Source organism: Bos javanicus, chromosome 24, assembly GCF_032452875.1.
Source record: "Bos javanicus breed banteng chromosome 24, ARS-OSU_banteng_1.0, whole genome shotgun sequence".
In the NCBI taxonomy this organism is placed as follows: Eukaryota; Metazoa; Chordata; class Mammalia; order Artiodactyla; family Bovidae; genus Bos; species Bos javanicus.
In genome coordinates this window covers 713,413-1,285,471 of record NC_083891.1, presented here as the reverse complement: position 1 = coordinate 1,285,471, position 572,059 = coordinate 713,413, and the positions used below count along the sequence as shown (strand labels likewise).

The window sequence follows — 572,059 nt, the reverse complement described above, 5'->3', positions numbered from 1 at the left end:
GCCAGTCAGAGCTGGTCCAGGAAAACACTGGTCTCGTCAACCAGCCCGCACATCCCAGGACAGACGTCAGGACAGGAACTGGGAGCACGGCGGTGTAGATCTCCACCCCACACCCTGTGTTACTGGTATCTGCTGTTAGATGCTGTCACGATCCAGTTATTTTAGGATGGCAGCCCAGGATATAGCTTCTGATTGCTGCTTTTTCCCTTTATTTTTAATCATGGAATAGTGTTAGTGGCTCAGTTGTGTCTGACTCTTTACAACCCCATGGACTGTAGCCTGCCAGGCTCCTCTGTCTGTAGGATTTCTCAGGCAAGAATACTGGGGTGGGTTGCCATTTCCTTCTCCAGGCGATCTTCCCAACCCAGGGATCAAACCCAAGCCTGCATTGCAGGCAGATTGCTTACTGTCTGAGCCACCAGGGGAGCCCAATCATAGAATAATAAACATGAAATTCACCATTTTTAAGCACTCAGTTCAACGGTGTTGTGCCTACATCACCACCACCCATCCCCAAAACTTTTGTCCTCTTTCCCATTAAACCCTAACTCAAAGATCTAAGTATAAGAACTAAAACTATAAAGTCTTGGGAGAAAACATAGCGGAAAAGCTTCTTGAGACTGGATTCTCACAGGTCCTTCCCTGAGCGTCTCCTTACGCCTCTGTGACATTTTCATCAGCAAATCAATACAAAGGGAGACTTCATCTCACATTCTTCGCTGGCAGGTAACACAACCTGGATGCAGAGAAGGCAGGACCATGCCATGCATGGGGCTGGGTCACCTGAACATAACACGTTCAAGCCATATCTGAGGACGAGGCATGGGAAGGCTTGGCATCAAGATGGACAGCATCTTAGAGCGGAAGCTCTTTGCTGGGGTGATGAGTGGGACTCTCGGGCTCCTGGGGCTGCAGGAGACGAACCGCCCTCAGGGAGGCCTCCTGGGCAGCGAGGGAGGCTGTGTGTGTATGTGTAAAATTACATGTAACCGCAACATTACACCATACGTACATGAACAACTACATCACACAACTGCATGCTGTTTACAGATTTGCGGGCGGTCCGCCATCACATGCACCACACTCTTCAGTACCCCAGAGGGGCCTCTGGGCCCAGGGCACCCACCTTGCTCTCTGGGGTCTCAGCCTGAAATTGTGCTAACACCCCAGCGTACCATGGCCACGGGGCAGCCTGTCTGGGTCACGGCTCATCCTCTGTGGACCTGGCCATCAGCTCAGGTCTGCTGACTGAGTTCTGGGTCTGCCTCCAAGTTTCACCACCTGCAGGAGGATGTTTGAAAATGTGGAATCTCAGTTCTGGTGGGAATACGGGCAATAACCTCCTCAAAAGTCACGTCACAAATGAGAAATCAAGTGCTTTGCCTGAAGTCACAGCTCAGGCTCAGAACAGAGCTGGTGTGGCTGCCCTCTGTACCCTCGACCATGAGAAAGTCCAGGTGCTCATCGCCACAGGCCTTGGACGTGATACCAAACTACACAAGAGAATCATTTGGAAGGACTCAGACAGCATAGTTGCAACAACAACAGCAGCAATAATAATAATAAAAGTAGTTTGTGATTTGGGGAAGATCAGATCAAGACTCACAAAGCCCTCACCTCCCTAACTCCCCATCAACCCATCAGGCCAGGATCAGAGAGCCTGGCCAAGGTCTCCAAATGGTAGATTTGGAGTTCAACCTCAAGGTTTTCCAAGTTTGTCACCAGGCACTTCAGAGGTTCCCCTGAGAGGGGACAGAGCAGGGGAGCCTCCCAGTCTCCCTGCAGTCGCCCCAGAAGAGACTGGTCCTCTCACCGCCCACAAGCAACCGTCGCATAGAGAGGAGAAGCGCAGATCAGATAAACCAGGACAGAAGGTGATTTGTGGGCTTTGTGGGCTCATACTGGAGACCCTGGAGCCTCCCCAGAAAATGGCCAGCTCTGGACTCAAAGGGATCCTGCCCGGGAAGCCATCCAGATGTCTCCCATTACCAGCCCGAGAAAGGCAGACGCAATACGTGAACCCACACCAGGGTCTCTGGGGATGGCGTGATAAAGGGCCTCCCCTCGCAGACGACAGGAAGGAAAACCACCGTTTCCCAGCTGGGACCGGAGTGAGGGAAAGCTCACGTGACTGAAAAGCAAAATTGTCTGTCGTAAAGGAGCTTGGCTAAAAATCACATAAATGACATGACACCATGCTGGCTCTAATGCACCCACAGCATGAACACGCCCAAAGCAAGGCCACGGTGCCACCGTCCTCCGGGCGTGGCGGTGAGAAGGGAGGAAGGTTGAATAAGCGGAGTCTGCCGGGGTCCCCCCCCAGAGAAGGGGCGGCGGGCCGCGTGCTGTTCACACCACATTCAACCCCACGTGCACAGGAGGCGGCCAACGGCTCCCTCACTTAACTCTTCCACCAGCTGAAGACGAACTTCCCGCAGCTCGGCTTCTGAAACCTTTTCTACAAGAAAGGAGGTGCCTGTGGGTCACCTGACAGCTTCGTGGCCTAAGTTAGCAGATTAGTGGGCGTGCTCGTATGTCAGCCTCTGGAGAATCTTATCACCTTCAACAGTGTTAGCTGAAACCGTCGCCTGGAGAGAACCAGCTCTGGAGAAAGCGGAAGTGCTGAGTTTCCGGAGAAGGATGTGGGTCCGCAGGGCAGTCCTTGCCCAAACTCGAGCCTGAAGACTGTCTGCTCCAGGGTCTCACGCAAGCCAGCCCCGAGCAGATGGCCCCCTCCTTCATCTGAGTCCACAGAGCAGCCCCCGGGAACCGCGGGGTCTCCAGCCGTGTAGGCTTCTGCGGGGTGGGCGGTAAGGATGAAAGAAAAGCATGGTACAGCACTGCAAGTGCTGCGAAGGTCCGAGTATCGACCCACAAAATGCAGGTTCGGTTCTGTAGATGGGATTCCATAGGAAGACCTTAACAAGGAAGGAAGTCCGAACGCAGCTTCGAGAAGCATCTCTCCTTTGTGGGAACTGATGAAACACCCTTTCTGACCATGCTGAAGAACGCGGAGCCCATTGGCTTCAGGCTTGGGCGTCCTGCTGAGATTCCCATGTGTCACACGCATTCTTCTCTGTGAGGCACACACACTTATGAGCCAGGAGCCTGGACCACCCCCCGGCAAGGCCACTGACCACTCGAGTCACCCACGCATCACCGACGGCCCGCTGATCCTCAGGCATCTCACAGACAGACTGAACGGTGGTCTGAGGACCCTCCCCTCCATACAGACTGCGATGCTGAAATCAAAGGACTCCGCACACGGGTCCCAGGTGAGGGCTGGGGAGACAGACGGGCTGGAGGGTGAGGCCCCAGTGCAGACGTGAGCAGGACGCTGGAAGGACCTCTCTGTCTGGAAGGCCACCCGCCACCACAGCCAGCAGAGGACGCAGAGTCACAGGCCGTATCACATTCTGAGGACTCAGCCTGGACGCGGATGCCCCGGAGCCTCTCTCCTTCCTCGGACACGCCCGGCATCAATAATCAGCAGAGACAGCTTCACAGCGCTTTCAGCGCCTCTTCGCCAAAGTTGCTGAGCATCACAATAGGGACGGAAGCGGGCGGCACAGGCCTGCCCTCCCTCCCGAACACCTGAGAGCAACCGCCTGCACCAGAACCAAGGGTCGGTTCCGCCCTGAGGAGCTGGTTCCCTTTCCACCCCTGCTGCAAGAAACTGCTCCCGGTGAAAGGCTGAAACTCACACACGTGTCCTCTTACCACTCTGGAGGCCAAAGTGCAAAGAGCCCCAACATGCCAGATCCAAGCGGTCCACAGGGCAGCTCCCTCCGGAGGCTCCGGGGAGATGCTCTGCTCCCCGGCCTACTCAGCATCCATGGCTCTCAGGCCCGCGTCACAGGGACCCTGACTCACCCCCGGGGGCCCCTCACACCATGGCCCCTGCCTCCCTCCCCATTGTGATGACCCTTGCCATGAATTTGCTTCTCTATTGGGTAAAAAAGTCTCAGTATAGTTTTAATGCATTTCTCCAGTTATGAGTGAGATTCAGTCTAAGATCCACTTGTACTTCTTTATATATGAACTTTTTGTATACATTTTTTCCTATTGGATTGTTAACTTTTTTAAAATAAATTGTAAGGTGATCTTCACCTACTAGGAAAATGAGCCTTGTGTCTCTGACATGAATTACAAATATTTTCCCTAATTTTTCATTTGTCTTGTGATTTTTTTGCCTGTTTTATTTGTCATTAAAAATATTTGATTTTATTGTGGTTCAATTACTTAATCTATTATCTACATCTTCTAGATTTGGTTTCACACTTAGAAAGTCCTTCCATATCCCAAGATTCAGGGGATAAAATACTAGTTTTATGTTAAATAATTTTTCAGTCTTTTTATAATTTAAACCTTTGGTTCGTTTGGTATTTATTTGGGTGGGAGGTGAAGCAAGAGTCCCATTTTATTAATTTATTTTTAAAAGAGTACTACCCAGAGTCCCGATATTGTGCTAAGCAATAATAAGCCGGATAACCTAGAACCAGACATTCTGGAATGCAAAGTGAAGTGGGCCTTGGGAAGCATCACTACGAACAAAGCTAGTGGAGATGATGGAATTCCAGCTGAGCTGTTTCAAATCCTAAAAGATGATGCTGTGAAAGTGTTGCACTCAATATGCCAGCAAATTTGGAAAACTCAGCAGTGGCCACAGGACTGGAAAAGGTCAGTTTTCATCCCAATCCCAAAGAAAGGCAGTGCCAAAGAATGCTCAAGTGCAACTACCACGCAGTTGTGCTCATTTCACACGCTGGCAAGGTAGTGCTAAAAATCCTTCAAGCTAGGTTTCAGCAGCACATGAACCAAGAACTTCCAGATGTTCAAGCTGGATTTAGGAAAGGCAGAGGAATCAAAGATGAACAACTTCTGCTTCATTGATTACATTAAAGCCTTTGACTATGTGAATCACCAACAAACTGTGGAAAATTCTTAAAGAGACAGGAATACCAGACCACCTTACCTGTCTTCTGAAAAAACCTGTATGCAGATCAAGATGCAACAGTTAGAACCAGACATGGAGCAATGGATTGGTTCAAACTTGGGGAAGGAGTATGACAAGGCTATATATTGTCATCCTGCTTATTTAACTTACATGCAGAGTACATCGTGCAAAATGCTGGACTGAATGAATCACAAGCTGGAATCAAGATTGCCGAGTGAAATATCAACAACTTCAGATATGCAGATGATACCACTCTAATGGCAGAAAGCAAAGAGGAAGTAAAGAGCCTCTTGAGGGTGAAAGAGGAAAGTGAAAAAGCTGATCTAAAATTCAACATTCAAAAACCTAAGATCATGGCATCTGATCCCATTACTTCATGGCAAATAGATGGAGAAAAAGTGGAAGCAGTGACAGATTTTATTTTCTTGGGCTGAAAAATCACTGCGGACAGTGACTACAGCCAAGAAATTAAAAGATGTTTGCTCCTTGGAAGGACAGCTATGACGAACCTAGACAGCATATTAAAAAGCAGAGACATCACTTGCTGACAAAGGTCCATCTAGTCAAAGCTATGGTTTTTACAGAAGTCATGTACGGATGTGAGAGTTGGACCATTAAGAAGGCTGAGCACCAAAGAACTGATACTTTCAAACTGTGTTCTGGAGAAGACTTTTGAGAGTCCCTTGAACAGCAAGGACATCGAACCAATCAATCCTAGAATAAATCAACTGTGAAGATTCATTGGAAGGACTGATGTTGAAGCTGAAGCTCCAATACTCTGGCCACCTGACTCAAAGAGCAGACTCATTGGAAAAGACCTTGATGCTGGGAAGGATTAAGGGCAGGAGGAGAAAGGGTCGATAGAGGATGATATTACCAACTCAATGAACATGAGTTTGAGCGTATTTCAGGAGATGCTGAAGGACAGGGAAGCCTGGCAGGCTGCAGTCCCTGGGGTCACAAAGAGTCGGACACGACTTAGAGACTGAGCAGCAACAATCTGCATTTATCATGTAATTAATTGCAGTGTGGACTATTTCTGGGTGTTCTCTTCCATGCCAGTGATAACTCCTATCTAGAAACAAGCACCACCTAACAGTACAATTTAAAACCTAGTAGTGCCAGATTGCACTCATTTTTTCATCTAATTATTATTCCTGCTAATTTTTCAATATAACTTTCTACTCACCCAATGTGTTCTGTTTGGGATCGTTGCTGTTAGTCGCTCAGTCGTGTCCAATCCCTTGCAACCCCATGGACTGTGGCCCACCAGGCTCCTCTGTCCATGGGATTCTCCAGGCAAGAATACTGGAGTGGGTTGCTGTTTCCTTCTTCAGGGATTGTTGCTAACATTGTCCTAAACCTACAGGACAGTTAAGGAAGAAGTGATCCCTGACGAGTCTCTCAAATAGATACTCTTTTTCATTTTTTCTCTTTTCCCACACTGTTTCAATTTTTTAATCAGATAGACTTTGAGATTTTTTTAATTTATTTTTAAAGTTTGTCTTTTGATATTTTCATGTGAATGGTTGCAACTGCAAATCAGCTCTTCAACAATTCTAACTGGATATTTTTAGTATATGTGAACAGCATCAATTTCTATATATTTTATTAGTAGTAACCACCTCACAAAATTCTCTTATCTGCAATAAATTTTCAATCTATTTTCTTGGATTTATCAAGTAAACAATTGTGTTTCTGCAAGTGGCAATAATTTTAACTCTTTCCAATTTTCAGAACTTGTTTTCTTGTCTCATTTAATTGTATTAGCTAGTGCCTCCAGCAGAATATTAAATAATAGTGATGATAATTGTTTTCCAAACTTGTTTTGTTCCTGCCTTAATGCGAAAGCTTTTTGTGTTTCCCTATTACACACAAAGCCACAAGCTTGAAACCTATGTTCTAACACTAACAAAATACATATCCATTCCCACGATAAAGGAGAAACAGAATCACAAAAGTGTTTAAAATCATGTATGGAAGTTATGATACACTATATAGATGTTATACATATTATAACGATTTTTTAACAGGTGCTTTTTTACCACCTATGGAAATTTGAAGTCATTTTTCCCTTCTTCGTTTTTTTCTCCAAAAGAGCAAACTTTGATAATATTTACTGATTTTCTGCTTTAAAATTCATTTATTACTATTGTTATCTTTAATTGATTCCTTTTGCTTTCCTAAAATTTATGTACTTGCTAATTTTTCCAATTTTTACATTGAGTACTTAATTTATTTTAATTTTTATTATTTATTTTATGGTATAATCATTTGAGATTATAGTTTCCTCTGAGCACTGCTGTAGTTCTAATCCATCAGTTTCAGCATATTTTCTGATCATTATTTCCAAGAGATTTTGAGATTTCCATTTGTAGTCTCTTTTTTAATCTGAAAGAAAGTGAAAGTTGCTCGGCTGTGTCCGACTCTTTGCAACCCCATGAACTATACAGGGAATGGAATTCTCCAGACCAGAGTACTAGAGTGGGTAGCCATTCCCTTCTCCAGGGAATCTTGCTAACCCAGAGACCAAACCCAGGTCTCCCACATTGCAGGTGGATTCTTTACCAGCTGAGCCACCAGGGAAGCCCCTTCTTTATCTGAGTTTCTTTTAATTATTTTCAAATGTTTTTTTTTCATTTTAATTTTTCAGTTAGTGAGATTTTTATTTGTCTGTCTTATGACTTTTGTGGATAATATGTGTTATGATTTTGTGGTTAATTTCTATTTTTAATGCATTATGACCAGAGTATGTAATCTGAACTGTCTCTTTCTATATTCTGTAGATTCTAACAGGTGTGAGGTGGTATTTCATTGTGGGTTTGATTTACATTTCCCCAATGATCAGAGATGTTAAGTCCCTGTTCATTTATCTGTTGGCCATTTGTATATCATCTTTGAATAAAATTTGCTAAGATCTTTTGTCTATTTTTCATTGGCTTATTTGGGTTTGTTGGGGTGCGGGGAGTTGTTGCTATTGAGTTGTAGGAGTTCCTTATACAGTTCAGGGAATCAGCCTCTTATGAGACGCATAGGTTGCAAATGTAATATTTTCTCCTGTTTCAATGATTGCTTTTTCATTTCATCAACTGCTTCCTTTGCTGTGAGGAGCCTTCTAGTTTGATGTAATCCCTCTTGTTTATTGCTGCCTTTGTTGTCTGTGCTTTCGGTGTTATACCCAAAAAATCATTGCCAAAACCAATTATGACACTATTTTCTGATGAATATTCTTTGTTGGCCATTTTTAAACTTCCTTCCTTTTATAATCTTTTTAAAATATAACCAGTGCTGTGTGTGTGTGTCTGTGCTCAGTCATGTCTGACTCTCTGTGACCCCATGGACTGTAGCTGCCAGGCTCCTCTGTCCATGGGATTCTCCCAGCAATAATACCGGAGTGGGTTGCCATTTCCTCCTCCAAGGGATCTTCCCGACCCAGGGATCAAAGCTGCATCTCCTGCATTGGCTGGCAGATTCCTTATCACTGAGCCATCTGGGAAGCCCTGATGGCTTCCCAGAAAATTTGCAGAAAATTCATGCAGATAACGGACCAAGGCTGCATTGCCAAGTAACAGCAATTCTGGTGTGAGGCTGTGGGTGTGAGTGTGTTCCTGTAGCTCTCATGGCTCACAGGCTGGCGGTTAATGGGCTACTGAGGCTATAGAGCAGCCTCCTGATTCTAACTCATCAGCAGGCAGCTTCCTGCCAGAGTGGTGTATATGAGTCCTGTCCAACCCCACCTTTCAGGCCTCATCCAGACCATCTTAGTCCACAGAAAGTCAGCAGCAGCCCATACACCTGTCTCTTATGGTTCCAAACTGATTACCTTGCCAGGTGAGCTCCACTCTACTGGGCTTGCCGCCATACAGAAGCAACAAAATGATGATAAGTACATGCCTGCCAATAATTACTTTTTGTTATCCATGCTGACCTAAGGTTGTGATGTTGACCTAATATTTTCCCCACTGAATACCTGAGCTCCACTCTCTCTCTAGTCACCAGGACATCGAGGGGGGCAACATCCACCATCTAGTTCAGTTCAGTCTCAGCCATGTCCAACTGTTTGTGACCCCATGGACTGCAGCACACCAGGCTTCCCTGTCCATCACCAACTCCCAGAGCTTACCAAACTCATGTCCATTGAGTCCGTGATGCCATCCAACCATCTCATTCTCTGTCGTCCCCTTCTCCTCCTGCCTTCAATCTTTCCCAGCATCAGGGTCTTTTCCAATGAGTCAGTTCTTCACATCAGGTGGCCCAAGTATTGGAGTTTCAGCTTCAGCATCAGTCCTTCCAATGAACATTCAGGACTGACTTCCTTTACTATCTACTGCTGCTGCTAAGTCACTTCAGTCATGACCGACTCTGTGTGACCCCATAGATGGCAGCCCACCAGGCTCTCCCATCCCTGGGATTCTCAAGGCAAGAACACTGGAGTGGGTTGCCACTTCCTTCTCCAGTGCATGAAAGTGAAAAGTGAAAGTGAAGTCGCTCAGTCGTGTCCAAGTCTCAGCAACCCCATGGACTGCAGCCTACCAAGCTCCTCCGTCCGTGGGATTTGCCAGGCAATAGTACTGGAGTGGATTGCCATTTCTTTCTCCAAGTTACTCTTTAAACCAGGGAATGGCAGGACCACCTCACAACGCTGGGCTCCCTGGGCTTTTCTCACCCGCGTTCTCGTCCTGCAAGGCCCTCTCCCATTGCGGGCCAGCCCAGGCCTCCCCTGCAGCTCTGTTCCTGAAACACCTGGCATCATTTCTCCATCAGCCCTCTCCTCGCACAAGGACGCCTAAGTCTGACCTAAACCTGGCCACCTGCACCTGTGAGTCCCAGCTCCCGGACTGTTTGTGCCCGGAGTGCAGAAACCGCCCGCACAGCTGAAAGGTGCAGGTCTCTGGTGGACAGTGGGGGCCGGCCCGGCTCAGACCCTGCTGCGTGCTCTGTGGGGCTAGGCGACAGGGCAGCTGCTTTTCCCACCACCTGACCCCAAGGTTCACAAGAGATGACTCTTAACTGGCTTGTGTAAAGCCCTGGTCAGGAGGGTGTGCTTGTCCGCTCGGCACCCAGGCCCAAGATGCGGGCTCGGCTAACTGCTCCAGACAAGAGACCAAGATCCAGGCTCAGGGGGCCAGGCCTTCATCAGGTCACATATAGTCTGGCTTGAGATCAGCTTGAAAAATCAATTTAAACAGAACAAAAAAGCATGTCTATAAGGCTGGGGAAAAAACAGGGGAACGAATTATGGCTTCTCTTTGTGAGCCATCTCTGCCTGGCAAGCCCACCTCCTCCTGTGGGGTCCCCCCCACCCCCGCAACTTGGCAACCTGAACCTGGTTGTGATGTTTGGCAGTCACAGGCTTTCTTTTTCTTCTTTGCTGTTACTAATCTTTCATCGTGTAGCATTAGCACACAACATGTCTGACACCCTCACTGTGTTCTACAATTAGTTTCTGAGTGACCATGTTAATAACACTGACATTAGCCGTGTTCATCTGAGGATTATGTTCAGTAACCGCTTGACTCGATCTGGTGTTTGTAATTAGATGGTCTGGATCTTAGTGATGCAGGACTTGGTACCCCAAGGTAAGAACGCAAAGATGCATTTCTTATCCCCAAGACCCCCACAGCCTTTGAAACTCAGTTAAACAGAATTTTACTGTCTCAAATACTATCAAATAGAATATTTTTCTCCTCTGTGAGAAATTTGCAAGACCTAGTTGAGTCGTTGATATACAGGATATGAGTCTAATAAATATTACCTGAAATTGATTATACTATGAATCCACTGGGAGGAACAAGAGAATAATTGTTAATGCATTATTAGCTACTGGCAAAATACTATATTTTACATTTTATTACACAGATTATATATCCCAGCACACGTGATTCTATTGCATTGTTTATTCACCAGCTTGGTAGTTATTTTTGAGGGTTTTCCTTTGGTATTACCCCGGATTGCAAAGCTCAGTCAATATTATTTATAAAATAAGGATTATGGAATGATGATCTCTGGACAAGCAAAGATATGGTTGTGAAATATACTCTGCCCAGTGTCACTGATCACTGCTTCAAAGCGTATTCTGTCTCCAAATAATTTTTCTCCTCAGAAGATGGTGATTTTAAATATCACTTCTGACATCTTCTCACCTTTCACAGATATTCTGATGCAAGGCATCTCATTTTCTAAGTACAGTCCACAAAGATTAGAGGCAAGTATGCAACTCCTGCTCTGCTGCTGCTGCTAAATTGCTTCAGTCAAGTCCAACTCTATGTGACCCCAGAGATGGCAGCCCACCAGGCTCCCCTGTCCCTGGGATTCTCCAGGCAAGCTCTAGGTAGCTCCAATAACGACGGGTGCAGAGGGTTCCCGTCTCAGATTCATGGAGCTGGTGGCGTACGGGCAGATGGAGCACAGCACACAGCCTGGGGTGTCAGGGCCCACGTGGGTCCCCACCACTGCACCCTCTGAGCTCCTCGCTGAAGCCCTGGACCCCCAGCTACAGACCCCATGACCATAAGCCAGAGGCACCACAGCTTATGCGGCCTTTTCCTCAGAGCTGTCCCTCGCTGGTGCCAACCTGCAGTCATGACCCAGGGCCTATGAGTCATCATCTGACAGCCTAGTCATCAGTGGAACCCTCTGACCATCACCTGGGGACTATGAGTCATCACCTGATACCCACTGGCCATCACTGGTACCCACTGGTCATCATCTGGTGCCTACTAGTTATCGCCTGGGGATGGGTCATCACCTGATACTGAAGTCACCACTGGTACCTACTTGCCATCACCTGGTGCCCAGTGGTCATCAGTGTCCCAGGAACCAAAGGCTCCTCAGCTCTGAAAGCTTTCTCCCAGGAATGTTCTTCAGGATGAAATTTTGTCACCATAAAACTAAAAATTTTTAAAACAAAAACCCAGCTTGCTGTGAGCACCTTTTGTGAACATTCTAGTTTGAGCAGGGTCCAAATATACTCTAAAACCCCAAATTCCATACGTTTTACAAATTACTTTTTGTTGTTGTTGATATGTGTGCTTTTTTTAAAATTATTTTTGGTAAAAATGCTTAGGCATGTGGTTCCCTCTGTAGGGTTTTTCTAAATCTTGGTCCCTTCAGCTGCCAGAAATTAAAACAAAAAGACTGTATGACGCTCTTGTTCTGACTCCTGAGGTTTCAAAAAGGAAACTATTGTTAACTGCAAATTACACTGAATAACTCACTTGGTGTGGGTTTTTCACTCAATTCTAATTATTAATAATTACCCTAAAGTTTTGGAGCTGGGTGTAAAAGGCACAGCCTTGTTCTTGCTCACCAAAAGAGCGGGGCCCCCTTCCTCTCCAAACCCTGGTGGACCTTCCTGAGAAAGAGAAGGGGACGGAGTGTTTATGGGCCTTGTTTTATGAAATGAACACATTCATGGGTCATTGCGTCAATTCCATCTTCCTGTTAATGAACCAAAAGAATGAGCAGGACCCAAGCAGTAAATCCTTTGATACGGGAAACTCTCTTCATATTAATACACAGCTATCCTTTAACTTATGTGGAAGGTTTTAATCATGTTTTTGCATATTGGATTTTAGTTAAGTAGGACAGCTCCTACTTAACTAAATTAAATGAGAATATTAGGCAGGAAGAGCCAAGGAACGTGACTCGCAGGCCAGGGGCCCCCTCGGTCTTGCACTGTGGTACCTGGAGCTCCTGGACACAGCTGGCCATCCCGAGGCCAGCCTGTACTGTCCAGAACTTCCAGCTGGCCTGGAGACCAGCTCAGCCCAGCATCCCACTGTGGCCAAACTGAGGGCCAAACCTGTGCTGATACCCAGACTTTCCCAGCTTTCAGCAGCTGCATCTGCTATGAACCAGAACTCATCTTGGTTCAGACTTGGATTCTACAAGAATACTAAACAAGGGGGAAGTTACACTGGAATGTTGCAGAACGTTCAGTTTCTTAAGTTATTTTTCCAAAGGGGAGAGGAGATAGGCTTCTGTTGACAGAGCACTGATGTTTCACGGATCTGGGGGTTTTGCTTCACTTTGGTTTCTTTCTTCATCTTCCTGATTCATTTCTCTGAGTCTATGGACTGAACCAGATAATGGATGTGAGACCCCAAGCAGTGACCGCAGAGCTCAGCAAGTCGTGGCCAGGAAAGCAGTGGCCCCGAGCCGTGGTGTGTGTCAGGGTGACAACAACAGCACCACGCCAGCGACCTGCTCGGAGAGCCGAGGGGAGGTGGGCGAGAAAGCCAGCTCTGAAGGCCCGCGCCGTCTGCAAGCAGCTCTTCAAGGAGAGGCGGTGAGAATCCATCACTGCTCCAATCGGCAGAACCGGAATTTATGAAATTCCTGGTGGGCAAGGTCGGCGGAATATTCTGCTCCCAGTCCCATCAGGATGAAACGGGGCTCCCTGTTCCTCACTTGCCCTCCACGGCTGCCGCGCTGTCTGTAATTGACTTAGAATTTTTCCCCTAATATAATTCTTTATGAAACCTGCCTTGAGCAATGGATCCGTGATTGCTCACCGAGGGTCGGGCCTCATTTGTTCCTGTAGATTGTGCCTAATTAACGCTAACTTGTCTGTACATAAAAAGTACAATGGGCTGTCCTTCCCAATTTAATTCCGACAGTTTAATCGAATCTGTATTCTTTCAAAAATAATTAGATCATTTACACTTCATTAACATGTAATGTAATGTTGAGACATTCATCATAATGATTTCTTATTTTTCTTGTGCAATATTATCTCCTCTAATGAAACTGTTAACACCATGCATGCCTTAATTAGCTGTATCATATCACTGATGATTTCTGAAGAAAGCCACGTTTTAACACATGAAATTGAATTATCTCAGTAGGTATATTTTCAGAAGAATCTGTCTGTTCTTGAGAAACACCTTCCGGCCTCCCAGCCGCAGCTCCACAGGCGCCTTCAGGTGGCTCCACCCAGGCCTGGGCGGCAGGAAGGGCGGGCACTTCCTCACGGGGACCCTGGGAGCAGAGCCCACGCCCAGGGGTGTCACACACTGGCAGCCATGTCCACTAAGGCCTGGTGGGCACAGGCAGCAGGCCTCTCCCAGCTCAGAGGAGGCAGAGGTCAGCCCCGTGGAGACACGCATGGCTCAAGCAAAAAGTGAAGCCACAGGTTCACCTGGCTCAGGTAGGCAGGGAGGGAAGCTGGGGTTCACCTGGCTCAGGTAGGCAGGGAGGGAAGCTTCTGCAGCCCCACCTGGCTCAGGTGTAAGGCCATCTAGCAGGCCGTGACCCCCTCCCCCCCACCATGCACTTCCTTACCCAGGGTACAGCAGAGTCTTCAGACCCCAGGATAAGTCATGTGGGAAAGGCCCCATCAGATTCCGAGTGGCGCTCTCACCTGGGGCTGGTCCCACAGGACAGGTGAGTGGGCAGGAAGGGCCCCTAAGCCTAAGCCCTAGTCCCACCAGGAGCTAGCTGCTGCACTCCTCCTTTAACCTCTCCGAGTCTCAGTTTGTTCTTGTGTGAACAGGTGTTACAGTGTGCACACAGCCTGGGGTAGAGATGCCCATGTCCCCCCACATCAGAAGGTCCTGCGGCCCCATGACCTGAGTGGGCAGAGCCACACCTGAGTCACATCCCGTCACACCTGCGTCACACCTGAGTCATACCCGCCACAACTGTGTCACACCCCATCACACCTGAGTCACACCCCATCACACCTGAGTCACATCCCGTCACACCTGCGTCACACCTGAGTCATACCCGCCACAACTGTGTCACACCCCATCACACCTGAGTCACACCCGCCATACCTGTGTCACACCCCATCACACCTGAGTCACACCCGCCATACCTGCATCACGCTCCAACACACCTGAGTCACACCCCATCACACCTGTGTCACACCCCGTCACACCTGCATCACACCCACCGCACCTGCATCACACCCCATCACACCTGAGTCACACCCACCATACCTGTGTCACACCCCATCATACCTGTGTCACACCTGCCGCGCCTGCGTCACACCCGCTGCACCTGTGTCATACCCGCTGCACCTGCGTCACACCCGCATCACACCCTGTCACACCTGAGTCACACCCTGTCACACCCTGTCACACCCGCATCACACCCTGTCACACCTGAGTCACACCCGCCATACCTGTGTCACACCCCATCACACCTGTGTCACACCCGCCACACCTGCCTCACACCCTGTCACACCTGAGTCACACCCTGTCACGCCCCATCACACCTGCATCACACCCCATCACAGAGCAGGAATCCCGGGGCCTCCTGATGTGCTGCCCCTCCGCTGTCAGAGTCCAGAGCCAGCCCACCAGGTGGGAACAAAAACAACACAGCCAGGAAAACTCTGATCTTTGACCAGAAGATGAGTTACTACATGCCGTCTGCACTGTTCTGAAACTGGCCTGAAAAGAGCGAGACGTGGCTGTGCGACCTGGGTGGGGCCCTCCCCAGGGTCTGGGGTGGGGGCTGCCCCGGGGTCTGTGGATGGAGCCCACCCTGGGGTCTGCAGTTGGGGTCCACCCCGGGGTCTGAGGTGGGGGCCGCCCCGGGGTCTATGGATGGAGCCCGCCCCGGGGTCTGCAGTGGGGGGTGCCCCGGGGTCTGCAGTGGGGGCCTCCCCGAGGTCTGTGGATGGAGCCCTCCCCAGGGTCTGCGGTGGGGGCCTCCCCGGGATCTGCGGTGGGGTCCACCCCGGGGTCTGTGGTGGGTGCCGCCCCAGGGTCTGCAGTGGGGGCCTCCCTGGGATCTGCAGATGGGCTCTTCTCCTAAGCCAGGACTCCCAGCCCCCATCTGGCTGCTCACCTGCATGGGATCTAAAGGCATGAAAGCTCAGAAACCAAAGCCCAGATGGACTAAAACAGGAACCCCTGAAACAAGGTGGTAACCCCAAGCCATCTTCTCTGTCCAGAGAGACCTGCTCTCCCTGTGGGGCAGCCGTCTAACTACACTGTCTCCCACTGGCCCCTGGAATTTGCCACTGGAGTCTTCGGCTCAGGGGTGGACCCTCCAGACACACGGATGGGTGAAGAACGCCTTTGCCGTGGGGTCCACTGCTTCTGGACCTCGTTCAAGTTGCTCTATCTTCTGCCCACTGTTAAATAAACAAAAAGCACACATAGAGGTTTATTTGGGCAAAGGAAGCAGAGAACAATGTGAAGTTCAACATCTGCAGCATCGTTTAGGTGCCTTTGGTTTACTTTCTCTGCCTGGGCCGGGTGTGAGGAGGAAGCGGGGAGACCACAGGACGGTTCTCAGAGGTAGAAACATCTCCCTGGAACTCCGCGCCCTTTGAAAGCAGCTCAGCGTAATTGTCCTGCAGAACATTTGGAGAATTCAGGCTACTAATTAAGCACTCGTGCGTCAATTAGTTATAATAGCGGTAATAATACACAAACAATGGTACGAAGTTATGCGCTGCTGAGCCTCGCTCCCCGTTTGGTGAGCTTTTCTTCTTCGCAGCTTTGGCTTTGAAGATTTAAGTTAATAATTTGTCCCTAATGAATTTAGCCTTTCTGTTTCTCCAGGACGCAGGGTATTTAAATGACTGAAAGAAACAATGCTATTAACACAATTTCTCTTTAAAGAAAACTTTCACCACCAAGAACAATATTTTCATATGATTGTTTCCACACTCAGCCCCCAGAGGTGTGTAGATGAGGTCACCTGGTTGGGCAGACGTCGGACAGAGGTCGGGGACTGGTGAGAATACACAAACTTTGGAGTCGATGATTTGACTGCATTTCATAAGGAAGGCTGAGCTCCAAAGAATTGATGCTTTAGAGCTGTGGTGCTTAAGAAGACTCTTGAGAGTCCTTTGGACTGCAAGAGATCCAACCAGTCCATCCTAAAGGAAATCAGTTCTGACTGTTCATTGGAAGGACTGATGCTGAAGCTGAAGCTCCAATGCTTTGGCCACCTGATGTGAAGAGCCAGCTCTTTGGAAAAGACCCTGATGCTGGGAAAGATGGAGGGCATGAGGAGAAGGGGGCAACAGAGGATGAGATGGTTGGATGGCATCACCGACTCAATGGACGTGAGTTTGAGCAAACCCCAGGAGATGGTGAAGGACAGGGAAGCGTGGTGTGCTGCAGTCCATGGAGTTGCAAAGAGTCAGACACAACTGAGCAACTAAACAAAAACAACATGAAAATTTAGTTCATCTCCTATAAGATCTATAAGCTTATGCAATACACACAATCTGTGAATAAAAGAAACTCACAATAAAGCAAAATTGTTCATAAAGGTAGCTTTTTTTTTTTGGATGAGAGAAAATGATAAAGTCTATTTACTGAATGATAAAATGATAAAGTAAGTCTATTTACTGAAATAAATTCCAAATAATAATTTAAAAAACCTTTTCAAGATGCATGTCCAGCCACCCACGCCCCAGAGGTCCTCGTAAACAAGAGCCTGGAGCAGCTCCCCTCCCCGGATCGTCCTCCTGTGCCCCAGACCCCTTCCTTTCTGTGAAGGCTGGACCCTTCGACTCAAATGCAGCCCACAAACCTGCATTCTCCACAAACAGAGACGCACAAAATCCTGAGACCAGACTGGGACTCATCGGACAGGCAGGACGGCCACCTTCAGAGAAAAACCAACTCTGTAGCTTTCAGATACTCACATCACTAGGTCCTTTCCTTCAAGAAGCGTGGTTAGAACAGTAATATCCCCTTTGCATAAATACAACATCAGTCAGAGGCTATAGCTCTGAAGCGAGTCTTGCAGGCAGCACAGATAGCTATCTTGTTTTGATCCATTCAGCCACTGTGTGTCTTTTGATTGGAGCACTTGGCCCATTAACATTTAAAGGAAGTATTGATAGGCATGTACTTACTGTCATTTTGTTGTTTTCTAGTGCGTTTTTCTTTTTGTTTTTTGTTTTTTTTTATTGTTCCGTGTTCCTGTCTTCCTCTCTTGTTCTCTTCCTTTATGATTTGATGACTTTCTCTATTGTTATGTTTTATTCCTTTCTCTTTACTTTCTGTGTATCTATTAGAGGTTTGTTGTTACCAAGAAGTTCATATGTAACAACCTATGTACACATAGTAACCTACATACATACACATTTACACGCACATGTATATAGCAGTCTATAAGTACTGAGGTTCAAGCACACTCTAAAAGCACTACATTTCTACTTATCCCCCCATTTTATGTTTTGACGTCATATTGTGTGAACTGCTTAACTTATTTTAGATGGCAGTGATTTTACTACATTTGTCTTTTAACCTTTATACTAGTTTTTTAGGCAGTTGATGCCCTTTCTTTAAGTTTTAACCTTATTTTTTGCATTTACTAGTGAGATCTTCTTCTTCCATATTTTTTTGTTTCTACTTCTGACTTTTCTGTTTAAAGACTCCTCTTTAAAACTTCTGGTAAAGGAAGTTTAGACAAGATGAACTCCTTTAGCTGCTTCTTATCCAGGAAACCCTTGGTCTCTTCTACAATCCTAAGCACTGACCTCGCTGGGTGGAGTTTTCTCCGTTGGAGGTTTTTTCCCCTTCCATCACTTTGTGCTCATTTCTGCCAACCTGCAAAGATTCTGCTGAAATATCAGCTGATAATCTAACGGGGCTTCCCATCTTAAAAGCAGCAATAGAAAAATCACTCCCTTGTACATAGCCAGTGATTTTTCTATTGCTGCTTTTAAGATTCTCTTTTTATCTTTAACTTTTTCCATTTTAATCATAACGTGTCTTGGTGTGGAGCTCTTTAGTTAATTTTGTTTGGGACTCTCTGTGCTTCCTGGACTTGGGCATCTTGTTTTCTCCCCCAGGTTAGGGGCTTTTTTCAGTCATTTTTTCTTGAAGTAGATTTTCTGTTCTTTTCTTTCCCTCCTCTCCTTCCAGGACCCCTTGAACATCAATGTTATGTTGTCCTAGAGGCCCCTTACACCATCCACAGTTTTAGAAATCTGTTTTACTTTTTGCTGTTTCAAGTCAGGTGATTTCTCTTGCCTCATGGTGGGGGAGGCCAGCGGTGGATGGGGGTCCTTGGAGGGGGCGGGCGGGAGGGTGCAGCCTCAGGCAGAGGCGGCCTTCCAGCCACCGCTCAGGGTTCCTGAAGCATTACGTCCTGGCCTTGGGTGAGGCTGGACATTTCATCTCCAAGCATGTCTCTTGCTTTCTGTGTTTCTCAAAGAGCGAGGAGTCCCTGGTCAGCCAAGGCTTTGCCAGGCCTGCTCTGCCAAGCAGCTTGGCCCCAGCAGGAGACGTGGAACAAGAGCACACACCTCCTGAAGTCAGGTCCAGGCTCAGGGGGCTCAGTCTGACTGTTTGCACAGGACGCAGGTGGTCAACCTCTGCTCCATCTGAGGCTCTGAGGGGGGCCAGAGGGCTTTTCTTCCTCTTTGCCTTTTAACCCCCACCCTGAGGCCTCTGTGCAGAGCTCCACGGGCAGGGGTCCCCAGGACGGCCGGTGGGGGACGGGAGCCGCTATGCACAGCCATGTGGGTGCGGCTTTCCCTGTGAGCCGGGGGCAAAGGCTACAGCGTCACTCAGGTCAGCATGATGGTGCCGGGTTCTGAGCTGGTCAGAACCCATCCTAAACAAATGGGCTGAGCACAGCCATCCACAAGAGTCACCGGCTTCGCCTCCACGCAGAACCAGGCTTCCCGGAGAACATGCTTGATTTTACTTCCAGTCCTCACTGTCCTCTCAGGAAGGATGCTTGAGGTCAAGACAGGGAGGGAGTCATGTGGCCACTGCGGGCACCCATGCCTGGAGGCCCAGATGGAGACAGCACCCTGACCAGGGCCCGCCCTGACCCGGGAGGTGCCCAGTCTCTCTCCGAGGCTGCCACCCAGCCCTGCAGGTACCAGGCTCTAAAGAACCATTCCAGAATATAAACAAATAATTTACACTGGTGGTAAAGGAAAGGAAAATCTTAGAATGAGATGAACATGAAAAGATGAAAGACCTGTGACCTGGGGACCTGTGACCTGGGAACCTGTGACCTGGGGACGTGAGCCAGGGCCCCCAGGCCTCCCCGCCTGCTCTGCAGGGGACACTCAGCCCCTCCCATCAAGCTCCCTGCCCGGCTCTGCATCCTGGCACCCAGCTCGCTCCAGTGAAGACTGGCTGCACGCTAGCCAGGGTCCCAGCCCCTCGTGGGCGCCTCATACACTGGAGAGCAGGGTGGGCCCTTCGCCCCGTCCCTGTGCCTGTCCCGGGCAGGGGTCCAGCCCCACACCCCCGCCGGCTCCAGACTCTGCCCACACGGCCATGCCATCTAGGATGGCCCTGGGGGCATGTCCAGCCATGCCTGTGTCGGGAACGCCCCATGGGCAGAAGTGACACGCTGCCACCCTTGCTTCACCCTCGCTCAAACTCGGGGACCCTCCAAGGCCCCACGGAGCCACCAGAGTCTAGGAGCCAGCCCACACCAGGCGGGTGCCCCGCAGTGACCCCAGCCGCCCCGCAGTGACCCCATCCACCCCGCAGTAACCAGACTGCATGGGGGTCCCAGGCTAGGGATGGGGCAGAAGGAGGGGCCCACACGAGGTCACCAGTCCCCACGGAGTCCTCGGGGCCCTGCCGGCCGCCCCCAAGCAGGTGGCCCACCCCGGCCTCCCCCCACACTCGGTCCCGGAGCGCAGATGCTGCGCCAGGTGTGGACAGAACCCGAGGCCCGGGTCTCGCTGGATACAGTGACCGCGTCCCCTCCGATGACACCCCACGGCCTTGCAGGCGGTCCTTGCACACAATCGATTTCCCGCAGAGTTTTGTCTGAAAGATGCTTCTAGATTATGGCAAGAAAGCACTGGGTAATCCTCCTGCCAATGTCGTTATGCTAACAGACAGGCCCGCGAGGCTGATTGATAGCACTTCACTGCGAGCGCGTTTCAGCCCCAGGCATGCCCGCCAGCCCCCAGCAAGGCTGACCCCGCGCTCTGCTTGTTTGCCAGGAGCGGGTCGTGTTTGCAGGGGAATCTGTGAGGCGGGGGTGCAGGCAGGCTGCTATGGATTTGCCATGTTAGCCTGAAGTGTGGACTGCTGACTGTGTGATTAAAGCAATAATCGTTTCTGTGGGATCCCGTGCTTCCCTGCCGTCTCCCGGCCACGACCAGAGCGGAGCTGTGAGCTCCAGCCCTGGCCTGAGTGCCTCGTTGCAGAGAAAACACCAAAGCCATGGCAGGTGGCTTCCAGATCTCTTTAGAAAGCAAAATATGATCACGGGTCTCCAGGTAAATAAGAAAGCAGCCTTCGTTGTCAGGAGGGAACGTGACAGCTTGGGGAGCAGGGCTGTCAGATCGATGCGGCTGTTGATTCTGGCTTTACCGGGGGCCATGCTGAGCCTTGGGTCTATACTAAGGAGGTGGACATCCTCTGTCTCCAGGGAAGGGGTTTAGATCACAGGACACGGGGCTCACTCCTGCACTAGCGGGCTTGTCATCCGGGCAGCTCATGGCCTGGGACGGCCCTCCCCCACTTCTCCTTGGGTCTCAGACCCCAGGGGAGGGCACGCCACGCACTCCCACACCCACACCCAGGAGGGCTGTGTGAGCCCCAGCCCCAGGGACACAGACATTCCCGCTTCTGAGCTTTCAGCTCCGGACCGTCACTAGGAAGCTCCTATGTTTCGTAGCAAATGGCATCAGAAACACCGTCCACCGTTTTCACGCCTGAGCCCACGCGCGGCCCCACTCTGGGGGCTTTCCTCCCGCCCACCCCTCCCATCTCCCAGGTAGCTGAATGGCTCCACTTTGCAGCAAGTTCGTCCCACTCGGCTCCCAGCAGGATAATCTGGGACGATTCAGTCTCCCAGCGGAAATCGCTGGGGCACCAACAGATCTTTAAAAATCAGAACATCTGGTCAGTCACCTTCTCCCATCTGGGTAAACAGAGCTGAGCTAATAAGGCCACGACGGGAAGCCATGGTGGCAGGTAGTTTTAACAGTTACGGGATGGAGCTGCACGAACGTGTCAGCCCCAGGAAGGCGGTGGGGCGATGGGCAACTGTGCTAATCGGTCCTTTCAAACCACAGGTCACTCATGGGCATGTTAAACATCACCCTAAAAAAGAGATCCCAGGGATGGTGCTCCCCATGTGTAAAAGGCAAGGTTCCTACATTGAAAGACAATTCAGCATTTCTTAGGCTTATGCAGTCGTGATTGTAATTATTGTTTATCTATAGGGAATTGAGCTTTAAAAATACTATTGAAAGTGTTAGTCACTCAGTCGCGTCTGACTTTTGTGACCCTATAGATTGTAGCCTGCCAGCCTCCTCTGTCCATGGGATTCTCCAGGCAAGAACAGTGGAGTGGGCTGCCATGCTCTTCTCCAGGGGATCTTCCTGACCCAGGGATCGAGCCCAGGTCTCCCACACTGCAGGCGGATTCCCTACCAGCTGAGCCTGCAAAAGGGGAGAAGAGGAGGAGAAATGTCCATGTTCTCAGGCTGAGGCCGGCCCTAGGCTCCTGAGACGGTGCCAGGCAAAGTCTGGTGCTCCTGGCAGGAGGCGGGGTGCTGGGGGCAAAAAAGACCTCCTTCCAGCGCCCTCGAGATGTGGGCCCCGGCTCACTGGGGTCTTTACCGTTTCCACATGAGCCACATCCCCAAGCCAGTGCTCACAGGGAGCGGCCGAAGGGTCCCCCAGCCGGGGCGGCCCAGAAGAGGATGCCCGTCCCCAGAGGTGGAGCCGGGTGGTCCCTCTGCCTCTCCAAACAAAGCGGAAGACCGCCCAACTCAGCCTGCAAGAATGTCTCCGCATCTTCCTTTCCTCCCTTTCTCTCTGATGCATGCCGACCCCACACAGCTTGGAGGGCAGCTTTAAATCATGAGTGACGCTGACCTGGAGCCGCTGGACCTCTGCACCGTCCACGCACGGAGATAACACGGACATGGCTTCCTGACGACACCCACAGGGCCACGCCTACCTGACACCCTGCAGGAATTTGAAAACAAAAGACAAAATTAGAAACGATGCATGCTGGCAAAGACAACAGGATCCTGAAGACCAGACAACGCTGGCCTTGACCCGCCTCAGACCCGTCCTGCACCAGGCCTCGAGCGTCTGCACACACACCCCGCAGGGCAGCCCCGGCCCCCACCTCCTGGGCCCCCAGCTCATCTGAGTCTGGGACCCCCAGGGGCCACAGCACTCCCTGCCACGCGAACCTTTAAGGAGGGGCCTTGCCGCCTGTCGACTGCGTCTGCGGCAAACCAATGATAAGGCTCGCATTTGAAAAAATAAATAAAGACACGGCAACAAAAACAACTGCCCCTTATTCTGGGAGAACCATTTGGTCCATGTCATACTCACTACTGTGTTTAGATTTTCTCCAGCACATAGGTTCTAGTATAATTTATTTTAGAAGCCAGAAAGCACACTATTTGGCAATTTCATCACTCCAGGTGTAATTTTTTTAAAAAAGTCTTCCATTGTTGTCTGTCATTTGGTTAAGTCTCTGCCAGCCAGCTCCACAATAAGTAACTACAACCAGAATTAGTGATCACGTTTTTTTTTCCCCCTCAGAGTTAATTGAAACTGATGTGTTTTGAAATCATAGTGGGGGTTTCCTGAGAGGAGCGCTGTGTGTTATTCAATCGGGGTGCACAAAGCCGGCCGGGGCCAGCACGACTCACTCCCCAGGACTGGCTCCTTTGGCACAGGTGGGCCCCTCACAGCAGCCTCTCCCAGTGGATAAACATTTAAATTACATGTGTGCTGATGAACAGAGAGGCCTGAAAGGAACTGCTCTTTCTCCTCCTGCCATCCGCTGTGAGTTCTGAATACAGCTCCAGGTCAGCGGAGACGCCCTCTCCCAAATCGCAGAGCCGCTGACCGCTCGGGGCAGACCTGCCCTTCTTCTTCTCCCTGGGACTGATGTTGACAGGCTTCGAGGGGCATTTCCAATTAACAGCACCGTCATCTTGGAGAACAGCTTTGCTCAGGTTCACTGCTAAGAAGTAAACACTGGACTGCTCGGGGGCAGTGATTCACGACAGAGGAGGAAAGTGCACACTCGTGGTGGAGGCTGGTTCCAACCAGGTCCACTCTAGAATTCCACAGCTGCACCCATACATTCTTAGCAACGATCATAAAATTCTTATCTTTTTCTCATTCCTCCACCCCTTTCATTGCTTCCGGAATTTCTTTGTGACTCATGAAGTATATCCATGCTGCAAAATCCTAGGGTATGCCTCCAGACCCATCACGGCTCTGCAATTTGAATTGAATGGAGTGGTGCCCCAGCGGGTTAACGTGAGGATGTTCGAGTGTGTTAATCACAGGAATGGCCAGGTTGTGTTTGCAGCCCTGAACAGGTAAGCAGCTTACCTGGTGAGCAGGTGGTCCTCATGGTGCTGAGCTCCGCAGAGTGCACATCTAGGAGAAGAGACTCTGTTCTTAGCATGATCACAAGTGTCCAGAGAGCTGGGGAGACTCAGAGGAATGCAGGGTGCCCTATTTGGGGCACATCTCAGCAGTTTCTGGGTATTCGATGGAGAAGGACTTACCTTTGGCCTGAAGTTCCCAATGGGCCAGATTTAGCTGACATGACCTGCAGTGTGCTTAGGAGGTGGTTTTGGGACCCAGGGTCAGAATGAAGAACCCTCAAGCCTTCGCTGCATCCACAGAACAAGTACAATTCTCAAAAGCTTGTCACCACCTTGTAAAAACCTTGTTCAGGTGGCAGAGGTCGTCCTCCCATCTTTGTGGAGGAGGCTGATGTTAGAACGAGAATAAAGCTGGGGGACCTGGTCCAGGCAGAGCGAGGACCTTGGTCCAGAAGGGCTGCTCGAGATGGGGCCTCCACTCACTTTCTCATACCCCCGCCCTCAGGGCAGGCGCTGTGAGGAGCTCACACTGCAGTTTGTTGCTCAGCAGGATGTGACTGGCGCTTGCTCACCTGATGAGTGACAGGCAGGAGACCTGGGCGGTGGTCCCCGGAGTTGCCTGTGGGATCTCGGGGGTTGATGTGCTTCCCAGCAACTCCTCGAAGCCTGGTTACTATGGTCAGCGGACAAAGGACACCTTCCAGCACTAATTACCTCTGGCCAGAACCACAGTTTCATGTATTCTCACATGTAGATAAACCTCATAATTTAATCTTTGATTTAATGCAGCCCTCGGTCCTCGTTTTCCAACAAGTCAACCAAAAATGTAGTGATTTCTCTTCGGATAGTCGGAGTCTTTGCGACAAGATGCACATTCAGGCAGAAGTTGTTTCTGGGGTGCTCTGCCTCCCCGCCCCACTCGGTTCCCCAGCCTCACGGAGAAGGTTGGTGAGATGGGAAGTCCACTGTGGACGTGGAAGCCAGCGGCATGGTCACAGCGTCTCCACCGGAGGCACCCTGTGTCCCAGGGAGCTCTAGACTGTCCTGTCCCTGCTCAGACAGCGTGGCTGTCGGATGGGGGGTCCACGGGTTTCCCAAACGCCCCTGCAGCTGGCCTCAGGCCAGTGCATGGTAACAAGAAACCGGTCACTGTCTTTGGCTCTGGAGTCACTGATTGTCACAACACTTAGTCTCTCAGACTAAGTGTTGGATCAGAAAGTTGTCAGGAACTTTTTTCTCACGAAGACATTTTTAAATAAACAGGCGCGCGCGCGCACACACGTGTGCACCCACACACATGCACACACACACACCACCACCAAGCAGAAATGAGACGTGTGAGTGTGAAGGTTTACTGGCAGAGGCGCAGAGAACTGTCCGGAGAGTGATGGGGGGGCAAAGGCCGCAGAGCCCGAGGATGTGCGCCACCTCTCCTCCGCCTCCTGGCCGGGGAGAACCAACCGTCTCATCCATGGCCTGGGGGCACCAGGAGAGACTTGGGGGTGTGGAGACGGATCTGTCCATCAAGACGGGGTTGGGGAGCCTTCAGTATCCTGACTGGCCCAAGACCTGAACACGCAACAAGCATCTGTCTTACTAACCCCCCGAGCACTGAGAACAGCAAGTCAAAATCCCCAAGCTTCCATCCTGCTTGTCACTGGTCACAAAATAACCACATGTTCAAGACGGTTCTCCTGAGGGTGAGGATGGAGACATTTGCATTCAGCAACTTGAATGAAGCAGTGAAGTGTAATGAATGACCCCTCGGTTCAGGTTTAAGGGTGTTTCAACAAGTGCTTCTAAGGATTTATATTTATGACAAAAACCATTTAGTATAATGGGTACCTTATATGTACTGTGGCCTATTACTCAACCATTAAAAAGAATGAAATAATGTCCTTTACAGCAACATAAATGGACTCTAGAGATAGTCATACTGATTGAAGCAAGTTAGAGAAGGAGAAATATAGTGTGGCATCCCTTATATGTGGAATCTAAAAAGAAATCTTACAAATAAACTTATTTACAAAACAGAAACGGACTCACAGACTTGGAGAACAAACTTACGGTTACCAGGGGGACGGGATAGTTAAGAGGCTTGGATCAACATGTACACACTGCTATATTTAAAATGGATAACAGCAAGGACCGACAGGGAACTCTGCTGAACGTTATGTGGCAGCCTGGATGGGAGGGGAGCTTGGGGGAGAATGCTAATGCTGCTGCTAAGTCGTTTCAGTCGTGTCCGACTCTGCGCGACCCCATAGACCGCAGCCCATCAGGCTCCGCCATCCCTGGGATTCTCCAGGCAAGAACACTGGAGTGGGCTGCCATTTCCTTCTCCAATACATGAAAGAGAAAAGTGAAAGTGAAGTTGTTCAGTCGTGTCCGACTCTTAGCGACCCCATGGCCTGCAGCCCACCAGAGTCCTCTGTCATGGATTTTCCAGGCAAGAGTACTGGAGTGGGGTGCCATTGCCTTCTCCGTGGGGGAGAATGGATACCTGTATATGTACGGCTGAGTCCCTGTGTTGTCCACCTGAGACTATCACACTGTTAGCAGGCTACACTCCAGTACATGATAAAAAGTTTAATAAATAAAAGTCATTGCTTTGAGTTAATGTGAAAACACTTGTATATATACAACGCATACTTTATTGAAACCCCCAATATTATCATTTCTTCTCAGGATACTTAACAAACTAGTGAGATTTTCTGTGGTCCATGTAATCTCCTGCTCACAAAGGTCTCATTCATCTGGCAAATCTTATCTGTAAATTATCAGCTCAGCCTCTCAATCTCCAATTTATTTTTTGGTTTGGCTTGGGTTTGGGTTTTAATTATAACATTAGACTAGTTTGCATGAAAGAATTTGGCCTGTTTTCACTGTTTTAATAGAACGGTTGATAATGAAATTGTACATAATTGGCCCTATTCCAATTTTTATCACCTCAGAGTTTACAAAAATCCTATCCCGGAGCATTCAAGAGTCACATATCTCCACCAAAAAGTCCTCAGAGGCTCTCGACCCAGAGTCAGTCCTGCTGCAAAGCGGGTGGTGGATGCGCCTGCAACTCCCGGGGTGGGGGTGGGGGTGGCGCAGGCATCCCTCCCTGGCTCCCACCTGGGGACTGAACCCTGACTTCAGCACCCAAGCCACCACGTCCAGCTCCAGTTCCAGGCGCTCAGGGATATGAAGCCCAGTCAGGGCCCATGTGTCCTCCTGGGGGCCTGTGAGCTCTGGGCAGGCTGTGGCCAGTCCCCCCTCCACCCTGGGGACCCTCCTGGACCCGTCCACCTCCTGGCCACTCCTGAAGTTGTGAGGGGGCAGGGGGCCCCACTTGTGGGGATTGGGGTGCAACAGGGACCCTAAGGCTCGGACTCTGCGAGACCTTTCAGTCTGGATGTCCTGTGCCTCCGGAGGGTCTGGGCCTCAGGCCTTCCTGGTTCCAGGAAGCAGCACAGGGTTCTTCCCTCCACAGCCCCCTGCCCCACTCTGCTCTTGCTTTTCTGGGTCCCTCCCCACCCTCCCCCTAGCCACCACCTTGAGATGTCCTGAAACACAAGCAGGACAGCCGTCCACTGCTGTAGGGCAGAGCAACTCATCTTGTTCAACAGAAACCTCCGTAACTGAAAATATCCTTCAGTCTTACCTCTTACCCATTAAGATCCAAAAGCAAGTTCTTCCAGTTCTGCAAGCCCCTTTATGTATCACCTGGGCTCTTCTCCTGTTTCTACCTGGAACCCACTGACCCGGGCCCGGGCTCGCCTCCTGCTTTAATGCCTTCCTGCCGGGCCTGCATGTGTGTTAGTCACTCAGCCGTGTCCGATTCTGCCACCCTATGGACTGCAGCCCGCCAGGCTCCTGTCCACAGGATTCTCCAGGCAAGAATACTGGAGTGGGTTGCCATTTCCTCCTCAGGGGATCTTCCCAACCCAAGGATGGAACCCTTGTCCCTGCACTGCAGGCGGATTCTTTACCACTGAGCCACTAGGGAAGTCCCTGTAATGGCGAGATAGCCAGCAAACACAAATGTCTTGGCTCTTCTGGAAGGCCCCACACAGCCAGGGGCTCCACAGCAAGGAGGCCAGCCTTCCCAAGTCATTGCAGGTGACGGTTCTGCCAAACATTCTGCCAGGGTTTAATGGGCCTCCCAGCCTTGAGGCCTGCAGTGCCAACCTTGCCATCCATCCACAGACCGCTAGAACTGAGCCAGAGTTTTGGGTTTTATCACACCTGCACCCACGTCCAGAGCGAGTAAAAAATAAGCCCCCAAGCTTCAGCGGTTTAGCCCATTGTTTCCCGTTCTCTTAGCAATCCAGTGTGGCTATTTCTGCCGCTGGCTGCCCTCCACATGGCCCTTCTGGGAGCCAGGCTCCCTCCGTCCACGGCATCTCCTTCTTGGGCTTCGCACATCACTGCACGAGCCATGGTGGGCAAAGACCACTGGCAGATCAACACACTGGCCTGGAAGGGACGGATGCAACTTCCACTCCACTCCATCGTTGAGAACTAGTCACTGGCTCCACCAGGATGCAGGGGAGGGCAGGGGCTACAAATAACCTCCCATGCGGACAGTACCTCCTACACCACAGAAGAAACCCAAATCATTGAAGCCGTCTCTGCAGAAAGCAGTATGAAAAAGTTCAAAAGACTTGCTGTTTGCTGTTCCCAAATTTTGTGTGTGCAGGAATCCACATATGGTCTAAATAATAAACACGCAAAACCCTCACCCCATCCCCAGGGCTGTGCACCGAACAGGTTTGGGCATGGGGCCTGATATTCTGCACTTTTGACTAGTACCCCCAGGAGATTCTGCTGAGGGCACTTTGAAAATACAACCACAGAGCATCTGTGTGTATGTGCTAAGTCGCTTCAGTTGTGTCCGACAGTTTGTGACTCTATGGACCGTAGCCCACCAGGCTCCTCTGTCCATGGGATTCTCCAGACAAGAATACTGGAGTAGGTTGCTGTGCCCTCCTCCAGGGGATCTTCCTGACCCAGGAATCGAATCCACATCTCTTATGTTCCCCGCATTGTCAGGCAGGTTCTTCACCACTAGCATCACCTGGGAAGCCCCTAAGACAGTTAATAAAATATTGATAAATAGCGTTGATCAGGAGAGAGAGGAGAACACTCTGCAGCTTCGAGGACATTAGTTTCTGGAGGGCCCAGCTGGGTGTCCAGGGACTCTCCTGCTCTGTGTTCTGTGTTGTGTGACCTTGGGAAAGAAGGGTCATTCACAGTCACTTTGGTGAACACGGTCACTTCTTCGCTGGAAAAATCATAACACTCATATATTTAACTGAGTGATCAGACATCCCGCTCAAACTTTGCTCAATGCTTTCTAAATAAATGCATCTTCATGCTCAGTTTGGAACATTGAACCTATAGATTTCAATGTACGGTCTTTTCATGGCACATAATGAATACCTACAAAATGCCCAGCCTTGTGCTAAACACAGGATCAGAAAAAGGAAAACAAATTTGCCCCCAGGAAACCAGGTCTTCTAGACAGGGCAGTGCATAGAAACCGAATGACGACGTGACAGGGGTCAGGAGAGAAGCACAGGTTACGTGTGGGCAGACCAACGAGGAAAGCAGCCTGTGCAGTGGCTTAGGAGCTCCTGGCATGCTGGTTAACCCTCACTGACCATGTGGGAAGGGCATGTTTTCTTGTTTAATGGCAGTAGGCACCCAAGAGCTATAGAAGGTATCAGACAACATAAAATGACAAGTGTACAGTGTCGACTAGGAACAGAAGCAGGCCATTTTGAGAAACAGACGTGCATTTTTTCACTATTCCTAGACAGGGTGGTATAGCCATGCTAGCATGACACCTAAAAACAAGACAACAGAGAAGAAACCTGTTCCAGCACCCTCATCAGAAACTCGCCATCTTTGGACAGCTCACAGCTTTGGAAGGCTCATTGCATTGTTCCCATTGGTTGAATAGAGATGCTAAGTCCTTTCCCTTGTGAAGATGCTCATGGGGTAGCAGCGGCTGTTGCCAGGGTAACAGCGGGATCCAGGTGCTCTCCCCATCCCAGTTACAGGGTTGGCCCTGCCTTCCAGGCCTGCAGACTCTTTCTGGCCACGGAGCTGTCCGTGGTCCTCACATTCTCTGGTCACATCCTCTGAAGTATCAACTTAACTCTTCAGCTGAACTTTTCTTTGCATAAAGTGTAATTGCCCGCTAACAAAGAGGAACCCCTAACAAAGAATGGAAAACATTAGTAGTAGTTCCATGAGGTCGAATAGGCAGAGATAACTGCTGGTGAGCCTGAGGGACTGTGCCTCTAGAAACTTTGTTTGCTATTCATCAAGCTAGCTGCAGAAAAATAGGATGGGAAGTTTTAATTATCCTGACAGCCAGAGTTTCAAAGGCATGGAGACATTTGAGGCTGTCTGACAAGAACATCAGATGAGCTAAAATCGCGGAGGAGAACGAGTGTATGTTAAGGCAGAATTCTCTCTTTTTCAAAAAAGATGGACCTTGATGTTTCTCCCCCATGATTTCAGGCAAAATGTACCATTACAGCCTGTGTGCAATATACTCGGAATGTAAGAGAGTGGAGGCTGACCCTTTACAGGGCATCTTGGGATACTCAAAAAATTAAATCCTTTCTACTTCTGTCAGGTGGAAACACGGCTCTGAGAGGTGGGAGCAGGTTTGTGGGCTGGAGTTCCTGAGAGCTCACCTGTGGGGGAACAGCAGAAGACCCTCGGGTGGGAGGATCCGCAGAGAATACAGCCCTGCAGTGCCGGCCCATGGAAGCCAGCGGGCGCCTCTAAGCTAGGCTGGGCGGCCATCCCCATCTGCGTATTGGGAGCCCCAGCTGCGGGCCCCCAACGTGTGGCTGTGCTCCAACCTCTCGCCGCCATCAGCCCTCCTCCATGTCCCCCACAGTTAAAGCAACCTTTCTGTGCACTTGCCGAAGCCCCCACCCCCAAAGACGCCGGCTCTGGGCCCTGGAGACCCCCTCCATCCTCCCACCTGAGCTTCGAATCCTCTTGGCTGCACGACAAGTACTCTGATTGGTTAGATTCCCTTGCAATTGTTTTCAGTCAAATAAATGGGAAATGAAAGTACAAAACTTTATCTTCTTCTTCTAATGTGATATTTTATGTACGGAATTATGTTATAATAAAAAATTCTCTGTGCTCTATAAAACAGCGGATTTAAAGCTTAGCGGGAAATATCTCACTTTCTTGGCTAAGACCAGCTGCTAAAGGGCAGTAAAACACTTATGTGCATAACAGCACATCCAACTCACCCGATCTTGCAAAAATATTCTTTAATATCCACGTGCCATTTCTTTGGAAAGACTGAAGGGTAAGGATATATGGTGCCTGTAAAGATGTTTTCCTCAAGAGTGTCTACTTTCCCCACCGTTTCTAAATTAGACGATTCCATCTATGACTTTTTAGCTTCCTATGTCCTACGTGTTTCTGTTGTTGTTCAGTCACTAAGTGGTGTCTGACTCTCTGCGACCCTATGACTGCAGCACGCCAGGCTTCCCTGTCCTTCACCATCTCCAGAGCTTTGCTCCAACTCATTTCCATCGCATCATTGATGCCATCCAGTCATTTTACCATGTCCCCATTTAAATATATGAACTTATAATGACACTAGGCAATGGCACCCCACTCCAGTACTCTTGCCTGGAAACTCCCATGGACGGAGGAGCCTGGTAGGCTGCAGTCCATGGGGTCTCGAAGAGTTGGACATGACTGAGCGACTTCACTTTCACTTTTCACTTTCATGCATTGGAGAAGGAAATGGCAACCCACTCCAATGTTCTTGCCTGGAGAATCCCAGGGACGGGGAAGCCTGGTGGGCTGCCGTCTATGGGGTTGCACAGAGTCAGACACGACTTAAGCAACTTAGCAGCAGCATACGATTATCTCAAAGAATTTACATCAGTTCAGTTCAGTCGCTCAGTCGTGTCCAGCTCTTTGTGACCCCATGGACTGCAGCACGCCAGGCCTCCCCGTCCATCACCAACTTCCAGATCTTGCTCAGACTCATGTCCATCGAGTCAGTGATGCCGTCCAACCATCTCATCCTCTGTATTCCCCTCAACTCATGTCATTTACATCAATACTTGGCTTTTGAATCATAAGATAGTGTTCTAAGTGGACAAAAATCTTAAAATAATCATATTTTTAAGTGGACACTCATTATTCAGTATTAACGTACAAAGAAGTGCCTGAGAAAAATGTTATGAACTTAAATAGAAAATAAAATTACACCAGACATATGAATATTTCCCTGGATGAATTCCAGTAACAAGATTTAATTCCAACAGACATTTCCAGCCACACTTTATACAAGAACCATGTTGACACTTACTAGGACCAGCCTGAAGCATCCTAACCCCACCATGGGACCCAATAAGTTAGAACACATTAACGGAGTGGCACTTCCTTAAGGGAAAAATATCTAAGAAATAAACACAGAAGAAACGAGAGAAATGGAAAGTCACCATCACAACACCTCACTGATGACTGTCGCAGGCAAGGTCCGTCAGCCTGTGCATCCCCCACACTCACTCCACAGACAGCAAACGCCAGCTGGAGTCTCGGTTTACTAAGGGGAGGGAGGGAAGCACGGCCCATAGGCACACAGTGGCCCATTCGGAAGCCCTGGAGAGAAGAGATGCCTTTTTAAACCATCAAGAAGGGGCAAAATGTCCCTTCCAAAATGGGGCCACAGGGCAAAAAGTGTGGTGCCTATGACATGAAGAAGGTTGGACAGACAGACGGCAGGAGGGGACAGAGACCGTCCCTGAGGCCCCCACACCCCCGGGCCCTTGCAAGCGTGTTTCCAGCAAGCCTGATCACTTGCGACCTCCCACAACGCTGACCTCGAGGGGGGCAGCCAGGGGAGTCCTGACCGTGGCTCCACGCTGTGACACCCGCCTGAGGGGGGTCAGTGACCCTCGGATTCACGCTCAGGAACATCGTTTCCAGATGACTCAGACTCCACCCAGAAGAAACCTGATGGCAACCCTAGCCCCCACAAAGCCCCGGCCAGCAGCTGGACCCGAAGGCCAGGGGCCCTGAGGATGGGCATCACAGCTGCGACTCCACGGGCACCGTGAGAAGAGAACAAGCAACAGAAGGAAACAGACTTTTTCAGATTAAAATGCCTACAAGTCTGTCCACTGAAGGAAAACCGCCTCCACGGAGCCCGTGCCTCACCGTCCCCTGCAGACATTAAAACGAGGCTGCTGGTCTTCCAGCCTCTAACACCATACGTGGTAGAAGGGAGAAGCCTGAAACATTTATGAGTATAAGATGCGATGTAACCAGTGGTCCCTCCTTCGATTACAGGTGTTTTCACATTACAGCTGAGCTAAAGTCCTCTCTCAGTATTTTATTTTATTTTGTTTTTTTTATTTTTTTTACTTTACAATATTGTATTGGTTCTGCCACACATCAACATGAATCCGCCACGGGCGTACACGTGTTCCCCATCCTGAACCACCCCCCACCTCCCTCCCCATACCATCCCTCCGAGTCATCCCAGTGCACCAGCCCCAAGCATCCTGTATCGAACCTGGACTGGCGATCTGTTTCATATATGATATTATACATGTTTCAGTGCCATTCCCCCAAATCACCCCACCCTCTCCCTCTCCTATAGAATCCAAAAGACTGTTCTATACATCTGTGTCTCTTTTGCTGTCTCGCATACAGGGTTATCGTTACCATCTTTCTAAATTCCATATATATGCATTAGTATACTGTATTGGTGTTTTCCTTTCTGGCTTACTTCACTCTGTATAATCGGCTCCAGTTTCATCCACCTCATTAGAACTGATTTAAATGTATTCTTTTTAATGGCTGTGTAATATTCCATTGTGTATATGTACCACAGCTTTCTTATCCATTCATCTGCTGATGGACATCTAGGTTGCTTCCATGTCCTGGCTATTATAAACAGTGCTGCGATGAACATTGGGATACACGTGTCTCTTTCCATTCTGGTTTCCTCGGTGTGTATGCCCAGCAGTGGGATTGCTGGGTCATAAGGCAGTTCTATTTCCAGTTTTTTAAGGAATCTCCACACTGTTCTCCATAGTGGCTGTACTAGTTTGCATTCCCACCAACAGTGTAAGAGGGTTCCCTTTTCTCCTCTCTCGGTATTTTATAGGCTGCAGTTCCGGCCTGGGCAGGTTCCAGCCCCGGCTTCTCCCTCCAACGCTGCCTGATGTTTACAGTCTGATGGTGCACCACTGGAAGGTCTACGGAAAAGTGAAAAGAAGGAAGCACTTTCACACTTTACACTGGGGTATTTTTGCAGTACATCAGTTACATGAAGGTAATCCTACCACAACCACTTGCCCTGAAAAGTTAGAGGACCTGTTCACTCACGACAGTTCTGGGCACCCGGAAACCGCACAAGCACAAAGTCGCAAACGCTCTCACAGACGGAGCAGAGCAGCAGGCAAGTCCTCCCAGCAGCGAGGAAGCGACGGGGCCGAGGAGGCAGAGCGGGAGGTCCGCAGCCGGCCCCAGGCGCACCGCGGGCCAGCGGGAAGGCTGCAGGGAGGGCACGTCCGAGGCCCCCAGGAAGCCCGGGCCGGGCAAGGACGAGGGGCAGGAAACCCAGGGGCCCTCAGCCTTCTCACAGACTCAGGACAGCCCTGGCTGAACAGACCCATCTCCCCGCCCCGGGGGACAACCCAGGCCCGTGGGCACGGGTGCGTCAGGGGCCCAGTGAATCCACATCGCGAAGCCCTTAGGCCCAATGAGCTTTTCCACATGCGCGCACGCCCGAGGTCAGGAGGCAGGTCTGTCCTGACATCTGAGCCAGGAACGGCCGCTGGGGGCCACGCTCACGGGGAGCCGGGGTTCCTTACGGGTGTCGGGGTGCTGACCCTGCGCTCTGTCCTCATCGCCCCACGTCTCCCTAGTGACCGTCCAGGACACCCGCCTCTAGGCGCCCTGGATGCGTCCACACCGTGGCCTTCTGGCAGCAGTGGGGCCGCCAGCTTCGCCCAGGCCTCTGGTGTGAGGAGGGTCCCCCGTTTCTCTTTCCAGCTGCCCCCTGCCACCGGTGTCAGCAGCCCCGCCGTGCAGACAGGGCTGCGCTAAGCAGAACCGCGGCACCAGCAGGCAGGACCCTCGCCACCAGTGGGCAGGACCCTCGCCCAGCACCCAGTGCAGAACAAGCTGGAGCCAAGAGCAGGACCTGGAAGGTCGGTGTCTGAAGGCAGGCCCAGCGCACAGCCTGGGGGAGGCGGGAGCAGACATAGGGCCCCTGGCCCCATGGAGAGACGGCTCAGCAAAGCCCCCACGCTGACGCCAAGCACCCCATCCTGACACAGGCTCCACCGTGACCCCACGATTTCTGGCCACTGTCACCTGTTTGCTGCATGCGTCCAGAGTCCAAGGAGGTGTGCGCCTCCCCAAACCAGGGATCCTGCCATGTACCACGGCAGCATGGGGACAGTCGTGCAGATCAACAGACACACCAGCAGTGATGCCAAGATGGAGTGCAGTCCACGCTCGAGAGGGGCAAGTTGGGGGAGAAACCAGCCCAGTGTGTTCTCCCACGTCTCCAGGAAGGCCCTTGGGTGGAAAAGATGCAGCAGGGTGCCCACCGTCTCCCGACCTCCCCTTCTGACTCCCTTCTCTGAAGCCTCTTTTGCAACCTGGTAGGGGAGTCTAGGTGCCCCCATCCTGGGCCCCTGGGGGTTGCAGCTGGCTGTCAGGCGGCTCCCATGCATCCCTTCTTGGAGGAAGTGGACAGGGGAGAGCTGAGAGGAGACAGAGCTGCCCGCACGGCCCAGGACGGCGGGGGAGGTCACCGCCGTCAGCGTCGCCACTCTGAGCAGACAGAACACAAACATCGCCAAGACAAGACGCTCTTGCTTGCCAGGAAGGGCCGTCTGGTGGACGCGCTTTTTCTAACACTATTGATTCCATCCCCAAAGGTCATGAATTACAGGGGGAATTAGTCCTGCGATGTTTGCAGAGCCTGACCTTGTCTAACGACTTTCCCACTGCTGGCTGGCAGGGCCAGGAGCGTTCTCGCTCCTTGACTGCTGTTAGAGCCCTGACCCTTGTCATCACCCAGCCTCTCAGGGGAGCTGCAGGCCAGGCCTCGGGGTGAGGAGGGTGTCCGTTGGGTAATCCAGGTTCTGTCCACAGCCTGGGATCTGAGGCACCCCTCCCAAAGCACAGAAGGCCCCTTCAGGGTCATGGGTCTCCTGCCTGGGGACCCTCTGCACAGAACCGCCCACACTTTTGAGACCCTTCAGGGCCCTGGCACTGTGGCTTCACCACAAAGACAAGCACAAAGGCCTCAAGTGTCCCCAAGGGGGCCGTGTTTACAGCAAGCCCAGAGTCCTTCAGACTGCAGGGAGAGCAAACCAGTCCGTCCTAAAGGAAATCAACCCTGAATAGTCATCGGAAGGACTGATGCTGAAGCTGAAGCTTCAATACATTGGCCATCTGATGAGAAGAGTCGACTCTTTGGAACAGACCCTGATGCTGGGAAAGACTGAAGGCAGGAGGAGAAGGGGACGACAGACGATGAGATGGTTGGATGGCATCACTGACTCAGTGGACATGAGTTTGGGCAAGCTCTGGGAGATGGTGAAGGACAAGAAGCCTGGTGTGCTGCAGTCCCTGGGTCGCAAAGAGCTGGACACGACTAACGACTGAACAGCAACAACAGTCTTCAAGTCCCTTGCGACAAGTGAGGCCGGTTTCGGGCAGGTCACCCAGCAGAGAGCAGACAGAAGCTCAGAAGTGGCCCAGGGGGCTCTGTTCCAGTGGCTTGTCTAAAAACATCCAGCAGAGCCGGGAGGAAGCCGCTGAGGGAAGCACCGCCCAGACAGACGCTGTCCTAACTTGCCCCTGGGCGAATTGAGGAATTTGTTACCTTTATTGTCAGCGGCTTACTGTGTTTCTTTCTGTGAGCACTTGAAGCTTGATAGATGATACAGTACAATTTATTATTTATACAGTGTCCTTCACAGAGAGGACCGGGAACCGTCCGCAAAGGACTAAGACAGACGCAGAAGACGCCCCAAGCGCCCAGACCTCCGGGGGCGTGGGTGGAGGCCGGGGCGGCTGGCAGTGCCACCCTCTGTCCAGACCCCCTCCACCTGGGCCCAGGAGACACGCCTGCGGAGCCCCTGGGACACCCGTGGTGTGCCCATCAGCTTTGGGACTCAGCCAAGGACGGTGTCCCTGAAAGTCACCCATAGAACAAACGCCGAGGTAGAGCTCAAAGCTGCGAGCACTCTGCCGACTCTGGGGGTTCTTTGGTTTTGTTGTCATGGTGGTGTTTATTCTCAGAGGCGGATCAGATTAATTTTACTGCAGTTGAAAATCATGCAAATATAGTTGAGAAAGAGGCATTTAATTCTTTATTGCTCTTGCGCACGACACAAATAGCACCTCCAGTACGAGCACTGGCAGGCATTTTTAGTGTTGCTCCACGATACAGTACATCACAATGTTAATTTTCCACATTACTTTATTCCTTCTCCAGACCATATTTTACAACAGAGAAAACAAACTGCTTGTAATTACACTGCATGCCAGGACAAATTAAGTAAACACGCATTTTTAATGCTTCGGGCTGTTAGGGTAGAAAACAAAGGACTTCGGTTAAGGTCAATATTAGAGTTATGCCACGGCCCAGGGACACGGGAGACAAGCCCTGATTGAATGCCGGCCGAGAGGAAACGCTTCCATTAAAGCCACGGATGCAGACCCTGCAGAAGAAGGTCCCGTCAGGGAAGCCAGGATGCTTTTCCTATTTTATATCCATTTTCTGGGAGATTAATGTTAACGCCAATAATAAAAAATAATAACAAACTAAGAGGAAAATCCACTGTGTCATTAACAGGGACATAAGTCAGCTAAAAGCGAGCCCACTGCGGTCCACACCCGCCTCTGGAACTCACGTCTAAACAAATACATGCCATCAGTAGCAGCCACAGACCTGCAAGCTACATCTTTTCTTTCCTGTTCCCACCTGCAAAACAACAGCTGACAATCGTACTGCACTTGAGGAAATGCAGAATTGAGGAAGGGTCGTGTTTTTAATGAGCCAAAGAAACAAAAACGAACGTAACTAAACAGCCGGCAAGGTCAGGGCAGGTCCAAAACGAACAAGAGTCTCTGCTTCTGTGCCTCCACCCCGCCCGCTCCCCCGCCCGCTTCCCCGCCCACGGCAGCGGACACGGAGCAAGTGGCCGCATCACAAAGGTGCTTCTGCTTCTGTGCCTCCACCCCGCCCGCTCCCCCCGCCCGCTCCCCCGCCCACGGCAGCGGACACGGAGCAAGTGGCCACATCACGAAGCTGTTTCTGCTTCTGTGCCTCTACCCCGCCCGCTCCCCCCGCCCGCTCCCCCGGCCCACGGCAGCGGACACGGAGCAAGTGGCCACATCACGAAGGTGTTTCTGCTTCTGTGCCTCCACCCCGCCCGCTCCCCCGGCCCACGGCAGCTGACACGGAGCAAGTGGCTACATCACGAAGGTGCAGGGGCTGGAAACCCTCGCTATTACGAAACTGCTGGCGTGAGTACCCTCGGGCGAACGCCCTCGGTGGCCTTGTGTTCATCCTTGCTCTGAATCTGTCGAGACACCTGCTTCAGTTTCCCCTAGAATATGGGAATATTTGACTTCTCCTCCTTGTCAGGAGCTTCCTGAAGAGAATCAGATGCCATCCATCCTTGTGATTCGTGGATTCTGGTCTTGCAGATTCGCCCACCCCTGAAGCATGTTGTCTCCTCAAGTCAACGCCCAGGGCCTCGTGGGACCTCACAGATGCACCAGACGTGCCAAGTGCCCGTCCCACCAACGGCAAGCAGCCTCTAGCTCTCAGCCTGGAAACACGGGTCCTGTCAGGGTCCATCCAGGGCCATGTTCCTCCGATGTTCATGCTTTTTCTTGGTGGTTTCCCTGTTTACACCAGCCCCATGTGGGATAGTGGAAGGCTGGCCGGTGCCCTGAGCTCGGGAAGGTGGCGACTCCCCTTGCAGAGGGGACACACGTGGTAGGTGAGGCTCCGTCAGGTCGAGTCGCGGTGTCGCTGGCCCTGAGTTCCATGCGGGCAAACCCACTGCACGAGCTAATGAAGGGGAGAGCAAGCCACCCGTCAGAGTCCTCAGACTGTAGGGAGCTTAGACCCACCTCATTTTGCTCACTGACAAGCTTAGACCCTCACGTGCACAGAAATGCTTTACCCAGAGAATCATTTCAGAATTCTGTGTATAGAGGGATTTGCCAAAGATTCGCGTGCATGGAAATGCCCCAGCTGCACACCCGAGACAGTGCCAGGGCTATTGCCTTACACACGAGAACAAGAACCGCCATCACGCCATCAAATACCCCCACGGGATCTTCTTCTTTCCTGGAGAGTCTGCTGGGAAATATGTAAATTCAGCCACGAGATAAAATCAGGGTTTCCCGGGCCCAGAACACAGCAACCTCAGAAGAGCAGGCGGACGGGATGGAATTTGAGACTGAGCTCCACCCCCTCCGCGCTGTCCAAAGAGACGCACTGGCGAGGATGGGTGAGCCCGTCCCCGGTGCTACCCGCCAGGTGAACACCACTGAGGGCTCATCCCAGGGACAGCCAGCGCAGACATACCCTGCCTCAGTGCCTGGGGAGAGGCTGAGATTTTAGGACCAGAAAGGGATTTGGAGCCTCAGAGACTCGGGAGGACGCGGATGGGCTGGGACACAGGCCCGCATTCCAAACCTGACCTGCCTGCTTGCACGGCCCTTTCCCACCCCCCCACCCTGACCCACGTCGGGGCCTGGGCACCTCACCCACGTCTCCACAAAGCTGCCTCCACTTCCCCAGCCGCTTCTCATCCTGAGAAACGGGCCAGCTGGTAGCCACGCAAGACCCAGGGCAGGTCTCTGCCCCCGGGGCCCCGGACAGCCCAGCCCGGGACTCAGCCACGCTCTGCACACATCAGCCACCTTAGTGCAGAGCTGGCCATTCCCCGCCAGTGTCCGCCCCTCCCTCTCCTTTAGACCATCCACTCCTTGAGACCAGGGCGGTGTCTTATGTTTTCTCCTGTTTCCAAGGCCAAGAGCGCCGCCGGACACACGGGAGTTCAGCAAACGTGCGTGAAAGGGTGCAGGCTGTGGGGAACCAGGCCCTCCGCCCACATCGGGGGCACCAGCAAACGCCGGAAACCAGAGGCCAGCTGGGGGCTTGAGTCAGGCGTTGACTCAAACGTATTAGCTTCAGTTCTCTGCAGAATGCCTCCAGGATGGACGTTAAGCGGATTCAGGTCAAGATAAGATTAAAAAAGTGAAGAATGAAGAAGGAAGGAAGAGGAGGGCAGGAGGGAGGCTGATCACTTGTCCGAAGATGCCACACCTTTCAAGGAAAATGTTTACGACATGCATGTAGAGAGCGGGAATGTGAGCTAATTACTGCTAACCTTCTGGCACAGGCACCCGGTGTTAAAACAGAGAAAGAAAGCACTACCCAGAAAACCTGAGTGAGAAAACAGATAAACACAAGAATAACAATTTACACGGCAAGAAGATTCTAGTCTTTAAAACAGTATTATCTCTAATTTCTTTCAAGGGAGAAAAAAGTAAGTTCCCTGAGAAAACATGAGATGCAAAGTATGATTTGCTTAAATTCGATTCACATGCAGCTCTTCTGGGGGTGGTCAGTGAGGAGCGGGCTGAGCCTCCCACACCACACTCCCGTCAGGGTGCTGGCCGAGCGAGGGAGGCTCGGGCCCTGCACAGGCCTTGCTGGACTCCGGGCTCAAGCGGCAGCCTGGGACTCCCGGCTGCCTGAACCTAGAGCCCCTCAGCTGTGCCCCTCATCTTCCAAGGGGCTGGGCACTCAGCCAGGCCCAGGCAACCTGGACGTCTCAGACCTGTTAGCAGTCCAGGGGGCAGGCGGGCACGGGCCCGTCCAGCCAAGGGCACAGTGAAGTCGGTGCTCCCTCCCGGCTCATGTTCGGTGCTCCCTCCCGGCTCATGTCCACTTGACTCACGTCTTGCTCCTCATCGTCACTCTAGCTGAGGGTCTCCTCTGGGACAGGAGGGTCACACACAGCCAGCAAGGACCTCAGAGTCCCCACAGGAAGGGGACCAGGCTAAGCAGGGGCACACGGAGACACCCTGTGACTAAGTGCCCGGAGGACACTTAATGGCCGGGTCCAGGAATTGCCGAGGTCTGGCCTGGTCCCTGCAGGTAATACTCACTGTGCAAAACAAATGCAGAAGCAGTGCTCTGACACCTTCTCTTCACCCTCCTCCATTGCCTTTTGTTTCTGTCTAAATGCTGCTGGCATCCACGGCTGGCATGCACTGGGTCATGAACCCCGTGGTCTGGAAAACACGTGCTGGGGGGTGCCTGGGCATCCCCAGGGGCACCATGCTCTGGGGGCTGCATGACCGATGCTGGGGTGGGGGCCGTGTGAGGAGCGCCCACGGGAGCCGGCCCCCCTGCTCTGAGCACCCTGAGGACACTCTGGCTATGCTGGCTCAGGAGGGGGCTCTCCCCGAGGAGGGGGTCTCACACAGCCTGGATCTGCTGGCCTCCGAATGCTCACCCTGACCTCAGCCGTGCTGGGGGGCAACAGGCTGAGGTCCTCACATGAGCTCGTGCCTCACAGGCCGGGGGACAGAGGAGGCAGACCAGGGCCTGCAGCCCGGCCAGGACCCCCTGCGGGCCCAGGGGAGGGGACTGAAGGACAGTGTCGCCGGGATCTGCCCACGTTTCCAGGACCTGAGCACAGGCACTGCTCTTTGGGTGCCTGGGCAGCATGTTTCTGCCCCCTCGGCTCTCTGCGTCCCTATAACCAGCGTCTGCTGGTCGTCTCTGCTCACGTGGCAGCACCACCCGCCAGCTCCACACTGCCTGCTTCCAGGGGAGCCCAGGGACGCCACAAGCAGATGCAGGGGTGCGCTCAGGACCCAGGGTCCGTTCAGCCAGTGACAGCCTCCAACAGCCAGCAAGTCGTCAAAGTCAAAGACAGGCCTCTAGTTTTAGCAGCCAAATACACATCCAGAAAAAAAATCAACTAACCGACTTTTGGAAGACCTCACTTCCTCCTGGTTTGCACAGCCAGCTCTCAATTTTGTCACAGATCGTGTTGAATAACAGGCAACACCATGTGACCCGTTGTGGAAAAGTATTGTAACATAATCAGTCAACCTCCCTGAGGCTAAAAGCGCTGCACTGAAAAATCCAGAACTATTGGGTTTTAAGATGGTGTGGAGGGTGTGAGTTTTTAAAATGAGTCCTCTAGAGCACTGCTGTGTTGGAGAAGACTCTTGAGAGTCCCTTGGATGGCAAGGAGATCCAACCAGTCAATCCTAAAACAAATCAACCCTGAATATTCATTGGAAGGACCGATGCTGAAGCTGAAGCTCCAATACTTTGTGCACCTGATGCGAAGAACTGACTCATTGGAAAAGACCCTGATGTTGAGAAAGATTGAGGGCAGGAGGAGAAGGGGACGACAGAGAATGAGATGGTTGGATGGCATCACCGACACAATGGACTTGAGTCTAAGCAAGCTCTGGGAGTTGGTGATGAACAGGGAAGCCTGGCATGCTGCAGTCCATTGGGTCACAAAGAGTGGGATACAACTGAGCCGCCAAACAAGAACAACAGAGCACTGCTGATTTTCAGAGTGGACGTGTCCTGTTTAGGAGAAACTGTCGAGATGCACAAGGCTTGTGAAGGCAGAAGAGGCCCACGCTGGCTCCGTGGCCAGCTCCTGGACAGGGCGGTGCCCCCAGTCACTCGTGTCTTGTCCAGAAGTTCATCCAACTCACCCTGCAGGGCCCCCATGGCCCTCCCAGAGGCTTCTGTGCTCCAGGACCTCAAAAAGCAAGAATTTCATTTTTTAAAAATCTAGTTAACATATCAAAGAGCAGAAAATGTGCAAATTGCTGCCCCAAGGATCCTTTATTGCCTTTCCTTCTCAGATGTGCGCCCGCCCCTGCGCCCACCCCTCCGACAAGGTTACTCATCGACAGGGAGCAAGCTATTTATGTCCCTCAGATGTTTACCTTCAGTAAAGACACTTCAAAGAGCGCTCACGGGGCTCTCCCTGGCCCGGCAAACACTTAAAACCTATTGCTGTGATGGATGGAGCCTCTCCCCAGATTTAATAAATAGAAGCAGCGGCCTGCTCCTCTTTTAGGGCAGCTGTTCTCCTAATGGGCTCGCAGCTCACGGGTGGCCTGGCTGGCACAGCCTGAGAGCTAGGCAGGGCTGCAACGACAACCCAGGGCCTTCTTTTTATTTCTTCCCCCAAGTCTCCCGTCTAAGAGCCGGACGGTTTGTTAATGTTTCCCGCCCAAGCATTCCACAATCTTGACTTAATCTTTCTATGGAGGATGATTCCCCATAAAGATTACTTGCTCTTCTTTTAATATCGAGTTGCCCAAATGGGTTTGATGAGCATCCTTAATTAAGTAGAGAATGTAAATACATCTAAATGTTACCTCACCAAACACATTAAGTTGCTCAGAAGGCTTGATGACATCAGTAGCTCCCAGGGACACAGCCCCGTCCGAACAGCACGGATTTAAATGCACACAAACGCCAGCCAGTCTTCCCCTCTGTGCCCTCACGGGCCTTGGAGAGGCACACACCCTCGGGGGGACAGGGAAGGGGAGCTTTCAGGCATCATTTCTCAATACCCATCACGACTGTAGGACCCAAGTCATGGCAATAGCCAGGACTCTTAGGGACACCCACTCAGCTTCTTAATACGTCACATGCGTGAATGCTCAGTTGTGTCCGACTCTTTGTGGCCCCATGGACCATAGCCCACCGGGATACTCTGTCCATGGAATTCTGCAGGCAAGAATACTTGGACTGGGTTGCCGTTTTCTACTCCAGGGGATTTTCCCAACCCAGGGATCACACTTGTGTCTCCTGCTTTAGCAGGCAGACTTTTTACCACTAGCACCATCTGGGAACCCCAGTCTTTACATAATTTGTTTTTTAGCCGCTAGGTCATGTCTGACTCTTTCAATCCCATGGACTGCAGCCCACCAGGCTCCTCTGTCCATGGGATTCTCCAGGCAAGAACACTGGAGTGAGTTGCCATTGTCTTCTCCAGGGGATCTTCCTGACCCAGGTATTGAACCTTGGTCTCCTGCTTTGCAGGCAGATTCTTTACCAACTGAGCTAGGAGGGAAACTCCATTATATTATTTGCCCCTTTTTAAAAACAAAGAAACTGAAGCTGGGAGAGGTCAAGCGTCCTGGCCAGGGTCACTCAGCAGCCTCGTATTCCAACCAGTCTCTGAACTTGGACCCACGCTCTCCAATCAGTAGACACCACATCCTCATCAAGAGGATGACTGAGCAGAGAGGGTGCACTTCCAACCACACGCAGCTCAGAGACTAGTTTCAGTGCCATCCGAGCCCCACCATATGGGGGTGCCTCCCCACACAAGGACGGGGCCCCCAAGAGGCTTCGGAACAGCCAGGGCTGCCCGTGGCCACAACAGAAAGGGATTCTGAATGGAGCCTGTCGTTTCCAAAGTTGGTCGGTTTCCTGGCCTGAGGACTAGCACACAGCTGTGACCACGGGAGTCGGGTTTCCTGGAGGAAGAGGGTTTTCTGCTTGACAACAGCTGCTTGGTGTTTCAGAGCATGTTTCTGTTCCAGCCACAGAACCAGGATTCCGGGGAGAAGCCCCAAGACCCACTTCTCAGGATGGTTCTGCCAAGAGGACCCATCAGTATGAGGCCTCAGCATGTACCTGGGGAGGGACTGGTCAGTTAGAGCCTCCAATGCCTGCATGTTGACAGCAACAAAAAATACTAATTCAGCAAATAAATGATGCCTCTCATTCAATAAATAGTATTTTTCATTTCTATGTACTACTTACTTCTAAGTTACTTAGAGATATAACATGTGAGAAAAACTAAAACTTGGTCTTCCAGGAGGAAAAACGATGTTTGGCCAACAGGCATTGGGTCAGACCCTGCAACCTTGGTAAGGAGACTGGGCAGATTTCTCCATCAGCGCTGGGCAGACCCCATCATCTCTCCAGGGTCCAGTCACACCCGAGACGAGCTCCAAGTTTACCCAGAGAGTTCCCGTGACTTGGAGCTGCACCTGCATGAGAATCTGGAAGGGGCGGGAGGAAATGGGACCACATATTCTTGAGGCCTTGTCCCTTCTCAGAGCGACAAGGGAGGCGGCCCCAGGTCCTCCTCGCCCCACACCCAGGACGTTGCAGCAGACACGCCTCCCGGAGCAGAGCCAGCAGCCTGGCAGGGCCCTCAGTTCCAGGGGTAGGAACCCAGCAGACTACATGGGGGACCCCATGCAGCAGACTCTCTGCTCTGCCCGTTACACGTGAGGAAACTGAGGCACAGAGGTTACACCATCTGCCCAGGGCCACGTGTCTCATGCCAAAACTGGGCTTTGAACCCAGAAACCTGGCTCCAAAGTCGGTTCACTTCCCTGCTCAGAAGTAATCAACTTGCCTAAGTGTCTGTGTCCAAAACCTCTGTTCCCTGGGATTTCACGTGGGGCCCGACCCCAGAGCGTCCAGCCTGCAAGGTGAGCAGCTGTCCCCGGCCACTGTCTCCTAGGGGGCCTTTCCGAGCTTTGTTTTCTGACCTTGGGGCTCTGGGGGGCACCACGGGGCTGCGATCCCGCTGTCCGTGACCCCCATCCCAGGCTGCCCCTCAAGGTCAGGCTCCAGCCCCTGCCATCCCCACGTGGCCGCGACCCTCATAGTGCCCCACAGGGGCAGGCGTGCATGCCCTCCACCCTGTCGATGGCAAGGTGACACTGGGGCCAAGGCTCTGCCCAAATGCAGGTCATTAACTCAGCACTTAAAATCAGTTCTGCCAACTAGCAGTCCTCCATATTTGACAGCTATCACCCTCAAAGGAGAGCTGGTGAAGACACTGGAGTCAAGTCCCAACACTACAACAGCAGCCCTGAGACTCACTGCGATGATTGCGCACTTCATCCTATCATCATTAAATAAATGGTCTTTGTTTTTCTTTAAGAAGAAAGCTTCAGGGAAAAAGAATATGATAAATTCAGACTTAGGACAGTGCTCTTTAGATAGACATCAAAACGGTAGAATAACCGAAATCCCGAAGAGTAAACTGAGGTAACAGCATCACTGAGGGTCGAATAACAGCTGCTAAGCACAGCAAAGTTTGGTGCACACTGAGGTGTGCAGAGAGGGGTGTGTGTCTGTCTGTGCTCTACAGGGGACTCAGTGTGCAACCCTGAGGCATCAGCCCACGGGCCGCGAAGGAGCCTGACGCACTGTGATCTGCTGTCGCTGGAGAGGGCAGCTTCTGAGGCCCCAGGTCACTCAGCGGCCGGAAGTGCGGCGGAGGTAGTTCAGCTGCTCACGTGGGCCTCGGGATTCTGCTTCCGGTGTCTGATGAAAGCGCAAGTTGTAGTATTGCAGCTAAACAATAAGAAAAAAATTTGTCAGAAAGATCGGTTTGTAACTGAAGCCCAAATTTCCCTGAAAAGAGAGAAAATTACTCCTCACGTTCCTAATGAAAGGAGGGATGCTCTGTGCACTTGGACAAGAGCCAGCCTCGCAGCATCCCCGGGAGGACGCAGGCCCTGCTCCCCAAAGTCCTGCTCCATCTGGTTTTACAGGAAAAGGAGGGACCCTGACGGCTGCGTCTGTAGGCCAAGCTGGACGAGGAGGCCCAGGCGCCCCAGCCCACCGCAGTAGCGTCTCCACGGCCCCCACAGGCTGCCCACGCCATACTCCCCACCACGCGGGCCCAACACCAGCTCTGCTGCCAAACTACTGCCTTGGTCACTGCCCGCAGGCCACGCTGCAGCCGGGCCATGGCCATGCCCAGCAACCTCCGTCCACGAAGCCCGTCCTGCAACAGTCAGCGCTCCCACCTCCTTCCTGTGCTGTCGTCCGCGGTTTGCTATGCTCCCCGCCTTCTGGGAGCCGAGGGCATGGGGGTGGGGGCCGGTGGAGAAGCTTAGGGCTCTGCTCAAGATCCACCTCGCGAGACCCCAGCAGGAACTCTTCTGGGACACTGGTCACTCCCAGTGCTCCTGGGTCCTGGCGCCTGTGAAGACCCAAAGGCAGAAGCTCCTTTCACGAGGACCAAGGACATGGACCCCAGTGTTTGCTGCAGGGCAGGTGGGCCAGCTGGGCTGGCGGCGGTGGGGGGGAGGCGATGGGTGGGCAGGCAAGGAAGGCTCCGGCAGGGCACCAGGTAACCCCTGGGGCTTAAGGGGGCAGGAGAGCTGGCCTCCCCAGACGAGCCAACACGGGCCTGACCCCCAGACCTAACAGCCCACAGCCCTCCACAGGACGGGGGGCCAGGGGAGGGGGCAGAGGAGCTGGGGGAGGGGGCAGGCAGCTGGTCCTGAGCTGGTAGGACAACCTCGGCATAAAGTCAAAGCAGCCCTCTTGTTAGAGGTGGCCATGCTGCCTGGGCAAGAGGCGACCAGAGGGCCCGGCCCCCACGTGGTCAGTGCTGGGGGTCTGCACTCAAGAAGCGTAGGATCAAGTCCTCTGCCCTATAGCCTCTCCAAGCTACACCAGTGACCCCCTGGGCCAGGATCTAAAGATAAGGGCTGGTCTCTCAGGATCTTGGGGTGAGGGCTGTGCTCTCAGGATCTCAGGGTGCAGAGCTGTGCTCTCAGGATCTTGGGGTGAGGGCTGTGCTGTCAGTGTCTCGGGGTACAGGGCTGTGCTCTCAGGATCTTGGGGTGCAGGGCTGTGCTCTCAGGATCTCAGGGTGCAGAGCCGTGCTCTCAGGATCTCAGGGTGCAGAGCTGTGCTCTCAGGATCTTGGGGTGAGGGCTGTGCTTTCAGGATCTTGGGGTGCAGGGCTGTGCTCTCAGGATCTCAGGGTGCAGAGCTGTGCTCTCAGGATCTTGGGGTGAGGGCTGTGCTCTCAGGATCTCGGGGTGCAGGGCTGTGCTCTCAGGATCTCAGGGTGAGGTCTTCCTGTCAGGATCTCGGGGTACAGGGCTGGTCGGTCTGGGGCCGTCTGGGGCTCCTGTGTTTGTCAGCAGTCAAGCCCCACGTTTTCTGGGTGTGTGGGCTGATGGGTCCTCCTAGTCCTCACGGTAGGCAGCCTCTCGGAGACAGCTCCGGTCTGAACCACCTGTTCAGTCAGGAGCCTCTCCCAGCAGGGACCTCCTGGCTGCCCGCAAGGCTGACAACAAACCCATCATAAGTTCAGGACACACAGAGAAGCCAGTGGCATGAACAGCAGAGCTCTGAGTGCCAGCCTGAACCCGCACAGCCCTGGTGACCAGGGTGCCTGTGTCTGAGCCGTGTGCCGGGCTCTGCTGCCTCTTCGTCCACAGAGGGACCACCGTCCTCGAGCGGGAAACGGCACTTCAGTCCAGTCACTCGGCGAAAATCAACGAGGAGCTGGCTGATCCCACAGTGCAGAGAACACAGGTCTCCTTGAGTCAAAATGGGTCCCGTTCTGTTTCCCGAAGGCTGCTTCTCATTAATGAAACCGTTGTAATTAAGAATAAAAAAATGCAAGAAATGTAAAATTCAAAAGTCCAATTGCGGCTGCAAGATAATTATTAGCTTTCTGATTATAACTGTTTCTTACCTATAATCCCCGCTGCCTTGTCATTAGTGAAGCCTATTTCCATCATCACCAGAGTCTGATATTAAGGAACAACGAATTTCCCGCAAGTGAAAGAGCGATTAGCTGAGCTGTGTCCACTCAACCACAAGTGAGCCCTGGAGTGACCCCTGCTCTGCTGAATTCCAGTCACTGATAAAGGGGCTGGCTGGGGGAGGGTCGCAGCCTGTCCCCACTCACCTGGAAGGCAGAGCACCTGGGCATGAGTGCGGAGGTGGGGCACTCAGACGCTGCACCTGTGGGGAAAGTCAGTCTTCTTCCCGACTTCACTGCCACCCACTTCCTCTAAAGACAAACGTGGTTCCCACGTCGTGCCAAATGTTGGGTGGACAAGGGTCTGTGACCTGGCAGCCTCCCACCTGCAGGAGCACCGCCAGGCATCAGGGCCCTCTGTCCTGCTCCAGGGGCCGTGGGGAGGCCATCGGGGGCACGTGGAGCCCCTGCCCCACCCCACCCAGCCGCTGTGCCCACCCCTGCAGCTGCCAGCAATTAAATCTACGGGAGGAGGGAACTCACCTCGTACCACTCCGCGGTAATTATAACTTGCTGCCGACGTCCAGCTCTGACAGGCTCCGTCTCGTCTGCCCCTTGGCCCTGTGGCATTTATTTACAACCTCAAGAGCATCTCAAACCCAGCAGCTCACACGGACACTGGGGTCGGTGATGGATAGGCTGTGGGAAGTGACTGGGCAAACAGCGGATCAGCAGTCAGTCGTGTACATCTCTCAGAGACTTCAGAGGTGGCTTCTGTGGCTGGAGCCACCGCGATGAGGTGCTGGTTCACCATCTCGTCCCACATCAACGTGTCTCTGGACTGTCCGCCTGTGACCTGGAAGTGCAGAGCAGACACCCATCAAGGACGCGCTGCCTGGCTTTGCATCACCGGCTCTTCCTCACGGCTCTGTCCTTTTCCTCTGGGCTCCTCTGCTTATGATCTGCAGGACCGACCTGTGATGTTTCATAGCCCCTCCACCCGCCAAGGTGATGCACCACAGACCAGCCACGTGCAAACACGCTGAAAGACACCACAACCTCACGCAGAAAAGAGCCTGGCACCTGGCGGAACTCAGACCCCATCCATGAGCATCAAAGTAGGTGATTCCTGCCACATCCACCATGAAGACAGACACAGAAGACTGTGTCTGGTCCCGTTCTCCTTAAACAAAGCCTGAGCCACGTGACGCTCCTGAAAAATTTACGAGGCAGGAGTGAGGCTGGATGTAAGATATCTGAAAGATACCAAATTACAGGAAAATTTGCATTTTATGTATTTTGAAATACCCTATTTTCAATAATACATTATCTAAGCTTTGCAAATGACACATTATCATAAAATTTAATGCATAAATTGCTACTGCTCTCACTGTGGTTACACATACATATTTGGAGGGTGCAAGAGGGAGACCTTTGGGGGAAATGGTCTGTGTCCTGCCAATTTGCAGGTCAGTGTGGTCGTCTGAGAAATGGGTTCAGGCCCCAGTCCTGGCAGCACAGGCCAAGGCCTGCTGCTCTGAGAAGGGCGTCTGTCCTTTCTGAGCCCCCGCGTGATGGTGCTCACTTGCTCACAGTCTGGGCTCTAAGGGGCACTCAGCCGCTTCTGTGTGCACCGAGTCCCTGCACAAGCCAGGCTGCAGGAGGGCACGTGACGAGGGGAGGTTGGAGTGGAGCCACGGTCCCGACGTTACCCAAGCTTGGAAGGTGCAGACGCAGGCACGTGAGAAGCTGGACGGGGACCAGGAGTGTCCTAGGTCAGCGCCTCTGCCCAGTCTGCCCGCTGGCCCTCTCCTGCAGTCGTGGCCCTCCAGCCACGTGCTGCACGTTCAACCGGAGAGAAACAGTGACTGTTGGGTTTGTTCCTCAAAGGGCGCGTCTCCCTTCAAAGATCAGGCCTCCTCTTCGGCTCATCCTCTGGCTTGAGTAAACTCCTATGGATTTCTGGCTCACTCAGAAAAACTTATTAGGACTGAATATGAGTCTTCTCTCTGCTGTCAGAGACAGCGGAGTCCACTCCTAGCAGAGCCAGAGGTCCGGGCACTTTGTCCGCAGGGGGCAGGTGCCAGTCCACAGGGAGGAGGGGTCAGAGGTGGAGAAACAGGCCAGGGAGGCGGTCTGAGGTGAGACCAGTGGAGAATGTCAAGCCGAAACATTCCCACGCCTCCCGGGGCCTGGCCTGCAGCCCCTGCCACACCCGATCGTTGTCACTGTCAAAGCCGGCGCAGGCATAAGAGGAACCAGCGCCGGGGATCACAGGCATAAGAAAGCTGCAGAGTCTTCTCAGCCTTGGTTCCAGCTCCAGCACGAAGTGGCCCCACACGGACAGCCCAGCACCTGTCCAGCCGGTATCCCTGACGGCCCTCCCCATGCGCCGGATGGAGAGGAAATCGGGCAGGTGGACAGATGGCCCTGGGCATGGGGGGGCTCTTGTCCAGTGACCACAGTTTGGGCCCATCCTTGAGAAACCGATTCAGGACGAAACAGACCTCAAGCGGTTCCCTGGAAAGTGGCCATGCCTGTGACTATCACAGTCTTGGGGGAGATGGGCGCTAATTGCTGTCTAGACGTTTTATTACACAGCGAGGCCTTGGTCACTGAGCGCCTCCCTCTCTGCAGGAGAAACTAGGGTCAGCTGGACTGTTTGTCCTGAGGAGGGCTCAGCACAGGCCAGGGTGTGGGGGCCAAGGATCCTGAGCCCCACTCACCGGATCCCAGGGCGGCTTCTGGGGAAAGCGGGCACTGGGATGCCTTAGGGCCAAGTCTCTTCATGGGCGCGGGCCCCGATTGTGAAACCAGACGAATCCGTGACTTCCTACAGATTCTCCTGTGCGACTTCCGTTTGGCTTACGTGTGTCTTTTTTTTTCTCATCGTTCTTGCAATGGTGGATTTTCTTTTTTTTTTTTTAATTACTTTTCAACCACCGTACAGCCGGGTCTGCAATTTGAGGTGTAACAGCATCCTGAGGTGAAAACGCTGCAAGAGTCCAGTCTTTCTGCGCAGACCGGGCAGGGCGGGCCTGGCGCCAGTGCCTGAGCTCCGCCTGCGGGGACCGAAGTGGCAGGAGGGGCCCCTGTGATCTGCGGCCACGTCCCAGGCCCTGAGCCACCCGGGGCAGCACCTCGGCCATGCGGCATGGAGCACAGCCTCCGACCCAGCCGGAGCTCCGAGGAGCGTCTGTGCCGCCGAGCCCCCTGCACCCAAGGCCCCCGCACCTGAGCCCCACCCGAAGCAGCCCCAGGCCCGGCATGCGGAGGGTCCCCTGGGGCCCCAGCGGTCTCTGTCACTGCTTGTGCAGACCACACGACAGGTCACGTTGCTTTGCACCTGCAGACTTGGGGACCCTTTGGCTCATAGGAAATGAGCCTCACAGCGATTAGCTAACTCCAGCTGGCAGGCAGTGTTGGCAACGATGTTGTGGAGTTATTCTGGGGGGTTCTCTGAGCACCAAGGCCAAGTCACTGAGGTCTGCATATGCATCATCCTGCAAAACCATCTCAAGACTGAGCATTTGTAAACCCAGGGTGCTCCCAAAAGGAAAGGGACCTGGGGCCTCGGCTGTACTATCTGACACCAAGGATTTCTCCCTGACTTTGTGGCTGGTACCCCCTTGCCCCCACCCCCGGTCCACAGGCTCCTGTGACCTCAGCCAAATCCACCCTAACTCACTCCCCCAAAAAACAGTTCAGATTCTCTGGCCCAAACATCAGAGTTATGAGTCTAGAGCTGCATCTTGCTAATTAGGGGACGGTGCCTCTCGGACCTGCCTCGATGGGTATCCAGCTGCCCAGGCCTCACTGTGACCTTGCAAAGCCCATTTGAGGGTCCTGCCCATTGCAGAGACTCTCCTGCAGCACCCCTGCCACCAGGTCCTACCCAGAGCCCCACGTTCGGGAAACCCACCTTAGCAGTGTGTTTACTGCCTGAAAAGAACATGAAGGAAGCGGAGAATTTTTTTACTCAAAGAAAAGTTTTCTTGATTTATTTTGATTTCTTTTCTTGTTTTTAACAAATTTATAACTTACTTTAATAGCAAGTTTATAACGATACAGTTTACAGTGGGCCCTCTGTATCCACGGGTTCAACCAACCGTGGATGGAAGCTATTCAGAAAAAGGATTCCAGAAAGTTCCAGAAACCAAACTGGAATTTTCCATGTGGCAGCAATTATTTACACAGCATCCACATCATGTTAGGTGTTGTGAGTAACCTGTGAGTGTTCAGCCACCTCAGTCATATCCGACTCTATGCAACCCCATGGACTGTAGCCCGCCAGGCTCCTCCATCCATGGAATTCTCCAGGCAAGAATACTGGAGTGCGTTACCATTCGCTTCTCCAGGGGATCTTCCTGATGCAGGTGTTGAATCTGCATCTCCTGCATTCCAGGCAGAGTCTTCACCGCTGAGCCACAGGGGAAGCCCTCATAAGTAACCTAGAAATGAGCTAAGGTACACATAAGCATGCGTGCGTATGCCTTGCGCATCCTCCGATTCAGCTGCCCAAGGCGATCCTGGAATCAATGCCCTACAGACACCAGGGGTGACAGCACATCCCATAAAGTTTAGCTTCATGTACACATTCCTCAGATACGCAGATGACACCACCCTTATGGCAGAAAGTGAAGAGGAACTAAAGATCCTCTGGATGAGAGTGAAAGAGGAGAGTGAAAAGTCGGCTTAAAGCTCTACATTCAGAAAAGTAAGATCATGGCATCCAGTCCCATCACTTCATGGCAAATAAATGGGGAAACAGTGGAAACAGTGGCAGACTTTATTTTGGGGGGCTCCAAAATCACTGCAGATGGTAACTGCAGCCATGAAATTAAAAGACGCTTGCTCCTTGGAAGAAAAGTTATGACTAACATAGACAGCATATTAAAAAGCAGACATTACTTTGCCAACAAAGGTCCATCTAGTCAAAGCTATAGTTTTTCCAGTAGTCATGTATGCGTGTGAGAGTTGGACTATAAAGAAAGCTGAGACCTGAAGAATTGATGCTTTTGAACTGTGGTGTTGGATAAGGCTCTTGAGAGTCCCTTGGACTGCAAGGGGATCCAACCAGTCCATCCTAAAGGAAATCAGTCCTGCATATTCATTGGAAGGACTGATCCTGAAGCTGAAACTCCAGCAGTTTGGCCACCTGATGCAAAGAACTGACTCACTGGAAAAGACCTTGATGCTGGGAAAGATTGAAGGCGGAAGGAGAAGGAGATGACAGAAGATGAGATGGTTGGATGGCATCACCAATGCGATGGACATGAGTGTAAGTAAGCTCTGGGAGTTGGTGATGGACAGAGAGGCCTGGCGTGCTGCAGTCCATGGGGTCACAAAGAGTCAGACACAACTGAGCGACTGAACTGAACTGACACATTCCATGCTTTCAGTATTTTCTCAGAATGATACAATTGCCGTCACATGCTAATTTTAGAATATTCTCAGCACCCCAGAAAGAAAGCTCATACCCAGTGGCAGTCACGCTGATCCCCCACTCCCGGGAAACCACTAACCTACTTTCTGTCTCCATGTTTGCTCTTCTGGATGTTTTATGCAAATGCTATCATACAATAGATAGTCTTTTTTTGCTGGCCTCTTTCGGGAGCACAACATTTTCGAGGTTCATCTTTTCTGTGGACAAACAACACCTGCCTGTGTGGATGGAGCCCGACACTAACTCTTCCCCAGCTGACGTTCGCCACGTCCGCGGCCTCACTCTGGGTTCTGGGGAGGAACGCCACTGTGAGCTCTCTCTGGCGAGATTCATGTGGACGTGTGCTCACTTCTCTCGACTTTCTCTCCCTGGGAGACTGTGTGCTAACATTCTGGGAACTTCTGCTGTTACAGCTGTTGAACTCCAGGACCACTGACGACGCCTTTCCCTTGGTGAGCTCTCTGCACCTCCCGGTCCCTCTCTCTGTCTCTCTATCTCCCTTTCTCTCTTTCTCTCTCTCTCTCTTCCTCTCTCTCTGTCTCCCTGTCTCTCACCCTCTGGACACTCAGCCCCTGCAGCTTGAGTCCTTGTCTGCACATCAGAAAGCTGGAGCAAGACCCTCCGCTTCGGCTGCACAGAGTCTGCAGGCGCACAGGATCACAAGTGTCAATTAACCCGAGTTAGCCCAAGTGTGTCCACAATGACCGAGGACAATGCGTGTTGTTTTATTTCCTAATCCTCCAAGGGTCCCAAGAACGGGCCCCAGTTTCAACGACCTGAGAGGCACTTGCCCCAGACCCAACTCGAAGCCTCTCGGTGACGCACGGGCTTTCATCCCCGACCTCTGTACATTCCTTCTGTGCGTAATCTGCTCCTAACAAGGTACCTGCTCTTGCTAATTCTTTTCTTCTGAAAAAAGCAGTGTAAAAGGAGTTGATGTTATACAATTCATGTTTGCAGGAAGAAAAATTACTTTCCAACAAGCAAAAGAAGAGAAATGTGGCAATTTGTAAAAAAAAAAAAAAAAAAGGTAGCTCCGTCTGAGACACAGTGATTTTGTAAAATCCGTCTTTTCACTCACAGCTTTGCAAAAGCAGCTCCTCCCCATGGGAGAAAGTTTTTACTGAGTCTTGCAGGTGAGTAAGATATTTAAAAAACCCGAATGAAGCTTTTGGCCAATACAACATGATAAATACAATAATACTTCTGAATGTTACAGATGAAAGCTGTTATGAGAGTAAATCCTAAGAGTTCGCATCACAAGGGAACTTTTTTCCTATTTCCTTAATGTCGTATCTATACGAGGTGATGGGTGTTCACTACACTTATTGTCATCTTCTCCTGATGTGTGTGAGTCAAATTATGTTGCTGCGCCTCACCCTTGTATAGCACTCTGTATAGCGCTCTGTATATACATCTCAATAAAACTAGAAGAAAAAAGTGAGTTCTTTGGAAGGTGTGTCCTCTCCCCAAACGTGAATTGAGAAACTCCAGTTGAGTGTCAATAACAGAAACATAAATGCTAAACAGCTTGACTACTCCAAATCTTAGAGTTTATATCTATTTATATATTATCCTTTCCCTTCAAAAGGACTGAGCCCAGTGGGGCCAGAGCTGAAGACAACAGAGGAAAACATACAGGCGGCGGGGGAGACTGGGATGAGCAGGAATCCTCATTCTCAGCAAACCCTTTCGATAGGTTCAGAAATTAGCTGAGCTGCCTGACAGCTGGTTGATGACACGCAGATAAGGACAAATATGCCTGCGAGACCCAGATCCCATGTCTTCCAAACCTGTCTGGCCTCTCTCTAATGATATCTGCCTTGAAAGTTCTTTTTGCTACAGTGGCCAACACCTGGGCTCCAAACAACCGTCACCTGAGACAGCGCCTCTCCTGGGTCTCGGCCCCGTCCCCCGGGAGCCCTCTCAGGCACCACATGGCTGGCCCAGGGTTTTGCAAAACACCACCTTCCATCCCCAAGCGCGTCGAGTTTCTGTCCTTGAAGACGGTCCTCTCTGGTCAATTAGCATGAGCTCTGATATTGGCTGGTGTCAGAAATCTCGTAATAATGTCAGAAATCTCACAGAGTGTTAGCATCCTGCTGCTGCTGCTGCTAAGTCACTTCAGTCGTGTCTGACTCTGTGCAACCCCATAGACAGCAGCCCACCAGGCTCCCCTGTCCCTGGGATTCTCCAGGCAAGAACGCTGGAGTGGGTTGCCATTTCCTTCTCCAATGCATGAAAGGAAAAGGGAAAGTAAAGTCCCTCGGTCGTGCCCGACTCTTAGCGACCCCATGGACTGCAGCCTACCAGGATCCTCCATCCATGGGATTTTCCAGGCAAGAGTACTGGAGTGGGTTGCCATTGCCTTCTTTCTGTTAGCATCCTACAGGAAATCTTTTCATCACAAAGACCCAAAAGATTCCCCATACAATGTCCCACATTTGCTTTAAAAAAGCTGTAAGTAAAGTCATCTCAGAGATGCAGCACGAGATCATTGATGGAAGCAGGTGCTTTAGAATCAGGAATTCTGGCCCTGACCCTCAACTGCCCATGAAGTCTTGGACAAGGCCCAGAATTTCTGTGAGCCTCAGTTTCTTCAGCTGAGAAATGGACAAATTCCCTAACTGGAACTTTACAGCCTGTTGTCCACAGCATCAGAAATTATATATACAGTATGTATGTAGACAAGACTTCCTCGGTGGTACAGTGGTAAGGAATCCACCTGCCAGTGCAGGAGATGCAAGAGACGCAGGTTCAATCCCTGGGTCAGGAAGAACCCCTGGAGAAGGCAATAAAAACCCACTCCAGTATTCTTGCTTAGAAATTTCCATGGACAGAGGAATCTGGTGGGCTACAGCCCATGTGGTCACAAAGAGTCAGACAAGATGAGTGGCTGAGCACACTAAACTATACAGACAAGGATGTCTGTATTTTGCTTTATGTTATTTTTATAATGCACATCAAAACTGGTAAGAACCAAGCTGCACAAGTCTGAGGTATTCTTTTCGCGAGAATCAGGGATAATTTCATAATCGACCACTTTTACATATTTTTCACTCACATGAAGTGAAAGGGAACACGCCACTGCCTCACTGAACATTAAGGATCAGGGGTTGGAAACTTCAAGTATTCATAAATACTTCCCAAGTCTTATAGTCGATTGCATGCAAAAACAGATGCAACACATATTTGGAAGTTCTCTGTCAAAGGAAATTTCCTTTAACTGTACTGAAAATGTTCCAATATGTGATTAAAATGTTTTTGCCATGTGCGTAGTCAAGCTCATCACTTTACAGCCTGTGGGCATGTTTAGGATGTCACAGAATGGAACCCCTGTCGTTATAACTTATGATGGATTATAGATAAACAATATGAGGTAGGTCTGCTCGGAGAGTTCTCTGCAAACGCCAGACTGTAAATCCTGATTTTTCACCCAGCTTCGCGGGTGGAAAATCCTGGTCACAGCTACTCAACTCGGCTCAGCGCTTGTACCAATCACAGCTGTAAACGATATGTCAGTGAACGTGTGGCTGTGTGCCAATAAAACTTTATTTGTGGACACTGACGTGTCACATAATTTCCACAAGAAATTTGATTCTTTCTTCTTTTGATTTTTTTTAATCCATTAAAAGAATTCTCAATAACTCCTTCTCAGCTTGTAGGGTATACAGACCCCAGCAGCCGACTGGATTGGCCGACCGCTGACCCAGAATAGTCTGATATGAAATCAGAGTCTCTGTAATGGTCTTATTTGCATGAATACAAAAATGTCCATCTGTAAACGGATTTCTTCAAGGGAAAAATGTTAAATTCTTATGGTAAATCCAAGTTACCCTTTCACAACCCAACAAGCAAAGCCCCCGTGCTGGCAGAGCGAGGTCTGGCTTGGACCTGCAGGGTCAGGGAGTGGAGACGCTGGAGTGGGTCCTGACTGGGGAGAAAGGGACCTGGGATGACGGAACGGGGGCTGAGAAGGGGTGCAGAGGAGGGGAGGGGGCTGAGGAGAGGCCGGCCCTCCCGCCTGCAGGGCCCCTTCCCCGCCCTGAAGCACTCGCCCAGCAGGCAGCTGTCCGCCCCGCAGAGCAGCACACCTGCCGCGCACGTGGACCGCGGGCCTGGCGCCCCCGTGCGCACCTTCCGCAGGACAACGGAGGCCCGGCCTCATCCCGCGCAGGGCGCCTGTGTCCCTGTCGACGGGCCCTCGTCTCCCCTCAGGGGACACGGCTTCACCAGCTTCAGTGAGAGCGCAGCGGAGGAGCCAAAGCGGCTTAGCGCCCCACCCCCGAACCCTGGGGGGGCGGTCTGGAAAAGTCTCTGGAAGATGCGGGCAGGTGTGACCCGCATCCGTGCACCGTGTCTGTTCCCAAGACCAGCAAGACGAAAGCTGCCTTTTTCATGGTGGGGGCTTGTGTCCGTCTAGTCAAGGCTATGGTTTTCCTGTGATCATGTATGGATGTGAGAGTTGGACTGTGAAGAAAGCTGAGCGCCGAAGAATTGATGCTTTTGAACTGTGGTGTTGGAGAAGACTCTTGAGAGTCCCTTGGACTGCAAGGAGATCCAACCAGTCCATTCTGAAGGAGATCAGCCCTGGGATTTCTTTGGAAGGAATGATGCTAAAACTGAAACTCCAGTACTTTGGCCACCTCATGTGAAGAGTTGACTCATTGGAAAAGACTCTGATGCTGGGAGGGATTGGGGGCAGGAGGAGAAGGGGATGACAGAGGATGAGATGGCTGGATGGCATCACCAACTCGATGGACATGAGTTTGAGTGAACTCCAGGAGTTGGTGATGGACAGGGAGGCCTGGCATGCTGCAATTCATGGGGTCGCAGAGTCGGACACGACTGAGCGACTGAACTGAACTGAACTGTGTGCAGCCATAATTTTCTGTTTACATTGCAAACAGTCAAGCTCGAGTGTCTTCATTACTGAAAGAGAGGCGAGTTGCTCCGCTGTTGGTAGTTCCGCTTATTCATTGGTGTAGATGGTGTTTGTGAGCCATCGAGTCACCTTCTGCCCCCGCAAGTCACTCAGCCTCACCGATGGTGAGAACAGCTGTCCACATCCAACTTCATATGAATATTCCTGATTATGGTCAATGAGGTTCACGCACTGGTCTGTGAGGTTCACACACTGGTCTATGAGGTTCCCTCACTGGTTTGTGAAGTTCACACACCACAACTGTGAGGTTCAAAATATAAAGAAGGAATACTATTCTCAACTAGGACCTGCCAATTGATTCCCACAGACAGAAATTAAAGTGTCAGAAGGGGTGCAGGTGGAATTCTGGGCTGATGAGTTCAATCTTAAAAGGATTCAGAACGGCTTACTCAAATTTAGCAGACTTGTAGCAGCCAAACTGCACCATCCCTGACAACCACCCCGGAGTGGGAGAATTTCTTTGAAGAGATCCGAAAAACAAAAGCCGCCCCAACGTGGACACCCATCTCTAAGTTTCAGTCTTATTGCCAATATAAGTTGAGACACTGGCTTTGGCGTGTGGCAGAGTTAAATTTTTTTATCTGTAATCCTGGTGTGGTCCTTGGAAACTAAGTTATTAAGCTACCCTCCTGAGGAAAAACTCAGAACACACCTGTTCAGCAACAGGAAGGAGACTTCTCTCCACTCCATTTCAAAGGTGCCATGTTCTTCTCCGTGAAACTCTGCTTTGTCACATGGCTTCGTCCAGGGATTGTTGGCCAACTGCAATGAGAGTCGACACTCCCATGGACAGGGGCTGCCACGATGGACGCACTTCACCCAAATACTGGACAATAAGAGAAACTTCATGTTTGTCTTTTGCAAAATGACTTGTCACAGAGCGTCACCTTTCAGGGAGCATCTGCCGAGAACCTAGCTACACTGTGCGTTCTTGCTGCAGGCAGGGACGCATGCAGCAGCTTGTGTTCAGAGAATGTGCGTAGTCGCTCAGTCCTGTCCAACTCCTTGTGACCCCATGACCGTAGCCCGCCACACTCTTCTGTCTGTGGGGATTCTCCAGGCAAGAATACTGAAGTGGGTTGCCATGCCCTCCTCCAGGGGATCTTCCCAACCAGGGGATGGAACCCAGGTCTCCTGCATTGCAGGCAGATTCTTTACCAGCTGAGCCACCAGGGAAGCCATCAGGGAATGTGGTCCCAGATAAACAAGAGGGGAGATGGCAAAGCAACATGGGAAGATGAGGTGTCAAGGACTTCTTTTCTGAGCTGAGGTGTAACTGACACACAGTACCACAGATGTGCAACACGTTGATTCCATATTTGTATATGTTGCAAGCTCAAGACTTTGTCTAAGTAATATTCATCACCAAACGCGTCACAGACTTTTTTCTAGTAACAAGTTTTAAGACTTACTCTCTCAGCAGCATTCAAATATGCAACACAAATATACAACTATTAACTATAGTAATAATTAAACTGTCCTTAAATGTACACTTTTGAGATGTGTCTTCCCCGGGTCCAGAGACTGTACTTCCTGGACAGGCACCATGAACTCCTCTCTTGAGAACTGAAAGCACATGTTCCCCACAGTCCCCGTATGTGCCCCCTCCTGGGCACACGGCGCAGCCTCTCCTGGGGGCTGATGCACCTCCTGCTGATGACAGCTTCCCCGAAACCTCACCAAGAGACACTGCCTCTTCCCAGATCTGCTGTGAGCACAGCGCATGCCCACCTGCATCCACAAGACCGTGACGGACCTTCTGTCCACCACATCCGGGGCGCCTACCCCCTGCAGCTCTGGTGGGCCACGCGCCTGCCTGGAGCCCGGGCCTAACTCGGCTCACCTGCCCACCATCTCCCCAACGGAGGACACCGGCCAGGCCCAGGTGCCCAGAGGTCGGGCAACCTGGGTGGCGTCCCAAGCCCGCAGAAGGTGGGCTGCACGTCCAGTCTGTGGAGACTTAGAGAAACGGACTGTTTCTAGTCAGACTGTTTCTAGTCACTGTCTCTAGTAGGATTGCAAAGAACAGACGACAGCGCAGAAAAACCTGGATTAGAGTGAGAAGACACAGTCCCCTCTCTATTTGGCCAGTGGATTTTTGCACGGCCCTAAAATCTCTTCTCTCTCTCCATATAAATAGCTCCATTATTTCATCAGAAAAAAAGAGAAAATCTTTATGTCTCTCTCCTTTAGGTGACCCTTAAGGACCAGTAAGACCATGAGGAAGGAAACCCGGTTCCAGCCCAGGCCCAGACCTTGGGAAACCCTGAGCATCACACGTCTGCTTCCTCACCTGCCAGCCAGGCTCCCCAGCCAGCCCTGCAGGATCCTCACATCACATGATTGCAGAGGCGATGCAGTGCTGCCCGGAGTGTGTCTGCTGTGATTAAAGGTGATGAGAATCAGCAGTGTCACAAAGGGCTCTGGAACCTACTGGTAAGGTTGTGCACACATGTGGGTGTGCACAGCTGTGTGTACACAAGCACGTTTGTATGCATGTGTGTCTCTGTGTTTGCGCATGTGTGCTGTGGTTCTTTAATGTTTATGCGTGCATGTGTGTACACGTGTGCATGTGTGTACACTCGTGTGCATGTGTGTACACTTGTGTGCATGTGTGTGCATGTGTACGCGTGTGCCTTTGTGCGTGTGTGTGTGCGTGTGCATGTGTGTGCACAGGTATCTGTGTGTGCACGTGTGCACACATGTATTTGTCCCACAGGAGCGTGCAGGGGCTCCCATTTTTAAGACCAGTTCAGACGCCCTTCTCCGGCTGGTCAGCCTCAGTGTCTGACCCAGCTGTGGAATCACCTCAGTTTCCACACATCCACCGTCTGGGGATGCTTCCACCAGCAGTCCAAACCCCAGACACTCCCTTTGAGAAACCAGTAAGTTATGGTAAATCATACGATGACATTCAAATCCCTGTGAAGTCCAGTCTTCAAGGAAGATTGCCTGTTACAACATGAAGTGAAAAGGCATGAAACCAAACTAACAAACGGTCTCTGCTGTGTATGAAATAGAAAAATAACAGAGAAAACACAGGAAAGTGGTTTGTTGGGAGATGAACAGTTTCTCTTATTTTCTTATGTCTCTCAATTGTTTTGTTTCTATGCAATGATCACACAATAACGTGTTATAAACGGAGAAAGAAGAAGGGCACCTTTGATGTGAGGGTGGAGAACGTGTGCAGGGCTGGGACTCGGGGTGGAAAGAAAGGCCGTGCCTCGGGGCAGTCCTCCGGGACTGTGCCCGGCCAAGCTCACTGTGATACCCGTTCTGACACGCATGTCAAGTGTGAGTCTGGACTCCGGGCCCTCCCCTTGCAGTCCCTTGGGGAGCAAGGCCTGGGTGCCCTCAGGGGCCACACTGGCCCCGCCAACAACTAGACGGGCAGCCAGTGCCAGGCCTGAGCGCCAAGGATAGGCAGCAGCTTTGAGGCCTCGGGGACCTCAGCCAGTGGAGCCCTTGGTGGATCCTAACTCCTGGCAGCCCTCTTGCCCCCACGGGGTCCCCATGCCCCTGCCCCAAGAGCCCTCCTAGGCCTCCCATCCCCAGGGTTCCCCCAAACCACCCTTTGTCCCCTATAAACCGTGGCACCCACCTCCCCCCAAAATGGCCCCAAGGGTCTTCATACCAACTCTGAAGGGTTCTTTATTCACCTCCACTCATGTTGATGACACTCCAAGTTTGGAACAAATGTGATCAACACACAAGGTTCCCCGGAGAGAAGAGTGCTTTTCTGCTGCAGGAAGGGCACACAGAGGGCGATGGGCAGAAAGCTGCGTTTGTGCTTAGTGAGCGCCTACTGTGTACCATCACTGTGCTGGGCTTGAAAAGATGAAAAAGACACAAGAGCCCATGCAGAGGCCAACACACACACACAGACACACACAAATCACATCAGTTCATAAGTGCCTCAAAGGAGGGAGTGTAGAGACCGAGCCGGGGCCTGGTGTGCACACAGGAGCCAGGCTCCTAACGGCATCACCCGGCTCCTTTTAAGTCAAACCTAAGTACAGAAAATGCAGATTGCTTCAAAGAGGATTTAACTTTTCAGGACAGACCATTTCCAAGCCCAGCCTTTCCCACCTCGTGGAATTGCCAGCTGGGTGCCCGGGGTTGGGCCTGCCCCAGTCTCCAAAGAACAGGGCTGTGACTGAAGATTCGGGCACGTGAGCCTTGATCAGACACATAGGAGCACCTCTGTAGCCCCCGCGGAGCCCCAGGATCTCACAGCAAATCTGATTACTGAATGGCAGCACGTTCCGTGAGCGTGTAATATCAGAGCCTGTGCTGGGGGCGGGCAGGCACGTTTAATAACTCGTGCTCTCTTGGTTCCCCACCTGAAGGATTTCAAGAGACGATCAGGGAAAATAAAAACAGAATGGATGGTTGAGAAAGGCAAATTGGAGGGTCTGAACAAATTGAGTTATTCTAATAAGATGTCTCTTCCAGAGTTCTTTTCTTCATCAGGCGCAAACCTGACTGCTAATTAAGTTATTCCACTGGAAAGGAGAAAAGAATCACCTACAACTTTTTCTTTAAGAACCACTTTATAACCTTTGGTCCCTTGTTCCCGCTTTGGGCCACAGGGGTATAAACCTGTAATTAACAACTTCTTTATTGCCTCCTCGATAGTAATTGCCATGTATCGCCTTAGGTAGTGAGAATAAAATCCTTCCTACACTCTCCTCCCCACGCTCCGCCAGCCCCCTGGTTGTTATTCAGGTCTTGCCAAGATTTCACCTTCCACAAACCTGTGCTCACTGGGCAGCTCCTACACTCTGACCTCTCTGTGAGCGTCAATACGTCTGCTGTAAGAAATCCCTCCCTGCAGAGCAGCCTGGAAAGAAACAGGGGAAACGGGGGAAAAACATACAGGCTGGGCTGAGATTAGCTTATCAATTATCGTGAAACCGTCTGCAGCTTCAAAGGGCCGGGAGCCGGGCAAGCAGAGTTGATCGCGCCTGGAAGGGTCTGCAGTTGTCTCCTCATTGCCCAGATGTGGGGCCGCCCACTTGGAGCCCGGGGAGCCCGGACGTGAAGGCGGGGACCGGCATCTCCCCAGGACTGAGTCGGCGGTCCTGGGTCAGATGGCGACAGCACATGTGTGCCCACTTGGACCAGCGCTCCGCAGAGGACACAAGCATTCGTCTCCTCCCTGCGACCTCAGCTTTCCTGCTGGTCGGCCGGCAGCAAAGCGCTCATCACGGGCGGTGTCTCCGCAGTCCACGGGGCTTCAGGACGTCGGCTGGGCCGTCCCACGGGACTCGAGCCTCTGACCACACGTGGGAACACAGGCGACAGAAGCAACCCACTTAGAGGCCAAGCGCCAGTGACTGACATCACTTCCTGATTAGAATTCGGGGGACTTTTCTGAGTTTTGCTTATTTTGGGCTTTTTCCAGTGGGATGATTGAGACTTTGATTTGATCCACAGTATCTTAGAACCCACCAGAACAATGGAAAATGAATGTAATGTTTATCGATACAGAGAAAAGTCCTCTGGCTAGAGAGATACCAAATAAAATCCAATTAAGTTCTCCTGTGGTCACAGGTCTGGTTAATGAACAACCCTCGCTGCGCTGAGCAGCGAGTGAGCGGCCCCAGCCTCTGCGCCTCCGGCCCCCTGCTCTGCGGGCCAGCCGTCCGCGCTGAGCACAGCCTGGCCCGCACCCAGTCAGGACCGGTCTGAATGCCATGGACACGGGACTCCAGGGCAGCAGGCCCCGCGCCCCCGCATCCTGAGGGGTGGGGGATGGTTTCAGTGGGGGAACCTCCATCCTCCCGGCAGAGAGCAGCCGGCACTGCCCCTCTTCATCTTCAGGCTCACAGACGTGAATTCCCAAATTATTGTTTTTCAGAGCACAGCCTCTCAGCGAGGCCTACATATTTTTATTCCATCACTTGTTTCCAACCTCTAAACTTACTGTATGTGTTAGTGTAGCTGGCATAAATTAAATATATATTAGTAGAACCTTCCTTTCTCATTTTATTGATATTTTTGAGTTAGAGGGAAGGATCTCTGCCTATGGTAAAGAAAAGGAACACAATTATGTCCCAAAACTGAGAAAGGATAAAGCAATATTCTTTTTAAGATCACCCATAATCCCAACAAGATTCCCAGGTTGTTCACTGGTAAGAAATCCACCTGCCAATGCAGAAGCCTCCGGTTTGATCCTTGCTTTGGGAAGATCCCCTGAAGAAGGAAATGGCTACCCACTCCAGTATTCTCCAGCTGGAGAATCCCGTGGATAGAGGAGCCTGGAGGGCTACAGTTCACGGGGTTGCAAAAGAGTCAGAGTCAACTTAGCAACTAAACAACAAATAATCCCAACATCCAGGGGCAAGCCATGTAATACTTTGTCATATTTCAATTGTCCTTCCATTTTTTTACATTATAAAGTCATAAGGTTCTTATCATTTTAATTCTACTTAAGAAAAAAAAAACTTTCTCGAAGTTACAGTTTCCCGTGTCCTTGAAAACTCTACAGACTACTGTAAAGACTATACAGCAGTCTGTCTTCTAGAAAGTGGTGGGTGCAGCCACTAAGCACTGCCTCTCACAAGGCGCAGCAGGGTGGCTGCCTTCCGAGCCTTTCTGTGACCTGAAGGGCGGTCTTCGCAAGGACCCAGTGGTCCCTGTGTTACACACAGAGAATCACAGAGCAAAGATATCTGGTTCAGGGTCTCACAGAGAAACCAAGATGCCTGCCAGAGCTCACGGTTCCCATGCCAGCCTATACCCTCCAGCCTGAATGCAAAGTCAGCTTCACCCTTGCAGTCTATTTAAACATCGGAATAATTGTTTCCAGTTTTTCACTGTACAGACCTCACTTTAATGTATCCAACTTCTTGTGCTCAGCTGCTTTTGCAGAACCCTAATCCAATGGTGACTGTGTGTGTGTGCTCAGTCGTTCAGTCTTATCCGACTCTGTGCAACTCCAGGACTATAGCCCGCCAGCCTCCTCTGTCCATGGGATTCTCCAGGCAAGGATACTGGAGTGGGTAGCCATTCCCTTCTCCAGGGGATCTTCCTGACCCAGGGATTGAACCCATGTCTCCTGCACTGGCAAGCATATTCTTTACCATCTGAGCCACCACCAGGGGATCCAACTTCTTCCCACCACCCAAAATGTATCCAGAGCCACGGAGATGGAGCCAAGCTGCTTTGTTTTATTTCCTCTCTTATTTCCCATTGCAACAGTGAACCGCAGTGCAGGGGATGGGACCAAGGTGGGAGAGAGAGAAACAGGAGGAAAGAACCTAGATGGTCTGTAAAACAAAGACCCACAAGAACAAATAAACAAACAACGGGGTCCTTGAACTGACCGAGGCTGTGACCTGGGCATCGGGGGAAAGCAGACTGGCCTTGTGCGAGCTGTGAATTAACTGCCTTGCTGTCGCTGGACGCCAGGCCCATGAGGGAGCAGAGCCATCTGGACTTCGGGGAGGCTGGACCATCGCAGGGACCTCCTGCCCCCGCCGGCCTGGGGGCCACCATCAGAGCCACGGCTGGCAGAGACCCACTCGGACGAAGCAGCCTCACCCTCAAATATCTCTCACCCAGGATCTCGGAAGGGCCGACTAACCGGAGCGACATCAAGAGCGGACGCTGCTCCGGGAAACCACATGGAGCCGCGTGTCGCGAGGCCACCGTCACCAGGCGGCCCCTCACGGCCAGTGTCCACCTCCTCAGAGCCACAGCTTGATGGCTACCTGCGTACCTCCGTGTTGGCCTCTCAGGAAACGGTGTCCAAACGAGCGGATTCCCTCATACTTTAAAGACAAAGACAGGGCAGCACGGAGCCGTGCCTGCATTCTCTGAACGGACGTGCTGAGCGTCCTTCTCTGACCTGGTGGCCAGCTGCCGTCTCCCTAACCCAAAGCACGAAAAATGCTTACAAACCAAAGCACAGGCCCCTCTTTAGCAATGACATTTTCTGCCACCCGTTAATGAGCCAAACTGCTAGTCCGGACATGCTAGAGAAGGAGCAAGTGCCAAGTGGAGAGACGCCGGGCTTTTATGTTGCCTCTCTGAGATAAAGCAAAATGATACGTAATCTTGAATTATGTCATGATGCAGAATGCTGTGGTTTCCTGGAAATACGGGGCTAATCATTTATTCACTTAGGAATCAACTAGAGCATCAGTTGTCAGATTAAACTCCTTTAACGTTCCCAGTCTCCCTCGCAGGGTGTTAACACTCTAAGTATACTGAGGCCTTTGTGTATATTTAAGCAGGAAAGAGGAGAAGGCTTTCTCGTGTGCCAAACGGAAAGGGAAAACAAAAGTATCCTTTGCTGCCGTTGGGAGGCCGACACTTGGTGAGTTGCCACAGCGGCTCAGAAGCACACTCAGCCACATGTGTGTCCAACGGCGGGGCCGTCAGCTGCCCGGACAGCCAAATGGAGGCGGATGTCGGCGGGGCACCGTGGCCTCCTCGGCCCGTTCTCCCCGAGTCCACCCCCAAGGCCCGCAAATTGTCGCATCCACCTCTCCAAACCCCCCGCCTTCTTCTCACTCAGTAAACTGTAAAAGTGCGCCCTCGGTGAGCTTTGTTGCTTCAAAAACAACTAATCTTCGCCCAGTTTTGTCTTGAAATATTTCATCTAAAAACTATAAAAGATCACACTACTTATTTTTGGCAGAAATGTCATACAATTTTGTATCACTCCACATCCAGTAGCTATGTGCACACAGCTGTTTTTCGTGGCTTCACAGGAATTTGCATCACGTGAGAACCAAGCATTTTTCCTTTTCTGTCTCCAGTGACTTGGTGTGTCCATGTCCTGAGGATCTTCTAGAAGCCATGCGAGCAGGAGAGATGAGCACACCAATTTGCACGTCACCAGCTGCCCAAGTGGAGCTGGGGGGATGAGGCGTATATCAATTTTGATTCCGTGATTTAGTATAAGCTCAAGAATTGTGGATAAAAAAAGAATTGTGGATAAAGATTTCAACTTAAATATATATATATATATATATATATATCTGAAGCAGCTAGAAATATTCAGAAATTCTGTACACTTCTTTCCTTGGATATTTAGCTTGGTATTCTTAAAACTTTCTGGTATCCATCATGTTTTCCCTAGATAACTGTAAAGAAAGAATTTTGTTCAAGGTTTGTGAACCTTTTGAGGGAAGCCTGGCTATGTTTCTCCCATCTGTGTGGGTAGTGCCATAAAAGTTCCTTTTTTATTCAGATTTCCCTAGGATAAACCAAAGTTCTGAAGCCACTGGCAAAGAAACAGGAACAGATGTCACCTGCCTTAAGGAGTCAGCATTAGAAACAAGTTGTCTCTAAGACTTTTTAATATAACTAATAATTCACACTTGCTGAGAGCAATTGGGTTAAAACAGTCATTATACATAACACACAGAGGAAAGGCCCGGGTATTAAGGCTTAGTTGGTAGACCATCCTAGAAAGTTAATAGACAATGAATTTTAGCAAATTCTGGGAGATAGTGAAGGACAGGGAAGCCTGGTGTGCTATAGTCCATGGGGTCACAAAGTGTCCAACATGACTTAGCAACTGAACATCAACAAAAAAGTTCTAGCATATAGAACAGGACATGTATCCATCAAAGTAACGGTGAATATTCAGATGTATTTACCAACGTATCACCAATGACCAAATACAGGAATTTCTGTTTTTAATCAGGGGTCACTGACATCACGGGGACAGTCACATGGAAAGGAGGTCTGAGTCTGGAAAAGCGATAAATGTTCTCTTTGTGGGTATTACTTTCCTGCCTGGAGCTAAAAGTTAATATCATTTGATGTGCTAAGCATTCCCAATAGTGAAATTTAAATCAAAACCCACTGAGTAGGGAACCAGAGTGTCAGAGAGAGAAACCAATTTTCTCAGTATTAGAAGATCCCTGTTCCTTAATGTTTGTTATCTGAGCATGTCTCACTTCCACAAAAATACCACACTGAATATTATATATATGACTGTATTCACAATAGCCAAGACATGGAAACAGCCCAAGTGTCCATTGACAGAGGAATGGATAAAGAAGAGGTGGTACATACATACAATGGAATACTACTCAGCCATAGAAAGAGTGAAATAGGGACATCTGCGGCCACACTGAGAGACCTAGAGGTTATCATACTAAGTGAAATCAGTCAGAGACAGGTACCATACCACGCCACTCACACGTGGAATCTGAAATATAGCACAGATGAGCTCGTCTGTAAAACAGAAGCAGACTCACAGAGACAGCAGCCCGTGGTCGCCGGAGTCGGGGGTGGGGAGGGCGGATTGGGCGTCTAGGGTTAGCAGATGCAAGCTGGCACATGGAGAATGGTTAGCAGATGCAAGCTGGCACATGGAGAATAGACAAACGACAAGGGGGGCCCCACTGTATAGTACCGGGAATTGCATTCAATATTCTGTGATAAACCATCCTGGAAAAAACATGAAAAAATATACATTTGTATAATTGAGTCAGGCTTCCTCATGGCTCAGATGGTAAAGAATCCGCCTGCAGTGCAGGAGACCAGGGTTCGATCCCTGGGTCAGGAAGATCTGCTGGAGAAGGGAATGGCAACCCACTCCAGTACTCTTGCTTGGAGAATCCCATGGACAGAGGAGCCTGGTGGGCTACAGTCCAGGGGATCACAAAGAGTTGGACACGACTGAGCAATTAACACTTTCGCTTATAACCACGGAAGCTCCCACTTGTAACTCATGGCAGAAGGGCTCGAAACCGTCATTCAGGAGACTGGGTTCTGGGTCTTCCACCTGAAGCCAGCCCCAGACCTTGGCATGCCCACCGAGCGGGCGGCAGTTCCCTTGTCTGTGAAATGAGAACGACTGCGTAAAGGGTGAAGCCCTCACAGGCCCAGCCCCACGCAGTCACTGTGCAGGGGGGTCCAGGGCTGCCCAGCCCCTGATGGGGTCCTCCGGGGCCTCCAGTCTGAGGACGCTCCCATGGCCTTGCTTTCGGTCGGAGTCAGTTCTCACCCAGCTACTGCTGGGGGCGCCCCTGAAGCGTCTCTTCCCCGAGTTCACACACTATTATCAGAGGCTCTTGTTTTCGCTTTTAAGGTTAAAAAGCCCTTAGGTTTCAAACAAAATAATACTTAAAGAAATAATTTCAGTAATAAGCAGGGCATAAAGTAGCATTTTCAGTTCAATTCAACAAACGTCATGGAGCACTGTCTCTACAGTGATATGAATGCTTCAGGAGCTGATAAGGGAGGCTCACGCTTTCTCCCCACAGGGAGTTTGCGGTTTAGCGAACAGCAGTGGGGGTGGGGAGGCCAAGATAACACAGACGCAGAAGGCGGAGGAACAGAATAGCCAGAGAACTCAGAGGCTGCTGGTCAGTCGGAAAACGCAGGAAGTGTGGACGGGGCTCCACACTTGAGAGGGGGCCTGAGAGCTGGACAGGCTTCCTGGGTAGGGGCACACGGCCCGAGTCCAGGAGGGGCCCAGGCCCCCGGCCCCATACCCCCGGCCACAGGAGTTATGCCCGGAACACTCTGAGCCGCAGCAGCCCCATAGGAAGATGCAACTGATGGGAGGAACGGCAAAAAGCCTCCAAAATCAAAAATGAATGAAAAGTGCAGAAAATAAAATTTTGTTCAGACATTCACCTCATCAAAAGTACCCACCTCAGGCCCCCGCCCAAAGCACTGACTCAGAAACTGACGTGCTTCCACGTGAGCAGTTTCCTCAAAGAATTGCCAAAAAAGCCCAGGTGTGTTCTGCTTTCTTGGTTATTCCATGTGGAAGGGTGGAGGCTCCAGGGCACCATCCCAGGAACTCACTCCCTGCAGTGAAACCCTCAGTTCTGTATGTTACGCACACGAAACCTATCTCTAGCCTCCAGCGGAACACAAGTTATCCACGCTGCATCCATCAGTGCTAAATGGTACACAACTTGTAAATTTGGGGGAACTGTGCAAATCTTGGGCCTCTTTGTGAGCACTCTTAAAAGGTCCTCCATTAATCTCCCAGGTCCTACTCAGGAGGATTCCAGGGGCTACACCACTGTTTGTAGCAGGAATCCTGGAGCTTCGTCATAAAAGGTGGCTGGTTTAGAATTCAGCTCAAATTCCGAAAACATGCGTCTACACTGAGTAACAAAGACGAGCAAGGAAAACTAACGGCCCGCATGCAAAGTGATAAAGGAGCTTGTACCTCTCGAGTGGAAAAGGTTCCAAAGTATTTTCCCTGTAATTTGCATTGTAGTTTGTAAGATTTATCGGTTCTCATTCAAGTCACCAAAAATACAACGGAGAATTTTATATTAATTGGAACATTAATAATGCATTTCTAAGCTAAATGATGTCCTTGGGATTTCAAAGGAAATCTCAGAAATGCGTGGCTGAAGTGCTCCGTGCCACCAGACAGGCTGAGCCCCTCATCAGGTATTCATTTGAATGGATTTTTCCTTCAGCGCGTCCACAGGCACTCGGTAAATTGGCGGATAAAGCAAATGTATTCGTGTAAACTCGTTTGATTAGCACCTCCTGCCCTTCCAAATGAGGGAATAACATTCTGGGATTCTCTCACAGAGGCTATTTCAGTTGGCTGTATTCAATATGCACTGCATCCCTTAAAGGCTACAGTTTTATTAAAAGCCTAACAATTACATAACCAAGAACATTCCACAAATGAGAAGGAATCATTAGAGTTTCCTTCTTCTCAGAGGTTGTAAATCCCTGGAACTTTATCCAAAAAGGGATGGAATAACAATGGTGCCAGCTCTTCAAGGGCTAGAAAATAGCCCCTGATCACAGATCCCTCGAAGCACCTCTAACTCTCTGCTGGAACCTGACACTCATGTTACTAAGAGGGGAAACCCGGGAGTGAGGCAGTGTCCTTCAGCAGGAACGGGCGCCAGCTCCCGTGTCCACGTGGGCAACCACAGGAGCCTCGAGGGAATGACCACAGCAAACCACCAGGATGGGGCAACCTCCTCATCACAACGTAGAACGAAGACCCTGGACAGAAGGAAGGCAAACTCCAAGAGTCACCACGTTTAGTCCAAAACCACAAAACCAGACAGACCGTTAGAAGTCGGGACAGCGCTTACCCTTCAGGAGGAAGAAGGTCACAACCAAGCTGTGTGAGACCCTGAGGTCCCCTTCTCTGTCTCGGCAGTAATTAAGTGGATCTCAGTTCCTGGACAATTTGCTAAACTGCGTTTTACATTTTGCTCACTTCTCTGTATGCATGTTATTCTTCACTTGAAAAAAAATACTGCAAATAGAAACAAAAACCCTGCAAGGTGGTGAACCCCAAAAGGACAGCAATTCTGTCTGCCCACTGGTCCCTGCGCACCCAGCCCCTCCAGACCCAGCTAGGGGTGGGGGGGCGGCGGGCCACCCGGGGAGCAGAAATTCCCTCGTGGGATGGGACTGTGTGATCAGGATTATCTGCCCTGCAGTCGACCCTGTCATCTTCTTTCTCTGCTTTCTTCAGTGTCTGATACTCTGCTGCTGCTAAGCTGCTAAGTCACTTCAGTCATGTCCAACTCTGTGCAGACCCCATAGACGGCAGCCCACAAGGCTCCCCCATCCCTGGGATTCTCCAGGCAAGAACAGTGGAGTGGGTTGCCATTTCCTTCTCCAATGCATGAAAGTGAAAAGTGAAAGTGGAGTTGCTCAGTTGTGTCCGACTCTTCCCAACCCCATGGACTGCAGCCCACCAGGCTCCTCTGCCCATGGGGTTTTCCAGGTAAGAGTATGAGTTGGTAAAAACAAGTATTCATCTTACCCTGTTATTTACAAAATCTAAGTAACAGCCTCGGTTGCATTAAATATACAAAGAGTGAGAGAATAAACACCAGTATTGCTCATATTCAGGAACTTCCTGGCTCACTCAACTTCAGTCTACCTGAATGACCGATTCTCAGAGCGTTAGAAAACTGCAGGACAGACTTTACGCCGTGCACCTGGGGGGGCATGTGTGAACACTGCTGTGTGACAAAGCCCTGCTGGTGGACGGCACCCAGCCAGCCTGCTCTGGGGGACAGACCGACAGTAGCCTGCAGGCTAGGACTCGTCTCTGCAGAGAACTGCTTTCTTCCGATTCTATTGCTTAGTCACACTAATATATCTAACCAGAGACATCATATAAACACCTCCAAAAATGCTAAAAAGCCCTCTGACAAATTCACCCTCATTCTTAATGCACTCAATGAAATATGCATGGGTGGTTATTTTCACGACATAATTAAATGCATCTTAATCCAAATGCCGACATCATGCTTTTTTAATAAAATTTTATGTATTTGAGGTATGACACGTAATGTTTCAATATACATATACATTGTGAAATGATCACTACAGTTGAGCTAATTTACATGCATCACCTCACATAATTAGCACTGTGTGTGTGTATGTGTGTGTGCGTGTGGTGAAAGCACTTAAGATCTACACTCTTAGAAAATGTCAAAGACAGTATTATGAACTACACTGATATGCTATACATTACCCTCCAGAATTTACCCATCCCATGAAACACAAACTCTACTTTTGACCAGCATCTCCTCAATCCCCTTCCTCGTACCCCGGGTAGCCAATGTTCTGTATCTATGAGTTTGACTTTCTTAGATCCCATGCATAAGGAGATCACACAGTATTTTCCTTCTGTATCTGGCTTATTTCACTGAGCATATTCACAAGAGCCACGATATGGAAACAACCTACACATCCATCGGTGGAGGAATGGATAAAGAAACCATGAAAGATGGATGATAGGGAGGTAGGCAGATAGATTGGAAGAAGAGAATACTATTTATCTGAAACACAGAAGGCAATCCTGCTGGTTTTGCCCACAGGGATGAACCAGGAGAACCTTATACTAGGTAAGCAGTTAGAGCCTTGTTTTGTCACAAGGGTAGACAGTGGTGACTTTAGGAAGCTCGAGTGAGGACTGAGTAGGAGAGTGACGGCAAAATCACCTTGCACAGTGGTTTCCAAACGCAAGCTGCTGTGGTCAGTCCCCACCATAATGCACTGCTCCCAGAGGGAAGAAGACGGGCTCCGCCCAGCCCGTCCAGCTGTGACCCCGTGTGCTTCTGATCAAACTGCCCGTTTACACCTCACTTCTCAGGTACAGCTTTGACCTGGGCTCTGGCTCTTCTCAAAAGGCACTACTACTTTAAGAAATCACATGAAAGTCACAAGAAAGAAAATGGTGGCGATGGGAGGGAGTCGCAGGGACGGGGACTGTGCTGTGTCTTACTGGAAGCAAGACAGTTATCCGGCTCCAAGGTTTCATGCTGTCTTCTTGATCCACATCCACGCTTTTAATATTTAAGAAAAACTAGAATAAGAAAACAAGCAACACAAATGCCCACCTGCTCATGAGTGGATGCTGGTACATCCACAGGACAGAGTATTCTTCAGCAAAAACTAAAAAGGAGTGAAGTGCCAAATAGATGAACTCTGAAAGCACTGTGCTGAGTAAAAGTCAGCCACAAGAATCACACAGGACACAGTTCCATTTCTGTGAACTGCCCACAGCCGGCCGATCTACAGACTGGGAGGTTGGGGGTGATGGGATGTGACCCCGAAAGGGCACAGGGTCTCTCTTGGAGGGACAAGAATGTTCTAAACTCAAGTGCTGACAGTTGCACACACCTGAGAATGAGCTAAAACCACAGCAATGAACACCCTCAGGTTGAACGGTGTGCCGTGTGAACTACATCTCAATAAAGCTGTTATTGAAATAAATAACAGCTTTTTTTCCTTTCCAGCCTCATTGGGGTGACCGTTATCACCTGATCTATGTGTCTGGACTGTGTGACAAACGTGTTTTTCTCATGCATTATACATGTAACTTAAAACAGTGCCCACGGGCACCTGGGCGGAGGGCACGTCCCTCCATCACCGGGGGCAAGAGCTCTGCAAATTAACAGTTCAGTGAAGCGGGTAATGGGTCTTCTGCAGGCACCGAACCCCTGTGGGGCGTGGGGTTCCCGTGTGAGCGGGTTACTTGCAGCCCAGGCAGTGTGGTCAGGGCCCTAAGCTCCTCAGGGGTGGGGGCTCTGCGGGGACACCCAGAGCCTGCGGCCTGCACGCGTCTCCACAGCACGCTCTGCAAACGCGTGTGACAACAGCTTCTGCACGTGCCCCGCGTGCTCAGCACACGTGTCACAGTACATGTGAGCACACATGTACTACACACGTGTCTCTTGCCAGGAGGTGGGACCTCTCAGTTTTTTCCCACAGCCTCTCTTCCCGGAGACCACACGCATTCGAGGTCTACAGGTCTGGGCGGTTTGTGAGATCGTGTCCACGGCCCCATCCTTGGGCAGAAGTTGGCTTTGGTCTCTCAGGACCCTCCATGCTGGAGTGTTTTCTGGGAAGAGCCCTTTGTGAAAGTAGGGGGCGGTCCTGGGAGCAGCCCCTCCCTACAGACAGCAGCTGGGGCCTCTCAGGTCTGGGGGTTCCCGGCACACATAGAGGAAACACACCAGCATCTGGGAGACAGGACACAGGACCTGCCAAGAGCTCCTGGAAATCTGGGACTCAGGATCCTGGCCACTGTCTTCTCAGGCGGGCAGCGGGGTGCTCAGCCCCCCAGGACAGGAGCCCCGAGTCACCCCAAAGCCAGACTTTCTCTTCCTCCTCCCACAGGATTCCCAGGGTCTGACCTGAACCTAGGTAAGCCCAGAGCTCTGAAAATCAAATCCACACTTGAAAAGCAACAGGGACCTGTGGCAAATTCAAGCTAAGCATGTTGGCCAGTACCCCAGGCCCCAGACTTCAGTAAGACGAACAAGCACCCTCTGGAGCTGTGTGTCCATCAGATCTCTGGCCACTTCACAATAGCTGCCTAGGTCAGCAGGCTGTACAGGGTCTAAACTCAGCAGGCAAGCCCCTTCCATGCCCACCCACTCTCCTTTGTCATATGTGGTGCAAACCATCCACAATCAGCCACCATCAGGGCTGGCTGACCGTCCGGGATGCGGACCATCCATAGGGACAGCACCCGCGTGGGGACGCTGCGGGCATGGAGACATCTCAGCTCTCCCCCAAGTCAGGACTCTCTCCCTGGAGCCCAAACGCCCCTCTGCCCACATCCGAGGACCCAGCCCTACAGAGCTGTGTGTCTGTCTACACACATTGGTTAGACCGGTTATCAAGCGGTCACATCGCTGGTTCTGAAAACCTTATCCTAGAGAAGCTGGTTTATTTCAGGATTTCAAACATTTCAGTACAGTCTTTCCTCTACTTTTTTGTACCCTAATATATTAGCCAGCATAGAAATAAAGTTACTACAAACAGCTGGCCTAAATTACTCTCCCAGCCCCTCTGTGAACACTTTCTGTGGGTTGCAGAATATGCATATTTTCTACGCCCCACATTTGGCTGATAGATGTTGTTGCAGGCGCTGGGTAGTATGGTTAAAAATGTTTCTCTTTCATTTCTGAGTCTTTAATTTTATGTTTGAGCTCTGCATAAAAATAGCTTATAATTGCTTTTTGACAGTAATAAGCCTAAGATTGTGACTCAAAATTTTGAGATATTATGTTCTTTTGTAATTGTATTCAATGAATACATAGTTCAATATGGAACTTAAAAAGAATTCCAGCTTGTGCAGTTCCTATATTCCACTGACACATTAAAGTCACAGTGAAAGTGGGCCAATCAGGGGGCCTGACTGGGGTCCACACCTACTTTCTAAGGACGCTCACCTCCACTGGCAGAAGGGTTTTCTTGCAGAAGCTGTGAGTGGAGAAGGAGAACCTTTAGAACCTTCCACCCGCTTTCCCGACACCTGCCTGCACTGCGTCCGAGCACCACAGATAGAGCCGCAACGTGAAGAACTTTAAGTCTCTGATTTTCCCTAAAAGACAATGTGCGGAAATTTCTCACATTGCATAGAGAATTGTTTAATATGAATAAAATATGGTCAGAGAATATGGTCACTGAACACAGTGACAGATTCTCTTTTCTTGGGCTCCAAAGTCACTGCAGACAGCGACTACAGTCATGAAATTAAAAGACGCTTGCTCCTTGGAAGGAGCCAGCATAGATGGCTCCATGTAGTCATGTAGTCAAATCCATGTAGTCAAATCTATGGCTTTTTCAGTAGTCGTGTATGGATGCGATTGTAGGACCATAAAGAAGGCTGAGTGCTAAAGAACTGATGCCTTTGAACTGTGGTGCTGGGGAAGACTTTTGAGAGTTCCTTGGACAAGAAGATCAAACCAGTCAATCCAAAAAGAAATCAACCCTGAATATTCACTGAAGGGACTAATGCTGAAGCTGAAGCTCCAATACACTGGCCACCTGATGCAAAGAGCCAAATCACTGGAAAAGACCCTGATGTGGGAAAGATTGAGGGCAGAATGAGAAGGAGGCAACAAAAGACATGATGGTTGGACGGCACCACTGACTCAACAGACATGAGTCTGAGCATACTCTGGGAGATGGTAAAGTACGGGGAAGCCTGGCGTGCTGCAGTCCATGGGGTCACAGAGTGTCAGACACAACTTAGCAACTAAATAACAACAACAGAAATTAAAAGCTAGAAACACACAATGCTTTCATCGCACGAATTGAGATTGATACGCCTTTAAGCAATGAAGACATTACCCAAGGATGGGGTGAGCTGCTGAAAACTGACGAGAGAACTCAAACAATGATCTAGAAACATGAGAATAAAGTCTATAAAGAGTGTCCCACAGCCACCGATTCTGTGTAGAGTGTTCATTTATTGTTTGGTTTTCAAGCTTCTTCAATAAAACACAGGTGCACAAATGTCCCCCGTTTACATTTCAATGAACGGCTTCTGCCAGGCTGGGGGGGGTGGGGCGCAGAGGGGTGCGGGTGGGAGGGTATGGGATTCAGAAAGCCCCCAGAATTTAGAACCTGTCACTCTCACATGTATTAAAGTCACATCACTACCATTTTCCTCAGTAGTGAGAAAAACCCAGAATAGTTTTCAGACACAGAGACTATCATCCAAAAGTAAGGAGAGAGAGGTGGCAATAATACGGAAGTAAAACGCAACTAAATGATGTTTCTCAAGGTCAGTGTCTCCATGGTGACGGCGGGTCCTCCGCAGACAGATGTCTCAGAGCCTCAGGCTCTGTGTCCGCATTCCAGACCAGGCCAGAGAAGCAGGGCCCTGCCACCATCATCATGTTCATCACGAACTGAGGCGAGCAGCCAAAATTTTCCTTCCTAAGCTTCAAAAGTGACGGAGTGAGTATTTTCATGTTCAAAATAGAAAACAGTTAATGAGAAACACAATTCACTTCCAATAAATTACATATTTTTAAACACTATGAATGCATGAAACAAGATAATATGGGCAGAGAGCAGAGCCCTGGGGTGGCAACTGTGGTGAGGATGGTGGGGTGACAGCCACGCCCACCTTGGGGCCTGCGGAGACCCCGGATGTGGCCACGCTGGGGTCCCAGTCTGGGGCCTCCGTTTAGAGGCAGATGCCCCGGTGAGCAGCTCTGCGCCTCTCACATCACTGACATCAGCAGCAACGGGACTGAGGTTCTCTTCCGGGAGAGGAGACGTACTCTCCTGGCTTCTTCTCAATGAGTATTTTTTCACTCTTACATTAGGTGATGCTAGCTGCCATTCCAAAACTGGCCCATCTTCATATACATAGCTTTCTCTAAGCTGCCAAACACCGTCACCTCCTTAGGCATTCAGAGTTTGCCCCCAGTTTTTCATTAACCAGAAAGCACTTGATTTTACTAAAATGAGTAACACTGGGTCGTAATGACGTCGCTCTGAGCACTTCTGTCTGTCTCAGCCGCACGCCCCCTAACCCCATTGGAGCCCAAGCTCTGTCTGGGGTGTGGTCCCTTTGGACTCACACACACGGCAGAGAGCTGAGGCTAATGATGTAATGAGAATGTCACTCAAAATTTTATAAACTTTAATATGGACATTCAACTCCCATTTCTTTGCAAGTTGAGCAAGAAATGACAATTCTGCTAGCACCAGTACCAAACACTCTTTTTATATGGGGTTTTAAAATGTAGGGGATTGCAAATCTAATGCCTTATTCATGCTGCAAATTACTCTCCTTGGCATTGAAATATAACCGCAATTAAACCTGCAGTAAAGTGTTACACGAAAGCCCTGATTGCTTCCAGCGGAATCCTGAGCTTTCTTAGGACGCCAGGCATTGATGGCTGAGCCATCACTTCTGTCATCCACTTTTATTACCTGCCCAACAGTCCCCCAAAAGAGTTGGTTCTTGGCTTTCTGCAGTGTGGGTTTCCATTCCCCAGGACCAGTCCATAAAAGAACCCAGGATAGCCCCCTGCCCCTCGTGTCCATGATCCATTAGGTGTGCCCACTTCTTCCAGCATCCTCACTCCTGGCCAGGTACATCTCATCACTTTCCAGCTCTAGGAAGCACGTGATTTCAGGCCTTAGAGCTATGTTTCCAGTTCCTGCACCATGAAAGCAACCAAGTCAGTCACCCAACACCTCCTGAGTGCGTTGTGCCGGGAACAAAGAAATAGGAAAGACAGGCAGTCTCTGGCCTCAGGAAAGGTGCCTTCTGGTGAGGACAAGTGATATCAAAACAAAGAGCCAGTGTGCCGAGTCCCCTGAGGGCGCCTAGTGGAGGGAGCATCGAGGAACAGAAGGATCAGAACACACGCACGTGGGCAGAGGCGGGACAGGCCGTGATGTCCACTCTTGGGAAACTCACCTATTTAAGACCAACAAGGACCTACTGTACAGCATCAGGAACTCTGCTCAGTGTCATGTGTCAGCCTAGATGGGAGGGGAGTTTGGGGGTGAATGGATACATATGTATACATGTATAGCTGAGTCCCTTGGCTGTCCACCTGAAACTATCACAGCATTGTTAATTTGCTACGTGTGTGCTAAGTCACTTCAGTCATGTACAACTCTTTGCAACTTTATAGACCATAGCCCACCAGTCTCCTCTGTCCATGGGATTCTGCAGACAAGAATACTGGAGTGGTTTTTCCTCTCCCAGGGGATCTTCTGGACCCAGCAATCAAATCTCTGTCTCCTGCATCACCAGGCTACTAGCACCACCTGGGAAGCCCTAAATGACTATACTTCAATATAAAATAAAAAGGTTTTTTTTTTAAAATTATTGAGACTCTACAACTTAAACCCTGGGACATGAGAAGAGTTCCTAAGGGTGAGGAAGATGCAGTCAACTCAAAGCTGACCCCTCGACCCACCCACAGCCCAGCTGGAGGCAGGTCACCCTCATCACCGTGAGCCTAGTTTTCCAAAAAGGGCAGGAGTGGGGATGAACAGCTGTAGTTGTGAAATTCAGGACAGTGTTCAGGAGTGAGACATAGAATAGATGCAGAAGGTTTAGCCAGAAATCAGGAAAGCACAGTGTGAACCAATGTGCCGGGTAGAAACTATTTAAAATACAAAAACTCCATGTGTTAGAGAAAACAGTGGACACAGCTCCAGGCACACAGGCGCTGGGAGGCCGTCCAGCTCAGACGCGGCTCAGCATCGGCCTCCACGGCGAGGGAGGCATCTTGTCTGTTCTGACCTGTCTCACCAACATCTGGTCATCGTCATTCCAGTTGAGAACAAATCAAAGGCAGAAAAACGAAACTTTAGCACATTTGACATATTGATGTCAATTTGGTTTTTAAAAACTAAAGAAACAGGAATGGCTTAGTAAATAATAACTAGAAAAGCTATATTTCCACAATATCAATGGATCTCTAAAGCAAAAACCCCAACCAAATAAAAAGGCCTGGGTGCTGCCACCAGGAGGCTAATAGCGTGGCGGGGGGGGCGGCGACCCAGGGGTCGAACCCACGTCTCCTGCATTGGCAGGTGGATTCTTTACCCCTGGGCGTTTATGATATTACACTGAGTTTACTAAAAGGCACAAGAAGCATATTTTGGTAACATGCACAAAGGCGGAGTATCCGGACAGGAGGGGCACCTCCCACGGGCTGCCAGCCGCCCCGCAATCCTCCTGGACACCTGACAGGGGACCAGAGGGGATGAAAGTCCTCAGGTGGCACAAATCTGTGAGGATACCAGGGGACAGAACGTCTCGACAAAGCAGGACAGGGTCACGACCCTGGAGTGGTCCAGAGGTACCTCTGTCGTCCCTTCCCCAACACAGCCCAGACCATCGGTGGCCGTCGGTGGCCGTCGGTGGCCACCAGTGACATCAGTGGCCGTCACTGACCTCAGTGACTGTTGGTGGCCATCGGTGGCCGTTGGTGGGTGTCGGTGACCATCGGTGGCCACCAGTGACATCAGTGACCGTCGGTGGCCGTCAGTGGCCTTCGGTGGCCGTCAGTGGCCTTCGGTGGCCGTCAGTGGCCTTCGGTGGCTGTCGGTGGCCGTTGGTGGCCACCAGTGACATCAGTGGCCATCAGTGACCTCAGTGACCGTCGGTGGCCATCAGTGACATCGGTGGGCCGTCAGTGACTGTCAGTGACTGTCAGTGGCCGTCAGTGGCCGTCATTGACCGTCAGTGGCCGTCAGTGGCCGTCAGCGGCCATCAGTGACCTCAGTGACCATCAGTGATTGTCAGTGACCGTCAGTGACTGTCAGTGATCATCAGTGACCATCAGTGGCCATCAGTGATCTGGATGCCAGGCTGCATGAGCATGGTTGGTGGGGGGTGGGGGGCAGGAGAACCCCCCTCAGGACCCCCTCCTGCCACATGCACTGAGCAGTCACATCAGAGAGTGGCTGCCCCTGGGTAAGAGCCTGTGGACAGAGGGTCCAGGGACACCTGGGGTCCCTCCACCCCAAGGTGCCAGGAGGAGGCATGCCTGCTTCCCTTCCCCAGGCCACTCCCAGGAGATCAGAAGGTGAGTTTACAGGATGTCCGAGCCGCTCCAGGACTCAGCAAGGCAGACGATAAATAACAACAAAGAGAGACCTTTGAGACGTCGAAGGAATGAAACAGGCAAGAAGAACTCAGAAGAACAACTGCTTACTTCAAAGAACCAAGGGAGGTGTTAGGAGGACGAGAAAGAGCAAAGATGAAGACCGTGAGGTCAGAGAGAGGGGACAGCGCCACATACAGTGGAAGCCGAGGGCTCTGGGAGGGGTGGGCCGGCAGTGAGGCCGACAGGGCCCCAGGAGACCAGCCTCCAGGGGCAGGGGGCGGAGGCCAGCCCAGGACATCCCCACATGGAGGACACAGGTCCTCACACTAAAGCGTGTGAGAGCACCAACAGGGAAGACTCGGAAAACTCTGTCCTCGACACCCGTCCTGACCAGCACCGGGCACAGGGAGACCCCCGGACGGCCAGCAGGGAGGCCAAGCCCGGCCCGGCCCGGCCCAGCACGTGGCCAGCCAGCAGGACTGACCCCGGGACCAGGGGACCCTGGGAGTTTATGAGATAAAGTGATAAGTCTACACAGCACCAAAGATGCGCTGAGTCAGAGCCATTCTGGACCGACGTCCACACTGGTGTATCAGCCTGTGTTCCGTCATCCGCCCGGGGAGCGCGTACCCAGGCAAAGAGAATCTGCTTTAGTATTACCTTTGAAATTAAAGTTTCCAGAGCCTTACAATGAAATTTATGTCAAATTAATTTCTGGGGCTCAATGAAGCTTAAAATGAATTCATAATGAGGTACATTTAAGAGGTGTATATAGGGGTTTGGAGGGGCTGATCAAAGAGGTCCCCTTCCTGCCATTAACTCTAATTTCATGATTATGACACATTTTATCCCACACGACACATAATCTAAGAGATGATATGCTTTTACAATTACTGTATATGCAGAATGTGTGACCAAATGGAAGTTGAATATTGCTACATTATTATTACCATTATTAGTTAATTGAGTATCAACAATGTGCACACTTATATGAGAGACAACGAAGAGAGAGTTCCTCTGTTGGAGATTTATATTTTAATTTAGACATACTTATAATTCCAATATAATACATACAACCTGAGAAAATCATTGTCTCAAAACTGCAAGAATTTCCTGAAATATGTGCTTACAAATCCTGATGACTGGGTGTCAACAAAGCGTAATATTTAAGAGATTCTGCTTTCATAGAAAATAAGGTATTTTGCATTTTTCACATGCAAATATTAAAAACTTTAAGAGCATATCTTAATAAATTCAGCTTCCTCAGAAAATGAAATGTGGAGCATTATAAAGACAGGAAAATGTGCAGAACTTCTGAATCTACTTCTCATGTATTGCTACCTTGATGCCATGAATATTACGTTTGAGCTGAGAAGGTAAAAATGGATATATCGTTTAATCTAGTTTAGACACAGATTCCTAATGATATACACAAGATTTTTACTTCTGTGTTCTCCTTCCTAAACAACACACATTCAACGAGAAACAGACAAATCATAGCATTTGTGGCCTGAGCGTGGTTATGCAGACCGTTTCATTCCATCCCCATTTGGAGAAAATGTCCAGTGCAGACAGTGGTGAACTACTCCAGGGCAGAGACGGCAGGACTCACCCATTCCTGAGCCCCTCCAGGAAATAGGCCATGCCCAGCCGGAACCATCGGGGCGGCCCCAAGGGTGTCAGAAGGTGCACTCCCGGCCCCCAGACACAGGCCGCAGGAGACAAGGAGCCCCGCAGCACGGTGCCACAGACCTGTGAGTAAGAGCCGCAGAGTCCACGGGAACACGACGACCCTCTGCTGGGAATGACACACCTCTCCCTCCAACATCCGGACTGTGCTCTCATGGAACGACCGGCATTCTGTCAATGGTATAACTGTGGGAAGTTATTCACATTCATATGTTTATACACAGAAACCCAGTGTTGCTCATATAAATAATAAAGAAAATTCAATAATCGTTTAATCATACAGAAGATTCACAAGATAGGGTGAGTCTTGAAAGTGACCACAGAGCATTTGCACTGACCACCAGGAAGTCACAGCCAAGCCGCCCCCGACCCTGGACATGGGGGAGCTCCCTGGCCTCCCGTGAGGATGCCCCTCATCCCCACATCGTCCAGCTCTGTCTCCACTTCCCCACGGACTGGCATTTTCTCTTTTTTTCAATGTTTTATTCTTTTACCTAAAACCTCAAATCCTTTTCTGGAATAAGTCATGACATAAATACATATAAAATTAGTTAAAACTTTAAATGATCATTTCATCCCTACCAGATTATAAAGCCAGCTGAATTTTTAATTAGATGAGCAATATCTTCAAAATATGTAAAGTCTAATTAATAAATAATGAATTTCTAAGTTGCTTCAGTCATGTCTGACTCTGTGTGACCCATAGACAGCAGCCCACCAGGCTCTCCCGTCCCTGGGATTCTCCAGGCAAGAACACTGGAGTGGGTTGCCATTTCCTTCTCCAATGCATGAAAGTGAAAAGTGAAAGTGAAGTCACCCAGTAGTGTCCAACTCTTAGCAACCCCATGGACTACAGCCCACCAGGCTCCTCTGTCCATGGGATTTTCCAGGCAAGAGTACTGGAGTGGGGTGCCATTGCCTTCTCCAATAAATAATGAATTAGGTGTCTATAAAACATTATATCAGCTCACCTCATTAACTGTTCAACTGGGTATTCATAGAACTTTTACTGCTTCTGAGGACAATTTATACATTGGTAAGATGTTTTCAGCTCCCCGAATGCCTGAGTAAGTAAGAGCACTGCCAAGGAACCGGGTCAACTATCATTTAACCAGGTACCACATTGTGAAAAATGACTGGTCCTTCAGTTCAGTTGCTCAGTCGTGTCCAACTCTTTGCGACCCCATGGACTGCAGCAAACCAGGCCTCCCTGTCCATCACCAACTCCCGGAGTTTACTCAAACTCATGTCCATCATGCCACCCAACCATCTCATCCTCTGTCACCCCCTTCTCCCACCTTCAACCTTTCCCAGAATCAGGGTCTTTTCCAATGAGTCAGTTCTTCGCATCAGGTGGCCAAAGTACCTTACATATTTGCAAATTAAAATACCATTATTTCTGGGCACCAGAATATGACACTGGAAAATAAAGCCATGACTTACTGAGACATAACCCCCACAAAATCAGCAAATCAGAGCATAAAATATTTACACGCCTGCCTGTTGCCAGTTCCTCCTGATGCCCTGCTGCCCTGGGCCGTCCTGGTGCCCACCCAGGCTTCCTGGAGCTGCCCACACCCACCCCGTCCTGCCCCAGGCCCTCCTATCCTGCCCCAGGCCTCCCTGATGCCGAACTGAGGCTTGAAATTGGTGGCAAAGACAAGCCTCATTCTTAACAATTATTTTCTACTGCAACAAGACACATATCTGCTCCAAACTTTCTTAAAACAGATGCCAGTAAAAATATGCTTCCAAAACAACCTAGCAACCATAACAGACACCAACAAAAATTGGCCAGAAAAATGTTTTGTGATACATCCAAATCTTCAGAGTTTGGGGTTTTTTTTCATTCAGTGATGGAAACTGCTAAAACGCTCTCCGTCTAAAGGAGCATTAGTCCTTTACACCAGCTCCACATGAAAAGCACAGAAGTAAAGCGCTGTAAAGGGGACGTTTCCGGGCACAAACCAGGATTTCAGGTAACAGCGTGAGCCAGGCTGGGACCCGGGACCCAGGACCCTTCAGTGCAATGTGTGCGCCTGAACAATGACTCCTCGAGCAACAAAATACAAAGAAACTATCAGGGACTAACAATGACTGCGTGAAGAATATGATGTAAAAAGGCCAAAACCCAGCTGCCACGTGGAGGTGTCGAGGGCAAAAGCAAAGTCCCACGCATGAACCAAGGGGGGCGGACCCCCAAGTCACCTCCCCGCCCGACCCCTGACCTGGCCCCACCCTTACCCCATGTAAGGGGAAGAGCAGGGCTCCTGTTACTTGTTCTCGCCCACCACACCCATCCCACCCACCCCACCCATTGCAGCAGAAGCCCCAGTAAAGCCTTACCTGAAGTCTTCGCCTGGCAAGCATGCTCCTTCCCTCCAGGGGCCTGGCGGCTCCAGGCCTGGGGTCACGGTTGTCAGGTGCCTAAGAGACCGACTTGGCCTTGCTAGGAGCCAGGAGCTCCGAGCTCAGCCCAGCCAGCCCCCCACTCCCCAACCCCACATCATCAGTCTCCCTCCACATGGCTCCCAGCCGGCAGCGGGGCTGGGGTCTGGGACCTCCCGACCGAATGCAGGCGCCTCACGCGGCCCCTCCGTTTACACGCAGAACTCACCCGTCTCCTCTACTGTCACGGGTGCACACCCACGGAGCTCTTGGTGCCTTTTTCCCACAAGACCCAGAGGACACAGATGGGGGGAAGCCATCTTCACAGCCACTAACCTCCATGGAGACTCCAAAGGACCTCGGCGTGGGGAGCAGACGGTGAGCGAAGCCCGGCGGGCTGCTGGGGCAGAGCCATGTCTGGTCCCTTCCCGCCGCCGGCTCACACCTGCCGGGTCACCTGCAACCGAAATAGGAACACTCGAGGTCAGGGCGGCGCCAGGCTGGCTGCGGGGCTTGTGTGACTATTGAGGAGAAGCACATACAGCGTTTTCACCCCACGTGCTGGATATGTCGTCCTGATTCCAGCATTCTGATAACTGTATTTTAGTAAAATTTGTTCCTTGGAACTCGTATTTTATTTTGTGCATTTTAATGCATTCTGACCATCGTTCCAGCAAAGGCACAGGGGTGGGGGACAGCAGAGGGGAAGGTGAGGGGGTTAGGACTCTGCCCTAAAGCCACCTCGTTCACGTCCCACCCGCCCAAGAAGGAAGGCGCCTTCTGGCCTAAGGATGCTCCAGACGACTGCCCAGAAGGATATCTGCAGGAAAGCAAGTGAGGTTATTGTTTCCTTTCTTCTTCTAGAGTTGGAGCCCAAGAGCAAAGGCAGAAGAGCGTCTCCGCCAAGGCCCGTTCTCTGAGCCGGAGCGAGCGGAGTGGGCTGGAGGCCCTCCAGCTGCTCTGCCACCTCCCTGCCATCGCCTGGCCCGGGCCTCCAGCAGGTGCAGCCCAGCCTTCCAGGGCCCCTTACGCGCCAGCCACTCCCTCTCCAGCCTCCCTGCAGCCACCAGCCTGCCTGGTCCCCAGGGCCCTGCCATCAGCCCCTATCCTGACAGCCCCCAACACGTCCCTACCTGGCTCTCCCCTCCTGGGGGTGGGCGCCCCCCGCATCACCTGCTGCCTCTGACCAGCGGCTCTCAATGCGTCCTGGGCTCCTGCCAGCGCCACCCATTCTGGCACATGCCCCCACAGAGGGCCCTTGAAAGCCATTCCCAGCAAAACCCTGCATTTTCCAGGTCCAGGCACACGTGCCAAGTGCCCCAACACGCCTACCAGCCCCTCAGATCCCACCATTGTCTCCTCTGCTGGGGCCGCTCAGCCGCCTCTCACCCAGCATCTGCTTCACCAAAGCGCCCACAGGGCCTTGGGGCTGCCGCTGCGCTTTGGGACCGCGGCTCCAGGCGACCCCTGCTTCCGTGTGGGGCTCGTGCATCCCCGAGAGCTGATCCGCACATCATTCCCGAGTGTGGACACCACACAGCAGAGAGGAGGCCCCCACGGGTCCAGTCCTGCAGCTGGAAAACCAGCGTTTGTCCTCATTCATGGAAATCTCCAAATACATTTCCAAACGTGATCATATCCACAAACGGCTGCCAAAACCCAAGGCCTCCAGTCCAGAACAAAGGCGCAGAACCACAGAAGGTAAAACCAGCCACTCCCCAGCCTCCACGCCCACAGCTGAGAACGTGCTATGAAGACCCGATGCCTGCCCTGACGGTGTGTATACCAGAAGGGCGGTCAGGATAGTCGCTATCAGACACGACAGCAGCCTCGTCACATCCGCAGCATCACTATTTCCACGCGTGTCAGAGGCAGCAGCAGCTGAGGACAAACCATACAGCCCAGATGTGGATCCACACTGCCCTCCTGGGTCTCTGCTGCAGGCCCAGGGCTGGCCCTGCAGGACTGCAGGGGCCTGGACGTCAGGCTGCGGCTCAGGCAGGGCGCCCCCCTCCACCCCTCATCTTTGCGGCCTCCATACAGCAGCAGGAACCAGCCGTGACCACCCGGAGCTCGTCACAGGGCTCCCGGCCTCCTGCTCGGGGTGCCCTCAGGCCCGCACTTCGTCCTAGGAGCTCAAGCTCCAGCTCCACCACTATTCGGGTGAATTCTAAGCCAGACGCGGTCCCATCCTTGACCTCCGTGGCCTGGTTTCATCCCCAGCCTTGCAGGTGAGTCCAGAGGACACCCTGCGGGATCCACTGCCCCCGGGCGCCACCAGGACACAGCTCTGTCCAGCGGCAGCCCAGGAATCAGGGGCCCGAGCCCTTTCTCTCCAAACTGACGCGTGTTTTTACTCTCCTCCATCTTCCCTGAATCTGAGAGCTACACACACAGGCTCCTCCTTCTTACACGAATGAAGAGTGAGGAAGTGGGCGCACAGGAAGGAACCCAGGAGTCCAGGCAAACCCACCCAGCGGCTCAGCGTTCACGCTGCCCCGACCCTCCATGTCCAGGCACCTCCATCCTCAGCATGGTACTGGAGGAAGGGCCTGGGGCAGCACCGGGGGGCGGCCAGCCTGTGGGACCAAGCCCTTGACCTGCAGATTTGACGCTGACTCCAGGGAACAGAGTCAGAACTGAGTTAGCGTATGAAAGGTAAAGAGGGTGTTTCATCAGATCCCTGACAAGCTGCTGACATTTTCTCTAACAAAATAATGTTTGAGGCTTGCATTGCAGGTGATGAGGGAGAGCTGAACTGTAACTGAACTGCTTATATTTCTTTTATCTCAGAACAATTACACCTCAAGTCCACTGACGCCAACTGCCTAATCAAATCCCACGGCACCTCGACATCCCTGCAGTCCGACACTGTCCGTCCCCAGAACGGTGCGGAGACGAAAGGAGAATAAGCCAGGAGCTCTATTTCTCCACCCGTCCCCCACGCCCTCCCACAGTTAGATCCCCATCAGGGGACGGAACTATTAATATAAAAGTGTTCCCGGGTCAGAGCTCCGTGATGTACCTTCTAAACTGAGACACAATTATTTCTATCAGAACCAGTCCTCAATCCAGACGCAAGAGATCCGTGCTCCCCAAAACCACCCAGTGAAGCCACATGGTCCAAACTGCCCTTGTCGGGAAAAACCAGGCACCATTTTGAGGCGTGACTGTGATGCCCATTACGAAAATTAGTTTTCAATATAATACGTTATTAAGTCGCTGTTCCTGCCTGCCTTACAGGAGTCAGAGGCCCACAGGAGCCAGATCAAATTTAGGCAAAGGAATTCTCAAGTTAATTTAGTTTAATTATGAGAGCTGAAAACTACTACTGAGTCTGCCCTGTTAATGAACGATCCTGGTTAATGAATGGTTCTGGTTAAATTGTAGCTCTTTCACCAGGTCCCCTTCTTTATTGCAAACTTCCCTAAAAGCCAGCTAAGTGGAGTCAGAACCCCTCGCTAAACCTGAATCATAAATGATTTTTTGCACCGTAAAATTTAAATCTCAGCCCCTATCGTCATGAAGTTGGACCGCTCTCCCACGTCCAACACCGTGGAAGGTGGAGAACACCCAGACTGCCGCTCGCCCCCGGCCCTGTTCTTTGCCCTCAGCAGCAGCTCCGGGCCAGCAGCCTCTCAGTTACAATCTTCCTGTTGCTTCTGCATCACCGGCCACGGCCCCAGGTTTCAGGTCTGCCCTCAGGGCTCACCTCCTCCACTCTGCCTTTGCACAGTCGACAATCCAGCTGCATCCAGGCCAGCCCCACCCCATGGGGCCACGCTTACTGGAGATCATGCCCAGCTTGTCTGCATGACCACGTACACATGCTCCAGGCGTGCTCATCGTCAAATAACAAAACCCACGCGTGTTGGAAGCCCGCCTTGGGGCCCACGGTCCTCACACAGCTTCCCCGAGGCGTGGGCAGCATGTACGCGGGCAGAAAGTCAGTCTCCATCTCACTCCAAGTCCCCCCCCAGGCTCTCTGGTTCTTTCCCGAGAAGTCCCACTCGGCTCGCACGCCCCTGGCTCCCCGAGAGCCTGTTCTGGGGCCTTGCCGCCTCCCTATTGTCCTCGGGCCCCGTGGCCCCGCCAGCCCCCTTCCAGTGCTCCTGCCCCTCAAAGACCTGCTACTCCTCTCCTCTCCTCCACACCCCGGGACCCCTGCCTTAAGCCTCCTCTGACTTCCTCTTCCTGTGACTCATTCACTCCAGGGCTTCAGCCGCTGCCCACTGGTTGACAGTTTTCTAAGCTGCTTCTGCTGCCTCAGACACCTCCACTTTGATGTCCGGCAGACACGAATTTTAACACGTCCCTAACAGACACGTCCCTCCTTTCCTGTAAATCTCCTTGGAAAACATCACCCTGGAGTCACTCTTGTGAATTCCCGATCCCTGACGCCCTCCCCAAATCATCCGATGATGACGTCATATCAACTCCCACCCCCAGTTCGCTTCCATTTCTGCCCGTCTGTCCATCACTGCCCTTCTGTCCATCGCACGGGGCCTCTATCTAATCTCTCAGGGACTTTATCGGGCAGCCTCCTAGCTAAGTTCTATGCACTAGTCTTGTCCCAATCTAATCTCTGCATCCCCACAAAGGTCAAACACCAAGCCAATCTCATCTCTCAGTCTTAAAGCCCTTGGGGCCGTTCTGGGCAAACTCCAAAGCACAGGTCCTCAGGATGCCCCCCAGCCTTGAATCACACGTCCCATCAAGGGAACCCTGCAGCCTTTGGGCATGGCTCCTGTGCTTCTGAGCTTGGAGTCCCCTTTCTGGTGTCTGCCCTCCCCACTCTGTCCACACGCCCCTCACTGGTCTGTAAACCTCAGCTAGGGTTGCACACGTTCTGGGAAATGGCCTCTGTCTCCCCCTCTCGTCTGAGCTGGGGACCCTGCCTGGGAGTCAGGGGTCCCGAGTGCATACCAGCATTGCACTTGGTGCACAGAACCTGCTCCTGGTCTTACCTTCCGCCTTCACTAGGCCTTGAATTTTGAGCATGGATTCTTTGTGTTTCTAGCTCACGGCTGCAGGCCTGACACCCAGCAGTTGTTGGGTGAAGCCTCTTGAACGGGTGTTGCTGGTGTGCAGGGTGTGGAGGTCTCTGGGGGCAGAGACAGGACCCCCCCCACCTCCCCGTTCTGTGCGTTTCTCCCTCAGAGCTGACCCATTAGCAGAATTACCTTTCCCCAGGAAGTGCCTGGCCACCAGAGATCATGGGCCACATTCGGCACTGAGTTGACAGCATTGTCTTGATTGAAGTAGCAGTCAGCTAGAGACCCTCAAAGGGGGCGTCCTCACAAAGGGCTGCCCTGAGCACAAATCTGAGATTAAGCGGCACTCTGATGCTGGAACAATGAGGGTAAATCTTGGAGGGCTGCACGCCATCTCAAGAGACCTCGGGATCCTCAGCCTCTGCACCTGCTCCTTCCTGAAGTCCCTCCCCCAGAGGCTGAGCCTGGGGCCTGAGTCGCAGCCCCGCCTTCTCCCACAGCGAAGGCTCACCAGTCACTCCTCACAGCGCACCTCAGCAGGCCCAGGGGTGAAAGCGTCCTCGGGTGAGAAGGAACCAGCACAGTGCCGCTGTCAACTTTGAGAACGTGAGCAAACAACACGATGGCCACATGGCAAACCCTTCAGCAAGTCGATGGTCCCAAAGCTCTGCCTTCAGCAAAGTTGCAGGAGGCCCTACCCGAGTCTTGATGGTATAGGTCACTGAAAATAGTTTCAATGATTGATCACCGTGTGATTACTGGCATGCACGCCAGAAGGAAGTAACTTGGCAAATATATCCATAAAAACAGAATCGATTTGAGAGGAATGCTATCCCATTCCAGCAATGAGTAATATTCATCTACAAATACGTAACTAGATAGAAACCACACTGTCTCCATCGCATCTATAAACTTCTGACCACTGTGTTGAATAATTATTAATATTTCTTTTAAGTGATTGTGTGCTGTGTGCTTAGTTGCTCAGTTGTGTCCGACTCTTGCAACCCCATAGACTGTAGTCTGCCAGGCTTTTGTGTCCATGGGATTCTCCAGGCAAGAATACTGCAGTGGGTTGCCATTTCCTTCTCCAGGGGATCTTCCCAACCCAGGAATTGAACCCAGGTCTCCTGTATTGCAGGCAGACTCTTTACCAACTGAGCTACATTGCTTCTTTAAGTGATTAATATTTATTAAATTTTATAATTTGTTTTGATAGACTATGTCCTTACAATAATTATACCAATAAATCCAAAAGAAATCAGAGCTTTACGAATACAAAATTTTCCCAATTATTTTAAGCATAGGGAATTCTTTTTCTTCAAAGAAGCATGATAAGATAATGGACCAAAAAAATAAAACATGTTATATAACATTAGGCTAAACTCCTATTGGGAAGAGAAACAGAAATTTAAGGGGAAAAATAATATTTAACTTCTGGCTGTTAAGGAAAGAATAGTTATCATGTATTTTTAGATGGATAGTGCCATGTACCAAATTGCTATAGTATTAGGCTCATATGATCCATTTTAATTTTTAAAGACCAGTATATATCAATATGGTGGAAATTACTTCTTTGCAACTATCCGAACTGATGAAAAAAGGCAGAAGTCTTCTTGAAAGGTGCAAAAGGCAGCGTTGTTCTGTGATGCTCTGTAGGTGTACCCAGGAGAAGAAACTTGACAGCTAGGTATTCTGTGACTACCTGGGGTCCCTCTGGGCACTGAGGGCAGTGCCAGCAGACACACCCAGCCTACAGGAGGGAAGGCCAGAGCCTGGAGAAGGGAACGACTAGCTCGGGAACAATGGCATTCGAGGGCCTGCATGGAGGCCTTAGAGTCTGGGGGAAGGCTCCATGCAGAAGAACCCTCGAGCTGTGGGTGGTAGAGTGAGTCCTGGACAGTCTCCAGGCAGGGCAGATGCTGAACAGAACACCAGAGATGGGAAGCCTGGGGTGTACCGAGCCCAGGATTGCAGGAGGGGCAGGCGCAGCTGGCATCCAGGGCCGGGCTGGAGAGGCCAGGTGGTGGGCGCCCCCGGGGGTCTTAACGGAGCAGAGCATCAGGACCTGGTTTGTATTCGGAGGCCACTCTGACCGCCGCAGGAAGACCGGAGGCAGGAGCTCAACTGGGAAATGTCACATGGTCCAGGGGAAGAGACAACACGGATAACAAGGCCTGGAGGAACTGACAGCCCACTGTCAGGGGAGGTGCTGGGGTGCGGACAGAACAGCTAAGCATCCCCCAGCCAGCAGTGAAACAGCCCTGATTTGCTGAGGACGTCCTAGGGCCCAGCACACCTGGAGTGACTCCTCTACCCCTCACCAAGGTCCCACAGGCAAGGAGGGCTATTTGTTAATTGCCTACAACTGATGAGGGGCTTTGGCATAGTCAATAAAGCCTTTGACTGTGTGGATCACAAGAAACTGTGGAAAATTCTGAAAGAGATGGGAATACCAGAACACCTGACCTGCCTCTTGAGAAACCTGTATGCAGGTCAGGAAGCAACAGTTAGAACTGGACATGGAACAACAGACTGGTTCCAAATAGGAAAAGGAGTACGTCGAGGCTGTATATTGTCACCCTCCTTATTCAACTTCTATGAAGAGTACATCATGAGAAATGCTGGGCTGGAAGAAGCACAAGCTGGAATCAAGATTGCCAGGAAAAATATCAATCACCTCAGATATACAGATGACACCACCCTTATGGCAGAAAGTGAAGAGGAACTAAAAAGCCTCTTGATGAAGGTGAAAGAGGAGAGTGAAAAAGTTGGCTTAAAACTCAACATTCAGAAAATGAAGATCATGGCATCTGGTCCCATCACTTCATGGGAAATAGATGGGGAAACAGTGGAAACAGTGTCAGACTTTATTTTGGGGGGCTCCAAAATCACTGCAGATGGTGATTGCAGCCATGAAATTAAAAGAAGCTTACTCCTTGCAAGGAAAGTTATGACCAACCTAGATAGCATATTCAAAAGCAGAGACATTACTTTGCCAACAAAGGTCCATCTAGTCAAGGATATGGTTTTTCCAGTGGTCACGTATGGATGTAAGAGTTGGACTGTGAAGAAAGCTGAGTGCCGAAGAATTGATGCTTTTGAACTGTGGTGTTGGAGAAGACTCTTGAGAGTCCCTTGGACTGCAAGGAGGTCCAACCAGTCCATCCTAAAGGAGATCAGTCCTGGGTGTTCATTGAAAGGAATGATGCTAAAGCTGAAACTCCAGTATTTTGGCCACCTCATGCAAAGAATTGACTCATTAGAAAAGACCCTGATGCTGGGAGGGATTGGGGGCAGGAGGAGAAGGGGACGACGGAGGATGAGATGGCTGGATGGCATCACCAACTCGATAGACATGAGTTTGAGTGAACTCCAGGAGTTGGTGATGGGCAGGGAGGCCTGACGTGCTGTGATTCATGGGGTCGCAAAGAGTTGGACACAACTGAGCGACTGAACTGAACTGATGAGGGGCTTCCCTGGCGACGAAAACAGTAAAGAATGTGCCTGTAGTACAGGAGACCCCGGTTCAGTCCCTGGGTGGGGAAGATCCCCTGGAGAAGGGAATGGCAACCCACTCCAGTGTTCTTGCCTGAGAAATCCCATGGACAGAGGAGCCTGGCAGGTTACAGTCCCTGGGGTGGCAAAGAGTCAGACCTAACTCAGCAACTAAACCACAATCGATGAGACTCCAGGCACAGAAACTGGGAGGAACCATCTGGGATGTGGGACAGCTGGGCAGAAAGGGTGAGTGTGGCCACCTGTCCTGAGGCCGCGTGCAGAGGGCCCGGTCTGCGGTGGAAATACAACTCGCCTTGTAAACCGTTGCCGGGACAGAACCCAAGGGCCAAATGGAAGGTATCTGCAGGCTGGCCTTTCATGGACCTCAGTCCTTGACTTAGTTCTCTCCCTCAAAGAGGAAGTTCTTATGAAAAGTGTTGAGATGGGAGAGACACCGGAGGATCTAAGACGAATCCCCTATTTTTCACCTCGGGAACTGCAAACTCAGGGAGGCGGTCCACCCAGGCTTACATTGAAGATAAAGGCTCAGCTTGGGCCACGGAGGCCGAGGCGTGGCTTCCAGAAGCAGACAGTGGATCCCTGAGAACAATCCTGATGGAACCACTTTTTTGGAGTTATTTAGGCAGAGATAGATATGGCTACAGAGAGGCACATGTGTCTGATGGTCCTTTCAAGCCCCATATTTGCTAAATGTTCATAGGCTACAAAACATCCCCTTCCCTTTTCCATCATGAGTCTGTGAATTCCATGTGAACAGCCCACACTCACCGGAAGTCCCCAGGATGATGCAACGCGATGAAGAGGAGCAAGAGGAGGGCGTCGGAGCCCGCACCTGCGCCCTGGTGACTGACGGGCCCCTGCCTGTCTGTGCCCGCCCGCAATGCAGGCTCCTATTCACCCGTGAGGCACGTGGCAGCTGCTAAATGGCTGTCTATGGCAGTTTGGTGAAAACAATAATAATACGTTATAAATCAATGAAAATGAAGTTTTTGCTGTGTTAATCTGATATAGATTTGCTAACATTTGTATGAAATTCAATTCTGTTTGATTGCATCAGCATATGCTTCATTTCTTCCAGCACTATTGATTTTGAAGGTTCTTATCCATATGTCTAAATTATTTCTATTACATCCTTGCATTACTGTTCAGAAATAACCTGGGTAAACGGAAGCCATTTTTTCCCATTTTCTGTTGTTTTTCCCTTTTCTCATCCTCATTCATTGCTTGGGTCTGTATTTTGAACGGAAGAAAGTACCTTTAGAAGAGCCTTCCTTCCTTCAGGAACAGTTAATGCTGAATTATCACTGCAATGTGCAGATTTCCATTGTTAACATTTATGATTGTCATTATTGTTATTATTTTCATTGCTATTGTTTTCTGAGAGCATCTGTCTGTTTTGATGGGTCAAATTTTCAAGGAGGGTTTAAATGATCCTGGAATCTACAGCTACATATTAATCTTCCTTGGGGGGAAAAAAGCGTGTGATTGTGCATCTTACTGAGGCCAATTAATAACCAAAAATGCTGAATTTTCAACACAGAATCAAAAAGGAAAGGCAATCAAAGGGGAAAACGAATGTTGAAGGCCAAGAAAGCAGTGTTGAAAAGCATCCACAGACACAAAAAAAGTGAGATCCCGATGTCACCCACCTTCCGGCAACCCAAATATCCTTGGAAGAGCGCCCCCCACCCTGGAGAAACAGGGTCGACCACTAGGCCACCATCAAGTCCCCATCAAGCGCCCCCTCACCACTGAGTCACCGTGAAGAAAATAGAAGACAACAACTCACTGGTACTCACTGTGGACGTCAAAGCCCATGAGCACCAAGTGAAACAGGCCCTGAAGCCTCTGACACTGACGTGGCCAAGGCCAGCACCCTGGTCAGACCTGCTGCCGAGGAGAAGGCATGTGTTCAGCTGGTTCCCGACTGGGACGCTTTGCATGTCACCAACAAAACCGGGATAAGGCAATGGTACCCACTCCAGTACTCTTGCCTGGAAAATCCCATGGACAGAGGAGCCTGGTGGGCTGCAGTCCATGGGGTCGCTAAGAGTCGGACACGACTGAGCGACTTCCCTTTCACTTTTCACTTTCATGCATTGGAGAAGGAAATGGCAACCCACTCCAGTGTTCTTGCCTGGAGAATCCCAGGGACGGGGGAGCCTGGTGGGCTGCCGTCTATGGGGTCGCACAGAGTCGGACACGACTGAAGCGACTTAGCAGCAGCAGTAGCAACAAAACTGGGATAATCAAAACTGAGTCCCAGGTGGCGCTAGAGGTGAAGAACCCACCTGCCAACGCAGGAGACATAAGAGACATCTGTTCGATCCCAGGGTGGGGAAGATCCCCTGGAGGACAGCACAGCAACCCACTCCAGTATTCTTGTCTGGAGACTCCCATGGACAGAGGAGCCCGGTGGGCGCCAGTCCATGGGGTCGCAGGGAGTTGGACACAACTGAGCAACAAACAGCATGTGCTGCGTTCAGCTCCTCTGAACTGAGTGCCCCTTGTCACCCTCCATCTGTGGCCCTGGGGGTAGGGAGGGGGGTGCTTTCTGCCTCCCATTCCTGCAGGATGTCCCATCTCCTCTCAGAGACCCGCTTCTGTTCGTGCAGTCTGTGCTTGGTATCACCTGCTGCAGGGGGAACGGGGGAAGCTAACACTCACTGATGGAAGCTCTTCTACTTGGAAGTGAAACTGATTCTAAGTCAGCGCCCAAGCAGAGGGCCGGGCTCAGAATACCTCCGAGTCTCTGGTGCCGTGAAGGCTGCGCCAGGATTACTTGCCAAGCGCTGGCACTTCTCACTCAAACCTGACCTGCCATCTTTTATACAGCAACCTATATGTTACAAATGAAGCAATTTATTTTAACTGTTAGCAATAGCTTTTAAAATAATGAGGACAAATCACAGTGTTACAAAGAATACAGCAAGCTCACCAGAACTCCAAAGAAACATTCTCGACCTTGGCAGCTCGTTCCAGCAATTCCTGCATATACTTTAAATTTGTATTTACATGTGAAATAAAATCTGTATTGTGCATCACATCACCTTAAAGCAACAATTTTTTTTATCTCTTCTGAGACAAATTCCACCAGAACATGAGACAAGGTAGCACAAAGCCATTTTTACAAGCAACATAGAAAGTTAGTTTGCCTTTATTTTCTGTTGCATCATCAGGCTTTTTTCCATCCACGGCCCTTAATTTTTAAATCAGTGCTCTTAGGGAAGAAGCAAAAGTAAACAGAACTGCTAGAAGTCAACCCATGTTCTCTGCTCTTTGCAGGACAGGAACCAGGCTCTGAGCCCTGCTTCCCGATCAAATTGGACAAATGGAAAGAGGGTGGAGCACTGAAGCCGGGGCTAGAGGGCCCTGGAGAGGCTGGTGGGTCTCAGCCCCACGAGCTTCAGCCCAAACCATCCGGGACCAGTGGTCGGCTCCAGGGGCAGAGTCCACGCGCACCCTCAGGGTGTGTTTTGAGGTTAAAGAAGTCATTCCACCTGGGCTGCCTGGAGCCCTGAAACTAAGTGGAAAGCATTTGGAAAACATGTAAATACCTAAGCTGACAAAACACTCATGGAGGTCGCCCCACCTCCTCTGCCAGCCGTGACGAGGGCTTTCAAGGGAACTGGGGTGGGGCAACTTGCCTTGATTTCATTTAATGATAAGGCATCAATCTCTGCAAATTAGACAATTTTAGCAAACCACATTCTTAAAAGCATGCACTAACTTAACTTTACTGAAACTTTACTCCAATCAAAATTAGTTTTATACATACGTACTTACATATGTGTAGACATATATATATAAAGAAGAGAGACAGAACCAGGGCTTACCAGGAAAATAAAAGATCCCTTTAAGTGACTTTAACAGAGGAAATAGAGCTTTAAAAGTAAAGATCTTTTTTTTTTTTTTTTTAATCTAAGAGCATCAAGCTACATTATTAGATTTAGTTTCAGGAGTTTATTTATGCAATGCCTGTAATTAACAAATATTTTCAGCTGGGCTCCCTGTGCTATAGAGCAGCTTCCCACCAGCCATCTATTCTACACGTGATACTGCTGCTGCTAAGTCGCTTCAGTTGTGTCCGACTCTGTGCGACCCCATAGACGGCAGCCCACCAGGCTCCCCCGTCCCTGGGATTCTCCAGGCAAGACCACTGGAGTGGGTTGCCATTTCCTTCTCCAATGCATGAAAGTGAAAAGTGAAAGGGAAGTCGCTCAGTCGTGTCCGACTCTTAGCGACCTCATGGACTGCAGCCCACCAGGCTCCTCCGCCGTGGGATTTTCCAGGCAAGAGCACTGGAGTGGGTGCCACTGCCTTCTCCCTACACGTGATAGTGTATATACAACACTGATAGTGTATATATGTGATAGTGTATACATGATAGTGAGAGTGTATATATGATAGTGAGAGTGTATGTGATAATGTATATATGATAGTGCGAATGTATACATGATAGTGAGAGTGTATGTGATAATGTATATATGATACTGCGAGTGTATACATGATAGTGCGAGTGTATGTGATAATGTATATATGATAGTGCAAGTGTATACATGATAGTGCGAGTGTATATATGATAGTGAGAGTGTATGTGATAATGTATATATGATAGTGCGAGTGTATACATGATAGTGCGAGTGTATACATGATAGTGTGAGTGTATATATGATAGTGAGAGTGTATGTGATAATGTATATATGATAGTACGAGTGTATGTGATAATGTATATATGATAGTGTGAGTGTATACATGATAGTGCGAGTGTATACATGATAGTGCGAGTGTATATATGATAGTGAGAGTGTATGTGATAATGTATATATGATAGTGCGAGTGTATGTGATAATGTATATATGATAGTGCAAGTGTATACATGATAGTGAGAGTGTATATATGATAGTGAGAGTGTATGTGATAATGTATATATGATAGTGCGAGTGTATGTGATAATGTATATATGATAGTGCGAGTGTATACATGATAGTGCGAGTGTATACATGATAGTGCGAGTGTATATATGATAGTGAGAGTGTATGTGATAATGTATACATGATAGTGCGAGTGTATGTGATAATGTATATATGATAGTGCGAGTGTATACATGATAGTGCGAGTGTATACATGATAGTGCGAGTGTATGTGATAATGTATATATGATAGTGCAAGTGTATACATGATAGTGAGAGTGTATATATGATAGTGAGAGTGTATATATGATAGTGCGAGTGTATATATGATAGTGAGAGTGTATACATGATAGTGAGAGTGTATACATGATAGTGAGAGTGTATATATGATAGTGAGAGTGTATACATGATAGTGAGAGTGTATATATGATAGTGAGAGTGTATGTGATAATGTATACATGATAGTGCGAGTGTATGTGATAATGTATATATGATAGTGAGAGTATGTGATAATGTATATATGATAGTACGAGTGTATACATGATAGTGCGAGTGTATACATGATAGTGCGAGTGTATGTGATAATGTATATATGATAGTGCAAGTGTATACATGATAGTGAGAGTGTATATATGATAGTGAGAGTGTATGTGATAATGTATATATGATAGTGAGAGTATGTGATAATGTATATATGATAGTACGAGTGTATACATGATAGTGCGAGTGTATACATGATAGTGCGAGTGTATGTGATAATGTATATATGATAGTGCAAGTGTATACATGATAGTGAGAGTGTATACATGATAGTGCGAGTGTATATATGATAGTGAGAGTGTATGTGATAATGTATATATGATAGTGCGAGTGTATGTGATAATGTATATATGATAGTGCAAGTGTATACATGATAGTGAGAGTGTATATATGATAGTGAGAGTGTATGTGATAATGTATATATGATAGTGCGAGTGTATGTGATAATGTATATATGATAGTGCGAGTGTATACATGATAGTGCGAGTGTATACATGATAGTGCGAGTGTATATATGATAGTGAGAGTGTATGTGATAATGTATACATGATAGTGCGAGTGTATGTGATAATGTATATATGATAGTGCGAGTGTATACATGATAGTGTGAGTGTATACATGATAGTGCGAGTGTATGTGATAATGTATATATGATAGTGCAAGTGTATACATGATAGTGAGAGTGTATATATGATAGTGAGAGTGTATATATGATAGTGAGAGTGTATACATGATAGTGAGAGTGTATATATGATAGTGAGAGTGTATATATGATAGTGAGAGTGTATACATGATAGTGAGAGTGTATATATGATAGTGAGAGTGTATGTGATAATGTATACATGATAGTGCGAGTGTATGTGATAATGTATATATGATAGTGAGAGTATGTGATAATGTATATATGATAGTACGAGTGTATACATGATAGTGCGAGTGTATACATGATAGTGCGAGTGTATGTGATAATGTATATATGATAGTGCAAGTGTATACATGATAGTGAGAGTGTATATATGATAGTGAGAGTGTATGTGATAATGTATATATGATAGTGAGAGTATGTGATAATGTATATATGATAGTACGAGTGTATACATGATAGTGCGAGTGTATACATGATAGTGCGAGTGTATGTGATAATGTATATATGATAGTGAGAGTATGTGATAATGTATATATGATAGTGAGAGTGTATATATGATAGTGAGAGTGTATATATGATAGTGAGAGTGTATGTGATAATGTATATATGATAGTGCGAGTGTATACATGATAGTGCGAGTGTATATATGATAGTGCGAGTGTATGTGATAATGTATATATGATAGTGCAAGTGTATACATGATAGTGAGAGTGTATATATGATAGTGAGAGTGTATGTGATAATGTATATATGATAGTGAGAGTATGTGATAATGTATATATGATAGTGCGAGTGTATACATGATAGTGCGAGTGTATATATGATAGTGCGAGTGTATATATGATAGTGAGAGTGTATACATGATAGTGAGAGTGTATATATGATAGTGAGAGTGTATATATGATAGTGAGAGTGTATACATGATAGTGAGAGTGTATATATGATAGTGAGAGTGTATGTGATAATGTATATATGATAGTGCGAGTGTATATATGATAGTGCAAGTGTATACATGATAGTGCGAGTGTATACATGATAGTGAGAGTGTATGTGATAATGTATATATGATAGTGCGAGTGTATACATGATAGTGCGAGTGTATACATGATAGTGTGAGTGTATACATGATAGTGAGAGTGTATATATGATAGTGCGAGTGTATACATGATAGTGCGAGTGTATATATGATAGTGCGAGTGTACACATGATAGTGCGAGTGTATATATGATAGTGAGAGTGTATGTGTGAGTGTATACATGATAGTGAGAGTGTATACATGATAGTGCGAGTGTATACACGATAGTGAGAGTGTATATATGATAGTGCGAGTGTATACATGTCGACGCTACCTGCTCCATTTGTCCCACTCTCTCCTTCCCCCACTGTGTCTGTTCTCCACATTTGCATCTCCATTCCTACCCTGCAAATAGATTTATCAATACTACTCTTCCAGATTTCATATATATGTGTAAAGCAATTTTCCTCCAATTAAAAAATATATTTAAAAATTAAAAAGCACTTAATTATACTTTTGTAAAAAACAAACAACTATCTTTGATAGTCAAAGGTTGACCCTGAAGACTTTAACTTAAGTCCTAAAGTTTAAATTAGCCCAAGGGGTCGCAAAGACTCAGACACGATGGAGCAACCGAGCACGCCATCCAAACCCTGCTCCCTCCCGACCTCCTGTGCATTTCACATCCTAGAATTAAAGCAAGCACAGGTGGCCTGCAGACACGAGCAGTGTCTTCTGGAACAGCGTCCAGTGAGGACAGGATCAGGGTTTCCAGAAGGAAGACCTAACATCACACACACGACTCAGCTTTGTGACTGGGATTTGAGATACTCAGCGGTAAACTGAGGCTGTGTGACGGTGAGAGGCGGGCCGCGTGTGTGCAGGTTGTTGTAGCGCACCCCCGCTGACCGTTTCCACAGCTCCCTTGTTGCCCCTGGCCTCCGCCTTCAGTTCTGAGCCCTCGTCACTCCCTGTGGGTCAGCCAGACCCAGACAGAGTCGAGTCCTTCCCGCATTACTGTTTTCTTTCCAAAAAGGCTTCCAAAGACCCAGTGCCCTGCTGTCCTCTGCCGTTACCCTGAGTGGGGTCTTGGCAGCATCTCATGGGCTGGGTGGTGTGTTCTTGGGGCAAACCCAAGCCTGGCCATGACCCAGCCCCAAACTCTGTGCCCAGCTTTCAGTGACCAGGTCCTCTGGCCCCACAGCTCTGCCTGGAGCCCAGGTTCTGCTTGCTCCTCCATAACTGACGCTTTTTGCTTGGGTTCTTCCTATCGCACCTTGCATTGCACATCTCATGGTCATCAGGAACCCACATCCTTCACTCCTGGGGACACCAGGTGGGTACCTGTGCTGCTCGTGACCCCTGGTCCCAACTGCCAAGCAGCCAGGTGAGGGCACATAGCGCATGGGCAAACGAGAGACCCGGAGCCACAAAACACACAGGAACCCAGACCCATGACTGGAGTCCCAGGGGCCTGTCTCTCATCCCTCTTGCTCCACGTCCACCACCACACGGGAGCCATCAAGCCAGTAAAATACCCTCCTTCGGCCTCTGGATTTTGTCAAATTGCGTTAGCCTTATCGAGAAGCCCGGCTGTGGGAAGGGGCTTCCACACGACCGGGAGGGGCCCTGCACCTACTGCAGGGGGTTCAGTCCCTTGTGCCCTGGAACTGCCTGCCAGGGTCTGCCCAGGGTGTGGGGGGGGCCGAGGGAAAGTGCCTGCCACCCACACACCCGCCAGGGCTCGCCTGCAAGACTAGAGATGGGCTGAATGCCCTTGGTTGTTGTGTGAGGGGCTGTGTGTGTTGTTCTTGTTGTTGCGGGGGGGGTGTCTTTTTTTCATTTCAGAAAGAAAATAATAACACAAAGGCTTCTTCGATGCCCCTGTTTCAAGGGTGCTACAGCCCGGCTGCTGGCTGGCACCTGTCCATTCTATCCCAGCAGCTTTAAAGAAACATGCTGACGGGTCTGCCCACACTGAGGACACTTTTTCCTCCACCTCTGCTTTTTTCTAGGGCTCACAGGCACTTTCCGACTTTCTCCTCTGCCTCCTTCTCCTTTTTCAATCTTTCTGGCTCTTCCATTGTTATTCGCCCTGCTTGTTGCTCCCAGCAGCCCTGACATACCGCACATCATCTGAAACCACAGACGACAGGATGCAATAAGCTGGAGAAAGCAGCAATCGGAGAAAGTTCTTCATTCACTCTCGCTCCTAACTCTCTGTCTTCTTATCCTACATAGAAAATAAAAAAATCAATACCACCGCCCAGGGCTTGATAAAAGTGCCGGCCGAGTACAGCAGGCACACTGGATATAGTAAATTAAAGTGATCAAAATTTTCCAGTCAACTCTGCCCACACCCTCCGTAAACTAACAGCCCTGTCGGCCGGGTGTCCGTCATGGGAAGCTTTATTTTATCAGGGCCTCTGATTATCTGGAGAATGAACACACACTTGCCCGGGTCGGAAGCCTCAGCATTGGGGTGTGAGGACGCACGCCCGGAGGAAGGTGATGCGGGAGCGGGCGCCCAGTTTCCACCAAGACATGCGTGTTGCCCACGGGGCACGGGCTATGGGCTCCACAGAAAACACGCCAAGAGGTGCTTCGTGTTTAGGCTCCTGAGTGCGGGAAGGCAGGGTGTCAGCCGGCGCCGTCCAGATGCAGACCCAAGTGCAGGCTGGAGGCCCAGCTGTGCCCTCATGTGCCTGCACGTGAGGAACATGACCTACAGAAGCCCATGTCCTCCTGCAAAATAACAGCAAAGACGGCAGTAACAGGAACATCACAAGCACAGTCTTGCAGACCTCAGAGTCCTGGGAACAAAGAATAATGTATACAAAACACCTCCATATCGCAGGTGCTCACACAAGGTTGCTGTGCACACAAACACACACCCATGCACTTACACATACTTGCACATGCACGAGTGTACACAAGCATGCATGGACACACAGACATATATACATACACACAAACACACACATACACAAAAACATGCTTCTATACACACACCCACACACTTACACACATGCATGCACATGCACAAGCACACACAAGCATGCATGGACACACATCCGTATACACTACACACACACACATATACACGCATACATGCATCTATACACACACATGCACACAGGTGCACACGCACATATATGTACCATAAAAACTGAAATAGAGTATGCTTTTCATCTCACTAAAAGACAACTGTCTCTCCAGATGGATAAACAGTATGCATATTCCTAGTAGATCAAATCTGTTAGCACCCTTCACACACAATTTACCGACACAGGAGTAAAGATTTGACTCTGGAGCACAGTTCCCAGTAACGGGACCCAAGCCTTGGGGCGCCTCCAGGAGGGCGGAGGGCTGTCCCCCAGTACGGTTGTATCAGCCGGCTCTGCCGTCAGAGCCGCGACCCTTGTTAAGTCACTGACACTCGTCCGACGTTGGAAACGAACTAATAGCTTCCATCGACCGACGGAGAAACGAGCAGAATCAGAGAGCAGCCAGCTGGCCGGGCAGCCGCGAAGACATCCCAGGACAGCGCGAGAGGCAGGTGCCCGCTAACAGGGAAGTCGCGCCTGCGGAGGAAATTGCCCGCCCCATGAGGGGTGTGCGCCGAGCCCAGGAGACCAGGGCTGAGCGCCAAGGTCTCCACAGGCGCCTCCACTGCCCAGACGCTCCATCTATTAGGGTTGGCGCCGCGCGGAGGGCAGGGAGGCGCGGGCTGACCACTGCCCAGACGCTCCATCTATTAGGGTTGGCGCCGTGCGGACGGCAGGGAGGCACGGGCTGACCACTGACTGCCCAGACGCTCCATCTATTAGGGTTGGCGCCGCGCGGACGGCAGGGAGGCGCGGGCTGATCACTGCCCGGGCGCTCCATCTATTAGGGTTGGCGCCGCACGGACGGCAGGGAGGCGCGGGCTGACCACTGCCCAGACGCTCCATCTATTAGGGTTGGCGCCGCGCGGACGGCAGAGAGGCGCGGGCTGATCACTGCCCAGATGCTCCATCTATTAGGGTTGGCGCCGCGCGGACGGCAGGGAGGTGCGGGCTGACCACTGCCCAGACGCTCCATCTATTAGGGTTGGCGCCGCGCGGACAGCAGGGAGGCGCGGGCTGACCCCATCATGGGCGTGACCCTCCGTCCCAGGGCCTCGCGCACACCAGGCTCTAACCCACTGCCCGGCTGGCACCAACCCTGCTCAGCCCCAGCCTTCTCCTGTGTAAAGTCTGGGTAAAGGCCCCATGCTCCGCATTGCCTGAAGAGCAAAGTGAACACATGCACGGCTGGCGGGAGTCTGGGTGCCGTGAGTGGCAGACACCCTTCTTGAAAGATCTGAACCAATCCATGTCCACCCGGGCTCGTGTGCTCGCCCCGAGCGGCCACTAGAGGCGGACAGGCACGCAGTCCGCCTCTTCCCAAGGAGCTCGGGCACGCCCAAGCTCGTGACCACACCACACAGCCCGGCTTGCCCTTGGTCCTGTCACCGTGCTGACAGCCGCCCTTCACAAAGCAAACGTGATGGGCATGTTTGGACGCACACAGAGGCAGAGCCCTGACGGCCTGCGTCCAGGTCACTTCATCGCTGGTTCTCCCAGTCCCACCCCACCCACCTGCTGTTCCACCGGGAGCCCCAGCCCTGTCCGTTCACCTGTCAGCACCCTTTCCAATGGAGCCTTGTCATCATCATCACACTGTAAGTAGTGACAGTCTCCTCGAGTGATCTAACAACCAGTCAGTTCTCAAGCCTTCCTGATTATTTCGGAAATGCCTTTCTGTTGCTGGTTTGTCTGAATCTTCACAACGCTTTCCACAACCTGGGCTGGGAGAAAGCATTTAGCCTGATTTCCGGGCATTGCTACATGCTGGTCTATTTTACCACAAGCTCCTGTCCTTCACCATCACCTCCTCCCCAGCCTTCAGGGGTCCCAACTTCTCTCCATCCCAGTTTCTGTCCTGAGTTGCAACTCAATGCTTCCATCATTGCAGGGAGGCCCCAGTCACTCCATCACTGTTACATTCAAGGCTGAGTCCCGAAGCCTCGTCTGCAACTCAAGGAGTTTCCCATCCTTGGAAGATTCCCACCTCACATCTCAGAGTCCCCTCCAGGCAGCACACAGCCCTCAAGAGGAACAGCCCCTCAGGTGTGGAGACGAGGACAGGTCAGACAAGACACCCGCTCTCACGTTGGCACCCGTCTGTAGAGCGTGACTGGCACAGATCTGTCTTATTAAATGTCTCTCCTCGCTGTAATTGCCTTTCTCGCCTCTTTTTTAAAAACGAAAAGCCTCTCCCTGGACATGCGAAGTCTGGGGTCCAGCTCCCCTAATTTCTTCACCACTTTTCATCCCCACCTTCATGCGCGCCCCCCTCCACAAGCGCCCCTCCCCTGACCTGCCCGTTTGGCTCGCGTGCACACGGCGAGCTTGTCTACGTAAGGGTAAGTCAGCTCCCCACAGACACGTCAGGGCCATCGAGTGCAGCTTCCAGATCTGGACCCTGTGTCAGCTGGAGCCTGCCCTGCGTTCATGCCAAGGCTGAGATGCGTCTCATAACAGAGTCTTGCAGAATGGGCCAACGTGTCCACACTTGGAGGTCATGGCCTCCACACCCGGCCACAGCCCCCAGCTCATGGTCTCCCCAGGCCTCCATGACCCCCACTCCCGGCCTCCCCAGCTTTGGAACCAGATCCAAGGCTTTCCTCAGGAAGTTTCTTACAGCCAATTATAGGACTTAATCAATAGTTAACACCTGTGACAGCGCTAATCTTTGTGTCTAACATCTAATTTCTGGGAGGCTTTCATACTTTCACAGGGATACAAAGTGCACCTAAATAATAAGAATAATAAAGTGTGCCTGCCTGGAGCAGAGATGAGCATGCCGACGTCACCGTGAGGTTAGTGGGTCCAGCTGTGTCAGGACACCTACGAAGGCTCCTCTGCCGAGCAGACCTCCAGGACTGCGTCCCACGGCGTCTGCTTGGAAGGAGGCGAGGAAAAGAAGCAAATGTGGGAAAGCACTGCATGTGCTGGTGTGAAGGTTCTGGCTGTGTCCTGATCTACTAGGAATGTGAGAAAGCACACTCCCCAAATCCACACGGAGCACCCTCAGTTTTCCCCCAGACTCTCTAACGGGACTACTAGCCTCCTCTCCCCAAGGGACACAGCCCCAGCTGGGGGTCGGGGGCAGGGAGAACTCAGCATCACAGGCCTAGCGGGGGCTGGGCCACCCGAGCCCCAGACCGCCAGCCTGGGGCAGGAGACCTCCCACCACCCAGCCCACAAGGTTGAAGGGAACAGAAATCACCTGCTTACATGGTGGTCAGAGACTTTCCCGCCCACGGCGACTTTAGGCGCGAGCTCCGCCACACAGAGGGACCGGAATTTAAACAGTTCAGTTCATCAGATGTTTTATTCAGTGCATGTAATGGAGACCCCAGGCTTAGTGTCAGCAATCAGGTCCTGGACCTAAGATCCCATGCATGATTCCAGGGCACCATCTTAAAGGGTGATTCTTCTCTCCCAGGAAAGGAAGGTCTTTGGGACGAAGGCTGTCTGCCTCCCCTCTGCTCCCTCGGCAAAGCTGGAGCCCGGGTCTGGGGTGGTACTGATGGGCCTCCATCAGCGTTAACTAGTTAACCTGACGGTGACTTCATAAACCCCTCAAGACACAGACATTGGGAACCTTGAGCTCAGATGGCTGTCTTTATAAATCTTATAGATGGAATTGCTGTGTTTATCCCACAGATAAATATCTTTCCATCTGCACCTGTATCAATGTACATTTTAAGAACTGAGTATTGTTTTAATCTGATCATTGCAGGAAAACAAGAGGTCACTTCTAATGCAAATAAAAGCTCCTTCCATCCCGTACATGACATTCTGGTATCTAACGGCCTTTACTTCCAACCACTCCCTGGTTTAGCAACGTCCAGGGCACCTGGAGGCAAGGACCAGCCGCTCTGGTGTGAGGACATTGAGTCTGTAACCACATAAAGACGGAGCACAGGACGTTCTTCTTAAATTTAGTATCCAACTCCAACTGTCGACGCCACTCGGTTCATGCAACACATGTGGGGACAGGACTTAACAAAAAAATTGTCTGATGGTGTGTAGGACTGAAGGAGAGCAGACCCTGAAGACATTATGGAGGGGGAGGGGGCATCAGGTGGGGACCATTTGACATGAATGAGAGAACTCCTTTGGGGGCTTCCTGGGAAAGGGGGATGGGCTCAGAGGCAGCAGACAGCTGTTCCCCTTCTGTCTCCCACCAAACGTCAGGGCGCATCCACCAAAAGGTGTTTGGGTGAATTGAGATCACCTTTCGCAATGTCACTAACTATTCCCCTAAACACATGGCCTCCAGGACGCCTTTCACACACCGACTTACAAGCTCCTTCTTGCCTCTAGGTGTCTGTTAGTTGTTGCCCGGGGTGGGGATGGGGGGGGGGGGTGTCTGTTGCTGCTTCACTGCAGGAAGACCATGATACGGAGACATCTAGGCTTATCTGAATACTTTTTAGGGTAAAGTCCTAGAGGTGGAACTGTGCTGTCAAAATGCAGGAATGTTTTAGCCTTTGATACCATCATGGTTCTGATAAGTAAGAATCAGTCAGTCGCCTAATTCCTCAATGACCCAGCATTTTTCTGTGAGTTCAAAGCCTGACCTCCCAAGCTGCTTCCTCAGGGACCCTGTGCCCCTGTCCGTCGCCCCCGCAGGCAGACAGATTCCACATGGAAATCAAGCAGGACAAAGTTCCCCAGAGACTCCCCCATGCAACCAGGATCCCGTCAGCTTCTAGTCTCAGGAATGTAATATGCATGGCCTCTGGTGGCTACTGACTACGTTGACACAGGAGAAGAGTCATTTCCTTGAGGGTGTGGTTCAAAGAACAGCTGCAGGAAGTAGGAAGTCAGGTGAGGGCAGAGGTGGTTGGGGTGGGGACCCAGGGGGTGGCTTGTAAACAGTCTAGAGTCTATTAGCCTAGTCTAGTAGCCCACACCCCCCACCCGCTCCCCTGCAAGGACTCTGAGTTTTAGCAGTCCGCCGTCCACAGGGGCTGTTAGTTGTTGTTAGTTGGGGTTGTGATTAAAAACCCTTGGAACACGTGTGGGGACAGGACTTTACAAAAAAATTGTCTGATGGTGTGTAGGACTGAAGGAGAGCAGACCGTAAAGACATTATGGAGGGGGAGGGGGCACCAGATGGGGACCATTTGACATGAATGAGAGAAAAACAGAGGAATTTAAAAGTGTGACTACAATTGATGAGAAAAGTTCAATAAACGTCAAAATTATTCTGAAAACACTTGATCACCAAGAGAAAAATTTCACCCCAAACTAAAGGTTGTAAGTTCAGGGGGAGCACTGGCAGGAGCCCTGCAGGTTAACCTGGGACTCTGGGGTCTGTAGGTTCCCAGGACCCTGGATTCCGTCTCCCCAAGCCTGCCGCTCAGGCGGTTCTGCCCTGGCTCCACGGCCTCCTGAGCTGCGTCTCCCAGCAGAGATGCCGACAACATTCTCTCTGGTTCAATCTGTTTTGCCCTCTTGTCTGATATTTCCAAGGGTTTTTAATCACAACCCCAGCAGATTGATCAATGACAGATATGAGCAACAACTTTTGCATGCTAACGGTGCTGGATTTTTTATCTAAGTTAATATTTCTCCCTTAAAAAGTCTCTGCACGGCTATGTATTAATTAAAATCTAAATACTAAATATTGATTGATGTGTTATCAGGCCATAGCAGTTGGGCTCTGCCACATTGATTTTTTGCTGTGATTTATTATCATATTTAAGAAAAATCATTTTGTGTGATTATACGAGGAAATAGACTTTAGTGAGGGTGTAATTCTTTTGTATCACTTTGGTTGTGTGGAGGTCGGGCCAATTCCTCAATTGCCACCAAGATCGCCGATACCCTTCACGGCTCTTCTCCAGGGCTGCACCAGCCGGGGCTTTAAGCCTCCTTGGTCTTGTCATTAGGAATAATGGGTAATAGGATTTCCTCCTTAATCACAACAAAGATTAACAGATGGATGAACCCACGTTCTCAAAATTATCTAGTTATTAACAAGTATTCCTTTTTATCACATTAATAACACTGTCGCAGAGGATTTTTTTTTTTGCCTTTAACAGCAAGAGTTAAAGCAAAGCCCCAGAACAATGTCCAGGCCAGCCGGATGTGTTGCCATGAGCCAATTAATCTTTTCTCTTAGTGCAGAAGCTACGGCTGCTGCAGCAGAATGCGGCCATGAGGAGGAACAGAAACGCATGGCTACATGAAGCAGCCTAGTGGAGGCCTGGGCCTGCCTTTGTAAACGCGATTTATACGCAAACAACAAGGGCTTAGATTCCAGCTGTTTACCGTTCCCCAAACACAAAGGTGGGGGAGACAAATTCAGTCACGTGGAAATTTCTGCACATCAGATTCCAGATCAAACTTTCACAGAAACATAATCACTGTCATTTGAATTACTGCATCGAAATATTCCTTGCATTTTATTTTCTTCTCTCTTATTTTGCATGTTCATCTGAAGAGACTAAAATTTCCTCAGTATTAACTGAATCATTCATTGATTCAATAAACCAAAGTCACTCATTGTTCTTCCCACTTATCACATCTTTCTGACCCCAGGGAAAAAAAAAAACAGAAGAAAATAAATGTATTAACTGTAACTTCATATTTGTGGTTTTTCTCTTACAGTCAAAGATCCTTAAATTACGTAGAATTTCAGCCACGAAACCTCCCTTGACTCTCAGCTGAGCACCTAACTTGCTGCCCCAAGTCCACCAGATCCAAACATAGGGCTTGTCCGCCGTTCACAAAGGGATCGTAACAACAGACAGAGGGTGGGTGAGGAGTCATAGGGAGATTTAGGAAGAAAAAAAAACAGTTTCTAAGGAAAAGAAATCAGACCATCTCATCGTCATTAAATCGAAATCAATTTTAAATATGAGGCCTTTCCCCCTAATTTCACAAAAATTTAAAACATGGACTCAAAGGCAACATCGGGAAGAGACCATGCTGGGGAGAAACATAAACGCGCTAACACTGTGCACACAGTCTGTGTCCTTCTCTTGTTAACAGTCTGTTCTCAGAGGGGTTTTCTGAGGAGGGGGGAGATGGGAGAGCCTTGCTCACAATAAGGCTTATTTGGGGTACACGAGTGCGCTCAAGACTCGCTCAGCAAGGCCGGGTCTTAGGAACGCCCTGAGCCCAGGTCAGAGACAGAGATGGACCGCCCTGAGCCCCACAGTCGAGCACGGGCCGCCCTGAAGGTAACCCGAGGAGCACACACCTGCCACAGGACACGCACACGTGGCCCCTCACGGCCGTGCAGCTGGCACGTCCGTCATGAAGGGGCATCTGAACCACAGCGGGAAGGGCAGGAGCGAGGGTCGTCCAGGCCAGCGGAGGCCCAGGAGGCACGGAGACCCAGAACCCAGACACAGAGCTGGGACCTCGCGGCCAGGAGCTCTTGTGGTTGTGAGGTGCGCGCGTTTTATGGACATTCAAAAAAAATGAACTCTGAATCCAGTCTCCTATATCAGGCAGGGTAAAGAGCCTGGAGCTAAATTTGTGGAAATTATTTTATAGGAAAAACACTAAACTCAGTCCTACCTATAAAGACACTATTTCTAAACCTTGGTGCCTGAGATTGAGTTATGAAACAGAAAATAATAATAAATGCTTCCCCCATCATTCTTCCAAGATCCATGCCCATTGGATGACGAGAGAGCTGCACAGCGTGGAAGGCGTGAGGAGGGGACCTTCACCCTTCTCTTAACTGGGTTTTGCATTTGCTAAACAACAACGCAAATAGCCTCTGACCCTCATGCGGCCCCAGCCAAGCACAGCATCTTCCCAGAGAAACACATTAGCCCATCCTCACAGGGAGAACACAGCGTGTTTGCCTTGGTCCTCATATTTGGGAGAAGCCCATTATCAAAGTCCCCGAAGCTGCACATTGGAAAATCTGCCCTGATTTGGCCCATGATTTCCCACCTGGTCTCAGAGAAGGACTGCTGAGAGTCCTGGGCACAGGCTCTGCCCTGCTCCCCCGTGCACCAGCCCCAGAGCTCACGGCAGCCAAAGGTGGTCCCACAGAAAGCACGGGACCCGGAATGTGGAGGTGACCCCCAGCCTAGCAGGTGTCCCTCTTGTGATAAATGCCACAGACACACCAATGACCTCAGGTGACCTGATCATACTCAGGCGCCCGTGTTGATGACTTTCTCTAGTACCTGGCTCCCACTCTTTTCTCGTGAGAACTGAGCTTCTAAAAGCAGCCCAGCTCCACCCATCACATCGGGCTCCTGTACATCGAATAGATGAGGTCATGAGGATAGGCCCCTAACCCACTCTGGGTTCCTCACAAGAAGAGGAAAAGGCTGCGTGAAGACAGAGGTGAGCACTGGAGCGACACGTCCACAAGCCAGGACTGTCGGCCCCTCAGAGGCAGGAAGGGACCTGAAGCAGGTACCACAAGAGCCTTCAGCAGAGCCTGGACCTGCTGACACCTGGACGGTGAGCTTCTGGCCTCCAGACCATGAGCAAGTGGACTTCTGTGAAGCTACCGGGTGTGTGGATGCTGTGGCAGCTGCAGAAGCTGATCAGGGTGAGACTTACATCTGAGGCTGGTGAAGTGCTCACACTCCCAGAAAGAGGCCTTCCTCATCCCCACAAGGACCATCACCCACTGCTGAAGAAGGGGAGGAACAGCAAAGATTTTCAAGGATTATTACCATCACCGACATCACCAGCTTCATCACCTCCACCACAGTCATCATCATCTTCATCTTCCCCATCACCATCACCATCACCCTCAGAACCCATCACCATCACCCTCAGACCCCATCACCATCACCCTCACCCTTAGACCCCATCACCATCACCCTCAGACCCCATCACCATCAGCCCCACCATAGTCACCATCATCATCTTCCCCATCACCATCACCCTCAGACCCCATCACCATCATCCTCAGACCCCATCACCATCACCATCACCCTTAGACCCCATCACCATCACCCTCAGACCCCATCACCATCACCCCCACCAGTCACCATCATCACCATCACTATCATCCTTAGACCCCATCGCCATCACCCCCACCACAGTCATCATCACCATCACCCTCAGACCCCATCACCATCACCCCCACCACAGTCATCATCACCATCTTCCCCATCACCTTCACCATCATCATCACCCTCAGACCCCATCACCATCACCCCCACCACAGTCATCATCACCATCTTCCCCATCACCATCACCCTCAGAACCTCATCACCATCAGCCCCACCATAGTCACCATCATCATCTTCCCCATCACCATCACCCTCAGACCCCATCACCATCACCCTCAGACCCCATCACCATCACCATCACCCTCAGACCCCATCACCATCACCCTCAGACCCCATCACCATCACCATCACCCTCAGACCCCATCACCATCACCCTCAGACTCCATCACCATCACCATCACCCTCAGATCCCATCACCATCACCCCCACCACAGCCATCATCACCATCATCTTCCCCATCACCAGCACCATCACCCTCAGACCCCATCACCGTCACCCCCACCACAGTCATCACCATCTTAGCCAGAGCATCAGTGACCACATGTGCCTCAGCTACTTAATCTCTCCAAAGTGCCATCCTCATCTACAACATAAGGAGGCTTTTTTATATGGTGTCCAGGATGGTCTTTTCATACTGTCCATGGGATTCTTATTTTCTTGGACTCCCAAATCAGTGCTGACCATGACTGCAGCCACGAAATTAAAAGACGTTTGCTCCTTGGAGGAAAAGCTATGACAAACCCAGACAGTCTATTAAAAAGCAAAGACATGTTTTGCCAACAAAGATCTGTCTAGTCAAAGCTGTGGTTTTTCCAGTAGCCGTGTACAGATGTGAGAGTTGGACCATAAAGACTGAGCACAAAAGAATTGATACTTTCGAACTGTGGTGCTGGAGAAGACTCTTGAGAGTCCCTTGGATAGCAAGGAGATCAAACCAGTCAGTCCTAAAGTCATTCAGTCAACCCTGAATATTCAGTGGAAGCACGAATGCTGAAGCTGAAGCTCCAATACTTTGGCCACGTAATTCAGAGAGGCAACTCATTGAAAAGACCCTGATGATGGGAAAGATTGAGGGCAGGAGGAGAAGGGGGTGACAGAGGATGAGATGATTGGATGGCATCACCAACTCAATGGCCGTGAGTTTGAGCAAATTCCAGGAGATAGTGGAGGACAAAGGAGCCTGGTGTGCTGCAGTCCATGGGGTCACAAAGAATCAGACATGACTTAACAAATGAACAACGGGATGGTCTTCATTATCGGTGGACCTTAAAAGCTGCTCCATAAATGGTCAGTTCTGAATTTGGTTTGAGTCCAAATGAAGTGAGTCAGAACCTAGTGAAACGCTGGTGGAGTAGAAGCCAACCATTGGTCCAGGTGGAAAAGCCTCAGAGGAGAAAGACACCTTCCCGCCATGCCCAGTGGACGAGACCCCCTCCTACAGCGTCCCAGCTGCAAAAGAACCAGTGATGAGGATCTCACATAGATTAGTGTCATGCTCTGCCAAGTTTCCCAAGTGTGCATTATTTAAAATAAGCTGCCAAATAAGGCAAAACGTCACAACTACTCTTTCTGCAGAAACTGGGCAAGTTTTTAACTCAGACACAAAGATCCTGGAGTGCAGACAGCATCTCATGTCTCAGCATTTCTTTCTTGCCCCTCACCAAGTTATGCCCACGTCCCCAGTTCTGAGGCTTTCTTGGCTTCGGGGGCGCCCAAGGTCAGTTGGACATGGAATTCTAACGAGAACAGGCCCATCATATGGCGTTCACCCCTTCCCTGGGCTTCTCCAAGGTGGAGCATTTGACTGATCTGGCCAGTCCCCTCCGTTTATGTCAGTATCTATAGCACATCACTCCACACCACAGCGTACCGGGTGGCTGCAGGCCCACACCACCAAGCCTTTGTCCTAAGAAATCTCCCTAGCTCTCCTGTTAATTATGTTCAGAAAAATGCAGAATTCAGGTACCAGCTGAAATAAAAATAAAGATCATACATTTTTCAGATGGTTATGGATTTTCCCTCCTATCTTTGCTGTGTGGCACTAGTAATAAAGATCCCAACTGCAGTGCAAAAGATGCAGGAGATGTGGGTTTGATCCCAGGGTCAGGAAGATCCCCTAGAGAAGGAAACAGTACCCATTGCAGTATCCTTGCCTGGAAAATTCCATGGAAAGAGGGCTCGGTAGGCTACAGTCCATGGGGTCGCAAAAAGTCGGACATGACTTAAAAGCTAGCACATGGATTTTCCATTCTATCTGAGTCACGTGACACCCACATGTCCTGTAGATGTGACGACTAAGGGTAAACGTCCTCCATACAACACCATAGAGCTGCTGTGGGCAGACACGTGACAGCCCTGACTCAGCGCCTTCCAGCTGGGTTGGTGCACCGTCTCTGTGTTTGTGGCATGTGTCTGATAGAGGACGTGCTCCCAGGCTCTGTGGCACCTGCTTCTGTGCATACGTACAGGAAGTCCCCTAACACAGCAGGCCCTGCCCCTGCAGACTGTCACTGCCTCAGTCTATGTCTCTGAATGCAGTGTTCTCTGGATCTCTAACAGTCAGAAGTCACGGCAATGCCCCTTGACCTTCCTCAGAACCTGATGCTGCAGCTGCTCCCGCCAAAGGACTAGCCGAGTCTAGACCCAAAAGAAGGAAACTCTGCTCTGGCGAGATGGCTGCAGTGCTGCCCGATGGGCACCCACATAAACCTCCACCTGCCAGCTTCAGCCCCTTCCTGGCACTGCCACCCAGGGCCCCTCGTGAGTGGGCGTGGGAGATGGCGCCAACAGGCCAGCGGGCAGAAGGGAGCCGCCAGGGCATCGCTGGCATCAGCTCCCAGCTCTGGTGCCCCCGAGGGACTCGCGCCTGTAGAGAGAAACCACCTGGGGAAGGAAGACCATCAGCAGGGGCCTGGCCACCAAGATCACTTTCTCCTGGAAGAAGAGGGCTTCCTTGGGACTAACGAACACAATGACCAACAGAGAAACCTTTAAAAACTGCTAATGTGAGGCACGCTGCCCCATAGGCCCCAAACAGGTTCCTGTGGGGAGGACGAGGTGACGGGGCAGTCTCAGGGCTCTCGCTACCTGTCCCAACAGCGGCCTCATCTCTGCCTTTTCCCATGTCTTCCTGCCCGGCCGTGGGAGCCCTGCCGGACGCTCTTCCTCTCTGTATTACACTGTGGTTTCCAGTAAATCATCACACGCTCGGGGCGGGGCTCGCAGCAGAGGAGTGTGGCAGGGGTGAGCCATGCCGGGCTTGCCCACCTATCTAAGTCATCACCAGACACCCTGTTGGGGCTGCGCCCCTGTCGTAAGCTCATCACCCCTAACTTCCACCACAGAACTCTCCACACTTCTTCACCTTGTCCCAGATGGCAGGACACATAGCTATGGAATCCTGGACTCAAAACAGAGCAATTCAGCTACTGAGGAAGGCACATTCGAGTGCTTGTAACCAGGTAGTAATTGCTAACATGCACACTGTGGGTTTTCTACTTTAAAAAACTCTTTACCATTCTAAGGTAAGATAGGACCAAAAACATGATGTCCAAACTGTAGAACCAATTAACAGTCATAACCACTTTCTTTGCAGCCCAAAAGTATTCCCAGGGAGATAACAGGACATATACAGTCTTTTTAAGCTTATAGAGAAAAGGAAAAGTTTGAAATGAAAATATGTTTTGGGGGGATTTCCTCCTAAAATGAGTACCAACTGTGCAGACAGTAGACCGCTAGCTGTTTGCCTCCGTAGATTCTCTGGGGTTAGACTGTACAAAGGACGGAGACTCTTCTTGAAGCATAGAAGAAACTTCATTATAGACGCCTAGGAAGAGGTGCCCTGTTTGCACCAACATTATGACGTCATCCGTCACCGTAATTACAAGCAGAACCAGGAGGTGTCTCTTCCACACGATGGAGGCGCCCTGAGCCTCGCTTCAGGCCACAGGCAGTTGGGGTGCTGAGGACCAACAGGCCCTGCCGGTCCCAGCACTGCCCACTTGCCCGAGCCAGCGACGACAGACCTTGCGGGAGAACTGTTTAATTAAAAGCCAAGCAGAAGTTTCTGGTATGTTCAGTGGGCTGACTCTGCGATGACCTGAGATCGTCGTCATGCTGATTGATCTGATTGTTGATCATCATACAACATGCTCTGATTGCATGCTGTAATTATTTCATTCATCACAGAATGACAGCAGAAGAAATCCTGCACCGGCTCTCTGGACAGTGGGGACACCTCACCAACAGGGAAAGTGGCCACGAGCGGGCCCATGGCCAAGACACAGAGGGCATGTGGGGCGCAGCCCACATCTCGGGCAGCAACTCAGTTGTCACACTTAGATCCCTCCCCGTACACCCGAGTCCTGGCCTGGCACCGCAGGTCAGAGGCCGCTTGTTCTGTTCAAGAGCATGAAGGGCCAGCCACTCAGACGGTCAGCGTGAAACGGGAGCGGCCCAACCCCTGTGGGCACAGGCGGCAGCCTCCGGGCCACACACTTCTGTGGCTGAGTTTCATCCTCACTGCAGAGACAGTGACGTCGGACATCTGACCCCTGCAGCGCCTGTGTTTTGGGAGGTGCCCCAGTTCTCACCTGGTGTCCACACCACAGAGTGGCAGGGGTAAACGCAGGTGTGTGCTGAGCCCTGTGTCAGCGAGGCCCAGGGGGCACCCGCGGTGTGGAGGGAGCAGTCTAGCCCTCGGAAGCCACAGTCACAGGGACAACGTCCCTTCCTTCCACCCGAGAGCGGATGGCAGAGACCCACAGAGGAAGGTGTGGCATCCAGTAACTCAAGGGAGGGCGTGAAACCCAGGAGGCCAGTGTCCCCCCAACTCCCCCCAACAGGGTCTCCAGCCAGGATACAGGGAGCCAGAGGCATAGAGCCTGCATGCGTCCTGGTCAGAAAGAGCCCCATGCAGCCCTGCAGTCACTTCTCAAGTGTCCGGTGTTCACTCAGCAAATCTGGGGCCAGGAAACCCATTTAAAGGTTGACCGAAATTCTTCTCATCAAGTAACATCTTGTGTCAAATGGCCACGCATCTGTTAATCCCATTTGGATAATATGGAAAGTAACACATTTACTCTTCCAATAACCTCACAACAGCCAAGAACAAACATGCTTTTGTTCTCTAAAGAAAGGCATGGGATAAAACAGTTTTGTCCAGCTATCACATATCAAGCAATAATTTGTGGTCAAAACCACGTAGCTGCCATTTTTCACACATGGGGGACCTTCTGTTCCTTCATTCAGTGTCTCCCCAGTGGCAGGGGGTCTGTGCTCCCCTCCCAGGGGGAACGGGAGACCATAGCCACTTGTAAGGCAGAAGGATGGTGCCCCGTGGCATTCCCTGAGACACCTCACTGTGTTTAAACATTACTCAGGGCAACCAAACTTCTCGGCGTGTACCCATCAGAAAGCAAAGTCCTCCACGCACACACAGTCCCCTTTTTTCGGGGTTTTGTGAAGGCTTCTCCCCCAGAGAAAGTTAGCTAGTGGGCAGCGGAAGAACTCCAGCCTGAGCTCCTGAGGCTGTGGACGGGGTCCATGGTGTGAGACGGACCACACACACTTCCCAGCCAGGCCCTAGCTCTGCCACCCACAGACAGGAGAGACACAGAGGCCGCCGCCGGGACCATGTCCCAGGCCGTTCAGCGAGAAGACCCCTCAGGATGTCATCCCACCTGCAGCCCAGCTCCACCAGAGGCCATCCAACCAGGCATCTTGAAGACCATTCATCGCTCTTGTTGAAATAATACACGAAGACAGCTGATGAACACCAACCTCCTGAAAGTAATGTGTGGAGACTGGAGATGAGAGAAAAAGCCGAGAAAGGCTGTCAGTGACCCGAGGGCAGAAGCAATGGCAGAGATTTCAAAAACGCACCGGCCGATTCTCAGCACAAACACATGTAAGGTCTGGCAGAATTTTTCAGAAATCACAATATGATATTATTTTAATTCTCTTTGAAATCGGTACATTGTAACAAAATACTGCTGCTGCTGCTGCTGCTAAGTCGCTTCAGTCATGTCCAACTCTGTGCGACCCCAGAGACAGCAGCCCACCAGGCTCCCCTGTCCCTGGGATTCTCCAGGCAAGAACACTGGAATGGGTTGCCATTTCCTTCTCCAATGCATGAAAGTGAAAAGTGAAAGTGAAGTCGCTCAGCCGTGCCCGACTCCTAGCGACCTCATGGACTGCAGCCTACCAGGCTCCTCCATCCATGGGATTTTCCAGGCAAAAGTACTGGAGTGGGGTGCCATTGTGACATAATAGTAGCAGCTAAATTCTCTCTGAATTGATATGACTAAAATGTGTACTTAACATGGAATATGAGTAGTTAATGTTTGTGTTTATAAAGTCATTGTATATATGGAATTTAGAAAGATGGTAACAATAACCCGGTGTATGAGACAGCAAAAGAGACACTGATGTATAGAACAGTCTTATGGACTCTGTGGGAGAGGGAGAGGGTGGGAAGATTTGGGAGAATGGCATTGAAACATGTAAAATATCATGTAAGAAACGAGTTGCCAGTCCAGGTTCGATGCACAATACTGGATGCTTGGGGCTAGTGCACTGGGACGACCCAGAGGGATGGTATGGGGAGGGAGGAGGGAGGAGGGTTCAGGATGGGGAACACATGTATACCTGTGGCGGATTCATTTTGATATTTGCCAAAACTAATACAATTATGTAAAGTTTAAAAATAAAATAAAATTAGAAAAAAAAAAATAAAGTCATTGTAAAATTCAAGGACCACGTGACTACAGGGAAAACAATCCAACCAATCCCCACATGGATTATAAAGACCATTCTCAGCAAGAAACTAGTTTCAAATGTGTCTGTAGGCTACGGGGCTATCTCACACACAAACAGTTCACACAATGAACAGGTAACAACATAGAGTGAGATCTGCCCTCGCGAGCAGTTGGTGTTGTTCAGTCGCTCAGTCGGGTCCCACACTTTGCGATCCCATGGGCTGCAGCACTCCAGCCTTCCCTATCCTTCACTATCTCCCAGAGTTTGCTCAAACTCATGTCCATTGAGTCGGTGATGCCATCCACCATCTCAACCTCTGTTGTCCCCTTCTCCTCCTGCCTTCAATCTTTCCCAGCATCAGGGCCTTTTCCAAAGTCGACTCTTCTCATCACGTGGCCAAAGTATTGGGGTTTCAGCTTCAGCATCAAAAAAAAAAAAAATGCAAGCAGTGAAAGTGAAGTCGTTCGGTCGTGTCCAACTCTTTGCGACCCCATGGACGGCAGCCCACCGGGCTCCGAGATCCATGGGATTTTCCAGGCAAGGATACTGGAGTGTTTAAAAAAAAAAAAAAAAATTATTTTTAGAGCAATTATCCAATAAGCCACTTTTTTCTGTCAGCTCAGTTCTTAAACACAAAAAAGGCAAAAAGCATCCAAACAGCATGTTTATCTATTATGTGATTTACATTAAATGTATTTCATACATTCAATGCTGACATTCGTTTTTGGCCAAAATTTGATTGATTAAAAACAAGAGAAGCAAAAAGGAGTCAGCATAAGCAAAATGAAAGAAAAATTAAGTCATTAAAGGGGAAAATGTCCTTTATAAATAAATTCTGGTTTTTACTTTCAAGTGAGCATCGGATGTGTGCCTCAATCATAAACACAGTTGTCTTATGTTTCAACTTGAATGTTACACACAAGGCCATAGTCTGATTTCTTGAAATAGCATTACTTTCGGAAGGAAGGGCTGGGATTGAGGTGTGCTGGGGTATAAATCAATTAACAGTTCATTTATCTGCCTTGTCCAGAATCTTACCTTGTGTGAAGGACTAATCTCTTGCCTTTCAAAAGTTCAAAATAAAGAAATCAACCAACAAGTGAAATAGCAGGGGGTGTACTCTGCAGGAAACGTAGGTGCCACCATCATGCTCCCGAGCACAGGCCACCGACGGTCCTGCGTTGCCTCCTCCCGCTCGCTCCTCCTCACCGGCGCTGGTCTCGGGCCTCCTCACACCCCACCTTCCTCTGGTGGGGCCTCGGTCTCAGGGGCTTCTCTCCCTCTCCACTTCCGGTGGCAGCCGCCCCCTCCTGTAAGCAAACGTCCCCTCTTCGGCACAACTGCCACCTACGTCTTCACTGCTGTTGGCTTTCCTCACGAGCCTGGACCTCCTCTTCCAGCCTCTGGTGACACCTTCACCTCAACCACTCCGAGGAGACTCAAGGCCATCTGTCCGAAACAGCCCGCCTGCTGCGCAGAAGGGGGTGGGCCTGGTGGGATGGCCGTGGTGCACGGGCCGCAGGCTGCAGACCTCCGTGGACCGCTCCAGGGAGACCGTCCGTGCTCCAGAAGACCTGCTTGGTCTCCGGCAGGCAGGCGTGTGGCTGAGCCTGGTCCTGGGGCCCTGGGGCATGGCTGCGCAAGCCCACTGCTCTACCCTGAACGGCAGCGCTGGCCACTCCAGAGACACCTGCAGTTACGCTCCCAGGAAAGGGAAGAGTCCTTTGCTGACCGAGTCATGGCACCTTCAACTTCCTATCTTATGAATTCTGATTCACCATGTCTCCGTAAAGCAGAGCACACACACAGAGTGCAAACATCTCCAGACTTTAGGGAAATCCACTGTCTGCTCACTGATTAAAATTTTTATAAAGGATTCTTTTTTTCTTAACTTTCTGATTTCAAGAAAATCAGTGTCTTTGGGGTCCAGTGTCTTCGCCATAGAAGGGCAGGCAATGCCTCTGCATCACTCCCTCATGTCTGATTTCAAACAGAAAAGTCCGGATGAATCAGACATACAAGGCTCAAAATGCAGAATACAGTATTAAGTGAAATTTCTCAGCAGTAGCCAGCGATTCAGAAGGGAGAAGCAGAGATGTCCTGGCTACCCCCACCCCCACCCCCGCACGTGCAAGAACAGAAGCTTGGTCCTTGCCCAACACCGACCAGGAAGGCCCAGAGCAACAGCCTGCTCCTTGGCTCCGGGCCACGCAGGCCAAGCACAGCCCTTAGCATGGAAGGGCCCGCGCGTCTGGACAGACCTGCTCATTTATTTAGCTCATCAGCCTGATTGCACGGCTTGAGCAGGAGGCTGTAAGTCCTGCTACCGGGTTGGTTTTCTTTTGTTGATGGTTTTTCAGGAGGATGTACCGACTCTAATCTGTACGATTTTTTTTGCTCCTTGATTCCTGACCTTCCAGGACAGCTTGAAAGCGTCCGTTCCGGGCAAGGCCCAGTGCATCCGGGCACAGTGCAGACGTCCACCCGGGCCAGCGGGCGGGCGGGGCACCGCGGGGGCCATCCGCAAGGCCAGCGGGGCAGAGTGTCAGCTCTGAGCTTTGCAGCGCCTGGAGCTGAAGCAAGTGACGCCTGTGACCACGAGCAGCCAGTACCTACGGGTCCGCCCCATCGAAGTTGCTCCTGCCTTTCTACAACTTCTACAAACACGTCGTGGCAGAGCCGGCGTGCTCCCCAGCCCGCGCCCCTCCCTCCGATCCGCAGGGCGCCCCGGGCCCCGCGTGGGGACGGGGTGGGTGGAGCCTGCCCCCCAGCCCCCCACCCCGCCCCGGGGTGCCCGGCGACTGCACGTAGCTCCGTTCGTCCCACGGGGTGGGCCCAACGAGAGAAGGGGACAGCGGGCCGCGTTCTCCAAAGTGAGTGGCGTCTGGACAACAGAGGACCCTCCGGCTCCCACCCTGCCGCCCAGCGGATTAGAAAGCAGAGGAGGACGCGGTCCCGCGCTGAGGCCTCGCTTGCTTTTCACACCCCCGCTCCCACTGGAACCGCGACCTCGGAGGGCTGCAGAGACGCGAGTGGGAAGGGACTGGGGCGGGCTCAAAGGCAGGGCTCCCTCGGCGCCCACTGCACCAGAGGCCCGGAAGACGGCCTCCCCGGGGACTCAGTGCCTGTAGGCGCGGCAAGGGGGCCGAGGAGGTTCCTCCTGCGTCCTCCCTGTGTCCCCCGCCGCACCCGAAGCCTCTCTCCTCCCAGTAGGCGTCCGAAACGCGGCCTCGAGGAGGCCCAGGCGTGCGGGGGCGCCTCTAGGTCCGAGGACCCGGGCGAGCGGACACGCGCGCACTCGCTCCGCCGGGCACGCTTGTCCCTGCGCGGGGCAGCCGGGCTGGCGCGGGGGGCGGGGCGGACAGGCGGAGCGGGGGGCAGGAAATGCCATTAATTGGGGAAATGCACACGGATTGCCCGCGCGGCCTTTGATGTGCGCCTGGGGCGGCGCGGCCCCTCCAGGCTGGCGAGCCCACCCCGCGTGCGCCCCGGGCCGCCCGCGCTCCAGGGAGTGCAGCCCGCCCGAGCGCCGAGGACGCGCGACATTGATCTGGAGGGAGCAGGAGGCCGGGGTCTCCCCCTGTGTCTCCCGTCAGGCAGCTCGGGTGGAGCCCTTTTTGTCTCTCCCTAGACCCCCAGTACCCTGGGCCTCCCGGCTCCCCGAGTCCCCCGGGGCGGGGGGGGGGGGGGGGGGCGGAGGTCGGCGGGCGGCCGAGCCCTGCGGAGGGAGGTCGCTCTGCCCACGCACCCTCCGGAGGAGAGGCCGGGTCTCTCTCGGCCTCGTGTATGTACACATATAAATATAGTGTTCGTCCAAATGACATTCCGCTCGCTCTCCCTCTGGCCCACCCCTCCCCCCTCTTCTTTTCATCATCAGCAAATAAAGATTAGCTGGGAAGATTATGGAAGCGTTTTCAGGCTGCTGCTGATCTTTATTCCGGAGGCTTTGTGATGATATTGATGATGATGATGGTCAAGTGGACAGTTTGATTTTTGTGTTTGGAGCTAGTTATAAAGAATCAATATTATATCAAGGGGTAACTTTCGTGATAAAGGACTTTAACCAGTCCGGCTATTCATCATAAGTCTGTAGCAAGCAGATAGGTCAAAAGAAATTATATTGCACTAAAGACTGAGTCTTCTTATCTCTCCCATACCAGGGGAATAGGGACAAGCCGATCGATACAGTAGCTGCTGTATACTTCTTGCAATTATCAATAGCTGATTTCGCCTTTTGAGGCCTGCATCTAAAAATGCAAGCTAATAATAATCGTTTGAGCCTCCCTATAGGCAAGGGAGTCAAGGTTTTAGCTGGCCACTGTTTAAGGAATCATCCGTGTTGAAGTGCCCCAGCCGGTCCACCACAGCCCAGATATGTGGCTCAGTGGTCAAAAGAGAAGTGCTTTCACATGGCTTGTGTAGCTAAATGTGAAGACGAATGAGTCTGTGCTGTTGTTTCTCTGAGTATGACATAAAAAGCCATGGAATGTTTGCCTGTGATGCCTACATGTGAAGCTGTAAGCTGACCTGTAATGAACATACAAGATGACTGTGAAGCACAAAGACCTAGATGGATTTCTATAACTACACACGTGGCTCCTATGTATAAAAATATTTAGACATATTTATCTCGATAGTGTTGAAAGCAAAGGGGGTAACAGCAGGAGTTGTGTGCAGTGTGGGCGGGCAGTTAGCTATATGTTGGTTTATTTAAGGAGAGCATTTTATTTTTATGGGGAAAGTGATTTCAAATGGGTGAGCGAGAAGCTCAGAAAAAGCGTTTTCAAAAAACCATAAATATAGTTTTTGGCTGCACGTTTCCTAGCACCACCCCCCCCCCCACCGCCCAAATGTAATAGAAAAGAAACATCTTTATAATTGGCACTTGACATGCTGTTTGCGTTGGGCTGTGGTACACCCAGCACAGATTTCCTGTTGATGGAAACATTTATCATCCTGATTGCCCCAGAGTGGCAGGTGGTGTTATCAATTACCTCTTCTTACCAATAATAATATTAGTATGGTAATATCTTTGCTCAAGTGAGAACCAATTAGCGGTCACTTGTCACACCATTAAAGACACAAAATCATGCCGGTTTTAAGGACCTAAAAACAAAAGTTTGGGTGGGGGAGGAACCAGAGACAGGGGAGAGAGAAGAAAAGAACTTTGATTTGGGAGGGGAAAAAAAATGAAAAGAGACAAAAAAATAAAGCTCTAACCTTTGAATACTTTTTATACAAAGTAGCTGGGAAAATAAGCACATTGTAAATAAAGTGCCCAATGCACCGTATGCAAAGCTGTCTTTCGTTTTTGAAGAGCCAGGTAGACTCAATAAACCGGGACATTAAGACAGAACCAAGCCTTCCACCTTCCCTTGTCAAGCCAGTATCCCAGATACGCTTTCTGTAGTATCTGAATAAATGATACAAATTAATCAAACACCTAATTATATGTTCCACTAATGTAAAATATACAGTATTAATTTGTAAATAATATTATTAAGCAGACAAAATAATAACGTGTCGCCTCCAAAGATGAAAACAACATTGCAAGAGTAAAGACAATTAACAAATTAGATTTAATTATAGGGAAGAAAACCCAACTTTTGTTTTTGCTAGTGTTTAGGTATTACAATATTGTAATAGACAGTGGTCATGTGATGGCAAAGACCTGTGTGTTGCCTGCACAAGTCGGTATCCACACGTCTGATGCACAGCTCCGGGGGTCCTTTCGCTTGGGCGAGACTGGAGGACACATTCTGGTACCTCATCTGTGAAAACACCCTTCTTGACACGTTGTCGACTCGCATTGTAGCTATTGTTGGGACTCGAACTTAAGATAGGTATGCTTTCATTAAAACTTCCTGCACTAAATAAAAACACTTAAAGAAAAGTTTCAGACCTCAGTGGAGGGAGGCGAAGGAGAACAGGAGACTCAGGAGGTAACTCGCCTTTTGTTTTCCGCCTCTACTTTGTATTTTATTGTTTTTCTTTTTTTTAAATTTTATTGATCTTGAATACCCCAGTCAATCTTTTAAAAGGTTTACAGATCCACACCACCTAGACTTGGCGGGGAATTTCTGTAGGTTCCCCTTCCGCTGCGTCCCTGGCTCTTTCCGTCCAAGTCTTTGCTCGATCTTCTCAACGAAATCCGAGCGCAGAGAGCGCGGGTGTCGAGGTGGAGCCGCACCTACGCCCCGCCGGCCCCACCCCGCGCGCGCCCTGGGCAGGGACTGAACCCCGCGCCCGGGCAGGTCGGACCGCGGGCTCGGCGTGCGGTTTCGCGGCCGCTCGCTTTGTGGCAGCCCCGGCGTCCGCCGCAGCCGAGCCCAGCCTGCCGTGTCTCCCCACTCACAAAGCGCCTCGCGGCTGGCGGACACGTCTGCGATCTGACGGCTCGCTTCTTACAGCTAAAGGGCCGCGGCCTGACATTCGCCTTCGCTGGAGGGACTTAAGATCCTCCCCACGACCGCACACCGTAGAAAATGCAAAACGAGTCGACGGAATTAGACTGTGGCGTTTATAAGTCCGGGAAAGACTTAAGGAAATCGTGCCAGTGGGTCGGAGAGAGTGGGGGACGGGGATGGGGGGCTGGGGGAGGCGGGCGAATGGCTTTAGGAACAAAAAGGCGGGGGCCGGTGCGCGCAAAGTGGCCCGAAGCGGAGGAGTCGCTGCCACGGGGCCCGAAGGCTGCGGGGGAGCCGGGCGCGGGCTTCCTCTGAGAGGGTTCGGACGCCTCGAGAACTTCCATTTGCTTCTTTTCCCCCAAAGTGTCGTTTTGTAAAAAGAAGGGAAAAAGAATTAACCAGGTCACAACAGGCAGTGCACCTTTAACCAGGACTCCGACCCACTGACGGCCGCTTTGGGTTCTTTCTCTGCTGGGGAGCAGACGTCTACCTTTCCGCTGCGGCGCTGCAACTTCCCCAAACTCCTGCCGTCCTGTAAATTCTGCAAGAAACTTCCACTCGCTACCACCGCCTGCCCCTGCGTCGCCCCTCCTCTTAGCCACTCTTTTCCCAGCAAAGTTCCTGGCCAGCTAGCCCCAAAGCCCTGGCTGGAAACTTTTCACTTCCGAGCGCCTCTGCGCCGGATGCGAGAGCGTCCCCAAAATGCAGCAGCATTTGCCAAAGTTGACGGCGCACTGGCGAAACAGACCTTCCCTGCATCTCCCAGCTTAGCTATAAAAGCGTTACCATTGGGGGGGGGGGGGGATGTTAACTCTAGATTTCGAACATGTTTCATTTTCCATTTTTTATTTTAAAAAATAAAATTACCTAAGTGAATACTCCTGCCACCAAGTAGCAAAACAGAACCAATTTTCAGGAATCTGGCTGGGAGGGGGTGGCAAAAGCGATGGCGGGGTCTCTTTGGAGACGATTCCAACCTGTGCGCTTCCTTCCTCTGTATGATTTTTCTGCGCTTTACCTGGAGCCCAAAGCTGTTGCTTCGTGAAACTTACACAATTAGAGGAGCGCGAGAGAACACCGGCTGGGAAGAGGGAAGGTTCTAGAACGGAAAAGCAATTCCCAGAGAGCCGGGCGAGTGGCGCAGGGCTGGGGTCCACCCGGGGCGGGGGAGGGGGTCCCCACTAGTCAGAGCCCCGCTCCCAGCCACGCGGGGAGATCGCAGCCCTGCGGACGCCCAGGGCTGTCTGCTAGCCGGCAGTTCCCTTCCAGCACAAGACCCTGGGGGAAGCGCCGGGAGGCCATCTGTGCCAAAGCTTCGTACCAGACAGGGCCACTTGTGAAGACAAAAATAATAAATTTAGGAAATGAAAGAAGACATGCTGGGGCGCAGGGCACAAGCGCGAGCTCGGCAGCGACGGGCCTGGAGCACATCCCGGCGGCCGCTCGCAATGGAGGACACGAGCGGGAGTGAGCGCGCGGGAGTGGGCGAGGGCGCGTGTGCGCCGCTGCGGGTGGGGTGCGCGCGAGGGGGCGGAGGCGCGCGCCTGATAACGCGCGGAGAGTGGGTGCGTGTGCCGGGAGCGCGCGGCGCCCGCCGCCCGGTGATGCGGGGCAGGTTCGGACTTGCGCGACCCCTCACCTGCTCCCCCTACATCACCCCCAAAAGTCCAGAACGCGGTGGGCCACGCGTGGGACTTTTGTGGACTTGGAACTTTCAGTCGCGAGGCCTCCGGGCACCCTGCGCTCCCTGCCCACGCCACAGGCGCCCGGCACTGCACCCATCAGGCTACGGAACTGGGGGTGGGACGCGAAGCCCCGCGGTCCCCTCCCTGTCCCTGGATTTAAGGAGCCACAGGCGGCCCGGAGGCCTGGCGGGCGGGCGAAGGGCCGGGGCAGCCCCGGTGGCGGCGGCGGGCGGGGCGGGCGCTCAGGAGTCGAGGGGCCCGGGGTTGGGGGGGGGGCGGCGGCGGCGGGGAGACAGGGGTGGGAGCGGAGGGGAGGGGGTCCGAGGGGAGGGGAGGGGAGGAGCCGCGCGGCCCGCGCCGCTTCCGAACCGGAAAGTTGGTCTTGCCGAAGTCCCGCCACCCCGGCGTGCGCACTCCGCTCCGCTCCGGCCGCGAGCCTCCGGGCCGGGCCGGCCGCCGGGGGAGCCCGAAGAGCGGACACGAGCCCGGAGAGAAGGTCCGGAGACTGGGACACCACCTGAGCCCAAGCGGGGCCGGCGTGCGGAGAAACGCCGAGGACCAGTGGAGGCAGGCGGCCGGCCGGCCCTCCGCGCCCGGAGAGCAGGAGGCTCGGCGCCCGAGCGCCCCGGAGAGACAAAGGCGCCGGCCGGAGCCCTGCCCGCGGCCGCCCGCTCCGGGAGGGGCGCCGGGCGGCGGCGGGGGGGCGCGGCGCGGGGCGCGGGCGGCGGCGCAGACACTCTATAAAGGGGCGAGCCCGGCGCGCCGGCGGAGAGGCGCCGCGCGGACGCCGCCAAAGTTTGCTGCCTGCGCTTGGGTCCGGGCGGCCGCCGCGGCCAGAGCCGCTCCCGGCCCGCCGGGCCGCAACCGGGCGCCGAAGAGCGCGGAGCCCGCGATGTGAGGCGGCGCCGGTCGCGCGCCCGGGTCCCGCAGGCGACGGCCCCTCCTCGCCGCGCGGCCGCTAATTGCGAGCGCGGCCTCATTTGCATAGGCCGCCCGAGTCCGCTGGAGGCCGGCCAATCGGCGCGGCCCTCTGCTAATAGCCATGCATTATTCACCAGCCTAATTGCTCAGCCCCATGCGCGGCCCGCGCAGCCGCCGCCGCCGCCCGCGCCCCGCGCCCCGCGCCCGCCCGGCCGCCCCGCGCCGTCCCCACCGGCCGCCCCGCTGATGCCGCTGCCCTGCGAGGGGCCCGCGCGCCGCTAGCAGCATGTCTCGGCGCAAGCAGGCCAAGCCCCAGCATCTCAAGTCGGACGAGGAGCTGCCGCCGCCGGACGGGGCTCCCGAGCACGGTGAGGGGCCGCGGATCGCGGGGCGGCCGGGCGTCTGGAGGGAGCGTGGGCCCCGCGGACCCAGAAAGTGCCCGGGCTCCCGCGAGCCGGTGCCTGCCGTGTGGCGCTCGACCCGGGCAGGCCAGCCTGGGGATCCGTTCCTCCGCCGGAGCGCGCGGCGCGGGAGTTTCGGGCGAAGTAAACTTGGCTCGGCCGCCGGGAGTTGAGCTGCGCGCGGAGGCGCCAGGGCTCGGGGACCGCTGGGAGCCCGCGCTGCCCCGCGGAGGCCAGCGCGCCTAGCCGGGCGCGGGCGGGAGGGGCCGAGCTGCCGCCTCCGCGCCGCCCCCCAGGCTCACCACGCCTGGACACTGGGGCTGGCCTCTGCGATCGCGGCGCCCACTCGGGAAAGCGCGGCGGCGGGGACGCGTCCCGGGGTCTCCCACCGCCGGATGCGGGCCGGGGCAGCTTTGTTCGGCGCCCGGCGCCCCAGGCGGTGAGCTCTCGGAGCGGATCCGCCGCCCTGACCGCGGCCTCCCCCTCCCCGGCAGGCCAGCGGCGCCCGGTGTGCCCCGAGGGCCGCGGAGCCCGCGAGGTCCGGGCGCGCCGACAAACCAGCGATCCCATTCCGAGGCGAGTAGGAAGTCGGTGTGGCCTGGCCTTTCCTAATGGCCGCCTTGGGAATTAACCCCGGGTGAGCTGCCCCGCGGCGCGGGGGGTGGTCGTGCACGCGGTAGGACCCCGGCACGCTTCTGTCGCTTCTCGGTTTTCTGGGCCTTTTCCTGCTCTTGGAGGCGCCGCGGCCACTTCTGCAGTCGGCTGGAGGGTAGGGACTTCCTGCCCATCCAGGAGGGAAGGTAGGAGCCGCGAAAGTAAGCTCCGGGCCAAGAGCGGGCTGGCCTGGCGCGCCCCAGCCCGGGAAAGTGAAGGCTCGGGCCTCGCGCCGCCCGCGGGTCCCCAGGGTGCGGGAGGGGCGGCCGCGGGGCTATCGCGGGACGCGGGGCGACCCTGCACTTGCCCGGAGCCCGGGCACAGAGTAGTGTGATCCTTACGAAACAGGCCGGCCAACTTTTTGGATTAACCTATTATAAGTGGTTTAGAGCAGATACGCATCTTTGCTTTGGGAACTAGGCTGCAGAAAATAAAAGGAGTTGAAGAGTTTAGCGAGCGGTGCCGTAAAGTTTGCAAAAGCAGGTATTCGTCCACATCGGAATGGAGAAGGGAGCAAAGGCTTCTTACGCGGCTGGGAATTCAGGAATTAAATAAAATTCGTGAACTCGTGAGGGTCTTTTTTGTCGCAGCGGAGGTAAGAGGTTCTTATCTGTGTCGCCTGGTCACCCAAGATTAGAACGGGAGATATGCTAAAAAGAAACGCTTGCATATGGTGGGTAGATTAAGGACAAAGAATCTTTTTGTCATGGAAATGGATTTTTTTTTGTTTTGTTTACTTCATCACATAGAATTTCTCACACTTGGTTTGTTTTCTATTGCCCTCAATGACTACATGATCAAATGAATGGATTTATTTCTGCCGAATGAGAAAGACAGTCTTTCCTTCAAAAGAACTACATTGCATCCCAGTGAGGAATTTTAAAGCTTTATTATTGTGGCTCCTGAATAGCTTAAAATCGGCTTTCACAGCCGCCCCAAAATGCAACAATGTAAATACTTCTCAGCTTTGTAGGGTCGTTATCAAAATGTGCAATGTCTCTTTTTATTAAAGCATATTTTAATTAATAGAGTAAAACCCCTTGTATTTAACAATTAACAAGCTGAGACACTGCTATTCATTTTTAATTTCACTTCAGAAATGCGAGCATGGTGAACCTCCTAGTGTAGCATGTGGAGGGGTCCAGAGCCCTTATTTGAAAACCTAAGATGGAGTAAATTATTCACAAGTTCTCTTTTGAATTCCCCTTGTTGTTACTGAATTTATTTAGGGGTGAAACATATTCAGGATTTTTTTTTCTTTTAACCCACCATGGGATTAAAGTTTTTGTCTAGGCTATGTTTTTCACAATCATTCAGAGTTGTAATCAAGATATTGCCACAGTTCCTGATCATACTTTGCAACAGGCCAAAAATAGCCTGTCTGGGGCTGAGTCTCAGTCAAGGAGTGTGTTCCCGCGATTGTTCCGGAAAACTGTTTAAAAAATAGTTCTTTCTGATTTAATTATTCTGAAGCTGATTGTTCATGGAGCATAAAAGATACTCTGTTCTCTGTTCACTTAAGGAATGTTCATGTATGTATTACTCTGTTGTGCTGATCGCCATTAGGAGGAGAATTAAGTAAAATATTTTTTTTAAGATAAATGGTTGTGAAAACTAAATCACTCCACCATGAATTCAGATATTCTCAGAATTATATTTTGTTAAAAGCAGTGGAAATAAACTATGCATCAAGTTATAAGTGAACTAAGTTTACATTGTTTTAGAAAGGAAGTAAATAATTCCTTTGTATCACTTTGGGTGTTACATGTTAATTAAAGCAGTAAATGCCTGCAATAAAATTGAAAGTTCTTGATAATGACATGAAACACAAATATTCTATGCAAAATTTTGAGTATGGTATGGGCGGGGCAGAGTGCACAGTCACATCAATTTACAGTAAAAGGCTTTATTTCTTTTAAAAGAGAAATGTGACTGTTATTTTTCAGGCTTTAGTTTTTAGGCAAGCAGTGAAAAGACAGCTATCCAAAAATGCCTTAGCACTTTCCAGACCTTATTGCAAAAGTGAACTATGATGACGTATGTAGAACGGGAAAAAGTGATAAAGATTTACATAAAGTTCTAAAGTTATTCGGTTGTTAAAGATGTGTTTTAAGGATGGCTGGGACTTGACTTACATTCCCAATAGGTACTATCTTTTAAAATTGCAAAGTATTTCCTTCCTGTTTCTGAAAATTTAGAAATAAATGGGATGCAGTTTTGGGATTCAGTTAATTAAATGTATGCCACCAATATGGAAATCCTTTGAGCCAGCTGAATGTTTTTGTTCTAAGAAAAATTAATTAAAACTTCTAATGATGGAACAGCACTTACACTCCTACTAAGAGCTTTAAAAGGTGTATTATTGCTATCCTTCATTGGATAAAATACAAATTAGGAGGGATATATTTTATTGTCGTTAGGAGGAAAATATGTATATGAGGAAGAACAAAAGAATGTTATAATTTAAATCAGTTTGCCATCCTGTATCTTGTTTGTTTTTTATTTTCTGCCAACTCACAGTTACATGGCTATCTTAAAAATCCTTTAAAATGTGGTGATCCTGTGATTTAAGACTTTACCAGTGGTATTCAAAGACTGTGTTTAAATTAAGGGGAAGAAGGCCCCCAGCCCTGGGTGCTGAGATCTTTTCTCTTTTATCTGTCTGTGCACGGTTTGCCTTCAGCGCTCAGGGCACTCACTCACACACTTACAATTCAGCATTGCAAAGGAAACAATACAGAAGCCACTTTCTAACATCCGTAGGCAGACTGTTTTCTCTGAAACATGAAAGGTAAGGAGTAAGTTAAGCAGGAGGGGAAAGGAAAAGGAGAATTTGCAAACATTTATTTTTAAAATGGCAGTTAAAATCCTAATCTATTTAAAAATGCATAATTTGGCGACCAATAAAAAGTCTGCCAATTAATTCCCACCGTACAGAGAAAGAGCTGATTATGTAAGAGGGATTTTTTTAAGGCACATTTAAACTTCCACAATCTATACATAATCCAATATTTTTAGATCTGTTTAGATCCAGAAAAGGAAGAAGGTATGGACCAACAGCAGGAATTACTTAGCAAGCTGATTATTTTTTGTATACAAGATGATGGCAAAAGCAGGCAAAAGTGGGTCAGATTTCATTTTCAACTACAGTCTCTAAGAGGCTTTGCCATTCACCCCAAGATAGCTCTGAGAACGTTTTCTTTTGGGGAGAATTCAGCAAAGGTGCAACCAAGGTTTCCGTTCTGTACTGAACACCAGTTAGAATTTAACATCCTTAAATGTAAGTATTTTATTTGCATGAAATAAAAACCTGCTTAACTGCCAATGAGGTCATGCCCCATCCTTTAAGGCTGGAAATAGTTTCAAGAAGGAGAATTGTTAAATACTACTTAGAAGAGGAAGAGGTTTTGTTGTTTTGTTAGTTTTCATTTCCTTCATGGTTTCTTGACCAGTTGCCAGGATAACAACAGCCTCGTGAGAACGAGAGCTGATTCCACTGCCGGTGGGCCAGGTTTGCTATCACAGCATGTGTGATGCTGCCCACACTTCGTATAAGACCAGGCGTAAATAAAATCTATGTAGACATTGAACGTTTTACTATTACTCTACATAAACTTTTATATTTTACAAAAGAGCCCTGTCCTTAGATTTTTTTGTTTTTCACTATTACTTGACATAAACTTAAGCCCTATCCTTAGGTTTTTCTCTCTAATTTGAACACTTCTGTGATCTCGAAAGCAGTTAACCGTGTGATTTCCAAGCTGACGAGTAAGGCAAGTCGTATCACAGCAAGTGTGAAATATTAATTGAAATAATAAAATAATGTAATGGGCTCTGTTTATGTGAGAGATCAGGGTTGGCCTGTTTGTTGATTAAAGGCAAGAGCTCGGGTCCAGGGAGACCTGAGGCTCTGGGGTGGCATCCCGGCGCCCCTCCGTGGGCCTGTCTTTTCCAGGCATCCTGGATTAGTCCTGCTGACCATCCCGGACCCCTCCCCCTCTGTGTTCCGGGAAGCCTTGGGGCCGCACAGGGTCCTGCCTGGTGGCCTGGAATCTGTGAGAAGGTGGGCTTGCAGGGGACTGGCAGCTTCCTACTGCTCTACCAAAGGTGGGTGGCTCAGAGCACTGCTGCAACAGACCTGCTGGTTTAACCTTTGCCTGCTTTGCCCTGCCAGGGGTGGCCACTAGATGTCAAGCTCATAATACAATTAGTGCATCTGCGCTGTTGACCTTGGCAACAGGACTCACCAGTGTTCTGTTAAGTGTTAACACTGGCTCTGAGAGTGGACTGGAGACCCACAGGTTTGCCCTGTGCTGCTGGGCTTATCAGATGCCCGGCTAGTTCAGCACAAGTGTTTATAGTTCTCCAAGAGGGAGAGAGACCCGTTTTCTTTTGTGCGGCTGTTACATCTTGAACTGTTTAATTAACCCTGCAGGTGCCGTGGCTCTTGGTCTTAATTCTTCGGCATTCCTGGTCCTCTTTGCTGAGTGCCCTCTCCAGACCGCCGTTTGATTGTTGACTGTAGGCTCAGCGCAGGCAGACGCTGGCTTCAGACCCCGGGCAGAGCTTTTCCTGGAGGATTTTTTTTTTTTTTTTTTTTTTTTTGCTCATGTGTAAACTTCCCCTGTAGAAATGGAACAGTGTGCAGAGGTGATGGCAAATCCTGGAAATGATTTAATAACCTGAGACCGAGTGCAGGAGTCGACGGTTACAGTCGACGGATGGGCGCCTTCTTCCTGGACACGGCGCAGTGTGCGCAGCTGTGGGGTTCTTCAGGCCAGGTGTTTGTACATCCGAGAGGCTTGGCTTATTTCTTTATCGTCGTGCCGGTGGATATGGAAAGTGAGGAGTTGGGGGAGGACCTAGGCAGTTGTCTGCATAGATGCATGGTGGAGTAGCTCGTTTAGCTTCATGTGTGAGTTTATCTGGACCAAAAAAGTGACCCAGCACAAACCGTGCTTTCCCCTCCCCTAGTTTTGATCGAAATGGTCTGCATTGGCCGCCGAATTTCAGGTTTGTGCGTTGCTCGTGAGGCACAGATAGTGATATCCGTGCATTCATCGGAAGGGTGATTACAGCATAACATCTGAATGAAAGAACGATTGTGCAACCTTGAAGTGCAACAAACATCTTATTATTTGATACAGCGTCGGGCAGATAGTTAAGACAAGTGAACGTTGTGGCTGCTTTCCAGCTGCGTGCGTCCATAAAGGAAACAGTGTTCTCCCTCCCCGGTGCTTCACCCCGCGGAGGAGAACCCGCAAACCTTTTAAACAGAAGGCGTTTGGTGCCTGTGCCACAGGTGGTCTGTCCTTAACACATTTGAGGCGTGGGCCACTGAGTCGGCGGAAGCCGGCCTGCGGGTCAGCGCGGCTTGGGCGAGGCGCGAGCGCCCTCCGCTGTCCGGCTCCGAGCGCACACGCTTGGAGGTCTAGGGAAAGGACAAAATTTTTCTATCGCGTCTGGAATTTCTTCTACATTGTTAAACACAGTAGGGGTCTCTATTTGTCTCCTCCTGTTTCACAGCTTGGGCTCAGTATGTGATAATTCATCTTTCTTTATGGGATTCAAAGCTATCATAAGGAGTTAAAAAGAATTAATTTGCAAGAAAATAGTGTCTCCTAACAATTTGGGAAAACTTGAAAAATGCTTCTTAGATTTTTAAGGGATGGAAAAGGCACAGGAGAAAAGTACAGTTTCCTTTCCTCGAGACCCACGTGCGTTTCCCAGTTACTAATTAAAGTGAAGAGGTTAACATCCGTTTTCCCATAAAGGACAACTTTTGCTTCTCCTCTTGTTAAAAGGAATTAAAAAGTGTAGCAGAATCAAGGTGAAAGTTTGAGCTTGATCAACAAAATTATCAAACACCTGTTTACTGCTCTGTGTAAGTGGTTACTTATTTACAAGGTACTGCCCTCAGGACGCAGAGAATAAAAACGCCTTACTGAGAACTCCACTTAGAATTTTTTTAGGAAAGCGTCATGTGGCAAATACTCTCATCAATATTACAGTGATGCTTTTTACTTGTAGCTTAAAAAGATCATCCGGCATGTAAGCACTCTGCCAGGTCATCTCTACTTGGAAGACCACCTTAGCTTTTGCAGGCAGTGAAGACCTGATCCCTGTATAACATGATCCTTGTATATTGTATAGCAGACCGGGAATTGGAGCTGAGAGAGAGATGGCGCAAGGGGAGGTCCTTTCACACCCAGAGAGTTATAAAGGAGACATTTTTGTTAAACATCCTCTGTGTTTTTATTAGTGAGAAGGGGGAAAATATGTACTTTTAATACTGCCGTTGAGGCCCTCCCTAGGTTGGAGGCCTCTCTCTGAAAGGCGAGGGAAGCCTTTTGCCCCTCCTGTGGCGCACGTGCTCAGGAGTGCTTGAATGGTGAGTGTTAGAAGCCCTGAAAATCTCATGTATAAATAGTAAGTGTGGGGCTAGCTGTAAACTAATTGCACATTTCCTCTCCAGTTGAAATAGCTTCAGCTCCTGCATGTCCCTCCTCCTGACTGCGTCCAGGAGAACAGACCCCATCGCCGGGCTGGCAGCCATGGCCAGTGCATCCTTCATGTTAGCAAAATAAGGTTATTTTCACAACAGCTCCTTCTTCTCGTTGACAGTCAGTCCAGGAAAGCTGTGTGGCACTTTCAGAAAGTAACCTTGACCAAATACTCCTGTTAACCAAGAAGGGAAGATTCCTGCCTAAGTTCTGTTCCTGGGTGCACTGGTTGGCATTTTTCTCCACTAGTTCTAACCCTTGCACAGTCTAAGCCCCTGACTATGTGCAGTTAAGTCTCTTAAGTCGTTGATCTGCCAATATGCAAAAAATAAATTATTTTGACATTAATGATAATGTTAACAATGCTTGTTTTTCAATTGTCCCTTTTAGGAAGAAAGAATTTCCTATTGCATTGGAAATAAATTTCTCAAACTTGTACTGTTGTTACAGTGGCTCATGGACATGGCTTTACCGTGAAACAAAAATTTTAAAGCCATATCAACAAATGGATATAATAACTTCTACTTTTAGAATGCAAAAGCCAGTTTCCAATGTAAGTTTAATTAAAAGATAGTTGAATCCGACACAATAGTGGCTTAAAACAATGGCAGGATTAAAGGACTTTAGACATTATATGATAAAATTTGGAGCTGCTGTCAGATCTTTCCTATAAGGGTTTTCTTGTTATAGAAAGCACTTTTTTAAAGATAAGTACTTCCAGATTAGCATGTCTACGCTGTAACACGATGCGTGTAGCCACTGTAACGAGAAGCAAGTTATAACAACTTATTTTGCGTCTCACCCCGAACGCGACATAAGGTCGCTGCTTTCACTCTGGGCTCAAGTGCGGTCTTGCTGCTTCTAAAGAGCTCTGTCCCCAGTGAAACAGGCTCGCTTTGGTTCTTCTCTCCCAACCAATTCAGTTGAAGTGCTTGTTGTTCTTTAAAAACGTTCTTAAAATATGCACCCAAAATTTCTATTCCACACGTGACGTATTAGAGTCTTTTCATTTGTATTCATTGCATTCAAGACTGTCTTGTGAAATTTGTGCTTCTCTATAACTTTCATGGAATGCTAATCCCACTCAGATTTGATAGTGAAACAAGTAGAAATTAACAATTGAAGTGATCATGTTACCGTATTTCATGCAGACCCCAGTAAGAAAAACTATAGGTGGTGATGCTAAATTATTTGCCCTCAATACGAAATATGAATTGTATTGAGGAATTTTTTTTCTTCACTGATTGTAGTTTTTTAAATATGTTTTAGTTAAAAGGCAAATTTATTATGAAACTTTGTAAAATCCAACAACTGTTTAGTTAGGTTCATTAACATAATGAACTAACAGGCCCTAATGTTCAGAATGCCATTTTCACCCTATCTCCTCTCTTCAATTTTGCTTTCCTTCTTGGATTTTAGAGGCGTACAATGCAAGTTTATTTTACTTTGGCAAGAATATCTTCATTGTGTTTAGGTAATTATCAATTTCCTTTAAACAAAATGGCTTATTATTTGGTAGATAGTGCTTAAATATTATTATTCTGTGCATGGTTTCTACAGTTGAGACACAGTTATAATTTTGCCCACCTGCAGTGGGGGCAGGAGGAAATTACCTTCCCAGCTTTCTTGACTTTGCAGGTGAACCCCACATACTTAGTACATGAAAAAAGCCAATGGAAATGTTAAAATGTATCTTTAAAGTAAATAGAGATTTATTTGGGTTTCTTAAAACCTTAGAGAAAAGTACAGTGTAAAATAAAATCCTGTTTCCTTATTTCACATGCCATAACGTGTTACAAAGAAAATCTGGGAAATGCTCACTTGTAAAGATGAAAGTTAACGTAAATTCTTCTGGCAGTCGTCGCACTTAAAGCGATCCAGCAATCAGCCAATTTCCAAGCGTTTTCTCAGTGAATTGTCCCCAATACATACTCCATATTAAAAAATATATTCTTGTATAGCACAGGGAACTATATTCAACTTTTATATATTCAACTGTTATTCTTTAGTAATCTATAATGGAAAAGAATCTGAAAAAGAATACAGAAATAAAACATAAATATGTGTATATACAAAATAATCACCTTGCTGTACACCTGAAACTGGTGCAACATTGTAAATCAACTGTACTTCAATCATAATTTTTTGGAAAAGAAAATGAAAAATATTCTTTGGACAAAACATACACTGTGTTTAATTGTATAAAACTGTAAACGTATATACCATGTGAATGCTTTTGTATACCATGTAAGTTATACATTTTTTTCTTCTCTGGGGAATAAAGATGTAAAAATAATTTTTCAAAAAATTAGCAGTATTTAATTTCTCTGTATTTTTCTCTTTTTTTGTAGTTTTCTTTTTAAAAAGTATTAAAATTAAAACTCTATGAAGACTATGGCTGGCATTTTATATCATAGCTTTAAAGTGTTAAAATTAACTTTTAGAATATTTTGTGTTCTGATAATTACACTATTTATGATACAGTATAACACTGATTCCAACTTGATTGCTTAATGCAGATGAACTTTTTAAAATGTCCACTAGTGCTTTTTTTATTATGTGGGTCTGCAGGAGAACAACCCACTGTTATAAACAAATTGTAGAGATTCTTTGCCTTTTTAAAATAGGTGAACTAAAATGTGAGATAGCCCGTGTTTTCTTATCATTAAGAAATTATTTACCTGAAGAGTTGAGGCTTTTTCCCTGCCCTGTTCCATAACCCTTGCAAGTTTCAGATCAGATTTTGCATACATAGAGCAAAGTTAAGTACTCCAAGTATTTATTTTGTTAACGCTGCTATCTGCAGTATAAATCAGCCATGTCTTTGCTTCCAGCTACACTCGACCTCATTACAGACACCGATTCCGCTCCTGCCTCTGTGCAGTAAGGAGACTCCTTGCAGTCTGAGCTTCAGCACTGAATTTAGTTTAAAAGTCTAGCAGGTCTTTATGGGCTGCAGCTCTAACTTTTTCCCCCATCAAATGGTTGAGCCAGTTAAGAAAATGCTAATTGAACACCACTAATAATTTTTTAAAGGCACGTATAAATTACCTGGAAACAGCAGCCTCGCGGGGAGCAGCCGACCAGCTTCGAATTATAGTTTTATTTTCTCCTCTAGCGGAGGGACTAAATGTTTTCACTGGATATTTTTTACAAGTCAGATTTCTCTACTGAGATCAGTGCCGAATCCTTCCTTCCCTAAAACCCTAAACGAGAAAACATGGAGGCTTCTCAGCAAATCCATTTGTTGATGTTTCAACAGTCAATGGTTTTCGGGGATATGGACCTGAGGGTGCGTGGCGCTCACACTCCACTGCGCACGACAACAAAGGGCCGGCTTGAGGCTGTCAGTTGTCTCTGTCCAGGTGATTTGTTGCTGTCACTCCATCCGCAAGTTGACAAAAAGCAGTTGCAAGGCAGTTTTACCCAGGCCGGCACAGGGAGCCTGAGCACCCCATTGAGGGCTGCCTGTCACCCCAGCCCCCCCCCCCCGAAAATAGGAGCTGGGCATGTCCTCGGATGTTGGTTTCTCCTTCCTGTATAGCTATTTATTTGATCAGGTGTGAATGAGAATCATTCATTATACAGGGTTGTTATTCGGCACAAGAGGGTAACGGGAGTCGGCAAGTCGCTGCCTACAACAGTAATTAAACATGTGTAACCAATTAGAGGGTTTCCACCATGGCACAAGCATATAATTTGCTAAGTCTTTCTATGTGAATAGATGAAAATAGGTACAAAAAGTGTGTCTGACTACAACATTCTCATGTTAAACATGTCAACATAAATGAACTTTAAATATATAATTTCTAGTTTGTTAACAATCTGTGGGACACGATTGGCTAGTAACAGTAACATATAATTTTGGTTCATTTTGCCAAGAAATATTGCATCTGACAGAGGCAATTAATTGTATTAAACATGATTAATTTTAGGCACAGACTATATTGATGGTATTCGTTTGGTGAATCCTGAAATGTAGAAACGTACTGTATCTGGAGGCAAGTGCACCCGCTAAAAAGATACAGGATTGATGTGTGGATCGAACTGCAAGTCGGGGAGATTGTTTTTCTGAGCAGAGATGTAAGAAGTGCTTATATATTCTTTGTTATATTTACAAATGAAAGTATTTAGCTGAAATTTCCTCCATGAAATAAATGCCCATTGATTTGAAAGGTTCTGTAGAATTACATTAAATCTGTAATGTCTCCGCGCGGCATAAAGATAATAAATCTCCGTGGTCCGAGCCCAGGAGAGAGGCTGCAGCCGGCTCCCCTGTCAGGTGCTGACGTGAGTTTGAAAGGTTACAGATTAGTTTAGCAATGTTAAGCGAACTGGCAAAGGCATCTCTGATTTTGCTGGAAATGAGGAAGCCGGATGGTAGGGGAGTCCTAATGAGCCCATCGAAGGCTGGCTTTGTACCCAACAGACAGGGTGGCTGCAGATTGTATGAAAATATTGGAAATCAATGGCTTCTATGGAATTTCATTAAGAAGCAGTATCCACAATTGATAGAGCCTCATAATTTGATGGATTGTGCTAAGAAAATGATTAGCTAGCTAGAAAGAGTCATAGAATACACACGCCAGGACGTCAGAAATGTTGAAGTGGGGTAATTTGTACAGAATAAAAAATATTGATTTTACTTATGTGCAAAATTTTGAGATGGAGGGCGGGCTGTCTCTCGAGACCCGGCTGATGTAATGTCTTGCTTTTTCAGCGGCCCCCGGGGAGGGCGCCGAGGACGCGGACAGCGGCAACGAGAGCCGGAGCGGAGGCGAGGACACGCACGTGTGCGAGAAGTGCTGCGCCGAGTTCTTCAAGTGGGCCGACCTGCTGGCGCACAAGGAGGCCTGCACCAAGAACCCCCTGGTGCTGATCGTGGGCGAGGATGAGCCCGCCCCGCCCTCCGAGGACTTCCCCGAGGCGTCCCCAGCCAGCTCGGCCAGTGAGCGCGCGGACAGCGAGGCTGCCGAAGAGGCGGCGGCAGCGGCGGCGGCGGCGGCCCCGGAGGGCGGGGAGGCCGTGGAGGCGAGGGCACCGGAGCGGGAGGACGAGCCCATGGAGGTGGGCGCGCCCGCGGACAAGGGCTTCCAGGGCCCGGGCGCGGCGCATGCGGGGCAGCCGCCTCCACCGCCAGGCCCCGAGCCGGCCCCCGGGGCGGCCTACGGCATGCCCAGCACCAACGTGACCCTGGAGACCCTCCTGAGCACCAAGGTGGCCGTGGCGCAGTTCTCGCAGACCTCGCGGGCCGCGGGCGCGGCGGGCCCGGGCGGTGGCGTGGCGGCCGCGGCCCTCCCGCTGATCCTGGAGCAGCTCGTGGCCCTGCAGCAGCAGCAGGTGCAGCAGCTGCAGCTCATCGAGCAGATCCGCAGCCAGGTGGCCCTCATGAGCCGCCCGCTGCCGCCATCCCGGCCGCCGCTGCACCCCGGGCCGGCCGCGCACCCCACCCTGCCACTCTCGGCCGGCACCGGCCCCGCGGCCACGGCGCAGGGACCCGCCGCCCCACCGGCGGCCTACGAGGGCCCCCAGCACCTGGCTGCGCCGGCGTCCACAGCCAGCACCCCGCACGTCGCGGGCGGAGGCCCCTCGGTGCCGGAGCCCGGTGCCCCTGCGTGCTCCGGTGCCCCCGCGACCTCCACGGCCTCCACCCCAGCGGCCGGCGCCTCGGGGGGCGCCTCCCGGCCACAGAACGCCCCCACGCCCCCCGCCCTGGGGCCCGGGCCGCTGCTCACCTCTACACCCAGCCTGCCAAGCCCACTGCTACCTCAGACCTCCGCCAGCACCGTCATCTTCCCCAACCCGCTGGTCAGCATCGCGGCCACGGCCAACGCGCTGGACCCCCTGTCAGCCCTCATGAAGCACCGCAAGGGCAAGCCCCCCAACGTGTCGGTGTTTGAGCCCAAGGCCAGCACTGAGGACCCCTTCTTCAAGCACAAGTGCAGGTTCTGCGCCAAAGTGTTCGGGAGCGACAGTGCCCTGCAGATCCACCTGCGCTCGCACACGGGCGAGCGGCCCTTCAAGTGCAACATCTGCGGGAACCGCTTCTCCACCAAGGGCAACCTGAAGGTGCACTTCCAGAGGCACAAGGAGAAGTACCCCCACATCCAGATGAACCCCTACCCGGTGCCCGAGTACCTGGACAACGTGCCCACCTGCTCTGGGATTCCCTACGGGATGTCGCTGCCGCCGGAGAAACCGGTCACCACCTGGCTGGACAGCAAGCCAGCGCTGCCCACTGTGCCCACCTCAGTGGGGCTGCAGCTCCCACCCACCCTCCCAGGCATGGGCGTCGGCAGCTACGTGGACTCCCCCAGCCTCACCCCCGCCAGCCGCTCCCCGCAGCGGCCCTCACCCGCGTCCAGCGAGTGCCCTTCTTTGTCCCCAGGCCTGACCAGCTCCGAGGCAGGCGTCCCGGTGGCTGCAGGATCCCCGCAGCCAGCACCCGGTGGATCTTCCCTGCCCAAGACCGAGCCCGTGAGCCTGCCCTGCACAAACGCCAGGGTAGGGGACCTCCCGGCCACGGCGGGGCAGGTCTCCACCACGTCTGCCCTGGCGGACAGCAGTGCATCCCCAGGCCTCTGCAGCCCGGTCCTCCCGGCCGGGGCCGAGCCGTTTAAGGCCAAGTTCCCCTTCGGAGGGCTGCTCGACTCTATGCAAACGTCCGAAACCTCCAAGCTGCAGCAGCTGGTGGAGAACATAGACAAGAAGATGACAGACCCCAACCAGTGCGTCATCTGCCACCGCGTGCTGAGCTGCCAGAGCGCCCTGAAGATGCACTACCGGACGCACACGGGCGAGCGGCCCTTCAAGTGCAAGATCTGCGGGCGTGCCTTCACCACCAAGGGCAACCTGAAGACGCACTTCGGCGTGCACCGCGCCAAGCCGCCCCTGCGTGTGCAGCACTCCTGCCCCATTTGCCAAAAGAAGTTCACCAACGCCGTGGTGCTTCAGCAGCACATCCGCATGCACATGGGGGGCCAGATCCCCAACACGCCGCTGCCCGAGGGCTTCCAGGACGCCATGGACGCTGTGCTGCCCTACGACGACAAGGCCGCCGATGCTCTGAGCGCCTGCGACGACGACATGGACGACAACTCCCTGGAGGATGACGCAGAGCTGAAGGACGCGGCCGGCGACCCAAACAAGCCACTGCTGGCCTTCTCGGGCTCCTGCCCACCCTCCCCGCCCTCTGTCATCTCCAGCATCGCCGCCCTGGAGAACCAGATGAAGATGATGGACTCGGTCATGAGCTGTCCGCAGCTGAGTGCCCTCAAGTCTCTGGAGAACGGGTCTGGGGAGAGCGACCGTCTGAGCAACGACTCGTCCTCGGCGGTGGGCGACCTGGAGAGCCGGAGTGCGGGCAGCCCGGCCCTGTCTGAGTCGTCCTCCTCCTTGCAGGCCCTGTCACCCGGAAACAGTAACAGCGAGAGCCTGCCCTCCAAGTCCCCGGGCCTTGGCGCCCAGGAGGAGCCCCAGGAAACCCCGCTGAAGACGGAGAAGCCGGACAGCCCGCCCCCCGGCCCCGAGAACGGAGGGGCGCTGGACCTGACGGCCACCCACCCGTGCCGGCCGGCCGTCAAGGAGGAGGCCCCCTTTAGCCTGCTGTTCCTGAGCCGCGATCGGGGTAAGTGTGCGAGCACTGTGTGTCGTGTGTGTGCCAAGCCCTTTGCTTGCAGGAGCGCCCTGGAGATCCACCTCCGCAGCCACACCAAGGAGCGGCCGTTCGTGTGTGCGGTCTGCGGGCGCGGCTGCTCCACACTGGGTAACTTAAAGCAGCACTTACTGACCCACAGGTTGCGAGAGCTGCCTCCCCAGTTGCTTGACCCCAACTTTACTCTAGGTCCCAGCCAGGGCACCCCGAGCCTGGGCCCTGGCTCCACGCCCACCACCATCAAAACGGAAGTGAACGGGCACAGCAAGGCCGGCCTGCTGGCCGAGGGTCCGCCGCTGCCGGCTGCCGTCCAGGTGCCCCCCGGGCCTCCGACGGTGATGAGCCCTGGCCTCGCACCCATGCTGGCCCCCCCACCGCGCCGGACCCCCAAGCAGCACAACTGCCAGTCGTGTGGGAAGACCTTCTCCTCGGCCAGCGCCCTGCAGATCCATGAGCGCACCCACACTGGGGAGAAGCCATTTGGCTGCACCATCTGCGGGAGAGCCTTCACCACCAAGGGCAACCTCAAGGTGAGGGTCGCCCGGGACCCCCCTCACCTCCTGTGGTCCTGGCTGAGGGGTACCCCCAAGAGAGCGTGCATGTGCCGTGTCTATGAGTGTTATGGACGAGTCTGCCTTGTATGTGTGCCCAGGTATGCGTGTTCCATGTGGCGCTCCCACGCACGTCCAGGGCCCAGTGAGGAGCTTGCCTTCCGTGCCGGTCTGTCCTCCCCTTGAGAGGCTGGTGCCGCCTAAGTGGCTGCAGGGTGTTGGGGAGATGCACACTTGCGGCCCTGAGTCCAGTGGGTCACTGATACCAAAATAGCTAGGCTTTTAAATGCTTCCACGTGACACGAGCACTGCTGATCCTGTCCAGAGGCCAGGGCTTTGATCTGTGGGTTTGTCCACGTGATTGCCAAGAGGGCCCGGTGGGCATTTGGCAGAAGCTTCCCAGCCTGAGGGCCAGGGGCAAACGGTACAATGATATAATGTTGGTATCGAAGATGCAGCGAGGCAGCCCATCTTCCCTGGAGGCAGGCTGTGTGGCCAGCACCACGGAGCCATTCAGGCCAGCGTGCTGCTTTCTAGCCCAGGTTAGCTGCATGTGGGGTTTCAGCAACCCCCTTCAGTAGGCACTGTGGACGTGGTTTCCACTTCCTGAAGGCCACCTGAGGTCCTTGCTGACCACAGGTGCCCAGACGTTCCCTCTCTGTTGGGGAGAAAACCAGAGAAAGGCACAGAAAAGGCAGGAGTTACAAGCAGAAGATGATCTGGGTATGGGGGGAGCTTTGGGACCCTCCAGGTGGCCTGTGGGTCTGACACCTTAGTGGGGAAATCATGCTGTCAAGCTGTGAACTGATAGGAGTGTCCATCAGCTCATCGGTCAGCTTGCCTTGTACTTGACGAAAGGAGTGTTGCAGGTTCATGTCTCAGATGTTCAGAAAACCTCACCTAACAAGTTTGTTGTCCCAGATGAATGCTCAGGCTGGGGAGGAGGGGACGGAAAGGAGCTGGAAGGCGTCCCCTGGCCCCGGATGCCCTGTAACCGGAGGCTGGGCGCACTCACGCCTGAGTGTGGCTCTGTCCCCGCAGGTGCACATGGGCACCCACATGTGGAACAACGCTCCCGCCAGGCGTGGCCGCCGCCTGTCGGTGGAGAACCCCATGGCCCTGCTGGGTGGCGATGCCCTGAAGTTCTCAGAGATGTTCCAGAAGGATCTGGCTGCACGGGCCATGAACGTGGACCCCAGCTTTTGGAACCAGTACGCCGCTGCCATCACCAACGGGCTGGCCATGAAGAACAACGAGATCTCCGTCATCCAGAACGGAGGCCTCCCCCAGCTCCCCGTAAGTCTCAGCGGGAGCGCCCTCCCCCCACTGGGCTCCCTGGCCGCCGGGCTGGACAAGGCACGTCCAGGCAGCAGCCCGCCCATCGCAGGGCTGGACAAAGCCAACTCGGACACGGGAGGCAGCCGGCCGTTCACACGGTTCATTGAGGATAACAAGGAGATTGGGATTAACTAGCCACGTCCCTGCCCTGTGGGTCTCCTTCTCGGTTCACCCGGAGCGGGAAAGACGTCACCGGGTGGCCGCCCGAGGTGGCCTCCTGCTCTGCCCGGTTGCGCCTTTCGAGGTGAACTTGGGAACTCAGCAACCTTGGAGATAGATCTGAGTCAGAAAGAGACGTCTTCCGAGAGCCGCCTCGGAAGCCGAAGGGGCTCAGACCACATCCGTTCCATCCCTCCAGAGCCCGCCCTGTGCCAGGGAAACTCGTCCAGTGGTCTTGTTGGAATTAGTTAGAAACTTGAACTCTGTCTTTAGAACTCTTATCTCAATGACGTGGTCCAGTGCGCCTGACGCCGGTCCCGCACAGCACCTTCCCCTGTAGAATTTATGACGTTCAGATGATGCGGGTCACAGACAATGCAGCCTGACTATAACGGCAGCTTTTGTACTGCAGAATACATCTGGCTATGTGAATTTTTTTTTTTAAAGCAAGATTTGTTTTACTATAAATAAGTGGGTGATTTCCATGCAGGCAAAATCGTGAAGTTCTGTTAGGAAACAGCATGCTTTTCGTGTGCAAGCACCTGTCAATAACAAGCCTTTTTTTTTTTTTTTTTTTTTTTAATTTAAATGTCTGTAGCTGCTATGTGGACAGTGGTCTCTAGTGTGGTCTGTAGCCCAGCAATTGGGAACAAGTCACAGACAGACGTCACCGTGAATTATTCACAACATTATAGCAGTTGTGAGTAAATATTTCACATTATCAAAGCTGTACAATAAAAAGGTAATGTTTGTATAATGTGGTTGCAAACTCTTAATTTATACTATTGCACTTTTAGTATTTTGTATTAGGGAGGTTTGTCTATAATTTGAAAATTTTAAAAGATGTAAAGCATTTTATAAATAGTACTTTGATTGAAGGAAAATGAAAAAAAAAAAAAAAAGCTGTTACGGTCTTAGGTCAAATGATACGAGAAATCTGTGCTCCTTAACCAGGAAAACCACCAGGACTTGTCCGTTCCTCAGTAAACTAGGGCCTGCCATTTCTTACATTGAGTGATTTAACTTTTCTAGAAAGCCCATTTAAAAGCTTGACCACCCCCAACAGAACTCTGGTGAACTCGTCTTAGGGCTGTGGCACCAACATAAGCCGGGAGGGGGGAGCCGAGCAGCTGCCGTGCGGGTGTGATCTTGCTGTCCCCGCTGCTGCTTCCTCGCACGCCCGCGGACCAGATCCCAACTGCCTGCCGGCCTGGCGTTGTGTCCAATAAACCGAGAGGTGCCGGGTGTCGGGCAGTATAATCCATCACAAGCGGGACATGTTCTGGTTTCTGATTTATTTATTACCTTCTCAGAAGCAAACGAAGCGCACTGTGGTCCAGTCACTCAAAGTGCAGGCTTGTGCTGGTGATGGTCAGCTGCTCCAAGTCAGGGAAGGGCCCCGGGCAGGTGCAAGCGGCTCGGCTGAGCCAGGCCGTGTGGACAGGTGGTGTGTTCTACCTCATTCTGTGTGCTGCACGCGTGCCGGAGTCTGAAAGTGGGGCCTCCTCCGACTGCACGGTCCCCCGGGTCATGGTGCCCGGGGGCAGCGCCGGGAGGCGAGCCTTGAGGAAGGAGGCAGGCAGTCGGCCGCCTCAGCAGAGACCGAGCTCTAGAACGATCTTCCTAACAGAGCCCCAGCAAGCGCAGACCACATCGTGTCACTGAGCAGAGTTTCAGAGCCTCACAGATGAGCAGACCTAGCGGTGGTTTCTGTCGGAAAAGAGCACGGAACCCTCCCACTGTTTCCCACAGAGGTGGGATGGAGTGAGCCCCGGGAACCCTCTCTTCTCCCAGGACGGGTGAGGGTGCGCCTGTGTCGGGAACAGAAAACAGGTGCTCGGTGTCGCTGTGTTTCAGCAGTGAATGTTGTTATTATTTATCTGTGTCCCTTTTGGTGTGATTTTTTTTTGGGGGGTGGGGGTCGTATTTGGTACCATGTAGTGTTCTGTCCTCCCAGAAAGATGTGTATATACCGTGAGAAAAGAGAAATGTAAAGTGCTGTACATAAGGCAGCTCGCGGCGGGCAGTGAGACTGCCCGGCCTGTGTCCGGGTGAGGCTGTCCGTCCGCACGGTGGAGAGACACTTATTTTTCTATTGCAGCACCGTGCAGGGCCGGGCCCTCCCTGAACCAGTGCAGAGTTGTTACCCAGATCCAATATTTTTTATGACGAAATCTGTGGCTTGACACATCTACTGATTGAAATGGATGTCTTAGTCTAGGCTCCTATTTTTGTCATATGGAATTGAATAAAATGCAGGATGTAATATTATTTCTGAATGGCGCTCCTTGATTATTCTAATGGAAAAAGTGGCATTTGAGGTTATGGTCATTGATGGTGGATGTATATTTGTGGTGTTTCTCCAAGGACAGTCAGTCAGGTCTGACAGCTTAGATTTAAGCCATATCTAAGCGTGTCTTGATCGGTCTTGAAATTTTCATGTTTCACCTTTTTCTAAAATAAAAATACAGCCTTTTGATTGTGTTTTTTTTTTAATTTACATCTTTGATGGAAGAAGATGTGGTAGAAAATGTTTAATGACTAGAGACGGTTGACAGTGTCCATAAATGACTGCACTCTGAATGACCCTCCCGTGGTGGGCCGTGAGGAAAACCTCAGTTCTTTGGGTCCCTGGAAAACTAAATAGCTGTGCCTCTAGCCGTGATTCAAAGAAGCAGGCCAGGGAGGAAGGTGCGGGGCCCTCCCTGAGCCTGTCAGTCCCAGATGAAGGGAGCCCCTCGCTTGAAAAGAAGCTTTACCTTGCCAAAAACATGTGATAAGGCATAAAACCTTACATAATTTAGTAGCTCCTGGAGTTCAACATATATAATCCATTTCTTCTTTTAAAAAAGTAACTACTGATACCTAGAAGCCACAGTGAAGTTCACCTGGGAGACGCTGGGTGTTTCTGAAGTGTTGAGAAAGGTACTAACCACTAAACAGCTGCCCAGTCCCCCGGCAGGTGTCATATGTCATGAGCCTTAGGAATTAAAACCCTGTTGATTTCAGAGCTAGAGCAGAAATTATGAGAGAAACCGACTAAATCAGATAGTCATTTTTTTAACATATGGCAATAGTCATTTAAAGTAATTAATATAAATTAAAATGTAAAAAAAAAAGAGAGATTTACTTCTTAATTCAAAAATGTTTCCAGTGTAAAACCAGAGGTGTTTGGGCTTAACAAGCCTGGATATTTACTTCTTCCTGACATGAACTCTAGCTGCTCAGACAGTATATCAACAAATCATAAATGCCAACAATCCCTAAAAATTATTTATTTAAATATATTTATATTCTAAGTTGGTTGCAGGAACAATTAACATTTCAAACTAATTAAAAAGCATTGCTTAAGGGCCAAAAAGCAATTGCTGTGAAGCCCTCGCTCTTTAACTCTGTGTGTGTGGAAGCTTCCAGGCAGCCCAGGTCCCCTGCCCGCTCCCCCTCTATGCCCGGCAGGCAGCGCCCAGCGCCCGCTGCAGCGCTCAGAAGCCGAGGCAAACGTTAAGGCTGTTTGTTACCAGCGGCTGCACGGCATTTCCAGCCCACCCACCTTCAACGCGCTTTATTTATTCTGGCTGGCTGGCCAAGCCACGGAAGTCCAGACCCCTGTCTCTTCCCCTGGTGCATGCTTTCGGTGGATAATAAGGTCACATGTGTATAATTCTGCAGCCAGCCTGTCACCTTGCGAGCGTGCCAGCCGACCTGAGGACCTCGGGTTCAGCCTTTGTGTTTCGAGTCCTGTGCTCATTTGCTCGTTTCTGGGCTGAGGCACTCCTTTGCTCCTTCAAGAAGTTTTTCTAGGGGTCCAACGCGTCTTTGAAAAGCAGAGGCTGTGAAATGTTTCTGTGAGCGGGTCTGTTGGCTGATTTGAGCTATGGGAAAATCTGATCTACAAAATATTCCATGCAACACTAGGAAGATCATGAAATCCTTTTCTTTTTCACTTAAGTGGAAAACACTGTGTATTGTTTCAGCACTTTTTTATGAACGGAAAACCTTAAAATGAAATCACCATAGAAACATTCTCCTGTCCACATCTTTGTCCCAGGGTGGCGGCCGTGGGTGCATCAGTGTCGCCGAGTGGCCCTGGTCTTCCCCGAAGTGGCTCAGGCTGGGGACAGGCCAGGCTGTGCCCTGTGAGAGCCCCAGCAATTCCTCCCTTTGCTTCCCGATCAGCAACAGCGGGGGAGAATTTGATGACAATAAAATTTCCACTTCCAAAAACCAGTGTTTTGTTTTTTTTTTCTTTAAACAACTACCACTAATGTACATCTTTCTTCCCTGCCCCCTTCAGAATTCAGTAGACAGACTAATTGATGGCCTCTGTACAGAGAGAAGATACAAATGATTAGCTAAGAATATAAATATGAAAAATCTATTACAAATGACTTTGCTAAAGAAAATATGTGGAATCATATTTGGACCATGAAAAATGTGTTGGTATCTTTGATTTTTTAAAAAATCATTAAGTTTATTGAAGCTTTTAAAAATGCAACTATATTTAAGGTAAAATAAAGTCGATCTCTGTGAACATTATGCTGACTGCATTTTCTGTCAGAAAGGAGACCTTTTCAGGTGGATTGGATTTTGTCACGTGTGCACGTCACATACAGAGCCTCATTAAGGCGACATACAGATATCTGTGTCAGTGTAGACACTCAGCAGAGGATACACCGGAGCAGGGGTTGGCTCATAGTTCTTTCTGGGGAGCAGTTAGAGAACCTTGCTATTAGCACTGGGTTTCCTGTCCTAATTTATAACTGCATGTGCAGTTCTGGTGTGATGTTTTCAGAAGGAAGGCTCGCCAATTACTCTTAAGCGACTCTGCCTCAAGCTCTTCCTCATGGCTGAGTTCAGTATTCACTGCGCACTGGACCAACCCAGAGGGAGATAATCAGAATGTTGGTGAGACAGGAGAGGGGAAGAGAGGGAGTCCTGAATGTGAGAGTCCATGCATGTTAAGGGTTCCCTACGTCACTGAATGGAAAACATGATTTATAAGCCCCCAAAGTGAAGGGATATGTGTGTATCCCTGTGACTCATTCACTGTGTCTGACTCAAACCTGGAAATAAATGTCTGGCTGTCATCCCACATGTGGTCACTTGTGAACATGGGGATTTTGCACATTCCACGAAATGCTTTCCATGTTGGTCTGCTGTGCGTGTTTTTACACCACAGAATTACCTGTGATCTAGGACTGTCTCAGGAGTGTGGGCTCCTTCCCTCTCCAGCTGCTGCTTTCTTTCCATTTATCAGTTCTCTTTCTGGTTGAACCTCAAGGACACCTGAACTTTCATAACTTTTTACAAGTCAGGATATAAATATTTAAATGACCAAAGTCACCACATTTCTTGTCTAACTGGCATTATACAAGATGGATTATATGTGTGATATAAAACATTTCTGTTTTATTTACCTTTTCTATTTACAGTATCAAGGGCAGCTTGGGAACAGGTCTTGTTATGACCTAAATTTACCCAGAAAGAGGAATATGTCACACCGGCCCTCAAACACCACCTCCAAGGAAAAACAGGCAGCCTCAGAAAAAAACATTTTCCACTCTGACGATAGTGGAAGTTTTAGGGATACACAGAGGGAGGAGCACATAGAAACTTCCCCACACGTTCAGATAATTGAACAATAAGTTAGATTTTGAATTCATTTTCCTTCACAAGTAAGCCTGGAGTTGTTTGGTTTCTCCCTAGGAAATAGACGGGTCTAGGAACAGTTCTTGGGGTAAAGACTGTGCCTGAGAGCAAGAAGCATGAGCATTTCCCTTCTATCTTGTCTTTTCGGTAATTCCATTCTTTCCTTGGCTTCTCATTCGGGGCTTTTTGTTCTGCTCTGTTTGTGATGTTTGGTAACAGAGGAGCTGCCCCTCGCTGCAGAGGCTGTGCGGGCGGGGGTTTGGGGTCACAGAGAAGAGTTCTGGAACCCAGGTGTCTCCTAGTTGAGGGTTAAACAAACTAGATAATTGAAAAGAGGTAGGAGCTGTGAAAGCATTCTCTTCTAAAGTGAGCGATTCACTTCTGTGACATCGTGGATAAGTCTCCCAACCCGCTGATAATTTTAACCCCAAGATGAGTAGCTACATATGGATAAAGCACCAACTTATTAAAGAAGCCAATCTGGAAATTGTACCAGCAGTGAAAATAAACACTAACAGAGACATAAAGAGTAGAAAACTCACCAGCATCTCAGAGAGTTTATAGCTGCATTAACCTCATGGATTTTCAATTAGGAGCTATAGGCAGTTTGGGAAATGAACTTTATCAATAAATATTTGTAAATGATTAGCTTTTCCTGAGGGCAACTACACATTTTTCATAACCTCAGGACACTTTCTAGGACTTGAACAAATCCCTGAATGTTGTTTAAGGTGATGAACTTCCAGCTCATTTGTTCACGATGAACCCCTGGTCCACTTAGAAACCTTTCCATTATGTTTGTGTTTTTGCATTGTCATCTCTTATCCAGAATTTATATCCTGGCTTGTGTTTCTCTTTTTTTCATTTTATGTTTTAACCTTGATTTTGTCACTTTTTTTTCTGTTTTGCTGGAAAATAGTAGAGGTCAAATTTTAAATTAGAAATTGTGATGTGAGGGAGCTCCCTTGCAGTCCAGTGGTGAGGATGCGGTGCCTTCACTGCTGTGACCTGGGCTCAGTCCCTGATCGGGGAACTGAGATCCTCAAAGCTGAAAGATGAGGCAAAACAGTACATAAAACTAGAGATCTTAACTTGGTTATTTTCCAGACTGGTTCCTGAGGCTGAGCTCTGAGCCCAGGCCTCTTTCTCTCCCAGTGGGTTGAATTACTCAGTTTTAGAAATACAGACCCAGCGGTCTTTGTGCCTGGACTTGGTATTTAACTGAAGACAAATTCAGAGGTTTCTCACAATCCCTGAAAAGGGAGACTCAGATGATTTCAACACCCGCTTTTGCCTGCAGGCTTCACTTTGGCACAAACAAAGCATCCTCCGTGGTGTGGAGACAGTCGTGCACAAGCTGCCTTACCTGGTGCTTGTGTGTCTGCCGGGAGGCGGCGAGGGACAGACGCACACCGTCTCCTGCTGGGCAGGCGCGTCTGAGCCAGCCTGCAGGCCCTGCCTCCTGCTGTCCAGGACTGATTCCATCTTGACGACAGTGAACAACAGTGACCCAGTAGTTCATTTTGCATAATGTCCCGTGTGGTTGATGGTATCTGACTTGGTTTACTTTGGGAACATTAAGGGAATAAGTGTAGGTATTTAAAATTATAAGTGCATTAAAATAGTACTTGTAATCACAGGAAAAAGTACCACCAGGTTGAGCTTTGGTGAGTACTACAAAGGGAACACAAGTGTGGGATCTTGCAGGAAAAAGGACGTTGCCTGGCTCTTCATAAAACTCACTTTTTAAGACATTCTTAAACCCCAATGTGTATCTTAAAGTCAGTGATAAGAACTAGTTTAAATTGTTTTGATCTTCACTAGTAGGAGTTTCTACTTTACTGGTAAGTTATGTGTACCTGAAAGAGCAACTCTTTAAGAATCACCTCCTTCAACTCTGCAAATACTTGTTTGTCCAGAATAACAAGTTCAGCTTTTTGAGCAGAAAATAAAACGTAATTGTTTTGATGCTGCGTACTCCCTGAGGTGAGAAGATACTAGGGTTAGGATTTAGGGTTAGGCAGAGAAAGCAGTTGGCACAGGTTTGCATGGGCAGCTTAGTTGTGTGTTGGAAAATGCTGTGTTTTCTGTGCTTCTAAAAATTGCACGTTTGATACAATTTGTGTTTTCCCTGCTCTTGTAATTAAAGAGGCTGGGACTTCTCTTGGGATGCGTCCGAATTCCTAGAACAGAGCGCTGGATACGGATGCAGACTTCTGCCGTTTCCAGAACCTTCTCCCCGGCTGCGACACCAGACCCCACCCACCGCTTCTCTGAGAACCACTGCTGGCGTCTCTCCATCCCCACCTCACCTCGGTCTCAGATCTTTATGGGAGAGCCCGTTTCCTTTCCGATCTCAAAGCAGTCCAGCCTTTCTAAAAATATGAAGTACTTTCCAAAAGCAAAAACAGAATGTGGTGCGACGCAGGTTCTCTGGCCCTTGATGGCAGGGACGCCCCCAGGTCCCTGACGCTGCAGGTGAGGAGGGCGGGGGTGTGGGGGGTGCCTCCTGGCTTCCCCCTCCCACGTCACCTCCAGGGGCCTGGTTCCCCCCCTGGATGGAGACCAGCTTCACTCCCCCGCTCCTCGAATTCCTGGGCCCCTGCTGCTCTCTCTCCAAAGCGACCTGCCTGCACGCGCGGCCGGGACAGGTCCAAGGAAGAGCTGGGGGGGCACGTGTCCCCAGTCCCAGCGCCCACGCTGTGGGGCGGAGAGACTCCACTCGTGGGCATGGAGATGCCCGCCCCCGGGACGTACCAAGAGCTGGAATTCGGACAGGAGAGGCTTCTGGGGAAGGCGGCTCTGAACGCACGGGAAGCCGAGACCCACCAGCTGCCAGGAAGCGACATGGGGACCAAGGGCAGGGGCCTGCAGGCCTCACCCCAGCCCCACCACCCTGCGTGGTCCTCCTGCAGAGTGAGGGGCAGCGCCCTCTAGGGTGCTGCTGAGTGAAGCCCCCCAGGTGGGCCGGAAAGCCCACTGGCTCCCTGGGAGCACCTCCAGGGCCCTGCCGCCTCTGCAGGTGGGGGCTCAGGGCAGGGGCGACCTAAGCCCGCCTCTTCGGCACTTTCCTACCTCCTGGCCTCCAGGGTTCCTGCCGGGAAGACCACCACCTCTGAGTCCTGCGGGGGCGGTGGGGGCTCGGAGAGGACTGGGGTCCTAGGGGACTTGCTGAGTCCAGACCGACATCTTAGAAGGAGACCTGGACAGAGTAGGTCTCAGCGGAGCGGCTGTGCTGCCCCGGCCCCGGGGCCGTGAACTCGGTCAGGGAAGAGGTGAGGCGCACATATCATGCTCACACACACACACACAGTCACACAGACCTCACACTGCCACCTGCTCACTCAAATGCCTGCAGTCTGCTCTGCCCACACCACCCCCAGGGCAGGGGCCTTCCCGGATATCTTTCATGAAGTGAGAATCAACATGGCTACCTCCTTCCTCTCTCTGGTCCAGAGGCCACACTAATGAGCCACACCACTTATCTCTGGTCACCAAACAGAATTAATCTACAAAGGTCAGGCAAATTATAATACACATACCCACAGCACACAGGGCGGGATTCCAGCAGAAAGGTCTGCCGGGGACACTGTGAGATGATAAATGCAAGTCAGTCTTGTAACAATCCTTACTGTATTTAGTAGATGAGAAGTAGATAATGGGTGGGTAGGTGGGTAGGTAGATAGATAGATGATGGATGGATGGCACCTGTTTCCTGTACTTTCACTCATGACCACAGGATGGCTGCTGCCACCCCAGGTGCATTCACTCTCACACGCTCATCCGTGTCAGTGCATGTGACGTCCGTGTCAGAGCCCTTCTCAGGGACCCTCCCCAGTGACCCACCTGGCATCTGCTGTGTGTCAGAGCCTCGTTGTGAGCAAAGATGAAGGCACGGGTGCTGCGTGTGGTGGGTGATTGTCTGGGTGATACTGATCCCAGAATTTATCCTCGAGAAGCACGTTCCAGATTCTGACCAAGCGTTTCACCTTCATCACTGAGCCAAAGTTTTGCACATAGTCCATGCCCAATAAATACGTGTTGGTGTACTGCAATTGGAGTTATAAATGCAGAAAAAAATCCCTAGAACTTTGATGAAGTTTAAGTGAACCCGGAGGAAAGTGAATCTGCCAAAGAACGTTAATATTTTCTGCTTCTCCCCTTCCCCGAGTCTCAGTAGTGATTATTGACAAATGCTGAATGGCTTTTCTGCAGTCACATCTCTGTGTTCAGCTTAATGATATGGGAACTGCAGATGGAGGTGAGGGTAACTTGAAAAGAAAAGGGTATTATTGGTAAATGCACTGGACGCCTTGCAAATGTGAGAGGATAAATTGAAATTTTATAGGACTAATGAGTTTTTGAAAACTGTTAGCCAGGCTTGTCCAAACTGTTCTCTCCCTATTTAAGATTTTCTAAATTAGAAACTCAGAAATTTCGTAGCTGTTTTGGTCCTGGAATAAATAAACAGCCAAAGTAGATGGTGTTTTCCCATTTATTAAACTTACATTGTCTCTTGCATCCATTGTAACCTGTGTATTATTTTTATTAAGGTTGATGGTCTGTTCAAAGCACTTGCTTTATTGAGCCCAAATGTAGGTACTTTGTAACCATAACGGGGCTCAGCTGTCAAAAAGAGGTGAATTCTAGGCGCCTTCACATTTAATTTTTTTTGCATACTGCAGGGTTCTGGTGGAGAAGGCAATGGCACCCCACTCCAGTACTCTTGCCTGGAAAATCCCATGGATGGAGGAGCCTGGTGGGCTGCAGTCCATGGGGTCTCGAAGAGTCGGACACAAACTAAGTGACTTCACTTTCCCTTTTCACTTTCATGCGTTGGAGAAGGAAATGGCAACCCACTCCAGTGTTCTTGCCTGGAGAATCCCAGGGACGGGGAGCCCGGTGGGCTGCCGTCTCTGGGGTCGCACAGAGTCGGACACGACTGAAGTGACTCAGCAGCCGCAGCAGCAGCAGCAGGGTTCTGGAGCATGTCCATATAAGCCTAAAATTAAATTTCGAGGTAAATGCACCATATTTTTGGAATTGTTGTTTATTGCCTAGTGGTTAAAGTCTTGAATTTGATTCTTGGGCTTAAGTCTTAGTGTCAAATTTGAATTTACATTCATCACTGAAAACTGTTATGGACCTAAACAGTCACATTTATATATTTGAATCCAAAAATCTTGCTGTAAGGGGATGAACCTTTCACACACTTTGAACTGCAGAAGTAACCTTTATTTTTATTTCAGTTATCAGCCATTTCCTCTGATTGTTGTTGTCGTTCAATCCCTAAGTCATGTCCGACTCTTTGCGACCCCATGGACTGCAGCACACCAGGCTTCCCTGTCCTTCAGCATCTCCCAGAGGTTGCTCAAACTCATGTCCAAGTCAGTGATGCCATCCAACCTTTCATCCTCTGTCGCCCCCTTCTCTTCCTGCCTTCAATCTTTCCCAGCATCAGGGTGTTTTCAAATGAGTCAGTTCTTCACATCAGGTGGCCAAAGTATTGGAGCTTCAGCTTCAGCATCAGTCCTTCCAATGAATATTCAGGGTTGATTTCCTTTAAGATCAACTGGTGTGACCTCCTTGCAGTCCAAGGGACTCTGAAGAGTCTTCTCCAATATCACAATTCGAAAGAATCAGTTCTTTGGTGCTCAGCCTTCTTTTCATCTGATATCACTGTCAATTGGTTTAAATACAATTTGCCTCAATGTTCTTAATTTGTCGCCCTGGGAAACTGGCACACCCATTCATCAGTTGAGAGACTGCATTTTACTTTGCATTTTTGTACTTCCATTATATAACATTATGTAGTTGCATGTGAAGAAAATGCTAAATATCCTTCAATATCATTTCCTTCCTAAGCAAATCATCTGAGATTATTTTGTGTTTTGGAAAAAAGGAAGTTATCTGTGAAATATTTTATCTCTGTTGCCTAGACGTGTTCTCAAATGTAATATAGATAAATAAAAAACTAAGTTGCTCACAGCTTTTCTGGTGAACACAATTTGAGAAATAATTACAAATTCTAAGTTGTGGGGTTTATTTGTTGCCCATGTCAAAATTGTAGCAGAGGTATTTCATTCACACAAGTCTTTCAGAATTCAAGTTTAATCCATCCCATTGTTCCCTATTGACTCAAATGCTAGAACAGTGGATTCTGACGTTTTCACTGATCATCTTCAGAAGAAGCAGTTAGTACAGATAGGTATCTCTCCTTTTCAGACTAAAACTACGTTTAGTGGCTCTAAACCAGCATTTTTTAATGAAAGAAAGCGGAATAGAAAATGTTAGACCTCATGGCACGGCAAGTTGAAATTATGAATCTCACTTTATATCTGTGTGTGTGTGGACAGGCTCTCCGTGTGAAGTAGTCACGATCAAAACAAAGGTCACTGCTCTATGGGTGCATCTTTTCCTTTCTTTCTGTTCCTCTGCCTTTTTTCCTTCCTTCCTTCTTTTTTTCTTTCATTCTTTCTTTCTCTGAGTCATTAGTTTACTTAAACAGTTAGAAGGGTATAAAATCTGAAATCTGTCACGATTCACACTCAGGTTTCATCACCTACTGGCTGTGTAGTCATCAGCAAGTTTCGTGACCTTTATGTCCATTTTCTCAACTGTCAAGTGGGCTGCTTGATAGGCTCGTTTGTAAGGAGGTCAGACCAGTGATGGTAAACGGTGAGGACCACATAAGCATTAGCTAAAATTATTGCCAACTCTTGAGAGCAGTCTCTTTCACTGTTACTATTTTTCCATATGCTACATTTATTAACTGTATATTATTCTTTCAGCATTTCTAGATGATAATATGTATCCCTTTATATTAGAATTTTTATATTAATTTTTTTTTGCATTTCCTGAGATAGAAACGTTATTATGTATTGAAATGAGTAATTCCTATTTGAATATAAATATGGGGGAAAGGCACTGGCAACCCACTCCAGTACCCTTGCCTGGAAAATCCCATGGATGGAGGAGCCTGGTGGGCTGCAGTCCATGGGGTCGCTAAGAGTCGGACACGACTGAGCGACTTCACTTTCCCTTTTCACTTTCATGCGTTGGAGAAGGAAATGGCAACCCACTCCAGTGTTCTTGCCTGGAGAATCCCAAGGACGGGGGAGCCTGGTGGGCTGCTGTCTATGGGGTCGCACAGAGTCGGACACGACTGAAGCAACTTAGCAGCAGCAGCATATAAGAATGAACATAATGAGGTTTTCATTGATGGAAATCATTCACTGAATGCATGCATTGCTTATATAATAGTGAAGGATTTTAATAACGATTTTGGATTATGAATATGCATAGGGAAAGGTCAGTAACTACTTGGTAAGAAAATGATGAAATGCAGATTTTTTAAAGGTGAGAAGCACTTAGTAAAAACTACGATCTTGAACTTTTGGGGAGATTATTTATGATTCATACAGGAAATCAAGAAGAACAAGTCTAACTGTACCAAAGAAATAGAAAGACAGGATATAACCGTCCAACTAGAGCTGATAAAAGATTCAGAAATAAACTACAGACCTAGAGAAAGCTAAAACAAAAGAGAACATTTTTACTTATAGTGGTTCTGTCCTGCAAAAATGTTTAAAATTTCAGTAGATGAAAAATGCCGGGATAGAATTTTAATTTTGTAGCTTTACCCAAATCAGATCCCAGAAGACTGTATTTAGTTTGTGACAGGCAAAGATTCATTCCATCCTGATAACTGATTCCTCTGACTTCTGAAATTGCATCTTTCTAGACATGGAAAAGGAAGGTAGAATAATTTGGTGACCAAAGAATTATAAACAGAAAACTCAAAAAGAGATATAGATGTGATTAATGGCTTTAACTACACAAAGCACAGCCCCAAACCAAACAGTTGTCTTGACAAATACACGTGTTTTATTTTTCTGACAATCCAAGAGAAATACTAACATTTTGTGAATTATGACCGAATGTGTGTACTCACTGCTGTGCAAATGGAATTTTCCACCCAAAGCTGTCTTTGCTTTGATGGCATGAATCTAGCCCAACCGTGACAAACTAGCCTAAAAGGCAATCCTAAAACCTTTCTCTTCAGCAGAATGGGTGCAATCAGTTGTTGAGAAAAGATATTGCGAGTTTTGTTGAGGAAACCATATTGTGCTTGCATCACTGAAGCATTTAGACATGTTCTAGATTACAGAAATAATAGCAGAGCCAAAACCTTCCGCATACAGGTCTAGTTTGTTTTAAACTCTGAAGAAAAACCAACAGTAAAGATGAAACTTCCAGCCTGGGGACCCACTGTAGGAATATGAAACGGCTCCAGGGAAAAGAGTTTAGACAAAAAGGAGCACACTTCCAGGGTGGCCACACAGAAGGTCTTTATTCTGGAAGTGACGATGCAAAGGTGCTCCAGGACACCTGAAACTAACACTATACTGTAAATCAGCTCCACTTCAGTCAAAAAGCAAAGACGCACCCGGGCAGCCTGTGCCGGGTGCTGTGTTACCCGGGAGGTCCCTCCTGGGGAGGACATGAGTGACAGGCACCATCTCAGGTATTTTGCTAAAAGATGGCTTTAGAAAGGCAATGTCATTAGTGAGGCTTGGAACCCCTTTTGGCTCAGACGGTAGAGAATCTGCCTGCACTGCAGGGGACCTGGGTTATATCCCTGGGTGGGGAAGATCCCCTGGAGAAGGGAACGGCTACCCACTCCAGTATTCTTGCCTGGAGAACCCCATGGACAGAGGAGCCTGGTGGGCTACTGTCCATGGGGTCACAAAGAGTGGGACATGACTGAGGAAGTAATACTTTGGCTTGCTTTCCAAACCAAGCATGTTATGTCCCAGGTTATATTGTAATTCCCCAGCTTCTACTTTTTGAATTATTCCAAGTCATCAGATCTTCGGTGTTTGAAGAAACAACCACATCTTATCATCTGTTGGTTTCAAGGTTAAAATTGTGTGCTTTCCCAACCACTTTCGGAACCAAGGATGCTTTGAGAAGAGCCCTGTCTTGGTACTGAATCCTCTTCCTTTCACCAGATTTCAGCCTGAACTGCAGCTGAATTGCTGTGCTCCTCTTGGCCTGCAGGCCTTTGTATTAGACATTCCTTAAATTCAAGGGCAAAATCAGCAGAATGGCGTTTCCCAAAGCAATCTTTAACTCACTTTGAATTTCAGTGTTGGACCACTTAACTTTTAGTTTGTTTTGACCAATAGTCAATCTCCAGGTAGAAACCCTCCAGTTTTAGTTCTTGCTCTCAAATAATTCATGTCTAGAAAGAATGTGCTGATTGAGTAGGAACGGCGGCCCCAGGCATGGATGAGGGCCTGGGAATCGGATTCTTCAGGGACACACTCGGGGCAGCTGAGGCGGGTTTCTGTGCTGCAGGACTTCTCAGAGCCTTAAATGAGCTCACGAGCCCCGTGCATTTCCTGGCGAGGAGTGTGGTCTGCCTGGTTGGCAGGCGTGGAACATAGAACGAGGGTGGGAGACCCTGAGCCCCACACCACGGCTCTGGTGACAGCCACCTTGTCCTAAGGTGCAGACGCGTCCCCCGAGCTCACCGTCTGCAGCCCCCCAGACTCTTCAGGGTCCACGCCCCACACCACGGCTCTGGAGACAGCCACCTTGTCCTAAGGTGCAGACGCGTCCCCCAAGCTCACCATCTGCAGCCTCCCGGGACTCTTCAGGGTCTGCCCGAGCTGCCAGCCCCTCCTCTCCTTTCCTGACCTCGTGTGTGCTTCGTTCACAGGCCTGGTCTGTAGGCCAAGCTGCAGTCCCCCCACCCGGGGGGGCTCCCATGGCCTCGGGAACAAAGGAAACTCATTATCTCACCCCACCGTCCAGGCGCTGCGGGCCAGGCAGCTGGGGCAGAGATCGGGGAGGGGGAGGTGGCCCTTTTCTCTCCCAGGTTCTGGCGGCAGGCCCACTGTGTAGACACGTGTGTCTGCGCCCTGCTGCAGGGCACCGTGGCCAGTGCTTGGTGCCTCCCCTTCCTAATTCCTACTGCATGAGTCCAAGTGGTAGGAGCCTCACAGCTAAAGGAGCCCTGTGGCCCAGTGTCCGGTTCTCTGGGCCAGAGTCTGGGACCTTCCCAGGCCTCATGGAGTGCCCTGCAGTCTGAGGCCGCCTCTGAGGGTCACCTGCATGTTGGGGTCTGGCCCCCCATGAACCAACATCTCACCAGGCAGCAGCCACATTAATGTTCACCTTGGCCTTGGTTCTCTGCTTTGATTTCCATGCTTACTCTGTGGTCACCAGCAGCAAAGAAGTCTGCCCGACCCAAGTGGACTTGGAAGGGCAGGGCTTCTGGGCTGGAAGTGGGTGGCCCTCAGTGCTGGGGCGTCCCCCGAGCACACCCAGAAACCAGAGGCCCCTCAGGGAAGCCACCTGTCCTGGTCAGAGGGTCAGAGTGAAGAGTGTCCTGCGGGTTCCCAGGTGGAGACTGGCCTGGAACCTGATCAGAGACACGCCTGGCCCGCATATGACCCCGCTTCGCCCCTGCTGGCCGGTGTTCACTGGGCGATGTCCCCTCAGCCTGACCCAGATGCCCTCAGTCCTCGTCCACCCCGAGCTGGGTCCCTCACGCCCTCGTTTATTTTACACACACATTCCCTCCATGTCTCCTGGGAGCTCGTCACAGTGGGAGGAAGGCCATCCCGCTGTGCCCTTGGCTGCAGCAGCTCTGCCTCTGCCTTTGGATGGCCGCTGGCCTTCCCGAGTCGGGTTTCCCACCTAGACGAAGAGGGGAGACCCCTGTGGTTGCAGGTGTTGGAAATAACATCAGGGTATTTTGCAGATTAAGTGCTTAATGCTCCAGAACCTAGTAGGTCCTGTCAGCAGCTCTGACCATCTGAGCGTCCATCCACCTGCTCACAAGCTCACACACTGCCCAGGACAAGTGCCGGGTCCAGGGCACCGGGAGGAGACACAGGCTTTCGGGTCACTTGCACCAGCAGCCAGGCTTTGGTCCCAGGTCTCTAAGCCCCATCCCCATGTGACAGCTGCTCACATGGGAGAGGGACCCTGAGCCAGGACGCCTGAGTCTCAGAACAGGGAGGCGGCCGGCTGCCCCCTGCCCTGGCCAGGGACGGCCCTCGTGTCCCGACTGCTCACCGTGCAGACAGTGAAGAGCCAGCTGAGAGCGTAGGGCACCCAGCGCCCCCCACCCTCACGGGATCGGAGGCGACAGGACAAATGCTCTGAGAACTGCCCCCAGCACTCAAAGCCTGGCCCAGTGACTCCTGCGTCTCGTGGGGAGACGCTGCCTGACGTGGCTGTTTACAGAAGCATGTGCAGCGCTGTCAGACGGTTTACATGTGTGTGGGCTCCGACTCTCATTAGATAGAAAGCTGTTGGCGTTATAGCTGAAAATCTGAATAAATGCCCAGTTTATGACGCTTCTTCCCAGTGCATACGCCAAACATGGTCTTCAGATCCATATTCTATTTGTGATTTTCTGTCGTGAAACATAATGTAGAAAACTGAAAACAATGCAGTCACCTTAATCTTGTGGCTAGATTGGCTGCAACAGGCGTTAAGAGTGTTTCTCACAATTGTCATTGCCTCACTCACCTGCTGGGAGTGACACTGATGGAGCGTCCCCCTCTAACGGGTGGCTGTTTATGCTGGATCAGTTGGGTTTGTAGGAGGAAGAAATGGAATCCGACAGCGGGATGAGGCCGGGGTGCTGCCAACGGTGGCGCCGTGTAGAGAGCCTTTGTCCCTCTCGCTCTCATTCCCGTTATTAAGAAAAACTTCTGCCCGAAGATGCATTTCTGTGTGAGTTATGGTGACTGTGTAAATCATAGGAAAAACCAACTCGGCGTGTCGCCACGCCCACAGGACCCACAGGCCACGCTGCCCCTCAGGGCCGCTCCACTAGGGCCAGGGAGGTGCCCCTCTGGCCACTCAGCCGACCGCCTGCCTCCCCTGAGCCCTCGCCCGGCCTCAGAAGGTGCCACGCAGGCGAAGGCGAAGGTGCCATATTTGCTTCTCGTTCCATTCAAGCCCTGGTTATTCCTTGTCCTAATCACCCACCTAGCATGGCCCACCAGATTAAATAGCTAAGTGATTAGTAATCATTAAATGACTAATAATTATAATAGTAATTGGCTTCCCAGGTGGCACCGGTGATAAAGAACCCGCCTGCCAGTGCAGGAGACGTAAGAGACGAGGGTTCGATCCCTGGGTTGGGAAGATCCCCTATAGGAGAGAGTGGCCACCGACTCCAGTATTCTTGCCTGGAGAGACCCACGGACAGAGGAGCCTGGTGGGCTACAGTCCATGAGGTCACAAAGTGTCAGACGTGACTGAAGCAACTTAGCACGCACACGCGGGCTGCTGCCTGGCTGTACGTTGCTGACTTTCTGTGGGATCTCCGTGGTGTGGCGTCCCCGAGGTTCTGTGATCTCCATGAAGGTCATTGTTCTGTATGACCCCATGACAAGGTGACTCTCCCAGAGAGGCTGACAATACACTTGTGTGGCTCCCACAGGGCTGGCCAGAGAGTGAACAAAATAAGAGGCAGGGCTCCCAGAGGTTTCTTTGAATGTCCTACTGCTCCTACTCTCCAAGGAGGACATGCTAAAGCTCAAATATTGAAAAGGAAGTTGCATCTATGTCCACAGTGTTTTTTCTAACCTTTATAAACATATTTAATAATAGGTGTTCTGTCCACAGGTATTTGAGTCAATACTCGCAAACATACTTCATAATGTACACGTCTTACATTTTAATTATACGGGAAGTGTTTTTGAAACAGTATGGCCTCTTGCAACACAAGCTATTAATCCGACTTTCCCAGTGCCTGTAGTTTTGTTTTGCTTACCTTGATCCTTTCACACCGTCATTTCTTTTCTCTTGGGAAGGAAAGGCTGATAACCTACGATATTCATTTGGGTGCCCATCCATATCCCACAGTTATCCAAGTTGACTGAGAGCAGGTGAGCACTCACCAAGGCTAGGGGCCAAAGGGGCAGAGGTTCCCTGGATGGAAGTCAGAGCCTCTCTTCCAGTCCACGCCACCTCTGTTTAATGGCTCTGTTGTTTACACGTCTCAGTGGGCAGAATCAAAGGGTGATCTGAATTTATTCCAGGCAATTTCTTCTTTTGTTTTTCTTAGTTCATGAGTATTAATATTCTTTAATAAGGATTTTTAATTCTGAGCCTTTTTTTAAGGGAGGGAGCTCTGCTTCCCTCCTTTCTGGAGGGAGAAGCATTAATGAATTCTAAGTGATGGGATGTTCCAGCAACTTTCTATAAAGGGGGGACAGAAGAAGGTTCTCCAATGCAGTGGGTGTCCCTGTGATTCTTGGGTCTTGGGGAAGCCTCAATGGTCCAGCGATGACGGTGCCGTTCTGATGCCCTGTCCTGCAGTCCCTCCTGTGGGGCAGACCTGTCAGGGGACACCCCGCCCTGCAGTCCCTCCTGCGGGACAGGCCTGCTGGGTCACTGCTTATCCTACCAGAATCTGAGACAAGGAACTCAAGGCAGACGGAGCCCAAAAGGACTCAACAGGGTCACCACACATGTGCTTCTGGGTCCAGTGCACTCCAAGTGCTCGGTATGCATTCTTGTACTTCGTTCTTGCACAGATCTTTTGAAGTCAGTACTATTATTATTCCCATCCCTCAGGTAAGAGAGCTGTTACTCAGAGTTTAAAATTTGCTGTAATTCATAGGCTTCCCTAGTGCCTCAAACAGTAAAGAATCTGCCTGCAATGTGGGAGACCTGGAGAGTTTCGATCCCTGGGTCGGGAATATCCCCTGGAGGAGGAAATGGCAACCCACACCAGAATTCTTGCCTGGAGAATTTCATGGACAGAGGAGCCTAGCAGGCTACAGCCCATGGAGTTTCAGAGTTGGACAAGAACTAACACTTCACTTCTTCATAGTCAGGTAAGAAGGAGAGGAGAGATGAAAGCCCAACAGCTTCCTCTTGAGCATCAACTCTTAGATGATGAGCTCTGTTGGCTCCTAGATTTTAATAAAGCCATCATCATACCTTAAAATACATCTGAAAATAAATTTGTCATGGTCTCTGATGTGTGTCAAGTTTCTATAGCAAATTTTTTTGCCAAGCAACTGTACTCCAACAAAAATTAATTTTTAAAATGTTGCCAAAAATTTTCAGTAGGAAGAGTGGAGAGTTATTAATAAAAAATGACATGTGAAAATAATAAACATCTGTAGAGTGTGCTTTCATAAAACAAACTTAAACTTGTTGGAAAAGTTAGAGTTCCCGGGGCTTCTTTAAACAGGAGAGGATGGCAGGGGGATGCAGGGGGAGTGTGGGTAGATCACGGAGGGGTGTCCACCGTCCAGCCATCCTCATTCTAATGGAAGCCCACGCAAGACTGTGGCTGGAAGGAAAGTGCTGTGCAGCCTCTGTACGAAAGTAAGTCCCTGGCAATGAGGGTGGCTGAACACTGGAGAGCCTCTATGAAAAAATCTGAAAATTTTTCCCAGAGAGGCTGTGTTCCTGTCAGCTGTCAGGCTAGCTGTCCCTGGGCCAGCCACTCACGGTGCCTGGGCCCTGCATGTTAATTCTGATTTTACAAGTGTATCAAGCACATCTGGAATCTCTCACTTATAACAACTTGGTAAGCTTAGATCGTCTGAAAACTCCAAAGGAAAAAGGGTTTCAGCATTTGGTTTATTTTTATTTGACTATTAAAATTAAAGCAGATATATTCCACATCTAATATAGGAAAAACATATTAAAAACTAAGTGGTAAAGAATCCACCTGCCAATGCAAGAGACTCATGTGATGCAGGTTCAATCCCTGGGTCAGGAAAAGTCCCTGGAGAAGGAAATGACTATCCACTTCAGTATTCTTGCCTGGAAAATCCCGTGAATGGAGGCGCCTAGTGGGCTAAGTCCATGGGGTCACCAAAAGTCAGACATGACTAAGCGACTGAGCACAATAGGAGAAAAGTTAGCATTCAGGTAAACAATAATAGTGTCGGGGGAGTGTGTAATTTCCTTGGTTCTGTCTTGCCGCAGCAAAGATTTGAAATGGTGGGCCAGCGTTACAGCTTGATTACAGTCCAGAGTTTTATTCAGCAAGCAGAGGCAAGTACAACCTTTCTTTTGCATGAGGGTGGGCCAACCCTAAAGGAGAGGGCTCAATCGGCTTGGCTTCCTCCTTTTATATGTTTGTCTCCTCCCCGCCTTGAGCCTGCCCTATGCAAATTGGCCTGGCCAAGAAGGGGGTGTGTTTGTTTCACATGAAGTTCTCACTTCAGCATGTGGATTTTCTTTTGTTCCATTTTCACAGGCTTTTTCCTTTCTTTGGCTTTTAGCCACCACCATTTTGGACTCCTTTTTCCTATTCGAACTAAGATCAAATTGCCAACATTCGCTGGATCATTGAAAAAGCAAGAGAGTTCCAGAAAAACATCTATTTCTGCTTTATTGACTATGCCAAAGCCTTTGACTGTGTGGATCAACACAAACTGTGGAAAATTCTGAAAGAGATGGGAATACCAAACCACCCGACCAGCCTCTTGAGAAACCTGTATGCAGGTCAGGAAGCAACAGTTAGAACTGGACATAGAATAACAGACTGGTTCCAAATAGGAAAAGGAGTATGTCAAGGCTGTATGTTGTCACCCTGCTTATTTAACTTCTTTGCAGAGTACATCATGAGAAACACTGGGCTGGATGAAGCACAAGCTGGAATCAAGACTGCCAGGAGAAATATCAGTAACCTCAGATATGCAGATGACACCACCCTTATGGCAGAAGGTGAAGAAGAACTAAAGAGCCTCTTGATGAAAGTTAAAGAGGAGAGTGAAAATGTTGGCTTAAAGTTCAACAGTCAGAAAACTAAGATCATGGCATCCAATCTCATCACTTCATGGCAAATAGAAGGGGAAACAGTGGAAACAGTGGCTAACTTTATTTTTTTAGGCTCCAAAATCACTGCAGATGGTGATTGCAGCCATGAAATTAAAAGATGCTTATTCCTTGAGAGAAAACTTGTGACCAACCTGGTGCTGCTGCTACTGCTAAGTCGCTTCAGTCGTGTCTGACTCTGTGTGACCCCACAGATGGCAGCCCACCAGTCTCCGCCATCCCTGGGATTCTCCAGGCAAGAACAGTGGAGTGGGTTGCCATTTCCTTCTCCAATGCAAGAAAGTGAAAAGTGAAAGTGAAGTCGCTCAGTAAGTGTCTGACTCTTCGAGACCCCATGAACTGCAGCCTACCAGGGTCCTCCGTCCATGGGATTTTCCAGGCAAGAGTACTGGAGTGGGTTGCCATTGCCTTCTCCGATGACCAACCTAGACAGCATATTAAAAGCAGAGACAATACTTTGTCAACAAAGGTCTGTCTAGTCAAGGATATGGTTTTTCAACCATAGTCATGTATGGATGTAGTCATGTATGGATGTGAGAGTTGGACTATAAAGAAAGCCGAGTGTTGAAGAATTGATGATTTTGAACTGTGGTGTTGGAGAAGACTCTTGAGAGTCCCTTGGACTGCAAGGAGATCCAACCAGTCCATCCAAAAGGAAATCAGTCCTGGGTGTTCATTGGAAGGACTGATGTTGAAGCTGAAACTCCAGTACTTTGGCCACCTGATGCGAAGAGCTGACTCATCTGAAAAGATTCTGATGTTGGGGAAGATTGAAGGTAGGAGGAGAAGGGGATGACAGAGGATGAGATGGTTGGATGGCATCACCGATGTGATGGATATGAGTTTGAGCAAACTCTGGGAGTTGGTGATGGACAGGGAAGCCTGGCACGCTGCAGTCCATGGGGTCGCAAAGAGTCGGACACAACTGAGTGACTGAACTGAACATTAGTGTATAACAGAACACATGGAATGTGTGTTTCTGCTATATGCTGATGATCAATGCTATCAATAAATACAAAGAAGAGAGAAAAAAACTTCACAATTTATACAACAAATGTCTGTTAGCCTCTTGGTGTGGGTGAAACCATGGTGGTCATCTGAGGAAACAGACAAGATGCAGGTCCTTTCTGGACAGAATGAAGAAGACCACTGGACCCACAGCAAAAGGCAGCTTCCACTGTGTCCTGAACGAGAGTAGCCCCACAGTGCTGCGGGAGGTCAGAGGGCAAGGGCTGTCTCACCCAGGGGGTCAAACTTCCAGGTCATCTGGGTAAAGGCAGCCTCAGCCTTGACCTCCCTCACTCCCCTGCACTGCTGATCACATACTAAATACTGCACATCGGGCCATTGCTGCCTCTTCCAAAGATGGTTTTGGGGTGAGGAGGGCATTTTTGCTTTTTAACAACTGCAAAAAGAGAGTAAGAGCCCTTCCTTAAAGTCACTTACTTTGTACTAAAACTAGGCCAAATGCTTAAAACACATGATCCCATGGACGTCTCACAAAGCCCTGGGGCGGGGCGGGGCCGGTGCTGTCTCCCTGTCAAACAGACGAGGAGCCCAGGCTCAGGAGGGCCCGTGAGCTCAGGGCACGGGGCCGCGGTGGGGTGAGGACCCTTTATCGAGTCCATGCCCACAACCACTTCATCATTCTGCCTCCACAAGGAACGGGCACTATTCTAGGGAAGGAAGGAGAATTTCCTTCTTTTTAGATGCTTTTTAAAGGAAGACACTGACTGCTTTTTTTGAGTCGTTCCTCAAATTTTGTGGTTTCTCTTGAGTATCTAGCTTTCAGAGGTGATTTGTGATATGGGTAGCATGTTTCATAAAGTTTCTTATGATTAACTTCTGAACACTGCTGAAAATATTAAGATGGTAAAAAAGTAATTTTGGTTTTGCATTGCTGAACTTTGCTGTTTGATAACAGAATACATTCTTTTTTTTTTGGAATACATTCTTATACAAATGTGGTTATGTTATACATCATTTTAATGCACACTTATTGCTGTATGTATTTTTCTAATGATTTATGACTGTTTATTTTATATTTATTTTAGACTAGGGAAATGATGTTAGACAAAAAGCGAATTCGGGCGATTTTCTTATTCGAGTTCAAAATGAGTCTTAAAGGAGCAGAAACAACTCACAACATCAACAACACATTTGACCCAGGAACTGCTAACCAACGTACGGTGCAGCTGTGGTCCAAGAAGTTTTGCAAAGGAAACGTGAGCCTTGAAAATGAGGAGCCCAGTGGCTGGCCATTGGAAGTTGACAACAACCGACTGAGAGAATCATCGAAGCTGATCCTCCTACAACTACGCGAGAAATTGCTGAAGAACTCAATGTCAACCATTCTATGGTCATTTGGCATTTGAAGCAAATTGGAAAGGTGAAAATAGGTGGGTGCCTCATGAGAAAGTGAAAGTGAAGTCACTCAGTTGTGTCCAACTCTTCATGACCCCAAGGACCATCCATGGGATTTCCCATGCAAGAATACTGGAGTGGGTTGCCATTTCCTTCTACAGGGAATGAGAGAAAAAATTTTTAAATCATCATTTTGAAGTGTCATCTTCTTTTATTCTATGCAACAATGAACCATTTCCCGATTGTGACGTGTGACAAGAAGTGGATTTTATGTAACAACTAGTGATGAGTATCTCTGTGGTTGGACTGAGAAGAAGCTTCAAAGCACTTCCCAAGGCCAAATTGAGTTCAGTTCACTCGCTCAGTCATGTCCAACTCTTTGTTACCCCATGGACTGCAGCACACCAGGCTTCCCTGACCTTCACCAACTCCCAGAGCTTCCTCAAACTCATGTAAATTGAGTCAGTGATGCCATCCAACCATCTCATCCTCTGTCACCCTCTTCTCCTCCTGCCTTCAATCTTTCCAACCATCGGGATCTTTTCCAGTGAGTCAGTTCTTCACATCAGGTGGCCAAATTATTGGAGATTCAGCTTCAGCATCAGTCCTTCCAATGAATATTCAGGACTGATTTCCTTTAAGTTTGACTGGTTTGATCTCCTTGCAGTCCAAGGGACTCTCAAGAGTCTTCTCCAACACCATAGTTCAAAAGCATCAATTCTTCAGCACTCAGCTTTCTTTAGAGTCCAACTCCCACATCCATACATGACTACTGGAAAAATAATAGCTTTGATTAGACTGACCTTTGTTGCCAAAGTAATGTCTCTGCTTTTTAATATGCTTTCTAGGTTGATCACAGCTTTTCTTCCAAGGAGCAAGTGTCTTTTAATTTCATGGCTTCAGTCACCATCTGCAGTGATTTTGGAGCCAAAGAAAATAAAGTCTGTCACTGTTTCCATTGTTTCCCCATCTATCCGCCATAAAGTGATGGGACCGGATGCCATGATCTTCATTTTTTGAATGTTGAGTTTAAAGCCAGCTTTTTCACTCTCCTCTTTCATTTTCATTAAGTTCTTGCTCTTTAGTTCTTGCTTGCTTTCTGCCATAAGGGTGGTGCCATCTGCATATTTGAGGTTATTGATATTTCTCCTGGCAATCTTGATTCCAGCCTGTGCTTTATCTAGCCCAGCATTTTGCATGATGTATGTTAAATTGAATGTAAGTTAAATAAGCAAGGTGACAATATACAGCCTTGATGTACTCCTTTCCCAATTTGAAACCAGTTCATTGTTCCATGTCCAGTTATAACTATTGCTTCTTGACCTGCATACAGATTTCTCAACAGGCAGGTCAGGTGGTCTGGTATTCCCATCTCTTTCAGAATTTTCCAGTTTGTTGTGATCCACACAGTCAAAGGTTTTGACGTAGTCAATAAGGCAGAAGTAGATGTTTTTCTGGAATTCTCTTGCTTTTTTGATGATCCAATGGATGTTGGCAATTTGATCTCGGTTCCTCTGCCTTTTCTAAATCCAGCTTGAACATCTGAAAGTTCATGGTTCACATACTGTTGAAATGTTGCTTGGAGAATTTTGAGCATTACTTTGCTAGCGTGTGAGACGAGTGCAATTGTGCAGTAGTTTGAACACTGTTTGGCGTTGCCTTTCTTTGGGATAGGAATGAAAACTGACCTTTTCCAGTCCTGTGGCACTGCTGAGTTTTCCAAATTTGCTGGCATATTGAGTGCAGCAATTTCACAACATCATCTTTTAGGATTTGAAATAGCTCAGCTGGAATTTCATCTTTTCCATTAGCTTTGTTTGTAGTGATGCTTCCTAAGACCCACTTGACTTCGAACTGCAGGATGTCTGGTTCTAGGTGAGTGATCACATCCATGGTTATCTGGGTCATTAAGCCAAACTTGCAACAAAAAAAGGTCATGGTCACTGTTTGGTGGTCTGCTGCTGGAATGATCCACTACACCTTTCTGAATCCCAGTAAAACCATTACATCTGTGAAGTGTGCTCAGCAAATCAATAAGATGCACCGAAAACTGCAATGCCTGCACCTGTCATTGGTCAATAGAAAGTGCCCAATTCTTCTCCAAGACAATGTCCAACCACACATCACACAACAATGCTTCAAAAATTGGATGATTGGACTACGAAGTTTTGGCTCATCTGCCATATTCACCTGATCTCTCCCCAACTGATAGCCACTTCCTCAAGCATCTCAACAACTTTTTGCAGGGAAAACACTTCCACAACCAGCAGGATGCAGAAAATGCTTTCCAAGCATTCATTCATTTTATGCTATGGGAATAAATGAACGTATTTCTCATTGGCAAAAATGTGTTGATTGTAATGATTCCTATTAATAAAATGTGCTTGAACCTAGTTCTAATGATTTAAAACTCACTGTCTAATGCTACCAACTAAACACTAAGTTGGTCCAACTAACACTAAATTGGTGTTTTCAGCAACTTAAAAATACCCAGAAGTGGCCCCTGCCCCATGAGGTCTGTGCTCTGTCCTGCAGGGGTGCAGAGTCAGGGTGACTGTGTTTGGGTCCACAAGGGCCTGTGCGCCCCAAGGGATGACGGTCAAGTGGGCTTGGGGCACCCTGAACAGGGACAAAGGTGGCCAGACACCAAAGCCTTGACTTTTATTCTACAAACAATCATGGACATGCGTCTTCAGGACTCACGTTTCTGTCCATCAACAAGACTTCCAACTCTTTCCATCTCAACTTAAATGAAGATGCTCATGGTATGAAAGTTCCATGGAAACTATCTTTAGCATAATAAAAACAAGTAATTTATCTGATTAAAGAATGTCAACAGCAAGTGCAGTGTCATTTGTGTGGTGACAAATTGTAACCATCCTTCCCAGGAAGAAGGGTTCAGAATTGGGGGGAGGGTGTCTCAGGAAAGCACCTGTCTTTAATGTGTTTAATGTGCAGCTCCGGGACCATCACTCTTGTCCTTTCAGATGTAGATGCAAATTAGACCTAACACAGTGGCTATCAACAATAACTGCTGCTTCCCCTCTCTTGTATGTTCAGTGAGTACGGTGGGAGAACAGGCCATCATGAAGGAGGGGTGCTGTGAGCCTCAGGATTGCAAACATCCAAGGCAGCACCACTAATCATCACTGGAGTTGGACGTGTGATGGAAGCTATATTACAGGTGAATTGATTCAGAGATCAGCTGAGTGGGGTGAGAAACACAGCCCTCTGGACACCTTCAAGACCCTCACTGTGTGTCTTGCATGCTGGAGTCCCATAGGGGAGGCAAGGAGGCACTCACTTTCCCACGAGGCTGGAAAATACAGGTGACCTTGGGTTGTGAAGTGCCTACAGGGTTTGGGTTTGAAAATTTGTGGGATCCTCCAGTGGTCTCTGACAGACCCTGAGCCATGTGTATGTGAAACGGGCTTAAGTTAGCTCAGCTAAGGAAATAAGATCTAGACCGAGACTGGTATTCATACCGAAAAGCTGAATTTTCCCGTAAAACTCTCCTGTGAGCATATGAAACACACTCATTGAAGAACAATAACAGAATCCAGAATCTCTACAACCTAACATTCACAATGTCCAGGATCAGTCCAAAATGACCTGTCATCTGAAGTATCAAGAAAATGGAATTTGTTATCAGGAGGAAAGAGAAGCAATGAAGCCATATCTCAGTATGAACCCAAGATGGAACCCACAGGCAAGACTTTGAAGTGAATATTGTAACTATTATCTGTGAAGTGAAAGAAGTATGTTTTAAATAAGTGGAAAACAAGACATCTCATCAGAGATACTGACAAAATTTTTTAAAAACCCAAATGGCAATTTTAGAACCGAAACCCCCCAAAATTTCTGAAATAAAAATTTCATAGGAATAGATTTAGCTGGAATAGACGACTGTTCGCAACCCCAAGGACTACACAGTCCATGGAACTCTCCAGGCCAGAATACTGGAGTGGGTAACCTTTCCCTTATCCAGGGGCTCTTCCCGACCCAGGGATCGAACCCAGGTCTCCTGCATTGCAGGTGGATCTTTACCAGCTAAGTCACCAGGGAAGCCCAGTGAAGTGGGAGGGCCGTTCCTTCCAGTTTGTTCAGACCCCTGCAGTGTGGCTGTGACAAGCAGGAAATGACGGGCTCAGGACATGTGTGCAGTGCCCAGGGGGCTGTGGGGGGAAGGACCACCAACAGCCCAGGGCCAGGCAAGGAGGCCCCCTCCTAGGAAAAGGGACACTGGACACCAGGATCTGCTGGGGATGTGGACGGGGTGTGTCAGATGTGGCATCTCATTATTGAGACGATGGTATTGTGACTAGAAAGATTCTCAGACTTTCAATTATGGGTAGAAAGACCTTGTCAGCCACACAGCTATTGATATAGAACAGCCTTCAGTTCAGTTCAGTTCAGACGCTCAATTGTGTCCGACTCTTTGAGACCCCATGAATCGCAGCACGCCAGGCCTCCCTGTCCATTACCAATTCCTGGAGTTCTCTCAGACTCACGTCCATCAAGTCAGTGATGCCATCCAACCATCTCGTCCTCTGTCGTCCCCTTCTCCTCCTGCCCCCAATCCCTCCCAGCATCAGAATCTTCTCCAATGAGTCAACTCTTTGCATGAGGTGGCCAAAGTACTGAAGTTTCAGCTTTAGCATCATTCCTTCCAAAGAAATCCCAGGGCTGATCTCCTTCAGAATGGACTGGTTGGATCTCCTTGCAGTCCAAGGGACTCTCAAGAGTCTTCTCCAACACCACAGTTTAAAAGCATCAATTCTTCTGAGCTCAGCTTTCTTCACAGTCCGACTCTCACATCCATACATGACCACTGGAAAAACCATAGCCTTGACTAGACGAACCTTTGTTGGCAAAGTAATGTCTCTGCTTTTGAATATGCTATCTAGGTTGGTCATAACTTTTCTTCCAAGGAGTAAGCGTCTTTTAATTTCACGGCTGCAGTCACCATCTGCAGTGATTTTGGAGCCTAAAAAAATAAAGTCTGACACTGTTTCCACTGTTTCCCCATCCATTTCCCATGAAGTGATGGGACCAGATGCCATGATCTTCGTTTTCTGAATGTTGAGTTTTAAGCCAACTTTTTCACTCTCCTCTTTCACCTTCATCAAGAGGCTTTTTAGTTCCTCTTCACTTTCTGCCATAAGGGTGGTGTCATCTGCATATCTGAGGTTATTGATATTTCTCCCAGCAATCTTGATTCCAGCTTGTGCTTCTTCCAGCCCAGCATTTCTCATGATGTACTCTGCAAAGAAGTTAAATAAGCAGGGTGACAATATACAGCCTTGACGTACTCCTTTTCCTATTTGGAACCAGTCTGTTGTTCCATGTCCAGTTCTAACTGTTGCTTCCTGACCTGCATACAAATTTCTCAAGAGGCAGGTCAGGTGGTCTGGTATTCCCATCTCTTTCAGAATTTCTCACAGTTTATTGTGATCCACACAGTCAAAGGCTTTGGCATAGTCAATAAAGCAGAAATAGATGTTTTTCTGGAACTCTCTTGCTTTTTCCATGATCCAGCCGATGTTGGCAATTTGGTCTCTGGTTCCTCTGCCTTTTCTAAAACCAGCTTGAACTGGAAATTCATGGTTCACATATTGCTGAAGCCTGGCTTGGAGAATTTTTGAGCATTACTTTACTAGCGTGTGAGATGAGTGCAATTGTGCAGTAGTTTGAGCATTCTTTGGCATTGCCTTTCTTTGAGATTGGAATGAAAACTGACCTTTTCCAGTCCTGTGGCCACTGCTGACTTTTCCAAATTTGCTGGCACTTTCACGGCATCATCTTTCAGGATTTGAAATAGCTCAACTGGAATTCCATCACCTCCACTAGCTTTGTTCGTAGTGATGCTTTCTAAGGCCCACTTGACTTCACATTCCAGGATGTCCGGCTCTAGGTCACTGATCACACCATCGTGATTATCTGGGTCGTGAAGATCTTTTTCGTACAGTTCTTCTGTGTATTCTTGCCACCTCTTCCTAATATCTTCTGCTTCTGTTAGGTCCATACCATTTCTGTCCTTTATTGAGCCCATCTTTGCATGAAATGTTCCCTTGGTATCTCTAATTTTCTTGAAGAGATCTCTAGTCTTTCCCATTCTGTTGTTTTCCTCTGTTTCTTTGCATAAGAACAGCCTTATTGATTCCAAATTCCGACCAGCTATAACAAGACTCCAAAGAGTAGTTTGATTCCATTTTATTCTTTAGCTAACCCTTTGAAACTCTCCACAAGAAATTATTAACTGCATTTTTTCCCATTTTGATAGAATAGTTGAAACATCTATGGCTCATTACAAAGCAGTAATTGAATGAGTGGTTTAAAGGAAACTATGAATGCTCTAAAACTATGAACACTCTACATTGATCTAAACAGCCGGATTCCAAACAACCTGAAATTCTTTTTCAAGTTATCAGGATTTCCTGAGTACGGTTGAAGTTGCATGTAGCAAAAAAATAAATGCCATGTATATGTGTACCCACTCATATTCATGCACACACACATTTTTTGTGGTTGACTTAAATTCTTTCAGAATTTAAGAATTCAGAATTCTATGAGAAGCTAGAATAAATTACCCCTCACAAATATATTAGTTTTAAATTATGAACTTGCTATAATGTGAGAGCCTTAAGTGGTGAATTGGAAAAAAAAAAAAACTTATTCTAGTTTTTCCCTCTATCTTTACCATCTGGGGGTGACTCAGATGGTAAAGAATCTGCCTGCAATGCAGGAAACCCAGGTTTGATCCCTGGGCCAGGAAGATCCCCCTGTAGAAGGGAATAGCAACCCACTCCAGTATTCTTGCCTGGAGAATCCCATGGACAGAGGAGCCTGGTGGGCTACAGCCCATGGGGTCACAAAGAGTTGGACAGGACTGAGTGACCAACATTTTCACTTTAAGTGGTGAATTGAAAAAAAAAAAAAAACCCTATTGTTGTAATTACATTTTTCTCTTTTATAATAAAGGTACTTAATCATTCTTCTTTAAAATGTATTTCTACTCAAGGAATGAAATATGATGTGTTTTAGTGAAGCTGGGATCTTCTGAATCCAGATGTATGTTAGAGGGTGTGGCAGTACAGAGACTTTTTGTTTAACTTCACTAACCATCGAGTCCTGGAGAAGGAAATGACAACCTACTCCAGTACTCTTGCCTGGAATATTCCATGGACAGAGGAGCCTGGTAGGCTACAGTCCATGGGGCCACAAGGAGTTGGTCACGACTGAGCGACTTCACTTAAGACTTTCACCTGTTGAGATAAAGAATGCATTTCTCTCAAGGGAGAGTTCCATGAAAGCAAAGCAAAGAAAGCATCAGTAAGAAATCATAAATGTTAAAATTGTCCTATAAAAGATATATTTAAAGATGGATTTTTACAAGATTCATTTTTTGGTGGTAGTTTTTTTAACTGATCACTACAATTTGTTGTTCTTTAGTTGCTAAGTTGTATCCAACTCTTTTGCAGCCCCATGGACTGTAGCCTGCCAGGCACAATCTTCAAAGTTCTTTTTTGCTCATTGACTCCCTAAAATAATTTTGGAAATGTATTCATTCACACAGTTTGTGTTGACAGCAGTTTTTATTGTAAGTGTAGATAATTACAAATGATGCATCTTTGGCATTTAAGTAAGTGTTTACATTTAAAAACAGAACTGTGACATCACTCTTTCATATGCATGGAATGGCATTTAAATTCCACCATTTGATAACCTGTCATCCATTTTTAAAAATACATAAGGAAGCTCTTCAATATTTAAAAATTTGCCTTTTTGCTAAATTATAATTTTTGAGAGGTAAAACAACTTTCGTGAAGATATATAACAAAGATGTGACAAAATTTTTTTTCAAGTAATTAAGACGGAAGATATGGTGTGAAAGATATTAAGAGCTGCTCAGAGTATTTCAGGACCTATGTGTTTAGAGGCGATTTAACATAGGAATGTTAGGGTGGGATATCTGGGTTATATATAAAAGTGGTTAAAGCCTGTAGGACAATAAACTACACCCTTTAGGGTTGTTGGGAGTGGTTATGTAGCTGGAGTACAACGTCAGCTGTTGAGAGTGGTTCCAGCTTGTTGGTGTTAACGATGTCAGTTGAAAATCATTATCTAGCCGGTTGGTGTAAACAATGTCTGCTGTTGACAATGGTTATCTAGTTGGTTGGTGTAACAGTGTCAGCTGTTGAGGGTGGTTATCTAGCTGGACACTCAAGAGTGTCACGCTATTGTGGCAAAAGGCGCTGGCCACCAGCTTCATTCGTCACCCGGTGCGCACGGGCGAGGCGCACAGGTTGCGCACTGCGCTAAGGTGGGCCAGGTTCTCATGCCGCAAGGCCCTCAGTGCCCTCCATCTGGCTCTCAAGAAGGCCTCCTCAGTGGGGCACAGGGGCCGGGCAGCATCCGCCGCACTCCAGACCAACAGGTCAGCGCCTCGGCCCAGGAGCGCTCAGGAAAGGCCTGCTTCCCGCCTAGCTTGGACCAAACGGCTTCCGCTCGGGCCTTCCCCGCCCAGGGACGTCATTGGTCGCCGACGGAGTTGGGCCACTAAACGCCGCCACCTCCCTCTCACGCCTTCGCCGCAGAATGACGTCACCGGGCCCTGTCGCGCCAGGGGCGGGGCCTTGGAAGCCTCCGCCCCCCGCGCCTCACCTTCGCGGTGGCATCATCATCGGGCCCCGACAAGTGGTGACGCCATCAGGCCTCGACGCACGGTGGAGGGGCAGGGCGCGCGGGCGGTGCCTCAGCCGGGTTGGCGCTGAGGGGAGAGGGCGGGGAAAGGCGGTGAACCGATAGGGATCGGGGAGGGGCGGGAAGGTGGCGGCCAGAGGATGGCGGACCAGATCCCTCTGTACCCGGTGCGCAGCGCGGCGGCCGTGGCCGCGGCCAACCGTAAACGCGCGGCCTACTTCAGCTCAGCGGGGCCCGGGCCGGGGGCCGACAGGCCCAGCAGGTAACGACTGGGCCGCCCCAGCCTCCCGCCCCGGCGCCCTTCCTCGCCGGCCCGACAGGGGCCGCCCAGGCGCGCCCGGACCTGGGCAGGGCGTCTGCGCTGCGAGAGGTCCCCCGCCTCGGAGCGCCCCGGCCCTGCTCGGCGGAGAGAGGGGGCTGTCTCGGGTTCAGGGACTGCTGCCTCTATCAGCGCAGGCAGCATGGGTCCCACGGCGCCCGTCTAGCAGTTGTTAGTCTCCGAAACTTGAGCGTCTCCGGAAGATCGTGAAGATGGCAGACACAACTAGTCAGGCTTAGAAATGCAGACCTTGTTGGGAGTCACTTCACAAGTGGAAGACCACGTGAAGACATTTCAGTTTGTTTCCTGAGAACACTTTTTACTTAAACATATCTACAAAGTACCTTTTGTTGACAAGAATTTTTGCTCTTTAACAATGGGAAAACGGAGATTCAAAAAGGTTGAATTGTTTCATGTGAGCACAGTTATTAAAGTGGTAGAATATAAAAGTGGAGACCTTTGATTTAAAATGGAAATCTCATACCCTAGTTGGATTTAGTTCGTATTTAACTTCTTACCCAAACGGAAGACTACCCCTATGATACATATGGTACATATGATATGATATGGTTAAGGAAAGAAACCTATAAAAAGGGGAAATAGTTGTTAAATTTTTATTTCTGAAGGATTGTAGAAGCAATTTGCCTTTAGCACACAGAAGAGGTATGGATTTTAGTACCCGGTTGCTTCAGGATTCAAGTTTTAGAATAATTTTTGGTTTGTGCTGTTTGAGAGGCCATATAGTCGGTGGCTCAGATGGTAAAGTGTCTGTCTACAATGCGGGAGACCCGGGTTCAGTCCTTGGGTTGGGAAGATCCCCTGGAGAAGGAAATGGCAACCCACTCCAGTACTATTGCCTGAAAAATCCCATGGACAGAGGAGCCTGGCAGGCTACAGTCCATGGGGTCGCAAAGAGTCGGACATGACTGAGCGACTTCACTTTCTCACTTTATAGTCAAAAGAGTACTTATTATAATGTTTCAGAGCTGAATTGAATCTTGGTTCATTTACATACTAGCTGTTTGATCTTCGTTAACTTAAACTGTAAGCCCTAATTTTGTCTGCTGTAAAATGGGGGCAATATTTTTTCTTGTAGAATTGTTGAGGGTACTGGAGGAGTTAGTAAGGAGCCCATTTTTAGTGTTCGGCCCTGAAATGGAGAGGTATGGTTTCTCCTTTCTTCCCTGTCATTACCTATAAGAGTAACTGTGTTAGTAGTCTTCTAAGTAGTTGATTTTAGGAGATATTTTTGAAAATGTGCCACCTCTTTCACAATAGATTTCCCTCAAAGTTCTCATCTGCCGGTTTTTGCCTTATACATTTTAAAGCTTCCCTGGTGGCTCACACGGTAAAAGCGTCTGCCTACAATGCGGGAGACCCAGGTTCAATCCCTGGGTCGGGTAGATGCCCTGGAGAAAGAAATGGTAACCCACTCCTGTACTATTGCCTGGAAAATCCCATGGATGGAGGAGCCTAGTAGGCTACAGTACATGGGGTCACAGAGTCGGACATGATTGAGCGACTTCACTGAATGTGGTATATATACGTTTAGGATCCCTATGTCTTCAGGCAGATATTTCTTTTATTGTTGTCTCTGGTAACTTTTTTTGCTCTGGAGTCTCCTTTAGTAGACTAGTGTAGCCACTTCTGCTTTTTGTGGATAAATGTTTGCATCGTATTAGCATTCAACCTATCTGTGTTGAATTTGAAGTGGGTTGCAGCTGGATCATGTTTTTCCATTATTCAGTCTGCCAATCTCTGTCTTTTGGTTGGTATATTTAGGCCATTCATGGTGATTATTGATACATTAGTGTTTAAGTGTGCCACTTTATTAATCTGTTTTTCTGTTTCTTATCTTTCTCTTCTTGCCTTCCTTTTGCTTGAATGTTTTTGTGATATCGCTATAGTGTTTTTTAGGGTAGGCCTTTGTATAGTTTTTGTAGTGTTTGCTCTGGGTATCACCGTAGTGTATTGATACCAGTATTTACTATATGGAGTGATTTGTGGAAACTTGTTTTCCACAAATTTTGGTTCCTTTACTTCGCTTTCCCCCCATGCAATTTAAATGTCATGTCCTTATATATGTATGTGTGTTTGTTGGATTGTGTTGTAAAATGTATTTTTTAGATAAAAAAAAGTTTGCAGGTCACTATAGTTAAATTAGACTGGCAAATAAAAGCACAAATTAACTTCACAAAAAATCATGTCCTGAGTATCTGATGGTGTTAAACTTTTTGTTTAAATTATCAAGTATGGTTTATAAGACTTGTGATGAAAGGATAGCTTATTGAACGTACCCATATTTTTACTCGTTTTTTTCTTCCTTCCTGCTGTTCCAGGTTTCTCTTTTTTTTAATTTCCTTTTTGTTTTAGGACCTTCCTATAGGCAGTCTTAAGATTTCATATTATGATGTCTTTATTTCTCCTTTATTTCTGAAAGATAGTTTTTATTGGATAGAGAATTCTTGTTGATATATCTTAGTACCTGAAAACTCTTGTTCCACTTCCTTTCAGCTTTCATAGTTTCTGATTAGAAGTCCGCTGTCATTCAAATTGATGTTCTCCATAGGTAATGCATCATTTTTCTTTGGCTGCTTTCAAGTTTTTTCTTTGTCTTTAGTTTTCAAAGGTTTAATTATGAAGTATCTTGGTATGATTTCTTTGAGTTTAACTTGTTTGGTAGCCGCTAAGCTTCTTGAATCTGTTGGGTTTTGTGTCACCAAATTTAGGGAGTTTTTAGTAATAATTTCTTCAAGCACTCTTTCATGCACACCTCTCTCTTATCCACTTTCAGTACTCCAGTGATACAGATGCTGGATCTTTTATTAGTTTTACCTAATTCTTTTAGGCTTTTTTCCCCCCGTGTCTATTCTCTGTGTTCAGACTGTGTAAATACTATTTATTTGTTCTTAATTTCCCTAATTCTGTCATCTGTCATTTTCACTCTACTAAGTGACTTTCACTTTCACATAGATCCCATCCAGTGAGGTTTTGTTTCTAATGTTGTATTTTTAAGTTTTATAATTTCCATTTGTTTGAAGAGAATTTGAAATTGATTGTTGAAGCATTTTTATGTTTGGTGCTTGAAATAATTGTTACACCATTCTATATCTGAGTTAATCTTAGGATTGATGTCAGTTGGTTGTCTTTTCTAATTCACATTGTCAGTGTTTTGATTCTTTGGATGATGGATAGTTTTTGATTGTTTCCTTGATACTTTTTTTTTAATATTAGGAGAATGCGGGCCATATTGGTATCTTTAATTCTAGCAGATGATAATCCTGTTTAGATTTAGCACATAGGTCCTGGCCTGCCTTTGTTGGCCTCAGTTCCAACGACAGTTTAATTCACAGGGCCTCTGTGCTGATTTTTGGTCTGTTGGTTTATGTCGTGCTACCAGAACTCTTACTTGTCTCTCTCTATGCTGCCGAGGAGAAGGGATTTCCCCAGGCTCAGGGTCTCTTGGTGAGAGGTGATGGTGTCATCCCATGTGGATGATGAGACTCTGTTGGATGGACAGTGGCTGTAGCTGTCTCCTCTCCATCTGTGCCCCCTGACTTCCCTGGTGTGTCTTGGTGGGAGAGGAGACTCAGCACCACTGTGGCCAAGAGGCTCTGTGTGGCTGAATCGTTATTGCTTGTGCCCATGGCTGCTGTGGCAACTTGAGGAAGATGAGAAGAATTTCAGGCCATGGATAGAAGCCATTTCCTGAGTGGCTGTTTCTGTGTTTGTTGATGCTGCCTGCCCCGGCCTCACCCCACCCTCCCACCCCCACTCCAGTGAGAGAGGGGAGTCTCAGGCTCACGGGACATGGAGACATCAAGGAAGGCCTTGATGTCTGAGGCCTCTAACCTCTTTTTGTGGCAGGGGCCCTAACCAGTGCCACTTGGATGCCCCCGTGTCCCTGGGTGGGATGTGGGAGTCTCAGGCTGGTGGGGTGGGACAGTACCTCCTAAGGCCACTTGTCAGTCTTGTCTTGCTGGTGGTGGACTCTCAGGGGAGCGAGGGCCTTCCTGGGCTGCCTTTTCTTGCTAGGATGGAGTAGGCTGTGCTGGGCCTGTGTCCTTCTGTTGGGTAGGGTCTCATAAGGTGTCCTCCCATTGTGTTCCTCTGGTTCTGGGTCCCCAGTCCGCCCAGCTCTCTTCCTCTCATTGCTGTATTCTCACCACCCTCCAGAGCTCTCCTGGTTGGCTCTTGCTTTATTTCCAGGTTCGTATTTATTGATAGTTGTTTTTAGGGAAGAGAAACAGAGAGAAATGGATTGTGACTTAAAAGTTGTATTCCTGTATTATTTTGTGAAGTTGGTTTTGGTTGTATTTTATCATGGTGACATTTATGTATAGTTTAAAAAGTTAACTGGTGGTGAAAGGCTTATGATAGTCACTGTTGCTCTCTACCAGTCACCTTCTCCCCAGCCTCTCATTCCACTGGCAGTTACTTTGTACTCCTTTAACTATTTCTTGTATTTACAAATCTCCATTATTACAGTGACTGTATTCCTGACTTGTGTCAACATCTGAAATGACTTGACTTCTAATTCAGTTCAGTTCAGTCACTCAGTTGTGTCTGACTCTTTGTGACCCCATGGACTGCAGCGTGCCAGGCTTCCCTGTCCATCACCAACTCCCAGAGTTTGCTCAAACTCATGTCCATCACATCAGTGATGCCATCCAACCATCTCATCCTCTGTCGCCCCCTTCTCCTCCCACCTTCAATCTTTCCCAGCATCAGGGTCTTTTCCAATGAGTTAGTTCTTCACATCAGGTGTCCTTCTAATACCTTCCTTGATTTCATCCCTAGCCAGAACAGAACAAGATGCTCCTGCCAGGCTCATACAGCACTCTGCTTCCCCTCACAGCATAGAGTGCACTTGACTAATTGCTCATCTTCTCATTAGACCTTAAATTCCATGAGTAGAGTGGCAGTGATGGCCAGACTTTACCCTGATTCCTGGCCCCAGGAGATGAGTGGGGAAGTGTTTTCTTCTCTTTCCCTTTCTGGAAGACATTTTGTAAAGTTGGTGTTACTTCTTTAAATGTTTGGTAGAATTTTCCAGTGAAACCATCTGGACCTGGAGATTTCTTTTTAGGGTGTTTCAATTTAAAATTCAGTTTTTTGAATAGTTATTGAGCTATTCAAAGGATCTGTTTTATATTTGGTGAATGGTGATAGTTTGCGCTCATGACCAGTTGGTTCATTTTAGCTAAGTTGCTGTATTTATGTGTATAGACTTGTTTGTAGTATTCCCCTATTTTCTTTTTGCTGTTATTTCATTCAGATGTTGGTGGTTTGTGCCTTTACTTTTTTTGTTGTTGTTCGTTCTTGCTAGAGATTTGATCTTTTCAAAGATCCATCTTTTACTTTACTTATGTTTTACTAGTTTTCTTTTTCCAACTTCATTAATTTCTTTGTTTACATTATATTCATTTTTCTCTTCTCATTTCTTAAGGTGAGATCTTGGATTATTAATTAGAGACTTTTCTTCTTTTTTAATGTAAATACTTATTGCTGTAAATTTCCCTCTTGGCACTGACTTACCTGTGTCCAACAAATTTTTGTGTTTTGATTTTCTCTGAGACATCCTCTCTGACCAGTGGATTGTTTAGAAGTGACTTTGGAAAATTTACTGTTATCTGCTAGCATGATTTTTTTTGTGATCAAAGAACACAATTTGTATGATTTCAGTTATTCTAAATTTGGTGCAGTTTGTTTTGTGACTGAGGATATGATCTATATCAGTAGAAATCCTGGGGCTCCTGAAAAGAAAGTACTTTGTGCTGTTGTTGGGTGAAATGTTCTGAAATGCAGTTAGATCCTGTTACTTAATGGTGCTGAGTTCTTCTCTCCTTGCTGGTTTACTGTCTGGTTGCTGAGGGTGGATAGTTGAAGTCTCTTAACTGTAATTACGGATTTGTCTGTTTCTCCTTGTAGTTTTATCAGTTTTTGCTTCACATATTTTGCAGGTCTATTTTTAGTGCATTCATGTTGGAATTGCTTATATTCTTGATGGACTGACATTTTTATTATTATGAAATTTCCCTGTCTGTCGCTAGTAACTTTTTTGCTCTGATGTTTGCTTTACTGACATTATTATAGCCACTCCTGCTTTTTTTGGATTGATATTTGCCTGGCACATAATTTTCCATCCTTTTACTTTCAACCTGCTTTTAGTAAAGTGAGTTTCTCTTCGTTGATATGTGGTTGGTTATACTTTTTATCCACTCTGCCGTCGTGTGTCCTTAGGCTGATGCATTTAGAACATTTACATTCAGTGTAGTGATTGATCAGTTACGGCTTACACCTGCCATTTTACTTTCTGTTTTCTGTCTTTTGTTTCTCTCTTTTCTTTTTCCTGCCTTTTTTAACAGTCACTTGAGCATTTTTTAGAATTCCATTTTGATTTACTTGTGGTGTTTTACATGGGTCTCTTTGTATGAACACTGTAGCAGTAGTTCTACATGTTATGTTACACATGCATAACTCATCACCGTGTGCTCCTGTTGATATTTCGTCAATTTGAGTAAAGTGTATAATAAAATAAAAAGTAAAGTGTATACCTTACATCCTTTTATTCCCACCACTGGTAATGTAACTATGGGCATACCTTGTTTTATTGTGCTTTGCAGGATTGTGGTTTTTTGTTTTTTTTTTTTTTTTTTTACAAATTGAAGGTTTGTGGCAACCCTGCATTGTCAGTTGATGGTTAGCATTTTTAAGCAATAAAGTTTTTTTCAGTTAAGGCATGTACTTTTTTTAATACATAATGCTATTGCACACTTGGTAGACTTCAATACATTGTGAACATAACTTTTGTATGTACCAGAAAACCAAAAAATTTATTTGACTCACTTTATTACCATATTTGCTTTATTCCAGTGGTCTGGAACTGAACCTACAGTATCTCTGAGGTATGCTTGTGTCGTGTAAAATTATATGTAAGTTTTACATATACGAAAGTAGTTATGTATTTCCCTTACATACAATTAGAACTGCTCATCAATGTTAGAAGTTTTGCTTTATCTCTCAAACATAATTTAGAAAACATAAGAGGAGAGGGACACCTTATTATAATATTTTTGCTACTTCTGTTGTTCTCTTATTTCCTGGTATACCAAAACTATTTTCTTGTTTCTGTTCTAAGAATTCCTTGGCTATACTTTGAGGATGGGTCTGCCGAAAACAAATCTCTTAGTTTTTCTTCATCTGAGGATGTCTTATTTCCCCTTCATTCTGTAAGGATATTTTCATCATATATGCAGTTTCAGGTTGACAGTTCTCTCAGCACTTGAAAAATGTTATGTCACTTCTTTTTGGGTTCCATGATTTCTGATGAGAAATCTGATGTCATTGGAATGATTTCCATTGTTGGTGCAGTATTTCTCACTAATTTCAAGCTTTGTCTTTGGTTTTCAGTAGTTTGATTTTTTATGGGCCTTAGCACAGATTTGAGTTTATACTGTTTCACTTAGTTTCTTGAATCTTTTGTCAGTTAGAAGTTTTCAGCATTTATTTATTTGAATGCTTATATTTGGACAATCTTTCATCTCTTCTGCTGATACTCTAGTGACATCTTGTGAGAGCTTTTCTTTTAGTCCCACTTGGTCATGAGTTCTGTTCATTTTCTGTTGAGATTGGGTGATTGGGTGATTTCTGTTGTTCCATCTTCAAGCTCATTGATTTTTTTCTCTGTCTCCTTCATTCTGCTGCTGAGCCTGTCCATTCAGTTTTTAAGTCTTATTTTTTTTCTAGTTTCAAATTTTCTAGTTGATTCTAATTCATATTAGCTCTTTCTTTGCTTAGTTTTTCTAATATTTTCTTATGTTTCAAGCATGTTTGTATTGCCCATTGAAACACTTTGATGATGACTGTTTTAAAACTCCTGTTAGATAATTTCAGCATCTGAATCTTTTTCATGTTAGTATATTTTGAGTCTCTTCTCATTCAGGTTGAGGTTTATTGGGTTTTGGTATGAGTAATTTTGGTTGTATCCTGGACAACACCAACTGGACAATAGTTGGTGTTGTGCTCTAAAGCTGTGGACCTTATTTAATTGAGAAGGAAATGGCAACCCACTCCGGTACTTTTACCTGGAAAATTCCATGGATGGAGGGGCCTGATAAGCTACAGTCCATGGGGTTGCAAAGAGTCGGACACGACTGAGCGACTTCACTTTCTTTCTTTCTGTAGTTCCTTTTGGAGAAGGAAATGGCAACCCACTTCAGTGTTCTTGCCTGGAGAATCACATGGACGGAGGGTCCTGGTGGGCTACAGTCTATGGGTTGCAAACAGTCAGACACGACTAAGCAACTAACACATACACACACACACACACACACACACCTTATTTAAGTCTTCTGTTTTATCAGTCTCTTTTAAAAAGAGACTCATGCTGAGAACAGATGGCTATTGTCTGATTATCTCTAAAATATTAGTGTGTTTCTTGGTAGAGGAAATACAATTTTTTTTTCAGTGTTTTCTCATTGAGTGTCTACACACATTTTTCTATGAATCTAAAAAGTTTTACAATTATTATGATAATAGATATTTTACTGTTTTCCTTTTCTGTGATGGTCTGTAATTAAAAGCTTTTTTTAAAGTACAGAATGATTCTTAAGATAGCATTTATCAAAGTACCCAGGTCCAGGATTCCTTGGAATCAGAGACATATTCTTATAATACATAGCAGTTCCTTTAAAAGAACTATTTCATGCAAGTTTATAAAATTCTTTATACTTAACCAAAATAGAAATATTTTTCTTAACTTTCTAAACTGACAGTATTAGCACAAAGATAGAGTTGGTGATTGGAATAGCACCTTTTGGGCAGCTGGAGTATGTGTCCTTAGCTTAACTGTCCTGCTTGTCTGTAAATTTCTGGATTGGCATTTACATACATTAAATATTGTACCATTAATTCTGGAGGCTAGTGGTAAAGAATTCGCCTGCCAGTGTAGGAGACAGAAACATGGGTTCAGTCCCTGGGTCAGGAATATCCCCTGGAGGAGGAAATGGCAACTCAACCCAGTATTCTTGTCTAGAAATTCCCATAGACCTAGGAGCCTGATGGGCTATAGGGGGTTGCAAAGAGTTACATGACTGAAGTGACTTAGCATGTATGCACCATTAACTAATTCAGAAGTTTGTCTCAATGTATGTATAGTGTTGGTGTAATTTCTTATTCAAGAAATTGGTGTTCAGTTTTTATAGAACATTCTATAAGAGGAATCATAGGTCAGTAAAGCCTGACTATTGTCCTTGTTGCTTATTTTTGCTCCTGATGTCAAGGCATGCTGCTCCAGCACTGGTCCTTTAATTTTTTTTTGTTTTTTAAAACTATTCCCCTGTTCATCTCCTCTGCTGTTGTAGGAGGAAAGGAGTTCTAATTTCTCACTAGTTCATACAGTTTTGCTGCTTATTAATGACTCATCGCAACACAGTTGAACTTGGAAGCTGTACCTGATGAAGAGAATATACATTTTTTATAGCATTTCATTGCCTTGTTTTTCTGCTTTATTAACATGTAGGCAAAGAGGGAGTGTTTATTTTTCTTAAAGAAGGTTTAAGCAGTAGGCATATTTTAAGTGTTTTTCTCCCTTTAATATCAGTTGACTTCTCAGAAATGTTTCTCATCAAAATGGAAACAATAAGGCTGTTGGACTTAAGATAAAAATGTGAGTTTAAGATAGTTATTGTGCTGACCTACTTTTACTTGGATACATGTAAATTATGTGCCTTCCAGTACTTGAATGTTTTGTTGAAAGTTCCTGGTTTTTTAAACCTTTGGCCGCCGTGGAGAGAGCTGTCGTCAGTTCTTAGCATGGTGGACTCTTGGGTTGGGGATCATCCATTCTGTCCTTTGTTCACATTGTTTTTACTCATTTAAAAAAAATATGTTTCCAGAATTATACTTAATTGCTGGAAACGTTGATTTTTCTTGAGTGACAAACCAATTAAGTGTGTATGACACCAGGCAACAAAGACACTTAAGATTCTCTGCTTATCTTGTCTCTGAAAAAATCCATTATTCATCATCTTATTGTTTTTAAATACTGAGGTAAAATTTTCAATACAATAGGAAAATTGCTTTGGAAATGGAATAAATTGCTTGCCAGTTCAAAGGCTCACTTTCTGAAGTTGAGGTTACTAAACATGATGCTGCTTATATTCATTATCTTTCAGACTCTCATTGTACTGCTTTTCTAGCATTAAACATGATAAGATTGTGACTTTTGCTAAAATGCAGCATAATCACTAAAAGAATTTAATGAAAAAGACTAAAAATCTCATTTTGTATACTATGTTATAATATCTGTAAGTGGTGGTTTGAATTTTAATTGCAATTTGTATAAATATCCATTTTCTGGTTGACTTTTAAAAGAGGTGCTTTTACACAAAAGTAAGAAAAAGGAATTTTTGAGAGGAAAAATATTAATTCTGTTTCAGATTGTGTACTTTTTGCCTAAATCATCTAAAGTGATAGGTGGCTTGCTTTAAGGATATTCCATGGTGGAATTGAGAGTAATTGGAGTTGTTTGTGGATTCGATGAGAGATGAAGACAAGTATCCCTTTGATTAGGGGAGTGAAGTGTTCAAGACGGGTGTCAGTATTGACTGCTGCTTCTCCAGACATTTGCTTTAAGCAAAGGTCTTCTGCCTTCTTGGTTTTAGTAATGATATGGTATTCCATCATGAGTTAAGCAGCTTTAATTGTTGATATGAAGGTTTTTCCATGTGTTTTGGGTGACTAGCATAGCATGGTGATCATCATCTTTGTAGATATATCTTACATATATTTTTAATTTTCATGAGATAATTAGAACCTGTGGTTAAAGTTAAATTACATTATAAAAAAAGAAAAAGGCTTTTGATGCATCTTCACAAATTATTCTCCCAAAAGTTGTTCACTTTCTTACAGCAATTAAGAGTGCCTGGTTATCCAAGACTGTTGGCTATGCCAGATGTTAAGAATTAATTTTTTTCAGTTATTTTAATTTGCATGTTTTAAGAGTCCTTTTTGAAAACGAAAATCATTCCCAGGCTTAAAACCTTTCATTGCCTTCCTCTGCTCACTGAGCACTTCATTTTCGTTCCCCAGACCATGAGGCTCACTCACTCCAGCCACACTGGCTCTCTCCCCTCCTGCGGTCCTCCAAGCTCCACAGCCCCTTCTCTGCCTTCCTAGACCTTCGTGTGGTTGGCTGCTTTTCATCCAGGTGTTGCTTGTTGAGACTCAGCTTCCTTGATGATCCAGGAAAACCCTTCCTGTCACTTCCAGTCTTATCACTTCCTTAATTGTCTCCCTAGCACTTTTCCCATTCAGTGTCTGTGAGTCCCTGAGCTGTGTATCGCAGGGGCTTTGTTGCCTCTCTTCTTCTGTACCTGCGGGGACACTGCTAGCACGTAGTGGGCACTCGAGTGTGTGTTGAAAGTGTTGGAGTTCCTAATGTGGTGGAACGTGATTTTTTTAGTTGTTTTTTTTTCCTTTGTGAATTGTCTTTGCTCATCTGTCGTTTGAGGCATTTGCTTTTTTATCGATTTGGGAGAACTGCCTATATAGCATTGTTTTTCTGTTATACGCTGCATTTATTCCCCCTAGTTGCTTGTTTCTTTTAAGATGTTCTTCTTTGATAATGCAGATTACAGACCTACATTGTACCTGGCCGTAGTAAGGACTCAATAAACATCAGCCATCCGTTTCCCTGAGCTTCTAGTCTAAGAGGCCTTCAGGGGTTCTTTCCCCAATATTCTGGCTGTCCAATTGAGCAGCCCACTCCCCATATTCACTCTCTTGAGTGAATTTGCCCTGTGTGTCAGGGTGCAGACTCTCTCTGTGGCAGCCAGCAGGACGACAAGAGGAAAGGGCCTCATGGTAAGTTCAGGCAAGACCGCATTGTAGGAATTAGCTTGGCAGGCTGGGGGTGTGCGTAGTGATGAGGGAATATCCATCTGCCAGTGGTTTCTTGGCTGCCAGGGAGCAGGGTGTTATCAACAATAACTATAGAAAAAAATTTTTTTTAATTATACTATTGTTTTATTGACTGTGCTGAAGCCTTTGACTGTGTGGACACAACAAACTGGAAGAATTCTTAAAGAGAAGGCAATACCAGACCACCTTACTTGACTTCTGAGAAACATGTATGCAGGACAAGAAACAACAGTTAGAACCAAACATGCAACAACAGACTGGTTCAAAATTGGAAAAGGAGTACATCAAGGCTATTCATTGTCATCCTGCTTATTTAACTTATATGCAGAGTACATCATGAGAAACGCTGGGCTGCATGATCACAAGCTGGAATCAAGATTGCTGGGAGAAGTATCAACAACCTCACATAGGCTGATAATACCACTCTAATGGCAGAAAGCAAAGATGAACTAAAGAGCCTCTTGATGAGGGTGAAAGAGGAGAGTGAAAAAGCTGGCTTAAAAGTCAGCATTCAAAAACTAAGATCATGGCATCCAGTCCCATCACTTTATGGCAAATAGTTGGGGAAACAGTAACAGATTTTATTTTCTTGGGCTCCAAAATCACTGTGGATGGTGACTGCAGCCATGAAATTAAAAGACACTCCTTGGAAGAAAAGCTATGACAAACCTAGACAGCATATTAAAAAGCAGAGACATCACTTTGCCAACAAAGGTCCATCTACTGAAAACAATGGTTTTTCCAGTGGTCATGTATGGATCAGAGTGTTGGACTGTAAAGAAGGCTGAGTGCTGAAGAATTGATGCTTTCAAACTGTGGTGTTGGAGATGACTCCTTGAGAGTCCTTGGACAGCAAGGCAATCCAACCAGTCAATCCTGAAGGAAATCAACCCTGAATATTCATTGGAAGGCCTGATGCTGAAATTGAAGCTCCAGTACTTTGGCCACCTGATGCAAATAGCTGACTCTTTGGAAAAGACCCTGATGCTGGAAAAGATTGAGGACAGGAGGAGAAGGGAACAACAGAGGGTGAGATGGTTGGATGGCATCATCAACTCAGTGGACATGAGTTTGAGCAAGCTCCGGGAGATGGTGAAGGGCAGGGAAGCCTGGTGTGCTGCAGTCCATGGGGTCACAAATAATTAGACATAACTTAGTGACTAAACAACAAAAGGCATAGGTAATATGAGTTACAACCTAAGCATTTTTGTTGTTGTTCAGTCACTAAGTCATGTTGATGTTTCTCTCGGAAATCTTGATTCCAGCTTGTGAGTCATCCAGCCTGGCATTTTGCATGATGTCCTCAGCATATAAGTTAAATAAGCAGGGTGACAGTATACAGCCTTGACAGACTCCTTTCCCAGTTTTGAACCAGTCCATTGTTTCATGTCTGGTTCTCACTGTTGCTTCTTATCCTGCATACAGGTTTCTCAGGAGACAGGTAAGGTGGTCTGGTAGTCCCATCTCTTTTCAGAATTTTTCCACAGTTTGTTGTGTTCACACAGTCAAAGGCTTCAGTGTAGTCATGAAGCAAAAGTAGTTCCCTTGCTTTTCTGTGATCCAGCAGATGTTGGCAATTTGACCTCTGGTTCCTCTGCCTTTTCTATCTAAATCCAGCTTGTACATCTGGATGTTCTTGGTTCATGTAGCTTAATATGAGGAGAAAAGAAAAGTGTAATTAGTAGAACTGGGCCAGCTCTTACCCTGAGTGAAACCCTTACTGTAGACAGGAGACAGCTTGCCCCACCTCAGTGCTCTGATCTTTCCTCTCTCCAGGTACCAGCTGGAGGATGAGTCTGCCCACTTGGATGAAATGCCACTGATGATGTCTGAAGAGGGCTTTGAGAATGACGAAAGTGATTACCACACTTTACCACGAGCTAGGATCACCCGAAGAAAGAGAGGCCTGGAGTGGTTTGTCTGCGGGGGATGGAAGTTCCTCTGTACCAGGTTTGTCTCCCTTCCCTGCCTAACCTCCTGCTCAGCGAGGTTACATTGTTATTTATAAGCTTAGCTTCTCAGCACATTTGTTTCCATGTCAAACTAAAGAAGCCACTCTAAATGACATCCTGGACAGTGTAAATAACCTTAGTCAAAACCAAACAGTGCTAATCCAAAAGGGACAGAAAGCCAAATTCACTTTTCTTGTCAGATGATTTAATGTTTAAACCCTGCAGAAGGAAATGGCAACCCACTCCAGTATTCTTGCCTGGAGGATTCCATGGATAGAGGAGCCTGGCGAGCCCCAGTGCATGGGATCGTGAAATGTTGGACACGACTGAGTGACTAACACTTTAAAAGACGGAGACAGTGACTCTGTAATTAATACATGGTAGAATTGATTTTTGTCACTGTATTGATATTTGTAAATTGATACTTATAAATTGTGTTCCTTTCTTTTCCATCTATAATTTTATACGTACCCCATGGCCTCTGTGGAGGATTGGTTCTAGGACCCCTGAAAAGTGAGAGTGATAATCACTCACAGGTGTCCAACTCTTTTCGACCCTGGTCTGTAGCCCACCAGGCTCCTCTGTTCATGGATTCCTCCAGGGAAGAATACTGGAGTGGATAGCCATTCCCTTCTGCAGGGGATCTTCCTGACCCTGGGATCAAACCCAGGTCTCCTGTGTTGTGTTTACCGTCTGAGCCTCCAGGGAAGCCCTCTAGGGGCCCTGCAGTTACCAATCAATGGATGCGCAAGTCTCTTACATAAAATAGCCTAGTATTTGCACACAGCTACACACATCTTCCTATATACTTCCTTGTTAGTATTTTGTTTTTTCAGTTAAACATATGTATTTTTTCAGATTTTTTCTATTATAGGTTACTATAAGGTATTGAATATAGTCCCTGTGTTGTATTCTTGTTGTTTATCTGTTTTATATATAGTAGTATGTATACGTTTATCCCAACCTCCGAATTTACCCCCTTCCTTGCCAGCCCCTGCTATCCTCTTTGGTAACCTTAAGTTTGTCTTCTGTATCTGTGATTCTGTTTTGTAAATAAGTTCATTTGCATCATTGTTCAGCTTTTGCATATATGCACTATCACATGATATTTGTCTTTCTCTGACTGACTTCACTTAATATGATAATCTCTAGGTCCATTCATGTTGCTACAGATGGTAGTATTTCATCCTTTTTTATGGCTGAGTAATATTTCATTGTATATATGTCCCACATCTTTATCCATTCCTCTGTCAGTGGACACTTTGGTTGCTTCCATGTCTTTGCTATTGCAAACAGTGCTGCAGTGAACATTGGTGTGCATGTATCTTTCTGAATTAGAGTTTGCTCCGGATACATGCCCAGGAGTGAGACTGCTGGATCATATGGTGATGGTAGTTTTTAAGGAACTTCCATACTGTTCTCTCTGAGTGTCTCTGGTGGCTCAGATGGTAAAGAATCTGCCTGCAGTTCCATACTGTTCTCCCTGAGCATCTCCAGCGGCTCAAACAGTGAAGAATCTGTCCACAGTGCAGGATACCTGGGCATGATCCCTGGGTTGGAAAGATCCCCTGGAGAAGGGAATGGCAGTCCACTCCAGTACTCTTGCCTGGAGAATTCCTAGGACAGAGGAACCTGGTGGGCCACAGTCCATGGGGTCGTAGAGTCAGACACGACTGAGCGACTTTCAGTATACTCTTCTCCCTAGTGGATGTACCGATTTACATTCCTACCAGCAGTGTAGGTTCCTTTTTCTCCACACGCCCTCCAGCATTTATTATTTATAGACTTTTGAATGATGGCCCTTCTCACTAGTGTGAGGTACCTGTGGTACCTTTTATAAATCTGTTTTGAACTGGATTGGTCTAAGACAGTTGTGTCAGACCCAGAAGCAGGGTCTAGAGATAGAGGTTGAGCGTTGTTGTAATTATTGTGATAGTGGAAGCCCCTCAACGATGACTCTCCTAAAAGCATCAGTAGGCATGTGGCATAGGCCTATGACAGGGAAAGGAGGGGTGGGTACCTTGGGGAAAAGGACAGTTTTGGAAAGGAAGGCTTATACTCCTTTTTTTTAGGCGGCAGAAAAAATAAGGGAGGAACAGTGAAATCATGTTGGAGAAGATGACTTTTATCCTTGATTGGGACCATTCGTTCATTTAAGTTAGAAGGTGTCTGGGATACAGATGAGGGCTAAAAACAAGAGAAAGTTGGTCATGCTTTGGTAGAGATCATCAGTAATCAACAAAGGAAGATCAATAATCATGCATTTGTATCAAACCTAGCATAATTCTATTACTGTTTGTCCATCAGGGAGAGGCTTGGCCATTACAACACCAGCTGTGGAAGCGAGGCGGTGGTTACGGTGGGAACGGGGGCCAGTGTTGTCGGTTGAGGAGACAGCTGCAGTGGATGGGTTTGGGTGGAACTGTCTGATGGTGCGACATGTGTTCTTCATTAGTGTGGGGTGGAGAGAGGAGTCGGACTTGACCCCATGGTGCCGTCTGAGGTGCACGTTCTCACCATGGTTGAAGCCAAGAACTGAGAGTCCCTGTCATGAGAGTTAAGGGGAAAGCTAGGAGTTGAAGAAGAGTCTGACTTGACGAGCCAAAGCCCTTCCTCCCTCTTTGCCCCATGGACTGGGAGAAGTGCTAGGACTGGGCCTTGTGGTCTCCATGCAGTAGGTCCGGATTTGCCATCTGCCAGTAGAGAACACCCCCCAAAGGAATCCTGCAGTGGAAATGAGCATCTGTTATGCGTGGACGATCCCTGGGTGACAGTGTTTCTGAAGACTGAGGGCGTGGGGACAGGCACGGACAGACAGGCAGCTGTGAGGATACAGTGTGGCCTCGTGTCTGCAGTGTGGGCTCCACGAAGGAGGCCTGTGCTGTAGAAGTGGCGACTTATCCGTCCCGGTCAGACATTTGCCAGGAATTGTGAGCATTAACAACACCGAGTATACTGTTGAGTTATTTTTGGTCTCTTACAGGGTTTTGTTTTTACCAAATGGAACATAGGCACATTCGGGATTTCATTTGTAGTATTCCTTTTCTTACTGAAGATATATTTGAAAATATAGATGTTAGCAGCAAAAACACCCATGTTTTGGGGAAATTAAAACAGCTGAGTAACATACACTCGACATGTATGTAAAGTCTTTATCTTAAGAAATGGTGATCCAGTTGGCACAGCTGACTGAGCCATCGTGGCGGCTTTACTCATGAGTGTCTCTTTCCATGTGGACCAGAGTGACCTGAGACGTGGCCACATTTCGTGTTCAGGAGACACCTGCTGCACCAGGAAATCGTTACAGAAATTAAAACTACCTTACAGGACAGAGTTTACGGTTAGCAACTTACATTGGTTTTATTTCTTTATTTCTTATAGATTTCCAGTTTTGAATATTCGTTAACCTTTTTATTTACTAAATACCAGGGATTATAACTTCCCTGGTAGCTCAGATGGTAAAGAATCTACCTGCAATGCAGGAGACCTGGGTTTGATCCCTGGCTTGGGAAGATCCCCTGGAGAAGGAAATGGCTCCCCACTCCAGTATTCTTGCCTGGGGAATTCCATGGATAGAGGAGCCTGGCAGGCTACAGTCCATGGGTTGCAAAGAGTTGGACACAACTGAGTGACTAACACAATGACACGACATTATAAAATTGTGTTACTATAATTATTAGGTGGTGGATCAAAAAGTAGAAGTTGTGTAAAATTAGTTTAATTGCAGTAGAAAATGTTAGTGAATATTGTAGTAAAGGTAGCAAATAATATTAGTGAGCTCTAGATATTTCTGTGTATTTTTACTTGTAGATTCTGTGAATAGTAAGGCTTACTTTAAAATTGTTCTTCTTCAGGGATTAAGTCGGCTTTAATTTCTTCATGGCTTAAGATCTGCCTTCTCATTTTTATTATTTGGCAAAAATTCCAACTCTGACAAATTTGATTCTGAAAATTTTTTCTGTGATCTGTCTTCTAAACGTTTGAATGTCCTCCACATGAGTTATTGTGATGCACTCAGATATGTAGTTCTGGGGGTGGAAGTGGAGCAGTAATGTCTTTCTCAGGAGATTTACATTTCACTCCCTATCAAAAATCACTTTGCCCCGTGAAAGTGGAGCCCTGAGTAGCATTTCCATATGAAGGGGCCTGTATCAAATGCTGGGATTATTCCTGGATCTCAATGGCCTCTACCCTCTCAGTTAACCTGCAGCACGTTTGGAGTGCAAAAGCATGGGAAAATGCAGGTCTTTCAGGAGGACGTGAGTGCCCGATTGCTTCTGGCTTGGTGACTGAAGATACTTGATGGATGGAATATTTATTTGTTTATTTAGGAAGCTCTAAATATTGGAAGTTACCTAATTATGGTCACTTAAAATTTTAGAAGATGGGATCTTGGTATGTAGATACTTTATTTAATATTGGAGCACTACTTTGATTGTAGAGGCATCTGTGAAAAGTTACTAACCCTAAAGTGTTTTTAAGTAAAAAGGATACTTTGTGCATTACTGAATTTAGTGTCAATTTGCATATAAATGGGAAAGTGTCTTCAGAGTGATGAGTCATTGAGGTAGCCTTCTGGGCCCCTGCCCTTGTTCTGGGTGCAGGCTCCTGACTTGTTGCAGGGGCAGCTCTCTGCTGCTCCTTCTCACTCACCAGTATTTACCAGTGTATTTTACTCTTGTTTCTTTGCCTTCAAAAATCGCTCATGTGTACCTTCTGCCTTAGCTCTACAACTCCCTAAGACTTACATGTACTTTTTGATTACAAGTATGTTCTTTACTTGGTAGCACCTGTCTCTCTCGCTGTCTTCTGTCTGCATAATCCAGTGGCAGTTCTGGTAGCACCCCAGGCTTTTGTCCACTTATTTAATCTTGGCGACACCACTGGACTTCATCAGTTCAGTTCAGTCACTCAGTCGTGTCCGACTCTTTGTGACCCTATGGACTGCAGCACGCCAGGCCTCCCTGTCCATCACCACCTCCCGGAGTTTACTCAAACTCATGTCCATTGAGTCAGTGATGCCATCCAACCGTCTCAACCTCTGTCATCCCCTTCTCCTCCCACTTTCAATCTTTCCTAGTATCGGAGTCTTTTTAAAAGAATCAGTTCTTCGCATCAGGTGGCCAAAATATTGGAGTTTCAGCATCAGTCCTTCCAATGAATATTCAGGACTGATTTCCTCTAGGATGGACTGGTTGGATCTCCTTGCAGTCCAAGGGACTCTCAAGAGTCTTCTCCAACACCACAGTTCAAAAGCATCAATTCTTTGGCGCTCAGCTTTCTTTATAGCCCAACTATCACATCCATACATGACTATTTGAAAAACCATAGCCTTGACTAGATGGATCTTTGTTGGCAAAGTAATGTCTCTGCTTTTTAATATGCTGTCTAGGTTGGTCATAACTTTTCTTCCAAGGAGTAGGCCTCTTTTCATTTCATGGCTGCAGTCACCATTTGCAGTGATTTTGGACCCCAAATATAAAGTCTCTCACTGTTTCCACTGTTACATATATTTGTCATGAAGTGATGGGACCAGATGCCATGATCTTCGTTTTCTGAATGTTGGGCTTTAAGCCAACTTTTTCACTCTCCTCTTTCACTTTCAAGAGGCTCTTTAGTTCTTCGCTCTCTGCCATAAGAGTGGTGTCATCTGCATATCTGAGGTTATTAATATTTCTCCTGGCAGTCTTGACTCCAACTTGTGCTTCTTCCAGCCCAGTGTTTCTCATGATGTACTCTGCATATAAATTAAATAAGCAGGATGACAGTATATAGCCTTGACGTACTCCTTTCCCTATTTGGAACCAGTCTGTTGTTCCATGTCCAGTTCTAACTGTTGCTTCCTGACCTGCATACAGGTTTCTCAACAGGCAGGTCAGGTGGTCTAGTATTCCGATCTCTTTAAGAATTTTCCACAGTTTATTGTGATCCACACAGTCAAAGGCTTTGGCATAGTCAATAAAGCAGAAATAGATGTTTTTCTGGAACTCTCTTGCTTTTTCCATGATCCAACGGATGTTGGCAATTTGATCTCTGGTTCCTCTGCCTTTTCTAAAACCAGCTTGAACATCTGGAAGTTCATGGTTCATGTATTGCTGAAGCCTGGCTTGGAGACTTTTGAGCATCACTTTACTAGCGTGTGAGATGAGTGCAATTGCGTAGTAGTTTGAACATTCTTTGGGACTGCCTTTCTCTGGGATTGGAATGAAAACTGACCTTTTCCACTCCTGTGGCTACTACTGAGTTTTCCAAATTTGCTGGCATATTGAGTGCAGCACTTTCACAGCATCATCTTTCAGGATTTGAAATAGCTCAACTGGAATTTATCACCTCCACTAGCTTTGTTCTTAGTGATGCTTTCTAAGGCCAACTTGATTTCATATTCCTAGATGTCTGGCTCTAGGTGAGTGATCATACCATCGTGATTATCTGGGTCATGAGGATCTTTTTTGTATAGTTCTTCTGTGTATTCTTGCCACCTCTTCTTAATATCTTCTGCTTGTGTTAGGTCCATACCATTTCTGTCCTTTATTGAGCCCATATTTGCATGAAATGTTCCCTTGGTATCTCTGATTTTCTTGAAGAGATCTCTAGTCTTTCCCATTCTGTTGTTTTCCTCAATTTCTTTTCATTGATCACTAAAGAAGGCTTTCTTATCTCTCCTCGCTTTTCTTTGGAACTCTGCATTCAAATGGGTATATTGGTCCTTTTCTCCTTTGCTTTTTGCTTCTCTTCTTTTCACGGTATTTGTAAGGCCTCCTCAGACAGCCATTTTGCTTTTTTTGCATTTCTTTTTCTTGGGAATGGTCTTGATCCCTATCTCCGGTACAGTGTCATGAACCTCCGTCCATAGTTCATCAGGCACTCGGTCTGTCAGATCTAATCCCTTGAATTTATTTCTCACTTCCACTGTATAATCGTAAAGGGATTTGATTTAGGTCATACCTGAATGATCTAGTAGTTTTCCCTACTTTCTTCAATTTGAGTCTGAATTTGGCAATAAGGAGTTCATGATCTGAGCCACAGTCAGCTCCCAGTCTTGTTTTTACTGACTGTATAGAGCTTTTCCATCTTTGGCTGCAAAGAATATAATTAGTCTGATTTCGGTATTGACCATCTGGTGATGTCCATGTGTAGAGTCTTCTCTTGTGTTGTTGGAAGAGAGTGTTTCCTATGAACAGTGTGTTCTCTTGTAAAACTTTATTAGTCTTTACCCTGCTTCATTTTGTACTCCAAGGCCAAATTTGCCTGTTACTCCAGGTGTTTCTTGACTTCCTACTTTTGCATTTCAGTCTCTTATAATGAAAAGGACATCTTTTTGGGGTGTTAGTTCTAGAAGGTCTTGTAGGTCTTCATAGAACTGTTCAGCTTCAGCTTCTTGAGCATTACTGCTCAGGGCATAGACTTGGGATTACTGTGATATTGAATGGTTTGCCTTGGAAACGAACAGATCACTCTGTTGCTTTTGAGATTGCACCCAAGTACTGCATTTCAGGCTCTTTTGTTGACTATGATGGCCACTCCATTTCTTCTAAGGGATTCTTGCCCACAGTAGTAGATATAATGTTAAATTCACCCATTCCCATCCATGTTAGTTTGCTGATTCCTAATATGTTGATGTTCACTCTTGCCATCTCCTTTTTGACATCTCTTGGACTTTATAACGACTCCCTAACCACCACTTTTTCACTATTAGTAGCAGAGTGTTATGAATAATTTAGTTATATTTTGGAAGTCTAGGATCCTTAGTTTTTTCTATACAGGATTATTGAGAAAAAATAAACTGTTGAATATGTGTTTTTAGCCTTTGGTATTTAATTTAGAGTTTATAGGGCATGACAGTTTGGGAGTTACTGGGATGTTAATTTCATGCGCTGCTGATAGTGGTGTCGATACTGAGGATTTTATTCTAGTAGATGTTTATAGCGTCATGTGACGAAGACAGTGGTTTTACACTTAAGAGCCTTTTACCGGTAGACCATGTTGATACTAACATAAACTCTGGAAAATCCACATTTTTTCAGTTTTATATTTATTTTTTCAAACACTGAGCTTGGCTATCCTTTGTTCATCTTAAGACTTGTCTGACTTTTTGCACATTAAGCCATTAGATTAGATAGTTATGTGTTTCAGAAGAAAAAATTCATATCTGAATGCATTCCTGGAGGGTTTCTCCTGTATCTGAAGTGTACACCGCCGAGGACCATTGTCCCAGCTGCCATGCTGCCCGCAGCATGTTCTGTGTCCACCAGCCCTGCTCCACGGCTTCCCTGGGATGCTGGGAATATGCTTGATCTTTGGTGATCAATATGCTAGTCACTGGACAGGTGGCTGTTGAATCCTTGAAATGTAGATAGTGTGACTGAGGAACTGGACCTTTTATTTTACTAAGTAGTAAGTAATTCACACTAAAATAGCCACATGTGGAGAATGGATGCTTTATTAGACAGTAAGTTTTTGTGACAGTGTTGTAAGGTTGGATAAGATGGTTGGATGGCATTACTGACTTGATGGACATGAATTTGAGCTAGCTCCAGGAGTTGGTGATGGACAGGGAAGCCTGACATGCTGTAGTCCACAGGGTCACGAAGAGTCGGACACGACTGAGCGAATGAACTATAAGGTAGGAGAGCTAAAAACAGAAGGCTAAAAACACATATTCAGTAGTTTATTTTTTTCTCTATAACTCTGTATAAAAAAAACCTAAGGTTCCTAGACTTCCAACATGTAAGTAAGTTATTCATGACACTCTGCTACTAATAGTGAAAAAGTAGGGGTTGGGGAAGCTCTATGAAGTCACCTGTGACATCACAAGGTCCACATGAGCTCCTGGCACAAGGCCCACCTCTCTCAGGGAAGCACTGAGCTCTGTGCCTCCTTCCAGACCTAAGGTTTTCTGAGCACAGCCAGGAACCTGGTGGATATTCAGGAGGAATAAACTCATCGCAATTTAAACACCTCGCGTATTCCCTCATACAGCACATCTAAGTGTTCTGTGTTTGATAGTGATTTTTTTTTCTCTTTTAAATGTGGTATGCTTCATGAATCTGCATGTTGTCCTTGCTCAGGGGCCATGCTGACCTTTTCTGTATGTTTCCAGTTTTAGCATGTGTGCTGCTGAAGCGAGCACTGTAAAGTGATTAAAGAATCACCTCAGAATGATTGGAGTAGAGGGAGGACCTGCAGTGAATTGGACCTGAGTCCAGTTGTGTCACCCTCATTTCACTGTCACGCCTTCTAAGACTGGCATTGTCATGTTAACTTGGTCAGAGTGAAGTTGGGCGTGTCTGCCTCCTCCTGGTTGGTGGTTCTGTTGTTCTATCCTTGGCTTCAACTTCCCTTCCTAAATATACCATTGAGAGTCTTTCTCTACATTTTGGAAATTTTAAACTGAATTGTTAATACTGCAGTTTAAATTCATGATTATTTTATGCTTAATAAAGATGAATTTGATACCTTTTCATCATTTTCTGAAGTATTTTAAGAAAAGTTCTGCCACTAGAAGGTTTATATGCTCTACTCAAGTATAATGGTTGAGTAGACGAGGGGGACGTCCCAGGAAGGGGACGAGTTTGTATCCCTGGAGCCCTGGCACTATTGGAGCAACAAGGGTAGATTTAGCATTAAAATCTGTACCTCATAGGTGAAGGTAACTATATGAAAATATAGTCAAGCTTTTATTACCATTTGAATAGTCCATTAAATGTTGGTATCCTTTCAGAATATTGCATTGAGTCATAAGTCTTAATTTTATATTAATGCTACTAGAAAAGTCATCTTTTAAAGGAGGAAAAAAGTGACTACCTAAGACAAAACGAGGATGGTCACGTTTTAATCAACTGACATCTAAGAGCCTTTGTCAGAATCACCGAGTGGTGTATTGAGAATTACGAGTAACATATGGTGACTCTTCTCAGTATATGCAGCATTGACTGCTTCAGAATGTTAGTGGTTTTATTTTGCCAGTGAGAGGGTCTAAACAGGGAAGGCAATCTCCCTGAGGTTCCAGGAGTCATCACACACTTGTATAAGCTCTTTCAGTACTTTTATGTCAAATTTAAATTAATGTAGCTGACCCGTTTTAAGAAAGTCCTTACTATTTAACAGTAAATAAGCCATTGGTGTCTGGTAAATACAGAAACAATATTGGCTCTAGATATTTAGAATTAATTGTAAAACATTTAGAAAAGCATACACAACACGTATCTTTTGTTTCATGCAGTTGCTGTGACTGGCTGATAAATATTTGTCAAAGAAAGAGAGAATTGAAAGCTCGTACGGTGTGGCTTGGATGTCCGGAAAAGTGTGAAGAAAAACATCCCAGAAATTCTATAAAAAATCAGAAATATAATATATTTACCTTTATACCTGGGGTAAGATTGTTAAATTCTTGAAAATGCACTGGATATTGGAGATTACTTTGTTCTCATTTTTTTTCTCTCGTTAATTCTGTCATATCCAAATCAGAGACCTTTGAACCATGGATATTTCAAATAATTGTGAAATAATTCATATACTTTTCTTCTTCTTTTTTTGTTTTCATACATGTCATTAATAGCCACATAGTCCCAGGGACAGAGGAGCCTGGTGGGCTTCCGTCTATGGGGTCGCACAGAGTCGGACACAGCTGATACGACTTAGCAGCAGCAGCAGCATCAGAGTTCAACTCAAGAAAATTTATAGTCTGATTATTGCCTTCAGTTCCAGATAAACATCACATTTATATCATTGTAGAAATAATCAAATAAAGCTAAATAAAATTACCAGAAAATAAGTCATAAATTTTGACTGGGTATTTGTTTGGAGGGAAATGTTGACTGTATATATAACGTTTAAAGCCTGCTAAGGCTGTCACTCAAGCGCATTTCTGGCTCAAGTCTCTGGGGTGTCTCTGGGTCCTGTTGCACACTAGGCTTGTTTGAGCCCTCTGAGCATCTCTGTGGGTAAGGGGTTTAATTCTAAATGTGATTTCACCCCTACTGCCGTCTTGCTGGGGCTTCTCCTTTGCCCTTGGACGTGGGGTATCTTTTTAGTGGGATCCAACATTCTCTAGTCGACAGTTGTTCAGCAGGGAGTTGTGGTTTTGGAGTTCTCGCAGGAGAAGAAGATGAGCCTCTTGATGAAAGTGAAAGAGAAGAGTGAAAAAGTTGACTTAAAACTCAACATTCAGAAAACTAAGATCATGGCATCCAGTCCCATCACTTCATGGCAAATAGATGGAGAAACAGTGGAAACAGTGGCAGACTTTATTTTTTTAGGTTCCAAAATCCATGCAGATGGTGACTGCAGCCATGAAATTAAAAGGTGCTTGCTCCTTGGAAGAAAAGTTATGACCAACCTAGACAGCATATTAAAAAGCAGAGACATTACTTTGCCAACAAAGATCGTCTAGTCAAGGCTATGGTTTTTCCATTATTCATGTATGGATGTGAGAGTTGGACTATAAAGAAAGCTGAGCACTGAGGAATCGATGCTTTTGAACTGCGGTGTTGGGAAAGACTCTTGAAAGTTCGTTGGACTGCAAGGAGATCCAACCAGTCCCTCCTAAAGGAGATCAGTCTTGAATATTCATTGGAAGGACTGATGCTGAAGCTGAAATCCAATTCTTTGGCCACCTGATGCGAAGAACTGACTCTTTTGAAAAGACCCTGATGCTGGGAAAGATTGAAGGTGGGAGGAGAAGGGGATGACAGAGGCTGAGATGGTTGGATGGCATCACTGACTCAGTGGACATGAGTTTGAGTGAACTCCGAGAGTTGGTGATGGACAGGGAGGCCTGGCATGCTGCAGTCCATGGGGTCGCAAAGAATTAGACACAACTTAGTGACTGAACTGAACTGAAGGCTGTCACAATCAAAGAAAAATAACTTTACTCAAACATGATTGAGCAACAAAATATCTACAAGCACTTTTAGATTTATTTTCTACTTCACAGTATACATTTCAGGCCTTGTTTTATTATTATATCAGTAGTTATCTTTAATTAGGTATTATGCTAAATTTAAATTCTGAAATTTAAATATTTATTACTTTTTGTTATTGCCAGTGATGTTTTTGTCTTAAATTATAAAGCTGAGATTATATGTATTTAGAATAGTTGATTTATTTTTGCCTCATTCCCTATTTTAATAGATTTATTTATCTTTCTAAAGGCAAAAGAAAGCTGGTGCTGATTATCTTTCCATTATCAAAGTTTTTAACACATTTTCAGTATTAGGTCTTATGCTATTTTGCAAAAAATACTCAATTATGTGAAATGAGGGCTGCTTTAGCTTTCATGTTTTTATTTAAATAACCATGCTGACTTTATATTGGGCATTGATTAGCATCACTCTCCGCCCCCATCCATCCAGTTGTTGTCAGATGCTTGATGTCTAATATGCTTCTTTATTAAAACATGCAAAACTAACGCCTCCATAATTAAAAGACTGCTCTTTTGTCAGGACAATAAAATGTAAACTGTCTTCCAGGCAGATAAATATTCTCATCTTTATTGAATGAAGCTGCTGTTTTCTCCCTAGGTTTAAATTATTAAATACTCCCAGATTGGCTAAATACTGTACATTTTTCCGACGCCGTCTGAGTTCACTCAGCAGACAATAGAAATAGAGTTTTGATTGCAGTGTCCAGGGGGGGCAGTGCAGCTTAGGTTTTGATCTGAATGAGTTCACACAGCCTTTAGGATGGCTGTCCTGAAGAGACCTGTTGATGTGTCTGTACCACTGTTACCGTGGGAATGACTTTTTCCTTAGATTATCTCTTAAATTAGTCTTTTCATCTAAAATGTAGTATTTTAGAAACATTTGGTAATTGCACAGTAGGAATTCTATGCCATTTTTAGCACGAATGGCAATTTCTGAATTGCTAATAGATATAATTTATGCTAACTGAGATTTTAAAGAAATCACTGAGGAAAAAGAGAGCTTTCTTTCCTGCTGAGATTAATTTATGAAATGATTCAAAACATTTTAGACAGCAATTGAATGTGATTATAAATATAAACGTGTTATCAATGTAACTGATTTTTCAGTCACACACATAATTGTGTGATGATGTATACAGCTTCATTATATAAAAACTGTGATTCCAGCCTCTTTAAGTCAACAATAAGGACTTAACCCATTGCTCTGCCCTTGTTAAAATTTCCATGCATTCCAAGTTGTATTTAAAAATGGCATCCAAGGAGATTTTGATTTACAATGTGCAAGTTTGTAAGTTTCATTATAATTATAGTGTGCTATTTAAGGTATTCCCATCTATAAACACGAGTTTTTTTTCCATTTTGATTTTCAATTTAAATCTAATGAGTGAGGCATTTGTGAATAGAAGTCTGTTAATATACTAGATCTTGGATTTCCTTAAGGATTATTCTGTTTGAATTAAGAAACAAAAATGAAAATACAGGATTTGCATTCCTAGAAGATGCTATTGAATGATGATTTTAATTTAGTTTATATTTGAAAATATTGTTTAAGATCAACTACCAAGAGACTATAAAGAATATACAGGTAGTTTTCTTCATAAAAATTGGTCTATAATTTACATATTTTTATATATTTTCATTTCTTATACTTTGAGGGAAGTAAATGCAAGAGATTAGTGTTTTTTTTACGTGTGTGAATGCATACCTATAAATGATTTGCTTATTCACTGGATCTTTGTGAAGCTACGTAATGTTCACATTCAGAAAATGTGGCTGTCATGTTTGAGTGTTTACCACTTCATAAATATAAGGTTGCACCACTTTCGCAAAAGATTTTTTGAATTTATGGCTTACTAACATTGGGAAGGTTTTCCCGTGTGTCTTGGGTGATATGCATGTAGAGATTTATGAAAGATGAATGTGGAAGACTGCATACAAGGAAACAGAAAACCAAAAGGTTTAACATAGTTGAAAGTTCTGCCTTTTTTTCAGTTTATTTTAAATATAATTTGAGGTAATCTTAGCTCTTTTTTGTGATTTAGTTATTAGAAAGCCATTGTCAAAATTAAGTTTATTGTGACTCAGCATATTCTCACTGTTGGTGGAAATTCAGTTAGATATTATGCTGATTTTAATTAAGGTATGAAAGATTTTTCTTGAAGAGATTATATTGATTTTTTTTTCTTTTTCTTTTTAGGTTTTATATGAACAATTCAAGTTTTTCCTGAATCTCTATTTCCTGATAGTATCCTGCTCACAGTTTGTACCAGCACTGAAAATAGGGTATCTCTACACCTACTGGGCTCCTCTGGTAAAAAGAAAAGATTTTGAAATTAAGTTAAATTATTAAGTATTTAAAATACAGTTTTAAGAGTTCAGGTGGTTAAAAGAGAAATTGATCGGATTTTTGAAATGTGACATTGTTGCTGTGTGTCACTGCACTTTGTTAAACAGTTTCTAGAGTCCTCTGCAGTCCTCCAGCTAGGTCAGCTGGAGACATTACAAAGCACTTTTGCTGGCGGGGCTGGGGGTTCTCTCGGGCCCCAGGGGGTCAGCTCCATGTCCCAGCCCAGCTCCCTCCTATGCTGGGAGAGAGCAGGCGACGTGTGCAGAGTAGGTGTCAGGCAGAGGGCACAGCAGTTGCACGAAGCCCTGGCATGCTGCAGGAGCGTGTGGACGTGCGGCTGTGGTGGGAGGCGCCCACGGGGTGGTGGGCTGTCGGGTTTCCTCCTGAGTGGGATGGGGCCCGTGTCTGTGTGTGCACACGTCACTTGATAGGGAGCCCTCAGGCTAACCCCACAGTCCTAGCCAGCCACACAGCTGTGCAGAGGAAACACAGGTGACTTCTGCTGCTTTGTTTTCTCTCTCTTTTCTCCTCACTGGAGGTGGTTTTTTGATGTTTAACTTGAAGTACATATTAAGATGTGAGTTTTAAAACTTTTTTTGGGTACAGTGAGAATTGTAAATCTTACACAGTGCATTACTGTGTTCCTTAGGTAGTGTTTATTACTTTCTGTCATTTTTTGTTTTTGTTTATTGTATGCTTCAAAACTAGTATAAATTGAAGGAAAAAAGTAAAACTAAATAGTAAAAGGATTTTCCCTTTTTTGCTAAAGTCCAGTTTTCTCAAATACTTTGTTTTCTTTTGTTTAAAGGGGTTTGTCTTGGCTGTTACTATCATGAGAGAAGCAGTTGATGAATTTCGGCGTTTCCAGCGAGACAAGGAAGTGAACTCACAACTGTACAGCAAGCTTACAGTAAGAGGTGAGTAAGACACTTTTAATCCAGTTTACCATTGGTTCATGTGATCATCATTCTAGACTGAGCATAAATGCAAGAAAACGTTTTAGTTTTGTTACTGAAAATAGTATTATGCAATTACATGTTATCTAACTAATTTTCCTATAATAGTATGATGCATATGATTTCAGGATAGATTTTTATTCTCTCGATGTTTGAATGTATGTATGTATATATGAATGTAAATGTATACACACGCCCATAAACACATGCATGCACATGTACATACACAGGTGTGTGTGTGTATATATATACGTTTATATATAGTTACATATATGCTCTGTTACAGTTCGTATAGAATGCTTGTGTACTAGACACACATGAAACCCAACTTACGTGTACATGTTGTAAAGCATAGCATCGTCTCATTTAAAGTCTGTCTTTGCAATCTGTTTTAAACACAGTCAGCAAGACCAGACATCTGGCACCATGGCCTGAAATTATACTTGGGGAATAGGACTTCTAGCACCTGAAACAGACGTCACGATCCAAAATGGAAGCCGATGTGTGCTCGCTCCCCCACACCCTTCACTTCAGGCTTGCACCCTTGTCTGGTTTATGTGTTAAGAGTTGTTTATTTGGTTTTCAGTCCACTGTAGAAAAGAGGCAGTGTGATAGGGAGAGAATGTGTGAGGCTATTATGATAAGCATGAGGACAGGAGAAGGTGCCAGAGAGAAACTCTGTGAAGATTCATAAAACCTTGGAGCCTGTCTGGAAGCGGAGTTCAGAGTGGAGTGAGTTTTAGTCCCTTGTTGGATATATATGATTTGGAACTATGTTGTCTCCTTCTATGGGTTGTATTTTTTCTTTCTTCACCGTGTTCCTGATGCACAAAAGTTTTTATTTTCATTAAGTCCCAAGTTCATCTGTTTTTTTTTCTTTTGTTGCTTATATTTCGGGTTGTATCTAAGAAATAGTTTGCCAACCCAAAGTTGCAAAGATTTACTTCCATATTTTCTTTTAGGAGTTTTATAGTTTGAGCTTCAGGTATATGACCCATTTTCCTTTTGTATGTGATATCGCTTCACATTCTTTTGCATGTGAATACCAAGTTGTCCCAGTATCATTTGTTGAAAATATTATGCTTTCTCAATTGAATTGAAAATTAATTATTAAAAAGCTTTGATGCTTGAAATATTGGCATGGTAGAGGAAAGTTGTGTTGTATAAAAAAGAAGGTAAGCTTTAGTTCTGGGGAAAAGACTCCCCAGAATGGCCAGGTAAATTAGGTATAACTTTGGTTCGTCTGTTTTAGAATACAGTATAGATCTTGGCTTGTGTTTTCTGTTGTTTTATATTGTGAAATGTGGGCTGAGCAGAGATTTGTTTCTGTGCACTGATTGTATCATTCACAAATGAACAGTGCAGTGATGTCAGCAAAATGAAGAGTAAGCAGCTCCACAGATCAATCAAGACCTGGCAGAGCTAACTTGTCAGGACTCTGAAAAACGTCAGAGCCTTACAGCATCTAGGGGATTATTGAATCCAGGAAAAGGCCACTTGAAAATAGTAGGAAAGCTCCTTGGTGTTTTCACCTGCCCTTGCTCCACCCTGTCCCCGTCATGGCACCCTTCTTGAAGATGGCAGCAGCCAGATCCTAATTTGGGACTCTGGACACTGACTCTGAAGAGTGCGGAGCAGAACTTATTTGTGGTGAATCTTTTTTGTCTGTCTAACCTGTGTGGGGGCTACCTTAAGGACTGACCCAGTTGGCTTGTCTGTCTTTCACCTCACCTGCAACTCTGGGCGGGAAAGCTGGAAAGCTGCAGGTGTCTCTTATTGTCTAGGCTGGGGTCCAGCCGCAGCAGCCGGGCAGAGATATCACAGCCGGGCTCACACACTAGCTGTCACAGCCAGGCAGGAAGAATCGGGAGGGAATCTGAAGTACCCCTGTTGGCCCAAGGCGGGGGGAAGCGGTTTGAAAGCCACGCTCAAGGCTGGATGCAGGCTCAGGGCAGGCAGAAGTGAAGGCTGAGGCGGAGCTGCGACCAGGGTTCCCGCACGGAACCGTGGTCTGCGAAGGCTGTGAGCAGCTGTGCCTGCTCCTGTCTTCATCCTTGCTCCCTTCGCTTCCTCCCTCCACAGCCTCCTTTTTCCTCACATGCAAGGAGATCTCTTTCAAACACTGGTTGAATATAAGCTAAAGTAAGAAAGACTTGAGAGACCGCATATGACATAGAATACATGCTTTACAAAAATAGTTTAGAAAAGTCACCAGATATACATGGCTACAGCATATACTAAGCAGAGCAGAACAAACCCAAAAGGTGGAAATATTTCATTTCCTGAGTTATCAGATGATAATACTCAAAATGTCTGGGTTTCCACAAAAAATTACAGAGAATGCATTTCACAGAAGACATTAACAAAAACTGTCTCTGAGGAAGCCCAGACATTGAACTTCCTAGACAAACATGAACATCACCCACCTCAGTTATGTTCTGAAGCTAAGGGAGATGGTGGAAAGATGCTGAAAGATACCAGAACAGTATATTGGCAGATAGAGCATATCTGTAAAGATATGTCAGTATTTAAAAAAAGCAAGAAATTCTGGTACTGAAAAATACAGTAAATGAAAGAGAAACTCACTAGAGGCTTTCAGTAGCAGACTTGAGCTGGCAGAAGAAAGATCAGTGAGCCTGAGCCTCCGGTCACTGAAAATGGTCCAGCCTGAGGAGCAGGGAGGAGAAGGAAGAGCAGTGAGCAGGTCCTGAGAGGCTTGTGGGGCAGCGTCAGGGGTACTGAGGTACCCAGAGGAGTGTGTGCTGGAGGAGAGGGGAGATGTGAAGGGATATGGCCATTGACCCCCAGTTTTGACAAAAGATACAAATCTACACATTGAGGAAGTTCCCTGAAGCCCAGGAGGGTCAGAATGGAGACCCACACCGAGACATAGCATCATCACGTGGTCTGAACCCCGGGGCCACGAGCACAGCCTGCGAGCAGCTCGAGAGGCGGCTCCAGGCAGGGTCCTCGATGGTGACAAGCATGCTGCAGGCTTCTCATCAGAGACCGGAGGGCAGAAGGAGTTGGAGAAGGGAGAACTGTCAACAGAAATTCTGTATCTAGTGAAGCTGTCACTCAGAAGTAAAGGCGAAATGAAGACCTGCCCAGATAAGTTTAGAATTAAGGATAGGCGCTCAAGCAGATGCACACACACCCCTGCTTGTCACAGCACTACATAGGGTTGGCAGAAGGCGGTGACGTCAGTGGATGAAGGGCGAGGGATTGATGGTCTCTTCATAGCCTGGGAAATTATTCAGCAATAAATGTTAATGAAATACTGATAGATAACAGAATATGAATGAACCCTGAAAATGCTATGCTGTGTGAGAGAAGCCAGGTACCAGAGGTCGTGTATTGTGCGATGCCGCTCTTGAAACTCACAGAACAGGTAAGTTAATAGAATGCAGGTGCGGCTGCCGTGGCCAGGGAAGCAGGTATGGGGCACAGTCCTCAGTGGGCGAGGGCTTCTCTGGCGGTGGCGAGCGCGTTGTGGAACTTGGTAGAGTTGGTTGTAGAATACTTTGAATGTACTAAATGCCACTGAATTATTTACCTTAAAGTGGCTGCTTTCATGTCATTTTCACTGAGTATAAACTGTTGAGGAAGACAGACTGGTATGTATCTTTTGTGTGGTTTAGTCACTTAGTCGTGTCCAACTGTTTGCGACCCCATGGACTGTAGCCTGTCAGGCTCCTCTGTCCGTGGGATTTTCCAGGCAAGAACACTGGAGTGGATTGCCATTCCCTTCTCCAGGCAATCTTCCCGACCCAGGGACTGAATCCAGGTCTTCCTCATTGCAGGCAGATTCTTTATCAACTGAGCCACCAGGGAAGTATATATCTTTTACAATTCTGTATTATTTGAACTCAGAATACTCTAAAACAATTTCACTAGTTTCATTTCAAATACAAATGAAAATTTACCTTTTTAAAAAAATTGGTCATCGTTGCCTGTGACCTGAGCAGTGGACATTTCACACGTGGGTGACCGTCATGACAGCTGGTGCTGCTTGACGCCCGAGTGTGTCAGAGAAAATGCCCTGTACTCACTCACACGACACACCCAGGCGGCTGGCATTGTCTCAGGGACAGTGAGCAGCCTGATGCTTGTGCAGAATGGTCTGCCCTGAGTGGCCATCCTTCTGGGTGGAGTTTGTGTTTGATCCTGGAGCTGTTGACCTCAAGTCCAGTGTTCTTTCATCTGTGGCATGTTGCTTTGTGATTGGTTATTCTGCTAAAGATGATTGGTAAGTAAAGTTTAGAATGTAAAAAAATGGAGTTTATGCTTATTGCTGAGTATAGTTTAAAATATTTTCTTATCAAGAATATATGCTGCCTACTTAACTTCTAGTGTTTCACAGTTACCTATTCTTTGAATGGCATTGATGGCTCTTTCCTCTGTGATTCACTCTAGTCTGTTGTAGCATTTTACAGCATTTGAACTTTTCTTATTTGGGGTTCTCAAGCACATTCTTGTAGAAATACACTGAGAAAACTTTGTTTGTTGTATTTTTTCTTTTGAAAAGGAAAACCACTTCCACTTGCTAACATCTTGAAGGTGCTGTGTTTGGAAGCAGAGAGTATTTTGACTGTGGCACGTGATCTCAGTGAATACTGAATGGTTTTTAGTTTGCTCTTTATTTCATTGCCTCATAAACTGCTTTTCTTGGGTGGGAATTTTCCATACCTATTGCTTCCACCTTCCTTCCTGTCTCCTTGTTTGTGACTGCTTGTGTTAAGCTTTATCTCCTAGTGAGTAGCAACAGAGGAGAGTCACAGAAGAGAGTAATGTAGACTTTCCTGCTTCTTGGCAGCTTTTGCAAAAATTCCTGATGAAGAAGTTTGAATTGTGTGGCCATTCTCCTTTTGGATTCTTGCAATCAATGCTGTTTTTTCCCCTGTTGCTAAGGAGTGGTTTGTAGATTGTATACCTTGCTTGTCTTCATCCAGTTAGCTAGTTCACAGTTTCCACATTTGTTTGCTAAGTACCCACTGTGTGTCAGTTACCACAATAAGCTTATGAAATTCAAACATGGATCGGTCATGAACTAATAAGCTTTTCCCAGAACTCATGCAGTCTGTTTTCTAGCAGATGAGATCAACCCAGAAGTCTTCATTTATTTGTGTGTGTTCTCAGCAGCCACCAGATCTCAGCAGGGCTAAGTCATGTCAGCCATTTCCCAGATTTAAACCTAAAGCTAGCGTGGAACTTGATGTTTAGAAACAAACTTGAATTAATTCTATGCTGCTGCTGGGTCCTTCGTACAGCTTGTGGTGATTGTTTTTCCCAGGATATCTTAGTTATTTCTTTCACTCATTCTGGCATTTTGTTGTTGAACATGTTTCAAACCTAGGAGAGAGAGAAATTGTGACTGGAGGCTTGTGTAAATTACTTGTGTTTGTGTGTGTGAATATGAGAGAGACAACTTGCATATTTACTTATTTCTTGTGATCCAGGTTCCTTGCCAAACAGGAACCTAACTCATGCAGAGTTCAGAAAGAGAAGATGTTCTTTATGCCTACATTTTTGGGCATCTTTGACTCAGTACCAATACTGTGTTGTCCCATACTTCTTAACATTCTTAGGTTTTTTATGCTAAAAAGGTTTTTATGAAATGTCTCAATGAAATTTTCTCATCTTCTAGTGAAATTGACCCCATTTATCAGTAATAATTTTTCCTTGAAAATCAAGAGATTTTAAAATCCCTCTTTTGTGCCTTTTACATATTGTCTATGCATTGTCACTTTCACTAAGTCATCTTTCTTGTCTTTGTTCTGCATTTGAAAATAATTATTCCAATATTCATTCAGGAATATTCAGCATGCATTGTTTCATCTTGACTCTGCACTGACACTTGTCACTCAGTTACTGTGTGTCAGGCACAGCAAGCACTTCAGGTTTATCACCTCCTTTGTTTGGTTCTCTGTGGCCATGTCACAGTAGACATGTACTGTCAGGACTGGGTGCACGGGCAGGAGTGGATGTGTGTGCTCGTTTCCTGCATAACTGGTATTTTTCCTTAGGTCCCCCTGAGAGGACCTGTATGAATTCATTTCTTCATGATGTTAAACATTTAGCAGTTTTTATTACATTGTTTGGAGATCAGGGCCTGGAAATTATGGGACATAACTTTAAAGAATACCGGCACCCACAGAGTGCCTTCTCACCCGGATCAGCGTGTGTGTGTGGATGCGGGGAGCATCCTCTGCTCCCTCTGGAGTCTGGCTTGCTCTGCAGCTTTCTTTAGTGACTGGACTCCCAGGTCCCCGGTTTTTTAAATTTCCAGTTTGGTGAGAGATCTCTCGCTGTTTTTGCTTGCTATTTCTCTTTTAACACTTTACTGTTTCTTCTCTTTTATAAAAGTCTATTCCTCCTTGGTTCCCATGTTCATCTTTACCTTATTAAAATTTCTGTGTGTACACGCTCAGTTATGTCTGACTCTTTGTGACCCTATGGCCCACAGCCTGCCAGGCTCCTCTTTCCATGGGATTCACCAGGGAAGAAAACTGGGGTGGGTTGCCATTTCCTTCTCCAGGGGATCTTCCCGACCCAGGGATTGAACCCGTGTCTCTTGTATCTCCTGCATTGGCAGGAGGATTCTTTACCACTGTATCACATGTGGCAAATATTTTTATTTTGTTTAATTTTTTCATTTTTTAAACATGTAGATACCTTTTTTGTAGGCAGCTCTTCTGATCTTTGTGGTTTTTACTTTAATCTTAGAAAATCTGTTTAATCCCAGTGTGTTGTAAGCAGCTATCTTAATTTCCTTACAATGTTTCTGTGTTTTTGTTTTTTTGTACTTAGAATTTTACTCCACTTGCAGTTTTACGTGTAAGGTATTATGTGGAGAAGGGGTCTACCTTTTTTTCCCCCTCAAATGGTCAGTAAGTTACTTTAAAACGAATTCTTAATTTTCCTCAGATCTTTGAGAAATGCATTCAATTGGTTTTGGCCTTTTCTCTAGTTTCTGTGCTGTTCCACTGACTCATCCAAATCTCTAGGCCACGTCCACACAGTTCTGAAGAGTGTTTCATTACAGTGCATTCTAGCATCAGGAGACCTCTCCCTCCCTCTCTCCTTCCTACCCTCCACCAGGTATTGTCATTTTTCATTTTTTTCTTGTGTTCTCTGAGAAACATGAAACACTATGAGATTCCTGAGAAACTTTCACAAAGAAATGTTAGTTTCTCCGATGTTTCTTCTTTTATAAGTTTTTTGGCTTTAGAATTTGCTGTGTATATCACATATCTATTTCGAGTAAATTTTTGTATTAGTACCAGGTGTGGGTGGTGGTGTTTCTGGCACCATTTTTCAAGAAGGTGACCTCTTTCCCACCGCATTGCCTTAAACTTCAGTCAATAATCAGTTGTCTTCCATGTATGTGTTTATTTCTGGACTCTCTCTTCACTCTGTTGATCTGTTTGTTTCTCTTTATGCTAAAACAATGCTCTTGATTACTGTTGTTTCATAGTATTAATAATTCTGGAGCACAGCAGTGTTTGCCCTCCAGCTTTGTGTTTTCATTTTCAGAGTTGCTTTGGCTAAACTGCATCCTTTGTATTTCCATGTGACTTTTAGAATTGCTTTTTCAATTTCTATTAAAAAGTAGCCTGCTAGGATTTTAATTGCACTGAATCTGTAGGTAAATTTTGGGGAGAATTGGCACTTTAATAGTATTAAAGTGTTCTGATCCATGAAAGAAATATACCTCTTCTTTTATTTAGGAGTTTTAAAATTTCTTCCCAGCAATATTTCGGGTTTTCTTCTGAATTAGAAGTCTCTCTTAATATATTGGATTGGCCAAAAACTTCATTTGATTTTTTCCATAAGGTCTTATGAAGAATGGAATGAACTTTTGGGCCAACCTTATAATATAACATAACATAATTAATATACTGTTTCCCAGCTACCCACTTCATAATCTGTGTTAAATTAAGCTCCTACTTAAGATGTGAAGACAATTGGGGGAGAGTAGCATTCCCCCAATAATGAGGACCAGCCAGACAGCCTGCTGAGATGCGGGTGGTCATCTGCTCAGCAGCAGTGCTCTTCATCTCAGCTCTGTGGCCTTCCAGGGGCTCCTTATCTGTGAGCAAGTGCTTTTTAAAAAGTTACATCATTATCTCTCACTCTTATCATGTTACGTGTGTTTTGTTGGGAAATAAGCAATGAATACATTTTCATTCTTATTTGTTGATGTCTGTATCTGGTTAGAGGTGGCTTTTATGGTTCTGTTCTCTTTAACCCATTCTGACATTTGACCCATTTCAACTGATGAATACAGTTATACAGTCCTTCTCTTCTTTTAAAATGGGTTAAGTTTGGATATGCATTTGTGAAGAACAAACTAAATGTCCTTGAAGTGCACAGGATCTGAAATTTGGTAGACTGTCAGGTGTTTGAATATTTATAGCAATGTAGCATTTTAAGCACATGTGTAGCAGTCTATAAAATCTGCTGCTGCTTATACCTGCTCTAGAGGCTTCATGGGGTAGTGTTACTGTGTGAGTAAGGAGATCTGAGGAGGGATGGGTTTCAACCTAAAGGAACAGCGAATGCAGAGAGCCTGTGAGAACCAGCATGGACATTACATTGTCGTAGGATAAAGTGCCAGACTAGAGCAGGAGCAGAGGGAGACGAGGCAGGGGGTGAAGCAGAAAGCTACTGTGAGATCAGCTGTGGAGAAGAAGCACACGTGCTGCAGATTTGGTTATCTTCTAAGTGATTGTCAAATAACAGAGGGCTTGGGGTGAGGATGAGCGTAATCCTTAATTTTTCATCTAGTTCTATTTACATGTAAAAAAGCAGAAGGAAGGGAAAGTGGATTGGATAGTAGCACAGCATAAAATTAAATGATAAGATGGGAATTGTGTTGAGTTAAAGGACAGGGAAGCCTGGCATGCTGCAGTCCATGGGGCCACAAAGAGGCGGACAGGACTTGGCAGTTGAACAAAAATATACAGGAGGTGTGCGCTCAGGGTGTGTCTTCACTGCCTGACGCTTAGCTGTAAAAACATGGCAGTGTGAGTACAAGCATGAGGCTTGAAGTAACCAACTGAAAAAAACAAAAAGTTTTCTGGCTATTAATAAACAGATACTTACCTCTTATGAAGATATCTTAAGATTGCTTCACATGTAATTCTAAAGTACACTGTTATTTTATAATATCAATAAAAAGTAGCTTCACCTCCCTCCGGGAAAGTAACTCAGCCCTTATGTATTTATTGTATAATTGAGGAGTGTGAAAAAATGTAACAGCAGAAATATATTTACCAAACTTTTTGATATCCTCAAAACAAATAATTAGGAACTGATGTGGTTCTATTGAAACTCAGCTGCATTCAGAGATATTTAGGAAATAAGGCTTTATAATGAGCTGAATTTGGTCTATAAGTCAAGTAATGACTGGTAACATTAGTTTTTGTAATATGAACAAATGTAATAAGAACTTACCTCTTGTTCTTTTAGCTTTCAGAATAAACTGACTGTAAAAGAAGTGGATCTTTTCTCTTATCAAAACAGTAGTTTTGACAAAAATATAAAAATAGATCTACATGGCTGTTGCTGGTCCTAAAAGGGAGATGGACAGAGGGAGGGAGACCAGGAGAGGGAGCGAGACGGAGGGGAGAAGGAATCACAGGGAGCAGGACCTGGACCAGGGCTCGTTACTGCTGTCCCGCGACGTCTCACCTTGTCCACATCAGCTTTTCGTCTCCTCTCTGTGGTGCTGACATGACGTAGACTCTGTGTGTTATATTTTGTAAATGGTCATGCTGCAATGGATACTGTAGAGATAAGAGTTTACAAGCGTCTACAGCACTTTTTGTGTAAAGCTCTAACCCTTAGTTTTCAGCCCTGACCTGTGTCTTTGGAGCTACTAGTGGAGGGTGATCTGGCGTTTATTTTTCTTTGTTTGTTTTTCTGTCAGTTGTGTGCCAGTCAATGCCATTCACAGTATTAATGTAAGGATTTTACATCTCCATGTTTTTCAGCTTTGTCATCAAATTATTTTGTTTAGTGATACTTTCGATCATCCGTAACTTGACTCAGACCTGAAATAATGGCAGATACGGGAAGAACTTTCCAAATGGAGTCCTTGTCCGTGTTCCGACACATCTCTTATTGGGGGATAGTTAACTGTATTTGGGAGTTGACTGAGAGAAATTAATTTTTAGTGACTGTGTCCATATGAAATAAATTTATTTTGAAAGTATAAGTATAGATAAATATCTAGAATGTAATTTTTTCCTCCCAAAGTTATTTCTGAAGTATTATTTATCAACTGAAAGTTTAACTCTGATGTGCTATTATTTCATTGAGTTGATTATACTTCTTCTTTTTTTTAAGGTAAAGTGCAAGTTAAGAGTTCAGACATACAAGTTGGAGACCTCATCATAGTGGAAAAGGTTGATGCATTTTTAATATATTTTAGACATGTGTATACCAGTTATTAACATTTAGACTGATTGCATCTGAAGGAAATTATTTGAGACAGTTATTTTAAATCTTAACATTATTGTGTAAGATTGATATTCTGAAGGAAAAAATCTAGACTTTTGTATAGTGGTTTTTTTTTTTTTTTTTTTGCTAAAGTACATTTTAGTGTGTAGTCATATTTTGTCTAAAATAATATGTGTTAACTGTTTATTGTTTCATTGTCAGAATTATATCTTTGACCAAAGAATTATATTAGTTAGAACCTATTTATCATGAAATATGTTTCAGTTTCTGGGGCTTCCCAGGCGGCACTAGTGGTAAAGAACTTGTCTGCCAATGCAGGAGACATAAGAGGTGCGTCTTTGATCCCTGGGTCAGGAAGATCCCCAGGAGAAGGGCATGGCAACCCACTCCACTTTCTTGCCTGGAAAATCCCACGGACAGAGGAGCCTGGTGGGCTCTGGTCCACAGGGCCGCAAAGAGTCGGACACAACTGAAGCAACTTAGCACACGCAGTTTCAGTTTCTAGAGCTTCCTTTTACAGACAGATGTATTATACATAATTATTGGATATTCTGTGGCTTAAAAAAACGGGAAATGGAAATAAAGAGGATTAGAAAGAAAAAGTTTAGGTCAGTGTTGTAGGAAGCCACAGTGGTCAGAGGTGGCTATGGACAAGCCGCCACTCTGCTGGAGTTACCTGCCTGGGCTGTCTGCCTGTGTGGAGAAGCGTCTCTGCCTGCTCAGTTTGCTGAGTAACCGTTACTGAGGGCTCAGTCTTTATTTTTAAGGCTCTTGAACAACTTTTAAAAAAATATGGCAGGTTTTCATAAGGCCTATTACAGAGGAGTGTGAGCCCTTGGTACCAGCTGACGTCCACCTGGGAACCCACCAGGGCACCCCTAGCCTGCGTCACCCGCAGGGGTGTTTAGTGAGAGGGCTCTTCCTCAAGACTGAAGTGGTCTTGATCTGGTTGCAGTAATGTGTACACAGATAATGTTGTGGGCTGTGTTTGTCTAATATTACAGAATGGGAGAAAATTAAACACGTTGATTTGCAACATGTTTATGTAGTATTCAGTTATATGAATACTATAAATTACTAACTTTTGATCCATTGTTAGATTTTGGATGGTTTTCTTTTCTGCTATTGAAGAGTGCTGTAGTGAACATCCTGGTACATATATTCTTGCAGAATTCTGTGGGCTAAACGCTGACAAGAGAGATGGCTGAGCCATATGTTGGTCATATACATTTTGATGTAATTTTTTTCAAAAATCAACATTTATTCCCTCACAGTTTGTATGGTCAGGAATCTGGGTACAGCCTAGCTGCACCTCCTGGCTCCGAGTCTGTCCCAGGGCTGCAGTCAAGGGGTGTCAGGGTGTCAGCCTCCTAGCCGTCACCTCCAAGCTCCACTGGGGCGGACCTGATGCTGGTCTCACTCCGGGGCTGGTTGGCAGGACTTGTTGCCTTTTTGGATTCAAGGCCTCAGTTCTACCAGCTTTTGGCCTGAAGCCACTCTCCTTCCTGGCCATATGGGCCTCTCCACCGGGCAGCTCACCACTGACGTGCCAGTTGGAGGGGAAAGAGAGAGTGTAAGTGTCAGCGAAAGGGACCGTGGTATATTAAGAAGACACAGGTCCCTACTCCTGTGTTGCTCAGAGTCCTGAAGAGGGAAACATAAAAAGTATCCAGTAATTATTTTGGAGTTTCTAATTTATTTATTGATGCCCATAGAACATAAAACAGGATAGAGGAATATAGGGTAATGGTCTAAAATTGACATTAAGAACAGAAGTTCATTTGCAGTAGCATCAAAGAAATAAAATACTTACAAATAAAATCATTGTTAAGAATAAATGAGTGAGGTCCAAGAATAAATAAAAGAGGTCCAAAACTTTGAAGGCTACAAAACATTGTCAAAACACAGTAAAGAAGACCTAGATAAATGGAAGGACTTCCCATGTTCATAGATTAGAAGTATTCATACTGTTAAAACGAGAATACTCCCAAACTGATCTACAGATTCAGTGCTGCCCTCTCAACATCCTAGCTGACTTCTTTGTAGAAATTTATGAGCTGATTCTGAAATTCATATGGAAATACCAAAGATTCAGAGTAACCAAAGCAGTTTTTAAATGTATGAACAAAATTGTTCGAGTATTCACACTTCTCCATTTCAGAACTTTTTAAAAGTTAACAGTATTCAATCAGGACAGTATGGAACTGGCATAAATTAAACATTGAGAGTCCAGAAATAAAGCCTTAAGTTTGTGGTTAATTGACTTTCAACAAGGGTGCCTGGAAAATTCAGTAGGATGGAGCTGTGTTTGGGTGGGTGCTTATTTTTGATCCAGTGCTGATTGTGACATTCATTTCGTTGTCTGCAGTTATAGTTCATTCATTTTGTTGTTGCATACTATGACTTTTATCCTTTCTACCACTGGTGGATAGTTGGGTTGCTTCTAGGTTTTCTTGTTAGGAATGATAGCTGCGAGACATCCGTGACCATGTGTTGTGGCTCACGCATGCGCACTTTGCTGCTGCATATGTACTCAGGAGTGGGCTTGTTGGCTTTAGGGGTGTGTGGATGTTTCACCTGAGTGCTTACTCCAAATGGTTTTGCAGAGTGATGGATCAAATTAGTACTGAGGTCAGCAGGAACAGTTCCCATCCCTCATGTTTGCCATCACTTAGCACTGCCAACCTTTTAAAATTACCATTTCCAGATTGTATACGTAGCAAGTTGTAGTTTTAATGTGCATTTCTGTAAACTGTCAAAGGTGAACACTTTTTATATGATTTTGGATATTTCTTTTTTGGAAGCTTCCCTGTGGTTCAGTGGTAAAGAGCCAGTGAAAATCTCTTACTATTTTTCTTCTGAGTTATCCTTTCTTATCAGTTTGCAGGCCTTCAGATATTCTAGATAGGAGTCCTTTATTAGTTTTATCTTGCAAATATCTTTTCTTTCCTAGTAGGCTTTGTGGAATAGAAATTCCTAGTTTAATGAAATCTACCTTATTAATCTTTTCATTTATAATAAGTTTTTTTTTTTTAATTTGTGGTGGGGGAGGGGAAGGAGTCTTGTTTAAGAAATCGATCTTTCTACCAAAAAGTTATGAAAGTATTCTTCTGTATTATCTTTTAGGTTTTATTGTTTTGATTTTGACATTTATAATTCATTTGGAATAGGTTTTTGTGTTTCTATTGACGTAGAGGCCTGGTATTACCTCTTCTCATCGCCCATAGGTATCTAGTTTTCTCTAGAAAGTTATTTATTTATAAGATGTCCACAGTGCCAACTTCCTCATAAATCTGTTGTCCATATTTGTGTGGACTGACTTCTGCATTCTCTACTTTACATTATAAAATGATCTATCTTTGTGGAATGTCATCTTGTCTTAATTATTCTATTTTAATATTTAGTTTTGCTATGTTATACATTCAGCCCTCCATGTTGTTAGTCATTCTTGGCATTTGCATTGCCCTCTAAATATTAGGAATGTCTTGTCAGTTCCCATCAAAAAAGCATGTTAAGATTTCAATTGAGTTTGTATTGAATGTATAGGTCAGTCTGTGGACACTTGTAATACTGCATATTATAATGTGAGAGCACAGTGTGTTCTATTTAATTTCTTTCAGTAATGTTTTATAGTTTATAAATTTTTTTATAGTTTTTTATTGAGAGAACTTGCCCATCTTTCATCTGTTTTATTCTAATGCTAGTTTTTTCTTATTACCAAAATGGGCATTTTTTTTTTAATGTACTTTCTTGCTGTTTGTTACTGGAATATATGTTTTCATTTTCTGTGTCATTAATTTTGCTCTTATATTTGCTTACATCTTTGATGTTTGTGTTCTTTGTATTCTTTGGGATTTATTGGCTTTTTGTTTTTCTGCTTTCAAACAGATATTCAGTTCCCTGTGTGTTGTTAGTCTCCCTTTTCTTCTGTTTGCAGTTTAATCATGTATACTTTCCTCTTACCATTTTTCTAACTTTGGCTGTGTTCCACACATTTTGATATGTTGAGGTTTTATTACCAACATTTTCTAATTTCCATTCCCCCTTCACCTAGGGGTTCCTTAGCTCTCAATAATGGCCTAAAGAAATGTTAGAAATTATTTCATGTTAGAAATAAGAAGCACTGTTCTGCAGCATATCTTTTTTCACCATTAACAGCTCAATTTATATTTGTTGTTGTTGCTTGCTGACTGACAATAATTCATTTCTTTATTGTTTGTATATAAATATTTACTTAGGTCTCAAAAAATATAAATAATTCATGAAATTATGTGAAGTATTCTTATTATATTTTTCTTTAGTTTGTACAGCTTTCCCAGCTAATTAATGCTAATGCTAAGTATTATTAGTAGTACTAATTAATACCAATTATCATCAGTAATAGTGATTAAGTAAATGTATAAATAGTGAACTTTGAGTTTTTCTCCTTTTCTGCCTTGTAAAAGAGTATCTTCTCAAATTTGTAGGGTTTAGTCTGCTCAGCTATACATTTATTCATTCATTCAACATTTACTAAGTGTTCATTTTTGATATGCTTTGTTTTGTGTTAGATGTTAGAAGAACACTATCCTCCCCTTACTGGTCATTTAGTCAGATAGTGCATAATTTTTTTTATAAGGCAGTAAACATATACTATATGTATGAGTCGAAGTACAGCAAAGGCCACAGAAATGGTAATGTTTAACATTTTTTAGAAATAGAGTAGTTTCAGATCATCACTAAATGGCATTTACATGATTCATTGATGGGGAAAGAAATCTTAGAGATCTAACTAAAATATGAATTAAATTGTTATACAAATTATAAATGTTTCAGCATAGAGATAATATTATTTTAGTTGTTTTTAGCAGCTGTTTCGCCTTTGAAATGGAATTGTGTTAATTTATAAACTTACATACAGATAATTAATATTTTATGTTACTCTGCAGAATCAAAGAATTCCATCGGACATGGTATTTCTTAGGACGTCAGAAAAAGCAGGTATTTTTATTTTTATTTGCATTGCTGATGATTAGTTTTTGGCAGTTTAATTTTCATATTGAAAGATAAAGTTATTCTCATAAGAATTTTTCTTCAAATGATAATTGAATTCTTTAATTTCTAAATCACATTTAAGTATGTTTAAAACAATGATTTTACTGTATAATATGTTGGTTTAAAAAATATAATCCTATCAGAATCTGTTTGTCAAGTGAATATTTTCATGCAATCCATTTTGATATCTAAATAATTAATGATGTTGCTCAAATTTTGATTGCTGTTCTGCATTTACAGTTTTATTCCTCATTTAGCAAACATTCATTTAGCACTTACCATGTGCCAGGCACTACTTGTTGCTTAGGACACAAAAGGGAGTGAAACCAAGTTGCTCTTTTCAAAGAGTTGATGATCTATTCATTTATGGAAGTATACATGTTGACAGCTAGCAATACTCTGTATATAAATATTAAAAGACATGTGGGGGTGATGGGAGGGAGCAGACAATTTGCCTGGGTAAGTTGAAATGAGCTTCACAGTAAAAATGATATTTATATGACCTGAACTTTAAACAAGAAGAAGTTGCTAAAGTGGTAATGAAAAGGAAGCTTCTTGTGGTCAGAGAGAAGAACTGTTAATTGGAAATCAGGAAGCTTAAACTCTAGTCTGCTTTGACTAGTTTCTAATTATATGACCTATCCGTGTGGTCATACACTTTCATCATCTCTAAAATGATGGGAGGTTTATCAGGTAATACCCAAAGTTCCTTCTGCCTTATGTTTCTGACTTTGTTGAATAAATGAACATTATTTTTATAGGAAGCTCAACATGTTATTTTTGTTCTGGAAACTCAGCATATTGTTTGTAGCATGAAAATTCTATAAAGGACTCAGTTAAAAATTTAGAGTTGTTGGTTTAGTTTTTTCTCCATTTATAAATAGTGTTTTCCTTTTTTTAAGGACATTTTAAGTCATCATAAAGAAGGAAGATGTTTTCTCTTTTCACCAATTGTGTTACGATTATTTACATCCTAAGAGGCATGCGTGCTAAGTTGCTTCAGTTGTGTTCGACTCTGTGCAACCCCATGGACTATAACCTGCCAGGCTTGTCTGTCCATGGGATTCTCCAGGCAAGAATACTGGCAAGAATACTGGAGTGGGTTGCCATGTCCTCCTCCAGGGGAATCTTCCCGATCCAGAGATCCAACCTATATCTAAGTCTGCTGCATTGGCAGGCAGGTTTCTAACCACTAGCGCCACCTAGGGCTAGATATAAATTTACTTTCAGTTCAGTTCTTCCCTTGTAGCTCAGCTGGTAAAGAATCTGCCTGCAATGCAGGAGACCTGGGTTCGATCCTGGGTTGGGAAGATCTCCTGGAGAACGGAAAGGCTACGCAGTCCAGTATTCTGGGCTAGAGAATTCCACGGACTGTATAGTCCATTGGGTCACAAAGAGTCAGACATGACTGAGCGCCTTTCACTTCACAGTTCAGTTCATTGATCAGTCGTGTCTGACTCTCTACGACCCTACAGACTGCAGCACGCCAGGCTTCCCTGTCCATCACCAACTCCTGGAGCTTACTCAAATTCATGTCCATCAAGTCAGTGATGCCATCCAGCCATCTCATCCTCTGTCGTCCCCTTCTCCTCCTGCCTTCAGTCTTTCCCAGCATCAGGATCTTTTCCAGTGAGTCAGTTCTTGGCATCAGGTGGCCAAAGTATTGGAGTTTCAACTTCAGCATCAATCCTTCCAATGAATATTTAGGACTGATTTCCTCTAGGATTGACTCGTTGGATCTCCTTGCAGTCCAAGGGACTCTCAAGAGTCTTCTCCAACACCACAGTTCAAAAGCATCAGTTCTTCTGCACTCAGCTTTTTTATAGTCCAACTCTCACATCCATACATGACTACTGGAAAAACCATAGCTTTGACTAGATGGACCTTTGTTGGCAAAGTAACGTCTCTGCTTTTTAATATGCTGTCTAGGTTGGTCATAACTTTCCTTCCAAGGAGCAAGTGTCTTTTAATTTCGTGGCTGCAATCACCATCTTCAGTGATTTTGGAGCCCCAAGTCTCTCACTGTTTCCACTGTTTCTCCATCTATTTGCCATGAAGTGAGGGGACTGAATGCCATGATTTTAGTTTTCTAAATGTTGAGTTTTAAGTCAACTTTTTCACTCTCCTCTTTCACTTTCATCAAGAGGCTCTTTAGTTCTTCTTCACTTTCTGTCATAAGGGTGGTGTCATCTACATACCTGAGGTTATTGATATTTCTCCTGGCAGTCTTGATTCCAGCTTGTGCTTCATCCTGCCCAGCATTTCGCATGATGTACTCTGCATATAAGTTAATAAGCAGGATGACAGTATGCAGCCTTGGCATACTCCTTTGCCGATTTGGAACCAGTCTGTTCCATTTCTAGTTGTAACCATTGCTTCTTGACCCACATACAGATTTCTCAGGAGGCAGGTCAGGTGGTCTGGTATTCTCATCTCTTTAAGAATTTTCCATAGTTTGTTTGATCCACATAGTCAAAGGCTTTGGCGCAATCAATAAAGCAGAAGTAGATGTTTTTCTGGAATTCTCTTGCTTTTTCGATGATCTAGCGGATGTTGGCAATTTGATCTCTGGTTCCTCTGCCTTTTCTAAAACCAGCTTGAACATCTGGAAGTCCACGGTTCACGTACTGTTGAAGCCAGGCTTGGAGAATTTTGAGCATTACTTTGCTGGCATGTGAGATGAGTCCAATTGTGCGGTAGTTTGAACATTCTTTGGCTTTGCCTTTCTTTGGGATTGGAATGAAAACTGGCCTTTTTCAGTCCTGTGGCCACTGCTGAGTTTTCTGAATTTGCTGGCATATTGAGTGCAGCACTTTTATAGCATCAACTTTTAGGATGTGGAATAGTTCAACTGGTTTCCATCACCTCCCCTAGCTTTGTTCGTAGCAATGCTTCCTAAGGCCCACTTGATCTCACACTTTAGGATGTCTGGCTCAGGGTGAGTGATCACACCATCATGGTTATATGGGTCATGATGATCTTTTTTGTATAGTTCTTCTGTGTATTCTTGCCACCTCTTCTTAATATCTTCTGCTTCTGTTAGGTTCATACCATTTCTGTCCTTTATTGAGCCCGTCTTTGCATGAAATGTTCCCTTTACCTAAATTTACTTTACTGTGTGCTATTTAATGGGCAGTTTTCTTTTTCCTGTGGGACAGAGACTGGCGAACTACTTTACCAGTCCCTTTCCCTTTCCTGTCCAGTTAGACGAAGCCATGCCCTGAGGTGTGGCAGAGGAAGGGTGGCTGAAAGCTGTGTGCACCGGTTTTAGCCCCGGCTCTCCCTGCGCTGGCTGCGTCTCCATGACTGCTCTGACCTTGGGAGCTGCCTGTTGAAGATGGCAGAGCTTCCCTCAGCTTAGGTTCCTAAATGACTGTGTGTAACAGTCCTGTCCCCTCCCATCACCTAGTGAGCTCTGTATGATGGAGACTTACTATTAACTAGTAGAGTTGGAAGGTTTATCTTTTATGGATAGAATAGTGTTCCCTTAGCACCTGCAGAGCTGTGACAGGCAGTTAAAACTCTGCCTTTGCCTTCATGTCTTGTTTGTACAGACCCTCAAGTTCTGCTAGGCTTGAGAGATTTGGGCCTTTGCAGTTTTCAAGGGGATGTGTGTATCCCTGCACTGGCAGGTGTGGCCTTCTAGACTCTTGGGAATATAGAGCTCTTACCCCTTGTCATCTGATTTTCCAGCTTTTCTTTTAAATTTTGTGATCAGCTTGTTGTTTACCCCAACTTTGCTACCACCCAAGGAATCTGCGATAATGAACAGTTGCCACTGATTGCTTTTGACAAAGATTCCAGGAGAAACACCATTCTCTGTGACTCAACTGTGGGTTGGGTCAAAGCCAGACAAACCCTACCTAGTCAGGTGATTACAGCTCTCTGGGCGTGGAGTTTGGGGAGTCCCAGCCCTCATTTGTTCTCGTCAGTGTCTACCAGACCTCTGGTTTCCTCAGCTCTGTGAAGTTTGACTTGGGGACAGGTTACTGGAAAAGGGACAAGTCAGACCACACAGGTCTGTCATAGTTAGATTTAGCCCCATTTCTTAAATAAACGCACCTGGGATTGTTGCAAGTCTGATTATTTTCCAGAGTTTTGAAAAAAATTGCTTTTGACACCTTTTGCTAATGTTCTCATTACAGTTATGGAGGAATGGGTTTACAGAGATTTTTACACTGCCATCTCTCCTTATTTATGGTTTGTTTATCTTTGTTTGTAAATGTATTCAGTATAATGAATAACAATGTGTGTATTTGGGAGGTGCTTTTATATTTAATTGCCTTTGTAGTGATTATGGTAGATAAATATGTAAGAATATTATACTAAATGTGAAAATGGCTATAGGTAATTAACTTAAAAGAAATATATTATGCACATCATGTTAGGAGATTAAATGTGAACAATATCCATCACTTTAAAGCTGGAAGATTATTAGAAAAGTCCATTTTTCAGAGCAAGAATCTGAAGGCTAGAATACAAATTCTTTGCTAAAGTTTTGGAAATTGTAATTCAGCCACTGTATAATTGTTATGGCATGACATAGTAAGATAGCAATTCAAGTAGAATATTAGAACATTAGTTATAGTGTTATAGTGACAAATGATATAGTCTGTTGTGCTGACTTCAGATAAATAGAATTGTATCCAAATGGATTATGTTCTAAAAATGTCTCCTTTTTCTCAGATTTTGCTTTGTATTGTATGTTGTAGGGACAGTTTCTCTCTGTAGGGTAATGATATTTAATTTTTGGAGGACATAGATCTTTTTGAGACTCTTAAGAATTATCACTTTGTTCCTGAAAAGAATGTACATAATATATATGTCTGCTAATTTTTTTATTTTTTTACATATTCCTAGAAGATTATTAATGATCCAAGTTTAAGATCATGCTGTCATCTGTTTTAACCTGTGGTTATATTTCTCAGGTTTAGGATTTTTTATGTCAAGTTTTAATTGTTAAAACAGTTACTAATACTTATATGGAGATATTAACATGTCAGATTCCTGTTTCGTGATATTTTTCTTCTCTTTATAAAATGACTGCATAGCTTCTAGCTATGTAAAATTTGTGTCATAATATTACTTTCAATCAAAGATTTATTTTTAGAAATTCTGTTTCTGTGACTTTATATAATTATTTAAGTTTTTAAATTAAAGCGTAATTTTTAAAAGTACACATTCAGAATTTTTTGTGTATCTGCTAACACTATAAATATTACTTTATTATTTTTTAGTTTCAGCTCAGAAAGCCCTGATAATGCATTGTCTATTATAATAAGAATCTTTAACACTAGGCAGTATAAAAGTCTTAAATCTATGCAGCATGTTCAAGTTTGGACAATAGCCACTGGGCGTTTGTCAATACAGCTCAGCGAGTCTCTTGGTGGCATCATATTGACTGTGTATTAATACAGGGTATTCTATCGGGCCGTCAGTTGATTGTTTAGAATGTAAATGAAGCTGTTGATGGATCTGGTGACTGATGGCTTAAATTCCAATTAATCAATTGCTTCATCAGTTTCTTAATTCAGATCAAATATCTCCTGAATGCACACAATTCTTCTAGTGGTATTAAGAGAAATTAATGCTTTAGAACTAATTTTCATCAATCTCTTATAAATGCCAATATCTTTTTCACTTGTCTCCTAAGTGATGACATTATCGTTTAAGTGTTTGGGACATACCACAAGAGATCAGCTGTCACTTGTTAGTGGGCGAGGGGTAGGTAAATGACACTGTACTCCTCTGCATTCTCTGTGTGGTACTATTCATCTTGCCACAGCTTAAAAATTTCATGCAGAGTCATTAAGTCATATAAATGATTTAGAAATTAAGTTTAATGGCAAATGATCTGGTATTACATATGCAAAGTCAATGTCTATTTTTCTTTTGTTGGGCACATACTGTAGCCTGTCTCTTTCAGAGCCGTTGCATGTGTGAGCTGTTGCAGGCAGGCTGCTAATATTACAGGGTAACTTATTAAAACTTATGACAGACTCGTGTGCCCTGTCTCTGAGGGTCCCATCAATTACTTTATCACCAGCTCTCCTAGGTGACCCATACATGAGTTAATCTTCATTTGATGATCATTAAACCTGTCCTTTGCTGTCAACTCTTGTCAATTATACCAAATAAAATCAAGTATTCATAAGAAGTCAGTAATAGGATATAAGCAGACCAATTTAATAATTCATTTTTACTGAGCCTTAAGTGGCATCGGTTATAGCTAGTGCTTGCTGTTAAAAAATTACTAGACATAGTTCGTGTAAGACAAGGTGGCCATATTTACAGTTTTTCTACAGTTCATTTTCTCTCTTTAAATCGTATCATGTGAGCCTAGTAATGTTAACTGTTGTTGTTCAGCTGCCCAGTTGTGTCCAACTCTTTGTGACTCCATGGAATGTAGCATGCCTCCCTATCCCTATTAACTGTACTGGAAGATAAATGATATGTCAATTTCCTCTATAATTTTAAGAATAGTGTAATTATTTAACATGAGGTATGTCCTTTTACTTTGAAGAAGAGCATGTATATTGTTTCTAGTGTTTGGTAAGTTTACAGATATCTGGGTAAGGTATATAAACACAAAATATGTGAAATTTAAGAGGCTTTAGAGAGTCTTTCTTGTCTCATTTTATATGTTAGAAAGCAAACCTTTAGAGCAGAGCCATGGGCATCGATGTCTCAAAGTATGTGTTAGACAGAATCTAGAATCCACTCCCTTTCAAGTTGTTTTTGTACTTTATGAAGTACACACACAGATGTATAAACATGCATATATTTAAGAGGAAAAAAGCAATCTTGAGAAAAACGTTTAAGCGTAAAATAATATGTACTGCAAATTTCCTTGAACTCCTTTTTAGTTAAAACCAGTTATTCTCCTTATCATAAATCTGTTGACAAATAATGCATAACAAAATTTGTTTCCCTGTGAACTTTATTGGGAACAGACCTTGCTTAAGTCCATGCATGAGGGCAGTGCTGAAAACAATGGGGAGCTTGGTGGGCAGTAGTTCAGAGGACGAATATGTGATGCACTCCAGCAAGGGAAACAGCAGCCCTGCCAGAAACTTCCCTGCTAGACTCCGGGGGAAAGTCACCCAGTAGGGGGCCCACAGCCCCCGACCCGTCTGTGTGTGCAGACACTGGGCTACTCCATGCAGGAATAGTGGGAGTGGGACAGATTGGAAAGGCTTCTGGGAAACAGACAGGCTCACCCATGTTGGCCCGGGGCCTGAGCACAGTCTCTAGATTCCCCGCTCTGTTCCCAGGGCAGTTCCTGTGAAGCTGACCTTCAAAACAGAATCACATGCACCCCCATCACCCCTGCCTAGACGTCAGTGTGTCTGTCCAGGCTGTGGTCCCAGGCTCAGGCAGAGAACCTTCAAGCTGCTGGTCCCTGACCGACTGTGGGGCCAAAGTAGGACTGTCCAGAATTGCGAGAGTTCCCCATGAGCCATACACATTCACTGATAAAGAATGAAAAATCTGACCAACCAAGCACATTCAGGCACTATTTTTTTTTAAACCAGTAAGAGGTTTACGCAGAGCCTAGAAAGCAAGGAAATACTCTGAGCAAGGATATCAGAGGGAGGGTACTGTGGAGGAGCAAGATTTCACAAAGTTGTCAGCCAGGTCTTTAAAAATAAACCATTGACTAAACAACCAGCATCCAAACTAAATTCCTGGTTTGTGTAATGTGGTTCAAGCTGTTAGATAAATCAGCTGTGACGAGGTCTGTGTTGGTGTACGGCACTGGGGTCTGGAATCTCATGGACCCGATGGTGGCATGGAGCTGTGCTTCCTGGTGAGACCCTGGGGCAGTTCTCCTCTGAGCCCGCACAGGGCATCACCTGCCTCCTGTCTCTGGGACATCAGATGTTCTGTGTGGGCCAGGACTGTCACTTAGTTGTGTTCGGACTCAAAAATCATGTCTGACTCTTGGCGACCCTGTGGACTGCAGCATGCCAGGCTCCCCTGTCCTTCACTGACTAGTAGGTGCTCAGTAAGTAGTAATAGCCTTCATTTTTGATGAGAAAGAAATGACACCCTATTATGGATACATATATAACTCTACATTTTTTGAGGGGCCAAGTCCAAAATAGTTTCTAACTGAAAATGTAGACTCCATAACTACTGCTTCCTTAATTTGGAGTTTTCTGTTAGTTCTCATCATAATCTTTGAAAGACCTACCCGGAGAGAGCCGGGCCAAAGTGTGCTTGTGTTGAATCCCTCCGGTGTCCCTTACTGCTCTTCCTGCTACTTTGTCCCAGGCCTCATCCTTCCTGCCCTGGCCCACCGTTGGTATCTTTTATTCTGGCCCTTTGGCCCTTGAGGTTCAAAATTTTCTAAGAAGACTTTTGCGGGGGATGGGGGGTTGGGGGGGAGTCGCACTGCATATCTTGTAGGATCTTAATTCCCCGGCCAGGGATTGAACCGGGGGCCTGTGTTAGTGAGAGCCCAGCATCCTAATCACTAGGCGACCAGAGAACCCCCATGCCCAGAAGACGTGAACACTTGATATGTGTTACTGTGGGTCTTCTTTTCCTTAAGTGTATATCATAGTCATTTTCCAGCTGAATCCTCCTCCCTTAGGGCCTCTCACAGAAGTCCTCCACCCCATTTCTGGTATAAGGCTCTAAAAAGCCTGCTCCAAATGACTAAGTTTCATTTTAGAACTTTATGGCTGGGCTACTTGTATGGCCAGTGGCATGCATACTCTGATTCTCCCAGCCCATTTTTTTTTTCTTTAATTTTATTTGGTTGTTTATCTAATTATTAATAAGGTCAGTAGGAACTGTAGTACCTGGAATAATGCTTTCAGTATGGTGGTGTTCAGTGGATGTTGGGTACACACCTAAGACCAGTGTGGTGTATCAACCTGTAATAATGTGAAGCAAGGCCAAGCCACATGAGTTAATTCAGAAGTTGACAGTGCTGCCTTTCTTTCCTAAGTTCTTAGTGAACATTTCTAGACATTTCCTATAAAATCTTCATTAGGTCTTCATTTATTTTTTAAAAGATGTTAGGAGATATTTATTTCTAGATAGCATGCAAACCTTTAATTTAATGCTTATGTTTTGCTGTAGTGATCACTATTGAAAGCTGACCTGGCATACGGCAGTCTCTTCCTCTGGATAAAAGGGAAAAGGCCATGAGATAACTTATTGATGAAATTAGCTACTGAAGTGGAGAGGACGTGTAGTCAGCCAATAGTTGTCATAGCTTGAGCTCTGTTAAAGGAGCATGTATGCAGTGAGCCGTTCAACAGAGCTGCAGTGTGCTGAACTGTGCTGGTCAATAGTATAATTCTACATAAAATTGATGGATAGGAGCAAACACTGCTAGACAGGGGAAGGGGAGCTCAGAAATATAAATATGGAAAAAGTACAATGAAAAGTAATCTCCATTTTTGCAGGTGTTACAATGTAAATTTAGATGTAGGTTACTATAGTGCAGTTTCAGTTATTTGCAGTTTTCCTATCCTGCAGAGAACAAATGTATGTGTAACATTTTTGGTTTACATTTTCTATAATAATCTGAATATGTTTCTTAAAGGTTTTTAAAAATGTTGTACTTTGTTCTTAGGTTCACAGAACAGTGAGAAGGAGGTGCAGAGGTTTCCAGTATATTCCCTGCCCTCACACACGGGTAGCTTCCCTCATTATCAGCGTCCCCACCAGACGGGCCGTTTGTTACAATTGACAGGCTCACACTGGCACGTCACTGTCACCAAGCTTCCATCATTCGCATTGAGATTCTCTCTTGGTGTAGTACGTTCTGTGGGTTTTGGCACATGTGTAATGACGCCCATCCATCGTTGTATATAGTATCATGAAGAGTATTTTCTCCGACCTAAAATCTTCTTTGCTCTGCCTGTTTGCCTCTGCCCCCACTCCATCCTGGGCAACCACTGATCTTTTCAGTGTTTCCGTAGTTTTTTCTTTTCCAGAATGTCATGTAATTGGAATCACATAGTATGCAGCCTTTTGAGATTGGTTTCTTTCACTGAGAAATAAACATTTAAAGTTCCTCCATATCTTTTCATGACTTGATAGCTCATTTCATTGTATTGCTGAATTATTCTCCATTATCCACATTTACCACAGTGATCCATTCACTCACCCAAGGACGTCTTGGTTGTTTCCAAGTTTTGGCAGTTGTGAATAAAGCTGGTATAAAATCTACATGCAGGATATCATGGAACATAAGTTCCTCAGCTCTTTTGGATAAATGTCAGGGAGTGCAGTTGCTGGATTGTATGGTAAAATTATGTTTAGCTTTGTAAAAAACACCAAACCGTCTTCTGAAGTGGCTGCACCATTTGCATTCCCAGCAGCAATGAAAGAGAGTTCACATTGCTCTGAGTCCCCAGCGTTTGGCGCTGTCGGTGTTCTAGAGTCTGGCCATTCTCATAGGTGTTGAGTGGCGTCTCCTTGTTGTATTCCCTTTCGTTTCCCTTTTGTGATGTGGAGCATCTTTTCATGTGCTTATTTGCCACCTCTATAACTTTCTAAAATAAAGTACTAATTAATAGTAAACCTTAATAGTCAAGAACACCAAACAGGAGGTAATCACTTAAACAGTTAACGCGCTCTGTCTTTTCAGCAAACTCATTTTGTGAGTCAAATAAGTAGACTTCTAAGGATTTTTGTTCATGGGAATCTCTAGATACATCATTTGTATATCACCACTGTACGATGAATTGTGGCTTTAAGGTACCCATAACTCAGGAGTTTTTCTTCTCTTATTCCAAGGTTCGTGTTTTATTCGAACTGATCAACTCGATGGTGAAACTGACTGGAAGCTGAAAGTGGCAGTGAGCTGCACACAGAGGCTGCCCGCTCTGGGGGTGAGCGTTGTTGTCGTTACTCCATCAGTTACTGTATGGTCATTTCTGGGCACTTACGTACCAGCTAACTTGATTAATGCATTGATAATGTAAAGAATAATTTCACTACTAAATTCATCGAAAATTATGCCCACATAATTTCTGTGATATCTTAGCACATACCCTGTTTGAGGTGTGGTTTTGAATGTTCTGAGCTTGGCTCAGGTTTTCCTTCTTTTCTTTCCCTTTCCTTGTTATTTCTATTTTTAATCCTCTCATTTGAGTAATCTTTGAAATCGAGACTCCTGGTGGGGGTTAGATGAGTCCGTTTTTGGTAACTAACTGACTCCCAGAAGGCTGTTAAGGTGCTGCTTTGGGATAATTCAGGGGGGGCATCCCCAGCCCTGAACTCAGCCCATCCACTTCAGCTTTTCCCTCTGAGAGTGGAGAGTCTTCCCTGGGGAGGAGGAGGTACAGTGTCCCTGTGTCTGTCAGCTCCTGAGGAGGAGAAAGACACCTGCAGACTTCTGGCTGGGCCTCTGCTGCCTGGAGATGGACAGGATAGAGGACACCATGCTTGTGGATTTCAGCGTGTTCCGTGGTCTCTGAAAGTCCATCTCACATGTGCTCAGAATCTCCGAAACTGCTACACATCTTTTTTTCTTTTTCTTTAAGCAAAATCACAATTGTGGCCTTTTGGTGTTGTTGGGTGTTGTATGTGCTGTTTATTTGAATGAGAGCAGCTTTATCTTAACATGATTTGTTGATATTCATTGGAGAGTAAAGAAAGACTGAGATTGTCTTAAGAATGACCTTGAAGCCAAGCAGTTGTTGCAGGGAAGGGGGTTGAATCCTCTGGATTTGCTCACTGTCCTGAGATGGGCTGGCTTTGATGGAAGTAGGGACGGCTCATGGTTCACAGTTAATTCTGTGAATCACCGGGGACTTCCTTATTCTTGTATGTATTGCACTTTGGGGAAACTAAATCTGTGTGACATGTGTCAGCCTTGGCAGTATTTTGATTCTTCAGGTGCTTTCCATCAGCTATACTTTCGGTAGTGCCTGCGTTGAAATTCCTTCCTTCTTTAGAGTTTGTTGGGTTTCTTGGGTCTGTGGGCTCATGGTTTTCTTCTCTTTCCGTCCTCCTTTCTGCCCAGACTCCTCTCCCTGGGACACGGGTGACAAGCGTTAGACTTGACGTTCCTGCCCATGTCGAGCTTCTCACTTCCCAGGGGAGTCCCATGTTGGTCGGTTTTTAAATTCACCAATGTCTAGTTTTCTGTTAAAGACCTTGGAGAAGGAAACGGCACCCCACTCCAGTGTTCTTGCCTGGAGAATCCCAGGGATGGGAGGAGCCTGGTGGGCTGCCGTCTATGAGTTCACACAGAGTCGGACATGATTGAAGCGACTTAGCAGCAGCAGCAGTAGCAGCAGCAGCAACAAATTATTTTATTCCAAATACTGTATTTTTAATCTCTGGAACCAGGTTCCATGTGGTCACCACTTTTTGTTATTATTTAAGTCCTCTTCTCTCCTAATGTGTTCATAGTTTCATTTAACTCTATCAGCAGTTTGTGATACATATTTTTTGTTTGTTAATTCCATTGTCTCTGTTATTTCTGAGTATGTTTCTTTTTAAAGAATTTTTCTCCTTGTTACAGGTCACACTTTCCTGCTTCCTTGCATAGCTGATAACTTTTAATTGGGTGCTGAATAATGTAAATAACTATGATTTTCTCTTACTTCGCAACCTACTGATCTTCATTGTCTTAGTTCCATAACTTGTGGATAAACTTGACCTTTCCAAGACTTGTTCTTAAGCTTTGTTGGGGAAGCCTGGAGTCCCCTTTATCGTGATGCTAATGTAACCCCACCCCAGGGCCTGCTCCTCCTGGGGTAACCGTGGGCATCTCAGGCTCTTCTGAGGTACCTCTAACTCCAGCCGCTCAGACTGTGTCTCTCCCCAACTCTGTGTCATCCCTGGGTCTGGGCAGGATGCTTCTGGTCACACTGCGCCAGCCATCACTTCCCTTGTCCTCCTCAGTCCAAGGCGGGAGCAGACTCATCAGACCTGCTGTGGCCTGTCCTTCCCTCCCCCTCCCTCTGTGCCGGCGCCTGCCAGCTCCCGCAGGTCCCTGGGCTCTACCCGCCGCTCTGCAGCCTGGCCCCGGGCGCGGCACCTGCCCTGGGCAGGAGGCTGGCCTCCCTGGGGCTCGCAGCTGTGTTCTCATCTCCCGAGGGTCCCAGTCCTGCGACTCTACCAGGTACCCTGTGTCCTGTGTCTGAAACAGCTGACTCACATGATTTGTTCATCTTGCAGTGGGAGGGCAAATCTCACACCAGTTGCAATGACACAGCTTGTAGAAGTTTGATTAATTCTTAGTGAGAAATATGTGTCTTGTGGGCTAACTGAGCTCCATGATATTTAAAATTAAAATTAAAAGGTGATCCATCAAGCATAAAGTTTTAACAAGTCCAGAGCAATGGGCCTGTGCTATTGGAGGGTTTGCTTACTTCAGGAACATACCTGCCAGGAGGACGGGGCACACCCCGGCCATGTCTCCTCTGTCCTGGAAGGCACTTCATACCCTTGTTCTCAACCACACAGCTTCCTTCACAAACACGTGAATGAAGCTGTGCACATTTTTCCTGTTAGGATAGGCGTTCAGCAGTATGTTTGGGGGTTATCCTTTTATGTTAGAAAATACGTGTCTCTGAAGGAGTTTTTTAGCTACATGGTATTTGGCAAATTATAACCTCTGGGACTAGCCTGGCATTGGTGAATGTGAAAGTTAATGTTTTGATATTTTATAGATAATAATAGAGTGCAGAAGTAGGCATAGCGCAGCGGTTTGATCCTTTGGCCAGAATGCTCTAGAAGACGACAGTGACAGCCCTGCTCATCTCCTGTACGTTAGTCAGTGGACCCGTCAGCCTCTTCAGTCTGATGACTGCGAGAGTGGCATCCCATTTAAATATGCTTTTAATCTTTCTGTGAGGTTGAAGATTTCTTACCTAAGAAAGTAGACTTATTTTATTTTTTTGTGTCTGTTCATGTTGTCTACCCATTTTCCTGTTGTATGTTTTTAAAGAGGTTTTTATATCTAGTTGGCTAATCATTTATCATTCTTCACTGTTTTAATCTGTTTTAAATATTTTTGTTTATAGTTTCTTTTGTCCATATAAAAGCTTCCTGTCCTTAAATAAGGTGACCTAACAGCAGTTTTAAAGTAGTCTCTAGAATGATTATTTATATAATGTGATAGAAGTGCTAATTATCATTACAGTGACTTTCAAACTGACTTGTACATCTTAAATTTACACAATGTTAGATGTCATATATTTCAATAAAAATATTTTTAAAAATAAATAATCACTGCCTTTATTTCTTGCTTAGACTGTTTCCACTCCATGGTTATAAAGATCAGATCAGATCAGTCACTCAGTCGTGTCCGACTCTTTGCGACCCCATGAATCGCAGCACGCCAGGCCTCTCTGTCCATCACCAACTCCCAGAGTTCACTCAGACTCACGTCCATCGAGTCAGTGATGCCATCCAGCCATCTCATCCTCTGTCGTCCCCTTCTCCTCCTGCCCCCAATCCCTCCCAGCATCAGAGTCTTTTCCAATGAGTCAACTCTTCACATGAGGTGGCCAAAGTACTGGAGTTTCAGCTTTAGCATAATTCCTTCCAAAGAAATCCCAGGGCTGATCTCCTTCAGAATGGACTGGTTGGATCTCCTTGCAGTCCAAGGGACTCTCAAGAGTCTTGTCCAACACCACAGTTCAAAAGCATCAATTCTTCGGCACTCAGCCTTCTTCACCGTCCAACTCTCACATCCATACATGACCACAGGAAAAACCATAGCCTTGACTAGACGGACCTTTGTTGACAAAGTAATGTCTCTGCTTTTGAATATGCTATCTAGGTTGGTCATAACTTTCCTTCCAAGGAGTAAGCATCTTTTAATTTCATGGCTGCAGTCACCATCTGTAGTGATTTTGGAGCCCAGAAAAATAAAGTCTGACACTGTTTCCACTCTTTCCCCATCTATTTCCCATGAAGTGATGGGACCGGATGCCATGATCTTCATTTTCTGAATGTTGAGCTTTAAGCCAACTTTTTCACTCTTCTTTCACTTTCATCAAGAGGCTTTTTAGTTCCTCTTCACTTTCTGCCATAAGGGTGATGTCATCTGCATATCTGAGGTTATTGATATTTCTCCCGGCAATCTTGGTTATAAATGGTTACTTTAAAAAAAAGTCACTGCCTTGTCTTTATGCTTGGACTGTCCCACTCCATGGTTATAAATGGTTACTTTAAAAATAATTATGCTTTACACATGAACCCCCTAGTCCATCTAGCATTTGAACTCTGAGTAGGAAATCAAAAACAACTGCTGGCCAATTGCAGCCGTACTGTTTGCTGACTTGCTCACTATTTTAGCACAATTTTAAGCTTGCCCTGGGAGGTTCTGTTTTAAAGCCTCAACTTTGGTGTCTGAGTGTGCAGACTTCTCCAGACCTTTGCACATCTGTTCTCCCAGACTGTTTCCTGACTTTACACTTTATATCTTTTGCCATGCTGCTGCTGCTGCTGCTAAGTCGCTTCAGTTGCGTCCGACTCTGTGCGACCCCATAGATGGCAGCCCACCAGGCTCCTCCATCCATGGGATTTTCCAGGCAAGAGTACTAGAGTGGGTTGCCATTGCCTTCTCCAATCTTTTGCCATATTAATGTGTAAATGTTTTAAATTCTGTGTCGGTAAATATTTATACATTTTCTTTTTTTGAATGTGGATTTTGTGTTGTGCCCAGAAGGCTGTTCTTCCACCCGTGTTTGTTTATCATTTTAACCACTGTCAGTGTTTGTCAGCGGTAGTCTCAAGTGACAGGCTGGTCATTAGCATTTATTGTCTTGTAATTATTAAATATTCCCTGCGCATAGACCATAGGGAAGGAGGGTCAGTCCTGTTGCTGAATCTGTGTGGCTGAAAGATGGTTTTCTGAGTGAGGTCGAGTAGGTTCTTTTCACGGCAGCCTGCAGCTGGGCCGGAGTCTTCTCTGCGCAGTCCTCCTCTCCACTCTCTGCAGCCTCACTTAGACCCCCAGCGTTTCTGTTGGCTTTGCTCTTCCTTTTCTTAGGTGTTGCCCGAGAGAAGGCTGTGCTGTTGCGTTGTCACTGAAGACGCCCAGCTTTCAGTTCTCACTGCTTGTTAACAGGGTAGCCCGTTGGCCTCAGCCTGTCCGCTGAGCCCTGGAGGCTTCCCGCTGCTGCTTCTCAGGCACCCTTTCCCTCCTCTGTGTCCTGCCTTCCGTTCCCAGCACACATTCTCAAGTAGTCTCCCCAGAGTTGCAGAGGGGAGATGCCACATGCCCCAGTGACTGGAGGATGTCTGTTTGCTGTTACGCTTGGGGTGGGGGGCCCACCCCAGAGTGTTTGCCTCTGCATTGCCTTTCCAGGAGCTGGGAGGTGCTTGAGTGCTTGACACCTGGAAGCAGTTGCAGCAGAACATTGGTAGTAGAGTTAATTTGCTAGAGTGTTAAAAAAGAAGTACAGTGTTAAGGCACTGTATCAGAATTTTTCTGAAAGAAAAGCCAAACAAGCAAGGCTCTATGTGTTACATAGATTCCAGGAGCATGGGTCAGCCGTGACAGAGGCTGTGTGCAGAGGGGCCTGCAGAGTGCTGGTAGAAATGTCCATACGTTGATCCTGTTGGTGTCACAGGTGTGTATTTGTATTAAGATGCAGAACATTGTACACTGTAAGCATGTATAATTTATTGCTCGTAAGTTATGTCCTAAGAAAATGTTTAGAATCCCACCGTGTTGCCTGTATTTTTGAATATTCCCTTGGCTGTGATCACAGGAAGTACTTTCTATCACATTCAGTATTATAAGGATATTTTCTTCATTTTTATTAGTGACAGATGTATAAATTACAAAATACTTAGAAAGCTAGAGTAGACAGTTCATACAGTGCTACTTTTAAAATGTTATGGTTGATACACTTTGATAGGATGTTAAGCGTTTGGGTGAGGTAACTGGAAAATGAAATGTTTTAAGTTTTGATAAATTTAGCTGAATTCGTGATTCAACCATCAATTTACATTTGTAACTTCATATAATTTGGCATATTAGATATAGACTTTTTTTTCATAGGAAGGAAAGCTCTAAATTCATTTTGGACATAGGCAAAGCAGTTTGGCTTTTCATCTGATAGCTTACACTGCTCATAACTATCACTTATTTGACTTTTCTGTGTCTGATGTAAAAGACCCAGGGAGTGTGCAGTGTTATTTGCTGTTTGTCACATCGACAGTGGAGCGTTGTGTCCGTGGTGCCACCAGGAATGGGTGAACCTGTGTTAGAGCCCTTCCTGAAAAACTGAGGAACAGGCTTCCTATTGTGTCCAGAGCACCTAATGTGATCAAAGAATTGAAGCTGAGTCAGAGCGGTGTTGTCGGCTGATCCCACCCTGTGATGGCAGGTCTGGCTTCTCACCGCCGTGCGGGCAGGGCTCGGAAACATGTGGGAAGCGCGTTCCCGGCTTCTGTGATCAGGCAAATTTATTAACAACAATGAGGTCACAGCAATTTTCAATAAATCATGACTCGCTGATTTATTTCAAAAGATCCATATAGCAGTAAACAATACCATTTACATTTAATTAGTTTTATTGAACGAAAGGCAATTTTATTTGTAATGAACCACATGTTATGATTAAGGATGTATTTTAATGACCTTTAAGTAATGCGAACAAATGTTGCCCTTGACCTAATAGCAGAGGCTTTCCTACATTATTGAAAACTTCAGAATGATTTTTAAATTATCATGAAAAGCTTCGAATGACATTCTCATTATTGTGCCATTATTCAGTCATTTGATGTCTAATATACTAGATGAAATGCACTCCTCTCAGTGTTCTTGTGCATTCAGAAATATGGGGGCTGTTGCTAGGCAGTTCTTTATTTCCATGTATCTAAAGATATTCTCTTTTATGAAAATGTCACTTTTTAAAAATTACCGTGACAGCATAGTGCTTAAATTTTTAAATGATGGACGTGCTCAGTTACTCAGTCGTGTCCAACTCTTTGCAACCCCACAGACTGAAACCCTCCAGGCTCTTCTGTCCATGAAATTTTCCAGGCAAGAATAATGGAATGGGTTGCCATTTCCTACTCCAGGAGACCTTTCCATCCCAAGGATCAAACCCACATCTCCTGTGTCTCCTGCATTGACAGCCAGATTCTTTATCACTGAGCCACCTGGGAAGCCCCTTGAATGATGAGTGATCCTCAAACTTCCTCAGACTTGCTGGGAAAGATTGAGGGCAGGAGGAGAAGGGAACAACAGAGGATGAGATGGTTGGATGGCATCACCAACTCAGTGGACTTGAATTTGAGCAGACTCCAGGAGATGGTGAACAACAGGGAAGCCTGGTGTGCTGTAGTTCATGGGGTCACAAGAATCAGACATGACTTAGCGACTAAACAGCAACAACAAAAAGACTGAAGTATGCATTTAACTAAAAATGATTGTGAAAAGTTAAAGTTGTATCATTTCCACATTAAATTAAGAACCTTGTAATTATACAGATCCATTTATCACACTCATTTTTGATGCTAAAGCACACTGCACAGTTTTTGTGTGCACATACTTTTGTATGTATTTGTAGATGTTCTATATGTAGTGTGTCTACATATACCATAAACTATTCTGATATTTTATCTGTATTTTAAAGAAATAAAGTTAAAAGCCAAGATTTTTATTTTTCTTCTGTATTAATCATTTTTGTTCCTCACCATTCATTCCTAAAGACCTGAGTTTCTACTGAATATTGTTTCCTGTCAACCTAGAGAACTTCTGTTAGCATTTCTTGTAGTTTATGTCTGCTAGCAGTGAATTCATATTTCCTTTTATCTCAAAATATTGTTTCCCCTGTTTCGTGAAGGAGATTTTTGCTGAATATTGAATTCAGAGTTGACCAGTTCCCCCACCCGCCACAGTACTCTAAGTATTTTGTTCCATTATGTTCTGCTTTCATTATTTGTGATGAAAAATCAGTCATTATTTTGATAGGTTTTTTCCCTGTATAGACTGTGTCATTTTTCTCTAGGTATTTTTGAGATTTTTCTTTATATTTGGTTTCTTCTTTAGCTGTGACTTTGTGCCAGGTTTTACTCCCCTGGTGGGGAGTTTGCTGAGCCTCCTCAGTCTGCACACATGTGGCTGTCAGCCAGTCTGGCATGGTTTTGGCCTCTTGTTTCTCAGAAAGCTTTTCCTGCTCTTTCTGCTGTGCACTCTTCCAGGCCCTCACCTGCTGTGCTCAGGGACGCTGCAGCCGCACTCGCTGTCGCAGTCTCACCCCTGTGCGTTCTTCAGAGTCGCCATCTCTTGACCTGTCTTCAGGTTCACCGACTCTGTTCTCCGTTAAGCCTATCTAATGAGTGAATTTATTTCAACTGTGTTTTTTTTCAATTCTAGAATTTCCAGTTGGTCCTTTTTTGTAAATATGTTTTCTTTTTCTCCTGTGGTTTCCTATTTGTTTATTCTTTAAGAGAATGTTTTCCTTTAAAGATTTGAAATGTCCTAATAACTGCTATCGGAGAAGGCAATGGCAACCCACTCCAGTACTCTTGCCTGGAAAATCCCATGGACGGAGGGGCCTGGTAGGCTGCAGTCCATGGGGTCGCTAGGAGTCAGACACGACTGAGCGACTTCACTTTCACTTTTCACTTTCATGCATTGGAGAAGGAAATGGCAACCCACTCCAGTGTTCTTGCCTGGAGAATCCCAGGGACAGAGAGCCTGGTGGGCTGCCGTCTATGGGGTTGCACAGAGTCGGATACGACTGAAGCGACTTAGCAGCAGCAGCAGCAGTTAACTGCTATGAAATTCTCATCTGGTCTCATTCTGATGTCTGGTCATGTCAGAATTAGTCTTCATTGATTAGATTCTCCTTGAATATGGATCTTGTATTCTCATTTCTTCCTGTGTCTGGACATTAGGATTGTATCTTCAACATACTGATACCTTGTAGAGACTCTGGATTCTATAATGTTCTGAAGAGTATTGAGTTTCTTGTTTGGTTTGGTTTGAACTGGTGTTGACTAGACTGAAATCGAACCCCCACCTCGTCTTCCCTGCAGTGGAGAGCCATGGGGGTCTTTTGCTCCTTTCTTCTGGCTGAGCTGGAACCTGCCTGCACGAGGGGCTCGGGACTCAGGCCGAGAGCGTGAGGCTCGCGGCGCCCAGCCTCCTGGACCTGCCCTCTGGGGCTTCACCTCCTCTGTGGAGCTTCAGCATCTATGATCTGACCTTTGTTCTTCACGCCTGGAAATCTGCGGTTTTCTGAGTGTTAGCAGCCATGAGGCAAAACAAAATAGAAAATAAAAGCAAAACTTACAAAAATGGCAGACTGTGTTGAGGGATCCTCCGGATCCCCCCAGTTTTGATGCTTTTCTCAGAGGACCCCCAGGGCTCAGCATGTGCGCCTCATTGCCTTGGTCGCTACCATGAAAGGGCCCAGAGTAGTGAGCACAGAGAACAGGCACGGGGTGGCTTCGCAGGAAGACAAGTCGGGTTCAGGAACTGGTCAGGAGGCACTCTGAATCTTCAGACTTTTCAGATAGCATTCCATAGCTCCAGCCCTTCCATCCTGCCCATTTATCTCAGGCACGGTCCAGGACAGGTCATCCCCTTTGGGGACAGTGGCTTCAGTGATTAGACTGCTGCAGGAGGTGTGTGTACAGGAGGAGTCTTGGGAAGTGGGTCAGGCTCACAGTCAAGCTCATGGTCCGTGGGGTTAGCGCCAGGTACTCCCGACTGCTTCTGACACAGCCTGCCGTGAGGTATAGCAGTCATCCTTTAAAGGCAAGAGATCCCCACACAGCTCTTGAGCTTCAAAGTGGTTTCTTTGGGTTCTCTTGCATCACAATTCATAGTACTGGCACACAACATGTAAGAAAATCACCTCTTTTGGTAAATGATATATGAAAAATATTAGTTGGTAATTGAGAACTTTCCAAGTAATTCTGTTTAATTATCATGTAATTAATTCAGATATTCTGTATTCCAGGACCTTTTTTCTATCAACGCTTATGTTTATGCTCAGAAGCCACAACTGGATATTCATAGTTTTGAAGGCACATTTACGAGGGTAAGTTAAATCTTTGTTAAATGCAAGTATATTCATTGTGTACGTTAAAAACATTATAGCAAACCTTTATTTTGAAAGTGTAATTAAATCAAGAATCAATTCAAACAAGCTCTGAACTAAAAAGTGAAGACCTGGAGAATGTTTCAGGTTCTTAAATTTTCCTATGTCAGATATTTCTTTGAGATACATTAAGTACAGTTTTTCTGTTTTTAGCATATTTACTCTTAATAAGATCCTTCTCCCTTAAAATATTATGAGTCAGTAAAATGAAGTAATTCAGCTATTCTAGTTTTTATTTTGGACAGGATGATATCCACATCATTTCTTAATTTTTACTGACTGGTTGGATGGATGTGTGTGTGTAAGTCCACATCCATTTTCTTACGTACATACATGTATTTCATTCTGCATTCTTTTCACTGGTGTTTTGGTGTAGCTTAAAGTCCCTTCTTCCCTCAGTTATTGTTAGGATTTGGTAACTTTTGGATTTAGCACCTTATACTGATGCTACAAATGATTTATAATACTTAAGGGATTTTAATATTTACAATTGTAGTTTATTTTTACTTCCTGCAATTATTTTTAAAGATTTCTGGTAGTACAACCATCTTTGTCTCACTCTTGGTCACATACAAGGGTTGGTGAACAGTTGTCATCATTTGAGGAAGCATGAAATGGCAACTCACTCCAGTAATCTTGCCTAGAAAACCCCATGGACGGAGGAGACTGGTGTCCATGGGGTCGCAAAGAGTCAGACACAACTGAGCGACTTCACTTTCACTTTCTTTCTTACTAACGGCATATTGTGTGTCGGGTAATGAGCAGAGTGGGAATGTAGACCTGAGGAGGAGGAGATGGGCATGACTCTATGACTTCATTTCCGCAAGTGCTGCCCTAAAAGTAGCTGCAGTTTATTCATGGCCTCACAGCCTCTCCAGAGTGCCCAGGCCAATGTTAAGAGCAGACAGCATCACCTGTTGCTAATATACGCAGCATAAATGTGGGAGAGTTCTGAAGACTGCATTTTCCTGTGAGTGGGGAAGAGGTCCAGATGCACCGATAGTGTCAGAGCCCAGACCCTGATTGCATCTTTTTGTTAACTTGTGTGAATTACTGCAGGCTCTTATCAATACAGTTCATTGCCTTCATTTGATGTTCTAGCAAAGTTTTTTTACTCATTATTATTATTTCACTCATTATTCACTCATAATTATTTCAAACATGAGTTTTAGATCATTTCAGATGGAAAAATCTTTGCTTTTGTGTGCATTTTTCAAAAAGGAAAGAAAAAAACCATGTTAAGTGTAACTTGTTTTGTAACTGGAGCTTAGTTTACCAAAATAACAACTGAACATTTTAAAAAGTAGTATCTGCTTATATTCCTTTTTTATAGTGTAATGGGTCAATACAAAGGAGAAAATATGTTTCTTTTGACTCAGCCTGTGTAATTTAATAAGAATCAGAGATTGATTAAGGTGTCCTGTGGCAATAGACATTGTATATGTCACTGCCCATGCAGAGTTTAAGGCACACATGCATGCTGTGATTACTATCCATTCCCTTGAAACAATGTCAGGGTTACATAAATTATGTGCTATATGGCATTTTGTGTTATATAAGTGATTCATGTTATTATTATTGATATCACTAATTTTGCTTATTGTTAAAGACATAGCTATTCTCTCTGTACTTTGGAGTTTAAAACTGTAGCCAGTTTTGAAATATTAACAGCATCTGTGGTCCTTTAACATCACATTCCCACTTAATCTTTTTATGCTGCATTTTCTACTGTAATTTCCTTTGTAAACCATAGCACACTTACCATTGTTCATGTCTTTTTCAATCAAAATACTCTCCTTTTAAAAAGCATATCCCTATTGTTTGTTAAATAGGGTGCACTATTGAGAAAACAGCTTGAAATTGTAACATTTTGCACTCTCCCCCTCAAGGCAAATTTTATCTTTTCAAACTATATAACATTAAGAGGAAGGAAACCCAGAGAGAAAGTTATTTAGAGATAATTTCTTTCCCATCATCCCAGTCTGTCTTCTGTACTATATGAGATTGGTAAAGAACTATCGTTTACAGTAATTTTCTCGATATTAGAAAAATGTTTAATGTTTAAAGTCCATCATTGTTGTTACAGAATTGAAAGCAAACTTCGTAGGCACTGTGTATTCTTCAGCACATAATGGTGTTAGAAACTGACAAAAGCACTCACGTGATTAAAGAGTTCTAGAAAAGTAATGGGAGAACCAACTTAAATTTTAAAGCTAAATTGTATAGAATTGCAGTTCAGAAAGCTTTATAACAGTGTTACATTTTCTTATGCCCCTGTCTGTCCTGGAGTTTCACACGGTGGGAATACTATACTCAAAGATACGCATGCAGTAATGGTTTTTAACTTTCCATATCAGGGGAACCATAGGGAGAGTTTGAAGCTAATACAGTTGTACCCCTTTTGTACTTTTGTGGTCAGTTGATGGCCAGCTGTGGGCAGGTGGTCTTAAGAAGTTACTAAAAGAAATGGGTGGCTTAGAGTAACAGCATGCTGCTGCCACATTATTAGTTCCATCACAAGGATTAGAAACCAGAGGAGGAGGTTCATGTTTATCTCGTCTTAGATTATTCTCTTACTGGACAGATGTGACTGCCTGTTCCATGCTAGGAGTTCACAACATCAAAATCAGTGCCATAGTTACGTTGCTCACAGTCTGAAGGGAAACTAAATATGGAAATTGCTAGATGCAGTAAAAATAATACAGAATTCACACTGGAGAGTAATTTTATATATTTGTCTTATGCCTTAAATGGTAACTGTGTGAATCAGCAATCGGCAGGGTATGTCCTAGTCCGCACGTGCTTTGCTGGGCCATGGTAAAGCACCTGCACTAGCCTACAGGTAAAGGGTGCACCATGTAGACTGTGTAGGAGGAGGCAGGAGGGTATCGCTCTTTTTCTGGCGCTCCATCAGTGTTTATCAGTGTTAAGATTCTAAGACCATCTCTGTGAATGAATCAGAAGTTGATCATTTCAGTTCAGTCAAAAATTTAAGTACGAAATAGTTACTATGGGAAGGCCACCTCCTCTCTTTCAAGAGTTGATACTAGAAGTTTTTTTGTAAGCTCTAGGATTTTCTGCATATACGATCATAACATCAACAAACAGATACTTTTACATCTTCCTTTCTAAATTGTACCTTCTATTTCTTGTACAGTTGCTCTGGCTGAAACTTTGGGTATTATATCAGTTAGTTGTGGTGAAAGCGGGCATTCTGATCTCAGAGGAAAGGTTTTAGTATTTCACTGTTTAATATGATACACATAGTGGGGTTTTCATAATGGCTTTTAATATAAGGAGGTTAGTTTGTTCAGTCGCTCAGTCGTGTCCGACTCTTTGCGACCCCATGAATCACAGAACACCAGGCCTCCCTGTCCATCACCAACTCCCGGAGTTCACTCAAACTCATGTCCATCGAGTCGGTGATGCCATCCAGCCATCTCATCCTCTGTTGTCCCCTTTTCCTCCTGCTCCCCATCCCTCCCAGCATCAGAATCTTTCCAATGAGTCAACTCTTCTCATGAGGTGGCCAAAGTACTGGAGTTTCAGCTTTAGCATCATTCCTTCTAAAGAAATCCCAGGGTTGATCTCCTTTAGAATGGACTGGTTGGATCTCCTTGCAGTCCAAAGGACTTCTATTCCTAGTTTGTTGAATGTTTTCTGTCAAGAAAGGGCGTTGAATTTTGGCAAATGCATTTTCTGCATCAATTGAGGTGATCATGTTGGGTATTTTTTCCTTCATTCTGTTATTGTGATATATTTTCTTGATTGATTTGCATGTTGAACCATCCTTGTATTTCAGGAATAAATCTCACTTGATCATGAAGTATAATCCTTTAATATGCTGCTTAATTTGGTTTTCTGATGTTTTTTGTCGGAGTTTTGTATCATTGTTCATAGAAGATATTGATGTGTAGTTTACTTTTCTAGGTATTCTCTTTGTCTGGTTTTGATATCAGGGTTGTCCTTCCTTCAATTCTATCAATTGCTTCATAACTGTCTTTCATTAGGAACATGCATGCGTGCTAAGTCACTTCATTCATGTCCGACTCTCTGCTACCCCATGGACTGTAACCAGGCAGGTTCCTATGTCCATGGGATTCTCCAGGCAAGAATACTGGAGTGGGTTGCCGTGCCCTCTCCAGGGGATCTTCCCGACCCAGGGAATGGACCTGCATTCAAATTAGTTACATCCGATGTCTCTTATGTCTCCTGCATTGGCGGGCAGGTTCTTTACCACTGCGCCACCTGGAAAGCCCCATTGGGAACATAATTGTTTTTAATTGTCATATCTTTCTGCCTTATTTAACATTTAATTAATACATACTGTCTCTTGTTATCCTTCTGTCTGCTCAAACTGCCTTGAATCCCTTTAGTGAATTTTTCATTTTGATCACCATACTTTTCAGCTCTTGAATTTCTTTTGGTTTCTGTTTGGATTTTCTGTCTTTTCATTCACATTTCTGCTTTGTTCATACTTCGTATTCTTGACATTCTCCACATCTTTGTCTTTAAACATCTTTAATAGTTTTCTTTTAAAGTCTTTGTCTAGTATATCTGCCATCAGGTCTTTTTCAGGGATAGTTCCTGTTGATTTATATTTTTCCTTTGAATGGAGCATGCTTTTCTGTTTCTTTTATGCCTTGTTACTTTTTGCTGTTCAGCAAGCATTTGAATATAATAATGTGGTAACCCTGGAAGTTAAAATCAGGGTTTGCTGGGGTTCTGTGTTTGCTTTTGTTTGTTGTTGTTTGATTGTCAGCTCAGCCTGAGGCGTAAACTTGATATCTTCTTGTGTCTTTTCTGAGCCTTTTCTTGGGCATGTGCCATTGTTTTATGTTTTTTTTCCCGTATATGCAGTTGTTTTTGAATGTCCTGGTCTTTAATATCTGGCTCCCAAAAGGGGAAAAAGAGAAAAATGGTAGGGGTTAAAAGATCACTGGTCCTTGAAATGCCCTGGAGATCACTTCTCTGGGTGGGGGAGTGGTAGCAGCAGCGGCCACCTGCCTCATTGGCTGCATCTCTGTCACCCAACGTGGCATCAGAGTACAGGTTCCTGATCCTGGAGCACAGGGTCCTTTTGTCCACTCTGGCTCCCACAGGCGGCTCCAGAAACATGTGTGGCCTCTGGAACTTGCCACCCTTCACCAGCTCCAGATTCCAAATTAGTTACATCAGATGGATTCTGTCCCTGAGGTTGTTGTCCAGGTAGGGAGTCATTCCTGGTGCTTCCTGCTCCATTGTCATCTTAGAAGCGTGTGTAAATTCCTGTCTTTTTGCCTATTTTTTCACTGCTTTTTCTCTGCTTGTTAGTTGAATGTAGCTGGTGGACTTGTTTTAACACTGTGGATATCTGAAGTATGATTAATAAAAAGTTGCTAATTTGCATTTTTCTTTCTTTTCTCTCCCTGAATAGGAAGACAGTGATCCACCTGTTCATGAAAGTCTCAGCATAGAAAATACATTGTGGGCAAGCACTGTGGTTGCATCAGGTGAGAAAGGAGTTGTGGTTTTAGTGTGAGTTCGCACGTGCAGGAGGTGCTTTATGTGTTTAGGTGACTCCAGACAAGCATGTGTCAGAGTGCTTTCATCACAGGGGGACCTCGTGGGTCCGGCCTGACAGTCTGCCTCTCAGATGAGCCCAGGCTGAGGCCCCTGTGCGGTCCTCACACTTTGAGGAGAAACTGAGCCACACGGAGGCTGCTCCTTTGTGGGGAGACAGTTCTGACTTGTCACTGTGCCTTCAAGAAGGTGGTGCAGCAGAACCAGTCTGGGGCTAGGGGGCAGCTGGTGAGTTTAGAGGGATCTTACACTGCTCATCTAACAGAGCACGAGGGGTCGATGTGGTGGGTTGTCTGTGGGGGGACGTGTTAGATGAGACAGGGGCCTGACAAGGTGGATTGGGTCAGCCCTTTAAGGGCCAGGGTCCAGGTTCTTTCACGTGAAATCGGAGTATGTTGGTATATTTTTAGGGCTTCCCCGGTGGCGCTAGCAGTGAAAATCCACCTGCCAGTGCAGGAGATATAAGAGATGTGAGTTCAGTCCCTAGGTCAGGGAAGATCCCCTGGAGGAGCAAATGGCAACGCACTCCGATATTTTTGCTAGTTGTCAGACAGGAAGGCATTTACATATGCATTTCATCAAGTGGATTTCTCTGAGAGGTGTGACACTCTAAGTGCTTCCCCCTTTCAGAAGGTGGTTGACCCTGTGGGTGGTAGCAGGAGGCGGCAGCCGGGAGTGTCAGGGTGCTAGCAGGGAGAATGCAGGACCGTCTGTCCTGGTGTCCATCACTAGTGCAGCCCCCTGCCCCGGGGCTTTGTGTGGGGTCTCTGCTCCAGACCAGTGTGTCTGCCAGAGTCCTTACGGATCCTGTCTTCAGGAGCTCATGTCAAGAAAGACAGTAAGGAAATGAGACAAAGGCAGTTCCCTGGCAGTCCAGTGGTTAGGTGGAGAAGGAAATGGCACCCCACTCCAGTACTCTTGCCTGGAAAGTCCCATGGATGGAGGAGCCTGGTAGGCTGCAGTCCATGGGGTCCCTAAGGGTTGGACACAACTGAGCGACTTCACTTTCACTTTTCACTTTCATGCATTGGAGAAGGAAATGGCAACCCACTCCAGTGTTCTTGCCTGGAGAATCCCAGGGACGGTGGAGCCTGGTGGGCTGCCGTCTATGGGGTCGCACAGAGTCGGACACAACTGAAGTGACTTAGCAGCAGCAGCAGTAGCCACTGGTTAGGACTCAGTGCTTTCACTTCTGGGCCCCAGGTTCAATCCCTGGTTGGGGAACTAAGATCTTGCAGTCTACACGGTGCAGCCAAAACAAAAGGAAAAGAAAGAAAATGAGACAAATCACCTGAGCTTTGCTGAGTGTCTCAGAAGAGTGCAGGGTGCCCTGAAAACAAAGAAGTGAATAGCTCACCTCTCAGAGTCTGGAAGCCTTCTCTGTGAAAGGTACACGTGAACTAGATTTAAAAACAGATGGATGCGCCCAAAGGAGAGGAGGCAGTGAGAGGCTGGAGCCTGACTGCTCAACACTGACCACCAGGTGGAGGCCTCATGCCAAGGGCACCGCAGGCTGAAGACAGTGGTCCAGGCCCGTGTGCCCAGCACGCGGAGCAGGGCATTCTGTGTGTGTCTGAACACATGTGTGTGCACACAGGTGACAGGCTGCTCCTGCAGGAGAACACCTGTCCCTTTAGAGAAGAGGGGAGGAAGTGTGATAGCAGACAACTCTTCAGGTATTGATTTTTTTGTCATGATGAATTTTTAGTGAAAAGAGAGAGGAAGTAAGGATTGCACATGGTGAGAGACCTCAGAGATGCCTCCTGAGTCCCAGGTGCAGGGCTGTGCTCAGATGCCACCGCTATCAGCAGGGTCACGTCCCCAGGCTGTGTGCAGCTGGGCCAGGCTTGGAGTCCAGGCCTTCACCTTCAGCACTTAGCATGTCACAGCCTATGGGAAACACCACAGCATCCACAATTAGGTACCTGGTCACAGACTTTACGTTTCCTGCATCTAGCTGTTGTGTGCTATTTTTTTTTTCATTATGTTGATATGTATTCTTATAAAGGATCAAGATTGGGTTTACTCATAAAGATATTTGAAGATTCTCTTTGTCTATAAGTCATTTCATCTTTGTTCCTGCACGTTAGACTGTTCCGACTGGTCCGCAGTCCTAGTGACTTGTGTCCTTCTCAAAGAACTGGGCTTGTGGGCCCCAGATAATTCCCTGTGCACACAGTTTCTCTCCTGACCTCACTCCCAGCCTGACCTTGGCAGGGGCTGTAGCTCCCAGTTGTGAACCGTAGGTATGTGTGTGTGCATACTACTGCAATTACTGCATAGGTAGCCCTTTCTTATTAAGGTACAGAATACAGTTGCTGGAGTGTTTTTTCTTCTGAGAGACTGTTTAGGTTGTTTAAAACCATCCATCCCAAAAGTTTAAATAAAGCACATTTAATTTTAATTTCTATTTAGGCATTTTTTAAATGCAAACTTTTTTCATGAATTTGAAATCTTTTAACACATGCTTAACTATTTAAAAGCCTTATTAATGTGAATAATTTTTATTTTATATTACTTAACTCCTATATACTGAAGTATGCTTAAAATACTTTGGACTTCCAGAAATATTATAGGAACTCTTGTCTTCTTTCACTTGATTACAAATTGAGAAGGAAAGACCAGAATTTTTAAAAATCTTATTCTTCAAAGGTTATGTGTCACTACTATACATAAAATGGATAACTAGTAAGGACCTACTGCATAGCACAGGGAATGCTACTCAGTACTCTGTAATGGCTTGTACAGGAAAAGAATCTAAAAAAGAGTAGATAAGTTTTATCTTATTATTTATCATTTTGTTTATCAATATATGTATAACAGATTCACTTTACTGTTCATTTGAAACTAACCCTAACATTGTAAATCATCTATACCCCAATAAAAATTTAAAAAGAAAAAAGTATGAATTGAATTCAAGTTGCTTCCTGGTGGAGTAAACTCAGGTCTTCCTTCCTTGTAGGAACTGAACGTCTGGGAGCAAGGACTAAAGTTGACAGACAGACACAAGGACTGAGGGCACCAGAGAGGGACACATGGACTCCCAGGGGGCTGTGTTCCTTCCCCTTGTTGGTTCAGAGAGCCAGGAACCCACCATGTTTCAGTGACAGGTGGATGTAAGCATGCAATCATAAGTGGCTGAGCCTGGAAACAAGAAAGAGTCCTCAAGAGCAGGACCGCTGGACTTGTGTGCCAGACGGGGTCCAGGCTGAGCCCCAGAGCAGGACTGCTGGGCGTGTGTGCCCAGACGGGGTCCAGGCTGAGCCCCAGAGCAGGACTGCTGGGCGTGTGTGCCCAGACGGGGTCCAGGCTGATTGTGATAAATACAGTAGTGAGAGTAAATACTTGAAAACTTATGTAAGAATTTAACGAAGTAATTTAATGTTAAGAAAATTGGGACATATATTGTCTCAAAGATTTTTATTTGTTTCTCAATAATTTATTGATATAGTATTTTACAAAACTAGTCCTCATGACCACTTAGAAATTTAAAAATAGAACCTGTACCATGTAGTTTGCAACACTCTTGCTCTGGAGAAAGTTTAGTATCAGATGTCAGACAGCAGGGGAACCCCTTCCCCTCAGGTGTCCCTAGAGACTGGACCGGAGAGCACAGACAGAAAAGCAGGATGGAGTTCGAGAGGTAGTAACTAGGGGCAGAGAACAGGTACCAGCCTGCAGCTCGTGATTCAGACTTGGGTCTTGAGGGGCGTTGTTGCTCCCCCTCACCTCCTGTGGTCTTGCTCCTCCTCTGATGTGCCCGTTGGTGGAGCCCTGACTCCGTGCAGGTCTCACCGGTCACTCTGTGTCCGCCATTGGCAGAGTGGGAGCCCACAGTCACACGGGGCTCAAGACCACAGTAAATGCAAGCCTCCTGGCTTCACCAGGGGCTTTCAATTAAAAAGGGAACAAAGGCATGCTTCTAAGAAGAAGCAGACGTGACCTCGGAGGATGTCACGCTGAGCAGGTACCTAGCATCTTCTGCTTTTCCGGGGTTCTGTGCAGGGATGGAATCAAGATTGCCAGGAGAAATATCGATAACCTCAGATATGCAGATGACACCACCCTTATGGCAGAAAGTGAGGAGGAACTAAAAAGCCTCTTGATGAAAGTGAAAGTGGAGAGTGAAAAAGTTGGCTTAAAGCTCAACATTCAGAAAACCAAGATCATGGCATCTGGTGCCATCACTTCATGGGAAATAGATGGGGAAACAGTGGAAACAGTGTCAGACTTTATTTTTCTGGGCTCCAAAATCACTACAGATGGTGACTGCAGCCATGAAATTAACTTACTCCTTGGAAGGAAAATTATGACCAACCTAGATAGCATATTCAAAAGCAGAGACATTACTTTGTCAACAAAGGTCCGTCTAATCAAGGCTATGGTTTTTCCTGTGGTCATATATGGATGTTAGAGTTGGACTGTGAAGAAAGCTGAGTGCTGAAGAATTGATGCTTTTGAACTGTGGTGTTGGAGAAGCCTCTTGAGAGTCCCTTGGACTGCAAGGAGATCCAACCAGTCCATTCTGAAGGAGATCAGCCCTGGGATTTCTTTGGAAGGAATGATGCTAAAGCTGAAACTCCAGTACTTTGGCCACCTCATGCAAAGAGTTGACTCATTGGAAAAGACTCTGATGCTGGGGGGGATTGGGGGCAGGAGGAGAAGGGGACGACAGAGGATGAGATGGCTGGATGGCATCACTGACTCGATGGACGTGAGTCTGAGTGAACTCCAGGAGTTGGTGATGGACAGGGAGGCCTGGCGTGCTGCGATTCATGGGGTCGCAAAGAGTCGGACACGACTGACGACTGATCTGATCTGATCTGATCTGTGGAGGGATGAGTGACAGCAGCTGTCCTGCTCCCGTGGACCCAAGATCGCCATGGCCACATCTGCCCCACAGGTCCTGCCTCAGCGCCCCATATTCCACACTCCACAGTAAAGAGACAGCGGAGGCTCATATAATTACATGGTTAGTTGTGCACTGGTTGACTTCAGTCAGTAGTACAGGCATTGTCTTTCTCACCTCAATTATATTTCTCACCTTCAAATTTTGTGAAAGTTACGAATATAAATTACTCATAGCAGCAGTTCACAAAACAGACTTCCATGTTTTTGTTTTTAGGTATTTTCACTTTTTTATTTGGCTGCCTCAGGCCTTAATTTCGGCCCACAGGATTTTGCTTGCATTTTGGGGAAGATCCCCTGGAGAAGGGAAAGGCTGTCCACTCCGGTATTCTGGCCTGGAGAATTCCATGGCCCGTAGGGTCAGAGTCGGACACGACTGAGTGACTTTCACTCATGCTCTGTGATTGCCCTGCAGCGTGTGAGATCTTAGTTCCCCAAGCAGGGACCAAACCTGTGTCCCCTGCACTGCAAGGCGGATTCTCAACCACCAGACCACCAGGGACATCCCCATGGCTTTTAAGTTGATATTTCAGAAATGAGTACCTCTGATCTGAGCCTTTGTAATCTATAGGTCATTCTTGGGGTATTTTATTATTCTTTTATCTTAAGTTTGATAGAGCACAAAGTTAACAATTTCTTTCTGACATGTATGATTAGAAAACCAAACTTTCAGGAGATGTGAGTAAAAGAGACACAAATTCCAAAGCAAATACTGTCTTTATAGTATTTCTCTTACTGTTTTCATTGTCTGCGTGCTGAAATGTCCATAGAAGTTTCTTGTACCTGGTTGTCCTGAATCTTTACAGTGGAAAGATGCTCTCAGATACCTGTTCAGCAGAAATGGCTCACCTGGTACTGTGTTGTTTGTGGTCACAAGTTTGATCAGTTTAATGTAGGCTCTCTCAATGTAACTCCAGTGTTCAAGTTACCATTTTAGTAGGCATTAGTGAACGAACAACTTCTGTTGTCACACTTTCTGTTGTTACCAAGAGAATATTAGTGCATTTCATTGTGTGAGACATCAGTTGAGTTTTTCAAAGCCTGTTTTTAAAGTTAAGATTAGATTTTATGAGCTACCAAAATTAAATACACTATTAGATAAATATGTATAGAATCAAATGGTACATTAATATTTTCAATCAAAATGATTAAATTGGAGGTGTTACCTCTGTGCTTACATTTAAGTTTCTCTGTAAGGGCCACTTTTGTGTTTTGCAGGTACTGTAATAGGTGTGGTCATCTATACTGGAAAAGAGACTAGAAGTGTCATGAACACATCAAATCCAAAAAACAAGGTAGGTTAGGTGGAGCACTGACTGCTTTAGTGAGCGGCCTCCACTTTCCCTGGGAGAGGACAGGCTCCGGGCAGCTCGGTCGTGTTAGCTTCATGCATGTCACAGGAGCAGGGCTTCCTGTGTCGGTGATCTGGGACGTGGATTCTCTGTGTAACAGCAAGCTTGTCTGGAAGAATTTTCAGAACTATTTTTCTTTGCTTAATCAGAGTTTTATATGTCTCTTAAATTTTCATTGTTGTATATATAATTTGCCCATAATTTAACAGTTAATTATGGGTCTTTTAATTTCTCCTCAATCTATTTATTTTATAATTTGCACTCTATTTTTATGTTGATGGTTCACTTTTAAAATGAATCTGTATTAATGTTTTTATGGTATTTAACTTGATAGTGTATTGTTAAGGTAATTTTAAATTATTTCCATTTCAGAAGAAGCATGTTGAAAACTAGATTTTAGTTTTAAAGACTGCTAGATTATATTTCTAAAATTATATTCCTAAAATTATATTCCTATTATAGTCCTAAAATTGTTATTTATGTAGTCATTGTGTATCTAAGTTAAATCATAACAAAAAGTCTAAATTCTTAGTAGTTAGTAAGTAACATGTTTTGTATCAAGTCATAATATATGCTAATATCTGCTGAATGAGAAGCTCTTTCTTACTGCATTTTACTCATTTTTCTTTGAAATATAATTTGTGTGTATCTGAGTAGAACAAAAAGTCCTCTCATGGAGCCGTGCCTGCTATGTGAGTAATTAATAGAAGAGCTTGTCTTCTGTAGGAAATTTTTTAACCAAGCAATAGAAATGAAATCATTATTTGAGAAGATACCTTTTAGGACAGGATGTGTCTCATTTTTTCAGCTAAATAGTATTTTAAAAAATGTTAACCCTTCAGAGGCTAGCAAAGCATCCCTGTTTCTCTGAATGGTTGGGCCATTTGCAGGGCCGCTTTCTGGTGATGACTGAGAGCAGTAGTCACCAGTGAGGTTGATGGCGCTCATGTCTCTGTGTCTGTTAGGGCTCCAGGTGTCTGCCTGGCGCATGTTTAGAGAAGTCAAAGAAAAAGGTTGTGCTACTGTTGTTTTAGTAGAAATTCTGATTTTGATAATGGGGAGAAATAAATCTCATTGATTTATATAAACCAAGTTTTACAAACTTTGCCTTAATTTGAGCAAATCAGATATATGTCAATAATTCTGCAATAGAGTTAAATTATTTAAAAATAAGTTATTATACTAATGACAAGAGTTAGCATCACATACATAGTTAATGTGTGTTTTCCAGCAAGTATGGTGTTTTTCTTTTCTTCAGTAGGCGAAACTAGGGTGTCTAATAATGCATGTATGATTTCTAGGGTCTTTTCCTCAGTCATTTTACTTTAACACTTATGATGCTATTTGAGGATAAATTTAGTTGTAAATATTAACTTTAAAGTCCTGAACCTCTTTAATCCAGCTTTTTAGTTCCCCCTTAGCCTCAGTGCAGCTCACCTCTGCCACTCTCACTGTCTGCCCACGGTCACTTCTTTTCTCAGGTCACCTTTGGTGTTGGCTCAGTGAGCTGTTCCTTGCGTGCCAGTGACCTTTCCTGGGTTTAGGATGCAGTTAAGAACTCTGACCCTGGAAGCCTGGGCTAGGCTCTGGATGTTGCCACTGACCAGCTGTTTGCTTCCAGGCACTCGGCAGATGTTGCCTCTCCTTATTAGCTTTCTACGAGGTGAAATGTTAAATCGAAATGAGTGCCCAAGCCCCACTGCCAGTCAGGACACACCCCCAACAGCTCCAGCCCTGTCAGGCCTCGTGTCTGCCTTCCCCCCTCCTCTGCTCCTCCTCTCCTCCTCCTCCTGGTTTTAGACAGCCTTCTCAGTGTCCTTGGGTTAGGAAAAGCATCTTGATTCTGCAGGATTGCACTCGGACCCTTGCTCAGGCACTTGTCGGCCTCACACAGGGAGCGGACTTGTCCCTTCTGTGGCCGCACCTTCCTGGGGCTTGGCCAGCGTTTGCTGCAGTCCTTCTGGTGGGAGGCCCTCGTGATGCTCCCAGCTGATCACAGGCTGTGCGTGTGGTGTCGGGAGCCTGCACAGTGGCCCCCAAGCAGACAGAGCCAGCGGGCCGCAGAGCAGGACCTGCCTTGTCCGCATGGGGCTGCTTCTCCTGAAAGACACTCTGGGTGGTGGAGCACCAGCTTGACATGGAAACAGTCTTATAAATCAAGGAATCATCTTAGGAGAGAAATAAAATCTCCCAATGTGCATAGGTCATTAAATCTTTCTAAGTGTTAAATGCTAGATTTATAAGAATAAAAATCAGGAAAATGTTACAAGCATGCTACAGTGAGCAAAAGTAGCTGATGCTATTTATTTAGGGTGAGTTGATGTGTGTCGAATGAAAAGAATGTGTAGTGTTTGAGTCTTAAACAGAGAAGGGAAGAAATGTTCAGTATTTGTAAGACATTATTATCTGCAAACTGCATCTCAGTAGCTTCCTAAACCAGCTTATTTCTGGATTTCACAGAAACCTAGTGGAAACAAAAACTAACCTTTAAAATGCTTTGACTTTCATCGGACTTCTTCAGGGAAGCCACACTGTTCTTAACCATCCACTCTGAGAGCTGCCCTGTGAGTGAGTGTCTGTGGGGACATTGAGGGACGGAGTGTCAAGTGGAAGACGTTTCCTCTCTGCTTGTGTACACGTCTGACGCATGGGCAGGTGCTCTGCTCAGCGTGGCCCCTCATGGGCCTGTCCTGGAAACACACCTCGGTGACCTTGGGGATAAAAAGCTGGCATGGCAGGTCGCACACTGCGTCCTGTCCGGCTGGTCAGCAGTGCAGCCGTGTTCCCTTGGCCCGAGCACGGGAGTGACCGGGGCCCTGCGGCCTGCCCCAGCCTTGGGAGAGGGAGAATTGGGGATGTTTAATGCCGTGCACTGCTGCCCACCCACAGTGTGGTTACAGCGAGCTTCCAGGCCTTTCACACAGAGCTGGAAAGAGAAGTGAGGAACCTCATAGAGCCTATAGGTGCCGGTCGTGAAGGGCTGAGGCGGAGGAGAGGGGAGAGGAAGGCGTTTCTGGAGCTGGGCAGGCCACGGCAGGTCGGTGCCATGGACGCCCTGGGGATGAGAAGCTGAAGGGCCGGCAGGCGAAGGAGTGGAGAGTGAACATCCTGCACAGACCCCTGTGGGTGCGGGGCGGCCGGAAGCACTCGGCCGAGGGGGAGCGGGAAAGACAGGGCAGGCTTCTAGGCAGGGCCCAAAGCACCGGAGGAGCCGTGGGGGTGAAAGCTAACCGGTGCCTCCGTGGGGAAAAGATTGTGTTGATTTTGTTTCTGGTGAGAAAATATCACAAGACTATTGATGCTTCCAATAAAAGAAGAGACAGTCTTAGTTTACACAGAGGAAAAATATGTTTTGGAAGAGTTTTGTAGGCATCTGATTAATAATTTAAATATACAAACAGAATTTCTTAATGAGAAATTATATACTGTAATATGGAGAACAGTTACCATCTAAAATATGGCCTGGCTTCTTTGATTTTGTAAAAAATATTTACACTCACAGACACAGAAAACAAAGTTATGGTTACAAAAGGGGAATGAGGGGGGTGAGGGATAAAAGAGGAGGTTGGGATTAACATACACACACCACTATATGTCACCAACAGGGACCTACCAGATAGCACAGGGAACTCCATTCAATATTGTATAAGAACCTTACTTTGTAAGAACCCGAAAAAGACTACATATATAGATCTATAACTGAATCACTGTGCTGAAGACCTAGCCTAACACAGCACAGTAAGTCAGCTGTACCTCAGTAAAAAATAATAAAAATCAAAACAAAGATTCACAGTCATCAACTAATCAGCCAGTATTTCCCCGATCTCCCCCCCGCCCATTACTCCATATGTTATTTGTTTCCTACCTCCATTATTGTGAATACAGAAGGCTCATGTAAATTTTTAACTGCTCTGAGTTCCTAGGATGAAAACCACTGCAGTTAAAGCACTGTTAGTGGAAAGTTAGTGATGATAATTGATGTAGTGAAATTGATGCACAACAGGATAAGAGTACGAGACTAAAAGCACTGAGATTATTGCTCAACCATTCAGGTCCCTAAATTACTGAACCCCAGCTGCATCTTAGAGCTCTGGTGGAGCCAGTAGCGAGTATGTGGTCTTCTCAAGCTGATGGTCAAGAGCCCCAGAGCAGAAGTGGAGAATGGTCTGGTCCACAGTTTTAGGTTGTCAGGTGGGAGCACCTGAGGAATAGAGGGGTGACAGCTTCCCATATCAGAGACAGTAGCTGCCCACCGACCCCAGCAGGCAGCGAGGTCAGTGCCCTGCGGCCCTGTGGGTTATGGCCCTGTACATCATCACTCTCAGTACCCACGCCCACTCACAGGGCCCTCCTTCCAGGCTTCTGCACACGGCACAGGTGTCCATCTTTGGGGAGCCCTGAGTCCTCTGGCAGTACCCCAGGCACTCTCTGCAGCCCTCGGAGTGTGAGGATCACTGCCCCTTTGAGGATACGCTTCTTCTGGACCACCCTGTGTGCTGTGTAAAATACCCTCCAAGACGCATGTTAGATCGTTTGACTGTTTAGTACTGGTTATTTCATAAACTATACTTTAAAAGTTACGTACTCAGCTAGCGTCCAAAGCCTTGTGGGAGCCACTCTCCTTTTTGTCTTCATCTTGTCCGTTTTGTTCTCCAGCTGCTTTTTTAAAGACAACTTCAGACAGCAAAGGAGGAGAGGAGTGCAGTCACCAATGGACCTGAACTAGGTTTCACACAGGTGCCCACTGGGTTCTTCGCTCTGTGGCGGCAGATATCATGGGGTTTTATCCCAAGGGTGTCCTTTTATACAGCAGGGAGCCTCGCACCTTCCGGGGCTCAGCCTCCTGCCTTACTGGCCCTGGGTTGGTGACATCAGCTTCCCATCCAGGGACTGATCCGGCTGAAGTCCCCCCGACCCCCAGACTTCCCCAGCCCAAACCTCTGGGGTCTCTGACACACACCAGAGACGGAGAGCCACTGCCCCGAGTGGATACCACAGTCAGATAAGTGAGGATCCTGCGTAGATTTATCGGCTGTAACTGAATTCCATGACTCGCAGACATCCGGCTTAAATTCATCCTTCTAGAATGGCCTTGAAATTGGTTCTATAAATCCAACTTGATAATTTTATAATCAGAAATACTGTTTTACCCTTATTGCAGGAGCTTATTAAAATACTGTTTAAAATGCAGCATGTTTTATTCAGACGTGGGGATTAAGAATAAATCCTAAAATGTAATTAAGAGTGGAGGAAAGTTCTAAAAGAGAAATTGTTAGAGCTCCTTCTCAGAGTCAGAATGTTCCCCTTGTAGTGCTTATTGAGGCAAATGAGAAGCAGGGATTGGTGTCCACACAAAACTCAAAAATTCTGTTTTAAAACTTGGAACAAATCAAAAGATTATGTTATAAAGCAGTTACTTTTACAGTAATATTTGATGAAATTTTAAATTATAAGGAATACAATTAGAGTAATGGACTGTTTTATAAAGCCCAGCTTGAGATATATTTAATAAGATACTCTACATTTACGAGGAAAAAATTCTTGCAGGAGGTTAAGAAAAATCAGTTGTGACAGGTTGCCATTTTCACGCCATTCATAATAATAAGTTGCTCAGAGCAAGAACAGAAGGATGAAATGATAATACAGATTGCTTCCAGCAGTTATTATAATCCCTTGGGCATATTGATTTGTGTTTCTAATAAAAAGATGCTTTCAAACGTCTCATTGACAGACAGACAGGTGATATGTGCCATTATGTGAATTAGAGCCTCTTCTTTTATCTGAATGGTTGTAAAGGCATTTGAGATAATAGAGCCCAAATAGGATCAGCCATGGTATACTTTGCAAGTTGAAATATCAAAGACTGTTTTGAGACTAGCTCTTTTATTTTTAAAAGGGCAGTTTATTAATATTTTAAAAGTTGTGTTTTATATTACAATTTTACAGTAGAAAGACATTACTCTTCTTGTGGTTGTATACAATCACCGCACCCCTTAATTGTTTTAATAGTTGCCTTCTTGAGTAATAAAATATTTTTGGATTTAAATACTTGTTTAAAAATGGGATCATGTGGTTCACAAAAGAGCTACATGTTGTGGAATATGGTATTACAGTCAATCCACAGAGATAGAAAGGCTTTGGGAGTGCTTTTTTTGGATAACTGTTATTAATATTAACAAATCATAGTGTTTCGAAGCCTCATCAGGAGAAGATTAACTCGAGAAACAAACCTCCAATAAAGTAATTCAGTGGCACGTAGACAAGACCCCTGGTGGCCCTCAGAGCTGTGACAGCACACACCGCCTCGCTGCACTTGCTCAGCCGCGCACTCGGATATTACAGCTGCTCACAATTAAAAGTTGTGTTTCTTCATCAGCAGTGTGAATATAAATAAACTTATAATTTCAGGAAAGCAATACAGAGGCAATATGCTGAATGAAGAAGCAGTCCTAATGATAACCTCTGAGACATGATGCTCTATCAGAGTGTACAGCAAACATCTCAACCGGAAAACTTGGATTCAGGCCCTAGTTCCTTTTAAATATGAATTTGATTGTAAGGCAGGTGTTCTGAATAGGAAACAGCATATTTGTTATTTAAAGTAAATACTTTGTACCGCTAAAAAGACAAGTTTTTACGTAAATTTCTGAATGAGGTCTTACTCGTCATTTGTTGTGTATAAAGTAAGTAGTAATTGATAGTATGTCAAGACCTTGATGCTGGGAAAGATTGAGGGCGGGAGGAAAAGAGAGCAACAGAGGATGAGATGATTGGATGGCATTGTCGACTCAATGGACATGAGTTTGAGCAAACTCCGGGAAATATGGCAAAACAGAGAAGCCTGGCGTGTACAGTCCATGGGGTCACAGAGTCGGACACGACTGAGTGACTAAACAACAACAACAACATCATTTCTGAACTAAATTCCCTATAATCAGTTTCTTAACAGAGAAGTACAATTTATTCAGGAAACAGATAAGTGTTTTCATAAGTGCCTTTGTATTTTGAAATCCTTGATTCCTTGTCCTGGGGCCATGAAAACTGTTAGAAATAAGTGGGACTTGTGATGACTGCTTTATCATGACATTTCCATCTTAATTTATATAAGCTCGCAAAACTTACTCCCAGGAGCATTTCTGATGAAGGCCTTTCAGTGTGGGTGAGAAATACAGTCTGAAAGATGTAGTGAGATGAAAAATGAGCAACTTGGAAAACTTCTGGATGAAACCAGAGTGGATGGATGACTGTGTCGTGAATGAAGAGAGCAGAGGAAGACAAGGTTTTCCTGTTTTCAGATTCTCACGGTACATTTCACCTTCCCAGGAGGGCTGGCAGCCCCAGGACCATGGTGGGTACCTGGGGTGTAGTGCCCTAGGTTGTTATGCAGAGGGGGTCCCTTCATGGTCACCATGAAGAGAAACGGGTCATGAGCCGCGTGGGTTCAGAAGCAGACTAGGTTGGGGAAGATTCGAAGCCAGGGGTCAGTTGGAAGAGAAGGGAAGTCACTTGGTTTGCTTGCTGTGTGGGAAGGCAGGGGGGATGGGCAGGACCCTTCGGCCCCCACCATGCTTCCTGCTTCTTGAGAGAGAAGCTAGCCAGGGGAAGGCTTGGCTGCCCCCCGGCAGGGTGTGCGGGGTGCCTGTCCTTGGGGCTGTCGTAGGTAAGGACCCCAGCGGGGGCGTGGAGGCCGAGTTCCAGCCCAGCCTCTCCCCGTGCCTACTGGCTGCGTGTGTGGGAGCGCCCGGCCCTCTGCCACCCCTGGTCCCTGGCGACGGTGGTCTGGTGCCCACTCCAGAGGCAGCCCCGGGCTCTGTGCCGCCTCATCCTGGTACCGCTGCTGTCTTAGCCTCTTGCACGGTGCCCACCCGTGTACTGAATGGTCACGGTACTTAGCAGTGGTTCACGGTTTTCCCCTCCATAGTTACATTTTTCTGACCAATAATTTAAAAATAAGTGTATTCCTCAGAAACACATCTGGTTTCAACTTAATTGTCTTTTCACACGCCTAAAAATGTATTCTGGATATCATTTTTAAAAGAAACTCCAGTATGTTGACATTAGAGTAGCTACTGTACCCAACTTTCTTTTTTACAACCGCATTAACTGAGCATGTATATGATACATTTAACATGAAGTTAAATAGCTTTCTTTTCCCCTACGTAATAAGCATTTTCATCTAGTAATTTCCTTTTGCAAAACTTTAAAATATATCATGTGAGTTTGACTTTTCCCACTGTAATAAGCTGCTAACTGCTTAAGGTTTCTTTTTGAGGGACAGTTATTCACATCAAACATTTCTGAAAGGCTTGGGTTTTTTTATGTTTGTTTATTTTTTTTAATTTTATTGAAATTGAGTTGATTTACAATGTTGTGTTAGTTCCCCCTGTACAGCAAAGTGACTCAGTTATATATATACATACATCACTCTTTCAGATTCTTTTCCCTTGTAGGGCATCACGGAGTATTGAGAAGAGTTCCCTGTGTACAGTAGGTCCTTTTTAGTTATCTATTGGCACCCCACTCCAGTACTCTTGCCTGGAAAATCCCATGGACGGAGGAGCCTGGTAGGCTGCGGTCCATGGGGTTGCGAAGAGTCGGACACGACTGAGCGACTTCACTTTCACTTTTCACTTTCATGCATTGGAGAAGGAAATGGCAACCCACTCCAGTGTTCTTGCCTGGAGAATCCCAGGGACGGGGGAGCCTGGTGGGCTGCCGTCTGTGGGGTCGCAGAGTCGGACACGACTGAAGTGACTTAGCAGCAGCAGCGTGTATGTGTTAGTCCCAATTTCCCAGTTTATCCGTCCCCTGACTGCCTCCTTGGTAACCATAAGTTTGTTTTCTACACCTGTGACTCTGTTTCTGTTTTGTAAATAAGTTCATTTGTACCATTTTTAGATTCTACGTATAAGCAGTATAATATATTTGTCTTTCTCTGACTTACTTTGCTCAACGTGGCTTCTTCTTAAACTGCTTAATACCATCAAAATCAAAAATTTTTTTGAGGCATTGAAGTCAGAAGGAAATTTTTTGAGCCCTATTATTTGAACCCAATTAGAATATAAAACTTCTATGAGATAAATGACCACATGTAATAATTGTTAGTTTATCAGTAGGATAAATTAATTATAATGTAAATTGTAATTGGTGTGCCAGTGTATTTCTTAGTAATATTTTCAAGAGACAATAGGATAACGAGCCCAAAATGTACTAGTGAAGGTTAATTAGTCCTCTCCACCAGTGAACAGTGCCTTCTGTAGAAAGCTTCAGTAAAATATACTAGTTGAAATACTTGCTTATTAATACTTTAAATTTTGGTCTGGTGGTGACATCTTGGGAAGACCTCTGGATGGGCCTCGGCAGTGCCCTTCCAGGTCTGTCCCTCCCGGCGTGCCCCTACCTACTAGGTTCGCTTCTGCATCGCGATGCTGCTGGGTTGAGAGCATTAAACGGAGAGGAGATACAAAAGGAATTTGGTCCGATGGGGGTGCTCACAATCTGTTGGGTGCTTCTTCTGACTAGCTTCATCCTGTTAGTTAACAGTGCTGGGTACTATTTGAGCTGCCTTAGTTCAGCTTAGTTAATGAGGATGGGTTAGTTAGTTCTGTAGACTGGAGAGTGGGCTCATTAGAATTTATGCTACGAGACTCGAAAGACCAGAGTCCATGTGCTGAAGACTCAGTGCATGTTTGTGAAGTCATTTCATTTCTGGAGGAGGAAAGAGCGCTGGAAATAATCTGCTCTGACCAGGAGAGGCCAGAGAGGCAGCTGTAATGAGATGCTGATGGGGCCGCAGAGGAGCAGGTTCCACTGGGGGGCACCTGAAGCTCTTTTGTTTCCCTTGAAATGTTGACATTTCTGAGCAAGCCAGCGAAATCCCGTTACAGACAGAACTGCACCTAAGCAATCTTTTTTGATTATTCTTAGTTTTTGAAGCTGATTTAATTTACAAAATTTTATACTTTCAAAACAGATAAAGCAGAGGAATCATTTACATTAAAAGTTATGAATTTATGAAAAGGTGGCACCTAACACTCTAAAAGGATTTAAAATTCTTTTTTGTGTGTGTGTGTGAGGGAAAAAGGGAGGATTTATCACTTGCAGCAAGTAGGGAGAACACTGGGGATCTTTCACAAAGCACGGTCTCAGATTGAAAATTCTCAATGTCCTTTAACACACAGTCTTTGTGTGTTTTATGCAGTGGCACAACAAAAAATGTTTGTTCCTAGAACTTTGAAAATGCACTTACTGCCCAAGTAGGTAAACACTTAATAAATGACTACTTTAGATGGCACTTGCTGTGCTGGCAGTAAGGACAGTTTTTTCAAATGTTGCAGGTGAGGTGATATCAGAGTTATCGGACACATTTAGGAAGCTAGGACTAGAACTCAGATGTGTGTCTCCTCACTCAAAGTCGCCCCTCGGTTTCTGCTCACTTGCCTGTTAGTGCTGGTGTAAAGGAGGAGGCTCCTTCGCTCCTGCAGTAGTGCCGACAGCCGACACCACGTTATGTGCGGCGTGGAAACCCTCCCAGGCCCGCAAATAAAGGCGTAAAAATGAGACCCAGGAAAAATGACAGATGTAACATCGCTACCTACAGTTCATTAACCTGTGGAAATGAGCAACTGGTGCACCATACACTTCAGAGAAGGATTTGTTTTGTTCTAAATGAATATTTAGTCATTTGAGCAACAATTTTCTTAAGTTAAAGTCAATAATTTGTTTTTTTATTACAATTACAAAAATTGTTCCATAGCCTTAAGATACAGACATGGTCTGAAACACACAATATAGAGAACAGAATTTTCATAATGGATCAATTTAATATGTTTTTAATTCCAAACAATATAAAAAATGACTGCTTCCAAGGTTTAATTTCAGTCTGAGCTGCTGCCTTCGCTCCGTACTTGAGATGAACGTGGTGACACTGCAGTGCCTCATTTCGGGAGGGCGGGTGTGTGTCCTTGGCCTCGTGAGCAGTGAGCTCGGTCCCCGAGGAGTGTGCTGTAGATCGCAGGAGGGAATTGGACTGAAAGTCTCCTTGCGTCCTTTTGTAGAACTCAGTCCTCTCTCGAGAGAACGCTCTCAGCTTTGGCTTTCTGGATGAAGGCCGTGACAATTTTAAAGGTAATTTATGGTTGCTAATTAAGTAAAACAAAAGTAAATTCTTTTAAAGTATCACATGATTTGCACAGTTTCATTCAATTCATGTGTTTGGTCCTTGTAAGGATGTGTAGAATGCTAGGTTGTGACTGCACGTTCTCTTAATGCTGAGTTAATGCATTAAGGACAGAAAGCAGGACGCTCATGGTCCACATCCTCTACAAAGTAAGGGTAATGTCAGGAGAGATTTCAAGTGTAAGATTTAAAAGCGGCTAAAGGGTAGTTTAAATATTTTCCCCTGGAATGACTATAATTACTTCAAGAAGTACAAAAGTCTTGTTTGTTATTTTGTTGTGTATGGATGCTCAGTCGTGTCCAGCTCCTTGCAACCCCATGGTCTGTAGCCCGCCAGGTGGCTCTGTCCATGGGATTCTCCAGGCAAGAATACTGGAGTGGGCTGCCAGGCAAGATCCTCCAGGGCATCTTCCCGACCCAGTGATGGAACCCACATCTCCCACATCTCCTGTGTCGGCAGTGGGATTCTCTACCGCGGAGCCACCAGGGAAGCCCATTATTTTCCTAGTGCTACACTGTTAGTTTTCAGACTAAAATGTGAGTTGCTTGGTTATCCTTTTAACATCCAGGAAGGCCAGTTTCTCCCCTTGCTGGTCCAGCCTGCTTCTGCCTGTTGTCTGACCTGAACTTCTTTGTTAGTTCTGGTTGTCATGTGCAGGTCCAGCTAGCTGCTGCCGTTACTGTTGATATAAAGTTGTTGCTTTCTGTTTACATGCAGGTTATGTCTCTTGCTAATAAATGGAGTGTAAGCGCTCCACGGCCACTCAGTGGGTCACTTCTCGCCGGAATGCCGGCCACTGCAGCGCTGCCCTTGCTCCCCCTAACTAACCCGGGAGCAATTAGGATGCAGGTGCGGGCGCATCTCCCTCAAGGAGCCGTCGCCCTCTGTCCACATGGCAGATGCATTAACAGACTGCATGAAACTCACTTGACCTTGATAGCCTTCATGTTCATAGGGGGTTGAGGAGCACTGAAAACTGACCCTCTGGCTTGTGAGGGATGCCTGACTGAGGGGAGCCAGCCTTGTGCGGAGGGAGACCCCGGTGTCCCAGGTCAGCGGCCTGGACCGGAGCGGCTCAGCATGGCTAGCTATGCGTTTTGGGGGAAGTGGCAGGAGCTGGGGGCTGAAGAAGCAGTCGAGGGTTGATCCCCCGAGGGTCTCCCATGCCGCTGATGCTGGAGCCACGTCTGGAGCCAGGGCCACAGGCCCAGCAGAGACACAGAGGCCAGTTGCTCTGATAGCTCCAAGCACGGCTGGCATAAAAGATGAGGTGGAAAGCCCGTTAGGTCTGTGGGACCCACTTCAGACTGTTGAACATCGAGGCCTCTGTAGCCTGTGGAAGGAGACAAGACACCAGACACTTCAGAGATGCTAAAAAATCTAGGGGCACAACAGAACTGAGTATTTTAAAATACTAACGTAAAGAAAAACTATAGTAGTCTGGTGCTCAGAGTTTGAGTTTCTATACCTGACATATTGTGGGCTCGGCTCCTGACCACTGCAGCAAAGTCACACGAATTTGGGGTTTTCCAGTGCGTATAAAAGTTAGGTTTACACTACACTGCAGTCTAGTAAGTGTTCAGTAGCATTATGTCTAAAAAACAAAGTACATGCCTTCATTAGAAATACTTTATTGCTAAGAAATGCCGACCATCTGCACCTTCAGCGAGTCTTAGTAGTACCATCAGAGGTCACTGATCCCAGATCACCCTAGCAAGTCTGATAACAATAAAAAAGTTTGAAATATTGCGAGAATTTCCAAAACACGACAAAGACATGAAGTGAGCAGATGCTAGAGAAACGGCACAGACAGACTTGCCGGACACAAGGTCGCCACAGACCTTCGACTTGCCGTGTGACTGTCCAGCAGGGCTGCCCTGTTCCGGTGGAGAAGCAGGGGCCCGAGTCCCCGGCTGCGCTTTGCTGTCCGGGCCCTTGGAGGCCATGCAGAGGAGGCGAGGGGCAGCAGCAGGCGGGCCCCATGTGCCCGAGGCTCCTGTCTGCAGAGCGCTGCCCCTGTGCCGGGCCCGCCCCGCCAGCCCCAGGCCTCTGCGCGGCCTCCGCGTCCAGCCAAGCCGCAGGGCCCGGCCGCTGGAAACCGTCGCCTCTTCCAGTGTCACCCTCAGAGGCCGTCCCTCCGGGCCCTGCAGCAGGAAAGACCAAGTGGACAGAGAATTGCTGCCCATCCCCCAGACCCAGTGACACACCCAGTGCAGTCCCGGCCTCCCGACGTGGGTGCTGCAGGAGCCCCGAACCGCCAGCTGTGGGAAAGCCACACGGCCTGTAGACGAAGTGCTGGAGGGGCGAGTGTGGCTCGACCACCCTGGGGCTGCAGTGTGAGTCTCGCCCAAGGTCCCGGAAGGGGCTCCTCCCTCCTCTGGGAGGCACGGCAGAGTGAGGAGCAGGTCCTGAGCGACAGGCACAGTCGTGGACGGGACTGCCTGTCCCCCGTTCTTCTGGGAAGGCGTCCTGCCCCATCCCCTTATCCGCCCGGTCCCCTGTGGGGTGGGATCGAGAAGCACCCGTGAAGGTGACCTGGGCGAGTCACTCTTTCCCCACCCTGCACCTCCACACCCGCGGGGCTCCAGCTGAGAGATCCCTAAGACATGGACTCTGAGGAGCTGCCCCTCAGGAGCCCAGAGTCAGCAGGGGCACGCTCGGGGCACTGGAGGAGCTGGCCGCCTCAGTCACCACGGCTGCAGCAGCATCCGACACACCGGTCCCGCCCAGGCTGACGTGGAGCCTCTCACTGAGGCTCGTCACCTCAGCGCTTACTGCCTGCATGCTAAGTCTCTCGGTCCTGGCCGACTCTTTGCGACCCCGTGGACTGTAGCCCACCAGGCTCTTCCATCCATGGGGTTCTCCAGGCAGGAACACTGGCGGTTTTTATCGGATACTACTGTGTGTCGCACTGTGAGTACACATTACGAGCCGTAGACTAAAGGGGAGGTTAGGCAGTCTGAGAAGGCACACGTCAGGCCCAGGCTACCAGACGGGGAATGTGGAAGAAGTCAGGTCAGCACGCTAAGGGCCCCAAGAAGGGGAGCAGACAGCGCGCCCAGACAGGCACGGAAGCATCAGCGGGGAGGCAGAAACTGCGAGGAAGTCGAGGTCAGCGTAGCAGAAACCAAGAGTGCCCGCGAGAGATTACAGGAGCCAAGACGGGAGACGCGGCCGCAGACGGGACCTGTGAGTGGGAAGATATGTCAGGAACTTCCAGGCCGAGAAGCCAAATGAAAGAAGAATGAAGAAGGGGGATACACAACAGGACAGAGCATCCGCGGGTGTGTGTGCCTCAGCAGGCGTGGGGCACTGTACGGGAGCAGCAGCGAGGCAGCCGGAGGGCAGCAGAGACTCAGAGGGAAACGGCTGAGGGCTTTCTCCCCTTGATGACAAACCGGGTGCCTGGGAACAACCAGGCTGGGTGAGTGCCCCAGAGCCTCGGACCCGGGCTCGGGCCTTCTAGCTGTGGCCGACCAGCCTGAGGAGTAAAGGCACAGGACGCTTCCCGCCACGCGGGATTGAGGGTCTGGGGTGGTGGTCTCGTCACTCAGGACGTTGGGGTGAGGCGGTGATGTGGCCTGGGCTGCAAGCAGGGACGGTGCTGACCATGGCCCGAGGGTGGCGGGGCCTGGCTGGACGCTTCCGAATCCGAAGCGAACACATCCAAGCAGGCCAAGTTCAGAGCGTGGGGTCTGCTCTCCTCTGCCCTCCCACAGCCCCGCTCACTGGAGACAATGCCGCAAACCACGGCAGGGCCCGCAGGTGCGAGCAGTATCCCCCACCCTGTCCGCAGTCAGTGGTGGGCTTTCCCGACATGCTGTGGAGGACGGGGGTTTCCTGCCCGTCCCGCCGAGCTTGCTCTGGCTGCGGTCTGGGCGGCCTGCTGACCGTGTGGGTCACACTCGGGCTGAGCCCGTGGGCGGGGTTTCCTGAGCTGGCCTCCGTCAGCGTTCCTTTGTTAAGATCTTAGGTGAACGTATGTATTGTTTCCTCAGCTGCTCATTCGTTTTCTGAAATTCCAGGTGTGCTTTCTGTTTAGCAGCTTTGAGGTCATTAGATCCAGTCTTGCACCTCACCTTGCCCTGCCCCTGGTGTCTGACCGACAAGCCCCCTGCCCCACCCGGCCGTCTCAAGAACAGCGGAGTCCCGAGGCCTCTGCCCGCCGGGCCAGCCACTGCTGGGCAGAGTCATCCACAGCAGAGCCTGCGTGCCGCGCGGCAGAAAGCCCCCCAGGCAGCGGGCTCTGCAGGGAGCACGCAGGCCAGGGGCTTTGCCTTTGAGCTGCTTCACCAGAGAAAGACTCAGGCCTCACCAAGCTCGTGCTTTCTCTGCTCCCGTGGCCGCGGTGTGTAATCACTTTGTTTAGGCTCTCCTCCTTTTCCCAAAGTACAGTAGCTGATGCCAGTTGAGGAAGTTTCACCACTGCTAAATAAAAACAGTGAAAGAAAGCATTTTGATAAGATCTGACCAGTCTTCATTTCATGAACCTCATGGAAGTTTGTGTAGTTAATGAACATTCCAGCCGCAGATCTAATGATGAGAGCAGAAATATTATCATTTCTGGTTCACATCAGCCAGCCAGGGAAGCCCAGCTGTAGTCAGGGGCCAGGAGCTGCGAGCTTGGCCACACACCTCAGCTCCATGGGCTGAACGAGAAACCGTAACCAGGCGGGACTGGGACCACGTAACAGAAGTCATGCAGAAGCACCTGGCAAACCAGGAAGGCCGTTGGCTTGGAAATTGCCAAGGTCACAAGGAATCAGAACGTGATCAGTTATAAACAATTTCAACCAAAATGAAGCTGCTTTGTGTGTTAGTTACTCATGTGGAGTTAATCTTGTTAAAGTAAATTGGTTATGTGTTTTGTTTGCTTGTCTGAAGCATGTTTCTTCACGTAGGACACAGACAAGTGAGTCCGGTGCTGACGTGGCAGTGATGGTGCCTCCCCTGTCAAAATGCCAAAGTCTTTCTGAAATCTTGCTGCTCCTGGCTCCTGGCTCCAGCCCTGTCACAAAATCCCCAGCCTTTATTTTTGAGGGAGAAGCCTCGACACATCACCTGGAGATTTCCAAGGCGTTTCCTAGCTCACTGGTGCCCTTTCATGGTGCCGCCTGTCCCGTGCTCCTGGGGTTCTCCTCGCCTCAGCGATCAGCCAGGTGCCTGGGGGAGTCTGGGGGCCGGGTCCCACTGAATGGCTCTGGTTGTGAATGGCCTGCCCACCCCAGGGAGAACCTGGGGTGTATTTTGCCATAAGACTATTCTCGACCAATTACTAGAACCCTAGCTCTTTTAGTTTAGGGCAACGTCTTTTGTCATTAGGTGCACTTTTTTAACAGCGAATACGTTTACTCACATTTAAAATCAGTGCGTCCAAGTGATTGACACATTTGGTATCAGAGTTGTGACCTAGCAGTTGTCTTCCAGTGGCTGAATAAACTTGTGTCTGAGAGCTTTCGAGTGTGGAAGTCGCCTGACACAGGGCTTCCTTGTGGAAGGTTTGTTGGTGCAGAGCGCTGCTGTCGCCTGCTATGGCAGGCCCTCGCGGAGGTGGCGTGAGCACAGCCCGCTGTGGGCGGTGCGGGGCCTCCTGGCTCGGGCTCGCGTGCCCCAGGGAGAAAGCCCAGTGTGGGCTGAGCGTTCTCAGGAGGAGCAGTGCTCAGCTGGTTTGCATTTAATACACGCGGTGGGAAGGATGGTGAACGCCTTGTGAAAGTTATGGCTTCTCTGAGTCCAAGTGTGTTGTCGCTTTATGATTTGTTTTCATGGCCCTGGCGCTCAGCAGCCGATTAGGCTGGTGGGATTGTTTCCACGACATTCTGCAGAAGACTTCTTTAATCCTCTTCCTCAAGCAGATAAGCTGCGCTCAGAGCACTTGCCTATAGCACCATATTATATTAATGTGTTTTACTTGTAATTTAGAGAACAAGAAGAATGCCCCGATCTGAAGGCTAAGCTGTCCCCCATGGCACTGGCACAGCTGATAATCGCGAACTAGAAAGATGTGTATATCAAATAGTTTACAAAATGAAGCCAGCTGTGTTTCCCTACATACTGAGGCTTCCTGACATGCATCATTAAACCTTATTAGCTACTTCCTTTTACAAAGATTCTTGTAGTCTTGAACATTGCATATTAACATTTTCTGCCCCTCCAACTGGAAATTATTTGCTTTATTGTAGAGTGTCAACTTGCTCTGGTTTCTGATGCGTTCTAATTGGTACTTTAGAGTATAATCATCGTGCGATACCACGCCATGCATTTCTTTATTTGGAAATTAATACAGACCTTTTCACTTTATCTGTCAATCTGGGCAACTTTTCACACAATTCCCAACTCTTGGGATTGCTTACAAGCCATTAAGTATGAAATTGTTCATAAAATGTCTTTGAAGACGTATCACAAAAATTTTAGATAGTTTAAAGTATGTTACATTTTGCTGAGATACTAGTAATAAACCTCTTAAATAGACAGTTAATAATAAAAGGGTAATTAGGAAGATGAAAAGTTTATTTAAGCATATGATGTTAGTCATTTAAAATTTTTAGTAAATCTGCTAAATTCCATTTTCCTTTCAAAAGAATGCACATCATGAGAACCATGGATTTTGACATTGATTCAAAGTCAGGTGTCAGGTGTTAGGCCAGGGCAGTACCTTTCCTCATCCTTTCCCCTTCCCGCCATCCTCTGCCTGCATCCTGCGCTGCCTTAAGAAGCGAGTACGTTTACCCATCATTAACCGCGTGGTGGGTCAGAGTAGGGACAGGTTGAGAGCAGCCCTTAGGGCCAGGGTTTCTGTATCTTTACCCGTGTTTAACATAATCACAAAGAGGTGATATGCATTTCACTGGGAATTTCACGAGTTCAGTGAAACAGTGATCATAGCTTTGTTTCCAGTAAATATCTTAGACACAGATCTTGTCACGTCAGCTAATGACTCTTGATTTAAAAACACTACTGAGTGGTTTTATGTCATGATGGGTGCCAGATATCTGGAGATTGGGGTGGAGACCTTAAGTGGCCCATAAATCCCCACATATTTACACAATAACCCCAGCAGCGATGCGGGGGCAGGTGACACCGTCTGATCGCAGGCTTTGTGATGCAGTGTAGGTTCTCGCTGCGCCAAGCCGCCTGCAGAGAACCAGACGTGAAACACGCTGAACTCAGCTCTACCACACACAGCACGCAGGCGTTAAGGGTTTTTCCTGCTAATCATCCTTTTTGCTTTCTAACACACTATAACTTAGAATTAACAACTTTATACTACCATGTATGGGACGGAAGTAGTCCGTAATGGAACCAGACTTCATGGAATCTATTATATATAAAAATTGTTAACTAATGTCTAATACATTGCCTGGCACAAACCTGTAAAAATATGTTGGTTTGCCAAAGGAAGAGTTTAGATGGTGACATTTGGAATCGCTGAACAAATCTCTGATTTTGTTGTAGGACTCATCTTTATCATGACCTCTTATGAAAAAAATTTAGGTCTGGAAGTTAAAGTTTCACTGGAAATTAATGACCTTGTTTACTGATAAAATTTAACCATTCCTTTTCCCAAAATTTTATTAGGAAAATATGCAGGTGGAGGGTGTTCCCCACCTCCTCCCCCCAATTCATTCACTTTAAAAAAAAAAAAAACAAAAAACTGTTCAGGCCGTGTCCCAGGCAAGCTCCAGGGAGTGGGATGGTCTGGTGCCTGACTGCCCAGCTGTTCCCCATGCCTCCTGCTCAGGGGGGACCACCAGGGGTTGGCCGGGCACTCGCTTGTCTTGGGAAGAGGCATGTTCTGATCTGATGTGTCTTCTAAGTCCCAGCCTTCCCCATCGCCTGTGGTCCCACAGTTCCAAGCCAGTAGCAGGAGTAATTCCTGCAGTGTCCCTTCTGGGTGCCAGGAAGTACTTGTTTCAGCTCTTTGCAGAGTTCAGAAGGCACTCTCACAGGAGGCGGGCCTGTGCCGGAGACCCTGGTGCGGCAGCGTGAGAAGCTCTGGCGATGTGTGCAGTCGTCTCTCAGCGAGCAATCCCAGAGCCCAGATGTTAACAGCAGTATTATTAATGTGCTTAAAGGAGAAGATTACTTTCTAATTCAGTAATATATTTTATAAATTATATTTTAGAGTGTATCTTAAGGGTGTTTCTAGAACACACACATATGCACAATGATACTTAAAATAAGGGCCTTGGCACATGCAGGAGAAAATAAAGAACTACACATGCACGTACCTCCCAGAAGAAAACTGTAAATACTATAGTCTCTTCAGTATGAAAAATCCACGAGAAAATGAAAGGTAACGACTGCCCATATTTCAGCAGATTTACAGCCCTTTCTTACTGAGTCTGTAAAAATTTTAAGATTCCTAATAAAAACCTTTCTTTAAAAATATCAGGACCATTTAGAGCTTTTATTAGAAAGAAAATCTATTTTTCATGTTTCAAGGGAAAAAAGAATTATCAAGAGTGTGGGGACTTTAAAAATCTTTGAAGAAATATAAAACAAAGTTCCTTAGCGTACCAGTGACCACACACAAAACCTGCTCTTACTGGCATTTTTCCAGACTTTTTTTTTTGTTTAAACACAGTTACTAATCCCTAAACTCATGGGTATTGTGCTTTTAGATAGTAAGAATTCAAGAGTAGGTTAATGCTATTTGTAAAATATCTGTTAAAGTAAATATTAAATTACCAAAATAAACTGCTTATTTAATTAGACTAAATTGAAATCAAATGCCTGACCTCAAATTTCACTTATATGAATGTTGAATGTTGAAGTTTCTGGTGTCAGTGGATAACTTAGGCTGTTGGCGCAATTATTTTGAATTGGTGGGTGGTCTTGGCAAAACCAGTTAAAACTGATAGCTTACTACATTGTTAAGACAAAAATAAGGTAAATACATGCAGGATCTCAGTACCACTAATATAAGCTGTTACAACTTTATTGACTTAATTTGTAGATCTGAATCTTTTTTTCTAAAAGCCTTAGCACTATACTGTTGTACTGGTTACCTACAGTATTTTGGGTGCCATATCTTAAAATATGATTCTTTATTTGCTAGAAGTTTTTCTTTAGGAAATTTCCCCCCGTATGTAGTTTATCATGTTATAGTCTATAAATTCTGTCTTTGATTCTTCATGGCAACATAGATATTTAGGGTAATTTTTTCATTAATAAAACTAAGATAACATGTATTAAATTTACTAAATTGGCTGATTGAAGATCAAAGTTCTGCTTCATGAAAAGGCGGCTTTCAGCAGTCAGCGGGGGAAAAAAGCATCAAACTTGAGCGCCCTCTGCTGGTGAAGCCACAACATGCTGCTCCTTGGCTTTCGCTTTCTCTTCCCAGCAAAGAAATGTTACTGTACAAGCGGCGAGTAGCCGAATGGCAGCAGGAACATGGCGGCAGCGCACGCAGATCGCACTCCACAGTGTTCGGACGACAGTGACTCGTAAGGGGCAGTCACCTTGCGTCCCTGGCTTTTCAGTAAGCTGTGTGGGCTGTTGTAAGATAAGACCAGACTACTGTCCACTAGAAAATTGTTTTTAAATGTTAAGTGCTATAGATTTTAATGGAGGTTGTGTACATAGAGTACAAATTAAATTTACAAATACTTGCCAGACTGTTCTGCATACTTATGTTTACTCATTTTTGGTTTTGAATATGGCTTTGATGTGTCACAAGTTGAACCTATTTGAAATAATTTAATAATTATTAAAAACAAAAAATTTTACCACTTAGAGTCACTATATTGCTTTAAATTTGATGACTTTTTAATATACTGGTTATGCTTTAATAAAGGCTCTACTATGACAGATGCTGTCAGATAGTAACAGGCTTGACCAAATTATCCTACATGAATGTAGAAGTCAGTCTGAATTTGGCAAAAAAAAAAAGATCTGACGTGTGTATATGTGTATGTAACATGTTCATAGATAATGTGCCATTTTCTGACAGTTTTGACAATTATAAAATGTTGAGTGGATATGTTTTATAGCAAATGCCCAAGCCAATATTGAAATTTCTCAAATGATCTGGAAGGTTGAATGTTTGAAAAGACAGCCTCATTCTTCATTCATGAAGCCCCCTTCAAACTCAGCAAGTAATCTGTTTGTAGGTTTTAGGAATAATTTTGCCCCTAACAACAAACATGTTTATTGTGTCTGGCTGGCAGACTGGTTTGATGGCATGTATCGCCCTGAACACGGAGCTGATAAGCACCAAGGTAGTGTCAGCTCTGGGAGGTCTCGTGTTGGGTCTCCCATTCTTTTGAGTTTCTCACAGTAATATGCAAAGCGCTATACTTCCTGGTTCAGTAGCTAAGCTTTGCATTAAGCCTTTTTTTTGTTTGTTTACATGAAAAATATAGCAACCCCATTTTATTTTTGAATGTTAAATATTAAGAAATATGTGATAATGTATGGTAAGCAAGGGAAAAAAATCTTAAAGTGCTAAACATAGAATAGTCGGGCAAAATTTATTTGTAGGCAAAAATGTATAATATGAACTATTCTTTCAGTACAGACTTTTAAATGTGTATCATGTAAATATAGATTTTTGACTTTTAAAAATTAAGGTGATATAACATTAAAAATTATTGTGCTGATACTTATTTAGGGAGCTTTTAAAGCACAGATTATCGAGCCAATAGACTAGAACAGCTAAAAGAAGCACTTCTTATTTCGCAGATCACTGGGGCAGTAAATGGTAATAGCCGAGTTGTCTATGGGCGGGCGGTGCCTGCATCCAGGGCAGACACTTAGGACTAAGGCGCTCTTGTCCAAACATGAATGAATAAATAAACTGGAGAAGAAGGGGAAAAGGGGCTATATGGCATCACTTTATAATTTAAAAAATACTTTAAAAATCCAAACTGGAAAAAGTTATTGCCATCACATTTAGAAGTTTACATTTAGTGTAAGAATTTCAGAAGTACATTACTGAAAATTACTTTTTTTTTTTTTTAATTTTTAAGATTCTGCCGTAAGTAGAAAATATGGGACTGATTTGTTTTTAAGATATTTAAAAATATGTGCTTTTTATAGTAATTTCAGGAGGTTAAAGCAGTGATCCTGTGTCAGCTTTGTAGTCACAACCCAATTTCTGAATGATGTGGGACCAACGGGCTGATCCCAGAATAGTTTAGCTGCTAAAAGGGAAACCAAGCAACAGCAATGTCCCTGTTTCCCCTCAGTCATCTCTGTCATGTAAGGCTGTGCTTCGGCCTGTGTAGAGTTGTCTTGAGTGTATTTGCTAGTAGATTGGAGGCTTTTCTGTTTTTCAAATTGAGATGTGTTTACAGCGAAAATACAGGACAAATTAAAATGATACTTAGGTTTTTTCAAGAGTTTAAATTAGCTTTTTGACATTTTGCACATTACTGATTTGTTATTGTAGAATACCTTCATGTAGTAGGTAAGGAAATGTGAGTTTAGAAGGAAGGTTACAGAGCTTGGATGTTCACATAACATTAATCCAGGATAATAGCACATGAAGAGCAGTTGGTGATGCTTATTAATGCCTTTCGTTTTCTCTGCTACTAAGTTTTTATAACACGAGACTTCGCATTGATTTCTTGGGGACTTGGGGGGACTTTGAGACAGGCTGGAGAAGCGCTGCGTTGCTGAGATAAGGTGGGGTCTCATTCGTCCCCAGTGCCTTAACAAACCTGACTGATCTTTCGTTGATTAAGCAGGCTACCGTATTTACCCTTCATTGTTAGTATAAACCATTATTTTACTGAGAACCATTAGCTGTTTAAAACTTGGTACATAAATTAAAGAGGAGCTAAGTGGATTTGTGATCGCTGCCATTAGTGGCGTCTTAGATTATACAGGCAATTATTGTGCTCATTACCCCAGAGCAGCCCCTTCCCAGAGCCATTGTGGTGTCTTAGACATTATGCACAGATTTTCCCTTGGAGATTAAAATTTCCAGTAGCGTATTTAATTTTGTTATCACAGTTGTTTCAAGTAAAACAAATATTATGACAAGTGGAAGAAAATTTGTTTTACTAATATAGGAAATTACAAAAATGTTGAAAGTTACTTCCTAGTGTACTTAATTTACCTTTTTTTGTACAGTCATAATTACTTCAACTGATCAGTAATGTATGTTAGGGGTGAAAAGATTTTGAAATCGGAGTAAAAGGTACCTGGCCTGTTTAGGTGTTTTAAAAGTTTTTAAAGAAGGAAGAGATTCACATCAAAACTCAAGTTACCACCTTTATAGAATCTGTAGCTTTAGCGTTAATTAGCTTTCATGGTGAGTAGTTTTTGAGTCCAGACTGCATTTTAGGCAAGTTGAAGAAACTTTCAAGGGTGTTCTAGAAAAATGAGTATAAAATTAATTGCAAATGACCTTTTAAAAAACAGTTGAAATATCTCTGTTCTCCTCGCTGTGTTTTGTTAGAATTGAGCCCCCCTCTCCAATAAGACCATACTATTGATATATACTGTAGCGTGGTGCAGTTGTGTTCCAGGAAGAAGAGTCGTAGTTGAGAAAAGGCTCCTGAAAGACGGCAGGGAACAGCCCACTGCTGAGAGGCTGTGTGTACTCTGCTGAACTTGTTACTCCGTCCTTTCAGCTGGAAGTGTTTGGAGAAGACAGCATGTCCGCCTTAGAGGCACATCAGGCGGCTGACCACATGTCCTCCTCCACTGGAGGCACATTGACACTTGGAGTGAACTGTGCATCAGAGTGCAGTGGCCGCTGGTAACGTTTCAGTCCCACATGGGGCATTGTTTCAAAGGAAATTTGGTGCCCACTGCTGACCGCTTCCTCCTGCCTCTTGACAGACCTTCCTTCACTGCCGCAACGCAGGGGAAAGTGTGAGGTAGTGGTTATGCATTTTGCAAGACAGTGATTCTTTATTTTATTACAAAAAAAGACCAACTCTGGAAGGCCAGATTAAATCATTCCTTTCACTTTTTAATGGGATTTGGATGAATAGGGTAAAATATGCACTTTGCATTCATTGATAGCATCTTTACGTTGAGGTAATTGAGTCTTTTCTCCCTGACTGAATGAGTAATGACTTCATCTGACCCTCCCGAGGCCTGGAACTCAGGCCGCCTTTGTCACCGCGGAGGCCCAGGCTTTGAAACATGCTCTACTTCCCTGGCTTAATTTTTCTTCATTTTAATCCAAAACCCTATTTTTCTCAATAATTCAAGCATAAACTATGTAGTAGTTGAAGTAGTGGAGATTGCAAGGTATTTGTCCTGGTCGTGCTGGTTTTTAAATGGAGTTGATAAATCAGGCATCCAGGTCCCCACTGCCTGCTCTCATGGAGGGCCCGCCCCATGCTGCTGGAGAAGCTTCCAGAACACTGTTCGCGTGACTCGTCCTGGACCAGCTGGCCCCACTGCCCACTTGCCGGGGCACTGTGCTGGAAGTGACCGCCAGGAAGGCAGGGCGCCCCACCTCCAGGGAGTGCTGCACACCTGGCCAGCCCATGAGGCCCGGGAAGGGCCTCATCAGCCGCAGGCACGTGGACGTGAGGCATCGCCAGGACCCAGGGAAAGTCTCCAGAGTTCCGAGTCTGAATAGCGTGACCAGAGGCAGCCACGTGTCCCAGGCCTGGGCCTGTTGGGGTGTCGGGGGACATAGTGAGGAGCAGGGCATGGTGGAAGGGGCCAGTTGAGGGGCTGAGTCTGCAGGGTGGGGGCTTAGTGAGGGCCGGGGCCTGCTGGGGGCTGGCTCGGAGGGATGGGGTCTGCAGATCACCCTCAGCCCTCACCCCTACCCCAGGGCCCAGTGGCTCCCAGCCCACCCAGGGGACCCTGCAGTGTCTGGGTCGGGTGTGAAAGTAGGGTGCATGCACTAAACACACTTTCAGTCGTGTTGCTTCTGGGTACCTGGTGTCATTCCCGTTGCTTGTGCAACCTCTTTAAAGGCTATAAGGTGGCCACCAACAGCGATGCTGATCGTCAGTTCTAAGAGGTAACTTTGTCCGTAAGCTTGGTTAGAGAAGATTCCTCTCTTACAGGACATACCACTCGTGTTCATCTTACCTTTCCTACTGTTGTTGTTCAGTTGCTCGGTCGTCTGACTTGCGACCCCATGGACTGCAGCAGCCAGGCTTCCCTGTCCTCCATCTCCTGGAGCTCGCTCAGACTCGTGTCCATTGGGTCACTGATGCCATCCAGCCATCTCATCCTCTGTCATTCCCTTCTCCTCCTGCCCTCACTCTTTCCCAGCATCAGGGTCTTTTCAAATGAGTCAGCTCTTCACATCAGGTGGCCAAAGTATTGGAGCTTCAGCATCAGTCCTTGCAACGAACATTCAGGACTGATTTCCTTTAGGAATGATTAGTCTTCTCCAACACCACAGTTCAAAAGCATCAATTCTTTGGCATTCAGTCTTCTTTATGGTCCAACTCTCACATCCGTACATGACCACTGGAAAAACCATAGCTTTGAGTATACAGACCTTTGGCAAAGTAATGTCTCTGCTTTTTAATACATGTAACATTTCCTGCTAGACTGACTGTTTCTCCCCAGATGAAATCTTGTAGTTTACTCAGTTTTCATAACCTTAGCATGCATGTGTGCTCAGTCATGTCCGACTCTTTGTGACCCCATGGACTGTAGCCCACCAGGCTCCTCTGTCCATAGAATTTTCCAGGCAAGAATACTGAAGTGGGTTGCCATTCCCTTCTCCAGGGACTCTTCCAAACCCAGAGACTGAACTCACATCTCTTGCATCTCCTGGATTGGCAAGTGATTCTTTTACCACTGTACACCTTCATTTTTCATAACCTTAGAGTTTAGCAAAAAATGTAGTAGACATTTAAACTTACTTGTATAATGAATGAATTTTCTTCACTGCTGCACTTAATGGGTTTTCTGACAGAGTTTTCTTTTTAACTACAAGTGCTTTCTTTTTAACTACAAGTTCTAACATCATGAGGGTTTGTGGCAAATATTAATCAAAACAAGATATACACTAAATATGTGAGGTATGGAAAAGACTAGCCTTTTATTGGCCAAAGAAGTGATATTTGACAAGGTACTACAAAGTAAACTGTTATTAAGCAGCTTAGTAATTCTTCAAGTTTTAAATTTAAGGTGTTTATAAAGGTATTTGTCCTGGTCATGCTGGTTTTTAAATGGAGTTGATAATCAGACTCCCAAGTCCTGCTGTTGGTAGTTTTGGTAATTCATGTTTCCTTTTTTAATTTCTCTTTTTCAAAATTTGTACCAGATACAGGAGAAACTCAAATGACAGATAACCCGATAGGATTCACTTTTCTGCTAGTGTCATAAAACTTAGGAGTAAGCGGCTCTGTTAACACCTGCTGGGCCCTGGCCTGAGGGTGAGGCACGCTGTCTGGGCTCCCGGCACCTCCATTAGGAGATGGGCAGCGCCAGTTTACCATGGAGGAAAGTGAGGCTTAGAGAGTGTGAAACGTTCTCCACGGCCACACGGCTAGTAAGCAGAGACTCAGATGCACGTTCTCAGCAATAAAGAAAGTGGTCCTGGTAGTGAGAACAGTAGCACCATGCCTGTAGTCTTGGCTCCATGCTGGAGGCCGTGCTCCCTGTGCTGTGCGCCTCCTCCCCCCAGTTGCCCAGTCACGGACGGGAAACACGCCCATCTCGCCCAAAGCTGCGCAGCCAGCACCCAAACTGGCCTGGACACGGCGTCCTGAGGCATCTCAGCCGCAGTGTGGCGTCCCTTCTCCTCTCTGCGGCTCTAAAGCCTTTCTGCAAAGCCCCACACTGCCCTCCCCACGCCCCTCCCTGCCCGCCACACCACGTTGCACGGTGGTCTTTCAGCCATGAAACTCGGCCGGGAGGAAGACTGGGTGGAGGTTACTGGGCTGGAAAGTGAAGTTGCATGCTTCAGAAGAGCTGTTTTCTCTTAGCTTGTAGGACGGGCTGTGTTTGGATGTCTCACCTTTTCTACCTCCAAGATCCCGCACAGATCACACACAAAAAAGGAATGAATTCTTACTGACATAATTTTCCCATATCTTGCTTAGCTGGTAAATAATCCACAAACTGAATCTGAGTGTCGCGTACCTTCCTGGGAGAACCTCCAGTGGAGGACTTCTGCAAATTAACCAGTTGTCATTGCAAGCTAACTATTCCATCTGTTGCTTTTTTTCTTAATCAAGAGAAGTTCTTTTCAGAGAGGCTCTTGGCTGAGGGGGATGACAGACAGCTGGCCTGTTCTGGCCTGGCCCGTGCAGAGGAAAAGGCACCTGTGCTCTCGCAGGAGCCGGCTGTGCGCCTGTGCGTCCCCTTCTGTCCAGCAGTAGTCAAAACCTCTTCATTCAGAGAGAGGCTCTCAGGACTTGTGTTTTCTCAGTAGCCTCTTTCTGGAAACCTTCTGGGGACCGGGACTCATTTCCAGAAATTCTCCCTGAATCTCTAGAACACTTTCTGGGAAAAACTGTAAATGTCATAAGTTTTCCCAAGAAAATGTGTTTTATTGTAATAAAGGCTAATACAAAAGAAAGTCATCCCTACCATGTATTTAGACTTGTAAAATTAGAGACACTGTGGCTCTTTGCTAATTCTGTATTTTCTTTCAGGTTGGTCTGTTGGATCTTGAACTCAACCAGCTGACCAAAGCACTGTTTCTGGCCTTGGTTGCCCTCTCGGTTGTCATGGTGACCTTGCAGGGATTTGCAGGCCCCTGGTACCGCAGTCTCTTCCGCTTTCTCCTCCTCTTCTCCTACATCATTCCCATAAGGTGAGTTTAAGGATGAGGAAAACCAGTGTCTGGTTTCATTGAATATGATGTTATTGAATGTGTTGTTCTCAGTGTGAAAGAAATGATCCACTTAGAACTAAAGAGGGAAGATAAGGGACTGACTCTAACCATGGCTGCTTCCCTTTCACTGCGGGCACTGACTCTGAGAAGTGAGCACGTGCCTGAAACTCCCCGTTGAGAAGAAGGTGGAGGGGTCCATTCTGTTACCCTTGGCCCCAGCGCTCTCAGCACTGGAAGGCCTGAGCCCAGAATCTGCCGGTGTGAGCCCCACCCCCTGATGTGAGGCGACCCCCACCCCCCCACCCCCCGCCCTGAACCCCAGTGGAGGCCCTGCCCCAGGACAGCCGGCCTCCAGGGGCAGAGTCTCTAGGTCTGCACTGGGGGCCCTGCCCCAGGACAGCCGGCCTCCAGGGGCGGAGTCTCTAGGTCTGCATGGCCTATCTCAGGTGTTAACAAACTCCCTGTCCTGCAGCTGCCAACGGCCATCTCCTCCCGTCTCTCTTGAGCAAACACATCTTTTCTTGGGATTTCTTAGGGTTTTTTCCTTTGTTTTCATGAATCTTGTTTTTCTTCATTCTTTTGCTTTTATCAGTTCTGAAATTTTATGTGGTGTCCTTCATGACTATTTCTGTTGTACAACGAGAAAGGCTGGGTAAGAGTGCTCTTCCTTCTTTGGGGCACTTCCGTCTTTGATAGAAACTATTGAACAATATTCAGATTTTATTGCAGTTTTTTAATATGACTATGTTTAATTTCTTTCTTCTTTTCTGTAGTAAACTAATGATGTAAAGAGACTTGACATGTTTCCCCCTTATCCTCTTAATAGGAAATACTAATTATAGTCATGAAAGTTAATACATAAGTTATTTTTAAACAAAAACTAATGATCATTTTCTCACATTTCAATTTTATATATTTATAGTAAAAAAATTAGATAATACCCAATAACAAGAGAAAGAAAGAAATATTATGTATAATCTCTGTAGCTAATGATAAATTCTGTAAGACCTTTCAGATGTGGATGTACTTATAGACTTAGAAGTAAGAATGTTCATACTTACCTATACATAAGTATATTAGCATTCACACATATCCTTTTTTTAAGTCTGTATATCCTTTTAAAAAGTCTGCTTATGTGGCACTGCCCTGGCAGTCCAGTGGTTAAGACTCCACACTCCATTGTGTGAGGCTTGGGTTCAATCCCTGGCGGGAAACTGAGACCCTGCATGCCACTGGTGGGGCCAAAAAAAAAAAATCTGATTACAAAATGAGAAAGTACAAGGCTCTGTGCAAATCTGGCTTGTTCTAGTTTTTCCATCAACAGTTTTATATTTAGATTAACATGCTTCGTCAAGCTTGGAGAGACTCGCTGGATGAGTGTGACTGCACCTCTGTCTGTCTCTGAGATGCTCACATGCACCTCAGCGTGACACTTTTCCTCACTTTTCATAGTGTGAGGATGCAGTTATACAGGTTTAGCAGAAGGGATGACACAGTAAAATGTAAAACGTATAGAGGACACTGATTTAGGGGCTTAACATTTGATTCAACCAAGTTTGTTTTCTCATTGCAAAGTTTCCATTAAAATATAAATAGCAATACATTTTAGTATTTACTAAATATGTTTCTGTACTTAACGAAGAATCAATTTTAAATTAGTCTTAAAATAGTCTTTTCTCTTTTTCAAAGTACCAGTTCTGGAAAATAAAGTGCTTTTTCTTCTACTGACCTAACACTCTAAAAGGCTTTTCTGTTTGAAGAAAAGAGAGCGGTTTTATTGAAATTCTCTACAGAATTAAATTTGTTTGAGTCACCTGATACAAGTTACTTCATCTTTCAAGGAAAATAGTATAAGACTTACCTCGACTTTTGTCATCAGAAATAAATATGTGTTCCTTAAGTCGTTTGTTTCTCTCACAGCACAAAGCCAACCATCAGAATTCTTCATGGTGCGTGTACAGTTGCCTCAGGTCAGGAACTTGCATTACATGTCTCTAGTCACTGTGTTTTCTGCATATGCTGTGAAATGCTGCGTGACAGTCTCGTTGATGATCAGAAACAAGTGTCTTAGCAATGCTGAGCCAGGGAGGCTTATGTGGGCAACAGAAGCAAGGTGATATTTGACGAGGCGACAGCGGCGTTCCTTCCAGGAAACACTGCAGTGCCTCTTGTGGGTACAGCGTCTTTGTGGAAACACTGACGTTGATGAGTGTTTGTGTGGCCTGGGAGACCATTTTCCTCTCTTTCACTCTGAGTCAAGCAGCCAAATCAGCGGGTGTGGGAAGGCTTGCCAGGGAAATGCCCATGTATTCATTCTACCAGCTGACCGCTTGGTGGGACGCCCGGTGCTCTGCCCAGAGCTCTGCTTGGTCAGCACACCAAGAAGGGAGTGTTGAAAATGTTAGCTAACACAGGCACAACATTTGCTTCAGAATTTAGAGATTAACTTTCCTGGAGTTTTATTGAAGGAAAATACTTAGATTTTTGTCAAATTATTTATAGGGCAGATACCCTTCCTGCAGCATCACAAGTTTGTGCTAACCTGCCAGCTTCATTTTCCAGGTAGAATGCTTAGGGGAAAGAGTACTTTCAACCTTACTTAGACCTCGGCATGATATTCAGTTACTTTCGGCTTGGGACATTTGCAGTCTCTCCAGACTGCAGAAGATGCTAACCTTAGAAGATTCGGTGTGTGGAAAGCATGCACTGGAGGGAAGTCCTAGGGTGTGGCTGGACAGCCTTTTGCTGAAGAAGGGAGGTTTGTGACTCTTAGATCCACTTAGCCATCTCAGCAGGAGTGAAGAATAGATGGGTTTGTCCAGCAAAGACCTGTGGAGGGGCTCTTGTCTGACGGTGTGGTCCCCCCATGACACAGACGAAAGACCCTCAGAGTTTTTGAAAATGTTGTATCAGCAGTAACACTGCCATCTTGGACTGGAAGGGACAGAGAGAACAAAATAAGAAGCCTGCCAGACTCCCAAAATTCTGTGTGGGAGAAATGGGCTGGAATTCTCCACGGCTGGAAATGGGCTGATAGAACGGCCTGGCTGCAGGCATGTGCTACATTTGCGGGGAAAGGAAGAATAGTTTTGAGGCCAGAGCTGGCACATGTCCTGCAGAGGCTGTGGAGCTTCCAGGCACAGAGAATTATTCTCAGCTCTTGAAACCTGATGGAATCTGCTTTGCTGGGAAGTTACTACAACTGCTTTGTAGTTACTTATGATGTCTGGATGTTAGTTCTTTTTCAGTTCTCTGTTCTGCTGATAATCTTTCTCAGTCTTTAACTTGAATTTTTACTCACCCAGTGGTTAAATTATAAATAAAATTGTTAATTTTACATTGTCAAATTTATAATTCTGTTTCGTTGTTGCCTTTTACTCTGTACGTTTAAGAATTCCTCCTCTACTCCAGAATGGTGAAGCTGTCTTCCTGTGTTAACTTCTAGAAGTTCATCAGTTTTCTCTTTGACCACTGAAAGTGCTTTTGTTGTTGTTTCCTATTTTGTGGGGGGCGGGGGTTAATAGTGTGAAGTAGTATTTTCACCTATTTTCCCACACTGGTTCTCTTAGCACCCTTTATAGAAAGCACCTCTTCCCAATGATCTAGGGTCCTCTCTGTCACATGCTAAGTATTCATATATGCACAGGTCTATTTTGGCTTCCCTGTTCTGGTCTTTTTATCTTTTCCTGACCAAATGACAAAGTGCCTTAATTCGTAAGCCCTTATAGTAAGTTGGTATTTGATAAAAACAAGTCCTCCATGTGTTCATTGAATGCCTTTGCTCTCCTTGGTTGGGCTTCCCAGGTGGCTCTAGTGGTAAAGAATTCACCTGCTAATGCAGGAGACAGGATTTGATCCCTGGGTTGGGAAGATCCCCTGGAGAAAGAAATGGCTTCCCACTCCAGTATTCTTACCTGGAGAATTCCATGGACAGAAAAGCCTGGCGGGCTGCAGTCCACGGAGTCGCAAAGAGCTAGACACGACTGAGCGCACATGCAGGCTCTCCTTGGTCATTTACATTTAATACTAAATCTTCAAACCATGACTGTGGAATATCTCTTACCTGTGTTAGGTCTTTTCTAACATCTCAAACCTTTTAAAAACTTTCATTGAAATCTTGCATAACTTTTGTTAGAACTATTTTTAGATACTTGACATTTTTCAAATGCTGTTATAAATGCCATTTTTTGAAATAAAATGGATTTCTGTAAAAATGGTTGAATCCATCTATTTTGGTAAAATTTTATTGATTCTAATTATTAATGTGAAATCTATTCCATTTTTTTCTGTAGATAATCACCTAGTCAGTAGATAATGATAGCTTGTTTTCTTTCAGTTTTTTTGCACCCTTTCTTTCTTTTCCTTGTCATTGCAGCAACGATTTCTAGCTTAATGTTAGTGATACCGGACATTCTTCTTTTGTTCCCGGTGTGAAAGGCAGAGCTTTCAACATTTCATCGTAAGGATGCTAGAAGTTTTTACAGAACCCCTTCTTTACAATATATAATAGAAGTTGTTTCTATTCCTATTTTGTTAAAAATTGTCTTTAAATCACTGATATAATTTTTTAAACATTGCTAGTAAATCTTTTGAGATGATTTTTCATCTTAAGTTTTTCTTCTTCAGATATTCATTTGCCAAATTATACCAACTGACTCTCTGATGTCACACCTGCTTTGTATTATTTGGGGGGGAAAGCACAACTTGGTCATGGTATAATACTCCTTCATGCATTACTGGATTCCATTTGCTTGTCATTTTTGTGAAGTTTTTGCATTGGTTTATCTGAGTGAGATTAACTTATGCCTCCCTCTCACATCGTCTTTTGGTGTTTAGTGTCAAGGTTATGCTGTTCTCTTAAAATACATCAATGAGTCTTCTCCAAAATTTTTTGTTTAAAATTGTAATTATTTATTCCTTGGACATTTACACATCAAGGAGCCCGCGTCAGCCTGAACTTTTTGTTGTGGAAGGTTGTTTGATTTCTCTACTGGTTTATTTATATTTCTTAAATACTTAAAGTTTAAGTAGTTAACTTTAGTCATAAAACTTTATTTCAAGTTTTTAACTTCTTGAGTCAGTTTTGGAAAGTATGGTTTTCAAGAAATACATCACCTGTACCTAAATATTCAAAAATTTTTATTAAAGTTTGTTGATAATGTTTTCCTATAATCTCTTCTTATAAGTGTGATCTGTGGTATTGATCGTCTTTATTCTTGATACTTATTTCTGCCCCTTCTCTTTTTTTTTTCTTGATTAGTCTTCCAGTGGTTTTGTCATCTTTAGTAGTCTTTAGGAAAACCTACTCTTGACTTTATTGATTCCCTAAGGCTATGTAATATTTTCCTATTTTAATAATGTTAACTTACTTTATTTCTTTCCTCCTACCTTCTTTGGTTTGTATTCTTCTTCTTCAGATAGATGATTAACTCACTGGTTTTCATATTTTTACCTTTTTGAATATATGCAGTTGAGGCTATACATTTCTATATAAGTACTACTTTGGCAGCATCCTAGAAGATTTCATGTGTAGTATTTTTGTGATTGTCAACTACAGATTGTTTAATCTTCACTGTGATTTCTTCTTTGACCCGTGGTTATTACAAAGTTATTTCTTAGTTTATGAGCATATTTGACTTTTCTAAACATGTCTCTGTTCATAGTTGGCTTAATTGCATTGTTGTCAGAAAACATGCCATTTGTTATTGCACATCTATGAAATATTTTGAGACTAGTTATAGGGTCCAATATTTAGTTGGTTTTTGTGGACATTCACTGTGTACTCGAAAAGAAGATGAAGTCTGAATTGTTGGTCTCAGTGCTTCACAGTCTGTTAGGTCAGGATTGTTCATCTTGTTCATAAGTTTCTCTGTACCTTTTGCTTGTTTTCTCAACCTTTTCCAGCGGTTACTAAGGATGGTGCCAAAATCACCCATCAGTATTGTGAATTCATCTATTTTTCCTTTGAATTCTATTTTTGGTATTATATATTTTGTGACTTTACTGTTGATGGTATCCAAGTTTAAATCATTACATATTTCTGCTGAACTATGTATTTTCTCAATAGAAAGTGACTTTCTTTATCTCTGCTAAGGCTTTTTGCATTAAATTCTACTTTGCTTTATGTTAATATAGTGATGCCAGCTGGCTTTAATTTGCTTGGCATGTCTTTTTCCATCTTTGTACTTTCAACTTTTCTGTGTAATTATTATTTATATGTGTCTCTTGTAAATAGCATAAAGTTTAATTTTAATCTACTCATAGTTTTTGACTATTTAGTGCATACACAATTATTGTAATACTGTTGTATTTTTAGTTTAAATCTATTATTTTATATTGTGCTTTTAATGTATAGTTCTATTCTGTATTTTTTCTCCTTTCTTACCATTTTTTTTTCAATTCCACCTTTTCTCTAGTAGTTTGTAGGTTTTATAAGAGTTTCTGTTCTTTTTAGTATGTATCCTTGAAATTTAAAACATTCCTAATTTCTCAGAGTCTAAAGGTATTAGTTTCCTTTGCACGTCATCTTACAAATGTTTGACTCTATTTGCCCCTTCTGACCTAATCCATTTTTGTAATTTATCCTAATTGTAGTTATTCTTAAACTGTATGAGATTACTGTTTTACACATTCCCTCTTAATTTTGGTTTATCAATGTTTTATTCTTCTTACCTTTCAGACCTTCCGTGTAGAATAATTTTCCTTCTGTCAGAAATTAATTCTTCAGTTTTTGTTTAGAGAGGTTCTTTGTTGGGAACTCCAGATTTCTCCTCTTGAAAAACAGTTTCACCTGTGGATAGGTTTCTGCGTTGTCACGTCTGTCTAGCTCTCTTCTGGCTTCTGCGGCTGCTGTTTGCTGCTTTTCATTTCGGTCTTACCCCCGGCACCCTCCCAGCGTCTTTCAGGTGTGCTCTTTGTTGGTGGTGTCCTGCTCTCTGACACAGTGTGTCTAGATAGATGTCTGTTCCTGAATCTGTAGATAGGTTTCTTCCACTCATCCAAGAACATTCTCAGTTTGTCCCTAAATATACTGCCGTTGTCCTGTTCTGGGTGGGCAGAGATTCACCCGTACCCTTTGTTTCTCCTGTTTTACTTTTGTACTTTCCACCTTTTTTTGTTTCTTGCTTTATTCTGTTAATAAATAATATTCCTAATGACCTGTCTTCCAAGTCACTGATTTCATCTTTGGCTATATCTAATCAGGCATTAAACTAATTTCTAAATTTCAGTTATTGGTATTATTTTAGTTCTAAAATTTGATTTATTTATGGACTTGACTATTCCATTTTTATTTTTGCCTATTTCATGCAAATATTTTTCTCATTTTCCCTGTGTGTCCAGGCTACAGTCCACGCCTGCCCCACGTGTATATCTCACACCTTCCGCAGTTTTTTTCTCTTGTATTTTTCCTCTGGCTCTTGTTCGTGGTATAATATGTTTGTGTGCTATGTGGTGTTTGTTGTTTTTGGTTTATTTCGATTTTGTTTGTTTCTTTGCAGAAAAGCTGACTATATTTGAAAAGCTAACTATATATATATTTGTAAAGCTAACTATAGGAATCATTTGAGATAAGAGATGGAAATACGTTTTTCCAAGACAAATACCCTTACTTCTAAACTGTGTACTTGTACTTACTACCTGTCTTGAAACAGTTTCATCCAAGTTCAAGATTCATGGTTACAGACTTACTCAAGAAACGTGAGCCTGACCCCATCACACATGTGGGTGCATTGGTCCAGGTTGGTCCTGAGAGCCATGGGCAAATCACCTGGTGAAAACATTGTTGAACCATCGCTTGCCATCTGTGGTGTGTCATGAAAATTTTAAAGAATCATAGAATAAAACATTTGGGGGAGGGAGAAATCAGATAAAATTGTATCTGAGCTTTTTTCCTTTAAATGACTATTTACAGGAAAAAGTTTTGATTACTTTAGATAAAGCTTGTCATTTAAATGACTTTTATTTTCTTTTGCTCAGATTAGGATCTAAAAATAAGCCTCTCTTTGGAGAAGTATGTGTGAATTATCTCAGGTAGCTTCACTCCCTGAGGAGCCTGGTGTGCCCTGCAGCTGGCTTACCTGGTCCTGATAAATGTGCAGGTTTAATTGTAACAAATTAAGTTTAAATGCAGCAGGCTGTGTCAGCGGGGGGCGGGGGGAGTGGGGGGGGTTGGGGGTGGTATGCCACAGTCCACGCTGCGCACCTCACTTGTGCAGGGTCCAGGCTACCCCCTCAGACACTTCTGTGGCCATGGGGAAGAAACATGGGGAAAGAAAGTGGCACTGTTAAGATGACCTCTGTGTTCTAAAATTAACCTCGTATTTTCTCACCATAGCATAAAGCAGGTTCATACATGTTCCTCTCGGTGACACTCTTGAACACGCTAGCTCGTGAAAATAGTTTATTTCATTTTTCTAATGTGTGTAACTGGAGGAGGGCGTGACAACCCACTCCAGTGTTCTTGCCTGGGAAATCTCATGGACAGAGGAGCCTGGTTACAGTCCATGTGTTGCAAAGAGTCAGACAGGACTTAGTGACTGAACAGAAACAACATTATTTAGCAGTAAAGGTCATAACTGCCTCTGATTCAACTGACCATCTAGAACTGCAGCCGTTTTCCCACTTATTTGGAGTAGGTCTCTAGAAAATTTCACAGTTGCTAAATTAGTAATATAATGAGCTTAAATATGTATATGGTAGCTATTATTATAATACTCAAAATAGAAGGCTTAATAAAAATTTTTTGTTCAGAAAAAGTGTAACTATAAAGTATTGGGTTGGCAAAAAGTTCCTTCAGTTTTTAAGTAAAAGACATGTTTTTCATTTTCACCAATAATTTATTGAACAACATATTCTCCATTTTGTTCCACTACCTTCTGCCATTTTTCAGTCACTTCATAATTCCATCATTCCAAAACATTTTGTCTTTTTGAGCAAAGAACTGTTCCAGGTGCATTTTTTAGTCCTCCATGAAATGGAAATTTTTTCCATTAGGAGAATTTTGTAAAGACTGAAATCAATGGAAATCTGCAGGTGCGATGTCTGGTGAATACAGCGAATGGATCGGAACTTCCCAGCCAAGCTGTAACAGTTTTTGCCTGGTCAGCAAAAAAGCTTGAGGTCCTGCGTTATCCTGATGGAAGCCAATGTATTTTCTGCTAATTCCCCAGGCTTGTCGTCAAGCACTGCTTTCACTTGGTCTGATTGGGAGCAGTACTTGTTGGAATTAATGGTTTGGTTTTCCAGAATGAGTTCGTAATAGAGGACTCCCTTCCAATCCCACCATTTACACAACATCACCTTTGGATGAAGACCAGCCTTTGGTGTGGTTGGTGGTGGTTCATTTCCCTTGCCCCATGATCTCTTCCATTCCACATTCTTGTATAGTATCCACTTTTCGTTTCCTGTCACAATTCGTTTTAAAAACAGAACATTTCATTATGTTTCAGTAAAGAATTACATGTGGAAATACCATCAAGAAGGTTTTTTTCACTTCACATGTGTGAAACCCAAATATCAAAATGATTAACATACCAAGCTGGTACACATGGTTTTCAACACTTGATTTGAAAACTTGATTTTGAGTATGTTGGCTGTGTCCCATGTGGTATAACATTGATTATTCTCAGTTCATGTCTCGATTTGATTGCTATCAATGTCAGCCGGTCTACCCAACTGCGGAGCATCGTCCAGCGAGAAATCTCCAGCATGAAGCTTCACAAACCACTTGTGATATATTTGATCAGTCACAGCAATTTCTCCATAAACTGCACAAAACTTGTTTGTGTTTCAGTTGTGTTTTTTCTTCTCTTGAACTAATAAAGCATAATATGCCAAAAATGTTGCTTTTTTTCCATCTTCAGTATTAAAATGGCTATACAAAAATTCAGCAATTTTATTCATTTTTTTTTAATGCATGCTATGACAACTGTCACAATACAATCTTAACAAAATTGTGTCAATGAAGTTAAAGATAACTAAGTGCTACTAGAGTCATCTTACGGAAAAAACAGAAGAAACTTTTTGGCCAATCCAATACCAGTTGAACAGAGGCCTGTGTTTTGAAGTTCCATAAAATTAGAACATAACTAAAAAGTAAGTTAAATATCTAACTAAAAAGTAACTTAAAGTAAGTAATGATAATTACTCTGTCAACTTGGTGTTTGAAGTTTGAGCTTCTAGAAACTTTTGGCATTAAAAATGAAAAATTTTAATGGACTGACATTTGATCAAGATGTCCAGTGTGAATCAGAGTGAACATAAGCTCTGCTTCCTCCCTATATGGTGTTATCGTCTTAGTTGAAGGTGTTTTTCCTTCATACACAGTGGCTCTGCTCTGTTTTTATGAACGTGATGCTCAGGGGCTGGTGCTCGGAGGGCCTTCGCCCAGCCTCCTCCTGAACCTGCTCCCCTTCACGGCCTCCTCTGCGGCGGGGAGCTTCTCCTTTGTTCTTGTGAATCACGGGGATGGATGTCAAGACCCCTCTCAGATACTGATGCTCAGTGATTCGGGGTGATTTCCTCCCGTGTGTCGCTGGCCCCTTTGAGCCCGGACCCACGCTGCTGTCCACCTCTCCCAGGTCCTTCCAGCTGCATCGCAAACCAGGCTGATGGGCGAAGGATGAGCAACTGGCTGAAAAGGGGCCTGCTGACTTAGGTGTCAACAAATTCATTTTTCTTAAAGTCTGAAATCCACTGTGATCTATCTCTTCCACCTCACATTACAGAGAATGCATGTCTCTGTAAATGAATTTTTATCGAAAGTATGCTGGACATGAGGTGTTGAGTCACTAACGACTGCAGTGGGTTTTCTCTGGCAGTTTGCGTGTGAACCTGGACATGGGCAAGGCTGCCTACGGGTGGATGATCATGAGAGACGAGCACATTCCCGGAACCGTGGTCCGGACCAGCACCATCCCGGAGGAGCTGGGGCGCCTGGTGTACCTGCTGACCGACAAGACAGGTGCCGCTCTGCCCACGCGCACCTGGAGGCATCTGGGCGGGGGTGGGGGGACCCTGGCCTGCCTGTGCCCACGCGTGTGTATGGGTGTGTATGCACATGTGTGAGAGTGCTGAGTTCACAGCGATCCCCAGACTGACTGCGAAACTGGCCTCCAGCCAGTCTCCCGATTCTGACATAACAGGATCATCAGAATTAGCGAGATGTGAGATTCTTAGACTTTTAAAAACTTATTTCTGTGTTTTGAACTTCCACATCCTTACACTTGTGATTTTGTTCTATTTAACTGCCTGTGTTACACCTTTCTGGTAGCTTCTTAAGAGCTAACAGGGCTTGTTTATTATAGAATGGTAGTTACAAACTGGTAGAAGAAAATGAGGATTAATAAGATCTGTGAATTTGATGTTTGTTTTAACAGTAACGTTCTCCAAAGAGCCTCTCTACAATGGTTCTTCCCCATAGGGTCCCCTGCTCCAAATTTGCTTTGTCTTTATTTCATTTTTTAATTTTTTCATCAAAGAATTCTTGTCAGTCCATAACATACTAAATAAATGACAAATTGAATCCAGAACTATAACAAGAGCCATATCTAAGGGTTAAAATCCCTTCTTGACTGACTGATTCATGGTGTAAATTCCTTTGTAATTCTTAGCCAACTAGAAGTAAAATCTATAAATGGTAAAGAAAATATGGGTTTCCCATATTATACCATACCATTGGCAGTGGTAAAGAATCCCCCTGCCATTGCAGGAGACACGGGTTCAATCCCTGGATCTGGAAGATCCCCTGGAGGAGGAAATGGCAACCCACTCCAGTATTCTTGCCTGGAAAATCCCTTGGACAGAGGAGCCTGGTGGGCTACAGTCCATGGGATCACAAAAGAGTCAGACACAATTTAGCAACGAAACAGCAACAAATAAAATATATCTCAATTACAATTCAACCTTATTTTTAATAAAATATTAGAAAAATCCTCACTGTAGTCAGGAAAAAGAAAGACTAACATGTACCAGGCTTTGACATTTACTCCAGCTACTGCTGTGAGCCCGGGACTAGAAATAAGATCCACAAGCAAAAGAAGAAACAAGTATTTACAAATATAACAATCAATCAAGGAAGCCGATGGCTGAAAATAAGGAATCAGTAAAGTGGCAGGTTACAGATTGAAATAGCAACAGGAATAAAAGTCGCTCCCTTACATGTGGAATACACTGAAGAATGATTCTGTTTAGAATCGCTGAGGTCCATGTAAAACACGAGGGCGCAAACTTGAGGAACCTGCGGGCACGTGTGAAGGCAGTGAGCAGAGCTGGCAGAGAGCTGTGGGAGACTGACGGCAGTGGAGAGATACCCCATGTCCCGAAGGCGATGGTTCAGTGTCCTGTGGCAGCCAGCCTTCATACAGGGATTACAGGTTTCCTGCAGCTCAGTCAGAAATAGTTGTTGGATTGTGTTTGGTTTTCATTAGGGCTTGTCTCTGTGGGACGCCGAGGAATCTGCTGGGAAGGTGATACTCGGTGAATCAAAAAAACTCAGAAATAGCGACCTGAGGAGCTTGGGGTCAAGAAGATAGGTGGAGGAAGTGCCTTCCCATCCTCACTGCGCTGATGGGAGAAAACTTCAGAGAGTTAGCCTCGAACAACACTGGAAAATGCACAAATGGCCCATTGCTGATCCAGAGATTGAGCTGTTTCTGGAAAACAGCTGGAACTTGTTGGATGGAGAAGCAGGCACATGGCAAACCCAGACCCCTACGAGATGTTACAGATGTGTCAGAGATGTCTCCAGAACCAGCCGAGTCCTGGAGAGGTGGTCAGTCCACAGCCGGCAGGCGTGGGCAGGGAGGCACCCAGCTGCTGTCAGCAGAGAGCACCGCCCCGGTCGACGGCTGTCGGTGAACATAGTCGGGAACCACAGCCACCCCCAGGAGACGAGCATCCTGGTGCCAACAGGCAGGCTGTTCCCAGAGAAGGCAAGTTCATGACTGTGTACCTCAAAACCCGAAGAGCCCCCCCAGAGCTTCTAGAGTGGTGAGAGAGCTTAGTTAGTTAACACTGTAAACTTGGTATCAGCATTTGGTATCAGCGTTGAACTGCATTTCTCTATACCAGCAAAAAGGAGGACTGCTAAGTCACTTCAGTCGTGTCCGACTCTGTGTAACCCCATAGACGGCAGCCCACCAGGCTCCGCCGTCCCTGGGATTCTCCAGGCAAGAACACTGGAGTGGGTTGCCATTTCCTTCTCCAATGCATGAAAGTGAAAAGGGAAAGTGAAGTCGCTCAGTCGTGTCCAACTTTTAGTGACCCCATGGACTGCAGCCTACCAGGCTCCTCTGTCCATGGGATTTTCCAGGCAAGAGTACTGGAGTGGGGTGCCATTGTTCTAAAAATGCCAATTAGAATAGCAACAAAAAGTATAAGGAATTAAAAAATAAATTCTAGCAAAAAATGGGTAAGAACTATGTGGATATGTGTGTTTAAACATTGAAAGACCTTACCGAGACCTAATTAAATGTACGGCCGCCCTGTTCTCCTGAGTAGGATATCCTAATGCAGGAGGGTGTCATTCAACCTTCATGAAACGTCTGACATGTCTGCACAGACAAGACTCACCAAGTCTGGTCACAGTTGGTGGGAGCGCCCTGTGGCAGGCTACCTTGTCAGGCGGGTCTTGGCCTGGTCAGCCCAGCGTTTGTGCCTCGGAAGCGGCTGTTCCCTGGGGAAGCGTCTGCACTGGGTGACGTGGCAGCCCTGCACCATTTTACATTCCTGCCAGCAGCGTCCAAGAGTTCTAACGCGTCCTTATCCTTACCAGCACGTTCCAGGTGTTCCTAGCAAAATTCTGGCCACAAGAGCCAGCGGTGCGTGTGAAGAGAGCATCAGCTCCGGGACAGCGGTACCGTGGCGGTCCTTGCAGGGGCCCATGCAGCAGCGACCCCCGCAGGGCGTGCCCCTCCTGGCGTATGGGGCGGGGAAGGGCTGGGGGCTCGGCACATCCTCAGGCCTGGCCCCCCACCCCCAGCCGCAGCTCCTGCCCCTCTCAGGGCCTCTGCGGTCGCCTCCAGCCCCAGTGCCAAGTTTACCTCATTCTTCCTGGGGGAGCAGGTGCTGTCTGGACCAGAAGTCCTCGTGTGGCCATCGCACGTGATTGCCCTGGGGGGCACTGACCTACTGTTTCACAGAAGTGTACAGACAAAGCTCATGCCTGACAGCACGTGGTCAGCTCCAGTCTCTGTGTCTGCCGGTGTGATGTCGTTAAGTCAAGGTTTTGTGATGTTATTTGTCCTCCAAAGACTAACTGTTGTTTTGCATTTTAAACAAAAATGGGGTTATCATTCTGTAACTCCTTCATTTTGCTTTATTGAGTTGGAGTTACAGTCAGGGTAAGGATAAGTGGTTTTTGCCCAGAGTCATAAAAACAAAGCCTCATTTCTCCCACAGTTCACTCTGCTACTTTTAAAAGGCTAGACCAGCGCTGCTTTAGGTTTTGGATAAATGGTCTTGGTTCCTGAGATTTAAGGGAAAAAAAAAAAAAAACACAGAATAATTGTATAAAATAGAGAAAATATTTTTCATCTCGTCTTCTAAACGGAAGCCTTCAGCTCCTGATGTAGCTCTGCGGCGGTGTTCTTGAGTTCCTGGGTCTGTTCTGCCTTTCAGGCCCCGGGACGGCTCCCAGGATGAGCCGGGTGTGGGCGCCCCTCCTGTCGGAGGCTGGGTTGGGGGCGAGCTGCTGTCAGGAGCCTCACAGGGCTGGTGGAGCTGTGAGGTAGGCCTTCGTGCGGTTGTAAATTGGGTTTGTGCTTCATCAATAAGCTTTCTGACAAGAAGCGTCCATCAGGGTATCTCTCATTTGCCGCAGCAGAACAGAAAATGAAGTATTCCAATAATTGCATTACAGTTTCCTCCTCCTGGACAAGAAAGCCGTGTGCTATAATTAGGTTTGATTGGAGTGCACGTTTCCGGTAAGATCTGAAATTAATGATGTTGCCATAGTGACACATCTGCGGCCACCAGTGCGTGAAACATAAAGTAATTCACTCGACAAGGGTAGACATCTGTTAGCTGCCAGGACGCAGAGCGTATTGACACTGACCAGAAATACTAGGCGTGGTGTGATCAACACGCAAATGATGCTGAAACCAGAGGACAGGCCGTTTGCCCCGAACCTGCTGAGAGGACATCCCCTCTCCCCGCCGCCCCCAAGATGCCATTGTTTGAGAACAATGCTGCCGAGGATTCATAAATTTTAAAACTGGACTTGGGTGCAGCCTGTTAAAGCAATACATTAATTCCTTTGTTAGTTTTTGTCTTCGCGTAGAACAAAGCCATTCCTGAAACACCCTCTGAAACAACAGGTTCTCGGATGCACTGTAATCACAGCATCCGTTGCCCAGCATGCTGCCTTGCTGAGACTCGACTCGCAGGGAGCTTTGTAGGACGGCGGCAGCGGCGCGTGGAAGCACCATCTCCCTGGTTTCCAAGGGCACCAGAGCACAGGTGTGCCCAGCAGTGTGCACACGTGCACGGAGTGTGTGCTGGTGGCCTGACCCCAGAGGACCACAGCGGTGTCTTCTGCCTGGTGAGCCCGAGTGGGGCCTCAGTGAAGCAGCCTGAGCAGCCTCGCTGGTGCGGTTGTTCGCTGACGCGGGTGACCGGGTGTGAGGGAGAGGGATAGTGGGGTGCTAGTCAGGCGAGGTTCCACACACATGCTGGTGCCAGTGGTGCCGGGCTCACGGGAAGGCCTGGTGTGTTGCACGTAGAATGTGTGACCCCCATTAAATAACGTCGAATGTCTGCTTGCATGGTTTGTAAATTAGTCTTACCACTTTAGAAGTTTTGTTTCCATTCCTGCACCATAAGATGTAACACTGTTTTCTGGTTGGTTGGTTGGCTTTGGTTCTGTTTATTTTTTGTTTTGTTTTTGGTTGCCGCGAGTCCTTGTTGCTGTTTGGGGGCTTCTCGTTGCAGTGGATTCTTGTTGCAGAGTGGGGCTCTGGAGCACAGGCGCTTCAGAAGTTGCAGCTCCCAGACTAGAACACGAACTCAGTAGTTGGGGCTCTTGGGTTTAGCTGCCCCATGGCCTGCGGAGCCTTCCTGCCCCAGGGATTCAAGCTGTGTCTTCCGCCTTGGCAGGCAGGTTCCTAAGCAGTGGGCAGCCAGGGGAGTCCGTGAGTAACTATTTTAATCCAGCCACTTATACCATGTCCCTGTCACCTTGTGGCCCTGTCCCTCAGCCGCTCTCTGAAGCCGGTAGATGACCCAGTCCGCACCCGGCCTGCATCGGAGGCCGAGGACTCCCTGTTGCTCTCATAGTCACCTGTCAGGCTGCGTTTACTTTAGGAGCTCTTTCTTTTGTGCATAGCATGGCACGCTCGTGGAGGAGGTGGCGTGTTCCTGAGTGGCTCCACAGACACTGGCACAGGAACCTGGCTGTCAGTCAAGTCTTGGGTTGCAGCAGCGCCACGCGGTGGCAGACGGGCGATGTGCCATCAGAGGGTCCATGTTCTTGTCTTGCTCACTGTTTCACTAACAGCCTGACTGCAAGCGTTGCTTTGACTTCTCCATGCCATTGTTACTTCCATTTAAAGTAGGGATGGGGGACTTCTCTGGCCCACTGGTTAAGAATTCGCCTGCCGGTGCAGGGGACGCTGGTTTGATCCCTGGTCCAGGAGGATCCTCGTGCCTCCAGGCAGCCAAGCCTGTGAGCTGTGACTGCGGGAGCCTGTGAGCCCTAGAGCTGGTGCTCTGCAGCAGCAGAGGCCGCTGCCACGAGAAGGCCACGCCCGTCATCAGAGAGTGGCCCCTCACCACCACTCGAGCAGGCCTGCTCACGGCATATATGTACGTGTGTAGAACGTACATGGCGCACGTTCTTTTGAGAGTGTTTGTCAAAACAGTCTCTAAGTAAACCTCCCGTCGGGGGCAGAGGCAGGGGGCGAGAACCCACGAGGAGGGTCCGACGTGTGCTGTGATCACATGGCTCTCCGTCATGTTCACACTTACAACTGCATCAGTGCCCGAGGGCGCCCCTCCTCTGAGCTTCGACACAAGTGCAGGGATCCCCAGATGCCAAGCCGGCCTGCAGTCCGGGGACGGGCTCGCCAGGTGTTACCCGCCCCCCGCCCCTCACCCCGTGTGGCTTTCCTTCTGTGGAGCAGGAAAAGCAAAGGTCCCGTGCTTGTGGGCGTCTTTTCACGTTAAGCTCCTGTGCTTATGTGCGTGTTTTCACGTTAAGGTCCTGTGCTTGTGTGCGTGTTTTCACGTTAAGGTCCTGTGCTTGTGTGCGTGTTTTCACGTTAAGGTCCTGTGCTTGTGTGTTTGGTTTCACATTGAGGTCCCGTGCTTGTGTGTGTGTGTTCACATTGAGGTCACATGCTGTGTGTGTGTGTCTTCATGTTGATGTCACGTGCTGTGTGTGCATTTTCACGTTGAGGTCCCGTGCTTGTGTGTGTGTGTTCACATTGAGGTCCCATGCTTGTGTGTATGTCTTCACATTGATGTCACGTACTGTGTGTGTATTTTCATGTTAAGGTCCCGTGCTTGTGCGCATGTTTTCACGTTAAGGTCCTGTGCTTGTGCGCGTGTTTTCACATTGATGTCACGTGCTGTGTGTGTGTTTTCTTATTAAAGTCCCGAGCTTGTGCGCATGTTTTCACGTTAGGGTCCTGTGCTTGTGTGTGTGTTTTCACGTTAAGGTCCTGTGCTTATGTGCGTGTTTTCACGTTAGGGTCCTGTGCTTGTGTGTGTGTTTTCACGTTAAGGTCCTGTGCTTGTGTGCGTGTTTTCACATTGATGTCACGTGCTGTTGCGCGTTTTCATGTTGAAGTCCTGTGCTTGTGTGTTTTCACATTGAGGTCATGTGCTTGTGTGCGCATTTTCATACTGAAGTCCTGTGCTTGTGTGTGTGTTTTCATATCAAGGTCCCTTGCTTGTGTGAGTGAGATCATGTGCTGTGTGTGCGTTTTCATATTAATGTCACGTGCTGTGTGTGTGTTTTCATATTGAGGTCCCATGCTTATGTGTGTGTTTTCATGTTGAGGTCACTTGGCTTGTGTGTGTGTTTTCATTCTGATGTCACGTGCTGTGTGTGCATTTTCATATTGAGGTCCCGTGCTTGTGTGTGTTTCTTCATATTGATGTCATGTGCTGTGTGTGTGTTGTCACAGTAAGTGATCCACGTGCAGTAGTTGAAGTCTCCTTTCAGGGTCATAAGATGAGTACCGTTGGGACCTCCTGGGCCCCTTTTAATGAGAGCTCACCGAGGTTCTGAAATACGCGGCCTCCCCCCTGCCTCCCCTCTGTCATGCTGGTACTTCACTGCGCCTGTTGTGTATCTTTTTGATTGGAGGCTCAAACCATGGACCCTCCTGAAAATGGCTTTCCCGGGTTGGTGGTTGGTCCCAGGGTGGGTGAGGAGGGCACACAGGGTGGCCCACGAGCTGGAGAGCAGCCAGGAAAGCGCCTCTGCCTCCTCTCCTCCTCTCTGTGCGACTCACGTGGTGTCCAGGCTCGAGTGCGTTGTTTCTGTTCAGTGGAAAATACTCCGTGGTTCATGACAGATTCATGTGAAGGGGATAGATGTGCTAATCTCGACTGAGGGTCACTTTTCCAGTTTCCCACCCGTCTCTCTCTGAAGGGGCAAATCTGCCTTGGACCAACAGCAGATCTGAACCGGGAGACAGAGCCCAGACTTTTCTGCAGAACCAGACCCCCCACCCCCAACCCATTATTGGAAATTGCTGAAAGGGAGCCTGACACCGCAGGAAGAGTGCTCCAGTCCTCATAGTGAAATGGAAGTAAATGAGGATGGTGTGGACGACACTCAGGGATGCTTTGTGTGGCAGAGCGCGTGCTTGGGGTGCAGGGCGCAGCCAGCCCTGGGTGTGACGTGTTGGGGCGCAGCCGTGACCCGCCAGCAAGCTCCCTGTGTTGATGGTGTTCTGCTGCTTCTGTCCTAGGAACCCTCACCCAGAACGAGATGGTGTTTAAGCGGCTGCACCTGGGCACCGTGTCTTACGGGACGGACACGATGGATGAGATCCAGAACCACCTCGTGAACGCCTACACACAGGTGAGCGGGCCCAGCCCAGCAGGCATCTCCCTGCCAGTGTGCCCAGTGCTGCTGTGGCCACGGGGCCTGGCACAGGCTGAGCTGCAACGCGGCTCCTTCCCCGGCGACGCCTCGGCGTGGCTGTGCGCATCACTCACTTATAAACCAGAAAACAGTCTTGGAACTAATGTTAACAGTTTCTCTGTTGTATAAGCATAACCTTAACCACCTTAAATCACTTATTTGTATTAAATTTCCTTAGTGAACTATTTGTAAAATTACTTGGTAAACACAGTATTTTTAAGAATATTAAGTGGAATGTGGCAATAAATATGTTTCTTAATAATCCTTCTGTTTTTCTTCATAATCAGTAAGCCCTCTTCGTATTTTTAAAGGTATATCTTAACCCTCTCAGTAAACAGAAGTAGGCAACCTGATGTTTCTGCCTTTTACTGTCAACGATCATCAGTGCACAGCTAACCTGTTTCATCTTAACCACTGTCCTTTAGCACATTGCTTTGGAGAGAGTACCACGTTAGTTCTTCTGTAAATATGCAGTCTGGATCTCTAATGGACAAGGATAGGTTTCTTAATCGTTTTCAGAGCAGACTTACAGACCCTCTGAGGTCATAGGAGGAGGAACAGTTTTTTCTGTGGGAGGGCACAGCCCAGTGGGTACAGTATTTGCTCTCCACAGGGCATCAGGGCCACAGTCCTCCCGTTTTTCAGGCTCCTGGCCTTAGGGGTGTCAGGGCCATGGGTCCCCATCACAGGTGGGGGCCACAGAGCAGGGCCGACACAGCCGCCTCCCGGCTCACGTCCCACACACGGTGGCCTTGCTCGCCCCCAGGCTGTCTACCTCCTGGCTCACGAGCTGCGCGTGGTGGCCGTGCTCGCGGGTCTCCCTGCCCTCAGGCTCTCCACCTCCCAGCTCACATCCTGCGCATGGTGGCTGTGCTCGCGGGTCTTACTGCTGCCAGGCTCTGCAGCCACGCTGCTGCTCACACCTGCGGAGGCCACTGTGTCCCTACTTGCTTTTTCACAGACTGGACTGAACTCTCCTTGCCCTCTGCAGTTCTTCCTTCAGTCAGTTCAGTTCAGTCACTCAGTCGTGTCTGACTCTGCAACCCCATGAATTACAGCACACCAGGCCTCCCTGTCCATCACCAACTCCCGGAGTTCATTCAAACTCATGTCCATCAAGTCGGTGATGCCATCCAGCCATCTCATCCTCTGTCATCTCCTTGTCCTTCTGCCCCCAATCCCTCCCAGCATCAGGGTCTTTTCCAACGAGTCAACTCTTTGCATGAGGTAGCCAAAGTATTGGAATCTCAGCTTCAGGATCAGTCCTTCCAACGAACACCCAGGACTGATCTCCTTTAGGATGGACTGATTGGATCTCCTTGCAGTCCAAGGGACTCTCAAGAGTCTTCTCCAACACCACTGTTCAAAAGCATCAGTTCTTCTGCGCTCAGCTTTCTTCACAGTCCAACTCTCACATCCATACATGACCACTGGAAAAACCATAGCCTTGACTAGACGGACCTTTGTTGGCAAAGTAATGTCTCTGCTTTTCCATATACTATCTAGGTTGGTCATAACTTTCCTTCCAAGAAGTAAGCGTCTTTTATTTTCATGGCTGCAGTCACCATCTGCAGTGATTTTGGAGCTCCCAAAGATAAAATCTGACACTGTTTACACTGTTTCCCCATCTATTTCCCAGGAACTGATGGGACCAGATGCCATGATCTTCGTTTTCTGAATGTTGAGCTTTAAGCCAACTTTTTCACTCTTCACTTTCACTTTCATCAAGAGGCTTTTTAGTTCCTCTTCACTTTCTGCCATAAGGGTGGTGTCATCTGCATATCTGAGGTTATTGGTATTTCTCCCGGCAATCTTGATTCCAGCTTGTGCTTCTTCCAGCCCAGCGTTTCTCATGACATACTCTGCGTAGAAGTTAAATAAGCAGGGTGACAATATACAGCCTTGACGTACTCCTTTTCCTATTTGGAACCGGTCTGTTGTTCCATGTCAGTTCTAACTGTTGCTTCCTGACCTGCATATAGGTTTCTCAAGAGGCAGGTCAGGTGGTCTGGTATTCCCATCTCTTACAGAATTTTCCACAGTTTATTGTGATCCACACAGTCAAAGACTTTGGCATAGTCAATAAAGCAGAAATAGATATTTTTCTGGAACTCTCTTGCTTTTTCCAAACACGAAGTATGTTGTCAGCCTTATATTCAGTTTTGTGAAAGCCATCTCTTTTTTCTGTGAAGTGCACCCGTCTGGCATGTACTTTACTTTTGAGATGCTATCAAATGAAAACGGCCTTACCTAAGTGTGTGTGTGTGATATGTATGATCAGACACCCCCAGAAGCACTCATCTGTGCATGAACACCTAAAGTCAAGCACTTTATTAATTTGGATGTCGTTCATTTTAATACAGAGTATTTTGGAACCTAGAATATTTATAATAGATGAAAAAATTTTAATGGAGGACTACTATCTCCCTTGTGATCTGTGTCTAGATTAAATAGTGCCAGGTAACATCTTTAAAAAAAAAAAAACCTGTATTATCCATTAATATGATTTCAGTAGCTCCAAATAAGTTATTTTACTAGAAAAAATTAAAAGCAGAAAAGATGTCATATAGACACAGCAAATAGTATCCCATCTAAGAAGAATCTTGCAAACCTTTTTTAATGAAAGCTATGTTCGTTGGCTGGTTATCCAGCTTTTTATGTGAACGGATTTCTTCGTTCCCTTCTGCTTGTTAGTGTTAATGAGATGACAATAATCTAAGTCCACTGTAACGGAACACGAGTCTGGTGCAGCCTGATCGCGCTTCCACCCTGGGATCCTGAGTGGACTTGAGTGGAGTGAGGTCCTCAGCCTGGGTCAGCAGGAGCAGGGCCGCTTGGCGGCTGTGTGGGTGTGCAGTCAGGATGCAGATGTGTGTAGGGGGGCGCAGGCAGGAAGGGGCACCAGCTGAGTAGGAGGCCACCTCATTAGCTGGCTCTGTGATTGACGGGCGGATGGGCATGGCTCGGCTGCTCTGCACAGCCACCCAGAAGCGGAGAGGCTTTCCAGAGGCGTCAGAACCCTTGGGTTCTGTGGAGAAGCATGTGACGGGCCTTGGGGTCGGGGTCCTCCCACAGCCCCACCCAGGAGGAGGTGAATGGGTTGGGGTGGGTGTGTCCAGGGCCATCAGGAGGCAATTACTATATGCAGCGCTCCTTGTCTGCAAACCAGACACTTCCGAGACTGATGCAAAGCCAGTGAGTCCATAGTACTAAGGGAACCATCCCAAACGCTTTTTCCTGCTCTTACCTTCAGACCATTTTATGCACACAGTTTTTAAGGAGAAAGGAAAGCACTTGGGAGTCTTCTGTTCTTAACTTTGCTCTTACAAGTGGTGGATAAACAGGAATTGTTCAGGACTGGGCACATGCATGCCAGGCTGCAGTGAATCTACTAAAAGGAGATGGTCAGATTTTGAGTACTGTAGCAAATATTTTAGTTACTGGACAACCGGGAAATGTCCAAGGACCTTGTGGCCCCTGGATCCCCAGGTGAGTCGTTGCCCCGTGGGTCACGTGTAGGCGACCGTCACTGCCGCCACTCTGCAGCCCAGCCTGGCCGTCCGTGACAGGCGTGCGTGTGGGTAACTCCAGCATGCGCCTGCTTGCCTCTAACCCCGCGGCGTCCGTGTTTACAGACGCAGTGTCAGGCTGGCGGAAGCAGCGCCGCTTCAACTCCTCCGAGGAAAGCCCCGTCGTCAGCGCCCAAGGTGAGGAGGAGCGTGAGCAGCCGGGTCCATGAGGCCGTGAAGGCTGTCGCCCTGTGTCACAATGTGACGCCCGTGTATGAGGCCCGCGGCGCAGCTGGCGAGACCGAGGTCGCCGAGGCGGACCAGGATTTCAGTGATGACAACCGCACCTACCAGGCCTCCAGCCCTGACGAGGTCAGTCGCTGAGGGCCGCGTCCCAGGCATGTCCGCAGGCGCAGACAGCGCCTCCCCTGACTCCTCCCGGCCCCGCCAGGAGTGCTTGCTCTGTCTTCTTATGGGGTGAGGAGGGCTTGTCCGTGGTTTTCAGAATGGGCTTTTGCCACAGGCCAGCACCCTCCTGGCCCAACCCTGCCCTCACTCCATCCTCGTGGGCAGGTGCCTTCTCATCCCAGAGTGCCCTGGGGTTGGGTCCAGGGAGGCGGGGAGCGGGACCAGTTGCCTGCTGATTATGAGGTCTGCAGGCTGCATCCTCCCGTGTTCTCTCTCCAAGGGAATCACCAGGCTTGCAAGTCAAATCTCTAGGTATTTTTCTAGAATTTAGATACAATATGTGTGTGTGTGTGTGTGTGTGTGTGCGTGCTCAGTCACTCAGTTGTGTCCAACTCTTTGTGGCCCATGGAGTGTAGCCCACCAGGCTCCTCTGTCCGTGGGAATCCCCAGGCAAGAATACTGGAGTGTGTTGCCATTTCCTCCTCTGGGACATCTTCCCCACCCAGGGATCGAACATGTGTCTCTTCCATCTCCTGCATTGGCAGCCGGGTTCTTTACCACTAGCGCCACCTGGGAAGCTCAGTTCCAGAAATGCTGTTGATTCCGCAGGTGGGGCCAGCTCTTCTCCATCCTGGAGATCCAGTAGGTCGAACCAGAGCTGAGGCCCACCGCCCCAGTCGGTCCCTCTGCTGGTACTGCCAGGCTCTGAGAGAGGGTGCAGGCCAGGGTGTGCAGCGCAGGGCCTGCAGCCTGTCCTGACCTCCTGACGGTGAACCCCCAGTGGAGCAGCTCAGGGCATTGACAGCTGTGTTTCGTTTTTAATTTATTTTTGAAGCTCTCATTACAGAGGTATTTCCTTTTTTCTTAAACTGAAGTATAGTTGATAGACTATATCAGTTACAGGTGTACAAGGTGGACTTGCCCGGTGGCTCAGTGATTCACAATTTGTACAGGTTATACTCCGTTTCTAGTTCCTATAAAATGTTGACTGTGTTTCCCGTGTTGTAGCCTATTTTGTACATAATGGCCTCTCGCTCCCCGCTGGCCTGCCGCTCCACCTCCCCTCTCCCCACTGGTCGCCACTCGTCCGTTCTCTGAATCTGTGAGTCTGCTTCTCTCCTGTCACGTCCACTGGTGCGTGTGGCTTCCCCAGCAGGGCCAGCGGGAGCCTGCCCTGTGGTTCAGCCTTTGCCTTCTGTGAGTCTCAGTGCCTGTCTTCCCAGTAAGTGCTGGGGAACCTGTGAGCTGTGAGCCGGTCTGTGGTCAGCCATGGGGACGCCCCGCAGCACAGCTGAGCCGTCGTGCAGAACAGGGATCCAGGCCGTGGGGCACTGAGCCACCCTTGGGGCACAGCCTCCAGGCCCCACGTCCCTGGTGAGTGATGCAGTGGGCGAGAGCACGGGGTCCCATCCATCCCCCCAACTCTGCTTTCTAGACCACGTTGACCAGCAGGTGTGTAGAAACCTCCTTTCCACCCGAGCTCGGTATGGCCTTTGGAATCGCGTGTGTGTCACCTGAAATACATGTCACTCACGGTCACAGTGGGCATGGGGCCTGGGCCGCGGAGGCGGGTGGTCAGGTGTCCGGGCGGCTGGCCTGGCCTCGGGTCGGCCTGGAGCAGACACGCGTTGGACGGAAACGCCGCCCCTCTTTTTCTTGCAAAGGAGTTACACTCTTCACATTCTAGTGTTCTAGAAATCCTCTCGAGTTCCATGTGATTACTTATTGAAAACGTATTCTTTCCTAGTCCCGAGCACGGGAAACTTAGACCACAGATGTTTTCCAAGGAAAATTTTATTGGAAGTTTTAAAAATCTTATATGTTTACCTTATTACCTTCCAAAAATAAATACAAATTTTTATTTAAAATACTAGAATTTTTATCTTTAGGTTTTTATGTTACAACATTTTTTAAATTTTAAATAGGAATTCACAATAGAGATTTTCACTGATTCAAAGATTTCCAGAACTAAATTAAAACTACTGGCCTTATATTTAAATTTTTTATGTCAAATTTCTTCCTACTTTAGAAATTAGACAATGATTAAAAATGGCAGGCCATTAAATAACCTCTGAGAAATCCCTAACCCGTATTTCAAATCTGAAAATGAAAAGACTTGACTTCATCATAGTTTTTAAAGCACTTTGTGGATGCAGTGTTTGCAGGTCCCTGAAGCCCAAGGAAAGTCATCTAAATGGATCATTATTTTGCTTATTGAACTTTGCTGCAGTTAGGTTGACAGATGATAGCATTGTTTCCCAATCACCAAAGTACTGTTTTAAAGGCATTTTTTATTGAATAAAGTGCTTAGAATACTGCACCCTGGAGCTTTTTTCAGGGAAATGGCTCAGTTGATGTTCTCTGCTTGCCCTCAGCCTTGACCTGTCAGCATGTGTGCAGTTAATAAGCAACCTTATCATTTAGGAGACTTATCTGGCTTCATATACTCATGTCAACACCATACTCTTACAATCCCTATTTGCTCAGGCTCCTGTGTCATCTTAGCTTCAGTAAGTGTGACTTACTGAGTGGAATGCACTGGTTTCTAGTCTCTCATATTGTGAAAGTGCTTTGTGTTCGTTTTCCTGAAAAGAGAGCATCTGCTGACTTACCTCTGTGTGTGCACAGACGTGTTTCTCCTGCTCCAGGGATGGTGTCTGGGGACTGACTTCAAGCCGTGAGAGGCTGTCCGAGGTACTGTCCCTGCACACTTATAGTGACGAGCGTGCTTGAAGCTGTCACGTGCAGCGGGGGCTGGGCTGTCAGAGCAGGAGTGATTTCGTATTCAGAACCTGCAGCCTACTTAGGCTCCAGTCGCTGTTTCTTATGATAAGTGATCAATATTTCATTTTCTCCAAGAGAGTAGAAAGTTTCGCTTGCCTGTCACTTTGCCAGTACAGCCTCAGCATAGCAAACTCCAGCTTATCAGACAAATGTTCCCGGAAATTCCTGGACAAAGTTAAAACCCAACCCTGGTAAACTCTGTGTCCAATGCAGCTGTGGAAGCTGAGACCAAGCCAGTGTCACCAACAGGCGCCACCAAGTCAGCTCAGGGGCAGCGCCTCGGGCACCAGGTCGTCACCTCCAGTGAGCAAGGCCAGTGCGATGCAAACCCAAGACCCCAGTCAGCTCAGCTCAAAATAATTGATAGGCTGAGATTTTCAATGACTTAAACCTGCAAACCTGCTGTTGTTGGTAACATTTCCTCCTTCACCTCTGTAAATTCTGTATTAACTGTTATTTCAGGGTGTAGCTAGTTCTGTTCATTTGGACGTTTCTGTGCAGGAATCAGCTGAAATTTATGACAAACCACGAGTGGATTATTTACAAACAAAAGAATGACCGTCCTTAATAGCATTGCTTTTGATTTACTCCAATGTATGCTGCGTGCTGTAACTTTACACTCATTTAATTGTGTGTGCTTATTGAAGCAGGACTAACTATGGTGTTGGGTCAGCATGTTTATGGGGAGCAGCTCCCCATCTGTGACGTGAGTCCCCCTTCATGACCCTCAGGAGCAGGACAGAACATGAACCACACAGCCTGCCCTGAGTATTGACTGGCAGCTTTTCCAGGTGGTCAGCTTGCACATTTTGTTCATAATTCTATCAAATTATAGCAGTGATGGTAGTACCGCAATTGAAAATGAAGATGTGTCAGTGATCAAATTGTGATTTATAAGGTGCACAGTAGGAAAGGTGTCCCTGGAGTGTAGCTGGTGGCTATGCAGATGCTAATATGGTAAAGGAAATTTCTTCTGATCTTTTCAAGAACGACAGCACAGACATTGCTGAATAATGGAATTACAGCAAAAATTAATAACAAAATCTGCCCCACACTGGCTACCTAGCGTGGGGGAGTGTGAGAGCATAAACAAATTGCCTGTGACAATGATTGCCCAAGCATGTTACTAACTGGCCTGTGGATGAGATTTAGCTCAAGCTCCCATTTAAATATGTATTTTTCACACTTGCATTTTAATTATTTTGATCTTTGTATTATTTTCAATAATCACGTTGTTAAAATGTCTAAAAGCCAAGTTAGAGAAGTACTCATCCTTACATGGTCTCTTCCATCACTGACAGCGTCCAGAGGGAGCAGGAAAGGGCAGCAGCTGCTCCAACCACCCCCGCACCGCTTCTCTGTGAGGCCACACACCCCGCCCTTCCCTGCCCCGGTGGCTCTCTTTCTGCGAGTGTCCCCTTAGAAATGCCGCACAGCAGCGGTGTGACCTGACGCAACGGTGACAGCCCAGGAGGAGCCAGGGCCGTGGTCGTGCACCCCAAGCAGCTCCACCCAGGCACCCCCTCCTGGGAGCAGTCAGCAGCTGGAAACCCCACCTCAGCCAGCAGATATGCTAGGTAGTGCCTTGCACATCAAACCAGGACTGCACTGACAGAAAGAAAGGAAGCAAATGAAGCTGGTACCCAACTAAAATGTCTAAGAAAACGGGAAAACCAAAGGAAAGTAGGAGAAAGAAAAGATAAAGGAAAACATAAAAGTAATGATTGAATAAGCAGTAAATTCAAAAGCTGATCCTTTGAAAATTAAATAAAATGGAAAAACTTGGCAAAAATAGTAAATAATACAAAACAGTGAATGCAAACTCAGCATACACACCTAAAAGTATGCATATGAAGAGTGTATAATAGACAGATGAGCTTAAATTTTTAAAAGAGAATATTAAAACACAGCCCAAATGCTAATATTTTTTAAAACCTGTAATATCCATGTTCAGGAAAAATACAGATTAGCAAAATGGAGTGTAAGAACTACATAAAACCTTGTTAGACCTGAAAAAAGGAAGAAACAAAACTCTCTCCCTTTTTTCAATAGATAATGTGATTGTCTTCATAGAAAATCCCAAAAGCTCTGCTGAAAGTTTAACTTTCTCCTAAGACTTAATAAGTGAGTTTACCAAAGTTGTATGTTATGATATCCATATACAAGAATTACTTCTATTTGTATATGCCAGCAATGAGCAATTAGAAATTGAAATTTTTTAATGTACTATTTATAGAGCACACACACAGAAAACTATGACATGTTTTAAGGATGCTGCTGCTGCTGCTGCTTCAGTCGTGTCCAACTCTGTGCCACCCCATAGACGGTAGCCCACCAGGATTCCCCGTCCTTGGGATTCTCCAGGCAAGAATACTGGAGTGGGTTGCCATTTCCTTCTCCAGTGCGTGAAAGTGAAAAGTGAAAGTGAAGTCGCTCGGTCGTACCCGACTCTTAGCGACCCCATGGACTGCAGCCCACCAGGCTCCTCCGTCCGTGGGATTTTCCAGGCAAGAGTACTGGAGTGGGGTGCCATTGCCTTCTCCGGTTTTAAGGATAGATCTAACAAAATACGTATAGTATTTGTATGCTGGAAAGTGTAAGACAATGAAGAAAACTTGAGGACACTATATGTGAGAAGTGTACACATGGATTGGAAGACTTTCTGTTACCAAGATGTCAGCTGATTTTTTATAAAGGTGCCATGGAAATCCATTACAGAAAAGATGATCAAAATAAATGGGGCGCAGAACATTTGAACAGCCATTTGCAAACAGAGCTTGAACCAGTATGTCTCACTATTATAAAAATTAACTCAGATTGGTCATAGACCTAAATGAAAAACCAAAAGTATACAATTTCTAAAAGAAAATCTTTGTCGGTTTGTTTGATTTAGGCAATGATTTTGTGGGTCACAAACAGTGCAAATTGTAAAAGAAAAAACTGTTAAATTAGACTTTGACGTAAAAATCCTACATTCTTCGAGAAACATTGTTATGAAAATGAAGACAAGCCACAGACTTGTAGGATGTGTTTGCAAAATACATACCTGACAAATGACCGGTAACCAGTACAGATAAAAGAACTTGAAAAACTCGATCATGAGAAAACAATCACCCGGTTTAAACAGAAGCAAAAAATTTGAACACCTGCGCCACCAAAAACAGGTGCGAACACAGGCTGTATGGGACCATAGAGCAGCCTGGGTGCGTCTTTCGAGCGATGACATTTTGCTTGTGAAGAAGTGGCTAACCATGAACTAGTGACTTCTAGGGTGAAAATTGGGTTTTTACTCTCAAAGCCCAGATGACGCTGGACAAGCTCTTCACCCCCGTCTCTTCCAGGACCCAGAAGACTGCCACACACGAGCCAGTGCTCAGACAGGGCTCCGTGTGTTCTCTCCTGTCTTCAGTGTCACGTTGAGCTTCCCACTGTTCAACCATCTTGAAGAAGAGATTCTTTCTCCTTGGTTCAAGAGGTGTCTGTGGTGCTGGTCACTGGGGGTGGAGCCCTGAACACAGCAGGCTTCGAGGGTCTGCCCTGAGGCCATCGTAGGGCCCCTCGCTGTTGTCCAGCTCTGTAACTGGATGGTCGCTTCTGCCACAGGGGTCTGAGTGGACCACTGCCGCCCAGTCTGTGCAGGGCCTCTGGGGGTGGGTGTGGCCAGCAGAGCCCGAGTCACGTGAAGAGCCTCCCCGACCCTTGGCTGATGCCCTTCATTCTGCGTTAGGAGACATTATGCTTTCAAACAGCATGTGTATTTTAATTGCTTAATCATCTTTAGAAAGAAAATGCAGTCAAACTGTCAGTACCTTAGAAATTGTCCTTCCTTTCATTGCTACGTGTCACACCTCTGGATGTGAAGTTACTCCTCAAATCCGTCTAAAAAGAACAGCACTAGTTTACTTCAGACGTTCAGAGAGCGCGGCCTGGACTCCGTGAGGCCGACTGCAGCCCCGAGGCACGCCGAGGCAGGGTGGCGAAGCTCAGAGCCGGGGAGACCCTCTGCCCTCTCAGGCCCCACGGCCCCACGTGTGTGGCCGCAGGTGGCGGTGGCTGGGATGCTGAGCACATGACAAGGAGTCCTGTGTGCTCCTGTCCATCCTCTGTGGCTGTTTGTTTACAGACCTGCTCAGAAATGTTAAGTTTTATTTTATCAGAGAGAGTTCTGCCCAGAAACTAACATCAGAACAGTAACTAAAATGTCTATTCTAAAGTGTCTATACCGTTGACATTCTGAACACTTTTCCTTTTGTTGGCAACAGACAGTTAAACCACAGAATGCTCACTAAGAACAGCTACACGGATGCTAGGCTAGGTAGCAGAAGCCCAACTGATTTTTTGTGATAAATGCTACCTCCAAGGGGTTGTGAAACCAAGCATAAGCTAAATAATAAACAGATGTGAGTCACCAAATATAGAAACTTGCATCCTGACTGCAGTGGGCCCAACGAGATGATAGGGTGTTCACAGGAAGATACAATTTATAGGTCAGGATATAATGGTAACCTTTCACTGCGTAGACTGAAGGAGAACCTTGGGATCCGGATCACGTGCAGATACAAAGAGGTTGTGTAGGAACGTGTACGGAGTTTCACTTTCAGTTCTCGTTTGCATGAGGCTGTGGGGTAGTTGACTTGCCCCCCTTGACATGCCTCTGCTGATGTCCATGTGTCCCTTTTGAATGCTATAATTTGGGGAACATCACTGATGCTCTAAATTATAGTCCTGTATCCTTGTAGCATCTTGTTAGGGCCCGGCCTTCTCTAGTATCCTAGTAACGTGCTGGAAATCCGGGGAAGGCGGGTTCTAATTCCAGCTCCACGGTGACTCACTGTGTCATGTTCACATGCTCTTGGACCCTGGAGCGGCCAGGGTCCCCTAGAAAGGCCTCAGAACAAGCAGGGCCAGCTTTGTCTCCTGGTGGCGTCTCAGCGAGCTCGCTGATGCTGGCCTGACACGCTCCCCCAGCAGGGAGCGGTGGCCTCACACCTCGCCAGTCCCCCTCGGGTAGCCTCACACCTCACGGGTCCCCTGCAGGTGGCCCTGGTGCAGTGGACAGAGAGCGTCGGCCTCACGCTGGTCAGCAGAGACCTCACGTCCATGCAGCTGCGGACCCCTGGCGGCCAGATCCTCACCTACTGCATCCTTCAGACCTTCCCCTTCACGTCGGAGAGCAAGCGCATGGGGGTCATCGTCAGGGTATGCCCACCCCTGCCCCAGCCAGAGTCGGCTCTGCTCACTGCACGGCCGCTAAGGCTCCTTGCAGGGCTTTATGCTTGTCCCAAAATTCAGACTGATAACTTATGCTCCAGTGGTCGTGATGACTAAGGCAGAGTGAGTATAAGGTGTTACTGGTGAGTTTTGAAATCAGCTCGAGCGTCTTTGTTTTCCACTGCAGTAGCCGCTGAAGAGTTTACCTGAAGACTGGCTTATGACCATGAAGTTGCTGTCAAATTTTTCTAGCAAATACCCCAAATACATCTTGGATGTTGGCTAAACTAGAAGCTCATTCAAACTATGAAAATTTGAGAGAATTTACCTTGCAGTCCCAGGCACATGTGTGTGTACAGGTTTTACTTCAGAAGCCTCAGCATAGCACCTCTCGAGCTGCCGTCGTGGCCTCGGCTGCGATTGGCCTGGGCGCCCAGGGAGGACGTGGCCCTGCAGAGGGGGTGTTTGAGCAGCCCGCCCGGAGAAAGGCACTCCCGGGGCTGCTGTCTCCAGCCGTTCCGTCCAGGCAGCCTGGCCTCAGCGGGCATGTCTCATTGCAGGACGAGTCCACAGCGGAGATCACGTTCTACATGAAGGGCGCCGACGTGGCCATGGCCTCCATCGTGCAATACAACGATTGGCTGGAGGAGGAGGTATGCACTCGCTGCGTCTGCAGGCTCTTGACGCAGCACAGGCTGCGAGCTGTGGGTACTCACGGGGGTCGCCGCACGGACCGAGGTTCCGGGTTCTGGCTGGAGGAGGAGGTATGCGCTCGCTGCGTCTGCAGGCTCTTGACGCAGCGCAGGCCGCGAGCTGTGGGTACTCACTGGGGTCGCCGCACGAACCGAGGTTCCGGGTTCTACCAGACACCAGCCAGCCCGTAGAGCAGGAGAGGTGGGAGAGCTGGTGATAAAACACGCATTTGCTGTGTGAGCAGCTAGCGTTTGGGGTTTTGTGTGAATATACATGGATATATGCAGGCGGGTCCTTATGAAGAATATTTTATGTTGGTGAAGAAATAGCATCACTAATCAGTCACTAAAAAATATGAAATAATATTGTCTTTGTATGCAGAGTTGTATTTTAACCTGATACTTATTTTGTAACCTAATTTAGTTAGAATTTTACTCTAATTTGTACATAATATTCACTTCAAACATGGAAAGTAAGACCCAGATATAACCAATCCTATATTTCATCAAATTCTCCCTAAAGAAGTATGACTTGTACTTGTTGTTCACATTTATGTGTTAACAAAGAGTTAGACTCAGAGGAGAACTAATGCCCTGAAGTCACGGCGCGACCCCCGCGCCGTGCCCGTTGTGGCCGGAGTCCGGTGTGCCCCGTTATGTGTTAACAAAGAGTTAGACTCAGAGGAGAACTAACGCCCTGAAGTCAGGGCGCGACCCCCGCGCGGTGCCCGTTGTGGCCAGGGTCCGGTGTGCCCCGCCCCCGCTGCACACCCGAGTCGGTCTGTCAGTCCAGGGAGCACAGCCCACGTCCATGGCGGTATTGGCAATATGAATCAATAGCTCCTTCAGGCACTGGATTTAATCAGGGACATGAATAAATTAAACTCCCTGAAGACCTAGTAAAATGCCATAAAAATTACTTTTGGTCATAATGATGTGCAATTAATTATAAAATCCTTGTTTAATTTATTTAGCTTTATGAGGTCAAATCAATAAATGTCTTGCAACAGACAGATAATGTCAGATTGTTTTTCACAAAGATAACTTTATTAAAAATCCTTTATGCGTTTATTTCCAACATTGTAGTTTGTTCCGTGGACACATCTTTCGACCCCCGCCCGCGTCTTTGTTGTAGCACTGTTGTTGTCTGAGGGCCTTCTGTTTATTCAAAAGCCCGCAGGTTCTTGGAGCCTGAGTTTACAGGAGCTGTTCTGTGTCAGGGAAGCACCCGAGTGGAATTTTGCTTATAAACTTTTTCCCCAAACTGGAAAAACAAAACCACCAACACTTGCCCTCGTGTGGTGGAAAGGGCGATGGCATGAGGCCTGCCCTCCAGCACCTCCTCTGTAGACCGGCTGGAGGCGCTGGGGTGCGGCTCCTTCTGCGATGCCCGTCTGCTGCCCACTCCCGGGGGAAGCCGTGGTAGTGGCCGTGGGGGGGTGCCGAGCCCATGGCAAGCCTGTGACCTGCCTGTGCTCTCCCAGTGTGGGAACATGGCCCGCGAAGGCCTGCGCACGCTCGTGGTGGCCAAGAGGGCACTCACGGAGGAGCAGTACCAGGACTTCGAGGTGAGCGGGCAGCTCCCCTGGGGCCACTGTTGCTGGGTGGGCAGGGCATCCAGCCTCGGTCGATCCAGCATGACTCACAGCTCCACCGTCATCCCCAGAGCCGCTACAACCAGGCCAAGCTGAGCCTCCACGACCGGACGCTCAAGGTGGCCGCTGTGGTGGAGAGCCTGGAGCGGGAGATGGAGCTGCTGTGCCTGACGGGCGTGGAGGACCAGCTGCAGGCAGACGTGAGGCCCACCCTGGAGATGCTGCGCAACGCTGGCATCAAGGTACGTCCTGGGAGTGGTCCCCTGAACCAGGTACCCTGTCCCCCAGGGGTAGTCCCCTGGAACTCAGTACCCTGTCCCCCAAAGGTGGTCCCTTGGAACTCAAATAAGACGTAGCGTGGAAGTGTCTGTAAGCAGAGGTCTTTGCATGACCCTCGGAGAAGAAACCAGCACATCTGGAAATCTCCGTGTCCCCAGCTGGACGTCCATCCTTAGAGGTTCGGGCAGTTCCACACCACCCCCAGCTTGTAGGCACTCCCAGGGCAAGCTGGTTGCCCCCCTGGCCTGGCCCGAGCTGCCTGCACTGCAGCCTGTACCCACTTTGGGGGGTTTCCCATAAACTTCATGATGCTGCCTACTGACCCACAGACCAGCTGGCTTCCCAGCAGTTTGTCCTCTTCGGGTCTGGGGAGACGAGGGATTTGGGTGTGAGTTTCAGTTTGTTTTCTTGCCTTCCATGCTCTCACTGAAGCTGAAGTGCGGTTTTCGGGGGGCAAGAAACGTGCTGCCTCAGAACAGGCCTTCCATTTTTGAGAATTTTACTGAAAAGAAACACTTGTGTCTTGCTGGACCAGAGAGCCAACTAGGGGGAAGTGTCAGGACACAAAGCCGTGCCAGCTTCAGATAACAGTGCCCTTGGCACACCTAGATGAGGGCGCCATGACAGCACAGAGGAACACAGGAGATTCCCCGCCCACTGAGGGGCGCAGTGGGGCCGCCACAGGGGTCCGAGCTGCTATCCAGGTGGGAGTCAGAATTAGAGAGCAGCTTGAACTCCGAGCGCTGAGCCAACCTCAGCCTGCCTGGCCAGGAAGTTGGGTAGAGATGCGAGACAGGTTAGAGCAGACAGCCTGCCCGTCCACCATGTTTCTTCCTGAGCTCCGCCAGTCCAGTTCGCGGTGTCCTGGGTGGTCGGCAAGCCGGGCAGTGCGCGCGCCCCATGTAGAGGTGTGAGTGTCTGCAGTAGCTGCTCCCTGAGCCCTGGGTGAGGCTCTGCCCTAGTTCCTCCCCGTTTTCCATCTAAAGATGCAGACTCCTTTGTCCCGTCCCACGGAAGGATGCGGTTTCGGCCCGTCCTCTGAGCGTGAGCCATGGCACCCGCAGGTCACGGTCACCGGATTGTCGGGAGCGGGGATTCTTGTTCTGTGCCTTGTTTCCAACCTTGTCACAATGAGGTGTCATAATCTCAGATCTAGGCTCAGTAAAGTGAATCTAAATGTGTAATGGAAATAAAAAACACAAATCCTCAGACACTGAAAAGGGCCACTGAGCAGAGAGCCAGTACACCATGTAAGTTTGCGTCCTGTGCCCCAAAATTCACACTTGTGTCTGATACATAGAACACCTGAAAAATTCAGAGGATAGAAACTACTGATGTTACAGGAAGTGTGTATAAACCATTCCATTATGTATAAAGTGTGCTGATTTTGCTTTTCAGGCTAGGGAGATTTACACAGTAATACTGCATGTGTGTGATATTTATAAGTAAGAGTGGTCTCTGGAGTTCCTTGGTCGCCTAGTGGTTAGGATTCTGGGCTTCCACGGCCCAAGTTTAGTCCCTAGTTGGGAAACTGAGATACCGTAAGCCAGAGGGCGCAGCAAAAGTTAAATAAAATAACTACAATAATAAATGGGCTAGATCTTTTTATTTTTCATGGTCTTGTTCAACATGCCTTATCTGACATAATTTCTGGCTTAACCACTGCCCGTCAACCCATCTTGAACCCCAGCTTTCAACTGAGAAGCTCACAGGTCACACAAGAATCTCGGGTCGGGTCCTCAGCTCTGTGGCCCTTCGGCCACGAGGCTCCTGCCCCAGTCCTTCGCCTGCCCCGGCTCCAGCTGGCTCGTCTGAACGTTACTCTGCCCTTGCTGTTGCCGTCAGCACGTCGTCTGAGACGTTCTCATTCCATCTTTACAGTCCCCGGTGCACGGAGCGGTGACACTAGGCGCACTTGAGTCCGTGCAGCCGCCGCCTGCCTTCACGCGCCAGTTGCAAGACGAAACTGCCCCTGGGCTGCCAGCTCTCCCTCCCGCAGCCCCAGCACCTGCCGGTCCACTTGGTCTCTCTGAGTCCGACTCCTCTAGGGACCGCACTTAGGCGCGATCAGGCAGTGTTTCCCTTGGCAGCTGGTTTGTTCCACTCAGCACAGTGTCCTCGAGGCTCGCCCCCATTGTAGCAGGTGTCGGAACCGCCTGCCCTGTATGGAGGGCCCACACGGGTGTCTCCACCGTCCGTCCGTGGACTCTTGCCTCTCTGCACGTTTTGGCTGTTGTGAATAGTGACACTGTAGGTGCAGGTGTCTGTCCAAGGATAGAGACTAAAGAAGTGAACGCGTGCCAGAGCTGGGGCTCACCCACTGGGACTGTCTCCTAGATCTGGATGCTGACAGGCGACAAGCTGGAGACCGCCACGTGCATCGCCAAGAGTTCCCACCTGGTGTCGCGAACGCAGGACACGCATGTTTTCAGGCCGGTAAGTGTAGTCCACATCCCTTTGGACTTTAAACGTTTTAAATTAAAATGTACTGGTTTTATGAGAATGTAAATTAATTACTAGATACCTATTTAAAAAGAGATAAAAACAGATTTCTATTAGTTACATATATTAATGTGATCAAAAAGCTGCTTTTGATAGAGTGAAACAAGATACACATTCAAGAGTATTTTCCTGTAGTACTATTAGAATTATTAACTAAATATCTATTTTAAAACAGACATACTGCCATCACTTTCCATTTGATTTATAAAAGTGTGTAGTGATTTAAAAAATTACAGTTCCCTAGTGGTCCAGTCGGAGAAGGCGATGGCGCCCCACTCCAGTACTCTTGCCTGGAAAATCCCATGGACAGAGGAGCCTGGTGGGCTGCAGTCCATGGGGTCGCACAGAGTCGGACACGACTGAAGCGACTTGGCAGCAGCAGCAGCAGTGGTCCAGTGGTTAGGACTTGGTGCTTTCTCTGCCAAGGCCTTGGGTTCAACCCCTGGCCCGGAAACTAAGATCCCACAAGGTGTGTGGCACAGCCAAGAAATAATAATGTCTGTCTCTTAGTCATCATACACGTTATATGCGGTCTAGAGGCCGCTTTTGTGAGACAAGCTGTAAATGCAAAGTAGACGTGTTTTTAATCTACCGCCATCTTCAGATTAAATGTTCTCCCTTAATTAGATCAAAGGAAATTAATAGAAATGATCTAAATTAATGTGTTTACTGTATCTGTTAGTTATGATGAAATTTGATTCAAACAAGAAATAAAAGTTTCTTGGGTCTTGATTGATGGTGGCTGAGCAGACATGGTGTGTGTCTGTCTTCCAGATGAAGCACTTGCACCTACAGAAATAGTGATTTGAATATAATTTACATGTAAATGTCATTTGTCTCGGAGCATCAGAATAGCAAATTAGGCCCTGCAGACTACTATTTGCAATTAAATTATTAATGATTCTGATAAAAGTTCAGATCAATTTTTGTTGACTTTTCAGTGTTATAGCCCCACAAATAAAATCTCCATAATAAAAACTACCTACTTAAAGATGAGTCTGGGATTAATTTGAAACACATGAAACTTTATTTTAGTCCTATATAATATATCATTTCTTTTATGCCCCATAAAATCTCCACAGGAAGAATGTCAAAAACTGGTGTGTTGGCTTCTGAAATGTTTGCATCCTAAAATTAATGGTATTTTGAGATTATGGCTCGATTTTACATCGTTTAATCCTCCAGATACTTAGTTGGCCTGAACTACAAGGATTTGAAACTCATGACCAAAACACAAAGCAAGCATTTTGCTCACTCACCTTGTTATGAACGAGGCGTCTGTAAATGGTCCTTCCGTTCCCCACCCCCTGCTCGGTCTCCTCAGACCCACCGGACCGCCCAACCCCGAGACTGTAGACTGTCCATTCGTGGCCGCCGTGTGCTCACTCGCGTGTGCTCCTGAGCGCTCACGGGGGCGGGACTGCCGTCTCCGCTCACCTCATCTTACTGCACTTGTAGAACTTGCCCTGCACTTCCCAATGTGTCTCCTGCTCTGAGTTGCCACAAATTGGGAAACAATGATATTGTTTACTGCCAGCGCTGCAGGAGAAATTCGGAAGACAGTTTGTTACAGCATTTCCTGTGTCTGGAGCTCCATCATGCTAACTGGGCCTTTCTCCCCTTTCGTGGAGGTGACCAGCCGCGGAGAAGCCCACCTGGAGCTGAATGCCTTTCGAAGGAAACATGACTGCGCACTGGTCATTTCTGGGGACTCCCTGGAGGTGAGGCTCGTCCTGCCCCAGACCTATGTGTCTGTCTGTCCTTCTCCCTGGAGGTGAGGCCGTGCCTGCCCCTAGACCTGTGTGTCTGTCTGTCCTTCTCCCTGGAGGTGAGGCCACACCTACCCCTAGACCTGTCTGTCTGTCTGTCCTTCTCCCTGGAGGTGAGGCCACACCTACCCCTAGACCTGTCTGTCTGTCTGTCCTCCCTGGAGGTGAGGCTCATCCTGCCCCTAGACCTGTCTGTCTGTCCTTCTCCCTGGAAGTGAGGCCGTGCCCTGCCCCAGACCTGTCTGTCTGTCCTCCCTGAAGGTGAGGCTCGTCCGGCCCCTAGACCTGTCTGTCTGTCTATCCTCCCTGGAGGTGAGGCTCGTCCTGCCCCTAGACCTGTCTGTCTGTCTGGCGGCCTGTGGGCTTCCACAGGTGTACCTGCCAGGCTGCCTTGCTCATCGGCACTGTTTCTGGGTCTCTGCTCTCAGCAGGCCGCATGCAGCCCTGTGAGGGGTGGGCCCTGAGGAGTGGCCGCTGTGCTGCGGTGAGAGCCTGGCCCGCACAGCTCTCGCCTCTGCTCTGCTGCTGGCTCCCTCAGTCCCTCAAGCCCCTCTCTGGGCGCCTGGAGCCTGCTCCGTGCTAGCAGCGTGGCCACTGTGGAGTCCTGGCTCTGGTACGCAACTCGTGATCTAAATTCATCCACACACAGACGTCCAGCAGTGGCCCGGGACCCAGGAGACCCTGTGCTCCTGGAGACCCCCACATGGGGCGGGTGGCTCATGGATGTCTGGGCCATCCCCTCTGTCCGGTCCCCTCCACTCACTCTGCTCATGGGCCTGGCGGCCACAGTTACCCAGACAAGGGGGTGCCGGGCACCCACACCCTCTGCAGTTTGCCGACGGTTCTCGCAGACGTTTCTAGGAGTCTGGGCGGAGTGGTGGGTCCTTTTGTGTCCCACCTTGTCAGTGGGACACAGGCCAGCCCGTCAGGGTGCAGGCAGCACCCACACTTCCCGGGGGAGCAGCAGAGATGGCCGTGCCGTCTGTGCCTGCAGATGGCGCCACGTTTTCGGCTCTCCCTGTGGACCCGGGAGGGGCTGGTGGCCGTGGTCACAGAGCCTGCCACCCACGCTGCTGGGCTCCGCACCTCCCAAGTCTGCTCAGTGGCCCCCGCAGAACCGCACAGGACCACAGGGCCTGGGCAGCAGAGCCACAGCCGTAACTCGGGGTATCCAGCTCAGCCATGGGGCCCCGCAGCCTTTAGGCAGCTCTGGGGTATCTTTAGTTTCCCAGCCAAGATGGGGAGCTAGGGATCAAAGTCTTCCATGTGACCAGAGACTAAGATATTCCCAGGGGGGCCGAGGCGGGCTGGTCAGAGGCCGCCCTGGAGCCCTGGCCTTCGAGCTGTACATCCACTCTCTGTCTGTGGCGGTGAACCCGGGCCCGCTCCTCCCCCAGGTCTGCTTGAAGTACTACGAGCACGAGTTTGTGGAGCTGGCCTGCCAGTGCCCGGCCGTGGTCTGCTGCCGCTGCTCGCCCACCCAGAAGGCCCACATCGTCAAGCTGCTGCAGCAACACACAGGCCGCCGCACCTGCGCCATCGGTGAGCATCCCCATGCACCGGGACGGGTGCCGCACTCCCCGCTGGCTGGACTCCAGCGGCATGGTACCCGGGGTCCAGACCCCTGTCTGCTGTTAGCGAGGGAGGCGGGCCCTGCAGGCCCTCCTCACACCCCTGTTCCCTGCCTCAGGTGACGGAGGGAACGACGTGAGCATGATCCAGGCGGCAGACTGCGGGATCGGCATCGAGGGGAAGGTGCGGCCTGCCCTCCCTGCACCCAGCACCTGCTCTGGGTGGCTCCACCACATGGGTGGGAGGGGGCAAGGTGGGGCCCACTGCCCTGTGGGAGCAGCTCCCTCAAGGCCAGGTGGGGACAGTCACGACCTGCTACGACCCGGTTCCCTGGCCAGTCTGTCCTCTGAGCTCACGTGAAAACACCCAGAGAGACGGGGCATGCACGGGGTCCCAGCTCCTTTGCTTCCTGGGCCCAGTCGGGTGTCTGGTCACAGCTGAACCTGCAGCTGCTTGTGGTGGGGCGTGAGTTGGCGGCTCCAGCTGAGGCGACAGGTTGCAAGGACTGGCTTGCAGACGCCCGAGGTCCCTGCTTAGATCCTGGGACGCCCACAGTGCTGGAGCTGGACCCTCCTGAGGTCCTGGGGGCAGCGGCCGCTCCTCAGCCGAGAGTGGACTCCCTTGGGCAGGGGGCCCGCACAGTTCCGCCCACTCTGTGCTCCCGGGAGCTGTGGGTCGGACACGCCCCGCAGGCCCGTCCCCAGCAGCATGTCTTTCCCTGGTGGGTTCGGCCCGTCCTGAGCACCCCACCCGCCCTTGCAGGAGGGGCGGCAGGCCTCACTGGCAGCTGACTTCTCCATCACGCGGTTCAAGCACGTTGGCCGTCTGCTCATGGTGCACGGGCGCAGCAGCTACAAGCGCTCGGCGGCACTCGGCCAGTTCGTCATGCACCGGGGCCTCATCATCTCCACGATGCAGGTGTGCCCCGCCGTGCCCCCAGCCCCACCCCAATTCACCATCCCCGCTCCCAGTCCCCGCCCTGGCCCCATCCCAATCCCCGCCCCCAGCACCACCCCAATCCCCGCTTCCAACCCCACCCAGTCCCAGCCTAGCACCCCCAATCCCGCCCCAGCCCACCCCATTCCGCCGCCCCCGCCTTCCAGGAGGGCGGTGGGCCGTGGGCGGTGGCTCCTTGGGTGCCTCGCGTTTTGACCACCCGTCGGGACCTGCGTCACTGCTCTCTCCCTCCAGGCTGTGTTCTCCTCCGTCTTCTACTTTGCATCGGTCCCTCTGTACCAGGGTTTCCTCATGGTGGGGTAAGTGGACCATCCAGCACACGCAGTGGCCGCACGTCGGGAGGACGGGTCCTTGGGAACCTGGGAGGCCATAGCCGGAGCGCTTCCCACATGGGCAGAGTCAGGACGATCACACACGTGCGCGTGGGAGGTGGCCCCTCTCCGTCTGTCCCCCGGCGATCCCGCTGTCACCTGTTCTCCTTAGCAGCTGTTTTCCTGGGGAAGCCACACTGCATCCAAGCAGGGCCTCCCCTTCCTGGGCCCGCACCCTCCCGCCGGACATGGTTCTTCCTAGCAGGACGTGAAGTTAGCGGCAAAGACACAAAGGGCAGACAGCGCTGGGACGGGCCTGACATCCTGGGACAGCCACCGGGAGGCCTCCTGGGGGAGCACAGCTGAGTTAAGACCACAGACCTCGCTAGGTGTTGGCAAGAAGGGGGCTCCCAGGCCTCTACAGCCCCGGCAGGAGCGCACAGTGGGAAAGCAGCCCAGAGATAAGAGTAAACCTACGGCCCAACAGCCCTCACCTCCGTGTGTGCCCATTGCCACAGGAAGACCCCTCCTCTATTCAGCGCGGTCCTGCGAAGCCCCGACGCCCAACAGCTGACTCAGGAGATCCACTGAGTCGTGTCCCTGCAGCCCAGGGATGAAGGCTTGGGCTGCTAGGCAGCGGACCTGAGGCGGCGGGTTGGGCACTGTGGCGAGCTCAGCGACTTCTGCTGAAACGAAGCACACAGCTGCCTGCACCCCTGGTCCTCCGGCCCCGGCTGGCACCCCTGTCAGAAATAATCGAGCTTACCTTTACAGAACAAAAACCCTGTGCAGTCTGTAGCCGCTTTATTTGTATTAGTAATAACCAAAAATGGGCTGACACAGATGCACTGCAGAGAAGGGGGTGTGGAACTGCCCTGCCCAGAGCCAGGGACCAGGGACCAGCTGAGCAAGAGTCCAGACGCTGGCGCCCGCAGTGTGATGCTGGCCTGTCGCCGTTAGGCAACAACAATTATGACATGGAGAACAGGTGCCAGGGGGTCAGAGGGGCAGAGGGAGACTCCAGGCGGGCTCCAGGGCCCCCTGTGGCCTCCCGGCCTCAGGCTGGCTGCAGTTCTGGAGATGCGGCCACTGGGGGGAGCTGGCTAACGGCTCCTCGGGGTCTGTCTGGGTTCTCTGTGATAACTGTTCTGACGTCTGCAGCAATCTCAAAGTTTTAATTAAAAAGCTTTAATTAAAACTGAAAATTTGGATTCCGCTGCCTGTGAGCATTGTGGCTTGTAGGCATTGCTCCAGTGCTTTAGGACAGGTTCTGCTCTGTTGCCAACTTGTTTTGTTCTGTTTAGAGTTTGCCTTTGGCCTCTGGTGGAAGAGGTGTGCTCCCGGGGTAACCGCCCTGCTCTCCTTCAGGTACGCAACCGTCTACACCATGTTCCCCGTGTTCTCGCTGGTGCTGGACCAGGATGTGAAGCCGGAGATGGCCATGCTATACCCAGAGCTGTACAAGGACCTCACCAAGGTGCGGCCCGCTAGACCCAAGCGGGGGGGAGCTGCAGTGCTCCGCATGAGACTGTGCTTGTGAGGAGGGCGCACCCTCTTTCTGTGGGAACCGTGGCCCTGGGTCAGCGTCGTCCTCAGGCGGGGCCGGCTCCCGCCCCCTGGAGCTGCCGGGGTTCATACTTTGGTGGGCCGCGGGCCTGGGGTCTTCACAGGCTACCCACACGCGGCCACGAGACACGCGTGCTGCGCCACTGACAGAGCTGCTCCCCTGTCTCCCCAGGGGCGATCCTTATCCTTCAAGACCTTCCTCGTCTGGGTTCTGATCAGCATTTACCAAGGTAAGACAGACTCTCTCCTCCTGGGCTGAAGCTGCCTTATCTCTTGTTAGCAGTGGTGCTCTGCCTGCCGGTTAAATTTCTCAGGCTCCATGTTTCGTCAACAGTTGAAGATCGCCTTCTGTTTATCTCGCGAGTCGATCCCCAGCAGCTGGCCCCTTCCCAGCGCAGTGTGGGGTGGCGTTTCTTACTGGTCCAGGTCACCTAAAAACCGACCTGGTTTTAAATAAATGACAATTCTGAAAAATGTAATCAGCCCTTATGACAGCATCTAGCCCACACAGTGGCTTGCTTTCTTGGCGTGGTGGCAGGGCTTGACGAGATCTGGACCCTGTAGTTAGAAGGAGCCAGCTGCCCTTGTGGCGTCCCAGAGAAACAGGTGCCGTGGAGCGTGTGGGCAGTGGCCAGACCCGCAGCGGGCACCAGGGCGTGATCACCAACTGGGGGGGAGGCCTGCCCAGATGCTCCGCTGCCCGGGCACCAGGGCGTGATCACCAACTGGGGGGAAGGCCTGCCCCGATGCTGCTCCGCTGCCCGTCCAGAGTGTCTGTGCGGCGCCGCTCAGCTCAGCAGCCGTGCAGGCCCGTGTCTGTTGGCACGGTCGACGTCGTTAGCGGCAGCCTCTCGGTGACGGAGCCGGCAGCCGCAGCGGAAGGCGGTGCTCTCTCCCAGGTGGCATCCTCATGTTCGGGGCGCTGGTGCTGTTTGAGTCTGAGTTCGTGCACGTGGTGGCCATCTCCTTCACGGCGCTGGTGCTCACGGAGCTGCTGATGGTGGCGCTGACCGTCAGGACCTGGCACTGGCTCATGGTCGTGGCCCAGCTGCTCAGCCTCGGCTGCTACGTGGCCTCGCTGGCTTTCCTCAATGAATATTTTGGTAAGTTGCCATGCAGTTGTTTTCTGAATAACTGTCTCTTCCTGGTTTCCACGTGATTTTCTTGTTGCTTCTGCTACATGATCTTTAGTGTGGATTGCAGACAGCTTCACAGCACACAGCTCATTTTGCGGGGAGACAGAGTTCCATGTAGTGATGCCCAGAGCTGGGCTGGGCTCCCCAAGGGCATGCTCCCCTTGGTCTTCTTCCTGCTTCCTGCTGAGGCTGCAGGGAAGAGGCTCAAAGTACAGGGCCCGCGCGCCCACCCCCTACCCCCCATGAGTGCGTGAAGAACAGGACATGGAGCAGAGGACAGGACGCAGGCACAGAGCACAGAGGACAGGACGCGGGCACAGAGGGCAGAGGACAGAGGACAGGATGTGGGCGTAGAGAACAGGACGCGGGCGCAGAGCACAGAGGACAGGACGCAGGCACAGAAGGCAGAGCATAGAGGACAGGACGCGGGTGCAGAGCACAGAACACAGGATGCGGGCACAGAGGACAGAGGACAGGACGCGGGCACAGAGCACAGAGGACAGAGGATAGGATGCGGGGCTCAGAGCGCAGAGGACAGGACGCGGGCACAGAGCACAGGTACAGGACACGCAGGGCAGAACCTGAAACTGTGGACGGAGCCCCAGGGGGAGCTGTGGTTCCCAGGGAACGGGTGCGGGCTGAGTCTTTCGGCACTTTGTCAAGTGGGCGAAGTGAAAGGGTAGATGGGCAGCTGAATGCCGTCGCTGGGGACGCTGGAGACGCCCGACTGAGGAGAGCCCCGTCCCCCGTCTGGGAGGCATTTCCCGCCAGCCCTCCCCCCGGGACGCTCTGGCCTGACCCACCTGCAGAGGCGCCTCACGGCCCCGGGCCCGTCCTGCACTCGTCAGAGGGACAGGGCTGCCGCCATGTGTGCCCGACGAGCGTCCACACTGTCCCGCACATGGCCCCAGGGGTCCTCACGGCGTGCCCACACTGCCCAGGCCCCGTGAGCCCTGGGCAGACCAGGCCTCTGCTTCCCGGGCCCCATGCCGTCCGTGGTTCTTCGGGCAGCTTTGCCCACAGCCTGCAGGGTTGACACGTCCTGAAGGCGATCGCCCAGCCAGGTTCCCACGCGGCTCTCCCCGTCAGCATCAGGACAGCCTAACCTCCGCCAGGCTGGAGGTCGGCCCGGCACGTCCCCTGGGTCAGCAGGACCCGTGGGGGGCAGGCTTGCGGAGATGGCTCTGCTGACTCCAGACAGGCCCAGAAGGTCCAACCCATCATGGGCTCCATTGTGCACATCTGCCCCTGAACACGGGGGGTTCCTGCCTCCTGTTGCGAACCCTTCACCTGATGCAGGCAGAACAGTGCCTTCACAGGGACCCCGAGGCTCTGCCAGGCCCACCTCTGTGGTAACCTGGGTGCAGGCGGAGGGGGGCCACGACCCCAGCACCCTGAGACCTGTTCGGGCTTTCTCTCCCACAGACGTTGCCTTTATCACGACTGTGACCTTCGTGTGGAAAGTGTCAGCCATCACAGTGGTCAGCTGCCTCCCGCTCTATGTCCTGAAGTACTTGAAGCGGAAGCTGTCCCCACCCAGCTACTCCAAGCTCTCCTCCTAGCCCCTCCCTGCACCTTCGGCTGGTGGCCGTGATGTCCGGAGCACTGCAGCTGCTGAGAGGCCATGAGGCCAGAAGGGCCCAGGCAGCCCAGCCAGGCGCCATGAACATCCTGCCTAGGCACCATGGACTTCCCCACCTTGTCCTCATGGGGCTGGATTTCTTTTCCTCCCCTTTCTGTTGTTTTTCAAAGTTTAATTTCCATGTAGCACCAGCTTGAGTTTCCAGGAATATGAGCCCTGTTACTGTAAAACATCATCATTCTCTGCAGTTCTGGGAACTGAAATGAAAATTTATTTACTATCCTGCAACTTCCCAACTAACATTCAGGTTGTTTCTTTGATGTCATAACAGAGTCGCCCTTCTTCACCAGAATAAAGCCTCCATTCTGTCCAGGCCGTGTCTGCCACACCCTCCCCGCGCCTCCTGCAGGCGCACCCCGGTCCCAGGCGCCCGCACAGCCTCTCCATGCCCACGGCAGCCACACGCGTGTGTCCTGAGGCGCTGCTATTAGCTCAGCTGTCCGCGTCCTTCTGGTGTTTGTCTGCGTCTGCTGCTGCTTCTGGCTCCTGGCACTCAGGCGGTCCATGGCCGCTCACCGGTGCTTCTGTGGGAGAGCGCTTCCTCCTCCAGGCTGTGCTCCAAGTCCCCCTCTGGGTGGCCACTGCCCAGGATGCATCCCAGGGGGGCTTCTCACTCTGGTCCCCGGCCAGGTCCCCACAGGAAAGGCCGTCAGTTGGAAGCCCCTCACATACCCAGCTCCTCACTCAGCAAACAGTCCTGTGGCCCCCGAACAGGCAGACCCTGGGGTCCCGGGGAGGCTGCTCCCACTGCTGCTGGGTGGGTCCACCCTGCAGGTTCTCCTGAAAGCCCTTTTTGCTGGAGTAATTTAGACTCAGGGAAGCTGGCCATCCACACAAGCACTGTGCTGGCTCCCCGACTTCCTGCTAAACCCTGGTCTGACCCCCAGTCCGGACAGCTCCTGGTGTTCCTTTGTCCCGGGCGGGGGTCTCATCCCAAGCTGCCAGTAAGGGCCCCACACGACAGGCAGGTGGCACTGGTTTGCGTCCCTAGGAGGGGGCGCGGTGGCTGCGCCCCTGTGATCCCAGAGGCCCTCAGTGGGCGGTGCCTGCTCAGGCTCCTGCTCAGGCGGCCTGGCTGGGCTCCCGATGAACAGAGCGCGCAGAGCAAGTGTAATTCCAGGGGACTCCAGCAGGTGGCGCTAGAAACTAAGGAATGCAGCCAAGGCCTGCGGCCCAACTTCCGGGCTCTCGGATCAGTCAGCGGTCTGGGCTAGATTCTCCGCGCATTCGCCGCCTTCACGCACGGGCCTGTGTCCACGCGAACTACACTCTGGATGGGGACCGGGGTCCCCTTCATGGTAAAGTGCGGGCGACACCTGGTTCTCCCAGGATGACCCCGCCCGCGGCCCCCGCTCTTCTGCCCGCCGCCCTCCTGGTGGCCGGGAGACTCTGGGTGAGCAGAACCCTAGGGCCCAGGAGGACCGAGGTCATGCACCGTTTTCCTTAAAGCAGAACTTTATGAGTCTCACAACCACGTGATTGTAAAGCCAGAGACCCTCTCTGCTCTTCTCCAAGCCAGTTCTCAGGCCTGGGCTATGTGGCTGCCGCAGAGAAAGGCCGACTCCAGCGCCTTCCACAGCCCAGCTCTGCTGCCTACAGGGTCGGGGGCCCGCCCGGCTCAGGGAAGCCAGCGTGTGGAGGGGCCCCCGAGTCCCTGCCCGACCCCTCAGTCCCTTCTGCCAACTGGGCGAGCGGCCACCGTGGGCCTGGTGGGCTCTGAGCCGGGGTGACCGGGGTCAGGCGGAACTCTCCGTTCCCAGTCACAGGATGCTCTGCTGGGGGCTGCGGTGGCTTCTTCCAAGGAGGCCAGAGCTCCCAAGGGGAGGCTGGGCCCACTCTGCTCGTCCATCAGCCCTGCTCAGGCCCCTCAGAGCTCTGCGTCCATCCATCGGCTGGGTGGCCCGTCAGGGCTCAAGGGAGAGCTGTGGGTGGACACGACCTCTGAGAAGCGAGTGAAGCAAAGGCAGGACGGGGATGAAGCACGGAGGGGGCAGGGCCTCGGGTCCCTGGGCAGCGGAGCCCCTGCCCCGGTCACACAGCCCACGCCCGGGACAGACAGAGCCGGAGGGGTCCTCCCGGGCAGGCTCACGACGGTCAGGTGACTGCGCTGAACCCTGGATGCTGTTTGTTCAGAGTGACCTAACGTCGCTTCAGGGCTCCCAGGCTCTTCCTGACCTGAAGGTGCAGAGACTGGCTGGCCGAGCCAAGGCGGCTCTGATTCTATGATGGGGCCGGGTGTCTGGTCCAGGCTGCGTCTTCACGTCCCCTGCCCGGCACCTGGCTGGGTCACCTGCCCTCAGAGAGCCGGCTCTAAGAGAAGCCAGACTCCTGAGCATCGGGGGGAGCCTCACAGTTTAGACGGTTGCTCCCAGGGCTTCTGGGCACAACTACAGGGGGTGCCCTCCACACAGGCAAGCTGGCGGGGCGTCCACTCAGCCCCAACGTCCTAGTCCTGAGTAGCCCTGACTGTCGCTGCCAAGGAGAGTGGTCTGTCTGAGTGTCTGGAGGCTGCAGTTACGATGATGACTTTGGGGTCTCGCCCAAAGAGAAGGGGTACTGTGCTTCTTATTGTTTTCACCAAACAGGAGCAGAAGGCAGCTGCACCCCCAGGCCCACTCCCCTCACTGGGGTGACATCTCACTGGCTGGGACGCAGCCTCCTGGCCCCAGAGCCCCGTGATGCCCCTGCTCCAGCTGAGCAGCTCCCTGTGTCCGGAATAGCAGAGCAGAGGAGGACGCCCCAAACATGGCCCCAGAGCGCCAGGCCGGGCTGGTCCTGGAGGAGGCTCTGGCCCCACTTTGGGGGTGCCAGAGGGCAAGGCACCCACACCCAGTGAACTGGATGGGCCCAGCTCAGTTCAGGGGTCACAGTTCCAATGCCAAGGACCCTGGGGGCGTCAGGGGCTCTGGGGAGGGAGCCTCCCACTACTCCCCTCACATGTTCTCAATGAGCCCTGAGGTCCCCACACCCCTGGAGCCTGAGCTGGGTGCAGGGTTGTGGGGTCCCTGTCTGGCCTGTACCCCCTCGCCACCACTAACCACCTCTGGGAGAGTAGCCTGTCACTGGGACCTCCCAGGATGTGAGGGGCTGCCCCCACGACCCTGCAGGTGGCCACCTCCTCCAGCAGGGCTTCCTGTGTGCCGGGACCCTCCTGCCCGCCACAGGCACCCCACCACGGGCACACGTGCCAGGCTGCGGGCTCTGCCCCCACAATTTCTGGGACATTCTGACTTCCACCACCCCGTCCCATCTGAATGCCTGCATGAGGGGCAGGTGACAGACAAGCGGGGGAGGGCATGGGGGGGCTCCAGGACCTCGGGACCGTGGGGCTGGGCTCAGGCTGGTCAGATCTGGATGAGGCACTTGGAGGCTGAGCAGCCTCTATGGGGGAAGGACGCCCAGTGTGGTCAGCGATGCAGACCCCAACATCCCACCACGTGACCCTAATGCTCAGCAGGACACTCTGCCCTCGGCCGGGGGCCCACCCGGGTCCTCAGGAGGAAACAGGAAGGTGAATGTTGGGTGGATGCCCAGCTGGGGAGTTTGGTGGAGGGGGGCTGAAGGCATTTTGGTAACCACAGCTGCCAGCCTGGCAGTTGAGCCACTCAGCTACAGACTGCCTGCTGTGGCCCTAGGACCCGCCTGCTGTGGCCCTAGGAGCCGGGATGTCCAGGGCCCCCATCACACTGCCCAGGAGGGACCACCTGGCAGCTTGGGGCCCCACGTGGCCAGATCTGGAGGACACTGCATGAGAACCACGTGAGGACGCAGGCCATGCATCATTAAACAGCAGTGATGAGGGGCGGACAGACTTGGGTGGGCCCAGCTACAGAGCCGTGCCCAGCGGGGATGAGAGGCCTGGGGCGTTTCTGAGTCCCTTCCCAGTCCCCCTCAACAGCCTCAGCCCACCAGGCTGCAGCCGTGCCCTTTGTCCTTGGGTCCCAGAAGCCTTGGTCCTCTGCCTGCACCAGGGCAGGCATTCGTCCTCTAAAGTGCCTCCAGCCTGGGGTCCCCTGCCTTGCCACCGCCTCCCCTCTGCCTTCCAGTTCTGGCCGCCGGCCGGAAGGTCTCACGGCCGCCAGGACGTTGGTAGCACCTGCCCAGAGCAGCCGCTGCAGTGCCATCGACAGAGCAACATGGGCTGCGGGTCCCTGGAGGAGCCCGACTTGGAGCATGTGGGCCAGAGACCCCCGAGGGGGCCAGTCACCCAGAGGCCAGAGGGAGGGTCTCGAGGAGTATCTGCACCCGTGCTCAGGCCGGCAACTTCCTGACGGTGGGGAGGTGCACTCAATGCAAACACCCTTCCACGGACGAGCAGGGAGGGAAGCAGGTCCCTGCCCACGACGGGCTGAGTCAGCCTCAACAGGGAGGAGCGCTGACCGGGAACAACCCGGATGGACCTCGAGGACATGTTGCCGAGTGAAACAGCCGTTCTAAAAGGACAAATACTGAGTGATTCCATCCACACAAGGGGCCTGGGCTTAGCTTAGTGTGCAGGTTCACAAATGGGAGGTAGGGGATGGGGTGGGGCTGGTGATCCGGGTGCCAGCTTGAGAAGATGAGAGCACTCCACAGACAATGGCGACTGTGTGCCCGTACTTGATGCCAGTGAAGCGCACACTTATTGTTTCCATAGTGAACTGTGTTATGTGTGTCAACAGTGAACTGTGTTATGTGTGTTGCATGTGTTGACAGTGAACTGTGTTGCGTGTGTTGCGTGGGTTGATAGTGCACTGTGTTGCGTGTGTTGCGTGGGTTGATAGTGCACTGTGTTGCGTGTGTTGCGTGCGTTGACAGTGAACTGTGTTGCGTGTGTTGTGTCAACAGTGAACTGTGTTATGTGTGTTGCGTGTGTTGACAGTGAACTGTGTTGCGTGTGTTACATGGGTTGATAGTGCAATGTGTTGCGTGTGTTGATAGTGCACTGTGTTGTGTGTGTTGTGTGTGTTGCATGTGTTGAGTGTGTTGACAGTGAACTCTGTTGCGTGTGTTGACAGTGCACTGTTGCATGTGTTGCGTGTGTTGACAGTGAACTGTGTTGCGTGTGTTGACAGCGAACTGTGTTGCGTGTGTTGCGTGTGTTGACAGTGAACTGTGTTGCGTGTGTTGCATGTGTTGACAGTGAACTGTGTTGCGTGTGTTGCGTGTGTTGACAGTGAACTGTGTTGCGTGTGTTGTGTGTGTTGATAGTGAACTGTGTTGCGTGTGTTGACAGTGAACTGTGTTGCGTGTGTTGCATATGTTGACAGTGAACTGTGTTGCGTGTGTTGCGTGTGTTGACAGTGAACTGTGTTGCGTGTGTTGTGTGTGTTGATAGTGAACTGTGTTGCGTGTGTTGACAGTGAACTGTGTTGCGTGTGTTGCGTGTGTTGATAGTGAACTGTGTTGCGTGTGTTGCATGTGTTGACAGTGAACTGTGTTGCGTGTGTTGCGTGTGTTGACAGTGAACTGTGTTGCGTGTGTTGACAGTGAACTGTGTTGCGTGTGTTGATAGTGAACTGTGTTGCGTGTGTTGCGTGTGTTGACAGTGAACTGTGTTGCGTGTGTTGTGTGTGTTGATAGTGAACTGTGTTGCGTGTGTTGCGTGTGTTGACAGTGAACTGTGTTGCGTGTGTTGTGTGTTGATAGTGAACTGTGTTGCGTGTGTTGCATGTGTTGACAGTGAACTGTGTTGCGTGTGTTGCGTGTGTTGACAGTGAACTGTGTTGCGTGTGTTGTGTGTTGATAGTGAACTGTGTTGCGTGTGTTGATAGTGAACTGTGTTGTGTGTGTTGCGTGTGTTGACAGTGAACTGTGTTGCGTGTGTTGTGTGTGTTGATAGTGAACTGTGTTGCGTGTGTTGACAGTGAACTGTGTTGCGTGTGTTGCGTGTGTTGATAGTGAACTGTTGCGTGTGTTGCATGTGTTGACAGTGAACTGTGTTGCGTGTGTTGCGTGTGTTGACAGTGAACTGTGTTGCGTGTGTTGTGTGTTGATAGTGAACTGTGTTGCGTGTGTTGATAGTGAACTGTGTTGCGTGTGTTGCGTGTGTTGACAGTGAACTGTGTTGCGTGTGTTGCGTGTGTTGACAGTGAACTGTGTTGCATGTGTTGCGTGTGTTGACAGTGAACTGTGTTGCGTGTGTTGCATGTGTTGACAGTGAACTGTGTTGCGTGTGTTGCGTGTGTCCACACGTGTTGTAAGCAGACAAGTACAGCACAGGGTCTCTTGCTGTCTGGGCATCGGAGGCCCAAATGCGGGGGAGCCTGGGGGTGTGCGGAGGTGTCGGGCCCATGGCCCCTGCCTGGAACCCCTTGCTTTCAGCTCCTGGGACCCCACAGCCCAGCCCTGCCACAGCCCCAGGCTCTAGGGTGTGGGCTTGAAACAGCATCTTCCCTGAGGGTTCCCATCCATTTACACTTTGGCAAGACGCCACTTCCTGTTTCCAAGAAGGAAAAAAGGCCAAGCGGGCTTGTAAAAAGCCGACTTCTGCTTCAACATCAAACAGTTCAACGCAGCATCTCCATGAGTTAAGTGTAAATGAATCAGAAGCACATGGATTAAATTTCCCTTGAAATTCACTCCAGTTTAAAAATTAATGGAAAAAGTGCCTGGCAAAACTTGTTTAGAGCTTTATTGAACCAAAAACACTTTAAAAATAGTTTGGGAAGCTCGGCAGACCCAAGCCGTGGGCGGATTCCATCTCCTCCCACGCTGGGCCAGAGCTCCGGGCTGGGGAGGGGGTGCTGGCCTGTGCCTGGGGTCCTGTGCCCGCCCCTCCCGAAAACTCACTGTGTGCAAAAGCGAAGCCAATTAGAGCGAGAAAGGGACCCAGACCACCCCCCAACCCCGCCAACCTCGGCCAAAGACTGGGATGGAAAACTGCTCGCCTTGGGCCACTGCTGAATTTAAGAGTTGCCATCAGAAGACTGTTCCTGTTACCATTCTGCAAAACGAAGGCATAGTGAGCTCACAGGTGCAAACCGTGAAGCTTGCCAGAAACCAGAGGAGGACCCTAGTTCCCTCCAGCCAGGTCGGTGGCCAGAGCAGATGCCCAGACAGCCAGATACGGGGGGTGTGGAGTGCCCGCCGCCTCCGCACGCCCTCAGCTCTCAGAAACATAGATTTGGCCTGAGGCTGCTGGGAGGGACCCAGGGCAGCAGGAGCCCGTGCAGGATCCCTCAAGAGGATGGAGGGGAACTGCGGGGACTCTGCTCCACGGGGCATCCTCACCCCTCCTGGGTCCGCCTCAGAGGCCGCCAGGCCCTTGTGGGCCTCGCAGAGCAGGACAGACCCCAGGGCCAGCTGGGGTTCCGGTGCGGCCTGGGGTCCCAGCTGAGGCTGAGTCCACAGCAAAGCAGACGAGCGGCAGAGGGGAGGCAGCTCCTCCCAGGTAAGGAGCCCACAGGCGGGGTCTCAGGTGGGCCCAGAAATCCGCCTCTGGCCTCCCTTTCAACAGAGAGGACCTCGGCCTGCATCACTGTGAAAGCACTGAGGATTGCAGACACGACAAAAATCCCAAGGTCACTTCCGCTGCCCCAGGGGACTGAGCCCAAAGGAGACTTCCGCAGGCTGGAAGGCAGTGGGCAACACACCAGTGTGCTCAGAGGAGAACACTGCAAACCAAGAATCTGATACTCAGCAAAACTACCTTTCAAAAGCGAGGGTGAAATGAAGATTTTCCCAGATAAACAAACACTGAGAACTTGCTGCTGGCAGACCCACCTTACAAGAAATAAAGGAAGTTCTTCAGGTGGAAAGCGGGTGACCCCAGACAGACACTGAAGCCACATGAATAAACAGTGCTGTTAAAGGTAAGCACGTCATTTTATGAAGCAGTACAAATGTATATTTTCCTCCTTTATTCCAATAACTGGTTTAAAAAGCAATCGTATAAAATAATACAGATATAATGTAATGTGAGGCCTATAATTAGTGGAAATGTAAGACAAGTGTAATATTTTCACCAGAACCAAGGAAGTGGGTGAAACAAAGCTGGGAGGAAGGAGATGCCTGCAGGTGGTGAAGGAGCACCAGAGCCCCGCTGGGTCTGCAGCATCACCATTCGTTAACATGTTACCATAAAAAGAGGAGAAAGGAATGAACCACATAGGATTCATGGTTATGTCTGTCACTGAAATTAAGCTACTAGGCATCTGAAGCTGACTGTGATGTTAATATTTCTGTGGTAAATCCACTAAAGAAATAACTTTAAAAGGGGTAAAAAGCACTAAAGAATTCATTTTGCTACATCAGAAAACATTCACTTAACATAAAGCAATAAAGGAGGAACAGAGGAACAAACCAACGGGAGGAAAACAGAAAACAAGAAAAATGAAATGGCAGATATAAATCCAATGATATCAATACTAACATTAAATGTGGATGGATTTAACAAGCTGATCAAAAGAAAACGTGATCCAACCTGAACCCGGCTACAGTAGGTGCACTTTAGACTCACGAATGGACTAAAGTGGAAAAACATACATTATGCAAAGAACAAGGTCGGGAAGCTGGAACGGCTGTATGAATGTCAGACAAAATAGATTTTAACACACAGAAAATGTCATTAAACAAAGAGGCATGTTTCATAACGATTACAGGGCCCATCCATCAGGAAGACGTAAAAATTATAAATATATGTGCATCTAGCCACAGAGGCCCAGAATATATGCCACAGAAGCTGACGGGAGGAAGGGAGAGGCAACGCTGCAGCAATAGTGGGAGATGTCAGGAAGGGCCCTGCCTTCAATCATGGGTGTGGCAACCAGGCAGAAGACCAACCACGAAACAGAAGACCTGAGCCCAGGGAGGCATACCAGCGAGGCCCACCGGACATCCTTAGGACACGCCACCCAGGCGCGGCAGAACACACGTTCCCCTCAGAGTCACATGGGACACTGTCCAGAGAGAACGTTCTCCACTGGACCAGGGGAGCCGCTGCTGAGACTCAGGGCGGGCCACGTGGAGGGCGAAGGGCGGGAGGTGCCATGCTGAGTCTTCGGCAGGGGTGCTGACCAGCCCTGGCCGTGCTGACACTGGCTGAGGACTGCAGTTTTAGCCCAGTGGTGGGACGCCTGGAGTGGGTGGTCTGGAGATGAAGAAGCCCCTGTGCTGTCTCAGGGACGAGGAGAAGATTCAAGAGCTACTTCACAGGGAAAATCTCAGAGCAGAACCTCCAAACCAGAAATGTACGGACCTCTAAGGACACCCCTAACAGAAAAGGGAACTCACAGGTGTGCAGACCCATCTTTTTCAACTTCAGGCACAACTGGCAGGTTTACTGTCAATGGCTTTTTAAAAGAACCTCAGCAAAGTTTACTTAGAAGTAAACAAACTCTTCCTAATTGTGATTTTTGGGCTTCCCAGGTGGCGCTACTGGTAAAGAACCTGCCTGCCAATGCAGGTAGACATAGAGATGTGGGTTTGATTCCTGGGTCGGAAAGATCCCCTAGAGGAAGGCACAGCAACCCTCTCCAGTATTCTTGCCTGGAGAATCCTCATGGACAGAGGAGCCTGGTGGGCGGCGGTCCGTAGAGTTGCAGAGTTGGACACAACTAAGGCAACTTAACATGCATGCAATTCTGATTTTTCACTTAATGCCTATCTCTACCCTCTGGCTCAATGCCCATGTAGCCAAGCATGTCTGCCAACACTTGGTTCAGTCTGTAAGCCTCTTGCAGGCTGCTCAGAGGTGCTGCAGGAGGAATGCACACCTGCCCTTTAGGGAAATCGCATGCTCAAAGTGGTTCCAAATGGGAGAACTTTAAACTGGCACTGCCAGGGCTCGGAGGTGGACCTGGCGAGAACAAAAGCATTTACATTCAACTCACAGATGTCTGAGGTGATTTTCATGAGCAAGAAGTGGCACCTGGGTGTGCAACAAGGGAACAGGAAGAAAGGGTGGACACCAGCTGCACCTGCCCAGAAGGCCCTGCCAGGCTGGGGGTGCAGAAGCTGGAAAGTGGGACCAAGGGGTCCCCAGCGGGGCTCCCAGGGCAGGGGACACAGCAGCCCCTTCAGGCAGCTCTGGCCAGACCAGTGCCTCCCAGGTCCTCCAGAGCCGGTCCCCAGGCCGCGGGCGCTGAGGGTGCCATCTCCATAGCACTTGTACTTGAACACAAAACCGAGAACAACAGCGACTGCAAAGTCTATAGAAAATATTGAGCAGGAAGATGAATACCCAAGTGTGCACCAGAAGAAAGGATTTGGCACTAAAGGGACTTTGAAAGTGGTAAGCTTCTTTGGGTGTATTTGCCCCAATAATCCACAGAAACAACAGTAATCTAAAAATAGTCTTGTTTTCTGTCCTAAGCTCCTTTTAACTTCGTTAGTCATCACCAATTCTTAAAATAAAACCCGTGTAACGTCTCTCCTAGTAGCAGCTATAAACACACCTCGAGCGGGGCCGGAGGACCCAGAAAGGCGGAAGGGGCGCCGGGGGGCCGCGGGCGCGGGGACGAGGCCGGTGGCCCCGCGGTGGCCGCAGGGCCGGCCCGAGGCGGACACGGGGGCGCGCTGGCCGCGGAGCTGCGCCGCCGCCTCCGGGACTCCCTGCGCCCTGGCGCGCGGCCACCGTGGTCCGGGCAACGGCATTAAACAGAGGGAAACAGACGGGACACCGTCACCCGGGCGGGGGAATGAGGGGCGCGTTGAGAGCAGACAGGAAAAGAGCTTTTCTGGATGGAGTGAAAATTATTTATTGGAGGAAGAGGAGGAGGAGGCGGCGGCCAATGGCCGAGTGGCACTCCCGCCCCGAGGGGTCCCGCAGGCTCCGGGGCCGCAGGAGCCGCAGGAGCCCTGCGCCCCTGAAAGCCCGAGAGGGGCGGGCGGAGGGGGCGAGAGTCAGCCTTCCTTTTGACACAACTCTCCAGACCTCCCTTCGCTCCACGCCACGACTCGGCCTCTCCTCCCGGCCCGTTCCCCTAGTGGGGCGGGCACTCGCGCCGACAAACTCTCCAGGCAAAACCCGAGCCCGTAGACTAGGGGGCCGGGGACTCACCAGCGCATCTTTGCAGAGGGAGGCGGGGGCGGGGGCGGGGGGAAGGGGGAGGGGCGGGGCGCCCCCTGGCGGCTGCCAGCTCCGGACGCACGTCCCGCCCCCCGAGTCCCCGCCCCCCAGTCTCCGCTTCCCCCCACTTTCTCCCCCCCAGCCCCGCCTCCCTCCGTCCCGCGTCCTCGCGACCCTACCCCCTCGGTAAGCGCGAGCGGTTCCCCCTCTTGGGCCTCCAGCGTCCTCGCGGGGTCTCCCAGCCCCAGCCACTGCGTCCCCGCGGGGTCCCCCCCGGCCCTTTGCCTGGGGCTCGGGGCGCCTGGCGGGCCAGCTCCCAGAACGTGCGCTGACCCACAGGTAGTAACACCAGGAGTGTCCTGACCCCCACCAGACCCCCAGGGGAGACCCCCAGGGGAGACCTGCGCCCAGTCAGGCCGACTCCACTGGGATGAACCGACAACCGCGGTGGTGACGTGGGCATCCCCCCGCAGGGCGCCTTCCTGTTGTTTAATGTCGCACCGAGGGCAGGGCAACCCCCCCCGCCCCGCACTGGGTCAAGCGTGGCATCCCCCTTTCCCCGGGTGCCGGGCGTGGAGTCCTTTGGGAGCACCCACCCGCGAGCCGCAGGCCTCTTGGTCCCTGCGGCAGACACGTCTTCTGCTTTGGGTTTATTTTAACCCACATAGGGTGTCGTGCAATAGATTTATGATTCTTAAACACCAGACATTTTAACTGCCCCAACACTCCGTCCCTTCCATCCAAGGCCAACACGAAGATATGGTCCCATTTTGGCCGCTGAGCTGCACCAAGAAGCAGGAGGGCTTGAAAGAGGAAAGAGTGAAGTGAAACGGCCGCTTGGAGAGGCCTCCCCCGCGAGGCGAGTGGACCAGCCCCCGTCGGCTGGAAACCCCAGTCGCGCCCGTAAACCGCCCTGGCCCTCGGGGCCGGCCGGGGGCGACGGCTGGGAGCCCGGGGAGGGGCTCGTGGTTCTCCACGCCCCCCCTCCCCCCCCCCCCCCCCCCCCCCCCGCCGCCCCGCGCCAGCCAGCCGTGCAACAGGCAATCTGGGTCGCTCAGATATTTACAGAAGAAAAATGACAGTGACTCCACGTCCCGGGACTGCCGTGCAATCTGTTAGTAATTTAGCGGGATGGGAATTTCCTTTCTCGGGCCTGCCAGTGGAAGCGCTTTTCCAAATTTCCACAGCGGGGGAAGCCTGCGATTTTACATAATGACTTCAGCATGCAGGGCTCTCTCGGCACCCCCGTCGGCCCCCCTCCCCGCCCCGCCCCGCCCCCCTCATTAAAGCGCAGTGCGGTTCTCTCAGGACACCCGAGTGGACCCAGGCGTCCGGGCCGGGCCGCGCGCCGGGTGCGCCCCAGCCTCTCCGCATGCACCCCTGTCCGCCCCCCTTGCGCCCCGCGGGACGAGCGAGCGGCGGCCCGGCGCGGGGAGGGGCGGCCGCTCGGCGGCTGGTCCCCCGGGCCCAGCGCCGGCTCGGGCGGGCGGGGGCGTGATGTCACGGCAGGGAGGGGGCGCGGGAGCGGCCGGGCCAGCGGGGAGGCGGGGGAGGTATTTTCCAGCTTTAAAAAGGCAGGAGGCAGAGCGCGGCCCTGCGTCAGAGCGAGACTCAGAGACTCCGAACTCGCCGGCACAGTCACCGCGCCGGGGAGGGCGGCCGGGCGCGGGGACCGGGGCGCGGGCGCACACCTCCGAGCCCCGGCCACCGCCACCCTGCGGGGCTCCCGGGGCCGCAGCCCGGCTCCGCCACGCGCGCACACACCCTCCCACCACATTTCTCTGGGGCGCGCGGGCTGAGCTGAGCCCGGGCCGGAGCACGTCGGCCAGGGGAGAGGGGGCCTTTCGCGGGAGACCCGACCCCGGGCGGCAGCGCGAGGCGCCCACTTCTCCCGCTCCTCCTCCTGCTTGCCGCCGCCGCCGCCGCCGCCGCGTGGATGCCAAGTACCAGTTTTCCAGTCCCTTCCAAGTTTCCACTCGGCCCTCCGGTTGCAGTCGGCGGGAGCGGAGAAACTTTGGGGCCCTCGGCGCCCGCCGGCGGCACCATGAAGTCAGCAGAGGAAGGTAAGCGGGCGCAGCCGCAGTCCCCCACCGCGGCCCCCGAGGCGTGGGGGCGGCCCCGCACCCTGAGCCCCGCGCCGATCCCGCCTGCGCCCGGCGGGCTCCCGGCCTGGGGAGGGGCGAGCAGGCCAGTCTGGTGTCCGCGCGCGGGGAGGGGCGCGGGCAGCCGAGCGCGCAGCGGGCGCGCTGCAAAGATTGGGAACCGGTGTCCCCCTGGTGTTTCCCCAGAGCGGCCCTGATTTCGAACGCGCCTTCTTGCCAATAGGTGTCTCCTCTTCTCTAGCGCTGAGTGCGCGCACTTGGCCTTCGCTGGTGCAGCCGCTCGGCAGATCCCGCTGTAGAAACTCGGTTCATATGCAGGCGGCTTGGGGACCAGCGAGGTTAGGGCCGACAGAGCCACAAAGGAAGGACATTTTGGGGAGAAGCGAGGCTTCTTTAGGAAAGAGGGATGGCCCGGTTTCTTCCCCAGTGGGGCCGGGCCACCCTGTAGCCTCGAAGACCAGCCGTACAGTGAGGTGGGGATCTCTGCTCCCCTCTACGAACTTAGACGGGGGCGGATTCTCTCCAGGCACCGGGCCACGGGAACCGCTCCGTAAGGCGCCGCCACGCCGATGGCTCGACCCGCAGAACTAAAAGCGATGAAAGGCGCGGTGGGGCGCAGCCCCTAATTCAAACCAGTTTGCAATCTTGTGGATTTGAGAGTTCCAACCGTAGATGTTTCAGGACAGTCTGGGAAGGCCTGCCGAGTTTCAAGCTACTTTTTCATAGTCACAAGGATGGCATAAGCGTCTGCCCTGAAGCCGGTGATGGCGAGGCCGCGACTGATAGTCTGCTGGCGACCCTCCTTCGTGCAGCCTCGGGTCCACAGCCCCTCACATTCACCCCTCACCCGCCCTTAGAAACCGCCACCATCACCCCGAACTCCCCCACCACCCTCATTAGCCGGGAGCAAAGGGGTGATTAGCCTCCTGTGAGGGGCCACCGGGGCCAGGGCTCTGGTGGAAGCCAGAGACACCTTTCCAAACGCCTTATCAGCGCTGAAGTACTTTGTCTAAATTATTTTAAGAAAACTGCCAAGGCTGCCAATGTGTAATGAGTACTCATATTTTATAAGGGCAGACATCCTTCTGGGAAGTGCTAGAAACTAAATGCTACTGCTTCCTGCACGATTCTAATAAATATGACGGCCCCACTTGCATCACAGCTGCAGTTTTCAAAGACTGCCTGCTCTGGAGAACTTCTTACCATCAGCAAACATGCGCTCAAGACCCTACATTCAATGTAAGAACGTCATATGGGGGTCAGGGCCTTGATGTCTTATGTTATTTATATGTAGTTTTAATCAAGGGAAGATATATATTAGCATACACCTTATGTTTCTTACCATTTCATGCCAATTTAGAAAATGTTTAAATGTAAGCAGTAGATAATGCTTACAGGATGAGCTGTTACTGTCAGAAAAGTTTTAAAAGTTGTCGAGATTTTGATTTTACATCTTTGGACACTTTACATCAAAGTTTCCCCACATATTTCTTACCACTGCTTTTTAAATATGTGGGCCTTTCAAAGTTTAGATCTCTTTACTTGAGCAGTCGGTGGTCTGTCGTCAATAAAGGGTCTTTTTTTTTTTTTCTCTCTTACAAGAAGAAAAGACAGCTATGAGGGGGTGATTATTTGTCGTTTCCTACGTAAGAGAAAACATTCTAAGGCGCCAGTGCTGAGACAGTTAGCCAGGCGCGGTGATACCCTTCGACTAAACAAATATCGGTGCATGTATCAGGACTGCAGAATTAGGCCAACCAGAAAGCATGATCTAATCCTTCATACAGACAGGAGCGGGGTGTGAGAGGCAAGAGCCCGTCTGCAGGTCCACGCCTGCCTTGCTCAGGGCTGGCGGAAGGATCTGGCCTTCCCCGCAGGCCAGACTGGGCTTTGGTTGCCCGTCTGAGAATCTGAGGGAATCCCCAGCCTTCCCCTCCAGTTTAATGAGCATCTGGTCAAAGCTCATTAGGCCTGTTGTTCGGGAAGGCCCTGTGCTTGTTTTTCCGCGTGGGGAAGGCAGAGAAATGCGGGCCTTGTAGGTACGCCCACCACCCATTCAGAAGTTGCTCCACACGGAATGCCTGGGGCGCTCCAGGACTGAACAAAGCCCGCCCTGTTCTCCCGCCTCGCTCCGCGTCGTCTCCTAATCCAGATTAGAAAGGCCCCGTGGCCGCATCGCTCGCAGGGCTGGAGGCCTGGGCCCCGAGCACACCCGCCGCCGCTGGGAGGAAGCGCCAAGCTAAACATTTCCATCAAGACAGGAGTGTCTGCTGAATTGGCAAATAGCTCCAAACCATTTACAAGACGCAAGGCACTGAGGGTGCTGGTGGGGGACCAGTTAGAAAACGGCCCCCTCTCGGGCGACCTTGGTGGGGGGTCAGCTTCTCCTTGGGACAAAGCAGACCTGAGTCCTGACCCTGGGGGACTCGGGTCCACCGGGAAGGATAAACCCACTTTCTCCAGGACAAAACAGTCTAGAGAGACGTTTTGGTGTAAACAGTGGGTAGAGGCTGTTAGGTTTGTGTGTAAGTTTTCGGCGAGGGTGATAAAGTGGCTGAACTTAAAAAGAGAGAGAAAAATGAAATGCTGTGGCTTCTGAACGGAAAACAGAACTTCCATTTGCCTGAAGGTCAGCAAAAAAAGCAAACTAAAACAAAACAGCCCTCCAACATACATCTCAAAGTTGGGACTATTATTAGAAACTAAATCAGGCCAAAGTGAACTATAGTTTATCACGAGAGAAAACCAGCCGTTTGAAAAGGTCCTGAGAGAGAAGAGGTTTGGGGGGTGTCGGGTGACTCCCAGGTTCTCTGCTTCCGGAAAAATTGGTCCCCAGGGGCCGAGGGCCTGCAGGAGAGGGGAGGACGCGACAGGCTGGATTAGCAGCAGAGTCGCAGAAACGGACCATTGAGCACCGCCTCCTTCCCCCGTGGGCGATCCTCTGCCTCTCCTCCGCCCCCCCCCCCCCCCCCGCCTTCCTGACCACCTTTCTCGGGCTTTTCCAGATGTTGCTTTCACGGGGCGCCAAGACCCTGGGGAAGTAGAACGGCTGGGAGAAAGTCCAGTTGGGCCGGGGGCGGGCTGGTCTCAGGAGGGCCTAGCTCTACACGGACTTTGTGCGCACACGCTGCTCTGCGCCCCGGCCTTGGGTGTCACCCCCGCGGGCTCCCCCTCTTCTCGCTCGGCCTGGGGGAGCTCTGGGGTTATTCAGGGATGGTTGGCAGGCTACTCGTGGGCCCACAGGCGTTTGCACGCGTGTTTCAGTAATTTGAGGGACTAAAGTGAGCGGGGTCACAAAAAGGAAAGGTAGCTAGTTGGGCATCAGCCTGCCCGTAGCAGGCCGCGCTGGAAGGCTGCGCCGCGGCCCGGGCGTCCCCACGACCTCCCACCTCCTGACTCTCAGGGTGGGGCTGGGGGGGCGGGGTGGAGATCTAAGCTGCACGGGCCGGAGCGCAGTATCGTGCGTGCGGGTTGGGGGAAGAAGCTGCTCCTCTGAAAGCCGGCCCTGCCATCCAGGGGGTTCTGAGCCGGCCCGGCCTGCGGGGCTCCAGCAGGACGGAGGTGGGGGCTCCCCGACCCAGGGGCGGGCGGCAGCCTGGAGGTCCCTTCGGCCGCTCAGCGGAGCCGCTGTGGTCAGGGCCGCGCGTCCCGGGCTCTGCGCCCCTCCCTCCAGCCCCCTCCCCGGTGGAGCCGCCGATGCCGCTCGCTGCGCCCGCCTCCCGGAGCGAGGTTGCGGGCTGGCGGGGGTACACCGCCAGGTCCCGTCCGCACCCCCAGCTTCTGTCCACCCGACTCCCGCCGCAGGGGTTCTAGGGCCGCGGGGCGGACGGAGGTGGCCGGAGACCCCGTGTGCCCCTCTGGCACCAGTGCACCCCCCGAGCGCAGATCCGGGAGGCACCCGGGGATCTCCCTCGCGCTGGGGGGCCGACCCCGAGAGCTTCCCTGGGGGGGCCCCCGGGCGCGGGTGGGGGCGCGGGGAGCCGGGACACCAGTGAAAGGCGTGCGCTCCGGCTCGCGGGGAGAGTTTATTTAAAACTCGGAAGCCGGCGGCCGGCGAGCCGCTTGTTTATGTAAACCCGGAAACAGCGGGGGGAGGGGCGCGGCGGGGGAGGGCCGGGGGGGAGGGGCGCGGGAGTCACGTTACCGAGGACGCGCGGCCGAGCCCGGGCGCAGCCGAGTCCCGGCGGCGCGACCACAGGTGCCCGCGGCCCGCGCCCGATCACGGAGCCCGGCCCGGGACCCCGACACTAGACCCCGACCAGGAGCCCGACCCCGCCTCGACCCCAGACCCCATGAGACCCCGGACCCTGAATCTGATCCCGACCCTGACCTCGGACCCCTGACCTAGGACTCGGAACCCGAGCCCCGACCCCCACCCTGGACCCCTGACCTCGAACCCCGACTCCGGCCCTGGCCCTCTGACCCCCGACCCAACATGACGGGGCTGGAGGAGGACCAGGAGTTCGACTTTGACTTCCTCTTCGAGTTTAACCAGAGCGACGAGGGCGCCGTCGCGGCCCCCGCAGGTGGGTGCGCGGCCGGGCGCGGGGCGGGCGGCGGATCCGGGTCGGGAGGGGCCGGTCTGGAGGCGCGCCCGGCTCCCGCCCCTCTGCCCGGGGCGCCCCCCCGGCCTCCGTCCCACCCTCCGCGGCGCCCGGGCAGAAAACAGGTCCAAGCTGAGGGGCGAGCGGGGCGGCGGGGGAGGCCCTCTGGGGTCGTAGGGTCGCCTTGCCAAATGGGCTAGGCTCCGGGCGCCGTCCCGCTGGAGGGGCCTCCTTTTTAGGGCGCGGTGGGTACTGTTCCTGCCAGGGGACAGGGCGCCAGGCCCCGGACGTGGACGTCCCGCGGGGCGGGGGCCAGGAGCCCCTACGTCTGCCCTCCAGGCTCCTTGTGCCCTCAGCGCTAAAACCTCCCGCCCCACCAAGAAAAGTCCCAGGGGAACCAGCCTTCAGGCCCCGCGACCACCGAGTTCCCCGGCCTTTTCTTTCTTTCATTTTCTCTTCTCTGTCAAAAATAAAGGTTCTACTTAAACAAGCAGCTGATGCAGGAACCCTCCAGCCCCCGGGACTGGGTGCGTGCTCTCCAATAGGAATGAGACGTTGAGCAGTCACCCAGTTTTGCAGGAAGACTGGGCCTGAGCTGGAGGCCGCCCCAAGTGGAGGGCGCCTGGAGCCCCTCCCTGCAGCCTGGCCCCCCACCTGTCTCTTGTGTCCCCTGTCAGCCTCCTTTCTTGTTTGTCTGCAGGACACTCTCTCTGGCCCTGCCCACGTGGCGGGGAAGTGGTGAAGCTGAGCCCAGCAGCTTGGCACCGTTGGGTACCCAGCTCTGCAATGACTGTATAATATTTTCCGTATCATTCACCACCCTTCTTTTAAAACTGCAGCGTCCTGCTCGTTTTTTTAAAAAACAAATGTTCCAACCAGGCCAATGTGGCCTGAATCAGTCCTCCCTGGATGGCCTCCCTTTTCCTCTTCTGGGCTGTGGGTCCCCAGGCCTTTGGGTGGGTGGGAGCCAAGGCAGGCGAGGGTGGGAGAGCGTGGCAGTTTTCTGAACAGATGTGAGGCTCGAGGTGGAGAAATGGGCCCCACAGGCCTTCTGTACTCGCTTGGGTTTGGCTGTCTGGACGCAGGTCCTGGCTGGGCTGTCTGGGCTGTTTCCACTAGCATACTTTCTCCCTTGGTATCCAGCCCCCTTTCCAGTCTTCTTAGCAGATGTATCTGACGAGAGGCCTGATGTGTGAACTGCTCCCCTGACCACTCCAGGGTGTGAAAGCCGGGTGAGGACGGAGTGCCACGCACATCCGGTGTCCTCAGGCTCTGCCGCCCCAGAAGGCAGGCCTGGTCAGAGCAGAGGCCTGTGCTTGGGAGTCCCCTGGAGTGGGGGGAAGGCCTCACAGCCCCCTCGGTCTCTGTGCATGTCTGCTCCCGTGACAGCAAACTGAGCAAAATTCTCAAGGTGCTCCTTCAGCATCGTTGCCAAGTGTATACCCCCACCCACCCCAGCCTCCAGGGACCACAGTCCCAGGAAAGCCTCCTGCAGGAAGGCCTCTGGGATACCGGGCCTTGGTGGAGGGACGTCAGGCAGCTGGAGGGAGCTCTGGGCAGAGACGAGGTGGTGCCTTCACTTTGTCATGGCATTAGAAGAAAGCATCCCTTTTTATCTATCTATGTGAGAGACACTCATACTTTTTCTTACGACTATCTTAGAGCAGGTTTTAGGTTTACAGCAGAATTGAGAGGAAGGTATCGAGATTTCCTGTGTACCCCCTGCACCCACAGGCACAGCCCCCCAACCATTGACATCTCCCCTAGATGGGACGGTTGTTACAGTCAATGAACCTACATGGACACATCATCGTCCAAAGTCTGTAGTTTACATAATGTTCCCTCTGGGTGTTTAATCCTGTGGGTTTGGATGAATGTGTAACGACACATGTCCACCATAGTGGGGTCATTCAGAGCGCTTTCACTGCCCCGCCCCTGTTCATCCCTGCCTCCTCGGTCCCCGACCACTGACCTGGTCACTGTGTCCCTAGTTTTTCCAGAGCGTCCTGCAGTTGGGACGCTGGACGCAGAGGATGCAGCCTTTTCAGATTGGCTCCTTTCACTCAAGTGACACTCAACTTGCGTCTCCTCCAGGCCTCTTCCTGACTTGATGGCTCTAGTGCTGAATAACATCTTTTGTCTGGATGGATCACAGTTTATCCATTCACTTACCGATGGACATCTTGGTTGCTTCTAAGTTTCGGAAGCTATGAATAAAGTACATTCTTCTTGTTCTTATTAATTACTAACATTACATTGTAATTATTAAGTTAATGGTTACATTGTTATATTAAATTCTTCAGCTCTTAATGGGTGACAGAAATGACTTCACATTATTTCAGTGATGAACTTGGACAGAAATAAGTGAATGACTGACCAACTCTGAAGTTGATTGTGAAGCGAGGTGACAGAGCTTGGGAGGCGATTATACTCAGCCCAGAATGGGCACTTTCTCAAAAGGATTCGGCCTTGCCTGACCACAGGGCCCCTCACCCTCACCATTCTGAGTGAGAGTGGCATCTTCTCACCTGTCACCTGTCGCTCACGCCACCTCTTGCTCTAGAGTGCGTGACACCCCCGCGTTCGAGGAGGCCTGGGTGCTGGGGTTCCTTATGTGCAGAGAGCTTGGCAGGTGCAGATAGTCAGTCACCATTTGTTGGAAGAAAGAAAGCAAGCAGAGTTTTAAAAATAACCCGCCCTGGTCTGGGCAGGGTGTTGTTTGCCCAACAGGGGCTGCCCTGGCCCCTCTGGGGAAGGAGGATGGCTGGGGGCTTCCCTCCTGGGGGGGCTTCCTGCTGCAACTTCCCTCTGGGTCTCAGGAAATAGCTGCTCTGCTGTGGGCCGGGCGGGCGTGGCCCTGCTTCCCGCCCCGGGCTCCTGTTTTCTAAGTTATTTTGGCCGCCCAGCTGGGGCTGTCACCCTGGCAACGCAGGAGGAAATGGGCGGGGCCTCCTGGCGGCCTGGGGGCGGGTCCCTCACCGTGCCGGTTGGGGGCTCAAGATTCTTGCGTGAAAGTGGACGTTTCCTGAGAAAAGGAAGACTTGGAGTTTTTATTCAAAGTGCCCTCTCAGTGATGGTGGTGGCCTGGAGACCCCAGAGGCCCACGTGTTCTGCTCGCTCGCGGCCCTCCGGGCCTCGGGCCCAGAACCCAGCGTGCCGGCCAACCCGGGGCCACGCAGGCCGAGGGCCACACTTGCGCCTCCAGCCGGCAGGCCCACGCCCTCAGTTTGCTGAGACTTCCAGAGACACTCCACCACCGGGGTCTTTGTCCGGAGGATGTTTTACTCTTCCCGTGGAGTTTGTCGAAGGAAGCAGCCGAGGCGAGTCGGCCTGTGGATGTCTTGGCCCCTTAGACGGGGGGCCTGGAGGGGAAAGACCTGAGGCGCGAGGCTGGGCTTCGGAGCCGTGGGCCTCGGGAGGCTGAGACGGCCGGCTGCTCTGCCTCTGGAAACGTCTGCCTTGCAGGTGGCGGACTGGCCCTCAAAGCTGTGTCTGTCCGTCACCCGGGGGCCTGGCCGCCCCTGCTCAGTCAGCGGCTCCCCACAGAAAGGTCCTGGCGAGGAGTGGCTTTGTTTCGCTTTGTTTTGTCTCCACTACCTGCGAAGCTATAATCTAGCCCTGTGGGGCCGCGCCCGCCACCCGGGACAGGAGGCCTGGCAAGGCGTCGGGAGGCCTGGCCTGGCTGCCAGGCTGCTTCCAGTTCTATTTCTAGCTTCGTGTCCTGCGGTTCAACCCCAGCAAATGCTGAAGGGGATGTTCCTTAAAATGAAAAACAAAAGTCGCGTGTCGTGTTGCCTCTCAGGGTCTGTGACCGACAAGGGGGCGAGGTGCTGTGACGATGCAGCCACGGTGGGTGTGGGCGAGCGCGGCCGGCAGTGCATCCGCGTGCCTGCTGCTCCCCAGGAAGGGCGAGGGGTCCTGACCTCACTGGCAGGGAGGGTCCGAGCGGTCAGGAGCCTGCGGGGACGCCGTTGGCCATAGTGGAGGTACACCCGGCAACTTTTTTGTTGATCGTTCAGTGAAGTGTTAGTTGCTCAAACGTGTCTGACTCTGCGACCCCGGGGACAGAAGCTGGCCAGGCTCCTCTGTCCATGGGATTCTCCGGGCAAGAATACTGGCATGGGTTGCTGTTCTCTCTCCAGGGGATGTTCCCGACCCAGGGATTGAACCAGGGTCTCCTGCATTGCAGGCAGAGTACCGGTTGTTCAGACTTAGCACGACTGAGTGGTTCTGGAATGAGTGGTTTTCCAGAATGAGAGGAAACACTCCTCCCCACGCTGGTCTGGGACGTGCTGTGGGTAGACCTCGCTGTGGGGGCTGGACGGGCCAGGAGCTATGCATTGTCCCCTGGCTTCACACTGGCATCCAGCTCTGTGTCCACCAGGAGGACGGGGTCTGCCCTGGAGGCGAGGCCGCATCTGTCTTCAGAGATGAGGCACGGTTTTATGAATGTCCGTTACGTTAAGGCTTCTTGAATAGGCTCTCCCTGGTATTCGCCTAGACTCCTGCGCTGTGAGTTAATGACCCTCCTTGGCGGGCGGCCAGGCTCTGGAGGCAGCGGCAGAAAGTGCATATCGTGGGTGCTGAGCCCTTTGGTGCTGCCTGACGTGATGTGAATCAGCCTGGGCATCTCAGGATTTTAAGAAATTCGCTGAAAATATTTCCACCCCATGTAAATGTAATCCCTTTGAATAGTTAAATAACTCAGATTTGAATACAGTTCAGGTGGGAAATAAGCCCAAATTGGGTGGGAGTGGGGCAGGGGGAGCGGGGAGATGCCCCCCAGGGCGGGCAGGCCCAGGCGGCTGGCAGCAACCTGTGGGCGTTTCGTCCTGCAAGGGAGGTCTTCGTCCCAGGCTCCGGCCGAGCTCAGAACAAAGTTTAGGCACTTAGGAGTTTCGCTTCATAATTTATTTAATTAAGGAAAACTTGTGCATAGGGGGTCTTGTTTGTGTTCTAAAAGCCTCATGCCTTTCTTTTCCTCATTGATCCATGGTTCTCTACAGACCTGGGTTAAACAGTGGCCCTCCTTGGAGGCTCTAGGGGTCTGACCCTTGCTCCAGTGTCCCTTAGGACCACGGGCTGTGGCGGAGTCCTGCGGGCAGGTGGTCGTGGGGCCAGGACTCGCTCTGCTAACTGTAGGATTTTTCTTCGAATTCTTGAAATTACCTTCCTGCCAACAAATGGTAGTTCAGGGGTCGGATCAGCCGTAAGTCCTAAAATAAAGGACAGATTTGCGTCATACTGTTTGGCTGAGCGGGAAGCATGGGATCTGTTCCCTGGACCCCGTCAAGGCCCCGCGGGCTCTGGGAGCTGGAAGTGGCCTGCCAGCCCGTGGCGCCTGGTTTGTGCTCTGTGTGCCCTGCCCGTCAGCCTCCTGCTTGGGCTCCCCTCCTGGAGTTGGCTTCATTCTTTAAAACGAAGTCCCTTCTTCGCTGAGTGCTGCAGTCTGTGTGCTGCACACGGACAAGAGCGCTGTGAGCCACGGTGGCCCCAGAGCGAGGGGTCTGGTCTAGGGCACAGTCACTCCTCCTGGGGCAGCCAGGCCTGGGGGCCACGCCCACCTGGTAGCCTGCGTGGTGTCCTGGCCACCGGGACAGGGCTGCCTCCAGGACGGACGTCATGGAGGCGCTGGAGCACGTTTGCCTAGCAGCTGCTGCCCCCGGGGAGGGGCCCCCACAGTGCTGGGCCAGGCTGGCCTGTCCCTCTGCTTCCAGGCACCGTGTGACCACCATGCTGGCAGAGGGGCCCGTGTGTGGGCGGGGGGCAGGGGCCAGGGTGGGCGACCCCACCCCCTGAGATGGAGCCAGGTGCTGCGCCGGCGGTCGAGAGGACCTGCCTGGGAGGAAGCCAGTCCTCGATGACCTCCGAGGCGCCTTCGTGACTCACCCGTGGTCTGGGGACACACCGAACATGGCACAGCCACGTGTTGAGAAATCCCTGCCGTGTGTGTGGGTAACACGATTTGTTAATATTCTGCACGTTGATCACGGTCCTCATCACATCTCACTGTCCAGGTGGTACTGCTCGACACTCCAGCCTGGCTGGCCGGCCTGCTTTTGATTGGACTGGTTGATGTCTGACTTCTTACCTGAAGCCTCGCCAGCGCTGGGAACAGTTGTTTGTTTTCTGAACGAGCAGCTCTGGTCAGAATGGTCTGGAGAGTTGGGCCACGGTGAAGGGGACCTTCCAAATTGGAGGTCTGTGCACGAGGCTGGGACGTCCACGGGGTGTGCACCTCGCGGTGGCCAGAAGGGGCCCTTGGTCCTGCCTGGTGCGTCTGCTGGACGCCTTTGGGAAGAAGCACAGAGACGTGCTTAGGCTCCCGTAGTAACGAGGATTCTGGCTGACGCCGCTGTCCAGTCAGTTTTGCCCTGAGGGTCAGACCCTCGAAGGGGCCCCGGGGCCTCCTGTGGGAGGGGCCCCTACCTGCTGCCCGGGCCCCTCTGTGTCCAGGGCCTCCGCCGGCCCAGGCTGAGGTGGGTGTGTCCACACCTGTCCTGAGGGCTCCCTGCAGGGTGGGTGGGTCTTCCAGGGCCTCAGCGGCCTGACCTGCAGCCCCCGGGCCAGCTGCTTCTCAGAAGTCTTGACCGTCTCTTCTGGATGTGCCTTTGCAGGGTTGTTAACTTCCTGGAGATTTTTACAAAGATGGTAATCTGATTCTCACCATGGTTTTTGTGTTGAAGTGTCGGTGAGACTGCGGGTGTTGGTGTGAGGACGTTGAGGGCAGCTTCGCCTGGCAGCCCCAGGAGGGTCCCTCCATCCCCCTCAGGAGCATGGGGGCGGGTGGGGGTGGGGACGACAGGGCTGGTGGGGTGGGGTGGGGGGGTGTCTGCAGATCCGCTTACCCACCCCCCCCCCCCACCTCCTCCCCCCGCCCCTGGAGCTTCAATTCCCTCAGCTGCAGTTTCCCGCTCTCGTCCCTCTCAGCCTCGCTCCGGGGCTGTTTAGATTCCAGCAGCGACTCTGAGCATCTGGACGCCTTCTCCCCGAAAGATAGGCTGCCTGCGAGACCCGGGGGCGGGGCAGGCCTGCGTGCTCTCCCGGCCTGCCCTGTTGAGGGGCAGCTGAGAACAGTGTTTTATGGGACGGTATTTCAGAGTGTAAAAGCCGGAGCTCCTCACTAGCAGGGATGGTAAGGGCCTGGGTTACCAGAGGGTGGTCGCAGGCTTCTTTTGAAATAAGTGAGAATGGAAATAGATCTCCCCCGATTTGGGAAGCTAGACCCGCTGTTGTTGGTAAATCCGTGGTGTTTGAGCCTGCACTTCGAGGCCCCTGAGCTCTAGGGTCTGTCCAGGCAGGTTCAGAAGCCTGGAGGCTGGATGAAGCGTCTCTGGGGCCAGTGTGCTGGGCCGGGGAGGTGGTGTAGGGTTTCCTCAAGTGGCTCCATTATTCAGAGACCTTGGGAGACTCGGCTCCAGGCTGCGGTCATGAGGAACCAGCAGTTATGAACCGTCTGTTCAAATCGGAAATCCAGGCGTGTGGTTTGCTGCTAAAAATGACTAATTACAGTAGTAATGATTTTTTATACATATTTTACTGAGGTTATAATTAAAAAGAGCCAAATTATGGCTGTACATCGATACCCTCTGCTTCTCTTTCTTTTGAAAGGATTCCTGGGCCCCGAGTCACTGTCAGAGGTTGCGTGAGAGGCCCCGGAGTCTGTGTGCTCATCTCAGTGCTTTGTCTCTGGTGATCAGTCTGTTACAACGTCCTTAAACGTCCCGGTCCCAGGGTCTGACACCCTGGGTCTAAACCCTGTCCATCTGTTCATTGAACAAATCAGCACCATTTGGACTGGAAACAGGAGTGGACCACAGAGCGCACTGGGATGGCTCTGACACCCCCATCCTGAAACCCGTGGTTTCCTCTAGTGGAAGATATGATGGATGATCAACGTTATGTGGGGGAGATAAAGTGGGGGAGGGTGACATGCGTGTCGGGCTGGGGGGTTGGGATTGGGATAGGGTGGTTGGGGGAGGCAGTGTTTGAGTAGAAGCAGAAAAAAGGGGCCCCGCGTGCGGCTCTTGAGGAAGGAGTGTGGGCAGACGGAAGCCCCATTGGGCGTGTGACCGAGTGTGAGGCCACGGCTGGAGTGGAGAGAGGAGGGCCAGAGGGGCGGGGGCCCTGAGGGCAAGGCCAGGGCGGGTGAGCAGCGGGGTCATCTCAGTGGCCTACGGGGTCGGGGGTGGGGGGCCCATCTCAGTGGCCTGTGGGGTCGGGGTCGGAGGTGGGGGGCCCCACACCCCCAGTCCAGGCCCTCACCATCTCCCTCTTCCCTCCAGAGCACTACGGCTACGCCGCCCCCGGCCTGGGTGCGGGCCTGCCCCTCTCTGCGGCTCACCCCTCGCTGCCTGCTCCATGCCACGACCTGCAGAGCTCGGCCGCGGGCGTCTCCGCCGTGGGCTATGGCGGGGCAGTGGACAGCGGGCCCTCAGGCTACTTCCTGTCATCCGGCGGCATCCGGCCCAACGGGGCTCCGGCCCTGGAGAGCCCGCGCATCGAGATCACCTCCTACCTTGGGCTGCACCACAACAGCAGCCAGTTCCTGCATGAGGTGGACGTGGAGGACGTCCTCCCCAAGCGGTCCCCATCCACGGCCACGCTGAACCTGCCCAGCCTGGAGGCCTACCGTGACCCCTCCTGCCTGAGCCCCGCCAGCAGCCTGTCCTCCCGAAGCTGCAACTCTGAGGCCTCGTCCTACGAGTCCAGCTTCTCGTACCCATACGCGTCTCCGCAGACGTCCCCCTGGCAGTCCCCCTGCGTGTCCCCCAAGACCACAGACCCCGAGGAGGGCTTCGCCCGTGGCCTGGGGGCCTGCGGCCTGCTCGGGTCCCCACGGCACTCGCCCTCCACCTCCCCCCGCACCAGCGTCACCGAGGAGAGCTGGCTGGGGGCCCGCACGTCCAGGCCCTCGTCCCCCTGCAACAAGCGCAAGTACGGGCTCAACGGCCGGCAGCTGTCCTGCTCCCCGCACCCCTCGCCCACGCCGTCCCCGCAGGGCTCGCCGCGGGTCAGCGTCACCGACGACACCTGGCTGGGCAACACCACACAGTACACCAGCTCGGCCATCGTGGCCGCCATCAACGCCCTGAGCACCGACAGCAGCCTGGACCTGGGTGACGGCGTCCCGGTCAAGGCCCGCAAGACCACGCTGGACCACTCGCCCGCGGTGGCGCTCAAGGTGGAGCCGGCGGGCGAGGACCTGGGGACCACGCCGCCCACGCCTGACTTCCAGCCCGAGGAGTTCGCGGCCTTCCAGCACATCCGCAAGGGCGCTTTCTGCGACCAGTACCTGTCGGTGCCGCAGCACCCGTACTCGTGGGCCCGGCCGCGGTCCCCCGCGTCCTACACCAGGTGAGCGGCGCGGGCGGGGCTGCAGCCTCCCGGCATCCCTCTGCCTTCTCCAGCCTGCGTCTGTGTCCAATCTCCCTTTCTCAGGACCTGGTCACGTTGGCTGAGGGCCAGAGAGCTCATCTTCACGCGTTCTGTCCTTCTTAGGCCGGTGCCCAGACGAGGCTGTGTTCTCCAGCGCTGGGGGGACCTTCGGGCACATTGTCTGCCGTCTTGGGGCTTACTAACACGTGGGCTGGGTTTTTGTTTTGCTCCCTGTAAAGCCAGGCGCAGCTCCTGTCTCTCTGTTTTCGCCTCCCCTGCTCACACCTAATTGCTGTCACTGCACAGTCGGCGCAGATGGGGCCCTGCTCACAATTCCCCGGAGCAGCCCGCGCGCCCGCACCAGCCGTGCCGGCTTGGGAGCGACTCGGTGCCCCTCCCCAGAGACCGCCGCCTGGCAGGAGCCCCAGCTCCTCCGAGCTGCTAGTTGCATCTTGGGCTGTTGATTTTTCTTTTTAACGGTGTTGGGGCTGCTGCTTCTGCTCCATTGGGTCCCCTCACTCAGCCCGGGGCTTTTATTTTTAACTAAACAGCTTTCCCAGCAGGTGGACCACTAATGACCCCTAGCAGAGTGCTTTCTGCCCCGGGACTCTGGTCAGGTGTCGGCCATGCGCACAGGCCCTCCCTGGAGGCCCGTGCTCTGCCAAGGGCTGTGGCTGCCTCCCAGGAAGAGGCTTCTGCCTGTGGATTCAGTGTTCGAGGCTTGTTGCTGCTCCTGTTTGCTTCTGGAGGCAGGACTGCGTGTTGGCCCCGTGGCTTCCAGCTGTCCTGTCCAGACCTTGAGGAGAGTGAATCAGGGTGTTATTTGTTACAGAGCTTTCTGTGTTCTCTTCAGAACCGTCCTTTTCTCTAAACTAAAGATGTAGTTAGAGCTGTAAGTGGACAGTTTAGTTCTTGGTGCCAAACCTTTACAGAAGCTTGTGGCAAAAAAGCAATGTGAGTTTCTAAAGCTGAACGCTTCCTTTCCGCCGGCATGGGTAGCGGTCGAGAGCCAGGGGGCAAGGGGGCCGTGACGGGTCTTGACAGGCTTCAGGGTGCATGCACATAGAGTTCAAAAAGCTGGCGTTTCCAAAGTTACTGTCAAAACAGATGTATCCCGAAACGTGGATTTCATTCATGAATGTGAGAGTTTAAAAAAATCCATTTGGAGGCATTTTAAAATGTAAGAATTTTTATTCACGCTGTCTTTATAATTATTATAAAAGTTTTATAATTATATAAAGAAAGAATACATCAAAGCACCCTTCTCCAGTTTAGAACGAGGCTTCAGTGAACTCGCATGGTGACGTTGGCTTGAAGGTCCTAAGGGCTTGCAAGGAGACCATGAGCCCGTATCTCTAGGAGCCGCTAGGACCCAGCCCCACTGACGGGGCGGTTTAAACAGCAGACGTTCCTTCCTCACAGTCTGGGGCTTGGAGCCCACGGTCCAGCCATTTGGCTCCTTCTGCCGTCATTGGATGCGACCGCTTTGGGGGCTCACCCTAACTTGACGGCCCCTGTAAAGACTGAGCCTGCAGGCGCGGGGGTCTGCTGCCGTCCTGGGGTTAGGACTCCACCCTGGAGCCTCTGTGGGGAGCAGCTCAGCCTGTGACCCCAGGTGGACGGGGCGGCTTTCTCGAGCCCCAGTGCTGGGGTGCCCATGGGAACATGCGTGGTTCTGGGGGTTGTCAGTGATGGAAAGCACCAGGGCTGCCCCGTTTCTGCTCAGGGGGCTGCTCCGCAGGCTGAGTGCCCCGCTCTATCTCCCGGTCCAGGCCCCCTCGGGTGGGGTCCCCCAGCACTCCTGTGAGCTCGCGCCAACAAGCCCCACACTTCCTCCCGGGCTTGAAGTCAGCTTTTCCCACTGTTTTGGTTCCACATCAAAATATGTTTCCTGGTCCCTGGCAGTGTTTTCCTTATGATCCTGTCCACGGGTGCCAGGGGCCAGCTGGAGAAGGGAGAGGTCAGGCCGTTGCCCTGGGGGGTGGTGACCACACTTCCTGCCCTTGGACGCTGCTGCGCGTGCCTGGGGACCGGTGGAGGGAGGGGGCTGGCATCAGGTGTCAGTGGGTCTCGGGCTGCACGGCCGGGCGCCCGGTGCTGACAGGCTCCGAGGTCTGGGATGGGCAGTTTATCAGGACAGATCCATTGCCACCCCCGTGGGAGCAGGCAGCCCCTCTGGGCACATCCACGACTATCCTGCCAGCGAGAGGAACTTTTTAATGAGACGTGTGTGGCGTGGGTCTCTTCCCGAGGAATGTGGAGTCCATGGGATCACCGCTCCCAGCACACGCGGCCCTCTGTTCTGCGTGGAAACTTCCGACAGTCTCACGGGGTCAAAGATGATTCCCAGTTCCTGCCACAGAAGGGGTTGTGTTTGTGGAATCAACAGAGTTGTTGGACAGAAGTTCGTAGCTTTTAAAGAAGAGTTTTGATGTAGAGCCTCAGAGAACGGTGCTCTGCTCCTGAAGCTTGAGAGACGCAGAGGAGTCACAAGTGACCCATCTGAAGGCTGTCTGTCCAATGGCTTTAGCCAGGCCACGGGGGGGCCTCTCCAGGGAGGACTCCCCGCGCCTGTCCTTGGATGAGAATAAGCAGGTCCTCCCACGGCGCTGACAGCGACGCTGCCCCTGACCGTGGCAAAGAGGGCAGAGATGGCTGTGGATTGACTCCCGCTGGTGGCTTCAAGGGGCTGTCATTGTCCCGGAGATGCTCAAGCGTAAGCCTGTGTCGGTTCAAGAAAATGTACTGGAACTCCTGCCCTGGCAAGGGTGTCGTCCTTACCCAGGGCCTGCATGCGTTCAGGGAGCTTGTTCTTCCTTTGGAATGGGCTTGTGGAGAGGCCTGACTTCTGACGTCTCAGTGCTGTCTCTGTGCCCGGCAGAATCTCTGGATGTGCCTTCAAGGGGCAGGGTTATGTGAGGAAAGGACTGGAAGGAGCTGGTCTGGGAAGGCAGAGTGTTTTGAGACACGCCGTTTCTGACAGCAGCAGCGTTGAATTAAATCACTGCAGACGAAACTTTGCTTTGTGGTCTGAGCATTACTGACTTATTTCTTTGTTAGCCACGTCCTGAGGCTTGGGGCGTCTTAGTTCCCAGACCAGCCCTGCGCCCCTAGCTGTGGAAGTGCGGAGTCATAACCACTGGGCCCAGGAGAGCCCCCACTGTGGGGTCAACTTTCTGAGGGGTGCGGGCATGTGATGACCCCACTGCTTGTTCTGGGTTCAGCGACCCAAGGGGCTGCGCTTCCCAGTCAATGTGTTTCAGACACAGTTTCTTCTAGGTTTTGGGTACAATTGATGACTTTAATGATATCTGTGACCTTCGTGCTGTGCCCAGGTCTTAGCTCCCAGAAGCCTGATGAAGCTACAATTGATTGACTGTATCTTTAAGTTATATGAATATTTCAGAGTTTACCCTAATTTGGAAAAAGATTAAATAAAACTGTATGCTGGTAACAAATCTGACCACACATCATTCCACTGGAATGACTGCCCTGGCCCTAGCCGTCTGCACTCGGATAGTTTGCATCGGGCCAGCCCACCCGAGGTCTTGGACACATCGCTTCTGGGTTATTTTCCCTTTTCTGACCTGGCCGAGGAGCTCATCATCTGGAGGTCACAAAAGGAAGCTCAGCAGGGACACCCCTGGTGGTCTTGTGGTTAAGACTTGGCATGTCCACTGCAGGGGCCGCAGGTTCAATCCCTGGTCCAGGAACTAAGATCCCACGTGAGGCAGGGACAAAAAAAAATTTACACCCTTCCAATAAAAGGAAGCCGCTGACAGTAAGCTTTAGAAAGAAACCAGTGAGTGGAGTGGTCTCCATACGTCCCCCCCAGTGCTTACAGGACCAGGGCCCAGTACCCGGGCCACTGTTCAGGCCCCGCTGGTAACAGGTAGAGCTGGACTCAGGCCATGAGTGGCAGCCCCCTGGCTGGGCCCTGCTCCCAGGAGTCGTGATGCATTTGCCTGCTAGGTGGGGGGCTCTGGCGGTGTCGAGGGCTGGGATCTCTCTACAAAGTCCATGTCCTGCTTGCAGGGTGTTGGTGGCTGCTCGGGGAGATGGGAGGCCGGCAGACTGAGGCCTCAGGAGCCCAGAGGCTAACTGTGGCCTCAGCTGTGCAGAGGCGTCTGCAGGTGAACTCGGTGTCCAGAGTCGGGCCTGGGCTGCGATTTCTGCAGATCATGCTTGCTCGCTGCAGGAGTAGATAGTCTCAGAGGTCTAGTGCCCAGCTCCCCATGGAGCAGGCTCTCGTGGCTCCTCAGAGTCCACCGTGGACCCTGGACACAGCGGCCTAAGCGCTGACTTCCGGCGGGAAGGCGTAGCCTTGAGGGTTCAGCTGAGATCTGCAGGTTTGCGGCAGAGGCTTCTCTGCACCTTTCAGTCTTTCCTCGAGATGCAGGTGGAGGATGTGGGCCTGACTGCTCTTTTTTTTTTTTTTCAAAGATTTATTTATTTTGTGTTTTGGCCGTGCTGGGCTTTTGTTCCTGTGCACGGGCTTTCTCTAGTTGCGGCGAGCGGGGTCTCCTGTCTGGTTGGGCTCTCGGGCTTCTTGTACTGGCTTCTCTCAATGCAGAGCAAGGCTCCAGGCGCACAGGCACAGTAGCTGTGGTGCGCGGGCTTAACTGCTCCATGGCACGTGGGATCTTCTTGGACCAGGGATCGAACCTATGTCTCCTGCGTTGCACAGTGGATTCTGTATCACTGGACCACCAGGGAAGCCCCCGATTGCTTTATTGGATGTTATCCTATGAATGTCTGGTATTATTAGCTGTGAAGAGGAGAACGAGGATCTCAAGGACTTTTGCATTCCTGGAGAGGATCAGTTTGAGTCTTTGTGGCTTTATACACTGATTTTCAAGTCGAGCCTTGAGATCCGTGCTGGTTGATTTTGTGGATAATCCAAGTGCTCAAAGAGTTTTGCTTTTGAGACTGGACAGCTCCCGGCCTGTTCTTGCTCTGACCCAGCTGGCCATGGCATGCGTGTGGGGCTGGGCTGCACTCGGGGGTCTCCAGTCTTGAGTTTCCCAAACTGGTAGGAACCTGACCGGGAGGAAGTGTCCAGTGACAGCATGCACCAGTGACCACAGAGAAAAGAGAACTCTTTCTGTCCAGACGTTTTCCTCTGAAGAGAGTGCGGGGGACTCAGGGCCTCAGGCACCTGCAGTGCACCTGGGTTAGGCAGCCAGGGAGACACGGGGCCCATCCTGCGGAGGGTGAAACTTAGTCACATTTAAGATGAGGCCCTCTGTGGACATTAACGGGCCTTCGCTGACAACTGTTCCTTGGGTTCATGAGCAAAAATGTATGTGTCGTGATGGGGTTTGCTTTTTGAATAAATGCTTCTAAAATAACCTCCTGGAAGCTGGGGCTTCACACCCAGCCTCGAGCTGGTTTTTGGTGAAGAAAGTAACCGCCCAGAGGCTTTGCGTCCAGGTCAGTTAGCGGGCTGAGTGCAGGCACCCCACCCCGCCACAGGCGCACGGAAGCGCTGGTTAGTGCTGCGCCCTGCCCCGGCGCTTGTCACTCCGGCCACGCCGTTTCCATGGCCCGTTGAGGTGGACGGCCCTGCTCAGGCTGTGTGGAGGACGAGCAGGTGGCCTCCACCCGCCAGCACCCCCTAGGGGCTCAACCTCATCTGAGCCCCCCTCCCATGGGCACAGGGACACGTCGGGGACTCTGGGGACCAAGCTGGCACTCAGGAGGGGTCTGGGCCAGTGTGACCTGGGCAGAGCCTCCTGGGGGAGCTTGGGCCTTAGGACAGGTGGCTGGCCGCAGAATCTCAGGGTCAGGGTGCTCTGTGTGTGGCACCCCAAGGACAGGCAGGGGATACGTGGGTCATTGGCCCCCTTGTACGTTACTGCCCAGCTCTGCCCCTCGCCCCCCATCCACCCACTGATACCCCGGTAAAAGCACTTCTCCAGCCTCCTCCAGGCCGCCAGCCCCCTCGGCCTGTCCTGTCCCTAAGTCCCCTCAGTGCAGAGGAGGCCGTCCCGACAGTCGGGGGTGACAGCTCACAGTGTCCTGAGACCCAGGTGAGAGCTCCTGTCTGAACGGCCCCTGTTGCATCCCTTCCAGGCCCATCAGAAGAGCCCGGCCAGCTCTAGACTCGGGCCTTCCCGTGGTTGACCCCAAGCGCCTCCCTGAGGGCCCCGAGAACCAGTGAGGGTCACCACGGAGAGATCAGCCTTGCCCAGCAGCCCTCCAGGAAGGTGACCTCTCAGTGGGAGCAGCTTTCTTGCCTGGACTCTGCCGGGGGCGGGGGGTGGGTTGGCCTTCGGCGAGGTGTGTGGTCCCGGCCCGGCCTCGGCCCAGAGCGCTCTGGGAGCCCAAAGACTCTGCTTCATTAAATAGCTGGGAACTGAGCCCATGACCTTTTTTAAAATTAAAGGGAAAAAGTCAAATCAAAGCAAGTAAGTCAAGCAGCCCTTCCTTGGCTGCGACCCTGGGAAAATGCGTTTCTTTCAAGCTTGGGGTGACGGCCTTCCCCTCTAGGTCTGGTCTCCTTCGGGTAGATTTGAACCCTTCCAAGTTCAGAGTTTGTATCTTCAGCTCTTTTAGAAACAGCTGAGTTCTAAAACCTTTGCAGTTTTCTTCTAAGTGATAGGTCCATTATGGGCTTTAGCGCTCAAAAATTCAACACTGAAAGGACTGTACCCAAAGCATCTGCTTGGAATAGCAGCTCCCCCCCACCAACCCCAGGTGTCTACAGGAAGGAGAACTTCACAGCACAGGGCTCCCTGAGGCTCGTCTGTGGCTCCTGGCGTGGGGCACGTGGGCAGCCGTTCAGTGGGAGCTGTTCTCAGTCGTGAGTGGACATGGCCTTTCTGTGGGAGGAGGTTCGGGGGGCCCAGGCTCAGGTGAAGCTGGACGAGGGAATAGTCACCGAGCTCATGGGGTGAGAGCAGGAAAGTGGAAAGGAGGGTGGCTTGGGGGCTTTACAGCTAACAGTGTTCCCTGTGGCATATTTTTTAATGTCAGTAAACCAAAAGGAACTTGAGTGCCTGCTGGTTCCGGCCTGGAAGATCACCGTGGAAACTCGAGGGTGTGTTTCTTAGATTTGCTCTTTCAGTTTGTGTCACAGAAAAACAACCCTGTGCAGCGTCGGAGACTCGTCACGGTGCCCACACCCACCCCTAACAGACGGAGGAACTCGCAGTCCACCTGCCTGCCCCCGCCCACGCCCACCTTGCGTGACCTTTCCAGTGATGTTCAGTGTGCGTCTTCCAGAGACGGGTCAGGTTTAGACACGAATTGTGGCACCAGTCGACATCACACTAGACACTAATGTGTGATTTAAATAATCCCTTGGTGTCACCCAGCGAGTGTTCAGAGACCCCCTGACCCGTGGTTTCCCCGAGGCCGTCGGAGTCCGGCTCCACGCCTCCCGGTCTGCTCAGGTACATGAACCATCGTTTCCCCCGCGCTCAGCTGGAGGAGCTTGGCAGGTCCCAGTCCTGGGCCTGGAGTCCCTCGTTGCCTGTAGGCAGACGCATGTCAGATGTCAGGGGACACTTGGAAGCCCGGACACTTTGGTGGATGTTACCCCTGGGGGTTCAGGTGTTTATGTGTATGTCACCACCACTGGGGTGCCCGTTAGTGTTGCAAGAAGATGCTACCTCGAGTGCCCTTCCCTATGAGGCTTGGCCCAGATTACAGCCAGCAGGCCCCGTGCAGGGGCCAGACCCCCAGGAGGCATCAGGAGCCCCGAGGGGTCGTGCTCTGTGATGGAGGCTGTGGGTCTGTGCCAGGGACATGACCAGCAAGGCTGCCGGGGTCTCACGCTGGATGTGCACCTCTTCAGTGTCTACAGTGGTGGTGGTTTAGTCACTCAATCTGGTCTGACTCTTGTGACCCCATGGATTGTAGCCCACCAGGCTCCTCTGCCCATGGAATTCTCCAGGCAAGAATACCGGAGTGGGTTGCCATGCCCTTCTCCAGGGGATCTTCCTGATCCAGGGATGGAGCCCAGGTCTCCTGCATCACAGGTAGATTCTTTACCATCTGAGCCACCTGGGAAGCCCTTTTATATCTGTATAAAAAGGCAAAAACATATAAAAGGGATATATCAACAAAATAAAATAGATGTGATACTCTGGCTTTTTTTAAAGAGGATGAGGTGGTTGGATGGCATCACTGATTCAGTGCACGTGAACTTGGGCAAAATCTGGGAGATGGTGAGGGATAGGGAGGCCTGGCGTGCTGCAGTCCATGGGGTCTCAGAGCCAGACACGACTTGACTACTGAACACAACAGCATCCCTTTTATACGGAAATACTTAGAGACGCGCACCCAATTGTGGAGGCAGTCTGTCTGGTTGATCGTAAGACACACGTGTCTGTGTGTGTGGAGAACGTAAGACAGCTCCTGTTTGCACGGGTCAGCTGGGTCAGCTGGGTGTCAGATGTGAATTTAACCATTTTCTTCGTTGCATCGAGTGTGATCTTTTAAGAAATCAGATCAGGCTGGAGGTGAGTTTGATGTCATCCATCATGCTCAGCAGGCAGGGCTGAGGCACAAGAGAACCTCCAGGCGCTCGGGGTCGTGCGGGGGCTCCGCTCCGGGTCGGGGGTAGCCGAGGAAGGTGCTTTGGCGGCAGGGCCGCGAGGGGTTAGGATGGCACAGCAGGCACATCTCAGAATGTTTCTTCCAGGCTGAGGCCTTTTCCCTGAATCAGAGGTACATTTACAGTTTTGTGGAGCTGCCAGATTCATGCTGAAAATTTCCAACCTCAAACAATAATTTTAATTGTCTGTGTGTGACAGTATTTATTTTGTGAGCCATTCTAACTTTAAACTGCATGCAGCCGTGTTGCTGGCTCTGTCAGTGACTCAGGAACAAGTTATTCCCCAAGCCTGTTTTCGGCTGTACTCAATGCCGAGCGGCTCTGGGGCCTTGCCCTCTGGATGGTGAGGAGTGGACCTTTCGGTCCTCCTCCACTTCTCTGTCTGTCCCTCTGTGGATGGTGAGGAGTGGACCTTTCAATCCTCCTCCACTTCTCTGTCTGTCTCTCAGTCTCTTTCTGTTTTGATTTCCTGGGAGTCAGATGAACCTAACTTCTACCTGTTTTTCATCTGTTTCTCTTCTGTTCACAGCAAAGGACAGTCTTTTCACCTAGATGGACAGTATGTATAAGGGAACAGATTAGTACACTGCATGTTCTGAATGGAGACATGGTCTCCTCATGTGGGCCTGGTACCACTGCCCTGGGGGACCAGAGGTTCTGTGGTCCGATCTCTCCCTGCTCCTCTCGCAAACCTGCCTGCTGCTCCCTTGGTTCTGCGGGTCTTGGCTGCTGTGGATCATGGACATGGCGAGGTTGCTGCAAACCCATTGCCTTATCAGGCGCCCCCCATGTGTCAGGTGTGCTCACAGCTGGTTTGTGGGCAGAGGAAATGGGAACCAGCCTGCCCACTTCTCAGGTCAGGCTGATAGAGCTGTGATTTTTAAAAGATCTACCTCATTGGGGAGGTTAAATAATTTTTAAGCCTTTCATGAAGGAAGGAAAATATTTAGGGTCAAATGTGGAAGAGGTTTGCATTGTGTTCAGGAACCTCGTCGTGAAGAGCTGAGAAGGTCTGGGTGTCCGTCACAATTAGCTGGCCATAGGCTCTGCAGCTTTAACTGCTGCTCATGTGAGGACAGTGACCTCACCGATGGGAGTTTCAGACCCAGCCGGAAGGACACGCCGCCCGTCTGTCTCAGGCCGGGTCCGTGGGCGCGGGGAGCCGTCCATGCCTCTAACGCTCCGTGTGTCCATTTCAGCCCATCCCTGCCGGCTCTTGACTGGCAGCTGCCGTCACACTCAGGACCCTACGAGCTGAGGATCGAGGTGCAGCCCAAGTCCCACCACCGTGCCCACTACGAGACGGAGGGCAGCCGCGGGGCCGTGAAGGCATCAGCCGGGGGCCACCCCAGCGTGCAGGTACCTCTCCACTCCAACCAGGCCTGGCCCTGCTCAGGGAGGTGCCAGTTCAGCCCAGAGGCCACTCTGCGGCGACAACCAACAGCTCTTTCTGTGTTCTTAAAAAAATCTTCACCTCTCAGCCAGTTTAGCTGAATATTTTATGCCCAGTTGAGTCCCAGTCTGCTCGGTACAGACAGGCAGATTGAGGGTGCACTGCCTGTAGCCCCTGTATGGCTGTAATGTGGGGAGGAGGCTTCTCTTCAGCGTGCTGCTGCGGGGTCAGGGGGCAGGCGATACCCCGGAGACCATGGGGTGACCACTGTAGGCCTGGGAGCGTTGGGAGGGCTCCATGGACAGTGGTGTTGGGGTGACCAGCCTGGGCCTGGGGGAGCTAGGAGGACCCCCTGGATGGTGTTGCTGGCAAGTGTTTTTTCACCAGGGAGGGCAAATGGCTCTAGCTTTTGCTTGTGACTCCTGGTGGGGGCTACAGGGACCTGGGCACAGCCAGGCAGCTGCTTTGTCCAGAGGGACGCTGCCCCGTACCCCCGTGGGTCCCTGAGCATGCCTGACTCAGAAAGGACGGGCGACAGAAGCCAAGGAGAGACAGCGTGCCCAAGGAGGTGCTCTGTGGCCAGTGGGCAGCGTGGGCTGGGGCTGCCACCTAGACTAGGCTCTTAACAGACTTGACCCTGGTGCTCTGTCACTTCAAGGTGTTCTGGAGTAGGAAGATCTTAAAGAGAATAAAAATAGCTTTGAAATAAGAGTGCTCCATTTTCCAGGACCTTTCTGTAACAATCTGTAAGAATGAACGTCCGGGGCTGGTCGAGCCGCGGAGAAGCTTCTGCTCAGAATCCCCCTCGGTCTCTCGTCCGGCTGTGTGGCCCTTCGTCCCTGATTCCTGCCACGGGCGCTGCACAGCCAGACCACGTGCTGGGCACCTTGCACCCTGCGTGAGGACAGGCGGAGGCCTTCTGCCCTGGGGAGAGTCAGAACCCAATCTGAGGGCCCTCTGCCTGCCCCCAGCCCCGCGGGTACAGAGCCCCTCTGCCCGCCCCCTGCTCGGAACCATCCCCCAGCCCCCAGGCGTCCCTTCCCTGCCCACATTCCCGCCTCCCAGGGCTGCTCCCCAGATGTGGTCACGGTCCCTGTCCCCGAGCAGCCATCAGTAGAGCCTCAGCAGCCATCAGTAGAGGTCACCTTGGGCCACGTTCAGATTCGTCCCAAGCTAGGTCTGTCTGCACGGGTTCCGCTCCGGTTTGGAGTTTTCAGAGGCTGATTCTAAAGACTCTGCTTTCCTCTCTGAAGCCTGGGACCCTTGGAGGCAGTGGCTCCCAAAATGTGGTCCCTGACCTGCAGGGTCATCCTCGCCGTGCCCCTTTAAGATGCGTGTTCTCTGGCCTGCCCACCCCACTGGGCTCGGAGCTGGGCCCTGGGTCCGACATTGGGGCGCTGGCTGGGACTCGCCACTTGTCAGCTGGGAATGGAGGAGCAGGCACCTGCCACAGGATGTCAGGGCCAGGGCAGCGTGGTGGAGGAGGCTGGGAGTGGGGTGGGCTCTGGGTACCACTCCCCTGCACACACCTTGGGGGGCCAGCTTGCTTGGCTACAGGCCAGCATGCTGAGCTAGTGCTCAGGCCTCACCCGCCTTGCCACCGTTCTCCAGCCCCGGAGATAAACCTGAGCTCCCAGGTGGGCTGTCCTTGTGGACGGCAGCATTCAGTCACATGTGTGACACGACCCGCCGGGCCCTGCGCTGTGACCTGTGACAGTCCTACCGGACACACATTTGCCATCTTGTCCCCAAGAGCGGCAGGCCTCAAAGTCCCCCACCCCTGTCTACGCCCCCACTGTGACCCGAGCTCCCAGCCCTGTCATTTAGGGAATGGTGCAGGCCGGAAGGGGAGACAGCAGGCACTCCTTGTTTGTATTCTACTCCATTTAGATAAATAAAAATAAAGCTGGCGAGGGCAGGAGGGTGCAGGGACAAGTGGCCGTCCACCAACGCAGCAATCAGGGCCTGGAGTCTGCGGGATGATGTTGGGGCGATGTTCACAGCCACACACTCGTTGCCAATCAGTACCCACTTGGTTGGTGGCTTGACTTAGAAGCACAGCAGGGGCCCCATCAGTGCCCAGGCCATGGCGTTTCAGGTCCTCCCGGGCGGAGGCAGGTCAGCAGTGCCTGCACTTAGCCTAGTGGCATAAACATAGTGTTTACGGCCCCTCCTGCTTCAGCTTCCACTGGAAGAAAGTGCATCGCTGAATGGAAAAGACGTTACGTTACAGAGGCGAGGAAAGAGCTGTTAAGTACAGAGAAATGAAAATAAAGCAATGGAGAAGTAACAGCCGAATGCCCCCTCCCTCATAGGTTCTGTCGGCCAGGGGTGCTGTCCTGTAGGGCAGGGAGCCTCGTGCGGACTGGGCGCTGCTGAGACGCCAGGTGCGCGGCTGTGGCCCTGAGCGAGGGTGTCTGCATCCTCGGTGTGCTTTCCATGGTCCTGGGGATGTGCCCCCCACCCCCGGCCAGGGCCCCAGGCTCCCATCCCCACTGGGCAGGTGTCTGGGGCACAAATGCTATTACCTCTCAGTGTAGAGTAGAGAGAGCTGAGATGTTCTGGAGGAATTCTGTAACTTGAAACAGCGTTTAAAGTATCTTAAGCACGAAAGTCTTAGTCGCTCAGTCACGCCCGACTCTTTGTGACCCTATGGACTGTAGCCCAGCCTCCTCTGTCCATGGGATTCTCCAGGCAAGAGTACTAGAGTGGGCAGCCATTTCCTTCTCCAGGGGATCTTCCCGACCCAGGGATCCAACCCGGGTCTCCTGCATTTAAGGTGGATTCTTTACCATCTGAGCCACCAGGAAAGCCCCACCCAAGCATGAGTACCCCAAAATGACTCAAGTTCAGTGTGGGCGGAATGAGGGTGGCTGGTTCTGGGTGTAAACGGTGAGGCCCCTCCTGCACTGTGCAGCCGAAAGAGAGAGAGAGAGAGAGAGGAAAGCCGGCCCCACAGAAACGTCAGCCTCACCCGGTGTCTCTCCCGCGAGGGCGAGTCCTCTGATCTCGAGGCAAAGAGGAGCTACGTGCAGGGCTGAGGCAGCAGGTAGGAAGAGGGGCTTTTAGGGTTTGTTTTCTTTTTCAGTTAGTGGACCACAAATTGGGTAAAAATAGAATCTGCAGATAATTATAAAACAAATGAAAATAGAAAACTCTCTTCGTTGCTGTGAAAGCCAGGTAACCACAAAGTTTTATTCTGCACTGAGTTATTTTAGCACATCCTCCAACACAGCGGCTCCTCCCACCAGGGCGTCGCAGCCTCGGCCAGGCCGATCCACACGTCGGGGGACCAGCCGCTCCCCTGGGCCCTTCTGCGGTCAGCTGGTCAGAGGGAAACCAGGCTTTTTTCCCAGAGCATCCAAGCTGTCAGTCAGACCTGCTGTCACGCGGAGCAGGAAGGAGGCCAGCGCACGTTTGGGCTGGACATGGGCTTTCTTGCCCGCCTAGGACACCTAGCTCATCGGGCCTGAATCTGCGTCCCCGTGCTTGTTGCGAAGTCAGAGGCCATGACCATGTGCAGGACGCAGGCCCCTCTGTGCCCAGATGTGGGGCAAGCTGCCCCCCTCGGCCCCTCCCCTGAATCTAGGAGACACGGTAAAAAACAGAACCTTCTTTCTAGGCAGAATCAGACTATAAGATTAGGAAAGGACTTCGTGTTTAGGGGACCTTGCCCCCCATTTTCATTTGGGGACACAGATGCGTGTGGGGCTTGGCCAGCGTCGCTCAGAGACTTGGGGGAGTGTTTCAGACCGTCCACCGCCCCGACTCTCCAGAGGCCCCTGCAGCCCTGGTGGGCGTGTCTGGCTGCTCTGGCAGCCCCTTTGGGTGCTGGCTCCTCAGGCAGGACCCCCGGCCACCAGCTGGGAGGCCCCTTTGGGTGCTGGCTCCTCTTCCCCGGGGCCTGGAGCTGGGTGGGCTCCGTCCGGCCTCAGCGAGGCCCACCGGCAGGCTCAGTGTGACAACACAGCCAGGGCAACAGGGCCCCGGTTCTGGGTGACCTTTGTTGTGATGGAAACAGCAAGGAGGGGGCTGTGGGCTTCCCTGAACTTTACAGTCTTGCCTTTTTTTCTGTCAACAGTTCAGACACACGCACGCACACAGTGCTCCCCACTTCTGGCCTCTTGGCCAACGTCCAGGCCAGGGCGTCCGTCTTGCCTGCCCTCTGCACTGCCTCCCTGACACCCCGACCCAGTCCTGGGAGCAGACGGCCCTGCCGGAAAGGTCCCCAATTCCAGCTGCCCCATGGGGCTGGGGAGAGACCTGGGGGGTCACCACTGACCTCTGACCCAGGGATCAGAGGAGGACGCTTCGTTTACCCAGTTACCAAAATAGCCCAAGGGATAGCATCTAGCCCCACAGACAGCCAGGCCTCAGTGAATAATTAATAGGTCATGGAAACGTGAGACTCGGTGGGGCCTGTCAATTCCTGAACAGCACTTTAGTTTGTAACTTGTGTCCTTGTCCCTGTGAATGACCCATGTAGCCCCTGTGTGGCCAGGTGAGCAGACGGGAGGCCCCAGTCCAGACGGCGGGGGCGGGGAGGCTGGGCTGCCGGGGGGGAGGGTCCTGGCCCCGCCTCATGCCCCGAGCGGCCCTCATGGTCCTTAGGGTGGCCGGCTTCTGGGCTCAAGTTTGCCCCTGAAGACTGTGACAGCTGACACCAAGGAAGGAACACACCAGGAAGCAGTCATTTTTTCCCAGATCATTAAAATCAGCGTGTCACGTGATCATCCCTTTTCATTTCACGTGGCACCCCTCCCCGCAACCACCACCTGCCCCAGGTACTAAAGCATCAGCATTTCAAGAGATGGGCTTCTGGGAGTGTCTCAGTACTGCGGCTAGACAGCAACGCTTCCTTCATCTGATGTTCTGGTGTGTTTTGTTTTACTCTGAACTTCACTCCGTTTTTTTTTTAATTTGATTTGTTCTAAGTGGACATCTCTTTCTACTCTGGAGACAGGATCGTTTAACCTGAAACCAGAGTTTTCACAAAAGCCAGAGGAACAGACGCTAGTAGAAGAAATTCCGTTTGACCGCAAACCTCCTTGGGCCCGGCAGGGAACTGAGGGTCAGACCACCCGATGCAGCAGCCCGGCTCCCCTCCGCCCTGGGGGCCCAGACGCCACTTGGACGCGGGTCTGACCCGGCCTCCCTGCAGCAAAACCCCACCAAGCTGCCCTTGCAGTGAGTCAGTCTTTCACGGGGCCGCAGGGCAGGGGCGCCTGCCCTCCACTCTTCCTGCAGCTCCCAGGCAGGTGGTGTTTCCCTCCTGCCCTTCTTTCTCGGCCACGTGCACAGACCTGGACGGTCTCCCTCTTCGCAGACACACCTGTGCCGTGGGAGCTACTGCTGTTGGGCGGGCTCTGCAGAAGCTCTGGGCCCCGTTCAGCCCCTGCAACATGTGGTCATTGTCTGTGCCGAGCAGGGGATTGCCATTTGTACTCCTGCCGAAGCAAAGAGGTGCCCACTCACGAGGTCACAGGGCACCAGCACGAGAATGCGTGAGGTAGCCAGTGAGAACAACAGAAACGAGGGCTGGGATTTGCGGCCGCTGCTGACGCCGCAGACACTTAGCAGCGCCTGGGGAGCAGGGACGCCCCAGGCCCCGGCCAGACCCCACGCCAGGTGCCCCCGGCACTACCCCTCCTCCTGCTGTGCTGTGCTCATGGGCCTGTTTTTGTGGGGGGCTCCGGGTGGGAAGGCGCTCGCCCCCGAGCACTGCCCCTGCCCCGCGTGCAGCCGGGCAGTCGGAAGCACCCCGTCCACACACTCCAGGTGGGGCAGCACGGTCTTCACTGAGCTGGGCCCTCCGTCTCCTCTCCCTCGAGAGCCACTGGGCTCTGGGCTGCGGGACAGCCGTCTACTCTGCGTCGGCTCAGGTGGCCAGCCCCGCCCTATGTAGGCTGGGCCCCACCCAGCAGGACCCACAGTCCTGCCCTAGCTGCTGTGTGGCAGCCATCCCCTCCACGGCACCCGATGCCAGGGCTGGGGCTGGCCTGGCAGCAGGCCGATGACGGGCGTGTGGGCATCTGGCGGGCAGTGCCCTTGGCCTCTCGGCACCTCCATCAGCCCTCTTGCCTGGCCCAACCCACGGCGCCTCTGGGTCACTGGTGGCAGACCCACAATCCAGGCTCGGCCTCCAGAGTCACACCTCTGCCCACCCAAACCCCTGGGGAGTGGCCACTGCCCCCATCCATCGTGCAATATTTACAGTGAGTTCAGAGAGGTTGTCCTGAGGAACGAGGGCTCGGGTCACAGCGTCGGCCCCGCCCACCCAAGGTCTGGTCTGCAGGGAGCTAACCTCACGTGGGGGGCGGGGGGCCGTCCTTCCTCCCAGGCCATGGAGGACGCGAGACACCCTGAGGGGAAGCCCTCTTGCAGATTTGGAGGCCGAAAGCTTACACGGCAGTCTCTCAAGTTAATCCAGTACTGGGAAAATTTCGGTTAAAAAAGGTGGAACCAGCTTGTGAACTGGAGTTTTTCTTCCTGCAGAGCTCCTTTGGGTATTGCGTGAAGATGCAAATTTTACATCTGGGTTAAACGCATAATTTCCCTTTAAATTGCCTGCTTGACTGTGTACTAGGATCCCTGCTCGGTATATGTTTGTACCAACTGGAAACTTAGTTGAAAGTAATTTCACTCAATTAAACTAGTCCTTTGTTTGACGACGCTGCTGCCACTGTGTGTGCTGTGGGAATTTCAGCGTCCGGTAAATTTGGCCTCAATCATTCCTCACCTGTCATCCTGCCGTGTAAGTGCTGAGCTGAGCGCAGCAGCTAAAAACAAACATCTCTGTGTGTAGAAAACTCACTAGCTCTCGTACCTTGAAAATGGAATAATACATCCAGTTTAGTTTAAGTTGAAGCAAAGAGAGGTCATTGCTATGACAGGTAATTTTATAAATATTATTTTGACAGATACTATAAGGTGCCAGGGGCAGAAAACTCATGCAGTGGAACATGTGAAGTATTTAAATGACTTCTCTTAAAATGAGCTTCATGTTTTAAATAATAGATGTTTACCTCCCAGGTTAAGCCTTAAATATTCCCATTTTCACTGAAATGGCATGTTTTTAAAAAGGCAGCGTTGTACCCACAATGCACTGCCTGCCGGCAGAGCCAAGCCCCAGAGTGAGTCCTGTGGGATTCGAAGTTGTTGCTGTCAGACCGTCTGACCCCGGCCAGACCACGTGCCGCCCTGGGGCCCCTCCTGACACAAGGAACACGCCGTGGCCATGCATGAGCAAGTCTTGGTCAAAGCCTCGCCTACATATTCTTGTATTAAATGTCACAGAATGTAATACTGAGAGGCAGGATTCGTCTCTTCCTCAGTCTCTGATTTTATTCACGTTTCCTGTTGTGAAAACCTAGGTCAAGTCCAGCACAGATTGCTCAGGAAACTCGTTAGTTTGGCAGAAGACGGGACTCAGGCTCCCCAGCAGGGACGAGAGCGCCGGGCGGGCCGGGGGGATTTGGCAGAAGACTGGACTCGGGCTCCCCAGCACGGAAGAGAGCAGCTGGGCGGGCCGGGGGGCCAATCCTGCTTCCCAGCACCCTCCCCGACTCAGCACTGTGCTCAGAGACTCTCGTGGGTCCATCTAGGACAGTGCACGTCCGCCCTGGTGGGCAGAGCGTGCGGTTCCTGCAGAATTAACCTTGTCAGCAGGACCCACCATCAGGAGTTGGCAGCCCCAGCAGGTTCTCTGTGTCGATGGCCTCAGAGGTGGGAGAGGCCCCATGTCAGCCTCTGTCCATGCAGCAGGCCGGGAGGACAGCGAGTGGACGTTAGGTCTGTCAGTAAACTTAGGCTCTTGCCAGCTCTCTTCTTGCTGTGGACACTTGGGGACCAGCCACAGGCCTGAGACCAGTTCACTCCCTCTGCTCACTGCCCATCGGGCACACGTCTGGTCCGTACGGGTCAGACCCTGTGGGTCAGGATGAACACAAGATTGTTCTAATAGGAAAGACCCACTTTGAAAACAAGCACACCCATGGGTGCCTGGGGCCGTGTCACAGACAGAGACGATAAAAACAGGGAGTCTGATGCCTGAAACTGCTGCTCCTGCCAGGAAATAAGATCTTTAAGCAACTCCAGGGTCCCAGAGAGAGTCTGGAGAGCACGTGTGCACATGTCAGCCTGTGAGCATGCGTGTGCGGCGTGTGCATGTGTGCACACCCGTCCTATGTGCACGCCCGACCTGTGTGCACGCCCAACCTGCATCCTCGTCTCCATAAGATCTCACAGTGATGCTCAGATGCCCCGGGAGCCACTCTGCAGCCCATGACATTTAACAAACACAGGCTGTTAAATGTTACTCGGGTGCTACAGACCGTTCCCCAGAGACGTCCACCGACGCCAGTCCCCGGTGCTGGGAGTCTCAGCTGCCGGACGCTCACCTGAAGCTGTAAACTCGTTCACTGGGGCCGCGATCCAGCCGCAGTCAGAGCTGTGCTCGGTGGCCTGTGGTCTCGTATTGTCTGTTGTAAGGCTGTGCAGACCATGTCTGCCGGAAGACGGGGCTGGATGGACAGAGCCATGAGGCTACGCAAGCCCCGCCCTGATGAGGTGCCGTGCGGATCCCTCTCTGGCCCGGCTCTTGGCCTGATGCCCCGGCTCATCCTCCCACGTGGGGGGTGCGCAGCCCCGGCACTCTTCTTGATGAGTGTGCGTGACTCTCAAGAGTGGCCTGTCATTGTTTGGATTCTCTTCTGAGGCTTCAGGATTTACAAGTGACTTCATCTCTTAATTAAGTGAAGTCAGTGCAGTAGCTGGGTCTTTGTCAGTGCGTCTTGATGGACGGTTTGCTGCTGGTTTTAAACACGCTGGAAGCAGCACGCGCTCACTTCTCTGGGCTGAAGAGAGACTCGTTCCTCACTGTGGGGTCAGGAGAGCTGGGGAGGCCACAGCCGAGGGCGGGAACGAGGTGGACGCTGCTAACTGGGTGTCGTGGAAAGAAGTGGAAACCAGCCAGGGAAGCAAGCAGTGGGATCTCTGCAAGGAGGAGCGAGACACGGGGCAGAGAAAGTGCCGGAGCCCGGCGCCAGACCTGCCAATGAAGTTCCGGCTCATTTGTCTCTGGACCTTCAGCTTCCATTCTGACATCCCAGCTTGGAAAAAGTGAGCCCTAGAAACAGCAAGCAGGGTCTTGGACATGGAGGTCAGCTGCTGCTGGACCTGGAGGTGTCCCGTTTCTGCAGTCACTGATCCTGTCCCCCTTGTGTGTCAGAACTGTCTGCATTTAGTCCGCCTCCAAACAGTCCCAAGTCCCAAGCCGGCACTGCCTGGAAGTTCTTGGTCGTCTAGCCTGGCCTCCTGCCCTGTGGCTGTGGAGTGACTGTCAGGACTTCTCACAGGACAGAGGTGGAGCCTGGATGGCGGGGCGGGGACTGATCCCCCTGAAGCCTCATCTAAGCAGGGGCTTTGGGGCTCATGTATCAGCCGGACCTGAGAACAGCCCCACTGCAGGGCCAGTTCTCCTGTGGTTTCCGCCCGGGGAGCAGGGTCGGCCAGAGGGTGGGTGGCTATGCCCTCACCCTTATGGAAGCAGTGACCGACAGCCTTCTTGACTGCACTGGTCTGGCTCATTGAACTGCCTGTTGTCTGAACTGCTACCATGAGTCCAAGGAGCAGTGATGACAGCCCGCGAAGGGGAGAGCAGCCCACTGTGCCCCCTGAGCCTATGTCGGCAGCTACCCTCCTGGGGCCTGTGTCAGGACCCTGGCAGGTCCCCGCTTCTGCAGGAGGGGGATCAGCACAGGGGCTGGCCCTGCGCTGCCTGCTTGCTTTGGATTTGCCTCTTGAGGATGGCCTGCCATAAACAGGATGGAAGGCAAATCCAGTGCTCTTCTGAGAGGGACTCTCACTGAGGGGTACGGGGGAAGCGAGGCGGGGACTCCACCTGAGGTCTGTCCAGGAGCAGCTGGTGAAGGTCCTGGGAGCGGCACTTACCCCCAGCTCCTGGTGCAGAGTCAGCTTGTTGTGTGTCTGGAGCCCAAGACTGATGGGTTTTATGCCCACACAAGACCATGTGCCCAGCATACAATTGAAATGGCCGTGTACAGCCCCCCACCCCCCACCTCCATGTGGGATCTGAAGCTGGCAGAAGACAGGCTGCGACCTGGGGCTCATGGGACAGGCCCCAGGGTCCCATGCACCCGCAGCCTGCCGGGCAGATGTCGGGTGTGTCTGATTTGGAGCATCCTGTTTCTGGTTAGGACAGGACTGAGTAGGAGAAAGTGGGTCGAGTCCTATTGGGTGCATATCTGAATTCATCGGGGGTGGGCTTGTGTGAAGGGGCTTGTCCTCATGAGATGCTTGTGTCCACACGCGTGGGCAGAGGAGTGTCTGGACGAGGCCATGGCCCGGAGACCCCGGCTTTCCTCCCCACCTGCCCCTCGTGGGGCCCCTGTTGCCGTCCTGAGACGCAAGCAGATGCGTGCAGGTGTGTACGGCCCTTGTGTGCGCTCGTGTTCCAGCACGGGCAACCGGGTGTTCAACACCGACTCACGAGGTGTCCATCCCAGAAGGGGGCGGGGGCCCGGCCTCGGGCCACGAGTGGGGAGCGAGGCGGGCGCGGCGTGGGCGCGGCACTCACGGCCCCGCTCCTCTGCCCACAGCTGCACGGCTATGTGGAGAGCGAGCCGCTGACCCTGCAGCTCTTCATCGGCACGGCGGACGACCGGCTGCTGAGGCCACACGCCTTCTATCAGGTGCACCGGATCACGGGCAAGACCGTGTCCACCGCCAGCCACGAGGCCGTCGTCTGCAGCACCAAGGTCCTGGAGATCCCGCTGCTGCCGGAGAACAACATGCGCGCCACGTAAGCTCGCTGCGGGCCGGCCCTCGGAGGGAAGGGGAGTCCTCCTCACACTTCCACTTTGCTTAACACCTCAGGAAACTTTACAAACATTTACGACGGCAGACTTGTTTCCTTCTAGGGTTTTCATGTTGCCACTCAGTTCACAGCTGTGCGAGCCCCCTCTGTGTACAAACATGGCACCCACTTTTTCTTTTTTCTAAACTTTTCATTTTGTATTGGGGTATAGCTGATGAACAATGTTGTGATAATCTCGGGTGAACAGCAAAGGGACTCAGCCATACACATACATGAAGTCATTCTCGCCTAACCCCCGCCCCTACCCCTGCATGGCACCCTTTTCTTTCTGAAAGCTCTGTGAAAGCCAGAAGAGTGGTTAAAACGCTGCTCATGTTGAAGCATTATGGAGACCAGCATGTCTGGGTTGTGTTTTCACTGAGGGTTTCTGCTGATGTGACCAGCTGGAACATGCAGGTCAGGCCTGGCTCTTTGGTGTAGAGATGACTCGGTTAGCAAGCTACAGAGTCTTCTTCTTGGGTCCAAGTGGGGTCCCTGCTTGTGGCCTCATTAACTGAGTGACCACAGTGTGCCCTGCTCTTCACTCCCGAGCTACACATGCAGCAGAGAAAGGGGACAGGGTTGTCCCTCTAGACTCGCCTTCTCCTGGGGGCCTCTGAGGGCGCAGAATGGAGCCTCAACACCCTGTGTGTCTAGATAAACACGTAAGGCAGCAGTTCATTAACACAGGGTTCTCGGGGGGTGTCCGTGGGGGTGGCCTCGAAGCAACTTTGCAGGGAAACAGCAGGTGGGAAGGCCCTGCGCCCAGGTGGGTTTGGGGTGTCCTCGGAGGAGAAGGAGCCCAGGGCCGTGGCTGGGGAGGGAGGGTGTGGGAAGCCACAGTGTGGGCTTGTGTGGGGTGTTGATCAGTCGTTTCTAAGTAGCTCCTAAACCCTCTACGTTGTAAACAAAGAGAAAGCCTTCTCTCTGTGTTGGCTTTTCAGGGATTTGAGGGGATTCATTCTAAGTTTCCCAAGGACCAGGAGCGGGGCTGACGGCTGGGAGACCCTGCTGGTCCCTCCAGCAGCTGCAGCTCTGACTCCGGTGGCTGCGTTTACTCCATGAAATACCCTTCAGGCCAGGGCAGCGCGGGCACCGCGGGCCAGTCTTCCCAGCACTCTGGGCCAGGCTGTGGTCCCGACCTTCAGGCCCCGTGCTGCCTTGTCTGTGTGCGTCTGACGGAGGGAAGGGCTGGTTTCCATCTGACAAGTTGCCTGTGGATTGTTGTGCTGGAGACTGGTGTTGGATGGAATCATTAAGTTAAATGAAACTAGAGGAAATCACACGCTGCTGCTGCTAAGTCGCCTCAGTCGTGTCCGACTCTGTGCGACCCCATAGACGGCAGCCCACCAGGCTTCCCCGTCCCTGGGATTCTCCAGGCAAGAACACTGGAGTGGGTTGCCATTTCCTTCTCCGGTGCATGAAAGTGAAAAGTGAAAGTGAAGTCGCTCAGTCGTGTCCGACTCTAGCGACCCCATGGACTGCAGCCCACCAGGCTCCTCTGTCCATGGGATTTTCCAGGCAAGAGTACTGGAGTGGGGTGCCATTGCCTTCTCTGGATATCACATGAGGCCCTAGCAAATCCAGGATCCTGAGCTGAGGGGGGGCACTCCCAGAATCTTGGGGAAGGAGGTTTTCAGAGCCCGCCCTGGGAGACTTCCTCTGGGGTGTCCACACCTGCCCACTGCGGCAGGCCCTGAGCGAGTGGGGCTCTGCCTGCTTGAGACCTGGGTGCATGAGGGGCTGGCTTGTCCTGCTCCTTTGCCGCCCCCCCACTTGATGGGTGGACTTGGGGCTGTCCTGACAGGTGAGTGGGTGTCAGGCAGGGCTAGGGACTGAGGCAGGCACTCTTATCTCACAGCATCGACTGTGCCGGGATCCTGAAGCTCAGGAACTCCGACATCGAGCTGCGCAAGGGGGAGACGGACATCGGGAGAAAGAACACGCGGGTGCGGCTGGTCTTCCGCGTCCACATCCCGCAGCCCAACGGCCGGACGCTGTCACTGCAGGTGGCCTCCAACCCCATCGAATGCTGTGAGTGTCCCGCCCCGTGTCCAGGCCGAGGGCCAGTCCCGCCGGACCCTTCCCTTCCCACAGCCCACAACATTCTGCCCCGCCCCAGGGGGTGTGCTGTGTCGCAATCCCCATCCTCACAGCTCGCCTGCCTGCCGCCTCGGGGAGCATCCTGGTTCATTCCTTTGTCTCTGACCTGAACGTCAGTCAGATATCTTTGACGGCCCCTCCCTCACGGCCCCCTCTGCCCCGCAGCCCCTCCCTCACAGCCCGCCGTGGCCCCTCCCTCACAGCCCCCTCTGCCCCGCAGCCCCTCCCTCACAGCCCGCCGTGGCCCCTCCTTCACGGCTCCTCTCTGCCGCGTGGTCCACTCTCGCTGGACCCTCCTGTCCAGTCTCCAGATGGCCATCCCCAGGCCGTGGGCTCTGCTACGGGTGGCTCCAGCTTTCTGACCTATGGTCTCTCCCCGTGAGAAGGAGCAGGCCCCTCATCTCAGGTCTTCTGGTCACTGGGGAGGGCTATGTGAGGACCCTGGCGACTGGGGGCTGTGTGAGGAACCCAGTCACTGGGGGCCGCAGAGTGTATCTTCGCTGTTGCTGCTACACAGACCTCTGCCCCATATCCCGATTTTGGCCACCTGTGCCCTCAGCCCTTGAGAGCCCACCATGGACAGCCCTCCACATTCGACTTTAGCCTGGGGTGCCTTGCTCTGTGGGCCCCCCACCCGGTTAGACCCGGGGATCGCCCTGTTGCTGCTGGTGGGCAGGCTGTGTCCCCCCTCACCTGCAGGACTCCCCACAGCTTCCCCAGGGCCTTCAAGGGTGATTACTCTAGCGGAACACGTTCACTCCCACAGAGTCACACACACACACTCACATATGTACGCACACACGTCTCCGCGTGGACCAGTCAGAGGCATGCTGCCTTCCCTTTGACAATGCGTCGTGGGTGGACCAGCTGCCCAGGAGGGGCTGGGGCGGTGTGCGTGGACCAGCCCTCCCGGGATGGGTCTCCCTGGCTCACTTCTTGCTGCACCCCCACAGCCCAGCGCTCGGCCCAGGAGCTGCCCCTGGTGGAGAAGCAGAGTGCGGCCAGCGGCCCTGTCCTCGGAGGGAAGAGGATGGTCCTCTCCGGCCACAACTTTCTGCAGGACTCCAAGGTCATTTTTGTGGAGAAAGCACCAGGTATTTCCTCTTAAAACCAGCATCGAGTGCTTGCTGTTTGGGCGCCGGCAGAGGTTGGCTGGCGGGAGAGGGTACCATGCACAGTCCCAGAGCTTCCTCACGTGGCTTTGAGGGGCTGTGGGTGTGGGGCCTGCATCTGCCCAGCTAGCAGGTGCCTCCTCAGGGGCTCCAACCAGCTCTTGCTGGTCTTTGGCTTTCTCAGAACCGCAGACCATCCTAGGCAGGTATCCAGTTGTGCAATGGGCACAGAAGCCATGGGGGACCCCACTGGAGCCCAGAGACGTTTCTGTGCCACTCGTTCTGGTGGCACAGCGCCCCGCAGTGCAGAAGGAGACACTGGTTGCTTTCAATGATGGTGCCCCTTGGGGCCACAGCCACTCGTGTGTGTGTGTGTGCACACGTGTGCATGGACCTGTGTGTGTGCATGCGGGTGTATGCTTGCACATGGACCTGTGTGTGCGTGCACATGGACCTGTGTGTGTGTGCTCGTTTGCAGGTCTGAAGGGAAAGGGTCTCTAATCTCTGGTGTCTGGGGAAACAGGCGACCAGCCTATTACTGAGCTGCAGGGTGGATGCAGGGGGTTAGGGGTAGGGGTGGGAGTAGGGCTGGGGGGAGCACGGCTCCTGCCCCAGGGCTGCCCAGCCCTACCCGGCCCGCATGGTCATAAGGGTGAGCGTGCGGCCTCACCTCTCTCACACCCTGGGGTGTGTTTGTAGAGCACGTTCTTTGTGGGGAGCTGGCCTGAGGGGGTGCCCCTGCCCACAGGCTGGGAGGGAGTGCCCGCAGGCCAGGTTCTGGAGCCAGTTGCCCAGCTGCTCCTCTGAGCCCCAGTCCAGCTCTCGAGCCCAGGGCAGGGCCCCTGCTGCTGCCGCAAACCACGGAGACTCTCAGCCTCCGTAATGGGGTTGATTTTGTACAGTCTGCAGGAAACTTAAGTGCTTCAGTCAAAACGGGCTTGAGAGTCTTTCACATTGACCTCATTCTGCCTGCACCATTGTGCCTGTGATTGGAAATTGTTTTACAGGAGGGAGAAGACCCGCCTGAGTACAGTGGTGGGGGAAGAATTCGCACTACCAGAACGCCCCTCTTTGGAGGAGGTGAATTTTGAAATAATTTCAGCATTTGTGTTCTAAATGTGTGCGTGGGCACCCCCTCCCAGCCTGTGGGCGGCGGGGTCCTCACCGCACTCGGAGATGTGTGTAGTGGGAGCTGGCCAGCGCCCCGGGCTCTTTCCTCGAGCAGTCAGCCCTGACCTCGACCTGGGCGCCATGATGGCACCGTGAGGCGTCTCCCAATCTCCTCAGCCGATCGTGGACGGGGGCGGGCTCCTCGGTCACGGCGGCCTGGTCCCGGGTCTGCACGGTGGCCGTCCGCCTGCAGCTGGAAGCCGAGTTCCGGGCGCCTGGCTGTCAAGGTTGCTGGGCTCCCGGCTCCCTGGCCCCAGGCGGGCTCAGTGCTGCTGTCACCTGCTGCCACGCTGGCCTGTCCCCAGCCTGCTGTCTCCTGCAGCATTTCCATGTCTGGCGGGCAGAGGGCAAGAAACCAGTAAGTGGGTGGAGACCAGACGTCCCGCAGACACGTGGTGTGTCATGACAAGTACAGTGTAAACACGCAGCTATGCGTCCTGTCACACTGCGTCTGCATCTAAACCAAGTTGCCGGCACATTTGCACACACGTCCACGCCAGTCCCGTGTGTCCAGCGTGCATTCTTAGCCGAGCACACATGCTTCCTGATGAGCCTCAACAGTTACTGGGCTTTTCTTGGTTGATTTTGGGGCGAGAAACCACTAAAGTCAATTTAGACTGAAAGCCTGGTCATCCTCTAGGCTCCTGAGGAGGTGCCTGGTGTGCTGGAAGATTCTGTCTTTAGCCCCTACTTGGAGGCAGCAAGGCTGGCATGTAAGTGGTGAGGCTGGTCCAGGAGCTGCTGGCCGTGGGCAGGAGCAGGACTGTGGCCGGCCTGTCGCATGTCAGACGCTGGGTGAGGTGGGTGTCTGGTCACCGTGTCGCCTCAGCTGCTCTGAGCAGTACTTGGAGTTTCTTAAGTGTTTCAAGATTCCTCCTGGCCAGGGCTGGCTGTCACCTGTGCCTACCTTGTGTGACCAAGCAGGGTCCCGGAGGAAGATGGCCCTCAGGACATGGGAGCGAGGCTCCTCCCATGGTCAGGGGACCCCTCAAAAAGAGCCGCGAAGCAGCCGCTCTCATCTCTGAGATGTTCGTGTTCTCAGCTGCGTTCGTGGTGAGACTCTCCAGAACCACCCTGTAATTCTGCTCAGGGTTTAGTGTCCAGCAAGAAGCCACAGGGCCTTCCCTTCAAGGAGGACAGCTGTGGCCTCTGAGCCAGATGCCACCTCCCGCAGTGGATGTCCCTGAGCATGGGGCCTGGGACAGACTCACTGGGAGGCCTGGCAGGAGCAGGATGCTGAGATGCTCCCCCCACCCCACTGTCTCTTGCTGGAGGTCAGGGGGCTCTGTTCAGACTTATGCATGAGGGACATACTTGCACGTGTGCAAACATTAAAAACACATAAAAAACATTTAAATACGAGGACACGAAGAGAGTGCCTACATGGAGGGGGATCGGGAGAGACCAGGGATTTGGAGCTTGCACCGCCGTGAATGTTACCAGGTTCTCGACTGTGATGCTTAAAGTCAGTGATGTGTAGCCCAGCCTTTCCATGCGGTTCCTAGAAACTGTGGAGCTCAGCAGACCTCACCAGAGCTGGTGGCTTCAGCAGGCAACATGGTCCGCTGCAGCTTGTGTGTGGCTGGGCACGGGCGTGGTCCCCAGGGCATCCCAGTGGACACTGTGCGTAAAGGCCCAGACTCGAGGGGGACCCCTTGGCACTGAGGCTCAGGCAGGTCCCATCTGCCCAGGCTCAGGGCTAAACCACCCAGGGTGCAGACTTGGAGGATCATCGGGTTCAGCGTGACCGCCAGCTACACGACCAGACCACCTCTCTGCCAGACCTGTTCACACCTATTACTGAGGTCCCAAACCCCACGTGGTCACAGACCTAGAAGAGAACATCACGTCCTCAGTCCTAAATCCTTGCAACAGAAGCAGGACTTGTTTCCTGCAGGGAAGGCCTGCCACTGCCCAGGATTGACCATCAGGAAACAGCGCTGACCCTCAATGGGTGAAAAAGAGCAGCAGCCAGGCCCCTCTGGTCCTCAGGAGGCTTTTTCTCACTTTGGGCCTCGGAGCCAAGTGGTCCTCCCACGACCCTGAACTGAATGTTTTCAGCAGTCTTGGGGGGTTTTGTTTCCCAAGTGCCTTCAATGCAGATGACAGGCGGGCGGGGCCCTGCTGGGGTCGGGGGCCATGGCATCCTATTCCCGGCTCTCCCATGGTCAGGGGACCCCCTTGCAGGGGGCCACCCTGCAAGGTCCTCCAAGTGTCCCGTGAGGGCATCAGAACATCACCCTCTGAAGGCCAGAGGGTGCCCGTCCTACTTGTCGCTCGCCGTGGACAGCTGTTGGTGTCAAACACAATGCGCAGTGGGTCTGTGTGCGGGCTCACATGAGTGCATGCGCGTTCCTCCCCTGGGCGAAGGAGTGACCTTCCTTCCCTCTAGAGGCACGTCTGTTTGTCCATGCGGGCATCAGAGGCAGCACCCCCACCCTGGCCCCCCGGAGGGCTGGAAACCAGCGCATTTCAGGCAGGGTCAGCTGCTGGGGACCCTCGGGCCTCCGTCCAGCAGGCCTGCTCGGTCCCCACCCTGTGGAGCATGGAGCAGGACGTGCGCTGGGGCAGCCCCTCCCAGGCCCGGCTCCTCCCGCCGGGTGTGGCGGGGAAGCCTTTCCGATGACTCAGGCTGCAGGGAATTCCCTAATGACTCGGAATATTTTTACTCCTGGGCTTGCACACAGTTTCCTACTGAGGAGGCCAGCGAGCTCCTGATAAGGCTGGAGCACAAAGGCCCATTCAGGCCTGCGGCCTCCCCTCCCGTAGGAGCCACGGCTACGTTCCACACCCGGTGGCCTCCCAGCAGCTTTGCAGACAAGGATGCCAGAGGCCAGGGGTCATCTGACCCAGGCTGGGGCAGTGCAAGGAGTCAGCAGTCAGCGGGGTGGGGGCCGCTGGGGAGTGTCCCGTGTGGGGGTCCCACAGGGCAGGCACAGGCCACCCTGGCTGCCACTCCGGCCTCCTCCTGGAGCAGGACTGCGTGTGCACTTCTGACCACAGAACACAGACTGGGCCAGAGCCCCCAGGCCAGGGTGAGGGACGTGGGAGCCCTGTGCCTGTGAGCCGGACCTCAGTGGCCCGTCTGCCTCTCCCCTTTGCTCTGTGCTCGTCTCTCTGTGGCTCCAGGGATCTGTGCTTTTCAGACACTGCGACAGAGCTGTGAGCCTGTGCGGGTGGCCAGACTGGTCAGCTTGTGGATCTGCTTGCACGGTGGGACCGCTGGACCCCAGGCCAGCACTGGATGGGATGGTGTCGCACGGCCCGCGAGGGCCTGGAGGGGAGGCCCCTCCCGCCGCGCTTGTCCTCCGTGCGCACGCCCACCGCCCGCTGCACACCCATGTTTCCCGTGATGGCTGTTCCACCTGTGGACCTGCAGCCCATTCCCGGGAGGCTGGTCTGGTCTGCAGACCCTCCTGGAGGGTGGGCAGTGGATGCTGGGTGAAGGGGTCTGTCAACCTCTATGGACCAGAGGAGAAGCAGTTGCAAAGCTTTGCCCCAGCTGTTCAGGTTTTAACACTTAACGGCTGTTTTGGGGTAACGATGGGCTTTGTCATAAGAAAAATTGTTGTTTTTAAAAGGCACCAAGGACGTGGGAAGCTTGGTTACAGGAAGAGTCATTTCAGTTTCCTCAAACCGGTGGGGGTGGGTGGGGCCCAGTGGCGCATCCATAGCGGGTCTGGGCCGCACCGCGGGAGCCGTGTCCACGGTGCTTTCCACGCGTACCAGGGACCCTCTGCCATTTATCGCCCAAGTTGGGGTCACTCCTTCCCTGAGCCCTGCCCTCATGGGAGCTGTGTGCTACTTGCGGAATGCTGGCACTTTTAAGGGCGGGGGTGTTCTTTCCGTCTCCTGTTGGTTTTTCCTAGAGGAGAGACGGATGCGGGTCCCCTGGCTCCAGCAGTGTTTGATCCCCTAGTGGGTCATCTGCTGGATGCTCTGCGGGGGCACTCGGTGTCCCGAGGGGCTGGTGTGGCCTGGCATGTCCAGGCCTCTCTGTGACTCACATTTCCTCTCTGCTCCACCCTCCGCCCCTGCCCAGCCAGCACTGTGAGGGAGAAAAAGGCGATGCTGTCTAACTTATTTATAATTTAGTATTTGTAACACATACATTTCTTTTTGGAAAACAGAAAGCAAAAACTAGGCCCAGAACCATTACTAGATGTAACGATTCATTTGGGGAACGACTTTATAAAAAAGTGCAAAGAGGTCCATGTAGGAGATTGACATCTGTTACTTCCAAATAACGACCTGGCCTTGTAGGCAAAGCACGCCTGCCAGAGGGGCTTCCTAGCACCGGGAACACGGCTCTGTCACCCCAGCCAGTGGGTCCTGGGCCTCGCCTCCTTCCAGGGCCTGGCCCGGGGACAATAGGCCCTTTCTTTCACAGGCACTGGAGCCTTTTCATTTTTTCAAACATGCAAACGGCCACGGGGTAAGGTTAAAAATACCTTGTGTTTTGCATTTCTGTGTCCTGATGTGGCAAGGAGTAGTCTCAGAGAGGATTTTCTTATTCAGCCCCCAGTTTCCCTGAGCAGGGCAGGACCCGTGGCTCTAGGGCCACGATCATTAGAATAACCCTGCTCCCAAGACCTATGAGGGCACTTCAGGCCCAGGTAATGAGGCCCCAGCTCCCACTGTGTGCCCTGCACTCAGGCTCACATCCCAGACGATGGCCTTCCTACCTGGGTTGCCTGCGTTCCTCCTGGGTTACCCCCTCTTTGAGCGTAGACCCCTTCCAGGGCTGGCGCTAGGGACGCTCAAGGCCCTAGCTAGGGATGCTCAAGGGCTCCCTCCTGCAGAGTGGGGGTCTCCAGGCCCCCGCTCCAGACCTGCAGTCAGGTCTGTTTGAGCTTCTCTCCTGGGGTCCTGGCATCCACTCTGTGGTTGATCGGTCATGCAGGGACCCACTCCCGTCAGCTGCTGCTGAGCCGGCCGGGCAAGGGAGGGTCCTCTCATCGCAGGACTCCCATCTGCCTGCGTCCAGGTGTGATTTGGGGGCCGCCCCGTTGGGACAGAATTAACAGACTTCCCAAATCCTTTCTTGCAGATGGGCACCACATCTGGGAGATGGAGGCAAAAACTGAAGGAGACCTGTGTAAGCCGGTGAGTGTGGGCCAGACGGGTGGCTGTGGGGATAAGGGGAGTGGACGCACGGCCTAGGGGGCCACTTGCTCTCTGGAGAGGCTCTTGACTACACAGGGGCTCCTGGCCCAAGGCACATGGCTTCTGATTTGTTGCAATGAACCACGGATGAGCACACAGAAAGAGAGAGAACAAGGAGTAGAAATGGTTGTGAAGTGCCTCCTGACCCAAGTGGTCTCTGCACGCGCAGTGCAGGGAGCAGACAACGCGGACGCGGGGTGACTGCAGAGAGCCAGGCAGCTCCTGGGCTGCGGGCCCCCACCAGGTAGACGAGGTACACACACATGCCCAGAGCCTGCGGTCTCCACTGGCCATTGTCACCAGGGAGCCCAGACTCGCTGCCCTCTGGGAGGACCCCCTCTCCAGAGCCTGAGCCCCACCCCTCACTGCCTGGCCATGCGGGCCCAGGGTTTCTACCAGCGTCCTTGGCTCCTCACGCACTGTCCTCCCACCAGGACACAAGCTCAAGGTCAGATCTAAGTGCTGCTCCACCTGCTTGTCCTGCCGGCCAGCAGCAAGGGGGACCTGCAGACCCGAGGTCCTCTGTGCCCACCTACCCTCTGCAGGGCGCAGGGCCTGCAGGTGCCCATCTTACACTTGGCCTCCGTGGTATTTGTGGCTGCTCACACTTAAGGAAGAGCCAGGAGGGGGCCTGAGGGAGAACCAGGAGGAGGGCCTAAGAGAGAACCAGGGGGCTGAGGGAGAACCAGGAGGGCCTGAGGGAGAACCAGGAGGCCTGAGAGAGAACCAAGAGGCCTGAGGGAGAACCAGGAGGGCCTGAGAGAGAACCAGGAGGCCTGAGGGAGAACCAAGGGGCTGAGGGAGAACCAGGAGGGCCTGAGAGAGAACCAGGAGGCCTGAGAGAGAACCAGGAGGCCTGAGGGAGAACCAAGGGGCTGAGGGAGAACCAGGAGGGCCTGAGAGAGAACCAGGAGGCCTGAGGGAGAACCAAGAGGCCTGAGGGAGAACCAGGAGGGCCTGAGAGAGAACCAGGAGGCCTGAGGGAGAACCAAGGGGCTGAGGGAGAACCAGGAGGGCCTGAGAGAGAACCAGGAGGCCTGAGGGAGAACCAAGGGGCTGAGGGAGAACCAGGGGGCTGAGGGAGAACCAGGGGTCTGAGGGAGAACCAAGGGGCTGAGGGAGAACCAGGGGGCTGAGGGAGAACCAGGGGGCCTGAGAGAGAATCGGGGGGCTTGAGAGAGAATCGGGGGGCCTGAGAGAACCGGGGGGCCTGAGAGAACTAGGGCGCCTGAGAGAGAATCGAGGGGCCTGAGAGAGAACCAGGGCAGGGCCTGAGAGAGAACCAGGAGGCCTGAGGGAGAACCAGGGGGGCTGAGGGAGAACCAGGAGGGGGCCTGAGGGAGAACCAGGAGGGGGGCTGAGAGAGAACCAGGGCAGGGCCTGAGAGAGAACCAGGAGGGGGCCTGAGGGAGAACCAGGGGGGCTGAGGGAGAACCACGGGGGCCTGAGAGAGAACCAGGGGGGCTGAGAGAGAACCAGGAGGCCTGAGGGAGAACCAGGAGGGGGCCTAAGGGAGAACCAGGAGGGGGGCTGAGAGAGAACCAGGAGGGGGCCTGAGAGAGAACCAGGAGGCCTGAGGGAAAACCAGGGGGCCTGAGAGAGAACCAGGGCGGGGCCTGAGAGAGAACCAGGGGGGCCTGAGGGAGAACCAGGAGGCCTGAGAGAACCAGGGGGGCCTGAGGGAGAACCAGAAGGCCTGAGGGAGAACCAGGGGGCTGAGGGAGAACCAGGGGGCCTGAGGGAGAACCAGGAGGCCTGAGAGAGAACCAGGGGGCCTGAGGGAGAAGCAGGAAGGGGCCTGAGGAAAACTGGTGCCTTCTTGCTGTGTTTCTGTCTGAAGTCAGCAGAGGCTTCTCCTTCCTCTGGATGAGTGCTGACACGGTACGCCTTTCGGCCCGCATCTTTATTTTGTAAGAATGCCCAGCAGAGCAGCCCTGTGCTGTCACCCACACTCCCAGCCCCTGCCTTCTGGTTGGGGTGTGGAGACCTTGTGTCTGAAGTGTTTATTGACGGGTTGGATTACTGTCCACCTCCGAGTGTCTGTCCTCCTTTGTCTTCACAGAGCAGGAGGAACCTTCAGGTAACAATGCACAGGCTGGCAGGTGATTTTTTTTCTTTTAAAAATCCTTTACTTTAAAAATTTTTAACTTATTTATTTTAAATGAAAAAAGATGAATTTTTTTAATGATGAAAGGTACAATTCACAAAGAAGATAGATATTATAAAATGTTAGACACCTAACAGCAAAAAAACAAAGATACATAAATCAAAAATCAGAAGAAATATAAGGGACAAGAAAATATAATCGCCATAAGACACATCAACATTTCTCTGAGAATGTTTTATCAAGTGCAGAAAAAATAAGAATACAAACATCTTGAATGAGGTAATTAATAATTTAAATGTAATAGATTTATATTTAATTATTTTATATTACTCTTACATTCTACGGTGATTTTTTGAAGTTCAAAGTTCCTCCACTGTCTCTCCCTCGTCCCACTGGCCCCTCTTGATGGTGGCGTGTGGATGGTGCATTCCTGAGAGCACAGGCAGTGGGAGTCATTGTTCAAAGTCTCATTCGTGATAAGGACTGAATTTTCTCTGTCGGCCACGAGATTTGCAGACGTGATCCCGGTACCCTCTGCCCTGTGTCTGGAATCCCCTCCCTCCACACAGGTGGCTTCATCAGGAAGAAGCATGCTGTTGTTGAGCTGCTAAGTCATGTCCAGCTCTTTGCAACTCCATGGACTGCAGCATACCAGACTTCCCTGTCCTTCACCAACTCCCAGAGCTTGCTCAAACTCATGTCCATTGAGTCGATGATGCCATCCAGCCATCTCATCCTGTCGCCTCCTCCTCTTGCTGCCTTCATTCTTTCGCAGCATCAGGGTCTTTTCCAGTGAGTCAGCTTTTTGCATCAGGTGGCCAAAGTACTGGAGCTTCAGCTTCAGCATCAGTCCTTCCAGTGAATATTCAGGGTTGATTTCCTGTTGAATTGACTGGTTTGATCTTGCTGTCCAAGGGACTCTCAAGTCTTCCCCAGCACCATAATTTGAAAGCATCAATTCTTCGGCGCTCAGCCTACTCTGTGGTCCAGCTCTCACATCTATACATAACTACCACAAGCATCTTTACCTGTGACTTTAGCTTCCTTTTCCAAGCACTGATGCATTTACAGAAACCTTTCCAAATGGTATTAAGGGCAACCTTTCCTCCCAGGCCCAGGGAGGACGCCTGTATCCCACTGTCACCACCCCCCAGGGTGTCCAGGCCTCTAACCTCACACGCTGCCTCACGGCTCCCCCTGGTTCCCTTGGGGAGATGCTGCTGCCTTAGGAACTCCACTTCTGGACAAGGACTCCAGGCCCCACAGTTACAGAGGTGGGCCTCGGGTTTGCTGTGACCAATACCAGCCACTGGCGGTCACCCCGAAACAGAGGCCCTTGGCTCCGGGTTCCAGGCCCCCTGTAGGCCCAAGTCCTCTGCCCCCGGGCTACCCACCCCTTCTCCCTGGGCAGGAAGGAGAGGCCAGCAGAAACTATGCATTTTTGGCATCGAAATAATTCCGCCAAGTTTGCATGTTCAGATTTTCCGTTGTTGGGTTTCCTTTTCCACTGTGAACAGTGCATATTTTAAAGAAAACTTAACCATTATCAATCGTGTGTTCTGAGAGAAAAGCATGTGAACAGCGATGTGCTTCAGCTTTACGGTTTCACCTTTCTTATCTCTTAAATGAAGTTTACTTTCATATATTTCTTCTAATTATGAAAGCGTGCCATATTCATTGTGGAAACTTGGACGATATTAACAAAGTTTAAAAAGGAAAACGCCTAGTGAAATTTCAGTGGGATGTGGCCACCATTAACACGTGGGCGTATTTCCTTCCACCCTTTTCCTGTCATGGGCGTGTATCTACACGCACACACACATACATACACATTATACATTTCAACGAGGCTGGGTGGCACTGCGTGTGTGGTTTATGTATGACCTTAAGCAGTGTATACAGTTGGTATGTATCTGTACACACACACACGTACATACACATTATCCATTTCAACAAGGCTGGGTGGCACTGCGTGTGTGGTTTATGTATGACCATGAGAAGTGTAGATGGTGGGTTTTCTCAAAGTAAGAGGCACGAATGTGCTGAGAGCCGTTTGGACCTCTTGCCCTGGTGCTGGAGAGACAGGTTTCCCTTCTGACCTCTACCCTCACTGCACATTTAGTGCTTCATCATGATCTAATAACCTGTCCAGCATATCAGTCTGTGCCCACATCTAAACACAGTCCTCCAGTCACTTGGAACGAAGAGCACCTGGCCCCCCGACGTGGAACCTGCTGCAAGTTCCTTGCCCCACCGGGCATGTCCCGGTGCGCCCCTGCAGCCACTCCTGCGTCCCAGCTCTGGTTCTGGTCTCAACTTGAGCAAGCCCTCTGCCTTTCTGTCTCTTGTCCTCGTTTCTGCTGTTGACTCTGATGTCTGCTGCCACTGAGCACCAGCTGTGTGCCGGTGCCAGCATTCCCTGCAGTCCCCTCCTCAGACCATTGCCCCGAGGAGCGTCTTCCTCGTCCTCTCCCCTGTGCCAGTGGTGGAGTGAAGACTTGGAGATGTCAGAGCCCAGGCTGAAGTGCAGGCCTGTCCGACCCAAGCCAGGCTCCCAGACACGGGCTGCGGGGCTGGGGCACAGACTTGGCAGAGGTGCAGCCCCGGCAGGGGTCTGACTGAGCACACATGCCCTTTCTGGGTTACCCACCCTTTGCTCCACTGACTGCATCTTGTTCCAAATGGGATGAAGTTATTAAAACAACAGAAATGCACTTTCTGGCACACATGTGGTCCCAGGAGACGGAGCCCAGAGCAGGCTGCAGGCCTGGTCCTGCCCCCTATCCCCCCACCAGCTGCCCTTAGCAGCAGACTGGGCCTCATGTTTTCATCTGTAAAGGGAAGAGTTGCCCTGAAGTTCTCACTTTTCTGTTTAAACATTCTTAAGATTTCATTATTAACTGGATCCAATCAATTTTGCTGTTAATTGGCTACAACAACTCTTAAAAAAAAAGTGATGCCACGGATTTCTCTTATACATTTTCCTCTTGTTAACTGAAATCGTATGATAAAAATCATTGAAGAAACCTTTTAGGATGTGAAATCTTGCCCTACCCTACCCCCAAAATCAGGGCCTCTCTTTGGTGCTGAGGTTGGGCCCTCGTGTGGATGGCTGGACACCTGAGCACGCAGACCCTCCCTGCTTTCTTCCCCCACAACACACGCTGGCCCTGCCCCAGTGACTCCTCTGTGTATCTGTACTTAAAAGGGGGCAGTTTGGTGCAGATGTTGCTGATCTTTCATTTAAAACCTAGAAGGGTAACAACAGCCTCCATAAACCCCTGGTCCATCGTGCCTGCCTGTCCACCTTCCCATCCCCATCCATTGTCGGGGTCGTGGCTCGGGCTTTGGGCCATTGGCACAGAGCATCTCCAGGGGGGCACTTGCCCTGGGTCTCTGCTGCCAGTTAGCTGGACAGGTGCTCCTGGGTCCACTGCGAGTCGGTGCCTGGGGGCCTATCAGTTTCCTGCAGGTCATGCTTGGGTTTGGGGACAGAGAGGCGTGGGGTCCTGCCCAGTGGCTGGTCCCCTCTTGGCACCTGTGCTCACGACTTCTCTCCTGACTCAGTCGGCGTCATCTTAGATGAAGCCCCCGCCTCCTCCCCGCACACCCCCCTCAGCCCCCCTGGGCTCTGGCCATGCAGAAGCCCTGGGCCCCAGGCGCTCGGGCAGGCCTCTCCAGGGAGAAACCTGCGTGCCTCACTCTCGGCGGGGTAGGGGAGTGTGGGTGGTTGTGTCCCTGGCTTGTGAGTCGTTCACCACCCTCACCTACCTCTTTCTCTCTAGAACTCGCTGGTGGTGGAGATCCCGCCTTTCCGCAACCAGAGGATAACCAGCCCTGTGCAGGTCAACTTCTACGTCTGCAACGGGAAGAGGAAGCGGAGCCAGTACCAGCACTTCACCTACCTGCCTGCCAACGGTAACGCTCTCTTTCTAACCGTAAATGCTGCCAACGAACCCACGGGGTGCTTTTCCTAAAAGAAAATCAGGGACCCTGACGTTTCAGTCGCTTCAAACCGTGTGGTCGCACTGTGGGCCCGGCCGTCATGTCCTGTTAGCAAGATCTCATCGTCGGTTCCTTCCAAACAGAAGTGGAGCTTTTGGTGTGCTTTCCTTCATTACTGTGGGGGTGGGGCTGCATTTGGGGGTGATTACTGACCCTTTGGAGGCTGCTTGCCAATGTGAAACCGCCAAGGGGGTGAGAAGGTGCAGCTGTTTCGTTCTCAGAAGCTGATGAGGTGGCCTCGGCGTGAATTTAAATTCTCGAGATGCTTAAGGTGGAAATGCAAATAGTTGTCATGATTTTGCAGGGGCTTGAGAAATAAACCTGAGGCCTGAGGCTGGTGACTGGTGTGGTCATTCACTAACATGATGGTTCTGTCCCCAAGCTGACGTCCCACATAAAACTGTCGGCTGGAAAATTGCCTCTCCCCTCGGCCGGGAGGCTCTCGCCCCCAAACACCCGTTGTTGTTGTTGCGTCGCTCAGTCGCGTCCGATCTTTGCGACCCCATGGACTGCAGCACTCCAGGCCTCCCTGTTCTCCACTGTCGCCCGCAGTTTGCTCAAGTTCATGTCCATTGAGTCGGTGATGCTGTTTCACCAAACACCCTTTGCTTGAGCAAAAACACTTTGTTTACATGGTCCATTCACACACTTGAAGGGTGGTTTCTCGTTCTAAAAAGGCCTGTTTGCACCTGTTCCATGTTCCAGGCTATTTTCTTAAGGAGAGCAACACTGTCGTTGCTTCACCCCTGAACTCATAGGCAGTTGTTTCCCAGCAGAGCTCAGCCCTGCAGCCTGGTGCCCTGGCCCCCACCACCTCCTCCAGGCAGGCAGGTCTGTGTCCAGAGAGGACCGAGTCCTGATTCCGTTGTGTGATATAAGTGCAGCTGTTATACTGTGGCTTTTGTTCTGAATACTTGAGAGATCCCTATTATCTAAGAGGGAAATCACATACTTAGAACTAATTGCGAAAGCAGCTATGTCCTTTTGAAGATGTTTTTGGAGGCTTCAGTTTTCTCTTAAACGTGAAACCCTCTGTGTCACAATAGACTAGGTGACAGAAAGCCCTGGAAAACCTGTGGCCATCAGACAGTAGAATTAACTGTTTTCCAGGAAAACAGTAGCCAAGGCTCTCCAGGTTTGAATAACGTGGTTTTGCTGTAAAGTCACTGCGTCACGAGCGTGCACATGGACAGAGCCGCAGGAACGTGCTGCCGTGGGCCCATGCATGAGGAGAACCTCCGCCCTCCTGCCCTGGGCCTGTCTGCACATCTGTGGCCCACTGGGTGCACCTCTCAAGTCCTGCCTGCTGTTGGACACAGTACTGCAGCCCTGGTGGCAGAAATACTCATGTTGACTTGAAAATGTAACAATCACGTACTAATTAAAATTCAAGTATGGTTGACTAAAAATTGAATGTTATAAAGAAAAAATCACTGTCTGAAGCAGTTTAGAAACTAGTTTGAACATCGTTTCCTATATTTCACTCCAGGTTCACCTCCCACTAACACAGATGCCCCAGTGTTCACGGGGCCTTTCAGATGGGGGTACTGAGGCCCCCAAAGAGACGTTGCTGAGGTCGTGGGCGGGGCTGTCTTGGGGCCCCCATCTCCCCTTCCCTGCAGCTGTCCTTCAGTCCTGCAGGCCCCGCCACCAGCAGTGACCTGCCCCGACTCCACACTCTATCCTCTATGTCTGCCCGGAATGCCCCTTTCAGCTGGTGACCCTGCTCCACCCGTAAATCCTCTGTCCATCTGTCTGTCTGTCCAGAGCATGGCCGTGTGGCCTGGTCTCCCTTCACATCTCTCCTGGACATTTGCTTCATCCCCAGAGGCCAAGGGGGCCATGCCACCTGCCCCTGGAGCCCAGCCCTGCCCACCTTCCTGAGTGGTCTCCATGCCCCAAGGGGCTGTGATTACAGACACTCCACTGTACTGCAGGTTCCCTATGAGCAGCCCCTAGGCAGCCCTGACTTCTTACCAAATCACAGGGGCCATCCCTATATGTGTGTTTTTTTTTTTCTTTAAAAAAAAATAAATGCATGAATGAAAAAACAGAATTCAAGTTTCCAGTTTTGGGTTTGGTGTTCTTCCCACTGTCACTGCCTCCTTCAGCTTCAGGCTGAGTCTTCACAACAGTGGTGGTGCTGGGGGGGGGTGCAGGCGGGCAAATCCCCACATCCCCACCCTCTCCCCACATTGTGTCTCAACCCTGCCCTCACCCCCGGAAGCCTCGACCACAGGGAAACCCACCGCAGCCCCCTGTCCCCGGCCGTCCGCCACATAACGTTAGCATCAGCTGTTCAGCCTGGAAGGGAGTCCTGGCTGCTGGCCTACATGGGGCCCAGGCAGTTTGGGTCCCTTCCCTGGTGGCTCAGACGGTAAAGAATCCACCTGCAATGCTGGAGACCTGGGTTCAATCCCTGAGTCAGAAAGAACCCTGGAGGAGGGCATGGCAACCACTCCAGTATTCTGGCCTGGAGGGCTACAGTCCATGGGGTTGCAAAGAGTCGCACACGGCTGAGTGACTTTCACTTTCATTTTCTTTCCCTTGTGGGGAGAAGTCTCCAGCTGCGATGGGACACCCAGGGCGAGCCGAGCAGGCAGAGTCGGGCTCTGTGCAGTGTCTCTGGGCGAAGGCCGAGGGCAGAGCAGAGCAGACATCTATCCAGGCGCTTGTGCTGCAGACACAGCGCGTGCGGCTGGGGTGTTCCCTCCGTGTCTGGTTGGTCACCGTCTGGGTTTAACTCGCAGTCTTCTGAAAGGAAGCGTGCAGTCTCTGGGGTAACTGAGCTGAAGGCCCTGGTCCTGTCATGGGACTGAAACCTTCTGGGGAGCAGTGACGGTCCTTAAGTTCCCACGTACCAGCTGTGTTAAAGATGCAAAGCAGCCTGCCTGTGGGGGGCGGCTCCCAAGTCTGGGGGACGGCAGTGTCCACTTTAGCTGTGTCCCTGGGGCTTGCGTTCTTGGCAATGCCTGGTGCCCCTGGGACAGGCAGCCCGCATGCAGGGAAGAAGCCCAACTAATGACCTCAGGGTCACAGAGGGAAGTCTGCGTGCTACTGAGTTGAGAGTCCAGCAGAGCCTGGGGTCTGAAGAGCCTGTCTCTGGTCTGAGATGCTTCTAGCTGTTCCCTGGACTGCTGGCCGTGGCACCTGGCCCCCTGCCTGCCTTTTGCTCAGGACACAAGGGTCCAGGAGTTTTGCCGGGATTGCGAGAAAGCCCTGGGGACATTCAGGCGCCCACGTGGCCTCCGCCGATGGAGAAGCCATCTCCAAGAGCCTGAGGCCGAGGGTCGCACACTTGCTGGGTCCAGGTCAGCAGGGTGGCCAGAGCTGGTGGCCGGAGTCACGGGCAGGCAGCTGTCTCGCCTGGGCCGTCAGCCCCGCGACCTTGCCTCACAGCCAGCTCTGGGCTGACCTTTCTGCTGGGCGCCTGGCTCGTCTTTCCCCGAGTTTGTGGCACTGACATTCCATCCCGAGTCTTGACCTCCCAGAAGCCAGTGTGCACACCCGGCAGTGAGCTTCGGGGGCCGCCCCCAGGCCGCCCTCTGATCACTCCTCTAAGCCAGGCCTCGCGGGTGCCCACTCTTCAGCATCCCCTCAGGTCACAGATCCCAGTGGGCCCCTACGCCCCCTCCCCCCGCTGTATCACAGCTGCGTCTTTGTGGCCTTGACCGCAGGGAGCCGTGCCTCTGATCTGAGACACATGTGTGTGTATGCGTGCATGTGTGTGTGCACAACCTGAGTCACTTGCTTGGAGCACCCATGTCCAGAGCTCACTGAAGCTGGGGCTTCAGTCTGTCCCCGTCCTTCGCCCTGAGGGCCCCAGGCTGAGCTTTCTCATCTCGTCTCCTGGTAGGAACAGGGGGCCAAGGAGAGGGTTGCAGATGGACCTCTGTCCACACCAGGGCCCGTCTGGCCTCGCCTCGTCTCAGAGGACCCGTCGGCCCCCTGGCCAGGCAGGTGCTACAGCGTTCCCCCAACGTGGGCGGAGGGCTGGGGTGTCCGTCCTGGGCCTACAGCCCCTAAACTTCCGCCTGAAGACCGAGTGGGGCCGGGTGCAGGCGGGAGGGCGGTGGGGAGAGAGCCGCTGTGGTTGGTGGCCTGGCCAGTGTCCCTGGGTGTCCTGGAACCTTGCAAGTCAGCTCAGCCGTGTGGCTGGGGGGCCAGGCAGGGTGGGGGCTCGTGCGGGCACTTGGCTAGGTTTCTCCTGCTGTTATTAAACCCCAGCTTTATGGGTTCCCTCACAGCTCCAGCCAGGGACGAGGGATCTGTGTTTCTAGCTCTTTCCACATTAAACTTGCCACACGGGAGCTGGGAGCTGGTTGCCCGTGTGTCCAGGGCCCTGCTGCTGGCCCCAGAGGGACGAGTTGGGGGAGGGGGCTTGGACACTCTTTGCTGTGGGCCTCAGCTCCTTGCTGTGGGTCTGGCCTGCGTGCCGCTGGCCTTGCTGTCTGGAGCTGGTGGTGGAGAGCCCAGGCATTCGGGGGGGACTGGAGACTGTTCACCTCTAAAGGCCTCCATGGGGTCAGTACCGTCGGCTGTCTTGACCAGCGACTGCTTCAGGCTGCTGCCCGGCCTCGACTTTGCAGGGAGGGGTCTGAGCTTGGAAGAGAGGAACGATGGGGGTGGGTGAATCAGGGGCCTGAACTGGTGGGAAAGAACGTGGGCGCCCTTTCTGTGGGGGTCTGGGCCCAGAGCCCAGCACAGCCACACCAGGCATCCCCTGCAGAGACCGTCACACACTGTGGATTGAGGAGGGTGGAGGGTGGACACCGAGGGCCACCGGCCACCGAAACTCGAGGCGGTCTGAGTCAGGCATGAGGCCGGGCCCCCAGGCACAACCTCGCAGAGCGACTTGGCGACTCCAGATCCCCACGAGGCGCTCACACAGAGGTCACCCCAGGGCCCCCAGTGAGTCACAGCCCCGGACACGCAGCTGCCTGGACCAAACGCAAGAGGGTGAGGCACGGTCCTTCTGACGCAGCTTTTGCAGCACCGGGTGAAACCCAAAAGCGACCCACTCGTTGGTTCATTTTGTCTGTTCTGCCCGCCATCCATCGTCAGCCTAATCAGAGGAGTCAGATCCCCAGGCAGGGCCGACCCAGCGGTGCCATCGCCACGGATGGCCAGGCCGCCTCGCCAGCTCACACCCCACATGTCTGCTTTAGAGCCGTGAAGCTGGTCCATCTCAGCGTGCCCGAGCCTGCAGTTGCTCTGTCTCTTGGGGTCCCCTCGATGCTCCTGCAGAGCTGCCGGGCAGCACCCCCATCAGGCTAGACCGGAGCTCCCGCCAGCACAGACCTGAGGTCTCAGCGCCTCTCGCGGTTGTGAGGTTCCCGCCCCAAGCCGGGAGCTTGTCCTCTGAGACCCAGGACCTGATGCAAGTGCTTGGGGAGGCCAGAGCTTGTCCGCAGAGGAGGAGACGTCACTCTTGCCGTCGTGCACTCGAGTCCCCTCATCCTCTGGTCCAGCCGCCCACCCCCACGGCTCCCTTCTGCCCAGGACACGCACAGAGGTGTCTTCACCGGGGCTGGCAGCTCAGGCAGCTCCATGCCCACGATTCCTGCCTCAGAAACCATGCCCTGAAGTTCTGTTGCGGGTGTCTGTGTTCACAGCTCGAATGTCACGTAACAAACAGAAGGCAGTTTGGGCTTTGCTCTCCGGGAGGACAGCCTCTCCCGTGCGGGCGGGGCCGGGCGGGCTCACGCTCCTGCTGTCCTCAGGTGGCGCTCCAGGCGCCAGGGTGGTATCTCCCACAGAGGTCCCTGCCTGCCTGGAGAGCCTGCAGTCAGCTCAGGTGCTGGGGGTGCCAGGTCGGGGAGGGGGGCCTGGCCCACCTGGCTCACAGACGCCCCCCCACACTGTGTCCCCTTTGCTGTGTCCCCCATATCCCCCCGTGTGTCCCCCTCCCTGTGTCCCATGTCCCGTGTCCCCCTCTCCCTGTGTCCCGGGTCCCCCTCCCTGTGTCCCATGTCCCCTGTGTCCCCCCATGTCCTGTGTCCCCCTCACCCTGTGTCCCATGTCCCCATGTCCTCTGTGTCCTGCATTCCCCATGTCAATGGACAGTGAGACCCTCTCTCTGGACCACGGCCCCGCGGCGTCGGCCCCCTCCCCTCGCTGACCCGCCCCCTCCCTGCTGTCCGCCTCCAGACGCCGTCACCGGTCCCGGGGTTTCGCTGCCCAGCATCCGTGTGGGGCAGGTCCATTGGCAGCAGCCCCTTGGGCTGTGGGGTCAGCCCAACCCTGGCTCCTCCTGCGCCAGTGGAAACCGTGCTTGTTGGGCCCTCAGTCCCCTCCTAGCTGGACGTCACCTGACTGGGGGCCGTGGGGTCAGCCCAGAGGCCACGCAGCCGGCAGGTGCTTCCGGGGCCCAAGTCCACCCACACACGTGCGGTGTGGACGCTGGCCCTCGACCCAGGTGTGGCCATGTCCGTCCATCTGTCCGTCCATCAGAAGAGTGCCTCTTCTCGGTGTCTGTCACTGTTTCTTGTCCAGTCGTCTCCGTCTGCATACCGTGCCAGGTGTCGTGAAGAGAGCGGGCAGGTGTGCCAGGACCCCACGTCTGCCGGACGCTGCCTGGAAGTGCCCCCGGCGGGGCTGACTCGCTGGAGTCTCTCTCAGTCACCGTCCGGGCACCGTGTGAAGCCCCCAGGGTGGGCGGGGGGAGGGGGGTCATCTCCTTAAGAGCACGAGTTTCTTCCCAAAGGGAGCCGTCGAGATGGCCTCGTGCTGGGGCTTCAGGGTGGGGGCGAGCGCGGGATGCAGACACAGGAAGACGTCTGAGCGAGAAGGCCCCGCTCGGCCGGGTCACCGAGGAACCGGAGCTGTGCGCCCGTGGGGACCCGGGGGCTACGGGTGGGGGGACGCAACCTGGGTCACGTCCACCCTCTGTGGTGGGGACTCGGGGTCCGCATGGGCTCACGACCTGACGCCAGTGCCCACGGCCACACAGACGCCCTCCTGCTCCCGCCCTCCGCCAGCCCCGGTGGTGCGGCTGCCGCCGTGCAGCAGGCAAACCAGCCCCGGCATTTCCCCACAGCTCCGCCAGAGCAGGTGAGGTGGGCAGGGGGCTGGTTAAAGCGCTGAAGGGGCACCTGAAGAAGGAGGTGAGCCTGCCCTGGCACCAGGCTGAGAACGCGGCATGGGAGAGGAGCCCCGAGGGCATTGGCTTAACCTGCCGGACCTGCCGCTCTGAGGCCCTGGGCTCTGCACGTCGGCGCCGACGCAGAGCGTAACCGGTGTCGTCCGGGCCGCGCGTGCGCAGAAGCAGCCGCCCGGCTTGTCTGGTGACAGGCGCCAGTGCTGCCCCGTTGGAAGGCCCCGCCCCAGCGCGCCCCCTACCGCTTCCTATGGTCCTGGCTGGAAGCCTGCCCCGCTCCGCAGCACGGTCCAGGCAGGCGGCCGGCTCCTGGAGAGGCCACCTCGCCCGCACGGGAGCCGCCTCACACCGGGCTTCTCAGCGGGCAGCAGGCAGGCGCATCGCGGGGTCTGTGACCCGTGGGACTGGTGTCTCCGTCAAGGCCCCCGGCCCCCTCTCCCCACCGCCTCACTGGGATGTGGGACTCAGGGCTGGAGCTCCAATCAGGAGGCACATGGGGCTCGGACCCAGTCGAGGCGTCTCCTGAAGCGGCTTCCACGTGGGGCCCCAGGCTGAGGGGACGGTGCTTACTGCAGAAGCCCCAGGCTGTGGCCGCTGCTGACCACGGGTGTGCAGATTGGAGGGGAGGGGTCGCATCTGAAAGTGGTTCTGCACACGCCCTCGGACGTGGGGCCCACAGGCACACCGAACCTTGGGGACCCAGTCTGGACTCGGAACAGCCCTGGGCCCAGCGCGTGCCCTCCCCTGGGGCCTGCGGTCTCTGCATCCTGTGGCATCCGTGTGGGGAAGTAGCACACCCACGCTGGAGGGGCGGGTCTTGCACACACCCACGGGGCCATGGGAGACCCGCAGGAAGGGGGACATGGAGTCATGGGAGACCCGCACCCACAGTGCCGCAGGAGACCCACAAGAAGGGGGACACAGAGTCACGGGAGAACCGCACCCACAGGCCACGGGAGACCCGCAAGACGGGGGACAGGAAGTTCTCGGGAAACCCGCACCCACAGGGCTGCATGAGACCCGAAAGAAGGGGAACACAGAGTCTCGGGATACCCACACCCACAGGGCCGTGGGAGACCTGCAGGAAGGGGGACACAGAGTCACAGGAAACCCGCACCCAGTGGGCCACAGAAGACCCTCACGAAAGGGGACACAGAGTTACAGGAAACTCGCACCCACGGGGCTGTGGGAGACGCGCACGAAGGGGAACTTAGAATCACAGGAAACCCGCACCCATGGAACCGTGGGAGACATATACCCATGGGAGACCCACAGGGCTGCTGCGGGAACCAGGACCTGCGGGTGTTTCCCGACATGCAGTCAACCTGGGTCAGCTGGCCTTTCTTCGTGTCCGCCAGCAGCCTGTGAGGCATCTCTGAATCCTGCCCAGTGGTATCTGGAGCCCCTCACACAAAGCCCTGGCAGCTATGTGCTCGAGAGAGAAGTCTCTCGCCCAGCAAAGGACCGCAAGTGATGCGTGGGCACCAGGCAGGCCAGGGCTGCGGGAGTCAGCCTGGCTGATGGAGACCGACCAGCGCTGGGAGTGAGGATGCCTGCCGTGCCCACACCTGCCATGCTGGACACGTCCTGTCCAAGGATGCCAGGGACGCCCCAGCTGTCCACCCGACCTGACTTTGGGGATGGGAGTGATGACCCTGGCTCTGCCCGCAGGACCCACATGGTGGCCATCACCCGCTGTGCTTCTCCCCAGCCTTCCAGCTGCCGCACTGCCTGGGGACCCGGTGCCTCTCTGCCCGCACAGGCAGGAAGAACGGGAACAGGGCTGCGGAGGGGGCACAGGGAGGGCAAGACCAAAGGGAACAACTCCGCTAGGCATCCCGGGTGCAAGCCGGGACCTGGTGACGCTGAGCGGGGCCATGTGCTCTCACGTCAGTGTCCCCAGGTCCCAGCTACGCGGCCACGGCGCTGCCCAGGCGCCCTGTGGACGGGCTTTGGGAAAGCCGGTCCTGGTCCTCCAGGCTGCTGTGGGTTGCAGGCACCAGCCATAACAGAGAACAGATGTGCACCCGCACTGGCTCGAGACTGTGTTCCAGCAAAGCTGCGTCTGAGAGGAGCTTTATTTACTTAAGGCGGAGGCTGGGTGCGCGGAGGCCCGCGGGCTGGGATGGCGAGGGGCGTTCCCTCCACGCCGCCCACCCCAACTCCAGGAGGCCAGCCCCACACACACGAAGAGGCGAAGACGTGGTCAGGAGGATCTGGTGACAGCTCATTGTCCTTCCTCCTACTGCGCACTGCAGCGCTGGGCGTCTGTTGTGAAATCAACTGTGCTCTCACCAATCGCTCTCCAGGGAACGCGACCATCAGCGTGTCTCTTGTGAGCGTGTGTGTAATAGACAGCAACCAAGGAGAAATGAGACACAGGAAGAGAGCCGCCAGGCAGGGTGGCCGTGGTGGAGCCCAGCCCACCGCAGACCCCAGGGCACAGGGCTCAGCGCCCTCGGGGCCTGGTCAGGCCCACAGCCTGGAGGGAGGGAAGGGACAATCCAGCGCCCGTGGTGCCACTTTCCAGCCTGGCTTTCAGCACGCTGGGAGTACCCAGAGGCACTGCGCAGGACCCTGTGGCCGTAGTCGTGCATTTTCCCCTGGGAACGAACCTGTGCGCAGGAAGGAGGGCTGGCATTCTTGCTGGTATAAAAGCGTTTCCTTGTCTAGCGGCTGAAGGCTTCTCTCCTGTAGCAAGTGGACACTCGCCTTTTCTATTGGATTTTTATTGATCTCTAAGCGCCATCTTACTCTTTGCTCAAGTTCACCCCATGTCAGACATTTATCAGTATGTCGGTAGCAGCAGAAACGCAGTAGTACATCCAAGTTAAAATTTTCGCTTTGATTGCTACAAATCCACGGGCCCTTGGGTCCAGGCTTCTGCTACAGCTCGCAGATGGGTTTTTATAGCACATTAGTGCCGCAGGAGAGTCCAAGGAAAACAGTGCTCTCGGCCTGAGAACCAGCTGCAGCTCTCCCGAACCGATGACTCACGCCCTCGTTTTAATTGGGTGGGAGAACCAGGCAGGAGACACACAGGGACTCAGTCAAAGCGCTGTTTGTTTTCAGAGGGTATCCTAGCCACAAGCCCGCCCCGGTGCTCCCATCTGCAGCTCATGTTTATTTAATTTTTTTTTTTTCCTCCTCGCAGTTCCAATCATAAAAACGGAGCCCAGCGATGATTACGAGCCTGCCCTCACCTGTGGACCAATGAGCCAGGGCCTGAGCCCGCTCCCCAAGCCTTGCTACGGCCAGCCGCTCGCCCTGCCGCCCGACCCGGGAGCCTGCCTCATGCCTGGCTTCCCACCCCGTCCACAGGGCAGTGCCAGCCCTGAGCTCCACGACCTTTCCTGCGCCCCTTACGGCTCGGCCACGGCCGGCCCGGGCCACAGCCCCCTCGGACTTCCGCGGCCAGTCGGTGGGGTCCTCGCCAGCCAGGAGGCGCCAAGACCCTCGGGTGTGCCTCCCGGGCCCCCCCAGCCACCGCCCCCCACTCTGCTGCAGCCACAGGTGAGTCCGACGTCAAGCGGTAGCTGCTCCCCGGGGCGCCGGCCAGCACTCTGTCCCCACAGCCCCTCCTCTCCGCTGCCGCCTGGGACCCGAGAGCTGACCTGCCTGCAGCCCTGTGGCCCAGCGCACCCCTGCGGGACGGGCCACCAGCAGCACCAGCCACCTGAGGTTCCGAGCAGCGAGCCCGCCGCCGCCCGGCCCCCGCCGCCGCCCGAGGTGCGTGAGGACAGTAATCGTAGTCTGGCCCCCATTCCCGTAACGGTCAAGCGAGAGCCTCAGGAGCTGGACCCGCTCGACCTGGATGACGGTAAGTGCCCGCCACAGCAGGCGCGCGCCCAGCCCTGGGCCGAGGGGCCCCGGCCTGGAGCGTGCCCACCGCCCCGGGAGTGTGCCTGGCATGTGTCACACCAGGAAGTACCGGCGGTCAGCAGTGCCACCGCCGGCCAGTGGGGGACGCCATCCCCGCCCAGAGGGTGCCTGTTCTGTGCATCCTGGGGGCACGTGGTCCCTGTGGCAATGCCAGGTGTGGTGACCACGGTCCCTGGAACACGGCCTCTACCAGCTGAGATGTCCCGTGAGGACAAGAGGCCTCCTTGGACTCGGCTGTGGGCCCAGCTTGTTGCTTAGCGTCTGAAGTGCCTCTCTAGTTATGTGAACCATCATTAAGTGGTCAAATAGCTAAAAGTGAGTGGCTTTCGCTCTGTTTAGCTTGTGAAGCCATGTGTTCTGTGCGTGTTGGCTGTCGCGTCCAGCCCTTTGCAATCCTAGACTGTAACCCTCTCGGCTCCTCTGTCCATGGGATTCTCCAGCAAGAACACTGGAGTGGGTTACCCAGATCCGGGGGCTCTTCCTGATGCAGGGATCAAGCCCGTGTGTCTCTTGCACGGGCCGGCAGGCTCTTCACCACTGTGCCACCTGGGAGCCCGGTGATCGGATGGGGAGGTAGGGCGGCACTCCAGCGCACCCACCCAGCGCAGTGCCCACTCCGCGGGGACGAGTTTGGGTGGATGTAGGGCGTGTTTTGGGGATGCCTGCAGTTAGGTTGATGATGCATACTTTCTGATATGAGGTCTTCCTATGAAATGATGATAGATGGCACCTGGTCGAGAGATTTTTTTTCTTGCTTTGGGACAAAAGGCCAGGGCCCCAGGTGTTGTCAGTTAGGTGACTCGGTGCTCACGTGGGCCCCGCATGGTGCATCCATGTGGGCGTCTGGCCTCTGTCAGCCAGCAGCCCATCTCCCCGGTGTAAGTCAGTCCCCGAGCAGGCTATGACCCAGTGCCCACCTGGCGCCCAGCTCCCCAGCTGCAGGACTTGGGGAACCCGAGAACCGCAGGACAGTCCTGGGCACGGCCCCACACCCCCAACCCCTGTCGGCCACCTCGGCCTTTCTGCCTCCACCGTTGAGGCTCCTGGCCTTTTCCCTGAAATCAGAGCCAGACATGTGGGCATCTTTCCATGACTGCCGTCTCCCCCACGCCTGTGTTCTGCCCCAGGGACCCTCTGGGGAGAGTCGCTGGGCGTGCAGTCCCAGCACCCACCCTCACCCTTGGTGCCCATTCCCACCTGAGGTGTGGGTACAGCCGGACCCAGGGCACATGGGCCTTCCTGGTGGGGACACCTGGTCACAGCCCCCAGCCCAGTGACCAGGAGGGCCCTGGGCCTGGCAGGTCCCCGTCCGCTCAGGTGGACCCCGGGCCTAGCAGGTCTCCTTCCGATTGGGCGGCCTGGGGCCCTTCTGGTGCCTCTCCGGCTCCTTCCTCACGCGAGCTCACCAGCTCATGAGTGTTCTTGTTCCTAAATGCTCGCTTCACAGCAGGCGCCCCCCTTGTGAGCTGTGCTTGTGGGTTCCTAGAGAGGCCATCTCTGCTCACAATGGTCCCAGCCCGGGACCCACTCGCTCACGGGAGCTACCGTGTAAATGCGAGTCAGCCCCTTGTCAGTCCTCGGAAGACCGTCTGGTGCAGAATAAAGGCATCATGAGCGTGGGGACCTGAGTCCCCAGCCTGGATACCAAGGGGGTTGGGGCAGATCTCACTGGTCCTTTCTGACTGGGATGGTAGCAGGGGTATGCAGGTGTCATGGGGCGAGTGGGGGCCTCGAGGGGTTTCTGTAATGCTTGGATGACTTGAGAGGGCCCGAGTAATCTAATCCCTCACCGGCCTCACCTTTACACGTCATATGTGGTCGAGGTGTCTGAAAATTAATTTGTGAAGAGGGTTGGTGTCCAGGGGTATGCGCAGTGTGGCCCCAAGGCCTGATCCCAGGGGTGTGTGGTGCAGCCCTGAGCCCTGCAGGGAGAGGGAATCCGTGGGCTGGGGCCGATCCCTGATTTAGAAACAGGCCCCTGTGAAAGGTCTGGAGGGGATTGGGGAGAATCGTTGGAATTCACTCCAGGCCACGTGGGTCTCTACTTGTGTCTGGGTTTGAAGTTGCAGCCAACTCAGGAAGGTATGGACAGAGAAGATGGAAACAAGGGTGAAAAACTAAATCAGAAAATTAGAAACCATTGGTTTCAAGTAGCCTTGACATTAACAAGCAGACACTCCATCCTTGTCATTTGAGCCCAGGAAGAGGCGAGAAATGGGGTTGACTGACGGTACAGACCAGGGAACTAGGACGGAGCGGAGGGTGCAGGGGAGTCTCCTCCCCTCAGGACACGGGGGCTAGCTCTGGTGCCGCTGGGGGGCCTGCCCTGCCCTCTTCTGGGCTTTGTCCTGCAAGCCCTGGCACCACCCTCAGGGCAGGAGGGCCCGGCGTTTGCTGTGGCTCCCGTGGGGAACTCAGCCTCACACAGGCTCAGGAACAGAGCGACTGTGCGTCTGACCCCACGGTGACAGTTCAGGGCACTTCTGCCAGGCCGACCCCACTGTGATGGTTAAGGGGACTTCTGCCAGGCTGACCCCACGGTGATGGTTAGGGTGACTCCTGCCAGGCTGTGCGCCCTCCCCACTGGGCTCTCAGAGGTGCTGTGTTGGCCGATAGGAGTCAGGGGCCTGTGGGGGCTCCTCGGGCTTGCTTGTGATGCTCGTGGTGCCAGGCCTGTGAGCAATGGGAGCTCGTTTCATGCGTGTCTGGTGTTTTATTTGAGGTTTCGTTTTCCAGAAGTGTAGAGTAAAAAGCGCAATAGTAGCACAGCATGTCCAGTTCCAGGGAGCCAGGGCGTTTGGAGCGCGTGCGTGAATCTTTCAGAGAGAGGAAAGGTGCCATAGCTTAAACAGGACGCCCGTGCTCCATGCAGAGTGAAGCCCTGTGCACAGCAGGCCGGTGCTGGTGCCAAATCTCCGTTTGCTTCAAGGACATGCCTCAAGTGAACCCATTTCTTTGTTTTTCAGGTGTTTTTGCTGTTGTATCAATAGTGTCTGGCCCATAGGTAACTTTGGTTATAATTTATTCTTTGTTTCAACAACATTCATGGAATTTAAACTTTCATTTAGGATTTCTCAATCATGGCGGTATCACTGGATACCTTTTTTAAAAAAATCAGCTTTGTGGTCTTCTCTTATTTTAAATGTGGATTGAATGTGTCATAAAAGCTCCAATGTTTCCTTGGTGGTTTCTGTGACCTGCTCCTCGCTGGGCTGAGCTACACAGCCGCCCAGCAACTCCCGCTCTGGGTGTATACATGGCAGTTCACACACACGTGCACAGCGGTCTGTGTGTCCTGTACTCACTCCCCGGGTGTGCACACTGTGGTTCCCACTCACATGCACAGCAGTCTGTGTCCTGGACTCGCTCCTTGGCTGTACACGTGGGCAGTTCACACGTGTGCACAGCAGTCTGTGTTGTGAACTCAGTCCTCAGGTGTATGTGTGGGTGGTTCACACTCGCGTACACACTGATCTCTGTGTCCTGGACTTGCTCCCGTTGACGTGGATCTGCTGGCAGCATTGTGAACGTCCCTGAAGCTCCGGGGCCTGTCCCGTCTTTTCATGGGGGACCCTGTGAGGACCCGGTTTGTGAGCCAGTGACAGTCTCAGGGTGTCGCTTGTTGGCCGCTGCTGACCCCGCCCGCATGTCCCCCCAGCCCACCCTGCGGCCTCAGCCACAATCGGCCCTTTCAGGCCCCTCCAGGGGTCTCGGGTTTCCAGAAGTCTCGATGTCATTAAAACAACAAGCAGGTGGAGCAGGCGGCCAGGCCGTGTCTGCCTGAGTCTGCCTGCGCCCCCCCCCCCCCACACCCCCCTTCCTTCCTGAGCTGGGGCTGCTCTGGGACCGAAGGCAGACTTTCCTCATGGAAAGTTTTACTAACCTGGCCCAGGGCCCAGCTCGGAGGCCTCCCCACTCCTAGTGATGATTGAAAGAGTCTGGATCAAACACGCTGGGTCGTTAGACGGTGGGCTCTACCCGCTGGGCGGAGGGCGCACTTGGTCATGCACAGGTCCTGAGGGTCAGTCCTTACGGCACGGCGTCCGGAGGTGGCTGGGGTGGGGACTACCGTCAGTCTGGTGACCCGCAGGCCTCATCTCCCAAGACAGGAGTCCCGGGAGCAGAGCCCCCGCCCACACTTCCCAGAGCCAAGAGTCTGGAAGGGCACAGAGCCCTTTCCACACTCGGCCCTGGAAGCCTCACAGGGACATGAGTCTGTCTGCACAGGGACCCCACGCCAGGCTGCCAGGGACGCCATGCCTCCAAGGGTCAGACGGTGTGAGACTTCGGAATAAATACCCTCCTCCCTGTCTAGATGGACCTGAATGACAGCTGGTGACGGCAGGAGCCCTGGACGCTGCCACCCCACCCCGGGCGGCGATCAGGCCATGTGCTTCTGTGGTCCTGGCCGCTGTGTGTGTTTCTGCTGCGCCCGCACTGCCGGGATCTGCCCCTCAAGAAAGGGGGGAGGCAGGGGCCACTCTGAGTGTCCGCTGAGTAAGGGCCTTTATAAATAGGCGCTGTGCCTGGCCCCTGGGACGCAGCCCGCTGGGCCATGATGGTGAGCGTCTCCTGGCCTCCTACAGCTCGGGTGACCCCGCGGCTTCAGTGTCCACCACTCAGGGCGTCCCTCAGATGCCGGATGCCGACATGAGCAGGAAGCGCCGGCCACCCAGCTCTCATCCAGGGTTCTTCAGCCCAGTTGCTTTCTGGGCAGTTGAGGGGCATCTGGTGGTTTGCTTTCAGCTAACGTTAACCTTCTGCCTTAATCCTAGGTCTTAGCTTACTTCCTTCTCTAAGTGGAGAATTGTTTGACGTTACTAATTTGAGGGAAAGAAAGAGGAATCTGACGTTGGGGGAGGAAGCGGAGGGAAGAGCTGGGAAGGTTTTGTGGAGCCAGAGCCACTTGGCTCTGCTTGGGCCAGAGGCTGGTGCTGGCCTGCCGTGCTGGGGCGCCGTGGGCGTGTCGCGGTGCATGGTCCCTGTAGGCTGGCCCCGAGGGGGAGAGTCTTGGCGGGTGAGTGTATCGGGACCAGAACGTGGTCTTCCTGGTGGATGTGCCTCTGCGGAGAGGTGGGCGCCTTCCCAGGGGGCTTAGTCAGTACCGCCCCCATTCCAGGCCTGCTCTCCATGGCTTTGCTCTCCGATGCCACACATTTCAAAGCTCTTCCTCACTGAAGAACAAGCAGGCCTGGCAGGTCCTCTCAGACACGTGAGCCCATGCCTGGCACACGGCTGTGCTCTGTCCCCAGAGCGTGACACCAGGGGAAGGGTACTCAGAAGCCTCGCTGCTGACGGGCAGTCAGGCCTGGGGTCTCTGAGGAGTGGTGACCGGGGCCGGAGGGCCCTGTCTAAATCTGCTGGACGCCTGTCTTTTCGAGAGCAGTAGGCGTGTGGCTGCCCTGCCCTAGAGGGCCAGGCAGAGGGCCCGCAGTGTGTGGCACTTCTGAGTGACCTTTCTGATACAGGAGTGTCCCTTCCATGTGGATTCCTGAAGGACAGTAACTGCCTGGCACAGCCATCCTCCGGGTCCAGGCGAGAAGAACCCGGACGGATGGTGTTCGAGAACCTGTGTTCCCATCAGAGCTGTATGTGTCCTACCTGACCCACTATCACCAGCACACAGAAAACCCAGGCGACAAGAACAGTGCCAGCGTGTGGGCTGGGCTCATTCCAGAGTGACTGTACATATGGTCTCTGTTGACGAATTCAGCCTCACAGCAGCCCTGAGCGGGCAGAACCGCCGGTTCAGCCACTGCTGTCATAGAGGGAGGCTGAAGCTCGGAGAGAGGTGTCACTGGAGCTGCTCACAGTGCGGCAGGGACAGAACCGGGGCCTGCCGTGACCCGCCCGCCAGCCCCTATGTCAGCGCTGGCTCTGGGCCCCCTGAGGTCGAGCTGTGTCATTAAGATGCAGTGAGCAAAGATTCTTGCTTAGGAGTCTAGCTTTCATGTGTGGACTCGCCTCGAAAGCCAAAGAGAAGTGTGGAGTGTGGTATGTGTTTCCTTCATCAGAGAATCTCTGTTATTAGTGGAGGCACTTTTTGATGACCCAGGGAGAACTGGGGGAGAGGCAAGACTTCCAAAGTGATGCAGAGAGGACCTTGGTGAGATATCAGTCCCTAAAAGCAGTAAAAACACCGACACAACTTTCAGATCAATTATTCCAGAACCTGACAACTACCCAGAGGCAGAGCAAACTGGAAGGCATTTATTCAAGGGAAAGTGGACCTTGGGAAATGATCTGTGGTGCTGTAACTCGGGGCTATTCCCCTCCCCCCACTCCGTGGAGTGTAGCCACACAGCCCAGTTCAATCCCTGATCAGGGGAACCATGATCCTGCAAGCCGTGTGGCATGGCCAAAAAAATAGACAAGCAACATGCAAGATGGATGTATTTGCAAAACAAGTGCAAATACAAGTGTCTTATAAAGGACTTATACTCAGCACATGTAAAAGCTGCATATCTCAGTAATAAGACAGCCTAGTCAAAAACTGGGTAAGAGATTTATGTAGACCTTTCTCCAAAGAAGATACATGAATGGCTAATAAATACATGAAAAGATACTCAACGTCATTAGTCTTGGGGAATGCCAGGAAGCTGCCTTTTCACACCCATGAGAGATGCTGTGAAAAATCAGAGACAGTAGCAACTTATGGAGAGCACGTGGAGAAATAGAACTCTGGCGTGTTACCAGTGGGGATATAAGGAGTGCAGTCACTTGGGCCGTGCCTTTGCCAGAAGACCCGACAATCCCACGCTCAAGACATCTACCCAGAGAAGCGAACACGTATGTACACACGAAGACTTGCACAGAAATGTCGTTAGCGACATTGTGTGTAATATCCAAACATGTGAAACAACCTAAACGTCCACGGAACAGAGTTAAACAGTGTGCTACGTCCATACCCACAAGGAGGAGTGCAGTACCGATTCGTGGTAGGACGTGGTCGAACCTTGAAAACATGTGGAGTGAAAAGGCCAGACACAAAGGACCACGTTTTATGTGGGTCCATTTATATGAAGGTGTCCAGAGAGGCAGCCCGGCCTGGGGATGTTTCTAGGTCTGGCCTCTTGTGCAGCGTCATTGGTATTACATATGGTTTTGCTAAAACACTCGATGCCAAAGGAGAGAAGTGCTTTGAAAGTGAAGGCATGTGTGCATCGTGTGTGTTTGCTTCTGTATGTGGAACATACACAGCCCTTTTTCAGTCGCGATGGGAGAAAACTCACAAATTCTATATTTATATGACACAAAATAATGCTGATAGCAGAGTTTCTCTTGGGGAATAAAAATATGTGTGCTTCTCCATCACTTAGTTTAGCTAAGTAAAGGATTCTCTTTAAAGTGTGAGGCATGTGGGTCCTCACGTTGGCTGGGCACAAAGCCTTAAGCCCCTTTACCCTTTCCAGTCTGAATTTTGGGACACCGGGTTCTTCCTTCCTTACAGATTACAAAGTGGACGCTTCCACACAGTTAAGAATAAAGACGGTCCATCCCCCCTCTCAAACATCCGCCCTTATCAGGCCCAGGGGACCCCGACTAATCACAGCCTGGTCCTGAGACAATGGGCCGCGCCGGCCTCCAGAGGACATGGACAGTTATCGCCCAGAACCCAGGGCTGGCTCTCTTTTGCTCTGAGCAGAGCGCACAGTGCTGGATGAGTCCTCGGTGGGGCAGGGGGCCTTATCAGCCCCAGCCCACCCACCCTCCCCGGGAAGGCTTCCCCACTCGCCCTATCAGGCTACACAGCTGCTGCTCTCCAGATACGGCCTGGGAGCGCCCTGGGCGGCGGGGGGAGACCGCCGTGATGCCCCGGCTCCGGCCGGCGGGCCTGGCAGGAGGAAGCAGGGAGGTGTGGCCGGGTAGGCCTGGCGTCCAGACGTGAACCAGGCCCCGCCGGCTCCCTCTGCTGCCCCCGGGGCTCCGGGGACAGCCCGTCTCAGGCCTCCCCATCCTCTCTCCATGTGCCGAGCCGGGTTGGTTTGCAGGCCACTCCGTGTCTCTGCGGAGGTTTCAGCCGACACTGGGCAGGGCCCCAGCAGCGACCTCGGGAGCTAACTTCTCACCTGTGAGTGTGAGTGAGGTCGGAGCGTTCTGTACAGACAGGAAACTCACAGACCAAAATCGGTGAATGAGAAGGTCACTGGGATGGGGACACCCGGGGGGGCACCCAAGAGGTGGGAACACTGGGGGAACACGCAGGGGGGACCCCCTGGGGGGGTGACACCTGGTAGGGTGGGGTCACCTGGGGGCGGGGACACTGGGGGACACCCAGGACAGACCCCCTGGGGGTGACACCCAGCATGGTGGGGACACCCAGAGGGGGATACCCAGAATGGGGGTACATGGGACACCCGAGGAGGACACCCAGGGTGTGGGGACAGCCGGTGGGGAGATACCTGGAAGAGGGAGGTACATGGGGGGACACCCGGGGGGGCCACTCCTTCCCCTCAAGGGTTTCCTCTGGGATCGTCTTGAGGATGGCGCCCAGGCAAGACAGCAGGACCAAGGTGACCTGGCTGCATTTGATGAGAGAAACCACACTTTGGGTATTTCCTCATAACTGCTGTCCCCAGACTGAGACTGGCCGGGAGGGGGCACACCGCGTCACGTGTCGGGGCCCCATCCTGGCTGCAGGAGAGCCTGCTGTCTGCTGCTCTTGGCCGGGCTCCTGGCTTTCACAGCGTCAGACTCAGAATCGCCTTTCTGTGCACTTTCCTTTTTTTTTCTGTCCACAGTAGCTGTTGCCAGCAAGCTGTAAACTACCGTATATCACTCAGGTTTAAGAACCTAAACTTTAAAACAAATTAAACTCTTGTTGACATTGTAATAAAAATCAGAATGGAATGGGCGGCTCAGTAGAAACGAAGTTCAATTATTTTTGTGGATTTAAGATTGTTTTCTGGGATTCGCAGGCTCCCAGGGCAGCAAGTGATTTCCTCTTGGCAGACGGTCGGTCAGAGGAAAAGCGGTGGTGGCTGCAGAGGTGGCCGTGCGGGCCGTCACTTGAGTGTTTGCTCTGGCGGCACAGGGCCGTCTGCAGCCACGCTGGAAACGCAGTGTCCCGGCCGTGTTGGAGGGGAGATGTGCAGGCAGCTTTAAGGCATTTTAGTTAAAGAAAGGAGCTGAAATCATGTATGTCGGAGACTGCCTGTCACCTCGGTGTTCTGCTGGATGGAAGACGGCCCTGGGAGCACAGGCCATTGTCCTCCAGCACCCATCCACTGTCCAGGCAGCGAAGCACAGCACCCTCTGCCCTGCCTGGCAGCCCCCCCCAGGCCTGTCACCCCCCACACACCCGTCACTTCCACATACCTGTCACCCCCACACACACCCGTCACCCCACACACACCCGTCACCCACCACCACACCCGTCACCCCACACACACCCATCACCCCACACACACCCATCACTTCCACATACCTGTCACCCCCACATACACCCATCACCCCACACACACCCATCACCCCCACACACACCATCACTTCCACATACCTGTCACCCCCAGACATACCCGTCACCCCAGACACACCCGTCACTCCCACACACACCTGTTGCTTCCACATACCTGTCACCCCACACACACCCATCACCCCACACACACCTGTCACCCACCACCACACCTGTCACCCCACACACACCCATCACCCACCACCACACCCGTCACCCACCACCACACCCGTCACCCCCACACGCACATCACCCCCACACACCCCTGTCACCCCCACACACCCTCGTCACCCCCAAACACACCCGTCATTTCGACATACCTGTCACCCCCACACACACCCATCACCCCACACACACCCATCACCCACACACACACCCGTCACCCCCACACATGCCCGTCACTTCCACATACCTGTCACCCCCACACATACCTGTCACCCCCACACACACCCGTCACCCACCACCACACCCGTCATTTCCACATACTTGTCACCCCCACACACACCCATCACCGCCACACATACCCATCACTTCCACATACCTGTCACCCACACACACACCTGTCACCCACCACGACACCCATCATTTCCACATACTCGTCACCCCCACACACACCCGTCACCCCCACACAAACCCGTCACCCCATACACACACCCGTCACCCCATACACACACCCGTCACCCCCACACACACCCGTCACCCCCACACACACACCTGTCACCCACACACACACCCGTCACCCACACACACACCCGTCACCCCCACACACACACCTGTCACCCACACACACACCCATCACCCACACACACACCCATCACCCCACACACACCCGTCACGCCACACACACCCATCACCCCACACACACTTGTCACCCCACCACCACTCCCGTCACCCCCCCATATACCCGTCACCCCCCACACACACCCATCACCCTCACACAAACCCATCAACCCCCACACACCCATCATATCCCACATACCTGTCACCCCTACACACACCGGTCACACCCCACCACGCCTATCACCTCCTACACCTGCGCCTATAACCCCCGAGCTATGACACCTCCTTCGTTCACCAAGATGGAGACAGTCGTTCCCATCAGATCACACACCAGCTCTCTGTCCTGTACGTGGTTTCCTGCCACGATGCTGCAGAATTGTGAGCTGCAGAGAAGTATGTGGATGGAAACTCGGCGACAGGTTAGCCCGATGAGCCAGGTGGGCTCCTGCAAATGGGCTGTGGCCTGGGCTCTCCAGCAGCCTCTCACAGCATCACACCCCTGCCCTCGCCTGCCTTACGCTCTTCTGCACTGTGTCCTGTTTCTCTCTACGCAAGCCCAGGTTGGCTGTGAAGTCACGACTTGTGAGCCATAAACATGCTGACGTCCCCTGGCCACCATTGGTTGGCTCGAGGTGTCCAATCACCACCATCACTTAAGTCTTCAGAGCTGGTGCTGAGGTCACCTAGGCTGCCTGGGGTGGTGAGGTCCTCAGTGGGTTCCTGCCTGTCCCCCACCCCAGACCCAGCAACACAGAGGGAAGGAAGGGGGCCATGGGGTGCGAGCCTCACTCTGCAGATGGCGTCCAGCACTTCCTAACTGGTAGAGTAAGGAGGAGACTTGGAAACGCAGGATCCTTGGAGGAGGTTCCCTCACGGAGCCCTCCCTGTTCCTGGCTGCTTAGAGGACCCGTGGATTTAGAAACATGCCCTTGGATCCCAGTAGTTTGTAGCCCTTCTCACCACAAGGCTTTGCAGAAACGTGTGGGATTCCTGACCCAGGGCTTGCTGAATCTATAGAGTATTTGGATAAGACCATGCTCTTGTGCAGTGAGCTTGTCTGACGATTTGTGGACCAGGGGCCATGACCAGCGGGAAGGTGCTGAGCTCGGAGCCCCACTCCTGGCTCGAGAACTCCTGTCACTTCATCTCGGGTCTCTTCACGCCCTGTGGTGGAAATAGGCCCCTGATTTATCCTGAAGCTCAGTCTGAATCCCACATGAAGGCCCAGCACAGCTCGGGTATAGACACGACCCATCCAGAAGCCACTGGAAGGCCTCAGTGATCTTCAGTCTGAGCTGACACTAACTGTGAACAAGTATCCTACCTAGCTTGTTCTCCACATGCTGGTTCTTTGGTTTTGTTTTTTTGTTTTTGAAGAGCTATATCAAGGCTTCTTCAGAAATCAGATTTAGATAGAACATCTCTGGTGTTAGTGGATTAAGAATCCGCCTGCCAATGCAGGGGACACAGGTTGGACGCCTGAGCCAAGAAGGTTTCACAGGTCTCGGGCCGCTGCAGCACGTGCACCACGACCGCTGGAGCCCGTGCGCCTGGAGCTCATGCTCCAAGACGAGAAGCCACCACAGTTAGAGTGCTGTGCGCCACAGTCCAGGCACCACAGTGAAGAGCAGCCCCCGTCTCTGTGACTAGAGAACGCCTGCCTGCAGCAACAAAGACCCAGCGTGGCCAAAAATTAATTAATTAATGTTTAAAAGTGTTCTTCTGAAAAAAAAGAAATCTAATTTAGATAAACAGAGAAGGAAGTAATGCTAAGTTTCCAAGCTCTGCCCCACAGAAGGAAGATGCTGTGAAGTTACTGTGGCCATGACTTCACAGCTGGAGAACAAGAGCTCTGAGGCCTGCGGGGCCCAGACTCAGCCTTGGTGAGGCTCCTGGAAGAGAGTAATCCAACTTTCAAAGAGGACAGAAATCAACCGGTGTCTGCAGATTGCTGGCTCTGCTTGGGCATCGCAGGGTAGTCGAGGCACCTGACCGGATCAGACGCCTCACCCTAGGGAAGTTAGAGTGCAGTCAGGGAGAGCAGGTTAAACGGTGTTTAAAATATAAATAACAATTCTGGGAGACAGAGCCGCGCTCTAGATGGCCCCCTAGCACCTACCCGTGAGTCACAGAGGCCAGTGAATCCAGGTTTAGGTTTGGGACACTTGGAGGCCATTTAGAAGAAGCAGAGATGGAGCAAAGCCTCAGGGGCTGTGGCTTCTCTGCCTCCAGTGGCATCTCTGGGTCACATAGGAAGTGCAGTGTCGTCAGCGTGGGGGACACATTTCCAGCCTCGGATCCACATCTGTTAAGTGCAGGCAAGGTCAACGGGTAGAACCTCCTCCAGAAACCAGCCTGTGAGACTCTCCGCGGGGAGGGTCCCTGGTCCCCTGTGCTGCCCAGTCCTCAGTCTGGGCAACCTTTCCAGGTGTTGGAAGGAAACGCAGGGGATCCCCTGCCCGGTCCCCCGAGGGGTGTGGGACCCAACCGCGCTCCTCCACGGGCTGCGACCTGAGACGGGGCCGCAGGGCTGGGGTCATGGGACTGGAGACCTGAGACCGGGCCGCGGGGCTGGGGTCATGGGACTGGCGACCTGAGACCGGGCCGCGGGGCTGGGGTCATGGGACTGGAGACCTGAGACCGGGCCGCGGGGCTGGGGTCATGGGACTGGCGACCTGAGACCGGGCCGCGGGGCTGGGGTCATGGGACTGGAGACCTGAGACCGGGCCGCGGGGCCGGGGTCGTGCGGCGAGGCCGCTCGTTTTCGTGGCCACCAGGGGCATGGCGTCATTACAGAGTCAATTAGAGTGCGTGTGTGCCAGTCCCGTTGATTTGATTTAGAGCAAGGAAAGCTCCAGTAATGTGCAATTACAAGAAACTTAATGGCCCTTTATACTGAAGGCAACTTCCATGGCACCTAATATACTTTGATGAATTACTCATTATGTGCAGTGTTGGAATAGCTTCTATAAAGATTAATAATTAGATAATCAATACAAAAATTCAATCTTGGTTTTTGCTTTTTTCCTACTCCAGGGTCAATATGTCCTGAAGATTATGGGACCTGTCTCATTTGCCCGAATTTTCTGCCTTCCTGCTTCGCTCTCTTTCCAATGTTTTCCAAATTAGGAGTTTAAGCATCGATTACCAAGTTGGTGTTGCACTTTTTCCTTCATGCCTTCTGTGGTTATTATTTTTTTTGTCCAAATCTTTATGGATCTGGTCTTTATGGAATGAGCAAACAGGTTATGCTGTCAGTGGGTTTTGTCAGCACTCAGGTACAGTTGACCCTCCAGGTGGGCTTGGTGCCGCGAGGAGGTCAGGGGTTAGTGAGTGAGGCTGGCTGCAGGACTGAGTGTCCGGGTCACCCTGTGCGAGCTGCGCCCGAGCTGGGGTGGGGACGCAGGCAGACGTGACAGCTATGGTATTCAGGACCTGCCTGGGCCTGGTGAGGTTCTGGAGGGACTCTGGAGCCAGGAGGTTGGGCCTGCTGCCGTGTAGCAGCCGTGCCTGCGCCCTCGGAGACAAGGACATCCACCCCTCCATGCCCAGTGTGGGGGGCTCGGAGCTCCAAGACCGTTAGTTGACACTGAACTAGGGGCACTGCCCAGTGAGCAGGTGAGAGGTCCATGCCAGGCCCCTGCCACCAGCCTCGCCCCCCAGTGAGCAGCCGGAAGTTTTTAGCTGTCTGTCCACGGGCAGCCCAGGGCCTGCAGTACAAAAACCTCTTCTCAGAGATTTGAACAATAGTTCAGAATATTCTGAAGGTGAGGAAAGCGTGCTTTTCTGTCCACAGGGATGTGGGTGTGGACTTCAGCACAGCCGCTCTAGAGACTTCTCTTCCGTGGCACCCAAAAGGTTTCCTGTCTGCTCCCCTTCCTGCCCCCTGGCCAGCCCAGGGCTCCCCGGACGTTCGTGGGTGCGAACCAAGTCCCTGGGGTCTGCTTAGCATGTCCGGTCCCTGGGATCTTGTTAGAGCTTTCAGTGGGCCTGGGTGGGGCTCGGGGTCGGCCCCTCTGAGCTCAGGCGGCACAACGCCCCCAGGTGGCAGGAGCACCAGGCCTGGGCCGGGCGGGGCAGGCGGCCTGTCCTAGCAGGGTGGTGGGGTGATGGTCCAGCAGGGTGCAGGCCTTCGTGGTGCTGGTCATCGTGGGGTGGCGGGTGCTGGGTCTGCCTGTCCCCTGCTCCCTTCTGACCCCGGTGCTTCATTATGAAACGGGACAGAAGAAGCAGCATGCGGGCCCCTGGCCCCTTGCCAGGTTCCCCGCCTTGGGGAGGGAGAGCGGCAGTCACCCCTCTGCCCCGTGTTGCCTTTAGACGCAGTCATCCTCTCATCCGCCGTGTGCGGACGCGGACGCAGTCACACCTGACAGACCTCCTGCTGATGCTCGGGGGGCTGATGGCTTAGTTCAAGGTCACGGTTAGCTTTGAGGCAGGCTTTCTCTTCCTGCGAACCCAGGTTCCCCGAGCTTCCTTCATGGGCGGCATCTTCTGACCAAAACTGGTGCTGGCTGGGAGGTCGTGGATCCTGTGCCAGGTGGTCCCGAGAGCCCCAGACTCAGAGCGGGCACCTCTGACCTCACTGACCACCTCCCCTGCCCCACAGAGAAGGACCGGCCCCACGCTGGCTGTCGTGGGTCCAGGGGTGCCTGCAGCTGGGGAGGGGCCCAAGCTCCCAAAGCCAGGAATGGGGCACGCCTGCCAAACCCACAGTGGCTCCTTGTCCAGCCCCATTTATTCAATTTTACTTTTTAATTAAACAGGTCTCTTAATTTTTTTTATTTTTCCAACTCTGTTAATTGTCGGAACAGGAACTTCATCACTGGGGCAATGTGTCCCCCGGCGGCACAGAGCAGGCCCTGGAAAAGTGCTTGTCGGTGGTTTAATGACCCCAGTGAGCAACGCGGAGCGAGCTTGGCAAGGGTAGAATAATGGCCCGGGTCACGGGGAAGGCGTCCACCGCACACACCAGCAGGAGGCCAGGGGCGAGCGGGGACCCTCCTGCCACGCGGCCCCCACTCCCCACGGACGCTGCAGTTTCCACACGGGCCGTTTGCATTATTTGGAGTATTCAGGCTAAATGAGGAAGCAGCCATGGAGGCAGGACAATTATTCTGTTTTAATGGCTGGCAGCCCCGAGTAACAGAGGTGCCTGTCAGGGCCAACCCACATCCAGCTGGGAGGGTCATGTTTTATTAAAACCGTGACTGTTGTCATCCAGCCCCTCCACTGTCCCATTCTCTCCTTCCAAAAATAGCAGGCCCCGTGGCAGTGGCTTATTATGATTAAAAAGATAAAAATAAGTGAAGGCTGAAATAGGTCCAGGACACCCGAGGTAACACGAGAACTTACTTTTTAATGAAACTTGAGAAACTGTTTTATTTTCCACTGCCTCACAAAGCATCTCTGGAAAAAAAGAAAAAGTGAAGAATGATTTTAGTACTGTTGCAACTCTGCATTTTCAGAATTACAACAGTTGTGATGCGCACGTGGCAAAATCACCATTTTCAGCCCAGAGTCTTGCAGGGCGGCACCTCCTCAGGGAGGGACAGGAGCTGTGGGTGGACCAGGCATGGTCACACTGGACACGGAGGCCACTGGACCTGGGAGACTGACCAGTGCCCACCTGTGAGGGAGGTGGACTTGCCACGAGGTCGCCTCTTCTCAGGAAACTGAACGCCCACACGCAGCCACACCTCACGCTTCCTGCACAGGGCACGCACTCCCCTGGTGCCTCTGCTCTCTGAACTGTGGCCTTGGCTTAGCTCAAGTCCACAGAGATGCCCTTAATGACAACCGAGTGTGCCTGCCTGTGTCCAGTGCAAACGGGGACACGTCCATCCCATTGGTGACGGAATCACAGCAGTGAACATCCTTACGTCTGCAAGGACACACAGCCACCAGCAAGGGCTTTCTTACCCAGGAATCACCAGGTTTGCAGGCAAGCACAGCAAACATGATCCGGAGACTTCCTAGAAGTTAGTTCCTTAAGAATAGATCCGGCTGAGACGTTTCTGCTTCCGTCCACCGAAATTATCATCCTCTTAGGTTACATACTAACTTTAGCCAAAGGTGCATTTTCTGGGAAAGTTAGCAGATACTTTTTTAAATTATCTTTTAGTTGTAGGAATGGGAAAGAATATCCTTCCTGTTTTGCTTTGCTCTTCAGAAAGCTATTTTGGTTTTCTCTTAAAAATAAGAATGATTTTGATGACTTGGTCTCTAGAAGGATGTGCGTTTTTCTGCCCCTTGAAGGAAGATAGAGTGAAGAAGTAATAGTTGCTCTTGTGCCATATATTTATTTATGTGCCGTATTTAATTTGATCATGAGCTTTGATGGAAAGTCATGGGAACTCGTACAGCATGGGCTGGTGTGTTCGAGCTGGGATGGGGACAGAATTCTGTGGGAACCCCTTGGGGAAGTCACCAAGACCTTCTTTGTTTTTTATATTGCTCTGGTCTAAAGGACAATGATGCTCTAAAGAACCAGGTCTCTTCATTAAAAAACCAACATCACAGCATGTTGTAAAACCAGAAATGGAAAGAATGACAGTGTGCCTGCTGGGCTGACTCGTTTGCTAAGTAGCAGTAGATAAATATTGTGAGTTTTTAAAAACCCGTAGTATAGTTTGATTCCTTATTGGAACTAACCTAACTATCAAAAAAGAGATGTTTTAAAGTGTATGTAGTTAGGTATGTAATTTTGAGAAGGAAATGGCAATCCACTCCAGTATTCTTGCCTGGAGAATCCCATGGACAGAGGGGTCTGGCAGGCTATAGTCCATGGGGTCACAAAGAGTTGGACACGACTAAGTGACTAACACACACACACAGGTATGTAATTAGGCATTATATCAACAAATAACGTTTTTTTTTAATTGACACAAAAGTGTTATTTGTAAGGTATGGTCCTTCTCTGAGTAAGTTGATTTGAAGGCAGGGAGTAAACTGTGTGGTGAGGTTAATGTTGCTGAGCTAGATTCTTACCTCTGAGCCCAAACCCAGGCCTGAGAGGCCAGGCTGACAGCTGTGTGAAGACAGCCGGAAGCGTCTGACACCTGCTTCTCCTGGCCCTTCCCGCCCCGTGCCCACCAGGGCCCCTGCAGCAGGAGGGCAGAGCCCGCCGCCCGCGTGAACAGGCCACTGCCCCGCGTGTCCCTGCGGCCGCGTCCAGCGAGAAACCAGCTGGTGTCTGTGACCCACTCGGGGACGTGGCGATGTCCTCGTTAACCTGAGAAACCTGCACGGGCACTGTTCTGACAGCACAGGGGTCCACACGGGACATCAGGAACGTGGAAACTGAGAGCAGAGGGGGCCAGTCCCGCGTCCCGTTTTGTGTCTCGTGGTTGAACCCAGACTTCGCAGTGGCTTTAGAGCAGGGCGGCCGCCCCTCACACAGGTTCTCTCTTACCGGCAGGCAGTCGGTAACGGAGAGTTCCCTGGAAGGCGCTAGAGCAGCTCTGCTCCCTCTGCGGAGGCCGGAGGCGAGGCTGATGGGGCCTCCTCAGCCACCGTCCCGCTGCGCGGACACAGACCAGACCCCAGGGCCGCCCTGCCGCCGGCCTCCAGGCGCAGGCTGTGGTGAGCCAGCCCGCGCGGTGAGGCGACCGGCCCCTGGTCCCGTCCACGGCGATGCGAACAGTAACCGCTCCAGGGGGCTGGGAGACACCGCGTCACGCCTCGCTTTCCCCCGCGCACAGAACTCGGGTCCAGGAGGGGTCTGTTTCTCCATCAGCGATTCACTGGGCGGGAAGGGCCTCAGGCACGCCCGCGTCTTCACCGCGGGGACCTCAGGCCCCGGGGGCAGGCCGCTCCCTCAGGAAGCTGGGGGCCGGGGGAGGACGCCCCGGCGGCCTGTGCAGCCCTGGCCCTGCCACACTTTGTGTTCTGACTCTGATCACGTGTCGTCCTGGATCTCCCGGGGTCTCGGGGACCTGCTGGTGTCAGGACCCTGGGTTTTCCATCGTACTCATTCTTTCCTCTCTCAGAGCAAAGTGATACTACTATCACCACGTTCAAAGTCCCGATATTTAGAGTCAAACCCAGAAGCACACATACCGCGTCTTCACTTAGGGTAGGAAGTGGGGCACTTGGTGATAAAGTCTCGGACAGATAAGGTGGGGACACTGGCGATGAGGAGCCACCTCGGGGCCGTGGGAGTGAGAGGTGACCATAAGCAGGAGGACGTGTGGATGGTGGGCAGCTGCCACTTGGATGTCAGACCTTAAAACCAGGTAGAGCCTGCTGGAGCCGCGAGAAGCCTGTCAGGCGGGAGCAGCTCTCAGAGCCCCCTGCCTGTCCGCGCCATGTGCAGGCACTGCTGCGGGGGCGTGGTGCTGTTTCTGAGGCCACACTGGCGGGCCCCTCCTGGCACTGGACCCGCACCCACAGCACCCCTTTGAAGGCACCAGGCTCAGCTGCCCACAATATGGGAGCCGGGGCTGGCAGCCCACGTGCGGCTCCTCCAGGTCAGGGGAAATGGTCACCACACAGACCCTGTGGATTCCTTGGTCACCTGCAACGTCTCTCCCTTAAAAAAAGTTTCTAAAGCACAGAAAAGCAATACAGGAAAAACGAAAGACGAAGTCTTTCTGGCTCAAACAGTGTACTGTGTGTGTATGTGTGATGGTGGGTGGGTGTGGATTTTTTGTTTTGAAAACATGCCGCGGAAAAGGAGACGAGAGACTGTGGCCTTACACAGCCTCCCTGGCCTCTGTGTTCTGAGCACCTTGCGGGTGAGGACGGTGAGAGTCACGGGCAGAGAGGGCCTGGGGGGGCCGACCCTGCAGGAGGGTGGGCGAGCAGGGCTTTGCTGGCCTGGCTGTCAGGGTCCCCATCCCTGTGTGCATCTCCCCGGCCTTTCTGACTTTCATAGTCATGACTGAGAAAGAGCAGGTCACACGGCCCTGTGGAGCCCGAGGGAGCAGTCTTGAAGCTTCCAGACCCGGAGCAGTCTCGAAGCTTCTAGACCCGTAGTGTGTGCAGGTGAGGAGGGGCGGCCCCAGGCTGAGGTCACCAGGTCAGGGTCTCAGCTTCTCGCCTTCTCTCAAGGGCCAGGATGGCTGAGCCTCCCCACCTTTACCTCCGTAGGATTGCTGCAGGATCAAGAATAATACACATGCAAGGGCTTAGCAACTAACCGTAGGAGTTGGGTAAATAGTTTGTTCACTCCTTATGATCTGTCTTGAGATCTGTAGTTGCATTCAGAAACCAAGAATTCAGAAACGTGGGAACATTTACTTAAAGGTCAGACGTTGAAAGGAGAGAAATATGTAAAAAACTACTCAGACTCGCGATTCCTTTTAGGTTTGCTCTGTTCTCAAGATAGTCACACGGAGCCCACGGGGGAAACCGCAGGGATGAGCCATGGTGTTTCAGCACAACAGCAGGCTCTGATGCCAGCTACTCTCAAAGCGGTGTCAAAAGAAAGCCAAATACTTTACTTTAAAAGGACTTTTCACCTTATTAGTGAATTTGCACACTCGCTTATGAATAGCAGAGACATCTTTCTATGGTTTCAGGAAGGATATAGTTAACATTTACCAGTGTTAGTCAAGTACAGGTGAAAACTATGCCTGTGTTTTGTACATGTTAGTTTTGGTATTTTTTTAAAAAATGCTAACTTCCTTTTCACTCAATCCCATATTTATTAGAGAGGTGGATTTGTGTATGGGCATCAGATATACACATCCTGCGTCTATATCCCAGATTAAAACAACAATTCAAACTGCCACATAAGTTTTAGGAAAAAAACAATTGTTTCCACCTCAGGAGCATTTTAGAGAAAAATTAAATATAAGGGAAAAAACCCTTATTAAATTGTGGTATAACAGCTCACCACATCCTGTTGCAGGGACAATCTGACGTGAAACACAGCAAAGGTTCCTCTTTCAGGTCCCTCACGATCCGGGAGGGTCACATGTTACCTGCAGTTCAAAATACTTCTGTAAAGAAAAAAAAAAACCTCTGTGTCGGTGGAAAAGCTGAATAAGAAGATGGAAATTATCAGTAGAGAGAAGACATTGTGGGAAACCGTAGGTGTCTTCGGCACAACCATATCAAAGAGAGAAAGCCACCCCCGAAATAACCCACACAGAGCCCCGGGGCCGGGCCTGATGCGGGCTCGGACCCATGACCTCACGGAGGGAAGATAGGAAGTCGTGGCTGGGAGGACCGGGGCCGGGACCCTATGCTCCACTTCCCACCCTCCATCAGGGCCCCTCTACCTCAGCCCTACCCTGACCTCGTCTTTCTTTATCCATCTATGAAATAGGGCCATCATGGCTTCCCTGCAGGGCTCCTACTCAAACTGTGTCTGTGGAAGGAAGTGAGGTCTGAGCACCCATCCTCAGCCCCGGGGACCCTTATGGGAAGCGTCATCCACCGGGGGTTGCTGGTCTTCCACCTTTACTTTGGGCAGCTTCCCGGCTCAGGCCACAGTGCTCAGGGAAGATGCAGGAGGGTGTGTGGAGAGGTGGGGGTTGGTTCTTGAGTCTGTTCCTAAGAGGAGTGACCCACTGTGACCCCAGCCTGCCCTTGCCAGTCATGGGCAGCGCTGGGTCCAGCCAATGACATGTCAACAGGAGGCTCATCAGAGGCTCCAGCCGATGGTGATGGGCAGGAGCTCTGCTCCCACCCTGGCCCCTGAGCCTCTCCTGGGGGCTCCCCATGGGACCAGGCCTCACTTATTGCAGAGCCCGGCACTGGTCTCCTCTCTGGGCCCAGAATGTCCGGGATATGCATCTTCACTACACCCCCCACCCCCACCACGGGCACCCCCTTAAAGGTTCAGGTGCCCCAGTAGGCAAAAGGGGAAGCCCACCGCTTAGGTTTCTTCCCCTTTTATCTCGTCAAACAGATGTTATTTTTCCTGTGGTCTCTCTAACCCTGAGTAAAGATTCTCAGCTACTCCACTGGCTGCCTTACTAACCCTCAGAGCTCCCTCCCAACCCCTCACTTTTACCCTCAGATGGGGAAAAAATGGAAACAGTGACAGGTTTTCTTGGGCTCCAAAATCACTATGGACAGTGACTGAAGTCATAAAAGTAATAGATGCTTACTCCTTGGAAGAAAAGCTTTGACAAACCTAGACAGCATTAGAAAGCAGAGACATCACTTTTCAGACAAAAGTCCATATAGTCAAAGCTATGGTTTTTCCAATAATCATGTACTAATGTGAGAATGGGATCATAAAGACAGCTGAGTACCAAAGAATTGATGCTTTTGAACTGTGGTGTTGGAGAAGACTCTTGAGAGTCTTTGGACACCAAGGAAATCAAACCAGGCAATCCTAAAAGAAATCAACCCTGAATATTCATTGGAAAGACTGATGGTGAAGTTGAAGCTCCAATACTTTGGCCACCTGATGCAAAGAGCCAACTCATTGGAGAAAACCTTGATGCTGGAAAAGATTGAAGGCAGGAGAAGGGGACGCAGAGGATGAGATGGTTGGATGGCATCAGCGACTGGATGGGCATGAGTTTGAGCAAGCTCCAGGAGTTGGTGAAGGACAGGGAAGCCTGGCATGCTGCAGTCCATGGGTTGCAAAGAGTCGGACATGACTTAGCAACTATACAACAATATTACCTCTCAGCTCTCCCTCCCAGTTCCAGTCATTATTGCCCATCAGATATTTTTCAGCCATCTATTCCTGATCTTACTAGACTGCTCTGAGATTTCCATTTTCCTAAAACTGGGAAGGCAGAGCCAGACTCTGGGTGGTGTGACTGACCTCCACCCCCACCCCGCTTCAGATGGGGTCGACCAGTGTTCGCACTATGAAATCTTTGCCTTGAGGCATGACAGCTGATTTCTGTTCTGGGATGGAGCTGGCCCCACTGCCTCCGTTACCCCTTCTCAGTAGTAGCTGTCACCCAGTGGGAGAGACCCTGACCTGCGTGGCCCCAAACCTGCTTCTTTTCTCGGAAAAGTTTAGGCAGCCCCACCAGGCCCCTGGCCTTGGGTTGTTTTAGGACAAAATGAGGTGATGGTCAGGAAGGCGCCCCGTAAGCCGTCCAGTGCCCAGTGAGGACAGTGTGAACGGCTCTTCCGTGCCTGTGCTGCCACAGGATGCCCGCCGGCCCCCGCACATACGGGCTCTACCGCCTCCGTGCCCCCCGACCTCCGCCCCGTGCCGCACGTACGCTCTCTACCGCGTCCGCACCAGCTTCCACCCAGCCACACAACACTGCACGTAGGCTCTCTACCGCGTCCGCACCCGCCTCCACCCCGCCACCCACCACTGCACCTAGGCTCTCTACCAAGTCCGCGCCCCCCTCCACCCCGCCCTCCCGCGTCCACGCTCCCCTCCACTCCATTCCCCTCTCTGAATGCGCGCGCTCGCACTCTCTCACTCTCTCGCTCTCTCTCTCGTATGTTCCGCGTTGCCCTGGGGCAGAGACACCCTGCGTGCAGTTGAGGCCCATCCTGACCTTGACCAAACCTTAGAGAGACTCGGGTCCTGTGGCTGCCTTTTGTCAGAATGACCTTGCGGGGCAGCGCTCGGGAGAGATGGACTAGACTTAGTGGACTTAGGAGCACAGAGGCCGAACCTGGAGGAAACGGAGGAGCTGCTGGCCCGGGGGCCCGTGTCGCTCCCCCGCCCTCCCTGCCCCGAGCCCTCGGGGACCCGTGAGCCAAGGCAGGGGCATGTGGCCTCACCCGCCGAGGGTGCACTGGCCGAGGGTTGTGGAGGCAGCTGCCGCCTGTACAGCGTTTCCCGCATGCGGCCAGGGCCATCGGCAGAGGACATGTGACCACCTGTCGGACAGCCCTGTCAGTCCGGGCGTGTCGCTGTGGGCCACTGCCTGGCACCCCCACCCCCCACGTGCCCCTCCTCGGGAGGGGCCCGGCTCCAGGGTCCACAGGGCCAGCAAATTCTGTTGTCGGTTCCCGTGACACAATTCCTGGTTCCCCACTGTGCTTTATTATTGTTATTCTTAAAAATACTTGGCGGGTAGGGGGGGTGTTGAAAAGCAGTTTAGGGAAGGGAGTGGGCTCGGAAACGCGCCCCACTGATTGCTCCGGGAAGCCGCCCTCGGCCTGCCGGGGCCTCAGCAGAAACACACGGTTTATCTGCCGGCAGAGGGGAGCCCGGGCAGTTCCGTGACGCGAGCACATCCCCACCTCTGAGCCCTGCGAGCGGTGCCGACAGCCTCCCGGTGACATTTCCCATACGTGCCGTCGGGGGTGGGGGCGGACAGAGGGAGGTTGCCGGTCCCTCCCGAGGCCTCTGCCAGCTCCGCTCATTTCCTCCCCGGCTGCCAAAAATCACAGACCGGTGGTGGACACGGACAAGAGAACAGAGGTGAAGGAACAGCCCCAAACAAAGGGAGGCTCAGGCCGGGCAGTCAGCCCTCCTTCCCAAACTGCCCTGAGCCGACTGACCACGAGGCCGCTGCGAGGGGCCCACGGGGCGTGGACTTCAAGCGGTGCTTCCACGGCCGGTGTTTATCTGTTGGTTTTTCAAACCTGCGTGAGCACAGACGGCTCCCTGCCCCGGCTCAGCGGTCAGAACCTGACGCAGGCCCCTGGTCTCAGCCCGAGTACTGGCCCTGCGGTCACAGCCCCGGGTCTGGGGCAGCGTGTCCTGCTGGCTCAGGACTCATTCTCAGGGGACAACTTTTCACAGGCTGAACATAACTGACTGATGGGATTTCAGTCAGTTTCACAAGTTTACGTGAACTTGTGTGTGGAGTCCTGTCCCTCTGACGCTCTCTCTACTTTTGTTTTCTTACAGTAAATGAGATAATCCGGAATGACCTCTCCAGCACCAACATCCACTCGTAGTTGGCAGCGTGGACTCTCAGAGGCTGCGTGGTGTCTGTCTGTTCCACGGTGATGACTCTGAGTCAACAAACTGAATCCATACCTGGTACCACTGGGAGCTTCCACCGCAGTGAAGGCTCAGGTCACTTGTGCAAAGAAGTAGCCCAAGGAAGGAAGGACCGATCCCTCTTCTGAAGGAAAGTCACCTCAAGAAGGAAACGAAAGTGGGTGGGTGGGGGGAGCACGGAAGACAGACCTCGTGACGCTGCCCTCGTGGCCTCAACCTGACATGGCGGCCGCCCCGAGCTGCGCCCTTCAGGCACCCTGGATTTTTCAGTGGAAGTGCCTTATTTCAGCCGACCACAGCGGCTGGGCACTGTGGAATCAAGCGCTGATGTGGCTCCCAGGAGGGCATTTGTAGGAGCAGAAGCTGTAGGACGTTTCGTCACGAGGCTTTATCCTTTGTATAAGTTAAAAGAATACTGGAGGACTGGGCATTGTGAGGAAACCCTGGCACGTTTCCTACTTTCTCACCTCTTCCTGGGCTGTAACATACAATTCTGCTGCCTTACTCAGCGTGTTTCAGAACTGCTCCAAAGTGTCATCTCAGATCTCGTGACTGCCTTCCCTCCCCTGTGTTACTCAGACCATAGGGTTGTTCATTGTAGCATGTTAGGATTTTGTTTTTAATCTGGCTTCAAACATAGCACAGGTAAGTTGAATAGCACAAGATAGGCTACTGGACAAAAAGAGAAATCTCTCTGTCTTGGGATAGGTCTCGTATTTGCATGTGTGTACATATATAGGCATATATTTATGGTGAATATAACCGACGTGGTGACATTCAGTCTCCACCCGGCAAGGGCGTCCGTGTCAGCAATAACCAGTATCCGTTTTGGAAAATAGACCCGAGGCTCAAAATCCAGCTCCCCGTAGCCACGTCCGTGGGGGCGCCCCCCGGCCCCGGGAGGTCTGCGTCTCGGGTCTCCTGCAGTTAACCAAGCACTTTAGAACCAGAAAAGGTGCATCCATGATATCGGCTGTTACCAAATGGCAGAATTGGAAAGGAACTGTAAATAGTGTTACAGAAGGAGTGTAATATATTTGTTCCGCTGTAAGATCATTCTTTCACAAAAGCCTTTTAACTGCTTCATCTGAAGAAACCATTACCAAAAACAGCGTTTTACTATGTGGTGACTCTAGTGTTTCCAGACTAGTTACTGTTAACATAGGTTAGTGTGAGCTTTACTACTGCGTTTTGTACCCATAACAGCTTATTACGCGTTATTGCTAGCCGTGACCTGTTGTTTCACATAACCAAAAAGCATGGTTTAATGATAACACCTTTAACCTGATAACTGTGCCTTAGGAACTCACGCCCCCTGCTGGAACGTGGCCGAATTGCACCCTCGGGGGAGGTGACACATCCTGTCCCCAAACTCAAGCGTTTCAGTGGGGAAGGCGCTCTCCCACGGAAAGAATTATTTTTAAAATGTTGTTCTGTACGACTATGTCTTACTTGTTTTTTAAGTCACAGAAACGAAATCCTGAAAGCCATATTTGTAACATTTGCACATTACTGTGAAGAGCTGAGGGTATATGGCTTCCTGTACATAGCGCCCCCTCCCCGCCCCCCTCACCCTGCTTGGAGCCCCGTCCTGCATTTAGCCTCCTAGGAATTGCATGAGACGTTTCTCGGGAGACACGAAAGGAGATGTTTGATACTGTGTTAGCTCTCTTTGTAGGTAGAAAATAGATCCAATAAAGCAATATTTTTCTTTTTCTTTTTTTTGCTGGACCATCTTAGTCAGACTGTGATTCATTCCACGCATGGAAAAATCCTCTTTGTTCTTAAGCGGGTTTTCTGCCGTAGGTCCGTGTGCTTGTGTTTGTAGAAGGGCTTCCTGTCGTCCAGCTGCGCGTGTGAGGCGTTTTCTCACCTCCTTACATGTCAGGAAGGCCACCCTGGGAGGCGTGGATGTGAGCGGCATCCCCAGTGCTTAGATGGCATGTCAGAAATGCTTCTCCAGGCCCCGTGGAGAGCACCTCCGCTTGTGCCAACGTTTCTGTCCGGAGGCAGAGCCGGGTGAGGCCTCCCACACTCACACTTGACCTGCCATCACCTTCACGACGAGCCCTTGGCCGCCTGGCTTGGCTGTCTCCTCCACTCCCCCACCCACATCGCCTACTCCGGGCTCGGGTAGGGACTGTCAGCAAGTTGTTCTAAGACAAGGGTGGCACCAGGAGCTTCCAGGGGGCACTCCAGGGCTCATCGCGCTGAATTGCGGAAATACTGTTTTGCATTCAGGTCTTTCAAACTCAAGAATTCCTGTTTCTTTGGCCAGAAGGTTTACAGTTTGCAGTGTGTGTGTGTGTCGGTCACTCAGTCATGTCCAGCTCTGCAGCCCCATGGACTGTAGCCCACCAGGCTCCTCTGTCCATGGAATTCTCCAGGCAAGAATACTGGAGTGAGTAGCCATTCCCTTCTCCAGGGGATCTTCTAAAATCCTAGAAAAATCTCATCAGTGTAGTTAGCAAGAGTCCGTCCCACCCAGTTTCTGTGCTGTCTGAAGGGAGCCCAACGGTAATGTCCACAGGAGCTCAGGGAATTGAAGATGCTTGAGTAGGCTGAGGTGGGGGAGGACCGTGGGAAGACTCGGCTGGCGGTCAGCATGAGGTGGCCTCGAGCGCGGGACTCAGCTGGAGAGCTGGGTCCCAAAGTGCATCCCAGAGGCCACAGGGCACACAGGAGGTCACAGCTCACATCCACGTCTCTGAAGGACGCACTTAGTTTTCAAAGTGAGTCTCTGTAAGCCCACCCCCACTCCCAACAATGGCATTGTATATTCCAGAAACAAAAACCTTCATAACAATGGTTTCTGCAAAAGAGGCTGAAAAACTGGAAGTGAAATTGCTCGGTCGTGTCAGACTCTGCAACCCCGTGGACTGTAGCCTGGCAGGCTCCTCCGTCCATGGGATTCTCCAGGCAAGAATACTTGAGTGGGTAGTCATTTCCTTCTGCAGGGGATCTTCCCAACCCAGGGATCGAACCCGGGTCTCCCACATTGCAGGTGGATTCTTTACCATCTGAGCCACCAGGAAATCCCTCAGAGGAGGCTGGGCCTCTGCAAATACCCGTTTACTTGGTTTTCGTTCCTTTCATGTTGCTTTTGAATAAGAAGGAAAGCACCCCACCACTTGTTTCTGGCAGGCAGCTACCGTGCTTTGCTCAGGTGTGTAGACCTGGAGGCCAGGTCACCTCCCAGACGCTCCCTCACTGTCCTGGGTGACCTTGGCACTTCAGGAACTTGGGCAGGTGCAGCCCGGGAGCCACTGACGTGGGACACGTGGAGCAGCCTAATGGGGGCATCTGCTGACTTCCCCCCCTCCCCTGGGGCTTCCCACAACTCCACGCTTGCCCCAGCCTGAGATGATGTGAAAAAACCTGATAGACATCCAATTTCTCCTTGTAGCCAGTGCAACCTGAGCAGAAGTCGCCGTGGGAGACCCCTCTCTGTCTGAACGTGTCCCCTGATCCCTGCAGCCTCCACCCTGTCACACAGACCACCCACCCCACCCCAGGACGTGTGGGCCCCACCCCAGTTTCAAGGAGGGCCCATGGGGCAGCTGCTTCTGCCAATCGCCAGGGTGCAGGGCCTTGGCTGACGACGCTGCGAGGAGGGGTCTCCACACCCCTCATTACATATTCCTTCAGAAACAGGTTCCACGTTGCTATAGATAAACTGCATTGGGTTGTTTGGAAAGGAGAGAGAGAACAGGAGCGGATGAAGCTGAGGAAAAGAGGGCCAGATGTAGGGAATCCACAGAAGATGAGATGAGCTGCCTTCAAGCGTACAACCAGGATTAGTGCATTCGCAGTGCTGAGTTACCTCAACTTCCTTCACCCCAAAGGAAACCCTGTGCCCGTGAGCAGTCATTCCCCACCCCCTCCTCCAGCCCCTGGGAACCACGATAATTCTGCTGTGCGAATCTGTGTTCAGGACACTTCTTGTAAACCGACTTGAACAACATGGCCTCTTTCACGAGGCACAGTGACTTCAAGTTCATCCACATAAAGGCCTTTATCAGAGCTTTGTTCCTTATGGCCTAATACTGTCCACTCTGTGGATGGACCACACCATGTGTCCATCAGGCAACGGACATCTGGGCTGCTCCCACCTTTTGGCGACTGTGAGTAACACTGTTGTGAACATTCGCATATGAGTTTTTGCTCCAATGCCTGTTTTCAGTTCTCCAGGGGAACGCCTAGGAATGGAATTCCTGGTAAATTAGCAATTGTGTGTTTTACTTTTTGAAGAACTGCTTTCCCTTGCTCAATTTTTACATTATCCATCCCTGAGACAGACTGTGGATCACTAACCTAATTTGGAATCACATATGTGAAGCACATCGTATTTATACATCTTTATGCCAAAAAAATTAAGTTAGCGCTAAGATGACTAAGTGCTCGTTTACGCCCCAGCAGAAGGCAGCTCCTGCTTGTCTGCCTCCAGCCTCCTGGGTGGAGTCAACCCGCCCTGGTCCTGCCAGCAAACTGGGGCCTCGCTGTGCGTCTGAGTCATTGAGGTGGTGCCAGCCAGGCCCCAGATCACACGTGTCTGTACTTCACACGTACAGACGGCAAGAGCGAGAAGAGAGCCTTGCGGAGGCCACGCTGCCGCACCCTGTTTCTGAAAGAACTGAGCTGCTGCAGGCATCTCACACGACGGACCTCCCTGCTGATGTGCGCCAGCCTGCCAGCAGAGCTGCACACACACGCTCTCACACACGCACTCACATGCACACATACACGCACACACATATACTCACACAGAGACATGCACACACACCCAGACATGCACTCATTCACTCACACACGCACTCACCCAGACACACACACACACGCACACATATACCCAGACACACATACACCCAGACACACACACACACTTATTCACTCACATACTCACTCACACTCACATATACATACCCACACACTTGCACACATACATACCACACACACTCAAACACACTCATATCCACATACACATACCACACTCACATTCACACACACCCCGCAGAATCTTCTGTCTCTAGCAGATGCCGTCTATTGGAGGCTGTGACCACAGGTTTTAAAGCGTCACAGCCTCCAGGCTGCTGCAGGGCTGTAACTCATGGTCAAGACTTGATAACCACTGCGTTTGTCCTCAGCAGCCATTCCTCCTTTTTTTTTTTCCAGAGGAAAAGCACTGATAAGCATCTGTTTAGGGGAAGATTAAGCCCCACATGGGAGGTGGGAGCTGGGGCCTCCACACCCCTGCCCTCACGTGCGTTTTGGGTCTCCTGTGCTTGGGGTCAGCTGGGCTTCAGGATCTGTGGATTCACAGTTCTCATCTAAGTGGAGCAGTTCAGCCACAACCTCTTTCAGTGTCTCTGCCCCTCCGGCCACAGCTCTGATCACACACCCGAGGCTGCACAGAGTCACCCACAGTTCACAGCACTCACTTCTGCAGACTTTTCCTATTTTACATTGCGGAGTTTTTTGTGCTTCATCCTCTTCCTCAGCAACTAATTGCTATGACTCAGGGTGACTTTAGCCCCAACGCTAGAGCTTTCATTACAAGTTTTCTCTGGGCATGTCTCTCTGCCCTCTGACTCCTTGCATGTGTGGGAGACAGTTATAAAAACTGCTTTTATATCCTTGTTTGATAACTCCACGATGGGTGTAATTTTTGGTTGATTTTCATTGATCAATTTTGATCTCATCTGGGTTGCATCTTCTACCAGTTCTCTCCAGGGTCAGAGATCTAACATGAATTTTTGCATCACTGAGCATGGCTCATGTTCTGTTTCTTATGAATGCCTATTCTGGGAAGCAGTTAAGTCCCTTGGAAAGATTTGATCCTTTTGGGTCTTCCCAGCTTATAAATGTTTGATGGAACCAGAGCAACACATGGTCTGTGGCTAATTTTTCCCACTCTCAGAGCAAAGCCCTCTGAGGATCCTCCCTAGTGTCCTGCAAAGTATGGGGATGTATGCACACCTTGCATCAGCCTAGCGTGGGCTCTGAGTATTTCTCCCTGTAATCCTTTAGGGTTCTGCTCTTCACCAAGTATTTCTCCCTGTAATCCTTTAGGGTTCTGCTCTTCACCAGACCTGAGGGGACTCCCTCCTGCGCTTGTGTGCATGAGGCCTCAGCCGTGCGGGTCTCTGAGCACCGCCTCTGGGCAGCTCACTCCTCAGGGTAGTGCCTCGACTCTTCCGGCAGCTGTGGCAGTCCCTCTAACCCCAGCTCCTCACCCCGCGAGGGTCTGCCGGGGTCGCCTCCCCACATACGGCCTGGAAGCCCCCTGCAGGCCATGGGCTGGGCCGTCACGGGGTCCCCCATCAGGGTCACTGTTCTTCACTGCCTGATGGCTAACACCTAATATGTTTCATATATTTTTTCCATTTTTCATTCTTGTCAGTGGAGAGTAAATTTGGTCCCTGTTAGCCCATCTTGGCTGAAAGTAGATGTTCTGACGCTTGATTTTTCAAAGCCTCTTTGGTAGGCCAAATTTTAGTCAGAGAAGTAGTCAATCTTCCATTTTCCCTGTGTTTTATATCATATAACAATAATGCTATTCACGTAAAAGCTGCATGTCTAGCCAAGAGTGACTTGCGATCACCAGATATGCCTTGGGGCCCCATATAATTTTAATCGGAAGGGAAAGCGTCAAACAGAGGCTGAAAAACGGCTTTCGCTGCCAAATACGCTTTTTACCTGGAAGAAGAACAAAGGAATCCCAGGGAAGAGACAGAGGTTTTTATGGAACAGAGGTTCTCAAACAACAGAGAAGAATGACCATGTCTGTGTTCAGGTGGTGACGTGGGCCCCGCCACGCATGGCCCCCTGCCCTGCTGTCCCTGGGACAGGAAGACAGGAGCTCGCAGCCACGGCCTCACCCGGGTCAGAGCCGCTGTCGGGCTTGTCCCAAACACACACCCAAGAATGACAGGGCTGTCAGAGTATCTATCCAGCATCACACCCGGAAACAACGGTTGCTGAACTTCACGGACACAGCCACCTTCTGTGTCTTCATGTTCTGTACCTGGACACATACCAGCTGAGGCTACCTTAAGGTGGGATCTGGAGCAATTAGACATTAATGATATTTGACTGGTTCAAGTTCACTTCTAGACTTTCTAGTGGGAAAGGGGTTTGCAAGCAATTTAATCCCTGAAAATAAGAATGAATGCAAGCAGTGTTAAGGTCTTTGGGAACATTTGTTGTTTGCATGCAAATAAGGCTGCTAATTATGAGATTTTTTTCCTGTTCATTGTAGTAGACCCAGCAGGACTTAGACTTGAAAATATACTATTAGCAATCAGCTCCTGTAACTACATATGCTTGAAAAGAATAAGGTAAAAAATTTTAAAGTATACCCTCTAATCCAAATTTCTCACTAATTTCTATGCACTTTATTTAATCTAGATAATAAGAGTACATGGAAATTCCCTGGCTGTCCAGTGGCTAAGACCCTGCACTTCCACTTCAGGGAGCATGGGTTCAATCCCTAATCAGGGAACTAGGGCCCCACAAGCCTCACAGTGTGGCCGAAATAAATTAAAAAATAATAAAAAGAAACAGTACATGGACTCATGTATGCAATTCAGACACTTTCCCAAGTGATTTTTAAATGTGCTCTATGTCATTTGCTCCTCAAAGCCATCCTGTGAGGGAGCGGGCAAGACAAATCAAACCCCCAGTCAACAAGTAAAGTTCCTGAGGCCCCAGGGGAAAGAGCTTCTGTTACTGTGGGGCAACAGGGCTTTCTCCCTGTGCTCCTGCTTTGGGGATAAAGAACCTGGCATCCGTCCACCACCCTACCCACCCATTCATCCACTGACCCATCCACCCATCCATCTGTCCACTGACCCACCCGTCTATCCACACACCCACCCACTCACCCAACCACTGACCCATCTACCCACCCACCTATCCACTGACCCACCCATCTATCCATTCACCCACCCATCTATCCACTGACCCACCCATCTATCCATTCACCCAACCATCCACCCACTGCCCCATCTACCCATCTATCTGTCCACTGACCCAACCACCCACCCACCCAACTACTTACCAATCCACCCACCCACCCATCCATCTATCCACAGACCCACCTATCCACCCACACACCCATCCATCCATCCACTGACCCATGCCCTGTTCGCCACCCACCCCGTGTTTGGTGACCCTCCTCTGCTGGGGTCAGGGACCATGCCTGCTGTGCCCTCACTGTGCCTAGATTCAGGTTCCTTTGCATCTGTTGATTGCAGTTTCCCAGCAGACCTGCATCCGGCTGGGACGGTGGCCCAGCAGTCAGTTTCCTCCAGCCATGGTCCTGTCACCAGCCCCCACCCCCATCCTGGATGCCACTGACAGATGGCCTGGTATTCCCCTCACATGGGTTTCCTGGTTATTCTTGGAGTCAGAGCAAAGCAGGAGACGGAGGCCAGGCCTGTGGGTCCCGCTGACCTCTCTGCCCCTGCCTGGACCTTCTGGATGGTGCAACCCTTTGGGGAGAGGCCCCGGGGGAGGGGTGTGCTGGTATCAGGTGACTCCATCAACTGCACACGTCGGATGCGCACGTGTAGGACACATGTGCGGTTGTGATGGGGATGCAGGTACCAGGCTGAGGGGACCGTGGTGCTGGGGCTTGAGAAGGGAGGGACCGGGTCAAAGCCTGGTATTTATAGCCCCAGGGCTTTAAGGTTGAGTTACCCAGATCAGCGACTGAACACACACACACACAGCAGCGATGGTACTTTAACTGCCTTCTAAGTTTCTGTGTGTAGTCACAAGGACCCGGAAGCTGTTTGCAGGCGTCCGAAACCTGCCCTGCGAAGGTGAGGCGTGTTCAGAGCTGGTTCTGGAGAGGTCCGTGTGGGTCCTGCGTGGGTCCAGGGGAAGTCCACGTGTGCTAGCTGCTCTGCCGGCCTCTGTCGCGTTCTGGTCTCTTCTCCTCTCAGTCCACGTGTGCTGGCTGCTCTGCCGGCCTCTGTCGCGTTCTGGTCTCTTCTCCTCTCAGGCCCGAGCCCTGCCTGCAGGCTTCCCACCGCTCTGGGGCCCCCGTGCCCAGGACGGGAGTCAGGGCAGGCGGGCAAATTCAGCTTCTCCCTGCCCGGCTGGCCAGGCAGGAGGCAGTGGCCAGTAGCTGCAGCACCCACACGGGTTCTGAGTCGAGCAGATCCAACCCGAGCCTCGTCCCGCAGCCTCAGCCGATGCAGCCCAGCGTCCAGTGAGTGCTGGCTGTGTGGACCCTGGGTGGGCACCCGGGGGCACCGCTTCCGCCCACAGAACACCCTCAGCTGCCGAGCGGAGCCACCACCCCCAGCCCGCAGGGTGGGAGCGAGGCTGCAAGCAGCAGGCTGCTCCAGAAAATGAAAACACCACGTCTGGTGGCACAGCCGTGAGAGGCAGGCCTTTGTCCGTGGGTTTGATAGGAGCTGGGGGTTGAAGAAAATCCTGTGGTGGCAGGTACTGGGGGTGGTGTCTACAGAGACATCTGAGGAAAACCTCCAACAGGAGAGTTTTAAACCCCATTAACCGGGAAGCCCATTAACCAGATCATTTATTTCCTGATTATTCCATTAAGCAAAAATTTCTGGATTATGTTTTGATGGGCTGTGATGAAATCCCAGGCAGTGTTTCTTTAATGAGGGGGTGGGACTCTCCCCGGAGAATGGGGGAGCCACCTGCCTCGGGACTGGACTGGGAGGGTCAGCAAGGTCCCAGCCAGGATGGTAGGGGTGAAGCCGGACGGTGAACACAGAGCCAACTAGGCTCCGGCGGGAGTTTGGCCTCGGAGCGTGAGCAGCGGTGGGCGTGCTGAGCCGGGAGGCCACTCGGCTCCGGGGTGGGCAGGAGGTACCCCGGCTGCAGGCGGCGTCGGCACAGGTCTGGTGTCTCTTGGGTCCAAGGGTGTCTCATCCCAGCTGCGGCATGAGACGCATTCGTGTTTGTGCCCAGGCCCCTCTGGGCTCCAGGGAAGAGTCTGGTCTTGTTCGGCCTGTGGGACCCCTCCTCCCGGCAGGGGAAGGGTCCCCTGGCCGGCCCTCGGCGACTGCACGCGGGGCTGAGAGGGGTCCCGGGGCCTAGGCTCAGCGGACAGTCATCTTACCTGTCGTTGCTGCATAGACAGCAGATCTGAGTGGCCAACGGGGGCCGGGGTGGGAAGGCATTATCACAGAAGAAAATGTACCCGGCTCACTGAGCAGGGGAGCGAGCGGGGCGCCCAAGGGAACAGGGGACCCTTGCTCCTGGCACAACCTGGCGGCTGAGGGGGTGGGAGGGTGGGATCACCAGCCTCGCCCCCCAAGGCTCAGTGACTGGCCGTCACCCAGTGGGCGGTGTGGGTGTCTCCACAACGGGGCTCCTGCTCTGTTCCGGAAGCTTCTGTGCCAAGGCCGGAGTCCCCACCGTGCATGTCACTTTGATGTGGAGGATGGGGGCACGTGGCCTAGCTGAGTTCACTGCCCTGGAATGAGGTGTCAGGAGCCTCAAGTTCCACATACCATCAGTCAGGGCAGCTGGAGGTGGAGGACAATGGCCCCCCAGGCAGCCAGCTTGACCCCACGCTCTTGAGGCTGATGAAACATACATCTGTGCTGACCCATCTAGGCATCTGCACCTCCTCCTCTGTACTTGAGAAGACACGAGCCTCAAGGTCACACAGACCATGCTCTGACACGATGAAGCCAGCTTACGGGGACTTGGAGTGCCGGGGTCTGGCCTGCTGCTCAGGGCCCCCTCTCGCGTGGCTAAGGGCAGAGCTGATGCCACGCTCTCTGGGCTCTGTCCTCTGCATGGAAAGAGCAGCCCCGCAGGCAGGTGGCCCTGGACCAGGAAGTGTCAAGGCCACTGTGTCCTGTCTTCCTCTTCTAGAGAAGAAGCTGCAGCCCTGGGGCTGCGCTCACACCCTGTTCCCCCCAAAGATGGCCAGCTGCTTGTCCTCGGTCAGCAGGGCCCGCTCCCCAGCCCCAGCACTGCCGTAGGGGCCCCACACCCTGCTGAGGCTGCTGCCTAGAGGCCCCGGGGGTAATGAAAGGGTATTACTGACGATCAGGGGAAAGGGGAGGTCAGGCCCCAGGGAGGGTAAGACAGGACAGAGGCCACCAGCAGGGATGGTTCTGGAGGCTGAGTCGGGTGAGGAGCCACGGGTACCGGGGTGGGAGGGAAACAAAGGAGAAACCAGGGTCCCTACACAAGCTCAGCCCCAGGACCCCAGCACGTCTACCAGGGCTGAGTTCCCAGGGCCCCTTGGTCCTAATGGAGCAGCTCCGGCCTCCTGTTCCTCCAGCCTTGGCCTCGAAACTGCCAGCGGGCCCCTCTTGGAGGGCCGCCTGGTCCTTCCGCCCCGAGGCCCTGGGCGGGCACCTGTCTCCACCTGAGTCCTCCGCCTGCCTCGGCCTGGCCTATCCTTCTGGCTTCTGACCGGAGCCCCCGAGCCAGCCAACCACCCACCTGGGTATTTTTTCCCTCGAGAAGGCATTGTTTATTTTATCTACTTTTGGTTCTGCTTTGCCTGTTCCTTGTCACCTGAATATCCTGCCAATACTTTCAGTACCTCATGTTGGGGCCTGCCCAGTAACTCTGGCAAATTGGTCCCAATTAGTACGATTGTAAACCCATGGGCACCGGGCCCCAACCCAGGTGCCAGGCCAGGGGGAGGGGAAGTAGGAACAGGGCTCAAAGCACCAGCGCAGGCAGGCTGTTAGCTCCCCGGGCTGCCTTCACCCGTCCCCATGCCGGGCAGCTTTAGCCACGCAGATCCCGCCTTACGGGTCGGCGGGTGGGTGGCCTGCGCCCTTCTAAGCTGGGAGGGGGCATCTCATCCTGGCCTCTCCCCCAGCTCCTGGTGGCCACCTGAAATCCAGGGCGTCCCTTCTCTCTCTCTCTGTGGTCATACGGCCTCTTCCTGAGTGTGTCCATGTCCAAATGTGCCCTTTCCTCGAGGGCAGCCCTCATGCTGGGCACAGGCCACCCTTCTCCAGCATGAGCTCACCTCAGTCACGTGTGCAGAAGAGCCCCCTTGGGGACCCCGGGGTTGGACTTGAGCGTGTGTCTGGGAGACACCCTCACCCCTGCGGGTGCCTGATGCCGCTGCCGGGCCTGCCAACGTGCTGCCCAGCCAGTCAGCCTGGCCCACGGGCCTCCACGCTGCTCCTTGCCCCCTGCCCCCCACCCCACGCCAACCCTCCACCTGGGCCAGGCCTCCACTCCTCCTCTGTCTCCTTTTCACCACCAAAACTAAATATATTTGCACCTTTCTTGGTAACAGGACAATTCACCACCACTGAAACCACTCCAGTTACAGAGGATAACAGAGCGTGAGTATGCTCTGCCATCTTTCTTTCAAGCCTTCACTTAACCTCCCGAGAAAAGTGAACGGCCAGGCAGGACCTCTCTAGGAAATTACAGAAATGAAGGCTGGCCACCCTGATGGGCTCAGGCACGTCCCCGCGCTGGGCCTGGGCCCCAGCCTCCCGCACCCCTCGAGGACGGAGCCACATGGGATGACGGTGCGCCGGAAGACTCTGGGCCAGAGGAACAGGGACTTTCTCTGACGTACTCATTGCCCGGCTCTGCGCTCTGGCTCCAGAGCTGGCAGCCAGTCGTCCCTGATCGCCTGAGGCCGGACCCTGCCCTGTTGCTCTTGTGCTAAATCCCTCTCGCGTGTCGTTCCCTGGAAGACGCAGTCTGTGTGTCCACCAGGTCCCGAGCAGGTCTGCCTGCCCTCGTCCAGAGACGTGTGGCTCCAAGGGGCCCACAAGTCCCAGGGGAGGGGAGCCGGTCCCCATGGCTTGCTGAGCACGTAGAGAAGCTCGAGTGCCCACGTCTGAGACCCCAAGGACCCCACGCCGGCATCCTGGGAAGTGCTGGGCCACGGCCGCCCTGAGGGCCCCTGCGTCTCCCCGTCACCCCCACTGTGGGGCCGCTCTGCCCCAGAGCTCGCCGAGCCCCCGCTGCCGCGCGTGGGGCTCGACCAGCCGTGACTCAGCCCAGCAGGAATGTATTCTTTGGCACTGGCCCCGAGGAGCTGGCGCTGGCATTGCCTCTGCACACGTGTGAGTCCCGACCGGGTGGCTCTGCTCTGCCACCTCCCGGGGGTTGGGCGGGGGCCTCAGGCGCCGTGGGGGCCCAGGTGGACCTGGCTGGGACGGTCCTCCAGGGCCGGAGGAGCGGCTTTTATAGGATTGACAGCGACACCTGCGAAGTGGAGTGAGCAGAGAAACACACAGACTTTGCCAAAGGCCGTCCAGGCTTTTGTCTGGTGGCTTCAAAATTAGGCAAACGAAGTGCTAGATGTACCTGCAGTGTTTGGTGGGGCCAGTTTCAACAGTCACACCCAGGCGGACACCTGCAGCGCCCGGCTGGGTGGCGGCTCTGTGACTCATGTGACCGGGAGCCACCCACTGAGTCACTGCGTCTGAGCCCCGCACCGGTGCGGCCGTGGGAACCAGCTTCTCCCAGGTGGACCGGCCTGGCCTGCCTCCCCACGGACACAGACGCTCACGGCCACTGCCTGCACTGCCCAGGCCGAACCTTGACGTCTGCTTAAACAGCCGATCCCACGTTACTGACCTCTGAGCGAATGTGTGGATGAGTAAACTGACAAGGGCGGGAACGTACATGAGGAGCCGTGTCAGGAGCGGCCGAGACGAGGAGTGTCACAGGAGGAGCCGTGTCAGGACCCGAGACAAGGCGCGTCACACAAGGGGCCGTGTCAGGAGTGGCCCGAGATGAGGAGCGTCAGGAGGCCCCGCTCCCGCCCCTCCCGCTCTGCAGGGGCTGCGTCCTCCGTGCTAAATGGGGGGAAGGCTCGCTCCTGTAACTCCCCACTGTTAGGTGAGGCCTCGGACAGTGGCAGGTCAAGCTCACTCCCCAAGCCACCTCGGGTCCCTCCTGCCCTTCAGTGCCCTGGCCTCAGGCACTGTCCCCATCCCACCTGTCAACCCTCCCAGCAGCTGAGGACTCCACAGCTGGGTCTCCAGGGCCTGCGTGCTCCCACCCCCTCCTTCCTCCGCGGGGTATACCACTGCCTGATCCCTGTGGCCTTCCCCACTGAGCCCCACACCCCAGGAACCACTGCCCGTCCACCGCATTTGCACCCTGAGATGGGCCTTCTGCATTCCCAACTGGAGCTTATGGCTGGAAGGTGCTGGTGGGGTTTCGAGCCTCGCTGGAGGATTGTACATGCCAGCCTCCTTGAAACCACGCCATCCAAGAGCTGGCTTCGCCTCTGAGGAACCTTAGAAATTCCAGCATTGTCTAATGTGCCGATCAACGCAGAGGACTCTCCTGGTGATAATCAATCTTGTTCAAAAGCTTCCCCCCACCCCCGGCTTCCAAGCAAGTCAGCCCTGTGAGTGCGGCGGCCACCCACCGCTGGCAGAGGCCATTCCTGCCCCAGGGTCACTCATCAGTTGTGTGTGCTTGTGCAGAAGCTTCTCTCCGCTAGAGAAACCAAGTGAGGAACGAGTGACCCAGTCACTGTGACCCAGTCCAGTGCGGCCGCGGCCGCGTCTAACTGCAGATCCCGGGCTGGCCAGGAAGATGCTCACCTTCGTGGCCTTTTGTGGATGATGCTAACCTCAGAAGGCTGGCCAGCGGTCCCAGGGCTAAGACCCGCCCTTGAACGTCCCTGCCCAGTGGCCTGACCCCAGCCCTTGGTGAGACTCTGTGCAACATCCCGAGTATGAACTGATGCTTAAACTGCACCCTGCTTATCTCCCTAAATGCCAAGCGGCAGGTGGAAAGCACATTTCAGGACGCTGGGAGTCCTGCAAACATTGAGACGAGACGTTTCTTGATTTATTCCCAGCTCTTGAGTCAACAGCTGTTTGAAGCTTCCGTGAGGTGGGGTCACGAGGCTTCCACGGGGAGCCTGCACTGGGAGAGGGTGACTTCTTCCCCTCCTCCTCCCTCCCTCTCTCTCCCTTCCCCTCCCTCCTTCCTTTCTTCTCTATCCCTTCTTTTTTTGCTGCAAAAAGACAGCGTGTCTCTGGGAGAGGCTCTGTGACCAGCACATGGGGAGACTGGCCACTCCCTGCAGGGCTTGGAAAGAGGGGGCCAGAAGGATCCTTCTTGGGGGTCTGGGGGCCCGTGGTGGTGACAGCTAGCAGTTGACCATGATAAGGGTGTCACACAGCTCTAGAAGGACGGCCCAGAGCTGCATCTGCAGGGGAGCCGAGCGTGGCCTCCAGAGACAGGTGAGACCGCTGGGCGTGGGCCAGTGACTCCAGGAACCGCCACTGTTCCCTGGGCACAGGGCAGATCCCACACCCGGCTAACGCTCAGAAGGTGGGGTCTGCCCATGCCGGCTTGAGAAGAGTGGGGCAGGGGCCTAGAGAGGTGGGTTCGGTTCCTGCCACCACAACATGGGCTCTGTTGGGCCACTGTCCCCGGGACCCAGAGGGCAGCCCGGTGCACCCCGCCAGGGACCAAGCACCTGCCGTTTGAGATGAGCCCAGGAGAGGACTGAAGAGCAGCCTGCAGCTCGGGGCAGGGGCCCTGAAAGGCTTAATGGCCTCAGCAGGACGTTCCTAATTGTCTGTGAAATTGAGGATCTATTTTCAGATACGACTTCAAGAAGTGATTCCTCCAGGAGCTGAAAGGGCCGCTGCTCCTCCGTCCTCGGGCGGGCGGCGGCTGCTCACACCGACCCCGCCCCAGCCAGGGCACCCGCCCGCTAAGGCCAACACAGCAGAGTGCGGGGAGGGGAGCCAGGCCTCGGGAAGAGCCGCGCCCAGACCAGAGGCTCCTCCGAAGGAGGGGGTCCGGCTGCGCCCGGGTCCTGCCCGGCCCCAAGGCCCCGGCGTCGGCTGTTCTCCACGGTGGCCTGCACCTTCTCCTGGGCCAGCCAGGGCCTTGGGTTGGTGTCAGCACACGGACCCCTGGGTGGGGGGCCTCCCGGGGCTGAGAGTGAGGAAGGGGCAGCACAGAACGAGGCACATTACACAGCTGCTAGGGAGGCAAACTTGGCTTTACAGAAAAGTGAAGCAAAGCTACTGCCACCCTCCTCTCCCTCCCGAGGGCTGAGCGCGGCCCCCGTGGTCGGATCCTGCTCCCGGTCCTCAGGTTCCAGCCTCTGACCTCCATCTGGGCGGTGGCCATTCAGCCTCGAACGGTTTGGTGACGTTCCTTGGAGGACACGCTGCTCTGGTGGGGGTGGGGGGCGGTGAGGACACAGCACGTGTGGTCCCCATTGGACCCCACAGGCTGGCACCAAGGAGAAGGGGATGCACGCTGGGCTGGACGAGGTGCCGGACACAGTATGGAGCATGGCACGACAATGACCATTAGGACAAGACGTGGGGAACGAGGCGGCCACCTTAAACCTCCTCAAAGAATCCCGCACCACAGACCACAGCCTCCCCGAGTCCCCGTGGAAGCCCCAAGGGTTCTCTCGTGAGTCCTGGATGGGCTGGGAACCCCTGCGGGCTGTGCCGCTCTGGGGTTGAGCCAGGCCTGCCAGGAGCCTGCAGGGAGGTGACAGCCCCTCGAGGGCAGCCAAACAGATGACCAGACTCTGCCCACAGGGGCGCCCCCAACTTCACTTACATCCAAAGCAAGAGGGCAGTTTCAGGGCCGACCGCACATAGACAAAGCACAGCAGAACCTTTGCAGGCTGTTATGGACAGCCCTGAAAAATTTTTTTTAAACTACATTTTGCAAGTTGTCTCCAACAGATCATGTTCCATTTAAAACCAGAGAGAAAATGAAGGTTAGGGTGAAAGCAGAATAAAGTGGGGTCACTGTGGAGCCCACCCACATCGAGTAGCACCCCCTGTAGCTGAGCACACAGAGCTCTGTGCCCTTGAACTGAGCCCCCGATGCACACCCCACGGGATGGGCACAGGTCCATAGGGACGCAGGTGCCCTTGTTTGTAGAGTCTTCGTATCATCTGGGCAGTGGGGCGGCAGCAGCGTCCAGCCCTGATGCTGTAGCGAGGAGTAACACAGGTCAAACTTGGAGGCCTGGGTGCCCCGGAGCTCAGGAAGCACTGCTTCTTCAACTGCTCAATTATTCTTTCTCTGCAGGGGGTCAGACTTGTTGCTATGGGTTGGCATTTCACATTCTTCCCCATCACACGGCCTCATGACCTCCCGTTTCACTCACACGTCCAAAACCAGGTCTTAAGAAATAACCCATCTGAGAGATTTCTTTTCTGTGCAGACTCCAGTTGCTGCCATATATGGTGCATAAACATTGCTTAAAACCTGGTACCAGATACAGCTGTGCTTCCACAGGCTAACAGATCAAGTTGATCAAAGGGTCCCAGTAAATATTAGAAAGTGCACACAAAGCCGAGTTAAAGGATGAGATTTTAATTTACAGTTTCTTGTTATGCTGATAACTTTTTTCAGTACAGCCCTGAGAAGCGTTCTAAATCTGTAAAATCAAATTGTGCCCTTCTCCAAATAATCCCAAATGAATACTTCTTCAGTAATTAACAAACCAAGATTCAAGCCAACACATCTCCAAGGTCCAATCCAACTCCAAAGTTAATCAACCCAAACAGAATGACAGAAAGCACGTGATTAGGGACCTAGAAGCCCTGCAGAGTCAAGGCTTCTAACTGGGTTTCCTCGTGTCCCCCGACTCTGCCCCACGCCTGCATGGGGGATGCACCCAGCTCACAGGGCCACACCATCCCCACGTGCTCTGTTTGTGGAATTTGCTGTGAACCTTGTGGTGTATCTTCAGGTGTGTTTTGACCAAATGGCAGCAACAGGCTGGATAAGAAGCTTACCGTATTTCTGCCCCAGGAATCCCTGCAACTCTGAGTTCCTTGGGGAAGGAGGTAATCACTCCGAGTCTGCTGAGGCAAACAGCATTTGTGTCTTCTGTGTAGGTGCACACATGTTGGAGGAGGAATATCTACAACGTCCTTGTATTTGAAGCCGTGGGTGAACAGATGTGAACAGGCAGGGGGCAGCTTTGAGCCCCGTTCGGCAACTTGATGATGTGACTTCCAGCTTTTCATCTCATGGCTCCTGGGTAGCTGTCCAGGAACCACTGCCGACTCTTTTGGTGGGACACCTGGGAGGGCTCTGGGCCAGGTCAATGAGACAAGGGGACTGGGCTCGACCAGACCAGAACCAGACTCACCAAAGACAGAGCAGCCCCAGCCCTCGGCAGGGACCTCGGAGAAGGGGTTAGGGTTAGGGTGGCGGGCGCCCTGCAAGATCTTCACACCAGATGCTGGAGGTTAGAAAGAGCACCTGCCATCCACCAGTCTTTACAACAGCTTCTGGAAGCCACAGCTCATGTGAACATCACACGTTCTGTGCAGATTTTGGAGGGGAGCAGTCACAGTTGTTGTAGAATGACACGGCAGCCCTAAATAGCAACACGGAACCCAGGAGCTGGTGAGCAATGCTTGACTGTTTCTCTAGGAAAATCATCTCCTACCTTTTTAGGAAGTGCTTTATCAACCAAGCACAAAGGAAAAGCTACTTTCAGATGTGTGTGGAAGCTCCTAGAGAATGCGCTCCAGCCACCTGAGAGCATGAACCATGGAAGAGGAAGCCTGGGGCCAGGAACCAGGCACCCAGCAGCGGCAGGAGGCCGAGGGCTCCGCGGACCATGGGAGAGGATGTCCTGGGTGACGGATTTCCAGTGGCCATGTTCACATGTGAGAGCAGAGTGCTCAGTTGGACATCCCCCAGGAAAACCTGGAACCAGCAAAAAAGTCTGGTGGTTCTCACTGTCTGGGGGCCCAGGCCCACCCCCTGTGGTTTCACTGTCCTAAGCACTTGGGCCTCCTCTGTGGTCTGAAACGGTTGCTTCGGCCGCTGCTGCCAAGGCCACTGCCCTTCCCACCCACTCAGCAGCACCTGATGCCAGGGGACGCTGGAGGGTTACCCACATGCCCAGTGACTGCTACAAAAGATGTCTTGAGAAAACTGGAGGAAGTGGGATGTTGAGGGTGACGGTTATCTCGGTTGGGTATGAAAGTGATGTTGGGTGATGTTGCAAAAAAGCCCACGTCTCTAAGAGGCAGGAACTCAAGTACTGATGGATGAAACAATGTGATGACTGAGATTTGTTTCAGACTCCAAGTGTGTTTATTTGTATTATGTAAACTTGTTCAGTTTAAAAGTAAGTCTTAAAAAGTCAAAGAATGTCTCTTGTCCAGAAGAGGAGGATGGCAATGCCAGGGGGTGACAACCATGCTGCCTGTCCAGGTGTCCCCGTCCAGGTGTCCCCATCCAGGTGTCCCCGTCCAGGTGTCCCTGGCCAAGTGTCCCCATCCAGGTGTCCCCGTTCAGGTGTCCCCGGCCAGGTGTCCCCATCCAGGTGTCCCCCTCCAGGTGTCCCCATCCAGGTGTCCCCTCCAGGTGTCCCCGGCCATGTGTTCCCGGCCAGGTGTCCCCTCCAGGTGTCCCCATCCAGGTGTCCCCTCCAGGTGTCCCCATCCAGGTGTCCCCCTCTAGGTGTCCCCGTCCAGGTGTCCCCTCCAGGTGTCCCCGTCCAGGTGTCCCCATCCAGGAGTCCCCATTCAGGTGTCCCCATCCAGGTGTCCCCGGCCAGGTGTCCCCATCCAGGTGTCCCCATTCAGGTGTCCCCGTCCAGGTGTCCCCGGCCAGGTGTCCCCATCCAGGTGTCCCCTCCAGGTGTCCCCGTCCAGGTGTCCCCATCCAGGAGTCCCCATTCAGGTGTCCCCATCCAGGTGTCCCCGGCCAGGTGTCCCTGGCCAAGTGTCCCCGTCCAGGTGTCCCCATTCAGGTGTCCCCGGCCAGGTGTCCCCATCCAGGTGTCCCCATCCAGGTGTCCCCGGCCACGTGTCCCCGTCCAGGAGTCCCCATTCAGGTGTCCCCATCCAGGTGTCCCCAGCCAGGTGTCCCCGGCCAGGTGTCCCCATTCAGGTGTCCCCGTCCAGGTGTCCCCATCCAGGTGTCCCCATTCAGGTGTCCCCGTCCAGGTGTCCCCGGCCAGGTGTCCCCATCCAGGTGTCCCCTCCAGGTGTCCCCGTCCAGGTGTCCCCATCCAGGAGTCCCCATTCAGGTGTCCCCATCCAGGTGTCCCCGGCCACGTGTCCCCGTCCAGGAGTCCCCATTCAGGTGTCCCCATCCAGGTGTCCCCGGCCAGGTGTCCCCGGCCAGGTGTCCCCATCCAGGTGTCCCCGTCCAGGTGTCCCCATCCAGGTGTCCCCATTCAGGTGTCCCCGTCCAGGTGTCCCCGGCCAGGTGTCCCCATCCAGGTGTCCCCTCCAGGTGTCCCCGTCCAGGTGTCCCCATCCAGGAGTCCCCATTCAGGTGTCCCCATCCAGGTGTCCCCGGCCAGGTGTCCCCGGCCAGGTGTCCCCATTCAGGTGTCCCCGTCCAGGTGTCCCCATCCAGGTGTCCCCATTCAGGTGTCCCCGTCCAGGTGTCCCCGGCCAGGTGTCCCCATCCAGGTGTCCCCTCCAGGTGTCCCCGTCCAGGTGTCCCCATCCAGGTGTCCCCATCCAGGTGTCCCCATTCAGGTGTCCCCGGCCAGGTGTCCCCGGCCAGGTGTCCCCGGCCAGGTGTCCCCATCCAGGTGTCCCCTCCAGGTGTCCCCGTCCAGGTGTCCCCGTCCAGGAGTCCCCATTCAGGTGTCCCCATCCAGGTGTCCCCGGCCAGGTGTCCCTGGCCAAGTGTCCCCGTCCAGGTGTCCCCATTCAGGTGTCCCCGGCCAGGTGTCCCCATCCAGGTGTCCCCATTCAGGTGTCCCCGGCCACGTGTCCCCGTCCAGGAGTCCCCATTCAGGTGTCCCCATCCAGGTGTCCCCGGCCAGGTGTCCCCGGCCAGCTGTCCCCTGTGGCATCCACATGGATGTAACAAGGCCACACCCAAGATGAGTCACCTACTCGCAGTGTGGGGAATTGAGGGTTCAAAACAGGACATCAACAGATTGCTGAAATCTTAAAAATTAAATCTTAAATCTTAAAAGTCTTAAATTGACAGTGAATTGACAAAAAATTGACATTTTTTTAAAATTGGAGGTAAAATGAAAAGAAGTTGAAAGAAATGAAATGGGTTTTTAGTGAGTGAGAGTGAGGGGAGTGACCATTGTACTGTTTTGCTGGGGCCACTGTCGCTCTAAGTATAAAAATGTATCTAAATGTAAAAGAATGGGTCACTTTAAAAAGTAAAGAAAACAAGGCACTGGTTTTTAAAGAATAGTCTAAAGCAAGGGGACCTTACTGTGTGTATGAGGAAGAGAAATGAACAAAACACAGGGGTGCACATAAACACCCCAACACCAGCACCCAGTCCTTCCCCCAGGCACAGGCTCCACAGAGTGACCCACTCTCCCTGAGCCCTCGCTGACCTTGAGGCCGGGGGAACAAGGTGCCCTCGAGCGGGGTTCCGGACTTCCAGGCCTGCCCTTTAACACCTGCCCAGCATCCCTGCCTCAAGAGGGGCCTGTGCCTGCTTCTCCATACAGACCCGCCTGCTGGGCAATCTCCAGCCACCCGTACTGAGCAGTCCCCACCACGTGGAAGGAAAAAGAACGATGAATGTTTTAACCCCTAAATGGTTAAGATCTGAAAAATAGGATCAGGCGAAAGATTAAACTAAATTGCAGACCTAATTGCCTTCACTTAAAATAATATTAAAGCAAACGCGATGCTCTGTTTAACTTGGAGGCTCGGCACCTCCGGCAGCATAGTTCTGCTCTGGCTTCTCACGGCGGGAGGAGGTGGGTCCGCCCTACAGATGGCTTGTGCAAAATACGTGAAATGGAGTCCTCGATGTCTGTTAAGCTAAAGAAGTACTTTTAAATGAAGCAAATGGCCACTGTGGGGAATTCTTCACCCCCAAACAAACAACCCCTACCAGTGAGAGAAGAGCCTCAGGGTTGGGGGGTGCAAATGTCACGTGGGCCCCAAAGCATGCCCAGCCTACTGCCGCCGCGGGGCCCAGAGGCCTGGGTGCGAGGGTGGGAACCGTGACTCAGGGCCTCCGGCTCCTGGGCCCCCGTCCAGGGGCACAGGCCCACGGGGGCCGAGGTGGGCCGCGGGGGCCACGGGCTCCGTGCTGACCATGAAGGCCAGAGCCTCCCTCTGGTCACGGGGCTCAGAGGCTGAGACGGGGACACCTTCTGGAAGAATCCAAGGGGCCACAGAGCAGTTGCCACAGCCAAGCAGGCCTTTGGAAGGAGCTGTGTGCAAAGGTGCAAAAACAGAGTGAGGAGCCGAGTTCTGAACCTTCCCCTGCAGTCTGCAGTGTCTGAGTGCACTCCCAAAGTGACCTCCCTCAGCGCTGCCGAAACAGCTGTTCACAGGGAGAGGGCGGACCCCCGCCCAGCCCTGCCTACCACCCACAGCAAGCCCGAGGGCTCTCGTCTCCTGGGGCTGCCTGGGGGCGGGGCAGGGGCTAGACAAAGGGGCACCGCACGCGGGTACCCAGCCCGCCAGGCTTCCGCTCGTTTTCAGTCATCCCAAGTCAACTGGAAGAAAGAAAAGCGAGAGACAGAGAGGGAGGCAGAGGGAGAAGGTGAAAAAACATGTTCATAAATCTGGGATCTGGATTTATTGTTTTTATTGGTGCTTCTACTTCAGATTTTCAGTTTGGAAAAATACTCTCTTACGCATTCCAGGCACCTCAGTGCTGGCTGAGAGATGATGATAAATGCAAAAAGCTTTAAAAAAAGGAAAGTCCTGCTCAGATCCAGGAGAACAAATCCCAGTCAACCTGCCTTGGGCACTTCGTCACATTGACACTGAAAGGTTTACTTGAGCGTCTCCACTGTCTCATCCTGCTCCTCTTCGGCGGGTGAGACCTGCCAAGGGAAGCCGCCCTGAACTTCTGGTCTCCTCAGCACATCCAGGGCGGGTCTGTGGGGAGCTCTTGGCTGAGGCTCCAGTGGGGAGCTTCCTCCACGTGGAACAATTCAGGGGAAAGGTTTCAAATGAGCGGGAGTGGAAAAGCACATGCCTATGACAGACTGGGGCTGGCCCTGGCAGGTGGGGAGGAGCACGCGGGGTGCACGTCGGGTGAGGGAGGGAGGGAGGGAGGTCCCAGGAACAGAGAGCTCCTTGTTCGGGGCTGATCTGAGGATTGGGCCTAAACTGGGAGGCCTTTCACACGCGGCTGTGGTTTGCCATGAAAAGACTCTTTTGGCTGTGCTGTGTGAGTCTGTGTGTAGGGTGGGTGTGCGTGGCTCACAGATGCCAAGCCTGAATAGGTGGGTTTTAATTTGCTCCAGCTGTGCTGGCCGGCCTGCTCCCCCACCAGCCCGGACGGCGAATAAAGTGATGGGGGGTGGAATCCCTTTGAAGCAGCTGCAAGTCATTCGCTCACATAAACTGAAATGAGAAGAGGGTGAAAAACCCAAGCTTGCAATTCTGCCTTCTCCCCCATCTGTGCTCAACGACTCAGGGAGACAGCCACCCAAACAGAGCTGCCCCCGGGGCCGGCTGCTGCCGGGAGGGAAGAAAGGCGATCGCTCTAAGCCCAGGTATTTGGTGAGCCAGAGCCGGCCTGGGGGACGCAGGCGCCAGCGACACCTCCAGCTGGCGGCCGCTCTTGGCAGCCATGTCCCCACCAGCATGTCCTGGTGTGTCGTCAGGCCTGGATGCCAGGGAGGGGGTCGGGTCACCGAGGGGCCCAGCCCCCAGGGCCGGCAGGATGGGAATCCCCACATGGACTACTGGGCACCCTGCCCGCCCACGTGATTGCCCAGAGCAGGTCCTCCCAGGACTGCCAGGTGGCCAACAGAGAGCAGGGGCAGGCGGGGCCCAGAACGTCCAGGGAAAGTGACTGCCAAGGGCTCTCAGGCCAGCCTGTGGCAGAGAGGTTAGCACCCCTGCACCCAGCCTGGGCGGAACCCCTCCTGCCCACCCCATCCACATCCCAAGTCTGGCCAACTCCAACATCTGCAAGACCACCAGGAGGCCAGGGGCTGAGGGCACTGGTCCACACATCTGGTCACATGCTCCCCTGCTGGCCTGAGCGCTCACTCCGGGGGCAGTGAGGCCCAGTCTTGTAGGACGGGGCTTTGAAGGATGTTGAAGAGTTTTCCATGGGGGAAGCATTCCCCCACGTGATGTGAGCACCAAGTGGTCAAGCATCTGACTTCTAAAACTCATGAGACTCTCCATGGCTGAAAAGCAGGTGTGTGAAGACAGGCAAGAGTGCGGTGGGAATGCCGCCTGGGGTACAGCCTCTTCCCCGGCCCGTGTACACCTGGATCACGTTGGAGTCAGTCTCTGGAGGCTGGGAGAGCAGTCTGGGGGCAGGAGTGTGGGGCACTTCCCGGGTCTGCCAAGGCTGCCAATGTCTGCTCATAGTGTCTGGGGGGTTACAGCTCTAGTGAGGGTCCCGGCTGCTCAGCTCTGGAACTTGGCAGAGTCGCCCTGGAGACCGTCTGGTGACTGTCTTTAATCTCTTTCTGCTGAAAACTGTTAAAGTGATTCAGCTTCCAAGACTTAGCTGTGGGCCACCAGGGCGCAGGGGCTGCAGTCACTCCGCTCACGGACGTGGACGAGGACGCTGCCGGCACGGCAGGGCTCAAGGCACACGGGCCGAAAGGGAAAGACGGACGCTCACACGTTGCCACAGCTGGGGTGGACTGGAGCCAAGGGCCTGGGATGGGAGGACCAGGTAGAAAACTGAGGAACTGGCAGAAAGGGGCGGAGGGCCCCTCCAGCTTGGGATGGACATGTGCCAACTGGTGGGCTGGGACACGAGAGGGGTCAGCATGTGGATGTAGGACAGTCGCACGTCTGCAGCAGAGGGCACAGGACAGACCCCGCACCCGGGGGACACGCTTTCAGGTGGGGGTTTCTGGGAGGGAGGCCCTGGGGTGGGGGGGCGTTGGGATGAGCGAGGCCCTGGCTCCAAGGCCTCAGCTCCCCAGATGGCTGCTCCCTGAGCTGCGTCATGCTTGGTGCTAAACTCCCTGCTCCAACAGCCCTCAAGAGCCCTCTGCAGTTCCTGCCACCTTCTCTCGGGTGTGCAGGGGGCAGGTGAAGGTCAGAGCTAGGCTACCGCAAGGGCGGATGGAGGCTGACTCCATCCCTCTTCCAAGGCCTGCCCCAAGAAGTTTCCAAGTAAGGCCCCAGGAATGCAGCCAATTAGAGACCTATTTGGGTAAATACAATTCTATTCTAAAAATGTAAATTGTGTGGACTATTAAAAAGCCATTAGTCATTCACACATTCGTGTGAATAAGGCCGGGGAGTTACAATGCTGGTCTGAGCTCTTGGAGTGGGCTCTGCTGAAGAGGTCAGGCATGGGGTTGAGAGCTGAACCCTCCCACCTGCTTCAGGGGGGCACCCAAGTGGCCATGGGTGCAGCCCAAGAAGGGGCAAGAAGGGAAGTTTGGAACCAAGAAGCTTTAGTTGGAGAAATTCCTGTCCACTTTTACAAAGCATTCCCCGGCCACAGTCCCAGATCCTCGGCAGAAACAGCTTTGTACACAAACCAGATGGACGGAGCCGAGAGCCTGGGAGTCCCAGCTCTGGGGGGTCCCCCAGCCCCAGCCCCCTACTAGCCCAGCCCTCCTGGTCAGAGCAAGGACCAGCGCACCAAAGATGATCCCTTTGCAGTCCAAGTCCTGTCTCAAAGTTTCCGAAGGAGCTCTGTATTTTGGACAGTCAGTTTCTTTCAAATAACTCCTAACACATACAATGATATTACCGAAAAGGCAAGCAGAACTATGAAATTTCGACACCTGCGAAAACTTGCAAAATATTACATTTATGTCTTCTCATGATTCTGGGAGGGATTGGGGGCAGGAGGAAAAGGGGACGACAGAGGATGAGATGGCTGGATGGCATCACCGACTCAATGGATGTAAGTGTGAGTGAACTCTGGGAGTTGGTGATGGACAGGGAGGCCTGGCGTGCTGCGATTCATGGGGTCGCAAAGAGTCAGACACAACTGAGCAACTGAACTGAAGACTAAATATGTCAACAACAACAAAAAAGTCAAGAGCAACTGCTTTTTTAACACAGGTTATTTCCCCTCATCTAAAAATTTGTTTTAAAAGACACATAAAATTTACCACCACCTCCATTTTTGGAGCACAGTTCGGTGGAATTAAGTACCTTCTGTGCAGCCAGCACCACCTTTTGTCCCCACGACTCTTTTCATCTCATAAACCTGGAACTCTGCGCCCACCACTCACTCACTCCCATCCCACCACCAGCCCCATGTCAGACAGAAATACTTTCTGTCTGCAGACCGGCCGGCTCTCAGTGCCTCGTACCGGTGGAATCATGCAGTATTTGTGCTTTGGTGGCTGGCCTACTTCACAGAGCACAGTGTCCCCCACGTTCACCCATGCTATGGCCTGAGTCAGAATTTCCTCCTCCTTTTTCTAATATTTATTTTTATTTGTTCATTTGACTGTGCTGGTCTTTAGTTTCGGTGTAAGAACTTTTAGTCGCAGCACCTGGGATCTAGTTCCCTGACCAGGGATTGAACCCAGGCTCTGCATTGGGAACATGGAGTCTTAGCACCTGGTCCACCAGGACAGTCCCTTTCGTCCTCCTTTTAGGTTGAATAATATTCCAGCTGTGTCTCTTACCATATTTTGTTTATCCATTCAACTGTCGACGGACACCTGCTTTGCTTCCACGAGTGAGTAACGCTGTTGTGAGTAATGCTGCTATGAACACGGGTGTACAATATGTGCTCAAGACCCTGCTTTCGATTCTTCTGAGTATAACCCAGAAGTGGGATTTCTGGGTCATATGGAAATTCTACATTAATTTTTTGAGGAACTGCCGTTCTGTCTGCACAGCAGCCACACCATTTTAGACTTCCTTTAGATTTCTGCCAACAGCACACAGGTTCCCTCTCTCCACACCCCTGCCAGCACTGGTTTCTGGCTCTAGGATAATAGCCATTCTAATGGGTGTGAAGTAGTGTCTCATCCTGACGAGAGATGCTGAGCACCTTTTCATGTGCTTATTGCCAGCTGTATGACTTCTTTGGAAAAGAGTCTATTCAGGTCCTTTTCCCCTTTTGAATCCAGTTGCTTGTTTTTTGTTGGTGAGTTTTAGGAGTTGTCTCTATGTCCTGGATACTAATCCTTTTTCAGATGTATGATTTTCAAATATTTTCTCCCATTCAGTGGATTGTCCTTTTATTCTGTTAATATTCTTTTGATGCACTTTTAAACAAATTTTCTTGAAGTTCAATTTGTGCTTTTTGCTTTGTGTCTTTGGTGTCATATTCAAGAAATTACAGCCAAACCCAATGTCATAAAGTTTTTGTCTTGTTTTCTTCCAAGATTTTTGTGATTTTAGGTCTGAATGTTTTGTGTTAATTTCTGTATATGGTGTGAGGTAGGGATTCGACTTTGTTCTTTTCCATGTGGATGTCCAGTTTTCCCAGCACCATTTGTTGAAAAGACTGTCCTCCGCATGGAATGGCCTCAGCTTCCTTGTTGAGAATCATATGACCTCACACGTGAGGGTTTATTTCTGGGCTCTCAGTTCTATCCTCGGGTCGTCATGGCTGGCTTTGTGCCAGGATCACTCTGTTTTGACAACTGTAGCTTCAGGATGCATTTGGGAAACAGGAAGTTACATAGTCATTTTTAAAGCCACGGTGGGACTGTTGTCCCAGAAACTGAGGTGTGACCTTGGCGAGCCGGTTAAGTCCATCTCCTGAGGGAACAGAGCTGGGAGCATATTGAGCGTAGTGTCCAGAGTTGGGCAGTCCTCCAAGTAGGCTGGGAAAGGCATGTGGAGAAGCTGACTTAAGGGCAGTGTGTTAACGGGACTGCAGGGGTCGCTGGGCCTCTGGTCTGCTGGTGACAGGAGCCCCCCAGCAGCTCTGACCAGAGCCCCTCAGCCAGGCTCCAAGGGCCAGCACTGCCCCTGTGGCTCTGATTTTCCTGAGCCATGGGAGAGCAGGCAGGCAGGTGGGCCCCCACCAAGGTCTTTGACCGCCCCTACGGGTGACCCATCACCAGGCTCCCATTCCCCTCCCGCAGGGCCTCCAGGCCTCACCCCAACAGCCTGTGAGAAATTCAGGGTTGTTCCCACTTCTCTGTTGTCAGGGTCAAACTTAATGGGCTCCTACCATGGCGCTCATGAAGCTTACTTTGCTCCGAGATGCCATGAAATTTCCCTTTCCTGCATCTGTAGAAAATCAATGTAAAGATCACACGTGTTCAGGACATGCCCGCAGCTGAGATCACACCTGCCCTGGAGCTGAGGCACAGGACAGGAAGGCTCAGGAGTATTGCCCCCGCCCTCCGCACATGTGACGCCGTCTGTGTCAAGTGTCTCTTTCCTTCTGGACGGTCCACAGCGTCTGGCCAGTCAGTGCCACTGCCAGGATGAGGCTGCCCCACGCACGCTTCACATGCCAGCTTTGTTCTAGCGAAGCGGCACCTTTTCCAGCAAAACAAGGCCAGTCTTTCTTCAGCTTCCACTTTTAAAGCCAGAGGCCCGTCCCAGTGGAAGCACCGGAGTGTCTGCAGGGCACGTGCGTCCACCTGAATGGCCAGATGGTCCAAGGGGTGGCCAGGCTATGTGTCCATGGGAGGCTTGTGGCTGTTTTCCCGAAACTTCGTCCTCTGCGGTCCACGTCCCCAGCCCCAGGGAATCCTGGAGTGAATGCCCACCAGCTCCAGTCCGAAAAGCCCTGACCCTCGAAGCCTCGGGTTCAGGAAGCATCAGTCAGGCTCCAGTTCCGCCAAGGCAAGCATTTGCCTGTGGAGCTGATTCTCCTCTGGCCTTGGAGCTCAGGACGCAGCTGCTCTCGGAGGCCCAGGGCAGCTGACAGCAGGGCCTGGGAGGGAAAGAGCATTCCAGGCTGGTGTGCAGAGGCCAGACCCCGCGCCCCAGCAGCCCCTCCCCAACCCAGGACAGGCCTGGCGGCCACCGACCTTCTCTCCATCTCCCTGGCCTGCCCGCCTCTCTCTTCACGTCTCAGGTACACTCAGGGGTCCTGCTGGCGGGAGGCGAGCTCTGGCTTTCGGCCACCCTGTGGCTTTTGGATGCGGCAGGCTTGAAATTAGTTCATGACGATCCAGACACACATGGCAGCTCGGAAACCGCACAGCAGCCCCGCCGCTGGAGGAGCCCCGTCGCCAGGCAGCCAGACTGAAATTTATGACAGTGACCTGGGCCTCGTCAGGCCGGTGACAGGGCGTCCGCGGAACCACTGCTTAGTCACCCATTCGCTTGGCAGGACGGGCAGATGAGGAAACACGGGAAAGGTCAGACAGTAGGAGTTTGTCTAGACGCTCTATTTTGGATTCTCCGCGCCGTGTGTCCTGTAGCAACCTCTGCAAACACCGTCTTTCAGCGACATCTTGAACGCATTGTTCTCCTGCGACAGGGCCCCTCTGTCTGCGCGCCAGCCTGCCCGCCCCGCGCTCGACCGCAGGCTGCCTGGGCTTCAGTTTAGAAGCTGGAGGGAGACCCTTGGGAGGCCCCGCTCCCGCCTGGCTCCCGCCCGGAAAGGACGCAGCACTTGGGAGGAGGCCAGGCCCTCCAGAAGCGTGTCCAAGGCTCCGAGGCAAACACGCCAAGCAGCAGGAGCGGCTGTTCTCCTCCAGGCCTGACGGGAAGGCTGCTTCTGGCCCCTCCTCAGTCATCTCTCAGATTCGGAGCGGAACTTCTGAGAGCTGAGGACAAGAAATCTCACACGGGACCCGGCCTCTAATTGCCCGAGTCCCGTCCTGAGCTGAGGACAGTGGGAGAGTGAAGAGGAGTCCAGGAAAACGGGTAGGCGTGGGCTGCACTGCCTGCTCCGTCCCCGGCCCACGCTCTGGGAGGCCTGACCACACCCTGCCCCATGGCCCTCAACCCCTCGGACACAGGCACCTCTGCAGACCAATGTCTAGAGGGTGCAGGTCAGGGTGCCGCCCAGCACGCTCGAGGGCACGGATCACACTGCAGAGTCATCAGCCCAAGGGCCGTGGAGCGAGGGTTAGAGGCGCTGCTCTGGAGCGTCAGGCCAGGCAATGAGAGAGAACCGTCCCACAGGCTACTGCTGTCGCCACCTCGTTCCTGTCTCTCCTCTGCCCCTAGAAGCCTTCCTCGGGGCAGCAGGGAGGCCTGGCACAGCCACACCCGCCTGCTGACAGCTGAGGGCAGGCTGGCGGGCACTGGACCGTGGTCAAGGCGCGAGCAAGATGGGCGCCAGTGCCCGTGCCCCATGCTTCCCTGGGCTTCCTCTCCAGGCTTCTCCCGCGGGCCCCACGGGGCTGGTACAAGCCGGTTGCTTTCACTCCTCAGAGCCCGGCTTTCTGACCGCATGGACCAGGCTGTTCTCTGGAGGTTCCCCAAGTGGCCGAGCCACACTCTCTTCCAGACAGCTCCCCAGACATCTCCAGGCAGAGCTGCACACATCCTTCTTATTTTGGAGACCTCAGAGCAGGGCCCCAATCCACCTGGCCGCTGACTCTCGCGGCCACCATGTCCTCCTTTTCACCTCCTGTGCGTTCAATGTCACGGGGCCACGGGGCCTGGAATTCAGGTTCTGAACAACTGCTCATATCACCTGAGGCCACCAAACAGGTCAACACCAAGCTCATCCCCTGTACCTGGCGGGGATCTGTCCACCTCAGAAGGAACAAACCCACAAGAGGCCCGTGATCTGGACCCTGCAGACTGGACCGTGAGACCAAGTTCGAACCAAAGTGGATTTGGGAGACCACCCCGCAGAGCACGGAAAGGGTGAAGAACTGAGCAGAGAGGGCGCGTTTATTGGGTCAGTCACCACCACGGGAAGTGGAACTTGACCCAAACAGCAGCTCAGGGAGACGATGCAGAAATACCACGGACTCAGAGTCCCTGATGGAGGGGTACTGGGGTGTGCACACTGCCCCGTGCACTGGTCACATCAGAGTCCCCAGTGTCCACTCTTCTGCCCAAACAGGTTTCTCTCATTTGAGCATTTTGTACAGACCATGCAAATTCTGCTGACAACCATGGAATTCATGTCATAGACTGAATTAGACATAAATTGGTAACTGCCGAAAAAACGTTAGGTACTGACTTTCAGCTTAAAACAGAGAGTAGGTCTCAGCTGTTTGCAGTTGTTTGTCCTCACTGAAATCGCTTGGAAACAAGGAAAACAAGGACAAAATACAAACACTGTGTTTGACCAAACTGCAGGCACTGGGAATCTTAAACCTTCCGCATGGGGAGACACCACCATTCAGAGATTGTACCAGGATTGCAAACAGGCTCAGAAGAGACCTGGATTGCTCAGGCAGAGAATGCAGGACGCTGAATTCTGCATGTAGGTAGATGCACTGACATCAAAGCTCATGATCCTGGGATGGGAAATGGGAGCAGGGCTACGGGCTGGCTAAGGGACCATCCCTGACCGTATTTAATACCAGGGAACAGGGATGTGGGGCTGACAAGGAAACCCGTGCAGGGGCCCATCGGTGAGGTGAGCAGGGAGGAGCCTGCACAGTGATTCCCCTGCAGGACTAATCTCTGTTGCCGGCGGGCAGAAGTCCAGGTAAAGCCAAGTGAGTGGTCCTGCCAGGTGCACAGACATGTGAGGCTCTGCTGAGAACCAAGTGATGCCCATCAGTCCTAGGACACTGCTTTGACGCCCTCCTGCCTGGACCTCTTGCAAATGGACAGTCTGCAGAGAACGCACCATGTTCAGTGAGGACTAATGATCCAAATGGATCCATTCAAAGATACCGCAGGAAGCAAGGAAAAAGATTAAAAAAAACAAACGGCAAGGAACACATACTATCAAAGAATACACAGGGTGGGTGAAATCATGTTGACTTAGTGACATAAATGCAAAGAAATGAGGGCCACACTCAACTTTAAATAAGAGCTCAAGCAGAGATACAAGAGCTCATGGAGAACTGCTGAGACACTGAAGAAAAGGAAAAATTAAGTAGCAGAATTTAGGAAAGACATGCAAAAGGAAAATAAAACTGTCACAGGATTAGAACCCAGAGAAGCTGAAAATAGGAAACTAGGCTGATGAAAAGATGGAAAAGTCAGCAAAACAAACCCGCCATGAACAGAGGAGATGAAAAGATCAGAGAGAAAATATGAAAATAGAAGACAAACCCTAAAGAACAGTGAACAGAACCTGTCTTGTCTGTGATGTCCCAGTCTCTCTGAGGTGCCCATGACCCCTGACCCCCGCCGGGGGCTCCTCTGGCTGCTTCCCGGGTTTGTGGCCTGGCTCAGGAAGGAGTTGGAAGGGGGCTCAGTCACCTGCTCAGGGTGGAAATGAGACCCACTTCCAACCGTGTTTGCAGTGAGGCAGAGCATCTGCGAGCCAGCCACGGAGGCACAGAGAAGCACCATGGGGACGCCCCAGATACCTCACTGACCCCCCATTGTACCCCAATACCCCAGTACCCACTACACCCTGCACCCCGATGCACCCCACTGGACCCCACTATACCCACTGCACCTCCAATGCATCCACTGCACCCCACAGCACCCTGCCCCCACTGCACACCCACTGAACCCGACTGGACCCCCTCTTCGGGAGGTCACAGCCAGGACCCCATGGGACTCTGGCATCCTCCTGCCTTTGACGGACAAGCACCCCCGGAACCGGCTTCACCCTTCCCGCCTCCTATGTGATGCCCGTGTCCATCCCATCCTGGTGAATCAGGACTAAAGCCTATCTCCACACTCACTTGTTAAAGGCCCTGGACTAAAGCAACTTCGAAATTTGTTTGCTGAAGGTCAGGACAGAGGAAGACGGTCCGACTTTATGACGTCACAGCCTGGGGCGGGGCCACAGCCTGGGGGCGGGCTTGCTGCCCAAAGCAGCTGGGGTGCTGTCCTGAGCAGACCCGTGCTGACAAGTGCAAGGGCCACTCCAGGCGGCCAGGCTCCGAGGCAGGTCCTCGTTCAGCCATCACCTTCCCTGGGCTCGGGGGTGGGAGCCCTGCAACACCTCCCCTGGCGGGTGCCCGTGCCCCACATCCACAGGGCCCCACCTGCCTGTCCTCATCCTTGGCCGAACTGAGGGCTCAGGCTCCACGACAGAGCTGCGCATCTGTTGAGCGACCCAGGTTCTCATCTCAAACCATTTCATGAGAAACCGGCCTGGGTCGGGGAGGATGTACAGCAGGAGAAGCCAGTGCGGCTGACCACCCCACCCCCAGGGCCCTCCCTCATCCCTGTGCCCCTCGGGCGGGCACGAGGTCAGCTCCAGGCAAGCCACCAACAGCCCCCAAGGCCCCGCCCCGCAGCCACACAAAGGCAGCTCTGTGGGCCCCGCTGGCATGGTGGGGTTAGCCTGGCAGCTGGGCTCCAGGAGGCTGCCCCCCTGCCCCGCAGACACCCTCTGAGAGGTCTGGGGTGGAGCGAGCCTGGGTGGGGCCTGCCTCGCCTTGGAAGCCCTGCCTGCCCGGCACCTCTGCAGGGCCCGGCTGGGTGGCTTCCCTCGAGTCCGTGGTTCCGGCGGGCCTGGCCGCCCCCAGAGCATGAGACCCTGCCTGCTTGCCTGCATTCATGCCCCCTCAGGTACCTCTGCCAGGAGAAGCGAGGAGCCCCTACCCTGTCGCCTCTGAAAGGGAGCACTGAGGGGCTCGGGCCCCTCAAGACCAGGGTGGGCAGGTGGGAACCAGCCCGGGATGGGACGCAGCCCTCAGATGTGTAACCAGGGCCCAGAAATGCCGGGGAGCCCGCACCTGGCGGGGAACAAGGGAGGTGGGAGGCACATCTGAGCGGTACCGGCGGGGCCTCCGGCGAGCTGTCCAATTACTGTCCGTGTGGGAGGCAGGTGTCGTAATGGAACACCGCAGGCGCACTCAGCCGCTAATTAGCTGTGACCTTGGGCAACTTCCCCAGGCCTCAGTTCCCCACTAAGGGGGTGGGTGACGGGGTGGCCGGCTCGGAGCAGCCAGGTGTGGGGGTCGGGGGTTAGCCCCCAGGACCCTGGGCCCAGGAGGATGGGGACATGCTGACGGACACCAGACACATCTCACAGAGCTGCTCATGCAAATGGTGGCCCCAAGCCAGCCACTGGGGGCCAGTGAGGCCTGCAGACCCCTGGCCAGACTCAGACCTGAGGCCCCAGAAGCTGTGTTCAGATAGGACCCACTGCTCCCAGCTCCAGACTCACCTGCCTGTCCCGCCCACAGACCCCGATACACCTTCGTGGGGACCTTGACACCCCTTCTTTGCCTCAAGTTGGTCCTCGAAGAAGTGGTGCCTCTGCCCTGGCCTCAGGCTGCCAAAATCAGTGCCCCAGACCCTCAGCGGACAGCAGGCTGGGGATGCGGGTGGGGGGTCACGTCGCCTGCCGTCCTGGCCCCAGTGCCCCAGTGCCACACGTGTGGAGTCCACCCTGCTCCCAAGATGTCCTTCGGAATTGATGTTTGGGGTCTGGCACAGCCTGTGGACGTGGCATCCCGGGGCATCAAGGTCAGCGTGGACAAGGGCTGAGGGCCTTGTGTGCAGTGTGTCCGCCACATCCAGAGCCTGGGCAGGCAGCCCTCAGGGATGCACCCCACGCCCACCAGGTCCTTTCACAGAGCACAGAGCAGGGGGCCTCCTTGTTCACAGGTGGGAACTTTTCAGAAGCATATTGGCCAGGTCAGTGATCCCGGGTTCTCCCAGGAAGAGTCCTGCTCCATCATCAGTGAGTGGACTGTGCACCTGGCCCTCCCTGCCTCCCCGCCCCACCTCAGGCCAGTGTCCAGGGTCCAGCGAGGACCAGCGAGGCCTGGCTTCCTAAGATGGAAAAACTTGTATGGACAACATGTCCACAGCGTGATGGACTAAACACTAGTAACCACACTTCTCACCCATGAACTTGACATTCTTCCTATGGAACATCAGATAACTCATGGGGTGGACACGGCCATTGCTCCAACCCCAGAACCTGCCTCAGATGCCACCATTACCTCTTGCAGAGCCAGGACTGCCCAGGTGGGCCCTGTCCACAGGCTTCCAGCTGCCCAGGGACAGATGGAGGGTCATGAATTGAGCTACGAGGATGAGGGTGGCCAGGGGACACGTGGTCCACACCCATTAGCAGGAGCAGGGCAGGGATCTCCAGAGGAGGGCGGTCCATTCATCTGCCAACCATTAGAGTCAGATTTTTAGAACTGGGACCCCAGCAAAGGTAATCAACTGCTCAGACCGGCAGTGGCCAAGGCTGACAGACACACAGGGCAGCATGTTGTGGCCCCTTTTTACAGATGGGGAGACTGAGTCCCAGAGGAACCCAGTGCCTGCTTGAAGCGGAGAAGAAAAGAGGGCTTTGTCAGGGGTGAAAGGTCTGTGCTGTAACCACACCCAGCTGTTTTATCCACTTATTTCTTTGCCCTAAAGGCCATGCTGATGAGAGAGGTGGCTGCTCTCCAGCCCTAACGTCCACAACGCCCGCAGCTGCAAGCGGGGAGGAGAGCGTCCGGCTTCTTTAGGCCGGGGGTCAGGGCGCAGCCGGCCCTGGGAACTCGCGGTTCAGAGGCCTCCCTTCTCCACCCTGACCCCCAGGAGAGCCCCTGCCTACCAAGGATGCCAGAGAGCGAGTAGGGTTTGCATAGTTTTGCAGATTTTTTGTGGGTTTTTTTGTGTTTTTTTTTTTTAAACCACTGGGCAGATTCTATGGTCAGACTGAAGGGTTCAAACCAGCAGAGTGAGCCCAGCACAGTTCCTGGAATGTTCCCTCTGTGAATTCACCAGGAGGAACACCTAGAGATTCCATAGTCATGTCTATAATTGGCCAGGAAAATCAACCCCTATAAAGCCAATGTTTTGTTTGAACTGTGCCTTATTCCATAAGAATTTCATTAAAGCAATTACACGTTAATCAGTGTGGCCAGGGTTATGGATGGCACCTCACCTCACAACAGACCCTGTGTACCACAGCAATTAGCAGGCAGCAAACGAGCAGGACACGGCCAACTGCAAGGCCTGCGTAATGTTTTCATTACAGGAGTCGCTAATAATCTATTAATCTCCCTCTAAACACCCAGCAACATGCACACATTCCTCACCTCCAAGTCGGTTCTGTGAAATGGCTTTAGGTAAACAAAACGAGATGCAGGAGGTGGCATGTCAGTGGATGATTTATGGCGTGAATTGAACACCTTTGTGAGAATAAAGCCATAACTAACCCCCAGGAGCAAATTGTCATATCATCAAACAGCTTCCTGCGAAGCGGGCCCTGCAGCGCCTGTCCATGGCCAACACTGCCTGCCCAGATCCGTCCCTGTGTCAGGAAGGTCCACGATCCCAGGGACGTCCACCCATCCAGGCCTGTCTTTCTTGAGAAGCTTTAGCCCTTAGTCCCAGCGGACAGGAACTTGTCTCCTCAGCGCCTAGATGACCCCCAACTGCAAGTGAATGCCCAGCTGGGTGCCCACAGAGCTCAGGAAGACACACACGAGGGGTTCATTGTCCAACATCCTTGAGGGTGGGAAGTCCTATGGTCAAACCTGTCAACATCTCTGCAATGAAGCAGTTTTGTTACAAGCAGGACATGAATAAAGACTCAACAGGCCACACTCATCTCTGGACGCTTGTTCCACCTGGACCAGTCACGGCCGCTGACTTCTAGGCAAGCTCCCTGGGCCTCTGTGGCAGGTGGGCTTTTGGGCCAGGAGCTGCCCCATCGGATGACAGCAAATTAAATATCATCTGTGGGACGGCCCTCTTCCTCTGTGAGGTCTGAGGCCTTCTGGTCCTTGGTCTGTAACAGCCTGTACTGTCCACATCCCAGCCTGGCCCTGGGTCTGTACGGAAACCAGGACCCCAAGAGCATGGGCAGCCTAGCCCTAAAAGGTCCTGGCCACTCCAGATGCTTCAGGGAAGCCAAGGTGGCCCATGAACAGTGAGAACCCTCCGCCCCTTCCCCTATGACCCCTCATGTCCTCGCTCAGTCCCAGGTCCTGACCAGCCCACTGCAGGACGCTAAGCCCTCACATGTCCTCGGCTCATCTGGGCCGAGACGATTTCTGAGACGTCCTGTGTTCGATGACCCATTGACCTCAGGGAGAGTCGGCCAGCTGTCTGGCACAATGTCCCTCTCTTGGGACCTCGCTGTTGTTTTCCTTGCAATGACGCTGGGCTGATGGGTTTGGCGACAAGTTCTGGTCAGACTGTATCAAAGGTGAGGCTCCCTGGGTCACCTGACTGCAGCGTTTGTCAGGCATCTCCAGGAGCAGTGACCAGGTGGGAGTAACACTCTCCCTCCTGAAAGGGGGTGGGGAGAATCCACGGAAATTCTTTGGAATTCTTCTGCACAGGAGATGTGTCTGTTCTCTCCCTAAATTTACTTTTTGGCTTAATAATAAGTTTTTAAGAAAGTCATTGTGTAGTCTTCATTAGAAACATAAAGGTAATTTATTTTTTTCTACCAGAAAATGCAGAAAAACGAGTTCTCCTTAGGTGTCCTGCTTGCTGAAGTGGGGTCACTGGTCACCGCACGCTCCGCCCCAGGCACCCTCGCCAGGACTCCCAGGACTCAGAGCCTCGGAGTGAGGAGCCTGTCCTACAAGGGACGTGGGTGACCGCAGGGAGCCATGCCTTCACTCCCCACGGGGACAGGAGCTACAACCTGTGATGGGGCCACCCGCTGAGCACACCCTGAGGGAAGGGGGCCCCACCAGGACCCAGATGTCGGAGGGCGGGGCCTCCCCGGGCTCTGCCCGCTCCCTCAGGGCCTCTCCCCAGAAGCCCTGATGGGAGAACCGCTGGAGGCCCCAGCAGGTCCAGAGTGGAGGCTGGGGGCCTGCTCACCCCAGGGCCTCAGCCCAGGGACACCCCTCATGCCCGCCTACAAGGGAGTTCCCGTTCAGATAAGCAGGCCCCAGGGCTGACACAGGGAAGGCAAGCAAGCCTCCCCCATCCCCGCCCAGACTCAGGCTTCCCAGCCGGGAGGCCCAGCTCCCAGCGACCCTCCAAGTGAGATGGGCTCAGGCAGAGCGAGGGAGCCTACCCAGTGGTGCCCGGTGGACACTGGCCTCAGGACCTCTGGCCCACAGAGCCCAGAAAGGGGTCACTCGGGGTCGATGCTCGGCCTCACGGGGTCCAGGAGCAGCTGCGGGCAGGAGCGAGCGGACACCGTAATCTAATATTTCCCTTCTGGCTGCAACCATCGCACGCTAAGAGCCGCTCTCTCTTAATTAAGCTCAGCTCCCAAATCCTTTTAACCACGCAACTTTAAAAGAAGAATGCATCTTTCCAAATTAGCCTTGTATCTACGAATAATAAGACAGCAAGAGTGTGTTAATGAACTTAGACGAGCTCCAAGGGCCCATCTGCAGGGGGTTTATTTGCTTCAAAGGAAACCAGCATCCATTACACAGAGAGGAGCTCCAGGGCCGCTGGCCACGCCTCCCACATCCTCACCGACTCTGCAGCTCAGACAGAGGTTCAGAGAGCTGGCCGCAGGCTATGGCAGCCTGGGGTCTAGGTTGCCTGTCGGTGTTCAGTTGCTCAGTCACGTCCAACTCTTTGTGAGCCCATGGACTGCAGCACACCAGGCTTCCCTGTCCTTCACTATCTCTCGGAGCTTGCTCAAACTCATATATATCGAGTCGGTGATGTCATCCAACCATCTCATCCTCTGTCGTCCCCTTCTCTTCCTGTCTTCAGTCTTTCCCAGCATCAGGGTCTTTTCCAAAGAGTTGGCTTTTCACATCAGGTGGCCTGAGTCTGCCCTAAATAGCCTCCAGTATATTCCAAATGACATGAAGGTTTTTCTCCCAACATGTGCTAAGGTCACATGCAGACTCTGTCTAAAATAAGTGCCTTTAATTGAAAAAGTCAGGAGAGAATCTTGTTCCAAGAGTGGGATTTTCAAGGTACAGGAACTGGACTCTGGGCCTTTCAAGGGCCACTCCTGGCTCCCGCCTCGGACCTGAGACCCAAAGCCTGTGTCTTGCCTGTGCCGGGGGCAGGCCTGGGACCAGCAGGTTTCCTGAAACAGGTGGCAGGTTGTGTCCCAGACCACCGGGCACAGGGGTGTTTGGAGCGCCCGCTCCCCACCCCACCCCTGCAGTGAGCACCACCACCCAGCTCCTCCTCTTTCTGTCCATAGAGCTGAGCGGGTCAGCCACCTCATTCTGAGAATCTGAGGGCCGTGAACGGACTAGTATCAAAGTGGGAAACTTGGAAGAGGAAGAGGCCATGAGCCGAGCACAGTCAGAAGTCACCACCCGTCTCCCCAGCGACACCAAGTAACATGACACTGGTCTCAGTCTCGAGAGAAAACTCTAGATTCTCCTTACAATCCACCAGTGGAGGAAACACACAGACACCCCCTCCCCCCACCTCCTGGAGGACAGGGCTGTCTTAGGTCCTCAGTCGTGCCCAGGTCGGGGGGAGCCAGGCAGCCCTCTGGAGGAGCACCAGGCTGCCAGGCGGGCGCACGAAGGACCAGGCTTGCAGGCCACTGGTGCCGACCACCAGGGCAACCTGACAGACAGACTGAGAAAGTGAGAAGAGCAGCCTCAACCCTGCGTCTGGACACCGCGGGCTCTGGGTGTTTGCACCCTGGGCTGCAGGTTCCACCGCTCAGCTCCTGAGCGGGCAGTGCCCCCAGGAGGGGCTGTGTGTCCTGCGGCCTCCAGGCCCAGCAGACGGGCCCCTCCTCAGGCACAGGAGACGGACGCGGCCACCGGAATGAAAGGAAAGAGAGGATGCTGAAGGGAGGAAGATGCAAGATCAGCCAGGAGATGGGCCGGCTGGGGTGGTGGGGTGCGGGGGGCACAGCTGGGCCAGGAGGAGCAGGCAGACAGTGAGCTGACCGGAGCCGGGAGGCAGATGACAGGAGAACAGCCCCCGAGCAGGGAGCGGCCTTGGACTGACATGGATAAACACAGCGGCCCGGGGAGCAGACGGGACCCTCTCCTGAAGATCTCAACCTCTTGAGAGCGAAGGGCGTTTGCAGCGCTTCACACCCAGCTCTGACAATGCCCCTGGTTCTCAGTGCCTGCTGTCCCAGAAAGGTGGGGGTGTGGGGCCTGGGCCAGCGACAGAAAGGGGGTCAACCCTGAGACAGCCCAGGGTTTCTACACAGCATGGGGTTTTGGGGCTCCCCCCGCACTGACCTGGGGTGTCGTGTTTCATGAACAAGGAACGAGGGTCCAGGGATGCTAAGCCACTTGCCCAAATGGCCACAGGGGTCGCTACCAGGGCCAGGCCCTGTGACCCTTGACCCCTGACCCCAGGGCCCTGGCCTGTCCTCCGTTCCGCTCTGATTTTTTTAGACCACCGACAGCAGAGCAGCAGGGGCTGGGCACGGTCAGGGGTCTGGGGGCAGGGCCGTCTGCACAGAGCAGCACTGCTTGCACCAGCTCCAGGGGTCGCCGTCCTTCCTGAGAGGGCGAGGAAGCCACACCCGCAAAGCGGCGGGGCCAGGGTCCCAACCAGGGTCTCATGCCAGGGGAAAGGCCGGCCAGGGCGTTTGCACTTGGCTTTGATGGAGGAGAGGCTGCGGGGTGTGGCTGGTCTTCCTGAGAGAGGAGTTATTCATATTTCCCAAATGGGTCAAAGTAAATAATCTATTGTTGCTCCCTCTGTGAACAAAGACGAGTCTGCTCACCACCCAGGCCTTCCCTTTGGGGCCACGTGTCAGCGGGGACGTTACATGCCGGCACCTCGGGGACCAGGGTGCGAGCATCAGGGCTCGAGGCCATGGAGCAGGCCCATCTGGGGGACCCGGAGCCCTTGCGGCCCAGCATCCAGCCTCCAGCCGCACTGTCACCGCATGGGGTCAAGCGTGCCCTTTAAAAGGGGGCCTGCAGTCAGCGAGGGGGGCACAGGGGGCAAGCCGGCGAGAGCCTTGTCCCCCGTTACCTCCACGATGGGACTTGGCTGTGGCGTCACCGGCGTTGGAGGAGGACCCGCGTAATGTGGAAAATCTTATGTGGATCAATGCGAGTGCGGCCCTCTCCACTCTGGCTGCCAGCGACTTTCTGATGACACCGCAGCTGACGGGACTCGTCTGGAACATGAATCCTCTGGCTGTACGGCAGAGTGCTTTCCATAACCTGGAAAAAAATTTTAAGTTGACAAGTAGATGGGACCCCATCTTGCAGCAGAATGCAATGCCAACGAGAATCCGAAAGCTGCACCGTTATCAGAACTTCAGCAGGGTGGATGCCGACAGGAGCCCCACTGCTGGTCTTAAACACTCTCGTAACTGGAAGGGCTGCTTTCATAACCAGAAGACAGACTCCCACCTGGTGACACCAGTTAAATTTAACATCAGTTGAATTTGGCTTTCGTTGCCTGATGAGACTTCATTTTAAGGAAATCTCATATTCAAACATCTCGGTGAACAGAACATAGAAATTAGAGAATTTCATTGTTTTCCTAACACGTCCATCCTTCCTCCCAGAGTCTCTGGTGTAATTAGACTGTAACTAAACGAGACAATCTAGCAACCTTATACTTCCGAACTGCTTTTAAAAGACACTGCTACAGTGTAAATTCAGGAACATTTTTATTTATTTTAAGCAAAGGTTGATAACCACAATTGTTATTGCAATGACAGATATGCTTGATTTCATGATTTTTTAGCAGCGGGAGGGGAGGGGAGGCAGGGCTGACAGGGGTGCTGGTCCAGGAGCCCCGTCTCTCCTCGTGGGGGCTTCTCAGTGACCTTCAGGCAGCACCAAGTGCCCCCAACACATCCACGTGCAGATGAACCTAGCCCTGGGGGTGGGCAGACGCTGGCTTCTGGAATTTTCCAGAATCACCTGTGTGCAGAGGATAAAGGTGTCCTGTTCCTGGCCTGTGTCCCTGTCAGCCTATTGGCTCTGAGGGCAGACCCCTGCCTGGGGCTGAGAATGAGAACTGGGCGTGAAGGACCCCGAGGGAGCAGTGAGTCCAGCAGCATCACCTTCCACAGTAGGAGATGAGGAGGAATCGGTCCAGACTCTGTGCCCACGGGATAGGTTGGCCTGGCCTGGCCCAGCCCCTGGGCAGGGAGGCAGCCCGGTGCACAAGCTCCCCTTCCATCAGTGAGGCTGAACATGGAACCTCTTCCAGAAGAGTGCCTACTAGATCTCTGCACTACCGGGAGACCCGCACTCTCAAGGCCAGGTGCTGTCAGAAACCCCCTCATGATGGCAAGTGAAATCAGCCTCAGAATGAAGTAGAATCCGGAGGCTTGAAAAAAGCAAATGTTTGCTGTCATCATTGAGCTGCTGGATCAAGCCATCCCTGAAGCCTGATCCCCTGGACCTGTCAGCTGTAGGGGCTGATCAAACTCCTTAACGATATCATTATAAAAATGAACTTGAATTGACAGCAACCTAACTGACGCAGTGGGTATACATTGGAAGGTAGAGCTCAGTTTCACAGAGCGTTGAAGAGCCTGCCCAGCCAAGTGACGCCTAGGTGAAGTCGAGTCAGGGAAGCCCTCCCCCAGAGCCCCGCAAAGACGTGCAGCTCCACAGCCATGGGAGGATGGCTTTTACGGGGCGGCTGCGGCAGCACCACCTTCCTTCTCCACGGTAGAGATTATGGACTTCAGGACAACAGATCCGCCATGGGAAACCCCGTTTTTATGAGATTCCTATCAACAGCCTCAGTCTTAGTATTACAGAGAATATTTAGGATATTAAAAGCAACAACATCATGCTTTGGGGAGCAAATAGCTGCCAGAGGCCAACAGCGTGTTTGGTAAATGTTGAATCTGCACACTTGTGAAGGAGCTTTTAATTAAAATGTGGAACTCCAGGAGGCCTGGGGTCCCAGGGGACTTTCCAGGGTGAGTATCTACGCTGCTAACATGTCTCATCAGCGGAGAGCTGCTTCTGGGGAAAGAACAAACAATAAACCAACCAAAAGTACTCATGATTGATCCAAGCTTCCCCTTTCAGAGAAAAACCGGAAGTCCCCCTTCCGCATTCCTGTGGAAACCCTGGCAGGTGGGGGGCATGGGGTCGGGATCTGGGGAGCAGACGCCCCGCGGAGGCCCTGCTGCCCTTGACTCACAGCCGGGCCCCCACGAGGAACCTGCACATGCACCCTGGGGAGGTGGTGATTAAACCCTGACTCAGCCCATCCCTCTGTGCTGGAACTTGAGAACGTTCGTTTTTCCTCTTGGAAAAGTACAAGAAAGGCAAAGCGAGATCAAGAAAAAACCCGTGTTTATAGGCATGCTTGGTTCTGCCAACACATTTGGAGATTTACACAGATGCAGCCCTTGAAGGGGACTTCCCAGGTGGTGCTAGTTGTAAAGAACCTGCCTGCCGATGCAGGAGACACAGGAAACATAGGTTTGATCCCTGGGTCAGGAAGATCCCCTGGAGGAGGGCATGGCAACCCACTCCAGTGTTCTTGCCTGGAGAATCCCGTGGACAGAGGAGCCTGGTGGGCTACAGTCCATGGGGTCTCACAGAGTCGGACATGACCAAGCCCGCACGCAGCCCACGATGGAGTGAGGGCCCAGCCCAGGCCTGGACTGGGATTAGGCAGGATTTAAATCAGTCAACAAGCCTCTTTAAAATCTGGTCCCTTTCACCTTCTGAAAGGCCTCTTCAGGTGGACGGAGCTCCCGGCCACAGAGGCCTGGGGACAGACTCCAGAGAGTTCTCGGAGCTCTTTCATCTCATGACACAGCCTCTGAGGCACACCAGCCCCCCAGGGGCTCCGCTGTGGCAGCTGGTCCACATTAGCACTCACACGACCCCCGGGGAGGGAGCTGTCAGCCCCCAGCTAAGTATAACTGCCCCGCGGCCTGGGGCCACAGGCATCAGAAAATCACTGTAGTTTTCCACCCACTTTCGGGATCTGCATTTGAGAGAAGCCTGTGTTTAAAGGCCCCTAACAGACAGCTGGCAGCGTGGACGTCCCCGGGCCGGCCTGATGTGAAGCCAGCTTGACAGGCTCGTTGGGTCCACCACTGGCCATTTGACCGTGCAGACCAGCTCCACCACTCGGGGTGACAGCCGATTTGTGAGGAGCCAGTGCAGTGACCAGTCAGTGAAGCTGCTGTTTCTAACACCCAAATAAGCAGGTGTCAGGCATCCACTGGAATTCTAAACCGGAGATTTGACCTACTCTCTTATAAAGAAGTCTGAGTAATGAAGAATTGATGCTTTCAAACCATGGTGCTGGCGAAGACTCTTGAGAGTCCCTTGGACAGCAGGAAAATCAAACCAGTCAATCCTAAAGGAAATCAACCCTGAATATTCATTGGAAGGACTGATGCTAAAGCTGAAGCTCCAATACTTTGGCCACCTGATACGAAGAGCCAACTCATTGGAAAAGACCCTGATACTGGGAAAGATTGAGGGCAGGAGGAGAAGGGGATGACAGAGAATGAGAAGTTTGGATGGCATCACCAACTCAACGGACGTGAGTTTGAGTAAACTCCAGAAGATGGTGAAGGACGGGGAAGCCTGGCGTGCTGCAGTCCCTGGAGTCTCAAAGAGTCGGACACAACTGAGCGACTGAACAACAACAACTTCTGCATGCAATCAGCTCCCAGGGATGCAGAGCCAGGCTGGGGTTCAGAGGAGGTCAGGTGACTGGGACCTCAGAGGGTGAAAACCTCGCAGTGACAGCAGAGGCCGAGCCAGCAGAACACCCTCCAGGGAAACTGGTGAGTCCATCCAGCAGGAGGCATCCAGACGGGAGAAGCAGGTGGCGGCCGGGGCCTCTGCGCTGGGACGGTGCTCACAGGGGATGCTCCGATGGCCCTGGGCCTTGAGAACGGCTCCCTGGACAGACAGACAGTGGCTACCCCTGCGGACCTTGGGGGTTCCAGCAGAGCCTGTCCACATAGTCCTGGCCTCATCCTCACTGTATCACTGGGCTTCAGACAAAGTGAGGCAAAGGGGTGCATTCTTTCCTGCCGGGGCCCCTCAATGTGGTGAGGGCCCTGGTAACTGCCCCATCACTTCCCACTGGATGGTGCTGTCCTGCAGGTCTTGTGTCCATCCACCCAGTGCTCGGGCCTGCACTCTGGACCGAGGTCAGAGAGGTGGAGCCAGAGGAGCCACTTGGTCCTCCCTGACCCTGATTCCCCACCTTATCCTGGCACCTCTACTCAGGAGCACTTGGCAGTCAGTCTGGAAATCTTGGCTTAACAAGTGGGACACAAGACACCCATGAGGGACCCGTGTCTCAAGGCCTGGCCACCCTGACTTTCACCAACAAGGAAGTTCACAGCACGCACACCCCCCCATCACGCCTCCAGATTCCTCCTCTTCAACAGAATCAGACAAACATCAGAGCAAACGCTGTAATATGAGAAACAAACTTCCAGCAACAGCTTGTGCAGATAAATGGACACCGTGCAGAAAGGAAAGCTTAACATCATTTCCTCAAAAGGCAGGAAATGTAACCAAAATAGTGTTTACAACAGAAGACACACAGCAAAGACAAGGAGGCCTTGAAATGAGAAATATGGTGACGAATGTCAAGAAAGTCTACTAGAAATTACAGCTGAAAGAAGACAAGATCAAAACTGGGAAAGGGAGGATCAGAAAGCCGCAGCGCTCGTCCGGAGGGCCGACACTGGCCACCCGGAGCCCGGAACGAGGAGCAGTTCAGATGGAAAGAAATCAGCGAATAGTGGAGAAAGCTTCCCAGACCTGACGGCACGAGTTTCCAGGCAGAGACCTTGAGGGTCCTGCATAGACCGTCCCTGCAGATCCCCCATGAACTCTGCACTCAACCAGAAGGAACGGACCCGGGGACCAGGAGGACGCAGGGGGCTCTCGGGCCCCAGAGCAACCACAGGGCTGGAAGTCAATGCAGCACCCCAGGATTGGGCCTCAGGGGGTCCAGCAATAAGCGTCGATTCTCAAGGTGTGGACACTGAGGGCAAGTGGTCAGTTTGCTCAGGCTGAGGTGTCGTGATGCTGTTCACGTGACCAGTAGGGAGCGTGCCACGCGGTGAGGGCCCAGGGCTGAACAGAGGGGCCAACAATTAGTACCTAAAAGACAGTGATAGTAGCCAGTGGCTGAGAGGCCAGGGGGCCACTGAAGGTCAGCTCAGAGATCAGGGAGCAAGTGCCCCGGAGAGGAGGAGGGTGGGGGGCGCGTTCAGGGGCTGCTGCTCCAGAACACACTTAATAAAACTAGGCGAACGCTGACCTGGGGGCGTTGCCTCGGACAGAGTCTTCCCTTGAAGTTCACAGAGCTGGAACGGTGTGCCGTCACGTAACTCAATAAACGCGCCCTTTGTTATCATTACCGTTATCATCAGGGAGCCTTCGCCACAAATTAGTATATTAATAATTAATATCAAATTGTCTTTCTGTGCGTCTCCCAGGGACGAGAAGATGCTGGTGAGGATGTGGAAAGTTCATCTGTCACTGCAAGTCTAATCTCCTCCCAGGTCTTGGTCCAGGAAAACACCATCCATCTGCTGCATCTCTGAGCTCTGTGTCCCGGGAATCCGGGGACTGTAGAGTGTGCAGACATCCAGGGCACGCAGGCTGCCCACTGTCGGCTGGGTCTGTGGGCAGAGCAGCTCGGGTCGCACGGGAGACACGCAGCAGAGGGGTGTTGACACCTGTGCACAGTCAGCATGCCCCGCGCACACCGGCTGGGGCCTGTCCAGGCCGGCCCAGGTCCCGGTGCCACGGCAGCCCCTCAGTGAGCCGCAGGACCCCTGATCCCTTGTCCTCCTGAGGACAGGCAGCTAAGCTGATGGAATAAAAAGTGCCCAGAAGAGGGGAGTGTGGCCTGTGAGCCCGCCCCGAGAGGTCAGTCCTGTGACTACACGGGCTCCCGACACACGGCTGGGAGTCACACAGCTGCTACCCGTGTGTGTGCGTGTGCACGTGTGTGTCTCGTCATGGTGACACACAGACAGCTAGAGTGAAAGCTGACTAGCTCAGGCCATAGTCTGAGGCCGGGCCTGGACTGCTGTGGACACCAGAGGCGCTCGGGGGTCTCCCCTGCATGGCCATCACCGTGGGGCTGGACCGAGGCGGAACTGCCAAGTGGGGTGGGACCTGGAGGGGCCTCAGGTGGAGGGCCGGCTCCTCCTGCTCACCTCCCTCAGCACGTCGGCGCTCTGTGAGTGCGTCCCAGGAACGCGGTCCTGCAGGTGCACTGCTCCTGGAAACGCCTGACTTACCGGAGGAGAGCCGAGGAAGGAGAAGGAACCAGAGTCCACCAGCAGTGACCATGGGCCAGGTAGGGGACGTGAGGCCGCAGCCTCCACGCCCAGCTCACGTCCTCCCCAGGCAGCTTCCTCAGCCTGAGAGCAGCAGGGGACAGTCACATTGAGCTGGGCGTCCTCATCTTCGGGGACTTCACGAGGCATCTGCTGGAGCCTTGGTAGCCCGTCGCTACCCTTCGGGGGGCCTGTGATCTCAGCCTGGAAGCCATTCGGAAAGGAAGACTGGGAACACAGGGACCCCTGGTGACCTGACAGTGACCAGGTCCCTGCCTGGCCTCACTTGGAAGGGTGCAAGCCGGGGGGCAGGAGGCTTGACCAGACGAGGCCCGAGGTCGCAGCCCACCTGGCCAGTGTGGTGGGGGACCCTCGGGCCTTGTCCAAGGGCCGTCCTTGCTGTGAGAGACGAGAACCGCACACACATCCACCAGCACAGCTGGCACCTCCAGACCAACAGAGGGGTGAGGGGCCGCGTGACCGCAAGGCCAGCTGGGCCAGGACCACGGGCGCTCCTCCCGCTGCCGCCCCCCACTGCCCGGGCTCGGCTATCCCAGCTGCCTCGGTGCAACCCTTGGTTGTTGCCTTCATGCAAGAGAATACTGAGTTACAGTCATTTAGGGAGAAAAAGAATTAGCTTTTTTGAATGTCCACGTCCTCAAACACTGAGCACAAAATTAAGAAACAAAAGCTGAGGACCACAGACCATCCCAGCTTGAGAACAAGGTCACATTAGTGACAAACCACAGCCTCCGGAGCCTTCCCGTCCAGTGGCCCAGTGGTTTCCCGGGCCTGAGGGGCCCCGGTTGCTAGCTGGGGACGTGGGTGACGGAGAGGCTGTGGGGTGCTGGGGGTGGGCCAGGCCCCTGTGCCTTGGGAAACCTTCGTGGTGACCCACTGATCACTCCAACCCCAGCGCTGACCCCAAAAGCTTAGCTGAACCAGAAGCCGCTGGCGAGACGTCCCCAGGGCTGAGTGCCCAGACGTGAGGTCAAGAGACCTCTCAATGTCCAGCCCAAGTGCTCGCTGAAGCTTTTGTTAAAATACTGGGGTTTTTTCTCAGAAAAAAAGAAGGCAAACTCATTATAGAAACACGGGAAAGTATAGAAAAATGGAAGGAACTGGGGATCACCAAGAGCCTCACTTCGGAGAGGACCGGGGTTAATGCCCCTGCATGATTCCTCTCAATTGTGCGTGTGTATGCGTGTGTCCATGTACATGCATGTGTGTGCAGGTATGTGTGTACATGTGTGCATCTATATGTAAGACTGTGTGTGTGTGCATGTGCGTGCACGCAGGCAGGCATATATGTGTGTGTGTGTGGAGGCAGGACAACCGCTCAGTGCAGCCCGGGCCAAAATCCAGCCCCAGACATGGGGGCGTCCGTCGCGGGTCTGGAGTGCTGGCTCCCAGAGCCCTTGCAGGGGCACTCTTTCCCACAGCAGGCCCATTCTCCGAAACTGTGCTTCTTATGAGCTTAAGGACGCCACTGCCGACAACACCTCACGGGGTCAATGTGAGGGTGGCTGACCTTTCCTGGGAGTCAGTCCTGGATGCAGAATTATTGACCAGAGGGCAAAGATGTTTCAGGGCTTGTGGCACACAGGCCAGAGGAGCGACCTCCCTTAGGATACGACTGTAGGGCTGCACCCTCTCATCACGAGGGGCCCCTGAGCATCTCAGGCACCCTGGACCCCCAGGGACCTAAACAGCCCCCCAGACCACTGAGTTGGCTTTTGACCCTGCCCAAGGTGCCAGGACACAGGACGCAACCCTAAGACGGCCAGCACACTGACCCTTGACCCGGGCCTTCCCGGGGCCTGGACTGCAGTGGGGGTGGGCGAGGCACACCTCTGCCAGAGGAGGAGGGTCAGCCTTGGGTCTTTGCCGGGTTCCAAGGACTCTGAGTGCCTCCTGGGCCCGCTTGCAGCATCGCCCCCTACAGCCCTCAAGCACCTCCCACCCATGGATCATCCTCATGGGGCCCCCCACCCTGTACCCACCCCTCCCCATGGCCCCCTCTTGACCCACCCCTCCCCATGACCCCCTGCACCCACCCTTCCCCAAGACCCCTTGCACCCACCCCTCCCCATAGCCCCCTGCACCCACCCCTCCCCAAGACCCCTCACACCCACCCCTGCCTAAGACCCCCTGCACCCACCCCTTCCCATGACCCCTTGCACCCACCCCTCCCCAAGGTCCCCTGCACCTGCCCTTCCCCATGACCCCCTGCACCCACCCCTCCCCAAGACCCCTCACACCCACCCCTGCCTAAGACCCCCTGCACCCACCCCTTCCCATGACCCCTTGCACCCACCCCTCCCCAAGGCCCCCTGCACCTGCCCTTCCCCATGACCCCCTGCACCCATCCCTCCCCATGACCCCCTGCACCCACCCCTCCCCAAGGCCCCCTGCACCTGCCCCTCCCCATGACCCCCTGCACCCGCCCCTCCCTAAGAACCCCTGCACCCCCTCCAAGACCCCCTGCACCCGCCGCTGCCCATGCCCCCCTGCACCCGCCGCTCCCCCAGCTGCTCCAAGGCCACCAGACATCCTGGGAAGGCCCTCTCGCTCACATGCTTTCCCCACTTTCCAGGTTACCTTTGCCCTGTTGTCCTAGTTAAACCCGCATTCCTGACCCCAGCACTTCACTCTCCTGGTTTCTTTCCTCTGTAGCTCTCTTCCCACCTGACAAACATCTTCTTTGCCCCAGGCCAGTCTCCTGGACCCGAGGTCCCCATGGTGTCCTCTGGTGTGGCTGCTGCTGCAGACAGAGCCTCGCACATGTGGGCCTGGATTGCTCACCCAGGCGCCATGGGCCCCCAGGGCTGTGCCCTGCCGGGGGCAGAGCCTTCAAGGCCCTGGGATGGGGGTCCTGCCCTCTGTGGTCTCGCACTGGGCCAGTCTCCCCTCCTAGACACCACCTCTCTCTGGCCCCTAGGTGACACTGGTTGGCAGGGGACAGCTGCAGAGGCCTCGGGTGGCTGGGACAGAAACTCTGCTGTCTCTAACCCTTCAGGAGGGGATAGGATGGTCCCCCAGGGCCCCAGGGCCAGCACGGGCCTCCACTCACGTTTAGTCCTACATGAACCAGGCAGCAAAGCCAGCTCCTCCTCGAACCTGAAGCCAACAGAGCAGTGACAGGGGCCCGGGGGTGAAGAGGAAGAAGGCAGGGAGACTGGAAGCTGGGCAGGGCACACCCCTCTCTCAGTGGCCCCTCTGCGGCGGGCCCCTGCATGGACCCTCAGGGGAGAGCTCCAATCTGGGACCCTGGGACCCTCCTGAGCTGCCAGAGCACAGCTCTGCTTCAGGCCCCAGCACCCACGCTCAGACCTGAAACCAGTGTCCGAAGTCAGGGATGTAGAATCGCGCCTTGAATTAATTTTTGTTAATGTTGAATTTCAATCATGTTTGTCTTTTTATGTGTGTTTTTGGTGTTTCGAGCTTTTAATCCCTTTGGGGTTGAAAATTTTCAAGACAGAATGGAACAGAGGATGAGGAGAATGTCTTGTGCTGGGACTGACCCTCGGAGGGCCCCGAGGCCCAGGCACTCGCCCCCACCAGGGGTGAGTCACCTCCCCGGACCCCAGCCCGCAGCCCCTCACACCCTTTATTCCCGAGGGTGGCACAGTCGGGCCCGAAGAGCAGTGTGTGCCACACTCGTCCGCCAGGCTTCACGGCATTTTCCTTACACTGAAGCTCGAGAGAAGGTTTCCACAGGCTGGGGGAAAGACCAAGTCCACTCAATGCTCACTTATACTGGTATTTGTAAACACCTTTATTAGCACCGTGCGGTCCTAAGAGTGTGTAGGACACTCTAGGGATTGTAAACGTCTAGGGGACATCAGATCAACGAACGATCCGAAGCAAAAGAACAAAAGTATGTCAAATAAACTACGTGAGAATTCTGACACTGAAAAAATTCCAAAACCTAAAGGAAGATGCGAATGTGGGACAAACACGAAGGCGGGGCAGGGCCACATCCTGCCTCTGTGGTGGGTCTGCACCGGCGGGGGCTGGGCGGGGGAGCCTCCCCGGGACACCACAGCGGCAGGAGACGCAGAGCGACTTGTATTTAGGGCAAAACTCTTAGGTACAAGGCTCAGGCCAATCGCAGCAGAATTCTGCCTTCAGGGAAAGTGACTTCCGTGCCGTTCCAGTATCTAATGCACGTGAAACAATCTTCAAGAGCACAATGTCACACTGGTTTTCAAAGTTTCTATTGGCGTCCAGTTGCTTTAGAATGCCGTGTGGCTTCCACTGCGCGGTGCCGCAGGCCGCCTCTCCCTGCACATCTCCCCTTGCCATGGACTTCCTTCCCGCTCGGTCACCACAAGCACCGAGTAGGCTTCCCAGTGCTCACAAGTCACCTCTTCAATACCTACTAGTGTGTATGTGTTGATCCCAATCTCCCAGCTTCACTCAGCCTCTTAAAAATTCTGCCTCCTCCCCCAAAAAAGCCACAGGGTGAATGGTCATTTAACTCTACCCCTTGCTTGCATTTCTGAGAAGCCAAAGGCCCGAGGGGCCCTGGTAGGCCATGGGCCCCTGCTCCCGCCCCAGCCAGGGCTGCCTCCCAGAGGAGCACCTCCATGCGGGGCTCAGGAGAGCGGGCAGGGGGCATTCCTGGAGGTGTGTGAGCTGTCACAGGCCAGGGCTGGGACAGGAGTCAGGGTGCCAGGGCCGGGGACAGGGGTCAGGGTGCCTGGGCCAGGACCATGGGTCAGGGTGCTGGGGCCGGGACAGGGGTCAGAGTGCTGGACCAGGGGTCAGGGTGCCGGACCAGGGGTCAGGGTGCCGGGGCTGGACAGGGGTCAGAGTGCTGGACCAGGGGCCAGGGTGCTGGGGCTGGACCAGGGGTCGGGTTGCTGGGGCTGGGATAGGAGCCGCCGCACTCTGAGGTGGGATGCAGCCCCTCCTTTGTGGCCCCGGCCCCCCGGGTGGAGCCCCTGAAGGCACAGCACTCCCACCAGGCATTGCTTGGTTTATATGACTCCACACCTGGCCTGGGGTCACCCAGTGCCACGCTGGGCCCACCTTCCAGTTGCAGCCCATAGGGTAAAAGCGCAGCAGCTGAAGGCATGACCGCAGACCCTGTTCCCGGGAGGGGGCCAGCTTCTGGCCTCCTGAGCTGTGAAGCTGCGTCTGCAGGCTCTTGCCACTCAGAGGAACTGCTCCTGGATGACACCCGTGTGCACAGGAGAGATGGAGCCTACACGGGGCGGGCTTGTGGCTGCCCGTGGCCTCTGGCAGGAAAGTGCCCTCCAACTGCTGTGATGTGGGCAGAGGCTAGGGAGGCCCTCAGAGAGTGTCCCCCACCCCCTAAGAAGACAGCAGGGCCCCCAGGCTCCCATCCGCACCAGCATCACAGCAGAGTGTGCAGAGGAGCTCCATGGAAAGCTCGCCGGTGCCTCTCTAGTCTCTGACTCTGGGCGGACTCCAGGCCTTTCTTTCAAGGCTCTGCAGCCCCCTCTCCAAGCCTCCTGCTGGCGGCCTAGCCGCTCTGCTTCCCCCCAAGCCAGAATCAGAGAGAAGGTGGAATGTGCGTCCACCTGGGGTTGTCACCAACCTTGTGCACAAGGCTATCGGCTCTGAGTGTCTCTGTTCTGAAGTGAGGTGGTTCTGTCCGGCTCTAATCTCCCCTGGCAGCCATCTGGACTGAGGCAAACTCTGCCAGCGTTTGGACTCTGTACATAAGAAACTCCGACCTGAAATGTTTTTATAGGCTTAAAAGTTTCGGTGAAAACATTTCTTGAGAAGTTTCTGTAAGAAAAGAGCATTTATTTTGGTTCCGTGTCTGCTGGCAGGTTGCCTGGCTCTGCACCCCCCAACCCCCGCGCCGCCCCCCCCACCCCCGGCTCTTTGTTCTAACTGGGCTTCCCAGCCTCTGATCAGCAACTTGGGCTGAGAAGTGGGAAGGCCCTCAGAACGCTTCCCTCCGCCACAGCACCGCGTGTCCCCAAGACTAGGCAGCCCTCTGTTGGTGGGGGCAGGCCCCAGCCCAAGTCGGGCCAGGACAGGGGCCTCAGCCGGCGGGGGCTCCTGCCAGCGGAGACACTCCCACTGGGAGTCTGAGTGGGAGGAGAGGGCAGGTTTTATGGGACTTGGAAAAAAAGAATGACAACCACTTAAAATATGTCACAAATTCCTTTCATGAGATGGACGGATTGTGGCCAGCCACACTCTCGGAGTGAAAGGGTGGGGAGAGGGTGAGGGCGAGGACGCGGCCTTGTCGCACGTCCAGGACAGGCGGCTGTGCCGGGCGCTCGGCTTCTCCCCGGGGCCTGCAGTCCACGTCCTGGCGGGTCCTCAAACACCCGCTGCGAGTGCTGGTCTGGGAACCTCACTGTGAAGCTGGAAAGATGCATCTTTGCTGCCTGAAGATCGAGCCTTCCGAGCAGCCCTATCAGAATACAATGACACCCAGCTGTATTTTAATGTGTGACTCCATCTCTCTCTAAGCTACTTGTGACACAGGTTTGTAAAACAACTAATTTAATACAGTGTACTGTCCCCTCAGTCGTGTCTGGCTCTTTCAACCCCATGGACTGTAGCCCGCCAGGCTCCTCTGTCCACAGGATTCTCTAGATAAGAACACTGGAATGGGTTGCAGTGCCCTCCTCCAGGGATCTTCCCAACCCAGGGATCGAATCCGCATCTCTTGTGTCTCCTATATTTGCAGGTGGTTTCTTTACTATTAGTGGCACCAGATACACCTGTAATGACTGTTTTTGACATTGATGACCAATGTCATCTTCAAATAAGTTTTCTGCTAATAAAACTCTGTGATGAGAGAGAGACCTGAAGGGGGAGAAGGGGGCTTTGGAGCCCTTGTCAGCTCCCAGCCCAGGCCGCATCCCTGGCTGTCCCAGTGTGTAAGCGCCTCTCACCTGCTCCTGCGGGCATGGTCCCCTACTCCTCTGCAGCGCCCACATCCTGGACCCCACCCCCAGCTCACACAGATCCTGCTCTTGAGTCTCGGGTACCGCCTGACCTGGGTTCCAGGTTTTTCATCTCAATGACTGGTGAAGACTATCAGACCCCTGTCTAGATTCAGCGGAGGGTAACGCAGAGAGCCTTCAAAGGCCCCAGGTGGCCACAACCCCCAGGCACCTTCTAACATCCTCAACCCAAGCCTTCCAGCCCTGCCGCCCCATGGCACCAACCACCACCCTCAGGTTTTGATGGTTTGATGCGGCAGCCCTCACAAGGCTACCAAGACACTCACCTGAAGACCCCCTGCCCCGCCGTCCTGCTGTGTTACAAGCAGGGCACTCCTGCGTTCTCTGTAACCTAGAGACAGTCGCCTTGCGCAGGGGGCACTGGCCGGGGCCGAGCACAGGAGTCAGCGCCTGAGGTCCGTGCATCTGGCGCAGGCTCTGCTTTCTGCCCGCACTGGGCCCTTCACACGCTCAGCCCTCCGTGCCTTCCTGGTCCTCCCAAAGCCCTCTCACTCGCTCTCCGGCCAGACAAGAGCACGGCTCTCCTCAGCCCCAGCCTTTCCTCCCCTTGTCGAGCAGATGGGGCTTTGCCATTTTCACCTGGAGGATACTGACTACAGAAGTAGAGATCCCCTCTTGCACACGTCCTTCTAAAGGCAAATTGTGCCCCACTGTGGTGACAGGAAAGAATGCAAACCAGGGAGCCTCACTGCCACGTGCCTGTGCCGACTGGCTCGAGGTCTGACGGCAGCTGCAGGAGGGGATCTCACGGGGGATGGGCAGCCGCCTGGCTTCTCTGCAGAACCCTGCATTTTGCAACACTGATAGATTTTGTTAGCTTGTTAATTCCTTCAGACCAGGTACTGTGTTTATTATCTAATTTATTAATTCATTCATTTGCTCTTTATGCATGTATAGCACACTCTCCAGCATGGTAGGCAGACACTTTACTAGCACGAGAATAACCCCTTTATGGAATATGATCACCCAGTTCAACATTTCATTCTCACAAAGGCAATTACTGCATGAATCCCCCTCTTCAAACTTGCAACACTTTATGATGAGAAGAAATGCTTCTTCATTCCAAGTGTTTTCCCCACAAAAAAGCTGGCAGTTGCCACGACAGACGAGTGATGTAGGTACTTGTATAAGTGCACTATTGTGCTGCGGTGGAAACAAACCTAAGAAAGAACAATACAGCAAAAGAAAGCCTGGAGTCAGAAGACCAAAATTCAAACGCTGTTTCTCCAGGGACCAGTTAAGTTGCTAGCTTCTCTGGAAGTCAGTTTCCTCGTCTAGGAAACAAGGATGATGAAACCTCCTGCCTCTCACGATGTCATGGAAATGAAATCAGAAAGGGGGTGAGCACACCTTGAGGACAACTTGAGGGCAGGAAGCTCACTGCAAGGAGGTGAAACCTGGACGGAGAGCTGCTGCAGAGCACTGAGCTGCTCAGCCACTCCGTATCACTGCTCAGGGTATTTCCAAATCTTGGTTTGCAGCTGAGCCTGGATAACTGCTGTCCTGCCCGGTTCCAGCGTGTGCCGGCCACAGTCAGGACCCCGAGCACACACAAGTGGCCTCTCGTTCTACAAGGGTCGACTTCCAACTGGCTGTCCAAATGACTGAGGGCAGCTCTCCCCATCTAGGGCCATCCCAGAGCACAGAGGAAACCCAAGGCCTCTTACTGCCAGGCCTGGGAGGACGAGGCAAATAACCTGGGATTACTCTCCCTGACCAGCACGGGGAGGACGCCCCTCCAGACATAAGAGGATCTTTCATTTCTGGAAATGAAATTTCCCCTTCTCATGGTGGATAGGGGTTCTTCCTGAATCCTCCCAAACCTCAGCACCCTGAGTGCTCACACAACTTTGCCATATTTACACAACACTTGTGCTATTTAGTTACTTAATAATTTTCTTTGAATTAATTTTAAATGTAATCCTTTAAAAAAAAAAAAAAAAACTTGTCCTTATCTTAAGTAAAATGCGACCCCATGGACTGCAGCCTACCAGGCTCCTCCGTCCATGGGATTTTCCAGGCAAGAGTACTGGAGTGGGTTGCCATTGCCTTCTCCGGAATAACATCATAGGCTTAATGTATTTGTTGTATTTTTTCTATTACACATTCAGACAAATACATAATAACTATGTAATGAGTAAATTAAAACATGTCTGTCCCTCAGTTCAGTTCAGTTCAGTCGTGTTCGACTCTGCAACCCCATGGACTGCAGCACGCCAGGCCTCCCTGTCCATCACCAACTCCCGGAGTTTACTCAAACTCATGTCCATTGAGTCCATGATGCCATCCAACTATCTCATCCTTTGTCATCCCCTTTTCCTCCTGCCTTCAATCTTTCCCAGCATCAGGGTCTTTTCAAATGAATCAGTTATTCGCATCAGGTGCCCAAAGTATTGGAGTTTCAGCTTCAGCATCAGTCCTTCCAATGAATATCCAGGACTGATTTCCTTTAAGACTGACTGTCCCTACGCTACCTAAAAAGTCTCAGCGGTTCAGTCTGGGAAAACCTCTTGAAAGAACCCGGTTTGCCTTTGGGTAAGGGCGAGAGGGCGTGGCAGGGCCCTGACACCCAGCGCGGGAGCGCCTCCGTCCCCACCCCCATCCCGGCACAGCGCGGGACCGGACTTCGCAGAGAAATTCGCTGAAGGAACGTCTCCATCTAGTGGCAGAGACCTCTCATTACAGCCGGAAGGCAGCTCTGGCTAAAAGGCGCCAGGGGGTTCCTTTCGGGGTGACGAAAAAGTTTAGGAATGAGAGTGCGGGTGGCTGCTTACCTCACTGAATATACTAAAACCCTCTGAATTGTACACTTTAGAGGGATGAATTGCCTGGTAAAAATTACATCTCAATTTTCAAAAAAGAACAATTATGGGAGGATTCGATATGAACAGAAGGAGAAAACACCGCCTGTGCCTTCTTCTGGTGAAATTACATTATCTGAAGCGTGGCAGCGAGGGCGTCTTTTTTTCGCTCTGTGTCGGGATGTGAAGTTTACATCCAGGGGCCACAAGTCTTATCAGAAATCGATTCTTTCATTCGTTTGTAAACCACGGCTATAGCTCCTATTAAACACAATTTTTCCATGATTCCTTTAGCTGATATTCTAAAAAGTTGTCTCTGTTTAAGGCCGTTTCACCCTAAAAAGTGCTTTCAAGCGGCAATTACACAGATCTGAAATGTGCGGCCTGTGCCTTCACAGTCACTTCACAGAGGAGTTGGTGGGTGTGGTTAAATTATGATGTTTTATTCTAAGGGGAGGCTGAGAAACATCTGCTCCTTGATGGAAACCATGTGTTGCTGCAAGACACTACGTCAGGCAGTTTAACACGATGTATCCCTTACAATTACAAGTGCTAAACAGAACACATTACAGAATTCCCACTCATGTTCTCGTCACACACCAACTCAAGAATGTTGCCCTGTAACTCGTAGGGGATTGATCAGTGCAATTATTTTGTAAAGGTCTTTGTCAGTGGATTCAAAATAACCAGAAACAGTAATTATTATTATTTAGGATTCAAGTGTTGATTTTCCAGCTGAGATGCAGCCTCAGCCTCACGCGGCTACAGGTGTGGATGAAGCAGATAGCAAACCCTTCTGTGTGCAGCACGTTTTCTGGGAGGGCCTCTCACCCTGCCGGGCACATGCTCCCACTGCAGTGCGTAGGAAGGTGGTCCCAAGACCTCCAGACAAGCCAGCGTGAGCTCAGTTCCGCCCCAGCCACAGCTCACGTCCTCACGCCCTAAGCAGGTCTCCCTCACTGGGAGGCTTGAGAGAAGGTGCTTCCCCAGCCCACCTGCTCAGAGGGCTTTGTCCCCAGCCCACCCCCACCCCGCCTCAGAGGGCTTTGTCCCCAGCCCCCACCCCCAGAGGGCTTTGCTTGCCCCACTGCTGCAGGGGCAAGGCAGCCCCTCCACCCTCAGTGCCTCAGCCAGAGCTGTCGGGACAGGGGAAGAACATCTGGCATCAGCTCTGACAGCCCCAAATCCACTTCCCCACCCCAGTCCTGCTTCGCCTCCTCTCCTCTCACATCTCATACCCTGAGGCCCATGTGCACAGTCTAGAATGTGCAGGATGAATTATTTAGCCCCAAATGTCGTTAGTTTTCAAGTTGAGAGATCCTGAGCTAGACTGGCCACGGAAAAAGAGAGGAGACAGTGAGCAAAACTGGTAATGAAAGGGGCTTTCACGAGAAACCATGCCTGAAATAAAGAAACGTTAAGATGAAATGGACAAATCCTTAGAAAGACACAAATGACCGCAACTGACTCAAGAAGAAACAGAAAACTGGAACGAACCTACAACAAGTAAAGAAATTCAACTGGTGATTTTAAGTCTTTCAACAAAGAAAAACTCAGTCCTATGTGGTTTCAATGGTGAATTCCATCATACATTAATATTTTAGAGAAAAGCCATGAAATTAAAAGATGCTTGCTCCTAAGAAGAAAAGCTATAACAAACCTAGACATACGTTATTAAAAAGCAAAGACATCACTTTGCTGACAAAGGTCATTAGAGTCAAAGCTATGGTCTTTCCAGTAGTCATGTGTGGATGTGAGAGTTGGACTGTAAAGAAGGTTGAGCACCGAAGAATTGATGCTTTCAAACTGTGATGCTGGAGAAGACTCTTTAGAACCCTTGGACTGCAAGGAGATCAAGCCAGTCCATCCTAAAGGAAATCAACCCTGAATATTCTTTGGAAGGACTGATGCTGAAGCTAAAGCTCCAGTATTTTGGCCACCTGTTGAGAAGAGCCGACTCATTGGAAAAGACCCTGATGCTGGGAAAGATTGAGGGCAGGAGGAGAAGGGGATGACAGAGGATGAGATGGTTGGATGGCATTACTGACTCAGTGGACATGAACTTGAGGAAACTCTGGGAGAGAGTGAAGCCTGGTGTGCTGCAGTCCATGGAGTTGCAAAGAGTCGGACAAGACTTAGTGACTGAACAACAACTGTTGGGGAAGTCGTATTAGGAATTTATATTTGACTGTGACTCTTCGGGCTGTTGTGTACAGTGTCCTCTTGCATGAGGGCCAGTGTCAGTTTAAGGACCCCACAAGCCACTTGGCCAAACAAGATGGGTGCTGAGATAGTAATAGCATGGAGTAGCCTCTACTTTATAAGAAGACAGTATATAATACTTACAACGTACAAAATATGCATTAATCGACCATTCGTGTTATCAGTAAAGCTTCCAATCAACATTAGGCTTTCAGCAGTTAAGTTTGGGGAGTCAATAGTTATACACAGATTTTTGACTGTACAGAGGGGTCAGCGTCCTGTCCTTAAAAAGTCAAGTGTACTATCATCAAATAACCTGAAATGAAATTAAGAAAATAATTCCGAGTACAATAGCATCAAAAAGAAATAAAGCACCTAGCAATGAATGTAAAAAAAAAAAAAAGTTCAAGATTTATTCACTGAAAACTATAAAATACCACTGAGAGAAATTATAGAAAATTTAAATGGAGAAACATCTCACGCTCACAGATTGAAAGATTCAATATTATTTATATGTCAGTTCCCTACAAATTATAGAGGAACAGAGCAATCATTATCAAAATCCCATCATGTTTTTGTAGAAATTGACAAACTGATCCTAGTAAATATGTGGACATGGAAAGGACCTAGACAGCCAAAACAATTTTGACAGAGAACAAAGTTGGAGAACTTACGCTATTGGATCTCAAACTCACTATAAAGCTACAGAAATCAAGATCAGCTGGTGTTAACATAAGGACGGACATAAAGATCAATGGAACAGAACTTGAAATTCTAGGATGTTCATGGTCTGTACCGTAAAATTTAACACAAAATAACATTTTAAAGAGTCATTGGAGAGAGATTTCTTCCTATTAAGGACTCTCTCAACCCCATAGCTTACTCTCACGTCTGTCTTGTGCTGGATTCAGAGCAGGGACCGGCGGGAGAGGACTCCAACCCATTCTCTGCTGTGAATTACACGAACATGATTGTCTTGGGACCTGCTTTTTAGAAACTCTCTCTCCAGCAGCTGTAATGGAAATTTGGTCATGAGATGAGAAGCAAATTAGGAGGTAATTTGTACATAAAATCATGTGGAATTCATGCAGGAACATTACTTCCTATCACACAACATCGTACTTTTTATTAGGAAAGTTTTCAGATACGCAAAAATACCAACGTTCCTGATATCCCTCTCATCAGGACAGAACCTACCTTGTTCAATCACACTTCCCATTCAGTAGGCCTGATTGTTTAGAAATAAATCCCAGGTATCCTATTATTTCATCTGTAAATATTTCATCACACATCTTTAAATGATAAAGGTTGCCCTTAAACTGATACTCAAATCACCAGTAATCTCCTATAGGTGGAGAAGGAAATGACAACCCACTCCAGTATTGTTGCTGGAGAATCCCATGGAAGAGGAGCCTGGTGGGCTATAGTCATGGGATTGCAGAAGAGTTGGATACGACTTAGCGACTGAACAACAATAGTCTCCTACAGGAATTGAAACAGTAAAAGGAAGCCATCCTCTGTAAGCTGCACAGACTCTGCCTATAAAGTCTCGCTCTCTTTAAACAGCCTTTTTACACCCATCTGATGATGTAAAATCAAATAAGTCTCATGTTCATTTCTCCAAAAATAGTAGACTTTTCCGAGCAGCACAGTCAACAGCAGAGCATGCCGTGGCCAGGAGCCTGCTGTCCCAGGGGGACACAGCAGAGCCCGCCGACGCACCCCCTTCCATGGAGCACACTGGGTCCAGCTCGGACCTAGGAAAGCGCACCCTCAGTCCAGAACAAGGGCAGACTCCCTAGCTCTAAACCTGATAGAGAAGTTTCAAGTGAAAACCTCTGGCTTCGAGATGTGAATCAGAGTCACTCATCTTTTCTCAACATCTGACTTGAAATAATAATTTAAAAAATTAAACCCAAGCCATGTGGGAAGGGATTCCCAGGTGGCTCAGTGGTAAAGAATCCACCTGTCCATGCAGGAGATGTGGGTTTGACCCCTGGGTCCAGAAGATCCCCTGGAGTAGGAAATGGTAACCCACTCTGTATTCTTGCCTGGAAAATTCCGTAAACAGAGGGCTGGTGGGCTACAGTCTATGTGGTCGCCAAGAGTCAGACACGACTGAGCAGCTGAGCACGCCTGCACTCGAAGGCTCGAGTGTAACTGCCTCCAGGCCGCCTCTCCCCACCGTAACAGACAGTGTGCCAGAAAGATGCCGGGAGACCAGTGCTGCTGACCCTGCCACTAGAGTCGTCCCCTCATGTAGGTGGTGAGTGCTACACTACTCTGGCTTAACCAAGGGAGCACTGACTCTCCGCTCCCACAGGCTTGGCTGCACAGACAGCATTTTACTGTGGCTGGTCCAGGAGACCCAAGGGGATGCCACAACATCCCCCTTTACTGGGGAGTAAGACCACAGAGAGAGCAGGGAGACTCTCCTGATCACCCACCTGCCCTGAAGAAAGTCACTCCTGGGAAAGTCACTGTTCCCTTCCCCCTCCCTCCCCTTTCCCTCTGGTTTTCTCCCTTTTCTGTATTTCAAGGCACTGGTCTTAGAGGAGTCCTGTGCTCACTGCCCCTTCTGTTTTGGTGAGTGGGGCAGAGGGAAAGCTGCAGATGGAGAAAGCTCATGTTAGTGGGAGAGCACTGTTGACATGTCCGGGGGCCGGGGGGCGGAGGAAGAGATTCCTGGGACGAGTGGGGGGAGGGGAGGAGGGGGGGAGAGTAGGGGGAGGGGGGAGGGGAGGGGAGAGAAGGGAGAGGGGAGTTGGGGGAGGGGAGGAGGGATCACTTCTGCCATGTGATCCAGTTAGAAACAGAGAAGAAAATCTAAGAGTTTTCCACTTTGGGTGGGACAGCAGTCTGGAGACTTTAGGGGCCCCACACTAAGAACACTTAGATTTCCGTCTAGGACATGAATTTCCCTGACAGCACGAGGTTTGAAGGAAGCAAAGGACATCCTGAAAGTGAAAGTTGCTCAGTCATGTCCGACTCTGCAACACACAGACTATACAGTCCACTGAATTCTCCAGGCCAGAATACTGGAGTGGGTAGCCTTTCCCTTCTCCAGGGGATCTTCCCAACCCAGGGATCGAACCCAGGTCTCTAGCATTGCAGGCATATTCTTTACCAGGGACATCCTGAAGTCTCTCAAACCAAGGAAATCCTAATGAGCTTGACCCAGGGAGGGAAGTCCAGTTAGAAAATACAAGAAGCAGAGTGGCCCTCAGGGGACTTGCCAATATCACAATTACTGATTATGTATTATGCAAATATTTCATATATCCACCATGTGGGTGGACCAGTTTCTTTTCATTGGAATGTAGCTCTTACATAATAATTACCCCAAAAAGTAAGCTGCTGCTGCTGCTAAGTCACTTCAGTCGTGCCCGACTCTGTGTGACCCCATAGACGGCAGCCCACCAGGCTCCCCTGTCCCTGGGATTCTCCAGGCAAGAACACTGGAGTGGGTTGCCATTTCCTTCTCCAATGCATGAAAGTGAAAAGTGAAACGGAAGTCGCTCAGTCATGTCCGACTCTTAGTGACCCCATGGACTGCAGCCTATCAGGCTCCTCCATCCATGGGATTTTCCAGGCAAGAGTACTGGAGTGGGGTGCCTTTGCCTTCTCTGAAAGTAAGCTATGAAATCTAAAAAAAATGGTGAGAAACAAATTGGTTAACATGGTGGTAGTTTAGTCACTAAGTCGGGTCCGACTCTTGTGACCCCATGGACTGTAGCCCCCCAGGCTCCTATGTCCATGGGATTTCCCAGGCAAGAATACTGGGGTGGGTTGCCATTTCCTTCTCCAGAAGATTTTCTTGACCCAGGGATTGAACCTGCATCTCCTGCATTGCAGGCAGATTTTCTACTGACTGAACCATCAATTGGTAAACATAGGTTAAAGAAAAACAGTCTATAAAACAATGACTAATTTGGGAGTTGTAAAAAATGCAGAATTAAAATATTAGATAATTATAGTGTGTACATCTGAAGAAGAAGAGAGGTATAGTGTTTTGAGATCTATATGTTGTTTGGAAGGAAAGTGGAAAATTGACTTTACATTTATTAAGTAAAGAATGCAGGTTCTTTGGGTTCCTGAACCCAGTTGCAATGCGTGTGTGTGCAGGCCTCCCTACATCAACAAGCAATTCTTGGATGCCAGCAGGATATCCAGGAATCCAACTCAGTCCTGATCCTGTCTCCCTAGAGACAAAATCAGACTCTACAGCTTAAAGGGCTCAGTCCCACAAGACAGCCCTCCACTTCAGAATCCAGTCGAAAGCCCTGGTTCTGTCCTCCTTACAGACTCAAGATCCCGAGGACCCCTCCAACTCAGGATGTCAATCACAAGTCCAGTTGTCGCATGCACTTCCGACCAGCTGGCTAGAATCAGAGGTTCTCACAGCCCCCTCCTCAGGTTGGACTAATTTGCTACAACAGCTCACAGCACCTGGGAAAACCTGTTTTCTTACTGGATTACCAGTTTATTTCAGAAGGATGTGGCATTGGATGGAAGAGAGACACAGGGTGACACATGGCAGGGAAGCGGGGGCGGGGCGGGAGGAGGGTGGCGTGAAGCTTGCATGTGCCCTGCAGGTATTAATATAAAACTTGGAAAGGAAGTAATTAAACAATTATTTGTAAATGATATGAAAACTCCAAAGACTCTACTGATATACTACCTTATTAAAGTAAATGGATCATTGCACAAAAACCCACTGCATTTTTATATACCACCAGCAGTCAATTAGAAAGTATCAATTTTTAAAAGTATCATGCATGAAGTATCAACAATGAAAAATAATGGACAAAAGTGTCAACAACAAAAAATAAAGTAACCAGAAATAAATGTAAAGTGAAAGAAAGAAAGAAAGTGAAGTCACTCAGTCGTGTCCGACTCTTTGCGACCCCGTGGACTATAGCCTGCCAGGTTCCTCTGTCCACGGGATTCTCCAGGCAAGAATACTGGAGTGGGTTGCTATTTCCTTCTTCAGGGGATCTTCCCAACCCAGGGATCGAACCCAGGTCTCCTGAATTGTAGGCAGACGCTTTGTCCTCTGAGCCACCAGGGAAGCCCTGGAATAAATGTAACCAATATACAAATCCTACATGCAGAAAATCATAAACTCTTATTGGAAGATTTTAAAGGGGGCCTAAATAACTAGAGTGATATACTGTTTACAGATGGGGAGATTCAAATCACAAAGATGTCTCTTCTCCCCAACCTGAATTATAGATTCCATGTAGTTCTGAGCAAAACTTAACAGGTATAATCAATAAATTTCACATATTAATTAAAAAATTTATGAAGCAATGACCAAGAATAGCCACAAAACTTCTTCCTAAATAAGTAAACTACTACGAGCAATTGCCCTCACAGATAATATGCCTTATTATGATGCTATAGCAATGAAGACAAGGCAAGAACCCAAAATAGAAAGTCCAAAATAAGCCCATGTATTTATAGAGACTTACTGAGTATCCGAGGTGGCACTGCAGCTCAGTGGGAACAAGATAAGCCTTTCAACGGCAGTAAGCTAGTAGTAATAACCAGGAGAGCTAGGATAACTGGTAACCCATATGGGAAAGAAGTCATATCCCTGCCTTACACCATGTACAGAACATCCATTTCTTATTAAAGACTGAGGCGTGAAAGGCAAACTCTTATAAAATTAAGGAGTAAAAAAGGAAGCTATCTTTATACTCTCGGGTTAGGGGATACATTCTTAAAATTAAAGACTTCTGTTCTCAAATGACCATGAAAAATACAAGTCAAAAACTGGTGGATGATATGGGTCACATAAACAATAAAAGATCTGTTTCAGGAACCACAAGGAACTACCACTGCTGAACAAGAGAAAGACAAACAACCCAACAGAAAAATGAGCAACAAACTTGAATAGACATTTTGCAGAAAACACAAAAGGCAAATTTAAAAAAGAAAAAATAGGAAAAGATACTAAGTCAAGATGGCTAGCAGACAAATACAAATTAAAATCACAACTTGATTTTAACAATTTTCATTTAGATTGGCAAAGATTAAGTAGGATAATAGCAATTCATTGAGAATGTGGTGAGAATATAAGCTGAGACAACAATTTTGACATATCTCATAAATCTGAACACTTGCATATCCTGATTCAGCAATTCCACATTTATGTACATATCCTCAGATTTCAACTCATTATACTAAGAAACATGCAGAAATATGTTCATTGTAGCAATTTCCATATTACCAAAAAGGGAAAACAATCTAAATGTCCTTCTATAAAATAATGGATAAATAAATCCTGTCATATTCCCCCAATGAGCTATTATATAGAAGTCACAATAAACTGTACCCATATAAAATAATACAAGTAAAATTTGTATAGTGATGAATGAAAAAACCATTTACAGATTTAAAAACATATGATGCATTTTAATAAACATCAAAAACAAGCATGACTAAACAGTATGTGCATACATTTATACAAATGCAGCAAAACATCATACAACAGGAAAAAGACAAACATGAATTTGAGGATGGCTGATACCTCTGGTAGGGAATCAAGGGGATGAGATGGGATTGTAAGGAGCACGGATGTAGCTATAACGATATTGGTCATGTTCAACATTTTCAGACCACGGATAGGTTCACTTTAGGATTACACTGTCTTTGGTATGTACATAATTTACAGTTTTTAAATGAGGGGAGGGAAGAACAAAGGGTGAGAGAAATCCAATTGAAGACCATGACAGGTCTATCCTGGAGATATAGAGGGTTTGGTTCCAGACCACTGCAGTAAAAATGAATATTGCCAAGTCTCACAATTTTTGGCTTCCCAATGCATATAAACATTATTTCTACATTATACTGTAGTCCTTTACAAGTGTCTATTTAAAGAAAAAGTGTAAATACCTTAACTTAAAAATGCTTTATTGTTAAAAAATGCTAACCATCATCTGAGCCTTCAGTGAGTCGTAATCTTTTTGCTGGTGGAGGGTCTTGCCTGGATGTTGATGGCTGCTGACTGATGAGGGTGGTGGTTGCTGAAGGCTGAAGTTGGTGTGGCAATTTCTTAAAATAAGACAACAAGGATGTTTGCCACATCAATTGACTCTTCCTTTCATGAACAATTTCTCTGTAGCATGCAATGCTGTTTGATAGCATTTTACCCACAGTAGAACTTCTTTCAAAATTGGAGTCAATCCTCTCAAATCCTGCTGCTGCTTTATCAACTAAGTTTATGTAATATTCTAAGTCTTTTGTGGTCATTTCAACAATCTTCACAGCTTCCTCACCAGTGGCTTCTGTCTCAAGAAACCACTTTCTTTGCTCATCCATAAGAAGCAATTCCTCATCTGTTAAAGTTTTATCATGTGATTGCAGCAACTCAGTCACATCTTCAGGCTCCACTTCTAATTCTAGTTCTCTTGCTATTTCCACCACATTTGCAGTTACTTCCTCCACTGAAGTCTTGAACCCCTCACAGTCATCTATGAGGGTTGGAATCAACTTCTTCCAAACTCCTATCAACGTTGATATTTGGACCTCTTCCCATGAGTCACGAATGTTCTTAATGGCATCTAGAATGGTGAATCCTTTCCAGAAGGTTTTTAGTTTACTGTGCCCAGATCCATCCGAGGAATCACTATCTATGGCAGCTAGAGCCTTTCGAAACGTATTTCTTAAATAATATGACTTGAAAGTTGAAATTACTCCTTGATCCATGGGCTGCAGAATGGACATTGTGTTAGAAGGTAGGAAAACAACATGAATCTCATTGTACATCTCCATTAGAGCTCTTGGGTGACCAGGTGAATTGTCAATAAGCAGCAATATTTTGAAAGGAATCTTTTTTTCTAAGCAGTAGTTCTCAACAGTGGGCTTAAAATATTCAGTAAACCATGTGGTAAAAAGATGTGCTGTCATCCAGGCTTTGTGGTTCCATTTATACAGCACAGGCAGAGTAGATTTTGCATAATTCTTAAGGGCTCTAGGATTTTCGGAATGGTAAATGAGCATTGGCTTCAACTTCAAGTCACCAGCTGCATTAGCCCCTAACAACAGAGTCAGCCTGTCCTTTGAAGCTTTGAAGCCAAGCATTGACTTCTCCTCTCTAGCTATGAAAGTCCTAGATGGCATTTTCTTCCAATATAAGGCTGTTTCATCAACATTGAAAATCTGTTGTGTAGTGTAGCCACCTTCCTTAATCATCTTAGCTAGATCTGGGTAACTTGTAGCTTCTGCATTGGCACCCACTGCTTCACCTTGCACTTTCACATTATGAAGACGGCTTCTTTCCTTAAACCTCATAAACCAACCTCTACTAGCTTCAAACTTTTCTTCTGCAGCTTCCGCACCTCTCTCAGCCTTCATAGAGTTGAAGAGAGTCAGGGCCTTGCTCCGGATCAGGCTTTGGCTTAAGGGCATGTTGTGACTGGTCTGATCTTCTATCCAGACCACCAAAACTTTCTCCATATCAGCAATAAGGCTATTTCGCTTCCTTATCATTCGTGTGTTCACTGGAGTAGCACTTTTAATCTCCTGCAAGAACTTCTCCTTTGCGTTCACAACTTGGCTAACTGTTTGGCGCAAGAGGCCTAGCTTTCGGCCTATCTCAGCTTTCGACATGCCTTCTTCACTCAGCTTAATCATTTCTAGCTTTTGATTTAAAGTGAGAGATGTGCGACTCTTCCTTTCACCTGAACACTTAGAGGCCATTGTAAAGTTATTAATTGGCCTAATATCAATACTGTTGTGGCTTAGGGAACAGGGAGGCCAGAGCAACAGAGACAGGGTACACAGGTTGGTAGAGCAGTCAGAACACACACAACCGTTTATCAGTTAAGTTCCCTGCACCCCAAAACAATTACAATTGCAACATCAAAGGCCATGAATCACAGATCATTGTAATAAATAAAACAAATGTTTCAAATGTTGTGAGAATTTACCAAAATGTGACATTCAGACACAAAGTGAGCAAATGCTGTTGCAAATATTGGTGCTGTTAGACTTGCTCCATGCAGGCTTGCCACAAACCTCCAAGTGGTAAAATAAACAAACAAACAAAAAACACGATCTGGGAAGCATAATAAAATGAAGCAAAAGTATGCGGATACTGAGTTGTCTCCCTTCCTTAATTGTGTCAGTTTGTGCTTCATGCACCTGGGGTGGGGGGTGGGGGGCTCTTGCTGTTGGGACAGGTGCTTCTGTCCAAATCTCATCAGAGAAAAAGCAGCTCTTCAGAAATCGTATCAAGAAAGACCTTGAAGGCCTTCGCAGACGACCTCGCCCACTGCTCCCGGACTGGATCAGCTCGTCTCCGCGGCGGCTCCCGCTGTCTGCGGGCAGTGCACCAGGTCTCCCAAGGCGGGGTCAAGGCGAGGCGGACAGTATGGTGAAGGTCCAGCCAGAAGAGACCCCAGAACACGCACTCCAGGGCGAGGAGGGGACCTGGCAACCAAGCCCCAACCCTGCGCCGCACGGGATACGCTGGGCCAGCGGTTCACGACGCCCGCTCCGCACGCCGGGGTTCACAACGCAGCCTGGAATTCCCGGGGCAGCGGCACGCCGGGCCTCGCAGTCCAGGACGACAGGCCTCAGAGGGTGATGGGAGGGGTCGTGGGATGACGGCTGCTGCGGCGTGCCGGTACTCGCGGCGCCAGACCGGGCGAGAGCCGACTGCCGGGTCTTCGGCCCCGCAGTCCTGAGACGCCAGCCAGCCCTCAGCGCGGAAAGGGCGGCGGGGCGCGCTGCATACTGGTACTTGTAGTTCTCCTGGCACCGGCCACGAGCCGGCGCTGGGAGCCGCGGGACAGACACCCCTGTTGCATGCCGGGACTCCCGGAGCCAGACGGGGACTCGTGATCCCGCGGGGCGCGCTGGACGCCGGGACTCGTAGTCCCAGGACGTCCAGCTGCAGTGCCTGACGCGATTTGCGGCCCAGGGGGCCCGATTTGCCTGCCGTCGCCAGTCCTGGATGCTGGTGCTCACGGGGTGGACGCGGCGAAGGGGCCCCGTTCCTAGCAGGCCCAGCCCCGCCCGCGCCGTCCAGGCAGCGGCCGGTTCCGGGGACCGGCCTGGCCTCTCAGGTCCCGCGTGGCGTGCGTCCGCCACGGCCCTCGGCGCATGCGCGCGCGCGGCGACACGTGACTCCGCACGCTGTCCCGGAAGTCGGCGCGGGACGGGCGGCGGGTGGAAGCCGGTGCGGGGCTGAGGATCGCAGCGTTACCGCCGTTGTCCCCTCCTGGGCCGGGGTCGCCCGCCCGCGGCGAGGGACGCCGGGCCCTGATCGTCTGCCTGCGCCCTTCCGCAGCGTCTCCGCGTGGCTAGGATGGAGGCGCCGCCCGGCGGCCGCCTTCCCTCCGAGGGCTCCCAGCCGCCGGCCGTAGCCGAGGTGCGCTGCCCCGGCCCCGGGCCGCTGCGCCTGCTCCAGTGGAGGGTAGCGGCTGGCGCTGCCGTCCGCATCGGCTCCGTGCTGGCTGTGTGCGAGGCCGCCGCCTCCACGCAGCCCCCCGGTCCCGCCCCTGTCCGCACCGGCTCCGGAGGCTGCGTGCGCGCGGAGCGCAGGCTGAGGTCGGAGCGCGCGGGCGTGGTGCGAGAGCTGTGCGCGCAGCCGGGCCAGGTGGTGGCCCCCGGGTGAGTGGTAACGGGGAAGGAAGCCAGGTCTGGAGGGAGCTCTGGGCCTGGGCCGGGAGCGGGTCCTGGGCTGGGCACTGGGTGGGAGAGGGTCTCCCGAGCTGCCGCTGAAGGGGCTGCGCTCGGGGAGAAGTTTGGAAGGTAGGGCGCACAGCTGCGCCTCTGCCTGTTTTTCTAAGGCTGGATGACAGTCCCTGCTAGTCATCTACTGATCGGAGGCAGCAAACTTAAAAAAAAAGCCATGTGTCACCGAGATTGCACTCTTTGAAAGACAGTTGCGTTCTTTTCTCTCTGTGACAGGTGTCTCCACCCAAGACGTCACGTTTGTAAGTTAGGAAAACTAGGGGTCATAGCGCGTACAGGAAGAAGCAGGCGTGTTTCATGCTTGTTGTCACAGCGTTAATTGTTGAGAGGCATGCAATTGTTCAGGTCATAGTAAACCTTGTGAAGCGCGGTTGTAAAACCTGGCAGTTCTGCTGCATAGCTCAGGAAGGGGGTGCGGCTCTGGCATAGGTAGGTCAGGGCAAGCAGTAGTGTATCCTTCTACTATCGGCTCTTGCTGTTGTACCCAATGTTTTAAACTTGTGAAGGGATTTTTTGTTTGTTTGTTTATAAGTTGACCAGTGTTGTGCGCAAAGTTGTGTACACATGACTGGTGTGGTTGTTTCCATTGCAGGAACGGAAACCTGGGGCAGGTGAGCATCCCTGCCTCCTGTTCAGTGGCTGGGGTGCCGTTTCCCTCTGTGGGGGCGCCAGTGCCCTGGGCGCTCAGTTCCCTTTCTCCCCACCCTGGCCCTCCCCTGGAGAGGTGGGCACCGGCCCCTGCTCCTCTCCTGGTGGCACAAGTTCATCCTCTGGCTGTTGAACATTTTCCACATGGTTCCACATGGCTAGAGCCTGCCTGCCTTGCAGTCCTGGGCACCTCATCCCGCATCCATTTCTCTTCTCTCATCTTTGGAGGCAGAGCCAGGTCTTCAGCCTTCTGTACCTGCCGCAGAGTGCAGGGGAGGTGGCTGGGCTGCACTCTCACTGGCCACCGCCAGAGCCATCTGCCTGGCCTTACGAGGGAGAGGCTCGCTGTGTGTGACACCCCGGTGTGCTTTCAGCATTGCTTTGAAGTCAGATCTTCCTTGACCATTGCCTGGGCCCTAAGGAGCCTGTAAACCCACCACCTGAACGATGGACATGCTGCTTGATGCTGCCGTTTGACTGGGTAGAAAACCCCTGAGGGAAAGACCTCTGCTCCATGTTGTTCTGTTACTCTGACTGCACGGAAATGACACCAAGGCCCAGGCAGGCCGGTTACTGGTCACAGCAGCTAGCGAGCCTTCACGTGCAGCCGTCCTGCAAAGCAAGGGGAGCCCAGGCAGGTAATGCCGCCAGTCAGCCCAGCAGCTGGCCTAGTGATGAGTTCCCAGCTGTGGGTAATTTTCTGTGTGTTTTTGGTGTTTCAGGTCTTGGGGTATCTTACTGCAGTGGTTTGTCCCGGGGCCTTTTGAGACTCTGACCAGTGGTAGCATTTCTCCTGGAACTCAGGTCTGAGAGGGTGTGTAAAGCACCAGCCCAGAGCCAGGCTCTGTGGCCAGAGTTGTCCTTGGGTCCATCATCGCTGTCATCAGCTGGCCTCATCCTGACCACACCAGAGGTGGTTCTCCGGCAAGAACAGTTCCAGGAACTTAGAGAACTTGTCTCTGGATGTAGTGGAAATGGCAGACGCTCTTGTGACATGCGATGGGATTGCATGTTTTTGTAGTGCTCACACTGTCAGGGAGAGCGAGGATTGTTCTGACCTTTTAGACAGAGGAGGAGACGAGGTCCTAGCAGGTTCTGACACACCAGCCCTGTCCCTGCTGGGCTTCCCCGGGTTTTCTCCACACTGTTGTCTGCTTAGGCCGCATTTCACCCGGAGCATCCCTGTGGGGGAAGTAGATGAAGGAAGAGTCTGTTTCTGTCCTCGTAACGCATATGTGGATTGAAATTATTTTGATTTGGAAATATTCTGACAAGGCACTGTTAGCAGAAAGTATTTCTGTTAATTATTTGTCCTTTCTTTTCACTTGTCTACTTTTTTTTTCAATTCATGTGGATACATTGAAGTCTCCAAAGGAAAGGAAAATATACACATAAAATAATCAGAAAACAAGCCTGGTGATGGATAAGGACCGGCACAGGAGGAGGCTGTGTAGGTGCGTGCTTGCGTCTTTTCTTGACGTCCAACTAGCATTATCTGTGCCTGGTAGCTTGTCTGTCTGAATCTGCTGTTTGTATCAGGATTGTACAGTGGTGATGTTTTTAATTCCTTCATTTCTTCTTCCTTTCTTGGTTGGCTTTCTACTGTAAGAAAAACTAACTTATTGGCGTGGACTCATGGGTTCTTATTCAGTGGATTGTAGTCCATTCCAGTCACTTACTCAACACTCAGATTATCCTGGACTAGGCAGCAGGCACCCTTCCAGGTCCTGTTCCCTGACACAGCCCTGGAATCAGCCTTTCTCACAGAAGTCCTGCTTCCTTTCAGTGCAGCCGTGGTCTGGACGCCTCGCCCCCCAGTGCTCTTCAGTAGCCAGACGTTTACCGCTCTGAAGAGGCCCCTTCGCCCCTCACCCGTCCGACCCGCCCAGATCCAGCACCTGGCAGCACCCCGGGACCCGCTCCCTGACACAGCCGGTGCGCTCTGAGCTCCCCGTTAGAGCAGACACAGAAGCCTGAGCACAGAAGCCTCCGAAGAGCTTGGTCCTTGTGTGTTGAGGGGAATACCTTGTGTGGGGACCACACTGACACCTGTCCCGTGGCCTCTCTTCACCCACCGGGGAGGTGGGCCTGTGTTGGTGGCTGGCTTGCCATTCTGAGGCTCGTCTCCTTGGTTGAAGTGTTTCTAGAGTTCACAGCACATCAGTCCCTTGACTGTGCAGTGGGTTGAGGGTAGAACGACCCTGCCCATGGCAAGGTCTGCAGAGCTGAAGAGGGAGGGCATCTCGTGCCAAAAGGCCGTGGCTGTTGCTCCTGTCTGACCCCCTTTCCCTCTCTGGGGACTGCATCTCTTTGGGGGGATATTTTTTAAGCCCAAGCAGAGATGCCCAAGTCAGCTGGACAGACAGTGTCACACCCAGCTCTGACCCTGGGGGGCAGATCTGGTCCTGTAACTTACAGAAAATGCAGTCGGCCCTCCCTGTCCACGAGTTTCCCCACCTGTGTGTTCAGCTGACTTTGGGTCAGAACATCTGAGCAGTGAGAGTAGGGATTCAGAAAGTTCCAAAAAGCAGAGCTTGAATTTGCCGCATACCAGCAACTGTGATAGTGCTGACCTTGTGGTGGGTGTCCCCAGTGACCGGGAGACAGCCAGTGTATACAGGAGGACGTGTGCACACACCAGGCCGTTTTCCGTAAGGGACTAGAGCATCCCCCGACTCTGGTACCTGTGGGTCCTGGGAGCAGCCTCCCGCGGATACACACAGGTGACTGTCAGGTCGGCTTCCCTCTAATGTGGGCTGGGCGTTCCTGCAACTTACCCGGCAAGTGTCAGCCCGAGCCGCACCTGCTGAGAGGAGTGGCGTGTGGGGGCCCCCGGCCCGGGAGCCCACCGGCCGCTGTGTCCCTGTGGCCTCATGGGCAGCAGGTCTGCGGGGCCTGTGACCGCAGCGTGAGTGGCGTCAGTGAGATGGTGGATGAGCAGTCACTGTTTCTCCCCCACCCGCCACCTGTGGGTGTCCCAGGAGGCAGGCGGCAGGCTGTGTGCCGGTGCCACAGGGCCCACAGCGCCCCGACCCGTGAGCAGATGCTGGAGGGCACCCTCAACTTGGAGCGGAGCGCCTCCGTCTGCCTGCCAGCTCCACTGCGCAGTCTCAGGCGCATCCTGGGCCCGTTCCCCCCTTGCGCGCAGGAGGGTCCCTGGCAGGAAGGGATCCTCCCCATCCGCCCTCCCTGTCATGCAGTTGGGTCCCAGGTGGGGGGCGGGGGCCGTGGCAGCAGTGGCCTCCCTCCAGAACCGAGGACTGAAGCAGGCGGGACCCCACGCCGGCGCTGCTGATGGGCACGGTCACCTGGAGGAGCTGTGTGTGCTCAGGAAAGGGGCTCATCCACTCCCCCAGCCTGTCTAGGGTCAGGGAGAGGGGGCAGTTTCGGGGAGGGGTTGAGATGGCGCTGATGGTGGCCCCTCAGGGAAGGGGCCGTGCCGCCAGCCCAGCACAGGCCTTGGGGGGGACACGGCTGGGGGCACGGGGAGCCGGGTCATGAACAGCAGGGATGGGGCGCTGCCCGGGAGGCGGGAGAGGCCTCAGAGAGTCTGTGAGGATCAACCCGAGGGCCCCCCATGCTGGGCGCCCGGGCCCACACCCGCCGGGTTGGGAGGTGGGACCACGCTGGCCTGCCTGGCACGCTGACCCACAGCCATCAGGTTGCGGAGCTGAAAGCCCCGCTTCAGAGACCGCTGCCAGGCCACCAGGGTTTGAGGTGAATGTACAAAGAAAATAGCAATTTCTGTGTTTATGAAAACTAGGAATGTTAGTCCTGTCAGAAAAATTTAGATTAATCACAGCCTTTTCCTAGACTGGGAATGACTACGGGAGACAAGAATCATTTATTATCTGTCTGTATTTTAACGAGTTGTTTCTTGTCATATTAACGTTTCGGTTTTTCTAAGCTGTTTATCAGAAACCATAGGAGAATCCCATGTAAGCTTCTCATGCGTTTTGAGACAGTTTTCTGTTATCTGACAGGACATCCTGAGTCCTTTCTGTTGTTCCGTAGGTAGTTTTGCTGTGTTTCACGTGAAGGACCCACGGAGGGGAAAGCCCTTCACTTTATCGCCAGAGAGATGGCTCGGGGGCGGCGTGACCCCCTGCAGTCCTGGGGCATCCAATAAGCCCAGGGGTTGCAGCTCTTGCTGATGTGTGCTTGTTCTCCCCCGTTTCCAGGGCAGTCCTGGTGCGCTTAGAAGGATGTAGTCACCCCGTCGTCATGAAGGGCCTGTGCGCCGAGTGTGGCCAGGACCTGACCCAGTAAGTGCTGGCGGCTTGGGAGCAGCGGGGCCTGTGGGGGCGAGGGCCAAGGGCTGGGTGCAGGCGGCGGCCCCGCTGTCCCCCACACGCCACGGGCTGGGCTGCCTCCTCGGGAGGCGCATACCCCGGTGTGGTGGGAGGAGCTGCGACGAGCCCTCCTCCTTGTCCCTGTGGGACTGCCGTCCTGGACCTGGCCTGGACTTCTCGCCTGGGCGTGTCTCAGCCTGGGCACGTCTGCCCCCGTGGTCGAGGGTGTCCCTGGTTCGCGCGTGTGGAGCCATGTGGACCCTTCTGTTTCTCACACTGTGGGCCTCTGGGACCGTCTTTATTTTCAAAGGAAACTTTGTGAGTGTGAGTTAGTCTTCCTCAGTGCTCCTGTGTTTCCAGATGGGGAGGACACTTCAGCACTAGGCCCGTGGTGCACGTCTACTAGAATTAGGCCAAGCTGAAGTCCCCGTGAGTTAGCGAGCTAGAGCCCTAGCCTCAGCGCCCCTCTCCCCGCAGGCTGCAGAGCGAGAACGGGCGGCCGCAGGTGCCGCTGTCCACGGCCACCGTGTCCATGGTGCACAGCGTCCCCGAGCTCATGGTGAGCTCCGAGGTAGGTGTCCTGGGGGGCCGGGGCTGGGAGGGTGGTCCTGGGGGCACTCCTCAGTCAGGGTGGGGGTGGGGGCGGAGGGGGCAGGCCTGTTCTTGTCACTATCCCAAGTGACCACAGTGCACGGATGGTCCGTGTGAAGCAAGCGGCCTGTCCGCAGGACGGGGGCTGTGCCTCTCCTGTTATCTCCCTGCCTTTGGGGTGGGAGCTCTCCGGGATGCTTCCCCCAGAGCCTGGGCTCAGAGGGGAAGACAGCCTTGGGCGGGGAGCCCTGGCCGCCGGGCGGGGTCGTGAGCTGGGGGCACCGGAAGGCCCCTGCCTGGGAGCAGGGCTGTGCAGGAAGTAAGCGGTGTCGGCTAAGTGGTGCTGGCAACGTGGGCGTGGGGGCCCAGTGCATGCTTTCACGAGCAGACGTGCGCGTGCTGCAGGGAGGTCTGGGAACAGAAAGCTTGCTCTTCTACGTTGCGAGAGTCACGTGGCTGTGCTGGCCAGAGGCCTCCTGATGCTGGGTCAGGGCCCCCACGTGTGCGAGCCTCACCAGGACAGGGCACTGGCTTCTTGTCTTGTTGAGGGAGCCCTGGAGCTCTGCGTCTCTGTAAGCTGTCAGTCGAAGCACTGTGCTTGTAAACGACACAGGCCTACTTTGTGTTTTGTGGAAAAGACAATGCCAGAGACGTGATTCTGACTTCTCTGAATTACTGAAATCTAAGCATAAGTACGTAAGCGTATGTTTAAGACAAAACAAGGAAGTCTGAGGTAGAAAAGAGAAGGAAGTGTTCCCGCTGTTTCTGCTGTAACAGAGTAGCTCTTGGCCTTTCTGCATAAACTCTTTCGGGAGCACAAGGTGGGATTCCTGTCACTCATCAGGACGGCCCCAGCCGCCCCGCGGCTTACAGAGTCTCAGTCCTCCAGCACCCCGCCCTGAGCGAGTCCGTATAGACTCAGCCTCTTGCCTCTCCCCCCCGCCCCCGCCCCGATCACTGGTCCACATGTAACCAGATGCGGTCACGGTCAGACTGGCTTGAGGACATTCGAGCAAATGGAACGGGCTTCAGGCACCAGGGCATTGGCTCCGGGCTGCTGGGCGCGTGGGTGCAGCGGGCACCCCCAGCTTCCTGTTCTGTTTCCTGAGAAGACGGAGCGTCACCTTGTCGCCACACAGCCTTCCTCAGTCATTTCTCTTTGCCTCCCTGGCTGTAGCAAGCAGAAAAGCTGGGGAGGGAAGACCAGCAGCGACTGCACCGCAACAGGAAGCTGGTGCTCATGGTGGACTTGGACCAGACGCTGATCCACACCACGGAGCAGCACTGCCAGCAGATGTCCAACAAGGTGAGCGCGGGCGGCACTGCTGTCCTGGGAAGGAGCCTGGTGTTCCGCTTAGGAAGTGAACAGGCTCTGCCCCTGAGCTCACGGCCACGCTGGGGGACAGTGGAGAGCTGGTGGGGGCTGGAGTGGACCCTCTCTCCCACAGAGCAGTGCAGGTGTTCGGATGGCTAGTGTTTCTGTGTCGTGGAATCTTCTGTCCTGTGACAGCTCTCCATGCCGTCTGTGCCATCGCCTGTGGACATGTCTCAGGGTTTCCTTATCACGACCACCGCATTCATGGGCGGCAGAGCTGGGTGGCAGGGGTGGGGTGCCGGGGTGGCAACTGCAGCCACTCGGGGCTTGTCTGCTGCGGAGCCGGACATTTCGTTTCATAAGAGTTTGAACGGTTGCATCACACCCACTTGCATGTGTGGTAGCAAGGTGTCCTTGGGGCCGCGTGGACCATGCCCACTGCCGGGGGCTTTCCTGTGCCCTCCCGATTCCCCACCACCACAGCTCCCAGACCTGCGGGCAGCACTTAGAGAGGTGGGTTGAACCCTTAACCTCAGATACCCTGACTTGGGATTTGAGGATTTTTCTGTTGCAGTGTCCAGACGATTTACCGCTGAGCGTGGGGCTGGTGGTGGGGGGGGGGGCGGTGGTGGTTGTACCATCTTGACTCCCAAGTGTTTTACCAGAGTAGCCCTGTCGTGAACAGTGTGACAGATTTATAGCCAGTGAAAACTTAACAATGCCTCGGGTCATTTCCTTTTCTTTTTGAGTTTATTATTACTGGGAAAATGAATGATAAACAATTAAAAGGATCAGAGTTTAACTTTCTAAGGAGAGTAGACTTACGTGCATGTTGATCATGTGTGAGCAGGTTGGAGTTACTGATCTCATCTGTCTCCTAAAGATGGACCTGTTTTTGTGCTGTAAGTCAGTGGAGTTGCATTTTATAACCGTAAGGAAGTTAGGCTGAGTTGTGTGGGGCTCTTAGCTTACCTTCCTCTCTGGCCCCGGGAGGCACTGTGGATAGACCCTGGAATCTGCGGTGGTTGGCTGCCTGCCCTGCGTGAAGTGACCCACCCAGGGTGCTCGTGAAATGGTTGGGACGTGAGTGTCCACCGGAATCCTGAGACACTTAGTGAGGCCTCCGGTGCCCGGTCCTCAGACAACTAAGGCGCCATAGTTGTCACAGGAAGCTATCACAGGTCACCTGGCTATTGTGGGCAGTCGCTGTGATTATCCGGAGTACTCACCCAGGCGGTTAATGCAGGAAAAGGCTGAGCCCCCTTACAGAGTGTGAGAGAGGAAGGCGTTTGTGTGGCGCGGCAGGCTGTGCTGCCGTGACTTCCCCCCCCATAACCCCCAGCCTGGCGGCTGTCACCTGCCACATGTCAGCGCTGCCCTCTGACTGGGCCTGCTCTCTGCAGGGCATCTTCCACTTCCAGCTAGGCCGGGGAGAGCCCATGCTGCACACACGCCTGCGTCCCCACTGCAAGGAGTTCCTGGAGAAGGTGGCCCGGCTGTACGAGCTGCACGTGTTCACATTCGGCAGCCGGCTGTACGCGCACACCATCGCAGGTGAGCAGCCCATGGGGTTTTGTCCCACTCTGGATACTCAACGGCCGGCGTGTGGGTTTGGCTCCTCTCCTTCTCAAAGGTGGGTCCTGCAGATGGAGGGAAGGTCAGAGGCTCTGCCTGACTCGGCCTCGGCCCCGTGGTAGTGGCTGGGGCGCGGGCAGGCCAGTCCTCCAGAATCTCTGCTCTGCTCGGCCAGCAGTCACGCTCCAGTCCCAAGTGCAAGCCCCTGTCCCTCTGTCAGCTGCACGCCGCCGGCCCCTGGAGAGGCTGGTCAGGATCACAGACGCTCGGGGAAGTAGGAGCTCTCTATAAGAGCTTTCTTATACAGGTAGAGACCCTCGGGGCTGCCAGCCTGGTCACCGGGGACATGTCTGTCTCAGTAGACAGCAGTCGGCGTGGGTGTCAAGTCTGTGACCTTGGGGTCCTGTCACAGAGGGCGGGGGCTCTGGTGGGCACTCAGTGAGCCTGGGAACAGCTAAGCACTGGTGCTGTGCGTGGCTGGGCAGGTGCTTCCTCGTCCATGTCCATGCAGTCCTGCTGTCAGGGGCGAGTTTCAAAGCACTGCCTGGATGCCCTGCTCTCCCCTCTGCTGTACGAACACGACGGCCCAGGACATGCACAGGCCACGGGCCCCTCTCGGGAGCCGTGGCATGTGTGGGGTCCCCGTGCTGGTTACTGGCAGGCCCTGGGCTCCTGGGGCAGCACTGAGCTGTGTTCACCCCACCTGCTGAGCCAGCAGCATCTGGGTGGGGGCTCTGTCACCATCTGGACCGATCCCCTTCCCCTAAGGGGGGGTGGGCTCCGTGTCTCCCCATCTCACACGCAGTGGGACGGCAGCGCGTCTCAGACACGTGACCGTGTCCTGTTTGCTTTTCAAAGGCTTTTTAGATCCTGAGAAGAAGCTGTTTTCTCATCGAATATTATCGAGGGATGAATGTATTGACCCGTTTTCCAAAACAGGGAACCTTAGGTAGGTACCTGGCTGTGCACTTCCGGTTGTAAAGTCTGCATCTGGAGCATTAGGCTGCGGGTTCCGTATCTCCTCTCCCTGTCCCCAGCGTTCACTCTGGCGTGTGGATAGCCACTGTCTTCTAACTAGACCCCTCCCTTCCCTGCTTTCCCTGAATGTCCAGGCAGCAGTGGCTCCTGGGGGGCTCAGGCTGGAGCCCGGGATCGCACATGTGGGAGTGAGCACGGGGTGAGGGCGCGAGTGCCTGGGGCGGAGCGCCTGCAGCCCCCTGGCCGCCCCTGGGGCCTTGTTCCTTCAGGGCCTTGCGTATGCTGACCCTGCCGTCAGCGTCCTGCCTCCTTCCACCTCACGGGCCCCTCCGGTCCTGGCCCCCGACCCCTCACTGAAGGCCTGTTTTATATTGCGAATTTCTTGCTCAGCCTGTATAAGGAATTTCCCTGTTTTCTACCTAGAGAGAGGCAGCCTCCCCCCGATAAGGGGGTACATACCCCTATCTCGGGTGTGGTCTTTTGGCCGGTGTTGGTGACCCTTAGCTGACATTTCGAGTTTCAGGTTTAGGATGTCCTATTCACGTCTGTAGTACATAAGAGAGCCTGGGAGTACTTGTCCGGAGACAGCGCTCGTGTTTACAGGTTGAGCATCTGGATGAGCAGATACAGGCACAAGGGAAGGTGTGATGCTTGTCAGGGGAGAAGCTGCCTGAGGACGGGGTGTCCAGGGACAGGGCTTCTGGCAGCTCCAGGCGGGGGTGCTTGGTGAGGCAGGTTTCTGGCCGCAAGCTGTTCCCTGGTCTTGCTGGAGTTAGATGTGCTGAAAGCATCACCAGCGTAAGTCACTGTAGGCACCTTGTGCCGTGGAAACAGACGCACGGAAAGTCATTCCGGACATGTGAGCCTTCTTCCTGCCTTTAGTGGTAGCTGGAAAACCTGAGCAGTGGCAGGCGCTTCTGCTGGGTTTGTTCCTCAGGCCTGGAAGATGGGCAGGAAGCACCATCTTCTGACTCTCTGTCTTCGCACTTGCTTGTCTGAATGTCGGCCTTGGGGGCAGAAACAAGGTGACGAGACCCCAGAGTGGGCCTGTGTCCCTCGGGCTTTCTGGACCCTTGCTCCCCTGGCACCCCAGCATCACTGTTCTGTCCTGACGTCACGTATGTGCCCAGCTGAGACGCGAGTGGGGCTCTGTCTCCCGCCTGGAGCCGGTAGCTCTCACATGGCGCGGGCCGATGGCCTGCTGGGTCAGGCCGCGGCCGGGCCTGTCGGTCCACGCCAGCTCCCCCAGGCAGGGCTCTCCCCAGCCCTGACGCCTCACTCTGTCCTGCTCCTGCCCGGAGGAGCGCCAGACACGGGAGGAGTGTTAGCAATCTCAGTGTCACTTTCTCTGGAAATCTTGAAAGTCTTGTTTTTTAAACAAGCCTTTCCGTGCAGCTCATGCCTGGTTCTGGTTAGCCTGCTCTCCCTTGGTTCCACGTGAGAGACAATGTAGATGTTCGGCGGGTGGTGACTTCCATAAAGGGTACTAGTGATGCATATTTACTTCCAGAAATCTCTTTCCCTGTGGAGACTCCATGGTTTGCATCATCGACGACCGAGAAGACGTCTGGAAGTTCGCCCCCAACCTGATAACCGTGAAGAAATACGTCTACTTCCAGGGCATTGGGGACATCCATGCCCCGTCTGCGCCCCGGGAGCCCCCAGCGAGGAAGAGAGGTGGGTGGGCCCCTGCTGTCCCTTCTCAACTGTGGCTACTGCTCCTTCCCAGTTGTTTTTGGTTTTGTTCCTTTATTTGTGTTTCAGCCTCAGAGAGGTCCTGTGGGTTTGTTTGTTACACTGATACTATGTGGTTTCAATGTAACAGTGTTAGCCTGAGCGTCTTTCCTGTTGAGTTGAGTGAAGAATGCTACTTGACTTAATGCATCTGAACTTGCCCCTCTTCCTGGTTCTCCCTGGAAAGAACAGCGGGGCCCAGGGGTGTGGTGTGGGGGCTCCCGCAGAGGCAGGGCCATTGCACCCTGCCCAGACCTACACGGAGCCCCTCCGGCCAGTCGAGCCCAAAGTCTGGAGAAAGTTTGAAGTTTCGGTTTAAAGTGTTTCTGACAATCTTTAGCTTTTAAATTATTTTGAGAATACAGTTAACTGCTGCACTGGCTGAAGCAGAACTTTGAGGCCAGGCAGAGGGGAGGGAGGCCCCAGGGCGACCCGCACGGCTGAGGCACGGGCCTTCTGACCGTAGCCTGGGAGCCAAGAGCGGTCCACACGTCTCGGACCCTGTGGAGCCCCTAACCCAGTGACCAACGAGGCGGCCAGCCTGGAGCAGTCACCCGCTGGCCGCCTCCTGGTGTGTGCCACCGTCCAGAGGTGACTGGAACCGCAGGCACGGGCTGGCGGGCAGTGTGTCCACAGGAGGCTTCCTGTTGCTCGCTGAGTAACGGTGGCCTTGTCTTCTGTGTCCTCACCTGGTCGATCGTCCTGAAGGTGCAGACGCCGCAGAGCAGCCTCTGTCCATCAGGGACCCCGAGGAAGGAAGGCCAGCGTCCACGGTGGAGAGTAACGGCCTTGGGAGGCCCGCCCGGGAGCTCAACGGGGGCCCGGGCCCTCGGGGGTGCTGGCCCTGCCAGGAGGAGGAGAGGGGCCCCCGGCCCACTGCCCGCACCCCCTCCGCTGACGGCCGCGGGACTTCGGCAGGTAACCTGCCGCGCGGAAAGACCCCACCAGAAAAGAAGCCTGTGCGGGGTCCAGCCGGCCCCGACGCGGACCCGGACGTGCCCAGCGACAGCGGGAGCAGCAGCGAGTCCGAGGGCCAGCCCTCGCCTGCCCCCTCCGACGGGGAGAGCGGGGAGAGGCGGACCCGGAGGAAGCCCCAGGCTGCCCGCGACGCTGGGAAGGCCATGCTGCAGGGAGGCCCCCCAGGTCCGGCCGGGGAGCGGCTCGCGGGCGCCAACCACTGCGGGGAGCCCAGCCCCGGCGTGCCGGCGGACGCGCAGGAGGACGGAGAGCGGGATGGGCTGTGCGCGCTGGGCGGTGGCTGCGCCGACCGCAAGGAGGCCGAGACCGAGTCCCAGAACAGCGAGCAGTCGGGCATCACGGTGGGTGAGTCCCTGGACCAGAGTATGGAGGAGGAGGAGGAGGAGGACGCGGACGACGACGACCACCTGGTGCACCTGGAGGAAATCCTCTCCCGCGTGCACTCCGACTACTATGCCAAGTATGACCGCTTCCTCAGCGGCGAGAGCCCCGAGGCCCCCGACATCCGCAAGATCGTCCCTGAGCTGCGCAGCAAGGTGCTGGCGGATGTGGCCATCATCTTCAGCGGGCTGCACCCCACCAACTTCCCCGTGGAGCGCACGCGGGAGCACTACCATGCCCGGGCGCTGGGCGCGCGCATCCTCACCCAGCTCGTGCTCGACCCCGACGACCCGGCCCGGCCTACCCACCTCATCGCCGCGCGGGCCGGTGAGTCACCCCCAGCCCGCCCGCTGGTGAGCGGGGGGTCCAGGTGTCCCCGAGGCCTGAAGCGCCCGGCCCTGCCCTTCCGTGTCCCCCACCCTGAACCCCAGCAGCCCTGAGCCCCAGCAGCCCCGCCCCTCTGTGCCCCTGCCCCCAGCCCCAGCTTCTCCCCTCTGTCCCTGCCGCCCCCGAGGCGCCCTGCCCCCCATCCCGTGGCTCTGAGTGGATTGAGTTTGCCTGCAGGCACGGAGAAGGTGCGCCAGGCCCAGGAGTGCGGGCAGCTGCACGTGGTCAACCCCGACTGGCTGTGGAGCTGCCTGGAGCGCTGGGACAGGGTGGAGGAGCAGCTGTTCCCGCTGCGCGATGACCAGGGCAGGACACAGAGGTGAGCTCCAGGCGGCCCGGTCCCCGACGAGCAGGTGCGGGCGGTGGGCCTGCTCAGCGCTTGCAGCCCGCGGCTTCCCATCTGCGGAGACACCTGCCTGTCTCTCCCCTGTCCCTGCTGAGCGGGGTGTCACCGATAGCCCGTCTCCCTGATGCCACCTGGAGAAGGAGCAGAATCGCTGCTTCTAAGACACCAGACAGCATTCTGCCATGATTCCTGGTTTACAGGTGTTTTGAGGCTGGGAATGCTCTGTCAAGTCCCGGGGTGTCTGCAGAGTCCAACATGGAGGGAGGTGGTGGCTGGGGGAGGGCAGGTGCGGAGGTGTGTGGGCCGCGGTGTTGGGGGAGAGGGCTCACGGGCACCCCTCTCCATGAGAGCAGGTGCTGGGTTTACAGGCAGGGCTGCAAACAGCCTGAGAGACAGCAGTGCCGAGAGTGCCGGCCTGTGTCCAAGGCTGTGGCAGAGCCCCAGGCCTGACCAGGAACCACATGCCCCCTGCAGAGTCATGTCCCGGTGGGAGGGGTTGCCGGGGTCCCATGGGTTCCAGCCCCTTACACGGCCCTCCTTCTCACCCGTAGGGAGGACAGCCCCGCGTCCTTCCCAGACAGGCAGAGCCTGGTCCCCACCGCCCTGTTCCACCCGACGCCTGTGCACCCGAAGGCTCCGCCTGGTCCTGAAGTCCGGATCTACGATGCCAGCACGGGCAAGCTCATCCGCACAGCCACCTCGGGCCCCGGGCCGCCTGGCGCCCTGCCCCACGCAGGGCTTTCCTCCTTCAGGTACTCCATCTGCTCGCAGGGAGCCACCCCTGAGCCATGGCCGGCTGCGAGGAGCAGGCTGCGTGTGGGGCAGGCCTGGTGCACAGTCTCCCGTCTGGTGTGGGGCTGGGCCGGACAAGGTGTGGTTCCGCCTGGATGGACACGTGGCCCTCCTCTGCCCAGGATCAGTGAGGGAGCAGGAGGCAGCCCTGGCCCTCCTGTCTTGCCCTGCCGGCTGCATCCCTGAGACACAGGGCTGCCCTGTCGGGAGCAGTTCCCGCCCTGCACAGACACACGGGCCTTGGAGACTGTAGGCTGTGTGTCTGTCCTGCTGCTGGGCTCCAGCTGTGGACAGACGGATGCACTCACTGGTTGAGGCCAGTTTCAGTTAGGTGTTGGTTGGTGGTTTTTTTTTTATTTGAAACTAAGAGCATGGTCCGGAGAAGGCAATGGCACCCCACTCCAGTACTCTTGCCTGGAAAATCCCATGGATGGAGGAGCCTGGTAGGCTGCAGTCCATGGGGTCGCTAAGAGTCAGACATGACTGAGCGACTTCACTTTCACGCATTGGAGAAGGAAATGGCAACCCACTCCAGTGTCCTTGCTTGGAGAATCCCAGGGACAGGGGAGCCTGATGGGCTGATGTCTATGGGGTCACACAGAGTCGGACACGACTGAAGCGACTTAGCAGCAGCAGCAAGAGCATGGTCACTGATAGAGCTTTGATTTTTTTTTCATGACGACGTGACATTTAATCATTTAAGTAGATGCATTGTGAGCCTGTGTGCTGCTTTTGTTCCTGTGGAGTTGCTTTCCGGCTGGGTTAAAGGTCGTGGACATCTGTGACTCTGATAAATGGGGGAGTTAGTTGTTGTTTCGCCCAAGGCTTGTTGAGCTCCGTGGTCCCGCCCGGCAGCCTCCCGGCCCTGGCCCATCTCGGGTGCACGGCTACGCTATGACGCGTCTCTGGCCCCTGCAGCCCTGTGGACCCGCCTCCACCTCACTGGCTGTCGTCTTACACCCTGAGTTGATGCTTCTTCCTGGCTGGCTTTTGGGAGTTCTGCCCTGGTCCTCCTGGGTGGCGGTCGCTGTGAGAGGGCTGCATCACTGCCTGGGTTCAGGAGACGCTGGTCCCGTGCTGCCAGCCAAACGGTGCTATCTCCTCGTCCGTGTGGACACGTGGCCTGCTGGGGTTTTCTTTGCGGTGATCGTTGTGTTCTCTGTCAGGTCCTTCCTGACGGAGAGCAGGTGTTCGGGTGGTGGGTTGAGGGCCCTGGAGCTGCGCTGGCCTCAGTGCATGTCTATGGAGGGTGCGCCGTCTGGACAAAAGCAGCCCAGTGTTTCTATAGTAACTCGTGCAGCTTATCCTAAACAGCGTTTGGGTTTTGGGGTGCAGCTCTGTATTCTGTCATCCCAGAAGCTTCACGGGGCTCTTGTTCTGTGAAGCTGGTCTTGTCGCTCCTCGCTCTCCGCGCGTGTGTGGCATGTCCTGCTTGTCGCCGCGTGGCGCGTGCTTGCTATGCACTCATCCTTACACCGAGCTGTTCTCCGAAGTGTTGCAGTGAGCTCCATCTCTGAGGTTCCTCCTTGTGAGGGTGAGCCCGACAGGGTGCTGGGCTCACCTCCAAGCGCCCAGCTAGGCCACCCCCTGGGCCATCCACCCTTTCCGGTCCTGTTTCCTGGAGGTAGCGGCGTGTAGCCCACGGGTGTGCAAAGGGCAGGGTGGGCTACACTCCCGGGGGCGGCGTGCCGGCCACGTTCTGATCCGGAACCCCAGGGCAGACCCGATTGTGACCGGACACCACAGCCGTTGGGCAGTTGCTTCCGTCTGATACTTGTTTGGGAGTCTTAAGTCTCAGACCTCCTGCTTTGATGTTCTGTTTCTGGGCTAAGGTGCCAGCCCGCAAGGGGCCTGGAGTCAGAGGTCCTTGGGGAATATGGACGGAGTGCCTCTCACACAGGATCTCCATGTGCAGGTCACTGCTGGGACCGTGGAGGGGAGAGCAGCTGCTGTTCAGAGCCACCGGGCTGGGGCACGGGTCCAGGCTGCCTGTGTGGCAGGCACGGCTCCATGGGGTCACTGGGCTGGGGCCATGAGCAGGGTGCGAGGTCGGGGCCACGGCAGCATGCCTCATATGCGTCTCCCAGTGGGTCAGCCACTGAAACAGCTTCTTCTATGCCCTTTGTTAGCTGTATGCTGCAGGTTGTGAATGTCTTGTTTTTTATAGTATAGGTTTTCTTTGGAGATGATTGTAGGGGAACAGGCAGTTAACAGAAATGACAGAGAACCCAAGGACCCTTTAACCATCTCCCCCCAGTGGACACATCTCCAGACCTGCAGCCCACATAGAGCCGAGATGCCTGCCCTGACGGTCCAGACCTGGAGCGGCCACCCCTAGCCTCCCTGCCCACCCCCACCGGCCCCCTGCCCCGCTCAGCCTCCCGTGCACGGCCCCCCTGGTCTGTGTCTGTCCCTGTCCTGTCGTGCGAGAGCGCAGGTTGGCGGGCTGGCGCCGCGTAGCTCTGCCCGGCTCAGCTTCCTGGAGACTCTGCCCCAGCGTCACTGTGTCGACTGCTCAGAGGGCGTCGTGGTGTAAGGTGCGGCAGTTTCTGTGACTGTCCACCCGCTGAGGACATCAGGGGCATGTCCAGCTCTAGACTCTGAGCGACAGGGCCGCTGTAAACGTGTGCATATCTCTGTTTCTCCTGGGTTGGCCATGGGGGCTGCTGTGGGCTTGCTAACACCAGGGCGGGGAGTGGTCTGTGGCCGTCTGACCCCCCCAGTCTCTGTAGGTGGCGCAGGTGTTCCCACCTGGGGAGTCGTGCAGGCAGCGTGGGATGCCGAGAGCCCGTGGGAGCGGCGGGGCTTAGGCAACTGGTGGTCGCCATGTTAGGAGACAGAGTAGAGACGTCTTTAAAATACTTACTTCTCATTCTTTTTAAGACAGCAAACCTCTGTATGCTAACACCTTTTTAATGAAGAGCAACTATTTTCCAGTTCCTTGGTGCTTCAGATAGTAAAGAATATGCCTGCAGTGTTGGAGACGCAGGTTCTATCCCTGGGTCGGGAAGATCCCCTGGAGAAGGAAATGGCTACCCACTTCAGTGTTCTTGCCCGGAGAATCCCGTGGACAGAGGAGCCTGGAGGGAGGGCTACAGTCCATGGGGTCACACACGACTGTTTTCCAAGTAGAAAAGAAACGTATGGAGAACCGTGGCTTGTTTGCGTTATGGGGAATCTCTGGCTGATGGAGGGCAGGTGCCCTCCTGCTGTTCGCCCACCCGGTGTGACTGCCATCTGGCAGGGGCACCTAAGGCGGGAGTCGTGGCCAAGCTCGTCCTGTCCCTGGAGGAGGGAGCGTCTTGGCGGTGCCTGTAGGGTCCTGGGAGCCCCGGGTCTCCGCCTCCCGCGGAGGACACTCGTGTTCCTCCTCTCCCGTTCTGGACCTGGAGGGAGGCTGTGACGGGCGTGTCTTTAGTAAAAGGATACCGTTGCCGTTTTTCCACGCTCATGAGAGCTGTGGTTATTGATGTGACCTGATGTGGGACCGTACGGAGATCTTGTGGCTGCTTGACCTCACACGGAGGGCATATCCCCCCGCGCTGGCTTCTGGGCAAGTGTTCACCCTCCCTGTCCACCCCGCCAGACCGGCGCTGAGTGGTGTGGTTTGTTGGTGAGAGAGGAGGTCAGTGTCTGCTTTCAGCCCGAGGACAGGAGAGCCTGACCTGCCGCATTCTGGCTGGACCTGCTGGGCTTTAGTTTCGTAAATACAGACTGATGAAAGCTGAGTAGGCACCACCCACGAGGCAGTGTGTGTCTTCACAGCTGTGTGTGTGTGCTCTGTATGTGTACCCCGGGTGTGTATGCTGTGTGGGTGGGGGTGTGTGTACCTCAGGTATGTTTATATACTGTGTGTGTGTGTATACCCTGAGGGGGGGTTGTGTGTATACCCCGGGTATATGTATATTCTCTGTGTATGTGCACCCCAGGTGTGTGTATGCCCTGTGTGTGTACCCCGGGTGTGTGTGTGTACTCTGGGAATATGTATACTGTGTGTGTGTGTGTGTGTGTGTGTGTGTGTGTGTGCACTCCCTGGGGGTGTGTGTGGGTTTACCCTGGGTATGTTTATAACCTGTGTGTGTATTTGTACCTTGTATGTGTGTGTGCCCTGGGTGTGTGTGTCCTGTGTGTGTGTGTACCCCAGGTGGGTGTGTCTGTGCACCCTGTGTGTGTGTACCCCAGGTGTGTGCATACCCTGTGTGTGTGTACCCAAGTGGGTGTGTGTACCCTGGGTATATGTATATCCTCTGTGTGTGTGTGTGTGTGTGTACCCTAGGTGTGTGTGTGTGTGTGCCCTGGGTGTGTGTACCCCAGGTGTGTGCATACCCTGTGTGTGTGTACCCCAGGTGGGTGTGTGTGCATTCTGGGTGTATGTATACTGTGTGTGTGTGTGTGTGTGTGTGTGTGTGTATGTACTCCAGGTAGGTGTTTGTACCCTGGGTGTATATATACCCTGTGTGTGTGTGTGTACCCCAGGTGGGTGTGTGCACCCTGGGTGTATGTATACCCTGTGTGTGTGTGTGGGTGTGTGCACCCTGGGTGTATGTATACCCTGTGTGGGTGGGTGGGGGTGTGTGTGTGTGTGTGTGTGTACCCGAGGTGGGTGTGTGTACCCTGGGTGTATGTATACCGTGTGTGTGTGTACCTGTCCTGAGAGTCAGGCTCGGGCCGGCTGTCCTCATGGGCTGTGACTTCCCTTTCAGGGCGGTGCAGCCACGCCCCCAGCAGGTGTTTGGTGATGACCTGCCAGACAGACAGGATGGGGAGCAGCCTGGTCCTTCACGGAGGAAGCGCCAGCCCAGCATGTCGGAAACCATGCCGCTGTACACGCTGTGCAAGGAGGACTTAGAGAGCATGGACAAGGAGGTGAGCCCACGCTGCCCTCTGGCCGCGGGGGCGGCTCGGTGGGGCAAGACTGGCCAGTGTGCGGGCAGTGCAGGAGGCAGCTTTCTGACCCCGCCTGGGGACCATGGCGCCCCGCCTGTGGGCTGTGGGCAGCTTCTCAGAGGAGACTGCAGGCTCTCTTACAGTCCGGGTGCTTTGTGTCTGTGGACGTGTGGTTCTGTTTGGAGCAGTGAGCGCTGTCTGTGAGTACAGGAGTCCTGCCTTGCCTCCCTTCGTGGGCATTCTCGCGTTTCACGGGAGAAATGGAGGCCTTCAGCTTAACAAAGAGGGTGTATTACGTGTCGAGGCCTTGTGAAAGCGGTAGTCCCTCAGTCGTGTCTGACTTCTCGTGACCCGTGGACTGTAGCCCACCAGGCTCCTCTGTCCCTGGAATCCTCCAGGCAAGCATACTGGAGTGGGTAGCCATTGCCTTCTCCAGGGGGTCTTCCTGACCCAGGGATCAAACCCAGGTCTCCTGCGTTGAGGCAGATTCTTTACCATCTGTGCTACCAGGGACGCCTGGAAGACCCTGTGGGCCCAACAGCAAAGCCAGCCCTTGAACTGTCGGCGCAGCGTGTGTGTGCTTGAACTCGTGGGTGCGTGTGCCTTGTCCCTTCTCAGCTGCATGTGTAGGTTTGCAACTGGAGATGTCGCTGGTCTGAGCCCTCTGCCGTGGCTGTGGTCCCTGCTCAGAGCTGCTCTATTTGGGGGCGGGGATGTCCCCCTTCACCCCCATCGCCAAAATTTCATCAGAGGGTTTTTAATCCTGGCCGGGCCAGGTTCCAGGGCCTTCCTCCAAGGCGTCCCCACCGTCCACTGTGTGTCCACGACTTCTGCAGGGAAGTGGGCCCCTTAGAGCCGTGGGGTGCACAGGTGTGCAGGGCACACACCCAGGACGGGGCTCCGAGGGCACCGGCCGTCATCCTGGGCGCTGGGCCTCCCTGACTCGGGGCTTCGGCAGAAATGGTGACTTGTTGGGTGTTGGAGTTTTTGGTGGGGGAGGGGACACAGCCCGGGCCGCCCCTTCCCTCCCGGGCAGACCCCACATCGGAGCTGCAGGAGCTGCTGCATGTCCTCCTGGAGCGGGCAGCACTGAGACCCGCCCTGGGGAGGGGCCGCCGGGCGGGTTCCTTGGGATAGTGCTCCGTTTGTGCTGACGCTCGGCCCCTTGTCAGGTGGACGACATCCTGGGCGAGGGCAGCGACGACAGTGACAGTGAGAAGAAACCGCCGGAGGAGGAGGAGGAGCCGGGGCGTGGCCCGCCCGAGGCCCTGCGGGCGCCAAGGGGGCGCCGGCTGGAGAGGAGCGCCGGGGACAACCGGGGGCTCAGGTGAGTGCGGGCCGGGCGCCTCCCACGTGGTGAGCGCGCGCCATCCTGTTGGGTCTTCCCGGCATCGGGGACCCTGATAGGAGGGCTGGGAACCCTGAGGGGGTCCCCAGAGGGCAGAGGCCTCCCTGCTTTCTGAGCAGGAGGCCGGGTCCGGCTTCGCTGTGTGAGCACCGGTGGGTGTCTGCATCTGTGTTTTCCTGGCCATCTGGTCTGACTCCCAGGCCGTCCTGTAGGTGAACTGACCTGAGGAAAAAGTGCGGCCCCTTCAGGCAGGCACAGGCCAGTGCCCCGCAGCAGGCGGAGGTGGCACCACGCCCTCCGCTGCAGAAGCCCGCTTGGCACACTGTGCTTCCCCATTTTCTAGGAACGCTGTTCCGTGGGTCAAGGAGAGAACTGTGAACTCTGTTCTGGGTGATCGGCTGCACACGATGGTTTGACTCCGTGTTCTCGCACGTGGGGAGTCCCGCCGTCAGGGCGGAGGGTATGAGGGGTGCAGGCGTCGTGGGCCCCGCGTCTACACCGGGCGTGAAGGCTGGGGAAGCCCTGTGCTCCATCCCTCAAGGGCTCAGAAAGCTGCTTTTGTCATGAAACACACTCAGGCTTTTCAGAAACGGTCGAGCACATGAGGTCTGGATAAGCTTTTCTTGGAGCGTGCCCTCTCACCCTGTGGTCCTGACCCAGATTGCATGCCCCGGGACCCTGGTGCCATGGTACGCTCCCCACATGTGCATCTCTGAAGACGCTCAGAGCCTCCGTTGTGGCTGGGCCGGGCGGGAGCCCACCCGGGAGGTGGCATTCGCTCAGCTTCGGGGCCCCAACTGCCTTCCACACCACAGAGCAGGTGCTCCTGGGTTGCTCAGCTCAGGGTTTGCCAATACTGCTGGATCAGATCAGGTGTTTCCTCATTTTTGTAATAATGGCCCATGTTTCCAAATGAGACATTCTTTTCAGGTCCTTTTGTGTCCTGGTAGCAGCAGGCCGCTGTTCCCTCCTGATGCCCTGTTCCTGGCACACTGCCCTGTCCTCCCACCCCCCCGTCATAACCTCCACTTAATGCCCACGTGCACGGAAATAACCATCTCCTCCACTGTGAGTGCAGCTGGGACAGCGGCGGAATACAGACCTGTCCACACAGACACACGCGTGCACACACGTGCACCCGATGTGGCCTTGATGGCGAACTAGTGACCTTACCAGGTGCAACACTGCCCTTTTATTTTTGCCAAAACACCCAGCGAGGTGTAACCAGCAGTTCAAACATACGTGCTTTATGGATTTTGTCTAATCTGGGTTAGGTGTTGATACAAAATAACAGTTTTTTATTTAGTATTTACTAAACAGCAGACTTTAGGTGTGGGTCTACATGCTTTTCTACAGCAAAGTGCTCAGACAGCGGACCCTGGGGGAGGAAGTTTGCATGCGTGTTTGTGTCCTGTTCACGTTGCTTTATTCTACATCAAATTTGAGATGACTCTCGGGCCTTAAATTTTCTCCAAATTAAATCTGTTAGCGTTTCCCTAGGGAACTGTGCAGCTGGTTGTGGAAACAAAACACAAATATTGCTTGTTCTGCTGGGAGGAGAGGAAGCTGGTCTCAATTATAGGCCTTTATTAACCATGGCTTGCAGCTGTTTCCAGCCTTTGAGGTAATTTAAGCACTAAAACTCAATTGTGTTGGACGTGAGATTATTCCAAACAGCGTGTAACCGGGACTGAAGGCTTGCCTGTTCCACCAGCGGGCACTGCCCCTGTGGCCTGACTTTCATCCGGGGCAAGCCCGCCTACTGGACCCCACGGTCCCCGAGCCTTCCTCCTGTGGAGCCCCCAGGGCTCAGCAAGTTGGCGCTCGTCTCTGAGCGGAGGCTGCAGTAGGCTGTGGGGTCCCCCCTCCCGGCCGGCTGCTGGCGTCTCCCTGGGGCTCACGTCTTCCCGGCTCTGAGTCCATTGGGGCCGTGGCCCTGAGAGTGGAGGGGCTGGCGCCCCTGCAGCAGTGTCTCCAGATGCAGTTGAGAAGGTTTTATCGACAAGTAGCCTGGAGTACCCTTGTGGGGACCTGTGCTTCTGCCCTGGCGCCCTGCCTGGCCCCATCTGCACCCCTGGGGGCTCACCGCTGATGGCCTCAGCTCCTCATTGAAACACCCTGGGGTGCATGAGGGTCTCTGCACCTCGTGTTTCTTACTTCCGGGAAGGTTGCCCACCCCCCCACCCCACCCCTGGTGACTCACTGGGGGTCTCCCAGCACACAGAGTGGAAGGTGGCCGAGGAGGAGCTGGAGGGACAGTCCATGACCCCAGGGTCTCGCTGCAGCTGAGGCCGTGCAGCTAGGGTGGGGCCTGGGTCACCACCTGCCTGGTGGCCAGCATCCACAGTTGAACAGGACCCGCCTGGGGCTGTGTGTTCACTGCACACGTGTTATTGCTGTGCACATGTGCACACACACGACCTCCAGTTCTGTCCCTGGGAGGTGGTACCCCTGTGAGGAATGTGGTTATTGGGGTTGTTTGCAGTGGTTTGAACGATAAAGAACTAAGCAGTCTTTCAAAACTGTTTCTACGTGTCATTTCTAAACATATCTGCATGTTTACCACTCGACAAAGGGTAATAATCTGGGTGCTTCAGATTAATCACACTTAGTAACACCTTCTGTTCGAGCATCTCTGCACGTCCAGAGTCAGCCTGCGGTGTGGAGGCCGGCCCGGGGCCCCCCGTCTGCTCTGATTTGGTTTGAGAGCTGCAGCCCTGCATCCACGCCTACCCCCACCCGGCGCCCGACCCCAGCTTGGCTGGCGCCTTTCCTGGAAGCATCGCAGGGACCCACTTGGCCCCATCCTTGTGTCCAGGCCCCGGCACCCTCCCCTCTTCCCAGCCTAGCCTCCTCAAGGTGCGAACGGGGCCTGAGAGAACGGGTTCTTTCCCATTGACTTTCCCTTCCCTGGCCCCCCCTGCGGGGCCCAGCGCCCAGCTCCAGCTGTGGGCACTGACTGGAAAGGCGGCTGTGGCCTGTGGCTGTGCCCTGTCCCGAGTCAGCCTGTCTGGGGTGGGTGCAGCTGCTGCAGGGCTGTTTCTAGGGTGAGGCAGGATGCCCTAGGGGCCCGCTGCCCTCCCAGACCCGGCTGCTCCGCGAGGCCTCTGAGCTCAGGCCCCAGAGACCCACAGTTCACGTGTCTCCTCATCCCACCGCCTCACGTTTCTCTGTAAGTGACAGCGTAAAACAGAGTGGTTTTTTAAACAGAGATGCGTCTCACCCCAAGGCTGTTCTGCCTGCAGCTCTTCTGCCTGCAGCTCTTCTTGTAGCCATGACGACAGAAGAGCATCCAGAGTGACGCTTTGCTTACCTGGTGCAGAGCAAAGTCCGCGACTTAGACGCGTGTGTCCGGCGCCCGCTCCTTTTCTGGGATGTGTCCCTCTGGGCGGGGCTGGAGGCGCAGGATGTGGGGGACTCTCAGCCTCTGAGCTCAGTGTGGGGGAGTGTGACCTCGCGGTGGGGGGCGGTTCTGGGTGCCAGGCTGCGGGCGTGTCGGCCGAGGAGCTGAGGGTACCGAGCTCCCATCCAGCGCCCACCCCGCAGCACCTCGCTGGATGCAGCTGGGAGGTTGTCCGGGGACGTGTCTCCTCACAGGGAGACGTGCCTGCTGCACGTCCCGGCTCGGGGACTCGCTTCCCAGGGCCAGTCCCGCTCCCATGCAAGGCCCAGGGCCTCCCCCCAATCCTGCCAGCCTGAGGGGTGAGGTGCTTCCTAACTGCACCTCCGTTTCACTTTCCAATTAAGTCGCACTATTTTTTTAGTGTTTATTGTCCTTTTTGAGTTTTCTCTTTTGAGGGAGTCGGTGGTGGTTTTCTGTCTGGGGTGTGTTTCTCACGATTAGATCATTTATTGTCTGTTGTAGAAGCATTTTTGTGGTAGAGCTTGAGTAACAGACGACGTCGTCCTGCGTGTGGCTGCTGGCCGTGCCTTTTGTGGCTCAGAGAGATGCACTTTTGGTGGTTTTCTTCTTTCTGGAAGGTTTTCCCAAACCAGAGGTGTGTGTCAGGGGATGTACATACTCTTATAAAACTGAACTTTCCTTTTCGATAAATGGTGCTCCAACAATTAGATGTCAAATGCAAAATAGTCTTGGCCACAGTCAGAAATTTATCCAGAAATTAACTCAAAATAGATTATAGGCCTAAACCATGAACCTGTCTGCTGGCGACTGTCCCCATGTCCCTTTCCAGCAGCTTGTCCCACCCTGCCCTCTCCTGTCCTCGGGCGTCACAGTCACTGTGTCACCTGCTGTGGGTCCTGGCCGTCAGGGCTGGGAGCGTCTCACGGTGCATCTGCTTCTGTTGCAGGGGCCACAAGAGGAAGCTGAACGAAGAGGACGCGGCCAGCGAGTCCAGCGGGGCGTCCAGCTGCGAGGACGAGGAGGGAGGCAGCTCGGAAGCAGACGAGATGGCGGCTGCGCTGGAGGCCGAGCTGGGTGACCTCATGTGACCTGGGACGGCCCGCAGCTCACCCATGGAAGGACGTGTCTGTTTGCAGAGCTCCACCTGCAGAAACATTATTTTGCAGAAATAGGTGTTTTTAGAAGTTTTACCACAGGAAGGCCAACTTGTTAAGGACAGTATCGTGGGGAGTACAGGCCACGCCACAGACCGTCGTTGAGCTCAGCCGGGCCACACGGCAGGACTGAGCGTGGGGTCTGTCATCAGAGGAGGGGTGTGGGCTGGAGCGTGGGGTCTGTCATCAGAGGCGGGGGCACTTGTGCCGTTAATGCCACAGCACGTCACTTAGGATGAGGCCTGGGGCCCCGACGAGACTCAGGGGATGGTGCGCAGGAGCCCGGCGTCCTGGCTCTCCTGACGGAAGCGGTGGCGCGCGGGGTTTAAGTGAGGCTGCGTGGCATGCACACACCTGCGCCGAGCGCGGATGGGCCAGGGCGTCCAGCGCACTGTGGCCCGTGGGGGCTGCTGACACCAGGTCCCGTGGTTTCGCGCCCAGGCCGCCTCCTCACTCCCATGGGCATCGGGACAAAGGCCAACGCCTTCGGCTCCTTTGTGAGATCAGATGTAAAGTTTTGTATATCTATTTCATATGTGACCCACCAAACAGATTTTTCTTTCATTTAATAAAAGTCTTTTTTGTAAGCCTTCTTCCCTGCCCCGTTCCCTCCTCACAGGGTCCAGCCACCTGCCGCCCCACCCCAGTGCCGGTCAGGGAGGTCGTGGGCAGAGACGTGGGGAGGTTCATGGGTGAGTGAGCAGGGCCTTGGACGTTGGGATGGAGAAGCAGGGTCCTCCCAAGCTGGCCCATGGCTGTTGCTCGTTCTGTACACACCAAAGCTTTAGAAAAGCTAAGGACCGCTGCTGTTTCTAATAGATTTATGAAAATTAGATCCAACACCGAAGGAAAGCAGAGCAATTCTGATCCTAGGAGCTCAGAGCTGACAAGGCTGTAAAATTCATCAAGTACGGCTCGTCAGCCAGCAGCATGGACAGCGTGGTCCTGTTCCCGGGATCTCGGGTCTCACCTGCAGGCCTGTGTGCTCAAATGGCTCCAGTGAGAGCCCGCCTGGCACCGCTGACCTGAGACCCCAGGCGCTTGCCTCCGGCCTCCACACGCGGGGCAGTACGAGAGCGATTTCACCTTCATGCCTCCCCTAAGACGGCCCTCTGGCCCTTCCTGGTGACCCTGGGTTGGCCTACAGGTGGAGGCACGGAGCCCAGGAAGGCCTGAGAAACCTGCAGGCCTGTGGAGCAGTGCAGAGCCGGGGCCTGGGGCGTCAGCCAGTCTGAGGCATGGATGGGCGGCAGCACTGCTGAGCCACCAGACGCAGAAAGCGGGCCTGCTTCCACTGTAGGTCAGCAGCAGGGCAAACCTTTCTCTTCCTATTTTCTGGGGTAATCACTGGTTAAAGGTGAGGGCTGGCTATGGCCGTATCCTCACATGCAACAGTTGGAAGTAACAGTCACAGCTCCAGTGGGCTTGTCTTCCTCTGTTGACTCACTTGTCTAGGAGGTGAGGTGTGGCTTCAGGTACAGCTGGGTCCAGAAGTCCACCAGATGCTCAGGTGTCTGGGATCCTGACTGCCCCGCCATGGTTCGTCCTCTCTCCTGGATCCTGACTCCCTCCCCGCGGTTCGTCCTCACACGGATCATGTGTGCACAGACAGAGGCACAGCCTGGTCTCTAAGTAAAGTGTTTCCATTTTGAAACTGCTGCCCAGGACTTCCCTGGTGATCCAGTGGTTAATAGTCCACCTGCCAGTGCAATGGACAACGGGTTCTGTCCCTGGTCTGGGATGATCCCACATGCCTTGGGGCAACTAATCCCACGCGCCAGAACTCCTGAGCCGGTGCGTTCAGGAGCCTGTGCTCCACAACAGTGAAGCCATCGCAACGAGAAGCCCACTAAGAGCAACGAAGACCTATCACAGCCAACAATAACTAAATATTAAAAGCCCTATTTTAAAATGCAGCCCAGGTGGAAAATTTTTTAAGTAATGAAACAAAAGGCACCCAGGGTAGCAGTCAGAGCCAGCACTTGGGGCACTTTCCTGTGGTCATGTGCCTGGCCTTTTAAGATAAATCTGATTGTGACCTTTTAACATAGACACTGAGGGCAGAAGGAGGAGAGGGCGACAGAGGATGAGATGGTTGGATGGCGTCACCAGTACAGTGGACATGAACTTGGACAACTGTGGGAGATGGTGAGGGTCTGGGACGCCACGGGGTCACAAAGAGTCAGACACACCTTGGCCCCTGAATGACAACATCAACCATCAAAGATGGAGAAGGAAAATGGCTTCAGTCCACCAAGTCCACCCACATTAACATTTCAAAGTGGTTTTTTTTTTTTTTTTTTAGTTTCTTACACTGTTTTTATAGAATTAATTTTTAGAGCAGTTTTAAGCCTAGAGGACAGCTGAGGGGAAGGTTCAGAGGTTTCCTGTGCATCTCCCCTGCACACAGCCTCCCCTGCTGTCTGCTTCCCCACCAGACAGGACATTTGTACAACTGATGGACCTACATCAGTACATCATCACCCAGGTCCACAGCTCATGTTAAGATTCCCTCTGGATGTTGTACGTTCAGTGGGTTTGGACAGCTGTGTGATGACATGTATCCGTCACGATGGGTTCATTCAGAGGCTTTTCAGTGCCCTAAAAATCCTCTATGCCCCCCTGTTCCTCCCTCCCTCCCCGGCCCCTAGACCACTGACCTGCTCACTGTGTCCATAGTTTTTCCAGAAAGTCCTGCGGGTGAACGTTGGACACATGGGCAGCCTTTTCAGATTGTCTTCTTTCACTTAGTGGCACGCACACACGTCTCCTCCGTGTCTCTTCACCAATAACCAACGAAGGCGGGCTGCCAGAGACTCGGAGAGACTCCCTGGCTCCTTCAAAAGGTAGTTCTCAGGAATAGCCAGAGAGATGGAGCAGAGCGCACTGGCGCAGTTTGAAGACTGAAGCATGTCAGCCAATCCCGGTGCGTGGGCTTGCTTGGATCCTAGTTCACACAAACTGAACGTGCACACGCAGCATGACAACAGAAACTTTAAATGTGAACAGATGTCAGATACAGATGAATATTGTTCACTTAGGCGAAGTGCACCTCTTTCCAGAGCCCCCTTTTAAAGAGAATGTCCTGAAATATTTATGATAAGTGACATGATGCTGAGGTTTGCATTGGACAGTACGAGGCACAGCGGCAGAGCTGAGGCTTGGAGGGGTGCGAGGTCAGCGCTATTTTCAGGAAAATCTCAAGGTCTGCCTACTTTGCGTGTGTTTGGAATGTTCTGTAATAAAAAGTGACAACACTATGAACAAAGTCGCTCAGTCTGAGTCTTAAAGATGCACAGAACAAGGCCAGTTTCTTCGAGGTAGAAGAATGGCTCTGTGGTCCCTGCAGCCCCGGCTGCAGACCCACTGGCGGGCAGCCGTCTACCCACTGTCTGCCTCCCGTGGGGGCCTTGGGTCTGAGGTCAGCAGTGTCTGTGGCCCATGCTGGACACACCTCAGTGCCCGCCTTGTCCTGGAGAGCTTATGGACCCCATCTAGACACATGCACGTGCCACGGCCCATGTGGGCTAGCACTGTATTCACAGGAGATGGCTTCCTCAGGCTCCAACCTCTAACAGCTGAGCGCCCGCCGCGGCCTGGCACCAGCAGGACCGCCTGAGTGGAGAAGAAGGCCCCTAAGGATCCGGCCTTGGAGTCTGAGCTCCGCACAACAACGCGGGCTGACAAGGTCACTGGGTGACACGCCACCTGAGAGGCCAGACCGAGCTCCAGAGCACTTTCTGGGCAGCAGCCTCTTGGCCCTTGCGGCTCCCCTGAGACGGCCGCGTTCCAGAGAAGCAGGCCCAGATTTGAAGTCAGGGACAGCGTGGCTTCCTGCATGTGCTGCGGGGAGGGGAGCCCCTGGGACTCACAGTCAGGACATATATGTGTTTATATATATGTACGTATAACGTTTTAGCAGTAGTTTCATTTCTGCATCAGAAAAAGTATACACATGAAACCCACATGTTTGCATTTGCACTTGCTGCATGGTAAACACATACGTGCGTGGAGAGGAGAACAGTCCTTGGACCCGGCCACACGCAGAGCCCGGGCCGGCGGCCGGGGCGGGGACGGGCCAGGGCAGTGGGGGCCCTGACCCTCCATGCCGGTCCGCAAGCGCTCCTCTCCGCTGCTGAGTCACTCTGCTGGTGCCGAGTGGAAGAGCAGACGAGTGGACCCTGGAAACAGCTTGGCATTGAGCTCTCGCCTGAAATTCCTCCCATGTGTTGGCTATGCCAGCCCAAGGAACATCCCTGGATGCCGGCAGCTCACGCCAACAGCACACCCTTCGACACGTGTGTTAGAAAGTGTGTGAGCTGGCAAGGCTGAGCCGGTGATGGGGTGACGGTATGGGGCAGCCCCTTCCGCCAAGGGGCCTGACCCTGCCGGACCTGGAGCACTGACCCAGGCGGCCAGGATGACCGACCTCCAGGACAGCAGTTAGGAACCGATGCATCTCCTGTGATACGTTGCTTCACAGTCGGTTCAGAATGTTCATTTTAATAACAGCACGGCCTGCAGGCTGCCTGCACGCTGCCTGCACGTCCCTGTGCAGACATTAAACTGCCAAGGTTCGTCATCAGTGACGCTCTGCGGCCTGTTCGGGGAGAGACCTCAGCCCTGCTGGTCCCTTTATGACCTCTTCAGCGTCTTCCTTCGTTTCATAGAATCAAATCAACACAGAGCTGCCCGGGGTGCAGAGACGGGAGGCCCAGTCTCTGGAATCTGGCTGCATGCGGATGAGTCGTCCGGGAGCTGGGGCGATGAGCCCAGGCCGGGGCGGCGCCAGAGACCGGTCCCGCAGGCTCCGGGTACAGCTGCCCGCTGCAGACCAGTAGCAGCCCGCTCACCCAGGTCAACCCTAACGCCAGACGGGCCAACGTCGTCTTTGCTCTGATTTTCACCTGCGTTCAGTGCACTCATCTATACTTCCACACAGACTGAGCAGACCTCAGGAATGAAGAGAAACCCCTCTGTAATGCGGTCACAGCGTGAGATCTGCAGCCCACATGGAGGGGTGACCCCGGCCCCGACTGCAGACACTCGCTCTCCTGGGTCTCGCTCTGAACAGTGACCTAGGGAAACGTGCTGCTGAGCGCCAAGATGCTGTGGGAACGGCCACCATCAGGCCTGAATCACGCTGGCCTTCCTAGACCTTTCCCACAATCTCCACGCAAGAACCGGCCTGCGGTTCATCAGACAGCAAATGTCCGGATTCTGGAGCCAAGTGAACCCCCACCACACATACAGACACACACACAGACACACAGACACAGACACACACACAGACACACACACACACACACACAGACACACACACACACACACACAGACACACACAGACACACAGACCCAGACACAGACCCAGACACACACACAGACACACACAGACACACAGACACAGACACACACACAGACACACACACAGACACACACAGAGACACAGACACAGACACAGACACACACACACACAGACACACAGACACAGACACAGACACACACACAGACACACACACAGACACACACAGACACAGACACACGCACAGACACACACAGACACAGACACACACACAGACACACACACAGACACACACAGACACACACACACACACAGACACACACACACACACACACACACAGACACACACAGACACACAGACACAGACACACACAGACACACACACAGACACACAGACACACACAGACACACAGACACAGACACACAGACACACACACGGACACACAGACACACACACACAGGCACAGACACACACACACGCAGGCACACACTGTGTCCCGGATGAACACACCACACGTCATGCTCCGGGCTCGGTTTGCAGCCACGTTCTGGGCTCTGCCTCCCCCACCCACTGATCCGTCCTGGCCCAGGGCTGGGCATCCGGGGCCTCCCCTGAGAACTGTCCTGTGCGTCTCCCCATGGGCAGCCCCCTGGGTGCACACTGACGCTCCGTAAGGGACGGGGCTGCTCCCTCTGGGCTCTGCAGCCACTGCCCTCACTGCCCTCCAGCCGCACCCTGTCCAGGGCAGAGCAGGGGCATCTGCTGGGCAAGTGGGGACCCCATGCCCTCCCCTCCATCTCCTCGGGAACGGGGGCAGGACAGGGGCTGAGGGTGAAAGCAGGGTCCACCTCCAGGGAGGCCCATGGAGGCCTCTGGGCCTGAGGATGCCCCGCAAAGCTCTGGTCTCGTCGGGGTGTGCCCACGTGGGCACATCTGCTCCTGTGATGAAGACAGTGACTCTGGGGAGCTTTCAGTTGCGCTCTGGCTATATTTGGAAGGAGTGCAGGGCACGATACATCATGAGGGCTCTTTCTATGTGTTTCATACCATTTGTCTTCTAGGACCTGCCTGGTATCACTCTTGAACCAGTGGGCTGTTGCATTTCCTTCTAAAATCTACACGCTCAGCTTTATAACGTGGCCAGTGTCCAACTTGACAAAAGAGAGGAGTCTAAAGCTAGCAGCATTGGGTATTTTTCCTCCCTACTGAACTGTTTCTCTAATTGCTTGGCTGTCTTGGAGGCCCTGCCAGGCTGTTGGAGGAGGGCTGGGAGCCTTCAATCACTGCACGGCGCCTCCTTGGAAAGCTGCGGGGCGTCTTTTATTTTTGGTTCTGGTAATCTCTGGTTCGTAGGTGTTGACGGATGGGGAATTTTCCAGTCACTCCACAGCAAATACAGGAAAATAAGTGAGCAGGGCAACTCTTCAAATACTGGACCCTGCCTTTGGAGCCTCGGTGATGCCATAATGTTCCCAAGACATGTTGGTGTCCACCAAGGGCAAGTCGGCCATGGACGCCCCAGGGCCACTGACCCCCAAGGGGGTCTGTCTCAGCACCAGGCCCGTCCCCACGAGGGGCCGGTCTGGCCAGGATGGGTCCCTGAAAACCACTTGGAGGGACACATGAGTGTCCACAGTTAACCTGAACAAAGTGACAAGTCCTGGGCAGTTTCAAAGGCAGCACATGTTGGACGGCTGGGTTTAGCGTCACCCGGTGGGTGGTGCAGCTGTGGGCTGGGAGGGGCTGGCCCCTGTCCTCTCAGCCCTGGCCTCTGGTTGGCCGGAAACCGGGCTGGCCCCGGTTCCTGCCCTGAGATCGCTGTGGGAGCCTCACTCCGTGGTGCTTGGGCAGCAGGGGTGGGCGGGGGTTCAGGGCTTCAACCAGGCACCGGGAACTGCAGGCTGAGCCCAGAGCTGGGGCCCCAGCAGACCCCCGTCCAGGTCACCTGCAGGGATGCACACGCCTCTGCAGGACGAGAGGCGTCCCCAGGGCGTCGCTCACCTGCCATCAAGTTAGGGCCCACCGCTGGGTTCGGAGCTGGCTGGGGAGGCGGGGGCGGCAGGGGTGTCCAGCTGAGACTTGGTGGGAGCGCTTAGAGGACCTTCCAACGTTCTTCACGTAGGTCTTTGCAAAAAGCAACTTCCGGTCAACACCTGTTACCTTGCTGTCAAAGAGTAAAGCTTTATACCCAGAGCAGACTTGGAATCAGCATCCTTGCCTGTTTCCAAGGAAGATTTTTACTCACAGTTCCTCACCTGGTAATTGTATTTCCCACTTCTGACAACAAGTGGGGAAATTTACACCGTGGGTGGAGGAAGGGGCACATGGCGGGGAGCGATCTGAAGGGCACTAGAAACACCTGAACCTCTCGTCCCCTCACCCCTGTCAGCTCGCCCTTCACTGTGCACCTGCTTCACCGTGAGGTCACGTGGGTGATGATGTCACACTTGCGATGACATCTCTGGAGGACGTCCCACTGGACGGGGCCCGTTACCTGCCCCTGAGACCCCAGTCCAGCCTCCCCCAGGGGGAGATGTGGCCTCAGCGTCTGAGTCACCAGGTCCTGTTCCCATGAAGATCCCAGAGTCACCCCACCTCTCTGTCCTGCAGTCACGGCCTCCTCCCCTCTGGACATGGCACCCCAGGTGCCCAGGGCCCACCACTCCGGCCTGTTTCATTGAGAAATGACTCTTCTCTCCTTTTGTCCAAATGCGGAGCCTGCCCCTGGGTCTGCCCTGTAGATGTCCCCACAGGAGGGGCTGGGGCGATTACATGTCCCGGGGTCTGCAGCTGGCACACCAGCCCATCAGAGAACCCTCTCTGCATCCGACAGATCCCAGCTGGGTGCTCAGGGAGAAGGATGTATCCACAGAAGGACCCCCACCTCAGACTGGATGTGAACACACAGGAAGCTGTCACTCTCAGGGCTGTGCTTTATCCCAGAGAAAAGACACAGATGGCAGTCGGGGGAGCCCGTGGCAGAACTGGGGCCCCAACCTCAGGGACCCCGTGGTCCCAAGCACTCAGAGGGGCAGCCACACAGGGCATGTCCCAGGACATGCCCCGAGCTGACGCCTACATTCACCCGTGACTTGGGCACTGGGCATTCCTCTCAGGCTGGGTTCTTTTCTGTGGGTACACTGACTGTCCCCCAGCGGAGGGACCAGCCCAGACTGGGGGGCAGGGCCTCCACTGCACCCCAACACCATGGCCATGAGCATCACGCCCAGTGGTGTCCCTGCTGCAGCCCAGCACCAGTGGGCCTGGGTCCAGTGTGTCCACCGCCAGCTGAGGACATGCTCACTGCCTGTAAAGAAAACCATGCTTTGGTTTGGTTTTCCGTGGACTTTGCGTTTCCAGACCACAATTGCTCCCCTGAGACAGCAGGCCGGGTCGGGCCCCAGTCCTGCAGGAACCTGAACGTCTGCTCCACCGCTGAGCAGACTGGACACAGCCTCCCAAGGAGGGCGTCACAGTGCAGCCTTTCCGCTGTCTTCACCGAGCTTGCAGTTGCAGAGCAGGGTCACAGGTCACTGGGGCTTCTCCTGGGCCCTTGAGGGAAAAGGACCCTAGGTCAGGGGACCCACAGGAAGTGTGGCCCCTCAGGCGGCCTGGGGACCGGTGGGATGGCTGCGCGCAGCGGCCGGAACGCAGAGGCCTCATGCCCACTGCCAGCCTCGTAGGAGCCCTGGAAACACAGGGACAGTGGAGCAAGGCCGGGCCACCTGGTGCCTCCCGAGGCCCAGCCACGTCCAAGGAGCGTTTGAAGGACAGTGACGCATCCAACCCTGAATTTCCCGTCACCTTGGACACAGAGGAGCCTCCCTCGCATGTCTTGCTCCTCAGGGAGCTGTCGCCTTGTAACTGGGGCAGAGGCTCGGGGAGGCCGTGAACCTCGGCAGGAGCACAGGGCCGTCAGGAGGCATCAGGGAGCCTCGGAGCGATGCGGACGTGCGGAGCGAGGTGTGTGCGGAAAGTAGGCCAGAGCAATTCAGCAAAGCCGGGGCAAGGGCGGCCTGAGGGCAGGTGGAGGAGGCCTGCGGGGGCCTCGGCCTCTCACCCCTGCCCCCACCCAGTGAAAGGGAAGCCGGCCCTGCTTCCGCAGCCCTCCCGCCTTCCTGCAGGGGCTTGTGGCCTGGCCAGGTACCAGCTCACCAGGGGTCGGGGGCAGTGGCTGGCTTTCCCCACCTTGGAGGAGACACGCTGAGCCAAGACCAAGGAAGTGTGTGCCAGTGACCTGAATGCCTGCACAGCCACACCTGTCTGCTCACACAGTCACACCTGTCTACTCACACAGCTATACCTGTCTACCTGCACAGCCACACCTGTTTACTCACACAGCCGCACCTGTCTACTTGCGTCTACTCACACAGTCACACCTATCTACTTGTACAGTCACACCTGTCTACTATCTGTCTACTTGCACACCCACACCTGTCTACTCACACAGCCACACCTGTCTACCTGCACAGCCACACCTGTCTACTCACACAGTCACACTTGTCTACTTACACAGCCACACCTGTCTACCTGAACAGCCACACCTTTTCACTCACACAGCCACATCTGTCTACTCACACAGTCATACGTGTCTACCTGCACAGCCACACCTGTCTACTCACACAGCCACACGTGTCTACTCACACAGTCACACCTGTCTACTTACACAGTCACACCTGTCTACCTGCAAAGCCACACCTGTCTACCTGCACAGTCACATCTGTTTACCTGTACAGTCACACACCTGTCTACTCACACAGCCTCGTCTGCCTACCTGCAATGTCACACCTATCTACTCACACAGTCACACCTGTCTACCTGCACAGTCACACCTGTGTACTCACACAGCCACACCTGTCTACCTGCAATGTCATACCTCTCTACCTGCACATCACACCTATCTAGAGGTCCCCCAAGACACTGCCTGGTGGCGAGTTTCCCCCAAGAGGCCCAGTCGTAGCTCCTGGATGTGGCAGGTTCCCTGTGCCTCCCAGGCCTCAAGCTGACCCCCCCTCACTTCACGTGCTGTCTCAGCCCTGGACCCCACAGGGAGTGAGAGTGGGGACTTGGGGCGATTCATCCGCAGACACGCAGAAGGGTATAGTGCTGGCCGCTATGGCTTATGAAAGATCTTAACGGAGCTGGAAATATTCAAGTTGGAGAAGGAAGAAGACGGCTGCCTTTGTCACCCAGAACACATCTATTTTTAGCTCCTGCAGTTCCCGTTCTTGAGGTTGGGGGCTTTGGAGGACCGCTGGGGGCCGTGGGCAGCTGGGCAGGCTCCCAGGGCGGCCCCTGATGTGGCGACACATCCTGCCCTGTTTTCTCCCGTGTCCGTCTTCGTTCCTCTCAGTCAGCCCTGAAACTAGGAAAACAAACCAAGCTTTGCGGTTCCTACTGCTCTAAGCTGTGTGAGACTTCAGTAACTTTTCCTCTCCTGTGGATGAAACGGGACCAGACAAGCTCTGAGATGAAATCCACGCGACTCACAGCCCATTCCGGCCCTGAACGCCATTTCCTTTCTTGGTTTAATGGAGAATTTGGGGTGTGGACACTGTTCACCATGACGTTGCTCACCTGGGGACACTTGGCCTTGGTTAAACCACTGGGGGGCCCTGGGATCTCGGGGGGGAGGAATGTGCTGAGCACTCTTGGGCACAGAGCCCCATGGAGAGCCTCCACAGACACTGAGGGAGCATGGCCTGGACTGCCTTCCCGTGATCCCAGCCTGATGTCCCAAGAGCATGTGCCTCTGGACACAGCAACCCATTTCAGGGCAGACACAGGGCCAGACCCCCCTGGGAGTGTTGCCAGGACCTTCTCTCCCCTCGGAGCCCTGAGTGGCCTCAGTCCAGGTGCAGTCCTGCCAAGAACAAGCGGAGGGGTGGGCCAGGGACGCAGGGCCCGACCGCATTGCACACAGCCTCAGCTCAGACCCCTGGCTGTGAGAAGCAAGGTGTGGGTCTATGCCGGCCCACCTGCTAACGCAACAGCTGTGTCTGGGGAAGGGGCTGCCTGAGTAAATGAAACGTCAAGGCCTCAGTGTTTAACAGCGCTCTAAGGGGACATGGTGTGTTCGGTCCAAGCCCATATTCTCTGATCAGATCTGAAGCTGGAAACGTGATCATAACTCCCCAAAAGGATTTGAGGTTGGAAATGCGACTTTCTAGAAATTCACACTGAAGGCCTGTCTGCTTCGAGAGGTAAGGAATGTAGCCTTTGTGATGAGCAGAGAGCTGGTTGACCACTTTTGAGTGGGAAACTGTGGCTGAAGAGCACCCAGCTCGACTCTCAGATGGGAAACTGGGAGCCAGGGCCTCCAGCCCCAGGGCCACAGCGGGAGCCGGTCCAGCCCGAGGGCATGCGGCCCTGCCTGTCCTTCACACGGGGCACGGGGGCTCCCCGACAGCAGGGCTGTCCCTCAGGGAGGCAGGCGGGTCCTCCCCACAGAGCCCCCACTCCATGGAGAGAGGAAACCTGGAGGCTGAGCCCCTCACCAGCCCTTCAGCTACGGCCCTGCAGCCTCCACCCCTGTCCCCGCTCCCCCACCACGAGGCCCCCGGGCCCTGAGCCGGCCAGGCAGACACAGATTCTCCCCAGAAGCTGGGGAAACACATTGCCCATCAGCCTGGCCCTTCTCTGCTTTGGGGTTCACTGGGACCACCCTTCTGGAGGGTTCCTCCCATCCCAGCCACTCCCAGACAGGCTGTCTGCCAGGCGCTCGCCCCCAGGGGCCGGCCCCAACCCACCCGCAACGGTGCACATCTCTGAATCCGGGAGGGGCCTCCCCTGGGACAGCAGAGTGGGGCAAGGAGGTGTGGGAGAGGGGGCAGCGGCCAGCTCAGGACGGAGGAGCCCCAGCCGTTCCCGCGGGAACTGCTGTGTCTGTTCTCTGAATGCACATGCCAGTGCCTGCCACTCGAGGCGCACACACACACTCACACACCCACCTCACCCGTGCACAGGCACATGGATTGTCCCCAGGGCTCTGGGCCTGTCCTTGACACTCCTAGGAAGCTGGCCGGACTCCTGGCCCCCAGGAAGCATGGACTGTGCTTCCTGCTAGATGACTCGGTGCGTTTCGTCCCCAGGGAAGGCACTGCGCCCCGGCCGTGTAACCACCGTGGGCGGCCTGTTCCCTGGTGGCAGATGCGAGCAGGACAGCCACAGATGGAAGTGTTGTCAGAACTGTGGGAACTCCTTGTAATTAGTATTGGGCCTTGTTATTCCTCAGCAAAGAAAAAGCCCAAAGCCAGCACGGAGCACAAACCTCGCATCCCCACCGGGGTCTTTGTGGAGGCCAGGAGCCACATCGCTGGTCGATAATTAAAGACCAGACAGGCTGAGGCACCCACCTCAGAGGCTGTGAGGATAAATGTATGCAAGGGAACCGACAGCAAGGGTGCGAAGCTGAACACTCATCCAGGAAAAAGTCCAACGGACAGGCACTTTTGCCTGAAATACAGCACCTCCTTACAAGCCATGATCATGCTGAGTGTTGGGGGCAATGGAGCAGAGATTTAAGAGGAAAATACAGGAAAACGGCCCACATGCAAGATGAATGGCAGTCAGTCCTCTGAAGGCAAGAGTGAGAGTCCAGGTGAGGCCACAGGCAGGTCTGATCTCAGCAGAAACAGCATCTAGGTGCCTGGCACCTGGGCACGTGGGTGGACTTGAGGAGACCAGCTTAGGCAGAGGTACTGTTAGCAGCAGCATTTACGCACAGACAAGGGTCACAGCACTGAAGGTGGCTGCACTTTCTGTATTTGCTTGCCTGGCTTTCAGTTCCGAAGCTCTAAGCACCATCCCGGTGAGGAGGCGGCCGGAGCAGCTGCGGAGGGTGTGGGGGTGGTTGCAGCCCGGGCTGATGGTGGCGGCCGCTGCCCTCCGAGGGTGAGGAAAGCACGGTCAAAGGCGGCTGGGAGGTCACTGCTCTGGCAACCATGTTTAGTTTTTTCTCATCCACCCTGCTGACCCTTCTCTGTGCCACTCCCATTACTTGCTGGAAATCTCTGTCTCTCCTGGCCGTTCTTGATTCATTCACTGTTATTCGGGAAGGAGGCCACTTTCACCCCAGGCTGAGGGCCACCTGCTGCCTGTTGCTAGTCCATCCAGAACAGCTCTTTGTTCTGATGTGTGTGCACATATGTGTGTGCGTGTGTGTGCGAGCACATGTGGTGGGGCTCAGGGCAGACTGCAGCCTCCCTCTGTGTCTCTCTTCTCCTCACTGCTGTTCTATGACCTCAGCCACCACTGTTCTGTAGAGACTGGTGTGTGTGGTGGAGGGTGAGGGGGCCACAATGGTTTGTTCATGTTTTGAGAGGAAGAATTTAAAGCTCATTTAAAAGCTGAGTCAAGACAGAAAAGCCTCAAGTGTCAATATTCAGGCTCTTCCCATCTCGGGCTCTGCTCTCTGAGACCCCCCAGCACGTGGCTACCGCAGAATGGGGTGTCCAGCCCGGCCGCAGGGCACAGGCGTGAACAAGGACTTGGAACTCGGGTGAGTGTGAGTGGCGTGTCCATGCACGGGACTAGCCCAGGTCTTTGCCCTGTTCACTAAGGCGAGAGTCACTCATGCTCAATGGCTCAGGAGAAAAGCAAGTCCCATTCGGTCAGACCCTCACTCAGCGTTCTGTACAGGGTTAAGCAATTCAAACCATTTAAAATGTTACTGCATCCAATCTGAGGCTGCTTCCAAGAAGCATGACCTGGGTGAAATTAAATATTAAATTCACAAGCACAAAACTGACAGAGGCAGAAAGACGCCGGCACCATCGTAGGTTTAAATTAAACGACGAGGGGCTCCTGAGGAGACCCCAAGGTGTCCTGGGGTCACAAGCTCTCATAGCGAGAGAATGCTGAGGAGTGTCATGAGAATCGCCCACTGAGAGCAGATTCAGAAGTTTACACACAAAACGCAGCCAAGCAGGGCCCACAGCCTGGACGACACACAGGTCAGGAGAGGAGGACCCAGGCCTCCAAGTGCCTGGCTCCTCAGATGCATGGAGTTAAGAGAATTCAAATATGTGGGCCCCACCCCCTAACCGATGTCCGATTCTTTGCGACCCCACAGACTGCAGCACGCCAGGCTTCCCTGTCCATCTCCAACTCCTGGAGCTTGCTCAAACTCATGTCCATCGAGTCAGTGATGCCATCCAACCATCTCATCCTCTGTCGTCTCCTTCTCCTCCTGCCCTCAATCTTTCCCAGCATCAGGGTCTTTTCCAATGACTCAGTTCTTCACATCAGGTGGCCAAAGTATTGGAGTTTCAGCTTCAGCATCAGTCTTTCCAATGAATATTCAGGACTGATTTCTTTTAGGATGGACTGGTTGGATCTCCTTGCAGTCCAAGGAACTCTCAAGAGTCTTCTCCAATACCACAGTTCAAAGGTATCAATTCTTCAATGCTCAGCCTTCTTTATAGTCCAACTCTCACATCCATACGTGACTACTGTAAAAACCATAGCTTTGACTAGACAGACTTTTGTCGGCAAAGTAATGTCTCTGCTTTTTAATATGCTGTCTAGGTTAGTCATACCTTTTCTTCCAAGGAGCAAATGTCTTTTAATTTCATGACTGCAGTCACCATCTGCAGTGATTTTGGAGCCCAAGAAAATAAAATCTTTCACGGTTTCCATTGTTTCCCCATCTATTTGCCCTGAAGTGATGGGACCAGATGCCATGATCTTTTTTTTTTTTTGAATGTTGAGTTTTAAACCAACTTTTTCACTCTCCTCTTTCACTTTCACCCAGAGGCTCTTTAATTCTTCTTCTCTTTCTGCCATAAGGGTGGTGTCATCTGCAGATCTGAAGTTATTGATATTTCTCCTGGCAATCTTGATTCCAACTTGTGCTTCATCAAGCCTGGCATATCACATGATGTACTCTGCATATAAGTTAAATAAGCAGGGTGACAATACACAGCCTTGACGTACTCCTTTCCCAATTTGGAACCAGTTCGTTGTTCCATGTCTGGTTCTAATTGTTGCTTCTTGACTTGCATACAGATTTCTCAGGAGGCAGGTCAGGTGGTCTGGTATCCCCATCTCTTTAAGAGTTTTTCAGTTTATTGTGATCCACATTGGCAAAGGCTTCAGTGTAGTCAATAAAGCAGAAGTAAATGTTTTTCTGGAACTCTCTTGCTTTTTCGATGATCCAGCAGATGTTGGCAATTTGATCTCTGGTTCCTCTGCCTTTTCTAAATCCAGCTTGAACATCTGGAAGTTCTCAGTTTAGGTACTATTGAAGCCTGGCTTGGAGAATTTTGAGCATTATTTTGCTAGCATGTGAGATGAGTGCAGTTGTACGGTGGTTTGAACATTCTTTGACATTGTCTTTCTTTATGATTGCAATGGAAACGGATCTTTCCCAGTCCTGTGACCACAGCTGAGTTTTCCAAATTTATTGGCAGATTGAGTGAAGCACTTTAACAGCATCATCTTTTAGGACTTGAAATAGCTCAGCTGGAATTCCATCACCTCCACTAGCTTTGTTCATAGTAATGCTTCCTAAGGCCCACCTGACTTTGCATTCCAGGTTGTCTGGCTCTAGGTGAGTGATCACACCAGTGTGGTTATCCGGTTCATGAAAATCTTTTTTGTATAGCTCTTCTGTGTATTCTTGCCACCTCTTCTTAATATCTTCCTCTTCTTTTAGGTCCATACTGCTTTGTCCTTTATTGTACCCATCTTTGCATGAAATGTTCCCTTGGTATCTCTAATTTTTGAGCTGATTGACAAAACTGTATGGTGCACATGTTTCAGAAGGACCTCTGTTTCCTGGGTGAACCCCACCCTGTTTGTGAACAAGGTTCAAGGAGATTCAGGCCTTCCTGGATGAAGGGCTGAAGCAGACGGCGTCCCTTCGGCAGATGGAGCCCCTGCATGGAGCTCAAAGTGAGATGAGGAAACGGAAGAAGAGAAGCACAGAGCAGGGGCGGCAGGCGGGGGATGAGAGGGGTGAACAAGGGAGGAAGGCTGAGGCGGCTCAGAGGCCCGTCCTCCTGTGGTGGCGGCATCTGATCATCAAAGCGGAGACTAGCGGACACAGGAGCCAGACGGCCACCCGCAGCTGGGGGTGGGGAGGGGGAGCACAGATCAGGGCTGTCTGTGGGAACTGCAAAGTGAAGAGAACACGTGCATTGCAGCAAGTGCTCTGGAGAAAGAGACATCAGAGGCGAGAGAGGCGGGAAGAGAATGCCTTCCAAGTAACAGCCGAGTGAACCAGGGAAAGGCGACTCAGGCTGGGGAACCATTACGGCCAGAAGGCTGGCTCCCCTCCACGCTCAGGCGGGGAGCTGACACAGGCCAGAGATGGACATGGACAGGAAGAGAAAGTGAAAAAGAAAGCCAAGAACAGGAAGACAAAGAGTCAAGTGTCTGGAAGGCTGACAGGGTCCAGGAGCTCTGCTGAATGCAGAGGGTACACGTGAAAAGGTGGACAGATGGACACATGGACAGATGGACACATGGACAGATGAACTGAAAGGGGGTCCATGTCACTAGGGGCCGAGATTCTTTAGGTGAAGATAGTCATGTTCTACCATCGGTTGTGACGTCTCTATAATTCTGTGAACAACCTAAAGCCCACTGGATCACACACTTTACAGGGATAAATTGTGTGGTGTCTGAATTCTTCTCAGTAAAGCTGTTACCAAAAAAAGCAGACTGATTGTGTCATCTTGTTTTGAAAAGGAGCCAATAAATGAAAATTCATGAAAGTTAAATATAAATAGCTAGAAGAAAATAACTAATTTGGAAAATATTGGTAAAGAAGGGAATTAGAGGTCTACATTTTAACAGCTTTCATTCCCCTCATCACTTCCACCCTCACAGGAAACACTTTCCAAACATACGTGGGTGCCAGGCCCCACCTGTGGAGGACAAGGAAGCAAGGATAAAAAGGCCCTGTGCAAGGGCCTTACTGCCTGCTGAGACAGAGACAAGGAAATGCATGTCAACTTTCTATTTCTTCAAAGAAACGATTTCAATTACATTCACACCAAGGGTTTTCCACTAATAACATACCAGTCAGTATTTACTAATATGCAGCTATAGTCAAAAAAGTGGGTTAAAATATATATGAAAGCCCTTTTGGCCAAAGTATTTTGTAACAGTAGAAAACTGGAGAAAACATAGAAATCACACAATAGAGTTTGAGTTACAGTATGGTACCAGCCACATGATAATCATTTAAAATTATGTTGGATCCTGAAAAACATTGAAGATGCTAATATCCTGTTAAATACAGTGAAAATCCAGGAGCTGTTATGATGCTATTTTTGTATAGAAACAAACAAAAACATTCTTACATTTAAACGGTACAAAATGTTTTGGTACCAAAATAGGTCCTAAATAGTAACAGTGATTAAGCGTGGGTGATGGAGCTGAGAGGTGTAGAGATTTCTCGTTTTCTCTTTTGTGTTTTTCACAGAAGGTTACTCATTTTCTACAACGGGCATGTATTACATTCCAAAAACATTTTGTAAATGTTTGCTCCTTTCCTAAAACAGAAGCCACACAAAAATGCAAATGCATCAACCAGCAATGAATTTAATATTATTTAAGAAAAGCAACGATGCACCATGTTCTGCAAGGAGGACATGGCAATCCACTCCAGTATTCTTGCCTGGACAATCCCCATGGCCAGAGGAGCCTGACGGGCAACAGTCCATAGCGTCGCACAGCGGCAGACATGACGGAACAAACATGCAGGAAAAGTAATGACGCACCACGTTTTCAGCTTTGCCTGTGGTCCCGTCCTGGGGACCAGCAGGCACTTTATAAAACACCAGCAGAGCTGGATCCCCAGACACATGGCCGCTGGAGGGTCAAACACCCGTATCCTGCCCTGGGTTCACTGATCAGTGAGACACAGCAAGACAGTGTTCCAGAGAAAATAGAAAATGTGTGCTGCCGGAGCAGCCAGGGTTGGGTAGAGCGTCTCTGGCACTGTGATCAGGCAAGGTCATTGTGGGTGACACCAAACAGAGACGGGGTTCAGTAGAGCTTGCCTTCGAGCTCGCCTCTTTGGACAATGTTGAGTTACCTCTTTTCCACGAACTCAAGGTGCTGTTTAGTCACTAAGTCATGACCGGCTCTTTGCTGACCCCATAGGCTGCCGGTCTCCTCTGTCCATGGGATTTCCCAGGCAAGAATGCTGGAGTGGGTTGCCATGCCCTCCTCCAAGGGATCTTCCCGACCCAGGGATTGAACCTGCATCTCCTGTCTCGCAGACGGGTTTTTACCACTGAGCCACCAGGGAAGCTCAAGGTGAGGAAACAGCGAATGTGCTGTATGACGGGATGAAGCTTCTAAAACACCTGACAGGCTCACCAAAGAGGCTAGTAAAAGCTGACAAACAATTTAAAAGAAACAAATATACTGAACTTAGATTTTAAAGAACTGTGTAACTGAAAACATAGGTCAGAAACCAATAACATCGGCACCAACAGACACTGGGGAGATGGAGATTTTCATGGACTAAAAACCCAGTGTTGGCTGAGAATATGACATGGTGCCAAGACAGGCTAGCTGGTGCTTAGGCTAGATGAACAGAGGCGTGGTGTCTGAGGAGGGAGGGAACAGTTCATTTGACTCTGCTCCTCACAGCTACCCAGGGCCGGAAAAAGGCACAGGGTCTGAAGGGGCAGCCAGGTGGCAATGGGTCTGGAAATTTCCCCCCATGAAGGGCAAGGGTCTTAGAAATCATACATACCCACCCACACACACCTATATAACCCAGCTGCGGGGCACTCGCTGTGGCCGGACATGGCCTGAGACTTCCATGAGCTATCTTGTTTATTTACTTTTTAGTGTCCCGCAGGGTTGGAGGGGTCTCTGTTACAGGGATCCTCCATGGAGTTCTGCCTCAGCAGCTACAACATCCATTCCTGGTGGACAAATGCTGCCCCCTCCCCCAACAGATTCTGCTCAGCTGGGCAGACTCTGCTAACAGATGGAGCTGCCCCAAACATGGGACAGTCAGCCACCACTTCCTGCAGGAGAGGTGGCCTTTTGGGGTAGAGAGGTGGCCAGCCCTCTCTGGCTCTAAGAGGAGCCTGGCAGGCTACAGTCCACAGGGTCTCAAAGAGTAAGACACGACTGAAGGAGCTTAGCATGCAAGCACATGAAGAAAAAAATCCGTCCAAGGTCTCAGTGTCCAGGCTCAAGCCCGAGAGGAACACCCCCGTGTCCACGATGAGAGCCCCTCACAGAGGCCGCGTCAGGATCAGGGCAACGCCGGCCCGGAGAGGAGGCTCTTCCAGTGACCGACCAAGAGTTTCCAGACCCCACAAGCGGCCTTTCTCCGGGCTCTGGCGACCACACCCACGTGGAGAGTCTGTCTCTTTACCCCAAGGGCCACTTCGGCGTGTGGTTACAGGGGGCGCCGTCTGTGCCTCTGGAGCCGCCACCGTGCTTGAGGGTGGGCGCGTGTGCCTATCGCGTCGGTGGGCGCAGTGCGCAGAGAGGGGTCCGCGCCTTCTATGCCCCCGAGAGTTCCTCCTGGGGGAACACGGCCTTGGGCTCCTGGCTCCCGGCCGGACAGACCGGGGGTCCGCTCGCCTTGGGGACCCGCGGCCGGGCGCGAGGGGGCGCCACGCCACCGCAGCCGGCGGATCGCCAGGGCCGGGCCGGGCCGGGGGCGGCGCGCGGGGCGGTGCCGGACTCCGCGGGCAGCGGGCTCTAGAGACGCCGCGCTCCGCCCGGAGGAGGCCGCCGGCCGGGCGAGCGGAGCGGCAGCCAGCCGAGTCGGGCCCCGAGGTGAAGTTGCGTGCGCGGTGGGGCCCTGAATCGGCACCCGAGGGTCCCGAGGCCGGGTTGGGGACGAGGGTGCAGGGTCCACACAGAGGATCCGATGTAAGAGCGGGGGCGGGAGGGCTCGGGGCTTCTACACGGGGTTCCGGGGCAGAGACCGGGACGCAGAGGGTCTACAGCGGAGGGTCCCGAGGGGAAAGGAGACAGGAGGCTGACGCGGCGGGAGAGAGAGGTCTACACTGGAGTCTCTCGGGGCCGCAGCGGGGACAAGGGGTCTACACCGTAAGATCCCGATGCAGGAGCTGGGGCTGGAGGAGCGCGGGCGTCTTCCTCCGAGCGTCCGGGCCGGAGCAGGGCAAGGGGGCCACAGTCCGGCGCGGGGAGTCTCCACTCGGCTGCGCAGACGGGTGGGGGCAAAGAAGAGTCCGGGAGGGACATGTAAGCTCCCCTCCCCCTACCCGCGGCCCCCGGAGCCGAGGGTGGTGCCGGACTGGGTGCCGCCCCCAGCCCCCTGCTCGGCTCCGAGTCCCCAGCCGGGCTGGCGTCCGGCCCCAGGCGCGCGCGGGCTCGGGCAGCTTAGTGCGCTTCCATGGAGGTCCGGGCGGCCGTGGCCGGGGTCTGGTTGCAGCTCCCGCCCCGTCTGTCCGTGTAGGATCTGCAAGAGCTCAGGTGAGAGGAAGGATGGGCGACAAAGCGAGCGAGATGACCGGGGATTCCCCCAGGCGCCCGTGCTGGCTGGTTGTGGGCGCACCCGGTTCCGCGCAGAGGGCGCGGGATGCAGTCCTTGGCGCGTGGGTGCTCTTTCCTCGCCCCTTCCTGCCGCCCCTGCCCTGCAGAGGGGAACGTCGCCCCCGTATACACAGCGATGCGCGCAGATGTAGTCTTACACACACACACACACACACACACACACACACTCATGGCCTTGCCTTCTCCTGCCCGGCCAGGAGCCGGAGCCGGAGCCGGACGCAGACCTGAATCCCAGAGAGGGAGCCCCTCTCCGGCAGCCTTGAATTCTTTAATTAGGAGCCCAAGCGCCCCTGAGCCCTCCAGCCGAGCCAGGGAGGCTCCCACACTCCCCCGCTGAGCCCAGGTTGGCGCCGGGGCTGGGAGCGCAGGGAGGCCCGGGTCCGCATAGAGGCGGTTGCCCAGGGGTCCTGGGCTTCAGCAGGGATGACGGTGGAGGGGGGCGGGGTGCGTCTAGAAGAGCGAGCCAGGGTTCTCTCAATGCCTCGAATGCTCTCCCCAGCCTCCAGTCTCCCGGGACCCTGCAGTGTCCCGGGGCCTGGGGGGATTTGCCCTCGCAAGGTTTCAGGTGACCCAGGGAGTCCCCTCCCAGCCCCCCTCGCTCCAGTAGATTCAGTTTCAGGATAAGACTCTGATAATGGGTTTCTGACTCTCAGGATAAGACTCTGATAATGGGTTGTGGCCCCTCCTGTCACCTTTGTCCCCTCGTCCGAGATTCCAGCCCCGAGCTGAGTTTGTGCCCGGGCAGACTCTCCTCACCTTTGGCTTTCCCTGTGGGCTGCCCCTTCTCCTTCTCTTCCTGGCCTGCAAAGACCTGGTTTCCTCAGCCCTGCACTCAAAGCCAAGGTTTGGAGCCACTGGCTGTTGGAAGTGGGTTTTGACCCTGTTGGTGCGTGTGGCAGTGACCCCTCTGGGAGGTGGCCTCCAAGGGGCGGCAGTGGCAGCTGGTTCACCCCTCTGCTCTGGGGCAGCTGCTAAGGGGGTCGGTTACGAGAACCCCCAAGATCTTCCTCTCTTTCCTTGCTGAGAAACCCACAAGCCCAGATGGGTTCAAGCAGAAGAGGGTGTGCTCCTTGCCCCACCCCCACCTCTAGGATTGTGCGGTGCACGCGACCTCCAAAGGCTCCCCTACACCTGTAGTCCCCAGGCAGTCAGCGGATAGACTTGCTCCAGGCTCTCTTACACTGGCCCGGGGGAGCGCTGTGGTCCACTAGGGGCTGGAGTCCACTTGCTCTGGATCCCCGTTGCTGACCAGCCACACATTCACCAAAGGTTACGCCGCCAATGGAGGGTGGGTGCACCTGTACTTCCCTGGGCACAGGCTGGGAGAACGACCCTTCCCAAGGCCAGCGCCCAGGTGTTCCGACCCTTTTAGACTTATAATTTGTGTACTTCCACTGTGCAAAAGTTTTTTTTTTTTTTTAATACCTTGAGATTTCCATAATCTAAGAAAAAAAAACATTGGATGTTTTTGTAGGCAGGGGGAAAAGGAGGGAAGCAAGTTCTTGGCTGGCACCGAGGCCTGCGCAGGCCAGATGCTTAGAAAATATGTGCGGGTTGATTCATTGTTTGAGTTTAATTAAGAGTTTCTACCCAGGGTATGGCTGGGAGCTGCATTATCATAATTACAGGTGTATGTGCCATGATTAATAGGTCGTGTGGAACACATGGGTTGGGAGGAAGTGGTAAAATGCTGGGGTTTGCCCTGGCAAAAGCAGGTCGGGTCTGTGTCCCTGGAGGGTTTCGCACCTGGGGTGCAGGCAGCCCCCCTTCTGCCCCCTGCTCTTCCATCCAGGCACCAGGAGGGGGTTGGGCAGTTGGATTCTCAGCCTCTCCCTCAGCGGGGATGTGTGGGAGGGGGTGAAGGGGAGCAGGCGAGGCAGCTCAAGATGTGTACACACGGTGCCGGGGGGTTGGGGGGGTCACATGAGCCGGGAGGGACACTGGGGAGCATGGCAGATGGGCTGGTGGGCTCTGTGGGGGTTCGAGGAGAGCGGTCACGTGTGCCTGATCATCTAAGCACCGTGTCCTTGTGGGCCATTCATGAGGAATAGGGACGTCTTAGGACAGAGCCACAGAGTCCCCACTGCCTGCAGGGTCCCTCAGGGTCAGGCTGAACGGGGTGTCCCCAGCTCAGGGCTGAGTGGAGGCGCCCCACGCCCACGGCTCCACGGAGGGCCCTGGCCCTGGGACCTGCACCCTCACTGTCGAGCTGGTCAGGGCACATGCTCCAGTCCCGCCTGGCCCGGCAGTGGGTGACCGGTGTGCCCTTCACAGTGGAAAGGGGTCCTGCATGGGCGTCGAAGAAACAGCTGTGTCTGTTTCACCACCCAGCAACTCTTCTGAGAGCTTCAGCCCTTCTCAGCTGAAGCAGACAAGACAGAGGCCGGCTCCCCACTCTGCGAGGCACCTGCAGGCACCTGCGAGGTATAGCCAGTACTTGGCGCCTCATGCCATTGATGCATGCAGGGAGGCGCGGGTGTGTGGCTGGGAGGGCAGGCGCGGGCGTCCTGGGCCTCCTTGGCTCTGAGACACGGGCAAATAGTTCAGCTGCTGCTGTTTTATATTTTCTGATTCCTCCCGTGTCAGACCAGAAGGCTGCTCTGAACTGTGCCAGCTCTCTGATTTTCAGAGGAGGAACCTGTGTCGTAAAGCAGAGTCAGTAATGCATTCACTCAAAATGAAACTCCCAATATTTTAATTTGATTGTCTGTTTAGAAAGAAGGCAAATTGAAATGTCATGTATAAATAGTACAGAAGACCTTTACGTTGCTTTTTAAATCCATGGAGCTACAGTAAGAGCAAACTGGACATGGAGGGGCAGATGGTCCCCTGGCCCCAGATACCCACACCGCCCCCAAGGGGGCGGGGCCAGGTTGGGCCACCGCTCTGTGCCCCGCCCACTGGCCCTCGGCCTCTCGATGTAGCAGTCGGCCCCTCACTCCCCTCTGCACCTGCCTTCCCGGGCACACCCGCCCTGTCCCTGGCCCTGTCCTCAGCTCTGTGCCACCTCCCTGGACAAGTCGGCTCAGGGAGGAAGCAGACAAGCTCCGGTGGCCAGAACCCTGGGCTGCAGTTCCCGGAATTTAATGACCTTCCTGGATATTTTTAACCTTGTCAGATATTTAAACAATGAAGTTTAAATCTTAGATTAGACTCAGAGAGTGCTGGGCACATGAAAGCCGAGGCTGGGGTTCTGGGGCCCAGAGACCCTCAGGCTGCTCTGAGTGGCGCAGTGCTTCTGACTAAATTCTAGCTTGAAGAGGCAAATTTATTTTTGTAAAGGAATAGCCTTTTTCCGGTGGGCGAGGCTCTGATCTCCATGTTCCTGACTCAGTTCTCACGGACCTGGCCACCTAGCCCCAGCAGGACTCGGGGAGGGTATGTGGATGGAGGGCCTGCCTCTGGGTGGCGTGGCTTCCAGGGGCCTCCATGCCCCAGCCAGGGGTCTCCATGTGCCTTCACCCCTCCCACACCAGCAGGTGTCTGGGGGTTGGGGAGGTGCCTATCACTGGGACAGCGGAACTGCTGTGTGGACTGTGCTGGTGTGTTTGTAGCAGAAGGACAGAAAGTACCAGCTTCGCACATATTCCAGGTGCAGTTCTCTGTATTCTGGGTCATGATGCTAAACAGGTTCAAAATCATGGAAAGTCCTGCCCGTCCTGTGCGTCTGGAGGCCAGACCTCCTCCTATCTGAACTCAGACAGGAGTGGCGGCTGGAGCCAGGCTCCCAGTGGAGCACCAGACGGTCTGCCGGGTGCAGAGGGCCTGGCCCGGCACAGGGGCTACACCGGCTCAGACCCTCCTGCTTGCTAAGTGCAGGCCTGCCAGCCTCACCCACCCCAGAGCCCCCCAGCTCTGTCGGGGCTCAGGGCAGAGTTACCGTGTGCCCGCAGGACAAGCAGATACACGTCATCTCCCTGAACAGGGTCAAACCTGGTTCTGGTGACAGCCAGGAAGAGGGTTCCCTTCCTTCTGGGGGGTCGAGGAGGCACGTAGCTTAACACGGGGAAAAGTGCATGACAAGTTTTAAACCCAAATGTTTTATTTAACATCACAGCAATTAATGCAATGGAGTGAAATGCTTTGGTAAAATAAAATGCATTAAAAATTTATGCACATTATGTAGATTAGCTATTTAGTCATCAGAAGGAATGGCCTTTCTCCGTAGCCTCTGATATTCGATTGTGAAGCTATAAGGCCCCTTTCTGGAGCTGGTTCACAGTTACTTCAAGAAAATGACATTTCTGACTGTGAACAAATTTCCTTGATTTTTTTTTCCCACCAAAAGAGGGAAAAAAAGACATTTTTCCATGAGGAAACTTAGGAAATATGTATCATTGTCTTCTTTAATACTTAACCAATTAGAAATAGAGGCTTCCCAGGTGACTCAGTGGTAAAGAATCTGCCTGCAATGCAAGAGACCCGTATTTGATCTCTGGGTGGGGAAGATCCCCTGGAGAAAGGAATGGCAACCCACTTCAGTATTCTTGCCTGGAGAATTGCATGGGCAGAGGAGCCTGGTGGGCTACAGTCCGTGGGGCCACAAAGAGTCAGGCACAACTGTCTCAAAATGCAGAGGTGAGCTGGGCAGCACACACAATGAACAAGGTGAATTTTTGTCTCCAGGAATTGTGATATGTTGCTTTAACAAGAAACTTACATCTGGCGGGGGTGCTTGTCGAGTAAGAGGCTCTGAGGGGCTCCTCACTCCAGGAAACACCTGCCTGCCTGCCAGTGGCTGAGCCCAGGCCTGGTCCCGGGCGTAGAGGCACCTGGTGTGTGCTCTGAGCAGGGCTGCCTGCAGACAGGCCGTCAGGAGGCGAGGGGCCCACTGTGCCCACCGGGGCAGTGTCCTTTCCTGGGAGATTATTTTGCACCAAAGGGAACATGACCAAAAAGAAGCCCTCTCTGCCCCGGAGGAACAGGTGGAAAGGTGAGGCCTCGTGTTTCCAGATACAGCAAACACATACAGATCAATGGGATAGAGTTGGGGAGAGATGAACCTCCAAATCTGGGGGAGATTGATTGTCAACAGCAGAGCCGAGGCCATTCAGTGGGGAAAGAATCAGTTCAGTTCAGTTCAGTTCAGTCGCTCAGTCGCGTCAGACTCTTTGCGACCCCCTGGACTTCAACACTCCAGGTCTCCCTCTCCATCACCAACTCTCGGAGTTTACTCAAACTCATGTCCATAGAGTCAGTGATACTATCCAACCATCTCATCCTCTGTCACCCCCTTCTCCTCCTGCCTTCAATCTTTCCCAGCATCAGGGGCTTTTCCAATGAGTCAGTTCTTCACATCAGGTGGCCAAAGTATTGGAGTTTCAGCTTCAGCACCAGTCCTTCCAATGAATATCCAGGACTGATTTCCTTTAGGATGGGCTGGTTGCGTCTCCTTGCAGTCCAAGGGACTCTCAAGAGTCTTCTCCAACACCGCAGTTCAAAACCATCAGTTCTTCGGTGCTCAGCTTTCTTTATAGTCCAACTCTCACATCCATACATAACTACTATAAAAACCATAGCCTTGACTAGACGGACCTTTGTTGGCAAAGTAATGTCTCTACTTTTTAATATGCTGTCTAGGTTGGTCATACCTTTTCTTCCAAGGAGCAAGCATCTTTTAATTTAATAGCTGCAGTCACCATCTGCAGTGATTTTGGAGCCTCCCAAAATAAAGTCTGTCACTGTTTCCATTGTTTCCCCATCTATTTGCCATGAAGTGATGGGACCAGATGCCATGATCTTAGGGGAAAGAATAGTCTTTTCAACAAATGGAGCTGGAACAACTGGATTCAAGTTGCAAAAGTGTCTCTGATACCAAAAAAAAAAAAAAAATCACTCATCAAACCAAGAACAAGAAATATCAAAACCTGACTGAGAAAGACCATCAGTAAATGCTGAGATGATAATTATCTGACCAGTCTTTTAAAGCTGGCTTTGTAAAAATGCTTCACCAAGCAATTATGGGTTTTCCTGAAACAAACAACAACAAAAAAAGAAAATTTCAGCAAAGAAATTCAAGTTATAAAAAATACACAAATGAAGTTCTGGAACTGGACAATGCATTGATTGAATGGAAAAAACCTTGCATCCCTGGTGGTATGTCTCCCAGTGCAGGGGGCTGGGTGTGACCCCTGGTCAGATAGCTGAGACCCCACGGCCACGCAGCCAAAGAAAACCCAACTAACCGAACAGAGCACGTGCTGCCTGGGGTCAATAACAGAGGGTAAAACCGGTGAATCTGAGATTAATCGGAACTGCCCAGTCTCAACAACAGAGAGAAAAGAAAGACTGGAAAAAAGAAAAGGAACAGATTCGTAGGCACCTGTGTGAAAAGAGCAGAAATGCCAACATTTGTACTATCAGGTCTCAGAGGAGAGAAAAAAGGGGGTGAGGCTGAGAAGATTTGAATAAAGAATGCCTGAAAACCTCTCGAAACAGCAAAAAATACAAACCTACAGATTCAAGGAGCAGAGCATAAAAGCAATTGTAAGTGCTTGGCAATTAAATAACACACATAGAAAATTAATATGTCAAAGAAGTCTCAAAGGAAATTTTAAAATATAGAGAACTGAAAGGAAAAGAAAAGAAAAGAAGTGGAATGAAGCCAAAGCAGTGCTGAGGAAAGTTCATGGCCCTGAAATGCTTACATGAGAAAAAAGGAAAGCTGTCTACATATGATATTATATCAGTAATATAACTTTGTAAATTGTATTAATTCTTTAAGAACTCCTTAAAAAAGAAATCTCCAGGTCCTGGGGGTTTCACTAGAAAATTCTACCAGACATTCCAAATCACTTTGAGATTAATATTACCTGAAGACTGCATTAGAAGAAAACTACAGATCCATATCATTCATGAACTTAGACAGAAAATCCTAAACAAAATATTAGCACATTGAATCTAGTGATGCATGAAGTTACTGGGCCAAGTGAGATCTAATCCGGGTATGCAAGTGTGGTTTAAAATTAAAAAATCAGTCAGTATAATTCACTGTATCAACAGACCAGATATAAAATCACAGCTTATTCCAGAATTCATATAGGAAGGCACAGGCTCTAACATAGCTGGAACAGTCGAGAAGGGCAGAGTGGATGAGGACTCTGCCCAGCTTTAATGCTGTCTGTGTGGCTGCAGTGATGAGACCCTGTGATGCGGGCAGAGGGCAGAAGATGGAGCTCAGAACCCAGTGGTGCCCTCGTGGGCACACCTAATTGCCTGTCAACAAAGATACAAAACCAGTTTACTGGAGGAAGCGTAGCCTTTTCAACAAGTGGCTGTTTAATCGCTCATCCTAGGAGAAAAGAAGAATTCATCTGTAACCTCACACCTTATATACAAATTAACTCAAACACATTGTAAATAGCTATACTTTTAATGAAATAAATGTTCAAAAAATTAACTCAGAAATGGACCACAGACTTTAATGTAAAACTGTAAGACTTTTAGAAAAAAAAAAAAAACAGAATCATCTGGGTTTAGGATCCCCTAGAGTAGGATATGGAATCCACTCCAGTATTTTTGCCTGGAGAACTCCATGGACAGAGGAGCCTGGTGGGCTGCAGTCCAAGAGTTCACAAAGAGTAGGACATGACTGAGTGACTGAGCATACACATGCAAAGAGTTCATAGACTTGACGCCAAAAGCATGTTCCATAAAAGGTACACTTGATAGACTGAATCTCATCAGAATGAAAAATCGCTTTTTCAGAAACCCTTTTCAGAGCATTAAAGGAAAAGCTACAGTGGGACACAATATTTGCAAACCACACATCCAGTAAAGAACCCAAATCTGTAATATATGAAGAATTCTCAAAACTCAATTGCCAAAAACAACAGCAGCAACAGCAATAAAACCAAAAATATGCAATTAAAAATGAGCAAAATATATGAACAGATATTTCACCAAAGAGGATATACAGATGGTAAATAAGCACATGAAAAGATGTTCAACATCGTTAGCCATCAGAGAAATGCAAATCAAAAGCACAAAAAGATATCACTACACACTTATCAAAGTGATGAAAATAAAAAAGAGACACCAAGCGCCGACAGCGATGTGGAGAAGTGCTCTTGTGTGCCGCTGATGGGGATGTAAAATGGAACAATCACTATGGAAATTAGTTTGGCAGTTTCTTATGAAATGAGCGATGCAATTGCAGTGTGACCCAACGCTTGTACTCCTGGGCATTTATCCCAGAGAAATGACAGTTTATGCTCACATAAAAACCTGTACATGACTGTTTATAGCAGTTCTGTTTACAACAGTCAAAAACTGGACACAACCCAGATTCTTTCTGTGGGTGAGTGGTTAACTGTGGTCCATCCACGCCATGAAGTACTACTTGCAATAAAAGAGGAGTGAGCTTTTGGTACACCCAGAACTTTGAATGGATCTCCAGGGCATTTGCTAAGTAAAAACACTTTTTACAATGAAAATTTATCTTTATGTTAGTAATATACTGTAAAATATATTTACATTGGGGGTAGGGAAGGCTTTCCAGAGAAAGTGACTTTAAAATGCAAAAGGGTGTTCTCTGCAGCATTCGTGCAAGTGTCTAACTGAATTAATGTTAGAATAGTGTCCGGTTGTGGGGAAGTGCTGAGGGTGCTCTTACAGGCAGCTCCACTGGCACCTAAGAGTAGCCAAGGTCATATTTCCACTGGATTCCCAGCACCAGCGAGAAAACCAGGATTTAGCGAAAACATGGGCATTTCCTTAAGGCCTTGGGGCCCAGTGACCCCACACAGCCAGCCGGACCTCTTTGTGTGAGACTTCTCAGACTTCTGTCGAATTCGCAGAGATGGAGAAGAGGGAACTAAGGAGACTCAGGACCCCTGAACTCGAGGGCTGCCCTGGGGATCTCCTTGCCCCCTGCTGTGGACGTTCGTCCTGCAGGTGTCCATCTGTCCTTCGCCCTCCCCACCCACCCCCTGGTGCCCCAGCCGGAGTATGAATTCAGCCAACCTGTTAGAATATGCATGTAAAGGGGTGGGAAGCCCCCAGTCTGTGATGGTCGTCAGTGGTTGGTTGCATTAAAGGTTCTTCTATTCTATTGTACTGTCAGATTTTCCACTTTTCCCATGGCTTAGTTTTAGAATCGGAACATTATTTTTCATGAAGATGAACCTCCAAGACTCATTTATGCAAATTGATGTAGAGAAGAATGAGAAACATCAACACATATCCTCTTATGACTCAGAGGGAAGTGTTGCGTCCATGTGGGAAGCCTCCTCCCACACCTTCACAACCACCTCCTCCGCATCGGCAGCTGGCCAGGGACACCTAGGCACTAGCAGAATGGACAGGGCACAGTGCTGGGAGCTGGACCTTAGCGGGATAACAGAGGGCCCTTTGGGGCTAAGTTGATCCTCTAGTCGCGTCAAAGCAGCTTGACCGCATGAGTGGGAGGAGTGAGAGAGCTGAGTGCAGAGCATCGGCGGAGCCAGGGCTTGGGGCGTGTCCTCTGGTGACCCAGGCTGCTAGCAACCACGTGCACTTACATCTTCCCATGAAAACCTCCTTAGGACCCTGGGACACTCAGGGGGTCATGTACCCCAGGTGGGGTCTGGCACCATGAGTGCCCCTGGGGGTGGCTGAGGGCGCTCCCTGACCCCTGCCCTGCCTGCCCCCTCCTGCCACCCACAGCAGGCTGCTTGCCCCTTCTCGCCCCCGGGAAGACTTGGCCCTACTTGGCTGCCGGTCCAGACAGGAACGTGAGTGGGTCCTCGTTCTCTTTCCCGCCCCGGGGCGCTTGGACCGCCCTCTGAAGGCACAGACAGAACCCGCGGGGCGGAACCTGCAGGAGAGGCCCCCAGGGGCACGGCTTCCCCGCCCTGGGCCTGGCCAACCCTCTCTGCTCCTCATCACACCCGGCCAGCTCTCCCACCCTCTGACAGCACGTTGTGCATTCGTAAGTTAGGAAACTATTTGACCTGAAGAGAAGTGTTCCTGAAGTAAGTGGCACAACTGTTTATTTTTGGAACTCTCACTGTTAACGTCAAGGTGTAGATAAATTAAATGACACCAATTCATCCCAACTCGATCGCCATGGCAGGCCCTCCCGGTCCACCGAGCTCCACACGAGCCCCACACGAGCCCCGCGGACCTGGACCGGCCCGGATGCCTGTGCACCTCGGGCCCCGGCCCTGCCTCCAGCCCCGCGGCACACACGTGTGTATTGTCATCGTGGAAACGGTCACGTCTGGCCTGCACTCAGGTGACAGCCGTGCTCCACGCGCCACTGCACCAGCTCCTCTCCGTGATCCCATCTCTTCGGCCGTCTTGGCAGAGAAATGGGGAGGCGGCCAGCAGGCCGACGGGCGAACGTCACACGGCTCTTGGGGGCAGGCCTGGCCCTGGGCCACTGGCTTGAGGAGAAGCCCACAAGCCCCTCCTGGCGGGGTTTCTGGGCTGGGCGGCAGGTGCTGACGATGTGCGGGGCCCTGGGTACGGTCCCTGCAGAGCTGGAAAAACCCAGCTCAGGGAGTGGACGAGAGGCCTCCGGTTTCTGTGGTTCCTTTATTCTTTATCCTGAATAATTTCAAAAGAGTAGGGCATGTGTGGTCTTGTCACTGCTTAGATGGCAGGGACCGTGGAGAAGTGGCTGACGTGTCCATCGGTGGCTGATCCAGCAGGCTAAAGCTTGGTCCTGGGCAGGGGCCTGAGCCTGCCCGCCCACCATGCACCCCTGAGCTGGCCTCTCTGGGGCAGGACTGTGACCTGCGGAGGGGACGCAGCCGGGAGTGGAAGGAGGGGGTCACAGGGGCATGCCGAGGAGGGGGCCCGGGGCTGGAGCTGAGACCCTTGCAGGCCGGTCCTTGCAGAATCGCCTCCGTGACGCTCAGTCTGGGTCAGACTGCAGCCCATCCTGCCTCCTCTGGGGAGAACCCAGAGCCGCCAGCCATGGCCTGAGGGAGCATCCCCGTGCCCCGGAGGCCGCACACTTGTGATGTCCCAGGAAGGCAGGCAGGAGGAGCCCCTGGGGGTGTGCAGCTGTCAGTTTCTGAGAAGCCACAGAGTCTCTGCTTCTGAACTCACAACACAAAACAGCGGGTGCTTCCAGCAAGCCTAGTGCATGTCTAGTCTAGTGCGAGCTCTGCACGGTCTGCTCTGTACCCTCTCAATGGCTTTCTGAGAGGGACATTGTAGCCGAGAGGAAAGAACAGAAATGGGAGCCCTGAGGAGCCACTGCGTGTGCCGGGAGGAAAGTGCACCAGGCAGAGGCCGAGTTCCTTAAGGGACCCAAGTTTCCTGTTTCAGACATAAAAACAGTGCTTTCTTCGCGATCCCTGTAATCTGAAAACTGATCAGCAATAAGGTCTAAGCAGCTGCGTGGTTTTGGAGAGTTGTTGTTTTCTTTAATTGCAATAAACTATGCATAATATGTGGCTTCCCTGGTGGCTCAGTAGTAAAGAGCATGCCTGCCAACGCAGGAGACATTAAGAGGTGCAGGTTCGATCCTTGGGTCGGGAAGATCCCCCGGACAAGGGCAGGGCAACCCACTTCTGCATTCTTGCCTAGAGAACCCACAGACACAGGAGCCTGGTGGGCTACAGTCCATAGGGTCACAAAGAGTCGGACACGACTTAGCAAGTAAATCGACAATACATAACATAGAAGTTACCATTTTAACCATTTTTAAGTGTGCAGCTTAGTGGCATCAGAAGCATTTGAGTTCCTACCCACACCCCCATCCTCCGTCTCCAGAACTTTCTCATTTTCCTGCTGAAACTCTGTCCTGATGAGGCCCTCGCTCCCCTCCCCAACCCCGCCCACCCTGCTTCCTGTCTGTGAACTTGACTCCTCCAGGGACTTCACACGGCATGTGCCCTTTTGTGGCTGGCTTCTCTCACTCAGCTCGATGTTCTCAAGGCGGACCCACGCTGCGGCGTGTGTCGGAACTTCTTCCCTTTCTATGACACATAACGTTCCCCGTGTCTTTCACACGTGTCGCTGACCCGCCCACTCTTCGGGGACACTTGGGTCGCTCCCACTTTCACTGGTGTGAGCGCGGGTGCTTTCAGTTCTGGGTGGACACACAGGCTGGAATCACTGGACCACACGGTGATTCTGTCCTTAATTTTTTGCGGGACCGCCATACTGTTCTCCATAGTGACCGTACCATTCTATATTCCCACCTCCAAGGGAACAGAGGACGAGATGGTTGGATGGCATCACTGAGTCATGGACGTGAGTTTGAGCAAACTCAGGGAGATGGTGAAGGACAGGGAAGCCTGGTGGGCTGCAGTCCATGGGGTCACAAAGAGTCGGGCACAACTTAGCGACTGAACAACAGCAACCACTGCCCAAGTGTTCAAATTTCTCTACATCTTCACCAATCCTCTTTTTCTGTTTGTTTTTCTTTATAATAGCCACCCTAATGGATGTGAAGTGGTATCTTATTGTGGTTTTGATTTTCATTTCTCTAATGACCAGTGTTATTAGAGCATCATTTCACGTGCTTATATTTTTTTTTTTTTGAGAAATATCTATTCAAGCCCTTTGTCCATTTTTAACATCGTTTTGTTGTTGTTGTTTTTGAGTTTCAGGACTTCTCCATGTGTTCTAGATACCAATCCTTGATATGACTTGAAAATATTTTCTCCTTATATTCTGATCTGTGGGCTATCTTTCCACTCTGTGGATAGTGTTCTTTCATGAACACAATTATTTAATGTTGATAAAATCCAGTTAATCTACTTTTCCTTATTTTACTTCTGCTTTTGTAGCTCAGCTGGTTACGAATCCGCCTGCAGTGCAGGAGACCCCAGTTCGATTTCTGGGCCAGGAAGATCCCCTGGAGAAGGGATAGGCTACTCACTCCAGTATTCTTGGACTTCCCGAGTGGCTCAGATGGTAAAGAATCCGCCTGTAATATGGGAGGCCTGGGTTCAATACTTAGATTGGGAAAATCCCCTTGATGTTACCACCCTGTGTGGTAACCCACTCCAGTATTCTTGCCTGGAGAATCCTCATGGACAGAGGATCCTGGTGGGCTACAGTCCATGGGGTTGCAAAGAGTCGGACATGACTGAGGGACTCAGCACATACTTGGTGTCATATCCAAGAAATCACTACCAAATCCAGTGTCATGAAACTTTGGTCCTATTTTTTCTTCTAAGAGTTTTGTGGCTTTAGCTCGTATGTTTAAGTCTTTGATCTGTTTTGAGTTAATTTTTTTATATAGTGTAAGATATAGGATCTAAGCTTGTATCCTGTATCCTATGTAAGGGTAGAAGGATCCCGCTTCCTTTTTTGCATACAGATACGCAGTTTTCCCAACACCATCTGTTGAAAAGATGGTTTTCCACCTTGAATGGTCTTGGCACCATTTACCCATGTATTTGAGGGTTTATTTCCTGGCTCTCAGTTCCATTCCATTGGTCATAAAGCCATCTTTATGCCAGTGACACTTTTGTTTGCTACAGTTTTGTAAGGTCTTCTTATTTCATTTTATTTTTCTGGCTGTGCTGTCTGGCTTGTGCAATCTCAGGTCCCCAACCAGGGATTGAACTGGGCCACAGCCTTGAGAGCGCCGAGTCCAAACCAGTAACTACGAGACGCCCACGGGACTCCCGTGGTGAGTGATGAAATCGGGAAGCGAGACACCTTGTCTGTGGGATCGTCTTTCATCAGCCCAGCTGGGCAGCAGGGACGCCAGCAGCCCTTGCAGGCTCTGCCCCGCCACCGACCCCCCAGCTTCCCACCCGGGGCCTGCTGCCAAACCTCCCACTGCTTCTGCCTGGAGTCCTCCCGGCTTCACGGATGGAGCCCCTCCACCACTGGTCCAGCCCTGCCCCAGCGAGCCTGTCCAGCGCGGCAGGACCGTGGCTGAGACACACCCTGCCTCTGAGGGACCAGCCTCCCGGAGGAGAGTGTAGCTGACACGGGTGCTTCCCAGGAAGGGTCTCCCGTCACTGACTCACGCCTGGTCCCTGCAGGAGCCGCACAGCTGTGCCCCTTTGAAGGGGGCCTCGGGGACTCACATGGCAGGGGGCCCTGAGACTCTGCAGGAGCAGGATGTGTTTTTACTTATTTTGACCTGTGGATAAAAGGAGAAGGGGAGAAGGCTTCCCGCCGACCAACAGGAAGCAGCATTGCTTCTAAAAATGCTGTTTGCCGAAGTCACAGCGCCCCCCCATCACTTAGGGGCTGCCAAGGCGTCTCCTCAGAGGTCGTAATTGCGGAGCCTGTGGAGCTGCTGTCAGAGCAACTGCGGCGTCGCCCTGGAGACCCGCGGTGCTGGATCAGCCCAGACCTGCAGGGGCCCCGGTGCCCCAGACAGAACCTCGTCCTGGAGCCAGGGTGACCTGCCCTGGGTGGCAGAGCTGGGTGTCCGGCAGCCCGAGGTCTGACCCGGCTGCCAGGATCCTGGTGACCCTCAGTCCAGCCCCTCAGAGCCCAGGGTCTAGCCTGTTGCCTGGCTGGGCTAGCAGCTCGGTGAACACGTGTGTTGAATGAGAAATTGTTGGGTTTTCATTTGTTGTTTAGTTGCTTAGCCTCTTTGCTACCCCATGAACCATAACCCGCCAGGCTCCTCTGTCCATGGGATTCTCCAGGCAAGAATATTGGAGTGGGTTGCCATTTCCTTCTCTAGGGAATCTTCTTGACCCAAGGATCGAACCCAAGGTTCCTGCCGTGTCTCCTGCATTGCATGTGGATTCTTTTACTGCTGAGCCACTGGGGAAGCCAGAATGAAACTTGTTGTTCAGTTGCTAAGTTGTGTTCGACTCTTTGCCACCCCATGGTCTGTAGCCCGCCAGGCTCCTCTGTCCATGGGATTTCTCAGGCAAGAATACTGGACTGGGTTGCCATTTCCTCCTCCAGGGGATCTTCCCGACCCAGGGATAGAACCTGTGTCTCCTGCACTGGCAGACAGATGCTTTACCACTGAGTCACCAGGGAAGTCCAATGAAAAACTGAGGCGTCTGCAAATCAAGAGATGAGAGGAGAAAAATAAGAAGAGCCCAGAAGTCACAGTGCTGGCAGAGGAGAGGCATGGCTGGACCCCCTTGACTCCGAGGCCGGTGAGGGGGTGCGGCCACATGAGGAGGCCAGCAGAGAAGGCTGAATGCCCACAGGACAGCAAGCATCGGAGAAGCCTCTGGAGGGATGCTGGGCAGGACTGTGGTTTGATTGTGTTTCCTGAGACACCAGTGCTGTGGGGCATCTTTTCAGGTGCTTGTTGGCTGTTTGTCTTCTTTGGAGAAATGTCTATTCAAGTCTTTATCCCATTTTTAAGCTGAGTTGTTTCTCTTTTTATTTAGCTGTAGGAGGTCTTTGTATCTTCTTGATACTAAATTCTGATCAGGTATATGATTTGCAAATATTTCTTCCTGTTCTGTGGATTGTCTTTTCTATCTGTTGATAGTTTTTCAATGCACAGAAGTCTAATTTTAATCAAGTCCAATTGATCTATTTTTAAATTTTGTTGTGTATGTTTTTTGTGTCATACTGGTGGTTCAAACGGAGAAGGCAATGGTAAAGAATCTGCTTGCAATGCAGGAGATATGGGTTCGATCCCTGAGTCAGGAAGATCCCCTGGAGAAGGGAATGGCAACCCACTCTGGTATTCTTGCCTGGAGAATTGCATGGACAGAGGAACCTGGCAGGCTACAGTCCATAAAGTTGCAGAGTCAGACACGACTAAGTGATTAACACACACAGAGATAGAAGTGGTCTGAGCATGCCAGCAACTTTTGCCTTTGACGAAATCCTAGAGCTAATATTTGGGGAGAGGGGTGTGAAGGCGTCACTGAAACTCATCAAATTCAGATCCAAGGTGTTTTTCGTTCCAGTGCCTCAGGGTTGAAATGGAAAAAGTTAAATATAAAGAAACTTTTTATTTGAACTATTTTAAACTTATGGAAAAGCTGCAAAATTAGCACAGACTTTTCCTGTATCTGCCCCCAGCTTCCCCTCATGTTAAGATCTTAACAGAAAGCTCCGTGAAATGAACCCTGTCCTGCAGGGGGACCAAGCTGCAGCCAGTCCAGTGGCGCCCCACCCCCAACCCCCTGACGCCCAGCCTCTCAGGCCCACGTCTGGGTCGTGTTTCTCCTCTGTCTCTGAGGTGGCACGTCTCTCCAGGCTTGCTTTGCCTCTCGAGTTGCTGACACTTCAGAAGGATGTTTTCAGCCTGTGAGAATTTGCCGACTTGACAGACTCCGCTCATATTTCAGTCAGTCAGTCAGTCAGTCAGTCAATCTGTCGCCCCACAGCCGTCAGAGCTGCTTCCCACGGCTTCTCAGTCTGGTTTGTCCTCTTCCAGCCCTTCCTGCTTTCCCTCCGACCTGGGTCTGGCCGTTGGCAGAGCTCGGGCAGGCCTCCTCCTCGTCCCTGGAGCCAGGGTCCCCCTTGTCCCTGTGTCCCCGTGGCAACAGCCAGCTGGGACCCGCAGTGCCACGGGGGTCGCATGGAAGCGGCTTATGTACATCACATTCTGCAGCAGACAGTGTGGGAATGATTCATCACTTGCTTAATAAAATTGATTTAAGAAAGAAATTACCAATTAAGAACTGTCCTGACTGTAAAGTAAAAATTCAGTGATCTGGAAACTGTCCGTTTCCTGCTCAGGGAGCTAAGGGAGTCCAGGCCACGAGGAGGCTGCTGCCCTCCCCAGGTCACGGGGGTCTCTTGGTCTTCACAGGGAGGCAGGGGGGCCTCAGGCCTCCTGGGGCCCAGCCCAGGGACCCGCACTTCAGACCCCAGAGCACAGAGGGTCTGCGGGCGGGTCTCGGCCAGCCCTGTGCCCTCAGGCTGCAGCCCTTTGTCTCAGGAGGGGACACGCTGGTCCACACAACACCCGCCCCCACCACCCCACCAGAGACGGCAGAGGGCGGGAGAGGTGGTAGCCGTGACTCCTTCCCCTTTCCGTTCGCTGAAGTGTCTGTCACTCTGTCCCGTACCAAGGTCTGCTCCAAGGTCAGCATCCAGGGCCAGGCTGGACCAGAGCCTCGGCCTCTTAGCTCAGGAAGCCCCGCGGGGCCCCGTCCAGAGGGGCGGGGAATGAGCTCTGGACAGTGGCTCTGTAACTTCTCCGTCTTTCTTAGGCATCAGAGAGCTTCTATTATGTAGGCTTAGAAGCTGACTGGGGGGACAAGATGACTGGGGGCCCAAGTGTGGGGCCCCTGACACATTGAGGGTCTGTCCCCTGTCCCCAAGAGATGCTCTGGGGGGATTTTCAAGACGCTGCAGAGGGACACACTCCAGTGGAAGCCCCCCAGTGACGCCTGTCCACACTGTTGGACGACAGTCCAACTGTCGGCCGTGAGCCGCCCCCAGCGGCGGGGTGGCCGCCCCCCAGGCCCTGGCAGCTCCGAAGCCTCTCGCAGAGCCCAGGCTCTGGGGCAGCCTCGCTCCTCTGGGTGCAGGAGCAGAAGCACCATGTGAACAGAGATTTCAGAGAAAACTGATGCCGCAGACGTTTGCATACAGATGTGCTAATTATAGTCCTCAACCTGTACACTGAAACAGACTTAGCAGTTAGGATCATTCTGGAACATAATTGCTTTTTCTAACCCGTAGGCGCTCAGTCACCGGGAGACGTCCTTAAATCCAAGAGGAAGTTCATGCTCCAAGTCTAGGGACGCGAACTCGGCCGAGGGTGAGGGGGCCCAAGCCGCCTCGGAGACAATTGTTCTTGGAGGGGCTGCGGGGCTCACATGGCGTCAGCAGGGCCCTGAGCTGGGTGGGCAGTGGCCTAAGCCCCAGTAACTTCCAGGCTCTGGGGCAGCTCGGAGACATCCAGGAGTGGATCAGGCCTTTGGGGGAGCTGGTGGGGGAGCAGAGGAGCCCCAGGTGGGCCAGAGAGGGGAGGGCGCTAGAGGGACGTGCTGTTGGTCCCCCGAGAGCCCCGTGAAGTGGATGGGGGGATGGAGCACCGTGGAGACCTCGTGCAGGAGGGCGCCCTGTGCGGGGTGGGGTGAGGGGGGGATGGAGCACCGTGGAGACCCTCGTCCAGGAGGGCGCCGTGTGCGGGGTGGGGTGAGGGGGGGATGGAGCACCGTGGAGATCCTCGTCCAGGAGGGCGCCCTGTGCGGGGTGGGGTGAGGGGGGGATGGAGCACCGTGGAGACCTCGTCCAGGAGGGCGCCCTGTGCGGGGTGGGGTGAGGGGGGGATGGAGAACTGTGGAGACCCTCATCCAGGAGGGTGCCCTGTGAGGGGACCGCAGGCACCGTGGAGACCCTCGTCCAGGAGGGCGCCCTGTGCGGGGTGGGGTGAGGGGGGGATGGAGCACCGTGGAGACCTCGTCCAGGAGGGCGCCCTGTGCGGGGGCTGCGGGCACTGTGAAGACCCTCGTCCAGGAGGGCGCCCTGTGAGGGGGCCGCGGGCACTGTGAAGACCCTCGTCCAGGAGGGCGCCCTGTGCAGGGAGGTGGGGGGGACAATGGAGCACCGTGGAGACCCTTGTCCAGGAGGGAGGGCGAGGAGTGGGCTGTGCTGGGGGCTGCCTGGGGCTGGAGGGCGCGTCCATCCCTGAGTTGCTCATTTGCTGATTACGAAGAACCCCCACAGCTGGGGCTGGGGGCTGGAATAGGGAATACTCTGGGAGGTGGGGTGAGGACACGGGACACAGATTGGCCTCCATGAAGAAAGAAATCTCCCCTGAAGCAGGGGAGACGTGGTCAGGGCCTCGCATTTGAGCCTAACGGTGACAGTTGTACGTTTATCGTGCGACACCATGGCTGTCTGTCTAGTTCACTGATGGAGACAGAGGAGCTGAGGCAAGCAGCAGGTTCCGAGAAGCTACTACGTTTCCACTCAAAACCCTGTCCTCAGAGCGTCCAGCACCGTGTAGACTGGAGTGAGAACAGTGTTTGAGGAAAATACAATGACCATCACGATGTAACCAAGTGGGTGCTTGGAGTAAACATAAACGTCCCCTGAAATACAGCTTCTTCCCAGGGGTCCTGTGACCACAGCCAACCTCAGAGTACTCAGGACCCCAGACCCACCATGTGTCTGTGAGGCGATGAGTCACGTGTCCTGGACTCTCCAAGAAGCCCGTGGCTGACCAGGGTCTAGACGCAGTGCCTGCAGGAGGGAGACTTGTCATCTCAGGGCCAGAGGAGCCCCAACAGAGGCGGGGGACCCCCCCCACCAAGGATGAGCCCGACGCGGGGAAGCCAGCCGGAGGTGAGGGGTCCTGCATGCGGCCCCGCCTCCCATGGGGAAAACAGAGTTGTTGAATTAAACCATGGCCCAGGAAATCTCAACATGAGGGGGCCTGAGAAAACAACGATTTCCTCAGAGGTTCATGCCCAACGAGAGGCGGAGAGAGCTTTGGGGCAAGAACCGGCCAGATGGACTGGCCACTTGGACGCCTGTCCCCACAGGACAGCCCCCCTGGAGCGTGAGGCCTCGCTGGGGAGGAGGGCAGGAGAGACTGAGACAGACAGAGTGTGGGGAGAGAGAGAGACGGCCGTGAGGAGCTCTGGGGCGGGAGGGGACTTCTGGCAAGACGGTGAGCTTGGGCCCTGCAGAGCCTGTGGCGCTGTGCCCTCCCGTCCTATGCCCTGGGTGCCAGGGTCCAGCCTCATCCTCCTCGGGATGTCTCACCCCAGGAGCACCAGGGTCATTGAGGAAACCTCAGGGAGGCCTTTATTCTTAAAGGCTGTGTCCCAGGACCCAGAATGAAGGGTCAGCCGGTGATCGAGAGTGCTAATTTTCCTAGTGGAACTGCGTCCACCTGCCCCTGGGTTTCCTGCCTGCCCCCAGGTGACCCCACCTGACCCGGGTGTCCCCCCCGCACCCAGGTGAACCCCCCTTTCCCTGGGTGTCCTCTCCTGACCCCGGGTGTCCCCTCCTTCCCCCGGGTGTCCCCCCATCCCCAACTGTGCCCCTATCCCCAGCTGTCCCCGCTGCCCAGGTCTCTTTTCTCTTCAGCTCTTGCTGCTTATTTCCTCCTCCATCCTCCTGCTCTCTCTGGCTTTTTTCCAAGAGACCAGGCCTTCTGTATTCTCCACTCTTACCTGCTATTTATGAACCTTGAGTCTGGAGGAGGCCTTAGGATCATCTTATCCATCCCCTTGATTCACCAGCTGGACCCTGAGATCTGGAGAGGTTTCAGCAGCTTTCAAGGAGCTGGCCGGAGCAGCAGCACCAAGGTTCCCAGCTTTGGCTCCATCCGAGACTTTCCCACCTACATGTGGGAACCCAACCTCCACAGCGCCTGGCACAAGTCACGCACTGTTTTCAGAGAAACAGCGTCTTGGCCTCGTCCCCTCAGCACCACACATGCTGACCTGCCAAGATCTGGGACGTCCCCCTCACCTGCCCGCCTGCCACCAGCCAGCACCTGCTGTCGGCGGGCAAGACAGAGGCCTCACTCCCCCTGCAGCGGCCGGGATGGGCTGTTCTGTGTCTCAGCCTTGCAGTGAACGGAGGCCCCCTTGCTGCTGGGCCTAAGTCTCTCCTGTGCAGCTGGATGTGATGTTACGGTCGCTAGGAACTTCCGTTGTGACTCTAGTTGTTTTCCTTTCGACGCCCACGTGTGAGTGATGTTTGCAAAGTGAGAAATTAGTAACTATAAGTTTTTAGAAGAAAAACCCAAATCTGGGACTGGTTCTTTAAAAGAAACAAACTTTCGCAGAACTCCCCACAGACGGCCCATTGCCAAGGGGGTCAAGGCACGCTGTGTACGCGCACAGACGGCCCATTGCCAAGGGGGTCAAGGCACGCTGTGTACGTGCACAGACGGCCCATTGCCAAGGGGGTCAAGGCACGCTGTGTACGTGCACAGACGGCCCATTGCCAAGGGGGTCAAGGCACGCTGTGTACGTGCACAGATGGCCCATTGCCAAGGGGGTCAAGGCACGCTGTGTACGTGAACGAACAACGTGCGTCACGTCGTGTGGTCCACGTGGTCACGACCAGTGTGCTGGGTCCGAGTGACCTCGTGACCAGGAAAAGCACAAAGGCAGATCAGAGTCCTCGGCCTGGGCTCCAGGGCCCGAGGCTGGGCCAGGCTCTGTCCTAGAGGCCAGGAAGGGAAGGTGGGGTGACCCTCTGCCCAGTCAGGATGTGAGCGTCCTGCACAGAAACGCCAGGAGCAGCAGCACCAAGAAGCTAGCGTGGGCAGTGGGGGGCACCTTGTGTAGCCGAGGAGGCTAAGGGGGCGGCCGGGCTTGGCTGCCTAGTGGGCTTTTATCTTGACCACCTTCACGTACGACACCCACGTCTGGGGCTTTTATCTCAAAAAACCTTCATATACGACACCCATGTCTGGGAGGGCAGTTGGCTTCACTCTACAGATTAAATGTTAATCCCATTCAAAAACACCTTACTGGTAACACCCAGAAACATATTTGACAAATATGTGCGGCACCCATGACCCAGGCAAGGTGACACATAAAATTACCTGTCACACAACATAATCATTATTAGTAGGTCCATAAATAAAAACGGACGTCGTACATTATTTTACATCTTACTACGTAGGGAGGAAAGGAACATCACCAGAATTGTGTTTTGTTGGGTTGGGTGGTGGGGGCGCTGCTTCTTTGTCGCTCTTTTCAAGTAAAAATTTTCAAACATACATTAAAGTCCAAAGAGTAGTACAGTGAAAACCTAGCCATCTGTGTGGAAGTGTATATATAATATATATATGAGATTTTGTGTATATGTGTGTGTCCATATATATGTGAGATGAATGAACCATGTGGAAGTAGTTTACAGAAGCCAAGACAGTTATCCCTGAGTAGTTGAGTGTGCGTCTCCTAAAAATAAGGCCATTCTCTTCCATAACCAATTCCATTATAACACCTAAGAAAATTAGCAATAACGAATATTTCAGGTTTTCCCAGCTGTCCCCAAGCTGTGTTTTGCAGGCTTTCTGGTAGACTCTAATCAAGGTCTATGCATTTCGTGTGGTTACGTCTCGCAGCCTCTCACTCCACCTCCTGTGACGTCCCTCCCACCTGTTCCTTTCCTTGGCCTTGACTCTGAAGACCCCAGGCCTCCTGTTTTCTCTGGACGCAGGGACCTGGGTCTGGGCATCGGACTGGAGCTCGTCTTGCCCAGGACAGAGCCAGATGCTGCTAAGACTGACCACTGCCCTCCATTGTCACCCGGGTGCCAGGTGTGACCACGGGGTCAAAGGGTGGACATGGTCCGCACCCGCTCACCGGACCCTGCGGACGTCTTGTTTCCCCGTGGTGGTGTGTGGTCTTTCTCTCCTCCCTCCTCTGTTGCCGTGTAGAGTGTATGCACCATAGACTCAGGGCTTGACTTAGGTTTCCAGTCCAGTCACTATGTACTCACACTTTCCAAGTCTGCCCGGGGGAGCCCGTCTTTGATGACCACTGACACATGTGCTCTCACACAGGAGCTCTGCTTTCTCTTGTCTGCTCACCTGGGGCCTGTCCTGCTTCCCATCAGAAGTGAGCTGCTCTGGGGAGAAGCGGTCCTGGGGGATGAGGTGCGATTGCGTAGGAAGAGAGCTCGTCTGGCCTCAGGAAACTATGAGCTGCCCTGGCGTGCTCACGTCCACTCTCTGAGCAGATCAGGCGTTTCTTTCCTCTTTATTCAGTACCACTATTGGAGCTTCACAAACGCTTACAGGTGGATTCGCTGCCGTCGAGGCTTGTTGAATTCAAACTCCTGAAGGGCAGAGGTTGAACAGAGGGCTCCAGATACCCACACCAGGTGTGCAGCAGCCTCTCAGCTGTGAGTATAGTACATCCCCAGGCTGCTGGACTCCCAGCCGGATGTGCCTACCATGGGTAGAATGTATGAAAATTCTGAGTCATCCTGGAGAGACTAGAAGCACTTTCAGTGGCTGCTATTCTAAGAATAATTTTAGAAACAGCATTTGTTTAGAAATCAGAGTCAATGGGTACCCAAAACATCTGACTGTTTACATGTTTATACTTGTACACAGTTTACAAAAAATGTGGAAGATACAGAGTATTGAGAACATGAAGACGCATTAGACACTCAATATGTAAAAGGGGTAAAATTTCTAGAGGAAAAAATTACATTGGTTTTATTTTGTTGTAGCTTGTTTCCAGAGCAAGCGGAATTGATCTAAAATGACTCTATTATAAATCACAAGATTAACAAACATTTTATGGCTTACTTTCAAAATCTTTGCGGATGCCCACCTCCAAGAATGGGGTTGACATGCATTTCCTGTGAGGGTCACACCTTGTACAAAAATTATGTCAAAGTGCATCACAGACTTAAGTGTAAAATGTAAACTATTAACTTTGGGAAAACAACACTGGAATGTCTTTGGGATGCTGGATCAAGCACATTATTCTTGATACCAAAAGCACAGTCAGGAAAAAAATGTAAATTAGACTTTATCGAAAAGTAAAAACTTTTGCTCCACTGGGCTTTTAACCACATGATGGGGAGACGTTTATGGAAATGTTTGTAACAGCTTTGCTCTTAATAGCCAAATCCTGGAAATGAGCCAGCTGTCCTTCACCTCGAGAGGGTTACAACTGTGAGTGCTGCACCAGCCACAATCTGGCGAATCTTCAGAGTTACGCTGAGCGAAAAGACCCGGTCCTCACAGGCTACCTGCCAGCGTGGGTCCTCTCGTACACCCTGCTTGGGATGACGGGAGCACAGGGACAGAGCACGGGCCGCTGGGGCCACGTTAGGCCGGGGTGGGGCTGGGAGAGATGGAGGTGCTGGGGGCCTGGTGTGATGGACGCTCCGTGTCTGGACTGCGTCCGAGGCGGCACCCTGTAGGTTTGCGAGATGCCACCACTGTATGATTTGGATAAAAGGATCTCTACAGTCTCAAAATTGAAAGTTTAATTTTTAAAAAACTTTGGGGCAATTATATGCAGTTCTGCTATATGCATCATGCTTTGTGGATAAGAGTTATTAGTTATCAAATTTCTATATGCCTTATAGATTTGGAGACCATATGAAGTTATCATAAATCATAACTGAAAAATAATCATCAATCTTTCTGTCAACAGCATGGCTAAAAATAGATCTAATTAGCGTGTTTTTGGTTCTGTTCATATATACACTTTAGAAGTACAATTTGCAATTTGTGTAACTTTGACATATAGAAAAGAAATACATTCCAGGAAAAAAATGGTTGAACACATTGGAGGTTAACAATTGGACAGAAATTATAGGAATGATTCTAATAGTACTTTAAGACTGAAATTTCCTAACAATCATGTTTTATTTAAAATTAATTCTTTACCTTTGGGTCTTTGTACTTAACACATGGATGATTTTTATCCTAATTCATGTGATGTTTGTCTCGATAGGACAATAAGAATTGAAAAACAATGCAGTGTCTCACCAAATATTAACCTGTGTCCTCCTTATTGTCAGGAGGTTGGACGCATTTTTAGTTTAAACTAGCTCAGCCACAGTCATGTGCTAGTTGACTGATTGAAGAAAAGCATTTCTCATTTAGATCACGTTTTTCGATTGTCACGTGGCTGGTCTCATGTGTTCGTTCTCATGAACCGGTGTCAACTCAGAGGTGAAGCACTTCAGCTGTAACAAAAGTGAGCATCTGGAGGGGCACCAGGCCAGTCGAGGACCGGAGTGGCCTTGGTGGGGGGGTGAGCACGGCCCCCTCCCCGCAGACCTGGGGGCTGACGGCAGAAGCAGTGTGGGAAGGGGCTCTGCACCTCATCTCCTGAGTGCCCCCTGCTATGCTTCCCTGACTGAGCTTGACTCTCAAGCGAGGAGACAAAGCCCTCTCCAAGCCCACAGCGGTGGGCGGGCTGGAGGCGCTCTGCAGTGGCCCGTCTCTGGGGCGTGCTGTCCCCACTGAGAGCTCCCCTCTACCCTGTCCTGCTCTTCCTGGGGCAGGAGCCTCCCTCACCATTCACTCCCGCTTGGCCTGTGCTGAGCAGGCAAGTGGACCCTGGAGTCCAAGAACATCCCCACGAAAGGCGCAGGTGCTAACATCTGGGAGTCCATTAGTACATGCACCCACGGGAGGACGTGGGCCCTGGGGGCTCAGCAGCGTGGCTCCCCGCCCAGGTACATTTCAGTTCAGTTCAGTCACTCAGTCGTGTCCGAATCTTTGTGACCCCATGAACTGCAGTACACCAGGCCTCCCTGTCCATCACCAACTCCATGAGTTTACCCAAACTCATGTCCATAGAGTCGGTGATGCCATCCAGCCATCTCATCCTCTGTTGTCCCCTTCTCCTCTTGCCTTCAATCTTTCCCAGCATCAGGGTCTTTTCAAAAGAGTCAGTTCTTCAGGTGGCCAAAGAATTGGAGTTTCAGCTTCAACATCAGTCCTTCCAATGAACATTCAGGACTGATTTCCTTTAGGATGGACTGGTTGGATCTCCTTGCAGTCTTCTCCAACACCACAGTTCAAAAGCATGAATTCTTCGTCCTTCAGCTTTATTTATAGTCCAACTCTCACATCCATACATGACTACTGGAAAAACCATAGCCTTGACTAGGATGGACATTTGTTGGCAAAGTAATGTCTCTACTTTTTAATATGCTGTCTAGGTTGGTCATAATTGTTCTTCCAAGGAGCAAGTGTCTTTTAATTTCATGGCTGCAGTCACCATCTGCAGTGATTTTGGAGCCCAAGAAAATAAAGTCTGCCACTGTTTTCCACTGTTTCCCCATCTATTTGCCATGAAGTGATGGGACCGGATGCCATGATCTTAGTTTTCTGAATGTTGAGCTTTAAGCCAACTTTTTCACTCTCCTCTTTCACTTTCATCAAGAGGATTTTGAGTTCCTCTTTACTTTCTGCCATAAAGGTGGTGCCATCTGCATATCTAAGGTTATTGATATTTCTCCCGGCAATCTTGATTCCAGCTTATGCTTCCTCCAGCCCAGCACTTCTCATGATGTACTCTGCATATAAGTTAAATAAGCACGGTGACAATATACAGCCTTCATGTACTCCTTTTCCTATTTAGAACCAGTCTGTTGTTCCATGTCCAGTTCTAACTGTTGCTTCCTGACCTGCATACAGATTTCTCAAGAGGCATGTTAGGTGGTCTGGTATTCTCATCTCTTTCAGAATTTTCCACAGTTTATTGTGATCCACACAGTCAAAGGCATTGGCATAGTCAATAAAGCAGAAATAGATGTTTTTCTGGAACTCTTGCTTTTTCCATGATCCAGCGGATATTGGCAATTTGATCTCTGGTTCTTCTGCCTTTTCTAAAACCACCTTGAACATTTGGAAGTTCACAGTTTATGTATTGTTGAAGCCTGGCTTGGAGAATCTTGAGCGTTACTTTGCTAGTGTGTGAGATGAGTGCAATTGTGCGGTAGTTTGAGCATTCTTTGGCATTGCCTTTCTTAGGGATTGGAATGAAAACTGACCTTTTCTAGTCCTGTGGCCACTGCTGAGTTTTCCAAATTTGCTCATTTTAAAGGTCACCTCCTCCAAATAGGAAGTTATCTGTTTCGCACAAGGAAAGACATTTTTCCTAGAGAAGAATACTTCAGTTCTCTTGTGAGATCCAAAGGTTTACCTCCACTAAACAGGTTTTAATCTGTTTCAGTTCATGTTTCTAAGTCTAAATAGAAATTGGTAAATTCAGCTACAGAATAAACATTTCTTCAACTGTGGGTTGGTCTTCTGATATTTGAGACCCCTGTCTAATCTTGTGTGTTTTTCCCCTTTTTCATTTTCACACACACACACCCCTCTGATGCCCCCCTCGCAGACCCCCCAGAGGCAGCATCCCTAACTGGCACCACCCCACCTGCAGCTCCCAGGATCCAGGAATGGGGTGACGTCTCACCTGAAGTACCGCAAAGTCAGGTCCTCTCGACTGAGGTCCCCAGGTCTCCCCGAAAAGTGCCCAGTGGGGGTGTTCACCATCCTGTGGTCACTCCAAGCTGCGGCCGGATGCCACCTATCTTCCGTTTCCTTCCCTTGGGATTCCTACTAAACAGTATTGATAACTTCACTTTATCTTCCATATGTGTTCTTGTCTGTGCTGTCTGTCTTCTGTTGACTCCTTTTGGAGGGTTCCTGGGAGAGAACTTGACCCAGGCGACCTCAACCTGACCCCTACCTGACCCAACCTGACCTCAACCAGACCCAGCATGCCTGACCTCAACCAGACCCAAGATGACCTCAACCTGACCAAACCTGACCCCAACCTGACCTCAACCAGACCCAAGCTGCCCTCAACCTGACCCCAGTGTGACCCCCCAACCTGGCCTCACCTGACTCAGCCTGAGCTCAACCTGACCCAGCCTGACCCCAAACTGACCATCTCTATTTTCAGTCTTATCTATTCACTTCTGGAAACTGGGTTTCATTATGAGATTCTCCTAGTCTTTTTAATAATATCTTTCATCCTCTGGGGTTAATTCCTTCTTTTATGCATTGAATTATTTTTGATAATCCTACCACCGGAGCCCGACCCTATTACTCCTGTGCCTGCTGGTGTTTGCTTAGGTGGGATTCTGCCCTGTGTATTTTATAATTTCAGTTTGTAAGTTCATCTGTGAGGGCTTCACCAGTGGGAGCCTCTGAGGCTTCAGTGGCAAGCCCGTCCCTGCAGACCCGCGGTGCTGTCGGCGTTGGGCTGGGTATCGTGCGCGTGCACTGTGTGGTCTCATGGCACCCTCGCCTTCTTCCCACCAGACGCCAGCGGGGAACTGTCGTATCTGGTCATGACAACCAAAATCATCCCAGGCCTCCCTGATGCCCCTGGGGGCAGAGTTGCCTCAGGTGATTCTGTGTGTGGTCTAACCAGAGTCTCTGGATGTGGTCAACATGAGACCTCCTCTCACGGGTGATCATTTCTTAGGTTTCTGTCATTGAGACAGAAGTTTCAACCTCATACCTACTGTGCAGGTAGGATTTTTAGACATGCATTCTCAAAGAGCCAGGCAGAGAAATCTTTTAATCCTCTCCCCAGGGCAGATTTCTTTCACTAGGGTATAGGGACCCTTTCCCTAGTGTGGAGGGACAAACATCCCTGCTTCCTACAGGGTGAGTTCACACCTTCCACCTCCTGTCATGATGGCTTACCAGTTACCACCTGTCAGAAGCGGATGCAATAAACTGTGTCCTCAACCTCTCCCACCCTACAACGCAATACCCGTGGCAACTTGAGATGTTTAATTTTGCTGTTAGGAATGAACTGGAACGTCTTTTCGTATATTTAAAGTCTATTTTTTCCACTTTACTATAA

At 51.1% G+C, this 572,059-nt stretch overlaps 5 protein-coding genes, 1 long non-coding RNA gene and 1 other non-coding gene across 18 annotated transcripts; 4 read left to right on the top strand and 3 right to left on the bottom strand.

Moving 5' to 3' along the window:
* Window positions 1-126,147: 126,147 nt before the first annotated feature.
* On the bottom strand, window positions 126,148-129,723 carry LOC133237868 (proline-rich protein 36-like). The gene is made up of 3 exons (XM_061400488.1): window positions 129,471-129,723; window positions 127,862-129,417; window positions 126,148-127,344 (listed from the first exon to the last, which is right to left on the bottom strand). Exons 1-2 carry the CDS (start codon window positions 129,721-129,723, stop codon window positions 128,648-128,650), a joined length of 1,023 nt encoding a protein of 340 aa, XP_061256472.1. The 3' UTR covers window positions 126,148-127,344; window positions 127,862-128,647.
* A 104-nt stretch (window positions 129,724-129,827) lies between these two features.
* SALL3 (spalt like transcription factor 3) lies at window positions 129,828-149,339 on the top strand. Of its 2 annotated transcripts, XM_061399486.1 has the most exons (4): window positions 129,828-129,968; window positions 141,879-144,785; window positions 145,002-145,342; window positions 146,405-149,339. In XM_061399486.1, exons 1-4 carry the CDS (start codon window positions 129,887-129,889, stop codon window positions 146,834-146,836), a joined length of 3,762 nt encoding a protein of 1,253 aa, XP_061255470.1. In that variant the 5' UTR covers window positions 129,828-129,886; the 3' UTR covers window positions 146,837-149,339. The 2 variants fall into 2 exon arrangements, with proteins under 2 accessions (XP_061255470.1, XP_061255469.1); XM_061399485.1 differs by having other exon boundaries at window positions 141,879-145,342.
* A 30,120-nt stretch (window positions 149,340-179,459) lies between these two features.
* On the top strand, window positions 179,460-330,458 carry ATP9B (ATPase phospholipid transporting 9B (putative)). Of its 2 annotated transcripts, XM_061399483.1 has the most exons (29): window positions 179,460-179,675; window positions 193,434-193,607; window positions 203,832-203,982; window positions 207,730-207,843; window positions 208,688-208,796; window positions 219,189-219,247; window positions 224,231-224,282; window positions 235,098-235,192; window positions 245,252-245,332; window positions 250,809-250,884; window positions 257,081-257,157; window positions 284,938-285,098; window positions 295,940-296,082; window positions 304,040-304,152; window positions 307,851-308,096; window positions 315,954-316,115; window positions 316,688-316,780; window positions 318,304-318,387; window positions 318,486-318,656; window positions 321,031-321,129; window positions 322,827-322,916; window positions 324,362-324,506; window positions 324,655-324,719; window positions 325,299-325,454; window positions 325,728-325,792; window positions 327,173-327,281; window positions 327,543-327,600; window positions 328,270-328,473; window positions 329,932-330,458. In XM_061399483.1, exons 1-29 carry the CDS (start codon window positions 179,554-179,556, stop codon window positions 330,066-330,068), a joined length of 3,411 nt encoding a protein of 1,136 aa, XP_061255467.1. In that variant the 5' UTR covers window positions 179,460-179,553; the 3' UTR covers window positions 330,069-330,458. The 2 variants fall into 2 exon arrangements, with proteins under 2 accessions (XP_061255467.1, XP_061255468.1); XM_061399484.1 differs by lacking the exons at window positions 219,189-219,247; window positions 224,231-224,282 and having other exon boundaries at window positions 179,496-179,675.
* On the bottom strand, window positions 202,633-202,739 carry LOC133237899 (U6 spliceosomal RNA). Its single transcript, XR_009733408.1, has one exon. It is a non-coding gene; the product is annotated as a U6 spliceosomal RNA (small nuclear RNA).
* Window positions 267,769-287,416, bottom strand: LOC133237438 (uncharacterized). Its single transcript, XR_009733183.1, has 4 exons — window positions 286,981-287,416; window positions 286,181-286,351; window positions 269,862-282,796; window positions 267,769-269,726 (listed from the first exon to the last, which is right to left on the bottom strand). It is a non-coding gene; the product is annotated as an uncharacterized LOC133237438 (long non-coding RNA).
* A 12,003-nt stretch (window positions 330,459-342,461) lies between the features above and the next one.
* NFATC1 (nuclear factor of activated T cells 1) lies at window positions 342,462-430,437 on the top strand. Of its 6 annotated transcripts, none has more exons than XM_061399462.1 (10): window positions 342,745-343,201; window positions 356,070-357,141; window positions 366,925-367,084; window positions 377,738-377,940; window positions 379,856-380,028; window positions 381,051-381,191; window positions 387,430-387,485; window positions 393,438-393,570; window positions 403,911-404,576; window positions 428,611-430,437. In XM_061399462.1, exons 1-10 carry the CDS (start codon window positions 343,075-343,077, stop codon window positions 428,658-428,660), a joined length of 2,781 nt encoding a protein of 926 aa, XP_061255446.1. In that variant the 5' UTR covers window positions 342,745-343,074; the 3' UTR covers window positions 428,661-430,437. The 6 variants fall into 6 exon arrangements, with proteins under 6 accessions (XP_061255450.1, XP_061255446.1, XP_061255447.1 ...); XM_061399463.1 differs by having other exon boundaries at window positions 342,984-343,201; window positions 403,911-404,269; XM_061399461.1 differs by lacking the exon at window positions 342,745-343,201 and adding an exon at window positions 347,371-347,766.
* Window positions 430,438-497,826: 67,389 nt separating this feature from the next.
* CTDP1 (CTD phosphatase subunit 1) lies at window positions 497,827-523,714 on the top strand. Of its 5 annotated transcripts, none has more exons than XM_061399457.1 (14): window positions 498,195-498,268; window positions 500,366-500,454; window positions 503,182-503,265; window positions 503,770-503,863; window positions 505,061-505,189; window positions 506,602-506,752; window positions 507,632-507,722; window positions 509,262-509,428; window positions 510,194-511,171; window positions 511,409-511,550; window positions 512,129-512,329; window positions 517,073-517,235; window positions 518,429-518,583; window positions 522,915-523,714. In XM_061399457.1, the coding sequence occupies exons 2-14, from the start codon at window positions 500,420-500,422 to the stop codon at window positions 523,054-523,056; spliced, it is 2,532 nt and encodes an 843-aa protein (XP_061255441.1). In that variant the 5' UTR covers window positions 498,195-498,268; window positions 500,366-500,419; the 3' UTR covers window positions 523,057-523,714. The 5 variants fall into 5 exon arrangements, with proteins under 5 accessions (XP_061255442.1, XP_061255439.1, XP_061255444.1 ...); XM_061399456.1 differs by lacking the exon at window positions 498,195-498,268 and adding an exon at window positions 498,302-499,638; XM_061399455.1 differs by lacking the exon at window positions 500,366-500,454 and having other exon boundaries at window positions 497,830-498,268.
* The last annotated feature ends 48,345 nt before the right edge of the window (window positions 523,715-572,059 follow it).

Coding starts and splice junctions, on each gene's coding strand:
- CTDP1 (XM_061399455.1), top strand. CDS start 497,964: ATGGAGGCGCCGCCCGGCGGCCGCCTTCCCTCCGAGGGCTCCCAGCCG. Junction 511,172..511,408: donor CCTCATCGCCGCGCGGGCCG/GTGAGTCACCCC, acceptor GTTTGCCTGCAG/GCACGGAGAAGGTGCGCCAG. Junction 511,551..512,128: donor GACCAGGGCAGGACACAGAG/GTGAGCTCCAGG, acceptor TCTCACCCGTAG/GGAGGACAGCCCCGCGTCCT.
- SALL3 (XM_061399485.1), top strand. CDS start 129,887: ATGTCTCGGCGCAAGCAGGCCAAGCCCCAGCATCTCAAGTCGGACGAG. Junction 129,969..141,878: donor GGACGGGGCTCCCGAGCACG/GTGAGGGGCCGC, acceptor TTGCTTTTTCAG/CGGCCCCCGGGGAGGGCGCC. Junction 145,343..146,404: donor CCACCAAGGGCAACCTCAAG/GTGAGGGTCGCC, acceptor CTGTCCCCGCAG/GTGCACATGGGCACCCACAT.
- LOC133237868 (XM_061400488.1), bottom strand. CDS start 129,723: ATGGCTATTAGCAGAGGGCCGCGCCGATTGGCCGGCCTCCAGCGGACT. Junction 129,418..129,470: donor AGCGCAGGCAGCAAACTTTG/GCGGCGTCCGCG, acceptor GCCCCTTTATAG/AGTGTCTGCGCCGCCGCCCG.
- NFATC1 (XM_061399462.1), top strand. CDS start 343,075: ATGCCAAGTACCAGTTTTCCAGTCCCTTCCAAGTTTCCACTCGGCCCT. Junction 377,941..379,855: donor GAGAACAACATGCGCGCCAC/GTAAGCTCGCTG, acceptor CTTATCTCACAG/CATCGACTGTGCCGGGATCC. Junction 393,571..403,910: donor CACCTACCTGCCTGCCAACG/GTAACGCTCTCT, acceptor TCCTCCTCGCAG/TTCCAATCATAAAAACGGAG.
- ATP9B (XM_061399483.1), top strand. CDS start 179,554: ATGGCGGACCAGATCCCTCTGTACCCGGTGCGCAGCGCGGCGGCCGTG. Junction 316,116..316,687: donor GCATGGGGGTCATCGTCAGG/GTATGCCCACCC, acceptor GTCTCATTGCAG/GACGAGTCCACAGCGGAGAT. Junction 316,781..318,303: donor ACGATTGGCTGGAGGAGGAG/GTATGCACTCGC, acceptor GTGCTCTCCCAG/TGTGGGAACATGGCCCGCGA.